The sequence below is a fragment of the Oryctolagus cuniculus genome, chromosome 3, assembly GCF_051225735.1.
Source record: "Oryctolagus cuniculus isolate XC-2025 breed Fujian yellow rabbit chromosome 3, ASM5122573v1, whole genome shotgun sequence".
Classification (NCBI taxonomy): domain Eukaryota; kingdom Metazoa; phylum Chordata; class Mammalia; order Lagomorpha; family Leporidae; genus Oryctolagus; species Oryctolagus cuniculus.
In genome coordinates, this window is record NC_142869.1 from 81,171,447 (window position 1) to 81,610,464 (window position 439,018).

The window sequence follows — 439,018 nt, forward strand, 5'->3', positions numbered from 1 at the left end:
ATAAGAGAGGGAAGAGATGTGCAATTTGGGACATGCTCAAGCTGACTTACCTAAAACAGTAGAGTTAGAAAGATACCAGGGGATTCCAATTCAATCCCATCAAGGTGGCATATACCAATGCCATCTCACTAGTCCCAGTGATCAATTTCTGTTCACAATTGATCATAATGATAGGACTAAGAACCAAAGGGATCACATAAACAAGAATAGTGTCTGCAAATACTAGCTGATAGAATAAAAAAGGGAGAGAACAATCCAACATGGGAAGTGAGATACACAGCAGACCCATAGAATGGCAGATGTCCTAAACAGCAGTCTGGCCTCAGAATCAGCCCTTAAGGCATGCGGATCCGGCTGAAAAGCCCATGAGAGGATTTCAGGCATGGAAAGCCAAGACACTTTGGAAAAAAAAAGCTAAATGAAAGATCTCTGCGAGTGAGATCCCAGTGGAAAGAATGGGTCATCAAAGAAGGAGGAAAGAACTTCCACTTTGACCATGGCCTTGTCTAAAAATTAGAAACTTTTAAAAAATACTTTTGGCCATGATCAGATAAAAGGTTTGAAAGTTGGACTGTAAGGGCAGATTTGAAAATGGACTTGGAATTAGCCATCTATCCATTTAGTAAACAGATGGGTTAGATGCTAGTAGCTTGTAGATATTATGCAAGGTGTAGGGCATACAAAGATGAAAACAGAGGCTTTTCTTCATAGAACTTAAAAATTAGTAGAATTTAACTGAAAAAAGGAATAAATTACTTATACACTTCAAAAATATTATGTTAAGTAAGAAAAATCAGGCACAAAAGATCATATATTGTATGATTCCATTTATCTGAAATGTCCAGGGTAGGCAAATGTACAGAGACAGACAGCAGATGAGTGGATTTCTACAGGGGAGTAGGTAATGGGAAATTTCTGCTTCAGGACATTTGATTTGGCTCATGCATGGATGTTTAATATTTAAGTATAAATTGAAATAGGTAAATTTTACTATTTTTAAATTGTATTTCAGAGATATTAAAATGTATTAGCAAAGATAGATATATTCTTAAAATGGCATAAAGGGCATGATTAGCTCTATTCTAAATGTGATTTTCGAAAGGGGAGGGAAAGGAGGATGGAAAGTATCATTATGTTCCTGAATCCATATATATGAAATGCATGAAATTAAATATTTTTTTTAAAAAAGGGTGATAGGATCTACTAAAAAATGGCAATTAATTTAAACACAAGGCATAAAGGAGAAATGTAAGATTAATGGTCCCTAAGTACACAGTCATCCCAAAATGCTTCTTTGTAATTCATTCAAAAATGAAATCAACACAATCAGTGTTTCAGAACTAATATGTCAGTGAAGACTCCCACATAAAAATGGAAGATTTAATTCACACAATTATCTCTTAAGATCCCAAAAACTGGAGTTAAATATATTTGGAAAGGTTAAAAAGTCACAAAGTCAAAGAAAAGACAAGAAATGATGACTGGTGGAGTGATGTCAACAAATTATAGGAATTACCAGCAGTAACATTGAAAGATGGAAGACAATGGAGCAATGATTTCGAAATTTGATAACAATTTCTAAACTATAGCTTATACCCAGCCAAGCTATTACTCAACTTTGAAGCTTAAAAAAAAATTTTCTCAAAACTGTATTCTTATGCACCCCTGCCCAGGAAGTTAATAAAGGATGTCTCAAAACAAAGAAAAACAAATGAATAAAGCAAAAGAGGAAGTCACGAGATCCAGCTGAAGAGTAAGATAAAGGGATGCCCTCTGATGATTGGCCTCAGGAAATTTAGGGAGCTTCAAGTCCAGATTGGAACCTGAGAATCGAGGATTCCCGGAAACACTCAGTTCCTGGGGGTGGAGGAGTGGTCAGAAAATAAACAAGGTTATTTAGTGTATTTAATCACATGGAGGAGAATTTTATAGTGTTTTTAAAAATTAGATGTAGAAATGGAGACAATTTTAAATGACAATATGGGGTAATTATTAACTGTAAGTCTAACAGAAAGTTGTACAAGAAAGAAATTATAACACTATTAGTAAATAGTGATCAATATTTATATAAGCTCAATAGTTTAAGTCCTATATATTTACTTTATGACAAAACTTATATAGTTTTCTTAAGTAGAAGAAGAGGGAAAATAGCATAGGTTGGCAGTGATAGGAGAGCTCGGTTCTTATTTTGAAAGACTTGAAAAGCCAATGAATTATGGCAGGCATTTGGCACAGAGGTTAAGATGCCAGTTGGGATACCCACATTCAATTTCACAATGCCTGGGTTTGAATCCCAGCTCTGCTCCTGATTCCATCTCCCTGCTAATGTGCACCCTGGGTGGTGGCAGGTGATGGCTCAAGCACTCTGGTACCTGCCACTGATGTGGGAGACCAGATTGAATTCCAGGCTCCTGGCTCCAGCCTGGCCCAACCTTGGCTGCAGCCATGTGGGAAATGAACAACAGTATGGGAGATGTCTTTCTCTCTTTCTCTCTCTCTCTCTCTCTCTCTCTCTCTTTCTCTCAAATAAATTAAATGAACAAATAATTCTTTTAAAAAACCAAGGCACATTGTTTTAAAATATTGAGCTAATTAGCTCAAAAAACAAACACCTGCCAGATCTAAATGTAGTTACTTCTAGGTAATAAAACTCAGGTAGGCATGGAACAAGAGATTGCTATTTTTATTATGTCTTTGGTTAGTTTTTGATATTTTAACTTTGTAAATATGTTTATTTAATAAAATTGATTTTAGGAAAACATATGCAGCACTGAAAGTATTGCTAAGTCAAGAACATGAAGAGTACAGTAACATGAGATTCCCCACAGCACAATAAGCACATGCTGTTTAATAATCACCATTCAAATGCTACTTCAGTGGATTGGGTAATGCCTCTTGTGCAATATAATCTGGAACTAAATTTTCTCCTTCCATGAGGACCTACAGGTCATAACATCCATGAGGTTCTTTGTTCTGATATTGAAAAGAGTGATTGGATGGCAACCAGAGGAAACTAGACAGCTGTCTGTGTTAAGTGCATAATGCCTGCCCCACTGTATGTGTTCATACATTAAACAATACTTTTCATTAGCAAATCTAGAGACCTGGTAATAGGAACTGGGAACTTCTAGTTTTACAATTTTTTGTGCCCTGTAGAACTCTCGATCCTATTTCAACATTTTCAAAAAAATTCTCTTGGGGTGGGCTTTGTGGCATGGTGGGTTAAGCCACTACTTGGGGCACCTGCATCCCACGTTGGGATGCCTCATTCAAGGCCTGGCTCCTCTGCTTCCAATCAAGCCTCTTGCTAATGCATTTGGGAGGCAACAAATGATAGTTCAAGTACTTCAGTTTCTTCCACCCGCATGGAAGCCCTGGAAGGAGTTCCTGGTTCTTGCTCCTTCCTTCAGCCAGGCCCAACCTTGGCTGTTATGGCATTTGGGGAATGAACCATCATTTTGAAGCTCTCTCTATGTCACTCCACCTTCAAAATAAATAAACAAACACATATTTTTTAAAAGAAAGGATTCCATTCTTCCTTCAAAATCAATCAATTTAAGATATATTTGTTAGAAATATCAGTGTGACAAATACATGGAGCTCAAGAGACACCTACTCCGCAGTTCCCTTACCAAAAGCAGATACCGCCATCTAAATACATTCTTAGGCAGTAGAAATGGTTTGTCATTTTCAGGAACACACAAGTTTACTGGGTTGACTGTGGTAGAAATTTATATAATATTTAGCAGAGATTGACCTAGGTGTCCACCAAAGCAGGAACCATTGAGGCTGAGGCTTGAGTATCTACTTAAAGATTTCTAATGTGATTCATTGATAGTGGGAACACTTTTTGAACTGCAAGCAGCTTAGTAAGAGATACCACACTCAGCAAAGAGGCTCTGACATCGCAGCTCTAAGGTCCTGCAGACAATCATTCAAAGGATAGTGGAAATGAAGCAGAGATGGAAAGTAGAGGGATTGTTACGGAGGGAGAGAAATGACTTGGTATATTAGTCAATGAAGGAGCAAGGAGAAGACAGAATTGTAAATAATGTTAGTAACCATATAAGCTCTTTAAAAAACACTTAGTATGATTCCAGGACATTAAACACTTTCCTTATGTCACTCTTTAAATCCACTGAGAGGGATTTTGTTACTACCACCTTCACCCCATTCTCTAGTTGAGGAAGTGGAGGCAATACAGAATAAGTTGCCCACAGTCCCTCAACCAGTAAGTCATTAGAGCCAGTTTTAACCCACTCTGTTTCCTAGAGTGGAGAACTCGGGTAGGTAGGGGGGACTGGATATCCAAGTAGAAGAGTGAGTAGCTAGATATACGGAAGAGAGTTTATGTGAGAGGTCAGGATTTAAAAGATTTGTGTGGAGTCACCATCAATTTGATAAAAGTATTACTTTTGAGAAAGGATGGACCCAGAGCCAAGAACAAAGCCTTGGAAAATGGTCAATAGGAGAAACTGAAAATCACTGATGGTAAGAATAGAAGTGGTGAAGGGAGAAGGCAGTGATCAGACGCAGTCTTAGGAAGAAGATAATCAATAGCATCAAATGCCCCAGAGATATTTAATGTGGTAATAACTGAGAAAATGACACAAGCATGGTAGAAAAACACAAAGAAAACCATTTTGCCTTTTTGGTAGGAGTGGAACCAGATTTCAGAGGTGTAATATGAGGATAGGTAATGAAGAAAATCGCACAATCAATATATTTTATCTGTTCAGGTATTTGGCAGTAAAAGCTGGTAAATAAATTTTTCTCTGCAAGTGTAGTCATCAGATAACATCTTATTCTCTCTAGATAACCCTATGCTTAACATCATCTTTGGACGATCCACGAAAAATGATGTGCCTCCAACTCCTTGCCACTCATCTGGGAGAGATGTGCTGGCCAAGAGGGGCGTATTGAATGTTCAGAGGAGGTGGCTAATTCTGCCAGAGCAGAAGCTTCAAGACCACAAAGCTTACTCATGGGTCTAAAGGATGGTAAGTTAGGAAATGTGTCGCAGCGGGTGAGGTGGGGGCACTCTTGAGAACACTCAAGAGGCAAACACTTCCCAGTCATATGAATGGGCATTCTTGTTATCACTCGGCACAGCTCACATCGCAGGAATTGTGAGGTGGCAGGCTGTCTCCACTGCACAGGCCACGGACTGTCTTGCATGACAAACAGCCAGCTGGCCATGCCCCTCATACACACTAAAGCAGCTGAGAAGAAGGACAGAAGCTTTATAATCAGCCTGAGGACTGGTAGGCACAACGCTAGTGCTTTCCAGCTATCGCAGCCTCCAACATGCCTGAAGGTAAGAGAGGAAGCAGATGAGGAATTGGGGAAATCAAAGTCTCCTACTCTCCCAGTATGACACTGGCAGAAGTGAGACTGGAATCCAGCATCCCCACTTCCTCACTTCCTCTGCTAGTGCTTTTCTCATTATATATGCTAACTCTCTGCTGTCTCAAATGAGTGACCCCCAGTGCAACCAATTTGGTTATTTGACATTTATTGTCTTTTCAATTTGAATCAGAAGCTACTAATCCAGAGTTAAATCCTTAGGCAATATGTTTGTCCTTTCTAAGCAGGGTAGGTAAAAATCCTCACCTCTTTGAATGCCCAGAGCTAACAATTAACTTTCCGTCTTTATGTCTACATCAAATCTGCCAAAAAGAAAAATCAAAAACATCCTCCCTGGAACAGCAAATTCAAAAGCTGAAAAACATCTTAAGAATTAATCTCTGTGCCCTCTTCTTTGGCTGGCAGGTTAAAAACTGAATTTGCATAAATCCACAGAAGTCAGCCCTCTCTTGTTTGTGAGGATAAAAGAGGTCTTTACATGCTGAAGGGAAGAGGGTTAGCACACTCTTACAAAGTCACAAAAAAATGGTACAAGGATGAGTACAATGGAGTGCTTTAACTAGGAATCTGGAGGTAATTTTAAGACAAAGAAAGAGTAGACAAGTGGATAAAAAAAAAGGTTAAATCTACTACCCAGTGGCATATAGACATGGTCTAAGCTTGACAGGGAGGGGCAAGGGAGAAGAAGGTAGAAGTTTAGATGAGAAGTTTATCTGAGATTTATGGAGCCTGCCACAGATCAAAGACCCTCTGAACACTCAGTAGCTTACTCTGCCAGCTCCCTCCTCCCCCCATGATATATATAAGACAGATAGGTGTCCATATAGCCCAACTCTGGCATCTGTGCTGATTGGCTGATGCCATGTCATACTTCAGTCAATATTTTAATATCACCCCTTTCTGTATCCAAAACTGTACTCATTAGCTTTAGACCTAAACTCTTTAGAAGGTTCAGAAGCTGAACTCATTATCTTCCTTTAGAAGCTAAACTCATTATCTCACTATATTCAATAGTCCGTCTCGTGGGCTTTCTTTACTCTGTGCCACCTCTATATTCCTAATCAGTCTCACATAGCTTTTAATTCTTGCCCCATACCTGTCTGCATACTCCAAAGTGTAAGCAGATCTCAAATCCAGTAGAGTCTGCCTGGCACATACTGAAATTTTACAGAACATTGTCAATTATATCCTAGACAGGCAAGACGATCAGACAAGACAGCACTTGTGTGCACTAGAGGGTGGTTGGAAGCAGAACAATTGCTAAGGGAGCCATAGTTGCTGGCACAGAAGTTCAGTCTGGTGAGCAAATATGAGGACAAGGGGTACAGGGTTCTTTGATATAAACCAGGTAGTCTGGGGGAGTTGGGGCAAATTAGCAGTCATCAGTTTTCTGATGAATCAGGTGCCTCTTGTATTCCAAGAGCAGGTGAAACCTGGCATTTGTCACATTGTTGGCCACATGATTCTTGGTAGGTCTTTGAACAAGTGGCAGGGCTGATGCTGTCTTAGAGTTTAGCCAAGGTCCCAACAGTGGTGCGTGAAGGTAATAATAAGACAACACAAATCGGTAGCCCTTGAATGGGATTGAGTTTCTGGACAATTAGCACAAACAAAACTTGAGAACAGGGATGAAGTCAGGAGGGCAATTGTAAGAACTGAGTTATGGGGTAAGTAGGATAAAGCCCAAGAATAAGGCAGAAACTTTATCAGAATTCAACCAATCAACAAATATTCATATCTACCTACTATAAATCATCATAGTGAATACTGAGAGTTTAAATATAGATATAGTTCAGTGTGATCATTGCCAAATCCTAATCAAGACAAGAGAAAAGCTCAGAGGAGGGGATGGAGTAATTACATGAGGCTACCTATAGGGGATGATGCTCCAGCAGACTGCAGAAGTAGGAGTAAACCCCAGTGATGTAGAAAAGGAATGTCAGACAGAGGCATGGCAAAGGTGCTGAAGATGGAGTGCCTGGAGAATTTTAAGGTGCTCATGCACTTTGCACTGACAGAGGGTGGCTGAGGGTGTAGCCACCAGAACATATGGTTCCATGGGTGAAACTCTGCAGTCTCTGACTAGAAGTGACCGTGAATGGATATTCAAGCAGGGGTGGACTCAAAGACCTAATCTGAGTGGAGAGGAAGGAGAGACATATTTAAATATATCTAGCTTAACACTTCTGCATTGTGTCCTCTCCATTTCTTACTTCAAAGACTGATGTGGGCCTCCTACTTACTTGTGTCATATCATGAACATAATATAAACATTCACACAAGTGTGGCCTTGACAGTGGAGGTAAGGGGTGGGAAGTTGAGAGAAGTAGGAGTTAGGTGGAGCTGAAGCCTCAGGCTGACTAGATCTGGCTGTCCTTCCATTTCTTAGACCCTTTTTCTCTTCTGTCTTTGGAAGAGTGAGTATAGAACCCAGGAACCAGAGTTGACATGGGTGACATTATTGTAGCTTTCCAAATGTGTCCTCTGTGACACTGCCTTTTTTCTTCACTGGTTTTATTTTTGTTTCTTTGCTTGTCCGATCACTTGCATCTTATACTTTCAAAATGTAATGGGTGTTCTTACTAAAATTGGAATGATACAGAGAAGGTTAACATGGCCCCAGCATACAGATGATACACAAATTCATGAAGGGTTCCATACTTTTATGTAAATTGAAGTTCAATTCACAATAGTCCAGATGTCCATCAACTAATTACTGGAAAAAGAAAATGTGGTATATATACACAATGGAATACTACTCAGGAATAAAAAAGAATGAAGTCTTGTTTTTTGCAACAAAATGGATGCAACTGGAAACCATTATACTTAATGAAATAAACCAGTCTCGGAAAGACAAATACATGTTTTCTCTGATATGTAGCAGTTAATATAGAATACAAAAAGATGTATGGAATGAAGTGGACATTTTGGGATATGACTGTTGCTTTTAGCCCTTGTTTATACCTGTATGGAACTGTGGTCTTCCTATTTTTCATTTGTTGAATATTATGATTAGTGGTGAATTAAACCTGTGAATATAGAGTGGATTAAAATTATGGTTTTGCAAAAACTGATGAGGAGAGGGGAGAAAGGAAGGGGGATTAGAAGGGGGAACAAGGGAGTGAGGGAAGTGTGGTTATCTTCTTGGAACTATACCTATGGAACACATGAAATATGATGTCTTTATTGTAATAATTTTTTTTAGAAAACATAATGGTTAACTACCAGTGCAGCCTTCCTGTGCCAAGTTTTTTTTTTTAATGCATGTGGAATGAAATGCATTTTGCTTATAAATTTCACTGGTATTTAAAAATAGATTTGAAAAGAATGACAATAAAATAAAGTAAATTAAAGACATCAACCATTATTTTTACTATTGCAACACTTAAAATCTTGAACCAATAAGGCTTTAAGTAGAAAATGGTAAGAATTTCTAATTCTAAAATCGTCCACCTTTTTGAAAGTTGAATATCATATACACAAACAGTAACTGCCATAACAGATGAATACAGACCATCAAGTTAAATGTGAAGAAAGATCAGTGTACATCAGAAAAGCAACTTCTGATTTTTTATTAAAGATTTTTTTTAAAAAAAAAATCTCAAAGAAAAGAGGAAAGGTAAAATCAACACACCTTCTAAGTTTTTTTAACAAGGGGCTCCTGTAAGTTTCCAAAAGTAATATTGAATAATTTTGCACTTACTACAGTGTTCGCAAAACATCACAGTGTAATTTCAGGATCTGGGCTCCATTTCAGTGGACATGGTTCACCTTAAGGAAAAAACCTTTCTAAAGGCAGCATTTCCAAAGAACATAAACGGTTTCTATCTGCCCTCATAGTCTGCTTTTCAATTCTAGTCCATGTCTATGACTGCAAAGACTGCAATTTACAGGTCAGATTCAGAGAAACAAACTTCCCTAAACATCTATCTATCCATGAAACTAAAAGCTCTACAAACCACTATTGGCCTCAAACCTAAGATTTTGTTACAAATGACACCAGGAATTTGGCACAGGAAGGAAGCAGGGTCGGGCTGCCTGGCTGGGCCCAGCAGAGCACATTCCTATGGCTTCCATTAGTGAGAGCCTGTTTCCCAGGGCAGCCGACCACAGCCAGGCTCTGGGCCACCGCAGGAAGAGTTCAGGAAATACACTGCACTCGGCTGCCGAAGCACCCCGTTACAATCCTAGGACCTCTGTTCCCGAGGACTGGAGCACCAGGCGGGAGGCCTTGTGTTACCAGGAACAGGGGAGCCAACAAAGCAAGGGCAGCTCCACGCAGGAAGCAGCAGCTCTGCAATGCCGCTGAAAACCCAGTGCTTTCATATTTCTGCTGTTTTCTCCTCAGGGTTTGGTTTTTGTTCTCAGCTCTTTGGTCCTGGGAATATAAGATGGCTGCCTCCATCCCGGTACCCCTTGTCTTCCCGAAGTCACTCCAGAACACAAAAGAAAGATGCATTCTCAGGGGGTTGCTTGTTAGCTGGGAGGGAAACCAGTTGGCTGCCCTGCAGGTCCCTGAAACACAGGTTAGGTCCCTTGTGCCAACCCTGGTTGTAAGGGAGGGAAGCAATATTGGGCGTGTTCTTGTCTTTCGGAGTCTGACAGCAAGATAGAGGTGGTAGCTGCTCATGGCGTAGGAGCAGCTGCAGGATGTAATTCAGTGGACAACCAGCTGTGTCACTCTAGATAGCTAACCACTGTTAATGGCAGCTCTTTCTGGGCATAAACATTGGGCTCCTTTCATTTTGATGATGTTGATTGAATGATGCACAAAATACTGATGTTTGCAAGGTAATTTTCTGGGAATTTCTAAATGATTGATTTGTCTTCTGAGATAACCATTCTTTAGGGCCTTATACTTAAGTCCTATGAATCAATATCCTCAATATGTAAAAATGGGCAGAGCATGAATAACATTGTAACAAGGGCTTAAAAATTTTTTTAATGTATTTGAACTGCAGAGAGACAGAAAAATCATCATCTACCAGCTGGTTCACTCATCAAATGTGTGTAACAACTGGGGCTGGGCCAGGCCAAAGCCAAGAGCCAGGAACTCAATGTGGGTCTCCCAGGTAGGTGGCAGGGACCCAAATTCTTTAGACATCACTTGCCTCCCAGGGTGTGCATTAGCAGGAAGCTGGCATTGGAAACAGAGACAGCACCTGAACCAGATACTCCAATATTGTATATATCAGACACATGGGATGTGGACTTTCCAAGCAGAGTCCTAAGTCTGCTGCATCAAACCTGCCTCTTGATGGTGTGTGTGTGTGTGTATATTTTTTATATATAATTTTTTTTCAAGAATTTTTTCTAAACTTGGGTCGATGAGGATTGATAATGTCAATTATTGAATCTTCTCCCAAGGGAGAAGTGGGTAGGTGGTCCATGGGAGAAGCATTCTGCTGGGCTCTGTCAATATTTGTTTGATTTCCCAAAGCTACAGTACTGCCTATTAGCAGCCCAATTGCACAAAAAGTTAATCAACATTTCTACAGGAGTGCTGTGCTGGCATCCATAAACTACTTTTAAGATAAAAGATAGGCTTAGAAGAGAATTCATGTTGAAGTCATGCTTAATTATTTTATTTACTTGCTAGATGGGCACATAAAGTAAAAGGCCATTACTACCTGTGACTTGATAGTTCCACAAAGCTTTCTCCTAGGACCTGACTCCTATCCATTTTCCTTCACAAGTATCTTCTGTTCACAGCTATTTAAAACTACGTCAAGGAACATAGGTGGTAGGGGGAAGCCTTGAAATGCAGACATCCACAGTGAAGGCAGGTTTGTGACCTGGGAAAACCGTTTATATCCCATCCTCTGTTATCACAGCAGCACAAAGAAGCCCCTGTCGGAATGAGACGGGGCTGGGGAGAGGACAGCAGGCAGGGAGGAATGGTGGGAGGAGAGGATGGGCCTTGTAGGAAGACTCAAGTGGTGCTGACACCAATACCAGCTGCACTTCCTGGGAGTTTGTGAGACATGCGGAATCCTGGGCTACCCCCAAACCCACTGAGTCAGGCTCTGGACTTGAGCAAGATCCTTAGGAGATTTTTGAGCAGGTTAATAAGATCTCAGAAGCACTGCTCAAGGATGGGAGGCCCCAAGAACAACCCTGGTTGAGCCTTGGCAGCTGGGGAACAGTCTGGGCTGAAGGTGAGTGTGAGGTTAGATACATGAGACAGGCACACTCAGGTGTCAAAACAGTCGCAATGACAATTATGATTGCCAGCTTTAATTAGACACTGACAATATGGCAGGTACCATGGTTACTTTTCATGCACAGTGTCTGATTTTTACAATAACCCTGCAACCCAGGTGTCATAAGGAAACAGAGGCTTAGGGAAGTTAGGTAACTTGTTCAGGATTATATAGCTAGCAGGTGATAAAACCTCCAGCAACCCTGGGCTTTGGAATCAGTAAAAAGCTGAGCTTAAATTCTGTCTGCTTCTTATGTTCCATCTCTGGGCCTCAATTTTCTCCTCTGGAAAATGAAGATAAGGAAACATTTAACTTTCAGGTTACTGTTAGCTTGAAATTATAGATGTGTGTGTGTGTGTGTGTGCTTACTACTCTTTCCAAAAAGAAGGATGTCTCCAAAAGCAGCCACTTCTTCACAATTTTGCCCATGCAAGCCTTGTTTCAGCAGGTTGACTTGGAACCCAATGAGATGTGCAAAAATGCTTATGATCTGGGCCTCTCTCTCATTCGACATGCACACCAGTGAAGAGTCTTCATTTGTCAAGAAAGCCTGGTCGACTGAGTCATTCTTGGGAAAAAAAAAATGTGGCAAGCATCAATCATGTGAAAACACAAAAATGGAAATGCAAAGCCGGTAATGGTCCCTATCCTGAAGAGGTGACTGCCACCATTTGGCAATTGGCAGAGAAGGGAGAGGCACATTGTGCCCACGAGGGGTGTTAAGTGAACAGGGAGAATATGGCAGGCACTCTCAGAAATGCAGGGAGGGCTCCACAGAGAAGCTACTCTCTCACCTGTGACCTCAGCAATCATTTCCTACATCAAAGTATAATTCTAGAAAGTTCAGGCAATAACTCTCATTCAACTATATAATGAAAATGGAATTATCTCTTTTTTTTTTCACTGAAAAGAAATTATTTGCATGTCCACTATACTTCCCTATGAGTGGAAAAAAGCAAAGATTTCTTGGCTTGCCAGCCTTATCACTTTCTGATGTGCTAAAGAATTAGTTTCCATTCCTCCATATTCTTTGGACTTTCCTTTAACAGTATTTCTTGAAGTCCACTAAAACGTGAAGTTGGAGGAGTTCAGAATTATCCAGAATCACATTCCTGAGAGTATAGCATTTGTTCTTAGGATGCGCTTATTAGTCATGAAATAAGGGAACGAATTACTTCAGAAGCGATGGGTGTGGTAGGAAGGAGCTTGACTGGGGAGTGAGAGGACCTGGATCCACTCCAGCTTTGCCACTAAAATGGCTGGGTGGCCTTCCCCTTCATGAGCCTGAACTTTCTCACCTGAAATTGAGGGAGTTGAGGCGGTCATATGGCCTCCAAGGGAGCAGGAAATTTGGTAAAAACAAACAAACAAAATGCAAGTTTCCACACCCCACACTCAGATTCAGAATCAAACCCAAAACCCACTCAAATGGACCCCACGACTGGCTTGTTAGTGAGTGTTCGTGTTAACGGCTCCCCAGGCGATGCCTGCGCAGGTGCAGACCGTGCTCGGAGACCCTGCCAGGAGGTCTCCTCCCGCTGTAGCTGTCCACCACTCCATGTCCCAAATGGGGACCCTGGAAGCTTGGGCTTGTGAGCATTGTGGGGATTTCATTTGTCCCCTGTTTCTTTTTGGGAGACTGTGGATATTAGTAAGCTCTCATTGTTATACCTCTTAACACGCTTGAAAATGCCTGATAACTGCTCCGCTTTTTCTCTTGTGCTGACTGGTAGACAAGGCGTCTTTACGTCGTGGTGGTAGCTGCCGTCGTGAGCGAGCTCTTCGTTGGAGTGCAACACAGGGAGAGTCCGTTGCCTTTTGGCACTCTGTCTTTCCTGGAAGGCACCCTCACTCTTCTCACGAAACACTTCCTGCCAGTAATGTCTGTGGTCTTGCGTGGGGCCGGCCTCTCCACTTCTGATCCAGGTCCCCTGCACCCACACAGGAGACCTGAAAGAAGTTGCTGGCTTCAGCCTGGCCTAGCCCCTGCCCTTGCAGCCATCTGGGGAGTGACCCAGCAGATGGAAGACTCTGTCTCTCCCTTTCTCTCTGTGACTCTGGTTTTCAAACACGTGAAGTAAATCTTAAAAGAAAATGCTGTACTGTGATTTGAGAGGACACTTTGGGAAGACTGGAGAGTGAGTATTCAGCTCCATGTTGTTTCACTCACAGAAAACCTGAGTGGTAAATTGGTGTTGGTGTTGTTGCAATGTAATGTTTTCCTAGCTGATTTTTGGAAGGGATTCCTTCAAAAATTTAAAACAGGCAAGCATTTACAATTTTCTCAGAGCTAAAATCATAAACTGTGTGGAATGGGTTTGCCTTTCACCTTTGGTGATGTTTTTTTGATTGATTGTTCTGCAGTGATTCAGATCAGTGAAATGTGTATTAACAGAATATAAACATGCTTTAGACCCAGAAATGCTTCTGTGTGCTACAGGAAAACAAGCTTATTCATGCCATTCTTTGTTTCCACAAGACGCTAACAATGACTTCCAGGGAACTTGTAAGTGGGAACAAGATTTAATTGACCAAGAGTCAAGAAAACTCAGATTTTTTGTATCCTATATACACTAAGAAAACTTTTTATAATCCAAGAAAAAGAATAGAAAATTAATATCCTGTTAACAGAGTACATGTGAACACATACCCAAGGTCATACACTTCCTCCTGCTAGAATCAGAATTCTAATTAAGGGAAAAGATAACAGTGAAAATTCAGCTGAGATGTAAATGTTACAAAAGCTTGCTATTTTTCAAAAGTGGAATTTGGGCTTGCTTTTAGAGTCTGGTTAGTTAGCACTTCCCAAAAATTCTTGGAGGCCAGAACAATGGAACAAGGATAAATTGCTTCCTATGTCTCCAGGCAGAGCCCTAACCTCACCCAGAAAGCCTCTGTCTCAAACTTTTTCCAATTTAATACCAGTCTTCCATTTCCTGGCAGAATTTGCCTTCTTGCCTGCATCCCAAGCCGTCATCGGCTCATGCCTGTGCAAGCACAGGGTGTCTGGGTAAAGGCAAACTTGCTACCCATCTTCCTTTGTTCTCCTTATTGGCAAATTCATTCTCCTAGGTTAACTGGAGGAATTATTTTTTGGTTGAAGCACATTCAATAACTTATCTAAATAACTCATATTTTTAACTTTTTAATTAAATTATATCAAGGAAAAATAAATACAAAACGCACACACATCTCATATGCAGAGTGAACACACCCACATATCCGCCAGATCCTGAGATGGAAAATCACCACCACTCAGAGTCGCTGCTTGTGGCATCCAAGTACAGTCGCTCTGACAGAAAGCCATTCTTGTTACTTCTCACGCCATGTTAGTTTTGCTAGTTTTTTTTTTTAATTTACAAAATTAAATTCTTGTACTATTGCTCCTCTTTGTTTGCTTTAGTCCAACGTTACATTTGTGAGATTCATTCATGTTGTATGTGGCAGAATGTATGTGGCTCCTTTTCATTGCTATATGTCATGGCATTTTACAAATACATCATTATTTGGTAACTTGATAGAAATTTTATTTCTAGTTTGGTTCAAAATTGTGTGCTATGAGTAACTTTATACACATTTTTGGTGAACATGCACTTGGACTTGTGGTATACATAGAATCAGGAGAGGAATTGCTGGGTCAGATTTCATAGACATTTCAAAATGTTTCTCATTGTTTGGCTTGCAGCAATTTTTACTATGCTATGCCTTGGTTTGACTTTTATTTCTCTTTTTTGAAGTATTTCTTAAATTTGAGTTCATCAGTTTAGGCAAATGCTTTATGTGTATCTTCTAATACTGCTTGTGCTCTCACCCTTACTGATATAAATATCAATTGACGTGATAGAGTATTTCTGTGTTTTCCATGTGTCTTTGGTGCTAATTTCTGTATATTCCATTTTTTCATCTCTATTCAGTTGATCTGTCTCTTTCAAAGCATTAATCCTGTCTTGTGTTCAATCTATTCTGCTATAAAACCCTTCTTGTGAATTTTTGTTTTACAGTCTTACAATTTCCACTTAAGTCTTTAATTGATTCCACCTCTTTATTGAAATTTTTCAGCTTGTGTTTATCTTCTCCACCTCTTCTCTATTTTTGTTAGCATCTAATCATAGTTAAGATCACCTGTAGGCGTGTTTCTCTTATCTATGTTTTCTCTTATTTTGGCCATATGAACCTGTTTTGGCATACACAATCATTTTTATGGACTACTAGATAAGCGAAGACAGGTAGAAACGTGGATGGATACATAGGTGGTTATGTAAACACTTCTGTATCCTGTAGAGGCTCCATATAATGTTAACTTCATCCAGAAATTGTTCATCTCTCCTCTACAAGACAGAGCGGGAACTGACCAGCTGAATCTGATCAGGTAGTGAGTTGACTCCAGGCTAGTTGACAGGCTGCTCTGGCTGAGTCTTTTTGGGGTTATTTCACCCCTGGAGGAGTTCCAACCTTGAGCCCTTATGTTTCACCATGGCAAGACTGCTAGGAACTTTTCTCTGATTTTTTTTTATAGGCTCTCAGGTTAGGTTCTTCTCCTTTCCAGCCACAGCTTTGGATTTTCTGGGTGGGACTGGGTTGTGAGGGGAAACACAGATGTAGACCATTTGGCTGAAATCGCTGAGGTTTCCGCCTTCGTGGAATATTCCTCCTCTCCACAGTCCTGGTGGTTTGAGCAGCTCCCCGATGCCTTGAAATGAATTGTTCTGCTTTGTTTTATCTAGCTATCCTGGTTGTCTCAAGCTACAGACTGTCTGCTACAAAATGCTTCAACATAACCAGAAGCAAAAATTCATAGTGTTTGTAAAATAAGTTCTAAGGAGCCCTTGCTACAATACAAAAGAGGAGCTACTGGGAAATGCAGGCATATCTGGGGGCTCCCTGGCTGATGCACCTCAGTGGACATCTGGGAGTCAGAATAACTGATGGCCACCAGGACTCCTTGTGAACTTGCTACAGAGCATAGACCAGCCATTCAACTTTCCCTACTTTAAAACGACGACATTATCTGCTTTTATTTGACAGAGCTGTCATGAGAAACAAATATTGATTTAAGTGTCTTGTAAAAGTAAACATGAAATACATTATGAATCAAATCAGTTCTATATCATCAAATATGTGTTTACTCTCTAGCTGTTCGGTGGATGAATGTCTTTCTTCCCCAAGACAGCAAACATTTTAAGGACAGGGCCTGTATCCTCTACTTGTATTTTATTTCCTGCAGTTTCCACTTTTGTGCAATTCAAAAAATAGGCACTGTTTAAATGTGTTACTAAAAAAAATGCTGCCTTACTCTATGTCTGCCTGTAAGTAGAAAGCAGGCAACCATCCTTGCTATGGTCTGAATGCTTGTGTCCCACTAAAATCCATACATTGAATTCCTACCCCACGAGGTGATGGTGGTGTGAGGTAACTGGGTCCTGAGGGCAGAGCCCTCGTGACTGAGATGACTGTTCTAGAGAACCAGCTTGATCCTTCTGCCATGCGAGAACACAGAGGGAAGCTTCCAGCTATGAATGGGAAAACAAGCCCTCACCAGACTGCCCGGCCGCCAGAACCATGGGAAGTCTCCGTTGCTGATATGCTGCCCAGTTTACAGAACTTTGTTATAGCAACCTGGACTGACAATGGACTGACAAGCCTCATTTTGATTTGTACTGGGCTGTGTTGGTAAACCCCAGCTTAGGGACTCAGAGTGTTATGCGCTGGATAATTTGGGGGACAAAATTTCGCTAATTATCTTTTACTCTTTCATCCTTTCAGATAATAAAGCCTTAGGGTAAGGAACTTTCAATTGTGTGCAAGAACAGATGACTTCCCTTGCTTATGATCATTAGACTGAGCAGCTTTTCCCGTAAATACTAGTATGTGGTAGAAATGGGTCACTGCTCACAAAGATGGAGCACTTAAAGTGAAATGGGCCTCTGTACCCATCCATTTCCCACCCTTCTGACCCTTCCTTTCATCTAAAAGCAAAAAGAATCAGCTACTTTTTTCAAGGTAGTCCTGAAAATCATTTAGGCATAATTAAAGCTAGCAATATCCTGTAAACAAGTATTATATTCTAATATTTTCTGCCAAGAATTGAATTTGCTAGGCATGACACATTTATTGCTGGCAGTAGATGTACCAAAACCTACCAACACCCGGGAATTAATAAATACCACAGGCCTCCTATGGAGCAAGTTGTATGAATATTTAATAGGAAATGCATGATGAATTTCTTGCATGATTATGCAGAAAAACATTTGGGAATGGTTGCAGCTGTTACATGAACTAGCTCAGTCTCTTTCCCCCATCTCCTTCAATCTTTATCAATCTCAATATTGTACTTTAACTTCGGCAGTAAGCTATCTCCAAAGATGAGTTTTGCAGACACCTGTCAACATTTTTGCAAATGTGTGACTCTTTACATATGCTGTCTGGTTGTGCGTACCTTACAACTTTTAGTGGTATGTTTTGAGGGAACAACTGAGAGGTTCTTGGAGAATGGAAGGGCCATTAGGGAGCTCTGACTTAAGAATGTGAAAGAAGCTAAAAGGTAACAGCTGCCATGCTTATGGATGTATGAAATTTTCGCTGACAACTACTTTACATCTCCACCTAAGCCTTGTGAAAATATATTCCAAAGTAAATATAGTGGGGTTTTTGTTTTGCAGATTCTAGATGTTTTCTAGTATTATAAAAATCATTTTTTTCTCCTTCTACCTCAAATACATACTTTTTCAGCAGGGAAAATATGCCTTTATCATTTCTGAAATTTCTGGAATATCCATAAGGTTGAAAGATTATAGCACTAGTGGAATTTATTTTAAATCAACAGTTAGAAGCAGAAGATAACTCATTAAAATTATTTGAACAGTGAGGTCAGATCAACACATTTTGAAAGGCAGTTGGTTTGAGTTCTCCAGAGCTTTAAAGGGCATCTCTCTGAAACAAAAACCCACTCTGATGCCATTCACATTTCACAATTCATAGTATATCTTCAGCATCATGTTCTCTAGAAACGGGGATTCCAGAAAAACCTCAAACTCTGGAACATCCATGGTGCCCAGTGTTATCAAACCATTGCAGGGAGCTTAGTCGTGTTCAGTTTTTGTCAATGACCAGTGACCTTTTAATGAATTGCAGGGGATTCAGTGTCTATGCCCTCTAAAGCAATTCAGTGCTTACTAGATGCCATTAAAGAGTTGGCAGCCCTTAAATTACCAAGTGATAATTAGATTCTTGGCTTCAAAACAATAAGAAAATCCTCCTTAATTGCATATTTATTCCTCGAGTGTGACAGTAAGATGAATTGTACCATCTAAAATGGTGACTTTATTTACCTTATTTACTGTTCTCACATTTTGGAATCTTTTTGAGAAGAGCTCTTAGTCAACCTGGACAGAAACTCTGCAGTCACAAAGATAAATGCGTCATCATAGAGAGGAATGTTTCTGGTTAGAGAAAGTTTAAGCATAAGAGAGGTATAGTTAAAGTCCCAAAGCTCCAGGATGTGCATCCAGATTTACAAAAGCAAGGTGACCAATACTAGAAAGCAACTGTCTTTTTCAAATGTAAAACTGTCACAGTTAAGCAAGACAGCTTGTATTCTTGCTTTTCTGACAGTTTGGCCCTGGAATCTAAATGTCTAATATGTGAGCATTCTTCCAGAAAAAGTCTCACATTAGTGAGGACGTCCAAGGCTGTGAGCCAAAACCCTTACAAACACATAATCCCCAGAATGGCCCTGTGCCACACAAGGGACACTCCAGTGTCAGTGAGGAATGTGCATCTTTAGCCGGCAGAGAGCCTTTTCCAGCAACATAGTACCCTGGGCATACAACTTAAGATGAAATAGACACACATCACCTCCTCCTTCCATTTTGCCAAAGTCTAAAATTACAACTGGTTCTTATGCAAAAAAAAAAAAATCAAAAAAGGAAAAGCTAGAATTAACCTAAATGCTTTATTTATAAGGGTCCATATTTGGCATTTTGGAATATTCTGTGCTGTCAGAAATAAATGTGTTAAAGGAGAAGAAAGCTAAATGTCCTTTGCTACAAAGAGACGCTTGGAATCCATATGCAATCTTACCATTAAATGTTATCTGTGTTGTTAAAACATAAAGTTTAGTTAGTGACGATAACTTGATATAGGACTCAGAGCATTATGGTGGGGGTGGTAGAAGAGAGAGTTCTAGTTCTAGTTCTAGTGATCCACAAAGACCCTTTTATTAAGTATTTTATCAATAATTCTCAATTAACGTGATCTAAATATTTATAATAACTCACAAAAGGAAATATTTAGTAAGAAAATTGTCATTGCATTTTGTGTCATGCAGGTTAGTTCAAAGTTAGTTCTCAAATGAATAAAACGTTTTTTTTAAAATTTAGTGAATAACTTAAAATATTATATATAATATTAAATTATATATTACTATTAAAATATTTGGCAATATTTTAAAATTTCCTATTTAGAAGCTGGCCTGACCCATCTCAGACTTGCTGTAGAGGAGTCCAATTCAAGCCAGCCATGGGGAAGGGGCCGAAGCACAGGCAACAACTTTCTGTTGCCTGAATGTTTTACTGCGTTGGCTCATTAAAACTCCTTGTTTGTATTTGCATTTTACTCTTGGGCAATTTTACAACATAGAATAGCGATAAGCTTTCAGACTGATCCCACTCATTATGCCTAATCATAACTGCAATAAGGGAGATCATGGTATCATGCCTCTATCTCAAACACACAGCAGTGATTTTAAAATAGAACCGTCCTTTACAAGAGCCTCAGCTCCTGCTCTCCCTGCCTCTCTCTTTTTTCAAGATGAGCTCTTGAAACACAAAATAAAAGGCATATAACAAACTTGGAGAGGTCCCCATTTTTATTTAGAATGTATGATTAAAACAAGGGGAAAGCCTTGCCTGAAAGCAAATGTGTGGAAACAGAGGGAGAGAGAGAGAATGGATGACTATCATTAAAAGGCTGGTTGATGGTCTGAGGCTGCCCACACCCCTGCTGTAAGACATTCATCTTAGCGTGGAACACAAGGACCCCGTGCTGTCTCGGGTTGGCCTCCTGCACATTAAGGTTCATATTATAGTTTAACAGAGCTAATGCTTCAGTTTCTGGCATAAGTTACTAATTTTCTTATGTTAATGAAAAACACACATCAGCTCCTTGAAATTCCCAAAAGCAGCATCAGTTTTGCCGCTAATTGCAGTACTGCTGGGGCTATGGAGGGAGAGGAGAATGATTCCCATAGAAATAGTTGGGCCAGGGCTCTTTGCCTCCCTGAGTGGTCCTCTAACTGAAAACATTTGAGACTTGCCCCTCCTGGCCATGAGTTCTCATGAATTTTAAGAAATTAGAAGCTCCCGGGAGCACCAGAGCATGATGAAATAATGGAACTCTGGTCTAGGAGATAGGAGGGAGAAAGTCTGGCGCACACTTCAAACCCCAGCAGAAGGGAGTTGGAGACATATCCATTTGATCTTGTGTCTCAACCTGACAAGCTATGCCTCTTCAGGGCCAAATGAACTCATACTGGCTTCTTCAACGACTAATACCTTATGCATGAGGATATTCTAATGAATCTGACAAGCACAAATACAATAAATTGGCTTTCCATGAAACATAATTTTTTAAACAACCAGAGGACTTTGGGATGTTGAAAATTCCCACCCCCCCAAACTTTGGGGAAATCACCAGAGGGGTTTTTCCTCTCCTGAAACCCATTTGGAGATTTTCTAGTCCTCATTGCCAATGCATAAAAATCACTTTTGCTAAATAAAATGTGTTCTCTGTGTGTCGGGACAGGGGGGAGTGAGGAGTGAGGGAGGACCAGGAATATCATAAAAGGGTTGAAGACCCCATTGTGCACAATATCTCAACGTGTGCATATTTAAAACACACATGCTCTGCAGATATTTTAGTAAAATTATTTTCGGCAAAACATGAACCAGGCAGGAAGGCTATGCACAATGAGTTGATTTCCAAGTCTTATTTGTGGCTGATTTGAGGTTAGAGAGCATTTCTGTGCTGGGTGGAGTGGTAAAATGGATGTTTATTGTTTAGGATTTAAAAGGTCCATTATCATGCAGACTCAGTAAGGTTCTGCCTCACAAGACTGAGTGCCAGACCAACAGGCAACTGATTCAAGTGACAAGAGGTGAGCTGCAACAGCCCTTCCATGTTAATAAAACATGTCCCAGCACTCAAGGAACCCTTGCACAATATGAGAACAGATAGGATTTATTAATCAGAACTACTGTTAGCTGTAATTATAGACTTCCCCCAAGTTACAAAATAAATGGATGCCTTGGCATTAGGGTGGTGTTTTGTATATTGAATCCTGTATTTCCACTGAATCCTCTTATTATAATTGAAAGTGAGTTTTGATAGAAAAAAGTCAAATCCCATTAATAGGTATGGTGAGATAGCTCCCTATCCAATTTCCCACTTTTAACCTTGTAATCTTTATTCTGGCTGGAGTGCTTGTCCGGGAGTCGGGAATAGGAAGCTGCTTCTGGCTCTGCCAGTCATTAAATGTGGGACCTTAAGTCAGTGAGTTTCCCAATGGCCCAAGGTAACTGGATCAGTTCCTTGTGAACACAGGGGAGCCTGTGACAACCCCTGAAAGGATCTTACAAAAGCTAGTGACCCTCTCCCCGGAAAGACACATGCACACAGGTGCACAGGGCGTGCAATGTCAACAGCGACTCCACAGAAGGCTTTTTCAGGAATCTCAGATGTAAAACCTTTAAAACAGATCATCTAAGGTAATCTGAGTTCTAAAACCTTTCTGTGATGCTGGCTTCTACTTCCACGGGGAGATAATGGATTATAAACATGAAAAAAGAGCATTCTTAGGTCTATTCTTGATCAACCAAGATGGCTGTTTACTTCTTTCTTGCCAGCTGCCTCTGCCTATTTTGCTTTAAGTAACCCATATTGGAGGATGTAAAATACCAATGTTGCCATCATAAAGCCAGGGAGACCTTGTGAATAGGCCGGCACTGCAGAGGATTTAAGTGCAGCGGATTTCATGAGCAAAGCCTGTGGGGTGAAGGTGTCACAGAGGCCCTGGGTGTAGCAGCACACGGGCCTACTGCACAGCCTTCCCTCCAGCGCCAGGCAGAGTGTGCCGCTCATGCTGTGCTGTTCCCGTGTGGGCTCCTGCGGTAAGGACCGGAGGAGCAATGGTGCAGGGAGTTCTTGCAGCTACCGTTTTGAAACGTGAAACACTTGATGTAACATCTTCAAACTTCCCTCTTTCGGCATTTAAAATTATTTGGATAACGTATTAAAAATGCTCACACTCGTCCCTGACACTCACCCTTGAAACTGTAACTCCAACCCTGAAATTACCCTTAGATGCAACCCTTTGTAGGTGAGGCTCTGAGGAGGCAGAGGGAGAGTGAGGGTCAGGACAAAGATGGGAATCAGGGCATGGAATAGAGGTCAAGGACCGGATCTGTATTTACAGCTAAGGACTTTCAGGGTCACCAAACTCACACTTTCCTCACTATCCTTACCCAAATTGAGTCAAAGGAGTGTATTTTAGTCTCTGTACACTCAATATACTTGTAAAGAGACCTTTACTCAAAAGAAAGAGCCTTAGAGAAATAAGCCCAGAATTATTCTGGAAATCTAATACGCCTAGTAATGATACACCAAGGAAGATAAAGTGATAAATGCTAAGTACCTTGGTTTAGATATTATTTGGGCATCTCCCAAAGGCCTATGTGTTAAAGGCTAGGTCCCTAAAACTTATTTATCAACTACACCATCAAATGAGCATAATAAGCATTTGAATTTTTGTTGGACAAAATGTGGTAACTTTTCATTATTTTAGTCCTTGCTGAAAACTCGAGTCTCTCATTCAAGGGAAAATACACTGCGTATGAAAACTAAATCTTATTTTGTGACTAAGCACAACATCAAGTAAGAAATGTGCTTGCATTGCTGTCTGTGTATAGTAGTTCCCTCCGCCCCCCACTTACCAACAGTGCTGCTTTCTGTGGTTTTAGTTACTCACAGTTAACTGCTGTCCAAAAATATTAGATGGAAAATTCCAGAGATAAACAATTCATAAATTTTGAATTGCACACCATTTTGAGCTGTTTGATGAAACCTCGTGCTGGCCTACTTCATCCCACACGGGATGTGAATCATCCCTTGGTCCAGCATATCCACGGTGTATACACTGCCTGCCCAGCCATCACTCAGCAGCCAGCTCAGTTATCAGACCAGCTATCCTGGTTTCGCAGAGCCTGTGTTCGAGTAACACTTAAGCAGTCATCTACTGCAGTGTGGCACAATGCCTACATCATTCACCTCACTTCACCTCATCTTGGAGGAACTGTGTCATCTCACATCATTACAAAAAGGGGAAGTACAGTAAGATACTTAAGACAGAAAGACCACATCCATGGAATTTGTATTGCAGTATATTTTCACAATTGTTCTATTTTATTATTGTTAATCTCTTATGGTGCTCAATTTATAAATTAACCTTTGTCATAGGCAAGTCTGTATAGGAAAAAAAAAAAAAGCAGTGCTTATGGGGTTTGGTACTATCTCTAGTTTCAGGAATTTCCTGGGAGTCTTGGAATATATCCCCTGCAGGTAAGGGTGCACTTGTGCAGGATAAAAGCCACTCAGCCAGAAAAACAGCTTTAAGTCCTGATTCTGCCAGAACACCTGCTGACTTTGTGCTTGCATTCTGTACATTCAAATAATAACCACACAGTCAGCACCCCTAATTCAGCTGTATGAAGGTAAGAGGGAACTTCAGTTTGTCAAAAAATGAAATTAAAAGATAGTGCAAAAAAATTTGAAATCTATACATAGTTTTTCCATAACATGCATTTTCCATGAACTTTTTGACAACTCTCACATGCATGAATTTCAAAATGTTTTGCACCACACTGAACTTCTCCATGAATTTTTTGAAATATCCTTGTGTAGTATGGAGATGTTAGGATAACTTATTGATATAAACAGTTTACTATACACAGTCCTAAATAAAGAAACAAAAAGGCTGTATAATGGCTCAGGCACCAATCTTAGTCTTTCCCCACTGTGAACAATGACCTACTTTTTTTTTTTTTATTAAAAAAGGCAAATTATTTATTTGAAAGGTGAAGTGACAGAGATAAGAAGAGGTAGGGAAAGAGAGAGAAAGAGAGCCATCTTCCGTCTGCTGATTCACTCCTCAAATGGCTGCAACAGCAAGATGTATGGCAGACCAAAGGCAGGAACCAGAAAATTCATCGGGGTCTCTCAAGTTGGTCGCTGGAGTCCAAGTACTTGTGCCATCTTCTGCTGCCTTCCCAGGAGCTTTAGCAAGGAGCTTGATAGGAAATGGAGCAGCAAAGATTCAAGCCAGCACTCATATATATGATGCCAATGTTACAAGTGAAGACTTAACTCACTGCACCACAGTCCTGGCCCCAAATGCTTAATCCTCCTTGCTGCCAATCACTGTGAAATAGCAGCTGCCACATGGCGGTGGGAGGGCAGCCTTGGGTGTGTACAGGAAAGCAGAACAGAGAACATCAAAAGTAGACGAAATAGTAAGAGTTCTAAATGATTAATCCAAAACACAAGTGAAAAGAGGAAAAATGCTTTGCAAATATTTTTAAAACATTGCTGCTTTGCACATAATCAAGACAATCACAACCTGCTCTAAGTATCTAACACTTCTGAGTAGATGTTGGCAGAGACTGGGGAGTTGTAAGAGGCCCCAGAGTGGTTAATGGGGAATTAGCACAATTCAGAAAAGACATTAATTAGGTCAGTCTGCAGTTTTGAAAAACTTCAGCACCTCTCCAATGCTATTAGTGAATTAATGACCCCAGTTCCTGAACAATAGACAAAGATTAACACAAAAATTTGGGCAGTAAAAGCTGAATTTAAAAGGAGAAGTCCAAAGAGAGAGCTAACAAAGATGGAAAATTGCAGTAAGAATTAATAAAAGGGTGTTTATAAATTATGAAAACAGACAATGAATCTTTTGTAAAGTCTAAAATCACAGTTAAAAGGAAGAGAATGAGAATGCCCAGTGATACTGAGCCTAACAAGAGTGATTGTGTAACATTTTTTAAAAAAAGAATTTTTAACTTGTGTAGAAAGACTCAATTTGCTGAATAATACTTGAGAACAAGAAGCATCCCAATGAATTTTTGATTTTTAAATTAAATTAATTCTGGCTTCTGCTTTGGCTATTATAGAACCCAAGGCACATGTGTTTTGCCTCCAAGCAGCAAACGGACCTGTCCCTAAACTCAGTGGTGGTTGTGGTTTCCATAGCTGATGCCTCTTTTTTTTTTTTTTAGAGCAAAGGTTTATTGTCAGATTGTTGGGTAGGGGAGAGAGGGTGATAGGAGAGCATAAGAGAGCATAAGAGAGCATAAGAGAGAGAGTGAGGAGGACCAGGCAGGGAAGTAGAAGCAGTGAATCCCGTTAGGGTGGGGCTGGAGCTGACACCTGTGGTTGGGCCATCTGGTCACCTGGCTTCTAGCAACGGTGATGAGGGCTAGAGCCTAGGATGGTATCCAGGGCGTAGATCACGCCACGAAGTCTGTGGCATTTTACTAACATTCCCGCTTTTGTTTTTTGTAAAGCGAGAGTCCAGGAGGGGTGGAGGGATGATGATCTGTCTTTAGAGCTACTTCCTGCTGACAAGAGGCGACGAGGTACTCTCTGCTGGCGTAGGACGATGTCTCAAGCTGCTGCCTCCTGGACGGGGAGCTGAGTATATCCCTGTAGCAGCATTTGGTTGACTGCTTGGTTGGTGAAGGCTTTGGTTTGCTCTAATATCACCTCCTGTAAACGCTTAGACAAGGTAGTATAAAAGACAGGGTGAGAATAGCAACCAATGATCCTGAGAGTGGCATTAGAGGGGTTTGTCTGTAGAGAAATTCTGATGACATAAGTGGGAGAGAGGATTATCAATATACACAGTTTGCGGGTAGAGCCATTGATGTAAAAGTAGAAGAATGTGCCTCCAAGAGGGCTAGACAGGATCTGTAACAAAGGACAGAGTCATTATTGGAGGACCTAAGATACGTACTGTCTAAACCACGACTAAGTTTTCTGATTGAAAGGCAAATAGAAACTGACAGAAAGGGCCTGACAATAATCAGGTGGACTTTAAGGCCTTGCCAGTTATGAGTCCCAGGCATATCTATCTCTTCCCATGGGGTACACCCTAAGGGAGGTGGGAACCTCCTTGGGGAAGGCACCCTGTTGACTTCCATTACCTAGCTGGCCTTGGAGGGGAGCTGGCCAGGTAAAGGCAGGTGGCAACTCTAACAGGAAACTTACAGTTCTGCCTGCAATGTTGATGACCCTACTTGGGAGTCCCATCAGTAGCGGTGGTCACTTTGGAAGCTGGGCCAAGTGAAGGGCTTTTTAGCTTAGAGCCAATAAGATCTGTGCTCTACCAAAGGGGAAACCTGTTTAAGTGAAATGGACACTATGAGAAACAGTGACTTGATCAGCTCTTGTCCTGACTGTTGATATACAATGTAATACTTTATCCATTTTAGTATTTTCTCTTTGTTTTGTTCTAGTACTATTGGTTGAACCCTGTGATTAACACACAATTATTCTTAGGTGTTTAAATTTTAGCTGAAAAGTGATCCCTGTTAAATATAAGAGTGGGAATAAGAGAGGGAGGAGATGTACAATTTGGGAAATGCTCAATTGGACTTGCCCCAAATGGTGGAGTTAGAATCATGCCAGGGGATCCCAATACAATCCCATCAAGGTGGCATGTACCAATGCCATCTCACTGGTCCAAGTGATTAATTTCAGTACACAATTGATCACACTGATAGGTCTAAGAGTCAAAGGGATCACACAAACAAGTCTAGTGTCTACTAATACTAGCTGATAGAATCAAAAAGGGAGAGAATGATCCATCATGGGAAGCGGGATACACAGTAGACTCATAGAATGGCAGATGTCCTAAATAGCACTCTGGCCTCAGAATCAGCCCTTAAGGCATTCGGATATGGCTGAAGAGCCCATGAGAGTATTTTAGGCATGGAAAGCCAAGACACCCTGGAAAAAAAAAAGAAGAAGAAGAAGACCTAAATGGAAGATCTCTGTGAGTGAGATCCCAGTGGAAAGAATGGGCCAGCGAAGAAGGAGGTACCTTTCTCTGAAGGGAGGAGAGAACTTCCACTTTGACTATGACCCTGTCGGAATAAGATTGAAGTCGGTGAACTCAAAAGGCTTCCATAGCCTTGGCAACTGATGACTAGAGCCTAGGGAGATTACTGACGCCATAAACAAGGGTGTCAAATTGTTAAGTCAACAACAGGAGTCACTGTGTACTTACTTCTCATGTGGGATCTGTCCTTAGTGTGTTATCCAATGTGAAGTAATGCTATAACTAGTACTGAAACAGTATTTTACGCTTTGTGTTTCTGTGTGGGTGCAAACTGATGAAATCTTTACTTAATATATACTGAATTGATCTTCTGTATATAAAGAGAATTGAAAATGAATCTTGATGTGAATGGAATGGGAGAGGGAGCAGGAGATGGGAGGGATGTGAGTGGGAGGGAAATTATGGGGGGGGGGAAGCCATTGTAATCCATTAACTGTGCTTTGAAAATTTATATTTACTAAATAAAAAATAAATAAATAAAATAAAGTTTTACTTCCCAGAAGAAGGCCTGTACCTCAAGAGACAACAGCAACAAGAGGGCTTGGAGGATGTTTGTATGCTCTGGGGTTAATGGTTAAATAAACTCAAGCTGGCAATGAAAAAAAAATCTGTGGCTCTGACCTGAAGTCCTCCAACTCCAGGGCAGTTCCGTTTGTTGGTGCTTTTAGAAACCTGGTCCTCCACTTCAGTCTATCCCTGGTCTTCCACTTCAGTCTATCCCTGGTCCTCCACTTCAGTCTATCAGTGTTGCTCCAGAAAGGACAGAACTTTCCTTCCCAGAAGTCCCCAAAATGACAACCGCAAACTATATAAGAATTCTACAGTATCACCTTATAGGATCTGAAGAAGTAAGTACGGGCCTTTTACCAGATAGTATAATATTTTCTTGTCCATGTGTTGCAAATAACATTCAGTTGTTTTACAGCAGCCAGGGTTACATAATTTAAAATGTTTTTTGTTTCAAAACAGATACTGTAATCAACAAACATTTCTGTAAGGAAAAGTATGCAAAAAAACAATAATCAACCAAATGTCAAGACTTTGTGCTCACTTTTTAATGGAAAAACCAAAAAGAGATGTACAATTTGGGACATGCTCAAGCTGACTTGCCCCAAATGGTAGAGTTAGAAACATACCAGGGGACTCCAATTCAATCCCATCAAGGTGGCATGTACCAATGCCATCTCACCAGTCCAAGTGATCAATTTCAGTTCACAATTGATCATAATGAAAGGACTAAGAGTCAAAGGAAGCACATAAACACGCCTAGTACCTGCTAATACTAACTGATAGAATAAAGGGGAGAGTGATCCAACATGGGAAGTGAGATACTCAGCAAACTCATAGAATGGTGGATGTTCTAAACAGCACTCTGGCCTCAGAATCAGCCCTAAAGGCATTACGATCTGGCTGAAAAGCCCACGAGAGTATTTCAGGCATGGAAAGCCAAGACACTCTGGCAAAAAAAAAAAAAAAACCCTAAATGAAAGATCTCTGTGAATGAGATCCCAGTGGAAAGAACAGCTCTTCAAAGAAGGAGGTACCTTTCTCTGAAGGGAGGAGAGAACCTCCACTTTGAATATGACCTTGTATAAACAAGATAAGAGTCGGTGAACTCAAGGGGCTTCCATAGCCTTGGAAACTCATGACTGGTGCATAGGGAGATTACTGATGCCATAAACAGGAGTGTCAATTTGTAAAGTCAACAACAGGAGTCACTGTGCACTTACTCCTCATATAGGATCTCTGTCCTTAATGTGCTGTGCATTGAGATTTAATGCTATAATGAGTACTCAAACAGTATATTTCACTTTGTGTTTCTATGGGGGTGCAAACTGTTGAAATCTTTACTTAATGTATACTAAACTGATCTTCTGTAAAAAAAAAAAAAAAAGAAAAAGAAAAAGAAATTATCAATTCCCAACTTGACTCTCACTGGGATTAAACATGATAATAGGTCTGATCTGATTTCATCATCATTTAAAAAATCATCTATTATTTTTCACTTTATGTTTGTGTGGGAGCAAACTGTTGAAATCTTTACTTAATGTATGCTAAACTGATCTTCTGTATATAAAGAGAATCGAAAATGAAACTTGATGTGAATGGAAGGGGAGAGGGAGTGGGAAAGGGGAGGGATGTGGGTGGGAGAGACGATATGGGGGGGAAGCCGTTGTAATCCATAAGCCGTACTTTGGAAATTTATATTAATTAAATAAAAGTTAAAAAAATAAATAAATAAATAAATAAATAAAAGAAATATCTCAATAACTAATTTTGAATATGTTACACGCACAGTCCTTTTTTTTTTTTTTTAAATGTATTTATTTATTTGAAAGTGAGAATTACAAAGAGAAGGAGAGGGAGAGCAAGAGATCTTCATCTGCTGGTTCACTCTCCAAGCAGCTGCAGCAGCCTGGGCTAGGCCAGGCTGAAGCCAGGAGCTTCTTCTGGGTCTCCTAAGTAGGTGGGTAGGGGCACAAATACTTGGGTCATCTTCTGCCACTTTTCCCAGGCCATTAGCAGGAAGCTGGATTGGAAGCAGAGCAGCTGAGATGTGAACCAATGCCCTTCTGGGATTCTGACATTTCAGGTGGTGTCTTTACACCCCATGCCACAACACTGGCCCTTATATTCTCTTTTATCATGTTATAAAAATAAAAATTCATTATTAAGAGTTAAATCTTTTGTCTCTAAACAAATAATTCTAGAAAAGGGAAAAATCAAGATTTGAAAGAGATATGTCTGATTCCTAAGCTTGTGATCCTTTAAAAAAAATACATTAAACCACCCTTCTTCCTGTTAGAATGATCATTTCCTAATAAAGGCTTTTGTGAGCATGAAGATGCTAGGAAAAAAAAGCTATTCATGAAGAAACCATGCTGAGGACCTGGGTGCTGTGACATAGTATGTTAATCCTCTGCCTGTGGCACCAGCACCCCATATGGGTGCCAGTTTGAGTCCCGGTTGCTCATCTTCCAATCCAGCTCTCTGCTATGGCCTGGAAAAGCAGTAGAAGGTGGCCCAAGCCCTTGGGCCCCTGCACCCTTGTGGATGACCTGGAGGAAGCTCCTGGCTCCTGGCTTTGGATCGGTGCAGCTCCAGCCATTGTGACCATTTGCAGATCGAACCAGTGGATGGAAGACCTTTCTCTCTCCCTCTTCCTCTCATTGTCTCTAACTCTACCTATCAAATGGATAAATCAAATCTTTTTAAAAAATTTTAAAAAAAAGAAACCATCTGACTACTCAAATCTTCCCTCCCAGTACTGTAATTTTTCTCTTTTGTATGATACATCCATAGTAAGCATCTTGAAGGTGTCTTATCTACAGCCCACCCCCACCAAAATCCCTGGTAGGGGCACCCTGACAAGCCCTGTGGCCCCATGTTTCTGTAAGCTAATATCCACAGCAATGGCTGACCCAAGACCAGCCTGTCCATTGGTTGGGTTAGCAACCAGATTTCTCCCTAAATATGTAGAGAAGGGTCAAATGGTACTAAATACAGGCCCAAAAGTTCCTGTCAAATTAGGGTTGGCAACAATGTGGGGCCAAATGAGGAAGTAGAAGAAGCTAATGTGAACAGAAAGCACCCAGAAAAACAGAGATCAGAAGAATCAGAGACTGCTCCTGCCATAGGGCATTTGCCTTGGATCCTAATTCTGTAAAGACTGGACACATTTTCAGATTTTCATTTCATGTGGTCCTCGTGTTATTTCAACAATCCCTTCTTTACCTGAGTCAGCTTGAGTCGGTCTCATCTTCCAGTAGGCAAGGAGCCTTGTCTAGAAGTCAGTTTGCTCACTGTTCAACGTTTAACACCTTCCTGCTTGGACACCACACTTCACCTTTGTAGTTACACTTCCATTTTTGGCACTTTTATCTCACTTCAGTTAATGTTAATTATGCATATGACTTCCTCCCCACTCTTCCTTCAAATGAAGTCCATTCATCTTTCCCTTATCCTTGGTAGAATCTGGCATGCACTAGAATCTTTTTTTTTTATCTTTTATTTAATGAATATAAATTTCCAAAGTACGACTCATGGGTTACAATGGCTTCCCCCCCCCATACCGTCCCTCCCACCCACAACCCTCCCCTTTCCCACTCCCTCTCCCCTTCCATTCACATCAAGATTCATTTTCGATTATCTTAATATACAGAAGATCAGCTTAGTATACCTTAAGTAAGGATTTCAACAGTTTGCTCCCACACAGAAACATAAAGTGAAAAATAATAGATGATTTTTTTTAAATGATGATGAAATCAGATCAGACCTATTGTCATGTTTAATCCCAGTGAGAGGCAAGTTGGGAATTGATAATTTCTTTTTTTTTTTTTTTTTTTACAGAAGATCAGTTTAGTGTACATTAAGTAAAGATTTCAATCGTTTGCACCCCCATAGAAACACAAAGTGAAATATACTGTTTGAGTACTCGTTATAGCATTAAGCCTCAGTGTACAGCACATTAAGGACAGAGATCCTACATGAGGAGTAAGTGCACAGTGACTCCTGTTGTTGACTTTACAAATTGACACTCCTGTTTATGGCATCAGTAATCTCCCTATGCACCAGTCATGAGTTTCCAAGGCTATGGAAGCCCCTTGAGTTCTCCGACTCTTATCTTGTTTAGACACGGTCATAGTCAAAGTGGAGGTTCTCTCCTCCCTTCAGAGAAAGGCACCTCCCTCTTTGAAGACCTGTTCTTTCCACTGGGATCTCACTCACAGAGATCTTTTTGCCAGAGTGTCTTGGCTTTCCATGCCTGAAATACTCTCATGGGCTTTTCAGCCAGATCCGAGTGCCTTTAGGGCTGATTCTGAGGCCAGAGTGCTATTTAGGACATCCGCCATTCTATGAGTCTGCTGAGTATCTCACTTCCCATGTTGGATCACTCTCCCCTTTATTTATTCTATCGGTTAGTGTTAGCAGGTACTAGACTTGTTTATGTGCTCCCTTTGACTCTTAGTCCTTTCATTATGATCAATTGTGAACTGAAATTGATCACTTGGAATAGTGAGATGGCATTGGCACATGCCACCTTGATGGGATTGAATTGGAGTCCCCTGGTATGTTTCCAACTCTATCAATTGGGGCAAGTCAGCCCGAGCATGCCCCAAATTATACATCTCTTCCCTCTCTTATTCCCACTCTTATGTTTAACAGGGATCACATTTCAGTTAATTTTCAACACTTAAGAATAACTGTGTGATAATTACAGAATTAAACCAGTCATATTAAGTAGAACAGACAAAAAAAAATACTAAGAGGGATAATGTATTAAGTTGTCCATTAGCAGTCAGGGCTATGCTGATCAAGTCACCATTTCTCATAGTGTCCATTTCACTTCAGGAGGTTTCCTTTTTGGTGTTCAGTCAGTTGACACCGATCAGGGAGAACATATGGTATTTGTCCCTTTGGGACTGGCTTACTTCACTCAGCATGATGTGTTCCAGATTCCTCCATTTTGTTGCAAATGACTGGATTTCGTTGTTTCTTACTGCGGTATAGTATTCTAACGAATACATATCCCATAATTTCTTTATCCAGTCTACCATTGATGGGCATTTAGGTTGGTTCCAGGTCTTGGCTATTGTGAATTGTGCTGCAATAAACATTAGGGTGCAGACCGCTTTTTTGTTTATCAATTTAAACTCCTTTGGGTAAATTCCAAGGAATGGGATGGCTGGGTCAAACGGTAGGATTATATTCAGGTTTCTGAGGAATCTCCAGACTGATTTCCATAGTGGCTTGACCAGTTATGCACTAGAATCTTAAACATTTACTGAGTTGGGTAATGCTTGGTGGTATCACTAACCTCCCCATTAACCAGGCCTTGTGAAATTATGTTATTGACATACCATAAATGGTTTTAGCATCACTGCCACCTACGTAAGTTGGGATAGGCACTCCTAACAGGTGACAAAGAAGGAAAGCGAAGCAATGATGTTTAGCCAATCACTCATGTCTGTCTGCTCCTCTGTGGTGCAGGGCTGCTGTGTTAAATGACTTCCCAGCTGAGGACTGTATTTCCCAGCCCCCTTTACATCTAGGGAAGTTGGTGTATAACTAGTTCTCTCCCACAGTGTGTGAGCCAAAGGGATGGAAGCCTTTTCCAAGCCTAAGTGATTAATAATTGGTTATCAGGAGCATACAATATAGAAGGAGGCTGGGTCCCCAAAATATCCCACAGGGGGCTGCTAACCACAAAATGTTTCATGTATTATGATAGGAAAAATCACTAAAGTTTTATTGGCTCAGATTTCCTGGACTTCATGGTTTATCTGTTACAGCAAAGGTGAAGATTAAACAGAGGAGAGCATGGACCCATTGGAGTATTCAATTTCTTCTAGTCTTTTGTTCCCCATGGAATTGAGAGTGATGGATTGATTGATTCACTATTTTTAGACTTTAATGAGCCCTCTTTACATCTTTTTACATATTTCTGTGTTACATTTTCTTGATGTTTACCAGCATGTCTTAAGGAGAGGAGGATGGATAAAGACCAGGATATGGAGTCAATGATTCTGAACTTGATTAAAATCCTGGGAGCCTTCACCAACAGGTGGATTATTAAGATTACCTAACTCAAAGTGATCCTAAGCACTAACAATGTGATAGAGACAAACCTTCATTGTATGGACTCTGCAACTAGTATCTTGGATTCAGCAAGTAAAATGTGAATGTTGCCCTTTAGCAAGGGGTGGAGCAGATCATTAACATGTTTGATTTTTACTCAGCATTAGAGCCCTCCCTGGAGGTTTTTACCATGAACTTAATATACAAGGCAATTCTACAATATACCACCAAAAAACAATGAGCAAAGTTGTGGTTTTAAGATAGATGGTGCAACTCCATGATGTAAAGTAGTAATGCTCTTGTGTGTGAGGTTTCCTTTTGTGAAATCTAAACTTGAACGATGATTAATGGTGCTGGAGAGAATCATGATTTGGATAAGGCCCCAAGTTCATGGAGTGCCTTACATGTTTTGGCATATGTTCAGATCCCACAGATCATTAGGAACAAAATGTTACTTCAGTTGCGTTGGAAGCCAAAATTGAATGGCCTTAGCTTATGAATCAAAGGAATCTCATTTGTGGACATCCAACGATCTAGTGTTCCTCAACATGACCCAAAGCCGTGATACTAAGCATAGAGTTGCCTCAGTTTCACAGATGAAGGTGCTATTCTAACATTTTCTAGTAATGTAGGAGTATGAGTTAGTGCTTATTAAGCTACACATGGCTAGGTAGAAGTATTTTTGTTTAATTCTTGGCATTTGTTAACTAAGCAATCCTCATGGTAAGTGGATCAAGTTATCCCGCTATCAGTGTTCTCTCAGAACTGAAAAAAGCAAGGCTTATAGAGGTCAATAATTTTTCTAAGGTCACAGCATTAAGCTAGGAAGAGACCCATGGACTGGAAGCAAGGCACTCTAAATTCAATGTTCTCTTTAAAAAAAATTTTCATTAACATGTAAAGAGTATATGTGTGATGCAAAAATTAAATAGAGGACATATAAAAAGTTAAAATGTTGTATTCCTATTACTGAAAGATCTCCAGTATAACACCTCAAAGCAAATACTTCCAGATCCTATCCTATATATACATATTTATTTTTATCAAAATGAGATCATGCTGTAACCTAGTTCTAAAACCTGCTTTTTTCAGTCATCAAGCAGTTTATTTTCTTATTAGTTAATTCTAAAACTAAATTAAAGTTTCCCCAATGACCCAAAAGTGTCCTTTATTGTTCCTTTGGGTGAATACTCAACGCAGGACCACATACTATGTCTCTCATGTACTTGAGATTCTTTTGTCCTTTAACGGCATCAGTTTGTTGAGGAGACCAACTGGTTGTCCTGTGGAATATCCCATCTTCTGGATCTGCCTCATGGTGCCATTTGTCTCATTCCTGTATCCCTTGCTAGTTGTGAGTGACATATCATATATGGTAGTAGGAGTTGGAATTTCAACCCATGATCTATTAATGATGCCTTTGAATAATGTGTTAATGTGATTAAGTCTTGGTTTGCTTTAATTCCTAGAGGAGTGCAGGGGATAAATGTGATAACGCTGCTGTGTGAAGAGCAGATTCCTGTGCTGTGAAGTTGGATTCTTTCTCCTGAGAGTGTGAAACTGGGACTGAGGAACTCCAGGCTGGCTGGTCTGAGCAGGTCTGTTGGATGGAGGAGATGTTATAACTCAGGGTCTATGCATTAGCTATCTTCTGCCTCATATCTAGAGCAGCATACTTTTTAAAAAAATTTTTATAAATACAAAAGAACATATTTTATGCATTCCATAGGTACAGTTCCAAGAGGAAAACCACACTTCCCTCACTCCCCTGTTATTTCCCAATCCCCCTCCCTCCATACCCTCTCTGCATCAGATTTTGCAAAGCCAAATTTAATCTACTCTAAATTCATAGGCTTAATTTGCCCCTAATCATTTTAAAGAAGCAAAAAAGTAGAAGACCACAGTTCCACAGAAGTATAAACAGCAGCCAAAAATGACCATCATATCTACATATTTTTGGTATTCTATATTAACTGCCACATATCAGAGAAAATATATGATACTTGCCTTTTTTGTTTAATTTTATTTAAGAAAGAGAAACTTCATGCATCTAATATATACAAATTTGGGAACATGGTGATTCTTCCTCTTCTCCTCCCTCCCACCCATAAGCCCACCTTTCCTCCTCCCTCTCCCTTTTCCATTCTTATTTTTTGCAGAGGTCAGTTTTCAGTTAATTTTATACTCATAAGATTAACCCTACACTAAGTAGAGAGTTCACTGAATAGTATGAAGGAAAAAGAAAAAAGAACAGAAATAAACAAGAAACACATTGTTCCTCGACTGTCAAGACAAGAACTACTCAAAATCATCACATCTCAAGGAGTCATTTTTGATCCTATAGATTACCTTTTAGGTACTATTAGTTATCACAGATCAGAGAGACATGTGGTATTTCTCTTTTTGGGACTGGCTTATTTCACTAAGTATAATGATTTTCAGTTACATCCATTTTGATGCAAATGACAGGGCTTAATTTTTTTACTACTATGTAATATTCTTTAGTGTATGTATATTGTAATTTCTTTATCCAGTCTTCAGCTGATGGACATCTGTGTTGATTCCATATTTTAGCTATTGTAAAATGAGCTAAAATGAGCATGGGGAGTACAGATCACTCTTTCATATGCTCATTTCATTTCCTTTGGATAAATTCCCAGGAGTAGGATGGCTGGGTCATATGGTAGGTCTATATTCAGCTTTCTGAGAGATCTGTTTTACAGAGTGGCTTTACCAGTTTAGCTTCCCACCAGCAGTGGATTAGGGTACCCTTCTCCTCACATTCATGCCAGCAATTTTTGTTTGTTTATTTCTGTGTGAGAGCCATTCTAGCAGGAGTGAGGTAAAACCTCACCGTGGTTTTGATTTACATTTCCCTGATAGCTAGTGATCCTGAGCATTTTTTCATGTATCTGTTGGACATTTGAATTTCCTCTCTTGAAAAATGTTCAGATTTGTCCATTTCTTATCTAGGTTGTTTTATAGTTGTTGAGTTTCTTGGTCTCTATATATTCTGGAAATTAATCCTTGATCAGCTGCATAGTTTGTAAATATTTTCTCCCATTCTGTTGGTTGCCTCTTCACTTTGCTCAGTGTTTCCTTTATAGTGCAGAAGTTTCTCAGTTTGATGTAATCCCATTTGTTAATTTTGGCTTTGATTGCCTATGCTTCTGGGGTCTTTTCTAAGAAGTCTTTTCCTATGCCAATGCCTTGCAGAGTTTCCCCAATGTTCTCTAGTGATTTGATAGTATCAAGTCATATATTTGAGTCTCTGATCCATTTTGAGTGGGTTTTTTGTGTAAGGTGTGAGGTAGGGGTCTTGTTTCATTCTTCTGCATGAGGAGATCCAGTTTTCCCAGCATCATTTGTTGAAGAGATTATCTTGGCTCCAGGAATTGCTTTTTGCTCCTTTGTCAAAAATAAGTTGGTTGTAGATGCATGGATTGATATCTGGACTTTCCATTCTCCTCTATTGGTCTACAAGTCTGTTTTTGTGCCACTACCAGGCTATTTTCATTGTAACTGCCCTGTAGTATTTGTCTCATGTTTTCATATAAATTTTAACACAATGTTTTCTAGATTTGAGAAGAATGTTGTTTGTATTTTGATTGCGATCACATTGAATCTATAAATTGCTATCAGTAGTATGAATATTTTGACAATGTTGATTCTTCCAATCCATGAACATGGAAGATTTTTTCACTTTTTTATGTCTTCTTATATTTCTTTCTTTAATGTTTTGTAATTCTCATCATAGAGATCTTTGACATCCTTGGTTAAATTTATTCCAAAGTATTTAATTTTTTTGTAGTTATTGTGAATGGGATTGATCTTAGAATTTTTTTTTCAGCTATGGCCTGTCTATATATACAAAGGCTATTGATTTTTGTGTGTTGACTTTATAGCCTGCTAATTTGCCAAGCACTTTTATGAATTCCAATAGCCTCTTCGTGGAATCTTTTGGGTCCCCTATATATAAAATCATGTCATCAGCAAAAAAGGATAGTTTGACTTCCTCCTTTCTAATTTGTATCCCTTCAGTTTCTTTTTCTTGCCAAATGACTCTGGATAAAACTTCCAGAACTATATTGAATAGTAATAGTAAGAGTTGACATCCTTGCCTGGTTCTGCATCTTAGTGAAAATGCTTCCAACTTTTCCCCATTCAGTATGATGCTGGATGTAGGTTTTTCATACACTGCCTTGATTGTTTTGAGAAATGTGTACCCAATTTGCCTAAGTTTTTTTTTTTTTTAACCATGAAAGTATGTTGTATTTTATCAAATGCTGTCTCTCATCTATTGAGATAATCAAATGAATTTTATTCTTCAATATGTTAATAGGATACATCACATTTATTGATTTGTGAATTTGAGCCACCCTGCATATCAGGCATAAATCCCACTTGGTCCAGGTGAATGATCTTTTTGATGTGTTATGGATTCAATTACGTAGTATTTTGTTGAAGATTTTTGCATCTATGTTCATCAGGGATATTCATCTGTAGTTCTCTTTCTTTATTGTATCTTTTTCTGGTTTTGGAATGAAGGTGATGCTGCCCTCATAGAAGGAGTTTGGGAGGTTTCTCTCCCTTTTAATTGTTTTGAATAGTTTGTAAAGAAATGGATTTAGTTCTCTAAAAGTTTGGTAGGATTCAGCAGTGCAGGCATCCAGTCCTGGGCATTTCTTTGGGAGGGTATTTACTACTGATTCGAACTCTGTTGTGATTATTGATCTATTTAAGTTTTCTATGTCTTTGTGACAGTTTGAGAAGATTGTATATGTCTTCTCCCTCTTTTTTTTCTGTTAGTTGGGCAAATTTTGTATCAATTTTATTTCTTTTTTTTTTTTTTTAAAGTTCATTTCATTGATTTTTGGCATCTTTTTTTGTTTCTTTTTGATTATTCCCTAATTTTATTTCTTTCCTCCTATTAACTTTTGATTTAATTTTTTGTTGTTTGTCTAGGACCTTGAGATACAATGACTGATCATTTATTTGATTTATGTCCAATTTCTTGATGTAGGCACTAATTGCTATAAACTTACTTTTTAACACTGTTTTTGCCATACCCCATAAGCTTTGATATGTTGAGTTTTCATCACCATTCATTTGCAGGAATTTTTTTATTTCCCTTTTGATTTCTTCTATGACCCACTTTTCATTCAGGAGTATGTTTTTCGATCTTCCTGTGATTGCATATTTTCTAGAGTTTCTAAATTGTTAATTTCCAGTTTCATTCCACAATGGTCAGAAAAGAAACATGGTATGGTTCCAGTTTTTTAAAATTAGCTGACATTTGCTTTATGGCCTAGAATATGGTCTATCCTAGAGAAAGTTTCATGCATTGATGAAATTGAAAAGAACATGTATTCTGCAACCATAGGGTGAAATGTTCTGTAGATATGAATTAGGTCCTTTTGGTCCACAATATTGATTAGTTCTGTTGCTTCTTTGTTGATTTTCTGTTTAGTTGATCTGTGGGGTGGGGTGTTGAAGTCCCCCATTATTATTGTATTGGAGTCTATGTCCCCCTTTAGATCCATTAACATTTGTTTTAAATAGCCAGATACCCCGGCATTGGGTGTATATAAGTTTATCATAGTCACATCTTCCTGATGAATTGATCTCTTAATCATTACATAATGCCATTCATTGTCTCCTTTAACAGTTTTTGTTTAAAAGTTTATTTTGTCTGATATTAGGAAGGCTATAAGGCTCCTTTTGAGAAGTAATATTGTCTTCCTTATTCTTGTTTCTTGTATTTCTGTGTTTATTTTTAAACAAATATGAAAATGCTTGGTTTTTCTCTCTGATGGCTTTATCTTTGAACTACGCCTCTGTGGTTTAGAGAATATCCTTCAGTGGATATCCAGAAATGTGTGCTGGGTAGGGCCAGGGAGCCCAAGGGTGGGACGAGAGTCCAGGGTGACACCCAAGTTCAGCATGGTAGAGCTTTTCTACTGTCAGCTGGGGGAAAGGGTGGGGGGTAATGATCATATCTGTTGGCATAAACACAGCTTCACTGTATCTCTTATAAAGTGATCGATGCCCAGGTTTAGCCCACAGTGGCTATAACCCCCATCCATGCAAGCGCATGAACCACACCAAGGAGCTGCAGTCTTCAGTGTGAGCACAGAACCCTCTGCAAGGACTCAGCCCAGATGATCAGAGAGCTCTGAGCCTCTGAGGCCAGACAAAGTGATTGTCCAGAGACTCAGCCACATCCCATGGCATTTCATGCAGTCCCAGGGTTTCCTTAGTCATAGTGCACAAGGCTCCCAGAGGCATAGGGTGCTGGGGATCCACTCCAGCCCCATCTGCTTGCCCCATCTACTTAGAGAGGAAAGGCGTTTCCAGAGCCAGCTGCCTGTGAGTGCTCCACCTTGGAAGTTTGAGCCCCAGAGCCTGTGATAGGGTAAGCTGTTGGGAGGGCCTCAGTCCTAAATGTGTGTCCAGTCCCCTGCCAACTCTCTAGGCCAGACTCAAAGTCAATGGGGAAGTTGGATTTTTCCCTCTGGTAAAATGCCCTAGTCTTGTGCAAGAGCTCTTTAGCCTCTACTGGAGTTAAGATGGTGCTTTCTCCCTGCTGGTACTGGGTGCCCTTTTGGGGAGGATGGGGAGAAAGAAATATGCTTTTCTTAAGGAGGCCCCACGAGGGCTCCAGGCCAGACTCAAGGTCACTGTGATCCACAAGGTTCTCCGTCAGGCAATACCACCAGTGACAGGGGCTACCACAGTCTGCTCTTACCTGTTCCAGAAGCGGGCGTTTCTTCCAGCTGCCAGCTGCAGGAGTGGCGGTGGTGTCCCCACTCACTGCTGGGAGTTTCTAGAGTAGCATCTTAAACTATTTTTCAGAAATACTTGCAAGAATAAAAAAGGCTTTCTAATTTTTCCATTCTTTTCCGTGTTCTGTTTTCAATCTCTCTCTGCACTTTGAATCTGAGATAGCCTTGAATACTTGTAATAAAGCATCTATTCTTGATTTCTGTTACTTGTAACCAAACACAGCTGTAAATGTCCTTTGAGACTACTGAAACTATATATGCACGTATTTCAGTCTCTAACTTGATAATACATGGTTAGCATTACCATGTCCTTTACAACAGTTTCAAAAGAGTCAACAGATTTTCCACTTAGCTAACTAAGTACCAGATAATGGCAATGATATTGGCTAAAATGTTTGTTTCAAAGGAATGTTTAAATTGACAAAATTCTCACAAAGAAATAATTTTTTCTGATATAGAAAAGGGGACAAGATAGAGTAAGCTGTTCTAAGATACAACATATGACTCAAGCATTAGGATATATTAAAAGGGTGCTCATTTAAACACAGCAGGTTAAGCCACTGCTTGCAATGACCACATACTGTATCTGAATGCCTGGTTCAAGTCCAGGCTACTCTGCTTCTAACCAAGCTTCCTGCTATGCATATCCTGGGAGGAAGTAGATAATGGATGAAGTACTTGTGTCCCTGCTGTAGAAGTGGGAAGCCTAGATGGAGTCCTGAGCTCTTGGCTTCAGCTGTTGAGGGCATTTGGGAAGTGAAGCAGTGGATGGAAGATCTCTTTCTCCCTCCTCCTCTACGCTCTCCCTCTCTCCCCCTTCCTCCCTCCCTTTCCACCCTCTCTCACCTCCACTTTTGTCTCTCTGTCACTCTGTCTTTCAAATAAAATATTTTTAAAGAAACATAAAAATGGAGGCTGGCACTGTGGTGTGGCAGGTAGGTATGGCATGTAAAGTTGTCGTCTGCAATGCTGGCATCCCATATGGGTGCCGGTTTGAGTCCCAGCTGCTCCACTTCCAATCCAGCTCTCTGGAAAAGTAGTAGAAGATGGCCCAAATCTTTGGACCTCTGCACCCATGGAGGAAGAACCGGAGGAAGCTCTTTGCTCCTGGCTTTGGATTGGCACAGCTCTGGCTGTTGTAGCCAATTGGGGAGTAAACCAGCAGATGGATGCTCTCTCTCTCTCTCTTTCTCTCTTTCTTTCTCTCTCTCTCTTTCCCTCTCTCTGCCTCTCCTTCTCTCTCTGTGTAACTCTGACTTTCAAATAAATAAACAAATCTTTTAAAAAAAATAAAGAAGCATCAAAATGGCAGTGATTGACATGGTAGAGCATTTCTGCCTAATATGCCTTCTTAAAAATCGCTGGAGAATATTAACATCTAATGAATCACCACTGAGGCCTAGCACATAGAAACAGAATGGCAATACTTCAAGCACGGCAGCTATCAAGAATATCAAAGGCACATTTTCTTTTTTTAAAAAAAGATTTATTTGAAATAGTTACAGAGAGGCAGAGGCAGAGGCCGAGAGAGGGAAAGGTATTCTATCTGATGGTTCCCTCCCAAAATAGCCACAATGGCTAGAGCTGGGCCGACCCAAAACAAGGAGCCTTGAACTTCTTCAAGGTCCCCCATGTGGGTGCAGGGGCCCAAGGACCTGGGCCATCTTCTACTTCTTTCCCAGGCCATCAAAGAGAGCCGGGTGGGAAATGGAGCAGCTGGGACTCAAACTGGTTCCCATATGGGATGCTGGTACTATAGGCAGTGGCTTTACCAGCTTTATAGCACCAGACCCTCAAATTCACATTTTTTCCAATAAATATATGATGCAGATGAAAAAGCAAACTACCATCAAAGAAGTTGTTGACTTGAAGATTTTTAGGAAGAAAATGTTTCTAACCGTTCTACATATGTATACTTTCAAAAGTGGAGGAGCTAATCCACTTATCTGCTTTGCCAAACTATTATTCCTATTGAAGTGCTCAATAAGGGGAATTTGTGGTAAAAAAGAAAATTTTCAGGCAATAAAGTTCGAGTAACTATATAAAGATGCTTTGTTAGAACAACAATTTAATGCTAATCCCCAAAATGTTTTGTGAATTGAAAATTAATAATAAATTGATTACATGCCACAATTCTATTTTGAGAATTTACTCAAAGGCCTACAACTATAATTTTGTACAAAATGTCAGGTAATATTGACAAAAGATACCACCCAAATTCAAGAATAGAGTCATTAGCAAAACTAACCATGCAATCTTTCCTTAAACATGTACTCCCTCAAAATGTTCACTGTACCATGTGGTAGATAAGAGCTCCAGAATAATTATGAACAGATTAGTTCATTCATCAAAACATGTATCAGATATCTATTATATGCCAAGCAAATGTTCAAGACCCTGGCGTTACAGAAATGAACAAAAGACACCAAATCCCTTCTCTCAAGGACTTCTTATTTGAGGGCAAGGGAAGCAAGCATATGAGGGAAACATGATGATCAATACCAGTTAAAACGTACATATTTTGTTATGTCATGATATTAACCATAAATGAAATGAGACAAAGTAAAGATAAAGGGAGAGGTAGAAGAGAGAACGGCTGTTTCACTACTGGGCTCCGGAAAGCACTCTGAGATGAGGTAACATTGAGCAGAGATGTCAGAGTGAAGTGAGTCGTGTGCGTGCTGGTAGGAAAACTCTTCCAAGAAAGTGAATAAATAATAAGTGCATAGGCACTAGGGTAGAAACGTATCTCACATCTGTTGTGTTTTAGGATTAGTAAATACAAACATGGCTGAAGCTGGGTATGTAAAGGTGGGAAACTGGAAGAAATGAGATCAGAGAAGTATCTCATGGGCAAATTGTGGTCTTAGGTTTGTCCATAAATTTCTTCTTTTAACTTTTATTTAATGAATATAAATTTCCAAATACAGCTTATGAAGTACAATGGCTTTTCCCCCCCGTAACGTCCCTCCCACCCACACCCCTCCCCTCTCCCGCTCCCTCTCCCCTTCCATTCACATCAAGATTCATTTTCAGTTCTCTTTATGTACAGAAGATCAATTTAGCATATATCAAGTAAAGCTTTCAACAGTTTGCACCCACACAGAAACACAAAGTGAAAAATACTGTTTGAGTACTCGTTATAGCATTAAATCACAATGTACAGCACATTAAGGACAGAGATCCTACATGAGGAGTAAGTGCACAGTGACTCCCGTTGTTGACTTAACAAATTGACACTCTTGTTTATGGCATCAATAATCACCCTAGGCTCTTGTCATGAGTTGCCAAGGCTATGGAAGCCTTTTGAGTTTGCCGACTCTGCTCATATTTAGACAAGGTCATAGTCAAAGTGGAAGTTCTCTCCTCCCTTCAGAGAAAGGTACCTCTTCCTTTGATAACCTGTTCTTTCCACTGGGATCTCACTCGCAGAGATCTTCCATTTAGGTGTTTTTTTTGTTTGTTTTTTTGTTTTTTTGTTTTTTTCCCCCAGAGTGTCTTGGCTTTCCATGCCTGAAATAGTCTCATGGGCTTTTCAGCCAGATCCGCATGCCTTAAGGGCTGATTCTGAGGCCAGAGTTCTGTTTAGGACATCTGCCATTCTATGAGTCTGCTGTGTATCCCCCTTCCCATGTTGGATCGTTCTCTCCCTTTTTAATTCTATCAGGGCCGGCGCCGCGGCTCAATAAGCTAATCCTCCACCTAGCGGCGCCAGCACACCAGGTTCTAGTCCCGGTCAGGGCACCGGATTCTGACCCGGTTGCCCCTCTTCCAGGCCAGCTCTCTGCTGTGGCCTGGGAAGGCAGTGGAGGATGGCCCAAGTGCTTGGGCCCTGCACCCCATGGGAGACCAGGAGAAGGACCTGGCTCCTGCCTTTGGATCAGCGCGGTGCGCCGGCCGCAGCATGCGGGCCTCGGCAGCCATTGGAGGGTGAACCAACGGCAAAGGAAGACCTTTCTCTCTGTCTCTCTCTCTCTCACTATCCACTCTGCCTGTCAAAAAAAAAAATTCTATCAGTTAGTATCTGCACACACTAGTCTTGTTTATGTGATCCCTTTGACTCTTACTCCTATCATTATGATCAATTGTGAACAGAAATTAATCACTTGAGGTTTGTCCATAAATTTCATAATAACCCTTTGCTTTGGATTGAATATGGTTTTTCCCCTCTGAAACTCATGTTAGAATGTAATAATTGTGAGATAGTAAGTGGGACTAGGTGGGACATTTAAGAGGTGATTAGTGCTATGCCATCATGCCTGCATTTACCCATTCATGCCATTAATGATTTATGGGTTAACCCAAGAGGGGAGCTGCTGTAACAGCCAGCTTGGCTAGGTTTTTTCCACTCTCCCTGTCTCCCTCATCAGATGTGCTGCCTGCCCTGGGACTCTGCCAGGCAGAAGGTCATTGCCTGATGAGGGCTCTCAGCCTTGGACCAGAACTGTGAGTTGGGAGAAACCTCTTTTCTTTATAGCTTCCCCAGTCTGTGGTATTGTGCTATTAGACACCCAGCCTCCAAGAAAGGGGAGCCTCGGCCTCCTCCCTTACTTGTGAACCAGACCTCCTTAGTTCTAATCAGTAGAAGGTGGCAGAGGGATGTCATGTGATTTTCAAGGCTAAGGCATAAACTGGGCAGATTCTACCCACCCGCTCTCTCTAATCACTCATTCTGGAGAGAACCATGTAATATATTGCAAAGGTACTCAGGCAGCGTATAGAGATGCCCATGTAGGGAGGAACTGAAGCCCCCCACTAAGAATGGGCTAACCTGCCAGAGATGAGAATAAACTTTCTCTGAAGTGGAGACTCCATCCTCAGTGAAGCCCTCCAATGACTGCTACCCTACACAAAGTTTTACTGAGACCTCATAAAAGCCTCCAACGTAGAACTACCTGGGTAAAATACTATTTCCTGACCCAGAGAACCTCCAAGAGATAACAAATTTTTATTTTTATGTTGCAAGCTATTAAGCTTTAGCATATTTTTTGTGTTGCAGTAGACAAGAAATACATAGATAACATAGGGTCTAGAAAATGGTAAGGACTATTGTTTTTGTTCTAAATGGGACATGGACACATTAGGGTGTTTAATCAGAAGAGGTATACAATATGAGTCTTTTAAAGTCAACTTGGTTGATCTGTGAATACAATGTAGGAGGAAATGGTGAAAGGAGATATATGCATGAATGTGGATTAAAGAATATATTAGCTCAAGAAGCTGGGTCCCTGCCACACACGTGATTGGCCCAAATTCAGTTCCCAGCTTCCGGATTCACTCCTGGATGTTGAGGCATCTGGGGAGTGAACTAGTAGATTGGAACTCTTTCTCCTTCTATCTCTCTGCTTCTCAAATAAAACAATTTTCAAAAGGAATATGTTGCCTTATATCTGAGGAGTAGAAGTTGTGGAAATAGAGAGGTGTTTAAATTTCAGATGCACTTGAAAGTAAACAACTACCAGGATTTGGTTATGTATTAGATGGGGTGTGCAAGACCAAGAAATGAGTCACAGGTTACTCCGAGGCTTTTGGCTTAAGCCTCCAAAAATAATGAAGTTGTACTTAATGGGTTAGAGTAACTAGGAATGAAGCTGGTTTGACAGCCTTCTTTGGACTGAATCCGAGCCTTCTCATTGCCGTGTTGTGGGGAGACTTATTGGTGTTGATAACGTGCCTGTCTTTGGTGACCTGCAGCGGACATGCTGCTAGCCACCCACAGGTGCTTATTGCCTTACTAATCAGGCAGACCAAATCCAAGCCCTCTCATCGCCGTGTTGTGGGGAGGCCTTATTTTTCTCTATCTATCTCCGGGCATTCCTATTTCTCTTATTTTACTTCTATCTGCCAGCATTCCTATTTCTCTCATTTTACTTCTATACTTCTGTTTCTCTTATCCCCGCAGCTTCCTGGCGCCCCGCACCACAGCGGCTTCCCTGCTCTGCGCGGCTTCAGCCCGCGCTTCTCCTATCTGTGTGGCTTCCTGGCTTCGGCCTGGCCTAGCCCTAGGTACTGGGACAATCTGGAGAGAGAATCAGTAGGTGGAAGATCTTTCTCTTCCCCCATTCCCTCTCTGTCACTCTTTCAGATGAATAAATAAATCTTAAAAATAAAACCTCTGCAGAGAAAATGACTGATGGGCTGCTGCTCCTCCACGTGGAGGAGCCGCACCAGACCAGACGCTTGTTTTTCCCTTTTTTTACAAGTCTTTTCTATAGTAAAGTAAGAATAAGCAAACAGCAAACTCCCAAAGCAAGAATGAGTAGAGAGAAATGAGAAAGAACAAAGCAACGAACTTCCCCGCGAACTCTCCAACGCACTCTCCAACCAACCCACACCACCGTGCCCTCTCTCTTCTCCTTTATAGTCCTCTTGCACCAATCCCAACTCTGCTACCCACATGCTGAGCACGCTGCTCTCCTCCAATCAGGAGCAGGATCAGCTCCTGCAGTTTATCAGTCAAGTTGGCGAGAGGCAGCTGCGTAGAAGTTTGCTCCTCCCCAGTGCCATATTGTGGGAGAGCAGATGCATAGAATAAGTCTTAATTCCAGTAACAGTCTTGTCTCAGTTGCTCCCCACACTCTCTGTCTCTCTCTCTCTCTCTCTCTCTCCCTCTGCCTTTCAAATAAAGAAATCTTTAAAAACAAAAGGATGCAAAGATATGTTATGCAAAATGCAACTGTTAGAAATTTGGAAATCACTATGCTAGCATCAGGCAATAGACTAAAACAATAAACATTTCTAGATGTTATAAATTTGGATCAGAAAACTTATGTTTAAATTCATTTAAATACTTTGAATGGCTAATTTTTAAGTGCTTTTAATGTATTAAATACAAATACTTGTTTTAAGAATATAAGGGGAAATACAGGATAAGAAAACTTAGAGGAAACACTTCAGGACATTGGTATAGGCATGAGTTTTTGGAGACAGGCAAGAAAGCAAAACTAGACAGAAGGAATTATATCCAACTCAGAAGCTTCTGCACAGGAAAGGAAATAATCAATAACATGAAGAGAAATATGACAGAATGGGAGAAAATATTTGTGAGCCACTTGTCTGTCATGGGGTGAATATCCAGAAGGTAACAGGAAATCAAAGAACTCAGTAACCAGTGCAATCAATCCAGTTAAGAAATGGATAAAGGACCCCAATAGACAATTCTCAAAAGAAGGAATACAAATAAGCAACAGATTATGAAAAAATGTTGAATAGTACTTGCCATCAGTGAATGTAAATGTAAATCAAAACCACAATGACCTCATTCTTGTAATAATGGCTATTATCAAAAGTACAGAAATAGGGGCCAGCACTGTGGCATAGCAGGTTAAAGCCCCAGCCTGCAGCACCAGCATCCCATATGGGCACTGGTTCTAGTCCTGGCTACTCCACTTCTGATCCAGCTCCCTGCTTATGTGCCTGGGAAAGCAGCAAAGGATGGCCCAAGTCCTTGGGCCCCTGTACCCATGTGGGAGACCTAGAAGAAGCTCCTGGCTTTGGCCTGGCCCAACCCTGATTGTTGCAGCCATTTGAGGGAGTGAACCCGCAGATGGAAAACCTCTCCCTCTATTACTCTGTCTTTCAAATAAATAAATCTTTAAAAAATAACAACCTTTGTTTAAAAAAAAAAAAAGTACAGAAATAGCAAATGCTGATGAGGATGTGTGCAAAGGGGAACTCCCACACAAAGTTAGTATATCAATCCAAGAAAACATTTATAAATATGTACACATCAAACACAGCCTCCAAAATGCATGTGGCAAGAATTGATAGAATTGAACAGAGAAATAGACAATTCAATAATAACTGAGACTTCATGGCTGTACTGTAATGATGGATAGAACAACAGAACAAAAATAAACAAGGAAATAGAAGACTTGAGCAATGAATGCTACAATCAACATAGCCTAATAGATACTCGAGAACACGCTACCTGACGACAGGATCCACATTATTCTCAAGTACATCTTAGATGTTCTCTAGGAGGGATTTGGGCCATAATTCTGACAGATACATCTCAAACACCATGGTCCTAAACAGGGAAATCCCAAAAGTTCAAAAACCCAAAAAATACAATTATGGAAATAATTATTTTAAAAATTCCTTAAAATATACTTTTTATATTTTTATAGATGGTTTACTTGAAAAGCATAAGACAGACCATATTATAGGCCACTTTATATGATAAAATGGACAGTAAAAGCATACGTAGTTTTTCAAGCATAAACATTCAAACCTATGGTATTTCATAAGTATAACAGTTATAAAGCAGAAAAAACACATTCATGTAGAAATAGATCAAGGGGCCTGTACGGTGGTGTAGGCGGTAAAACCTGGCAGTGCGAAAGCAGTAAAAGATGGCCTAAGTCCTTGGGCCCCTGCATCCATGTGGAAGATCATGAAGAGGCTCCTGGATCTTGACTTTGGATTGGCCCAGCTCCAGCTACTGTGGCCATATGGGGAGTGAATCAGCAGATGGAACACACACACACTCTCTCTCTCTCTCTCTCTTTTCTATGAAACAAAATTTCATAGAAAATAGTTTAGATGAATGGAAATTAGTACTACATACCAAAATGTATGGGATGCAACTAAAAACTACTTACAGAGGAATTTAACTTGTAAAAATTATAAAAGAGTATCTCAAATCAATACCCTTGTACTTTAAGATACTAGGAGTCAAAGCACAGACTACACACAGCAAGTAGAAGGGAAGAAATAACAGAACAGACACTAGTGAAATAAAGAATAGAAGAAACAGTGAACAAAAATCAAAAGTTGGTCTTTGAAAAGATTAGCAAAATTGGCACACATTTATTTGGACTGACCAAGCAAAAAGCAAGATGCAAATATTAAAATTGGAAGCAAAAAAATAGATAATATTGTGAATCATACAGAAATAGAAAGAACAATATGAACTATTCTGAACAACTATATGCCAAAAAATCAGATAAATATAATAAGGAAATCTTTAGATATAAGCTACAGAAATTGACTCAAGGAAAGTAGAAAAATCAAAACATACTATAACAATTTAGGAGATTGAACTAGTAGTTAAAAATTACAAAAAAAAAATGCAGGTCCAGATTTCACTGGTAAGTTCTATCAAATAAAAGAATGAATATCAATACTACAAAAACTCTTTCAAAAAAATTGAAGAAACACTCAACTTATTCTATGAGATTTGTTTTACTCTGATTCTAAACTCAAGGTCATCATAAGAAGATACTGAATTCAATAACACAAAAAAATCTATGCTATAGTTCCATGGAATTTACCACAGAAATGTAAGTCTGGTTTAACATATTAACATCAATAAATACAGTACACCATGCAAATTGAATTTTAAAAAAAACCCACAAGGTCACCTCAATAAATGCAGAAAAGGCATTTAGCAAAATTCTACAGTCATTTGTGATAAAAAAAAAAAAAAAAAACTAGACAAACTAGGAATAGAAAGAAAATACCTAACTTTGATGAAGGGTATCTACAGTATAAACCACAGCAAATATCACATTCAGTAGCAAAGAAAGCTTTTTCCTTAATATACGTGACAAAACAAGATGTATTCTCTCAGCATATTTATTCAGCACTATACTAGCAGCTCTAGCCAGGGTAATTGGGTAAAAAAAGTAAAAAACATTGTGACTGGGAAAAGAAGAATTAAAATTATCTATATTTGCAAATAATGTGATCCTATATAGAGACCCAAAGATGTGGTACTTGGAAAATCCTGTGAATCCACTAAAAATCTATTAGAACTAATAAACAAGTCTAGCAAGGTTATAGGATACAATATCAATATGCAAAAAATCAGTTGTGTTGTTACACACTAGTGATGAAGAATCTAGAAATGTAGAAAACAATTCCACTTATAATAGCACAAAAAGGAAGAAAATATTTGGATACAAAAGTATAGAAATTATACTGTGAAAACTGCAAAGCATTGTTGAAAAATACTGAAGACCTAAATAATGGAGAGATAGCCCATATTCATGGACTGGAATACAATGTTGTGACCATGGCAGTATTCCCCATGTATCTATGGATTCATTGTAATATGTAATGAAATCTCACTTAGCTTCTTTTCATAAATTGGTAAACTGATACTAGAATTCAAATAAAAATTCAAGAGACCTACAATAGTCAAATAATATTGAATAAAAAAAAAGAGACAAAGTTAGAGAACTTAAAAATCCTACTTTCAAAACTTACAAAACAGGTATGCTTCTTGCATTTGATAGGCAAATAGATTAATAGAATGGAATTGGGACTCCAGGAATATAACTCTGATTAATTGATTTTTTAATAGGATCATAAGAAAATTATATAGTATTTTCAGCAAATGGTGCTGGGACCACTAGATACCTGCTTGAAAAACCAATGGAATTGAACTCTTACCTTACTCCAATACACAATAATTAATTCAAAATAGGTTGAAACTCTTAAAAGAAAACATATTGGAGTGGATTAAGCAATGGTTTCTTTGATCTAACATCAAAAGCATGAACAATATAAAAATAGTCAACAAAATTTCATCAAAATTAAGCATTTTGTGCTTCAAAGGACATGATAAAGTCAAAGTGAAAATAAAAGCCACAATGAGATATCACCTCAGTCCAATTTGATTGGCTATTATCAAAAAGATGAAAAATAGCCAATGTTGCAAAAGATGTAGAGAAAAGGGAAATTTTGAACCCTGTTGATGGAAATGCAAATTAGTACAGCCATTGTGGAAAACAGTATGGAGTTTCCTCAAAAAACTAAAACTACATACTACCATATGATTCTGTAACCCTACCACTGGAGGTGTATACCCAAGAGAAATTAAATCAGTCTGTTGAAGAGACATCTGCACTTCTGTATGTATTACAGGACTATTTCACTAGCCAAGAAATGGAAAAAACTTAAGTGTCTATCAGTTTTGAATGGATAAAGAAAATGCAGTACATACACACAGTAGAATAGTATTCAGTCCTGCAGAGGATGGAATCTTGTCATTTGTGATAACATGAATGGAATCAGAGATCATATTACTTAATGAAATAATCCAGGCACAAAAATACAAGTACCACATAATCTCACTCACATGTGATAACTAAAAAAGTTTATCTCTAGGGCTGGTGTTGTGACATAGCAGGTAAAGCTGCCATCTTCAATGTCAGAATCTCAAGTCCCAGCTGCTCCACTTCCAATCCAGCTCCCTGCTAATGAGCTTAGGAGAAGCAACAGAAGATGGTCCAAGTGCTTGAATCCCTGCACCTAAGTGGGAGACCCAGAAGAAGCTCCAGGGTCCTGGCTATGGGGAGGCCCAGACCTGGCTGTTGTAGCCATCTGGGCAGTGAACTAGCAGGTGGAAGGTTCTCTCTCTCTCTCTCACTTTCCCTAACTCTGCCTTTCAAAAAAATAAATCTTTAAGTAAATAAATAAGTTGATATCAAAGAAATTGAGAGTATAATTATGATTACCAGAGGCTGGGAAGAGTAGGGAGGAAAGAAGGTGATGAAAAGATTATTTAACAGTTATTAAAATATAGTTAGAAATGAGTAAGAATCTTTGGTATTTTATTGAAGATAATACAAATTCTGTATATTTTTCTAAAAAGAAAGTAGCAGAAAGAATTTTGAATGTTTTCAACATAAATAAATCCTACATGAGGAGATAGATACTACCCAATGTATACCTATACTGTAACATCACACAGTATTCCATAAGTATACAAAATTTCCATGATTCAGTTAAAATTGAAAGAAAAAAAAGTGAAAAGACAACCCAAAAGATGGGAGCAAATATTTGTAAGTCATATATATAATAAGAGACTTGAATGTGGAATATATAAACGACGCTTACAACACGGTTTACAAAAGGAGAAATAATCCAGTTGAAAATTGGGCAGGAGTGGCCATTTGGCACAGCTGTTAGACAGTGCTTTGGATGCCTGCATCTCACGTTGGAGTGCCTGCTTCAAGTCCCAGCTCTGCTTCCAGGCCAGCTTCTCACTCACGTGCACCTTGAGAGGCAGCAGGTGATGACTCAAAAACTTGAGTCTGCCACCCATGTGGGCTACCCAGTGGAGTTCGTGGCTCCTGGCTTCAGCATGGCTTAGCACTTGCTGTTGTGGGCATTTGGAGAGTGAACCAATAGATGCAAGATATCTCTCTGGCTTTCAAATAAAAAATACAAACTTCTTTGAAAAACTGGGCAAAAGCTGTGAAAAGCGACGTCTCTAAACAAGAAATAGAAATGACTAATAAGCACATGAAAAGATGCTCAGTATCGTTAGCCATCAGGGAACCATATGAGATGCGAGTTATGTCAGGATGCTAGGGTAAAAAAGATCAAAAACAATACTGAGTAGAGTGTGCAGAAAGTGGAACCTTGCTGATGAAAAGGTAAAAAGGTGTGAGCATTTAGGAAAAGAGCTTGAGAGCTCTTCAAAATGTTAAACATAGATTTAACTTAAGACTCAGAAATTCTACCACTAAGTATGTAAACCACATGCCCACACAACTCATAGATAGGTGTTTAATGTTAGCAGCATTAATCATAGTAGCCATCTGTAACAATCTGAACCAGAAGGATTCGTGTGTGTTGTCTATTGCCACTATCTAATTCCAGAACATTTTCATCTCTCCAAAAAGAAATCTTAACATTATCCAAAGAAACCCAATATTAGCAGCCATTCTTCATTGCTTCCCTTATGTGGATGGCCCAGAATGAACCAACTGATAGGGACAGAAAGTGAAACTTAGCTATCACAGAAGTCTTAAAACACATGACCTTTTGTGTCGTCCTTTTGTGTGTGTGTGTGTGTGTGTGTTTTCTTTGCCATGATGGCTTTCAAGCTTCATTTATGTTGTAATATTTCTTTAAAGGATGTGAGAAAATTTATGAAAAGCCATTTCATTGTAAGGATTTTTTTTTTAAGATTTTATTTGTTTATTTGAGAGGTAGAGTTACAGACAGTAAGAGGGTGAGAGAGAGATCTTCCATCCACTGGTCCTCTCCCTAAATGGCTGCAACAGCCAAAACTAGGCCGGTCCAAAGCCAGGAGCCAGAAGCTTCTTCCAGGTCTCCCATGTGAGTGCAGGGGTCCAAGGACTTAGGTCATCTTCTACCGCTTTCCCAGGCCATAGCAGAGAGCTGGATCAGAAGGGGAACAGCTGAGACATTAACCAGCACCCGTATGGGATGCCGGCACTGGAGGTGGAGGATTAACCTGCACCACAGCACAGGCCCCTCATTTTAAGAAGAATGCTTGGTCTGCGACTGGAATGAGGAGCAGAAAGATACCTTACTCACCTCCAGGACAAAGAAAAGAATCATGAGGAAACAAAGAAACTCAAGGACAGTCAGGTTTCTGTTACATTATTCAACTTCCATTATTGCCCCCCTGTGAAACATTTTAGGGATTTTGTGTGATCATCCCCATGAAATTCATGAAATTTTAATATCCATATTTGTATTTTATACATAAACAACGAGATTTTTTTCAACTCCCAAAAACTCATCTTTGCCCCTGTTGAGAATGCATGTATTAGATCAATAAGATGAAGTGGAGAAGAGGTTGAAAATAAATTAAGTCCATCACAGAAAGTACTCAGATACCAGGTCCATTCATATATATCACTAAATTCCTCATGTAACCTATATCCAATTAACCAAAAAAAGAGGAAATAACTATGTAGAAGTGAAAAATGGAATCACAAACCTCCAGTTACAGCTGATGTCTGGTTCCGCATGATGTGGAGGTTTTGATATAATAAATGCTATCTGCAGAGTCCTCAATAATTTTATATGTCCCTAATGTTTTTATCCATAAGAAGAGAACGTTAATCACCCAATACTTGTCTGTACTTGAAAAACATACCAGAGATAGTTCTATACTTTAACCAAAATTAATTATCCATATTCTTATTATTATGTTTGGGAAAGTTACAGTGCATAGACTTCCAACATGTCTGGGCTGTGTGAACCAACTATTTGGCAAGCTTTCTTGTTGTGAATACATCCATTCATTTCATATGAAAAAGTGGATGACTTTGTTCTAAAGGAAAAACACACAAATAGTTGCAGTGTTGCTATTGCACAGTAATGAGAAAGGAGAAGGGAAGCAATGTGTTAGGACTGATACACCAAAGAGGAGGAAAGGGAAACTACAAAGGGAAACTTGAATAGCAGGTGGTGCTTAAAGCCACTTGAGCAGAGTTCCAGAAACGTCCACCACAGCAGTTCTGTTCAGACCACCTGCGAGCAGTCAACAGCATTTGGTGGCCAGAGTGAAGGCAATGGAAGCTGAACACCAGTCCTCTTGAGAGAGAGCAAATGATTAAGTTTTATTATCCTTTTGAAGAAAAAGTTAGCCCAGAACAGTGCATTTCGAACTCTGGGTCTTGAAGCCACAAATGTGTTATACACTCCAGTTAGTAGACCACAACCAGCATTTTACAAAACAGAATGGAATGGAACAGAACAGAATAAAAGTATCCAGAATATATCACACATATTAAAATTAAGAACTATTTCATGGGCTGGTGCCGCGGCTCAATAGGCTAATCCTCCACCTGCGGCACCGGCACACTGGGTTCTAGTCCTGGTCAGGGCGCCGGATTCTGTCCCAAGTCCTTGGGCTCTGCACCCCATGGGAGACCAGGAGAAGTACCTGGCTCCTGGCTTTGGATCAGCGCGATGCGCCAGCTGCAGTGCACAGGCCGCGGCGGCCATTGGAGGGTAAACCAACGGCAAAAGGAAGATCTTTCTCTCTGTCTCTCTTTCACTGTCCACTCTGCCCATCAAAAAAAAAAAAAAAAAGAACTATTTCATGAAGCTTGTGGATCAGGTACATGAATTCATATACATGTATACACATGCAGGTATGTAGGTCATGGGTGATGATGTGAAATACATTTCCTGGTTTGTATCACAGGCTAAAAGTTAAAAGGGACTGTCAGCTACAGAACCGCGGCTGCAAATGTCAATGCAATCCATCTCACATTCCTTATGCTTCTGATCTCTCTTCTATCAAACCTCTCATTTTGTACTTCCAATCTGTTCTCGCTTGCATTTCTCCCTCTATTTTCTTTGTTAAAACTTCAGTCATGAATCTCCTATCATCTGAAACTAGATGGAGGTGGGGGTCAGGAGCTAGTAGCTGCAACCCAATTTTTCCTTCTCTCACCTTCAAACGTTGCTGGTCAGACAGCAAGCTGAAAGCCAGGGCTTCTAACCTCCTGCATCCTGCATAAACCAAGTATCTATTTAACACAGAATGTGAGCCTTACTATCCAGCCAACATCACTGCTAACGTTGGGTAAGCAAGAACAAATGCCCATTAGGCATTCTGTCTGTACCGTTAGAAGGCTCTGAAACAGTGTCTCAGAAGTGGTGGCCCCAGATCAAGCATCCGAAGCACAGGTGAACATGCACAGACAGAAGCACAGCTCAAAATCCCATGTCAGAAATTCTAGGCCGGAAGGGCTTCCAGGTGGCATGTAGGTGAGATGGTGAGCTAGGAGATTTTATGAGAAACTGCATTTTCTTAGAAAACCCCACTGTTCCATCTAGATTGTATAAGGTAGATTGAAATGGCAAGTTTTCTAAAAATGCTTAATTGTGTGTCTTATGTAAGAGATACTATATTATGCTTTTTTAAATTTTTTTTAACTATTATTCTACACTGTTTGGAATAGCTTCTGCTAGAGATTGTTGGGGGTCAAATTCCCCTCCCCATCTCCCTGTCACCACTTGAATGTATTTTCCTCATTTTAAACACGTGGCTCTTTCAAAGGTATCTTTTCAGGAAAGGTTACACCAAATTCTCTCTGAAGTTCTCCAATACATGCACTACAAGCAGCTTGAAAATAACGGAGCACCGGAGCTCTCAAAACAGCAAACACAGGCAAAAAACAAAGCCCTCATCAGCAAGCAATGTGCAACTCTTTTTAAAAATGGAGATATTAGGCAAATGTGATCACCGCACTACAGAAACTTGCAGAAAGCAATGTAATGTATATGAGTGAAATTGACATTTGAGATTTGATTACTGTCTGTAGCTCTTGTCTATACTCTTGAGAAACAGTGGTTTTTCTGCTTACTACTTGTTGAATCCTTTAGCGGAGGATTAAACTTGTGATTTGAAAGCATGTCATTGGAAAATTAAAATAAGAAAAGGAGAGAAGGTTGGGTGGGAAGTATCATTATATTCTTTATATAAATGAAATATACAGAATTTGTTCCCTTTTTATAAATATAAAAATTTTAATTGATATAGTCACATACTATTTTAAAGTATACAATTCAACAGGTTTTAGTACATTCACAGTTATGTGACTAATGCCCTTAATTCCAGAAAATTCTTATCACTCCAAAAAGAAATCCCCTATATTACCCAAAGAAACCCAAGGATATTAGCAGTCATTGCTCAATTCCTGGCACCCACTCATTACTTCCTGTCTCTATGAATTGGTTCATTCTGGACATTTTACATAGGGAAGTCCTAGAACACTTGACCTTTGGGGTCTGGCTTCTTTACCATGATGTTTCAAGATTCATTTATGTTGTACCATGTATCTGTATGTCCTTCCATTTTATGCCTGAATAATAGTCTATTTTATGTGTCGAAAGAAGAAATTACAACAAATTTAGTTGAAAGATCTCAATCGGCTTTTATTTACAATTCTCAAATCAGGCAGCTTCCAGAACCAGAACAGATTCAAAGAACTCTGGGGCTGCAATGTGGCCAGACATTTATCCACAGAAAATGGAAGTGACATACAGAGATAACTTAATTGGGTAGAGCTCAGGGTTTTGCCTTATTTGAATCAGCTGGTTGCCTGCAGTTGACTGAGGTTCAGCTGCTATAATTGAGACTCTGCTGCTTGTTCCAAGAGTATCCTAAGTGAAGCTTTCGGTTAATCTACATACTCACCCAGGTTGCGATTTGCCATGTGAAGTCTCCAATATGGAGAATTCCACAAGTTTAATTTAGTTTATGACATTTTATTTACCCATTTATATACTCATCAGTTGATGGATGCTTGGGCTGTTTCCACTTTTTCACAGTTACATGTAATGCTGCTTTGTCAATCCTTCATGAAGGCCTCCTCTCAGGACTTCCTTTGTGGATCTTGCATAGACAGTGAGAGGAAATGCAACTGGGGGATGGAGAGGGGGGAGAAGAGAGGTAGTAGCAGAGTCTGTGCAGTAGGCCTTGGGGACCTGGGTCAGGCAGTGCCTGTGCTTGTATGGTACCAACAGCACCAGACCATGAAGACCAAGGCCCTTGGTGAGCTGGCCCTGACTCCACACCCCCTGGAACTGTGTGTGCTTCTCTGAGTGGAGGAGGAGACATCTGTAGAAGGCAGCCACAGCCCTCAGCTCTAGGCAGCCAGGCCAAGAGAAGGGTGATTATAAAGACACTACCACAGTATGTTTCAGTCTGATGACAGTCTCATCACATTTGACTGAACCTGATTTTCTGTCTGCTTGTCCTGTTATGCACTCCCTCTGTTCCCACCCCCTTACCCAGCGGATTCAACCCTGGATTTGTCCATGGACTTGGACAATCACATCTTCACTTGGTTGTCCCCCTGCTCCTGCTTTGAATGTCTGTCCCCGCCCATCTTGATCCTGCTGCTCCTTCACAGATGCCCCCTTGTGCTTTTGACCTCAGCCTGCCCTGGCCTTGGTTTGCCATTCCAAGCTTGGCTCTGGCAACTCCTAGTGATCTCATCCACTGCTGAGCCTAAATGGGACAGCCATGTTCAAAAAGGTCACTGGTCAATAGGGTATTTGGAACTCAAAGAATTTGCCCATAGGAAAAAAAAAAATCGTTATAAATAGTAGTATGGTTCGCAGGCCATCCACAAAGGCCTATTTAAACAACCGTAGTGTTGGCAGAACTATCATAAGCCATCCGATTTCTCAAGTCTTATGCGGTTGGCCTGGAGAGAAATAGGCGAGAAAGTGTTGGTCCCTGGGAATTGATCAGTTTCCATGGAAATGGGGAAGGAGGAAATACCATGGTAGAGGAGGCCAGGAAAAGGTTGAATAGTCCAGGGGTCACCCATCAGAGGTGAAGGGGATGTGGGGATCATGATACAAAGAGAGGGCATTCTTGCCCAGAGAGGACTCACAAAGTAAGGATTAACATAAACCAAAAGGAGTCCCAGGGCATGGGAACAGGGGCCAGCCCTCTGGTCTTCTGTGAGTATGGAGGCACTACTACAGGCCTCCTCTTGGCTGCTGGGTAAATAACCACCTGGTAACGCTGTCCCTGCCCCATGTTCTCATGAAGTTTCAGATTCTTCTTAGACCCTTGAAGCACCACCCACCCATCTCACCTTGCTTACCAATGTCCTCTGCTTGCTGGATTTTTGCATGGTAAGGTTTACTTTCCTTGGTTTGTTTGCTGGTTGGTTGAGGAGCTAATTTGTTTCAACTGTCCCACATCTACTCCATTTAATACCCTTCCAGTGAGCAATGGATTCTGAATCCCCCTCTCGCATTGGATAAAGAGTGGGGAATTTTTGTTGAAGGCATTGTGCCTTCCCCCTTGCTAGGGGTTTGCTTTCGCCTCCTTCTAACTCACTTTCTAGCTTTCCTTTAAATCTGTGAGTACTTCCATGGCCTTTAAGGGAATTCCTTTGAGTTTGAGTCCACCAGATTTGCAACTACAGATTTCTACTACAAACAGGCTATTAGACTGTTCTGTTCCTTGCTTGTTTCATGCTTTCTAATACACCTCCTGAATGCTTGCCTGACACTGGCCCAGTTTACTCCTGTACTGACTCCTATAAAAACACATGTGTGCAGCTAGCCAGGTACCCCATTGCTCTTTCCTGCAAGGTTTGGGCTAAAAGGAGAGAAAATGCTTTTCATGCTGCCTTCTCAGACCCTGCCATGTCGTCCCCTTCAAGCAACACACCCCACTTTTCTAGGCACCGTGTCTCAGAACCTTCTCCATAATTGAATGAAATGCAGACGCACAGGCCCCAAACCCAGGTGTTCTGTTTCAGAGGGTCCGGTGTGAGCCCCAGAATCTGCACTTGGACAAACACCCCAGGTGATTAGGAGGCCCATGGTCTGAGCAAAGCTGCTGTGTGGCTGCCCCCACTGCTGCCCACACGTGTCAGCTGAGCCCACCTACGCTGGTGCTCTGACACAGTCCTGCTGTCAGGAGGTCTCGAGACTTCAGGGGAAAAAATGCTCTCACTTTTCACGGGATAGTGAGAGGACACAAAGGGAGAACTGGCAACAGGAACAACAGAATCCATTGGCAAATTTTCACAGCTATACCTCCATCAAGTTGATTCTTGATAAAATCGTTTTGAGTGGTGAGGTGAGAGGAAATCTGCATATTGATACACCTACACATATGCTGGTTGACAGATTTACAGACTTACCCCATCCCCCCTTTTCCTTTCAGTCCTCGTTTTAAAATCGCAAGAATAACAACCTGCATGCATCGTGAAAGACACCTGATGGAGAGGAGCAGCAATAATTCAAAACCTTGCATGCCTAAGCACTCGATTCAGTGCAAGTGCACCAGACTCTGTGGAGGAGCCCTGCATCCCAGGCGGCAGGAGGGGGCCGCAGCAAAGCAGGAGCGGATAGTCCTGTGCAAGCGGGAATTGTGGAAACAGAGGCAGCAAAACAAAGCACGTGGGATTTCAGGCTTCTGAAAAGCGTTCTATTACAGGCACGCCTTCATCTGAAACTAAGACCCAAGGCCCACTCCACTGTGTGCGTCATGATTATTAAACCAGCCAACCTTCTGCAGGTCTGGGAACAGACATTTCCGCACGGGAGGCGGCCCGCGGAGCTAGCTCAGCTTGTGTTGTCTTTGTTTCAACATTTTCCTCTCCAGCTTCCTTTCACTCCTTTCTGGAAAGAAGAAGAAGGAGGAGAAGAAAACTATTTGTAGGAGCTGCTCTAGTTTCTGCCCTTAGAAATCTGCTCTATTTATTAACTACTCCTCCGGTGAAGAAATTCCACTGAAATTCCTTCAGGGCCTGGCTGCCTTTCAGCTTCTCTCTGCACATTCCTGCCTCTATGTATGTCACCATCTTAAATAGCTGAGCCTTCTGTGCTTTAATAAGGTCTCTCTATAATCTTTTTTTTTTTTTCAAGAATGCAGACCTAGTTTTGCTAAGTTTCTGAATACCTCAGATTGTAAAGCCCCCATAATACTAATTAATTCCTCGTCTACCTTGTCTATGTCCTCACCGGTCGCCTAATAACATAAGGACCAGAACTGACCTCATTACAATAACTTCTTACATTTCTTACATCGTAATCTAAATGATTCCTTCAGGCTGGTATTCAAATTACATCTCCCCTCACAGCACCCCTCCTTCCCAGAGGCGCTATGTTAAAGATTCAGAAGTGCGTTCTTCATAGATTTCAGTTTTCAGGGTCCCAAATTTCTGGTACTGAATTTTTCAAAAGGTATATTCTTTCTCTTTGCCATATTCATGACTTGCCCCTGGATTGCACTGTCTGCTTAAAAGCGTGCTCCTGAATCACCATCAGCCAGAGTTTTCCAAAAAGAGAGGAGACTGCAAAGGGCCTATTGTCTTGATGATAGGGGCGTGCTTGCAGAACAGCGTTCAGAAGTTCTTAGGGAGAGCATCCCACCCCGAGGGGGTAAGCAGTGGAGCAGACACTTCGTCTTGATTTCCCACAGATGGCAGCTTTGGAGGGATGGTCCTACGAAAACAATCCCAGAACTACCCCCGCCCCCTGCAAGTTCCCGTGAGTGAATTACTCTGTATATGCATCCATCCCCTTCCCTACCCCCTTCCCACTCCCCTTCCTAGATTACCTCCAGTCCCTTGGTTGCCAATCAGAGCACACCATTTGCTGCCTTTTTGGGGGAAAAGTACCCCTGCCGACATGTTGGGCCACATTCAGTTTCCTATCTGACATTTCCGGTGGAATCAGATGCCCCACCAAGCTAACGCACTCTGTAATGGCTATATGTAAAAGGTGACTTCCAAAAGTTCAGGGGAAGTGGAATCAAAAGGTAAGTTTATTTTTGTGCAAAAAAATTGTTAAACCCATGCATAACTATTTCACAATATGCATTTCCAGGAACTTTTTGAAGACATCCTATCTGCCACCATCTTAAACAGTGTGATATCCGGGGCAAACTTGGGACTCCCGGTGGCCTGCTGTTGGTTTGTTCTTACCCTGGCTCCTCCAGCTTTCTCTCTCCAGGGGATGAGACCTTCCTGCACCTATACAGAGCATTCCTCCTCCCTGTGACTTCCAGTGTGGGTTTGCACAGTCAGAACACCCTATGTGACCTGAAAGGCACTACGGTTTTCCTATTGAATTGCCTTGCACAGCTCACTTTCAGCCCAAACCATCTGCTTAGATCCTATCACTCAAATAAAAACTGGGTATAATTGCTTAGACCCCTTTGGAGACTAATTATATTTGAAGACCTCCCTACATATTGAGCTGTGGCAGCAAGGGATCGTGTCCCCTAGCACCATTTCCATCTCCTTCGCAGCATAGACCTTTTCCTTTAAGGAGCCCCTGATCATCCCGTAGAACTCACACAGTGCTTTATCCCTGGAGCACAGGGGAGGCTGCCTCGGATTGGGCCACCCTCAGGGCATCTGCTCTGCCAAAGCCAGGCCAAGCAGCATCTTCTTGAGCTAGGGAGACACAGATGCTGAGTGAAGGGAGCCCTTTGATGTGGGGATGGATTCAACGCACCCACGAAGCTCTGGCTGCCAGGCAGAGAGGGTGGAGAGAGCCAAGCAGAGGCAAGAGGCAGAGACGGATCCACAGTCCTTGTCCCTGATGGTGGTGCCCAGAGCTGCTGTATCCTCCTGAACCCTTTCTGTGAGCTCACTTCTCCCAGCCTGCAGTATCTTCAAACCTATTAGAGCTAATTCACTGTCTGATGCTTAAGATCGTTTGTCTTAGGTTTCAGTAGAAGCCAAAAGCACTCTAACTAAAACCCCTTCCCTCATGAATGATGTTCTAGAGGCTGCATTGTCCACAGGGAAATTTTGAGAAACCTAAGAGACTAGCAGCTCTCAGCTAATTAAGGTGAGCAGAGCAGGTGGGGGCCTGTGGACCGATGGAAATGTCTGCAGTGAAAGTATGCTAAAGCTCCCAGCAAGGGAGCGAACCATGAGATCCGTGACTGCCTCATTTTAAAGAAGGGCAAAGACCAGGAAGTGACTGATGCAAAGCCTGGCCAGAGACAGAGGGTGGCAGGAGTCACCGTACTGAAAAGGCACGTCAGGCAGGGCAGCCACGTAGCAAAGCCCAAGATCAAACGCTGCCAAGGAAGGGAGGTGCTCATGTCACCTGTTTGGGAATTGTCCAAGAAAGTTACATTCAAAAGCACGCTTTCAAAATGGAAGAGAAGGGGCGTGCTTAAACTCCACAGCAATGCAAGCATGAGCAGAGCCAGGCCAACCCTGACCTGCTCTGGAGCCCCCTGTCTTCTGGGTGATCTGTAAGGGACCAAGATGCATGTATTTTGTATGACTGTCAATCTACCAGCCAACTGCTTCCCAAGTACTCCTATCATCTACTCAAACTTCAGGAGACCCAGACTCTTTGGCTTTATATTGGCCATTGTGATTTGGAAATGTTTCTCAATTTTTTAAGTTGTATTATGGGAGCAAGAAAACATTCTTGGCTTGGGGCAAATAGAAAGATAATCACAATGTAGATAATCCATTGGAGCTCAGACTCCAGTGAAGGGGTTAGACATGTACAGAGGAGAAGGAATGGTAGAGCTCTCCTCCATGGGAACTAGATAGTGCCTCAGTGTCCTGGCCTGTAAAATGGGAGAGTAATAGGACACATACCTCTTAGAGGTACAGTTAGGAATAGTGAGTTAGTTACTCTACATACAGAGCTTCTAATAATACTTAGATAGAATGTTCTTCAAAAAGTTCATGGAAATGGAATTAAAAGATAAGTATGGGGGCCAGAGCTGTGGCATAGTAGGCTAAACCTCCACCTGTGGTGTCAGCGTCCCGTATGGGTGCCAGTTCCTGTCCCAGCTGCTCCTCTTCTGATCCAGCTCTCTGCCATGGCCTGGGAAAGCAGTGGAAGATGGCCGAAGTTCTTGGGCCCTTGCACCCACGTGGGAGATCCAGAGGAAGCTTCTGGCTCAACTCTGGCCATTGCGGCCACTTGGAGAGTGAACTAGCACATGGAAGACCTTTCTTTCCATCTCTCCCTCTCTTGATCTGTAATTCTACCTCTCAAATGAATAAAGAAAATCTTTTAAAAAAGATTATTTTGATGCAAATACATTTTCAAGTCAGTGTATATTTTTATATTACAGCCTTCTGAAGATGCCCTTTGTGTAGCTAGTGATGTGAAAGTGCTGACCAGTGTGCTACATCCCGGCAGGGCTGGAAATACCAGACCGCTCCTTGTCTCTGCGGTCGGGGAGCAGGCTGGATTTCCAGTCTTTCCCTGAAGCAGCTGCTCACAGCGTGATGTGCTCAGAGGACAACTTCACTCCCTGTGAGCCAGGAAATGTCAGGCACATCATTCCGTTGCCTCACCCCTCCTGCCCCAAACGCACCACACTTCCCCAAGCCTCTGCAGCCGCCACGTCTGAAAACAGTTGCAAAGTATTTAACAGTGAGACATTTTTGTCAAAGGAAATCTGAAATGTAATTTCCCCGCAATATAAAAATCACTAAGTATCTTTTTATTCCACCCCTCTCACGGGCCCTCAAATCTGTTTCCAGGCTTTAGTTGGTTGGTTGTTTCATTGATTGATAATTTCATTCATTCATTGGTTTTAAAATAGTAAGAAAATCCAAACTCTCAAATATATCTATTATAAATGGTATTTGTTTTTTAAATTTTTTTAGTGTCCTTGTATTCTGGGGAAACTTTAAGTAAATAGACATGGCAATAGAAATTTTCTGCTAAAATCTGCACAAAATTTGTACCCAGTATGCATAAAATATGTGTTATTTTTCATTATTAATGCCAACCTTCTTAAAATATATCTTAAGCAAATTCTAATACAATGCTGGCAGTACCCTTTATCCACCTCTTGTATAGGGTGGGCAGAAATCTAGGGCAACTCTTAGAGTTCCATCCCCTGATATACACACGCCATGTGATCCCTTCCCCCTTGAGTATGGACAGAATTTGTGAGTTTAATGGGACATGATTCTCATGACTAGACTAAACTAAATGGCAAAGGTGAAGGGACTTTGCAGAAGTAAATCATGATTTTCCTCAGTTGACTTGGAGTTCAACCAAAGGAGGTTTTCTTGGGTGGAGCTGTCCCAGAGGAGACTCAAAGCAACAACTGCTACTCTCCAAGGGAGAGGTATCAAAAACGCCTGTGTGCACGTGTGGGGTGTGGGGGATGTAAAACATTATGAATAGTATGTATCTTCTTGAATCTAAGTAGTAAAATGATGCATACTCATTGAAGTACTTTTTGGTAATGAATGGGAAAGAAAATGTGTTTTGACATAGTTGTGAGAATATGTATTTAGTGCCTTGCTTTTGTCAATCAGTATTATTCCGACTAATTGCATGGTATCATCTGCATCATTTTAAGGGCTGCATACTATTCCATCTCGTGCCATGTGCCATTCCCCTGTTGCTAGAAGTTAAACCTGCTCTCCTTTTTATAATATGGACTCTGAGCTTGGGGAAAACCTCGTGCATCAAAACCTGTAGGAAATGGTGTTTGCTCCTAGAACTTCTTGCCCTGATGTTTGCCAACATTGAACAGGCTAAACAAATCCGGCGGGGGTTCCTGCTGTGTAAAATCCTCTCTTATCCCAACAGTTTCCAGTGTCCTCAGGTTTTCTTCTTGTTCAAACACGCTCTGGCTTCATCCAAAGTACTTGTTCTCATTGTGATTCGTCCCCTGGGAAATCTGGTTCTTTCCTGGCCCCTCTCCTTGTGCTCCTTTGTCAACATTCAGGTATGATACGAGATGGCTCCTAGGTAATGTTTACTTTCTCCTTCAGTCAAAGGCTTCTTCCATCTCTGAGAAAGCCCCATTGTTTCTGCCACTAATAATTCCTTCCTTGTGCACATGGGGAAAAAAAAAAAGCCCTACTGGCCTCTCTCTGGTGATCCTGCCATCCTCCCACTGTGCCACTGTGTGATTTTCATTTGTCATGCTTTCCCTACATGCTCTTGAATTTACTTTGTAATCTCTCCAACTCGCCTTGGTCTGCGCTGCTGTTTGTTTACAGCTAGCACAGGGAAGCCACAGGAGCTAGAGGCTGGTGTCTTGGTCTTGAAGGCAGGCCTGGAGTTCTGAGCCACCTTCAGCAGGTAATTGGTATACCTGATGGGAGCAGGGCCCCACTGGAGGAAAGTCATGCACTGTGTCTGAATGACAACACAGTAGAATGCATGCAGTGTGGCCTTTAGGACCGGATAGACCTGAGGGCATGTAACCATTCTGTGGCTATATGTAAGTTACTTTTATCATTCTTTGCCTCAGTTGACTCAGTTGAAACATGTGACTGATAATAGCACTAACATCTTTGGAATGTTATGTAGGTTAAGTGAAATGATGTCCTAGACATCATTTAAAGTGAATAAAATGGATAAAAATGGAAAATTAAACCCATGACTATCTATAAGTTGCCCTTGATTGAAAGTTTCCTGGGGAAGTTAGGATCAACCTGAGGTAAATATCACAAGGAAGAGCAATGTATATGGGACAGTGGGTGAAGTTGATGCAGGAGAGATAAAGCAAGTAACAGGCCAGGGAACCCTGTACATTTTGCCTGGGACGTGGCTCCTGATCCTCAGTGCAGTGGAAATTCACTTAAATATTTCCACCAGGGGAGGGGAGGACAAAAGGGGGTGATGACATCATATTTATACCCCAAAGTGAGTTCTTTTAGGAGCAATGGGAAAACTGAACTGGAGATGATTAAAATGGACAAAGGAGGCCCTTTAGCAGGCTAATGCTCCGGGATGAGCAAGGAGAGGGTAGCTCAGACAGACTGCTGGTTTTGACAATGGAAAGAAGCAGGGAAAAATTGAGAGATGTTGACAGAGATGAAGGATGAAGGAAATGTCAAGAATAGCTTCAAGAATTCAGGCTGGCTCAGCCGCATAGATTAAGGAACCATTACCCAAGAGAGAGGACTTGGCAAAAGAAAATGTCTTAGAGAGATAATGCCATGTGGAGTTTGAAACGCCTCGTAGATACTCCCATGGACAGGTTGAATGCAGACAAGTATGTCTGTCTTGACCTCAGAGGCCAGTGAAACATCCAGAGGAAAGTGGTGTAGGGGATGGCCGGAGTGACTAGAACTGGGAGTACTGGACAAGACCAGTTAAATCCCAATATCTGAAGGTGAGATTTGAGTAGTATACTTTTTTTAAAGATTGATTTATTTATCTGAGATGTAGAGTTATAGAGAGAGGGAGAGACAGAGAGAAAGTTCTTACATCCACTGGTTCACTCCCCAAATGGCCGCAATCCTAAGCTAGGCCAATCCTAAACCAGGAACCAGGAGCTTTTTCTGGGTTTTCCATACCAGTGCAGGGGCCCAAAGCCCTGGGCCCACTTCCACTGCTTTCCCAGGCCATAAGCAGAGAGCTGGATTGAAGAGGAGCTGCCAGAACATGAACTGGCTCCCATATAGAGATGCTGGCACTGCAGGCAGAGGCTTAGCTGACTATGCCACGGTGCTGCCCCAAGTAGCATCCTTTTTAAAGTTCCCAGGTAATGCTGATGTGTACCAAGATTGACAACAATTGCACCAGCTACTCTGTCGTGCTGAGGCAGGAACAAGGGACTGGCCAGGGATGGGGGGGCCTCTTATGTAACTAGTGGCTCTTGCAGTCTGCTCTCTGCTGGGTTTTGTTCCTTTTTTGGCTATTGCTGAACTCACTCAAAATCCTCTGGCTTCATCCCAAGGCACCTGGTGGCCTCTTTAGAAGGCTCTAAGTCCTTCTCCACTGTCTGCTGTGAGGATCACTCCCAGCTGATCATTTGTATTTATCTGGGATAAATGCCCAAGGGTGGAAATGCTGGAATGTGTGATAGTTGCATGTTTAGTTTTGTAAGAAATTGCATTGCTTCATGGTACAAGGTAGTTCTTTGAGTGCCAGCTATCACTAGCTGAGTCCAGAGCACAGGAAGAAAAGCAGAAAGGCAAGGAGAAGGGAAGGATGTGGACAAGAAGAGAGACGGGGAGTGGAGGAGGAGGAGAAGAGAGGGGAGCAGGGGGAGGAAGTCGCTTCCAAATAATTCACTTTTCTCTAGCCAGACTTCCCAGAAGTCATACACAGCACTTACACTTATATCTTGCAACCAACTCTTGGTTTCCTGACAATACCTAGCCACACAGAAGTCTAGGAAATTTTACCTCATCTGGGTGCATTGCTACTATGAATAAAACCAGGGTCCTATCTATCAGGATGAAGTGTGTTGTTATGAAGCAATAACAACAACAAATCACAAAGACTAATAACACCAGGGACTCTATGAGGACTCTAGATCACTTAGGGCTCAGTTCTGTGGCATCTTGACTCTGAAACCTAGAACCACTTTCAGCAACAGAAGTGTTTGGTAAATGCGGCTAATGACTCATCACAGTGGAGGAGGAAGGGGAGAGTGGATGTGCAGATAGGAAGCAATCTTGTCACAATCTCAGTCTTGTATTTGTAGACTGCTTTTGCTTTGACAAGCTTCTGTATATAGGTGATCCTGGAGTTTTAATAGTCATTACCTAAATAAACTATGCTATTTTGTTCTTCAGTGCATTTTTCAATGGAGTTTGTACTCCCTAGAATGTTCTTCCCCATTTAAATCCAATATTCTCAAGATTTGGTAGAGATTCCCTTAAACCCTATGTCCCATGCCCATCCCACAGCACCTTGTCTATACTTACCACTTAGGGTTAGGTACAGCTGTGAGAATAGTGCCACAGTCTCAACTGAGCATGGCAGTTCTGTTCTACAAGGATCCTTCATGTCACACTCTCTCATTCTTCGATGCCACCTCATGTCCAGCTTGGTGGCTTGCATTCCAGCTATCATGTCTTCACTCCAGCTACTAGGAAGGATGAAAGTCAAAGAATGATTCATAACCCCCTTAAAAGTTGCATGGATGTGCTTAAAAGAGCTTTCTCATTAAGTAAAAATGATAACTTCCATTTATACCCCACTAACTAGAACTCTGTCACATAAGTATATCCTACTGCAAGGCAGGCCGGGAGAATTTACTGTTTTTCTAGAGAAGCTTGTGTGCAGATCAGAACTGATGGCTTGTTCATAATGCAGCGGAGATGATGTTGAGAGAAGCTGCAGGATAAACAGCAGTCTCTATTGCAAAGATGAACACATGTCTATTGTTCACCTTCCATTTTAGACTTCATTCACCAAAACATAACACTTGGGTTCAAGACACACATAGTTCCTGCATTTATGAAGTTAACAAACCTTAAACAATTAATGACACAGGTATAAATACTGATTGATTAAATAAAAAAAATTTGCATAGAGAGAGGCTAATGGATATGGAGCTAACTCCTGTAAAAGGAGGGACCAGGGAAAGCTGTTTGAGGGTTGTGGGGAGAAGCATGACTGGGGAAGGCTGGCAGAGAAATCAGTTGGCAGTGGACTGGGGCTGTTCCAGGAAGAGAGGGAAGTATCTGCCAAGACCCTGAAGCAAGAAGGAACTAGGCGTGCTTTGTACAAACAGGTAAAGGGAGCGGGCATTTAAGGTGCCTGTGTCCCTATATCAGTTTGCCTGTGTTTGATGCCTGACTTAGGCCCTCACGCCAGCTTCCTGCCAATGCAGACCTGGAGGCAGCAGTGATGCCTCAAGTAGTTGCATCCCTGCCACCCCTGTGGAAGATCAGATTGAACTTCTGGCCGTCCTGGCTTTGGCCTTGTCTGTTGTGTTCATTTGAGGAGTGAACCAATGGTTGGGAATACTCTATCCTTCCTTCCCTTCCTCCTTCCCACCTTCGCTCTCTCCTTGGATAAATTTTTAAAATTTAAGAAAAAAAAAGGCAACAGAAGGAAGGCCATGTGGTTGGGTCCTGGTTAGGCAGAAGAGAGGTGTGAAACAGCTGGGAATGTGGGCAGAGACCAGAGCCCAGTCTTTGCAGGTCATGTGAAAGGTCTGGGATTTTATTTCAAATGCATTCAGAAGGCAATAGAGTGACACAGTTAACAGATACTAAACAAATAAGGAAGTTAGGAAATAGTGGTTTCTTATTTTTCATGTTATATTTTTCCATACATTCCCCTGCTATTTTTATCATGCTTTGTATAATCATGTTTCTTTGAACATTTTTCCGTTTCCTATTCAGATGCATGCAGTAATATTTGCATTCCTCTGAATTGGCCTTGTTAAAATTCATCGTCAGTTTATTTTTGTTCCTTCTTAGATCCCTGTTTATCATTTGCCTATTCTGTAAAAGAAGCAGAAAAAACATAAGGCAATTCATTCAAGAAAAAGAAATGGTTATTTAATATACTGAAATTTGGGACCTCTCCCCAGTCTTTTTTCTGATATAACTATTCTCAGCCTTGCTTTGTGATTTCACAGAGCTGCTGTAAACCCTGAACTTCTAGATTCAGCATTAGCCTGTGTAGCTGCGAAGACGAGATGGGGGGGTGGGGGATTCTGTGACTGCTTCTTTCAGACTTTAGCCCTGCTGTGTTTCCTGCATCCTGATTTGCACCTTGGCGTCTGACTCCAGGCAATGAAGTACTCCAACTTGGTGCTGGCTTGACTTCTCCCTAGGCTGTCTCTAGAGACCCACACAGTGGCCCTGAAGCTGGTTTTGGGACCCCTGCTTCAACCGTGAGGTTTTTTTTTTTTTTTAAACATCATTGTATTTTAGATGTTTCTTTACTTGTATCTAACCATAGCAAGTCTAGGGAATAAAGGCAAGTTTTGCTAAAAGAGAGAATAATGGGAATGTGATTACTTCAGAAGGAAGGAAGATTCAGGAAGAGGCTTTTAGGACTACAGGAAAAAGTGTGACCAAGTTCCCCCTTCGGAGGGGGGAGGAAGACTTGTATTGATCGCTTGCTTGTGTCCGTACTGAGCTAGGTGCTGGGATGCAAGGAGGCCTTGTCAGTCCAGGAAGAATTCACAGAAAGACACCTCCGTAGCTGAGATCTGATGCATGGGTAGAAGGATTAACAGATGAATGTGACAGGGAGGGACATCCGGGAGGAGGATCAGCATGGAAGCACAAGTGTGCAGATCTGGCAGTACAGCACGTTGTAGAACTGTCACACATGCGGGGCTAGTGGAGATGGTGCAGGAGGCAGAGCATCAAGACGTGAGACTGATAAGGCAAGAGGCACCTTGATAGGGAGGGTCTTGTATCCTGTGGAAAATAGGGATAAATTAAAAGATTTTTTAAGTAGAAAATTGAAGTGAGGAAATCTGCCTTTTGGAATGAACTTCTTGAAAGTGGCATGAAAGAGTGATTTGAAAGTGATCCTGGAAGCAGGGAAGTCAATTTTTAAAGCAGTCTACATGAGACTTGGTGACAAACTGACCTTGTGTAATGGCAATAATGTTTGAGTGATTGAAGAAGGCACAGCAGGGAGACAGAATGGACACACCTTGGAAAATAATTAGATTGGATGTGATTGATAGTCAGGGATCAAAGACAAATGCCCAGTTTGTGGTTGGTGCTATCAAGTGAAACAGATCACTGAGTTAAGCAATACAGGAGAAAAGCAAGTTTGTTAGGAAAGATGATGAGTTCATATTCAGACACGTTGAGTCAGCTGATTTGAATGGGCAGGAAGGAAGTTGCCTTTAGCTCCAACCCATTTATATTTCATTGTTTCTTTAGTGACAGTAAAAGCCAAGAATAAAAGAGACTAACAAAAAGAATGAGTGAAAGAGGAACTAGGATATATGGGCAATCAACCACACTGCCATAAAATTAATGGCAGGTAATTTTACAAATATTCACAAAACACGTACAATTCCCAAGATATTATTCTATAAAAACTCTAAAGACTGCTAAGCCATATAGAGAGAACACAAGTTTAAAATATAACAAAATTGCAATACTAAAGGAGGGCTACCAGAATGCCAAAAAACAAAATGCAAATATGAGAAATACTTTTATAATGGAGGCCTGGTAGTCATGAACTCATCTCAGTGATCAAACATATTATTCCTGGAGGTGGGATACCCTGACATGTTGTATTTCCTGTTGTGATGCAATATTGAAGTAGCATCTATTAAGCATTCTCGCCAAAAATTTAATGAAGTCTTTACATAGAACTTCCAAATCATATATAATACAGAGGGTTTAGGAGCAAGTACAGTAGCATCAATAGGAAAAAGAAATTCAGGAATAGTCTAGAATATACGTGGTATGGTCTCCTCATAAAGGCTATATTGTAGGGAAAGAAGAATAGCAAAATTGGTCTAGATTATAAAATTAAAATTAAAGAGACATAACAATAAATGCAGTGAGTGAACTTTGGGTTTACTTTGAAGAAATCACTACAAAAAGCATTTGAGGAACAGATGAAGAAATATATATATTAACTGGAGTATTAAATGATATTATGGGATTAGATTAAGATGGCAGAGTAGGAAGGGAGCTTGCTGCTAGAGTCTCAGAGAAAATAGTTTTTAAAAAGTAGAGGCCAGCGCAACTGCTCACTAGGCTAATCCTCCACCTGTGGCGCTGGCACCCGGATTCTAGTCCCAGTTGGGGTGCCGGATTCTGTCCCGGTTGCTCCTCTTCCAGTCCAGCTCTCTGCTGTGGCCCGGGAGTGCAGTGGAGGGCCCTGCACCCTCATGGGAGACCAGGAGAAGCACCTGGCTCCTGGCTTCGGATTGGCTCAGCGCACCAGCCGTAGCAACCATTTTGGGGGTGACCCAACGGAAAAAGGAAGACCTCTCTCTCTCTCTCTCTCTCTATCTCTCTCTCACTAACTCTGCCTGTCAAAATAAATAAATAAAATTTAAAAAGTGGAGAGAGTACAGTCTCAGGGAAAATTAGGGAGAAAGCAGCAGAGGAAGCTCTATACAAATTGGAGGAACACAGTGGGCCTACATGAAGGTCAAGGACGTACACAACTAAGGACCCCAGCAGCCAAGAGCATCCACACCAGCCTTAAAGAGGGAGGTGAGACCAGACTGCAGCAGCCCAAGCCACTGGTGAAAAAGCTACAAGAGCCTAGAAAGAATCCTGCTTGGAGCCCCATGAGGGATAGTGTACCCACCAAATTAGAGGAGAAAAAACAAAGGGGAGGCATGTTTTCTCTCTCCCTGATCACTCTGAAAAGGTGTCCTATAACAAGCTGACAGAGAGCAGGCACCATTTTGGACATATGTATCAGCTGCACCAGCTTGTGTCCACGCCCAGCGACCAGCCAAGCTGAGACTCCTGAGTCTGTCAGGGAGAACAGACAGGGGGCCGGGAGGGTTGTGTGCTGGGACTGTGAAAACACTGAGGCCGTGAGGGAGGACACAGGGTGTGGCTGGGACATTGGGCAGTGAATGTGGGAGGCTCGACATGATCGGGGCTTCCTGGTTACCTGGCAAGGGACATTGCTGCGGAATCTGAGCTTACACTGAGGACTACACAGATCGTTTGTGTGTTCCTTGTGGCAGAGTGGATAAACAATATACTCACTGGGCTAACGCTCAGGCACTGGCCTCCTTTGAGGAAAGGAGCTCAGCTGAGTCTATGCCAACAGATAAGAAGAAAACACCACTCTGATTAAAAAAAAAAAAAAAAAGATTTACCTCAGTCACGCCCTTCTCACTGGAGCACTGAAAAGAGCTTCCTGGCCACACCCACAACATGGATCTAGATATTCCCTGAAAGACACTCCACTGATCTATTCAGACATAGTTCAAAGATTAGAACTGCCACAGTGAAAAAAACAAAAACAAAAACAAAAACAAAAAGAAACCAATGAGTAGCTCCACAAATGCTGAATTACAGTGCACCAATTCAATAAACAAGAATAGGGAAGACAACACAATGCCAGAAAAACAATATAACACTTCAGTACCAGATTGTGAAGATGATGAAATTGAAGAAATGCCAGAAATAGAATTCAAAAAATTGATCATAGTATTACATAGAAGTAATCAGAAGCAAATGCATGAAGTAATGAAATCCATACATAAAGTGAAATTTATATCTAAGAGAAATCAAAATGAAATCTCTGAAATGAAGAATTCAACAGAACAAATAAAAAATTCAGTAGAAAGACTTAACAGAATTGGTGAAGCAGAAAAAAGAATATCTGACTTAGAAGACAAACCATAGGAAATTATACAGTCAGACCAAACACAAGAAGAAATTAGAAAACTAAAAAACACTGCTGGGAATCTACAAGATACTATAAAATGATGCAACATACGAGTTCTAGGAGTTCCTGAAGGCATGGAAAGAGACAAAGGATTAAAAGGCCTTTTTAGTGAAATAACAGAAAATTTCCCCAATTTGGAGAAAGAAAGTGGTATCCAACTGCAGAAAGCACATAGAACCCATAATAGACATGACCAGAAAAGATCTTCAGCATGACACATTGTAATCAAACTCTCCACAGAAAAACATAAAGAAAAGATTCTAAACTGCGAATGAGAGAAACACAAGATTACTTTCAGAGGATCTCCAATTAGATTCATAGTGGACTTCTCCAGAAGCCATACAGGCTAGGAGAGAATGTCAAACTATATTCCAAGCCTTAAAAGAAAAAAACTGTCAACCCAGAATACTATACCCTGTAAAGCTCTTATTTATGAATGAAGGTGAAATAAACCTTCCATAACAAACAAAAATTGAAAGAATTTGTCACTACACATCCAGCCTTACAAAAGATGCTTAAGGATGTGTTGGACACAGAAACACAGAAACGTGGTCATCGCCACAAAAGAAGGTAAGGAGGAAAATCTCTCTTATAAAAGTTCAAAGGAAATTCAAAGTAAAAAATAGGAATATTATTGGAAAAATGGCAGGGTAAAGTCGTTACTTATCAACAGTCACCTTGAATGTAAATGTTCTCAATTCTCTAGTTAAAATACACAGACTAGGGGCTGGCACTGTGGTATAGTGGGTAAAGCTGCCACCTTCAGTGCCAGCATTCCATATGGGCACCAGTTCGTGTTTCCAGCTGCTCCACTTCCAATCCACCTCTCTGCTATGTCCTGAGAAAGCAGTAGAGGATGGTCCAGGTCCTTAGGCCCCTGCACCCATGTGGGAGACCCAGGAGAAGCCCCTGGCTCCTGGCTTCAGAGTGGTGCAGCTCCAGCCATTGTGGCCACGTGGGGAGTGAACCAGCAGATAGAAGACCGATTCTCTCCCTCTCTCTCTCTCTCTCTCTCTCCCTCTCACACACACACACACCCACACACACCTCTCTGCCTATCCTTCTCTCTGTGTGTAATACTGATTTTCAAATAAATAAATAAATAAATCTTTAAAGAAAAAAGACTCAGACTGGATGAATGGATTAAAAACAAAATCCATCTATTTGTTGCCTACAAGAAGCACATCTCACCAACAAAAATGCACGCAAACTGAAAGTGAAAGGTTAGAAGAAGATATTCCATGCTAACAGAAACCAAAAAAGAGCTGATGCAGCCATCTTAGTTTCAGACAAAATAGACTTTAACACAAAAACTGTTAAAAGAGAGAAAGAAGGACACTATATAATGATTAAGGGATCAATTCAACAGGAAGATGTAACTATTATAAACGTAAATGCACCTAATTACAGGGTACCGGGTTATTTAAAAGATGTTAAGGAACTTAAAGGGAGACTTAGATTCTAATACAATAGTATTGGGGGAATGTAATACTCCACTTTCAGCAACAGACAGATCAACCAGACAGAAGATCAACAAGGAAACAGCAGATTTAATTGACACTATAGACCAAATGGATCTAACAGATATCTACAGAACTTTTCTTCCTACAGTTGCAGAAGACACATTCTTCTCAACAGTGCATAGAACCAATCTCTAGGATTGACCACATGCTAGGCCATAAAATGAGTCTCAGCAAATTAAAAAAAATCAAAATCATACCATGCATCTTCTTGGACCACTGTGCAATGAAGCTGGAAATCAGCAACTCAGGAATCTCTATAACATATGCAAACACATGGAAAATGAGAAACATGCTCCTGAATGAACAGTTGGTCATAGAAGAAATAAAAAAAATTTCTGGAAACAAATGAAGAACAATACAACATATCAGAACTTATTAGATACAGCAAAAGCAGAGTTAAGAGGAAAGTTTATAGCAATTGGTGCCTACATCAAGAAATTAGAAAGACACCAATTAAATGAGTTATCAATGCATCTCAAGGATCTAGAAAAACAACAGCAAACCAAACCCAAAACTGTAGGAGAAAAGAAATAATTAAAATTAGAGATTAAATAAAATTGAAACCAAAAAATGAAACAAAACATCAGCAAAAAGAAGAGCTGGTTTATTGAAAAAATAAATAAACTTGGCACAACATTGGCCCAACTAACCAAATGAATCTTGATGTGAATGGAAGGGGAGAGGGAGAGGGAAAGGGGAGGGTTGCGGGTGGGAGGGAAGTTATGGGGGGTGGGGAGCCATTGTAATCCATAAGCTGTACTTTGGAAATTTATATTCATAAAATAAAAGTTAAAAAAAAGAAACTGAAAACAGGGGCTGGCACTGTGGCACAGCAGGTTAACACCCTGGCCTGAAGTGCCAGCATCCCATATGGGTGCCATTTGGAATCCTGGCTGCTCCACTTCCCATCCAGCTCTCTGCTATGGGCTGGGATAGCAGAAGATGGCCCAAGTCCTTGGGTCCCTGCACTCACATGGGAGACCCGGAAGAAGCTCCTGGCTTCGGATTCTCGCAGTTCTGGCTGTTGCAACCAATGGGGGAGTGAACCATTGGAAGAAAGTCCTCTCTCTCTCTCTCTCTCTCTCTGCCTCTCCTTTCTCTGTGTAACTCTGACTTTCAAGTAAAATAAATAAATCTTTAAAAAAAGGAACTGAGCCGGCGCTAAAAGGCTAATCCTCCGCCTTGCGGCGCCGGCACACCAGGTTCTAGTCCCGGTCGGGGCGCCGGATTCTGTCCCGGTTGCCCCTCTTCCAGGCCAGCTCTCTGCTGTGGCCCGGGAGTGAAGTGGAGGATGGCCCAAGTACTTGGGCCCTGCACCCCATGGGAGACCAGGAGAAGCACCTGGCTCCTGCCATCGGATCAGCGCAGTGCACCGGCCGCAGCGTGCCAGCTGCGGCGGCCATTGGAGGGTGAATAAATAAATAAAAAGAAAAAAAAGAAACTGAAAAAAAAACCATACAACTATCTCAATTGATGTGGAGAAAGCATTTGATAAAATACAACACCCTTTCATGATGAGAACTCTAAGCCAATTGTATAGAAGGAACATTCCTTAATAGAATCAAGGTGATTTATGACAAACACACGGCTAGAATCATATTGAATGGGGAAACATTGGAAGCATTACCACTGAGATCTGGTACCAGAGAAGGATGCCCACTCTCACCACTGCTATTCAATATAGTCGTGGAAGTTCTAGCCAGAGCCATTAGGCAAGAAAAAAAAAATCAAAGGATACAAAATGGGATGGAGGAAGTCAAACTATCCCTATTTGCAGATGACATGATTCTATATATAGGAGATCCAAAGACTCCACCAAGAGACTATTAGAACTCATAGAAGAGTTTGGTAAAGTAGCAGGATATAAAATCAACACACAAAAATCAACATCCTTTGTATACACAATGCCATGGCTAAAAAACAACTTCTAAGATCAATCCCATTCACAATAGCTACAAAAGAATCAAATATATTAAAATAAATTTAACCAAGGATGTCAACGATCTCTACAAGGAGAATTACAAAACATTAAAGAATTACATAGAAGAAGATACAAAAATGCAAAAATCTTCCAAGTTAATGGATTGGAAGAATCAGTATCATCAAAATGTCCATACTACTGAAAGCAGTTTACAGATTCAATGTGATACCAATCAAAACACCAAAGATATTCTCAGATCTAGAAAAACTGATGCCAAAATTCATATGGAAACACAGGAAACCTTGAATAGCTAAAATAATCTTATACAACACAAACAAAGCCAAAGGCATCACAGTACCAGATTTCAAGACATACTACAGGGCAGTTATAATCAAGACAGCCTGGTGCTGGTATAAAAATAGATGGATGGACAAATGGAACAGAATTGAAATGCCAGAAATCAATCCAGGCATATAGAACAAACTTATATTTGACCAAGGAGCTAAACCAATACCTGGATCAAGGACAGTCTCTTCAACAAATGCTGCTGGGAAAATTAGATTTCCACATGCAGAAGTATGAAGCAGGACCCCATCTTACACCTTACAGAAAAATCCATTCGAAATGGATTAAATACTTTAATCTACAACCTGATACTATCAAAGTAATCAAAGTATTAAAGGAAATTGGGAAACCCTAAAAGACATTGGCACAGACAAAGAGGTCTTGGAAATGACCCCAGAGGCAAAGGCAATCAAAGCCAAAATTAACAAATGAGATTACATCAAATTGAGAAGCATCTGTACTGCAAAAGAAACACTCAGCAAAGTGAAGAGGCAACTGACAGAATGGGACAATTATTTGCAAACAGTGCAACTCATAAATGATTAATAACCAAAATATATAAGGAGATCAAGAAACTCCAAAACAACAAAATAAACCAGTTAAGAAATGGGCAGAGGACTTAAACAAACATATTTCTTTTTTTTTTAATGGGTAGAGTTACAGGCAGTGAGAGAGACAGAGAGAAAGGTCTTCCTTCCGTTGGTTCACTCCCCAAATGGCCACTACAGCCAGCGCTGTGCCTATCCAAAGCCAGGAACCAGGTGCTTCTTCCTGGTCTCCCATGTGGGTGCAGGGGCCCAAGCACTTGGGCCATCTTCCACTGCCCTCTCGGGCCACAGCAGAGAGCTGGACTGAAAGAGGAGCAACTGGGACTAGAACCCAGCCCCATATGGGATGCTGGTGCCACAGGCGGAGGATTAACCAAGTGAGCCATGGCGCTGGCCCTAAACAAACATATTTCTAAAGAGGAATACCAAATGGCAACAGACAAATGAAAAAATGCTCAGGATCACTAGCCATTAGGGAAATGCAAATCAAAATCACAATGAGGTTTCTCCTCCCCCACCATTAGAATGGCTTTCACAGCATAATCAATAAACAACAAATGCTGGTGAGGATGTGGGGGGAAAGGTACCCTGATCCACTTTTGGTGGGAATGAAATTGGTAAAACCACTATGAAAGTCAGTTTGGAGATATCTAAGAAATTTGAATATAGTTATACCAGACGACCCAGCCATCGCATTCCAGGGAATTTACCCAAAAGAAATTAAATCAGCATATGAAAAAGTTATCTATACCCCCATGTTTATTGTAACTCAATTCACAATAGCTAAGACATGTTAGCATCCTAAATACCTATCAACTGAAGACTGGATAAAGAAATTATGGTATATGTACTCTATGGAATACTACACAGTGGTAAAAAAAAAAATGAAATCTCATCATTTGTAGCAAAATGGATGAATCTGGAAAGCAACATACTTAGTGACATAAGCCAGTCCCCAAATACCATATGTTTTCCCTTATATGTGGTAACTATAATGGAACACATAAAAGGAAATCTGTAGAAGTGAAATTGACACTTTGAGGTCAATGACTTGAATAGCGCTTGTCTTGACTATGGAAGAACAGTTTTTGTTTTATTTTTCTTAATGGAGAATGGGACTGGAAATGGAATGGGAAGGCGGAGGTAGAGTGGGAGTGGGGGTTGGAGGTCAGCTATGGTGGGAATAATTACTATATTCCTAAAGTTGTACTTACAAAATTTCTACTCATTAAACAAAAGGTTTCTTTGGGGGGAAATAAATAAATAAATAATATTTAAGAAAGTATTGCTAATTTTCTTCAATGATAACAGTTTTGAGGTTGACAAAACACATCTTTAATTTCAAAAGAAACATGTTAAATAATTTAAAGGCCGCATTATTTAGAATCAGGGAAACAGAACATACTAAAAATAGAGGATTCAATATAGGGAAGTGTCTGAAAAGATTCTGAATGAGTTGAAACAAACAGCAAAAGACAATCCAGAAATTAGCGAATCAGGAAGTTCCTATCACCCCTTGGGTTGGAGAAAAAATGGAAGGAAGTGATTTTTATCAAAACCCAGGAGCATAGGCCCTCTCACAAAGATTGGCCCAGATTTCTGTATGCTTCCCATTGGCCAAAACCTGAACAGAACCCAGTTGCAAGGGAAATTGGGAAATGTAGACTGCAAACATTGATTCCATGAGATATATTAACAGTTCAGGGGAAGAGCAGGGAATAGATCAAGAAGGCAAATGACTGGCCCTGGGAAAAATTGTCACGATGCTTACAATTTATTAGCAAAATGGTTCAGCAAACAAATACATACATATAGATATAGAGAACATAAATTTGGTAAAATGTTGAATACAGTGGGATATTCATTATATTCTTTTGCTTTTTCTATATGTTGGAAATTTTTCACAGTGAAAATTCCTTTGAATATTCTGTGACGGAGATGACAGTAAACTGATACAAGGTCATGACCATGAAACTGTGAAGAGGAAATTCTCAAATTAAGTTTGATACAGTTTTTCATTAAATCCTTGTAACCAAGAAGGGAAAAAATGTGAACCCAAGCAGTATTTACCATATTTTTTTCATACCACTGCACATTGGATAGTTGATTTTTCTATTTGTCACTTTTCCAGAGGCATATCCACTAATATTCCCATGGCAGCTGTAATTTCTACCACACTCTAAATTTTGCTAGAATGGATATGAATGAGATTTGGTAGTAGTCTTTAATTTTCCCTTTTTAAAAAGAAACATACCAGTTTTGAAACATCTCACATTTAATTGCAACGATAGTACAGTTGACAAAACTTTAGCTAGGAAAAATAGTATAATTATGAAGTCACATACATGATTGAGCACTGTACCCAAAGTTGTTGTTCAATGCGTAGTTGTCAGCCTGGAGCATGGCTCCTCACGATGGCCCAGAGGGTTCTTTGCTAGTTTTGCCCTATCAGGCTTTATATTTTATCACTCTCTTATATGAGATTTAGAAGAAAAGCTGATTATAATCGCTGATGGCATGAAAACTAGAGTGAGAGTGAATGCTAGTTAATGATCCACAGAGATTTTGGTCAACCAGAGTGGTGAACCAGTATCAGTTGATACCTAGTAGAAATGTGTAACAAGCCTTTCACTTGGACAAGATGTTTTGTTGATAGCACTAAGCCTGAAAGCATTCTCTGGTTCAGCAAGTTACTTTATCTCTCAATGAGTCTCTGTATTGGTTAATAAAGATAATGATAATCATAGTTTCTACTTCTTAGCCACTCAAATGACTCAATATATCTGAGGTAATTGAATAGTCCCTGAGACATAGTAAGAGAAAAAGTGATAGTTGTCATTACTGATATGTGTGTCAGAGTGTTGATGGCTATATTAACTGGTAAATAGTATGAAAGAAAGCTAACACATAATATATTCAACAAATTTCAGTTTTAGAACAGAACAAACAAAGGAGTCTGTGATATTGAAGGCTTATTTTTTCCATTTTTTGTGGCAAAATACACATAATATAAAATTCACCATCTTAACTGTTTTTAAATGTAAATTTAAGTAGCTTAAGCACATTCAAAATGTTGGGCTACATCACCACCATCCGTTTCCAGAGCTCTTCCCATCCTGCAGAGCTGTAGTTCCGCACTCATTAAAGAATAGCTTCCCTCGAGTCCCTGACAGCCACCACTCTACTTCCTACCTCTGATTTGATTGCCCCAAGTACCCCTTATAGGTGGCATTTAAACAATGTTTGCGCATGTATGTGACGGCCTTATGTCACTCTGCATAATATCCTCAAAGTTCACCCATGTAGCGATTTCAGTCAGATTTCCTTTTTTTAAAGGCTGAATAATGAATATTCCATTGTTAGTATATACCAAGATTTACTTACCCATTCTTCTGTGAATGAACGCTTTAGTTGCCTCCCTATTTTAGGTATTATCAATAACTTTAGGTAGTATGAATAAAACTGCTATGAATTTAAGTGTACAAATATCTCTTCAGAATCCTTTTAATGCCTTTAAGTAGATACACAGAAGTGAAATTGCTAGAGCATAATATAGCTCTATTTCTTTTAATTTTTGGTAACTATTGCTTTTCATAGTGACTACATCATTTTAAATTCCTATCATCAGTGCAAAAGAACTCCATTTACTCTACATTCCTCCAACTATTGTTATTTTCTGTTTCTGTTCCTCCCTCTACTCTCCCCCATCCCCTCGCCCATTTCTTCTTTCTTCTTCTCCTTCTTCATTAGTAACCACCCTCATGGGTGAAAGGTAATATATTATTGTGATTTTATTTCCATTTCCTTAATGATTAGTAATGTTGAGCATTTTTTTTCATGTGATTATTGGCTATTTGTTTTCCTCTTTCCAGAAGATTTGTCTATTCAAGTCCTTAGTTCATTTCTGAAATGAGTTGTGTGCCCTTTTTTGTCTTGGTAAGGCTTTATTTAATAGAATTCCATTTCTTAGAATGATACTGATGAAAGACATGACTTACTCTGTTCTGTTCAGGTTGTAACTAGAGCAAGGAATTGGGATTGGGTGCCCTGGCTGCAAACTACTGTAAACAAATTGAAATCTGCTCAACACAGAGCTGAAATGTGGGAACTGGACAGAATTGGTGGTTTCAGGCTGTCTAAAAGTGGAATGGACTGTGGAATAGAATTTTGAATATATTTCCTATGGTGTTCATGGGTTTCTCCAGAACCAATGAGTCAGTTACCATGACATAGACATAGCTACCATGACATAGTCCACATAATGGATATTTTCCTTCTCATCAGAGTGGGTCATTTTGGAGTGTGTTAAATTCTCTTTCCTTATCATAACAAAGCATCATATTTCAGGATGACTACATGGCAAGGATAAAGATGAGACCTACAGCTTGGATGTATAATTGGAATAATATCTTCAGATTGTCCCCCCAAAATCCCAAGCTATTATCCAATGAAGTTCCAAGATTCTAGGCTGGTGCTGTAGCACAGCAAGTTAAACTGCCAACTGATACATGGACATCTTCCATCGGAGCACCAGTTGGAGTCCCAGTTGCTCCCTTTCCTTTCCAGCTTTCCACTAATGTACCTGGGAAAACAGCAGAAGATGGCCCAGGTGCTTGGGCCCCTACATCCTCATGGGAGCCCTGAATGGAGTTCCAGGTTCCTGGCTTTGGCCTGGCCCAGCCCCAGCTATTGTGGCCATTTGAGGAGTGAACCAGTGAATAGGAAATCTCTTTCTCTGTGTGTCTCTTCCTTTCTTCTCTTTCCGTCACTCTGCCTTTAAAAAAAGTAAAATAAAACTTTTTAGAAAAACTTCTAAGGGTTCTAGATTGGTTTCTAGTAACATTCTCAACTGCTTCCCAGACTGCTGCCTCTTAAGCTTTTATTCGGTTTTTTTAGGCTCTCAGCCAAAGGAACTGTACAGTCTTTTTCTACCACCAAATAGGTTAAATACTCAGTGTGTTCATTTTTTTAGGAAATGAAGTTGAAATGATTAAACAGGAAATATGCACTTAGCTCCTAATGTTAGCTACCTCAAGACAAAATCAATTCCATTTGAAATGGAATGCTATTGGAGAGCTGTTTAGAAATCGGTTGATAGGAAAGAAATATTGAAGGTGAATGCACCAGAGACAGGAAATGAGAGACTTAAAAATATCTTTTAATGCTAAAAGGCACTCTGTCTTCCCTGTCCTCTAAACCTTGAAGAAATTTTTAAAATATTCTGCTCATTTGAGGCATAAAGACTTTGGGCTAACAGTCAATGATACCCGAATAAAGAACCAAAGCTTTCTCTACAAGGTCCTCTATGGAAATTCGAATTCATAAGATGCCCAAAGCACTGACCACACCTGCCTTCATAAGTATGTAGTGAGGGAGGAAAGAAACAGAAAAACTTTGCTAGTTCTGGCACCTTGCAATGAATAAGCCAATGGCTCATATCTTCACGGACTCTGTTGTCAACCAGGAAGCATTGTTCTTTTCCAGCCTGAGAAGCAGAATTCACATGTGACATGGAGCAGTGTCTCATTTCCTTCTCCATGGCTGGCTCCACTGCTCAGCAAGGGGAACTTTTCCAAGTCTTTCAATGGAGTGCAGCAGTTTAGACCACACAGTGTAAGCTGTTCAAGTTGGCACTGCCTACGTTCACCTAGGTTTCTAGATTTCATTAAGTAACCAAAACATATGTTCAGGATCCTGGCCTCCAGCCAGAGATGAAGTTGGAAGCTTGAAACCTAAGTTGAATGTGTTGTATTTTTATTCAGTGTTAGGTTTTCTTGTCTGACCCATGAGAACTATAGGAATCAAATATGTATTTTAAAGGCTTCCTTGGGGTGAGGGGAGATGGCTTTATAATTTTGAAATTTAATCAGCTATTCTTTCCAAATTTTAGAACACAAACTAAGCACAATTTTCAGAAATCAATGGTAAATAAAATGACAGCCAGCAAAAAATTGTCTTGTGGTAGTGTAAAATCTGATTTTTCTCTCATGAGAGCTCAGGTTCTCTGTTTTCTATGATTTATATTTTTCACCTCTCAATCCAAAACTCCTCGGTCCCTGTATCTTAAAGCAGGTGCCACAGCTTCCTGATTGGAAGGCATCCTTGTCTTCCAGTCTAGGTGTCTTTCTAAAGAACTATGAGATGCTCCCTCTACTTAACGACATGAGGGTTTGGTTTTGTTTTATGAGAAAGTCCATTGTTGGTGATATGGAAACAGGCAGAAGCAGGAAGGCAGCAGTATCAATAGAAATAAGATGGTATATTTCACCAAGAAAATGTATTTTTAATGATTCTGAATAAAATATACCTTTGTAAGTTTTGGCAATAACCTTGAAAAATGTTTTATAATTCTGAAATAGTAACTTTAACCTTTGTGTTATATATTAATGCATCAGTAGATTTTGCTCAAAGCAAAAAAAAAAAAAAAAAAGAATTCACAGGCCATAAAGTTTAAAATCTTTTAAGGGAATCTTTAGAATCTTCCCCCTTTAACATTTTGGTGAGATACTTTGTTTCCCTTTGCTACCGATAACCTTCCTGCAAAGAGATGGCTTCTTTTTCTTCTTTTTTTTTTTAAAGATTTATTTTATTTATTTGAAAGACAGTTATAGAGAGAGGTGGGGACAGAGAGAGAGGTCTTCCATCCACCGGATCACTCCCCAGGACTCCCAAAGGTCCTTGTATTTATAAAGGCTCTGCCCACAGCATGACACTATTGGGAAGCAACAAACCTTTAGGAAATGGAGCCTAGCAGAAGTTCCTTGGGTTACAGGGGCATGCCCGTGGATGGTACTTCTCACGAGATGGTTGGGTATAAAGGGTATGGCCCAAACATTCTCTCTCTGCTTCCTGGTTCACCATGTAATCCTTTCCTTTGCCCATACTCTGATATTGACCCTCATCTGAAGCCAAACCAGTGGGACTGCCCAATCTCTGATTGTGAGCCTCCAAAATTGGGAGCCAAGATAAAACTTTTCCCTTTATAAACTTGGTCTCCCTCAGCCACTTTGTTATAGTAATGAAAAACTAATACATGTGGGGAAGAATACAGATTCCTCAGAGTCTCACATGTATGTCTTGATACTTCTGGGCCTTCCAACTTGACTTTTAGTTCTATAATCAAGAGGAAAAAAGTTCTTAAGTTAATTTAATTTGACTTTTTGCCAGTTGTAGCAAAAAAAAAAAATAGACTATTCCAGTTGAACTACTACACTTATATGAGAAATGGAAAATACTCAATGATGATCTCTTTATTCAGTTAGGCATCTTCAGCATTTTAATTTTGTGTTTACACCAAGAAGTGTATAAAATAATAGCTTTACTTAGTATTTAATCCCTCAACCTCTTTATTCCTCTGATTTCCAAACTTTATGGCCTGTGAATTCTTCTCCCATGGTGTTTTTAGAAACCTAAGCCTCATGTGTTGAGAGGGCTACCATATAGTATATTCAGTATCACACAGCTGTTTTATTACAGTGATTTTAATGAATAACAGGCCAAAGACTTTATTAAGAAGCTAATATAGAGTTCCTTAAGCACCATATCATATTACTTAAGGAATTTCTTTTTTAAAAAGTTAACATATTCAGTGGAAATCTGAAATTAATGAATATAGATAGAACAGTGGCCCTCCTACTTTAATGTGCAAAAGAATTACCTGAAAGCTTAATGAATCACAGATTCCTGAATCCTACCCTCAGAGTAGCAATTTGGAACTTTGCACATGAAACCCAGGAGTTGACATTTTCACTAAGTTTGTGAGGCAATTCTGACACAAGTGCTCTTGGTAGTCTCACTGAGCATCAGTAAAGATACTAGTTTAGGCAGGTAAGTGGTGGATTTTTGCATCCAGAAATAGTCTACAATCCTTAAGGATAAACCTGAAATTCCCCCTCACTTTACTTCATGATCATGTGGTCAGGATTAAATGAGAAAATTAATATAAAGAATTTCATGCAGGTAGCCTGTGCTGGGGGTCAATTATTTTTAACATGTTTATTATGAAGGCAGTAGAGTTAGGCACTGTGATACATTTATAGAATGCAGCTCTTACACCCCTCTAGAAGTGTTAATATACAAAAAAATGCCAAGTATTTTCCTGGTTTTCAAGCTTTTGTCCATCACAGCCAAGCTTTCTAGATGTCTCTGGATTACAGGGCAAGTGTAAACCATTGTGTGTGCCTCTCTGACCATTTGCCAAGTAACTTGTAAAGCTCCACATTTCCAGTGGGCTCACAGAGCAAGACTCTGCAGCAGCTCCAGTTCACAACGCAAGCTTCTCTTTCTCTTCAGTTTGACCCTCTTAGACCCAGGATACTTGAAGTAGACCAATTTCACCCAAGTCATTCAAAACCAGATCCCCCAGTGCCAGAAACTCGGATTGCCCCTCCCTTCTTTGTGTATTTTTGGTCTTACTTCTTGGTTAGTTTATTCCCTCTCATTTGGTTTAAGGTTCCAAATTGTTCACAGGCACCTCTGGCCTTGGAGCACAGTATTCCTGAGATGCTTACTCATGACAGTCACAAAATGGGGGAGTAATTATTCATACACTGGAAAGCTGAGTAATCCCTACCCAAATTAAAGGGAAGCCATATGATTCTCTAAGGAGAATCCAAATAGAATATGAAACATGTCTTCATGGCCAAGATTTGGAAGTCAAGTATTTTGTTTTGAAGCACCTTGCTAACTTTAATAATATTCCTTACCCTAGTGTTTGTCTGTATTGCAGAAGTCAAATGTGCAATCTCCAGGGTCTTAATTGCTGCTACACAGCTGCTATTATACCACATACTCCAACGAGTGTTATCTAACAAAGAAAACAAGAAGGTCTGATGATTAAGAGTTGAAAACAACTATCTCTGAAAACTCAATACACAAGTATAGTCTCTCAAAAAGCAGTAGAGGGGATGGCACTGTGGTGTAACTGGTAAAACAGTAGCCTGCAGTGCTGGTATCCCAAATAGGTGCTGATTCGAGACCCGGATGCTCCACTTTGGATCCAGCTCTCTGCTATGGCCTGGGAAACCTGTAGAAGATTGCCCAAGTGCTTGGGCCCCTGCACCCACATGGAAGACCTGGAAGAAGCTCCTGGCTTCAGAGCAGTCCAATTCCACCCATTGCAGCCATTTAGGAAGTGAACCAGTGGATGGAAGATCTCTCTCTCTCTTTCTCTCTCTCTTTCTCTCTCTCTCTCCCTCTCTCTCTCTCTGCCTCTCTGTAGTTTTGTCTTTCAAGTAAATAAATAAATCTTAAAAAAAAGAAGAAGAAGAAGCAGTACAGATCTGGACTGATCACATCCCACGAAGATAATATTCCACTTTTCAGAAAGAGAGCCTGATGAAGTTAAAACAAACAAGCAAAAGAACCCCACCTCTGCTGGTAACTGTGAATGCAATATTTGAAAACCAAGCAAAGACCACAACATGCAAAGCTACACTGGGGCTCACAAGAGATAAACTGTTTTAGACTATGACATGCAAAGATATGCAATCCATACTCATTCTTTTAACACAGCTCATTTAGATTCATGTTTCCCCTGTTGAAGTGAAATGGACACTATGAGAAACGGTGACTTGATCAGCATAGCCCTGACTGTTAATGAACAACTTAATACATTATCCCTCTTAGTAGTTTTTGTCTGTTCTACTTAATATGACTGGTTTAATTCTGTAATTAATACACAGTTATTCTTAAGTGTTGAAATTTAACTGAAATGTGATCCCTGTTAAACATAAGAGTGGGAATAAGAGAGGGAAAAGATGTACAATTTGGGACATGCTCAAGCTGACTTGCCCCAAATGGTAGAGTTAGAAACATACAAGGGGATTCCAATTCAATCCCATCAAGGTGGCATGTACCAATGCCATCTCACTAGTCCAAGTGATCAATTTCTGTTCACAATTGATCATAATGAAAGGACTAAGAGTCAAAGGGATCACATAAACAAGTCTAGCACCTGCTAATACTAACCGATAGAATAAATAAAGGGGAGAGTGATCCAACATGGGAAGCGAGATACACAGTAGACTCATAGAATGGCGGATGTCCTAAACAACACTCTGGCCTCAGAATCAGCCCTAAAGGCATTCAGGTCCAGATGAAAATCCCATGAGAGTATTTCAGGCATGGAAAGCCAAGACACTCTGGCAAAAAAAAAAATAATAAAAAATAAATAAAAAAAAACACACACACACACCTAAATGAAAGATCTCTGTGAGTGAGATCCCAGTGGAAAGAACAGTTCTTCAAAGAAGGAGGTACCTTTCTCTGAAGGGAGGAGAGAACCTCCACTTTGACTATGACCTTGTCTAAACAAGATAAGAGTCGGAGAACTCAAAAGGCTTCCATAGCCTTGGAAACTCATGACTGGTGCATAGGGAGATTACTGATGCCATAAACAGGAGTGTCAATTTGTAAAGTCAACAACAGGAGTCACTGTGCACTTACTCCTCATGTAGGATCTCTGTCCTTAATGTGCTGTACATTGAGGCTTAATGCTATAACGAGTACTCAAACAGTATATTTCACTTTGTGTTTCTATGGGGGTGCAAACGGTTAAAATCTTTACTTAATGCATACTAAACTAATCTTCTGTAAAAAAAAAAAAAAAAAGAAATTATCAATTCCCAACTTGACTCTCACTGGGATTAAACATGACAATAGGTCTGATCTGATTTCATCATCATTTAAAAAATCATCTATCATTTTTCACTTTATGTTTCTGTGTGGGTGCAAACTGTTGAAATCCATACTTAATGTATGCTAAATTGATCTTCTGTATATAAAGAGAATCGAAAATGAAACTTGATGTGAATGGAAGGGGAGAGGGAGTGGGAAAGGGGAGGGTTGCGGGTGGGAGGTACATTATGGGGGGGAAGCCATTGTAATCCATAAGCTGTACTTTGGAAATTTATATCCATTAAATAAAAGTTAAAAAAAAAAAAGATTCATGTTTACCAAGATAAGACCACTGACAAACTATTCCAAATGCTAACTCTGTGGACTCACGTGTTAGAGATAAGACCAGTGACTGCACCAGCAACATGACTTGTTTAAAGATTCTAACCAAGACCCAAAACGATGATTCTATGACCAACCCCATGAACATTTCCCTAATCCACTCAGTGTGAATTACTCCAGGGTTCCCCATCATGTACTGTCCCTTCCTGCAGCAAGCTAATAAACCTATGTTTTTGTTTCCAGGAAATTTAACACCAAGTACATGCATTACCCAGAAAGGGCTAGTCTGATAGAATGAGCTATAGAGGATTCAGTTACAATACCAGATATGAGAAAATATCCTGCAGAGTTTGATTTGTCTCTTGCAGGCTACTGTGTAAGCTTTGAGTCGGTAACCCATAGGAGGTTGTTTTTCCCAGGGCTGGAATAGTTGGGTCCAAGAATTATCAAGGTATCACAGTGGGACTGACTTCTTTCAATATTGTACCCACTCGGAGTTCATTTGATTCCTGTTCTTTCAATTTTGAATTCTGCAGGTTTGGAGATTTAGAAGAATGATTCCACCAAAGAACATAGCAATGATCTCCCTGAATTGGAAGTGGAGATGGCTGCCTGGCCACTTTGAACTTTTTATGCCACCAAATCAGTGGCCAACAGAAAGGATCACTCTGGCCTGGAATGATTAATCCTGATTACCAAGAACTTAAATTATGGCTACAAAATAGAATCTGGAAGGACAATCTATGGAACCTGGTGTCATTCTTTCAAGTACTTCCTAGTATTTCCATTTTGAATAGCAAAAGTTTATGGAAAACTCTAAGAACTAAAGAAAGGCATACCTAATAAGGATCCAAACACTTTAGTAATGAAGATTTGGGTCATCCCACCAGGCAAAAGATTTAGGCCACTTACGTGCTAGCTGAGGGCAAAGTAAACATGAAAAGTTTAGATGGAGAAGGAAGTTATAAATATCATCACAGTCTTATGAAACCAGGACTGCAGTAATGATGCATATTCTCTTCTTTGTTTGTTATGTAACTATGATATATTGCCTGGTGCTATATTATACAAGGATAATTCAGAAAGTCAGTGGAAAATGGAACTAAAAGGTGAGTTTATATTGGTACAAATTTCTTTGAAAATCCTTGCATAGATTTTTATAATATACATTTTCCATGGACTTTTTGAAGACCTCTGGTACTTTTGTAATATCTTATTGCTTATTTTGTTATTACCTTGTAGATATTATCAGTAATGTTTTGTGTGTTTTATTACATACATAATTGCATACACTAACACATGTCTTTTTTCCTTCCTTTTACCCTGAGCGTCATGAAAAAATTATTGGTAAAATTACCTTTGTAATGTAGTCATCAGATTATAGAGCATTCATATAGGACTGGAAATGAATTTTGGGAGCAATCAATAACACCTAGAGATAGAAATCATGACTGTCACCCACATTAAAAAGTTACGAATGTTAGGATGTGATCCAATTTGACTATAGTAAATGTATATCTTCCCTGTAGGGAGAGGGTGAAAACAACTTGTGTGAGAGTGATAATTGCTATATTTGTTATTTCTGCTGTAAGAAATTTCAAATATGATTAGAAAGCACTATATGCATGCTGAGTAGCCCAAAATTTGGACCGTGCCCCTGTTTAAGCTTTGCCTCTAAGTTCCAAACCCATTCATTTATATTCTGCTTTGGAATCCTGGCATGAGAAGGCTGCAAACTGTAGACCTTCTCTGCCAGCTGGCTCTTTGAGGGGCTGTGTTAATAGAGGGTACCAGAGGGAGACTGACAGGCTAGGGGGAAAGAAAGACTTCCTTCCTCTTGTCACCGTGGCCCCAGCAATTGTTCTTCCTCCTGTCACTGACAGGCGGTTAGTCTGTCGTTTTCTGGCACTCCTGGAATCAACCTTATTGAGCTCCCTCACATACCAGCTCTCGCCAGGCAGTGCCACCTCCTCAGAGCCCTGATCCTAGCATCTCAGAGTCTCCACCACATTTTCAAGATGCTAGTGATTCCAAAATCCCCTTTGTTCTTCCAGACCCATGGTGCTAGCTCTTCCTGCTGTCACTACCTTCATGTAAGTAAGCGTTCCCCTTTTGCTTTGTGATTCTCTAGCAACCATTTTATCAAGGTCTTAGATTAAGGTTTCTGTGCTGAAACAATTAGCAATTAGTAGAGTTTATTTTCCCAGACTGGATGCTATCGGACACATATACAAATAGCACCATTAGCTTAAGATGGGATGTCACAGAGTTGACCTTTTTAATTAAGCAGAGAATCCCTGTACTAATAACATTAGACTTTTGGAATACAGGTCAAAAATTCATTATTCAAAGATTTCAGGGACGAAGTGCTTCAGAATTCTTCAGATTTTAGGAAGGCAGTAGGGTGAATATGTTAAATAGGGTGTAATTGTTCCAATAAGGTTTGGAGCAGTACTTCATAATTGGGTCAGATTGGCCATCCAATGAGTTACCTAAAAACAAAAACAAAATAGGATTTTTTCCAGAACTTTTTAACCTTGGAATTATGGGAACCTGTATTAGGAAAATCTACCCAATGAGTAATCAAAGGACCAATTATTTAGAAAAATCATTACAGTGTTTTCAAGAACACATTGAGTAAATCTGGGTAGGGAAGCAGCGCCTGACTTAAACACAAAGAGGGTAACACAGAAATGGAGATCTTTTGCAGCCTTCTCTGTAACCTACAGGAAAATCTTCCCTGATCTACACGAAAATCAAACAATTAATGCTGGGGCAGGTATTTGGCCTAACAGATAAGTTATTAGTTAGGACACCCAAATCCCATGTTGGATAATCTGGGTTCAATTCCCAGCTCCATTCAAATTCCAGACTCTGACAAGTAGAATAGAGGTCTCAAGTAGTTGGGTCCCTGCTACCAGAATGGGAGAACAAGATTGAGTTCCTGGCTCCCAGATTTGGCCTCGCCCAGGCCTGGCAGTCATTAGCAGAATGAAGTATGGATAGGAGACAGCACTTTCTCTATTTCTCTCTGCCTCTCGAGTAAATAAATAATATTGTAAAAGTTAAATGGGAAGCAGTCCACACAACAAACTCACAGAATGACAAACACCCTAAATAGCACTCTGACCTCAGAATAAGCCCTTAAGGCTTCCTGGTCTGGCTGAAAGACCCATGAGAGCAATTCCAGCAAGGAAAGCCAAGACACTGTGGCAAAAAATGTTCTACATGAAGGATCTCTGTGAGAGACCCCAGTGGAAATAAGTGGCCATCACAGAAGGATGTACTTTTCTCTAAAGGGAGGAAAGAACTTCCACTTTGCTTATGGTCTTGTCCAAATACTGAAGGAGTCTTTGTACTCAAAATGCTCCCATAGCCTAGAAAGCTCATTTCAAGAGCCTCGGGTGATCCCTGACGTCATACATAAGAGTGCTAATTGTTGGCTGGCTCTGTAGTTCACTTGGCTAATACTCCGCCTGTGGTGCCAGCACCCCGGGTACTAGTCCTGGTTGCTCCTCTTCCAGTCCAGCTCTCTGCTGTGGCCCTGGAGAGCAGTGGAGGATGGCCCAAGTGCTTGGGTCCCTGTACCCGCATGGGAGACTGGGACTAGTACCGAGACGAAAGCTTTATCTTCAATGAAGCTGGACAACAATCACAACCCCAAACCACAAACTATGAAAAACAACAAAGGCAGATGATCCTGGACCAAATTTTTGAAAGGCTAGGAGAGAAGACCCCAGTGACAGCTTTTGCACAGTAGGCCAAATTCCCTAGAGGGCTCAGTCAGTGACTGCTCATTTAGAACAGCAGATTCGTAGGGTTTGTTCAGGTTTATTCACAAAGCCTGCCCTGGCCTGCTGGGGGCAGAGAATGTGGTGCTGAGTGAGAAACACTGAGACATGGCATTCTTAAAAGAAGTCTTCCAGTTTAACAGGATGGGACAGAGATGAAAAGAAGCAGTGACATAGTCTAGCAGGTGATCACAGACAGCTTGACTTAGCAGTCAGTGCTTATATTTAAAGGAAATTTTCAGGGTCCCTTACACATTTTAATCCACTTAATCCTGACATCCCTATGAGGTAGGTGATAATCATCACCATCCCCATGTTGCAGGTGAGGAACTGAGGTGCCAGAAGTGAAGTGCCAGAAATGGGGCTTGTCCGTGACAGAACATGAATTCAAACATAGGGGAATGCCTCCAGAGTCCATGCTCATAACTAGTTGTTTGTAATGTATTCTTGAAGAGAAATGAGAGTGAATTAAACAGTGAAGAAGGAATGACAATGCAAACGTCATCACATAGAGGATCATCACTACTACAATGGAAGCTAACTTGCTCTCATTAAGGGGGATACACAATGCACTGAAACACAGGGAAGAAATACTATGATGCTTTCAGAGACTCCATGAACTCTGTCTTTTGTGAAAATATTTATTTATCTGAAAGGCAGAGTTACAGAAACAGAAATGGAGACACACACAGACACACACAGAGAGAGAGAGAGAGAGAGAGATTTTTCATCCACTGGCTTACTCCTCAAATGGCTGCAACAGCTAGGGCTGGGCCTGCCTGAAGCCAGGAGCTTCATCCAGATCTCCCTCGTGGGTACAGGGGTCCAGGTACTTTGGCCATTCTCTGCTGCTTTCCCAGGTGCATTAGCAGGGAGCTGGATCAGAGTAGAGCAGCCAGTACTCTAACCAGCACCCATATGAGATGCAGGTGTTACAGGCAATGGCTTCTACCCACTATGCCACAATGCCAGTGCAGAACTTTATGTCTTAAATCATTGTTAGCTTGTTCCTTGGGGTTAAAACTTCCTGCTGCTTCAGCTCACTCTTGGGATCCCTATCCTCCAGGTTCTTGAGCTCATAGCTCATTATCATCAGACAAAAATTAGAAATGGAACTGTGCAGTCAAAGCAAAAGGAAAAACCAAAGCTGAAAAGACTGATTCAACTCTAGAAAGACAGTAAAGTGAGCAGCTGAAAGAAAACGAAACAAATGTAAAAACTAAGTAAGGAAAGAAGAGAGACTTAGTGCTTGTAATACAGCCAAGGATCTGAGGGAAGAAAAAATCTAAACTCGCATACCACATGTCCTATATGCTGTAAGACTTATGAGCCAGGAAGAAATTGCACTGCCTGGAGACAGCTCAAGCCCATTGCTGGTGTGTTAGAGACACAGACTGTATAGAACCAAGATTTCTCAGATTACTGGTACTCTGATAACCTGTCTCTCTCTCCACATCTAAAAATAGCTTGAGCAGGAAGAATTGTCCTCATTTTAAAATCAATAATTTTCAAAAACAGAATCAGCTTAGAATCTATGCAAAAACACTTGAAGAAAAGCAGTTAACAAAAACACATGCACATATGAACACACACATTTTTACTGTAGAACAACCAGAAGAGTTCTCTGTGAATAAAAGAAAACAATGGTCTATTCAAAAAGAAGTTGAAATAGCCAGCTAACATTTATTGAGTGGTTAAAAAGTCCTTGCCTTATTCTAAGTGAAAGACTCAAACTTAAGTGATTAAATAGAATATCTGTGAGATTCCAGATAAAAACAAATCATAAACACAATGATGTCATTTAGAAAGGCTTTTTATAAAAGATTAGTTTTGGGGGCTGGCATTGTGGTACAGCAGGTTAAGCTACTGCCTGCCACACTGGCATACAACACAAGCATTGGTCCTAATTATGGATGCTCCTCTTCTGATCTAGCTCCCTGCTGATGTGCCTGGGAAAGCAACAGAAAATGATCCAAGAACTTGGGCCCTGCCTCTCACATAGAAGACCTAGATGTAGTTCCAGACTTCCAGCTTCAGCCTGGCCCAGCCCTGGCTATTAAAATTATTTGGGGAGTGAATTAGTGGATGGAAGATTCTCTCTCTCTCTCTCTCTCTTGCTCACTCTTTCACTTTCTCGCTTTCCCTCTCTGTAATCCTTTCAAATAAATAAAATAAACTCTTGATTTTTTCAGAAGTAGAGCCATGTTTACAAAAAGCTAAGGGAAAAAATGGCAGCCAAATATTTATTTAAATATAAGATAAATAGCTATTTCAAAACAATAGCTATTACCAAAACAAGTAGAGATAAGACCCAAATTAATAAAATTAGATATAAAAAAGGATATGTAAAAACATATACCACAGAAATAATAAGAATCATCAGAAATTACTACAAAGAGCTGTATGCCAATAGACTGGGAAGCCTAAAAGAAATGGATAGGTCCCTGAACACATACAACCTATCTAAATTGAGCCATGAAGACATAAAAACCTAAACAGATCAATTACCAAGAAATTGAATCAGCAATGAAGACCATCCCAACAAAGAAAAGCCCAGGACCAGATGGCTTTACTGCTGAATTCTACCAGACATTTAAAGAATTAACTCTACTTCTTCTCAAGTTTTTCAAAACAATTGAAAGGGAAGGAATCTTCCAAAATTCTTTCTATGAAGGCAGCATAATCTTAATTCCTAAACCAAGAAAAAACACAATAGAGAAAGACAACTACAGACCAATTTCCTTGACGAACATAGATGCAAATATCCTCAACAAAATTTTAGCCAACTGAAACAAACAACACATCAGAAAGATCATTCACCTGGACCAAATGGGATTTATTCTTGGTATGCAGGGATGTTTCCATACTCGCAAATCAATCAATCTGATACATCACCATAACAAACTGAAGAACAAAGACCATATGATTATATGAATAGATGCAGAGAAAGCATTTTATAACAGGCAAAACACCTTTCACAATGAAAACTCTAAGCAGTTGAATTTAGAAGGAACATTCCTCAACACAATCAAGGCAATTTATGAAAAAACTTTGGACAGAATCCTATTGAATGGGGAAAAGTTAGAAGCATTCCCACTGAGATCTGGTACCAGACAAGATACCCACTGTCACCACTGCTATACAATATAGCCCTAGAAGTTTTAACCACAGCCATTATCAAGAAAAGGAAATCAAAGGGATTCAAATCAGGAAAAAGGTAGTCAAAATACCCTCATTTGAACATGACATGATTCTATATACAGGGGATCCAAAAAACTCCAACAAGAGATTTTTGGAACTTATAGAAGAGTTTGGTAAAGTAGTAGGATATAAAATCAACACAAAAATCAACAGCCTTTATATACACAGGCAATGCCACAGCTGAAAAAGAACTTCTAAGATCAATCCCATTCACAATAGCTACCAAAAAAAGCAAATAAATTTAACCAAGGATGTCAAAGGTCTCTATGAGGAGAATTACAACACATTAGAGAAAGAAATAGAAGAAAATACAAAATAAGGAAAAAACCTTCATGTTCACAGATTGGAAGAGTCAATGTCATAAAAATGTCCATTCTTCCATAAGCAGTTCACAAATTCAAGGCGATACCAATAAAAATACCAAAGATATTCTCCTCAGATCTAGAAAAACTGATGCTGAAATTCATATGGAAACACAGGAGACCTCGAATAGCTAAAGCAATCCTTTATTTTTAAAGAATTATTTATTTATTTGAAAAGCAGAGTTGAGAGAAAAAGAGAGAGAGAGAGATGTCTTTCTTTTGCTGGTTCACTCCCCAAATAGCTGCAATGGCCAGAGCTGTGCTGATCCAAAGCCAGGATCCTGTAGCTACTTCCAGGTCTCCCACATGGGTGCAAGGGCCCATGGACTTGGGCCACCTTCTACTACTTTGGAAGGCCATAGCAGAGAGCTGGATGGGAAGTGGAGCAGCCAGGATTGAACGAGCATCCATATGGATGCCAGCACTGCAGGCAGTGGCTTTTACCCACTATGCCACAGCACCAGCCCTACTAAAGCAAACTTATACAACAAAAGCAATCCTGAGGCATCACAATACCAGATTTCAAGATATACCATGAGGCAGTTATAATCAAAACAGTCTGTTATTGGAACATTAAGAGACGGATAGACCAATGGAACGGGAAAAAAAAATGCCAGAAATAAATCCAAGCATCTAAACACAACTTAAATTTGATCAAGGAGCTAAAACCAATCCCTGGAGCAAGGACAGTCTCTTCAACAAATGCTCCTGGGAAAACTGGATTTCCACATGCAGAAGTATGAAGTATGATGCAGGACCCTTACCTTACACCTTATAAACATCCATTCAACTCCGATCTTATTTAGAAAGACCATAGTCAAAGTAGAAGGTCTCTCCTCCCTTCAGAGAACGGTAATTCCTTCTTTGATGGCCTGTTCTTTCCACTGGGATCTCACTCACAGACATCTTTCATTTAGGTCACTTTTTTGCCAGAGTGTCTTGGCTTTCCATGCCTGAAATACTCTCAGGATTTTTAGCCAGATCCGAATGCCTTAAGGGCTGATTCTGAGGCCACAGTGTTGTTTAGGACATCTGCCATTCGATGACTCTGCTTTGTATCCCACCTCCCATGTTGGATCATTCTCTCCTTTTTAATTCTATCAGTTAGTATTAGCAGACACTAGTCTTGTTTATGTGATCCCTTTGACACTTAATCCTATCATTATGATCAATTGTGAACAGAAATTGATCACTTGGACTAGTGAGATGGCGTTGGTACATGCCACCTTGATGGGATTGAATTGGAAGCCCCTGGCACATATCTAGCTCTATCATTAGTGGTAAGTCCGGGTGAGCATGTGCTGAACTGTACATCTCCTCCCTCTCTTATTCCCACTCTTATATTTAACAGGGATCACTTTTCAGTTAAATTTAAATATCTAAGAATAACTGTGTGTTAATTAAAGAGTTCAACCAATGGTATTAAGTAGAACAAAAAAATACTAAAAGGAATAAAATAGTAAGTTGTTACTCAACAGTCAGGACAAGGGCTGATCAAGTCATTGTTTCTCATTGTGTCCATTTCACTTCAACAGGTTTCCTTTTAGGTGCACAGTTAGTTGTCACCAATCAGGGAGAGCATATATTTGTTCCTTTGAGACTGGCTTAATTCACTCAGCATGATGTTTTCTAGATTCTTCCATTTTGTTACAAATGACCAGATTTCTTTTTTTATTGCTGTATAGTATTCTATAGAGTACATATCCCATAATTTCTTTATCCAATCTTTTGTTGATGGGCATTTAGATAGATTCCATGTATTAGCTATTGTGAATTGAGCTGCAACAAATATTGAGGTGCAGATAGCTCTTTTATTTGCCAATTTAATTTTCTTTGGGTAAATTCCAAGGAGTGAGATGGCTGCGTTGTATGGTAGGGTTATATTCAGGTTACCAAGGAATCTCCAGACTGACTTCATAGTGGCTTAACCAGTTTGAATTCCCACCAAAAGTGGATTAGTGTCTCTTTTTCCCCACATCCTCTCCAGCATCTGTTGTTGGTAGATTTCTGAATGTGAGCCTTTATAGCCAGGGTGAGGTGAAACCTCATTGTGGTTTTGAGTTGCATTTCCCTGATGGCTAGTGATCCTGAACATTTTTTCATGTGTCTGTTGGCCATTTGAAGTTCCTCTTTTGAAAAATGTCTATTGAGACCCTTGGCCCATCTCTTAAGTGGGTGTTGGTTTTGTTGTTGTGGAGTTTCTTAATCTCTTTGTAGATTCTGGTTATTAACCCTTTATCTGTTGCATAGTTTGCAAATATTTTTTCCCATTCTGTCGGTTGCCTCTTCACTTTCCTGACTGTTTCTTTTGCAGTACAGAAACTTCTCAATTTGATGCAATCCCAAATATTAATTTTGGCTTTGACTGCCTGTGCCTCCAGGGTCTTTTCCAAGAAGTCTTTGCCTGTGCCTATATCTTGCAAGGTTTCTCCAATGTTCTCTAATAATTTGATGCTGTTTGGTCATAGATTTAGGTCTTTAATCCATGTTGAATGGATATTTGTGTGAGGTGTAAGGTAGGGGTCTTGCTTCATGCTTCTGCACATGGAAATCCAATTTTCCGAGCTCCATTTATTGAATAGACTGTCCTTACTCCAGGGGTTGGTTTTAGATCCTTGATTAAATATAAGTTGGCTGTAGATATTTGGGTTGATTTCTGGTGTTTCTATTCTGTTCCACTGGTCTATCCATCTGTTTCTGTACCAGTACCATGCAGTTTTGATAACAACTGCCCTGTAGCATGTCCTGAAATCTGGTATTGTGATGCCTCCGGCTTTGTTTTTGTTGTACAAGATTGCTTTAGCTATTTGAGGTCTCCTGTGTCTCCATATGAATTTCAGCAACATTTTTTTTCTTGATGTGAGAAGAATGTCTTTGGTATTTTGATTGGTATCACACTGAATCTATAAATTGCTTTTGGGAGAATGAACATTTTGATGATATTGATTCTTCCAATCCATGAGTATGGAAGATCTTTCCATTTTTTGGTATCCTCTTCTATTTCTTTCTTTAAAATTTTGTAATTCTCATCGTAGAGATCTTTGACGTCCTTGGTTAAATTTATTCCAAGGTATTTGATTGTTTTTGTAGCTATTGTGAATGGGATTGATCGGGTGATCACTTGTCAGGTGTCAGTTGTTAAATCAATAATAGGAGGCACTGTGCACTTACTCCCCATGTAGGATATCTGTCCTTAATGTGTTGTACTATATGAATCAATGCTATAACTAGTACTCAAACAATAATTTATACTTTGTGTCTGTGTGGGTGCAAACTGTTGAAATATTTATTTAGTATATACTAAATTGATGTTCCATATATAAAGATAATTGAAAATGAATCTTGATGAAAAATGGGGTGGGAGAGGGAGCAGGAGATGGGATGGTTGCTGGTGGGAGGGAGGTTATGCGGGGAAAAAGCCGCTATAATCCATAAGTTGTACTTTGGAAATTTGCAATTATTAAAGAAAATTTAAAAAAAAGAAAAATAAATAAATCTATAAAGCTTGTCATCAATGCATTTGTGTGAAGTAGTCAACATTTCTTTGGCAGCTTTGGACAAATATGGACAATAAAATCTTCATGCTGCATGTGAAAATAAATAAATAAATAATCCATTCAACATGCATTAAAGACCTAAATCTAAGAACTTATACCATCAAATTATTAGAGAGTTTTGAGGAAACCCTGCAAGACATTAGGACAGGAAAGAGTTCCTGGAAAAGATGCCAGAGGCACAGACAATTGAAGCCAAAATTGACAAATGGGGTTACATCAAATTGAGAAACTCTTGTACAACAAAAGAAACACTCAGTGAAGAGGCAACCGACAGAATGGGAGAAATTATTTGCGAACAATGCAACTGATAAAACATTAATAACCAGAATATATAAAGAGATCAAGAAACTCCACCACAACAAAGAAACAAACAGTTAAGAAATGGGCAAAGGTCTTAAACAGAAATTTTCCAAAAGAAGAATTGCAAATGACCAACACACACATGAAAAAATGCTCAGGATCACTACCCATAAGGAAAATGCAAATCAAAATGACAATGAGGTTTCACCTTACCCCAGTTATAATGGCTTTCATAGAGAAATCAATGAACAACAAATACTGGCGAGGATTCAGGGAAAAGATACCCTAGTCCACTGTTGGTGTGAATGTAAACTGATAAAGCCACTGTGGAAGACAGTTTGGAGATACCTCAGAAATTTGCATATAATCCTACCCTATGACCCAGCCATATCACTCCTAGGGATTTACCCAAGGGAAATGAAATCAACAAATAAAATAATTATCTGAACCCCCATGTTTATTGCAACTCAATCCACAATAGCTAAGACATGGAATCAACCTAAGTGCCCATCAACTGAAGACTAGATAAAGAAATTATGGGATAGGTTCTATATGGAATACTACACAGTGTTAAAAAATAAAATAAAATCTGGTCATTTGCAACAAAATGGATGAATCTGGAAAACATCATACTTATTGAAATAAGCCAGTCCTGGTTTAATTCTGTAATTAATATACACTTATTCTTAAGTGTTGAAATTTAACTGAAATGTGATCCCTGTTAAATATAAGAGTGGGAATAAGAGAGGGAAGAGATGTACAATTTGGGACATGCTCAAGCTGACTTGCCCCAAATGGTAGAGTTAGAAACATACAAGGGGTTTCCAATTCAATCCCATCAAGGTGGCATGTACCAATGCCATCTCACTAGTCCAAGTGATCAATTTCTGTTCACAATTGATCATAATGAAAGGACTAAGAGTCAAAGGGATCACATAAACAAGTATAGCGCCTGCTAATACTAACCGATAGAATAAATAAAGGGGAGAGTGATCCAACATGGGAAGCGAGATACACAGTAGACTCATAGAATGGCGGATGTCCTAAACAGCACTCTGGCCTCAGAATCAGCCCTAAAGGCATTCAGGCCCAGATGAAAAGCCCATGAGAATATTTCAGGCATGGAAAGCCAAGACACCCTGGCAAAAAAAAAAACAAAAAACAAAAAAAACTAAGTGAAAGATCTCTGTGAATGAGATCCCAGTGGAAAGAACAGGTCTTCAAAGAAGGAGGTACCTTTCTCTGAAGGGAGGAGAGAACCTCCACTTTGACTATGATCTTGTCTAAACAAGATAAGAGTCGGTGAACTCAAAAGGCTTCCATAGCCTTGGAAACTCATGACTGGAGCATAGGGAGATTACTGATGCCATAAACAGGAGTGTCAATTTGTAAAGTCAACAACAGGAGTCACTGTGCACTTACTCCTCATGTAGGATCTCTGTCCTTAATGTGCCGTACATTGTGATTTAATGCTATAACGAGTACTCAAACAGTATATTTCACTTTGTGTTTCTATGGGGGTGCAAACTGTTGAAATCTTTACTTAATGTATACTAAACTGATCTGCTGTATATAAAGAAAATTGAAAATGAATCTTGATGTGAATGGAAGGGGAGAGAGAGTGGAAAAGGGGAGGGTTGCGGGTGGGAGGGAAGTCACTGGGGGGGGTTGCCATTGTAATGCGTAAGTGTACTTTGGAAATTTATATTCATTAAATAAAAGTTAAAAAAAAGAAATAAGCCAGTCCCAAAGGGACAAATACCATATGTTCTCCCTGATCTGTGATAACTAATAGCGCACCTAAAGGGAAATTTGTAGAAGTGAAATTAACACTTTGAGAATCAATGACTTGAACAGCCCTTTTCTTGATTGTTGAGGAACAGTTTTTATTTGTTTTTCTTCCTAATATCATTGGTTGAGCTCTTTAGTAAACATAGAATTAATTATATGTGTATAAAGTCAATTGAAAATAGATCCCAGTAAAAAAATAAGAGTGAGAATAACAGAGGGAGAAGGAAACTTGTAACTGTAAAGCTATATAGTTCTCCATACATTCTTATGGACATACTTCTAAGGGTACAGCAAAAACTTGCTATGGGACTCCAAATCCCATTAAACTAGATGGTAATAATGTGATCGTAAGTGTTAAAGTGATCATATTAAGTGTGAAATTGATCATTTAGATAGGATTAAGTGTTAAGGGATCATATAAATAAGATCAAGTGCTTGGTAATAGCAGTAGCTAGAATTAAAAAGGTGAGAATATTCCAACATGGGAATCAGTCCACACAGCAGACTCATAGAATGACAAATTCCCTAAACAGCACTCTGACCTCTGAATCAGCCTTTAACTCATTCTGGTCTGGCTGAAAAGCCCACAAGAGCATTTCAGGCATGGAAAGCCAAGACACTGTGGTACCAAAAAAACAGGTGTCTTACATGAACGATCTCAGTGATTGAGACCCCAGTGGAAAGAAAGGACCATCCAAGAAGGATGTACTTTTTTCTGAAGGGAGGAGAGAGCTTCCACATTGTGTATGGCCTTGTCTAAATATTGATGGAGATTGTGGACTCAAAAGGCTTTCATAGCCTTGGCAGCTCATGTCAAGAGCCTTAGGTGATCACTGATATCATACATAGGAGTGTTAATTGTTAAATTAACAAGTCACTGTGCACTTACTCCCAATGCTGAATCTCTGTCCTCAATGAGTTGTACTATAAGAATTAACTGTAAAACTTTGTTTTCAAACAACAGTTTTTTTTCATATTGTGTGTGTATGTGCAAATTTTTTAATTCTTTACTTAGTATAGAGTTGGTCTTCTGTGTATAAGGTTAATTGAAATTGAATCTTACTGGAGAATGGATATGAGAATGGGAGAGGGAGGAGGAGGTGGGGTGGGAGTAGGATTGGGAGGGCGGGTGTGGTGGGGAGAACAACTATATTCCTGAAGTTATACTTATGAGATTTGTACTCATTAAATACAAGGTTTCTTTGGAAAAAAATAAATAAATTATTAGTTTTGAAAATCACTACTTTCTGATGGGAATGATTTAACTAAAAATCTGTCAATTTTGAGATCCATTCAAATAAAGCTTTACTAGAACAACAGATAATAATAATAAAATTAATTTTATATTTAAAATAAATCAATGGCATCTGTAGGTAATATTGTACTTATTGTTGAAACACTGAAAACTTTGCCCCTAGGATCAGGAGCCAAAGAAGGAGTCCACTCTCACCACTACTCCAGAACATTGTGTTGAAGGTTCTAGCCAGAGCCAGAGCAATAAAGCAAGAGAAAAAAGTACAAGACATTACATTCCAATACAGGCTGCAAAGGAAAAATAAAGGTGTTTTTATTTCTATTCTATATAATTTCCCATAACTGACCAAAAAGCTAAAAAACATAAAACATTGATGAAAGAAATCAAAGTTCTAAGAAATGGTAAGATGTAAAATACATCATGTTCAGGGGCCAAGAAATTCAGTATCACTAAGGTGTCAATTCTCCCAAAAATTCATCTATGGATCGTTGTGATTATAAATTAGAGTCATAAAAGTCATGTTTATAGAAAGTCATTAGTTCTAAAATTTATATCGAAGATCAGAGGCCCTGCCTAATGAAAATAATTTTGAAAACAAACAAAAAGAACAAAGTTGAAGGACTGATATGAACTGATTTCAAGTTCAACCATAAAACTGTTGGAAAATATGGTAGTGATAAAGCACATGAGCAAGGGGAACCCTCACTGCTGCTGGGAAGGCAAGTGGTCCAGCCACTCTGGAAGGCACTTTGGCAGTTTCTCACAGAACTAAATGCGTATAATCCAGAAATCATATAACCTAGTATGAGTTCAAAGCATTTAAAATACATGTCTACACAAAAACCTACACATGGATGTTAACAGTGGCCTTATTGATAATTATCAAAACTGTGAGGGTATTAGAAAGATTGGTGGTTGTCAAGGCTAGAGTGGGGAGGAGGAATGAATAGCAGATGACAGAGGTTATTTATGGCAGTGAAACAACTCTGTATGAAGCTTTAATGGTATATATGTGTCATTGCACATGTGCCCAAATGCATAGGATATATGGTACCAAGAACACACCCTGCTGTAAACTATGGACTTTTGTAATAATGGCATTTTAATGCAGGTGCATTTATGGTAAGAAACGTACAACTTTGGTGGAGGATGTTGACAATGGGTGTGATTGCATGTGTGGAGGCTGGGGATATTTGGATTATCTCTGTACCTTCCATTCAGTTTTGCTGAGAACATAAAACTGCTCTTTAAAAAATAGTCTTTAATAAATTATGATCCATCACAACTATGTTTTAAGATAAATCCTGCTGGCCGGCGCCGCGGCTCACTAGGCTAATCCTCTGCCTTGCGGTGCCGGCACACCGGGTTCTAGTCCTGGTCGGGGCGCCGGATTCTGTCCCGGTTGCCCCTCATCCAGGCCAGCTCTCTGCTGTGGCCAGGGAGTGCAGTGGAGGATGGCCCAGGTCCTTGGGCCCTGCACCCCATGGGAGACCAGGAGAAGCACCTGGCTCCTGCCATCGGATCAGCGCGGTGCGCCGGCTGCAGCGCGCCGGCCACAGTGGCCATTGGAGGGTGAACCAACGGCCAAGGAAGACCTTTCTCTCTGTCTCTCTCTCTCACTATCCACTCTGCCTGTCCAAAAAAAAAAATAAAATAAAATAAAGAAAGAAAGAAAAAGAAAAAAGAAAAGAAGATAAATCCTGCAATGATCTGTTAAAACAGGAATCATTTCATATAATAACATAAATTATGGTTAGAAAGAAGAATTAAAGGAAATAATGTAACTCATTAAAATTAGAAACTGGACGAGAGATATGTGGAAATGGACATGAATTAATCTTCTTGCTCTACTCAATACATACTGTCAAAAGCTGATAAGTCAAAAAATGTTCACATTTGTGCATTATTTAAACTTCTAAAAAAATCAATGGACTAAAAACATTATAAATTTTCTGATCTATCAGAAGAGAAACACATATATACTTAAAATGTAGAATTTTTGGCAAAATAAAAAGTGTAGTAGTAACAGCAGAAAGAACTGAAGGCAAACACATCTGTATATCAGTATGTATAAATGAGAAAAAGTCACCTATTAAGAGAAAAAATTCTCAAAACAATTTAGAACACTAAATTCATTAATTGTTCCATGCAAGAGTTACACTTATAGAAATGTTAAGAACTAAACACATGGATCAGATTATGGCCAAAAAAGGCCAACAGTGATGACATTATTGATAGCAAACAGAATTTATTCACAGTCAATAACATTAAATAAGACAAGTCAATTCACTTGATAATGATAAAAGAGACAAGGGTTATTAATACCAAAGGAAATGAACAATATAAAAATTGAACAAAATATGAACAAAATGAAAATTCTTAAAGCAAAAACTGCCTAAAAGAAGTGGAGAAATAAAAGCACAGCAGTAACAAAGAAAGTTCATTCATTCTCTTGATCCAGGACAGATCAAGTAGGCAGCAAGATGTAAAGTTGTAGCATCAAATTCCATTATTCACAGAGTCTCCACAAGCTGCATATCATACCCTTCATCTATCCGTAAGCATGCAAAGAATATTAATATAAACTCAGTGTATGTTGGGCCACCAAATGCTCTCAATGCATTTAAGAAGAAACGGCACAAAACATTTTCAAATTGTAACACAAAGAAAGTAGAATTGATTTATTTTAAATAGTAAATAAAATTCAAACTGGCTAAAGATTAGGACTGTTAAAATGTCGACTTAAAGGCAATAGAAACTGAAATTGAAAGGTCCTTAGAAAATAGCAAAAAGAAAAACACTGTGCATCAGAATCCATGTCTTATGGCTAAAATCAGTGTTTTAAGGAAAAATTTAGAGCCTTAACCAGTTATTAAAAAGGAAAAAAAGAAAAATGAATTGATATTTAAAGCAAAAGGAAATAAAAAGAATAAGAAGATAATCTAATGAAAGCCAAAAAAGAAATCTAATATAAAAACAAATTATTTTGAAACAAAAATATGGAAATAATAAACATAAGAACTAATCATTTGAAAATATCAATGAAATGATTAAAAGTGACAGTTTAGCCGGCGCCGTGGCTCAATAGGCTAATCCTCCACCTTGCGGCGCCGGCACACCGGGTTCTAGTCCCGGTTGGGGCGCCGGATTCTGTCCCGGTTGCCCCTCTTCCAGGCCAGCTCTCTGCTATGGCCAGGGAGTGCAGTGGAGGATGGCCCAGGTGCTTGGGCCCTGCACCCCATGGGAGACCAGGAAAAGCACCTGGCTCCTGGCTCCTGCCAGGATCAGTGCGGTGCGCCGGCTGCAGCGGCGGCCATTGGAGGGTGAACCAACGGCAAAGGAAGACCTTTCTCTCTCTCTCTCTCTCTCACTGTCCACTCTGCCTGTCAAAAAAAAAAAAAAAAAAAAAAGTGACAGTTTGTCTCAATTTTTAAAGGAATTGTAAGGAAAGCATAAAAATACCAAATCAATAATTAAAATGGTTAAAAGGGAGCCAAAAAAGTTATTATAGAATGCTTTGTATAAAATCATGCTAGCATACTTGAAAATCTAGATAAAATTAATCAGTTTCTAGAGAAATATAAATTATCAACATTGACCCTAAGAAGACCTCTAAGAATAAACTGACTGATTAGCAGTAAAGAAATTGAGAAGGTTATCAAGGATTAACCCCTCACAAAAACACCAGGCTCTGTCTGTCTCACTAATGACTTTATTCAAAACATCTAAAAGCACATTATTTCAATCCTAAGTGATCTGTAAACACACAGAGAAAGAATGACACTGACACTGAGCTTGACAAATAAAGTGCAAAAAGGGAAAGCACAGACCAGCATATAATTTATAAATAGTTTAAGATGACATAAAATGTAAACAAGTTAAATTAATATAGAATGATCAAGCAGGGTTATGCTTGGGTTGCAAGAAATACTTCAAAATGAAGAGCTCTGTTATTCCATTATTATCACATTAGCAGATTAAAAGAGAAATACCATTTAATCACCTCAATAAATTGTAAAAAGGTATTTTGCAAAGTTGAGCATGCTTCCCTAATTTAAAGTCATATATAGAGCTATAGATTCACATATATGTGTATGTGTACATATATATAATATATATATTTTATATACATGCATACATACAAGTAACCAAAATCAAGTATCAAAACTCGATGAGGTATCATTAAAATTATTTCCATCACCATAAGAAACGAGATGAAAAGAAGACTGCTCCATGAGAATGGTGTTGGCATGAGAACATCAAGGGAAGCCCGGTGACAGCTGGTAATGATGAGAGCAGCATCAGAATGGGGATAAGGAGCATATCAGTGCCAGCCAGTGTCTGTTTCCCACTCAAGGACAATGTCAAGATGGGGTGACAGGGACAGCCTGGCAGGATCAGGAAATTAGCTTCATGCAGGTGACTAGATAAATAAGTCACCTTTCTAAAGATTCTGAGAGACAGATTTCTCACTAATGAAGAAAGAAAAATAAAAATATGAGAATGAAAGAAAGAGAATGAACCCTGGGGTATTGCACTAGAACTGGAGCTGTGCAAACCTGGGGAGATTATGTGTATGCATGGGCAAGAGGTCTTCAAAAAGTTCATGAAAATACATATTATGAAATGACTGTGCATGGATTTCAAAATTTCTTTGCACCAAGTTGAACTTACCTTTGAATCCCATTCTTCCATGAACCTTCAAAACACCTTGCTATATGTGTTTCTATAAGATGTCTGTATATCTAGTGCTATGCTCACTGAGAGGGACTTGGAGCAGCAATAATTCAGTAAACATGAGGACCCTTAGCACCCAGTTCTTGATTTCTGACTAACACTCTCAAGAGAAAGAAATCAGGACTATTTGAGGGAAACAGGGAAGGTACATGAAGAGCCCAGGACATCCTGTTATGCCAGGAAGCAAGGAAATGCTGAAAGAATGATGGCACTTGTCAAAGGGATATGGAGGACAGCTTAAAGGGGTATCTGACATCCAAATGTAAGACAATGTGAGAATAAAGATAGTGATGCACTATAATCCCCTGAATAAGAGCCCCTGGATCCATCCACATACTGTAAATAAGTCAACAAATAAATAGAAATTTCTTTCTTACTATAGAAAGTCAAAAAATAAATGGGGAAAAATGGTGGAATTTTAAGTCATTTGGCCTTCTTTAGAGTAATAATTCAGGCAAGAAAAGATCAATGGCTCTAAAACCAGTGGGTAAAAGTAAGATAAGAAATGTAATATTTACATATTCTCAAAATCATCTCCTCATAGAATACCTATTAATTACAAAAGGGAAGAAAATAACTTTGTAGTAGCAGATCTTAACTAAGTATTAAAAGTTAGGATCACAAGTAATGGTCAAATGACTTGTATGACACCACATGGGATGCAAAAAACAGAACACGGGCTCATTTCTGTGATATTCTCTCCAAGGATGCATAGCCTGGGTCTAATCATGCAAAAGCATTGGACAAATCCAAACTGAGGCACATTCAGAATAAAGGAAAGCCCTGTAATCTTCCAAAATGTCAATGGCATGGAACTTGGCCAGATTGAAGGAGACTAGAAAGACCTGGTAACTGGATATAGCAATGATCCTCAGTCAGATCCTCTTGCCATAAAGGGCATTGTTAGAACTTCAGTGAAACTTGATTTGGTTAAGTGTTGCGAGCCAGATTTCTTTTGTTGTAAAGGCAGCTTTATTTCTCAATTGGCAGTTAGCAATGAGGACACATGCAGGCAGCAGGAGATGGTGCTTCTCCAGACCTACTTTTCACCTAATGGGTTTGGCCTTTAGCATCCATGGATCATCCTGGCATAAATCAATTACTTCATTAGAAATTGCAGCATAATGGTTTTCTGATTTCTTCATTTCCTCTACAGTTATTAGCTGACTTTTTTTCTATAAAAAGAGCATTCCCTTATTATCTTCTTTAAAGATGTGGTAAATGATCATTCTTTCCCTTTAATTATACATTTTACATAGTAAAGTGTTGATCGAAAAGTCACCTTCAATGTGGCAAATAATACATGCACTTGTCCACCCCTATCCATGAACTTATGGGTAATAATCAGACATAGTTCATATATTTAAAATGTCAAAATTATCCAACACTTGGCCAAGTTGGAGTGTCTTCTCTTTGGCCCTTAGGTGCATTTGCCACATGTGCATTGGCCTTTGATCTCTTCCTTTCTTTTGAGTACTATAAAACATCCCAGGCTTACTTTGTACTTTTTCATCCACATAGCTAAAATCAACCATGATTTCTTTGAGCTCCAAGGCATTTAGAAATCAAGATGAGGTTCTTAAGTATTACTGTTACTACTGGAGTCTCAGTGGCTATGAATAATTACAGTATAAAGTTTGATATAAGAGCCAGGAGTTTTACATTGATATGTATTTCAATTCAGATGTGAACCTCAGAGGATTTTCTTTCCTTCAACTCTTTTAATTTTCCATATTTGTCTCCTTTTGCTTCCATTAAAAGTCTTGGTTCCTAAGAACATTAACAGTTTGTCTTAATTGCTTTACCCTACAACATTTAAATAGTTTCAAATTAATAATAATACCAACAGTAAAATTAACAAATAATAGTTAAATTATCTTTGCAGTTCTTTTTGTCTTTAGAGTGTCACACTAAATTTTAAAACAAAATATCACACCAAGACTGTCATCTGAGAAATACAGATAAAAATGAAAATGAAAAACCACTTCATACCCATTGTGATGACGGTAATCAAAAAGACAGATAATCACAAGTTACTAGGATGTGGAGAAATTGAAACCTTAATACATTACTGGCAGATATATAAAATGATTCACTTTTTCAGAAAACACTCTTCAGTTCTTAAAAACGTTAAACATAGATTTGCCATATAACCTAGCAATTCAAATTCTAATATACCCAAAAGAAATGAAAACATACATCCACATAAAAACTAATTCATAACAACATTATTCATAACAGCCAGAAAGTAGAAACCACACACTGATGAATGAATAAATAAAATGAAGCATAATGGATTGTTATTATTATTCAGTAATAAAAGCAGAATGAAATACCAATGCATGCCACAACTTGGATGAATCTTGAGCACATTAAGCTAAGTGAAAGAAATCAGTCATAAAAGACCACACATATTGTTTGATTCAGTTTATGTGAATGGTCCAGAAAAGGCAAATAATAATTAGAGAGGCAGAATGTAGAGTAGTGATTGCCATGGGAAGGAGAGAGAGGAAGTGGTAGATGCATAGAAAGATAGATACTGCTAATAGGTTCAGGGTTTTTTTGGGAGTGATAAAAATGTTTTAAACAGATGTTGGTGATAGTTGTGCAATTCTGTGAATATACTAGCCACCATAGAATTGCAAAATTTAAATTTTGTGGTATTTGAATTAAAACAAAAAAGATATAGAATTTTTAATTGCATCATATTTCACAGCAAAGGACTGATTATTTTCCCTATGACCAGGAATTTTTAAAAAATAGGATGTCCGCTCAAACCACTTTTTTGTAACAGTATTCTAGAGGTCCTAGCCAGTGCCTAAGGCACACAAACAGATAAACGAATGCTAAATAAAAGATTAAAAAATGAAAGGGAAGAAGTAAGACAACATTATCTTTGAAAACATACAGAGGAGCTAATGGAATTAATAAGTGAATTTAGCAACTTACTAAATAGAAAGCTAACATATGAAAGTCAAATGTATTTCCATATAAAATCAATAGACCATTTTAAAATGACATTAAATGAATGATTCCATTTAAAATACCATCCAAAAACATGAAACACTTAGAGATACATTTATATTTTTAAAGCTTTTATTAATGAATGCAAATTTCAAAGGTACAACTTTAAGAATATAGTGGTTCTTCTCTTCATACCCACCATCCCACTCCAACTCCTGTCCTACCTCCTACTCCCTCTCCCATCCCATTCTACAGTAAGATTTATTTTTAATTAACTTATAAACAAAAGACCAACTCTATACTAAGTAAAGATTTCAACAGTTTGCACACACGTGCACACACACACACGCAACATATAAAGTACCATTTGAGAAGAAGTTTTGCAGTTCATTCTCATTGTATAACACATTAGGGACAGAGGTCCTACATGGGGAGTAAGTGACTCCTGTTGTTAATTTAACAATTAACCTTCTTATTTAGGATGTCAGTGATTACCTGAGACTCTTGCCATGAGCTGCAAAGGCTACAGAAGCCTTTTGTAACCACAAACTCTGTCAGTATTTAGACAATTAAGTAGAAGTTCTCTCCACTCATCAAAGAAAAGTACATCCTTCTTTGATGGCCCCTTCTTTTCACTAGGGTCTCACTCACAGAGATCCTTCATGTAGGATATTTTTTTGCCACAGTATCTTGGCTTTCTATGCCTGAAATGCTCTCATAGGCTTGTCAGCCACATCCAAATGCCATAGTGATTGTCATTCTGCAAGTAGGCTGTGAGGACTGCTCCCTATGTTGGACATTCCCTCTTTTTTAATTCTATTATTATTACCAGGCATTTAATGCTATTTGTATAATCACTTTAACACTTAATCCTATCTATATGTTCACTTTAACACTTAATATGGTCATGTTAACAATTAAGATGACATTTTTACAACCAATTTTAATGAGATTTGGAGTCCCATGATAAGTTTTTAAACTGTACCCTTAGAAGTAAGTCCATAGGACTGTATGCAGAACTATACAGCTTTACAGTTACAAACTTCCTCCTCCCTCTACTTATTTTTTACTGAGATCTATTTTCAGTTGACTTTATATACATATGATTAACTCTGTGTTAAGTAAAGAGTTCAACATATAGTATGAAGAAGAGAAAAAATAAATAAATAAATAAAAAACTGTTCCTCTACAGTCTAGAAAAGGGCTATTCACGTCATTGCTTCTCAAAGTGTCGATTCCACTTCTACAGCTTTTGTTTTAGGTATGCTATTAATTCTCGCAGATCAGGGAGAACATATAGTATTTATCCATTTGTGACTGGCTTATTTCACTAAGTATGATGTTTCCCAGATTCATCCATTTTGTTGCAAATGACAAGATTTCATTTTTTTATGCTGTGTAGTATCCATAGTGTACATATCCCATAATTTCTTTATCCAGTCTTCAATTTATGAGCATTTATGTTGATTCCATGTCTTAACCTATTGTAAATCAAGCTGCAATAAACATGGAGGTGCAGATAGCTCTTTTGTTTATTGATTTCATTTCCCTTGGGTAAATTCCTAGGAGTGGGATGACTGGGTGATGTGGTAGGATTATACTGAGATTTTTGAGGAATAACCATACTGCCTTCCATAGTGGCTTTACCAGTTTATAAGCCTATTAACAGTGGATTAGGGTATCTTATTCCCCACATCATCTCCAATATTTTTTGTTTGTTGATTTCTGTATGAGAGCCATTTTAACTGGTGTGAGGTAAAACTTCATTATGGTTTTGATTTTCATTTCCCTGATAACTAGTGAGCCTTAATATTTTTTCATATGCCTGTTGGCCATTTGGATTTCCTCTTTTGAAAACGTCTATGTCCTTTGCCCATCTCTTAACTGGGTTGTTTCTTTTGTTGTTGTGGAGTTTCTCGATCTCTTTGTAGATTCTGGTTATTAATCCTTTTTAAGTTGGGTAGTTTGCAAATAATTTCTCCCACTCTCTCGGTTGCCTCTTCACTTTCCTGTTTTTTGTTTTTTTTTTCCATACAGAAGCTTCTCAATTTGATGTATTCCCATTTGTTAGTTTTGGCTTTGACTGCCTGTGCCTCTGGGTTCTTCTCCAAGAACTCTTTGCCTGTGCCAATGTCTTGCAGGTTTTACCAATGTTATCAATTACTTTGATGGTGTCTGTCATAGATATAGATCTTTAATCCATGTTGAGTGGATTTTTGTGTAAGGTGTAATGTAGGGGTCTTTCTTCATGCTTCTGCATGTAGAAATCCAGTTTTTCCAGCACCATTTGTTCAAGACACTGTCCTTGCTTGAGGGATTGGTTTTAGCTCCTTGGTCAAATAAAAGTTGGTAGTAAATGCATGCATTGATTTCTAGTGTTTCTATTCTGTTCCATTGGTCTATACATCACTTATTGTACCAGTACTAAGCTGTGTTGATTATAACTGCTTTCTAGTGTGTCTTGAAATCTGGTATTGTCATGCCTCTAGCTTTGTTTTTTTGTATAAGATTGCTTTAGCTATTCAAGGTCTCCCGTGCCTCCATATGAATTTCAGCATGATTGTCTCTAGATCTGAGAAGAATGTCTTTGGTATTTTGATTGGCATTGTATTGAATCTGTAAATTGCTTTCAGAATAATGAACATTTTGATTATATTGATTCTTCCAATCCATGAACATGGAAGATTTTTCTGGTTTTTTTTTGTTGTTGTTGTATCTTCTTTGTGTGTTGATTTTTGTGTGTTGACTTCATTTCCTGCTAATTTACTGAATTCTTCTATGAGTTCCAATATTCTCTTGGTGGAGTCTTCTGGATCCCCTATTTATAGAATCATGTCATCTGCAAATAGGGATAATTTTAATTCCTCCTTCCCAATTTGTATCCCTTTGATTTATTTCTTTTTCTTGTCTAATGGCTCTGGCTAAAACTTCCAGGACTATATTGAATAGCAATGGCAAAAAAATAAAAATAAACTGTGAGAAACAGTGACTTGATCAGCTCTTGTCTTGACGGTTGATGTACAATGTAATACATTATCCATTTTAGTATTTTTTTTGTTCTAGTACCATTGGTTGAACTCTGTAATTAACACACAATTATTCTTAGGTGTTTAAATTTTAACTGAAAAGTGATCCCTGTTAGGAATTTGGAAAACATTATCTTGAGTGATATAAGCCAATCCCAAAGGGACAAATACCACTTGTTCTCCTTGATAGGTGACAACTAACTGAGCACCAAAAAGGAAACCTGTTAAAGTGAAATGAACACTATGAGAAATGGTGACTTGATCAGCCTTCAACCTGACTGTTGATGAGCAGCTTAATATGTTATCCCTCTTAGTATTTTTTTTGTTTGTTCTACTTAATACTTTTGGTTGAATACTGTAATCAATACACAATTCTTCTTAAGTGCTGAAACTTAACTGAAAAGTGATCACTGTTAAATATAAGAGTGGGAATAAGAGAGGGAAGAGATGTGCAATTCAGGACATGCTCAAGCTGACTTACCTCAAACAGTAGAGTTAGAAACATACCAGGGGATTCGAATTCAATCCCATCAAGGTGGCATGTACCAATGCCATCTAACTAGTCCCAGTGATCAATTTCTGTTCACAACTGATCATAATGATAGGTCTAAGAACCAAAGGGATCACATAAACAAGAATAGTGTCTGCAAATACTAGCTGATAGAATTTAAAAGGGAGAGAACAATCCAACATGGGAAGTGAGATACACAGCAGACCCATAGAATGGCAAATGTCCTAACAGCACTCTGGCCTCATAATCAGCCCTTAAGGCATGCGGATATGGCTGAAATGCCCATGAGAGTATTTCAGGCATGGAAAGCCAAGACACTCTGGGGGGGAAAAAACACCTAAATGCAAGATCTCCGCGAGTGAGATCCCAGTGGAAAGAACGGGTCATCAAAGAAGGAGGTACCTTTCTCTGAAGGGAGGAAAGAACTTCCACTTTGACCATGGCCTTGTCTAAAAAATATCAGAGTCAGTGAACTCAGGGGGCTTCCATAGCCTTGGCAGCTCATGACAAGAGCCTAGGGTGATTACTGATGCCATAAACAAGAGTGTCAATTTGTTAAGTCAACAACAGGAGTCACTGTGCACTTACTCCTCATGTAGGATCTCTGTCCTTAGTGTGCTGTACATTGAGATTTAATGCTATAACTAGTACTCAAATAGTATTTTTCACTTTATGTTTCTGTGTGGGAGCAAACTGTTGAAATCTTTACTTAATGTATGCTAAACTGATCTTCTGTATATAAAGAGAATCGAAAATGAATCTTGATATGAATGGAAGGGGAGAGGGAGTGGATAAGGGGAGGGTTGCGGGTTGGAGGGACGTTATGGGGGGAAGCCATTGTAATCCATATTCTGTACTTTGGAAATTTATATTAATTAAATAAAAGTTAAAAAAATAAATAAATAAAAATAAAAATAAATAAATAAAAGAATAGCAATGGCAAGAGTGGACATCTTGTCTAGTACTAGATCTCAATGGGAATGCTTCCAACTTTTCCCCATTTAATAGATGCTGGCCTTGGATTTGAAATAACTTGTATTAATTGTGTGGAGGAATGTTCCTTCTAAACCCAATTTGCTTAGAGTTTTCATTATGAAAGGTGTTTTATCTTTTATTAAAAGCTTTCTCTGCATCTATTGAGATAATCATGTGGTCTTTGTTCTTCAGTCTGTAATGTGATGTATCAAACTGATTGATTTGTGAATGGGGAAACATCCCTGCATACCAAGGATAAATCCCATTCGGTACAGGTGAATGATCTTTCTGATGTGTTGTTGTATTCAACTGGCCAGAATTTTGTTGAGAATTTTTGCGTCTATGTTCATTGGGGAAATTGGTCTATAGTTTTCTTTCTCTGTTGCATCTTTTCTGGGTTTAGGAATTAAGGTGATGATGGCTTCATAGAAAGAATTTGGGAAGACTCCTTCACTTTCAACTGTTTTGAATAACTTGAGAATAATTGGAGTTAGTTCTTCTTTAAATGTCTGGTAGAATTCAGCAGTAAATCCATCTGGTCCTGGGATTTTCTTTGTCAAGAATATTATTATTAATAATAATTTTAATAATAATAATTAAAATTATTAATTCAATTTCTGTCTTTATTATGGATCTGTTTAGGTTTTCATGTCTTTATGGCTCAATGTAGATATGTTATATATGTTAAGTATATGTCCATTTATTCTATGTTTCCCAGTTTGTGGGTATACAGCTCTTTGTAGTATTTTCTGATGGTTCTTTTTATTTCTGTGATGTCTGTTGTTACATTTACTTTTTCATCTCTAATTGTGTTGATTTTGGTCTTCTCTCTCCTTTTTTTGGTTAGTTGGGTCAATGGTGTGTCAATTTTGTTCATCTTTTTTAAAAAAACAGCTCTTCATTTCACTGATCTTTTGTATTGTCTTTTTGGTTTCAATATTGATTTCTTCTCTAATTTTAATTATTTCTTTCCTCCCTACTAATTTTAGGTTTGGTTTGCTGTTGTTTTTCTAGGTCCTTGAGGTGCATTGACAGTTCATTTATTTGATGCCTTTCCAGTTTCTTGATGTAGGCACCAATTGCTATAAACTTGTGTCTTTTTTTTTTTTTTTTGACAGGCAGAGTGGACAGTGAGAGAGAGAGACAGAGAGAAAGGTCTTCCTTTGCCGTTGGTTCACCCTCCAATGGCCGCCGCGGCCGGCGCGCTGCTGCCGGCGCACCGCGCTGATCCGATGGCAGGAGCCAGGAGCCAGGTGCTTTTCCTGGTCTCCCATGGGGTGCAGGGCCCAAGCACCTGGGCCATCCTCCACTGCACTCCCTGGCCACAGCAGAGAGCTGGCCTGGAAGAGGGGCAACCGGGACAGAATCCGGCGCCCCAACCGGGACTAGAACCCGGTGTGCCGGCGCATAAACTTGTGTCTTAACACTGCTTTTGCTATATCCCACAAATTTTCATAAGTTATATTGTCATCTTCATTTTTTCCAGAAATTTTTATTTCTCTTTTGATTTCTTTTATGACCCACTTTTCAGTTAGAAACATTATTCATTCTCCATGTGTTTGCATGTGATGTAGAGATTCTTAAGTTGTTGATTCCCAGCTTTATTTCATTGTGGTCTTAGAAGATGCAAGGCATAATTTTGATATTTTTGAAATTGCTAAGACTCACTTTATGACCTAGCATAAGGTCAATCCTAGAGAAAATCCCATGCACTAGAAAAAAAAGTGTGTACTCTGTGGCTGTATGTTGGAAGGTTCCGTAGATATCTGCTAGGTAGTTTGGTCAATGGTGTCAATTAACTCAGTTGTTTCCTTGTTTATTTTCTGTTTGGTTGATCTGTCCACTGCTGAAAGTGGAGTATTGAAGTCCCCCAATAGTATTGTATTGGAGTCTATGTCTTCCTTTAAATCCCTTAACAGAGCCGGCGCCGTGGCTCAATAGGCTAATCCTCCACCTTGCGGCGCCGGCACACCGGGTTCTAGTCCCGGTTGGGGCGCCGGATTCTGTCCCGGTTGCCCCTCTTCCAGGCCAGCTCTCTGCTATGGCCAGGGAGTGCAGTGGAGGATGGCCCAGGTGCTTGGGCCCTGCACCCCATGGGAGACCAGGAAAAGCACCTGGCTCCTGGCTCCTGCCAGGATCAGCGCGGTGCGCCGGCTGCAGCGGCGGCCATTGGAGGGTGAACCAACGGCAAAGGAAGACCTTTCTCTCTCTGTCTCTCTCTCTCACTGTCCACTCTGCCTGTCAAAAAAAAAAAAAAAATCCCTTAACAATTATTTTAAATATCCAGGTGCCCTATAATTAGGTGCATATACATTTATAATAGTCACATCTTCCTGTTGAATTGATCCTTTAATCATTATATAGTTCCCTTATTTCTCTCTTTTAATAATTTTTGTGTTGAAGACTATTTTGTCTGATATTAGGATGGCTACACCAGCTCTTTTTTGGTTTCTGTTAGCATGGATTATCGTTTTCCATCCTTTCACTTTCAGTCTGTATGCATCCTTGTTGGTAAGGTATATTTCTTGCAGACAACAAATAGATGGGTTTTCTTTTTTAATCCATTCAGGCAGTCTCTGTCTTTTAACTAGGGAGTTGAGACCATTTACATTCAGTGTGACTATTGTTAAATACCATCTTTGCCCTGCCATGTTTCCTTGAATAGTCCTGTTTATGTATTTGGATTTCATTTGTACTTTTGCTGGGTTATTTTCTGCATTCATCTTCTTTTGTAGTGATCTTCCTGTGTCTGTGTTTCTGTGTGTAGCACATCCTTGAGCATCTTTTCTAGGGCTTGGCAAGTGGTTACAAATTCTTTCCATTTCTGCTTATTGTAGAAGATCCTTGTTTCTCCTTCATTCATAAATTAGAGTTTTACAGAGTATAGTATTCAGGGTTGACAGTTATTTTTATCTTTGTACTTGAAATATGTCTCACCATTGTCTCCTTGCCTGTAGGGTTTGCGATGAGAAGTCCAGAGTGAGTCTAAGTGGGTTTCTCTGAATGTTATTTGCTGTCTCTCATATGCAGATTTTAAGATCTGTTCTTTGTGTTTCACTGAGGTGAGTTTTACTACAATGTGTCACGGTGAAGTTCTTTTCTGGTACTGTCCACTGGGAGTTCTGTGTACCTCTTGTAGTTGGATGTCTCTTTCTCCAGATTGGGGAAATTCTCTGTTATTATTTCATTAAGAAGGCCTTCTCATCTTCTCTCTCTTTCCACACCTTCCAGAATTCCTAGGATCCGTAAGTTGTGTCGCTTAATAGAATCCTGTAAATCTCTAAATGTGATTTTTAATTTTTTAATTTCTCTTCTATTTGGTCTTATTCTATTATTCCAGAAATTTGTCTTCTAGTTCTGATATTCTTTCTTCTGTCTCACCTATTCTGATGTTAAGGCTTTCCAATGCATTTTTTAATTTTGTCTATTGAATTCTTCATTTCCAGTGTTTCATTCTAACTTCTCTTTAAAATCTCAATTATTTGGGAATGCTTTCTCATTAAGATCATGAATTCTGATTGCTTCTAAATAATCTATTAATTTTCTGAATTCCTTTTCTGTTATATCCTCAATCTCTTCTTCTTCAGCCTCCATTATTGAAGAATTATATTGTACCTTTGGAGAGTTCAAAGAGTCTTCCTTATTCTTATTCAGTGTTTTTTCTTTGTTCTTCAGCATTTCTGGTTGATTTTATCTTTAAATTGTGACTGTGTTCATGGTGCTATTTCCTTCTGCTATGAGCTGCTGTGTGTCTGTGCGTTGCAAGTGGAAGCGTGCAGCTCTGTCTCCTGGAGCCCTGTTTACTTCTAGATTGTGATGGAGGTGGGTACCAGGGCTTTGGTGCACTAAGCCCTGCCTGCTTGGGCCAGGCTCGCTTCTCAGGGGCATAGGAAATAAGCTCGGGTTTTCTCTGTTTAGAACTACTCTTTGTTGTGCAGCTTCTGTGGTGGGAAGGAAATCACTCTGACATGTGATCCTTGTTCCTGGGTGGGGGATGTTGTGATGTGGCCCCTAGAGTTAATGGGCAAGTGTGCGAGAGGCAAATGTAGCAGCCCCCTGCTTACACTTGAAAATGTAACAATCAATATAACTTCTCCCCACAGGCTGTAGGTCCTGTTGGGGGACAGGCATAGACATAGCTGGACTGGAGTGTGCCCAACCTCTCATCTTGTTTGGCTATAATTTCTCCTTCTTCCCACTTGGAGCTTCAAATGCAGTTTGCCAAACTCCCCTGCCCACTGTTATCTGCAGCTCTGTAGACTTCTCGCTGTACCCCCACCACTTCTCCTTCTTCTCTGTTCCCTTAGTGTGGACCCAAGCAGTCTCTGGTAGACTCCTGGGCTACTCTGCATGAATCTCTTGCAATTCCATCACTGGCTTGTATCCCCTCTGCTTATTAACTATCTATTTTTACCCACGGGACTTGGAACGTCTTGTTGCTATACCGCCATATCGGCCCCTCCCATCTAGAGGTACATTTAATAAAAGTATGTGCAACTCTGGCCTCAGAATCAGCCCTTAAGGCACGCAGATCCGGCTGAAAAGCCCATGAGAGTATTTCAGGCATGGAAAGCCAAGACACTCTGGGGGGAAAAAAACACCTAAATGCAAGATCTCCGCGAGTGAGATCCCAGTGGAAAGAACGGGTCATCAAAGAAGGAGGTACCTTTCTCTGAAGGGAGGAAAGAACTTCCACTTTGACCATGGCCTTGTCTAAAAATTATCAGAGTCAGTGAACTCAGGGGGCTTCCATAGCCTTGGCAGCTCATGACAAGAGCCTAGGGTGATTACTGATGCCATAAACAAGAGTGTCAATTTGTTAAGTCAACAACAGGAGTCACTGTGCACTTACTCCTCATGTAGGATCTCTGTCCTTAGTGTGCTGTACATTGAGATTTAATGCTATAACTAGTACTCAAATAGTATTTTTCACTTTATGTTTCTGTGTGGGAGCAAACTGTTGAAATCTTTACTTAATGTATGCTAAACTGATCTTCTGTATATAAAGAGAATTGAAAATGAATCTTGACGTGAATGGAAGGGGAGAGGGAGTAGGAAAGGGGAGGGTTGCAGGTGGGAGGGACGTTATGGGGGGAAGCCATTGTAATCCATATTCTGTACTTTGGAAATTTATATTCATTAAATAAAAGTTTAAAAAAGTATGTGTAATATCTATGCATGGAAAATGAAATATGAAATTAAAAGTCTAAATAAATGCAGGGTTGGAAGACTCAGTATGGTTAAGATGTCATTTCTGTTCAAATTGATCTATAGATTCAATGCAATCCAATCAAAACATCGGCAGGCTTTTGTATCATAATTACAAAGATCTAGAAAGAATAAAACAATTTTGAAGAAAAGAACAGAGTTGGGGAACTTAAAATCTGATTTTAAGATTTATTATAAAGCTAAAGTAATTAAGAGTTACTAGAAAACAAGTAATCAAAACAGTATAGTATTGGCATAAGAAGAAACAGAAAAACAAATGAAGTAGAATAAAGAGTAAAGAAATAGACCTGCATATACAAGAATTGGTTTTTAACAAAGGTAGCAAGGTAACTCAATATGAAAAAGATAGTCTTTTCAACAAATTATACTGGAACAACTGGAAATCCATAAAAAGAAAAACCAAGCTAGTATTTTGTTCTACACACACACAAGCAATTAACACTTTTGCTCTTCAGAGATACTTTAAAGAAATGAAAAGGCAAGTCAGAGACAAGGAGAAAATATTGGCAATACATTTCTCTGACAAAGATCTTATATCTGAAATATATGAAGAAATCTTATAGCTCAATAATTCTCTTAAAAAGTAACCCAATTTTAAAAAATGAACAGAATGTTTGAACAGCTCCTTCACAAAAGCAGATATACAAGTGGTCCTTAAGCACATGAATACATAGTCAACATTATTAGCTCCCAGGGAAATGCAAGCTAGAACCACAATGAAATACAACAACATATCCTAATTAAAATGACTAAAAAGATGAGGGAAAAAGCAAGCATTTGCATATAATTCTCATCATTTGCTGGTGAGAATGCAAAATGCTATAGCCACTTTGCAAACACTTCAGCAGTTTTTCTTTTTTTTAAGGTTTATCCATTTATTTGAAATGCAGAGATACAGAAAGAGAAAAGAGGAGAGAGAGAGAGAGAGAGAGAGAGAGAGAGAGAGAGATTCCATCGCTGGTCCACTCCCCAAATGGCCACAATGTCTGGAGCTGGGCTGATCCGATGCCAGGAGCCAGGAGTTTCATTCAGGTCATCAACACAGGTGCAGGGGCCCAAGAACTTGGGTTATTTTCCACTGCCCCCCTACTCCACCCCGCGCTGCCCCAGGCTCATGAGCAGCGAAATGGGTTGGAAGCAGAGCAGCCAGAGCTGCAACCAGCAATCACATGGTATGTCAGCATTGTAGGCTGTGGCTTAAGCTTCTACACCATCGCACCAGCCCCTTCAGCAGTTTCTAACATATTATATGACTCAGAAATTCTACCTCTAGATATTTACTCAAGAGAAATGAAAATGCAGGAATATAAGTATATATACACATTCCTAACAGCTGCTTATATCTACTCTGAGTAGAAAGAGAAGTGGCCCAAGCTTAAAATATAGGATTTAGAGGCCAAAAAAAAGTCAGCTAATCAGAGACCTGGAGAAAAATATTAGAAGATTAAATATGAGGTCTAAGATGGAGTCATATGGATCGACATGTGGGCACAATGTGAACATCTATAAATCACATATCAACACCCACCAGAGATGAGGCACCAAAGAAAAGACATCAACCAAGCAGACAAAATGACTTGGGCAGCTGAAAGCAACAGCCCCATTTGTTGACTACAAAGGTCCTTCTCATTCTGGGAGGGCCAGAGGTTTGTTCTCCCAAAATACACACTTACTCCAGGTATGGGTTTGCCTTTCTTGCCAGCAGAATTTCAACCAGGACTACTCTCTGTTGGCTAATCAAGTGTTTGATCCAAGCATTGGATCCTACATCCCAGGGGCCTCACTTCACAGCAAAGATACTTGAGCCATCTATAGCTTTGGAATCTACTGTTTGTATCAAATGTATCATCCATGAGCAACTGGCATACTCGGAGAATTTGCTGTACAGTACCTTTCAATCACTCATAAGTTCTTGGTTTTTACATACAAATCTAGCAGATCTACTCATAAATCAAATCCCCATGTCACTGTGCACTTACTCCTCATGTAGGATCTCTGTCCTTAATGTGCTGTACATTGAGATTTAATGCTATAACGAGTACTCAAACAGTATATTTCACTTTGTGTTTCTGTGGGGGTGCAAACTGTTGAAATCCTTACTTAATGCATACTAAACTGATCCTCTGTAAAAAAAAAAAAAAAGAAAAAAAAAGAAATTATCAATTCCCAACTTGACTCTCACTGGGATTAAACATGACAATAGGTCTGCTCTGATTTCATCATCATTTAAAAAAAATCATCTATTATTTTTCACTTTATGTTTCTGTGTGGGAGCAAACTGTTGAAATCCATACTTAATGTATACTAAGCTGATCTTCTGTATATTAAGATAATTGAAAATGAATCTTGATGTGAATGGAAGGGGAGAGAGAGTGGGAAAGGGGAGGGTTGTGGGTGGGAGGGACGGTATGGGGGGGAAGCCATTGTAATCCATAAGTCGTACTTTGGAAATTTATATTCATTAAATAAAAGTTTAAAAAAAAATCCCCATGTAACCATAAATGTCAGCCAAGATGCTTTTTCAGACACAGGGCCAGGCTTTCTGCTCACACAGCTTGCTGGTGCTGCCTGGTCCTGCCTGTACATGACCCCCAACATTTTACTGCCATCTCATGGTGGATGACCTCTGGGATGGACTTGACTATGTGACTCGACTCGGCAGGTCAGACAGAACTGAGACCGCCATGGGCAGTTCCAAGTTCATGGGCACTGTCCACTTGGGAATACTGGGTCAGGCACTGTCTCTGGCAGAGTGCAATTTTCTGGTAGTAAGAAGACATGTTCAGCTATTTCTGTTTTTTCATAAAGCAGTTTTACTATTCAGTCTCCAATTTCTGTATAACATACATTCTTCAGACAATTTCATAAAAATTGAAATACGAAAATCAAGCATTAGATATATACTTTTCTGAGTCCCAGATACCAAAAAATGTAAGAATCCTAGTCTTATTTCACATTCAAATCATAATCTTATGTTTTATTCTTGTCAATTTTGTTCTTGAATTAGAAAAAAAAAAGCCTTAAGTTCAAATGTGACAAAAGATTGCAGTTTTTAGCATGCTTTTATGGTTTGCATTTTTCCTTGCTTTTATTAAGCATATGAAAGGCCCATTGATTAATATTAGCACTTCTATTTTTGTCATTAAATTGGGGCAAAAAATCAAAATATTCAGTTAATTGTCCAATTCAGCTAATTAACAAAGATGTTGATGCTGGAAAAGCTGAACTATTGATTAGCACCCAACATCATCATGGAAAAGCTTCACAGCTTTTTATCAGCTCATGTACAAAAATCTAAATTCAGTAAAAAGGGAGGTTTTAGATATTTAAAAGAGTGTCCAAAAGTCCAATGTAAAAATCTAGTACTGGCTGTCTTTGCACATAATTTAAATTTTAAATCAAATTACTTCCCCACTAAAAATGATATCAGATGAGCCATGAAGTTAATGCATGAAAAGACTAGAAAAAAGCCACAGTGAGAGGTTTCTGACACACAGGGCCATGTGTAGTAAATGGGACTGTACCCCATCTGGATCCCTCAAGCCCACCCACAACAGGTATTCCAGCACTTTCCATAGCCAGTTCACCTGTATCCCTCTGTCAGAGGGTACAAACACTGGAGCATGGAAGAGTGAACACTGCCCTGCTTCCTCCCTCCCTGAAAGCTCTCAACCACTGATACCAGGGAGAGGGCATTTAATATCCCAGTTCCTTGGCTTTCACTGGGATAAAACCAAGCAACATGTTATGCCATTTTGCAGGATTTCCCCGGGGGATTAAATGCCAGCCAGCCACCCACATGCTTACTAACAGACGCTTGTTGTCTTGCTTCCCCACCCCAGACCACCATTCCCTACCAGTGTCTCAAACTTCCTATAAACCACATGGTGCATAGAAATCCTCACATCTTGAGGTATGATTGGACATCACTGACCCCACCACCTTGGCCACACTAATTGCAACAGCAGTTGGCGAGTCAGTCACCTCTGCAATGACCAGTTTTGAGACACAGAAGGGCAATGAATATTGAATGGACCAACAACCCCAACCAATCCACTCCTTGGAAGTGGAACAGTTGAAAACAGAGTTGATCTGGGCAGAAGAAACTCAGAGACACTTCAGGGTCAGGGAACAATCAGGAGGTAAGAAATGGTGCCAAGCATCTACAGCAGTCGTGGGAATCAAGTTTCTTACATGTTCCACAGTTCATTCTCATAATGAATGAACCTAGCATCAAAACCAGTACCTTCTGCCTTTGATGCATTCACTCAACTCTGCATTTTCTTTTCTATAAGCCTGCAATACCTTTCATATTTGAAGCATATTATTCAAGTATCATTTTATCCCTAACAAATATTGATTGATACCTGGCATTCCAAAGATCAAACAAAGAAGATTAAGCATGGAAGTTGGTCAAGTATCCAGAAAGGGTCTAAACTTAAAGACCCAAAAAGCGTAATGTTCCTCTTTCTTTTGTAGTTTGCTTTTTTCCACACTCCTGTGAGTACTACTTTAAGAAAAAAAAAGAGTTCCCCAGAATATCAGCATTTTTCTTCTGGTTAGAGGAGGTATAACATCTTTCTTCCTCTTAAGTCATAGCCCAAATTGTAGCTAAAAACATAGGGCTGCAACTTGGGCTAGAAAGATATTTTCAGGGTTGTACCAGTGTTAACGAAGCTTCTCAGAGCTATCTAAAAGGAGGCATGTACACTTTCGGCAGCTTTTCTCAAGCCTAAGATAGATAGCAGTGATGTGTTTAAGGTTTTAGGAATGTTTGTAATCATCTTCTCATGTTCTTGGTTCAGGAATCCATGAGATAAGGAGGGCAGATTTCCCCTGAAAGAGGAAGAAATTGAGATGCTACGCATTTAGTTAACTGCAGCAAGATTCAAATGCACTGTTGGTAAAGCCAAGATGTGCACCTCCCAGCCTAGGACTCTTTGTCCTCCACAGCAATATCTGGAATCTGTGATTTTTAACATTGCCAGTCCCTTGAGAGCAGGGGTCATGTCTTCCAATTTGATGGCTGAGAACACTGCAATACACATGGAATGCAGTAACTGGACATTCATCTGTGATAGCTTAAAATATTTCCCATAGGCCCAAAATATGTTGAGTCCTTGAATAAGAAATAATCCTTGAAAACATCGATTTTGAGAGATTTCAATCCTTTGAAGACACAAAATACTCCCCATCAGTCTTTCCGTTTATGTGTTTATGATATTTTAGGGAAAAAAAACTAGGAAGGCAAGAATCCATATAGTTTTCATTTTGATAGTAACAGGAGGATTCTTAAAAGTGTCTAAGCTCCATTTCCAACCATTCTGGCAGCATTTTGTCACACAATATTGTTTGGCTAGTAAGAGTAATCATAGTGAGACAGTATGATTTTCAGAGTTATATTAAAGAAATGTCTATCACAGTTTACTATGACTTTATGTTTTAGAGTCTACATGTTCAATTTTGGATGAAAACTTGAGGTTTTCTTTTGGTACTTCCAAATATCTCACATTTTATTTCTATTCTCAAGAAAAAATGGAGCAACTTGTACCACTGCTTCCTTTTAAGGGCAAAGTTTGTGAATTGGAGAACAAGGCTTCCTCTGCTCTTGCTCCTTCCTCCTCAGCTGAAATGTAAGTTAGATGACCTTTGTTTCTAGGGAACAGTGGCACGGTAAGCCCAGGAATCCTGTAATTATACCCTGAGGACCATCTCCAGAACAGACTCCAAGGATGCCTTTGGAGGGTCGTTTCAATGACATTCTTTAGCTCCAGGGCAGCAGGAGCCAGTGTTCCCTTTAACCATGGTGGAATTCTCTCATTGCTTTTAGAAAGTCATGGGCAGGTGCTGCCACCTGATATGTAGCATCCAGATTCTCCAGTGTTTATGCTAAGGTGCTGGCATTTTAAACTTTATTTCCAAGAGCCTAACACATTCATTTGGTAAAATCCAAAATTCTTTTCACCATAAATTTCATCTATGTATCTTTCTAGACAGTATTTCTCTTCTTGTCTTCACCAACTGAAAATTGCTTCCCCTTCCTCAACAAGGTCACCTTCAAAGCCCCTGTGGAAATTTTTGTATGTGTTTTGGGTTTGGGCTGTCAAAGCATATTTTTTGTATCACAAATCATTCCTTTCTCACTCTCCTGCACAATTCCTCAAGCTCAGAAAAGGCTGCATTTTGAACTGAGAATTCTTGAATTAACATTGATTTTCAATATAGGTTTAGTATCCTGATAACCAAGAACAAATTCATTTGTGAGGGTTATCAGCAACCTCTAACAGTGTTGCTTTTTGTAAAAAGCTGATGATAGCATATTTATATATGAATCAGATTCATAAAATTCTGAGCATCTTGCCATGTGTGTATTTGTTTTACTTGAACATAATAAACTGGATTGACAGACATGAAGCCTAAAGGACACATCCTGGATGACTTAACCAAGAGTTCCTGTTCAATAGCAGACACAGAAAAGCAGAGATCAATACATGAATGAGCAAATAATTACATAATTAAGAGAAATCATTTAACCTCACTATCCTTTAAGTCTAATAATGTATTATAGTAAGTATTAATATAATAGTGTGTCTTAAACATTAAGATGCCATTAAAGATAATATCCACAGTGGGACTTGATCATTGCTGTCCATTTGTATTCACTATTCCTGTTTACCTGTCTAGTTTGTCTAATTATGCCTCCTAATTCAGAAGTCGTGATAATCCAAATCCCCTCTCCCCACTTCTCATCACAACCAGGACACAGGCACGTGAGTGGCCTCACCAGGATGTTGAAATATGAGTCAAGGATAAAACTACTTGGGGAGAGTTCAAGATCAACTGAAAGGCATAAAGTGATGAACCAGATCCCATAAGTGTGACCTTCATTGCCAGGTACAGAGACACTGCCTTGATTCTTGCTGATTCTCTAAGCCTCATCCTCAAGCTTCCTGTTAATTTTCTATATTCTCAAATCTTTCTCACCATTTTTATAAAGAAAGACTGAATTGTTTTCTATTGATTATTAAAAAAAAAAAAAAGAATCCAAGGAGTGCTTAGCATTCCACTAGTGATTCCCCTGTTCCATATCAGAGTGCCTGGGTCTGAGTTCCAGTTTCACTCCTGATTCCAGATTCCTAATAAGGGACATTCTGGGAGGCAACAGGTGATTTCTCAAGTACTCAGGACCCTGATACCCACATGGGAGACCCAAACTGAGTTCTGGGCTCTTGGATTCAACCTCACACATTCTGGCCACTGTCGGCATTTAGGGAGTGAATCAGCATACAGAAAACTTCGCCCAACCCTATGTTGCCTCTACCTTTTAAGTAAAATGAAAATAAATGATTATTTCCTAAAAGAAGAACCTAGACTTATCTTGATTGAATCAGTCAAGATCCCAAGAGAAAAGAGAATTCCAGTTTGATGATTGCCCTAAAGAAAATCTACAGAGGTGTGGAAAAGTTAGAGAGACCCCTGAGGGGAGTTGAAGTGAACAAAAATCAGCACCATTGCTACCTGTAGGCCTGAATGAAAAGTAAAGGACCTGCTGTTGCTGGAACATAATGGTAGCTGAGGCCAAAAGGAAAGGGCTAGAAATCCTCCACAACCCTAATCTCCTGTCTGGGCCTCCCACAGACTGAGCTCTACCTGGAGCCTGTCAACATGGGACAGCATTGGGTTACCATGCAGGGAGTCAGCCTTCCAGAGCACATTGCAGGCCAGAGCTTTCAGAAGACAACAGAGAATAACCAGCAGGAGAAGAGTGGAGACAATCAAGCTCTTAAAAATTTTCTGTGTAGAAAAAAAGAACTGTAGGCCAATATCCCTGATTAATATAGACATAAAAAAATCCTCAACAAAATATTAGCTAATCAAATCCAACAACATATCAGAAAGATCATTCACCTAGAATGTAGCCCAGGTACACAGGGATGGTTCAACATTCACAAATCAATCAACATTATACATAACATAAACAACTGAAGAACAAAGACCATATGGTTATCTCAACAAATGACAAATGTTGGTAAGAATATAAGGAAAAAGGTATCCTGGTCCACTGTTGGTGGGAATGTAAACTGGTACAGACACTGTGGAAGAGAGTATGGTGATACCTCAGAAATATGAATATAGACCTACCATATGATTTGGCCATCCCACTTCTGGGAATTTACCCAAATCAAAAGATATCAATATATGAAAGTTATCTGTACCCCTATGTTCATTATAGCACAATTCACAACAGCTGATATAGAATCAACCCAGATGTCTATCAACTGTTGCCTGGATAAAGAAACTATAGTATATATACACTATGAAGTGCCTCTCAGCTGTTGAAAGAAAGAGAAAGAGGGAGAGAGGGAGAGAGGGGGGGGAGAAGGAGGGAGGGAGGGAGAGAGGGAGAGAGAGAAGAGAGAGAGAGAGAGAGAGGAAGGAAGAAAGGAAGAAAAAGGGAGGGAGGGAGGGAGGGAAGGAGAGAGGAAGGAAGGAAGGAAGGAAGGAAGGAAGGAAGGAAGGAAGGAAGGAAGGAAGGAAGGAAGGAAGGAAGGAATCCTATCTTTCGCAACAAGATGGATGCAACTGAAAACTGTTATACTTAATGAAACAAACCAGTTCCAAAAATACAGGTACCATATGTTTTCCTGATCCAAGGTAACTAACAGAGTACCTGAAATATAATGTATTGTAATGAAATAGAGAGAGAAAAGATGATTGTCACAGCTCCTGTCTCTTCCACTGAGGAACAGTGTTGCTTTTTTTTAACTCTTCATATTATTTGTTGAACTCTTTTACTGTTTAGATTTACTATAATATCATTAAGTAAACTTACAATAAGTATATGCAAAGATTGATGGGAATGTGAGTGGGAGGAGGGAGTGATGGAGCATGGGTGGAGGGGAGTGTCACTATATTCCTGAATCTGTAGATAAAAAATACATGAAACTTTATAACAAATAAAATTTTTAAAAAGTTTTCTGTATCACCTAGTAATTAACTGTTACCAGACTTACCAGAGGTCATTCTCAGTCCTTGTGCTATTTTTTGTCATTTTATTTTATTTATAAAAAGTTGTTATCACAGAATGCCTTTCAGAAATTCAGACCAAAAATAAATTGTGGGAGTGTGCATTGAGGTTCAGCAGGTTAAGTGGCCACTTGAGATGCCCACATCTTATATTGAAGTGCAGGTTTGGGTTCCAGCTGCTCAGTCTCCAATCCTGCTAATGAACCTAGGAAGGCAGCAAATTATGGTCCGCATACTAGAGTCCCCACCACCCATGTGAGAGACATGGCTTTGGCCTGGCTCAGCCCCAGCTGTTGCAAGCATTTGGGGTTGTGAACAAGTAGATGGAAGACATCTCTCTTCTATCTTGCTCACATACACTCTCTCTCTCCTTTCATCTGCCTTGCAACTAAATAAATCCTTTATAAAAACTGAAGGCAACATTTATAATTCTCCACTATTCAATTTTATGACACTCAATGTTTTAAAAATAACCTTATTTTCATATTTATTTTCCATGTCAACCTATCTACATGATTATACCATATGGATTTATATAAATTTTATAATAATCCTGAAAATGCAAAGTAGGTAGATGATGTACTTTTAGCAGGATTATAGAGCAGAAAATCAAATTATTATTAACTCAATTTTTAATAAAGCTTTATGGTACAGTCAAATGCTAGGGTATTCTCCAGATGTGAAAGTATATCAGGAAAATTCAAACAAAAAGAAAATAGTGATTACAATATTATTTTCAGCCAAAAAAGAATTCAAGACAAAAAACACACTGGTACCATAACATAACAATAAAGGGACATTTTATGTTAATAAAGTATAAAATCAATAAAAGTATTGTCATGAAACTGTATTTCAAATAAAATATATAAAGTAAAAAAGTTAAGCAAGCAACACAACAAATAGGCTTTGCCTCACTTCTTGACATGTCAATCGACAGAAGTATTGAAGTGCTGAACAATGTAATTAATAAGATTAATTTAGTAACTACAAATGGAACCCAGTACTCAACAGAAAATACCATTTCTACTTTAAAGACCTAAAGGAAATTAATAAAAATGATCATACACTGAGACTCAAAGAACTTGAGTGTAAGCGTTGATGTTCCCTAGTGAGTCTCTTCACGCAACTTCGTTCAGTGCCCACTTCTGACTCCCACTGAAACTAGCCTTTCCAGTCAACAAATCTCAGCCACAAAAGCTGAGCTCTCAAGCCAACTTCTCAGTCTCCCATTTTTTTAAATATAAAGGACCAGCCAATGTCATTAGTCATGTGAATAAAACTTTCCATATGAAAGAGAGAGTAGTTATGGCTCACATTTGTTGAGTGCTTACTATGTGGTGGGTGTTGTCTAGGTATGCTCATAAGCAAATTCTCTAGATCTTTACAATTGAGGGAGTTTGGTATAACTATTATACCTTGGAAAACTGAGGCATAGATGGCCTATGTAAGCTTATGCAAAGGTAACTAGTTAAGCCTTCATTAGAGATAGAATTTGATGTTTCCAGTCTGCACTGATAAACTATGGTGCTGTATCGCCTTTCATGATAAACAGAGAACTGACCACAGAGGAGAAAAGAGAACTTAAGCCAAAATTTAATTAGAAATTCCAGAAAATATTGTACTTGTAAAATAATACGAAAAGGTAACAATGATTGAGTAAGTTTTGAGCTCTTGAAACTTTCAAATATAGAGGACAATAATTCATGGAAATTTTTTTAAAAATAAAAAGACCCAATACAATCCCAACAAGGTTGCATGTACCAATGCCATCTCACTAGTCCAAGTGATCAATTTCAGTTCATAATTGATCATAATGATAGGAGTAAGAGTCAAAGGGATCACACAAACAAGACTAGTGTCTGCTAATACTAACTGATAGAATAAAAAAGGGAGAGAACGATCCAACATGGGAAGTGGGATACACAGCAGACTCATAGAATGGCAGATGTCATAAACAGCACTCTGGCCTCAGAATCAGCCCTTAAGGCATTCAGATCTGGCTGAAGAGCCCATGAGAGTATTTCAGGCATGGAAAGCCAAGACACTCTGGGGGAAAAAAAAAAAAAAAAAAACTAAATGAAAGATCTCTGCAAGCGAGATCCCAGTGGAAAGAACAGGTCATCAAAGAAAGAGGTACCTTTCTCGGAAGGGAGGAGAGACTTCCACTTAGACTAAGACCTTGTCTAAATAAAATCAAAGTCGGCAAACTCAAAAGGCTTCCATAGCCTTGGCAACTCATGACTAGAGCCTAAGGAGATTACTGATGCCATAAACAAGAGTGTCAAATTATTAAGTCAACAACAGGAGTCACTGTGCACTTACTTCTCATGTGGGATCTCTGTCCTTAATTTGTTGTCCAATGTGAATTAATGTTATAACTAGTACTGAAACAGTATTTTACACTTTATGTTCTGTGTGGATGCAAACAGATTAAATATTTACTTACTATATACTAAATCAATCTTCTATATATAAAATAATTGAAAATGAATCTTGACGTGAATGGAAGGGGAGAGGGAGCAGGAGAGGGGAGGTTTGTGGGTGGGAGGGAAGTCATGGGGGGGAAAAGCCATTGTAATCCATAAGCTGTACTTTGGAAATTTATATTTACTAAATAAAAGTTAAAAAAAATAAAAAAATAAAAAGACCCAGAGGAAAGGGATATAGGAAATCAATCTGATGGTCAAACATCTAAAAGCCACAGCAGACAAAGAGATAAGATGAAGCAGTAAAACAAAAATAAAGCAATTTTTAAAAATTATTTTATTTAGGGGCTGGTGTTCTCACATAGCAAATAAAGCTGTTGCCTGCTGGTATCCCATATGGGTGTCAGTTTGTGTCTCATCTGCTCTACTTCTGATCCAGCTCTCTGCAATGGCCTGGAAAAAGCAGTGGAAAATGACCCAAGTCCTTGGGTCCCTACTAGCATGTGGGAGACAGAAGAAGCTCCTTGCTCCTGGCTTTGACCTGGCCCACCCTCAACTTCTGCAACCATCTGGGGAGTGAACCAGTGATGGAAGAGCCCTCTCTCTCTGTCGCTACTCTCTGGCTTTGGCTCTAGCTCTGTCTCTCTCTCTCTCTGTGTCTGACACTCTCTCTCTCTCTCTCAGTAACTCTGACTTTCAAATAAATAAATCTTTAAAAAATTTTTTAAATATTTTATTTTTAAAAAGTTGACTAGCATGCAGTACTTGTACATTTTTATGAGATAAAGTACAACAGTCCAACACATACTCGCAACATAAACCAATCAAACCAGGCAGCTCCTCACTTCCAGTTCTCTATACAGTATTCTACATGACTGTGCCCTATCATCACCCAGTGTGCTCTAGAATACTAGAAATCGATACTTCTGATTGTCTTCTTTAAAAGTTAACCAACCTCTTACCTTTCTCTGAAGGGAGGAGAGAACCTCCACCTTGACTATGACCTTGTCTAAACAAGATAAGAGTCAGAGAACTCAAAAGGCTTCCATAGCCTTGGAAACTCATGACTGGAGCATAGGGAGATTACTGATGCCATAGACAGGAGTGTCAATTGGTAAAGTCAACAACAGGAGTCACTGTGCACTTACTCCTCATGTAGGATCTCTGTCCTTAATGTGCTGTACATTGCAATTTAATGCTATAACGAGTACTCAAACAGTATATTTCACTTTGTGTTTCTATGGGGGTGCAAACTGTTGAAATCTTTACTTAATACATACTAAACTGATCTTATGTAAAAAAAAAAAAAAAAAGGAAATTATCAATTCCCAACTTGACTCTCACTGGGATTAAACATGACAATAGGTCTGATCTGATTTCATCATCATTTAAAAAATCATCTATTATTTTTCACTTTATGTTTCTGTGTGGGAGCAAACTGTTGAAATCTTTACTTAATGTATACTAAACTGATCTTCTGTATATAAAGAGAATCGAAAATGAAGCTTGATGTGAATGGAAGGGGAGAGGGGAGGGTTGCGGGTGGGAGGGACGTTATGGGGGGGAAGCCATTGTAATCCATAAGCCGTACTTTGGAAATTTATATCCATTAAATAAAAGTTAAAAAAAAAGTTACCCAACATCCACCTCCTTCTATCTCCTTCTCTCCAACTGTACCCTACTCTACTAATCGAGTGATTAGTGCATGTTTTGAAATCTCATATTATGCTACCTCCAGTTTTATTCTTTTTGTTCAAGATTTATGTGGCTATTAGGGTCTTTTGTGCTTCCATATGTATTTTGGAATCTATCTAGTTCTATGAAGATTTCATTGGTATTTTGGTGGGGATTGCATTGAATCTGTAAATTATATTAGGTAATGCTATCATTTTAACAATATTAATTCTTCCCATTTATGAACATGGGAAGTTTTACCATTTTTTGTATGTGTTTTCTTCAATCAGTGTTCTGTAATTTTCAATATAGAGGTCTTTAATATCCTTGATTGAATTTATTCCAGTGTGGTTTTTTTGCTTTGTTTATTTTCCTTTTTTAAAAAAAAGATTTATTTATTTATTTGAAAGTTAGAGTTACACAGAGAGATGAGGAGAGGCAGAGAGAGAGAGGTCTTCCATCCACTGGTTCACTCCCTGATTGGCCACAATGGCCAGAGCTTCACCAATCCGAAGCCAGGAGCCTGGAACTTCCTCCAGGTCTCCCAGGCAGGTGCAGGGACCCAAGGACTTGGGCCATCTTCTTCTGCTTTCCCAGGCCATAGCAGAGAGCTGGATCAGAAGTGGAACAACCAGAACTTGAACTAGCACCCATATGAGATGCCGGCACTGCCTCCAGCAGCTTTACCCACTATGCCACAGCACCAGCCCTTTTCTTTCTATTGTAACTGTTGTGAGTGAGTTGTTCTTATACTTGTTTTCTTGCTGAGTTCATTATTGGTGTATGAAAGTGCTACTGATGTGGCCAGTGCTATGGAGTAGCGGATTAAGCCACCACTGGCAGTGCCGGCATCCCGTATGGGTGCCAATTTGAGTCCTGGTTACTCAACTTCCGATCCATACTAATGTACCTGGGAAAATAAGTGGAAGATGGACCAAGTACTTGGGCCCCTACACCCATGTGGGATACCCAGATAAAGCTCCTCGCTCCTGACTTTGGATCAGCCCAGGTCTGGCCATTGCAACCATTTGGGGAGTGAATCACTGGATGGAAGTTCTCTCTCTATCTCTCCCTCTCTCTCTTTGTAACTCTGCCTTTCAAGTAAATAAACCAAATCTTTTTTTTTTTTTAAAAAGTGCTGCTGATTTTTAAATTTTATTTATTTATTTGTATTTGATCTGAAAGGTAGACAGAAAGAGGACAGTTCATCCACTGGTTCACTTCCCAAATGCCCACAACAGCCAGTACTGGAACAGACTGAAAGCATGAGTTCAATTTGGGTTTCACACATGAATGACAGGAACCCAAGTACTTGAGCCATCATCTAGTGCTTCACAGAGTGCACATTAGCAGAAATTTGGGTTGGAAGAGAAGAGGCAGGACTCACACCAGGTACTCTAATGAAGAATGTGGGCATCCGAAGTGCCATCCTAAATGATGAACCAAATGTGTGCCCCAAAATGCTACAAATTTTTTAGTTGATACTCTGTCCTGAAACTTTATTGAATTCATTTATCAGTTCTAATAGTCTCCTGGTGGAGTACTCAGGTTTCTCTATATAGAATCATGTCATCTGCACACAGGGATAATCTGACTTCTGTGCCAATCTGAAGCCAGGAGCCAGGAGCTTCCTCTGGCTCTACCACGTGTGTGCAGGGACTCAAGGAACTGGGGCATTCTCCTCCTCCTTCCCAGGCCACAGCAGAGAGGTGGACCAGAAGTAGAGCAGCTGGGACTTGAACTGACACCCAAATGGGATACCGGCACTGCAGCTGCAGCTTTACCTGCTATGCCACAGCACTGGCCCCTCCAATTTCTTGATGTAGGCATCAATTGCTGTAAATTTTCCTCTTAACACAGCTTTTGCTATAGCCCATAAATTCTGATATGTTGCATTATCATCTTCCTTGATTTCCAGAAAATTTTTTTATTTCTTCCATGACCCACTATTCATTCAGGAGCACGCTGTTCAGTCTCCATGTGTTTGGATATATTCTAGAGATTCCTGAGTTGTTGATGTCCAGATTAACTCCATTGTAGTCAGAGAGGATGCATGATATGATTTTGATTTTTTTGAATTTGCTGAGACTTACTTTATGGTCTAGCATAAGCCTGGGCTTTTCTTTGTTGGCAGGGTCTTCATTACTGACTCAATTTCCATCTTGGATATGGGTGTGTTTAGGTTTTCTGTGTCTTCATGGCTCAATTCATGTAGGTGGTACGTGCCCAGGAATCTATCCATTTCTTCTAGGTTTTTCAGTTTGTTGGCATACAGCTCTTTATAGTAGTTTCTGATGATTCTTTTTATTTCTGTGATGTCCATTGTTACATTTTGTTTTTCATCTCTAATTTTATTCATTTGGGTCTTCTCCCTCCTTTTTTGGTTAGTAGAGCCAATGGTGTGTCAATTTTGTGAAGATACATGTTGGTTTTTTGTTTTGTTTTGTTTTGCTTTCCCTGTGATGGTTTTTATCTTTGGACTATGCCTCTGTGGCTTAGTGGAATGTCTGCTTTTTTCAGTGAATAACTAGAGGTGTGTGTTGGGTATGTCCAGGGAGCTCTGTTTAGTGTTCTAGGGTGAAGGTAGTATCCAAGATGATACCCAGGTTGGGCCTGGTATATCTCTTTCTCCCTTTCTCTCTCTCTCTTTTTATCAGAGGAGAGGTTTGTACTGCTCTGTTGACATAGTCTCAGCTCACTTCCTATCTTCAAAGGAGACCAGTGCGTAGGTGCTAACCCCAGTGTGTATGATATTTGTCAACACTGCCACAAGAACCACACAAAGGAACTGTGCAGTCCTCAGTGTAAGCACAGATTCTGCAGCAGTGACTCTCACCAGGGAATCAGGGAACCTTGAGCATATGGAGCCTCCCAAATTGACTGCCACATCCTGAGTCCTTCCCCACAGCCACAGTGTTTTCACAGTCCTGGCACATAAGCCTCCCACAGTCATGAGCACCAAGCCCCCTGTCAGTTCTCCTAGCCAGACTCAGGCATCTCTGCTCGGCTAGTTGCTGGGTGGGTGGACTCGAGCTGGTACAGCTATAACTTATGTCTAAAATGGCACCTGCCCTCTCTCATCTTGTTACAGAACCCTGGTACCAGGTGGTCAGGGAGAGAGAAACATGCTCCCTTTTATTTCCCCTCTAGTTTGGCAGGTACACTGTCCCCCCCACAGGGCTTCAAGCTGGATTCCCACTAGGCTCTTACTGCAGCTTTATCACCAGTGGCTTAAGCTGTTGCAGTCTGGTCTCACCTCACTCCAAAGCTGATGCTGAGGTTCTCAGCTGCTGAAGTCCTGAGTTGTGCATGTCCATACCCTCCACGTAGGTCCACAGTGTCCCTCTAATTTGTGTGGAGTTTCCTCTGCCATTTTCCCTCTAACTGTTCCCTAATACTGTGCTCTCTCCACTTTTTAAAACTATCTTATTCTAGACTAGAGCAGGAAACTCCCTCCCTATTCTGCCATCTTGGGTCAAGAACTAGAACATATCCATTTCTCCTAGGATTTCTAGTTAACTGACATATAGTTGTTTATAATAGTCCCTAATGATCCTTTGTATTTGTGTCATAGCAAGTGTAATATCTCCTTTTTTCTTCTCTCATTGTATTTACTTATCTTCTTTTTTCTTAGTTAGCCACAGGTTTATTTATTTTTTTGCTATCTTTTCTAAATACCAACTCTTCATTTCATTAGTCTTTTGTGATTTTTTAAAAAAATCAATAGCTATGGTTATTTTTTTAATCAATGACTAAAGTTATTTTTAAATTTTTATTTAATTTTATTTGAAAAGCCAATGACACACAGATGGAAAGAGAACCTCATCCATAGGTTCACTCCCCAAATGCTCATAACAACCAGGGCTAGGCCAGGCCAAAGTCAGCAGCCCAGAGCTCAATTCAGGTTTCCCACATGGGTAGCAGAGACAACTAATTGAGCTATCACATGCTGCCTCCCAGGATATGCTTTATCAGGAAGCTGGATCAGAAGCAGAAGGGCCTGGACTCTAAACAGGCGCTCTGACATAGGATGCCAGCATCTCGAGTGTCATCTTAATTGCTGTGTCAAATGCCTACCCCTGTATTTTTCTTAGTTTATATTTCACTTATTCTGGCTTTGGACTTTATTATTCCTTTTCCTTTACTAACTATGGTTTTGATCTGTTCTTGTTCTTCTAGGTCCCTGACATTCATTCTTAGGTTGTTTATTTGATAACTTGATCATTTAGTATAGATACTTACTGTTATAAATTTCCCTATTAGTACTGTTTTTACTCTCTCATAAGTTTTGGCATGTTGCATTTCCATTTTCATTTTAAATTTCCCGTTTTATTTCTTCAATGATTCATTGTTCATTCACGAGCATGTAGTGCAGTCCCCATGTATTTGAATGTTTTCTAGAATTTCTTTTTTTTTGGTCATTTTTCAATTTTATTCCATATGGTCAGAAAAAAAAGTATAATTTTTATATTTTTTAGTTTGTTAAGAATTGTCTTGTGACATAATTATGTGATGTATCCTAGATAATGTCCCATGTGCTAATGAAAACAATGTGTAATGTGCAATTTTTAGTTGAAATGTCCTATGAATGTCCGTCAAGTCCACTTGATCTACGGTATATTTTAACGCTGATGTTTTTCATTGGAATGATCTGTTTATTGTTGGAAGTGAGATATGAAAGTTCCCCACTATTATTGAGTTGAATCCTATCTCTCCCTTTAGATCTAATCATGTTAGCTTTATATAATCAATTGAGCAATCATTAGGTGAATAAACAATTACAAGTGTCTTATCTTTTGTTAAATTGATCCCTTGGTCACTATATAGTGACTTTCTTTTTCACCTTAAACAATTATTGTCTTACAGTCTATTTTATCTGAGTATAGCTATTCCTGTTAACTTTCAGATCCCTTGGAGTACTTGTTTCCATGCTTTCATTCTGAAGTGTCTTTGCCAGTGAGGTGAATTTCTCATTTTGTAATCCATAGAGCCAGTCTGTAACTTTTAATTGGATAATTTACACCAAAAAATACATTCAAAGTTATTTCTTATGAATAATGTCTTATTCATGTCAGTTTTTAAAATTCCTTCTTTTGTTTGGAATACCCTTTGTGCTGTCTCTAGTAGGTTTTATACTTCCGTACATGTTTTCATGATGTTTGTTATCTTTTATTCTTCTTCGTATGTGTGGGACCCCATTAAGCATCTCTTTTAGGTTTGTATAGTGCTGATGAATTCCATTAGATTTTAGTTGCCTTGGAAAAATTGGATATTCTTGACTGGCAGTTGTTTTCTTTCAGAACTTGGGACATATAATTCTATTCCCTGCTGACCTGTAAAGTTTCTGTTGAAAAATCTGCTGTTAATATACCAGGAATTTCCTTGAAAGTAACTAGGCATCTTTCCCTTGCAAATTTTAGAATTCTCTCTTGTGCTGTACTTTTTCAAGTTTGACTATAAACTGTTCCTTTGAGAATCTATTCCAGTTATATTTATTTGGGATAGTATGGAACTCCTGTAGTTAGATATCCTCATCTTTCTACATACTGGGGAAAATTTCAGCTATTGTGTATTTGAATAAGTTTTTTGAAAGCCTCTACTCTCTTCACTCCCAACAACTGCCACTATCCAAATATTTGTTTGTTTTATAGTTTCTCAAAGGTCCTTTGTGGAAGGGGGACTGTTTCCATTATTCTTTTCTTTACTTTTTTTTGGTCTGGGATATTTCATCTAAAAAAAATCTGTCTCCAAGTACAGATATTCTTTCTCTGGTCTATCTGTTCTATTGTTGAGGGATGCAATTATATTTTTATTTGACATTTAAGTTCATTTTTAAGGCCTGTTTGGTTCTTTTTCAATCTCTCTCTCTCTTTTCAATGAATCTCTCATTTATACCCAACATTGTTTCCCTGACTTCATTCAACTATCTCCTAAATCTCTCTTTTTTAAGATTTATTTAATTATTTGAAAGGTTGAGTGACTGAGAGAGAGGGAAACACACGGTGATAAAGAGATCTACCATCTACAGGTTCACTCCCCAAATGGCCACAATGGCCAGGACTGTGCCAAACTGAAGCCAGGAACCTGAAAATTCATCCAGGTCTCCCACATAGGTGGCAGGTGTCCAAATACTTGGGCCACTGCTTTCCCAAGCACCTTAGCAGGGAGCTGGATTGAAAGCAGTGCAAGTGGGACTTGACCTGACACTCCAAAATGAGATGCTGGCATTGCAAATGGCAGCTTAATCCATTGTACCACAATGCTGGCCCCTCTTGAATCTCTCTGAACATCTTTATAATCATTCTTTGGAGTTCTTTCTCAGACATTTGGTCAACCTGCTTTTCTTTTGAGTCTGTTGCTAAAGCATCGTTGTGTTCCTTTGGGGCATCATATTGTCTTGCTTTGTTCATGCTTCCCATGTCCCTACATTGGCATTTGCTAATCTGATGGATTAGTTGTTTCTGTTATTTTAACAAGTGGATTTAATGGTAAAAGGCTTTTTCCTGAAGATATGTTTTCAAGTATATATCTTCAGCTATATGTATTGATAGGCTATTATGGCTTTATTTCCAGTTAGATGTCATGGTGTAATCTCCCTGTATCTTTGTCCACAACAATTGATGATAGTAGTAGTAGGGGCATAGGATCTTCTTCTCAAACCCAGTGTGTCTTAGTAGCAGTGCATATGGCAGGCTCTGGGGTTATAGGGCTCTTAGTTCACTGTGCCTGAGGTGGTATAAACATTTGCCTGGGATTCTACAGAGTTACTTGGGTACCTGCGTTGGCAGGAGCATGGCTAGGATCACAATAGTGGCAACTCAAGGTCCAGCAAAAGTGAAAAGTCCCTTTAGTGCTAGCTCCAGGTTCCTATGTGTTGTCTTGGCACCCACATACCTTTTCTTCCTCCAAGCAGGCAATTAGTCTCCCCATACTATACTGCCTGGAGTTGGGGAAAAAATAAAGTATGCAGTCCTGTTACAACCTATGCTGCAATGCAATTCTAGATCACACCAAGAGCCCACAGCCCCCCTCCCCAAGACCAGTAGAGCATGGGCTAAGACCAAATCTACTTTGCTACCAGCTGCCTGTTACTAACATAAATTTACAGTCCAAGGCTGTAACAACACAAAACTGGTGATACAGGCTGGGATATAAGCCCAATTTTCTTGGCCACACATCTCCACCAGGAGATCTACTTGCAAATACTTGCCTAGGGACAGTGACCCTTAATATCTGTCCAGTATTGGTTCTGACAAATCCAAGCTGCAGTTGTGAAACATCTTGGTGCCCTACTCCCCAGTAACTGGACTTTTGCTCCTTGACATCTGTCCACAGTTATGGAGGGGTAGTGAAGTCAATCCCTTAGCCAAACAGGCTGACACCAAGCTGGGTCATACCCGATTCTCATAATCACCAGGCCTGGCACAGTCTCACAGTGTCCACCAAGCCTACAAGAGCCTTGTTCATCCCACTAGGGCACAAGATTCTGCCTGAATCAGGGACAGATCTGGAGGCTGCTTCTGTGTCACTGGCCTGTGGGTAGAGACTATTGGGCTTTCTCTGGTGCTAGGTATCACTGTTACCTATTTCTGTGTAACAAGGTAAAGCCCTAAATTTTCTTTTTTTAAGAGTTTTTATTTACTTGAGAGGCAGAGTTAGAGACAGAGAGAAGAAAAGACAGAGAGAAAGGTCTTCTATCTGCTGGTTCACTCCCCAAATGGCCACAATGACGGGAGCTGGGCTGATCCAAAGCCAGGAGCCAGAAGCTTCTTCCAGGTCTCCCATATGGGTGCAGGGGCCCAAGCACTTGGACCATCTTCCATTTATTTTCCCAGGTGCATTAGCAGGGAGCTGGGTCAGAAGTGGAGCAGCCAGGACTCAAACAAGCACCCATAAGTGATGTGGGTGCCACAGGCAGATGCTTAACCTACTAAGCCACAGCAACTACCCCAAAGCCCTAAATTTTCTCCCCCACCCTACTCCCTAGCAACTGGAGTCTTGCTCTACTATCTGTTGGGGATTGGGGAAACAATGATGGAAGTGGTCCCTTGGCCAGAGGCTCATTGCGAAGGGACTAGTTTGGTGGAAGAGGTTGTAGGGCCCTATTCAACCAAAAGGTTTCAAGCAACGGGCCTGGTACTGGGCTTCAAGTCTAAGATCTGTACTTGATTCTTTCTCCTTCCCCAAAATGGAGACCTTTGTCCTCAATGCATTTCTTGAAGTTGGGGGTGGGCAGAAACCATGCAGCAATTTTTTTGCTCTTGCCTTCTTCAATGCTTCTTTTCTTATTAGTGTGCTAAAACCAAGCACTATGGTCTGTAACCTGTCTTCCACAGCACTTGTGAAGGTGACTTGGTATCCAAATACTCATGCAAGTTGGCATCTCTGTGGGGAGACAACTCCAGTTAGAGGAATTTCATAAGAAACATTTGAGAACTGATATGAGAAATGTGTTCATTTTAGAAAGCCCCCTATCCCACCAATGAAAGAATTAGGACCAACATTTGGCATCCCATTTTCTAACTTCAGAACCAAGGATAGGAATATTTAGATAGTATACAAAGAGAAATCAATCAATCATTATCAGACTGACATCAAAGTTTTCATCAACCTAAAAGATTAAAAGGTAGAGGAGGAGGCATTTTGTAGATTTAAGTTGGACACTCACGTCACATTTATGAGTGCCTGGTTTGAGTCCCAGCTACTCTTCTGCTAATCCAACTTCCTGCTACCCTAGGAGGCAGCAGATGATGATGGCTCAAGTACTTGAGTCTGTCCTACTCATGTAGAAGACCTGGGTAGAGTTCCAAGCTCCTGGCTTTGGCTTGGTCCAGCCTGGCTGTTGCAGGTATTTGTAGAGTAAACCAATGGATGGAAGATCCCTGTGTTTCTCTGTCTCTCTGCCTTTTAAAGGAATCTAGAGGGGCCAACATTGTGGTACAGTGATTGAGCCACCACTTATGATACTGGCCTTCGAGTCCTGGTTCGAGTCCTGCCTGCTCCACTTCCCGTCCTGCTTCCTGCTAATGCTCCTTGGAAAGCAGCAAAAGATAGCCCATGTACTTTGAAGGAAGGGGGCAGAAAGTAGAAAGAAGAAAGAAAAATGCTTTCAGGATGGGCATTTGGCTCAACTACTTAGGGCACTCACAAGCCACATCGGTGTGCTTGGGTTCACATACTGGTTCCACTTATGATTCAATTCCAGCTTCTTGCTGTTGCACAGCATTGGAGGCAACAGAAGATGGGTCAAGTACTAGGGTCCCTGCCACCCACATGGTAGACCCAGACTGAGTTCTGGCTCCTGACTTTGGTACAACTCAGCTATTGTTGCAGGCATTTGGTGAATGAACCAGCGAATGGAAGTTCTCTAACAGTTCCTGGTTCTCTGCCTTTCAAATAAGCATGTTTAAAAGAAAAATAATTCCTTCATATTTTAAGAGAATATTTTTGAGGTGTTGTACCAATCAAGATTCTTCAGAGGAAGAACAGAATCGATAGGATGTGTACAAGTGTGTGTGCGTGTGTGTGTGTGTGTGTGTGAGAGAGAGAGAGAGAGAGAGAGAAATTTGTAAGGCAGATGACTAGACTGGAAAATCAGATAGACTTTGATTATGTAGTCTTATTTCTTTTACAGATTGATTGATTTGAAAGAGTTACAGAGAAGAAAGAGAGAAAGAACGAGAGAGATGGCTGCAACAGCTGAAGCCAGGAGCCAGGAGCTTCTTCTGGGTTGCCCATGTGTGGCAGGGATCCAAATACTTGGGCTGTCTTCTGCTGCTTTTCCCAGGCTATTAGCAGAGAGTTGGAACAGAAGTGGAGCAGATGGGACTTGAACATAGAATTCCAGCATCGCAGGTGGAAGCTTTACTGGCTGTGCCACAATGCTGGTCCCAATGCTGGAGTCTTAAGTCAGAATTTTGTTCTTTACTATAGTACTTTATTTTTTTTTAACAGGCAGAGTTAGACAGTGAGAGAGAGAGAGACAGACAGAAAGGTCTTCCTTCCGTTGGGTCACCCCCCAAAATGGCCGCTATGGCCAGTGCGCTGCACCAATCCAAAGCCAGGAGCCATGTGCTTCCTCCTGGTTTCCCATGCAGGTGCAGGGCCCAAGCACTTGGGCCATCCTGCAGTGCCCTCTCGGGCCACAGCAGAGAGCTGGACTGGAAGAGGAGCAACCGGGACAGAACCGGCATCCCAACCAGGACTAGAACCCTGGGGTGCTGGCACCTCAGGCAGAGGATTAGCCTAGTGAGCCGTGGTGCCAGCCTACTATAAGTACTTTCAACTGATTGAAAGCCCATTCACATTATAAAGATAATATTCTTTACTTAAAGTGAAAGTTTTAAATTGACTTTACCTAAAGTCAAAGTTAAATTCCTTAAATACATATAGAGCTATTGAAACTTTTTTCTTCTCTATGTCAGTTTTCTGAATGTGTTTTGAAGAAATATGTTCATTTCGCATAAGTGCCAAAATCATTAGCATAAAATTGTTTAGCATCCTTTAAAAGATTAAAAGTAGAGCTACTTTATTATGCAGCAGTCCCCACTATTGGGTAGACATCCCAGGGAAATGAAATCAGTCTGTCCAAGAGATCTGCAAACTCCCATGTTGGGTGCAGCAGTATTGACAATGACCTAGGTATGAAATTCACCTCAGTGTCCAACAGCAGATGAACAGACAGAGAAAATGTGGTGAATATACATAATGGAGCCCCATTTAGCCATTAAAAAATTTGAAATCCTGTCATTTGTAACTATGTATTTGAATCTATTAGACTGTGTGTTAGGTGACATAAGCCACACACAGGATGACAAATAATGCATCATGTCATCTACATGTAGACTCAAAAAATGCTGCTGTTACGGAAGTTGAGGGTAGGGTAGTGGTTCCCAGAGGATGAGGTAGGGAGGGGAGGTTACATTAGCAGGGAGGCCAGTTACTCTGTACCAGGTTGTAGTTAGAGAGGAGGAACAAGTTCTAGTATTCGGTTGTACAACAGTGAATATAGTTAGCAATAATATATATTTCTTTTTAAAGACTTATTTAACTTATTGGAAAGACAGAGCTACAGAGAGACAGGGAGAGAGAGAGACACAGAGAGAGAGAGAGAATGAATCTTCCATACAGTGGATCTTTCTCCAAATGGCCATAATTGTGAAAGCTGGGCCAGGCTGAAGCCAGGAATGTGAAACTCCATCTAAGTCTCCCATGTGGACGGCAAGGTACCAAGTACTTGAGCCATCCTCCACTTCCTTACCAGGTACATTAACAGGGAGCTGGATAAGAAACAGAGCAGCCAAGACTTGAATCAGCACTCATGTGGAATGCTGGCATTGCAGGCACCAGCTTAATCTGCTGTGCCACAATGCTGGCTCCACATTGTACATTTCAAAATAGCTAAGAAAGGATTTTTTTAACTTCTCATCATAAAAAAATAAATGTTTGACATGATGGATATATTAATTACTCTAATTTGATCATTACACAATGTACAGCCATATCAAAAATCACATAGTACCCTGTGAATCCATATATATAATTGTGCATTAGTGAAAAAGTTTCAGAAATAATTTAAAATTCAGTTGTAGATATGAAAGACATCTATAAATTATCCTCACAGCAACACGTGCAGTAGTTTCTAAATAACTGGGTACTATATGCTAGTCAAATTGGCAAATACTCATAAAACTAACCATCGCAGGTCCTTAAGCCTCCCCCTCCCATTTTTAAAAAGTGTAATAAATAATAAAAATAAAAGCATAGCATTATCTTCCCCACAGCAGTGTTTAAACATTCCAGTTTTTCCAAATCTTTGCCGACACATTATTTTTCATTTCTTTTGCTTTGCTTTGCTTTTTCTGTCCAGCCCTTTCCTTCTTTCCTACTTCCCTTCCTTCCTTCCTCCCCCCACCCCTTTCTTTTACTGTGGCCATCCTAGTGGATATGAAGTGGTGTCTAATAGTAATTCAGATTTGAATCTCCCCAATTACTCTAATATTTAGTGTCTTTTAACATCTTGGTAGCTACTAGCATATCTTCTTTGGGTAAATGTTTGTTTACACCCATTACTCATTTTTGAATTGGGTTGTTTTTCTTTTTCTTTTTAAGATGTAAGGATTATTTATATGTTCCAAAAACTAGAACTTAACGAATATATGACTTGCAGATATTTTCTCCCATTCCACGATTGTATTTTCAGTCTCTTCATAGTGTCTTGTGATGTATAAAACATCTCAATTTTAATAAAATCCAATTTATCCATTTGGGGGGGGGGGGGTTGTGCTTTTGGTATCAGATCTGAGAAATTATTTTCAAAGCTAAAATCAGCAAAATCTATTCCTATTCCTAGTAGTTTTATAGCTCTAACTCTTCTAGTTAGAATTTTTATCTTTTTTTTAGGGTTTTCTGGCTACACACATTTAATACAAAGGAATTCCATTCAGCTTACTGAAATGGCTGACCACGTTCAAGGCGAAATCTGCCTCTACTTTGGGATTCAGTTGCTGGCCAAGTCCCAGCTGACTCTTTCTTGTTGACACCGGGGACACAGCACTGCATTTGCAGGTATCTGTGTCACTACCCTGTAGTATGTCTTGAAATCTGTTATTGGGATGTCTCTGGCTTTGTTTTTGTTGTATAAGATTGCTTTAGCTATTTGGGGTTTCTTGTGTTTCCATATGGATGTTGGCATTGTTTTTTCTAGATCTGAGAAGAATGTCATTGGTATTTTGATTGAGATCACATTGAATCTGTAAATTGTTTTTGGTAGTATGGACATTTTGATGATATTAATTCTTTCAGTCCCACAAACACGGAAAATTTTTCCATTTTTTGTGAGTCTTCTATTTATTTCTTTAATGTTTTATAAATTTCATCAGAGATCTTTGACTTCCTTGGTTAAATTTATTTCAAGGTATTTAATTTTTTGTAGCTATTGTAATGGAATTCATCTTAGAAGTTCTTTCTCAGCCATGGCATTGTCTTAAAATTTTATTCTATTGACCCACTTGTCTCTCCTGGTATCAGTAACATAGTGTTTTGATTACTATAGCTTTGTAGCAAGTTATGAAATAGAGAACTGAACTCCAACTTTGTCTTTCTTTTTCAACAGGATTTTAGCTATTTCGATTCCTTTACCACATTTCTATATGAATTTATATTTATATTTATGTGTGTGTGTATGAATTTTGATAGACATTTTGTTGAATCTGTGGTTTGCTTTGGGTGGTACTCTCATCTTAACAATATTATTTCTTCTTACCCATGAAGCTGTTATGTCATTCCATTTACTTAGGTTTTCTTTAATTTCTTTAGCAATATTTTATAGTTGTCAGTATACAAGTCTTTTGCCTCCTTAGTTAAATTTTTCCTAAATATTTTACTCTTTTAGATGCTATTTTCATTTTTTATTATTAATTAATAATGTATAAAAATACAAAGGAATTTTTGTGTTGATCTTATCTTTACTGAGTTCATTTATCAATTCCAAAATTTGGGGAAATATTTTAGCATTGTATAAGACCATGGCATCTGTGAATAGATAGTTTTGCTTCCTTTGTAATCTGGACGCTTTTTACTGCATCTGCTTATCAGATTGCCCTGGCTGAAACTCTCAGTACAAAATTGAATAGAAATGGCAAAGGCAGGCAACCTTGTCTTGTTCTATTCTTACAGAGAAAACTTTCAGTCTTTCATTGTTGAATATGATTTTGGCTGTGGGTTTTTTACAAAACCCTTTTATCATATTAGGAAGTTGTAAGGGAATTTTTTTACAAGCTGTAATTCTACATTTAGTCAAGCTCTCAATCACAGTTGAGAACAGAATCAAAGACATTTTCAAAGGGAGAGTCTCAGGATCTTTCATCCTGTGCATCTTTTCTGAAGCAGTTGCTTATAAATGTATTACAGCAAAACAAAGGAGCAAAGTAATCAAAGGGAAGATGTAGGATCCAAGAAATAATAGATCCAAAGAAGCCAGGAGCACAGTAAAAGGAAGCACTTAGGATGACACAGATATAGAAAGCAACCAGTACAAATTATAACACTAGTAAGACTAAATCATTCCAAAGAGATCTGTGGTAATGCTTGGGAGTAGGCATAAGTATGCAAAAGGCATTAGACCACAAAAGAAGAAACTAGAAAAACTCAAACAGGAAGTCAAGAGCCTTAGGATACAATAAAATTGTTTACAAGTAATAAAAACAGTGAGAAAGGGACTATTAAATATATAGTAGGGAATACACCATAAGAAAATCCTAGTCTAAACTTGGATTTATGAAATAAAGTGTGGAATGATTTTAAGCAATTGGTGGTACCAGAAATGCACTTGCATTTGAACTTCACACAAGAAACGCCTCCTTAGAATGGCACTGAGGTCATGATATTGTACCATTCAGGAACCTCTGAGTGATTACTCTTGATATGCTCATAGGAATGTGAAAGCTACTAATCGGTTTTCAATAATCACAAGCAGTAGATAAATCAAAGGAAAGTTGAAGTATAGTCATGAAACAAAATGAAAATATAACCAACAATCTCAAGGGAAAACAAACAAAAAAAAATTGAGGGACTATGCCTTGAACAAGAATTTGCTCCTGTTAGATCAGGTTGTTCTTGGTAATGAATGCTACCAATGGGCCTTGCTGGATGAGTGTAGGGAAATGAAAGGCTTGGAAAGATATGTGAATATTGGCAGTAAGTCCCAAAAGTAGAAGGGAAGGAAGGTTTCCAAAAGTATTGGTATAAGGAAGCAGGAGATTCTTTCCTCCTCTGGACAAGAAAAAAAGCAATGGTGATTGGTGATAAGGACACTTGAGATGGAGGGAAAGAAAGTTCCAGGGGAATTTGCCAGATTACTTGAAAGTCCCACTATTTAACAAGTTTCTTACTTTTGCATGCAAACCAGGAATGACATATCACATTCAATTCATTTAAGCATAAATTTGAATCCATGAATAAAGTTTTTCATTTTTATAGATACCACACCCCTTTCCTGTTCTCTAACTCTTTTCAATTTTGTTCCATAAGATAATTGTGCCATTAAGCCCTCATGGAAACCATTCCATGCATTCTTGGCATCAGTTTTTGGTCCTTTTGGTATCTTTAACTCCTGCTAAATGTGAAAGGGCATGACGTCAGTATCAAAGGGTCATTTAGTCTGGCATATGTGAGATATGCTCATAATAGATTATTTTCTGTGCATGAACTATACGCAAATCCAAAGCTTGCCCAGAATATAAATAGTTCTCAAACATATTCTGTCCTTCTTGAAAAGCAATGCTGTATTTTTGTGCATAAATCCCATGATTCCTCCTAGTCATTTTGGACATATTATATGTGACTTCACCAGAAAAAGAAAGTGGATAGTTAAGCAATTATCCAATGAATGTATTTAATGGAGACAGTCAGTCTGGACCACATGAGCAGTAAAACATTTTTCTCAGAATCTCTTTTTGAAACTTGAATTATCAATACAGGCACCTCACTCCTGCGATTATTTGTGTATATACAACAGATTACCTAGAAAGCAGATATTAAGTGGAAATATTTTGCCTGTTTTCATAGAAAAAGAAGAAACTGACACTTTAAATTTTCAAATCTTTTGAGGTAAAGCGTGGCAAGTTTAATTTCTTTCAGTGTGTTAAGCGGTAGATCATAAGCTCCAGCTAAAATCTGAAAGTTGGTACCCAGGCCTTCCTCTGGATATCTACTGAATACAATCTCACCTGACACACTTAGAAGTGGAAGAGGTAAGAGAGAGAGAACAGAGCTGACACTCAAAGATTCTTTTACAGACTTGTGCACATGTATTTAAAACTTGGGGACTCAGAGTCTAAATATGAAGAATTCATGTGTTAGCACCTTGAATCATCAGTCAAGGTATTTTTTTACCCAGCACTGACAGATGGAAAATCTCCTCTTCTCACTCTTGTGCTCCTTCAAATGGTCCCACAGGAAGCTCTGTTTCTCATTCTCTCCAGTCTTAGAGCTCTGCCTCAGGCACGGGCAGCTCAATGGAGTTGCCCCAGTCAGCTTGTCACATTTCAGAGTGAAGAGGAAGATGCTCAGAGCTGGACTTGGTTAGTTTCAATACAAAGAAGACATCAGTTACAGAAGCGAATACAAAAATGCATTTATCGTTAAGGACAAGACAAGGCCAAGCAAGTATTCATCTGCATATAGATCTTGCACTTATTTTCAGGGTTGGTTGGCAAAAGAATGTAGTTGAGAAATCTCTGTAGTAATCTACAAGTCTCTAAATTTATTTCTGTGTTACATTGGGACTTCAGTCTTCCTGATCGCATGTGACCATCTTCATGTCCCACCCCCAATATGACCCTTCCTAAACGTGACCACACAGTCCTTCCTCAACTAAACAACCAAATATCTATTTTTCTACCTCCAGCCCATTGTAATATTCATGAGCAAATGTACCTCAACTCCAAAGGTCTCTACCTTGAAAATCTCAACTCTGAAACTCCCCATAATCTGATAGCTTCCACTGCACAATACTCCATCACTTATCCAGCCATATCTGCATTTGGTTATCAATATTTTGGATAACTGAGCCAATACATTGTCAGTTTTTTTTCTCTATATTATAGGTAGTCATTTAAAATTTGTCACTTAAAAATTATCCTTTTTCCTACTTGCAGAAATAAAATGTGCTCATGGACACTTCATTCTTCAGCTTTACACTATTCCAAAATACAGATGTGTGTCAAATGGTTGACCCATTCAACATTGTGTTCATTTGGAAGCCTTTTGATAGTCACTGTTTTGCCAGCCACTATGTTTCTTCAATAAGTGGTGATCTGTTGTGATCATGATATTGGAAATGACCCCCTAAAATCTATATCAAAATATGGCCCTTTAAAGTTCCCCAGAAGAGCCATCTGGGTTGTTACCAGAATTTGGGGTGCCATACAATATCACCATATGCTTATTAATAAATCCCCAATATTAATAAGCCTGAGAGGGTTCTTGCCTAATATTTAGAGAAGAATTCTAAATACCAGCATCAATAAATGACGCAGCATGGTACATTTTAGGCTTTTATTTAGCGCAAAAGATGTGTAGGAGAGTGAGAGCTTTATCTAAGAGAGAGGTAAATCTGGGTTCATACCGAGCACCAGGAACCAGCCACATGGAGGAGCATCTAGGCCAGGAAGCCTAGGGCGGGTGGCCCAAAGGCCACATGGCCTAGAGGCGCAGGGCTACAACAAGCCCCCTCCTGGCAAGAGTCCAGGAAAGAGAGGGGCAGACACATCGTGTCCCGGGCTTTTAACCCATTCCAAAGGGGAGTAGTTAATTAATCTGATTGGCTGGTGGGCACTCAGGTGTGGCATGAGGTCTCACAGAGGTGTGGCGAAGGTATCAGGTAGGGCATGAGGTCACACAGGGGTGTGGTGAAGGTGTGGTCTTCCAGCTCACAAACCTAATCAAGTTTAACCTGTATGCCTGCCTACTTCAATCCTGTTCCTGTTTCTAGGCTGATAAATTTTCTTAGAGGAGGTCACAAAATCCATTGATGGAAGCTGTTTCAAAATCATACTCCCCAGGCCACCCAGATCCTTTCGGTCATTGGCTATCTTTCAGTGTCCTTGCCAAGTCACTATTTGAATCTCAACCACTGCTTTTCTTGATTTGATTTTTCTGTCCTTAACCCCCAGTCCTGCCCTTGATTTCCCTCTTTCTGGGCAAATGCTTTAGCACTACACTTTACCACAAAGATAAACATCATCTCAATTGACTTGGCCCAAGCAATTCTTGTGGTCTTGCTCCTGGCATCCTTTAGTCAGTGGAAATCAGAACTTTCACCCCTCCCCCACTACAAGGCTCAGCCTATTACTTCCCCTGGGGCCTCGCCCCTTTATCTTTCTGGATGTACCCTGGAGAGATTCAACTCCTGTTCACACAACTTGCTAGTGGAACTGCTGGGCTTTAGACCCAGGCAAACTGGCTGCAAATTCCTGTACTTGATAGCTGTGCTGTCCTGCCTCTCATTCATACGGCTGCCTTCTCTATTCTTCCACCACCTTCAAATTCCCTGAAGGAATCATCTGTGGCTCATGTTTAAATCTTTACACTCATTGTTTAATCCTCCACATTGTTCCTTGTGAGGCCCCCAAAGTCTCGAAACTCTTCTCTCCAAGATGGCCTCATCCAAAGGCTTTGTCTTCTTTCTGTCATCCTCAGCCCCTCCAGGGGGTTTGAGTCTATTGGTAGTGGTGAAGGATATGGGGAAAGAACTCAGGCTTACTAAGTGGCTGTTAGGTATCAAAGCCTTTGCATATTTTCTAATCTAACTTAGTACTTGCAGCAGCTCTATGATGTAAATAATGTTTCTTTTTCATAGCTGAGGAAAATATTTGTAAAACATTTGTTCAAGGATTTGTTCATCAGAATTCATTTTAAAACAAGAGGAACCTCTTAGAACTCAGTAAGGAGATGCAGAATCTAATTTCAAAATTGAGTAAAAGATTTGAGCAGACACTTCATCAAAGAGCAGTAAACAAATAATAAAAAGATGCTCAACAACATTAATTACTAGCAAACTGCAAATTAGAAAGATACCATCTAGACACACTCTTGAATGGCCAAAACTAAGACTGACAATATTAAGTATTGGCAAACATGTGAAACAATAGCATACATGGATGGCATGGATGTAAAATGGTACAGCCAATTGTAAAACAACTTGACAGTTTCTTTAAACAGACTCATACCATATAACTCACTAGACCAACCACTATGAGAACATGTATCTCAATTATTATTGCAGGTTATTAACCCCACAGAGACATAAGTAAGATGCACAAGTGAGAGCAAGATTTATTTGAAAGTTTAAGGGTGAATATAAATTCATGTATGAGTGTAGGCAGCCCTACATAAAGAAATACGAGTTGATAGGAGAGTTGTCTATGAAGAGAGAGTGTGAGAGGAAGCCAGAGGGAAGGATCAACAAGGACCAGAAGCCAAAAACAAAAGGGCATGCTCCCACATATAATTCCCTTTTATAAGGTAGGGGATGTTTCTCTAATTTAATATACAAATAGGGTGGAATTTGAATGGAGCTAAGCATGAGTAAGGCTTTCTGGAAATTTCATGGTACCACCACATGGAGTTTAACTTCCACACAGTCATTATGGTATCTTCTCCCTCCTAGTATAAGAGAAGCAGGTGCACCCAGGGAATGTGGGCATACTGCTGACACATAAGCAGGACTAGAAGCAGAAATTGTGATAAAATTCTTCCAGTTCAATCGTTTCTATGTAATCTTCCTGCCTATTTCTCAGTATCATCACCACTAGATGTTGACCTAAAGAAAGCTTAGATATATACTCACAAAAAGAACCGTATTCTTATGTTCCTCGTAGTTTTATTCATAATTGCCAAAACTGGAAACAACTCACATGCCCATCAACTGGTGAAGAGATAAAGAAATAGTGGTAAATAAAAGAATAGGTAACTACTCAATGGTAAAAAGGAATGAATTATGATGCCTGCTCCAACATGCATGAATCTCAAAAGCACTGTGTGAAATGAAAGAAGCCAGGGACAAGAGATTAAATATTTATATATGTGAATTTTTCATTTATATATGAAATTCTAGAAAAGCTGAAAATACATTGATAACAAGCATTTCATTTGTTGCTGGAGGCCAGCAGTGTGAGGAAGGAGTTGCATGTAAAATGAGATCATGGAATTTTGGGTGATGACGCAATTGTCCTATATCATGATTGTGGTGAGAGTTCCACACAGTTAAACATTTGCCAAAAATAATCAATAGTCCATTTTAAGCAGGTGAATTTATTGTGCATCACTTATACCTCAAAAAGACAAAAATTGGAAAAGAATAAGAAAATGTGTAAGTAATTGGGAATTAGAGGAGCTGCACAGACCCTACTATTTCCCCTCTGCATCCCTTTGTTTCTTTTCTTCTGCTCCTTCCTTATTCCTCTGCAGTCTTTTCCCCATCCCTCAAGTTTTAATTTGCACAAGTGATTAGCTCTGTGAGTTATGTCATAATACAGAGAGAGAGAGTGTTACAGGAGCAGGACAGAGAGACGGGCTGTGTGGAAGTCTGTGCTTTGGACTTTCTCGTGACTAGATAAGCAAAGCTCTATTAGAGTGAAACACAGCCATAACTATGTTATCATAATGATGGCTGCCAGGAAGGCAGAACCACATTTGTTGCTAAACACAGCAACTCTATTAGCCCTTGAGGTTGACATATTTATTCTCTCGTCCTTTCTCCACGGTCTTGATTTTCTATTCCAGTTTCAACATCTTCCTGATAGATCTCTTCTTCTTCATGATCCCCTAAATTCCTTTTGATAAAGGAAAGTCATATAAATAGTGGAAGTAAAATTATAACAATGTTGATGATGTTTATGATAACGGGATTATTCCTACATAAGGAAACAACTGTGGTGGTTTACTCTCTGCTAATAGTTCCTTTCCCAAAACACAGAGGAAATTAATATTTCCCAGGACCAGTGTGTAAGAACTTAAAATACAGGAAACAAAGAAATATGTTTGTGCCCTTTATTTCCTTATTTATATATAAATAAAATGTGCTGCCGCACTTGTGAAAGCAGCCTGTGAACCGCTGACCTAAGGGCTTCTCCACTCCTCCTCGGAGTGATGCTGATGGCAGAGTGGTTGCTGGCTGCCCCTCCAGACCTACTCCCTACCCCTCACTGTGTTGGGACAGCATCAATTGACATATTTTTCTCTGGCATCTGTTTTTTATTTGACCCATGGAACACACCACTAGAAAGTTGGGAAGAGAGCAAAGTTGGGTCTTTATTCTCTTGGCTCTTTATGTGAAAATCAACTGAATTCCTCTATCAAATATCCCAGTGTTGTTGAGTGCACCTTCACCATCTGCAGTAACAGCCATTGGCTCTCAGTTCTATGCACTGCATCCTGCCCTTTTTCCTGTAGACCGAGGTACAGCAAAAAGAAAACCTATATTCCTAGTTCATTACCCCAGCCCTGGTGCAGTGGGGTGGATGATGGTGCTCAAATAAATATCCCCAAGGACCTATGAACATGACCTTATTTGGAATAGATCTTTGCAGATGCAATTAAGTTGAGGATATGCACTTGAAGAGATCAGTCCTGCCTATCTCAGTGGGCCCTAGATCCAGGGACAAATATCCTTGTAAAACAAATGCAAAGGGAGGTGTGACACAAACAGAAAAAAAGTTATAAAGGAGAGGGTGAAACAAAGAGGCAGAGTTTGGAGTGATGTGCTCACAAAGAGGAGGTCAAGGCTTTCAACAGCCTCCAGAGTCTGGGAGAAATAAGGAAAGGATTCCCCCGAGAATCTCCAGAGGGTTCAGCCTTACCAACACCTTCATTTCTGATGTCTGGCCCCAAAACAATGAGAGAATAAACTTCTTGTTTTAAGTCATCAAATTTGTGGTTACTTATTTTTTGACAGTTTTTTAAAAAAATAAGATTTATTTATTTCTTCAAGAGGCAGCGTTACAGACAGAGAGAAGGAGAGACAGAGAGAAAGGTCTTCCATCAGCTGGTTTACTCCCCACTAGCCACAATGAATGAAGCTGAGCCAGTCCAAAGCCAGAAGCCAGGAGCTTCTTCCAGGTCTCCCAAGTGGATACAGAGGCTGAAGCACTTGGACAATCTTCTACTGACTTCCCAGGACATGGCAGAGAGCTGGATTGGAAGTACAACAGCTGAGATTCGAACAGGTACCCATTTGGGATGCTGGTGCCACAGGCAGGGTGCTTAACCTACTACACCACAGCACCAGCTCCATATTTGTGGTTATTTATTATAGCAAACCTAGGAAGCAAATATGCCTGCCTGCATCTTTGTAAACAGACCTTCTCAACACTCCTGCCAATTACAGTTTTATGTTTCACCTATCCAATGTCTGCCTGATATGTGTACGTACCTCATTATCAGAACTCTAACTCTAGCAAATGCAAAATAGGCATTTATAGTATTTACATTTCTGTAGCTTACATTTCTGCTAACTTTCTGTGTAACATGGGGTTGGTCTAGATGAGTAACAAGATTACAATGTCCCTCTTGAACTTATGGTGGATTGTTTCTCCTATAAGATAGTTCTGCCATAAAGATTATAGGTTTTTTTTTTAATCTATTCTGTGAAAGTTCCTATGTAGTAGGAATTGATACCCGGAAAAAGAGACTTTGAGTTCATTTTGTGAAAAATAATTTTCATGTCTAATTTCCAAAGCTTTGATCAAAGCAAGAATACAGTCATCAAGTATCCTACTAAAACAACCTCTTTTGGAGAGATCAGGGCAACAGGAAAGCAATGTGAATGTTGTTTGGAGACAGGCGGAGCCACACACAGTCTAGGTGAAATTGGCCAAAGAAGGGCCTGAGGGCGCCTCCTTGGGGAGGACCTGCATGTGAGATGCTAGAGGTGGAAGTGCAGCAGGAGTGTGGTTAGACAGCACAGGAGTGTGGGGAGTTTTGAGACACCTGAAAACATGGGATATTTCCAAATCTGAACCTGAGAGGTTCAGAGGAATGAGCACTAATAAAAGATCATTAACCTGGGGACTTTCAGGAGAGTGCCTGGGACAAAAGCCAGATTGCAAGAGAAGGATCTGCTTATTAGTGATAAGGGTCTACCATGCTGAGTCAACTTCCAAATAAACAAACAGCAACTCTTTTAAGCATTGGCTCTCAATGTTGGCTGTGTGTTCTAATTCTAATCCCTGGGGAACTCCTAAACAATGCCAACAACAGTGGGGGCCCATCCCAGACAATCCAATCAGAACTTGGGGGAGTGGAGTCCAAGCAATAGCACAGCTTCAAAACCCTGGGGTTCTTCTAATGAGCATCCAAGATTGAGAATTTCTGCTGTAGAGAGACTCACAAACTACACTCCAGCTCCAAACTCAACAAGCTGACTGTTTTTCCAAATAAAGTTTATTGGAAAACAGCTATCCCCGTTTGTTTGCTGCAATATTGTCAGAGGCCGCTTTCATGCTCCAATGGCAGAACTGAGAAGCAATGACGGAGGCCACATGGCCCTCAAAGGTGAAAAGATTAATTAGCTGGCGCTTAATAAAGAGTCTGCAGAGCTGTGGTAGAAAGCAGGGTTTCCCAGCTTCAGCGCTTCTGACATTTTTGGCAGAATAATTCTTTGGTATTGGGAGCTGTCCTGTGCATTGTAGGCAGTTGTAGTGGTTTTTTTTTTCCGCTTTATTTTATCATTATTTTTTAAGTTTTGCACAGAGACATAAAAATTATACATATTATGGAGTACTGTGTGATGTTTTGAAACATGTTCACATTGTATAAGATCTAATCAGAGAATATGTATCTGTCTCCTCAAACAGTTAATATTTCTTTATGGGAAAAACATTTAATATTGTAGGAAGTTTAACAGCACCCTTGGCCCCCTCTTAACACACACCATCATCCAGACATGACAACAAAATTGCCAAAAGTTCCATGGGATAAAATCACCCCGAGAACAATAGCTGCAGAGTATCAAAGAATATAAAGTTGGTTCTTATTATTCATGGTAGATATGTTCACTAATGTCATTAAAAACAGCAAAAGTGTGACTCCTGAATCATTACTCCTAAAGGAAATGCAGGCTACGGTTAGTGTGAGTTTCTGGTTACTGCATCTGATCAACATATAATCTTGTTTGGTTTTTCTGTTTAAAGATCTATTTTCAATACACGCTTCTTCCAGATAGTTATGTTCAGTATTTCTTTATGATAAAATATGAGCCTAGAGAGGTTTAACATTTTCCTGAACCTGGGTGAGTTGACTGTAAATTCTTTGGTTTTTAGTCTCACAGATCATTATCCCATGAAGCCACAGTTCAGCCCCTTTCCTGTAGGACCATTGTGCACTAGAGATGTTCCTTGAGCACATCCCAGAGCAGTCCTGCTTACAGACTGGTGAGTTTCCTCTTCCTTTCTCTGGCATACACAGTATCTTCATTAGTCAGCAGTGAACTCACAGCCAACAGCACTATAACTTGTGCTTGAGCGAAGCTTATTGAACACTTTTTTTTTTTTTTGTCCTTAAAACACATTGCAGAGTTCGTGTGTTTCCCAACTCTAGACAGCAGTTCACATAGTGAAGGTCTTCTTGAACACTGAGGTCACTTAAGAAAAAGTGCAGGGGCCAGTTCTGTGGCATAGCGGGGAAAGCCGCCGCCTGAAGAGGCGGCATCCCATATGGGCGTCGATTTGAGTCCCGGCTGCTCCATTTCCGATCCAGCTCTCTGCTATGGCCTGGAAAAGCAGTAGAGGATGGCCCAAGTCCTTGGGTCCCTGCACCTGCGTAGGAGACCTGGAAGAAGCTCCTGGCTCCTGGCTTTGGATGGGTGCAGCTCTGGCCATTGCGGCCAATTGGGGAGTGAACCAGTGGATGGAAGATCTCTCTCTCTCTCTCTCTCTCTCTCTTTCTGCCTCTCCTTCTCTCTGTGTGTAACTCTGACTTTCAAACAAATAAATAAATCTTTTAAAAAAAGAAAAGAAAAAACACAGAAATGCAAAAAATTGCAGTAAGTAGACTGCAAAGAAGACACAGTTTAGTTTTGAGCAAAGAGCTGAAATGATAAGAAAGAGCAATGTCTTGTTAATTTCAGCTGGAAATGTGTGTGACTGGGAACTCAAATTTTTCATCACCTTACGCATGTCTGCAAATGACTGCAAAAAGTTCCACAAGTATTGACTTTGCAACTACAAAAAAAAAAGTCAGCAAATAGACTAAATAATCTAGATCGACTGTATAATCAACACTAAACTTTCAGAGTGTCATTTCCATTTGGACATATCAGTTCTTAATATATAGGAGTATTCAATAATTAGTAGTCTAATTAATACATACTCAAAATGAGAAAATATTCTAATATGCTTGTGGTCCTTTTAAAATTAAACAGTCTTACAAATGGCATGAAGAAGGGAAATTTATAAAAATCCTAATAGTTCTACTGATTGTGCCATCAGATCTGAAGAAGTTTGAAATTTAGAAACTGCTAACCCGATATGGAGAGCACAGATGAAACTGTTGAGGTGGTGCCATGGGAAAAGCAGAGAAAACAGCAAGGAGGAAACACAGGCAATTTGCAGTTCCCTGTAACTCAAGGAGGTTTGGAAGATGAAGCCCATGCATTCTGATCTCTGCAGACTCTGTCCGATCACCAGCTCTGTGCATCTCAAAAGTCATAATTGCTCTGGTTAGCCTCTAACCAAAACCTCAGAATTCACTTAATCACAGAATACTGGTAACTTTGATCAAGAAGGAGCAAATTCTTTTCTTCATGTTTGTGCATCACCTAGGAGTTCCTATGATGTCTGGAATTTCAGTGAAGAATTGCTTTCTCTTGGCAATTATTTTTAAGCACAATCTTTTTATTACCCAAGATTAGCGTGTCACTATGGTAGTAAAAGACAATGAGATCTTATACTTTATAAATTTTTGAAAATTTTATTTATTTTTACTCTATTTGAAAGGCAGATACAGAGAGAAAGAGAGAGAGAGAAAGAGAGATAGAGTCTTCTATCTGCTGAGAGAGAGTCTTCCACCCATGGGTTTGTTCCTCAAATGCCTGCAACAGCCAGGAGCATGGAACTCAGCCTAGGTCTCCCATGTGGGTAGCAGGGACCCAAATGCCTGCCTCGAATATTACATTTTAAAATCCACAATTGCTAACATATATGTATATAGTGGTTTCCCAAGAACCCTTGTCAGTGATGTAAAGATTTTGATATATATGTTGATTTATTTTCAATACAACTACCCAAGTAGGAAGAATTCTCATCCTCCTAATAATAATATCCTCATTATAATAAGGAATCTGAGGCATCCAGAGGTTAAGTAATTTGGTCAGGGCCACACAGCAATTAAGAGGAAGGGCTCAAAGAAACAAGTAACTGTAACAAAAATGTAGCAATGTGAGGTGATAGACATGATTGTACCAATCATTTCAGAGCACATTCATATGTTAGAAATCACATTGTATACTTTAACTACAAAAAGTTTTTCTCAACTATATTTCTATAAAGGTGGGAAAATTAAATAATACAAACAGAGCAAGAGTTCAAATCTGTCTTCTTCCAAACTCCTAGGTAATTTCTTATGATCAGCAGGTATGTCTCGGGCTAAATTTTCTGAGTCTGTGGATCTATCAACAGTCAGGAATACTGATTGATCACATACCTGCTAGACACTGGTAAAATAAGAAATTTCATCACCAGTGAGTTTTTAGATTTTTACCAAAGCCTGGTGGGAAAGATTTCTCAGCCTGCTTTGTTTTGGTTTTATTTTGTCATGTGCTTCAGACTGTTGCCTTCTTTTGCTCCTTTTCATGAATGTAAGTGGCCTCAAAGTTATAACACAAAAAAGGATCTTGTCTTTGTTAATAGGGATTTTCTAAGTCACAGGAAAAAAATCAAGGCAACCTGTCAAAGTGATATTAACCATGTTCAAAAGAATGAAATAGGAGCCTAGAAATCCCAGGAGCTACTGTGGCATGAATAGAAGAAAACAATCATTTCCACTAAGACAGACTTAACTACGCATGAACTAAGGTGATTTAAGGTCAGGAATAGTTTCATACAGTGGCTGCCAGAAGAACCTAGAAAACCTACTCTATTTTGTCCATAACAAAATGAATCACATGTAGAACAGTTAAATCTGATAGACAATCCTTATCTAGCACTTGTGACTGCATATCAGCCTCAACGCCAAAATGAAAAAAACAAAAGTACACGCGAGAGAAGGCTGGAACAAGGCGAACATTTGCACTATTGTTTCTATCCTTCAAAACAAAAAGAATTTCTAAGATAAAATTAAATGAGGAAAGCAGGCCTGTCAGAATGTTGATGTCGGAGGAAAACAATCAACCTGTTTTTGTAGGACAGATTTATAAAATCAACTAGCCCAAGTGAAAGCAATTAATGCACTATGCTTTAGGAAAACATGCCTCACCTATTAAGAAAATCCCCATGTAATCCCCTAAAAACATTTGATTTGGGATGAGGACTATGTAGAAAATGTTAAAGTAGGGAGGTTTATCAGGTATGAATTAAATAGCCACTTCTATCCTTGACTAGTCTTTGTCTTTTTAGCAAGACATTTATTTTTATTTGAAAGACAGAGAGGAGGGGCCAGTGCTGTGGTGCAGTAGGTTAATCTTCCACCTGCTGCACCACATATGGGCGCCGGTTCTAGTCCTGGCTGCTCCTCTTCCAATCCAGCTCTCTGCTATGGCCTGGGAAAGCAGTAGAAGATCACCCAAGTGCTTGGGCCCCTGCACCCATGTGGGAGACCCCGAAGAAGCACCAGGCTCCTGGCTTTGGATCGGCGCAGCTCTGGCAGTTGCAGCCCTTTGGGGAGTGAACCAACGGACAGAAGACCTCTCTCTCTTTCTCTGTCTGTAACACTACCTCTCAAATAAATAACTAACTTAAAAAAGGGGAGGTGGGTGGGAGGGAGAGACACACAGAGAGCTCTTTCATCCTCTGGTTCATCGCCCAAAAGCCCACAACAGGCAGGGCTGGGCCACGCAGAAGCCAGGAGCCAAGTAATCTGTCCAGGTCTCCCGAATGGGTGTCGGGACTGAGAGTACTTGAGAGGTATCATGCCACCTTGCCAGAAGCTTTAGCAGGAAGCTGGATCCAAAGCAGAGTAGCTCGGACTGGAACCAGGCACTTTTACATGAGATTCAGGCATGTCAAGTGTGGTTTGACCTGCTGCTCTGCAGTGCCGGCTCCATTCTTGGACTTTTTAAACCTCCTCATATTTTCCAGCTTCCTGATAGTTAAAAGGAGCAAAATAAAAGCTAATGGGAGGCAATCTGAAGATTATCAGCAGAATGGTAAATAGGGATTTTGTTCCCCAAAGCCATCTGATCTCATTGAACAAAAATAATGCCATTCTGTGTGGTTGTGTGTGTGTGTGTGTAAGAGGACAGAGGAATTTTCATTATTGTGTAATGTAAATCTAATATCACTAAGCAAGAGTTAACTCATTTTTGGAAGATGAGTGGAGGTATATAGTTATCTTCCTTCGTAAGCATAATCAGATATTCACAGTCACAGATATTTTTAGTATATGTATTTACACTTACAAAATTGGGGATTTTCAATAGGTAATATTTACTATTTTGTCCTAATGTTATGTTATAACATAAAATTATGCTAATAAATCTAAAGTCATAGGAAACCTAAAATATACATTATTTTCTAATTTGACCCTTATTTATTATTTCCTTAATTTTAAATTCATGAAAAATGTCTCCTACATTAGATAGAAAGGTTTAAGAAGTACATGAAGTTTCTCTGTTACCAGCAGGAAAATTAAATTGAAAGTGTGAATAGGTTTTGAAATGGGATTGTTGAGGAAATTAAGATCACTCCGAGTGCCTGGATCTTGTTTAAAATAGGCCACAGCCTCATCTGGCTAGGCTGCTTTTGGTGTGGCTCCGACTGGAGGCAGGAGGCTGGACTAGAATAGATGACCACACACTCTCCCTGACAGCCTGAGGACTCCACGATTCAAGAAATGCTTGCACTCAGACGTTGCGGGAGTGAAGGAGAGGAACCCCTTCGGAGTCTGTATTGAAGCACCAGGGCCTGAGAAGGAAACACATCCTTCATTCCTGTAGGTTTCTGTAACTGAGAAACACCTAGAATAGATGGCTAGTGTCCTTTTACACTGGATGTTCATCATGGTGGTGCTAGAAAGGATCTCAGAAATTACCCAGCCTTAGGCAGACATGCACAGAAGTGTGGGGGTGCTCTCGATTTGAGAAAGTGAATCTCCTGAGATGTGGGGAGAGCATTTCTCTTGAAAAGGATTCTATACTGAATCCTTTTGTTAAAAACATTCATCTATTCTTGTTTTTTTGTTTGTTTGTTTGTTAATAAATCTGGCTTTCCTGAAGTAAAGTGTACATGTACTGTCTTAATTTTCACGGCCACATTGAAGAATTTTGTAAAATATCATTAAATATTTACTGAGTGTATGATATGGCTACTAAAATTACAACTTTAGACACTATCCAACATGGAAAAATGTAAATAAAATGTTACATGAGAATGGGAGAATCCGAGCTTGTGCATTTGCTAGGCTTTCAACCATACACAAATCATAGTGTGAATCGAGATCAGAAGATGCATTTACAAGATGAGTACAGATAAAGACACTGTTGTAGAAAGTTTACAAACATGTGTCAATCACTTTAAAATATATTACGAAATTAATAATATCCATGTGTTCCATAGCCTGCTTGCTTAAAGCGAAATAATGAAGCTAATGCATTGAATCAAATTCTGATTCCTCCACTGCTTTGAGCAGTTGTGACCTCACACAACTTTGTCTTCTAATCTACAGATGTGCAGATAGTGACCTCCCTAACAAGGAGATGTGAAGATTAAGTGAAATAACAATAACCGACTGACATTGTGTCAGAGCTATTATAAGCGTAAGAGATTCATGGAAGTCAAATGTGAGCCGACTAAAAAAGGCTGTCTTTTGGACTGGATTCTGATGGGGCACTGACCTAACTGCACTTTGCCTATCTTCCACCAATCCCAGCTACCTGGGAGTTTAGTAGGTAACTAAGTAGGTAACCCAGGCAGTTACCAGGCACAATACTTTCTCACTATGGGATGATAGCGCCTCCTTTTGAGTAGATAAAAGACCAATCTCTGGGAGAGTTGGAACATCCTAATGATTGCACAGCACTGCTCTGTAATCGCATTACCGCGGAGCCTAACTTACTTTCTTGTAGAGATCAGGAAGCAGGTACTATTCTTCTGAATGCTTGATTAGATTTCTTTCTCCCCAGGCCAGATTTCTTCCAAAAACAAAGAATTGCATCCAAAGCGTCTTGACAGCACCAAGTTACTTGTATTTCATTATCATTGCTGTGTCTGTCATGATACATACGAAATGCAGAACGTCCTGACGAAGAGCGGGCAGTCTGTAATCACTGCGTTCTGCATTGTGCATAGAGGAAGTGGAAAAACTTGAGGTTCATATAAGCTGGAATTTAGTCCTCTAGACAGATTTACAGTCTTGCTTTTGTTCCAGTATCCATTAGAGTGGGGAGGTTGCACACATAAAAGGTTCATGAAATCCTAGGAGCATAATTTGGTGGAGAGTAATAGCCCAAAAGAACGAGTGAACAGCTTAGGGTCAGTCTCATTGACAGCAACCACACTGGGGTGAATTTTAGGTCCCGAATCTTGTTCAATAGTCCTTACTAGTGACAAAATAGAATTAGGAAAATTCTAACAAATAAGATAAAATTATTAAAGCCGGCGCTGCGGCTCACTAGGCTAATCCTCCGCCTTGCGGCGCCGGCACACCGGGTTCTAGTCCTGGTCGGGGCATCGGATTCTGTCCCGGTTGCCCCTCTTCCAGGCCAGCTCTCTGCTGTGGCCAGGGAGTGCAGTGGAGGATGGCCCAAGTGCTTGGGCCCTGCACCCCATGGGAGACCAGGAGAAGTACCTGCCTCCTGCCATCGGATCAGCGCGATGCGCCGGCCGCGGCAGCCATTGGAGGGTGAACCAATGGCAAAAGGAAGACCTTTCTCTCTGTCTCTTTCTCTCTGTCTCTCTCTCTCACTGTCCACTCTGCCTGTCAAAAAAAAAAAAAAAAAAAGATAAGATTATTAACCTTTAAAAAATACAGGAAGAAAATTAAAAGTATTCTTTATAAATTGGAAATACCTGTACAACAAAGGGTTTACTAGAAAAGTATGGAAGCAATATTAACATGTGGTCTAAAATTAAACTACTTTGCTGATGTATTTGGAGAAATGATAATGTAAACATGAACATCAATAAATGGGGACCGGCACCGTGGCTCACTTGGTTAATCCTCTGCCTGCGGCGCCGGCATCCCATATGGGCGCCAGGTTCTAGTCCCGGTTGCTCCTCTTCCAGTCCAGCCCTCTGCTGTGGCCCAGGAGGGCAGTGAAGGTTGGCCCAGGTGCTTGGGCCCCTGCACCTACATGGGAGACCAGGAAGAAGCACCTGGCTCCTGGCTTCAGATCAGCACAGCACCGGCTACAGTGGCCATTTGGGGAGTAAACCAGTGGAGGGAAGACCTCTCTCTCTGTCTCTCTCTCTCACTGTCTATAACTCTATCTGTCAAATAAAAAAAAAATCAATAAATGAGCTTGAAATCATAATAGGACAATAGTTTAAGACACTGATAAATAAATACTGGATTTTTTGTGTTCATTTTAATAATAATAGAACATGATGCTATCTTAAAAAAGAGTAGACTGTAAAAATTCAGTAGAACATATACTTTATTAAGCATGAGACTATTCCTCACTAGACTATCCAATTGAATTTGATACAGTAAATTACAGGAGACCTAGAAAATGCATCTGAATATTAAAAAAAATTGAAGGGAAAGAGGAAAGGCCTGAGGTTATTTAGTTAGTAGAAAAGATGCCTGAGAAATTATTTATATCATGGAGTATTGAATAAACATTATCCATCTTCCATAGGGCAGAATATGATTTCTTAATGTCATAAGTTGTAATATGAACACCTAGAAAGAAGGGATTTCTTAATAATAAGAATGACTAAACTCTTGAGTAAATTATTGATGGAAGGAATATATTCCTAAAGGTCAATAAGTCAATGATGAATGAGAAGCTGTGCCTTTTTATTATTTATTAGTTTACTTGAAGGCAGAGTGACAGAGAGAGAAAGGGAAAGACAGACATAAAAAGATCTTCCATCCATTGATTCACTCCCCAAATGACTGCAACAGTCAGGGCTGGGCCTGGCAAAATCAGGAGCCAGCCAGGAACTCCATTCTGGTCTTCTGCATGGGTGGCAGGGGCTCAGTCACTTGGACCATCTTCTACTACCTTCCCATGTATCTGGATTAGAAGCAAAGTAGCCAAGTTAGGGGGAGCTGGGACTTGAACCAGCTCTTTGATGTGGGATGCTGGCATTGCAAACAGTGGCTCAACCCAGTGTACCACAATGCCAACCTTGAGAAACTCCGCCTTACGTGGATTAGTTGATGCTAAAGGGAGAGAAGGTATTGGATCAGAAAATGGCTAGAGGTTGTTGCCAAGTCTTGCAGTCCGGAAACATGCTTACTGAATTCTTACCTTTGCTCGATTGCTTTTTTGTGTGTGTGCTCTCCTTGGGAAATATTATACCTTCTTTTGATTTTAACCACAACCCATGTATTGTTACTGACTCCCAAGTCTGTATCCATCTCTGACTGCTCCTGTACATTTCAGACTCACAGATACCAATAACTGCTGGCCACATTTACTCAGATGTTTACTGGTGCCTCAAAAGGAGTACCCTTCCATGAATACTTTTACACACGTGTTCACAGGAGTACTGTTCACAATAGCCAAATGATGACAGCCATCCAAATATCCATCATGATGAAAGGATAAACTAATTGTGGTGCGTATATGCAATGGAATACTGTTCAGCCATATAAAGGAATGAAGCACTGACACCTGTTACAATGTAGTTGAATGTCAAAAATATTGTGCTAAGTGAAGGAAACCATACAAAAGAGAATAATATAATTTCACTTAGATGAAATATGCAGGATTGGTAAGTCTATAGAAATAGAAAGCAGATTGTTGCTTCCCAAAGCCTAGGAAGAAAGGTGGAGGATGGGGAATAACTGCTTAATGAGAAATTTTCTGAATTAACTTCCATGAAACATACAATGTTTATTTTTTTAAGATTTATTTACTTATTGGAAAAGCAGAATAATGGGGAGAAATGGAGACACACACACACACAGAGACAGAGAGAGAGAGAGACAGAGAGAGAGATCTTCATTTGCTGGTTCACTCCCCAAATGACTACAATAACTAGTTCTGTGCCAGGCCAAAGCCAAGAGCCTGGAACTTCATCCAGATCTCCCACGTGGGTGATACAGGCCTCAACACTTGGGCCATCTTCTACCAAAGTTCATTAGCAAGGAACTGGATTGAAAGCAAAGCAGCTGGGACTCAAACCAGCATTCTGATATTGGATGCTGGTGTTGCGAACAACAGCTTAACCAACAGGGCCACACTATCAGTCACACTATGCTTATTTTTGCCTAAGTAAGTAGAGTAATTTAAAAGAGTATGTAAGAAAAATAGGTGTTCATTTTTGAAGTCTCTATGTACATTCCTCATGCAGTAAGCCTCCAAGGAAGCCTCTAATGAGTCCTATTCCTGGAGCTGGCCTTGTGAGGTATCAGTCCTCTACCCAATGTGACTAACACAGTGTGGCACTTGAGTGTGGCACTTCTGAGAGGAGGTTATGAAAGCTACAGCAGCTTCTGTCTTTGTCCAGGACATTTCCTCTCTCTCTCTCTCTCGGATCATCCATTCTGGAGAAAGCCAGATGCCATATCATCGGAGTCCTGTCGAGAGAGGCTTACACAGAGATGACCTCAGGATGCCAGCCAGCAGCCACATGAGTGAGTGTGGAAGTGGATTCTCCAGCCCCAGTCAAACATTTGGTGACTATTGCCCCAGATGACAGCTTCCTCTCATGAGAGGCATTGAGGTGGGTCCACCCAGTTAAGCCACTTCCAAATTCCTGACTCTGAAAAACCATGTAAAATCATGAATGTTTTTTAGTTAAGCTGGTTAACTGTGCAGCTACAGCTAACTCAGGCAAGCATTAAACTCAAAAATAACCATGGCAAGTGTTTGGAACTTAGAGAAACAAAGTTTTTCAGAGGTATGTGCTCTATTGCTAACATTGTTCGGGGATCAATAGGGTTCACAAAGGTAACACAAAGCAGGCTTTCAGTTAGCTTTGAAATTCTCCAGACAGTGCACTCCCTTTCCGCCTGCACCTAGCGTGGATCACTCCTGCTGCTAGTTTAAGCCACTGTCTAGTTTAAGCCATTGTCACTTCTTCCCAGGAATAACTGGACTTTGTCATTCTATTTCTCCCCATTCCTGTGGAATTTGTCTACACCACCAGTAAGAACCAAATATTTTCCGAACATAAATCTGATCTCATTACTTAGTTTGCATCTCAGATTCATAAAACCCTCCAAACCTTCTGTACCTGCAGAATCAAGCCCAGGTAACATACAGGGTTCTTTGTTTTCATGGTGCTTGAAATATTTAAAAATTTCACTTAATGCACAATGGTATTCTAATAAAGTTCTAGGGATATGGCCCTTCCTTAATTCTTTTTCAACCCCAATCTTACTCATCTCTGCAAATATCATAATCTGTTTGTGCTGCTATAACAAAGCACAACAAGGTGGATAGTTTGCAAGCAATAGAAATTTCTTTCTCAAAGCCTGGAGGCTGGGATGACCAGGACCAAAGTGTTGCCATTCAGTGTCTGGTGAGGACCTTGTTTTGTTCTCACATGACCAAACAAACAAACAAACAAAAAAAAAACAGAAAGACAAAAAGGACCTGGTTCCCTCCATCCTTCCATCCTTTTTTTTTTTTTTTTTTTTTGCATTTTTAAAAATTTATTTGACAGATAGAGTTAGACTGTGAGAGAGAGAGGGACAGAGAGAAAGGTCTTCCTTCCGTTGTTGGTTCACCCCCTAAATGGCCGCTATGGATGGAGCTACGCCAATCTGAAGCTAGGAGCCAGGTGCTTCCTCCTGGTCTCCCATGTGGGAGACAGGGGCCCAAGCACTTGGGCCATCCTTCACTGCCTTCCCATGGCCACAGCAGAGAGCTGGACTGGAAGACGAGCAACCAGGACTAGAACCCAGCGCCCATATGGGATGCCAGTGCTGAAGGCGGAGGTTTAACTAAGTGAGCCATGGCGCCCGCTCCCTCCTTCCCTTTTAAAAGGCATTAATCCACTCATGAAGGCTCTTCATACCACAATAAGGATTTAGTTCAATGTAAAATTTGGGGGGCATTCAGACCATATTAGATGTACTTGGAGTTGTAAGTAATACTGAATGGCTTGTGATTCTCCAGCTATATTCCCTATACTATTTTTAAAAATTTTTATTTATTTATTTGAAAGAATTACAGAGAAAGAAGGAGAGACACACAGAGATCTTCCATCCACAGGTTCACTCCCCAAATCTCTGCAACAGCCCATGCTGAAGCCAGGAGCCAGGAGCTTTTCTGGATCTCTCATGTGGGTGCAGGGGCCCAGGGGCTTGGGCCATCTTCCGCTGATTTCCCCGGTGCATTAGCAAGGAGCGGGATTGGAAATAGAGCCGCCTGGACTTGAACCGGCACCAACACTGGTTGCTGGCGCTTCTGCTTTAACTCGCTGCACCACAACGCCAGCCCCATCCAGCTATACTCTTACAAGTTATAACTCTTATACACACTACTCTTTTCTCTTGTAATTCTCCAAGTCTCCTCCAATTCTACTCCTACTCTGTTACAATTGTATACCTATTTACACGGTGAATTTATTTTGTTTTCACAAACTGCAGTTGAAAATGTTTCTCCATAGAGAAGCTTCACCGGTGCTTCCTCCTCAGCCAGCTCATTAGAGTCGATAGCAATATAAGATTTCATGTCTGCTTTATCTATTAAGCCTACACTCACTCAAGGACAGGAATCATATTCATTTTGTCTTTAGTCCCCAGTTGCTTAACACAGTATTAGGCTACCCCGTAGGCAGGTACTAAGTAATGGAATGAGTAAATACTGAAAATTAAAGAAACTACAGCACAAAAGCTATACCTCCGTAACTCACATACTACAGCAATTTTTACTTGAGCTTTTCCATATTATTCTAGACCATAATTTTATATAAATTTCTGATTTCTACTCACAGCATTCACAAAGTTTAGTGATCTACATTTATCTTTCACTTTGTGTAGCTTACTTTGCTAATGTTCAAGTTCACAAATTTTTCCTTCCACAGTGTCTAAACTGCTGTTAATCTTTTCAAGTACACTTTTATCTCTGGCAGGTTTGTGTAGACAAGTAGAGCTCAGAACAGCAAGTTAAATATTCAGCAGGGTGTAGTTGTCAGCTAACAAAAGCAGCGTGAGGACTGGTAGCCTACAAGAAAGAAATAGTGAATTGAGACATTTTTCCCTCCTCTGCCTATTGAACTGATTTACTTAACTCTCCCCCAATTTTTAATTATTTTGGGCTTTGATATCATCAAAGGTTATAATCATACTTATCAGCAACTTGTTATACAAACACACCTACAGGATCAGTTACAGCCTTCAAATCATCTAACTGAGAAATAGTCCCTTGCAAACTGATGGTGCTTACTAAATGCTTACTGGGTGAATTAATTAGTGTCAAAATGATTCCATCATCTTGTGATGGAGATGGTCATCTGGGTATACTGACCCTAATTATGACTCTAATTATGGATGACCTGCTGTAAGCAGAGCTGACTGGGGGAACGTATGTCCTGGGTGGCTAACTGAATCCTTATTTCCTGCCTATGCTGACAGTGAACAACTGCATGCATTGCTTGCTAATTTAGGACTCAGTAATCCACCATCATCAAATTAAATATCCATTGTAGCTGTGTTCCTCAACGTGCCCACTTTAGCCCTCAGAAAGAAATGTATCCAAAAATTGTAGTTCATCTCGAATTTGTGTCCTCTCCACTTTTTCCAGGAATGCTTTTCTAATGTTTATACATGCTGGGAGAGAGATATGCATTCAATTACTTTTCTAAAACACACAAGACCAGGAGGGAATGAATGGATAACTGTTGTACAGCCACTCTTGAAAAATCACAAAATCGCTGGATTTCTGAATTGGAAGGGACCGTTAAGGACTTAAGAAAACCATCTCCTACCACAAATTATGGAGGATGCTTGTTCCTGACACTTCTCCAAGTCACTTCAATGAATGTGCACATTAACTGGATATTTGATGTTTGGAGAGAGGTTCAAATTGGGTATCATGGGAGGGTCACTCAACCCAGTCTGGTGGCTAAAAGAAGTCTAGACGGAGCTGAGTTTTAGGGAAATAGTAAGAGTGAGTCAGGTGAAGAAAGGTAAAAGGTGCTCCAGGCAGATGCATCAGTAAAAGTCAAAGATGGCTGCACTTATACAAGGTTATATGAGGGTTGAGAAGACTGGGCATGGAAAAGAGGGAAGAATTACAAGCCAAGAGTAACATGGTGAAAGGAAATAAATCTGGGAAAATGGGAGGGGTCTGGATGGAAAGATAGTTTTAAGTCATGGTGACAAGTATGCACTAACGGTGCTTCTCAAATTGTGGTGAGGTTATGAGATACATTCTGAGAATTCAAAAATTTTGATTCAAAATATATTGCTATCTATTAAGAAAATATGCTTCCTTTGGATGATATATAATAAGTTCTTAGTTTCTTAATTTAGGGCTCCATAAAATAGTTCAAGGATAGATATCTGAGAAACATCATGTTAGACAAAACATCATGTTTCCTGAAACATCCACTTTTTTTGACAAAACCTCATCATAGACAAAAAGCCTAATGTCCTTTTATCTATATTCTTATTTGCTTAATAATACTCCAACATATATGCCAGACACACTTTCCCCTTGAAGAAAACTATGCTGCCTTTCAGTTCAAGTGTTCAGTAAATGTTATTGCACATATCACCTAGTTACCCAATATGGAAGCAAAACCACTCACCAATTAGTCATTCTCTGATTGCTGCATGAGGTCTTTCTCATGAGCCTAAATCCTATTTTGAATTCGCTGATTCCCTAGAATAGAGACTCTTTGTAGCAAAAATGTCTAATTTTATCCTCCAGTTATTTCAGTACTCCCAGGCAGATGGCAAAAGAACAAAGGCACTAATCAAAACTAATTTGTTTGGTCCACTTCTGATTAAGTATAATAAAAAATGTTTACCTTGGTTATAAGATAAATCAGATTGGAGATCTTGGTTTGGAACATTTGTGTCTCAAGTTCTTCTGCAGGAATACAACTCTTCACTTTTTACCCCATACAAGGTTCTCACGGCTGACCCATTGCTATCCATCATGTCTCTTTGCAGAGTTTGCCCTGATAAGTCTACTTAAACTTCCTAATCTTACTCCCACGAAGTTACTCTCCTCCCAATATCCTGCTGATTTCTTCATAGAGTTTATCATGATTTGTCATTGTCTTCATCTCTGTCTCCCTTGCGAGATCATGGGCTCCATGAGGGCAGGCACTAAGTCTGCTGTTCTCCAACATTTTGGACACAGGGCATGCTTCTTCAGTCTTGGGGAAGATATGAATATATAATTGTACCCCTTGAAGTCCTTCAACAGCTCATGCTCTCCTCTGGGTCATCTTGGCACACTTTTCTTTTCTTTTCCTTTTGACAGGCAGAGTGGACAGTGAGAGAGAGAGACAGAGAGAAAGGTCTTCCTTCCATTGGTTCAGCCCCCAAATGGCCGCTACGGCCAGAGCTACACCGATCTGAAGCCAGGAGCCAGGTGCTTCCTCCTGGTCTCCCATGCGGGTGCAAGAGCCCAAGCACTTGGCCATCCTCCACTGCCTTCCCAGGCCACAGCAGAGAGCTGGACTGGAAGAGGAGCAACCAGGACAGAATTTGGTGCCCCAACCAGGGCTAGAACCTGGGGTACTGGCGCCACAGGCAGAGGATTAGCCAAGTGAGCCATGGCGCCGGCTGGCACACTTTTCATTTTGAATCTTTCATGAACTCTTTTCCTCAAGGGTAGCAAGTATGTAGGACACATTTGAAGGGATTTGATATTTTTCTAAAAACTGACCTGAGTTTCTTAGATGAATGGCTAATTCAAGTATGGGTCAAGTTATGTCAGAACCTTGAACAATATTACTGGACTAAACAACAAAACAGCTATCAAAAACTATTAGGGTCTGGTAGAAAAGACACAGAAAGTGACTGGAAGGGGCTCCCATTGGCCACAGATAGGACAATTTGATCATCAACAAGGATGTTAACTGCATTGGATGGAAGCCATTGAAAAGCATTAAAATCCGTGAGTTCAAAATTTCACATAAAATTAGTCAGCTTTAGAACTTCTTATAGTACCAACTCATTTTCAGAAAATTGGTAAATGAGGGGCAATCATCCTGTTTTTTTCCTGTGATAATTGTATTTCAACTTGACCAAAGACTTAAAGAAGGTTCTTCATCATAGATAATTTACAACTAATAAGTGCAGAAGAAATGATAAAATTGGGTAAAGGGGGCCTGTACTGTGGTGTAATCGGTAAAGCTGCTGCAGGCAGTGGTGGCATTCCATATGGGTGCCAATTCAAGTCCCAGCTGCTTCTCTTCCAATCCAGCTCTCTACTATGGCCTTGGGAAAGCAGTGGAAGGTGGCCCAATCCTTGGGCCTTTACACACACGTGGGAGACCTGGAAGAATCTCCTGGCTCCTGGCTTTGGATCGGCCCAGCTCTGGCCATTGCAGCCATTTGGGGAGTGAACCAGCAGATGGAAGACCTCTCTCTTTCTTTGTCACTGCCTCTCTGTAACTCTACCTTTCCAATAAATAAATAAATCTTTTTTAAAAATTGGGGGAAAAATCACAGTTTTAGAATTCCTAACAACATAACACTCATGAATGTTAAAAAACAGCTTGTGAATGGTTGATGGGGAACTTTAAAATGGATAATTAAGACTGATAATATTTGAACTTCTGATCAGCCTTGACATCACTAAAAGAGAGACAAGTGGATATTACATGTCTCCTGATGTCATACACATCACATCTCCCATGTGTGTTCAGTACCACTCAGGAAGTATTCTGTGCTCAAAATGTGACCCTGCCCCGAATCAATTTTCTAGAACTGATCATCTCTTTGAATGACACCATAAGTTCTAATCACCCACGTGGGACATTCGATAGGACAAACAACCCGAATCCTTTAACAAATAAATATCAACTTTAAAAGCGAGTGGGACTGAACTTTATATATTAAAGAGGCTCATGGGGCAGGGCAAATCAACTGAATTAATATGTGGAAATTGTTTCATTCTGACTGAAATAAACCATAAAAAGAAATTTTTAGACAATGGGAATAAAGTGAACAATAAATGGTTATTAGCTGATGTTAATAAATTGTGACATTTGTTAGGTATGTTAGTGGTATTTTAAAAAGTTCTCATATGTTGGAGGTAAATACTATAATAGTTACTGGTAAAATAATATGATGTTTGGGATTTGCCTTAAAATACTCCAGGGAAATGTAAGTAAGTACATGTGTGCATGTATGCATGTGTGAAGCAAGAATGAGAGAATACTAATAAGGGTTGAAGCCAATTGTTAAAATTGGAAGAGTCCATATTCTATTCTTTCTGCTTTTGTGTGTGTTTGACCACAATCCTGTTTAAAATCAAAGGGTGACTTTACAAATATCTTAATGTGGAATGCACCAAATACACAAGAGTCTGTGAGCCACTTAGAGAATATTGAAATATATTCTTCAGTATTCACAGCCTAGAAAATCACCCAGAGTGTTAGCATCTGTATCCGTCTCCTATGCTCCTTCCTGGAGTTGTTCATTCTATTTTTTTCCTTGTTTTTCTTCATTGTTTCTTTACTCACTCATGTACCCAACATAGTGTATTTGTGTTTCATACAAATGGTGTCACGTTTCATGTATTCTGTTGACTTGCTTCTGTATTCAATATCAATTTTGAAATTATCTGTGTTGATGCTTCTAACTGTAGTTTATTAAAGTTTGCTGTTGTGAAGTGTCCCATTATGTGCCTATACCACAACCTTCCTAACCATCCTACAGCTGGTGGACAGTAAGTTGTTTGCATGTATTATGACTACCCCTGGTCATTTCTCATGGTACACACATAGAAAGTTTCCTTAAGGTATGTGTTTCAGAATACATGCAAATAAAATTGAATAATAACAAAATATTTTCTAAGGTGGTGGTTGTACCAGTTTATATATCCTCCAGGAAGCATTTTTTTTTTTAAAAATTTCCCACTTCCAGATTTTTCCTTTTTTAAAAAGATTTATTTGTCTGAAAATCAGAGGCACAGGAGGGAGGGAGGGAGGGAGAGAGAGAGAAATCATTCTTTTATCCACTTGTTCACTTCCCAGATAACCACAATGGCCAGGGCTGGGCCAGGCCAAAGCCAGGAGCTGGGGGTTTCTTCCAAGTCTCCCACACAGGTGCAGAGGTGTAAGCACTTGGGCCATCTTCCACTGCTTTCCCAGGCACATTGGCAGGGAGAAAGATCGGAAATGAAGCAGCTGAGACTTGAGCCTATACCCATGTGGGATGCCAGCACTGTAGATGGCAGCTTAACTTGCTATGCCACAGCACCAGCCCACGATTTTTTTCCCCACTCCAATTATTTTCAGAGTTCTTCAGTTTTGTTAGTCTGGTGGTGAGTGTGAAATGGCATTTTACTATTTTAATTTTTCCCTTTATTACTAGTAATGTTAGCATCATGTCATACATTTTTCTGGGCACTTGTGTTTGCTCTGTGAAAGTACACATTCTTTTGCTTATATTCTCAAAAGCAGTTTCTTGTCATTGATTCTCAGGTGTTCTTTATATATCTCATAAATGGACTTTTTGCAGTTATATTGTCTTACAAGTAACTATTTTGTGACTCGTTTGTTCACTGTCTTTATTACTGTGTCAATGAACCAACATTATTAATTTCAATATAGTCAGAGTTAGCAATCTTGCAGTTTTATTCACCCCATTGAAGACATCTTTCCCTGCCTCAAGGTCAAAAAAGCTATTCCCCTGTATTGTGTTCTCACAGCTTTATAGTTTGGCTTCCCATCTCCATCTAGGTCTTTAATCCACCTAAACTCTCCCTCCACCTTTGTTACTTGTCAGGCAGGGCTCCAATTTCATTTCCTCCATATGGACAAACAATTGACCTAGAACCATTTATTGAAAATTTCATTCTTTCTCCAGTGCTCTGTATTACCGATTCAGTCATACATCAGACATTTATATAGGCGTAGGTGTGGGTCTGCTTTGGGGCTGTTTAAAGCAGCCTGAATTTTCATCATCATTAAAAAACCAGTAACTAGAACAGTCTAATTTTGGTAATTTCCCTTATCACTTCAAATCTAGAACTTCTGAGATTGTTCTCAGTTTAGTTCTCTTCCTTCAGTCATGCCTCCGAGTCATTGTTTCTCGCTCACCTAGGTTCCTAAAACACACGTCAGCGTGTGGCAGTTCTCTGGTTTAAAACACTGACGGAGCTTATATTGGAACAATATAGGGCATTTCTTAAGCTCCCCTAGCTAGACAGGGAGACACCCCCGACCAACTCCGAGGCTCTCATTAACCTTGACAGTGCTCATGGCATACTAGGATCTTAGTGAATATTCATTTCCTTATAGGATTTCACATGGGTAAATGTGGAGGGGCTCGATTTCTTTCCTGGCATATCCAAAATGTTCTCACACAAACTACATTTATTTTGCTTTTGTCAAACACATAAGACTTAGAAATGCATCTAAATATCAGGATTACATGGGGTTCAATCCACACTATTTCTTCATTATCCTAAGCATCTTATGAAACCTGCTTTGAAATGTTATCCTACAAAAATGTAAATGTTGAACAAAGTCAGGCATTCTAGTTCAGTTTGATTTTCCCTGTGCTGTTAAGATTCTGAAAACCAATATGACAAAACAAAATAATGAAGATCTACTTGATAACAAATGAGTTTTTCGTTGCACTTTATTAAATGTGCAAGGCCATCAGTTTGAGAATGCTTTCTTTTATACCTGTCCTATTTTAGTATCGCTCTGCAGGCTGCTTTGGGGACCAATTACTCCATTACATTATATCCAGTTATGTAGTGAGCCGAACCACCGTTCGTCTGGGGCTGTCTAGAGCGGTGACAATTAGGAGATGGAGAGAGGCAGAGGGAGATTGATTTTATATGTCACCGAAGCACGCTGCAACAATATGCCGGCGTGACTTTCAAAATGGCCTTAAAATATTCCAAACTCAGGGAGTTTCCTCGCTCCTGAGTGGGAGTTGACAGACTGTCTGGCAGTATTTGAAAGAGGCAAAGAGCTGATGTCTATATTGTGTCCTCTAATCACATCCTGTCTCTTTGCGGCATCCCTCCCCTTGGAAGGAGCCGTCTGTTTGTTGTAAGGCGCGCGCGCGTTTGTGTGTGTGTGTGTGTGTGTGTGTTCCCCTTGGAAGGAGCCGTCTGTTTGTTATGAGGCGTGTGTGTGTGCGTGTGTGTGTGTGTGTGCGCTCGCGCGCGCGCGCACCCGCGCGCCTGTGAGCATTGCCTCCCCCTGGTGCAGGGGCATGATTTCACCTCTCACAACCGGGAAAACCAAACGGAAGGACACTCACCCTCCCAAGGTCACCTAGAAAATTAGTGTAGTGGTCTGGGGTGGGGGCGAGACAGAACCCGCGCGACCCCACTCCAGCTTTGTGCTGGGCACTAAATCATTTTCCTTTCCATTTCGGGGGAAAGAAAGAAAAAAAAAAGCATCAGTCCGCGGGGTGTGCGGAGGGGGGGGGAGTGAGAGATTAATCAGATTTCCTCTTTTCCCGTACCTCCCCTCCCCCCTACGAAGCCAAGAACTCCAGAGAGCAGAAGAGGTGCCCTCTCCACCCCCGCCCCCACGCCGACACAAAGCGGTCTGGGATCGCAGGGCTCCCGCCGTCCTACCCGAGCCGGGGAGGTGAGCGGCGCTCCCAACTCTGCCCTCACCTCCAGCGGGTCCCGGGCTCCGCGGCGCGCAGGCCCCGCCCCCGCCCGCCCTTCCCCCACGGCCTCGGCCCGCCAGCCCCTCTCCCTGCTCCAGTCGGGCGCACCCACCCCAGATGCCGCCTGGCACCGAGCGCAGCCGCCGCCGCCGCCGCCGCAGCCGCAGCAGCACTTTCCACTTGTATTGATCCCCTCCCCGCCCCGCGCCGCCTGCTCGCCGAGCGGAGCGCGGCCCGCGCGCCAGCCCTTGGCAGCCCCGGCGCAGTCGGGCACCGGGAGGAAACTCCTTGGGAGCGCCCTGTCCGGGGTGCCCTCTGCGCGCTGCAGTGTCTTTCTCTCTGCTCGGGAGGAGGAGGAGGAGGAGAAGGAGGAGGAGGAGGAGGCGGAGGACGTCTGGTCCCGGCTGGGAGGTGGAGCAGCGGCAGCAGCAGCAGCCGCCGAGGCAGCCGCCGCCGCCGCCGCCGCCGCCGCCGCCGCCGCCGCCGCCGCCGCCGCCGCCGGAAAGGGAGAGGCAGGAGCGATCGAGACTTGGAAACCCCAAAGTGTCCGCGACCCTGCACGGCAGGCTTCCTTCCAGCTTCATGGGCAAAGTGTGGAAACAGCAGATGTACCCTCAGTACGCCACCTACTACTACCCCCAGTATCTGCAAGCTAAGGTAAGGGGGCGCCGGCCGAGGGGCGGCGGGGGCGCGCGCGGGGTCGGCCCGGGAGAGGCGCGCGGCGCCCCCCGCCGCCCCGGGCGGAGTTGATGGAAGGTTGCTAACTATAGCGCTGGCCTGGGCAGAGCCGCGCTGCGCTGGGCGGCGGCTTCCCGGGGCGCCGATTGCGGGGATCGGGTTACAGAAAGCCGCGGGGGGAGAGACCAGACAGGAAAGAGCCGCCAGCCCCTTCCTGGCCCGGGAGGACGCGACGAGGGTCGAGGGGCCGAGCGGCGCCCTGCGCCCGGTGCTGCCCGGCCGGCGGCCGACGCCTGGGGCCCGCGGCGCCCGGACCCCCTCTCCAGGGCCTCGCCCACTGAGCAGTAACTCTTCTCTTCCCCGGGAGCGGCGCGGGGCCTCCCGCCCCCAGGGACGCCCCTCTACCTCGTGCGCGCGCGTCGACCGGGGCTGCAGGGCGGGGTGGGGGTGGGGGGCCGGGACGTTTTCCTGCCCGCCTCCGGCCCTGCGCGCCCGCCCCTCGCCTCTGATCTTTGTGCGGTGTGGCACTTCACCTGGTTACTGATTTCTACTTTTACGCTGGTGTTTTGGGTAGAAAAGTGGCCAAAGTTCACTCAGTGTTCATTGATGTCCCTTTGAATCTTTTCTGTGGCTTTTTTTTTTTTTTTTTTTTTTTGCAAAGGGGGGATAATGGGCAGATTTCAGCGCAGAGAAAGAAGTGAGTTTGTATTTAGTTAAAACAGGAAGAAAAAAACCCACCTCCTGTGTTTTACCACCGATCGATTTCCAGTGGTGTTTTTCCAAAAGTGGCCTGCATGCACTCTTGAGTTCCAGCAGCTGATGACATGTAGCCATGCCAATTACGACCGGTTTGGGGGGGCCCTGGGTACTTTGTTTAGAGGGCCTATCTCATATTCACTGTAAGAATGTGATGCCTTCTGAACTCATTAACAAAAGAAGGAGAAGAGGAACAAAGTTGGGTACGTGAAGAGTGGCGATTTCTGCTTTAGAAGCTTCTGCCACGGTTTGGAAGGGCGGAAGTTGGATGCAGCAGGCTCCTTAAGCCGTTAACATCTAGCACAGCTCCGCGTGCCCTTCTAGCTCAGAAAACGACCAGGTATGGATGCTGTGCCTGAACTTCCGTCGAGAGAGATGGCAACCATGACCGGCTGGCTGGCACACTGGGCATCACTGGCCTGACTCGAAGAATCTCAGGTTCAGCCTTGAACTGTAAGAAAGTCTCTTAGAATGTGTGTGGTCCGTGTTGCATGTACCTGCAACACAGACCTGTATTTGCAAAAAGGACACTTGTTGGCATTAAGGCCAAGAATGTCCAAGCACTCCAGGGTCTCTTTCTCACTCCCCACATCACCCCCTCCTCACTTCTTGTTTTACTTTGAGTCACCAGAAAGCTGCAGGAGGGTACCAGCAAGGAAACCCATCTGTTCATTTCTGTGTGGTTCTGACGGGTTTGTTTTCAGGAACTTGGGAGATGCTCGATTTTGGGGGGTGCTCCATTGTAACTGTACAAAGAAATTTTGTGGCATAATCAATGCCCTACCTTTTAGATGTCTTATATATTTAATGCACTTGTTTAAATTATGCAGCATTGGGTGCCTGAAAGACAGCCTATTCAACACTTAACTATATGAATAATAAATACATACACTCAGGTGAAGAAGAAAATAAAAGCTGTGTTTCTACAGGCACATTTACCTTGGTAATTTTTATGTACCATTAGTAAGTTAGAAACCAAGTACCTAACATTTAATATAGCTAATGCAATGCCATTTGGCTTTTTTTGCCCTGTAAATAATTGAAGAGAGAGACAAACGACAAGAGCCTTCTCTGGTAATTAGGGTCGGATCCCAGAAAGCTTTAGGGCCCATTTTCTGAAAGTGTGCTTCCTGCATAAAGCATTTAATATTGATTTGTATTTCAGTAAATGACATTCTCAAAACGTATTTTGCTGTTTCTACTATGAAATCTGAAATCCTAATACTCTGGGTCTCTTTGTTTCCAAAGAGAGGTACATATACTCACTTGACCTATATAGCATCGTATTAAAGTTTGGTAATGAAATCTCAATTCCCGATGGTAAAAGTATCTTGATTATCTCAGTAAGGGACATCACCTGAAACTGAGAAGTGATTAGATGCAGATTTTAGGTAAGCAGGGTTTGCAACATGTAGACTTTTTCTTTTCCTCTCTCACACGTCTATTAGTAACAATGTAATAGTGTAGTTTAAAAAGATAGGCTTTGTTTGATTTGTAGTTAATTTAAAAACAAGCATTGCCTAATCGACCTAAAGAGTTTATAGACTTCTTAGAATCTGCCAGATGATGCTTGCCTGTGCATTTTAACCTTCCTGAAGTGTGGGCTAGAAAACGTCACTCTGTTTAAAGTACAGGGATGTGTTTGCTAGCCTGAGTTGTTTTGAAACTTTTGTCTAGTAGCTCTATCAAAAACCTAGGAATGGCATGGTTGTTTAAAAGTGGTGTTTAACTTGTGATCAAGAGATACATGCGATTTTATTGAATCAAGAAGAAATAAATGGATACGATTTCTTTTCATCGGAAGGAATGGATGATACCAAATAAGGGCACTTGAAAATGACTTTTGTTCCCATTCTTTAAAAAGTTACATATGCCAAACCATTCTTCTTCTGCTGATGATCCCGGCAGAGTCTTTTTTAGCTAATTTACTTTGTAATTCCCCTCCCTCTGCCAAATGTTAGCTACTTCTGCATTTTCTTAGCAACAACAAAAAATAACATCGGTGGGTCTATTTTAGAACAAATGACCGTCTTGGTATGCTTTGTGCTTAGAAGGAAAACACTGTTCACCAAAGTACTGCATCTGCATTCAACATAGAGTAAACTTGAGGTTGCTTTGAAAGGCTAGGGCTTGGGTGGCAATGAAGGAGATTATGTAATTTTCAGAATACCTTCGTGTAGATTTCAAGTAACCTGATTTTACACACTGCTGAGATTTTTTTCTTTTAATTTTCCAGTCACGATAATCTTATCGCAGCAAGTTCTCTTTGTGACCTCACATATTTATTCTGAAATGTAGTTTGATGTATCTTTGTAAACATAAGCACATATTGTTTAAAGGATTTTCTGGGTTTTAAAATGACTTGTGTTATATTATGAAAATTAAATTTAAATTCTGGCATTCTAACATTTTAACTTAAAGATTTGTATGTACACATTTTCAAGCAATGGCTGTAGTAATTTCATTTATTGTAAAGGCAACCCCTGGATCTTGGTTTATTTCAATGATAGTATAACATTCATTATTGCTAATGTATGTTTGCAAATGTTTGTGGGAATTGAAATACTTATTCTATTTCTTTTGAAGACATAACTAGGTAGCTGGATATTTTGTACCAACTGAAAGCACTTTGACACATTTGTAATCTTTATTCACGTATTTCTAAAATATGTTTCTATAAAACACATAAAAAGCTTTACTTTTAAGTTTTTCTGCATATAGCAGTATTGTGTCTATACTAAAGAAACCTTTATTTCTAGAACAAAAAAAATAATTTTAGGCTGTTTTGTATAAATGTATGGCAAGGAACAAATCTGAACATAGCTTCAAAATCTGAAAAATAATGAGTGATTTAACTCGGGATTCCAGTAATAAAGGATACCAAAACAAAGCAGTTTTTCTGAATTGAACCTTTATGTGCTTTTTATTTAATTGTAGCCAAATGAATATTGTGTTGAACAATCTGCCTCTCCAGAAATTAGCAGCCATGATTTTATACATAGAACTACTGAGAATAATAGACTGGCGTACAGAGACAGAAGGTGCTTTGTATCCTAAGACTTAACCACATTTATAAGGTGAATAAAATTTGCTTAAATCTCTCAATTTAGTAATACAGCATTTTGTACTGATGATTAAACTTTACATCCTTACATGAGTGGGACGTTGTACCTGCCTGGAAAAGGTATTGCAAGATTCAAGCTCATGTAAATGTTGAAATGAAGATGCAGTATATAAATATATCATATCACATTTTAGCATCCTTCCCTTTGGGTAGCTTTCTGTTCTTTTGAATTTCTCATAATGCTGTTATTGTGTGGACTACTTTTTCTATGTGGGCAGTCGAATGCAAAGGGCCTTGAAGGGAACAGTAGTGGTAAGTAATAAGAAGTAGGAAAGTCCCCGATCATTTCCTAACAGTATAACTAGATATACCTTCCATTTTTGGCGATCTTGACTTTGGATTTAAATTCAAATGTGGGCAATTTCCATGAAATACACTTTCAAGAAAAAATGTTAATAAACTTTACTGAAGTACTTCTTTGTATTTTGCTTAGTGGTTTATTGAAGCTTCAGATTATCCCGACTTACTTAATGAGTACTAAAAAATGTTTAGTTATGCGTCCTTTAGTTAAAAACAGAAGGATCTTTTTTCCCTTTCTTTTTACTAAAGAGGGACTTACCAGAAAAGGAAATCACTTATTTTTTTTTTTCTAAATCTGTTTAACCGATAAAAATCACATGAGGAAGATCCAGAAAGGAAGGATAAGTGCTCAGTAAAAATGACACAGTTACGGTTGCACATTGTTTATGGAGATGAGGAATTTCTTCTCTAGTTTGTTTTTCACTGTATCTCAGTTAACAGAAGTTTGTTTTCTCCGGGCATGGTCTCAGGACCCCACTGCATGCCTCTCTGTAAAGGATGTCAGTACCTCCTATGTTTCTTGCTTGATTCCTAGGTGCTACATAAGTGCTTCTTCAGGGAGCACTATTGTTCAGGGGGAAAAAATGTGTGCAGAAATTTGTTATATCAGAAAAGTTTGTAGGCCAAAATCTACAAATATTATAATACTCTATCCTAAATTTTAGATGAAATCTCAATATAACCTTATTTGTGTTTTGATTTGTTTTATTACTAAAATGAAAACTTTCAAGTTGTTTAATGGATTAAATGAGATCTATAAGAAGAATCATATCAATTGGCTAAGGATTATATTTATAGAATCAAAAGTGATTTTTTGCATAATCTTTTTAAAGAATATGGGTACCACAGGGCTGGCATTGTCATGCAGCCAGATAAGCATCTGCCTACAACACCAGCCTCCCCTATCAGAGCCCTTGTGGGAGTCACAGGTGCTCTGCTTCTGATCCAGCTCCCTACTAATGTGCCTGGAAAGGCAGAGGATGATGACCCAAATACATTGGCCCCTGCAACTCACATGAGAGCTATAGATGAAGTTCCTTACTCCTGGATTTGGCCTGGCCCAGCCCTGGCTGTTGCAGCCATTTGCATAGTGAACCAGTGGATTGAAGATCTCTCTCTGTATTTCCCTCTGTCTCTTAAATATGTAAGTAAATAAATCTTGAAAAAAAAAAAAATGGATGCCAGAGAAAGTCTCACAGTGGCAGCTTGAAGGGAAAGATGTCATAGAGAAGTGATGACACAGCAGGTATATGCCTCCATGATGTCCTACCCCATTCAACCAACCAGCACTACTCAAACATTTTCTGCCTGATTTTCAAGAAAAATCTCCTTTCTAGGGTATTCTAGATATGGCCAAAACATTTATTTCTTTAATGAATGATAACTAAAATATAAACTAGGGTTGATGTATTGAATATTATAGTTTTGTTTCAGTTACTGACTATTACATAACCCTAAATATGACATTTGGCCACCTGGCTTTTAAATTGGGAAAGTATACTTTTTAACCCATTTGGGATATTATAGAATAAAGCAGGAATATATTAAGTAGGCCTAAAGTAGAAAGGTTTTATTCAGTATGAAAGAATGCATTTTTTATTTAAAAATTGGTAGTGATATGTTAGTTATTTAAATGCAACATCATAATATTTGGTAAGAAGTCAAACCACAAACTCGAAATTTGGACATTGGACTTGAGGATGTTATGTGGGATGACTTTAAATGTTCTGGTTTCTGTGCTGTATCATTTTCATGAATAAAATAGTAAGACCTGCTGGAACTTGGCTATGCCTCACGAACGGCAGCACTTGGATGAGAAAGAGGTTTACCACTGGGAGTTTGGTCAGATGACATACACAACAAAACCTCTTAGAACCATGTGTGTTGAACACACATACAGATTTGATAATGGAAACTAAACATTTCTCAATCTGACATGTATGCGGGACACGGCGATTGTAAAGTGGATGGTGACGGCTAAGCCAACAATAAACTGAACATGTATCTCCAATAATCTAATTCCTTATTTTTGTTTAATGTATCTTGTCTTTTTAACATAATTATATGAATATTTTAATTTTTCAAAGAAGCACTGGAAAACAAGCATGTCAGGATGATGAGAGCGAAACAAAAAGGAAAGGGCAAAAATCAGCGTGTAGGCCTCCTAGGAGAGCAAATGTCTACTGCTGAGTGTAGCTGCTCTGCCTGTATTGTCGTCCAGCTGATTCTTAAGTGGATGCATCTGCCATTTGAGAAGACGGAGGGTGGATTATATTCTTCTGGGTGATGACTACGTCTAAAGAGAACTCAGTTGCTAATGTGAACAGTACCTTGCTTCTACACCTGACACTGTAAACATGCAAAAATCAACATCCAGTGGGAGATCTCCTACAATGGCAGTCACATCTGTATTCTGGAAGCTTGTTGAAAAATTAGTGAGGCCTATAATGGGCTAAAACACTAGCTAAACAAACAAATGAACAAACAAAAAACAAATAGTAGCTAATCAATCTTGTTTACCAAGTGACCCTGATGCGCATTCTCTGCACTTGACATTGGGAAAGGTTAGGGAGTGGAATATATGATTCCCACTCTCCTGAACCTCACAGAAAACCAGGGAAGACAGAGGGCACACAACACAAGAAATCAGCAAAGGATATTGGCGAAAGAGTAGACCAAGGTAGGCAGCATAACAGCTGAAAGTCTGAGTGACAGGGAATGTACTAAGATATGTGAGTGGGATTAAAAAGTCTGCGTGCATTTTGTCAGAAACAGTGCTAAAGAAGCTACCACAACCCTGGGGGTTTCAGAAAGAAATGTGGCTGTATTTTTTTCTTATTTTTAAAATTTTTAATTAGTTTGTAACAGATTCAATGTGGTTGGTGGATACAGTTCTAAGAATATAATGATATGCCCTTCCTCCCTCTCTCCTCCCCACCCCCATTCACCCTACCACTGTCCCTCTCTCTTTCTTTCGTTTTTTTAGTTTTTGAGATAACATTTTAAGTTTACATTACAAAAAAAGCTAATATTTCACCAAATAAGAAGTTTAACGAGTAAAAAGCAAAAAGACTCTATCGGGAATATAGACAACAGCTGTATACAATAATGGAATGTAAAAATGAGCATTTCACCCATATACAGTGATTTTTAAAGTAATCACAGATAATTAAAACTATAGTAGTATATCATTCTTAACCATTGGTTTGACAAAGGCATAAAATGAAGTTTGACAAAACTGTATTTGCAGCAATACTGATAAATACAGGCATTTCTTTCTTTTGTTTTTGTTTTCTTTTTCTTTTTTTTCTTTTTTTAAATATTAACTCTCACATATAAGGGAGAACACGTAGCATTTGTCTTTCTGTGTCTGGCTTATTTCCCTCAAATTGCACCCATTTTGATGTAAATGGTAGAATTTCATTCTTTTTATAGTTGAATAATATTCCATTATATATATATGATATATATATATCACATTTTGTTTATCGATTCATCTGATGATGGACACCTTGGTAGATTCCATATTTTGGCTATTGTGAACAATGCTACTGTAACTGTGGTGGTGCAGGTATCTCTTTGATACGTTATGTTCATGTCTTTTGGGTATATACCCAGTAGTGGGTTAGCTGGATCATACAGCAAGTCTATTTCTAGTTTTTTTAAGAAATCTCCATACTGTTTTGCACAGTGTCTGCACTAATTTACATTCCCACCAACAGTGTGGAAGTGTTCTGCTTTCTCCACATTCTCACCAGCATTTGTTCCTCTCTGTCTTTTGCATTTTAGCCACTCTGATAACTCATTGTGGTTTTGATTTGCGTTTCACTGATGGCTAGTGATGTTGAGCATTTTGTCATATATTTGTTGGCCATTTATATTTTTTTTGAAAACTGTGTATTGAAGAAATATGGCTTTAAATGGAAGAATGAAAATTTCTTGGGTTGATAATCAGCATTGTTTTGCATATTCTTTATGCATTATAATCCTTTTAAGGCTATTTGGAATTTTAAAAGAATACTGTTTTTTTGTAGTTTGTCTTCATTTTGAAATTTCATGTTCAGTTACTGTATTTTACTTTGTTATTTTTTTTTGCAGCTTTATGCTTATAAATGTGCTATTAAACCAACCTCTTAGGGTTATAACAGGCTTATAATGTAATTCTCAAATGATGACATAATGGTTATACAGAAGTGTTACTCCTAGTGTTTTGAACCATTTAAAATGATGTGCATTTCTCATAATTCATTAGCCTTGCTAACAGCAAAGGGGAAAAATAAGTTTGGGGTATTATGATGCTGCTAATTAGATCATTGCCTACAATCTATGCATTAATAATATGTCTAATGTGAGCTAGCATTTCTTCAGAAAATAACATTTTAAAAAATTATTCCTAATCTTTTGTGGATATCTCTTTTTTGGGCCAAATCAAGCGTTAGTTCCTTCAAGATAAACAGTTACTCACGTCTGCAGCTGGAACCAAGGGCTTTAGGAGTCACATTGCCCTCCGCCTAGCCTAAGTGTAGAACCCTGAATCCATTCCTCTGCATATGTGAGCCCATTTCAGACAGTACTGGCCGTGTTTTTCTATGAGTTGAAAAATGAATACTTAGAGATGCAGAAGTGGATGGCCATATGTAACTTGAATTTCTTGGGGTGGAAAAAAATCAAAGTTACCAAAAATGAATTTTATATTATAAATTTCCAGTATATTATCCTCAAGTAACACTGTACTGTTTCTGTTGCTAAATACCTTTAAAACATGATGATTTTAAGTTGCTATTGGGAATTTATTTGTCTTAAAGAACCTCTGAACTTCCTGTTACTGACAGAATTACAAGAAGTATTTTCACAACTTATTTTAGTTTCAGAGCAAATACTTACTCATTATAAAAGTAAATTTCATTAGAAATTTGTAATACCATCAACTTACTTTTGTCTTTTCAAAAACAATTGGAGCTCATCACTAAATAGGTTTTGATAAATACAGATGTTCATGAAATAAAACACTGCCAGAAAATTTTATTTGAAGTCATTCACTGAAATTTCCCAAGGTCCTCTCTGCCTTCCACCAAGCACAGCTCTGATTAATTTTAATGTTTTAAAAATGAAACTATATATATATATTTTAAAAGGTGCCTAATCTCAATCTCTTTTTGGGTTTTATTCTACAGAATCACTTGCAGACTTTTATTTAAAAAACAATTAAACAGCACAGAAAGAACTGGCTACTAGATGATATTTTTGTTGTGTTCTATGTAATTTGCTGAATAATTGAGCGTATCTTGACTTACAAGTGAGTTGCATTTGCAACAAATTTTATTTCAGACAGTTCACTTCTCAGTTGGTTTTTAAGAACCTGAAACTCATTTCATATATAAATTGTCATACTTAGTGGTTGGGTTCTCCTATCTGTAAGAGTGTATGAAAAAAGTAACCCACTGGGGCTGGCGCTGTGGCACAGCAAGTTAAGCTGCGGCCTGCAGAATCCCATACAGGCACTGGTTTGTGTCCTGGCTGCCTGTCTTCTGATCCAGCTCTCTGCTGGTGGCCTGAGGAAACAATAGAAGATGGCCCAAGTACTTGAGCCCATGAACCCATATGAGAGACCCCGAGGAAGCTCCTAGCTCCTAGCTTAGGATCAGCCCAGCTGCTACCATTGCAGCCACTTGGGGAGTAAACCAGCACGTGGAGGATCTCTCTCTCTCTCTGTCTCTCCATCTCTCTCTCTTGTATCTGTCTCTCAAATAAATAAATCTTTTTTTAAAGAGGAAAAAATAAAAATAAAAACCCACTTACACATACATATAATTCACATACATATTCTATAGCGTTAGAACCTACCTTTGCTTTTTAATGTGCTTTCACTTTATTTGAAAGCAATAAAGTGTATGTGCCCACACATATATGCACATACACAGAGGGAGAGCGAGAAAGCAAGAGCGAGCGAGAGACTGATCTAACTGCTGCTGGCTCACTCCTAAAATGCCTGCCACAGTCAGGACTGGGCCAGGCCGAAGTCAGGAGCCAGGAACTCCATCCTGGTCTCTGGTGACAGGGGATCAAGTACTTAAGCTATTCTTTACTGTCTCCCAGGATGTGCACTAGCAGGAAGCTGGAATGCAAAGTGGAGCTGGGACTTGAACCAGGCACTCTGACATGATACCACCCTTAACAGAGTGGCAAGGCAGGGCCTCCTCACAGTCCTTGAATAGGGATTTGGGCTTTTAGTACTGAGGAAGGGGTTTCCAGAAGGTGTGTGTGTGGGGGGGTGTGTGGCAACCACGTGTGAATCAGGGATTAGGGAAACCTAGAGTTGTCGGTCGGACCCTGGAAGCCCTCCTTCCCTAAGCGTGCGCAGCTTCCCTGTTTTCTCGTGCCAGTCTCACCGATAACCACTGGCTCTCTCCCCATCAGAATTTTTGGGAGCAGCCGGATGGTTGTTTCTAACACATTTCATCCAGGCCTCAGCAGTGGATACATGATTGCAGCCTCACAGCTTTTCCTTCCTCCAGCCTTGAATGAGGCCAGCCTCTCTTGAGGCTAGTAAGAATAAGGAAACAAAGAGGCAGAGGGAAAACCGCGCTTTTTCATTGCTTTTCTCTGATTCCCTGGTTCACTGGTGGTTTGTAGTTCTTAGGGGAAGCCCTGGCCTCCTTGAGTTCCTGATGGTGGCACGCGTTCCCGTTCACCTCAAAGCTTTGCCTGGACTCCGCCTGTGGAGCACAGGATATGAATCCTGCCCTGAGAGGAGCACAGAGGCTGAATCAGTCTGTGCCTAGAGAGTGGCTCAGACCAGTGATCCCTTTGCTCCTGGATGGTGGCTCAGCAGACAGTGGGTGAGGAGCAAGGCTCAGCGGTTTGTCAGGTGGGCGTGATGGGTGGAAACTGCGTGGTCCTGTCCAGCCGGAGTTTGGACAGTCACAAAGTGCTGCCTTTCTCTCTTCTCCCCCAATCCTGCTCCCAACTTTTCTTCCTGCACTGGGAGCTGAGCCACTCTGGACCCACCTCTTCGCATTAACAGATGTCTGGTAGGTTCTCGAGGCGTGGGCATTGCATGTCAGCAACTTTCACTTCGTCTGCTCTAATCGGTGCATCTGACTTAATTTAGCTAAAATAACATTTACTAACTCGTTTATGAGTGTGAAAGACAGAGAGACTTGTCTGTTGGTTCACTGCCCCAACTGTTTGCAACATCCAGGGCTGGGCCAGGCCAAAGCTGGGAGCTGGGGGAACTCAACCTAGGTCTCCCATGTGGGTAGCAGAAGGCAAACTAATTACTTGAGCCACCACTGCTGTCTCCCAGGCTCTGCACTGGGGGTGAGCTGGACCTAAATTCATCACATCTTAACTGCAAGGCTAAATGCCTGCCCCTTTGCTCGATGCTACAGATTATCATTAAGAATTTGCTAACTACAATTATTCCTTTGAGTCAGATTTTCTTTTCTGATTCTTGATCCAATTTTATATGGAAATTTTAAATAAAATTTTATTTGGTAATGTATAAGTGTGTTATAGAAGCACAGACATGATGTAATACTCTGAATGAAAGAATATATAATTAGCATCATAGAAACTAGTTTGATGATAAATGTGTATTTCTAATGAGATTAGAATTTAAATATGATGTAGTCAAATGTTAAGCTGCTTACATTTTTCTTAACCTGTAGTAAAATTTAAAGTCACTTAAACCATTTTCCTAGTTTTTGACTATTGCACTAAGCTAGTCTTTATTTAAATTAAACACAAAAGAGTTACACGTTTTCTCATGTGCAATAAAAATCGTGTATTTGTAACATGGCAATAGTTTCTCAGATTTTAATTTTAATGGCAGAAATCTTAAACATTGACTTTGATTGCATTTTTTAGAAAGCCTAGATTTGTTTTTTGAACATACAAATAAGATTTGAAGTGACAGTGAGTGATACCCGGTGCTCTCTCCTACCCCTCTGTCACTGTCACAGAATTCAGATTCACGTTCAGCAGTACAGGATGTTCTTCAGAGCACGTCCTCTGAGCCTTCAGAATTTGATTTGACTGTGTGGTCTGGCGATAGCGTGTTCAGATAAGTGCATTGTGATAGGAATCTCTGTGTCTGCACCCTAATGAACAGCTGCTTTCTAGGGCGCCAAACTGTACCTTTCTGTATTTTTTCTTCCTTTGCCTCTTTGATTTGAATCTTGTCAAACCCTGCACGCAGGGTCCTTTCTGTTTGTTTTTCAGGATGCAGATGATCCCATCACCTTTTTTTTTGGTGGGGGGGAGCCATATTTTTCCATGTGAATGAGTGCACTGAGAATTTAACAGGAGTCTACAGGGAAGCACACGGCCATTTGTATCTTCTTTTAACAGTTCAGACATGTTATATTAAAATCGTGTAGTTGGATCATATAGATGAAATACCTAACACATGTAATTAAATACAGTCAATGCCTATTGATCCTGGAAGGCGCCAACACATGATTAAGGCAGAGTTGGAGCCATCATGGAGGATAGTGGGATTACTCTACTTGTTTATTTAAAATTTGTATTGAGGTGAGAAATACATACAGTATAGAGTAATACATTTTGATGTATAAGTCATGTGCTAGCCACCCAGGTGACAATATAACATTTCCAGCACCCAGAAACCAAACTTAATTGTACCCACCGAAGGTAACTGCCATCTGATTGCTATCTTTGTAGCACGGTTTTGCCTATTTTTGTACTTCGTAAGAATGAACTCAAATAGTGTGTATCTTTTTGTATTCCAACTCTTCTGCTCATGATTAATTTGATTGCTTCATTGATGTTATTTAACAGATTGATTCATTGATTTTATTCACCCAATTGCTGGTATTTTTTTAATTCTATGCAGTATTCCATCACAGAATATACTACATTTTTTTTCTATTATTAGTGGGCATTTGGACTAAATGTGGGGCTAGTATGAGTGAGCTTGTATAGTTATTTTTGCTTGTATCATGTATTCATGTAGCTATGTAGGTCATAGAATATATGTATGTTCAGCCTTGCTAGATAGTGCCAGTTTTCTACTCCTGTTAGCCAAGCCTGGGAAATGTCATTACTCTGCATTCTCACGAACACCTGTATTGTCAGTCTTTTTAACTTTAGCCTTTCTGATGAGTGGTGTCCCATTATGGTTTTAATTTGCATTTTCCTGATGATTAATAACATTGAGCACTTTTTGATGTATTTGTTGGCCAGTTGGACATCCTCTTGTGAAATCTCTGTCAAGGTTTTTGCTCACTTTTTAAAAATAAAAATTTTATTAGGATACAGTTTTCATACAGCACCACTTAACTTTCCGCTCACTTTTAAAATTGCCTTTTGTTATTGGTTTGTAAGTTTTAAAATACATTCTGAATAAAGTCCTTCATCAGATATAAGTGTGAGAATATCTTCATCTAAGGTTCAGTTTTTCCTTTCACCACCTGACTTACATATCTTTTAATAAATAGAAGGTCTTAACATAATGAAATCCAGTTTGTTAATCTTTTAGGATTTTGCTTTTTTGTGTCTGTTTAGGAAATCTTTGCTTACTTTAAAGTCAGGAAGATACTTCGGTTCCTATAAGAAGCTACATGTTATTTCTCACATTTAGCTCTGCAATCATTTCTGATAAATCTTTGAATCTGGTGTGAATAGGGACAAGATTTGTTTTTTCTGTCCACGTGGATACTCAATTGTTCACCACCATTTACTGAAAAGACATGCCCCTTTCCCCCTTTGAATTTTAGCATGGCCTTTGTTGTGACTCAGGGAGACCACTTGTGTGTGTGTGTGTGGCTCTTTTTCTGGACAATTGAGTTGGTCCGCATGTATCCTTGTACCCATACCATGCCGTCTTACTTACTGTAGCAATGCAGGGAGTGTATGTTCTTCAAAATGATCTAGTAGCTATTACAGATCCTTTGCATTTTGTTATGTATCAGCTTGTGAACTTATTGGAATGACATTAAATCTATATATCAATTTGGAACAACTTGGTATCTTAACACTGATGACTTTTCCAAATTGTAAATATAGTGTGTGTATCTCTTATTTATTTCTGAGGTTACCACTTTCAAGTAATTAATAATAAAACATGCCAGGAAGTTATTGTTTTTCAATGTTTATTAAATGTGTGCAATGATTTCTTCGAGGTCTACAGTTTGATACTTGACATAAGCTCTGTGAATAAAATAATTCTGTTGAAGAGAATATTTATTAGGAGATAAAAATTAATTTTGAAAAGCAGCTTGCCAATGGAATTTCCCCTTTAAGAGCAGATGTCATTCTTTTTGACTTCTTGAATGCATCTCAAAATATAACTGTGTTTCCCCTTTCTGCTCTTTTTTCTGTTTTCAAGATTGTGTTTATTTGATGTTGTTATGATGCTCCATCCCCTCTTATATTTATAAACTTCGTAATAAATCAAAAATGAGTCTGCTTGGAGAATTTGCGGACATTCTGTGTGATTTTTAAATATGCCCTTGATATTGTGAAGATGCAAATTGGGAATCGCTGCTCAGATTTATTTAATTATTTGAAAGGCAGAGTTAGAGAAATCTTGCACCTGCTGGTTCACTCCCCAGATGGCTGCAGAGGCCAGGGTTAGGCCAGGGTTAGGCCAGGCTGAAACCGGGAGCCTGGAATTCTGTCCAGGTCTTCTGGATGGGGGGTGGGGGCCCAAGCACCTGGGCCATCTTTGCTTCCCCAGGTGCATTAGCAGAGAGCTGGGTTGGAAGCAGAGCAGCCAAAACTCCAGCTGGCGTTGAGATAATGGGATGCCAGCAGCCCAAGCAACTGAATTCTAAGCAATGAAAGTGCTGCTCCAAGGGCTTCACTCTTTCAGACTTTTTTTAAAAGATGTCCTAAAAACCTTATATATTTTTTTCATTCCTTATATTTAAGGTTTAAGCTTTGATTGTTGTCATATTCAGTCAGCCAAAAACAACTACATGGAACCTTCAAAGCTTATTAGTTCTGGCTAAGTTAGCCCCGATGAGTAGGAGGTTGAATAGATGACTTCTGAAGTTCCTTTCAACTCTAACTTTTATGATTCTCAGAATTTGTAACAGCCCAGCATCACCACAGGTTAGAATTGGAAGGAACTTTTGGATCCTCTGATCAAAGCCACTTGTTTTGCAGATGAGGAAGCCTAGCCAGAGTGAAGAGACAGAGGGGAGCTCTGGAGAGGCAGAGAGAGGGGGCAGCTGCGGGAGGGCCGGAGGTGGGCAGCCAGGACCTTACTGCTCCTGTCTGGTCCTGCAGAGGAGAGGAGCAGGGAGACCACACACGAGCCTCAGCAGTCACTCCAGGAAAACTGATTGCAGACTTTGCATGGGGTGTGAAGGGGTCAGTGTCAGCAGCTGGTGTCTGAACTGGAATGGCTGGTGGTCACTCTGTCTGAGCTCACCCAGAAGTAATGGCCAATCAGACCTGTGTGGCCACTAGTGTGACCACTTCTCCCGGTTGGCTAAAACAGTGTGCAGAGCTTGCTCTGCTTTGCTGTCATATTTCTAACATGAAACAGATCAGCTGGATGGGCCAACATCTGGGCCCTGTGCATCCTTCATGGCTCCTGGGCAATTCACGGTATTTTTCTGTTTCTGGATTCTTCCTTTACCACATTCCTTAGGGTATTTGTTTTCTTAGTCTAGGGCCAAAACCCTCTGACTTTTTCAGCATGCCTGGAGCTTTCCTACATTGGCAGGGTAGATTTCAGGCTACATTCTCCCTGAGCCTTCCACCATCCTGCCATCACAACCTGCTGTAACCTTGTAACCTGCTGGTCAACAACCACGCCCCCCTACCCCCCACCCCAGCCCCAAAACAAAAAAAAAAAAAAAAAAGAAAGAAAAAGAAAAAACAGCCAGGCTATCATTAAACACCTGCTGTATTTGTTGACGTCAACCCTGTCATTCTCCAGCCTGGTGGGAACTACCTTCTGCCTGGGACACACCACTCTGCACTCTTCTGCTTTCCCTGAGCTGTTTGAACAGGGTTGGCAGATTGGCAGCCTTTGGCACTCATCATCCCATTAGGCTTAAGGAGCTCTGTTTTAGTCAATTATGTGGATAACCTCAGAATAACAAAGTGCACAGTAGGTGGTCTCGAGAAGCCCATTGTGCCATTTGGGCATAGCTTCCCCCCTGTGCTGTTTGGCTCACGTGCTCATTAACTGTACCAGCTGAAAATGTAAAGACTGGCTGTGTGCCACACGTTAGGGAAATCAACCACGGGGGAAGCTAGGATGTATTAATAAGCAAACAAGAGAGTGATTTTTCAACAGTTTTTTCCAACAATTTGCAAGTAAATTCAACAGGGAAAATGTTCCCTTAGTTCATTTACAAAAAGGATTATTACAGGTCACAAACTCTGACAAAATGTATAATTTAGAGTTAAGCCACCAAGAACCATGACCTATTAAAGATTAACTAGATATTAAGAAAAATGGTTTGTGAAATAATATCTTAAGCCCATTGGAAAGAATTTTATTATATTTGATCTACACTCAACTTCTTAGGATTGCATAATTGAGTGAAAGCAAACTCAACCATAGCTAGATTTGTTCCCTTTTCTTTTTGTTTATTTCTCATTGTTTCGTGTGTCCTCTGTCCTAGTTAGTTCAAAGCTTTTTTTTTCCCTCTCCTAAAAATGTGTGTGACCATAACTGGAAGCTGTGAGATAGATACACAGAAGGAACTCACAGGAAGGACTGTGGGCAATGTAAAATCCCGTTATCTGGAAGAAAACCGAGTTGTATGTGGACCATTATTACTTGACAGATGTCATAGGGTGGTTTCCAGGGACGTGTTACATTTAAAGGATGGGAAGAAGCCTGCCTTTGTAGACAACTTAGATACTTTTTTAGAGAGCAACTGACTGCTTGGGCTAAAAGATTCTCTCGGTTGGGATCGAGGGAATCAGCGTGTTGAGGCAAAATATTTTGCTGTTAATGATATTCTTAAAGAAACTAGTTGTTCTGAATCTCTCTCCGAACAGCAGGAACCTTGCCTTTGGATTTCCCTTATTGAGTTAATTTCCAACAGTGTAAGATGGTCTGTTTGACATGTTAGAAGGTCACATAGGGTGCATTTTTGTGCAGATTGAGAATGTACCTACTCAGTCAGAGAGATTTACATTCTAAAAGGAAAGTGAAGGTTCAATTAAGCTGATAAGGACTTGTTATCCCTAGAAACACTGGAACTTTCCTTTTTGATCTGAATTTACTTTGCTAAATGGGAAGTTTCCTGTCTTAGTACCTTTCGCCTAACTTTCTCAGCATTTTAAAGAACACACAGGCAAATGCAAGCGGATCTGTCCAGGTCTGTGTGGGTTGTACTCCTCCACAGCCTGTGAAGTCTCATTCTTAGGATGCTTAAAAAATGGAGACATTAGAGTTTACTAATTTGATTTTTCTTTTTCTTATTATATTTTAACTTCCACTAAGTGGCATTTCATTTAGACTGCAGAGTATAATACATTTACGTTTAGTATTCGGGAGTAAAGGACTGAGAAAATCAGAAAATATCAGGAAAGGAAAAGCACAGCATGAGGTTACAGGTCTGTGCTGCAGCAGTTTAGGGTAGTGTGTTGTGAAGTAAGTTGGGAACCGATGATCCTCCTTGACAAGGATATAGGATCCTTACAGATGGGGTCTGTATGTTGTTGAGTTTTGTACCTACTAAAATGCTTTGTACACAGCAGGCACTTCGGTATTTGTTGGATTGAATTTGCTAACATGCCGCAGAGAAATATGAGGCATAGATAGAATTCTTTAGGGATGCCGTGCTGTGGCTTCAAATACATAAATGATGAAGATAAAAGTGTGCTTTTAGTCTAAATTATCGAATTAATGTTCTCAATCGTGAGATTTACTATTGGACTTGATCATTATGTCCTAAAAGGCAACCACTACTGTTAAGCTTGTTTGTCACTGTCACAGAAGCACTTCATGAAGTACCAAAACAAAACAGTCAATGACGATCTTAGGTTAAATATAGTGAATATAATGTGTGTAGAAATGGGGGTCCATTAAAATGAAAAATTTCTACTTCATGACCCTAACTTTTAAAATAGTATGTGAGTAGGGCATTAAAGAAAGAAGACCATTGAATATTTTAAGAAATAAAAATATAGGCTACATTCCCAAAGACTGTGTTTCTTAGGATTAGCTGGCATTGTCTTTGGGCCTACAATTGTGTCTGGCAAGAATCCGTGCTTTTACGAACTGCATAAGTCGGGATTCTGATGGGAAACACGTGGCATGCTCAAATGTGGTATTCACGGAATGTTTACTAAACAAGAATGTTTACAAATGTGTTGGCAGGACTTAGGGAAACTAAAAACAGATACTGACATATTCTGAGGCCAATCAAAGATGGGCGCCTTCACTGTGCAGAGTGTGGAGGGCAAGGTGGGAGTGGTTCCCAGACCTGCAGGAGTGGCCCTGGGCAGAGGCTGCCTGATAAGAGATTGCTTGGCCATCAACTGAGGATCAAGGCCAGTCCACCCCACCAGACAGCCCTGACTCTGCTCCCACCCTGGGTCTCATGCCAGCGCTTCCAGTCAGGAGCAATAGGAAGCTGGAGGGAGGAGAATCCTAGGTTTGCAGGACCTGCGCTCAGCCTCCCAGCGCAGTGAAACAGGCAGAGAAGTTGGAGAGACAAACGGAGGTGTGGGGATGGTAAATTTTGTTGAATACATGAATGGCTGTTTACAATTTTTCTTAAGGGATAGTCTTATTTCTTTCAGTTAATAAGATTGTTTATTTCTTTCTTTAAAATCTGCTAGGATTGGGGCCAACACTGTGGTGTAGCAGTATGCAGTGCAGGCATCCATATGGGCGCCAGTTCAAGTCCCTGCTGCTCCACTTCCAATCCAGCTCCCTGCTTATTCTCCTGGAAAAGCAGTGGAAGATGGTCCAAGTGCTTGGCCTACTGTACCCATGTGGGACATCTGAATGATTCTCCTGGCTCCTGGCTTCAGTCTGGCCCAGCCCTGGCCATTGTAGCCACTTGGGGAGTAAATCAGCAGATGGAAGATTCTCTCTCTCTCTCTCTCTCCCTCCCTCCCTCCCTCCCTCCTTCTCTCTCTCCCTCCCTCCTTCCCTCCCTATCTCTCTTTTCTCTCCCTTTGTCTCTGCTTCTCTCTCTCTCTCTGTAACTTTGCCTTTCAAATAAATAAATAAATTTTAAAAAAGAAGTAAGCTCTGCTAGTATTACTTGAGTGGATGAGATAAGCAGAATTTGGTGAGTGCCATTCCATGCAAAGCTTTTTGACAGGCCTTTTGCTATTGATAGTGGAAGACTTTCTAAGAAAATTAGTGGAGTGGTACCTTGCTTTCCATATAGAGAAATCTCTAAAATAACTAACCAAGTGGTCACGTTGAAGACTTTGAAGTGACATTAGAAGGTAATCCGGAGCATGATTTCAAGTGAGCTTGGAAGCTTACTATCTAAAGCAACCCTTTATTGCCGGTCTGCCCGATAGAACTTTCTGTGATGGTGGAAGTGTGCTGTATCTCACTCTCTTGTTGGTGGTCACTGACCCCATGGGGCAGTAAAGCATGTGAAATTTGGCCACTGCAACTGAGAAAATGAATTTGTGATTTTCAGCCTCCTGTGGCTCGTGGCTTTCACATTAGTGCAACTTAAGAGACTATGCACTTTCTGACTTAATTTTTATTAATCTATTTAGAAATAAGAAATTCGATCTCATGATTTCAGATTTTCAGATTGCTGGCCTCTGTCTTTAGGAACCCTGCAAATACAAGGGACCAGCATGTAAAGGTACAAGATAGCAAAAGTGACTATCTGGAGCAGGGTTTAAGTCCTTGACTGATAAAAGCAAAGCAAAAACATTCAAGAACTCTTTCATGATTTATGGTATTTGCTTTAGGAAGGTAGACTATATATCTCTTAGACTGAGTTGTAGTGAAAAATAGACCACTAAGTCCAGGAATCCTCATTAGGAGAGACTACTTAAATTAAGAAAACAATAAATTTATTTCTATGATACAGTTATTTTGGATAGTTGATCCTTAATTCCCACACTATTTGCTTCCAAATATAGGCAATTGATTGCAAAGAAGATAGGCAAAGGGTAAATACAACGAAGCTACGTCTGTGGCTAGAAGAAAACATGAATGATTATGTGTTCAAGGTGTATTTGTCTTCTGTTTTGGGTGTTTGTACTTTATGGCATCATTTCATTTTTTTGTTGCTGTTTTCCTTGGATTCCTTTGTTTGTTTTTTAAAGGTTTATTTATTTATTGGGAAGTCATAGTTACACAGATAGAAAAGGAGAGGCAGAGAGAGAGAGATAAAGGTCTTTCATCCTCTGGTTCACTCCCCAAATGGTTGCAATGGCCAGAGCTGCACCCATCTGAGGCCAGGAGCCAGGAGCTTCTTCCAGGTCTCCCACGCAGGTACAGGGACCCAAGGACTTGGGCCATCTTCCACTGCTTTCCCAGACCATGGCAGAGAGCTGGATCAAAGTGGAGCAGCTGGGACTTGAACTGGTGTCCACATGGGATGCCAGCACTGCAGACAGCGGCTTTACCCACTAAGCCACAGCACTGGCCCCTTCCTTGGATTTCTTGAGATCTATATCTATATCTATATCTATATCTATATCTATATAATTCAAAGGCATTAAACACATTCACATTGTTATGAAGCTATCACCACTCAAGAATTTTTAAAAATTTGAGAATTAGAGAGAGATTGAGAAACAAAGAGACAGAGTCAGAGAGAGCCACCGAGAGAGACAGAGACAGAGAGCTGCCATCCACTAGTTCACTCCCCAGATGCCCACAATGTCTGGGAACAAAGCCAGGAGCAGCAGTGCGACCCAGGTCGCCCAGTGATTTGCGCCGTCATTGCTGCCTCACAGGATCTAGCCGAAGGCTGGAGTCAGGAGCCTGAGTTTCGAGTCCAGCACAGGTACTCCCCGTGGGATGTGGGTCCCTTAGCTGCTAGGCTAAATGTCTGTTCCCCTCAAGAATGTTTTTTTGGTCCTTCATATTCATGATTAAAGTGGTGAGTTTCTAGTTTCCTGAGTTTTGTTCCGAAAAGAACAACAGCAACGACATCCCAGGAGGTATCCTCTGTGTCAGTAAGGAAGCGCCTGCTGAAATCCTCGCAAATGACATTGCAGAGTGGGAGTGAATTAGCAGAGCTGTTGTAAGCTTCTTCATCAACATGCACAGAAAGAACTTGTTGAAAATAACTTTAAAAATGAAAGTGTCACTTTAAATGGGAAGATGCTGTTATTTTGCTTAGTCCCATTTTGTTTTTGAAAGAATTTTGTCAGAAACTCAACTGTAACCCTACACACATACAGACACACAGACACACACATATATGTATCATTTGTTTGTTTATTTGAAAGAGTTACAGAGAAGGAGAGGCAGAGAGAGAGAGAGAGAATGGATCTTCATCCTCTGGTTCACCCCGCAAATGGTTGACACGGCCAAGGCTGGATCAGACTGAAGCCAGGAGCCAGGAGTTCTTCATGGTCTCCCACATGGCTCCCGGGGTCCAAGCACTTGGATGGTCTTCTGTTGCTTTCCCACATACATTAGCTGGATCGGAAGTGGAGCCGCTGGGACTCCAAGCCAGCACCCATATGAGATGCTGGCTCTGCAGGCAGCGACTTTACCTGCTGCACTACAGCCCCAGCCCCACAGCTGACACTGTAGACTAACGATGCGTTGTGTTGAAGACTGTGCTTGTCATGTATGGGATATGCCACACTTTGGGACTCACCTTCCTTTAATGTGTTTTTCAAGTTTGTATAATAACATCCAGACTTAAGCTGACTTTTCTTTTGTTCATTTAATTGAGTCTTTAAGAAGATAATAACACAACAATGAAACATTTAACTTACTTTTATGTGATAAAGCCATAATTAACTCATTATGTCTTAGGGAAATATAAAGGGTAAAAGCAGCTTTCTTCCATAACCTGAGTTCATCTTATTTGTTGCCATAGTAACCAGATAAACACTAATAAAGGCAAAGGAGCAACAAAAAAGTTTCTCACATAAAGTGTGTTGAAAATCCTTCATGGGACTTTCAAAAAAATGGGTTATCTGAGTAAAGGAAGGCGAGATTGAAGCAGTGGAAGAGGGAGTCAGCCTTATTTGAATGTAGAGAGATGAGGGGGTGGAAATCTGTGTTGCTGAGGAAGAGTTTTAGAGCAGCCTGTTCTGGTATTTTATACCAATTATGTGCAGCTATTGCTTTGAATAAATTTTGCTGCCCTGCTGAGATTTCCTTTTTACAAATCCTGGAGCAATTATAAGATGGAAGTCTGGAATGTATAAACAATGTCCTTTGAACAGTAAATGAGCCTCATTCTTGTAAAACTCCGGAGTAGGAATGTACTACCTTTTATCCTATGGGTCTCTGCCTTTTCCTTCCTCCTTAATCATAGCACAGAAACTAGTGTCTCCTGCAAGAGCGTACAAAAAATGATGGTTCTTTCTTCCCGTAAAAATACTTTCAAATGATAAATTCCATCACAGTAGCAAAAATCTCTCTGTAGCTATAACATAATAACCCATGTGCTTATTAATGATACCTGTTCAGTCCAGCTATTGATTATTTATTCCTGTTACGCTTGGTTATTTTTCTGGCCTTCACACGTGCATCTGTGATGATGGATGACCTTTTTCTATAGACCTGGAAACAGAACACCGGACCCAGTCAGTGTGCATGGAGGGGAGGGGAGGATGACACCCTGAGAGCGTGCCAGGAGGCTGAATTTCCAAAGGGCAGCAGCTTGTTTCATGTGACAAAGCAATCTGCACTAATCATGGCAAACAACATACAAAATACTAAAGAGAAATCAGCTGTCACTTGGCGTTAACTGTAAAAAGCCCGAGCTTCATTATTTTGCTAAACTTACAGAGTGTATACACTGTTTACAATGAGGCTGAGAGGGTTGCCTAGCATTGGAATATATACAATTAAACAACATAGTAGAATGGCCTTTTATGTCAGCACTGCTAAAAGACTGCCATTATACTCACATGATAGTCATTCTTGGAACTCTTAACATAAACAGAAATGGAGAGCATTCGTCTGTAATTCCAAGTGCATGCAGGATTTTATTTTATTTTATTCCTAGGAACCCCCATGAAATTTAAAGATAGTAATAATAAAGGGATCACCAAATGAGAAGTATTTCTTTGTCAAAGAATGTAAGACTTTTATTTTGTTTGCAACTGATCCAAAGAGCACCAAGCTCGTTGGACTTTTATTTAAGCTCATTTAAGCAAAGGAGATTATATTTAAATTAATTGCAGACTGAATTTTATTTGTTTGAAAAGAACACTGGAAATTAAGATGAAATACGCTTCATGGTTTCCTCTTGCAGACATTTTCTAACAAGAGCAAATAGAAAGTGACAACACAATATTATAGGTTAAAACGAAATAAAACACAGGCTAAGTTTCAGTACACACCACCGTTTGTTAAAGCTAGATTAGGCTAACGATAGTTACTGTGAGACCAACAAGGTTGATCTTTCAACGCTGATGGCAATATAAGAGGAAATGATACACAGCTAAAGCATTTTTTTTCCTGAGGAAGCTAGAAATTGTTAAGAGACTGATTTATAGTTCTGTCACGCAGAAATATAAATGTATGTTTTTAATATACATATTGGATTCTCCCTAAAGTATTTTTTGCTTCCAGTTTTCCAGGGATGTTTGGCTGTATAATTTTTAAAAATAGTTTACGTTGACACCAAAATAAAACATAACGGTGTCATCTGACACAAAAAAAGACATGACTCAATACCAGGAGGAAGATTTGAGCTCAATTTAGGTCTCTGGAGCCAGTGGCTCCAGCAGTTTTTACCTCCATCTTCTAGACTGTTGTCTAAAATGTGGGAATTTGTTAAGTATCTTTCTAGAAAGTTTTGAACTGCACCACACAGAGTTTACCTATCACATGGCAAAAACAAATAATACTGTTGACCAGATAGATGGGGAATTTGCAGTATATTTGAATGACCGAGTGTTAGTATACTGCAAAATATTCACAAATTACCTTAAATCTCATTTTCAATAAAAAATGAAATATTTGCTTCCCTCTGATATGGCATGAACCTTGTGGCTTCCAGCCTTCAATACAGATGGGTTTTTGTTATTTGCTTCCTTTTTAATATAAATCCTTCTCCCTACTTCTCAAATACCTAGTGGGTCTCCACTTTTATCAGAATATGAGAAGTTATATTAAGTTGGACCCAGGATTTCCCAAATGTGGTTTGATCTCTCTTTTTGGAAGTGAGTGGAGGGCTTTTTGGCATACTGCTTGTCAGTGGTAAGAGATCAACTAATTGCCCAATATCCCTTAAATAACTAGTGAGTCAGTTATCTGTGTAAGTAGCCCATTCTTAGATGTATGTATGTGTTTGGGACAGTGAGAACAATGTAATCTTCAAACATTTGTGAATTACTACTGGTTTAATTTTTTTTTCAAGAAAATACATATTTCAAACATTTTCCTTTAGCTAATTTTTTTAAAATTTGAAGAATAAATTCCCATTTTACAACTATAAAAGTATCTCCTTTAAATTAATCTGTTTTCAGATTTAAGAATCCTAATTTTAAAATGTATGCTTGAATAGAAATCTCTTTAGTCTTGCATTTATTTTAGCTTTTAAAGATTTATTTATTTATTTGAAAGATAGAGTTACATAGAGGCAGAAAAAGAGAGAGAGAGAGAGAGAGAGAGAGAGAGAGAGGTCTTCCGTTTGCTGGTTCACTCTCCAGATGGCTGCAATGGCTGGAGCTGAGCTGATCCAAAGCTAGGAGCCAGGAGCTTCCTCTGGGTCTCCCATGTGGGCGCAGGGGCCCAAGGACTTGGGCCATCTTCTGCTGCTTTCCCAGGCCATAGCAGGGCTGGATTGGAAGTGGAGCAGCCGGGACTTGAATCGGCGCCCAGATGGGATGCCGGCACTGCAGGCAGTGCTTTACCTGCCGTGTCACAGTGCCAGACCCATCTAGTCTTTCATTTTAGTTCTTTATTCTGTTTGTTTTCAAATAATTGCAACTTGTTGAGTGATGAATTAGATGCACTTGAATTTTTCCTTAACACTTTATTTATTCATAATCTATTTTAGGATTTATTTTGAAAGAGTTACAGAGAGAGAGAGAGAGAGAGAGAGACAGAGAGATCTTCCATCTGCTCCCACTCTCCAGATGGCCACAGCTGCCAGCACTGGGCCAGGCCAAAGTCAAGAGCCAGGAGCTTCTCCCAGATCCCCACTTGGGTGTAGGGACCCAAACACCTCCACTGCTTTCCCAGACACATTAGCAGGGAGCTGGATTGGAAGCGGAACAGCCAGGACTTGAACTGATGCCCATATGGAATGCCCATGTCACAGGCAGCAGCTTAACTCACCACACCACAATGCTGGCACTCTATTTTATTTATCTGAAAGGCAGAGAGTCACACACACACACACACACATACACACACACACAGAGGGAGAGAAAGAGATCTTCTATTCCCTAGTTAACTCCCCAAATGGCTGCAATAGTTGGGGCTGAGCCAGTTAGAAGCCAGGCACCTGGAACTCCCTCTGGATCTCCCACGTGAATTTGGCAGGTGTAGAGGACTTGAGCCATCCTCCACTGCTTTCCTAGGTGCATTAACAAGGAGTTGGATTGAAGCAGGGCAGCTGGGAATCGGTCTGGCTTTCCTGTCTGGGATGCTGATGTCCCAAGCAGTAGCTTAACCCACTGAACTAAAAGGACATCTGAATTTTGTACATAATAACATTGTGCATTCAGTTTTATTCCCAATAAATACCATTTCCTTCCCTGCCCAGGGTTTATTGCTCTTTTGGTTATGGTTCACGTTCTGATACTACCTTTCAAGAACAGTGCATAGTGACTCCCAAACAGTGCTCCAGTGGCAACTGATAGTTTAGTGGGTGTGCTACTCTTATTCTTGTCCATATTGAAGATCATCTGTCACTTCTTCATTTTGAGAGGAAGAAAGACAGAGAGTGCGAGACAAAGAGAGGGAGCGGGTATATGTATGTTCCCATCAAGATTCACTGTCAAATGCCTGTACTAGCTAGAGCCTCACCAGGCCACAGCAGGGAGCCGGGGACTTAATCCAGGTCTCCAGGTTGTGACAGGAATTGAATTGCTTGAGCCATCACTGCTGCCCTCCTGGTTCATGAGTAGGCAGTGGAAGTAGGGAGGCGGAGCAGGGCATAAAACCTATATGCTGCAGTATGGGATATGGGCATCTTAACTGGCAAGCTAAATACTCATCCCCATGTGTTAGTTTCTGACCCGCGTCCCCATGGCTCATCATCATCGGCTCAGAATGCCACTGTGGTGAAGTGTTGTGTGCACATGGGGGGATTTCACTGTGACTTCTTTACAATGCTGGATAAAAAAAGTTAGACACGGGTCCTAGAGAGACTGTTCTTGGGATGGAAATCAAGGATTACATCATGCCTCTTCAATTGGTTTCTAGTTCAAGTTCCTGCTGAAATGTGCTTTATTGCACAGATTCTCTTAACTAGGCCTATTGGGAATTTAAAGCCTGGAAGACATAGCCCCACTCTGATAGAGAGAACGCACAGCCTGATGGAGGAAATAGAGTAGCACTAACAGACAAGAACAATGAAGGTGAGGACCATGGGTGGCATCTGCAGAGATGGCTACAGGAAAAACTGGACAAGCAGACCTCTAGGGCTGAGACAACGTTTGTGGTCAGTCCTGAAGGATATCTCAGAGTGAGGGATGTTATTTTGGGGGTTGTCAGGAGCCGAATAGGCTTGGGGTGCGTCTCAGTTTGCATGGGCTGCCCTAGCAAAACATCACAGATGGGCAGCTGGGGACCCAAGACTAAGTCTTGGCAAGGTTGGTTTCTGCTGAGGCTTGTCTTCCTGACTGGTTCACACCCAGCTTTCTGCTGTGTTCTCCGTGCACCCACATGCTCTTGGTTTTTCTTCTACTCACAAAGAGACCAGGCCAGTGGGGGTTAGGACTCACTTATTTAACCATATTTACTTCCTGAAAGGCCCTATTTCCAAATATAGTTACACAGAGAGTTAGGCTTTCAATGCATTCATTTGGAAGGGGGCAGTATCGGTCTGTAACTGTATGTTTGAGTGGACGAGAGGAGCAAGGTGGATGAGGTCTGCTGTGCATAGGCAAGTAAAAAGTTTCTCTTTTCCTTTAGTCAACATAGATCCCTTAAAAGTTTTAAGCTAAGCAGTAACAACATTGCAGTGATGTTAATACGGCAGGTGCATGATGAATGGTTTGAAGCTGAAGGGAACTCTAACATAATAAACCTTTGTGTGTATTTTAAAGTGGATTCTGTAGATACCTTGTCAAAGATTTCTTGAAAACTCCTAATTGTGATACTTTGTGTATTCTTTCAAGTTAGATTAGTGTTAAACATCGTTTTTCAATGCAGAACACAAAAACATTTAAGTACAAAATGAAATATGCCTGATGAGGTCTCAGTCCATTTTTTTTTTACTATCACAGAATACCTGAGACTGAATACTTTATAAAGAACAGGGGTTAAACAGCTCGTGGTTCTGGAGACTGGGAAGTCCAAGAGAATGGTGCTGGCATCTTGTCAGCATCGGAGAGAGCCTTGTGCTGCTTCAGCTAGTGGTGGGAAGTAGACACCTGAGGAGAGAGAAAAGGCGGCTGAATCCCCATTCCTGGGAGAAAGCCACTCAGCCACTGGGGAGAGCCCTGCCTCCAAGGCCCAGACACCTCCCACTAGGCCCCACCTCCCAGCGCTGCTGCTGCTTTCAGGACTAAGACTCAATGTGGGCCTGCGCTGCAGCTCACTAGGCTAATCCTCCGCCTAGCGGCGCCGGCACCCCAGGTTCTAGTCCCAGTCAGGGCGCCGGATTCTGTCCCGGTTACCCCTCTTCCAGGCCAGCTCTCTGCTGTGGCCAGGGAGTGCAGTGGAGGATGGCCCGAGTACTTGGGCCCTGCACCCATGGGAGACCAGGAGAAGCACCTGGCTCCTGCCATTGGATCAGCGCGGTGGCCATTGGAGGGTGAACCAATGGCAAAGGAAGACCTTTCTCTCTGTCTCTCTCACTATCCACTCTGCCTGTCAAAAAATTTTAAAAAAAATTTAAAAAAAAAGACTCAATGTGAGTTTTGATGGGGACAAATTAGGTTTAAAACACAACAGATAAGATAGGTGGACCATGGAATTGACAGCCAACTTACTGAATATCATGTGACAGGCAGTGTTCCAAGGAATTTATGTGTGTGTGTTTGTGTGTGTATCTCGCTATTGTTATAATATGTGGTTAAGTATGAAGATTTCTCATGTTGGAGTAAATAATAGGAAAACAGAACAAGTTGATATGGTTGATAAATACACTCAATGTAAACTGTAAATATTGTTTCTTTTCCTATAATCAGGAAAATACCTGTGTACTGTGCTCTCTGGGAAATGAATCATGTTAATGTTTTATGCTGACAGTTGAAAAACTCGGTAATCCAATTCATTAACATATGCTAGAAAGTAAAAATAAGTTGGATTTATAGAATAATATTTGGGGAGTGTGATGTGGAGCTATTCCAAGAAGAACACCAGCTTGGATTTGTTTTTCTTTTACATCTACACCCGCACAACAGCCTCACAAATTTAAAAATATATCTGTGTGGTTTTGTCATCTTTGCTGTGGAGTTCCACACTCAGTGAAAGCCGTAGTTGTCTGCATGAGGCTTCAGAGGCTGCCAGCACAGGCCAAATGCCTTTATAGAATCTTCTTATCAGTACGCCTTTAAGAAATTTATGATCACCACCACCCCCCGACCCAAACAATTTTCATTATTTTATCTATTCATTGTGAGGTCAACTTTTTGTCTCCTTTATGTAAACTGATTTTTTGTTCCCAAATCTGTTAATTACTTACAGAAAATGTGTATGTCCTATAATTAGGTATGTTATCTTGTGGCAACTCTCCTAGTACGTCCCCAGAGTGATTTCTGGATGGTTGTTCCTTGGTGAGAGTTAGTTACAGGGAAATTGATAAGATCTCCTGGGAGAAAAAAGAAGATCTGGACACAATTGCAGAGATCAGTGACTCTTTGAGGAAAAAGGGTCTGTAGCTAGTTGGGTACCAAGATGGGTGAATAAGAACCTGTGGACAGTGCTTTTGGTGTAGTGTTGTTCAACATGAAGAAATCAGAGCCTGCTAGAAAAACAGTGCATTTAAAAAATGGCTGGTAGCTCTCAAGGCCTTGCAACCCTGAGTGCCAACAAGGGGCCCCAGTGTTCAGACAGTTTATGAGGGCAGAGTCCAAGGAAGCCTGGAGTCAGGGCTGCAATGGAGCAAGAAGCAAGGGGATGAGAAACAGACCCAGGCAAGAACCTCTGAGTCCCGCCTCTGTGGCAGACAGAGGATGCTGGTTTGAGTTAAGGTTGGAGAGTAAGGGTGAACTTGGAAAAGACTGCGAATGCCAGAAGGAATGATTCAGTGTGGAAACATGAGATAGACTGTGGAATTTGAGAATGTGTATTTGTAATAGGTTTAATTTGTAGGTAGTTTGTTCCTTTAGGTTCTCTTTGTATTGGTTTATAAATAGCTACCAAGTTGATCAATTTTGTATATTCTAAATGATGGACTGAACACGTGGTGCTGAAGTATTCTAGGTCTGTATGGGTTATTGCAAGAGGAAGTCTAAGGGCATGACGCTAAGTGGCTCTGCCTTTGAAGGAGAAACCTGTATTGCGTTAGATGATGGTAGCAGAACATTTCCCATGGAATGGTACTGCAGAGCTTGTGTTTAAGGGTCCCCTGGGGCTGCGTTTTAGTGTATGTGTGGGCAATAATCCTAACACAGGTAAATACTGACTCTGTCTTGAGTAAAGGCAGAACTAATGCTAACAAATAACTTTTTAGCAAGCTGTTATAAAGCTAGCCCTGATGTTTCTTTTAATGAAAGAGCTCAAATCTGTCTTAAATTAGAAAGTAGCTGTTCACTTTTCAAAGTTGAATTAATGACAGAAAGTTGCTTTAATGAAGCCTTACATTATAGTTTTGTAATATTTAAAATTAAAACTTTTTCAGAAAGTGCCCTTAAAATTTTTCTTATTTGAAAGTCAGAAGTAGAGAAAGAGAGAGAGAGAGATTGATCTTCCGTCTGCTGGTTCACTCCCCAAATGCCCTCAAGAGCTAGGGGTGGGGCCAGGCCAAAACTAGGAGCCTGGGACTCAACCTAAATCTCCCATGAGGATGGCAGAGACCTAAGTTCGCTCCAGGCAGGAAGCTGACATTGGAAGTAGAGATAGGATTCTAACGTGGATACTCTGTTATGTGGACATCTCAAGCAGTATCTTAACTGCAGTACCAAGTGTCTGCCCCATTTTAAAAAGCAATTGCATAGGATTAATTCCTCTCAAACTTTCCTGCCCCAATAGAAGTTATTTGTATCTAGTTAATCTGTGTGTTTTAATCCAATGATCCCAATTACATACATGCCATCCATAATATTGTTATTTTGAATGAAAGTTATTCAGATGTTAACATGAATCCCCATTCCCAGAGAAATGGTTAGTAAGTCACTTGTGAGGAGGGCTCAGGACTTCAGTTGCTTTGAAACCTCTGTTATCCAGATGGTGTGGATGCAGCTCATAAGTACTTGTTGAGTGCTCAAGACCCATGTAGAATATCATCTTGTTCTTGTAGGAAAACAGCTAGTGGGCTTCTTTAATTTTAGGGCACATGATCCCACCAACCATTACCATTCCATGTTGTATCTTACAGTTGATGGTGAATATTAATGGGTCATTGGTCTGGGTGGAAGTTGAGTCCTTCCAGAAGGAATTTGTGGATTTGTGCTTGCCATGTGTGGATACTACCAATGTGTAAGCATTTGGAATGAAATTCTCTGCATGAGGTTTTCTTGTTGCACACTGGTGGTGGGGCTGTGGTTCCAGCTGGGAGTTCAGATTCTCATGGGAGATGTTTGTTCATCAGCTGGTCACAACCTTGGGACACACAGGTTTGCTTGCTTTCTCTTTCAGCATGCTGAGCTGCTTTCTTGTTTGCCCTTTCCCAGGAAATTAGAATCTTCAGTGTCTCAGTTATTTTTTCTTTTTAAGATTTACTTATTTATTTGAAAAGCAGAGTTATACAGAGGGAGAGGCAGAGAAGGAGAGAGAGAGAGAGAGAGAGAGAGAGAGAGAAATCTTCCACCTGCTGGTTCACTCCCCATATGGCTGAAATGGCCAGGACTAGGCCAGCTGAAGCCAGGATCCAGGAGGTTCTCCTGGTCTACCACATGGGTGCAGGGACCCAAGGACTTGGCGTCATCCTCTGCTGCTTTCCCAGGTGGATTAGCAGGGAGCCGTATCAGAAGTGAAGCAGTGAGGACTCACACCAGCTCCCATATTGGATTCCTCATTTTGGAACATTTTAAATTTATTTACTGAATATAGAAAAATGATTTTTTTTTTACTGATGCTGGCCTCTCATTTGTTTACTTTTACTTTTCATTAATTTATTTGAGAGGCAGAGATAGAAACAGAGCGAGACAGAGACAGGTGTATTTAGAGAGCTCCCATCTGATGGTTCACTCCCTCAATGTGCAGGATGACTGAGGCTGGGTAAGAGGTGAATCTGGGGGGCCGGCGCTGTGGCACAGCAGGTTAAAACCCTGGTCTGAAGTGCCAGCATCCCATATGGGCGCCGGTTCGAGACCCGGCTGCTCCATTTCCAATCCAGCTCTCTGCTATGGCCTGGGAAAGCAGTAGAAGATGGCCCATGTCCTTGGGCTCCTGCACCCACGTGGGAAACCCTGAAGAAGCTCCTGTTTCCTGGCTTCAGATCGGCCCAGTTTCGGCCATTGCGGCCAATTGGGGAGTGAACCAGTAGATGGAAGATGTCTCTCTCTGTTTGTCTCTGCCTCTCTCTGTAACTCTTTAAAATAAGTAAAAAATAGATCTGAAAAATGAAAAGAAGTTAGGTTTTTTTTTTGTTTTTTTTTTTTTTTTTTTGGACAGGGAGAGTTAGTGTGAGAGAGAGAGAGACAGAGAGACAGAGAGACAGGTCTTCCTTCCGTTGGTTCACCCCCAAAATGGTTGCTATGGCCGGTGTGCTGCGCCGATCCAAAGCCAGGTGCTTCCTCCTGGTCTCCCATGCAGGTGTAGGGCCCAAGCACTTGGGCCATCCTCCACTGCACTCCCGGGCCACAGCAGAGAGCTGGACTGGAAGAGGAGCAACCGGGACAGAATCCGGCGCCCCAACCGGGACTAGAACCCGGGGTGCCAGTGCTGCTAGGCGGAGGATTAGCCTAGTGACCCGCAGCTCCGGCCAAAAATAAAAAAAAAGAAACACTATGTGTTTGGGTTGCCATTATTCAGCAGATCCATACCATTGGGTTGGTTGCTAGTGGCACCAAAAGACGTGCTTTGTATGGAAGATGGTTATGGTGCCCTTGAATTTCTGAAGTGACTGGTAAGTCTAGGTGACAATTAATGTCTTAACAGTGTTATTTCTGTAAAAATCTGGAGGGGCTGGTGTTCTGGTGCAGCCAGTTAAGCTTACCCCTGCAATGCTGCCATCCCATAAGAACACTGGTTCAGGTTCCGGCCGCTCCACTTCTGATCCAGCTCCCCACTAATGCACCTAAGGGAACTGCGGGAGGTGCTGAAGTACTTGGCTCCTGACACCCATGTGGGAGACCCTGATGGAGTTCCTGGCTCTTGACTTCAGCTTGCCCCAGCCCCAGCCATTGTGGCCATCTGGGGAGTGAAACAACAGATAGAAGATCTTTCTCAGTTTTTCCCTCTCTGTGACTTCGCCTTTCAAACAAAGAAATACATCTTTAAAAATAAAATTGAAAAAACCTATTTGGAGTTTGGGAAAGAATGCTGCCAACAGTTTCATAATGCTCTGTTTCTAAATGATTCTCTTCTTTTTTGGGAAAAGAGACAGGAGGAATAGAATTAACATTTATTTATTACCATTTGTTTATGTCAAGCACAGTATATGATTTTTAAATCAATTCTCACAGCACCCTGTAGTAGATAGTTATTATTATCCCATTTCACATAAGACGAAGGCGCACAGAGGTGAAGCACCTGCCCAAACCCATACAGCAGGAAAGCAGAGGAGCCAGGACTGAAAACCTCTGTTAGGAAGGAACACAGTTTGCTTTCTACCCTGCTGCATCCCTGGAGGCAGAGCTTCAGCTGGGATTTTTTTTTTTTAAGCTTCTTTTGGTTCACTTAATTGATTGATTCACAAGAGAGATTCAAAATCAGTAAAGAAGTCAACTAAAAGCAGATTCTGCATCTTATAGTATCATGGATGCAGGCTCTGGACTTGAACTTTGAGCTTTAATTTGGATTTGTTGTATACATGTTGGCTTTCAGTTATTGTGTTAAGATTTAGTGAGTACTTTAGATAAAAATAAAAGCAGAGGCCCTCACTGTTCTAATTCTCAAATTGTAAAATCTTAAAATTAGCCTAACATCTGCTTTGGTGTCTCATTTTCACATGTATGTCTACTTTAGAGGTTGTTTTCCTCTTTAGGGCTTGGTGAGACTTCATTTGAAATCACACAATATTTTCTATTTACATTTTGTTGTACTCTGGGGAATCTCTAGACTGTATCACTGCCACATAACTTACTGAATACATTTAATAGCATAAGAGGAAATGCATTTAGAAGCTTTGGTTTTTTATATATGTGATTGGCAGATACGCAGATACAAGGTAACTTACTTGGGATAACAATAAATTTCAAGAAAAATATTATAAAATACTTAGTGTGCTATACCATATTTTAGTAATACCTAAATACACTTTAAGCTAACAAACACTTTTCTTGATTAGTGTTAGGATTATTGAGACAGATGACAGTTGTAATTACTAGGTCCAAATTGAAATTTTAGAAGTGTAAGTGGGAGAGAGAGTCAGTGTGTATGTGTGTGTGTGTGTGTGTGTGTGTAGGGGGTTCCTGCCGAAGGCCTGACTTGTTTACCTGGCCTCTTGTTCCTGTTGCTTGATCAGACCCAAGCAGAGGCTTGTATTATCTGAATCAGCCTTGTTATCTGATGGGCTCTACTGTGAGCTTTGATGATTGATCAGCACTAGAAAGAAGAGAGAATTTTGTGCCGCAGCTCTTGGTCTTGGTGTGTGAGTCAAGCCTGTTTAATGATTCCACCCTGGGGTTCCTGACTCCTGATTTGTTGCTTGTGATCTGGTCTGGATCTGGCTTTTTCATACCCGTAGACTTGGTCCTGTTTCAAAAGTAAATGGTACTTGGAATAGTCTGCTGAAGAACTGGGTGTTGACACGTGATGACCAAAAGCATTGCACCTCTCTCATCTTTTATCAAATGCAAAGGCCGGGACCGATGATGTGGGCCTGATTTTTTCGGTATAGTTGTCCCCATGTATATAAGTATTACTGTACAAAGGTTATTGTGGCTACTTTAGAGAAAAACAGGATGGGTAAGAATTAGTCTGCAGTATCTGCAGAATTGAGTCATAAGATGTTGAAGTGCTATTGTAGTGATTATGCCAAATTCAAATATCGCATACTGTTGTCATTAATAGTGACAGGTTGGCCAATTAACATCTCTTTGGAGAACCTTCAAAGAAAGATCAACTTGATTGACTTTCTGTCATTATGATTGTCCATAATTCACTCTGGAACATCTTCAAAACTCATTTGCTTAGATGGCCTTTTAAAAACTCTTGGCAAGAAGATAGTTAAATATAAGTATTGACTGTTTTATTTTTGGAACTACAGTAGCATGCTATTCTGTAAATAAGCACAGTGCAGTTACTCTTGGGCAATTAAAAACCTTACAAATATCCTGCCTTACTATATACAGAAACCTTCACTGCAGAGTATGAAAGGATTCCTAAGTAGGAATTAGGTATTTCATGAAAGCCTGGTGAAGGCAAGGAATTTTTTAACTCTTTGTATTCCTGAATTAATGACATGCTCAGGAACTATTGGTTGAATGTGTGAGTAATGGGTGATTGAATGAATTTACGAAAAATGTGTAACTTTTAATTAAAAATATTCAGCTATACTATTTTCAGAAACTTACCTTACACAGAAAGCTGCAGAGAATATTATAAAATACACCTTCATATCCACCTGGAAGTGTTAGCAGATGAAAGCATTGGCCTTATATGCTCTGCCTCATTTTTCTTTTTAATAAATAAAATATTAGTGGCCTTCCTCCTTCAGAAGCCCCTCTGATTATGAACCTCGAGTCTGCCCTTCGTATTCATACTGTCCCTATGTAGATACACATGTAATATGTATGTACGTACTGTGCTGTATTGTTTTATGTGTATTTTGAAATTTTTCTTTATATTATACTCTGCATCCTGTAATTTTTGTTCATTTAGAATGTTTTTGAGAAATGTCTCTCTCTATATGCATTTTCATTTATTTCTTAGTAGTTTTTTGTTTTTAAATATACCATAATTTATTTGTTCTCATTTAAAAATAGTTTTTTATTTATTTGAAAAGCAGAGAGAGAGAGAGAGAATGAGAGCCAGACAGTCACCTGCTAGCCTCTGGTTCACTCTTCAAATGCCCAAGCCCAAATGTCTGCAACAGCTGGGACTGGGTCAGGCTGAAGCCAGGAGCCAGGAACTCATTCTAGGTCTCCTACGTGGGTGACAGAGACCCAACCATTGAGCTGTCACCAGCTACCTCCCAGGGTGCACATTAGCAGGAAGCCAGATCAGAAGCGAAGCTGGACTTGGAAAGCAAGCACTCTGATGGGATGCTTGTGTCCAAAGCAGTGCCAAGCTGCAACATAATCACTGTACCAAATGCCCACCACCATTCACTTTTTAAAATTTATTTATTTTATTTATTTGAGAGATGGAGAAAGAGATCTTCCACCCACTGGTTCTCTCCCCAAATGGCCACATCATCCAGGGGCTAAAGATGGGTTTCCCACATGAGTAACAGGGGCCCAAGTACTTGGTCCATCTTCTGCTGCTTTGCCAGGTGCATTAGCAGGGAGGGAGCTGGATTGGAAGCAGGGCAGCCAGGGCTCCAACAAGTGCTTGGCTGTGGGATGGTGGTGTATCCGCAGCACCACAATGCTGGCCCTTCTCTCTTCACTTTCTGATGCATCTGTAGGCTGCTGCAGTTTTCTCACAATTGCAGAAAAACCCAGTGAATATCACTGTATAACTCTGTGTGTGTGTATGTGCAGGAGATTCTCAGAGGTGCGTCTGCAGGTGCAGTGGGAGGTCGTGGTGTAGTGTGGTCTGTCTTGACTTAACCTTGCACTGGCCTCCAGCAGAGTACCATTATTCCATATTCTTTCAAAGATGCTTCAGTATTGAGTTAGTAAAACAGGCGAAGTAGGGTTTTTTCAGGTTCATGGTGGGTGGCTTAACTACTATTTAATTTAGCAAATTTCAAATTCCTTTTTATAATTGAAAGAAAGGCAACATAATCCACAAAATGCTTGTGAATGGAAAAATGGAAACAGCAAAGGAATAAAAAAAAAAGACATTAAATTACAAATGCTTCTGTTGCCTTTCCTTGATGTTGCTTACTGAGTACATGTCCTATAGAAAGGCTGAACCCACTGATTACAGTCCCGGTTAAAAAGGCTGAATAGAATCATTTTTTAGTCCTAAAGACTTAGTCTTGTATCAGCCTGCAGTGACTTTTCTTGAGAGGCATATTATACAATGGAAGCTGATAGCTACTGAAAGGTTCTGGATTAAATAGCTTAAGTGAATAAGCATCAGCTTTTACAGTTATTGGATTAGCCATCCTGACCATTCTGAACATCTTTTTGAGTCTCCATTTTTCTAGATCAGATATCATTTCTTTTATGTGAAACCAGTTGTAGCAGAAACAAAACCCTGGTTTTGTCAGAAGACCAAAAAAAATTACCCAGGAGGGGCCAGAGCTGTGGTGTAGGAGGCAAAGCCACTGCCTGCAGTGCCAGCATCCCATATGGGCACTGGTTCACATCCCAGCTGATCCTCTTCTGATCCAGCTCCCTGCTGATGTGCCTGGGAAAGAAACGGAGGATGACCCAAGTCCTTGGTCTCCTTCACCCACATGGGAGCCCTGGAAGAAGCTCCTGGCTCTTGGCTTGTGATTGGCACAGCTCTGGCTATTGCAGCCATTTGGGGAGTGAACCAGTGCATGGAAAACTTCTCTCTCTCTCTAATTCTGCTTCTCTGTAACTCTGCCTTTTAAATAAATAAATAAATCTTTAGGGAAAAAAATTACCAAGGGGCTGCTATTATGGCATAGCAAGTAAAGCTGTTACCTGTGATGCTGGCATCCCATATGGGCACCTCTTCCAGTCTTGGCTGCTCCACATCTGATCCAGCTCCCTGCTAATGGCCTGGGAAAAGCAAGGATGGCCGTAATGCTTGGGCCCCTGCACCCACATGGGAGACCCGGATGAAACTCCTGGTTTTGGCCTGGTCCATTCCTGGCCATTTTGGCCATATGAGGAGTGAACTAGCTGATGGACAGTATCACCGTCCCTCCCTCCCTCTCTCTCTCTCTGACTTTCAAATAAATCAATAAACCTCAAAAAGTTACCCAACACCCATTATGACCAATTTTATGGATCCACATTTGCTTTCTTTTTTCTCCCGAGAGTAGGTTCCATTTTCATCTCAGTTCTGCAGGAAGATCACATTTCTGTGCCATGCTCTTGTTACTGTGTAAATAGCAGGTGCAACACTGCCTTTTTAGCCTCAAATCTCTCCCATTCTTCTAAGGATTTCTTCTTCAACTGAAACAACCCATGTAAATCTACAAATGGCATGGCCAATACGATACGCCTCATCCATCACCCAATGTTTCTATTCCTCTTGCCAAATATTTTTATTGTTGAGAATATCATTTTAATTTACCTAGTAGACTCTCAAAAGCCACCAGGTTTTCCAGTCTCTCATTTGGGTGTCACTTACTGCCATGATCATCAAAGTATCCCCTTTTCCTCTTTCTTCAACTTCTCTCCTCTCTGCCCTAGTCCTACCAGTGCCATACATTAAGTTGTAAGGTGACAGAAAACTTCCTTAGGGTTGCTACCTAGAAACGCTGAGCAGAAGTCAGGGGTCAGGGCCTTGTTAGTTCATCATAGTGCTGAGCATATTTGTGGACTCCATAAATATGAAGCACAAACTCTGTAGTGCCAGCTTGCTAGTTTTATGTGCTTTATGTGAATGAGAACAGGTTGTTTTTCTTCACAACACATCTCGCCATCAGACCACTTGTGTACCCCCACCAAAGATGGATCAAATGCACCTCCAAGCCTGGGGGACGTGGGGCTCAACAGAAGCGAGCTTGGAAAGTAAATCAGTAGGTGGAGAGCGTGGAAGGCGTCCCCCAGCTAAGGACAGTAATCATAACTCTGGGTTTGTCCGATGTTCTGGACCATCTGCTCCGCTACTTGCCTTCCATCACCATAGAAAATCGAGTATTGACTGAAATTGTTTTTTTTTTTTTAATTTATTATTTGAGAGGCAGAGTTATAGATGGGGGAGTAGGGCGGGGGGAGGTATCTTCCATCCACTGGTTCACTCCACAAATGGCCAGTTCAAAGCCAGTATCCAGGAGCTTCTTCCAGGTCTCCCATTCAGATGCAGGGGCCCAAAGACTTGGGCCATCTTCTACTGCTTTCCCAGGCCACACCTGAGAGCCGGATCAGAAGTGGAGCAGTCAGGACTCGAACCAGCATCCATAGGGGATGCCGGCACCACAGGCAGAAGCTTAAGCTACTACACCACAGCGCTGGCCCCTGAAATTGTTAAATCACAGTGATGACAATGATTCCTTTCAGCTGCCTACAGTCCAGAAGGACTGTTTTGTAGCTAAGCAATTGGCTGAATGATTAGTGCCTAAAAGAAAATACCTAGCCAATCCAAGGAAAATGCAACTCTCTCCTTTCGGTAATGTCCTCTCTATTGTTTTCTACTGAAAATTTGTATTTATGAAGAATATCGGAATCCTAGCTGGAAACACATACTTGTGTAAGCCTCATGGAGCATATGAGTAGTGGAAACAGAGCTGTTCACTCCGAGGGGATGGCAGGGAGGGGCGCTGATGTTTGGCAGCCAGAGCCGTGTCTTCCACAGACGTTGCAGCCCTGTGTGCTCACCGTGGCCCTGGGGTGCTCTCAAAGCCAGAGCAGCCACCATGGCTTTCCTTGCAGAGGGGTCGAAGGTGTAGGCTCCGGCGCTTCAGTGACCATTGTACTGAATTTCTAAAAATAAAATTAAAAGGACAGGAAGTTACACCCTGTCCCGCCACTGACTTGAATTGGAGTGAAGTAAGTTCTAGAACTTCCGATAAGGCCATGGCAGCCACCCTGTGCTTTGTGGGATGATGCCTGTCATCCTACTATTTGAACTTTATTCTTTTCACCAGAGCATTAATGGTGGTTTGGGAATAAAAAATGACGAGTGCATTCTCTGAGGGGGATACTATTAAGCTTCATTGCTCATTGCATTATTATAATGGATTGGATGAGGAGCAGAGGGGACAGAGGTGCTTCATGTCTGTGGAAGAGGGGTCCAGGAAGGTCATGGCACCAGGAGGGTCTGGGGTGGGCATTCCTCAGAGAGCTAAGGGAGCAAAGTGAATATGCACCTTCTTCCTCCTTACCTCCCATGTCCGTCTGGATGTTGTTATTAGTGGGATCCAAATAAGCTGAGACAAGTGCAGCATTAAAAGGGAGCAGGGGCAGGGGATTAGCTTAGTAGTTAGTGCCCTTGTCTCACATCAGAGTACCAGGCTCCAATACCCAGCTTCTGGCTCCTGATTTCTGACAGTGAAGAGCCTGGGAGGTGCAGTGCTGGCTCCGGGAGTCCCTGCCACCCTTGTGGGAAGACCTGGATTGAGTTCCCAGCGCTCAGCTTTGGTCTGTGATGGCAGCCCTCACCATTACAGGCATCATGGCACACGGGGGAGTGTGCTCTCTGCATGCCTGCTCTCTCTCTGTCTCTTCCTCTCGCTCTCTGTTGATCAAATAAATAAATAGACATATTTTTTAAAGGGAGCAAATCAGCCAAAGGGGAAAATACAAAAGAGCAGCACGTTGCCTGATGGCCCGTGGGTAGAAAAGGCAGCGGGTACTAATATCACTACTATGTCACACAGCAGGTTCAGAACTTCCTTCCTCTGGTACCTTGCTAGTGATTGCCTGTGGCCACACCCCCACTGACCTGCAGCCGTGCTCCAGGAGCTCTGTGCTGGCCTTAGGTGAAATTTCTTAGTTCTCAACCAGAGACTTTATCTGCAAACCTGGGGAAGCAGTGCTGAGCTGGCAGAGCTGTTGCCAGGGTTAGATCAGTTTCGATCTGCAGGGCCCCTGGTTGGAGGGATGTGGGTGTGTATGTGTGTGTCTGTGTTAGTGTTAGTGATCTGTGTTGATTCCTTTAGGCCGTGGTGGACGCTGAGTGATGGACGATCCCCGATCTGATCCCTACATCTGATCACCGATACTTTTTCCTCCTGCTCCTCTGACTTGATGCCTTTCAGAATCATTCAATGACCTCAACTTCCTGTTAAGCACATGCCTCACAAACTACATGACCAGACACAGGGCATTCACCTCGATCACATTGCTTTAGATGAGGCTGGGGAACCCCTGGAGGGAGAAGTGGAATCATTGCTACTTCTGGAAGTGTCTACCTTCCTTGGTCCAGAGGTTTGTTTTTAACTTGACTACAAGGTTAATGGATTTAATTGTGTATTAGATTGTAATTAGGAATTCTTCCCAATTAATGATGCTGGAGTAGGAAAAGCCATAAATCCTCCCATGGCTCAGTGAACTTGAGCTTGAAGTCAAGAGGTTTTTAGAAGAAGTTCCTCTCTCTTAATATACACTTTTGTGCACATTGAGTTTAATCAGTATTGATGAACTGGCCTCTTGGAAAGAAGATCTGTGTATTAGACCTTAGCTCATCCAGTTAGTAAGCCAGTGGCTCTGCGTGAGTTTTATAGTCGGACATTATTCTGAAACATTACTTTCCAAATAATGGAAAAATAGAATGAATTATTTATCAGGAATTTTGGTCCTAAGATACCCCCGACCACTGGAAGCAATAAGATTAATCATATCGTGTGAAATAATATATGACTGTGGTTAGTAGTTAATAATGATAAACGAGTGGTAGAAAGTGAAAAGCACTTTAAAAATAAGTCAGGAACACCATACTTTTGTTTGAAAATTTTAAAGATTAGCACGTGTATCATCTTTGGTTATTTAAAATATATCATTAAGAATTGAGGATTTAAAAGTTTCTCAAAAATGTATCTAATCTTTTAAGCATGTGTGCTTTTAAAAAGATCATGAAGGATTTAAGAAAAAGCATTTTCAATGTAAATCTTAGAAGCAGAAGATATGGCAATACTTTGTGTGGTGTCCTGTTAATTTTTCTAGGACAAAATTAAATGTCATGTACTTGCAAAGCCAGCCAGGGTTTTTTCTAAGGAAGACAACAACTCAGTAGCCCTTAGGAACAGGACATATGCATAGGAACTAGGAATAAATAAGCGAGTGTTAGGAAGGAGACAGAAAAGCTTGACTCTACATGAGTGGAAATGTAAAATGCGTAGACACTTTATTAACAGGATTATTTGCAACGTGAATGTGAACCAAACCTAGGCCAAATCATCTCAAAACATAATTGTGGTAACAGAAGATTAAACCGTAGAGTGGGTATCATTAGGACTTGTTTCCCAAGCAGTATCATGAAACCACTGTCTGATCTAAGCAACTATTTTAGCTGATGGAACTGTTGCTTGGGTGTTCTGATTTGTGGAGAAGTAAGGTGAGCGTGGGTGCACGGAGGCTGTGTGTGTGTCTAAAGCAAATGCACAGAGAGGGCCTGGAGAGTTCATTCTGTCTGTGTGTTCTGAGGCCCCGGAGCCCAAGATAGAACCAACAGTTCTTCCAACAGGTCTAAAGAATTTTGGGAGGTGTGTTTGCTATATGAAGGCCTCTCTACTCTGTGTAAAGACTTATGTGACTTTAAATATGAGTGAATTGGGAAGAAAGTGCTTTTTAATGTAATTTGATGTTTGAAATAACTTTGATGACAAGTTTCTGGATCCACATTTTAAATACTGACAGTTTTAGTGATGATTGTTCATTCAATTTAATCGCCAAACCCAAGTAAATGTAAAAGTAAAAGTAAATATAGCATTGTTGCTATAAAGAGGATCATATCTATTTCTGCCACATAGCATGGTATTTAGCACAGAGTGTCTATTTCATAAATATTGGTTAAATCAATAGAAGAATTCAGACAATCAGGCTAAAGTAGAATTAGGTCCAAATGGGAGAGGGAAATGGGTTTCTGAATAATTTGATCTTTACATGTTTTTTGATATACAAACCTTAATGCTAGGAATACTCTGATTTTGATATATTTGGCATGCACAATAGAAACCTATATTTTTCCTAGTTGTTTTACTCCTATGCAATAATCTGCCTCGGAATTGGTGAGCTAAGTCCACAAAGGGCAGGGAATCACTGAGGAAGTCACATGACGGGGGAAGTCTCACCTTCAGACCAACCCCTATGAATGCATGGGCAGCACTGCTCAGTGGCCGTAGGTTGTGTGTTGCCTGTGTAGCAATGTCTGGTCTGTGCTCTGAATCCCAGTTTTTAATTTCAATGTGGATTTCTGATACAGGTTGAATTATATGGTAATTCACCAATTACCATATAGTAAATTCATAAAGCAAAGTTTTGACTATTTCTTCCAGCCATTAGTACTGCAACGAATGGTTATTTCCCTTCCCTCACTCCATTTGTGGCAGTGAAGCTTTGGAATCAGAAAAACCATGTTTGAATCCCAACTGTACTGTCTGCTGGCTGTGAGAGCTTAAGTGAGTTGCTTACTATTCCAGAGATTCCATTTATGCCTCAGTGAAATGAGGATACCAGTACCAATTCATAAGACTGTCATTCTCTTCAACCTTTGTTAAGTGACACCGTCCATTGGACCTGGCTAGCTGAGGTTTTCTGGAAAAGGAAGTGCAAGTTTTTTGGGTTTTGCACAGTACCTCTACAACTGTTGTTGACAAAATAGCCCATGGGTAGCAAGTACAGCTCAAAATAGACTATAAAAACGGATTGGATGGGGCCGGCGCCATGGCTCACTTGGTTACTTCTCTTCTGCGGCGCTGGCATCCCATATGGGCACTGGGTTCTAGTCACAGTTGCTCCTCTTCCAGTCCAGCTCTCTGCTGTGGCCCGGGAGGGCAGTGGGGGATGGCCCAAGTGCTTGGGCCCTGCATCCGCATGGGAGACCAGGAGGAAGCACCTGGCTCCTGGCTTCGGATCGGTGCAGCGCTGGTCATGGCAGCCATTTGGGAGTGAACCAACAGAAGGAAGACCTTTCTCTCTGTCTCTCTCTCTCTCATTGTCTATAACTCTACCTGTCAAATACATTAAAAAAAATTGGATTGGATGGAATTGATTGACATTCAGTAGGTAACAGACAGCATAGGAGAGGTTGGAGAAGCAGCAGAATTAGAGATAGCAGAGGGTGGATTACCCAGTACTCGGACAGCAGCAGACGAGAGTTGGTAGCCTGAGAAAGATAGAAGAAGCAGTCAAAATGCAAGGATCAGGGACAACACAAAGAGCATCCAGCTCCCATGTGGTGGAGGAACAGAGAGTCCCACATATCTCAATAGCTCTTGAGGTTGTTTTTAGGCAGAATATAATAACATGTTCAAATTAAGCTCAGTCTATGTGGAATCTGAGAGAACTTGATGCTCAGGATATGGTGTTTAATGAAAGAAGGGCAATATACAATGACTTAGAAAACTTTCCCTTAAAAGGAATAAGATTATATATCATATTTTACTTAAGCCCAAGTTATAACTAGATTAAAAACAAACAAAAAAAAACTTACTGGAACCTAATTGCAAAAGCTCTAATCATAAAAGCAGTGATTTACAGGCCAGTCTTGGCACAACTTATATATATATATTTGAAAGAGTTACATACAAAGAGGAGAGGCAGAGAGAGAGAGAGAGAGAGAGAGGTCTTCCATCCGATGGTTCACTCCCCAACTGGCTGCAATGGCTGGAGTTGTGCCGATCTGAAGCCAGGAGCCAGGAGCTTCTTCTAGGTCTCCCACATGGATGCAGGGGCCCAAGCACTTGGGCCATCTTCCACTGCTTTCCCAGGCCATAGCAGAGAGCTGGACTGGAAGCGGAGCAGCCAGGTCTCGAACCGGTGCCCTTATTGGATGCTGGCACTTCAGGCCAGGGCGTTAACCTGCTGCGCCACAGTGCCAGCCCCTATATGTTTGTTTTTTAAAAAATAAAACAAAAAAGACCTGACATTCACTTTCTAGCTTCTTGATACTGGATTTAGCAGAAGTTTCCTCATACTTAAAATGGAAACAAAAATATTATTCATCAAAGAGTGGTAAAGGTTTAAATCATATAAACTATGGAAAGTGCTTAGCACAACTAGAAAGTGCTTAGCACAGCACCTAACACATAATATGAAGGGAGGGACTTTAGAAAGCTCATGGATAGGGGCCAGTGTTGTGGCTCAGCAGGTTAAGCCACCATCTGTAGTGCCGGCATCCAATATGGGCTCTGGTTCAAATCCTAGCTGCTCCACTTCCAATGCAGCTCCTGCTAATGCACCTGGGAAAGCAGCAGAAGAATGGCCCGAATGCTCGGGTTCCTGTCACTCGTGTCGGAGACCCTGAGGAAGCTCCTGGTTCCTGGCTTCAGCCTGGCCCAGCCCTGGCTGTTGTGGCCATTTGGGGAGGGAACCAGCAGATGGAAAATCTCTCTCTCTCTCTCTTCCTGTCTCTCTCTCTCTCTTTCTCTCTCCAGAAAAAAAAAAAAAGTTCATGAATAAATTAAATTAAAAGATAAGTTTATTTTGGTGCAAAAATTTTTTGAAATTCATGTGCCTTTTTTTTCAGAATGTACACTTTCCATGAGCTTTCTAATGAATATCCTACACATGGATTTCAATTTTTTTCACCAAAATAAACCTATCTTTTAATTTCATTTTTCCATGGTGTTCTAAATATGTTAGCTTTTATCATTGGTGTTCTTAACCAATGTTACAACTGCTATTTTACATTGCAAGAATTTTTCCCCCTAAAACCATTAGGTCCAACTCCTTTTACATTGTCTGTAGGTCCTTGCTGTCTATTCCTTTGTTTGGCCCATATTCTCTTTTCTTTGATTTTTCCAAATAGTTTTTAAAATAATAGGTAAGCCATTGCACCCAAAGTGCTTGAGAAGGGACTCTGTACTACCTTGTATGTGATGGTTCTGATTGTTTCTCTGCACTCTTTCTTCGCTCAGCCAGGCGAAGTACGTTGGATGCTTCCCAGTATCCTCTCCGGGAGTGTCCCCCACAGCTGACCTTCCCATGGGCCAGTGGCACCCATGCGGCTCTCGTGCTTGCCAGCTGAAGTTCCTCTGATCTGTGTTCAGGATGAAACTCTGTTTCTCCTCTTCTTTCCTCTCCCCTTTTCTGACTGTAACATTTGGTCTAAGGAAATGTCACAAGAACATCCTTAAAATGATACTGAGTTTTATCTGCTTTTTGTGACATAATTGTAACTTGAGTGAATTTGCTCTCAGCAGAGGGAAGGATTGTGACATTTCTAAACAAACAGAAACTCAGCCTTGTTGTTCCTTGTATACCATTCATAGCTCATCAGTCGAGGTGGGAAAGGCTATTATGTTTTCAATTGAAGTTGAAATGAAAAATTTGAGTTTCAGTCAACATCAGATACTGGTCTTTATCTTGACAAGAGGGTTTAAATGCTTTGGAATGATAGCTCTGATTAAACATTTGATGGCAGGCACAATGTGGCATTCTTGGATCCAGGGACTGTACTGTAACCTTGTATACCTGCAGTGTATTATTCAAAGAAACAAGAGTTTGAGGAGGTTTGGGTTTACCTTTTAAGAATGATCAGAGACAAATATTTGACTGGTGAATATAATATTTGACTGATGGATGTTCAAATAACTATTATTCTAAAGGTACTGAGAGATCAAATAAATGGAGATTTTTTCCATCTCACTAGTAATTCTATCTACAAGAATTTTAATTTGGCACTTGAGAGTGATATCTTAAAAATGGAAATCTGATCCTGTCACCCTCCCTCCACTGCCTAAGACCTCTGATGGCTTACAGGTGCCCTTAGAAGAAAGTGCAGTCTCTCGCCAAACCCACTACCTCCCAGGGGCTCTAGATTGGCTCATCAAACGCCATTTCTTCACCAGTTTGCAGGCAGACTGGCATGCCTCACTTTCTCAAACACACCAAGCTCCCTCCTGCCACCGTGCCTGCCAGGACATTGTCCTTCGTTGGGAATGTTCTCTTTCCATTTCTTTACGGTTAATTCCTCCTCAGCCTTCATTGCCCATTGTCACAGTGGTTTCCCTAAGAGAGGCCTCCCCTTGGGACCCTGAGTTCAGCTGGGATCTTCAGGTTGCTGTTTTAATGGCCTCCTATCCTTTTCCTGTAAGGCACTCACCACGATTCATAATTCTACATTTATGTGAGTGTGTCTTTCATAGCATCGTGCACAATAGTGTACCGATGTTTAACACAGTGCCTGGCAAATGGAGAAGCATTGACACTTGGATGCTGAACTGGCAAGTACACACGTAACGTTGCAAGGGAAGAGTAAATGGTTGGGATGGTGTGTCATTCTTGTGACTTCTCAGTGTCTGTTTTAACCAATCCACCTCTCATGAGATTTCCTCAAAAACGTTAAGTACGTCTTAATTTGGTTTGCAGCACTGTAGACAGCTGTTGAGTTCTGAGCTGGATGTACAACAAACAAAGGTGAAGTAGGTAAGCTTCTACTTTGATAGAACCCATGCTGTAGTCAGAGAGATAACACTCGTCTAACACTTTGGATACTGTATTAGTCAGCTTCCCATGACCATAGCAAAATGTCTGAGACGAGCTACTTTGTGTAGGAAAGAGAGATTTATTTAAAGCTCACAGTTTTGAGAAATGAAAGTTCAAATAGCACAATGCATGCTCTGGCCAAGTTTCCATGGCAGTTTGGGGATGGCAAAACTTTGCTCAGGAAGAATCATGGGTGTGGCACCAAACACAGGATTTTGCAACGACTCTGCCACAAGAACTACCAAGGAGTCCCGTGAGATCTGCCTCCTGCTGGCCTAATCCCAAAGGCTGAAGACGTCCCGCTAGAGGTTCCACTGCCTCCCAGTAATGTCACCCTCGGCACTGACCTTTACCATGTGAACCTTTTGGTTCCTGTCCAAGCCATAGCTGAGGGCAATATGATGAGTGTTTTACAAGAGTCAGCTCCCAAGGGTTTGTGTTTTGGGGAAAGGTGGATGGTATGGGAGAAGCTTTCATAGAGGAGGTGATGTTGAAGTTCAGTGGGCTGAGAGGGAGTCAGATTTTGCTGAATGGAGAAGGTTGGTGTGAAAATCAAAATGAGATGAGGTAGAGGGCAGTCAAAGTAAGTGACATGGTCAGGAAGTTGGTGAGAAGTTCTGGTGACTGGGAGTGAGGAGAGGGCCGGAAATGACTCTGGGCTAAAGACCTGAATCATTTGGGTGATTTTGTTCAGGAGCTTGGTTGTTATTTTTCGGGCATCAGAGGCCATGGAGTGTTTTAAGCATGTAAGTGAGAGAGCAGATCTGTGTTTTGGAAACATAATGCTCAAATTCTATTTGAAGACCATTCTAAAAGCTGGTGGAGTGATGGCAGTGAGTCACCCAGTGAATGGGAAGTGCTGTGGAGGGCAGTGAATGAACGCCAATTTTTGCAGAAGTTAGATTCTAATGGGAAGGGAAACATCGAAGGGATCTCTTTTTAAGGTCTTGTTTGGTTTGTTTAAATTATGAAATTGTTATGCATATATGCTTAATACAGATGATCTGAAAAATGTGGAAAATTATATGTGAAAAAGAAAGGATGATCACAGTAAGATATCTGGAAGGGAGAGTGCTGTTAGGATGGTTAGGGCGAGAGGGGGAACTTTTGGAAAGGCTCCAGAAGAATCTCCCTTTCTGGAGTTCCCCTACTTTCTTTCTGGAAGGCCCTGATTCCATCCATGGGGGCACAACATCCTTTTGGGACTCAAGACTTTTGCTTATACTTTTTCTCTCTGGAACATTTCCTCCTGCCATCCCTCTCCCCTTATTTTGCCTGGCTAACTTTCATTCCTCCTTCAGGACAACAGTAGTAATAGCAGGCATCATCATAATAGCAGCGACATATATTGGTCATTTCCCCAGTGCGTGTCACTGTGGTTAGCGCCTTCATTCGTTCTCTAATTTAACCCTCAATGGAGTCCTATATGAGTACTATTAGTCTCCCCGTTCTAAAGATTGACTTATTTATTTGAAAGTCAGAGTTATAGAGAGAGAGGGAGAGACAGACAGAGAGGTCTTCTGTCTGCTGGTTCACTCCTCAGATGGCTGCAATGGCTGGGATTGGGCTAGGCTGAAGCCAGGAGCCAGGACCTTCTTCCTGGTCTCCCATGTAGGTGCAGGGGCCCAAGCACGTGGGCCATCTTCTGCTGCTTTTCCCAGGCTATTAGCAGGGAGCTAGATTGGAAGCAGAGTAGCCAGGACTTGAACTGGTTCCCATATGGGATGCTGGCATCACAGGTGGTGGCTTTACCTGCTACACCACAATGCCGGCACCTACCCCATTCTGCAGATGAAGACACTAAGGCATTACAGAGGTCAGTGAGTTGAGCAAATATAAATATCACAATGTATCACTTTCTCAGGAGGCCTTCTTTGACTACACATCCCTGCCCAAAACCACTAAGTTAGGAAGGCCTGTAGTTTTTATGGGAGAATTTTATCATATTTGTACCTATTTTATGAATGAGTATTTGTCTTTTCTGCTCGATAGCCCTATGAGGAGAGGTTCTGTGTCTTTCTCGTTCCCTGCAATACCCTGCAGTGATCAGCATTGTGATTGCCTGGCACATGGTGGGTTGTTCAGTGAGCCAACCACTTGACATCAGGGTCACTACGCTTGCAGGAAGGTTGGTCTAAGCCTGTGATGCAGGACCCACAGTGGAAGGGAATACTTGCTACCTTGCCATGATGGCCCTGGAGTCTTGGGATGAGAACCTTTGGAATCCTAGGGTGCAGAGGCCTCCAGATCCAGTTCTCTCTGTGTCCGTTCCATCTCTTCTCAGTGTCCAGGATTCCACGGAGCCTGCTTACAACTGACTTAATTGTCTGGGCCTCAAACTGGATCACATTCTTTTTTCTTTTTTTAAAAAAAGATTTATTTTATTTATTTGAAAGAGTTAGAGAGAGAGAGAAAAGAGAGAGAGAGAGAAAGTCTTCTATCTGCTGGTTCACTCCCCAGATGGCTGCAATAGTCAGAGCTGAGCTGATCCAAAGCCAGAAGTCAGGAGCTTCTGCCAGGTCTCCCACATGGGTGCAGGGGCCCAAGGACTTGGGCCATCTTCCACTGCTTTTCCAGGCCATAGAAAGAGCTGAATCGGAAGAGGAGCAGCTGGGACTAGAACCGGCGCCCATATGGAATGCTGGCGCTTGAGGCCAGAGCTTCAATCTGCTGCGCCACGGTGCTGGCCCCTGGATCACATTCTTAGGGAGGTCTAGCTGACAGGGATTCCAGGCCACATGGTTGGTACTCCATTTCTCTGAGCAGCCTCCTTTAAGGAGTTCCAGTTTGCTTTTTGCTTTTTGTTGTTTCTGGTTTTATGTATTTATGTCTTTTTTAAAAAAATGTTTTTATATTTATGTCTTTTAAAATTATTAATTTAAAATTTGAGAAAGAGAGAGAGAAAGAGAGAGAGAATGAGCACTACTATGTACTAGTTCACTCCCCAAACGTCCATGACAGTCAGCGCTGAGATGGGCTGATCTGGACTGAAGCTCGGCACTGGAAATGCAATTCAGGTATCCCATGGGTGGCAGGAACCCAATTATTTGAGCCACAGACACTGCTTCCCAGGGTGTGCATTTTCAGGAAGCTGGAGTCAGGATCCAGAGATGGGTATCAAACTCAGACACTTCAATATGGGATGCAGATGTCTTAACCAGTAGGCCAAATGCCTGTCCCTATGTATTTTGTTATATTTTTAAAAGATTTATTTATTTATTTGAAAGTCAGAGTTACACATAGAGAGAAGAAGAGACAGACAGAGAGAGAGAGAGAGAGAGAGGTCTTCCATCCGCTGGTTCACTCCCCAAATGGCTACAATGGTTGGGGCTGGGCTAGACCAAAGCCAGGAGCCAGGAGTTTCTTCCTGGTCTCCTGTGTGGATGAAGGTCTAAGCACTTGGGCCGTCTTCCACTGCTCTCCCAGGCACATTAGCAGGGAGCTGAATTGGAAGTAGAGCAGCAAGGACTTGAACTGGCACACATATAGGATTCCAGCACTACAGATGGCTGCTTAACTCCCTAGGCCACAGAGCCAACCCCTGCGTTTCATTTTTAATTGACATATAATAATTGCCCTTATTCATTGAGAGCAATGTATTACTTCAATATATGTACACATTGTATAATGTTCAATCAGGTATTTAGCATGACACTCATCTCAAACATTTATCATGTGTTTATGGTTAGAACATTCAAAATCTCTCTTCTAATTTGAAATACAGAAGAAATGACTGTTTCTAAAATTTTAAATTGATATGCGATAATTGTACCTATTTATGGGGTACAATGTGATAATTTGATTCATGCACACAATATATAATGATCAAATCAGCGTAATTAGCACTGCTATCGCCTTAAACACCTGTCATTTCCTCTCTCCTAATTCTGTGTAATTTATGTAATGCATTGTTATAAGCTCTTGTCACCTTAATACGCAATAGAACTTAGAACTTATTTCTTCTATTTATCTGAGCTTTGACACCTGGTATCCAACCTCTGTTCATCACCTCCCCACTATACTCCCACCCCTGCTCCCCTTCTAGCCTCTCGTCATCACTATTCTTCTTCCCTGAGATCATTGAGTTTGCTTTGTTTCAGGTTTTATCCATCTGGTTTCACTGAACTTTTTTTTTTTAAGATTATTTATTTGAAAGGCAGAGTTACAGAGAGGCAGAGAGAGGCAGAGAGAGAGAGAGAGAGATGTCTTCCATCTGCTGGTTCACTCCCCAAATGGCCACAATGGCCAGAGCTGGACCTATCTTGAAGCTAGGAGACAGGAACTTCTTCCAGGTCTCCCATGTGAATGCAGGGGTCCAAAGGACTTGGGCTGTCTTCTACTGCTTTCCCAGGCCATAGCAGAGGGCTTTCCCAAGGGATTCTGGCACCACAGGCAGTGGCTTTACCCATTATGCCACAGCACCGGCCCCTTTACTGAACTTTTAAGGCTTTATAATTTGAAAACAAATTAGATAGAGATTATGAAAAGATGACTTTTTTAGGATAATGCTGCAAGAAAAGTTTCATTCTTCTGGGAATGGGAGAGGCAGGAAGAGGAGGTGTGGGAGAGTGGGTGGGAGGGGCAGGTATTGCAGGAACAATCACTATATTCCTAAAGTTGTACTTATGAAATGCATGAAGTTTGTATTCCTTAAATGAAAGGTTTTTTTGGGAAAAATAATTTAAAAAATAAATAAATAAAAAGCTTCATTATATTTTTGTCTGATGGATTGGATTTAAATATTTTTGAAAATTACTAATAAAAATGATGTTTGGCCGCCGCTGCGGCTCACTAGGCTAATCCTCCACCTGTGGTGTCGGCACCCCAGGTTCTAGTCCTGGTTGGGGTGCCCGATTCTGTCCCGGTTGCTCCTCTTCCTGTCCAGCTCTCTGCTGTGGCCCGGGAGTGCAGTGGAGAATGGCCCAAGTCCTTGGGCCCTGCACCCGCATGAGAGACCAGGAGAAGCACCTGGCTCCTGGCTTTGGATCAGCGCGGTGCGCCGGCCGCAGCGCGCCGGCTGCGGTGGCCATTGGGGGGCGAACCAACGGCAAAGGAAGACCTTTCTCTCTGTCTCTCTCTCTCTCACTGTCCACTCTGCCTGTCAAAAAAAAAATGATGTTTACTTTATCACCAAAATGATAAATCATTGATGTGTATGTTTTATTTCAAATATGAGTTTCACTTGTACATTCTAAAGCAAATACTTTTTTGGATTAATTTTGCACCAGCTGCTTCTTTATTCCATTTATCAAAAGAGACAAAAACCTGGAAGGACTAGAGAGTGAACATTCTCATTTCACCAGGTTAATATTAATTTGAACACAACAACCAACATCCAAAGTTTGACAAAAGCAAACATTTTTGTTAGTTTAACATGGGGCAGGTGCTGTGGCATAGGAGTTAAGCTGCTGTCTGCACTGCCACCATTCCACATGGGCACTGGTTCGAGTCCCAGTTGCTCCATTTCCAATCCAGCTCTCTGCTAATGCACCTGGGAAAGCAGTTGGAAATGGCCCAAGTCCTTGGGCTCCTGATACCAACATTGGAAACCGGAATGAAGCTCCTGGCTCCTCTTCAGTCTGGCCCAGGCCTAGCTGTTATGGCAATTTGGGGAGTGAATGAACAGATGGAAGATCAATCTCTCTCTCTCTCTCTCTCTCTCTCTCTCTCTCTCCCTCTCTCCCTGTAACCCTGACTTTCAAATACATAAACTTTAAAAAATTAGTTTAACATAAACAAATAGAATTAAGGATCCTGACGTTTCTTGAACAGGTAGTACAAAGCTTCGCAAGAAGAAGCACATTATGATTTCTTTTTCTGATTTTAGATGTTTGGGTTTTTTTTTTTTTTTCTTTTTAAAAACCAGTCATAGTAGGAAGTATGATATTTAAGGCAGGTCAACACAAGTTTCACATTATTGGCTTGGGAACTACTTGAGTCTTTATCTTTGTCTTCCTGTTTATTTATAGACTGGAAAAGGAAGACAGCCTTTCCTGCTTTTCAGTTTCCTAACGCTATCTCAGTTTGTAATGCTTTAATCCAAGGGAAGAAGGCATTCTTCCTCTATCAGCAGAAGGTTCCACCGTTAAAAGCTGAGTGAATGGTTGTCAGACCCGGTGGTTGAGTGATTTCCACCATTTCAGTTTGCTTAAATGTTAGGGCAAATTTGTGAAAAGAATTCTTAACTACTATTATGAAAATAATGTTTAGGAATAGACAGTTTTATAAAATGATATGGGAATAATCATAAACCACAGTAAATCTGACCTTTTTTTGTATTTTATGGCTGGTCCTATTACCAAATTTTGTTACTCCTAGTGTGAAAATAAAGTTAACATATTCTATGACCTCATTAACCTAATTAAAAAATATTTTCCAGTATTTTGTGTTCATTCATTCATTTAACAGACAATGCTAAGAGTGCCAAGTGCTAAGGATTCAACAATGAGTATGATTCATCTCCTAGTGAAAGGACATGGCTTTCTCTTCTCCATGGGTATCAAAAGTGTGATCCAGTCCACTCTTTAGAGCCACTGTAGCATCTGTTGACCCCCAGAGCTCACAAGAGTCATGCTCTAGTGGATCTTGATCTCTGGATCTTCAAGTACTATTTTAACAACATGGTTTGGAATGATAGAAAAGAGTGGACCAAGACCCATTCATTAATTCATTCATTTCCAAATCTAGATGGACATTTGTGCACAGGAATATATCTGTGCATCATGCCAGCAATATACAAATGGAAGTTTCATTGCTGGCCTCCAGGAGCTTCCAGATCGGTTGGAGAAATAGACAAGTAACCACACAGAATTTCAGGGTGTAATGTAGCAAGTGTTTTTATCCTTTTGTGATTACCCTTTTATAATACTGTCTGTTCTTATATTCTCATTGTAATATCAGCCATTATGATAACAGTAAGCGTAGACTTTCACAAAGCATAAAATAGAGTCATCTGGAAACAGTGCTACAGATTTAGCAACCCTTCATTTTCCTCCTGCAGCTACGTTTCCCAGCTTCTTCTGCAGTAAGTGTGTAGTTTCGTGACTGAGTTGTGAGTGGAATGTGAACAGAAGAGATGTGCACCACATCTTTCCCTGGACTTAAAGTCCTCTGCACAGTCCTTCATGCTCTCTCTTCCCTTTCGGAGGTGACCTCAAGGGCCTGATGTAGAAGACAGTAGCATTCTCAGATGGAGAAGTCGGGATCCTTGAAGGACCGTGTACAGTTCACCTACCTAAAAATACTGCCTGCCATCCCAACAAGATCAGACTACAATATAAATGAGAAGTAACTGTGCATTGTGTCCCTTTGATTTGGAAGTTATTTTTAGAACAGTTACTCTATACTGACTAGCATATCAGGGCTCTTCAAAATGTTGATGGAAAATAAAAATATATTTATTTTGGTGCAAAAACTTGAAATCCATTCATGATTTTTTGTTAATATACATTTTCTGTGAACTTATTGAAAACCCTTTATATGGATGGATGTCAATTTTTTTTGCACCAAAACAAACTTATCTTTTAATTCCATTTTCCACCTAACCTTGCAAAGTGCCCTCATCCTCTCCTATGAACTCTCAGGCTACCTGCCCAGGGTAAGCATTGGTTATACAACAGAAGTGCAGAAATAATATTCTAGGTGAAGAGCATGGGGAGGGAGAAAACTTGGTGTTTTCTGGCAACAGTAAGTGATTTGGCGTGGCTTGTGTTCAGTGGAGGTATGGGGCATTATTTGTGGACTAGAAAGGAAAGTGAGAGTGATAACCAGGAAAGTTTTGTGGGCAAAGCTTCAGGAGAAGACCATGTAGACCTGAAGAGAAGTAGTCCAGGGGATGGATAGTTTGATGGCAGTGTTCAAGCAATTAAGAAAAAGAGCTAACCTACATAGGGGAATTGATTTATGAATAGAAAGAATTTCTTATAATAGAGACAGTTTTTAATAATGGTCATGTGCAGTGGGTTTTTGCGTGTGCATGGTCTCCAAAAGTGTGTAAGCGTGGACCCTACCATGGATCCTCCTGTGGGCACGGACACTGAGAGAGCAAGAGTAAAGCCATTGCACTGGGAATGTCTGGCTTGAGAAGGGGGAACGCCTAGAGAGCATGATCAGTGTCTTCACATGTCAGTGTAAGGGAAGTGTGTGGTCTAAGGTTGGAAGGCTTCCAAAGAAAGAAAGCCATGCTTGTCCACATATCTTCACCCAGAGTTAACCGTTTAACTCTTAATACATTAGTTGCTGGAGCTGATGAACAGGCGTAGGAACTAGTTAACACGCCTACATGGCCTTACAGTGGTATCACTGACTAGAATGTCCAAAGAATATCAAATACCAACAGCAAGGCAGTGGGTGAAAAGGTAGATACTAAGATATTGGAGAAAGAAACTTTCCCGTAACTCCCTATTTATCAAAGCCTAGGTAGCCTGGCTGTTCCACTGAAACTGTCAGAATTTCTCTCATCTTTGCCTCTTAACTGATGGATGGGGTTTGGTCTTGCTTACTAAATGTGTGTCCTTGCAAGACACAACTTTATTTAAAATACCATTAAGATGCAAACACATTATGGTTACTCCGAAGGCCTTTTCGTAGAACATGAATTATTCAAATAGCTTCTTAATAACTGCATTGATTCCCACAGTTAAAAGCAGATCAGATTATGGAACCTGCTCAATACCACTTAAATGTTTATAGATGTTGGACTTGACAAAGACCTTTTAGACACTGATAATTTCTTTCACAAGACCAGAATGCTGGAGATTTGGCATTACTGCTAATGCTCTGTGATTATTTCTAATAAATGGGGAACACTGTAAGAGCAACCATTTAAGGTCTTCATTCTTATTCCATTTTAGTTCCAGAGTCATTGCCTGAAAATCTAGTTATGCGAAAAATCAGACCTGAAACTTTTACATTTATATTGATCAGAAGCTTTTATGTTTCCTTTGCGAAGATCAATGCAGTAAACATGTCTTAAGCTGCATGTATTGGTGCATATATTTAAAAGGATCTATGAATATTTATAAGGATAAAATCCAATAATATTTCAGATTTTAGGTTGCTTTTACTTCCCCATGAAAGAGTAAAAGGGAGGCTAGGTTCTAACAATGTGAAGAAATTATAGAGGAAACAAAAATTGGATCTTACATTCTTTTTGATTCTTCCCTTATTTAGAAGTTTCTGGGAAGAGTAATTTATGTCATGTCTTAGTCTGCTCAGGCTACCATAAATAATACTATAGACTTAAACCATAGAAATTTATTTCCTAACAGATTTGGGTGCTAGAAGTACAAGACCCAGGTGCCGGCTGGTTGGGTTCTAGTGAGGGCTCTCTTCCTGGTTTGCCGAAGTCACCTTCTTGCTGTGTGATCATGTGACCTGTCCCCAGTGTTTGCAGATGCAGAGAATAAAGGAGAGGGAGAGGGAAGTGGGAAGAGGGAGAGAAAGGAACAATCCACTCTCTTCCTCTTCTTATAAGACCACAAATTCTGTAGGATTAGGACCAACCGTTGTGTCGTTGTGTCACTGTTTAACCTTGATTACCTCCTTACAGGCCCTCTAGGCACATTGAGGGTTAAGGGCTTCATCATGTGAGTGTTGGGGAGACACATGCATGAAGGCAGTGGTCTCTGGAATCAGCCTGCCTTATTCTGACTGTAACTTTTTAAAAGCAAGTCACTTACCTTCTCTGTTTCTCAGTTTTCAATAAAATGAGAGAAAAGATAATAGTTGTTTCATAGCTTTTTCACACTGAATGAGTGAACTGACATGCAGAGTACTCATGGCATTTATTAAGCATACAACAAATGTTGGTTTTTAAGTATTGAATTAGATATTTATGTCTTTAGCTGAGCCTTTCACAATTTTATATATGTGATCTTCACGTTTATATATTATGATTATTGGCATTGGAAATTCACAGTATGTCTTAGAGTATTTTCCCCTGAATCTTGATAGATGCGCAAATATAAGGGGAAAATATATATTTTATTGTGTAAAATTCTTATAAAAAGTTCTCATCAGAATTGCTCTGGTCTTCCTCCCCACTAACACAGGAGAATGTGTGCTCTCCAGTCAGGACTCCCTCCATTCATCTGCTCAGGACTGCTGGGTGACCTTGTACACTACACATTCCACAAAAACAGTGAGGGCAGAGGCCCTTCCCTAGTAACTGAAGAAGGAATTTTCTACTTTTTCCATTTCCCAGTTGTCTGACTCTTTCTCTCTCTCTTTCTCTCTCTCTCTCTGTCACACACACACACACACACACACACACACCCTGAATTCCTCCTTATTCAATAAAAATAGAGTACATAACTGTAGACCTTATTGCTGTGGAAATAAAAGTACTTCATTCATAATGAGAACTTCAGTAATCTTTAGATTCTTCCTGTAGAGCCTTTGGGGTCCCCATTTGGTTGGTGTTTTATAAAATGAAGTAGGGGAACCGACATTGTGACACAGCAGGATAAGCTGCTGTCTGTGATGCATCCTACGTGGAGGCCCTGGTTTGAGTCCTGGCTGCTCTGCTTCCAAACCAGCTCTCTGTTAATGTGCCTGAGGACGGAACAGAACATGGCCCAAATACTTGGGTCCCTTCCACTCGTGTGGGAGACCCAGGTAGAGATGCAGGCTTCTGGCTTCAGCCTGGCCCAGCCCCCAGGAATTGTGGCCATTTTGGAAGTAAAACAGTGAATGGAAGATCTTTATGTGTGTGGTCCCTCTCTCTCTATCACTCTGCCTTTCAAATAAATAAAATAAATCTTTAAAAAAAAGAAAAGAAAGAAAGTGGAGTAGGGATCAGTAGCCAAGTTACTGGAAGTGCTACATGTAAGGTACAGTAGTGTTATTCTATCAGTGTTGGCCAATATTCTTTCTTGTGTTGATTGAATTAAAAGGGTGGGGAACGTGCCCTAACTGAGTCTCCAGTAACAAATTTTTCCTGTTTTCTATCACTCACTCTCAGGCAGGGTCTAATCCTTCCAGGCTCCATCTAAGGCTAGAGAAATAGCTTTATTCTTTTTTCAACAGAAATCAAGGTCTTTTCTGCTTGGCAGGTGGAGTTTTTGTTTTGTTTTGTTTTAAAGGAGAAAAAGAAAAAAAGAAGAAGAAGAAGAAGAAGAAGAAGAAGAAGAAGAAGCAGCTGTCCATGGGTTAACCCTTTCTCGCAAGCAATTGTTTAGTTCCTGCCTTCGGAACTCATGCTCCCTGACTTGGGCCCACTGCTTCTCTCCACTCTAATTCCATTGCGAGGACATGAAAAAGTCACAGATATTTTACACTTAAAACCATTTCATTCTAAGTAGTTGTACTTATGATTCAAATGATAAGATTTTCACTAAAATTAGAACCTGAGTCTCTTTAGATCTGAGCTCTTGCTTTAAAAAAATCAAAGTGAAATATTTATGTAACGCAAAGTTGCTAACTGCTGTAGGATGTGCAGTGTGAATGATCTCTCCTTGTAATACTTCTCCGTGTTGGGATGAGTGGTCCTATTAGAATACTGAATGTAGTAGAAAATAAAATGAGCATGCTGTGGGCACATGCAGCAGGAGTTTGAATGTACTGAGATACCACAATTTCTCAAACTGCAGAGATGACCTTTCTTGAAAAAGAAATGAATCTTTATACCTGTCTCCATATTGAAAACTCGATTTGAATCAAATCACAAGCCCAACATAAACTTGAAACTACAGTCAGTCCTCTAGAATAATACATAGAGGACGTCTTTGTAATCATGGATTGTGCATGGATTTCTTGCGTATGACACAAAAAATAAAAGTCATAAACTTAAAAATTGACAAATTGGATATCACCACAAGAAAACATTTCTGCTTACAAATTTGTACCATGTTTAAGAAAATGAACAAGCATGTACTAACTTGGAGCATACTGACAGCACATATATCTGACAAAGGACTTACATCTAAAATACATAAAGAATTTCTACAAATCTAGTTGAAAAGACAACCCAATGAAAGGTATAGGAAAGAAGATATGTTAATGCCCAATAACCTCAGTGGGTGTGCTTAACACGATCAGACATCAGAAAAATATAAATTATAGCTACAATGATAGCCATTTCCCATTCACTGAAATAGCTAATATGAAAAAGATTGCCAAGCCTGAAGGCTGGGGAGGATGTGTGGCACTTGGAACTCTCATTCTGAGAGTGTAGAATTGTCTAGTCTTGTTGGAGAACTATTTGACAGTTTCTTATACTTGAACATGCGTTTACTGTGTATGACCTAGCAAGTCCACTCTCAGGTATTTACCTACAAGAAATAAAAATGTAGGTTCACAAAAAGATTTAAATAAAACTGTTTATAGGAGCCTTATTCTTACTGTCAAAAGCTGGAAATAATACAAATGTCCATTAACAAGAAAATGAATAAATGGATTACTCAACGGTAAAAAGGAAGGAAGGAAGATAGGTAGAACAAATCACCAATTCTGGCAGTGATGTTGATGAGTCTTAAACATGCTAAGTAAGAGAAGCCAGTTATAAAAAAAAGTCCTTATTCTATGATTCAAATTATATAAAGCCAAATACAAACAAAACTCATCAATAGTGATCAGATAGTGATTGGTAAGGAGGTTGAGAGGAAATGGGCATGGGAAAATACTCTTTTTTTTTTTTAAGATTTATTTATTTATTTATTTGAAAGGCAGAGTTACAGAGAGAGAGAGAGAGAGAGTCTTCTATCTGCTGATTCACTCCTCAGATGGCCATAACAGCCAGAGCTGAGCCGATCCAAAGCCAGGAGCTTCTTCCAGGTCTCCCACATGGGTGCAGGGGCCCAAGTGCTTGAGCCATCTTCTGCTGCTTTCTGAGGCCATAGCAGAGAGCTGGATTGAAATGGAGCAGCCCACTAGGCTAATCCTCCGCCTAGCGGCGCCGGCACACCGGGTTCTAGTCCCGGTTGGGGCGCCGGATTCTGTCCCGGTTGCCCCTCTTCCAGGCCAGCCCTCTGCTGTGGCCAGGGAGTGCAGTGGAGGATGGCCCAGGTGCTTGGGCCCTGCACCCCATGGGAGACCAGGAAAAGCACTTGGCTCCTGGCTCCTGCCATCGGATCAGTGCGGTGCGCCGGCCACAGCGCGCCGGCCGCGGCAGCCATTGGAGGGTGAACCAACGGCAAAGGAAGACCTTTCTCTCTGTCTCTCTCTCTCACTGTCCACTCTGCCTGTCAAAAAAAAAAAAAAAAAAAAAAAGAAAAGAAATGGAGCAGCCAGGACTTGAACTGGCACCCGTATGTGATGCCGCACTACAGGCAGTGGCTTTTACCCACTACGCTATAGTTCCAGCCCCTGGAAATACTCTTTAAGGATGGAGATATCCTATATCTTGTTTTGACCATTGGTTACATAACTATATATGGATGTCAAAACTCAAATGTGTGTATTTTATTCATGTACATTAATTTTAGTTTTTTTATTTTTAAAATTTTTTTTCAACTGTTATTTAATAAATATTAATTTCCAAAGTACAACTTTTGGATTATAGTGGCTTTTCTCCCCATAACCTCCCTCCCACTCACAACCATCCCATCTCCCACTTCCTCTCCCATCCCATTCTTCATCACGATTCATTTTCAATTATCTTTATATACAGAAGATCAACTTAGTATATACTAATTTAAGATTTCAACAGTTTGCACCCACACAGATACACAAAGTATAAAGTACTGTTCAGTTTTCAAAAAGTAAAAAAATAAAAGTCTGTCCCCATTAAAACAATTGAACAAAAAGATGGCTGCTTTCAATGTGCGCAAATATGTCTATGCCGTGAGAACCCCTCAGAAGAGTCTTCGAGAGGGGAACCTGGAGTCAACAGTTGCTAAGAAAATGGAGATGGGGAACATGGCTTCTGCCCTGACATAGTTAGAGACATCAATGAAGGGGTCATTTTTTTTAGACTGCGGAGAGGTGAGGAGGGAAGGTATGGGGGCAGCTTTTCCAGCAATCAAGATGGCGACTCTCATGTGTCACTTAGGGAGGGAAGTACATAGAGATCTTTCCTAGGTGTGCTTCAGGTGCTCCTTTGCTGGGAGTCAACTGCCTGAGCGGTCAGGTAGTGGGTGTCTACCCTAGGTGGGACTGAGATAGAAGCATCCTAAAGTCGGGGCTGCTGGATTTGTTTTAGGTGTCAGAATTATTCCTTGGGGATGTGGTTCCTGCTCAGACAGGAAGCAGAGTCCATATTGTCAGGCTTCTTGACAGAGAAGAGAAGTCCTTCGTGTTCACAGTTACCAGAAAGCATTGCTTCTCCAAAGATTGCCTTTCGTCTGCGTGAACAACGGACTTTATATAACTTGGCTCCCCTGTGGGGTCTCTTATAATGATCTCAAGGAGTATTCTTGACTTCTGAGTGCTTTCAGTGCCACAGAAAAGCAAAATGACTTGTCAAGAAGTCAGAGAGAGTGTCAACATCAAAGTGACTTCTTCCCTTCCAGCAAAGGAAGGAACAGCAGAACCCTAGGGCATTTCTCATTTCTTGTCCAGATCCTGACAAAAATCTCAGCTAATGCCTGAACACAGGAGTAAAAGTGGTTGAGCAGGATGATTCTTCTGCATTTTAGGGGTCAGGCTCTTGAAACTGTTTCAGAGAATTTTACCTGTGTATCCTTAATATCCTTAATCCTTTAAATGGAAGAAGTATCTAATATGACTGGCTAGAATTGAAACTTGATTTTAGGACCCTTAAAACCAGTGCCTCTGGTTTTTCTTGAATGACAGCAATGCGTATTGCCTGTGATATGGACCATTCCTTTGTACTGTAGCCCTCACAATCTGCACATTTATACATGTTGTATGTTCTGCAGATGGAAAAATGTTGTGTGACAGTGTCCCATCAAACCCTTGGGAAGTTGATCCAGAAGGAAGCATCGTATTCACAGACTGCCGATGTTCATATTGCTATAGACATTTCAAGACGCGGTTGTCAACCACAAAATTGGTCATATTTCAACATCTGTTATTTCAACACGTACTGATGGAAAGATGAAGATTCTGTGCAGTGAATACTTGATTGGAGCGTTGGCATTTCTGACAGAACTGGCAACTTTTCAAATTGAGTAAGGCATTTGGGAGACCTTACTTTATGGCTTACATATCACTATCTTATAGATTATGTACCATGCTTGATAATTGTGTTAACTGAGAGAGTGAAAGAGAAATGTGAACACTCTGTGCTTTGAACTTCTCTCTCCTTCAGAATATCTTAGAAGGGCTGGACGAAGAAATGAAGCAGGTGGCAGAGGTGGACATTAGCTGGATGGCACTAGGGGATAACCATGAAGTTATAGGGTATTGACTTTTAGGAGTTATCCATTTGCTTTTCTACTTTTAGGTAAATTATAGTCTCCCTTAACATCACTCATAGAGGATTCAATCTAAATGAATTGGGAGCTCTAAAGCAGTTTTCTACTTGAGAGTATCCCCTTATAGCATTTTAGACTCCACTAGCTATTGCATTTCCCCTCCTTTTAAAAATACCATTCATACTTATAATGTCTATTAAAGATATTTTCCCAACATAATTTCATTGAGGGGAAACAAAACAGTCTCCTCCACAGTGAACAAGATTAATGCATAAACTTAGCACTTATTTACTTATGTTTTGCAATAATTTAAAGTTTTTATTCTGTCATTGAATTAAATATTCATAGTAAAAAGGAAAAGGCAAGATGCAGGTGGGGGCAGGGTTGAGATTCCAGGATTTGCTGCAGAGATGGACAGCCTGGCTTCTTGATTTCAGTTTTATAGGCTTATTTATGTGGTGATTTTTCTCCATCACCCTTCAAAGTTCAGTATAAAGGCCTTGGCTGAGAAATCTTTGGCTAAACAGATTCTTTCTAAACAGCATAAACATGTATGCTGTATGTTTCCAGGAACCCATGCCTCAGATAGCTCCCTTATATTTTGTTTTTGGTTGGTGGTGGCAGTAAGAATGAGACCAATGCAACAGGAAGCCTCAAGGGTGTGCTTTCTGTTGGGGTGGGCCTTGACTGTGACAGTAACACCCTCAGAAATATGTACGCTCAGCCATATTTAAACTTGAGGGGAAACGGGCCAAGGAAACTTCCTAGTTACTTCTTTTATTCAGAATAAGAAGTAGAAGTAGCAAGTTGAGTAATCAAGTGTGGAAACAGATAGCATAACAAATCAATCCCAAGCTTTGCGGTCTAGAACAATAATAATTTATTATTTCCCATGATTCTGTAGCTCAGGAATTTGGACAGAGTTTGACTGCTCCATATGTTGTCAGCTGGTGTGGGTCACTGGGCTGCATTCAGTGGGGTTCTCTTGGCTGCACTCAGCTGGCAGCTTGATGGGCTTCACTTTTAATAGCTGATGCCTCTTGCTTTGCTCTTGGCCTTTCTCTTTCTGCATGGGCAGCTTGGCCTTTCTCACAGGATAGTGGTCTCATGATAGCAGGACTTCTTTCCTAAAGTGGCTACCTTCCAAGAGAGAAGGTGGGAGCTACCAGACACAGTGTCCAAAGCACGTCACCATGGCACCTCAGACTTGAGCTGAGACCCAGTAGATTCCAGTTTTTTTGAAGGCTGCAGTGGTATGTGAATATCAGAAGGAAAGGAATTGATGGTGGCCGTTTGGAGGTGATCTATCACAGCTTATGTATGTTAACTGAAGTTGGAAGGGATCATTTAGAAAAACTGCCTGCTTGAAATTATTCCAGTCTGGTGGATTGCTACAGTGAAGATTATGAAAATAATCCTGGTAAAAATAATTTCTTGGTGAATTGCTTCTTTTGGGGTGGGGGTGACTTTATGTATCCAACAATGTTAATTAAAACTCCTCTCCTTTCCTACACCCCCACTTGAGAGTATCCTCTTATAGCATTTTAGACTTCACTAAAACATTGTTCATACTTATTACATAATAGCTTGTTTATCTAATGGAACATTTATTTATACATTGAAACTAAATCTTGGGATACTATAGTGAATGGATTCTTGATTGTTAGAAAGTTTAACCAAAGAAGGTTAATTTAGTCTAGACCTGAAAATAATTGTAGATTTTCCATTATTCTGTTTCAACTGATCATGTGACTCTTCTTGCTTTTCCTCCTCCTTCCTGGAGGAATTATATAGTTTCCCCTTCTCACAGCCAAAGACGAACTTGAAAAGATGTGCCCCTTATTTTAGCAGAAAAAATAAGGCTGGAATTATAATGTAAAAAAATCCAAGCACAAAAACTAGTTTAAGTCTTGGTGATTTCGAAAAATCTACTATTCCTATTGCATTCTAACCATGATTAAATCAAATATATTCCATGGAATGGGAATCAGAGTACTGACTGGTGACCTTTGGCAAGCTGCTTAACTTCAAGCCTTTCTTAACTGAGATTAATTCCTTCTTCATTTACCCCAGACAATGTTTGTGAAGCTCAAATAAGTAGAACTATTCAGGGCCACAGATAAAGTATGATATCTGAGTGAAAAAAAAGTAGTAGGATATCCTCCCCAGAGTGAGAAAGAACCCAGTTAAATAGATCTGTCTATCCATCAGTCCATCCACCTGTCCACCCTTCCATCCACACATCTATCTCTCTCTCTCTCCTGTGGGCTCACGATCTCATTAGATCGCTTTCCCAGCAGTATAGCTAGTGAAGGCATAGGGATACATTTAAATAATCTCCTTTCCAGACTTTCTTTTCAGTTCTGCTTTGGTTCGGATTCTGTGGAAAGTCTGGGTCAGAGTGAACTGAGTTGGCCAAAGCACAGCCCCTTGACACGTCTCATTCCTGGAAACTGGCTCACCTGGGGCAGCAGCACCATCGCACTCGGGAATGGGCTTGTTCTCTTTGCAGTGGCATTCTTATCATTTTTGGCCTTCCTCGATAGTACTTTAATTATTTGTAGGCAAAGCTCCTTTTCATGACTGATTGAATAAGGATTTTTAAAGATCATGAGATAAAAATAATTTCAGTCTCTTGCTCCTAATAAAATAATTGCCATATTTAACCTCAACTACAAGAATTTGCTTCTTCACTTTTCAGAGATTCAGTTAATTATAGGTCTGTGCTATTGAATAGGGTAACCATAAAATACCTGTGACTATTTAAATTTAAATTTATTAAAATCAAATACTCAGGGGTCTGCATTAGAATGCAGGTGGTTGGGGCTGGTGCTGTGGCTCACTTGGTTAATCCTCCGCCTGTGGTACTGGCATCCCATGTGGGCGCCGGGTTCTGGTCCTGGTTGCTCCTCTTCCAGTCCAGCTCTCTGCTGTGGCCTGGGAGGGCAGTGAAGGATGGCCCGGGTGCTTGGGCCCCTGTACCTGCATGGGAGACCGAGAGGAGGTGCCTGGCTCCTGGCTTCGGCCATGGCAGCCATTTGGGGGGTGAACCAATGGAAGGAAGACCTTTCTCTCTGTCTCTCTCTCTCTCACTGTCTATCACTCTCTCTGTCTAATAAATAAATAAATAAATAACTTTAGAATGCAGCTGGTTAAGCCATCACTTGTGATGCCAGTATGCCGTATCGAAGTGCTGGTTTGAGTCCTGGCTGCTCCACTTCTGGTCCAGCTTCCCACGACTTTGCCTGGGAAGGCAGCAGAAAATGGCTCCCATTTTGGAGATCAGGATGAAGTTCCCATGTCCTGGCTTCAACTTGGCCCATACCTGGTTGTTGTGGCCAAGTGGGGAGTGAATCAGTGCGTGGTAGATCTCTGTGTCTCTCCTCTCTCTCTCTCTATCACTCTGCCTTTCAAAGAAATGATAAGCAAATCTTTAAATACTCAGGTTTTTAGTCATGTTAGCCATATTTCAAATGTTCATTGATTGCATTTGGCTAGTGGCCACCATGTTGGAGAGTGTAGATACAGAATATTGCCATCATCACAGAAAATTCTAATAGAAAGCACTGTTACAGTTTATTTTGGTCTGCATACCAAAGTTTATTAAAATAAAACATAACATACAGTGAAAAAAAATGACAAGTGTTATTTACTGGTTCTAGTTTCAAGTTATTAACAAAATCAAGTCCAACAATGACACTTTCTTTATGGTACAATAACAGCATGAAATTAAATGTTGAATGATATTGAGTAACTGTTAGGAATATTTTATACATTGTCAGTGTTTTCAGTTTGCCTTTTTTCTCTTTAAAAGTGAAACTTCCAAAACTGTGTGAGACACATGTAAGTTTTACATGATTATTGTTATTTTTCTTTCCTGCTGTCTCCCTCAAAGTCTCTTTCAGTTATGTTTATTTGTGTTAGGTGATCCTGGTGGGGCGGGGGCGGGGGCATAGGAGAGGTAAAACTCATATCCTATTTTTTTAGTAATGTTGACAAAATAGCTGATAATTTTACAGAAAGAAACTACTAAATAGAGAAGATTTTGCGGGCTGGCATTGTGCTGCATCAGGTGGGCTGCTGTCTGCAGTGTTGGCATCACATATGGGCTCTAGTTCAAGTCCTGGCTGCTCTATTTCTGATCCAGCTCCCTGCTAATGAGCCTAGGAAAGCAGCGGAAGATGGCCCAAGTCCTTGGGTCCCTGCAACTGTGTAGGAGACCCTGAAGAAGCTCCTAGCTCCTGGCTTCAGCCTGGCCCAGCCCTGGTCATTGCAACCATTTGAGGAGTGAACCAGCGAGTAGAAATGCGCTCTCTCTTTCTCCATCACTCTCAGTTTCTCTCTGTAATTCTGCCTTTCAAATAAGTAAGTGGCCGGCGCCGTGGCTCACTAGGCTAATCTGCCTGCGGCGCCGGCACCCCAGGTTCTAGTCCCAGTCGGGGTGCCGGATTCGGTCCTGGTTGCTCCTCTTCCAGTCCAGCTCTCTGCTGTGGCCCGGGAAGGCAGTGAAGGATGGCCCAGGTTCTTGGGCCCTGCACCCACATGGGAGACAAGGAGGAAGCACCTGGCTCCTGGCTTCCGATTGGTGCAGCGCACTGGCCATAGCAGCCATTTGGGGGATGAACCAATGGAAGGAAGACCTTTCTCTCTGTCTCTCTCTCTCACTGTCTAACTCTGCCTGTCAAAAAAAAAAAAAAAAAGTAAGTAAATAAATAAATAAATCTTTAAAGAAGATTCCAAAATGTTTTTAAGTTTATTTTATTGCCTAAAGCAGTGATTATTTTTTAAATATATGGCTTTTTTTTAAATGTATTTGAAAGGCAGAGTTGCAGAGAAGGAGAGAAGGAGGGAGATAGAGATCTTCCATTTGCTCATTCAGTCCGCAGACAGCCATAACGGCCAGGTCTGTACAGGTGCCAGGGCCCAAGGACTTAGGCCATCTTCTGCTGATTTTCCCAAACTGGTGCCCAAATGGGATGCCCGCATCGCAGGTGGCAGCTTTACCTGCGTCACAATGCTGGCCTAAAGAATTTGTTTTTTAAATGGATTTAGAACCATGTATCAGCTAAACACTTTAAAGGATTGTTGACTACATTTTTCTTAGTGAGTGTTATTTCTTTACTTCTGAATGTTTCACAGACTCCTCTGCTGTATTGAAAATTAGGCCATTATGCTCATATCTAAGTCATTTGAAGTAATATGTGCCCTTTTCTTAGTTTAAACACAAGTTCTGATCCAAGATCTGTTCAGATCTTTATATGTGCCAATTAAAATATTGACTTTAAATAAAAGGGTCATAAAAAATGTGAGATTAAAATGATTAAAAGCTGAGTCCTTATCACATAAGAAAAAGTAAACGAGAATTGCACAATGCCGTCCTTGAGAGCGCAGTTCAGCTGCACAGACACGTTCCTAGATGTTCTAAACTGCTTACAAATTACAGTGCTCCGTGTGAGAGATTGGTATTAGAATACACTTGGCAATTAAAATTCACTTTATGTTGTATAGTTGCTCAGAGGCTTATAGAAAGCACCGTGTAGACAGGTTTTGAAAAAGAGCAGTCTCCAACGCCAAGCCACATTTTTTTTTTCGATTCAGAGTCAGAAAATTTTGTGTAAGCAGTGTGGTTTACCAAACATGTCTTCCATAATGGAAACCTATTTTTCACTTCAACGCTGACATAATTTATGCAGAGCCAGGAAACAAAACCATACCACAGTGTCATGTCATATTTGTTACCTGAACCAAATTTCAGTGATTTTAATTGTGAAACTAAGAATGAAAGTCCTGTTGCTGAACTCCGTAAACAGGCTTGTTTTGAGCGTGTTTCCTATCTTCGTTTCCAAACTAGTGAGAGTGGGTGCTGTCCTAGCGATCTAGCCAGTTAGCAAGGAGTCGGGAACCTCAGATAAGAAGAGAGGCTCATAGTCCATTTTATTGGATCCCACACAATGAGAATCACTTAAGGGTTGGGCAAGTAGTATGATTTCACAGGTCTAACTCAGCTTTGTTCTGGGTAGTTGGGCAGGCCACTTAGAATACCTATCCACAAACCATTAATGAAATGTGTGTCATCAGTGTTTCTCAATCACTGTGTCATGTCCCATGAGTGTGTCACAAAGATTTCCTACACTGATAACAGCAAGAATAGCTTTCCCCAGAGCCCCCGCTCCTCTGACACTTGACCAGCAGGCTCCTTCCATAGCCTGTGCTCTTTCTCCTCGGCCCCATACATGTTACACTTCTTATGTCTGGATTTGCCAAGGACTTGGTTTGGGCAGGTTTCATTGGCAGTTCCTAATCTGAGAGCCTCCACAGGTGCCAAGCTGCTACTGCAGTCTTGACACAGTAAGTCTCCCAGCTCATCATAAAACATCTCCTCTTTGAGTTAAGCATTGCCAGTGCTCCTTTAAACCATGATTTCTTGAATTTCCTGGAGTTTGGAAGGCATTTGGGAACCAGGTATGAGGAGTGAAGATCAGAAAAGTGCTGGTGGGCATGACAGATGCTTGTGAACTTTACTAGGGGCCGGAAAAATAAATGTGTGAAGCTTGCCCATTCTTACAGGCAATTTCGGATTCTCCTCCATGAAGCGTTCTGTAGTCAGCACTTGGCCTCATTCTTCTTGTTCCAGCTCTCCCACTGCAATCCTTGTGTTACACAGATCATCAAATCACTGGTTGGAATCTGCTTTTCCACATGATAATTTGTGAGTGTCTCTTCCTTATTAAAACTGTCAGATTCTTCTTTGTACCTTCAGATGTGTGCATAATATATAAATTTATATGTCAATCCCTTACTATATATTTAATATATGTTATATTGAAGTTCTATATGTACAATAGGTTTATATCCGATGGATAGTGTTGAATGTCTCTTCTGTATTGTATAAGACATTGGTGATAAAACAGTGAACAAAACAGATACAGCTCTTCTCTCCAGGAGCTTTCATAATGAAGCACAATGCCCATAGTATGGATATTAACTAATAATCTTAAATTTAAGCTCAGTAAGTCCCAAGAAGGAGATATGCAGTATTCTACATATAGACAATGTAGCAGGAAGACCTGGTTTCTTCTTGGGTCTAAGAAGGAAGATTATTCTGGTAGAGGTTGTTTAAGTTGAGACTTGAAGGATAAGTAGGAGTTACTTAGGTAAAGAGGTAGAGGGAGAACATTCCACGGAAAGGGAACAGTATCTGTGGAGCATACTACGACTTGGTTGCCTTGCAAATACAAGGAGCTCAGAGACCAGAGTGCCTGGATCGTAGTGGGTAAGGAAGAGAATGGTGCAGGAGGATGCTGGAGAGGTTGGTAAAGTCGGATCTTATAGGGATTTCTGGGCCATGTGAAAGATTTCTTTCTTTAGCCTAAGATTAAGAAGTGGCCATAGAAAGATATAAAGTAGAAGAGACTTAATCTATATGTTTCCTAATAGTCTCCTGGTGGATTCCTGGCTTCCAGCATCTGCAACTTACATTTGCAGTCTTGTTTTCATTTTCCTCGTCACTGTTGTGGGAAAGGAGGAAGTAGCACGCCTTGTCCAGGGAATTAAAACCTCTCTACCAAAGAGAGTGAGATACTTCCTCAGAAAAGAAACTGGCCAGTGGGTTGACGAACCACTGTTTGGACTTAAATCTTCTAACGCATTAATATCATTCCACCTTGGATGTGGACCTCTTAGTTTATTCTGAAAATCTGATTTCTGGCAAGCATCTTCCTCCAGTTTTTTTGTTGGAGGAGTTCCCAAGTGAACCAGAGCATTCTTAAATTCTGAAACCATTTCCTCTGCCACGTCCAACTTTCCTCAAGAACTTCTAGCCATCAGTGGGATAATCGCAGTGTCTTTTTCCTGCCAGAGCTCTGTGTCCATATCAGTCATACAGGATTTCACAGGTAACCTAGAGGAGGGAAAATTTGATGAGGAGAGCCAAAAATGCAAAGGATCTGGTGTCAGATGCCCAGTCATTATTTTGTGCAATGATGACTCACATAGGAGAGTTGTAAAACTTTTGAATATGGCAAGAATAAGCAAGGAAGAATTTTCAAGGGTTATTGAAAAAGCCAGGTTATACCATAGCTTGAAGATGCTCGTGCTTTGTATGTAGCACTTTTAAATGATGGGTATTTCTTAAACATCAAGGCAAAGCTAAAGTGTGCATAGACAAAAAGGCATGGGTCAGGAAAGGTCATTTTTTTCTTTTTGAACCTATAGGACAAGTGGAAATGAACGTTCAAATGTCTAGATTAACCAGTTCTTGTGAAAAACAAGTATTCAAAAGAGAAGTTTTTATTAATACTTCATTATTTGATAATCACTACTATACTAGATACAAAATAGAAAGTAGGGGTACAGTACCTACTTAGAAGAAGCATATCTCGGGCTGGGCGCTGTGGTGTAGGGGGTTGGGCCATCCTCTGCAGTGCCGACATCCCCTGTGGGCAGCAGTTTGTGTCCCAGCTGCTCTGTTTCCAGTCCAGCTCCCTGCTAATACACTTGGGAAGGCAGCAGAGGATGGCCCAAGTGCTTGGGCTCCTGCACCCACGTGGGAAACCTGGATGGAGCTATGGAGCTCCTGGCTCCTGGCTTCAACCTGGCCTAGCCCTGGCCTTTGCAGCCATTTGGGGAGTGAGCCAACAGATGGAACATTTCTCTCCCCACCTCTGCCTCTTCCTCTCTGTAACTCTACCTTTCAAATAAATAAAATGTTTTTTTAAAAGAGAAAGACCAAAAAAAGGAATCTGTATCTTTTAAACGTAAACTTTGTCTTTAGCATTCTGAGATCTTGGATAGGGCAACTGACCTTTGATCTAGTTTCTTCCAGTTAGTATTCCTAAAGACGACAGTGCATAGGAAAGGCTTTAGCATTTTCTAGAATACCATACAGATGTATTCACTAGTATTATTGCTTCAGTTATCTGTCACTGGGTAACAAGCCACTTCAGACCTGAAACGATGTTTTGTTATTTTGCACAATTCCTTGGGTTGGCTGGGACTTGCTGATGGCTCTTTGCTCCAGTTGACTTAGGCTGGGTCACTCATGTAGCTACATGAAGTTGCAGGCTCAGCTGGGGACAGAGCGTCCACAGTGGCCTTATTCACTGGCTGCTGGCTGGAATGCCTCCCTCCTCCTCTTGCTGGCTTCTCATTCTGCAGGGCCTCTCTTCCACGTGGGCTCCCATGGATGGCAGAGCAGCCCAGACATCTTCACAGGGCAGTTGGCTGAGAGCCTTTTTAAGATCTAGCTCTGAAAGTCACTCAGTGATACTGCGGCACTCTTCTGGTTATGTCACAGGGCCGTCCCATATTCCAAGGAAGGTAAAACAGATTCCAACCCTTGATGTAGGAGGGCAGCATCACATAGGGAAAGCATCTGTAAAAGGTGAGGGGTTGTAGCAATCCCCTTTTGGGATATTCTCCCACAACTATTAGTATTGTTATATTTAAATTATTTATTGATTAATTTGTTTTATTTGAAAGGGACAGAGACAGACAAACATATATACCTAGGAAATCCTACATCTCCTGGTTCACTCACCAAATGCATGCAACAGTTAGGGCTAGGACAGGCCAAAACCAGGAGCCTGAAATTCAATCTAGGTCTTCCTCATGGTTGCAGGGACCTAAGGCCATGAGCCCCCGCCTGCTTCCTAGCCATCACCTGCATTTCTAGGAAGTTGGATTAGAAGTATAGGCACCTGGATTCAAAATAGGAACTCCAATATGGGATATTGGCGTCCCAAGTGGGCAACTTAACCACTGCACCACATGCCCAGCCCCGCAGTTATTTTTCAATAAAGCTGGAAAGAGTAAAAGATCCAATTCCCAGTGAATATGCAACTAGAACCAAACTCATCTATACTACTTCGAGAGATTAGAATTTTTCAGACACGTTTCCTATAAATGTGCTGCACATAGTAATCCTCACATGTATTCACAGTAGTTATTCTAGTTGAAGGGGAAAATATATTCCCCTAAAAATTAATTCTTGCTCTAATCTTATTGGCTAATAAAAAGGAAATATACTATAATCATACTTTTTTGTTTCGTAAGTTAAATTAACTCTACATGTTGTTGATAGGAAGGGAATTTTGAACTCCCTCTAGTGGCAAAAGGTTTTCTTTCATATTTTCACAGAGCTTGCTTGGTAAGATGGCTGACTTAACATGTAACAGAACAGAGTTCCAAAATATGATTAGTCGATGCCCATTTTCTCCTGTCTGAGTTATAGTGGGTTATATCATGCCCTGTGAAAACTATTGACCTTCCTAAGCAATATTTATCACTTTGTATGAAAAAATAGAAAGGATCCTTTCTGTTAACTTTTAAAGTGTAAAAAATGCCAACTTAGATAAAAATGACCATATTTTGCTAAGATATCTTCGTCTCTAAGAAGTAAGTTGAATTTTAAGTTTTTGTCTGAAGAATTATTTTTGGATAGGTGAATGTGTTTAATTGTAAAAATCCTGAGAAAGCAAGAGATAGGCAGCTATTGAAATCTGAGGCATGGAAGGTACCATTCGTCACAGTACTAAACAAACAAACAAACAATAGAAGTGCCAGTGTCTTGTATTTTCCTCTTTTAGCAAAGTTCAAATTTGGATTTTTGTAGCCAGCAGGAAAACAGTCTTCATCAGAGCTATCATGATTACTGCAGCCAAACGGAAGCACAGCACCAAAGGGTGGGAATCGGAAAACAGCAACTGCGCACTTCGGAAATCAAGGTTTTCCTATCCCCACCCTACTGCCAAAGAGAGTTAATAATACTCATTAACTGACCATTTACAGATAGGTTTATTCTGATCCTTTAGCAAAGGACATTTTCTGTAATGCTACAAGAAAAGACATTGTTACAAGGTGCTGTTTTCCCCACCATTTGCAGAAGTTGGTCCAGCTTATGGATCCCATACTGTCTGGCAGGTGGACAACCATGTCCCTGTGTGCTTCTGCCCACAAAGATCGGAGGTTGGCCAGGGATGGTGAGGAGCCATATTTCTGTTTTTTTTTTTTTTTTTCCTTTTAAATCTGCAGATAGTGAATTCTCAAAATAATTCACAGAGATTTTATTTTGTTTGAGAGATAACAGTGAGCTAATAAGATTTCACTAAAACAATGAATCTGCCTAATAAAGAGGTAGCTTTTGTTTCTTTCCAATACTTCTTTTTAGTTCGACATTTATAACTGAGTATGTGTCTCTTGTGGTCTCGATTACATCCGGTGCTGTTAGCTGGCAGCATTTCCTCTGTGGAGGCCACCCTGTGTTATTTGCCAGGCTATGGTTCTGTGACTATGAAGAGAGAAAACCACACTGTATTAGAGGATGAAATTTTAAGAAAACGATGAGTGTAAGTATGCACATAATTTCTAGTTTTGAAACAAAAAACGAGGCACTATTTTTTTAAATAAGCAAACCAGATGTAGTTATTAAAATATATAGGCTACAAAAGTATATGGAAAGTCTTCCAGCCCTCTCATAGTCATCAAGCATGTCTTCTCTTGAATATTTATAAAATCTAATTTAACTAAAAGAGACCAGAGATTGCCTTCCCACTTTAGTTGCACAGATTTGAAATAATGAAAGTGAATTTGCATTTCTTAAAATGGTGTTTTCTTCCAGTTCTCATAGCAATGTTTTTGGAACAGTGGTCTGTACCAACAGCTGTATTCAATCTTGAATAAAAGTTGCTTTCTGAAGAGAAAGAAATTCAACTTCATATTCAAACTTGCCGGGCACGGAACCCTGTAGGGTGAGTGTACTACATGGTTATGAAATGGCACAGGTACCCTGCTGAGCTTGCTTGTAAATGGAACCATCAGAAACCACGAATCATTGTCCACGTTTTGAACTGAAAATCTACTATTCTGGCCCATTATTTATTCAGCCATATGACTGTCTTAATTTCCAAGAATTTTACTCCTTAATATTGTTACTATGCAGTTCATGCCCTTGTGGGATTAAGTGTGGAATCTGTATCTCTATGTATGTACATACAACCATGTAGATGGAGAGATATAGATAGATATATAAGGGTACTTTAAAAAGTCCGTGGAAATAGATATTATGAAAAACTAGACATGGCTTTCATTTTTTTTCACCAAAATCAATCTTTTAATTTTTCCATAAAGATTTTGAAATTCTTTTGTATAGGTATATGTATTTATGCTTTATAGAATTTTTAAAAATTTTATAGAATTTTTTATAGAATTAAAAAATTTTTTACTCAGTTTTACTCCTCCATTTGTTCATTTATTGCAAAGTGACCCCAATTTGGACAGAACTTCTTTCTGGCTTTGTGAGGTCAGTTGATTAGTATATGTGTGTGAGGGGGGTATAGTTTTTGCTAATTAACATGGATTTAAAAATATCTTTTAGATAGGTTTTACTGACTTGCATTCTCTTAAATTTTGTACTTATTTGGAAGCAGGAAAATTTTGTATTATTATAACTTGAATATTGGTAATCTTTCATGGAATCTTGCCTAAGACAGAAAACTTTGGACTGCATCCTCTGTTTTCTGTATGGATCATTTTTTTTTTCTTTTTGTCATCCAAACAATGAGTGCATAGTTTTCATTCACAGGCTATCATTTTGAAAGAGAGATAAAGTTTAACACATTAAGCCAGAATGAACATGGACATTCCAACCTTCTCAATTTGAAGGAATCAAAACCATTTCCTGCCTTACTTTGGTAACAAAGAGCAAGCTAGGCCTTTTTTTTTCATTCCTTGAGTGAACCACTAAGTGGCCTTGAAGACCTTTGTTTATAATGTCTTCTTGCATTCTTCTCCTCTTGACATGCTCCCCTCCCTCCAGCAGTGAGATACTAATTAAAAGAGGCCACCGTGACCCTAGGTTGTTTAGAAGTCACCCGGAATGAGGTGGCGGCACAAATCTGGACAGGAAATACTCATTCCTGAAATACAACAGTCCTTAAGACCATTTTATCAAAAATCTGTTGGCTTCTAATAGCGTAAAAGGAACCTCCTTGGATTTCAAACATGCAGACTTCAAACCAAGATAAAGTCCAAAGACTTATTTGGAACAACACATCCTATATATATATATATATATATATACACTTCTTACAAAAATTTGTGATAAATAGTGTTAACATACATATACAATGATTATTTTAGAGACATTGAAATATATCAATATTAAATACATACTCATGTTTACATTTCATACTAGGGTAGTCTAGTCTGATATTTATGTGTTTGTTTTGTTGGGGGATAGCAGCTATCTTGTCATTCCTTTTCAGAATTTGGGACATCTAGGATCATGTATGAGGAACTTTTTTTTCCTTTTGCTTTTTTGGTTTAGAAAACAGGCAAGATTTTTAAATACTTTAATTGGGATGAGGGAGTGAATGTGTTGCCTACAGATTATATAGATGCATGGAGTACAATTACCTTTAATAATAAATATTTTAAAGAAAAGGAAATAATTTAATAATTGCCTTAAATAAGCAAGTGATGCTGCCTGATATTAAATTGTGTCCCTCTGAAAATGACTGTGTTCACAGGTACTAACTTAAAAGGTGCAGTTTTTACACAGCTGTATTGGTATTTGTTTAACAAGATACCTGTGATTGCAAGTAATAGAAACCCAGTACTGAAAGTGTCATAAGAAATAAATAATGGAATAAGAATCTCAGTTGTAAAAGCAGTGGAACCTGGGAAATCTCCCAGTTCTCAGGATTGACAGAAACCCTGGTGGTTGCGGGCCTCATGGAGCCAAACGGAATGATTGTTCTCAGTTCAAGGCACAAGTTCAAGAGCAGGAGTTTTACGTTTATATTTTTCCTCTTGAACTTCTACCATTTCTGCTACTCAGTTGTTCTTTGTTTAGTCGGTTTTGGAGTCTGGCTACTCTGCTTCTTGGGATCTACTGGCTTCTCATTCCTGTCTTCCTCTGCGTCTCAGTGCTGTTGAAAACTCTGAGTCACTATGACAAGTGAGGATTCCTCTTTCTCCCTGCTTCTCCTTCCCCTCAGCATCTGCTTAGTCATGGCCTCTCTCTCTCTCTGCTTAGGACCCACAACAGTTCCACTATGGTCGGCTCCCTGAAAATGTTGCTTGAATGAATACATGAAGGACACATTGTAAGGAAATTTTGAAAAATACTGTTTTATGTTCTTTTGGATTCAGCCTTTGAAAGAGCTAATAAAACACGATTAAAAGGCAGCCAGAAGGGAAAAGATATTTTGAAAATTTCAATCATGTCTCTCTCTTTTTGTTAAAGAGAATGTATTGCAAAGTAGTAAGAAATTATTTGTTTTGGAGGCAATGAAGAAGTGTTTACATTTAAAGGCGAGAGTTTGGACTCTCCTATTAAAGATAATTATTCTTTACAATCTTCCCACTTCCTGTACCTCATTGAAGCAGCTGGACTGTCAAGAATGGAGGTGATATTTTGATGCCAAGAAGTGAAGCAGTCATTTTGTTGAACACATTCCATGCAAAAGCCAAGATTAAATTCTCTAATAAGGATCTAAAGACTACTTTGCCTAGGCCTTCAGATAATGTGTCTTGAACATCTTATCAATTCCTGAATATTTTTATGCTTAAATTTAAATCTCCCACCTTCCTGTTGCTCCTCATCTTTTCTCTTTTAGTTCAGGTTACAAAAATAAACCCCAGGAAAGACTTCTCAATTCTTCATTTCTTCACTTGGTTTTTTTTTTTTTTTTTTTTTTTTTTTTTGTAATATGAAAGAGAAGTTCTGCATTATGTAAAATCTTTCCTAGTTTCTGCCAGTCATGGTCGTTTAGGAGTGCATGGAGGGTAGATAGAGCTTGACCTAAATATGTACCTTTTCTTTACATTTAAAACTTCTCAATGAAACGTTGGGTTGACAAAGAACCTGCAAAGCAATTTACAGTTCATTTCCTCAGTGTCCCCCTTGGAACGTAAACATCCAACCGTCTCCAGTTAAGGACATCTCCCCCGTGCATGTCAGAGTATTTTCACTCAATAAAGTGCTCTTCAGTTTCTGAAGGTTTTCCACGTGAAAACAAAACAAAATGAAATAAGTGCTACGAGAATGTGAGGCAAATTTTCTGAATTTTAGGCCATGGTACTTTTGTTTGCCTACTCATGAGTCAATACATTGGAGGTAACCTTTGTTTCTAGGGTTGCCATGATATCCAAGGCATTGATGTTGGTCCCTTGCCCTTGATGGGTTTACATTCCCATGGAAGGGCAGGTAGATAGAACCAAAGCACAGTGTAGAGGGCCTCAGAGGGGCGCATACTGACCTCAGGGGTGACATCAGAGTGAGACAACAGTGACTGCCGGCTCAGAGACACAGGCTCAGGGAAGCCTGACCCAGGAGCCCCCAGGAAAAGGGGCGAGAGAGGAGCTCTGGATGGAGGAGCCTTGTTCAGTGGTGATTACTCAGTGCTACTTACAGGTGAGATTAGAAATGGGAAAGGATCCAGAGCAGAGAGGAAAAAGGGGCAAGGGAGGTACCTGCAGGAGTAAATGACTTGGAATTTGGTGAGGCTGAGTGGCTGACGCTATTGCAGGACCAAGGCTGGAGGAGGACGGAGAGGTGGTTGTGGTTGAGTGCTGGGGTCAGGAGCCAGATTACAGCGGTCTGCAATGTGAAGAGGAAGTGAGGGAATATAAACACCCGCTGATGAATGATCTTTCAAGAACTCTGGCAGTGCAGGAGAAGGAGTGAAATAGGTGAAGAAGGAAGAGCAGCATTCCCACCCTCCCCACCCCGTGTTAGGATAGGGAAGACTTGAGCAGGTTAGTGTACTGGAAGAAAGCCATTGCATCTGCTGCTCCTGTTTCTAAAGGAAGATATTTTAATGTATTGCCTTTCTAACAAAAAAGAAATTACAAACAAGCAGGGGAACCGGTGCAGAAGTTGGATTGGGAATAGTTAAGTGAGTGTGGGTGCAGGGGAAAGGGAAACTGATTTCAAATCGAGGATACAAATGGAAATCTCCATCTTGCAAAGAACTAGGAGCGTTTCTACTACAAGGATAGAGAGGAGTGCCAAGGAGATATGCAAAAACATAGATGTGTATTTGAGAAAGAACTGAGGCAATTTAACGTAAATGTCAAATGATTTCTACCTTATCGTTTGGCAGCAAAAGTGGGAATAGAGAGTTGGGGAGAAAAATAAGAAATTTGGAATTAATTTTGCATAGGGTGGGGTAGGAAGCTGCTTGGAAATGGGTAAAATGAATGCTAGTCAGCACCAAAGGTAGAACTCAAATTAAGTGAATTTTTAGGGAAATCAATGCACATTGTTATGTTATGTGTGGTCAGCAACTCAGGAGGAGGTATAGAAACATCTGATAAGCAATGCACACTAAAAGGAAAAGATGAAAGGACTGTCAATACTTGGTACTGGAAATAACAAATGGAATTATCTGATTTGGGGACTTAGGTCAATTTTTAAATGAAATGCAGCGTGGGTGGATGGGCACTGATGGTCATGGTGGTGACCTCAGAGGGATGGGAGAGTAAAGAGAATGGACTGGAAGCTTTCACTTTCAGAGTTTTCACTTCTGGTAGCAGGTGTTGTGCCGCAGTAGGTTAAACCACCGCTTGCATCACTGGCTTCCATGTTAGTGTGTGGAGTCCTGGCTGTGCTGCTTCCGATCCCGCGCCCCACTAGTGTCCCTAGGAAGGCAGCAGAAGATGGCCCAAGTGCTTGGGCCCCTGCCTCTTGTGTAGGAGACCTGGATCGAGTTCCTGTTTTCCGGCTCTGGCCTGGCCTAGGCCCAGCTGATGTGGTCATTTGGGGAGTGAACCAGCAGATGAAAGATCTCTCTCTCTCTCTCTCTTTCTCCCTTCTCTCTCTTTCAAATAAGTATGTTATATTATAAATATATATATGTATTTTTTTTTGTTTCTACTTCTGAAAATGGGAAGAATAGCAGTATAGGGTGAGGATTAATGAAACGATAGCTGTAAAGTACTTTTAAATAATGTCTGGTACATATTAAACACTCAAACAATGTCTAATACCTTAACTTTTATTAATGGGGTGCAGAATGGATGACAAATGGAATTGCAGAACTTGCTAGCACACAATGCTGTCACTGAAAGGAAGTGGAGGTGTAGGTCTGCTTGAAGTGCAAGTGTAAGGCTAGGGCTTAAGATGGAATGGTGACGTCACTCAGGAGAAGCTCTCAGTTTCTCTGAAGAAGGTAGGCATTGCTGAAGATAAGCAAATGATGACCAATCTGCATAGCTTAACCAACTGAGTATTGCTGTGCTTCTCACAAAAACTCTGTAGGAGAACTATTGTTGTCTTTCCCCTTGTATGTTAAGTGAAGGTTGGGAAGCTAGCAAGGTAGTAGAATTGTCTTCGGAACCTCGTAGTTTTAGTTGAAAGTCTATGCCTTGTCCTAGTCCCTACTACACATGGCAGTGACAATTTGTAGATGACAGGATGAGAGGGAGTGGATCTGAACAGCTGTGCTGTTGTGCGTTGTGCAGGAACAGGAGGCAGATCCACCTAGTGCGGGGAAGACAGAAGAATGGACTGACTACTGGGGGTTCGAGGGCAGTTGTGTCACCAAGAGGAAGTAATTTTTGGTGCTTCAGTCATTTGGAAATACAGTTGGTACCATCATGGATTTTAGTAAATAAATGCCCACCCAAAGAAATACTTAATCATGCTAGTAGGTCAAGAGCCTATCATTTTTATGTACCCTACCCTACAGCAAAACATTTTTTATAGCGGCCGGGGGCGGGGGGTGGGGAGAGAACTAGGCTAAAAAGCTAAATGTTTTATCTCTTCAGGAAAGTTCCTGTAACCACTTTCTGGTTCATTCTTTCTATGATTTTCAGCTAAGAATGGGCATGTGTGTCTTCATCATTCTTGGCTCAGAATCGTGGAGAAGTGAGCACAGTGACTATGGAATATAAGGTAACAGTCAGGTGTGCTGTGTAGGAAAGGAGGCTGAGAAGTACTGATTTGTAGGGAAGTCAGATCGGTCGGTACTCAGTGGGCTCCTGCAGGATGCCTTTCGATGGAGTAAATAGTGGGGAAGACATGCTAAATCTTGGCCGTGGTTTTTTCAGTAGTGGCATTTATAATGTAAAGGCACTATGTTGGTCTGATTTAGGTATTAATATAGTCTTTGGAAAATAGATGAGAGTAGGAAAAATTCATGAGCTGTGATTTCAACAGAGTAAACAGAGGGAGGGATGAGTGTGGTTTGGCTGATGGAAAAACAGAGGCTGTTTCCTGGCAAATCTCAGAGCCAGCAAAGAGTGAGTTCATGGGCAGCCAAAACACAAATAGTAGCTGGAATGGAGGTAAAGGGGTAATGGAGGTAGAAAGTGGAGTATTTTACAAGTGTTGTTCAGAAATTGGCATTTGATGTGGGAGTTTTAGGAAGTAGAATGATATGGTCAAAGAGGCCATAAAAATTATTCTGGAAGCAGGGTACACAACAATTTAGGATAACTGAAGACCAGCCAGAGGGAAAACCAGAAGTGTTTCCAGCAGTCGGAGCTTGAGGAATCCGGTGGATGAGAGAAAGAAAAGAGAGTAGGAACCAAAGAGATGCTGCGAATTTAGAAACAGTGTATTTTCCCTGTCAAGTATGGAGATTCGCTGAATCCTATCTGTTCAGTCAGATTTGTTAGATTTCCTGATAGACTTACTGTCACATTTGTACTATCCAGACCATAGTCTCATATTTCATCTGTTTTAATGTGTTTTTTTTCTTTATTAGGAGAGATTCTTTTATTGAGTGAAATGGATATATAGTTATCTAAAAGAAAATGTAACCAGCTTTATAGTTGTTTCCTACAGGTTGTACCACCAAGAAGCAGTTGTGGGGTGTCTGTTATGGTACAACAAGTTAAGCTACCTCTTGTGATGTCCACATCCCACATTGGGCTGCTTGGATTTGAGTCCTAGCTCCACTCCTGATTTCAGTTTCCTGCTAATGTGCTTGGGAGGCAGCGTCAGATGGCCTAGGACTTAGGGTCGCTGTCACCCACATGGAAGACTCAGATGCAATTCCTGGCAACTATTGGAGGCATTTGGGAAATGAACCAGAGGATGGGCGATAGCTCTCATCTCTCTCTCTCTCTCTACCCCAACCCGGCCCAGTTTTCCCCCTTCTTTCTCTGTTACTCTGCCTTTCAATAAATTAATAAATAAATGTTTCACAAAATAAAGAAGCAATTTGTCTTTTTGTCTAGAATCCTTAGAGTCAATCTTACAGTATTTTGAGTGTACTGATATCAACTAAAAGATGTTTTAATTATGGAAATTTTAAAGCATCACTAAAGTGGAATGAATAGCTTCAACATTTGTCCATTATTACTTCCTGATAGAATTTTTTTAACTGTTACATGCTAGAATAGAACCAACTATGATTTTCAATTATGGGAGTTTACATACCTATTTTTAAAAAAAGTCTGTTAGTTACCAAAAGCTTAAGTTATGATTTTTTTAAATAAAGGGGACAGACAGATATAGAAACAGGGGGAAACAGTCCTTATAGTTACTTGCAACACTTTATAGCCTACTGTGTTTAATGATGTTCCTGGGAAATAGTTTATGTGAATTATATGACTTCTCAAAAGAGTCCCTTAAATAGAATATATTTGCAAAACACTCAAGAGATCATGAATTACAGAACCTTAAATAATATTCACTGATACTGAGGAAGTTTGGCTAAATGAGTTAGAATTTAAAATTTATCATCAAGTTAACAGAACTCAAAATCATAAGCCTATTTGACTTTTCTGGAATAATAACATCTGCTTGAACCAGTTATTCATTTATCTGAATGAATATTAAAATGCCTGCTATGTTCCAGGGTCTGAGTTTGAGGCTTGGGACAAAACAGTGATTTGATACGTTAATAATTTCTATAAAATGATTTTCAAAGTTTTTCAAGGTGATGTCAATGACAATTTTTTCTCTTATAATAAGGGAAGCACTACAAATAAAAGAAATTTGTAGACTATCTCCAAGCTTCAGTTTGACCAACCTGTAGTCAGTACGTAAATTGACCAGTTTGCTTTCCCTTTTTGTTGGGTTTACTGTGTCCACCAGCAGTGGAGTGACTAAAAGGGATGCTGCATAAGAAGAGGAGGAATTGCAAGGGCACCGCTCTGTGCCTGAACAGCTGGAAATCATCAGGTCAGTGTAGTCGTTTCTCCAGGTGCAAATCATTTGCATCTCTCTCTATAACTGGGTCACCTTACCTGTCTTTTTATTAAGATTTATTTTTATCTGAAAGGCAGTTATGTGGGGGTGAGGGAGGAGACAAGAGAGAGACAGAGACAGAGACAGAGACAGAGACAGAATGAATCTTAGAACTGCTGATTCACTTCACAAATGGCTGCAACAGTTGGATATGGGCCAGACCAAAGCCATGAGCCGGGAACTCTATCCAGGTCTCCCAGGCCAGGAGCTGGGAACTCCATCCGGTCTCCCATGTGGGTGGCAGGCCCAAGCCCTTGGACTATTTTCTGCTGCTTTCACAGGTGCATAAGCAGGGAGCTTGATCAGAAGTGGAGCAGATGGGACCTGAACTGGTGCTCATATGGGGTGCCAGCATTGTAGGTGGCATTTAACTCACTTTGCCACAACACCAGCCCCTGTTATTGCTTTTGATTCATTTTGTAATTTTATTTACATTTTAAGGACTGTGATAAGCATTTCAGATATGTTTTCAAAGCTAACTTACTTGATGTGCACAAAAACTTTCTAATCTGAAACCCTAGGGAGACTGAGAACTGCCACTCCAGGGCCCCTGATAGGATAGAAATCTGTTGGTAAGACTTGGGAGTTGGAATGGTGCTTGTGCCAGAACAGCCTGATCTTTTGAGTGTGTGTGCGCCCATGTGGATGCACGTTTTTGCTACAACCTGCCAGAGGAGTGATAGTCCAGGATTAATGTTCTTAAGTTATGTTTTCAATTGACAACTTGCAAAAGACTTATTTCTTTATTTAATTTGAGGGAGGGAGGGAAAGGGGAGAGAGAGAGAGAGAAAGAAAGAAAAAGGGAGAGAGAGAGAGAAAGAGAGAGAGAGAGAAAGAGAGAGATTTTCAGGCTGTGGGTTTACTCCCAAAAATAGAAGCTGAGCCAAGACTCAGGCATTCCTATATGGGGTGTGGGCATCCCAAGTGCTGCAGTGCAATGCCTGCTCCTGCAATGGACAACTTTTAAATAATCAGTAGCAAGAAGCGTGAGTGTAGAAATCTGGTAAGTATCTACAGGTTTTGTTTCATCTCCAATTAATCTTTTGTTATTTAAATACACTATACATATGAAACACTACAGGTGTAACTGGATATGATTATGGGGAGATGGCTGAGGTGGGAAAGAGCTCTGCTTGCACCTTTGTGATGTGAGATTTAGGGGAGTTTTTCATTCTGTCTCGCAGACTGTGCCATTACTTATAAGACACACTGTCAGATCTCCTTGGAAAATCTGAGTGTTTTGAGTCATTTACTTTTAACCATCTAGTAGCTTTGTGTTCTTAGGAAAGTTAAAAATGATTGGTAAAATATATTTCTATAGCCTAAGTAACTTGTATGAAAAAAAGAACATGCATGGGCATTTACATGTGGGGTGTTTATGTATATCATACATTCTAAGACTCACCTTTTTCACATTTTCCGCATCTCTGAATGCATGATTTATTATAATTACTGTCATGTACATTTTCACTTGTTAGCATCTCAGTAATTTCAGTCAGCCTACTATCAGTGGCATCTTAAGCTGTATGACATGCAGTTTCTTTCCAAATATTTGTAGGAAGCTGCTTGCCAAGAGATGAGTAGGAAACTTCTCTTTTACCCAAATTAGTCAAGCAAAAAGATTTATTTTGACAATGACAGTTGAGGTCAAGGAAAACCATTTGGTTATGGAATCCTATTTCCTTAATGAGTCACATACACTTGGACAATGCAATATTTTACAATCCCTCTTAGGATCCGAGGTGATCTCATGATTAGGGGGAAAAGTCACAATGTTTAATATAATTTGTAAAAATAAATTAAGATTCAATCACTAAATTTCTTACATTCAACTCTTTCTTTGAAAAGAGGGCAAAATATCCTTTCTGCCATTTGTGTATGTGCAAGAAAGCCGGCTTGCTTCCCTGATTCATGCCTCCATACCTATGTGTATGTGCAGGACAGTGGTTGAAGTAACTCATTAGAGACTTATATGTTGTTTGAGCAATCTTATAACATTAAGACTGAAAAAAATAATGATTCAATCCTCACTTTCATCGGTAGGGAAATATGGAAGGAGAAAAACACTACATAATCAACAGAAGGCATAAATGTTAGTACTGGGTGGAACTGTAACAGATAATTTCAGATTTGAAAGGAATTTCTACCAGATATGACTAAGTATGAATAGATGGAGTGAAATACATTTTATTTTCTGGTCAAGGTGTTTGGGGACAGATAGTAGAATTCATTCCATTACTGAAATGTTTATTGAATGATTATTTTATGCTAGGCACAAGGATTAGTCCTTAATATTTCTTTCTGAGCTTGATGACCTAGGGCGAGTTGCTTAACCTATGTATCTATTTTTTAAAGATAGGGATGAGGGATACTTGCCCTGCCTCCTGTCCTGAGACTTTCATGTGATGATACGCAATCAAACACTTTAAAAACTATGACATTATGACATTTTCCTACACTCATTATGTTTGTAGGCATACATATATATTTTATCTATTTAAAGAGAATGTGTATTAAATACAGGTCTGAAAAATATAAATGTCTTCAAAAGTTTTCTACTTCCTCTTGACACTTCGTCCAACTTGGAAGAGTCTAACAGGATTTTCACGCTAATCCTTTAGTTGAAACAGCATTATACTTACCACTAGATCAAATATTAGATTGGGAGGGGAAAGGAGGGTGGTTCTGGGAGTATCTGCTTAGCATGGTGTCAGCGTTCTGGGAGTGTTCTTTCAGTTTGGAATTAGGAGTTGCTGATGTCATGATCAGTCATGTTGTCATGACAACACCAGAATTTCCACATATGTCTTCTCTTCTCTTGGGGAGTATCAGTTCGCCACAGGTCTGTCATCAGTTTGCCCCATGTGTTAAGCTTATTAGATAACCCACAACTAGTCATTCTTGAGACTCAGGGTGGGGATTTTTATAAATCTTTATGGGTTATATTTCAGTACTCTTAACTTTGTGTCCTGATGTTGGAAAGTTTGCCTTCATACACATTCAGCTGAATAGAAATTCATTTGTAATATCTCACTCCCTGAACTTTACGACTCAGGGGAAAATGAAACACATTCCAGGATTCTCTTTTACAGAAATTATTCTAGCATCCTTGTCTTCGGTGAAACACAATTTAATGATAATCTTAGCAGCCAAAGAGAAAGGAGACTTTTTTTTTTTTTTTCCTAATGTGTTTTGAATACTTTCAACCCAACTTGTGCTATGGAACCCAAGTTTTGGATAGACATTTATTATCTGCCCCCAGACCTAGACATTTAGGAATGTCTTCTAATAACCTTTTGCCAGCCTTAGCTTCCAGGAGGGCTTTGTTTGTCCCAGGTACAGTTTAATGTGTACTCTCAAAGTTGTCTTTCATGCAGTTGACTTTTACTCATAGAAAGAGAGGGGTCATTCCAGGTTCAAATTAATTTTGTTTTCTAAGATTTAAAGATATTGGCTCTTGTCCACAAACTCTGTTGATATCCTAAATTCTTTCTGTCTCTTCCTACACCCAGTAGCAAGAAGTGGATGTCATTAACAATTTTGTTAGCACAACTGTCGCTCCCTCACCACACTCTTGTCCTTTACACATAGATTGTTTACATACATAGATTGTGTTATTTTTCTTTTGCTAAACTGTAACTTCCAAGATTATTTAGTATTATCTTTCGTTCATAATTTATAAATTTTAATACAATTCATGGGAAGTCAATAGGATTATCTTGAAATATTCTGAAAATAAGCACTTTAATTTTTATAGGCTTACTATAAGCATATGGATTAATAGCTCCAATAGGAATGTACAATATGTGACAAATGGAGCTTCTCTTTGTCTTGGTTTCTCAAATAATTGACTTTGTTGTGGAATTTGGTCTACTAGTACAACTTCATAATAGTAAAAACCAATACAAAGCAAAATCTCAAATTTTTAAAAATTCGTATGGCCCTTTTCAGGATTTCCTTTAAAAACCATAACAATCCACATGCCTGTTTTTATAGAAAAACTTAGGAAAAGAAATTTACAGAGAATCCTTATGATACACCAAAATTTTGAGTGATCTTTGAATTTGTATTAACTTCTGTAAGAGCAAGGAAATAATTTATGAACAGATTCTACCCAGAAATTTTTATAACTTATTAATTTTGAATTTGTTTTCTCAAAGAGAAAAATGTCCTGACTGATGATTAGGATCACTTGACAAGCAAGTGTCTATGAATCTGGTATTGAAGCTAATGTCTAATACAGTCTCCTACTAGTATTCCAGGAACTCAGTTTTAATTCCAGATTCTGGGAATGCTTTTTACCTAAATGCCATCACAGCTCCTAGAAGGTAGTTCTTTCTGCCTGTCTTCCAACTGTATCCCCACCTATCCCAGAAAATAAAACTGCTTATAAGAGAAGAATTGGGCCGGCGCCACGGCTCACTAGGCTAATCCTCCGCCTAGCGGCGCTGGCACACTGGGTTCTAGTCTCAGTCGGGGCGCCGTATTCTGTCCCGGTTGCCCCTCTTCCAGGCCAGCTCTATGCTGTGGCCAGGGAGTGCAGTGGAGGATGGCCCAGGTGCTTGGGCCCTGCACCCCATGGGAGACCAGGAAAAGCACCTGGCTCCTGGCTCTTGCCATCGGATCAGCGCGGTGCCATGGCCGCAGCGCGCCGGCCGCGGCGGCCATTGGAGGGTGAACCAACGGCAAAGGAAGACCTTTCTCTCTTGTCTCTCTCTCTCACTGTCCACTCTGTCTGTCAAAAAATTAGAAAAAAAAAAAAAAGAATTACAGTTTAACAACTGTTGGTTAAGCACAGTTTAGATGCTAGATTAGGGCTAGAATATACTCGTATATTTGTAGTCTGGTATCCTAATGTACAGTTTGCCTTCATATTTAAGGAATAAAAAATTCAGTGTTCAGATGTTTCTTACAACTTCCCATAAGTCCATGAAAAAACTGAAAAATACTACATGTCAAAAATGTACTGACTGTCACTAACCAAGTGAACATCACGGTTCAGCAACACAGAGCACTGTAGAGTACTCTATTTATTCTGTGACCCATGGAGCTGCCTGGGGGTTGCTGGTGTGAGAGAGGGTTATGAGAGTAGGAGTAGGGCATACTACTAGCCTGAAGAAGGGTGAAAATTCAAAATCCAAAGTATAGTTTCTAGCAAATGCTTATAGCTTTGTACAGTTGTAAAGTTGGAAACTTGTTCAATTGAACCATTGTTAATTGAGGACCATCTGTAATTCCATTATCCTGTTATAAATGAACAAACAGAGGCTCCCAGAAGGGTTCATTGACTTGCCCCAGAATTACACAGATAGTAAAAGTTGAAGCCAAGATTCAACACCAGGTGCACTGATGCCCAAGCTTTGGCTGTTTATACCATGGAGGTTTTCTCCTGTGGGACTTGAGCTTCATCCATAGCTAGCAGTAATAATAACCATCGTTAGCACCATCAGCACTAGTAAACACTTTCAGATGAACCTCAACAGCATCCATCCCTGTAATCACATCAACAGGCAATGTTGAAGGCAGAAACCCTACTTCAAACCTCAGCTCAAAGATGTATTGACTGTGACCTTGGCAAAGTTACTTACATCCCTGAGCCTCTGTTTTTCTTCAACAAAATGGAATAAACATTCTTTTCTCATGTATGTGTGTGTGTGTGTGTGTGTGATGTGCTTAGAAAGTGCTTGGAATATAGTAGTTACTACATAGAGTTTATGCAGAGAAGCAACAGTAGGGCAAAATTTAATTGTTCTGTTTTGTTCACCAGGCTAGATTTACGAATCCTCAGAATACAGCTTCTGGTGAGACTCATCAAAGTATTGCTATGTTTATATTGTTCTATATACTGTCTCAAATTATATAGTTTTATTATAGTGGTTTCATTTTTATATACATGTGATTTTATATGTGTCTAGGGAGCCTTTAAGTCTCAAATAAGAAGAGCAGATTTTTTTTAAAAAGAAGCATAGTGAATAATGGAAAATATTGCTGCTACTTTAGAAATGGAGTCCTTTATCAACTCTACTTTATACCAGGAAAGAATGGAAAGTTAAAGAATCTTTTGACTTCATTGTCTCTCTCTCTTTCTCTGTTTTATTCTATCTCCCCTCCCTTCCTTTCTTGCCAGGATCTCGAGGTTTTGTGAGCTTTTAAACATAAAGACTCTCAAATGTAAATAGATTTTTTGTGTGTGAGAGCTTCTTTAACGAATATTTTGTAGCTATATTTTATGTATTAAATGTTGTAACTTGACATAATGTAGAATGAATCTTTCTTTTAATTCCTTTTTGTGTTCAATTTGATCCCAATGAAAAAGGGTGCTTGCTTTAGCAATGGTACTGGGGCAGAACCTTCTATACACATATGTCAGCTTTTCTCTTGATAGAGCTGTGTTCTGTTCTTTTCTCATTGGACTCCTTTTCTGCCATTTTTTTCTTCTTTCAAAATTGATTTTCATTGTAGTAATTTTATTCAGAGGCTCCTTAATACTACGTGGATGGAGAGGAGGTTCCCTGGGCTTTTGACTCTTTCAGATCTGCCTTTTTCAAGAGGTTCATCTATTAGTGATCATTTCAGTAATTTCCCCCAAATCTCCATCCTTGCCACACTGGCCTTCTGTCTCTCAATCTGTATTTCTGGTCATCCGCACATTGCTGCTTTCTGAATGTCCCTCAAACAAAACATTTATCCAGCTGAGCTTCCCACACCCATGTTATATCCTGTATTGATCTCCCTCCTCTGTGGACTCCCTTAGCACATTATTGTCTAGGCCACTTGCCTGGCACTTAGCACTTAATGCCTTGCATTATTCCTGTATAGCTGTATGGGTGCTATATAGATTACAAGTACTCCTAGGAACTGGAGCATTGTTTAGAAGGCTTTTTTGAATGCAGCATTATAGAGTTTGAAGAAGCACAGTAAGTGTTTTAACCCTAACTGGGTCTAAAATTTAACCTCAGTTTGCTGTTTATGTACTAGCTCTGTGGGTAGGTCAATCTCTCTCTCTCTTTATTTTTGCTTTTACCTGTTTATTGAGCCTGATAATGTTCTGTTTTCTTTAAGATTTATGTATTTAAAACTGTTTATTTATTTGAAAGAATTACAGAGAGAGATCTAATATCTGCTGGTTCACTCCCCATATTGCTGCAATGGCCAGGGCTGGGCCTAGCTGAAACCAGGAGCTTCTTCTGGGTCTCCAACATGGGTAGCAGGGGCCCAGGCACTTGGGCCATCTTCTGCTGCTTTTCCTAGGCTTTTTACAGGAAGCTAGACTGGAATTGAAGCAGCCAGGACATGAACCGGTGCCCACATGGGATTCTGGCCTTGCAGGCAGTAGCTTTTACCCTATATGCCACAATGCTGGCCACAAGATTTATGTATTTTATGTGACTGGCAGAGTTACAGAGAGAGGCAGAGACACAGAACAAGACAGAGAGAGAGAGCAGTGGCTGGGGCTAGGCCAGGATGAAGCCAGGAGCCTGGAGATATATCTGGGTCTCAGGGGCCCAAGCACTTGGGCCATCTTCTGTTCCACACCCAATAGCAGGAAGCTGGATCAGAAATGGAACATCCAGGACTCAAACCAGTGCTCATATGGGATGCCAGGTGTTACAGGCAGTGGCTGCATCACAACGCTAGCCCAAATAGTTTTCAATTTTATGAGAATGTTGTGAAAGTGAAATGAGATGTGAAAGACTTAAAACTGAAACTCTCATTTTGAAATTGTTTCTATGGGACAAATGTCACGTAAATTCAGATTTTCACATTCCAGTTGTGCAAGCTCTTTTAAGTCATTGAAGGCATCACTCCTTACACGTCCCATGTAGATTGCAGGCTTCTGCAGGTCCTGGTGACTTTGTCCTTATCACCCTCCCCAGTTTACTCCTCTTGCCCAACAGAGTGTGGTCCTGCACACAGTCTCCCCATTCATTCAGAAATGGCCCTGGTCCAACACACAGCTTCTCTAAAGAAACTGGATGCAACAAAGGAAGAAAATCTTGACTGCACCTTTGCCTTTTGACCAGGCTCTCTTCTCAGTCCTTCAAAGCTAAGACTGTAGCATCCACAGGCTTGGAAAGCATATGTATGTGACCTCCCTTTACCTAAATTTGCTCCTTTTCCTTGTCGTCAGTTCCCACTATCCTCCAGCTCCTGTTCTTTCATGGCCAGCCAGACTTACTAAGCAGCAGTTGGATAAACAGCACAACCACTGAAATCCACAACCCCCCTGCTGTAAAACCTCGGAAAACAATCACAACCGCTGCCACTTACGGAGTTTGGCATTTTTGTTGGGGTGCTGTGCTTAAGTAACCTCAGGAAGAACAAGCTTGGGGCCAGAGAGCTTACCTAACTTGCCCAGAGCCATGTGGCTAGCCAGGGAGAAGCTGACATGTAGAGCCAGATCTCTTTGGTTCTGTTTTCATTTTGTTCCTTGGCTTGGAAAGTCCAGATCCATTTCAGCTGCCTTGAGAAGGAGTCAGTGGGTGGGGGAGAGTTGCAGGTGTACACACATGGAAAGGCTGGGTGTCTGAGGGGCCCACACAACCCTCAGGACTCAGCTCCCGCCATCATCTCACCGCCAAGCGCTCACTGGCTCCTGGCGTCGGCTCTGCTCTCTGCTTGCTGCCAGTCAGCTTCCTGTTTACTCATAGTTTCTGCTTCCTCATAACCTTGGCTTGCATATGGTTTTGGCTTATTGTGGCTTCAACTCTACCCCGGGCGCTCTCTCAGTTTCTGCCCCTTTGCCTACTGGTTCCACTCGTGGAGTTTCCTGAATCGAATTCCTGAGGGTGAGAACGGGATTGGGCGTACTCAGGTCATAGGTTACCAGCCTGCCCAAGGATTGGCTGCCCCTGGGTGAGATTCCCACAGCTGAGGGTGGGGATGAGGATGCTGGAGGACAGGCCTCAAGGCAAACCCTCCTCCATTTCCCTTCACAGGGGATGAGAGAATCCAGGACAGGATCCCAAGCCCATATTCTTACTATGACACATTGCAGTCCCTCTGGTCTGCCCCTTTACCTTCTTCTCCTCCTCCTCCTCCTCCTCCTCCTCCTCCTCCTCCTCCTCCTCCTCCTCCTCTTCTTCTTCTTCTTCTTCTTTTTCAGATTTACTTATTTATTTGAAAGCCAGAGTTACAGAGAGGCAGAGGCAGTGAGAGAGAGAGATCTTCCATCCACTGTTTCACTCCCCAAATGGCCGCAACAGCTGGAGCTGGGCTGATCGGAAGCCAGGAGCCAGGAGCCAGGAGCCAGGAGCCAGGAGCTTCTTTTGAGTCTCTCACAAGGATTCAGGGGTCCAAGGCCTTGGGCCATCTTCCACTGCTTTCCCAGGCCATAGCAGAGAGCTGGATTGGAAGAGGAGCAGCTGGGATTCAAACCAGCAATCATATGGGTTGCCACCACTGCAGGCAGCGCCTTTACCTGCCATACCACATCACCGGCCCCACCTTCTCTTCTTAAAACATTTGTTTCGAAGATCAATAAACTTCTCCAGGCGAACCTCACCAGGATTTATCCCTGTAATCATTCTTACAGCCAAACACTTGTGAGCATGTATAATTGAGTATATATGTCAAATGTGTGTGTTCATAGCTCTGTTATTTCTCTTAGGCTGGATTCACTGGGCTTGAGTGACTGCATTACATTTTGTAGCTTTTGAGGATAGACATCTTTTCCTCTTTAGAATGCTTTGCTTGGTTGTTCTTAACTTAGAAACTTTTGAGGCCTGGTAGACATTGCATTTTAAATTATATGCCCGTTCTCTCCTTTTATGCCGTTCATCAGTGTGGAATGCATGGCTGGGTCCTTCAAAAAATTCATGGAAAATATGTATTTTGAAAAATCGATATGTGGATTTCAGTTTTTGCACCAAAATAAATTTAACTTTTAATTCCATTTCCAGGAACTTTTGGAAACAGTTTTATACTACAATATGTTGATTTTTAGATATCTTTTTTAATTTTAGAGAGTCATTTTAATATTCTTTTGGTAGTTTTAGTATATCTTAATACTTAGTATTATAAATCTTCTGGAATTTAGTTTAATTTTTATTATCACTTTAAAACGGTTCTTATCCCTGTAAAAAACCATTTCAGCTATCCAATCAAGTGTTAGCATTCTGGAATGACCTCAGAGTAGTGCCATAGAAAAATTAATCTATGCTGTTCTTCTGTGGTTATTCTGTGGTTTCCTATGAGACCAGTCATGACATTGAGGTTGGACATGGATTTTTTTTCCATAGATGATTCTGAGGCCTTGAGCATTATGTCCTCAGGAAAAGGCAACAATGACTTGAACAGTTCTAACTGAAACCTACTTCATATCTGTGCTTGACAAGAGTTGTAGTGAGGGAGTCAGCAAAAGGGCAGCCAACACAGTTGTGTAGGGACGGAGGAGCAGAGGATGGTTTAGCATATATGGGACTCACATACAGCTGAATGCTGCCTGTGCTGTGTTTGTTGCCCAATCTCTTGAAGAAACAAACATTTTACTGTGAATCTTATCTCACAAGTTTTAACTTGTCCACTGTGTACCTAGGACTGTGCCCAGAATAAATTCCTTTGTTGCCTTTTTTTCCCCGAATGAAAAGAATTAGACATTTCATGTGTGTTAAAACATTATGTGTATAGTTTTAATAGATGAGATTCGCTGATTCTCATCATTTTTGCTGGAGAATGTTGGGAGCTCTTTCCAGTATGGAAGGGGCTCACTCAGCCACTGAGGTAGCAGGATGGGCATCTTTCAATTCTTCGCCACTGGAAAAGCCCTTGAATGGCCATGGCTTTGCCGGAGACTCCATTTCGGTGGGAGACGCGTTGCTTTCCTGGTGGTAAACAGAAGTCAAGTCCCTTGCCTACATAAGCAAGCTATGATGAAGCTGCGATTTTCCTTTACCATAGCTGACTGGCTTTCGCAGGAAGGTGTTAGAATCTAGAGGCCCTGGAAGAACTCTGTAGTGCACACCCACGGTGATACTTCTCTGCAATACCCACCAGGGAAGCCCACTGGGGAACAGGCCAGCCCGCAAGACGGCAAGCCCGGCCCAACCACCGGTCCACAGCTCCTTGCCGTCGGGCTTTCCGCACTGGGCTGGTTCCGGGCTTCACGCAGCCCCCCAAAGCTGGTGGAGACAGGGGAGCAGCGTGAGGAGCAGCCCTCCCAGCGAACAAAGGAAATCACCTCCTCCCTTTGTCCCTTTTCTTGTCGAGTTTCTGTCTCTTGAAGAGAACGCGTTGATGTCCCATCTAACAATGCACGCAAGGAAGGGCTGCGCTTTTCCAGGTCTTAGCCGGGACAGAAGCCCTTCAAGGGTCGGCCTTGACCTCTCCTCGCCGCCCACTTGCTATTGTCACCTCGAAGGAAAGCTTGTTAACTCTGGCGCAGGAGCGAAACCCCACAGCCCCCGCAGCCCCCAGAGAGGCGCCGGGCGGTGGAGACCCGTTCCCTCGGCTGCAGTTGCAGCGTGGGAATGGCGGGGTGTGTGGCTCAGAGCTCTGCCGAGGTCCGTCCAAGTAGGGGTGACTGCCCGCACCATTCCCGTGACGGCGTAGTTTGGAAGATGCGGGAACAGAGAGAACACCTGGGGGCCAGTTCGCCTCCTGCCCAGGTGCCAGCGCGATTCCCCGAAGCGACGCCTTCCAAAGGGGGCGTCGAGTGGGGCTGCAAAGTGGCCACTCGGGCATCGAACCGAGGGGGAACCGACCGGAGGGGGGCTTGGCTACTCCAAGGAATGTGCGGCATGCGGGGAGCCAGACCCAACCATTGCACCAGAGCGGGGGCGCCGGCGGCTCCCAGGGCTGCGCGGTCCCAGCCCGGGCCCCGGCCCTAAAAGCCGGGCGGGAGAGCGCGGAGGCCGCGCCCAGCGAGCGGGCGGGCGGGCGGGCGCGGAGGCGCGGGTGGGCCTGGGCGCGGCGCGAGGCGGTGCGCGGCCGCCTCCCCGCCCCCGGCCGGCGCGCTCTCGGGGCGGTGGTTGAGGCCGCGGTAGGTGGGGACGCGGCGGCGCTGCTCCTCCGCTGCCGGCAGGAGAGTCGGCGGCGCCGCCAGCTCCGCGCGCGAACTCCCGTCCATGGCACGCAGGGCGGCGGCCGCCCGAGCTGCTCGAGTCTCGCCCGCCGCCGGCGCGCCGCACTTTTAGGCGAGTGCGGGGGTCGAGAAGTCCTCCCGGAGCTGCAGCCCCGGCCGGCCGCCGCCGCGCGGCGAGAGGGAGTTCCCGGAGCGGCCGCGGCCCCGGCCCGGCCGGCCCCCGCCCTGCGCCCTCCCCTTCGCGGCGAGGCTGCCCCGCGCCCGCCGCCCGCCGCCCGCCGCGATGATCTTCCCCAGCAGCAGCGGCAACCCCGGGGGCAGCAGCAGCAGCTGCAGGACGCCCTATCGCAAGCAGGTGAGGCGGCGCCGGGATGCCGCGCGCTACAAAGGGCGGCCGCGGCGCTCGGCCGGCGCCGCGGCTCCTCGGAGGCACCGGGCTGGGCGGTGACCTTGTTTCCCCAGAAGGCGGCCCGCGGACGGCTCGGGCGGGCGACCTTAGCAGGGGAGATGCCCTGGCCCTGCGGGTCGAGCCGGCAGGGTGGGACGTGGGGAGGAGGGAGAGGTGGCGAGAGCCAGAGAGCGCCGGGCCGGGGGGCTTCGCCCAGCTTCTGCAACAAGTTTGGGCTTCCCCCCGACACCTTTGTGTGTGCAAGAGTACGGCAGTAAGTCGCAACGTCGCTTTGCAGTGCTCACTTGGAGCCTCCAAGAACCTGTCTGATTCGCAGGAAACCCGGAAGGCGTGCGTGTGTGTGTGTGTGTGTGTGTGTGGTGTTCGCGCGCGCCCCCTCCTTATTTAAAAAAAGAGAGAACGAAACAGGAACTTCTGTCACTTTCTCAAGGTTTTCAGTTTTCAGAAGCACAGGGAAATCCTGTGACATCCTCGCTGCAGAGATACTTGGAGAAGCCTGAGTCATAACATGTCTTTTCCTATTTTCATACCGTTTCATACATTTTTTAGCAGATTGAACTCCAGAGGCACTTCAGTGGTTAGATCAGAATCCCCTGCCGGGAAAAGGAATGGAGCTGAGAGCTTAGACTTTCGGCCTTTTGTTTTGTTTTTCATCTTTGTTTTTAAAAGAAGGTTCCTTGAAGCCATGTTGGGCGAAATCTCCCGGAGCCCTTCAGCAGGAGCAATAACAAAACCTAGCTTTAAATTATGTAAAAAATGTGCGGGTCTGTTTGGAAAAGGTTAAACTGATTTAGAGGTCAGTGGCAAGATGCTTGTTGAGAAAACAAAAACACGATTGCAGATATTTTTCCTCCATAATAAATCTCTTGTCTCCATCCTTAGCCACTGAGACAAATCAATTAAGTTATTATCCCAATAATGATACCAGCGAACTGAATCCTTTTATGCCGGCCGTGGCTCCATTAAGATCGGGACCAAAGGCAAGTGATGCTGGTGGCTTGCCTCTAGAATTAATTCTGATGTCCAGTTCTTGTTCTTGGAGTCATTTCTGGGTGGGCATCTCCTAGCATGAGTCTGTATCTGCAAGTATTTTGGCAGTGTCAAAAAGTCATGTTTTCTGTCTTCTGGTCTATGGTTCTTTTACACGTGAAATGCCCCTCAACAAGCAGTAAACACACCCTGTTCCATGTGCCCTTGATGCTGAAATTAATGGAACTTTTACTTGGGTTAAGAAGATGTCTCTTCCTTTAATTAAAAGAAAATAAAGCCTGCATTCGTGACTTGGTTGACGTGTATGGCAGAATTGTCAGGATTCAGGAGCAGGCGTCTTTAAACTCTTTTCCTGGGGCTTCATTGAAAATAAATGCCCTCGGATCTACCACACTTCCCTCAACTTCATAGGTGAAGCCAATTTCCCATAAATATTCTTCTCTCAACCCCTCCTCCCCCTCCCACCCCACTTACCTGCAAGGATGGCTAATTATGTTAAGGCCTTGTGTATGCATTTATTTGTTGTCAAAACCCAGCGGGGTGTTAGCTCTGAAAAGGGGGAAAAGCTCTGAGGGCGAGGCCTTTTGCTGCGAGGGGCTGGAGGTTTTGTGTGTGCAGGGGGACAGCCTGCTGGTCTGGAGCAGGCTGATAAGATGCTGTTCTTCTCCTAGGGCTCTCCTTAGATTCAAAGACTGAAAGGGCTGACTGAATCAGAAAAACAAACAGACTTTCTTTTTTCTATAGGCAAAGAAAGAAATGAATGTGTAGGCATTATACAGACACAAGACCCGGGTACCACTGGTATTTGAGTCAAAGGTTTCTTTTGTTCGTATTTAGCCATTCACTGGGAAAGCACACTTCCAGCGCGGGGACCTGGTTACCATGACTGACTTTTGTGATCTCATCCTGGCTTAGCCTAACCGGGAAGTCTAATTAATGCTTTTTATAAGAGTTCGTGATGTTAAGCTTGCACCTTTCCGTTCTCATTAGTTTGTTCATTTTGATGAAAGCATTGGCAAATCTTAGGTGTATAATGCAGTTTGATTTTTTAACCCAGAAATACACAATCAACTGTGAGAGCTCATTTCAGATAATTTGCCTGAGGGGGAAAAATTCAATGTAAGGAATAGTACTTAAAAATCACCTTTGGGAAGAAAAGAACACACCCACACTGGGTCAGAATCACTCTTGTATTGTGCATGTGTTAGAGTGGTAGCTAGGAGTCTGGAGTACCTCACTACCTGCGGCTTGCTGCTGTGAATGCTCTCTGTGGATTAAGTGATTTGTTCATCTTGATAGTCTTCTGAGGCAGGTAATGTTCACATCACCATTTCACAGTTAAGAACACAGCGCTGTGGATTAAATAACTTGCCCGAAGTCTGTAGAACCCCAGGCGCAGAGCCAGGATTTGAACCCTGGCTATCAGAGGCTTCAGCAAGTGCCCACTTAACATATGTATCCCAGTAGAAACCTTAGAGCTGATCTGTGTCCTCACCCGCCTCCCTGTGGGTCTCAGAGGTCCACTTTCGGCCCCTCCCACCTTCTGAAGGGCATGCTGAGGTGCTGAGGTGGCAGGTGAGGGAAGAAGTAATGGATGATATGGATGTTCATGGTGTTTGGGAGCAGCAGTAATGTCAACATGCTCCATTGAATGATGGTACAATTCCTAAAACTTTCTACATGTTACATTGGTAAGAGCCAGCCAGTTTCAGTGAAAGCAGGGGTGGGTGGTGCTCATCCCCTTCCTGCCCCCATAGAGGGTAGCCAGCCCATCTGGGAGCACTGATCTCTGGAGTCATCTGGGATAAACAGGATTTTCCTGCATTACAGACCTGTGAGCACATTCAAAATACACCTGGTCTGCTCAAGTCAAAGCGAGACACTTGTAGAGTGATAACCCAGATAAAGGTGGACAAACATGTGTGTCCGACACTATTGACTGTGACTTTGAGATAAATGATATTTGTTCAGCAGATCCAGTCTGGTTTTATAAAAACGGCATCCCAAAAACCAAAATGAAAATGATTTATCAGACCTTTTGTATTGTGACAGTATGCATTGGCTGGGGCTGTCCTTCAGTCCAGTCAGAGCCTAGAACTGGGAACGCAATCCAGGTCTCTCACTAAGTACTTTGAGTCATCACCTGCTGCCTTCCAAGGTCTGCATTAGCAGGCAGCTACAATCAGGATTTAGAAGGAGTTACCAAATCCACTTACTGTGCGGGCATCCTAACTGCAGCAGTTTGTTAGGCCAGCAGCCCACTCCTTTAGTGTGTTTTGAAAGAAAAGAAGTTCTCTATACTTTGAAGCCTTTAAATATAGAAAATGGATATTTCTGTTTTTCCTTGGCTATTCTCTTTATGTTTTCATACTTCCTCTCTGGAACTGCTTTCTTGAGATAGCTGACTCAGTTAGGCCATATATTTTAGTCTTTGCAATTGGTAGGCTACAGCAAGTCCCGTTTTGCTAAGTACTGTGTGGTTCTGATGGTTCACAGTGGAGTGTTGGAGGTAAGATTTGAGCTTGCCCTTCTAATAGTTATATTTGTTAAGTGTTGTTACCTTTTCATGAGTGATGTACTTATCTACTCACTTTAAGTCAATTTACATAGTTTGCTGCTTTCTTGAAGATTAACTGGGTGTAGCTGCACGTGAGGAATTCAACAATGATTCAATGTTTGGCCTTGTTTAGGGGATGACATCAAAGCTGCTGATTAATCCTCTTTAAGCAGTTTCTGTTCACGGTGATTTGTGTTCAGTGGACTACGTTTTGTTAAAGTTTGAAGATTACAGTTGTGCGTGGAAGAGATATTTAAATGAACACCATTTGAACCAGTCTCAATTTGTTGTTTTCTTAAGAGAAAGTAAATATATACAAGACACAGAAATTGGAGGCATAACGGAAGGCACCAGAGAATTAAATGGGTATCTATAAGCAATGTCTTGCCTGGTTTTTATGTTATCTCTATGTATTTGTGTTTTAATATTTGAGTCAAGGTGACCGTCTCAAATATCTATCCATAGCCATTTGAAAACTCTAGAATTCTTCATCAGTGATTGCCTCTGTTTTCTGCCAGCTTGCCTTCTGGCACGTCACTCCACTTTCCATAGTTCCCTTCAGGTTTGGAGCACATTTCTAGTTTTTGCTTTTTCCTTCCTTTTAGAGATTGTTGTCAGCTAGGCTCGCCATACACTGGCAATACTTTTATATTGGAGCCTTTTCTTGGTGATGTGGCAGAGTCCGTCTGATCCAAATTTCTGAGAATGTATTTCAGAAGTACTCAGCCAATATATAAATATTTTCAAGGTGTCTGTAATATCCCCTTCCAGCCCCAGTTCTGTCTAATCCTCACAACACCCATATAAAATAGAGAAGGGTTTGGATTTTGAGGCAATGAAATTGAGTGGCCTAGCTGGTGAAAGGCAGGTCCCTGGGGTCAAGGGCTGTGTTTGCTACTAGGAAAAAGAGAAGGAAGCTCAGTCAAGAACAGCTGTAGCCTCCCTGCACTTCCCTTTATTTGGCCTCCCAAAGACATGTGGCACACAGAACAGGCTAGATTTCAGCTTGGGGAATTGTGGCTCTGTAATTTATTAGTATTTTTTGTTTGTTCCATGAAGGCCTTCACATTGTCAGATAACATGCTAGATGTTGAATTAAATTTGAATTTCAGCTAAACAGTGATTTCTTCGGATAAGTATCTCAAATACTTTGTCACGCTGTGTATTTTTGTTCATTAAATCCAGCAACCCTACCTTAGGGGAACCCAACTGATGTATTAAAACTAGGTATTTTTAAAAAGTCATGATCAAACAACATACTCTTCCTATTTTTTCACTTGAAATTTTGCATATTAGCATGTTCTTTCAGCCCTGGTAGTAATGGAAATCTCACATTTCACTTTCTTAAGCCATTTGGTCAGTGTTTCCTCCTCCACTAAGTCCAATCTGCCTCTATCGTATTTGCATGCTTTTCTGCTTAGCCTCCTAAACCTCCATTTCCACTAAGTAAAAACAGTAGTGCTCATTTCACAGGGTGGTTGTGGCTAAATCTTCCAAAGTATTATTACTGTTAATGTCCCTGGGGAGCATGCAACAGCAGGGGGTCCTGGGAGAAACTTGCATGGTCCTGGGAAGTGTGACACAGCCTCCTAAGAACGGGCAGGCTGTGTTTATAGCATCTCCGGAGGGACCAAGTTTAGAAGGTGGAACCGCTTCAAAAGGGATAATGACCTAGAGGCTGAAAATGAAATTTTCCACTACCTTTTAAAAAGATAACTAAAATGAAATACAAAATGGGTCCCCTTATATTTTTAAACAATTGTCATAGATTAAGCTCTTCATAGCAGTTTACTTACCCCTCTTTGGGGAAGAAAAGTCCTTTAGTCCTTTCTGCATTTGTTGCAAATATATGCTGAGGGAAGCAAGGAAAACTGCTGCTTTTTAGTTTGCTTGAAAACTGACAGGTGATATTAATGTATGCACGGGTATTTCCTAAGTTCTTTGTCTTGTATGTTTTGTTTTCAAAGATGTTCTTTTTGTATAACTCAGGAAAAAAAAATTAGTGGAAGGAATTGGTCCTTGGACATCTATAGGCATGTAGGTGTCTGTTTTTAAACTTACAACTGTACAGATTCTTCGCTTAACTCATTCTAAAAGGTTGGCAAACTATAATAGGAGAGATGAAAACTTATCCTGAAATTAGGTAAGGAAAAAGATTCAAACAGAGCAAGCTGAGTTCTGTATTAAAATAGTAATTAAGTGCAACTGTCAATGTACACGAAATGAAAGGAGCAGCAGCAGAACTCTGCTACACAAAACAGCAGGCTAACAAGTAGACATCTTAGTTGGGCCCCATTTACTCATTTAAACATATGAAATTTCATATGGATGTAACATAAACTAGTAATGTTTCCGGTTTGTTGTGTTTTTTTTTTTTTAAACCTGGAAGGAAATTATCAAAATTTTAACACGTAGTTTTCTCTCATGTAGAATTAAGAGTGACTTTTTTTATGTAATTCATTACATTTTTGTCAAGTTTGTAGTCCTTCTTGTCTCCCACAATGACCATACAATCCTTTGTTATATAGAAAGAGTGGAAAACCCCAAAGAATTCCTGTTGTTGAGAATTCCAGCAAATACTGTGAAAGTGCTGCTTGCCTCTAGCACATGGGTTTTCAGAAGCAATCCTTCCCCTCCCTTATAACTTTGTATTATTTTTATTTCATGCAAACACCTGTGTCACCTTTTTGGAAATTATTTATCCCTGACAGATACTATTTTATATGTATTTTAGGCAAGTCTTCTATACTTTTTAGAGAACTTTTTTTAAGGCATTAATTTATCCATTTGGGTTAGTAGGGGGTGGGCAGAGAATGTAGCTATGTATGTGAAATTTCAAATCCAGATTACTTTCCAGGAGAGTAGCTTTGTAGATACTGAGGAATGATCACCATTGCCTGTTTTCATTTGACTTACCGGTACGTTTAAATATAGCTCTTTTGTGGACAGATACCCCCTCCCCAACACACACATTTAAGAAGTATGACTGAGTTCTACTTATGATGGAATTCCCTGAATTTATCTTATTTTTAATACTCAGTGATTGTCTTCACTGAAAACTTCCCTTCAGTTGTGAGCTCTTCCAGGGACAGTGTGGGGGAGGTGTGGCATCTTTGGGTCTTCAGGGTCTCATGGACCCATGAGGGCTTCTGTGAGAAGTGCATAGTATAGATATGTCAGCGCTGTAGGAGCAGTTGTTAGTGTGTAACCCAGAGGGTCTCTCTCTCTGGAGAGTTTCAAATGAAAGGAGGAAGACAGAGTGCTGGAGGGGAGAGTGAAAGACAGAGACAGAGAGAGGGAGGCAGGGAGCCAGAGGGGGCAGAGGGAGAGAAGGAAGGGGAGAGAGGGAGGAAGCAGTATTACCTTATTAGGCTATTACTTTGCTAATTAATGCATCACTTGACAAAATCTGTGCAAGGCTCATTATTTTGGTGTTGAGTAGATTGGGAACAAACATGTAGTTTCATTGTTTGGCATTAACTCAGATGCTTCTATCCTATTTTTTCCTTTAGATCAGTGGTGTGACTTCAGTCCTCTGTTCTAAGACAAGATCTCTTTGTGTCTTTCCTTTTAGGAGAGGTGTCCATAAATCACCCTTTTGGAAGACCATTTATAACCAACTCTGGCCTTTTTATCCAAATATTCTGTCTTTGTATTCCCAGTTTGATAGGTCAAATGTATCAGACTAACTCAAGAGAGTAAAGATAAATTCTTTTATTTAGCTGAAACTGTAACAGAAGCTCAGAAACATTGTGTTTAAAAGTTACTGACTATGTAGCATAAGTTAAATGGTTTTTCAAACAGATATGAATCCCTAGGAAGCAAACTGGTGGCATGCAGGAGATACAGTGTTGAAACCAGGGAAAGCAGTGAGCTAGCTGCTAAGGCCACCGAGAGAGATGATAGAGGACCCCCTCCCCCATCCCATGCAGTTCCACTATAGGCAGGAGTGACCAGATTTTATAGCTATTTGAATACCTGAAGTCTTAAATGTTCTAAAAGATTTTGTCCGTTGGCTATTTTCTGGGATTTGTCAAAGGGACCTGAATCTTCCAAAAGATTCTGTGATTGCATGTGGAAGCAGGACTTGAAGATGATGCCAGCATTTCTAATTCAGCAGTGGGATTATTGGTTGTGTGGTGTAGGAACGTCACAGCACAGACATGAAGAAAGAAAAGACGCTCTTTACTAGGTGACTAGAGAGTAGTTCAGGTCCTCAGGGTGCAGGGCAGAGGTTGCAGGGCAGGATCAAGCTGCTGACATGGATGAGCACAGAGCCCAAGGCTAGAAGGTGCTGTCACAGATGAGGAGTGGTGGCAGTGTACAAGGATGCAATAGAATGGAGTGAAGCTACTGTGCAGAAAGCATTGACACGATGTGACTGGTGACAAGGTGGAGAGAGGAGGATCTTAGGAAAAGAAGGTCCTAGGGTTCTAGTCTTAAATGATTGGAAAAATGGAAAGTTAGTTACAGGGACTTTCTACCTTATTTTAGCGTTAATATCAATGGGGGAAGGAATTCTTGAATTCTGAATTCTCCTGATACTCAGTGGCCAGACACCAGGATCGCAAGTGAAGTGTCTAGGTCAGTTTCTCCTAGGGAAGAATTGTCAGCGTAAGTGGCTAATCACACTCCCAGTGAGGACCACTGTAAGAACTCATTTTGGATTCAGAAAATATCTGTAAACACATCTTCACTGCTTGCTTGGGATTGCCTTAATTCAGTTGGAGGCTGCTTCAAATGGTTGCTGGATTTTCCTGTTTGACCTGGACTCTCATGCACATACACACCAATACATATATTTGCATATATATATGCATAAGTCTCTCAGTGATATATACTGTCTGTAACTGTACTGTTGTCTGTTACGTCTATAGCATGATGTACGTTAGTTATGGTAAAACATTTTCTTCCTCAACAGGAATATGGAAGGTAGACAAGTAGGATGATAAAGGGGTTAGAGTATTCATCCTACCAAAATTAAATAATTTTTAAAAAAGGTAGTGAGTCTTTTTGGCCATTTCAAGCTGGCCATACGAATTATGTATTACTCTGTATACTCCAGTCCCAGAAAATGTGTCATAGCAGTTGAAAATACAAGAATCTTCAAAAAGTTCATGGGAAGTGCGTGTTGTGGATGAAACTGTATATGAAATTCAAGATTTTTTGTCACCACAATAAATTTATCTTTTTATTCCATTTTCCACAAACATTTTGAAGTACCTTCATATAGAACTAGAGCAGCTGGGGGAAGAAGCCCCTGACCACCTCTGACTTTGTAGGTAGAGTGTTAGGACTGGCTCTGAGTGCTCGAGGGAGAGGTGTTAAGACAAGACAGGGGGCTTCCCTTGAGGAGCACAGATTCTGTTCTGAAGAGTAAGTTGAGCCTTTGGCAAAGTAAAGAAATGACCAAACACAGGGGGAATCCAGAGAGTGGCACAGAGGCCAAGGAGGAATAAAGTTTCAGGAGGTGGTCAGCTCTGTTAAATGTTGCCAAGAGGTCAGGGAAGACAAAGGCCAGTAAAAGGCTGTTGGAATGGCCATGGGGAGCGCTTTGTAAGCCTTTGAGATGCAGGTTTCAATGGAGCCCTGTGTGTGTGGTGGGGCCAGAGAGGGGCAGCCTCAAGCACATTCCAAAGGGTTTAAAGAGTGATGGAGTCAAGAGCCTGTGTCTTCTGGGGAAAATCAGACTCTGAAAGAAATGAGAGTCCTTCCTGAAATTTTCAAAATCTGCAGCCTGGAGACAGGATTGTTTTAGCATCCGACTGTAGCTGTAGTTACTAGAAAAAAGAGGGAATCTCTGAAAGCCGGTCTTCCTTTTAAGAAAGATTGAGGTGGAGTTTGTCTTAGTGGAAAGGGACCTCCTCAGGAGTTTGCTGTCAGCAGGACAGGGAGGAGCAGGGCTGTGTACAGGGGATGAGGAGGAAGGCCTGTGAAGCTCCACCTTTTGAAAGCTCATGTTTCAGTAAAGAGGCAGAGTCCTGTGTTGATTGACACACACTCACACCAAAAGATGAGAGTCTGGGGATACGGGGAACATTCCAAAGGGGATGAAGGAAAGGGCCCCTGAGCTATGGTGAGGGCCCTGGGGGCTTAGGTCTGAGTCACTCTGACCCATTTCCAGCAATCCGTGGAGGCAGGAGAGAACCTGGACAATGGGTTTGTGTGGGCCTTGGCATTGGAAAGGTGTGGACGATGTGAACATTGGGAGAATTGCTTTGAAAGGCAGGTGAATGAACTTTCAGAACAAGGAGCGGCATTAAGGTTCTGGTAAGATTAAAAAGAAAGCCCCTGGGAGACAGGTGAGACATAAAACAGATGGCATTATTAGGGGCCATCTTGAAGGGTGAGTAGTTCCAGGACCCTTCACTGGCAGTGTTGGGAGGATGAAATGAAGTAATACTTACGTGCCTGTCTGGCACTGAGTAAGGACTCAAGTGATTATAATCATTAAAGTGTGACTCTTGTATAAGTTACTCCTTGTTGCAACTACTGTAATATTTGTGTAAATCAAATCATTTCAACCAGACTTCCACCAATCATGAACCACAAATCAAAGGAAATTGTTCTTTTTTTATTCAAAAGGCAGAGAGAGAGCGAGAGCGAGCAATCAATGTCAATATTGAGTTCTTCCATCTACTGGTTCATTCCCCTGAATAGCCCCAATAACTGGTGTTGGACCAGGCTGAAGCCAGGAGCCTGGAACCCTGTCTGGGTGTCCCGCGTGGGTGGGAGGGGCTCTAGTATTCAGGCCATCTTCTGCTGCCTTCACAAGCACATTAGCAGGGAGCTGGATCAGAGGTAGAGCTGCTGAGCCTTGAACCAGTGCTTTGATATGGAATGCTGGTGTTGAAGCCTTGACTTAACTTGTAGTACCACAGTGCCACTTAACCTGCTGTGCCACCAAAGCTGGTCCCAAATTGTTAATTTTTTAATCTGAGCCATTAGCTAAACTTCAGTTTTAAGACACCATCAAACCATTTCAAAACATCCTAAGTTGATTTAGAGAAAGAAAAAGGGGGATGGATATAGGTGTGGATCCCAGTTTCATTTATTAGCACTGTGACTGAAAGCTCCTTAAACTTTCTGGTTCTTAATTTTTTTCAGTGGCAGAACTAGGGACAAGTCTAGATAGAGTCATAAATGGGACACAACTTGTCACACTACCAGCACAGGCACTGTGGCTCTTTCCTTCCTCTTCTGGGTGTCTTAACACATCAGTTTACACAAAGAGTGTCTTGAAGGATGGGTCAAGGAAATCCTGTAGTCCTAATGGTGGAAGAAAACTGACCTTTCTAAGCATTAGCAGAAAGTACTCTCTGATGAGAAAGATCTCATAGAGAATCGCAGTTCTCTATGGGGAAATGGTTCTTTTCAGAACCTGCCCTATCCAGGATTAAGAGTCAAACAAGTTAATATGAGTTAAAATGCTCTACAAGCGCTATGGAGATGTTACTCAGCTTCTGAAATGAATGCTCCAAACTGTTGTGCAAGTATTTTGCTTCTTTCAGCGTCTGCTTTTATATTCATGAAGTTTATTGTTTAAAGCTTCTTTGCCCAGATTGTATTCATGGAGACACTCACATTCTATTAAATATTGCAAGTGTCGCAGAAATTAGAATATTCAGTGCTCAAAAAAACTTGGTAAATGTTACATTCTACATACTATTGCCTGGGACGGTAACAGAATAACCGATCACACTCAAGATTCTGGAAAGTCCTGCAAGGAAGCCATTTGTTCAGCTTTATATATTTCATTGTTTTCCTAGAACTAACCACAAAACCACTTAGTCCTAGAATATTCTTGAACGAGTTTGGGGAACACTGATTTAGAGGAACCTTTTGCATTTTAAAGTGGGAAAGGACAATAGAGGTTATCTGGACCAGCTTACTTAATTTACCTAGAAGAGAAGAAAATCCAAGAACATCAAGTGGTTTGTCCAAAGTGTTTACTTCTCCAAATATGCCACATGGTTGCCCGGTGCTTTTCTAAGGGCCTTTAAAGAACATATCCTTTTTTTTGAAAAATCACTGATAAAACTTTGGAACTATTTTCAAATGGGTTCCCCCTCCAGCTCCCAATAATTTTCTGAACAAAGTAACCTTTAGTGGTGGTGTATTGCATGTTATCTTCAGAAAGACTAATACCTGTCAATACTTATTACTTTTTTGCTTATAATTTCTCCTCTCATAAGATCACTCCCTCTACCCCCATTTTATAGCTTCTTAAAGCACTTATGGAATCAAGATAACTGACTTGAGAAATCGATTTAGTTGAAAATATCAGTGATCTGGAAAAACCACACATTCTAATTATTAATGAATACACTTTTGCCCTCTAAATTAGTTTGTCTTTTTTCGTATAATTGGCTGTGGGTAGATAAATTTGCATATTTTTAATCCCCTTCCTGCCTGACTTCTTACAGCATGCAAGATTTACTCTGTGGTTTCTAGGTGCAAGTTCCTGTGTAGAAGAAACCACAATCAAGACGTTGTAACCCTACTGTGTTGAAGGCTCAGCTGGACCACACCACTGTGTTCTTGAAAACTTTGGCCACTCCACCTTACTGCCCTTTCTTGTGACTTTATATATATATTGCAATTATATACTTAATTTCAGACACAAATTACTTGCTTTGTAGCATTTCTGTTTTTAACTAGTTTTAGGTTCTTAGATGCCTAGTCTGAAAAACTGTGGTAGGTGTTTGCCAGGGGCCCTTACCCACTGTTTTTGTTACCTGCAACATCAAATTTTACCCTGCACCAATTGTGTGGGTTGGGACTGTTTTGGGTGAAGTGATATGAGGGAATATCTGTTATCTCATGTGTTATTACAAAAGAAGTGTGGTAAATTAGCCCCTAAAGAACCTGAAGAGATCAGCTTTTCCCACTATGCATTGTAGGGGTGAGGATCTTTCAACATCACATTGCTTATTTGTAACAGAGCCAGGGCTAGAACCCTTGTGTCCTGACTGTCACTGTAGTCTGGGCCTTTGCCCACAAATCCAGCTTGGATTATCATTCATTCAGTCAGTCAATATTTTAGAGCCCATTATGAGCCAAGCTCTGTGTTGGGTCCTGAAAATAATAACTAACGATTCTGTTCTCAGCCTTGTAAGTCTAATATATATATATACCTGTGGAGCAGGTATAGAAATAACTTTGAAAGGGAGAAAATAATGCCAATGAGGTTAAAATACTTTAAAAATATAGAGTAAGAACATTTCTGACCTGTGACTGTCAGACTCCAATTGACCTGAATTTAGACAATGTTTTCATGCAGGTAGGTTTGATTTGATTCCAGGATAAGAACAGAATTCTCACTCATTCAGCTGCTTTGTGTTGGCTCTCACCTTTGTTACTTTACTCTTTAATTGTGTGAAGTTGCTTATTAGGCGACAAGGCAGAATAGAGAAGAAAAGGAAGTATATTTCCATGTTCTCGGCTTTAGTTCATTGTGAAATTTGGTTTTAAGTTCTTTAAAAGTGATACAGAGAAATTAGAGAACACTAAGAAAATCGAGCAAAAAAGATTGAAATTCAATTTCTGAGAGGCTGTTTTCTCATTGTCCTCTAGTCAGCTGTATGAAGAGAGATTGGAAAACACAAATAGTATTTATGGAGTTCAGATTATTGACAGTCAAGAGAAATAATCTGTAAAGGTTTGTTTAGGATTTGGTCTTATATTTTGCAGACTATCTAGTTGGGGTGGCTTGGCAAATGCTTGTCTGTAAAGGGCCCGGAGTAAATTTTAGGGTTTTTTTGTTTGTTTGTTTGTTTGTTTTGTTTTTTGGTTTTTGGGTTTTTTTGTTTTTTTTTGTTTGTTTGTTTGTTTGTTTTTGACAGGCAGAGTGGACAGTGAGAGAGAGAGAGAGAGAGAAAGGTCTTCCTTTGCCGTTGGTTCACCCTCCAATGGCCACCGCGGCCGGCGCGCTGCAGCTGGCGCACCGCGCTGATCCGATGGCAGGAGCCAGGTGCTTCTCCTGGTCTCCCATGGGGTGCACACTTTTATCCTAGCTTCGAGGGACTCCAGTCTTGACATGACCTTCTCCCATCGTGCCTATCTGTGTCTGTTTCCAGATTCCTCCCTTTTTATAGTAATACCCATCACGTTGGAGTAGGTCCTTGTTTTACCTTGATTACCTTTTATCAGAGACCCTGTCTCCAACTCAGGTTACATTCTAAGTCACTGAGGTTTAGGACTTCAATCTATTTTGGGGACAAGAGCACACACAGAATGCAATCCCTAACAACTTGGTACCACGCTTTTAATTACTTCAGGCCACGGGTGGGCACTGTCTGGCCCGGGGGCCATATGAGGCCCGTGAAATCACTTGGTCTGGCACCTGCGAAGGCAACCAGAGGCAGGACTAGAAAGTCAGTGAATCTGTAGTAGGCTAATTTTTGGTTGTGTGGCCTGAAAATTATGTTTCCAAATATGCAAATGGCCCTTCGCTGAAGAAAGGTTCCCCACCCCTGCTTTAGGCAAGAGTCATCAGTTGGGCCCTAACGAAAGGCATAGTGCTTCCTGACTCACTCATGGTCACATTCCTGTCCACACAGCAGCATTATTCCAGTGGCCCTGTGGTACGTAATGTGGAGGAAATGTGGGGTTGTTGTTTTTAACTTGCTAGAAAGAAGGTAGCTTTACAGAAATAGCTTAATCATGTAAGTGGCTATGGACGTATCCACCTCTGATCACAGCCTTCGGTGACCATGAGTACCTGCCACTTCCCCTGTTCCACTTTGCCCAAGTCTGTTCCCTCCATACTACTTGAAGTTAACTTTTCCTTTCCCTCGTTCCAGCTCTCCATGGGTTCTTACAACTTATCCTCCCTCTCACCTTCAAGTTCATATCTCTTTGTCAAGTTGAAATTCAAGGAAGATATCTCTGGCTCTGCTCTTTCTTTTCTTTCTTTCTTTTTTTTTTTTTTTTTAAGGTTCATTTATTTGAAGGTCAGAGTCACTGAGAGAGCAAGAGACAGAAAGAGAGGAACCTTCCATGCACTGGTTCACTCCTCAGATGACCACAACAGCTAGGGCTGGGCCAGGCCAAAGTCAGGAGCCAGAAGCTTCATTCAGGTCTCCCATGTTGGAGACAGAGGCCCAAGTACTTGTGCCATTTTCTGCTGCTTTTCCCAGACCATTAGCAAGGAGCTGGATCGGACATGGAACAGCCGGGATATGAACCAACACTTGTATGGGATGCTAACATCACAGGCAGTGGGCAGCTTTACCTGACATGCCACCACGTTGGCCCCTCTCCTTTTCCTTTGGTTTCTGCTGTTTACTACATTAGAACAGAGTCCTGTTGTAAAGGGTTTCTGTCTTCTCGCTTGAGGGCTGTGTGAGTGGGTGGAGTGAGAAAGCAGACATGGCCTTTCTCTTGGGGAGGCCGTGAGTTGCACTGCTGCCCATGAAGTTGCTGGGTTCCTGCTGGGGGATGGGAATGAGTCCCTGTCATGATTAGGTAAGCCCTTCATAACCAGGGGATTCTTGCCCATTTGCCCAGTTGCTTTGTAAGTTGTTTTAGAACCATGGTTCTATAAGAATGCAAGACTGTATTCAATCTTAAGTTTGAGTTTTAGGCAAGGATTTAAAGATGTACATATGTTTCATTACTGGTGCCTCGATTTTGTGATGCTCAGCTTTCACTTAAAAAAAAAAAAATTTCCTGGCCAGCACCGCGGCTCACTAGGCTAATCCTCCGCCTTGCGGCGCCAGCACACCGGGTTCTAGTCCCGGTCGGGGCACCGGATTCTTTCCCGGTTGCCCCTCTTCCAGGCCAGTTCTCTGCTATGGCCTGGGAAGGCAGTGGAGGATGGCCCAAGTGCTTGGGCTTTGCACCCCATGGGAGACCAGGAGAAGCACCTGGCTCCTGCCTTCGGATCAGTGCGGTGTGCCGGCTGCAGTGCGCCGGCCGCGGCGGCCATTGGAGGGTGAACCAAGGGTAAAAGAAAGACCTTTCTCTCTGTCTCTCTCTCACTATCCACTCTGCCTGTCCAAAAAAAAAAAAAAAAAAAAAAAAAAAAAAAAAAAAGTTTCCAGGGGCAGCGCTGTGTTGTAGTAGGCTAAGCCTCCACCTGCAGTGCCACTATCCCATATAAGATGCCGCTCGTGTCTGCTTGTGTCCCAGCTGCTCCACTTCTGATTTAGCTCTCTGCTGTGGCCTGGGAAAGTGTTGGAAGATGACTGAAGTGCTTGGGCCTTACAGCTGTGTGGGAGACCTGGAAAAAGCTCCTGGATTCAGATCAGACCAACTCTGGTCTTTGTGGCCATTTGAGGGAGTGAACCAGCAGATGGAAGACTCTCTCTCTCTCTCTCTCCCCCCCTCTGTCTCTCTCTCTCTCTCTAACTCTACCTCTCAAATAAATAAATAAAAGTCCTTAAAAAAAAGTTTCCTCCATTTTTAATTTGCAGAATATGGTGGATATGTCTCATGGCAATGATTTAAAACAACTAAATCAGTCATTTCTCTTTCAAAAGGATTCCCCCTCATCTATATAACAGTTGCTTAATTGCTGGGGTGTTCGTTAGCATTTTGCGCACTGAATCCTCTGTTTGTAACACAGTTTATGTATTTTTTTGCATATTTTGGGGGCACAATATTTGCTGAATCTATTGTCTCTTTACATTTAAAACTTGGATTTGCTCACTTTGAAATCTCCAAAACCACATCCAGCTCATGAGCTTATGTAGCAGTCATAGTTCAGCAAGAATTTATCAGTGCCTGGCATGCTGTGTGTCAGGGAAGGGACCTAGAGAGGACCAGAATGAGGTCATTGGGTCTTCCAGTGCAGCCACTTTGAGACATTTTTGCCACAGTCATGTTGCAACAACTTATGCAAGGAGAACATGTGGAATTGATTCCATGTCTGAATAGGAGCAGAAGAATCTTGTCTCATCACTGTGTAGGAGGGCCTCTGCTAGGGCAGACCATCCTGCCGGATGTGGTTCTGTCTGTAGCCAGGGAAGTATGTAGAGTTGTTAACCTAGAGCTGGACACTGACCCTCTTTATGTGTCAATGAATGGGATGCACCTAAAACTTATGACATCTGGACGAGGCTTGGTTGGAAGCGTCAGATCAGGGAAGCACAAGTTGCTTCCATCAGCCAGTACAAAAGAGGATCTGGAGGGTGCGGTCATAGAGTGTGCAGTTTTCCAGGCAGGAGACGCCTTTTCCTGATGGCCAGTGAAAGGTCAAGTGTCCTTTGGAACAGTTGACGGTAGGTGCTGTGGAACAAGGGACATCATGGTGACAGTAATTTGGCATGTGGCAGACACAGCACAGGGCCATGATGTCCTAAAGCCACATCTGCTGGGGAAACTTCAGGATAGGTTTTCTAGATTTTCCCTGGGAGGGACACAGGGCCTCTGAGTTTCAGTGTCACACTGACATGGGGTGCAAAGGGGTTTCCTAAAGTGTGGTTCCAGCCTACCTACATTGCAATATCCTGATGGCCATTTTAAGATCTTAAGACAAATTAGAAGTTCAACAAGCTCCAAGAGCCATTGAGGAAAAGCTTCCTCCGAGTACTGTTCTGCACATTTGAGTTTCTGAGTGATGAAGAATGAACCGTCTGATAAAGTAGTGGTCTTTGGAGTCTAAGAGTGATGCAGCCAGGAAATGGTTCCAAGTAAAAATGACACATTCATGAGTAACCGACTCAAAAGGGGATCCAGAGGAGAATCAAGACATTTCTCCTAAGGCTGACGTCAGGATAGCCAACAGCACGTGTTCCTTGGACACGCTGATTCTGAATCCCCAGGGAAGCAGGAAAGGGTTGCAGGGGCCTGGCCCTAGGTGTGCTGAGCCAGCTGAGATGCCTGCACCGGACATAAAGCTCAGTTGAAAACTCTGATGCCCTGCCTAGGGACGGGCTTTCTCTGTTCATTCTTCTTCTTTACCCCCTGTCAAATATTTGTCATGTATTTTTCAAGTACCAACCCAAGGTGTGCGTGCCTTCTGTGGGTGGGAGGGTCTATGTGACTTGTTGGGGAGGCATGGCAAGGAGGACAGATTCTTGAGCATCTCCACGAGACCCTGTGCACAGGGGGAGCAGGACTGCTGCTGGCAGCAGAGACAGGAAAGGCTACAGAGCTTGAGCCATTGCAGAGACTTCTCCACCCCCAGCACCCAGCCCTCTGTCCCATTAAAGAAGGCATCAGGCAGTTCTGAGCATCTGCTTGCTTAGCCACTGTGCTGGCCTAAGTCTTTTCCCCATCATTACAACCTTCCAGCTCTACCTGCCAATAATGATATGTTGAACTTTTTGACTTCCCTACTGACAGCCATATATTGGTTTGTTAGATTGAGCAGAAAGCAGCCAGGAAAATCAAGGGGTGGGGACGTCCTCGGATTTGATAAATGGACAGGGAACATCCTGTGATCATGTTTGCTGAATATAGGCATTTGCTCCCTGTAGAAAACATGCTTCTCAATCCTTCAGGGGACTCCTCGCTAGGAGAAATTGTGTGCTACAGAGAATAGCAGTTGGCTTTCAACAAAGGTACCAGCATGCTGGAAGACAAGTCCAAGACAACAAAAGGAAGGTCAGTAGGAATAAGTAATCATTAAAGCTTCCAACTTCTGGAGATTGGAAGTCTGAGGTCAGGATGTCGTGGTCAGGTGCTCTTTCAGGTTGCACACTTCTGACCTCTGGATCTTAATGGGGCAGATGGAGCCACAGAGCTTCCTGGGGTCTATTTTCTAAGGACCCCAATTCCATTCATGAGCGCTCCACCCTCATGACCTAAATTACCTTCCGAAGGCCCCAGCCTCCTAATACTGTCACACTGGACATTAGAATCTCAGCATCTGGATTGGGTTGAGAAGGGGGCATATCCAGTCCATTTCAATTGGTTTGGCCATAAGTAAGGCTTAGCCAACAAATGGATTCAGCAGCTTAGACCGTTTTGGATTAATAAATAAAATCATCTAACTGCATAGGAAGAAAATTTTAGTCTAGAAGTTCTTCTCTTAATTGGGAGTTTAAAAATCAGAAAACTTTTTTGTTTTTCATAGAAATGTTGTATTTCAGAATCCCCTATTGAAAAGTCACTGGTGGTTAGACTCATAGGTTAGCCCAGAACTCCTGTCTTTTAGTAGCATTGGATTTGATAGTGGCAGCTTCAGTTTGGAGTCTTAAAAGCAGAGGTGTGTCATTAGGTGGAGGAAGGGAATATCTTCCTTACTCCCAATAATTATGAAAAATGCAAATAGGTTGGCCTTTTGCACCCTCCCCGTCTTTTTCTCTGAAGCTTGAGAATGACGGGAGTGAGACATCACTAGTGCAACATACGTCCATCCATACATTTCCATTCAGATGCTCATTGCAGCTGTCTTAGGTTCTGTTTCACCATGTCATATCCTGAAAGTGCTGGAAATTTAAAGAGATGCCCATGCCCTAATGCACCTCTGATTAGAATTCTAGGTGGCAGAACTAAGCCCAGGTGAAAGTGTGGGAGTGGTGCCAGTGCTGAGTGGGCCAGCCTTTCCAGTGGCCCTTGCTGGGCAGTCAGCCCCCTGCACTTCACCTGCCATTCCTGTTGTCTCCCACTTTGGAATTCATAGGCTCTTTTTTCCTGTAATTTTATCCATTTTTCTTTCAGTGTGGCTATGCAAAGGAGCCTCAGGATAGGAGGAGGGGTATTGAGAAGATATGGATCAGTATTATGGCACTAGGCAAAGCCCATCTGGCTATCTGGATGACGCACATAAAGATGTTGAGAGAGATGGACTGGAGTGGAGGTAACAGTTTTGGAGCACTTCTGAGAAGCTGACATCTGACTGAGGGCCCACGGGTCATTAGTTTACGTGATCCTCATCACAATCCTAGGAGCTACACTGGATAGGTGTTACCATCTCCCTGCTCAGCAGATAAAGAGATCAGATCTGTCCTTTCAACTCTAATCACTGTCCTGCCTCCTTAGGTATTGCCAAGGCTGAAGAAATCCTAACTGTTTGCTTTGAGGTTTTGCAGTACCATTGGGGAATAATGATTATCATTAAGAATTTAAGTAGGGATAAGAGAGGGGAAGAACTGGGAGTGACTCAGTATCTGTGGCTTAAGCCACTTGGATTATGGTGATTTATTTCAGCAGCCCACCAAAACTAGTATTGTCCACTTTCTACTTTCCCATTATAGTACATCTCCAATTTTGGAATAGCTTAATACATATATACAATGTTGTAGTTACTATACGTTGGGCCTCCCCAACCACATGAAGACCTGAAAGAAGCTCCTGGCTCCTGGCTTTGGATTAGCACAGTCTGGCCGTTTCTGGCCATCTGGGGAGTGAAACAGTGGATGGAAGACCTCTCTCTCTCTCTCTCTCTCTTCTCTCTCACTATACCTTTCAAACAAATAAATAATCTTTAAAAAATAAAATGCTAGAGTTTAGATTTTTTGGTAGAAATTAATTGCACTTAAATTGCTTTAGGCTAGCCTCAGTAATGACATATTCAGGAGATGAGGTACACTTCAAGGAGTAGGCTTCTGTTTTTATTTATTTTTTGAGCCTCATTGGGGGTGTTTTACCTCATTTGAAAGAACTGATGAAATCACTCAGTTGATTCCAGTAAGAAGCTAGTCCTCTAAATAACTCTGACTTACACTTCTCTAAGGTTAAAAATCAATTAAAAGGATTGGAGTGAAAGTGTCATTTTTCAATTGAAAGTCTAATAAAGCGAATCCTGGCAAGAATGAATAACAACTGCCTGGCCAGATGTGGCAATTACCAAAGGCAGGGGGGCTCCCAAAGTGGTTCCATCGTCTTGAAGGTTTATAGTAATTCTGATTAATCTGTTTTGAAAAGGCAGATACCCCCATAGCCCTTGAATCCATAGGCAATGAGATTCAGATTATTAGGATTCATAATTTTTTTTTAATTAGAACTCTCACTATCAATCATGATTTGTCTAGTGTCTCTGGTGTTTTGAAGCCTAAACTCAGAATTTTAGAAGTCCCACCTGTCGTGGAGCTCAGAAATTGTTCCAGAGATGCTTCAGTCTGGAGAGGAAGTCCAGTTCCAGTGAGAGGGAAGACCTGTGTCAGCTAGGAAAGTGATCTGATTGATGCCCTTCTCCACAGGTGTCAGACTCCTTGCTAAGATGCTTAGGCTTCCTGTCATCCAGCTCTTGCCAGCCTGGTCAACTCCTTAGACCCCAGAGTTGTTCAACATACACCATGTCAGTCTCTGGGATACTAGGTCAAGGTTCTGGACTACAGGATAGAACGACCAAGCAGGGCATGATCCCATGTCCTTATGGGGTTACAGACTGGCCATGAAATTTGCTCTTTGTTTAAATGTGGAAAAGCCAAATTAGGGGCGGGTATTGAGGCGCAGCAGATTACGCCACCCCCTGCCACGTTGGCATCCTATATGAACAGCAGTCCAAGTCCCAGCTGGCTGCTCCACTTCTGATCCAGCTCTTCAGTAATGGGCCTGGGAAAGCAGCTGAAGATGGCCCAAATGCTTGGACCCCTACACCCACAGGAGACTTGGATGTAGTTTCAGGCTCCTGGTTTCTGGATGGACCAGCCCCAGCTGTTGTGAACACTGGGAGAATAAAAGAGTCAACAGAAGATCTTTGTCTCTCGTGTGTGTATGTGTAACTCTGCCTTTCAAATAAGTAAAATTAAAAAAAAAAAAAAAGAGCAGTAAGGGTTGGCTCTGTGGTGTAATAGGCTAAACCTCCTCCTGCAGTGCCAACATCCCATATGGGCACTGGTTCCTGTTCTGGCTGCTCCTCTTCCAATTCAAATCTCTACTATGGCCTGGGAAAGTAGTGGAGGATGGCCTAAGTGCTTGGGCCCCTGCACCCACTTGGGAGACCAGGAGAAGCTCCTGGCTCCTGGCTTCTGATCAGCCCAGCTTCGGCCATTGTGGCCATTTGAGGAGTGAACCAGCGGACGGAAGACCTCTCTTTGCCTCTCCAGAGTTCTCTCTCTAACTCTTGCCTCTCAAATAAATAAATAAAAATCTTAAAAAAAAAAAAGTAAGAAATACCATCTTAAAAAATGAAAACCTTTTGTTGAGATTGTGATATTATATATTGAGAAGGCGATTAGGAAAGCAGATTTCCTGAGTTTCCTAGTGATTCGCCTTCATAGTACCGTCACGCTGCCGCATTGGAGAAAGGAAAGAAAGTCATGCAGCTGCTTCACTGTCCCGCAGTCAGTTGCTCAAGACAAGCCTTTTGGTTAGGTTTTATTGGACAGTTTCTGTTAACAGTGATATAGGTAGACTGTGTTCTAACAGCCTTTGCTAGAACTACTGTGTACTGAGTAAGGCCTCTAACACAGTGAAATTTAGTGGCACACTTCTCCTTTACGTCCATTTACTCTGGCACTTAGCTCCTAAGAGGGACCTTATTTCACAACCCAGCTGTCACCTCCTCAGTGGCCTTGGGGGGAATCCCTGAACCTTTGTGTTTTCTTATCTGTAAGTTTGGAGATAAGCTATCTACCTTACTGTGATTAAATGAAAGGCTGAATACAAAGCACAGAGCCTGATGCCAAAACCATCCTAAATGCTCAGAAAATGTGAACAGTACCATGAATAATCCTCAGTTTTCTAGGGGAAAAAATTTTCCATCAGTTATCATGATTAAAATGTTTTTCCCTTTGACTGTTTGCTTAGTTGGCCATTTTTAAAGATCACATGGATAGTAACAAAAAGATAAAGTATCAAAGCTGAACTAAAATGAGTAAATGAAGAACTACACTTAACCCACCTCTTAAGGAAAAACAGTGTTTCTGGTGTTTTATCTGTTTCTAGGGTAACTGCTGGCTAGGATTTGCGTATCAGGTAGTATTGCAAGTACAATGGAATTTTGTAATCCTGGAGATCCTGAAATAAATGAGAATCTATAATGCAGGCAGCGTTTCCCAATGCATTGCTGGGGAGAGCAGTGCATTATAACTTGTCCAAGGCACTGTGGATTAAATTTGATCCCAATCCCCAGTATGTACAATTTCTATATTACCTTTTTAAAACGTATCCAGGCATGATTAAACTATCCTTAAGATTTGTATCTCCTCTTAATTTGCCTCGTGATGGAAGTTCTTGTAACTGTCAGGTGATAGTTTAATTTGCACAACTCTTATGTAACTGGAGCAGCTGCTGGGTTGCAGGGAACAGCCAAGTGGCTGATGGTGGCCTCTGTGTGCCACGAGGAGGTGGTGGGCTCCTCCAGCTTCCTGGCTGTGGTGTACAAAAGGAAGCTTGCCCTTCCTTCCTAAATTGTTTTCCACACCGGAAGTTAGCGTGCTTGGATCTGACCCTCACGGGAAAGAGTGCACTATTGTACAGAGTACTGTTTTGAGATTAAATGTAGTCAAAAATGCGAGGAAAGTATCCAAAGACTCGCAGTTGAAGAATTTGGGAAGGTGTCTCTCTTTGTAAAGAAATAAAAACTTAAGAGCAGTTTGGGTCCCCTTCCTGCATTTTTTCGCGCTGAGCCAGATGATGTGATGACGTCAGGAAGCTCTGAAGTTTCGCTTCTGCTGCTTTCCGTTCCCGGAACTCTGAGATCCTGGCGCGGCTGCCGGCCCCACCCAGACGACAGTTCCTGTCTGCTGTGGCCAGGCGGGGGTCCGCCGCAGTGTTTGGGCTCTGGCCTGATATTTACTTTCTTGTTTTGGGAAGATCACTGGCTGCTTTGGATTAGGTGGGGGTGGGACGGGGAAGCGGCCCTGGTCACTGGTCATTGAGTGTGGACTCTCCCAAAGCCGGTTCCCACTCAAGCAATTTTCTTCATAACTGTTTCTTTGTTGCCAGAAAGGAGAGATGGTGCCACCTTCTTCTTTCATGGGTTTAGAAGGGCAGAAATTACAAAACCCAGTTGAGTACTCATTGCTAGTAAATGAGGTTAATCAAGTAGAGAGGGACAGTGAAAGACACATATTCGACCATGTGTGGCAATGCTAAAAGGTATATAAGGAAAGTAAATATAAAGAAAGCTAAGAAGGATGTGAAAAATTGAGGGAGGGAACTGAGTGCTGTGCTGCCCGCTGATCCCCACACAGACCCCTTTCAAACACACGGAGGCTCTGATCTCCCCTCTGGGGAGCCAGAGTTTTACGTTGTCCCAGGTTCCTTGGCAAAGTAGCACTCTCTGCCATTTCAGTATCTAGCAGTGTGTACCTTTAGCTCCTTTCGGTAAAGAAAATGAGCTGATATCCGGTGATTACTTTTAGAAATAAAAAGATGTTCAGGATGAGTATGACATCTTCACTTTTTACTTGTTAAGCAGTAACTCCCGATTCTAAATTGAGCATCGTGAAATAATCGTGCAACTAAAAGAGAAAAGAAAGTTGCATCTGGTTTGTGTAAATATGGAGACCTTTTCCCAGATTCTGTTTCGCAGAGGTGCTGCTTCAGAAGGGATGAAGGGAGGATTGAACCTCTCCAGCCCTGGGTTTGGCTGGTAAGCTTCCTGGTGATTGCATCACCACTGATGTCGTTAGATAATAGTGCCGGAGCTGACACCCTCACAGAAAGGGAGGGCTAATGTTGGCAGGAGATATTCAGCCCAAATATGCAGCCTCGTTAAGTAGAAATCTGAAGCATCCCTGTAAACATGGGAGCGTGCGTATTCCAATCACATAAGAAACACTTCTGCGGATCACGCTGCTGGGCTGTTGGGATGGGAGTCGCACACTTTTCAGACATCCCAAGGAAACTAGCTTGTCTTAGAGAACTAATCTGAGCTCATGCATGGCAGAGCTTGAGGAGGAAAGCGAACACTGGAGGATGTGGAAGAATCCATGCATTAGGTTTTAAGGGAACTGAGAGACTGGAGTCAGTTGTTATAAGGGTGTGAATGTGTGACAGGTGGGAAGACCGCACACTGCATGGACGATTGTAGTGATTTTTCAAAGGTTTCTAATGGAGCCGATGGCGCTGCCGGTTGACCTTCAGTACTCCTCTGGCAGAAGGGCATTCACTACAAGTAATTTCTTTGATTTTTGTGTTTTCTTGTAAATGTTCTAAATAACGATCATGTGTGCTATTTACAAGTGTTAATATAAAGAATTTTGACTTATAAAGTGAATGTGTTTTCTCTTTTTAAGCAAGAAACTTGGTGTCTAGCATAGACATAGCTATGCAAGTAAGTCATCTGGAAATTGACAGTGGGGATAAAGTATGAGGTGTAAAAGAAGCTGTATTATACATATTTTTTGCTATGATATCAGGAATAACATATCAGTTTTATTTATTTTTAAAAACCTTTTCAGGAAAACTTTTTCTGTATCATCGTTGCAGCAAACAAGGATTGGTGCTTTAAAAAAGCGACGTTGGGAACGGAGACCTCGTTCTGCCTCTGATTAGCTCTCTGGCCTTAGGTGTGTAGTTTGACTTTGTCCCTCAGGTTTCCTGAAAAAATGAGGGGTTGAATTAGATCAGTGCTTCTCAGATTTTTTAATGCCAAGCTCCCTTTGAAAGCACTGTATCTACTCCAATCCCCGCCCTGCTGTGCCTCAGTTCTGTTATAATTCCAGTGCAGAATTATTGGATCTTAAAATTTCTGATGTTCCTCCCAGCTCTAAAAATTTGTCATTCTGAGCAGATATGGGTTGCAAATCAGTGGAACAAAGATTCTCATCTCACTTGGTGAATACATGCAGCTTGCTTGTCTTAGAGCTGAAAGGGGAGCTTTCCAAACTCCATCCTTACAAACCTGGAGTCCTGCCTTGAATCTGCTCTGAGTGAAACCTTGCAGCTTGTTAGACATGCAGAATGTCAGCCCCAACCCAGAAGGCTGAGCCAAAATCTGCGTGTTTAACCAACAATGCAGGTGGTTCATGTAGCAGCACATCAGCTGGAGGAATGCCGCAGACCTGCTGTTTTTAACTGGTGGGTGGCAATATTACTGGAGACGCCAGTCAATTTAGTAGGCCACTACCAGCATTTGTGTGTGTTTTTTTGTTTGTTTATAAAGTACTCTTTTTTTATTTTTAAGATTTACTATATTTATTTGATATACAGAGTTACAGAGAGAGGTAGAGCCAGAGAGAGGTCTTTGATCCACTGGTTCACTCCCCAGATGGCCACAACGGCCAGAGCTGCACCAATCCGAAGCCAGGAGCTAGGAACTTCCTCCGGGTCTCCACATGGGTGTTGGGGCCCAAGGACTTGCGCCATCTTCTACTGCTTTCCCAGACCATAGCAGAGAGCTGGATTGGAAGAGAAGCAGCCGGGACTAGAACTGGCATCCATATGGGATGCTGGCACCTCAGGCCAGGATGTTAACCCACTGTGCCACAGCTCAAGCCCCCTGCATTTGTTTTTTTTAATGGAGTTGACTGAAAAAGGTAATATATTAACATTCATTTCACGTTAGGGTACGTTGCATATCGTAAAGTAAAATACTGTTTCAACAGACTCCTGTTTCAGCTTTATCTGTGGATGTCCATGTATGTACACATGGCAAGCATCTTGGGCAAAATGTTAATTTGTAAGGTGGATTCAAGCCAAAAAAAAAAAAAAAAAAAAGAAAAGAAAGAAACCCCCTACGCAGTTTTTATAGGCAATATAGCTTAGATACAAACACCCATTCCTTCTCTTTGTATGGAGACACGGAGACGTACTACCTGGCTTCAAAAAATTTATGGAAAAATGAGCTTAAAATAGACTCATTTTCACCAAAAAGGAAACCTGTTGAAGTGAAATGGACACTGAGAAATCATGACTTGATCAGCCCTTGTCCTGACTGTCGAGGAACAACTTAATACTTTATCCCTTTTAGTATTTTTTTGTTGTTGTTCTACTTAATACCATAGGTGGAACTCTGTAATTAACACACAATTATTCTTAGGTGTTTGTTTATTTATTTATTTATTTATTTTTGACAGACAGAATGGACAGTGAGAGATAGAGAGAGAGAAAGGTCTTCCTTTTGCCGTTAGGTGTTTAAATTTAACTGAAAAGTGATCCCTGTTAAATATAAGAGAAGGAGATGTACAGTTCGGCACATGCTCAATCAGACTTGCCCCAAACGGTAGAGTTAGAAATGTGCCTGGTGATTCCAATTCAACCCCATCAAGGTGGTATGTACCAATGCCATCTCACTAGTTCAAGTGATCAGTTTCATTTCACAGTTGATCACACTGATAGGTCTAAGAGTCAAAGGGATCACATAAACAAAACTAGTGTCTGCTAATACTAACTGATAGAATTAAAAAGGAGAGAACGATCCAACGTGGGAAGCGGGATACACAGCAGACTCATTGAATGGCAGATGTCCTAAACAGCACTCTGGCCTCAGAATCAGCCCTTAAAGCATTCAGAACTGGCTATGAGAGTTTCTCAGGCATGGAAAGCCAAGACACTGTGGAAAAAAAAAAAAAAAAAAACACCACACAAACCAAATGAAAGATCTCTGTGAGTGAGATCCCAGTGGAAAGAACAGGCCATCAAAGAAGGAGCTACCTTTCTCTGAAGGGAAGAGAGAACTTCCACTTTGACTATGACCTTTTCTAAATAAGATTGAAGTTGGCGAACTCAAAAGGCTTCCATAGCCTTGACAACTCATTGACAAGAGCCTCGGGTGATTACTGATGCCATAAACAAGAGTGTCAATTGTTAAGTCAACAACAGGAGTCACTGTGCACTTACTCCTCATGTAGGATCTCTGTCCTTAATGTGTTGTTCAATGTGAATTAATGGTATAGCTAGTACTCAAACAGTACTTTACACTTTGTATTTCGGTGTGGGTGCAAACTGTTGAAATCTTTACTTAGTATATACTAAATTGATATTTTGTTATATAAAGATAATTGAAAATGCATTGATGTGAATGGGCTGGGAGAGGGAGCAGGAGATGGGATGGTTGAGGGTGGGAGGGAGGTTATGGGGGGAAAAAGCCACTGTAATCTAAAAGCTGTACTTTGGAAATTTATATTTATTAAATAAAAGTTAAAAAATTAAAAAAAGGTTGATTTTGGTGCAGAAATTGAAACTAGGGATAGTTTTTTTTGGGGGGGGGAGGGGCAAAGATTTACTTATTTAAGAGGCAGTCACAGACAGGGAGAGAAAGATAGAGAGGTTCTCCAACCACTGGTTCACTTCCCAAATGGCCACAACAGCTGGAGCTGGCCAGATCCGGAGCCAGGAGCTTCTTACAGGTCTCCCACATGGCATCAGGAGCTCAAGCACTTGGGCCATTTTCCACTGCTTTCCCAGGCCATTAGCAGAGAGCTGGATTGGAAGTGGAGCAGCCAGAACTCAAACTGGAGCCCATATGGGATGCCAGTGCCACAGGCAGAAGCTTAACTTACTACACCACAGTGCTGGCCCCAGTGCAGAGTTTTTCATAATAAAATTTCCTATGAACTTGTTGAAGTGGCCTTGTACATAGAAGTACATAGGCGGAAACAAAATAAATTAAGGGCCATTTGACATGAGTGTCACTGGCTGCCATTATTCCTATGGTATCAGCTCTAAGTTGCTGCATGTTTCCCTGAGTAGAAACAAATGCAGGCATCACATTTTGAGTGGCATGAAATCAAACAACTTTCCGATTGATGTTTTACTTTGTGTTAATACAAATTACTACAACATTTTCAGATAAGGCTTCATGTTGCTATGGTTCTTGGGATGTTTCACATATGTACTTGCGCAGTTTTGTGGAAGTAAAGGTTTTGGTTTTGGTTTTTCCTCTAAGAGCAAATTTATGAAACCCCTAATAGTGCAGGCTCATTCACATGTCCCATGCATCTTAAATGATAAAGAATTGGAATAAACTAGGTTGGGGAGCAGGGTAACCTTATTCAGAATCCTTCTAAGTGTAGTTGATCACTTTCAGATAGTTTCCGTAAGTTGTTCAAGGTAGAGAAAGGGATTGCAGAATGGATAGTTAGGACCCTGAGAACTTTGCACTCTCAGCCATAATGCTTTACTCACAATTACTGTGCAGAATATTCAGACTGTGCTATAGAGAGACTGGAGACTGCAATCCAGCCGGGAAGAAGTTGTCAACCCTGGAATCCAGACGATACTGGGATGAGGCAGAGATTGAGAACATTGCAGAGGCGCTCTGAACTGTCAGAGTGCAGGTTATGTTTCACTTCCTTTAGGAAGTTTTCTTTTATTTATCGTAAGGAGAAAGGAGAGGAAGAATTTTGCCCTTCTCTGCTTCCCATAGCTCTGTGTATAAAAAAAAAAAAATGGTGAGAATCTGAAAATTCCCCATTTGGGGGTGAGAAGGTGAAAACCAGCACTTCTTGCACACCTGTGTTCAGAATCCAGCAGAATTATTAATATCACACCTGATCTTGGGCAGGATTTAATGTTCACCATATTCTAATGTAGCTGGTTGTGTGGGATGTAATTTGTTTATTGTTTTGAATTTTCTTTGATGGTGGTTTTGGAACTTTTCTATGTAAGAGATTGAGTAGAATGTGCAGTGCAGGTTTTATGTTGATCGCATGTTAGTGCCAGCCTACTAGCTAACCCAAGTCTCAATACATTTCAGTTATTTGGTAAGTTCAGCTGTAATACAGTTTTCACCTAAGGACTCTCCAGTTTGGGGAGCTCTGTATATTACGTAATTTTTAGTTTTACATTTCTTCCTTTAGGCTTTTGTTGTAATTTTAGAACAGCTCATGTGTTTAGAATATGTTCTCAGACTCATCTGTTACTAAGCAGGGAGTCGGTGCTGGCCTAAGGAGCACAGGAAAGCAGCAGTGCGGTGTGACTTCCGCTGGCCTTAGCTGCATGGTGTAACAGAAGTCGCCCTTCTTGGGGTCTGCTGGTTTCATTAACCTCCTGCCCCGTTTCCCCGGCTACTGGCAGGCAGGTAAGACTGTCTGCAAGGCCTGGCTGGATTCCCTCTGGATACGCCTTAGCTGGAAACAGCCAGGAGCGTCTTTCAGCCATGGGATTCTGGGAATGGAAGGGAGTTTCATTAGCATCCAGTCTGACCTTCTCAGTCCGTGCGAGAGGACTGGAGCTGTCCAGAGTGACCTCTATTCCCGTGCTGGCTCAGGGTGGAACTTGAATCTGGATATTCGAATTCTTCCATCCAGTCATTTTTTTAGTATAAATAAACAGAAAGACTCACCCTATGTCTACTTCTTGCCTCGGGCCCTCTTCAGCCTGTCTGCATCCTTTCACCCTCCCCCCCCCCCCCCCCCCCGATCTGCTCCTGGGTGAACTCTTAGTAATATTAGAAACTGCACCCTCCCCTACCATTACCTGCGATTCCATTAAGGGTGCCGCTGAGAAAAGCTTTTCCTTCGGAAGACTGTGTCCCTAGCAAGGAAGTTTTGGAACCATTGCTTTAGGCCCTTTATTTTCTTTCTTAGCCCTCCTGTTTTCTGGTGAAGAACTTAAATGCAATGTCCGCACTCAGTCTGGGATCTCCGTGTGGGTCGTTATTTCTGGCCCACCCCCTTGCCATTTATAAATGGTGTTATAAATCCAGAAGGAACAAAAAGCTGGAGTGCTGGGAACAGCTTGGTGAATCACTGGGGTTCTTGGAAGGAGCTTCCAAAGGGACAGCACTGTTGGGCTGATTTGCAGGAACCTAGAACTGACTTGCGCAAGATGTTTGAGTGATAAGGAATCTCCTTTCTTAGTGGATCCAGAAGAAAAATTTGCCTTAGAAGCTACATATTGTATTTAATGTATGTTTTCTACCCTGGATTACCAACAACCGCATACCCTGTCTAATTGTCACCCCCCTCCCAAGTGCTACGTCTCAGTTGGCTTAATCCCTAAGGAACCTTCCCCTCTGGTTTCACGCCTTTTCCCACCTGCAGCATGGTCTCCATCCAGCGTGTGATGCTGTGTTCAACAGTGCATGTCTTATACGCATTTCTTTCATCTAGAGTTTAAGATGATGGTTTCTTCATGAATTAGGTAAAGAGATTTCTTTGTGGATATTGCAAGGATCAGCTTTGATAGAGATCTTGGAGAATTAATTGGAAAAGCCTACTGGGGAGTTTTTATTTTTGGATTAGATTTGAATAGCTAATATAACACGGACCCCTCTCCTTTGAGAGGCTTTAATTCAGCAAGAAAATATTTACAATCTGGTGCTTAGTTTCAGGGCCTGGAGACATGTTGCAAAGTTTATTTCCAAACAGGGGAGAGTGAAGGTAGCAGAGCCAGTGGCATTCACTGGGTGATTTTTAGTTTGGGGTACTTGCTATTTCTCCGTCAGTGCTCTAAGAATGGTTGAGGCACTGGAAAGGGGCTCTCTAATTCTTCCTCAATCTAGGTGCCGCTCTGCAGCTTCCCGGCCTCAGCCGTTCTTTCCCTGATATGCCCAGAGTGCAACTGCTTCCAGCCAGTTTTTCAGCTCTCACATTCGCCTCACACTTCTCAGTTCGGCTTTTCCAGTTCTTGGGCTCAAACTGCTCTTTCCAAGCCACCATAGCCAGCTCTGCTTCGGCCACTCAGATGGCTGAAAGGAAACAAAGAAGTAAAACTGGCCCATTTGGGTACCCCCATCCACGCATGGCTACCTTGCTTCAATCATTAACTTCTGTCATTTCTTGAAAGCGTACAGTGAGGAAGCCGCGTATGAAAATTAGAGTAGTATACAGCGTCCCTACAGCGTGCTGTGTTCCTGCCAGCTGACAGGCTGCGAGTGTCTCCTGGTGAAAACGGTGACAGTCCCGGGCTTCTCTCTGCTCTCAGAAGCAGCTGTAGTGATTGTTTTGCTTCTGGATAAGGCAAAGAATTGGTGTACTAAACCACCCTGCTGTTCCAGGTGTTGGTGGTAGTGGTGTGTGTGCTTAGGGACCACAGGGTGAGTATTTTATCCCTTCAAGGATGGTAGCCTTAAGTCCTAAGTTGCCTTTCCTTTTAAAATATGCTGAAATTCTTAGGGAAATTGCTAAGTGGGGGCAAAGGGTAGTGGGATAGCTGCAGCTCTAAGTTGGTTAGAGCACTCTTTAGGCAATTAGCAATAGAAAATGAAACAATAGAGTGTAAAATGATGAGTCTTCATTTAAAAATGTATTTATTTGAGAAGCAGAGAGACAGACAGCTGTCATTCACTGATTCACTCCTCATATGACTGCAACAGCTGTGGAAGGCCAGCCTCAGGGACCGAGAATTCAGTTTCCCATGTGGGTGGCAGGAAGTCAAGTACTTGGGCCAGAACTTGCTCCCGGTTCTGTATTATTAGGAAGCTGGAGTCAGAGTGAGAAGTGAATCCAGGTACAGATGCTGGTCCCTAAGTCTTCATTTATTGTCTTTGCTGAATAGAATTCAGTAACAAGGTTTATGGCCACTAATGATGGCTATATAATTTCATGCATGATTAATTCTGCTTCTTTTCTAAAGGACCTTTAGCCTTATCCAGAAGAGACTGCATAGTGTGGTGTTGGATGGTGGGTGACGCGATGGAGAGAGGGGAAGTAGAACTGTAGTGTAGGCATCCCAGTGAGCCTTTCAGATGAGAAGTCTTTCCTCCCAGAGTGCTGCCCACACAGGAAGTGTTTCCTGAGGGCTGTGGACACAGAAGTCCTCCTTCAGTGCTGGCTTCTCTGGGTGCTGATGAGCATTCCTCTCCTCTCCTTCTCCTCCTTTTAAAAATTTTTTTTAAGATTTATTTATTTGAGAGGCAAAGTTACAGATAGAGGTCGTCCATTCACTGGATCACTCCCCAGATGGCCGCAATGGCTGGAGCTGGACTGATCTGAAGCCAGGAGCCAGGAGCTTCTTCTGGGTCTGCCACATAGGTGCAGGGACCCAAGCACTTGGGCCATCTTCTGCTTTCCCAGGTCATAGCAGAGAGCTGGGTCAGAAGAGGAGCAGCCAGAACATGAACCGGCACCCCTATGGGATGCCAGCACCACAGGCAGAGGCTTAGCCCACTACACCACAGTGCCTGCCCCGGAGCACTCTTCTTGATGGTGCCTTACCACTCCTGCTAGGCAGTGTAGAGATCTGCTACGACAGCCACCCTATTTATTTGCCATTGGATTGATTTTCTATCAATTTTGGCATGTGTTTAAGTCCAGATAAATTTAATCGTAAAAGCTGAATTAGCTATTTCCCTTGTCCATGGATAAACAGAATAGAGAGTGTTTACCTGACTTTAAGCATTGAAATTAGGCTGCAGGGTACTGAGATAGGCTCCTGGGCTCTTTGGAGATGGGTAGGCACTTGGCTGTGGTCAGCTAGCCACTGAGTTCCCTAACTGGACTGAATTTTTTAAACCGTCCCGAAGCTGCATCCACAGGGATGCAGTTTAGGAGTTTTGAGATGCAAAAATGAAAAAGAAAAACCAGGGATGCAAGTGGAATCTGGTAAAATATTTTTTGTAGATTTATTTAAGTTTGCCATTTGTGCCATCAGGACACATAACTGCAGAGTGTCATCGTTTTAAACATATCAGAGTTCTGAAGCTGGAGTTAAGCTCGTCAGTATTTGCATTTTGGTCCAGGAGTGTTTAATTCTTCACTGTTTTAAGTCCTGCTCTCCCAAAATGCAGTCTAATGTTTAGCCGCAGTATGCTATAACTTTCAAAAGTTGGTTGCATAATTAATTTTTCATTGAAAAGGTTTATAAGGTGGAATTTCAAAACCACTAAAAAAAAACTAGCCTTGCTTTTAAAAAAGCACTAGCTGGCTATGTGCTCATTAAATTAAGTCTGAGGTGCTTTTCTCCTTCCTTAAAAAGGCGGGGGGCAGGGTGGGGGTAAGCATTGTGGCATAGCGGGTCAGGCCGGTGCTTGGGGCATCCGCATCCCATATCAGTGCCTTTCGTGACCCAGGCTCCTCTGCTTCTGAGCTGGCTTCCTGCTAAGGGGCCCTTGAGTCCCTGCCACCCAGGTTAGGAGGTCCAGATGGAGCTTCTGGCTCCAGGCTTGACTGGCCCATCCCTGGCCTCTGTGAGCATTTGGGAAATGAACCAGCAGATGGAAGATCAGCCTCTCCCCAGCTCCCTCTCTCTCTCCCCTCCCTGTCACTCTGCCTTGCCTTTCAAATAAATAAGTAAAAGTTTACAAAACAAACACAGGAACATAGCAGTCAATGGTATTCAGTGCTACATTTCTGAGAAACTAACATTTGGTAGTTAGGTTGCAGGAAGGATGGTCACAGAAAATTTAAGAATATAAATAGGACATTGAGGAAATAGAAGGGAATTTGGAGCCCTGTTTGAAGGCACTGGCATTGCTGTCTGTCAGATCTGGGTTCAAGTTCCAGCCCTTCTTCTTTCTAAAGGTGTGACCTTGGCATATTACTTAACCTGTCCTGAGACTCAGTTTACTAATCAACAATAGTGGAGCTGTCCTACTGAACTAAGTAACATAATGCCTATAAAGTACTAATCACAGTGCTGGGCATGTAGTACATATGCAGTATATCACATGAACTATTACTCATACTACTACAGTTATTATCAACCCATTCAGCATATTCAGTAGTAAGTGGATTTATGGTGTTTGACTTTTCTTTAAACATGTGTCCAGTCCTTTTTCAAACTTAGGTTTTTAGTCTCAATAAGTTAATAAAACTTAATCTTCAATCAAAATATTTCTCCACCAGAAAGTAAGAAAAAAAATTGACAAATTAATTCCGTGCTTCTTTCTTTCACGTATTTTTCTCTGTTGTCAGCTAGTCCTGAGAAGGAGTTAATATTCAGATGAGCCAGTGCCGCGGCTCACTAGGCTAATTCTCCGCCTGCGGTGCTGGCACCCAAGGTTCTAGTCCCGGTTGGGGCGCCACATTCTGTCCCGGTTGCCCCTCTTCCAGGCCAGCTCTCTGCTGTGGCCAGGGAGTGCAGTGGAGGATGGCCCAAGTGCTTGGGTCCTGCACCCCATGGGAGACCAGGAGAAGCACCTGGCTCCTGGCTTCCATTTGTGGCAACCATTTGGGGAGTGAACCAATGGAAAAGGAAGACCTTTCTCTCTGTCTCTCTCTCTCTCACTGTCTAACTCTGCCTGTCCAAAAAAAAAAAAAAAAAAAAAAAAAAATTCAGATGAAATTTAAATGAGAACTCTTGTTCTGTGTAAGATCTGCCCCGAGGCCGGGAGCCCTTTGCTGGAGTGGGGACCCCTTGTCTTCCCTGGGCTCAGAACACTGGGAGATTTCACTTCCTAATAGTGAAGCTGGAAGGGAAGGCATGGAGTCACAGGCTGCATGAGGGGGTCTTCAAAAGATTCATGGAAGATGCGTTATGACAAAAGTGTGCAGGATTTTTTTTTTTTTTTTTTTTTTTTTTTTTTTTGACAAGCAGAGTTCCATTGGTTCACTCCCCAAATGGCTGCTACGGCTGGCGCCACACCGATCGGAAGCCAGGAGCCCGGTGCTTCCTCCTGGTCTCCCATGTGGGTGCAGGACCCAAGCACTTGGGCCATCCTCCACTGCCTTCCTGGGCCACAGCAGAGAGCTGGCCTGGAAGAGGAGCAATTGGGACAGAATCTGGCGCCCTGACCGGGACTAGAACCCAGGGCACTAAATTACCTGTTGGTTGGATTTTTCCACAGACTTTTGAAATGCCCTGGCCCATGCTCCCCACCCACTTCCCACATTGGAGAACTGTTACTGTAGCAAATACAGACCCCTGGCCAACCCCTATAGTCAGCCAGGTGCAGTCAGAAATGGGAATCATGGTCCTGCTGTCACAAGTAGCAGCACAAACAAAAACTTAGTACTTTCATGTCCAAATACTCTTCAAAATAATTATACCCCACATGTGTCTTTTTAGTAGCATAGTTCCACAGGCAGCACTCCCATTTCCAGCCTAGACAAAAGCCGAGTTTCAGGTGGATGCAGAATTGTAATACCATCTTTTAAATATCTGACACTGGGGTCTGCACTGTGGCATAGTAGGCTAAGCCTCTGCCTGTGGTGCCAGTATCTCATATGGGTGTTGGTTCATATCCTGGCTGCTCCTCTTCTGATCCAGCTCTCTGCTATGGCCTGGGAAAGCAGTGGAAGATGGCCCAAGTCCTTGGGCCCAAGTGCTGAAGCCACGTGGGAGACACGGAAGAAGCTCCTGGCTTTGTATTGGCCCAGCTCCAGCTATTATGGCCATTTGGAGAGTGAACCAGCAGATGAAAGACTCTCTCTCTCTCTCTCTCTCTCTCTCTCTCTGTAACTCAGCCTCTCAAATAAATAAATAAAATCTTCAAAAAGTCAAGGCTCATACAATATCAAAAAGATTTGAGTCAGATTAAAAAAAAATGCCTGCTGCGGGGTGGGTGCTTGTCCTGGCAGTTGAGATGCTGTGTCGCACATCGGGGTGCCCGAGTGCAAGTCCTGGCTTCTTTCCCGCATTCCTGCTGATGCAGACTCTGGGAGGCAGCGGGTGATGGCTCTAGTAGTTGGGCTCCTGCCACCCACTGGGGAAACCTGGTTTGAGTTCCCAGCTCCAGGCTTCCACTTGGCTCAGTCCCAGCTGTTGAGGGCAATTTAGAGAGAACCATTGCATGGGCAGTCTGTGTCTGTCTGTCTCTCCCTCCTTTCTCTGTATCTCAAATAAAATACAATTTAAATGGCAAGAAAAATAAAATATCTGCTAGCTCCATTGTGTGAGGTTGATAGAGTTCCGCTAAGAGGTGGGGCTGGCCATGACCCACGGCTTCTTCCTGGCTTCTCCGAGTCTCACCCTGTGTGTCTGTGTTTCGTCCGCCGACTGCCACAACATGGTGAGCCCTCTTGTGAATGGCAAACGGCGTGGTTTGTGTCAGTGATGGCTTCTCAGATGCTACTCCACCAAGCTTTCAGCTTCAGTCTTGTCTAGCTCTGTTTGCAGCTGCAAGTTCCCTGTGTCCATCAGAGGTTTGGACCAGGAGGCAAAGATATTACTTCCTAGCACCTTGGTTCTCACTGATGTGAAGAGTAGGGGAAATGCAGCTAGCAGTTGAGTGACTCCAGAGGGTGTCAAGTGTCACTGGTGGCAGGGCGAGGGAGAGGGAGCTTAGTCTTAGTATTATATCTAGAAACTGCCATCTTTAGCCCCTGGGGGAAAGGCAGTGGTGTGGAGAAAGGATATGAGTTCAACTACTTATTAAGGGCATGAATCAGATAGATTTGCTAGAATGTGAACTTAGGCAGGTTTTGTTCTTGAGCTAAGTCGTTCTGATGTTCTCAGTGCAAATTCAGCCTTCAATAAAATAGCACCTCTGCGTTTGTTGACTGTTTGTCAGCCCTTCTTCTACTGTACCTCCAAGAGGAAACCACTTTCGATATATTGGTCCTTGGGCTCCGATGATATCTCCATAAGGACTCTGGACAATGGGAAGCAGAGTCTGGAAGGCATAGGACCAGAAGAAATGGTTGCATGGCTAAATTCCGGGGATCCTAGTATGTGAGCGTGTTATGGAATCGGGATGATCGTGGCAGAAGCTGCGTGCAGGACCAGGAATTGATGGTGGGTAGCTGACAAGCGCAGCGAGGGTTCGTTTTTGAACTTGCCACTGTGGAATTATTTCATCTTCTGTATGTGTAGTTTTCTTGTCTGTGGTAGTAAAAGTTAAACTCTTACAACATGACATTTTTTATGGATTGTCTAGTGACTGTTTCATTTTATAAGTTCAAGTGGCTAGTGTGAGTGATGTCCTTTAGTGTGTTTGTTATTGAATGTGAGGTGAGAGCATTGCCATCCTGCTGCTGTGAGGACCCTGGGTTGTGTAGGAAGCTGAGCTGTCTCACTTCCTCAAAGTCACGGGTGTGGTGTGGGGTCAGAGAGCTGTGGCCTGGCTCCGCAGTTCACAGAGAATGATCCGGTGCACGTACAGTTTCAGACATTCTTCCTAGGTGGCTGCTGCTTGTAAAACCAGCCCAAGCCCTTGGTTTGCCAGCTTTACAAGAGCTGTGATGGTTGCTGCACGCACTGGGAAGCTTTCCAAAGACTCCAGCAGTCTTACAGGGGTTAAATTTCACAAGGTTGGCCAGAGTGAAAGGCAGCAGCCTGTCCCTCTAATCCAGGTGCCTCAAGGAAGTCCTGTGCCGCTCTTGAGAGGAGGGTGAAGTGCTTATTTGGGAATCTAGATTGAAATTAAGTTTCTTACACTCTACTTTTTTTGACAAATCATCTTAATAAAGTTAATCAGTGACACTCAATCAGTTGTTCTTCAGAATTTGGAAAGTTTTACAAAAGTCCAGTGTATCTAAATTACCATCATAGGACCTCATGCAATTTTGAATCTCAGTAGGTGTATTCCTTAAAATGTGTTAATGGGTTAATCCTGTACAAATTTAGTCGTATTTAAGGTACACCTAGAGTTCTTTTCTACTGAGTAAAATCCTGTTACTTTCACGTTGAAGGAGAGTTTGCTTGTGTTTTTTAGTAGAATGAGCAGATCTTTTGAAAGTGTAAATTAAAGTTGAGACAGCAGCGTGGTTCCAGGTGGTCTGCACTTGGGTCCAGACAGTGTCATTTTCCTTTGGCCTCTGCGTGGTGCTGGGGCCTAGCAAGCTAATGCTCCTGATCTTTGTTTTCCAGCAGTCTCTGGTCCCAGCCCACCCCATGGCCCCTCCCAGTCCCAGCACCACCAGCAGTAATAACAACAGTAGCAGCAGTAGCAACTCAGGATGGGATCAGCTAAGCAAAACGAACCTCTATATCCGAGGACTGCCCCCCAACACCACCGACCAGGACCTTGTGAAGCTCTGTCAACCGTAAGTAGTGGTTGTTCTTGTTGTTTCAGCTGCTGAATGTTTCCTGGGTCCTGTGATAGAGTGATGCAAAGCGTGCTATTGGAGAGGGTTAGGAGACAACGCTGTGGACCCTTAGTGTCATAGAGAAATGAATTTCCAAGGTCTTGGGCACTTAGTGGAAACATGAGCAGGGTGCTTATCTAACAAAATAATTCAATAGAATTCAACTTTATTGGAATTGGAGAAGTAAAATATGAATTAAAAAAAAAAAAAATCTGTGCTTAGATCGTTTTCAGGAGTGCTGATTTCTGGTGGACGTCTGGGGTCCAGTCTGTCCTCCATGAGAAACTTGAGCTGTCACTGTTTGTGAGAAAGGTGGCTAGCCAGCCAGCCTCATCCTATCTGCATGTGAAGGTCTTAGTTTCAGTGAGCTTGGTGCTAGTGTGTCTTGATGAGCACCAGTAGTTCCGTGGTCCCGGTTGTTCACCCTCACCTCTTTGGGAATAAGAACCACTTCCACCCTTTCCGAATCTTATGAAGAGATGTGTGTGTGACTGCATAAAGTTCTAAAGGAAATGTGCATTATATGCTAATGTTGTGGATGAATAGAATGTAAATTTGCTCCTTTACTGCAATTACATTAGCAGCTGAGAATGAAAGCACTAATTTAAATTACGGCACTAGCTGCACTGTATACAGCCATGATCATTGTGTAAAGACTAAAACCATCAAATGGCATTGAGCTATAAAAACCTACACATACAGCAGCACTTTTTGTTTGTCTGAAGACAATAATGGTCCTTTACAAAAGGAATTTTGCTTAACTGTGAGAACTGACTGACAGTGTTCCCTAGTCCCTGAAAGGTGTTCCCGTTGCAGAGCATCTCATTTCCCTGGCCTTGGGTAAAATGCGGATTCCTTACTTCTTTTATTTTTTTTTCTTTAAGGAAAAACATTCAAAACTAACTTGGGCGATTTTCCCAAATTGGAACTAAAAGTCACCCCGACCTTCTCTGAGGCATCAGTGGTAGTTTTTGCTTCATTTTGAAAGAGGAGGTGTAGGACAGTAGGTGGTGGCTCTTTAGAACCTGAAGAACTTTCTAGAAGGCTATTACTCCGAAACCTCTTGTTCCTTTCTCATGTCACCCTTTTGCTCAGCCCTGGTGGACTTGTGAGGCGATGAAATAATGGCCTGTGGTAGGGTCTACTCTGAAAGCAAGTCCAGCCCTTGGGGTTTATCCTGCCTGGTGAGAGGCAGTGGGAGCCCTGCCAGGCAAGCCCTGCCCTGCTGCAGCTGTTCAAGACCACAAATAGGCCTTTTGCTATCTTGTCTGCTGCTGGCCTTTCATTGGCGTCTTCTGATGCTTGTGCAGCATAATTACAGGTAGAAAGAGCGCCATAAAGTCTAAGGAGCTAAAAATATAACTTCATAGGAAACAAAAGAACGTTGCTAACTCCTGGATTCTTGAGGTGTACAAGTAGGGAAGAGGATTTCAAAAGACAAATTGTTCCTTAGCTAGTTTAGAATTATAGGAGTGTTGACATCAAGAATCAAGAAGACAGCGTTAAAAAAAAGCCCATAAAATAATTGAGTAATACCATGCTTTATGCACTCAATTGTATTCATATATTCAATTGAGAAATTGAACCAGTAATGTTTTTATTGAATCAAATCACATTTCAAGTGTGGTGGAAGAATATTTTATCATTTTTTGCCTCGAATATTGACTCCTTTTTTGTTATCGGTCTCTTTGATGTATATGGATTTTCTTAACTTGTATGAACATTGCTCTCTTTGCTGTTATCGATAGCAGCAGTAACTGTTTGCCACTCTGTCTCTTGTCGTTTACAAAGAAGTCTCTTACAAAATCTCAGTGCTGATATTAAACTCTGATGATAGTGTTTTTATGTGTATCGTACAAAATCAAGATGCAGCAAAAATAGCGAATTCTATCTCAAAATCTAGAAGCTTTATTCCATTTAATACAGAGAATCTAGTAATCACCGGATTTGACTTGCTGACAGTTTTCTGTCTTAGAATGTAGAGAAACCAAAAAAGGGCATTCCTGTTCTGGTCTTAATCATTTTCAATGAAGAATAGCTGGTTGGTGACATAGAAGTGACAGGAACCTTATGGGAAGGTGACTCATCCTACTGCTTAAAAAACCCAGTGGACCTAATTAGAGATTTTGGAAAAGTTAATATCAGGAACTTCTCAGAAAAGGTGGAATGTAAATCCCTGGCTCATCAAGAGAAACAAAAAAAAACATTTTAGAACCAAAAATTGGCATCGTAATTACAAACTGACCTGATGAGACTGAACTGGGGAGGGGCAGCACTTGAAACAAGAGGTTTGGCTCTCCAGGAGACCTGGGCCCAGTTTCATACAGTATGTGAAGTTTAAAGGCAAGTGTGAGGCAGACTTTGTGAGGCAGCCTGAGTTCCTGGTCCCACTCCCTGCTACTCCCTGCTTCCCATCCAGCTTCCTGTAGATTTGAGAACCAGCAGATGATGGTCCAAGTACTGGCTTTCTTTTCTCCCCTGTTGGAGACCTGGGTAGAATTCCTGGCTCAACTAACCCCAGCTGTTGTGGATATGGGGGGACGGGGGGGGGGGGGGGATGAAACAGAAGTGGAAAGTATTTCTCTTTCTTGCTGTCACTCTTACAGTGTCACTCTGCTTTTCAAATAAATATATTAACTTTCTTTTTAAAGAAAGGCAAATATATGAACATTTGAAAAAAACTAAAGAGAGAAATAAGAATTATTTTTTAAAACTCTGTGGAGTAGAACATAGGATACTTGATGTTAGAAAGAATAACATTGAGAAAGTAAGAAACTCATGGGCTGTTGCTGTGGTGTAGCAGATAAAGCCACCACCTGCAGTGCCGGCATCCCATAAGGGCGCCAGTTCAAGTTCCGGCTGCTCCACTTCCGATCCCGCTCTGCTATGGTCTGGGAAAGCAGTAAAAGATGGTCCAAGTCCTTGGGCCCCTGCACCCGTGTGGGAGACCCAGAAGAAGCTCCTGGCTTCTGGCTTCAGATCAGCACAGCTCCAGTTGTTGCAGCCAATTGGGGAGTGAACCAGCAGATGGTAGACTCCCTCCCTCCCTCCCTCCTTCCTTCTCTCTCTCTCTCTCTCTCTCTCTCTCTCTCTCCTTCTGTGTGTAACTCTGAATTTCAAATAAATAAGTAAATCTCAAAAAAAAAAAAAAAAAAAGAGAGAAACTCATGACACCAGGAGTGCAGCCCACCACAGTGGAGAGGATGGGAGTGTGTATAGGAGGGGACTCAGGCTGGAAGGCAGCCCCTTTATGTTGCTGTAGTAGGGAGATGAGCAGTGAGGATCAGACAGAGTGGTGACATTGGTAAGCATTGGGTAGTATAGATTCAAAGTAGATGCACTTGTAGGACCATTTAGTTTAACATTTTTATTTCAGAGACAGAGTATCTCTCATCTGCTAGTTTGCTTCCTAAGTACTCATAAGAGCTAAAGCTAGACGAGGCTGATTCTAGGAGCCAGAAATTCATTCTTGGTCTCCGTTGTAGGTGACAGAGACCCAACCGCTTAAGCCATCACCTGCTGCCTTCCAGGGTATGCATTAGCACATGCATCGGCAGGAAGCTGGGATGAGAGCAGAGTTGGGACTCAACACCAAGCATTCTAGTGTGGGCTACACATGTCCCTAGCAGTGTCTTCACTGCTGTGTCGTATAGCCATACCTTCTAGGAACATTTAATGGAAGAATCCCACTCATCCTACCTAAGTTCTAAAATTTGAAGCATGCATGGGAAATCTTGGGATCTCAGGACTTCCCCAGGCTGCTGCAGCTTGGCTCCCTGTTTCTAGAAGTTTATCTATTAGAGTGTACCTTTCTAGTGACACAAGTGACACAGCAAGTTGAGGAAGTGGAATGATCTGGGTAGCAGAAAGGACTTATCGGTTACCCCTTGACCTTCAGATATTCTTAATCCTCTCCTTCCTCTAAAAATCAAGCCAAACACACACTCCCATTGACTGTGCTTGTTTCACACGTGGTATTTGTCTAATACATGTTTTTTCAGGAAAAAGCTCATGCAAACGTCTCTGGCGAATTTTCTAGACGGATGAGTCTGGGGTTCTCGTTGCTTCCACTTTCTTGTCTCTGTAACTGTTTGCCTTTTACCTTCAGGGTCTCAGACAAAACTGCAGCTTCTGTGTCCACTCATGTCCACTCTCCTCTTGGCTCTTGGCTCTGCTGGTGTCTGTGTTTCCTTCTGGATCCCTCTAGTCGCATCCTCTCGGCTTTAGTCTCCATTCCTGTCAATTTTCTACACATTTTCCTTCTGAATATTTTATTTGTACTTCAAAATCAATATTGCCAGCTCTCTCTTAATGCTTTCACTTTTCCAGATTTAGTCTCTTAAACTTGAAACGTGGGAGCAGTCCTTGTCTGCTTCCTGTTGTCGTCTCAGGCACCAGGTCCCCGTGGATGCCGCTTTGGCCTGTCTACCTTTTTTCTCTGTCCCTGTTCCCTAGAGTGGGGACAAGGGAGAGCGAATTGCTCCTGCTGCTGCCTACAGTTCTGTCCTCCAGGAGCCTGTGCCGTTGAACAGTTGTGACAGCGTATAGAGGTAATGACCCATTGTCTTCAAAGGTTCCACATCTGGCTTATAAGATCTTCCAAGTCAGGGCTGCGGGAATTTGAAATTGCACTTATCAGTCTCAGTGCGAGGCAAATACCCAATTCTCTGACACTAGCCCACCACATGGCCCCCACGTTGCATATTTCAGAAAGTTTCTTGAAAAATGAAGTTAAGCATAAGTTTGGGGGAAAATATATTTTGAAATCTATGCCTAGATTTTTGATAGTATCCGTTTTCTGAGAACTTGTTGAAGTCCTCTCTCAGCAAACGTAAGGTTGTGATCAGGATTAAAGCGAGTAATACTATATAAGTAAAGCAACTGGTGCCCTGCCTGGAACGCAGTTGTCACTGAACAAGTATGGGTCCCTCTCGCCCTACTCCTTTGCACCTCTGAATCCTAACTACTCAAACAAGCTTAAATTACCTCTAGCCTTACATTTAAAAGTAAGAAAAAATGCCACCTGCCAGATTTTGATTTTGCAAGCCGGGGAAGCCAGGGAATTAGGTTATGTGAACATACTTTCCATTTTCTTCTCCCTTGGGCCCTTGGTTTGGTACTTACGAAAGAGTAGTTTGAGCCTCCCACGGCCACCCAATACATTCCTGTCAAAGTAGCTATTACAGCACGCAAAGTCTTCCGTGCCATCCAGGCTCCCTCTCTTGTAGGTTAAAAATAGTGTCTATGCAAGGCTTGGGCCACAGCTCTTCTTGATTTGCGGTGGGAGCAGAGGTGTGTGAGTCTCTTGGCTGGGGCTGGGCAGCTTCAAGATGCTGGTAGTTGTGATAGTCATATGAAAAAGTCCGCTAGCACAGTGTATGGCAGCTTGCTTGACAGGAGGAAGGTTTATGATATTAAAACACAAGGAGGTTCTATTCCCTCTCACTTTCTGAACCGATGCTCCGTGCACAAGTTTCTTTTCATTCAGTAGATTTCTAATTTGTTTCAAGAACAGTAAAAGAAAGTGAAATTAAACCTAGTTTATGGTATGAGAACCTGTTACTAATTAAAAGAAAGTGTTTCTGAAATATAATGTTTCCCTGGTTGCAATATCCAATACATTTTTATTTCCTTACATTTGTTTTCTGTTCTCTGCAGGTTTACCCCATTCTTTTGAACACAATAAAGATTGTAAGAGGTGAAGCAGAAAAGCACCACAGGTCAGCATAGGTAGACATAAGCAACCAAGCTTAACTTAAGACAGAATGAAGTCAGAGTTACCATCAGTGCCTTATTCTGGGAGAACGCAGGTAACCTTGACTCTCATGTGGGAAGATTGGGTTAGCTTTTAGGGAGAAGTTGACAAGGATGCCCTGCTAAGTCCTTGGCCTTAAAGGACAAGGAAAATTTCATGAACAATGAAATAGTGTCCTTCAGGCCTCAAGAACAGCCCAGAGGCTTGAGAATGCTTGCATGTTAAAAAAAAAAAAAATTAAAAAAAACACAGGGAAAAAGGCTTCTGGGTGCATCAGTGGCGTCCAGCAGTTGTTAATCTGGTCTCCTGGTGACCAGCTTGGAGACCGTGGGTATGGAGGAAACAGTGGAGATGCAGGTTGGAAGATATTTTTAGCATCTTGAATTAAGAAGCTCAGGGGTTTTTGAGTTTATCCTTTGGGTACAGAGAAGCTAGCCATGGGGTGGAGGAAGAGAAGAATTCATCTCTTTTCTTGCTCTCACAGTGCAGTTCTGACAAAAGTGGCAAGGCTGGCTTGGAGAAGGAGGAGACGTGCATGGCTGAGAGATGATGCGGACCCAGGGATGTGATAGGAATGGAAATGGGAGAGGAAACCCAGGAAACAGGGGAGGGGGTTACACACGGGAACAGTGGTTCTCCAGCATGATTAAAAGTGACTGGAGCATTTTCCCTCTCCATACAGAGAAGACTCAAGTTGCAGTAGTAGAGGCAGCAGGGGAAAGGCATCGACTCAGGGGTTTTCTCTTGCACCCTGAACTTTGGCCTCTTCCTGTGCTCCTGAGATCCCCCCCCCCCCACCATGCTGTTATTTGTGGTTCACACAGATAAGGCCACTTAACCCAGAATGCTTTTCTGAAGCCATTAGTCTGCCATTAGTCTGTCCCACTGATTTTATTAGTTTATTGTTTGTTTTTGTTTGTGGAACACTGATTTGTAAGATAATATTTTTAAGTTGTTTTGATTGTCGTAAGAAATTAGGGCAACTAACAGGAAAATGGGCAACTTGAAATGGTTGTTTTATTTCTCCATGTATCACCATTTAGCTCTGTAATGCTAAGATAGTCAGGTTCATTAAATGGTCCACCTGCCAACGGGTTTTTTCTTCTGACCTGGGTTTCAGTGACCATCCTTTCTTGTCCATCTTGAGTGATTAGGCCCATGGCTGCCATGATTACTAGTGTCATAATGAACAGCAAGTGATTGTGTTGTGGCCACTTGGATGTTTAAGTTTGCTTTGTAGCCATTTGAATTTTTAGATTTTAAAAGGCACTGAAAACTATGGTGAATTTTTTTAAAGATTTATTTTATTTATTTGAAAGAGTTACAGAGAGAAGTAGAGAGAGATAGAGGTAGGTCTTACATCTGCTGGTTCACTCCCCAGATGGCTGCAACGGCCAGAGCTGGGCCGATCTGAAGCCAGGAGCCAGGAGCTTCTTCTGGGTCTCCCACGCGGGTGCAGGGGCCCAAGGACCTGGGCCCTCTTCCACTGCCTTCGCAGGCTGTAAGAGAGAGCTGGATCGGGAGAGGAGCAGCCAGGACTAGAACCGGTGCCTGTATGGCATGCCAGCACTTCAGTCCATGGCATTAACCCACTGTGCCACAGTGCTGGCCCCTATAGTGAATTTTTTAATTATCAGATTTCTTTGAAGGACAGAGACAGAAAAAGAAAAATTTATACTGGAAATATAGAATAGTGGAAAAATAGTTCTTTCATTGTGTCCCTTTTCAAAAAATAGTCTTTGTTGACTGGAAAAATTTTTTTAATCTTCACAAAATGAGAAGCTAAGATGATGAGTTTTCCATGGCTAATCATAGAAAATACATGCCAGTTTTTTGTTTCTACTACCATTATATGTGTCTTACTCATTTACATATTTTATTTCATAAATAATGAAATTTCTTTTAAGTTCCATATGTTTTTGTCCTATAAAGCAGTTAATTTTTATCCTCTCAAAGCTTCTTTCCAAATTGGTATACTAGATTCTTGGTACACAAAATACAAATAGAATGGTTTCTGGAACTTGACTTGTTCCTATTATTGCCAGCAAAATAGGATGACATGTAATAAATAACACAAAGAGGGCTTAGAACAAGGAGCTTGATCATTTTGCAGAAAAGCGTGATCTAACATATGAAGTTTTCAGACTTTGTCTCATCCTTTAAAAAAAGGAATTCCAATCTATTGAGGCCAAATGTTGAGTCATTAGTTGCAGTTTAACTCTCTCCTCGTAGACCAGTAAGTATTCCAGTAAGTTGAAGAGTTTGCATTTGAAACAAGACAAATGCCTTATCTTTGATTGTTTTTAAGAAAATGTCATTTATTTGAGGAGCAGAGTGACAGAATGAGAGGGAAAGACAGAGAAGTCTTCTGTTTCACTCCCCAAGTGCATGCATCAGGCAAGGCTGGGCCATACTAAAGTCGGGAGCTTGAAACGCTATGTGGGTCTCCCTCATGGGTGACAGGGACTCAAGCACTCGAGCCATAATCTGCTGTCCCGCAGGAGCATCAGTGAGAAGCCGAAGCGGGAGGAGGGGCAGGGCTGGAACCCAAGCACTCCAGTGTGGATGTTAAGCATCCCATGTGGCTTACTCCATTCTGTCACAATGCCGGATCCTTTCTGATCCCCTCCCAAATAGATGTCAAAGCAGAGTTGAGAGTTTGGGATCAACAGGATATTTGATTGAGTCGTCTTCGCATTCATCTCTCTGGAAAGCCACAAAGAGAATCATTTTCTTGATCCTGTTGGTTGCTCTAGTTCCCTTGATACGGAGGAATCCTGGCACTTTAAAGAAATGCTATTAACTCTTTGGTGGAGTAGCTTAAGCAGAATCTCTTATCAGAGTGCCAGTTCCAATCCCAGCTACTGTGCTTTCCATCCTGTTTGCGGCTGACGCATTTTCTGGGAGACAACAAGTAATGGCTCAAGTACTTGAATCCCTGCCAATCTGTAGGCTTTGAATTCCACGCTCCTGGCTTCAGCCTGGCCCAGCCCTGACTGTTGCAGATATTTGGGGAGTGAACCAGCACATGGAAGATTCTCTGTCTCTATGTCTGTCTGTCTCCACACCCCACTCTGTCCCTCTGCCTCTGCCATTCCAATAAATAAAAGAAAACCTTTTAAAAGAGTGAAAAGAAAAATTTTCAAAGTGCTTTATGTATAGTGCAAGGGTACTTTAAAAGTTTGTGAAGAACTGGAATTAAAAGGTGTTTATTTGGTGCTAAAAAACGTGATGTCCATGCCTGTGGGTGTCTTCAAAAAGCTAATGGAAAAATGCATATCAGAATAACCTGCATGGATTTCAAAAACTTTTGCACTACTAAATAAATTTACCTTTTAATTACATTTTTCTTATGAACTTTGTAAAGTACCCTTTGACATGCAAAAGTATAAGCTGAAGACTTTTTGGAAACCCCAACGTTTCACAGAATAGTTTTAGGATGAAGAATTCCCCATGAAATAAATAACTGCTTGCTGAGAGAGAACCATACCCCTTACACCTCTGCTCTTCAGCTTTGTCCTTAAAACTGTCAGCTGCAATTTGCAAACATTACAGTATTTAACCCACTCCTGAGAGTTGCTGCATTCCCCAGCAGAGCAAAGCCTCATGGATCTAAGAAGCCCAGAAGATGGGCCATGCTCCCTCACTGGCAGCAAGATTCACCTCCCTCTGCTTAGAGTGCCCACAACTCCAGTACCTGCTGTAGGAAAATGAAAACGGACTGCAGGTCAGGGATTTCAGGGTCCGCATGAGTGGTTGGAACCTCAAATGTTAATTATTACCACCACCTACTATATGCATGCCGTGGATATTTTAGTAGAAACGTCTCAGCGATGTCTGTTTTCTAATTTATTCCCAGTGTAAAATGTGCTGGCACGCACAGCTGTTTTGGTATTTAGCCTCCGTATTGTCAGTGACCTTTTTCCTAAGGATGTCTTTTTGCTATTCCGAGGCGTGATCACGAGCCGTTCTCTTGTCACGGCCAAACTCTGCACACTCTGTCGGCAAGTCATTTTTGATATCAGCCATCACAGAAGTTAATTGGAAAGCCGGGGCTGAAAAGAATGATCATAACCACAAGAAGTTTTCTAAAAATCTTGTCCTCCCTTTCCGTGAGTGCAGGTGGTATTTACTGTATCTCCATCCCTTGCTCCTAGATTTGAACTATGGATTTCTGTAGCAGAAGTTCAGAGGTGTTAGCTGCTATACAAAGGTGAAGGTAGACTACCAGAAATAATGGCCTCTAAAATCTTCATTTGGCAGTTGTCCTTGGTTTTATTTAGAATTCCCTTATTGCAGTACCATGAATTTCAGAAATTTACAACCCTCTCCTTTGTCTTTCCCCTTCTTCCATTCGTATTAACTTTATGCAAAGAAAGGCTGTATAATGTAACATCTATGCTAGGAGCTGACATTTCATCTATTGCTTCCTGAGTGCCAGCCACAATGCCAAGTGTTTTATCATTTAATCCTTAGAACAATTTTATGGGTAATGTTATCCCCCTGTCAAAGATGCACTTGGGAGAGATTTTTCAATATGGCTGGTGACAGTGGAGCCGAAAGTCCAGCTCAGACAATCTGTCCCTCCTGAGCTACTGCTTCCCAGGTACAGTCTGGATGCAGTTCATTATCTTCCTCCTCCTCCTCCTCCTCCTCTCATCAGCAGCCCTGGTCCTCCATTTACCACATGCTACAAAGATGCATTTCTCCAGGATTCTAAAAGAGATACTCAGCCATGATAGATTTAACAGGATTTTGTAGAGAAATTAACGTTGAAGTCCAGTTGAGTGGCCAGTAGAATCAAGAGCTCAGAGGAAGGGCAGAAGGAGAGAGGAGAATCCATGTTTCCTGACAGCTAACAAAGTAATTCCTTTTAGTATAGTGGATTGTATGCAGCTTAGCTCCTGAGTAACTTGTCTGTATACAGCTCTCCAAAATTGCACAGTACAGAGAACATATGTAATGTCATTTGCCTGGTGTTGGAGAGGGTTTGTGCATATACTAAATGAAAAGTTTTTTAGGTGTCACTGACATAAATCTTCACACTGCTTTAGAAAATAATGGCCATTTACGAACATTATAATTATACTCTGAGTATAAATCTGATGAGGCCACTTTTGGCAAGAAGTAAAAGGTAAATCCCATTTTCATCTAATTTAATGCATATTTGTTAAGCATTATACCAGTGATTTTTGGTAGATACTGCCGTAAGAAAGACACATTTTCTACCTTGAAACAGGTTTTTGTCTTCTGTAGGGAATGAACTCCACACCTAAGGTGGATCAGAATGTGAGAGGTTGGAAAGTGCCCCCCCCGAGAAGATAAGTGATAGAAATTCCTCCTGGCTTGCCCTTCAGGGAATGTGGAATAGAGGGTGGGTCCAAGGACAAGATGACTCAAAGATGATTGTAACATTTGAGTCTCAGAAGCTGGAAGTTCAGTATCCTTAACAGATATGCAGGTCAGGAAGGAGAGCTTATTTTTATTCTTGCCTGGAAATGCTCATCCACTCTCAGGGGAAACCTTTCAAATTTAGTGTTTGTCTGCTTTATGAGCCTGTGTACTTTTGGGATAGCTGTTGAAAGGAAAGAAGTAGTACATCAATTCCAGACTGGTGAATCTTCCCTCAAAAGACAGACCAGCAATTAAACATATTTGTCAGCTGGAGTAGGTGACCTAGTCATTCGTTCCTCGTTGACCATTTGCAGTGCATGTGAACCTTTCAGTGGAGATGGTCTTTATGGTCATCATTGAGAAGATCTGTATTCTTCTCCAACATTATTTTCCTAAAATTTTAGAGTTCACTGTTAGGGGTTTAAGCTTTCTTCTAAATTGGTTTTTGTTTAATGAAGTGCTTTGCAAGTCCCTTGATTAGAATCACTTGGCTTTAAACAGGAGCTTTTTGGAGACAGGTTTTGTACGAAAGCCATGGACTGAGTGGGAGGAGAGGAAGATGGGTTTCCATAAACGGGGTATCTAGAATTAGCGAGGAAGCAGACTCATAACACAAACAGTCCTGACCAGGCTCCTAGCACTGCCAGGGATGTGGGCTTTCCTCCTGGCTGGCCCAGGACCACTGCTCTTCCTGGTTTTTCCCTTCATGTGGTAGTAGCTTCCTGCCTTTATTAAGTCCCATGTCAGTGAGAGAACCAGGACGGGAGACCAACTTTTTTTTTGGCTATCAGTGTTTTCCTGAGTAGTTTTAGATTTCCAAGTTTACAAAGGAACTTTGAGGTGGAGTAAGGCATGTTTCTTTAAAGATGAAGTAAAACCATTTGTAGTCCTACAAAACAAACTGGACCTGCATGCACATTCGCCTAGGAGTGCCTGTCTTTTCCAAGAGTATCTGCAAAATGTTTCATCTTTACCTATGAATCCAGGCCATACACTATGAAATTATTGTCAGTGCCTTGGGGAGGTAAGGTCTAACTTTTGCTCCAATTTTTAGTCTACTTCAATGACCATGTGTAGCTAGCTAGATAATATCTTGTTTCTTGGATTTTTTCCCCCTACTATCCCTTTATTCATTCTCTTTTGTTGAGGTTTGACAGCATGCAATTAGCTGTTAAAAGCCTTACTTTCTTAATCTGGGTTCGGTGTTTTCTAGCAAAAAGAATTTTAACATTTAATTACAGTGGATTAAACTTTTTTCATCTCTAGTCTGAATTACAGAACTTTACATCTCTTCTGGTCCTGTGGCTGTTAACGAGGAATGCCCACCAGAGGTGAACCTTGCCTGCCCAGACCCTTCTGTTTGGTCCTGAGACAGAAGACTCGGAGACGCACAGGCGGGTAGGATAGCGTGCACTTGTGGTGAGGAGCCCAGCCTCACAGCTTGCCACCCGGCTCTACCACTTGCTTGAGCAAATTTCTCAACCTCTCCTTGCCCCAGTTTCCACACCTGTAAAAACAGGATAATAATAGTGCCTATAACACAGGTTCTTCTAGGGACTAAATGGGTTAATATAAAACACTCCAAACATTTCTTGGCACATGCTACTATTACTGGTATCATTATATGTTTTTAAAAGCTTCTCAGGAGATTCTGATGTTCAGTCTCAGTTCACAGCTTCTGTTTTGGTCTTTTCGTGTTATAATTAAGTAGGCTAAGGCTCACTAGGGGTTAAATGGCCTTCTTGGAGTCACAGACTGGGAAATGGCAAACTCGGAACTAGATTCCCTGTCTCCTGAAACACTCACCTATTTGGGTTTGTGTAAATTACAAATGCATAAACTACTGTGCACTCTGCTCCTCTTAATCATGAATATGAAATTTCTGCACTTTGGTTTCTTGCCAAAGAACTTATTCTTTCCACTGCCTTGCTCTTGTCAAAAGCTGTTATAAGAAATCACATTTATGAAGAATTGCCTAAAAGATTTGGAGTCCATTATTTATTCCAACTTTGTCATGATACACACAGAAAAGAATAATATTTATGGTGCATTATGTTGGTATTGCATTAGATTATATTGCATTATTGCCAGTGAACAAGGCTGCTCACTGCTGGAGGTGACAGGCTCCACCCAGTCTCTGAGGTTGATGGGATCAATATCTCTTCACACCTGAAATGGAAGTACTTCAGCAAGCTATTGTTCTTTTGATTTTTTTTTTTAAGTAGAACAGCCCTTTAATCAATGAAGTCTTTTTTTTTTTAAAGAATTATTTTATTTACTTGAAAGATTGAGTAAAAGAGAGAGAGAGAACCAGAGAGAGAGAGAGCCAGAGAGAGAGAGAGAGAGAGATCTTCCTTTCTGGTGGCTCATTCCCCAAATGACCACAACTACCAGAGCTGAGCTGATCTGAAGCCAGGAGCTTCTTCCAGGTCTCCCATGCAGGTGCAGGAGCCCAAGGACTTGGGCCATCTTCTACTGCTTTCCTAGGCCATAGCAGAGAGCTGGATCGGAAGAGGAGCAGCTGGGACTAGAATTGGTGCCCATATGGGATGCCGGTGCTGTGGGCTGGGGCTTTAACCCAGAACCATGATTACATAAACAAATGTTTAAAAGATAATATTTTTAAATTATGTATTTTATAAATGCAAATTTACAGCACTTAAGAAATTGATCAGAGAGAAGTCATTTGGTTTTGATTAACTCAGAAATTTGAGATAAGGGCTCCTGGATGACTGGAGCAGAACAGAATCAACATTTCTAATTTAATGTATCTAAGTATCTTAGTATCCTCTTAAATTATTCTGATCCAAAAGCTGCAAATAACCAGAATTTGTTTTTGTGTCACTGTTAAAATCCTAATAATACACCTATGCCTCACGATAGATACAAAAGTCAGATTCCAAGCACCTAAGACTTAGAATCAGTACTGTCAGTGATATCACTTGACCGTGACTCACCATGGTAGGTAGATTACTGTTGTACAAGTGGCTGTTAGATCATGGTGAGGATGTGTGCCAACTAGTTGAACCTGCTCTTGGCCTTGCATTTGAGTGTAATGTGTGTGTGTAGGTCGTTTGTACAACTTTATGCAAATGGACATGCACAGACTAGAATTTCCAGAAGAATACCCACACAAAGTTACAACTTTCCTAATCAGTGACTCATTTTTAAGTTCACATATGCCCAAAGAGGTGACAGGAAACACGTTTGTCCAGTGTCCACCCTTGAAGTGGCTTAATGTAGATGTCATCAAGTTTGTTCAAATTTGCTATGTCATATACAAGGGTACATCAGAATGCTCACAGAAAATGAAGTTAAAATATGCATTTTCTGTGAATTTTTTGAAGACCTTTCATGTTCAGTTGCATTTCCCATTGATTGTTTTTTAACTTAAAGCTAAGAATTAACGTTCCAATGGAAAATTGAAGCACTCCCTAAGCACTTGTTTGGAGTCTGATCCAGCAGCCACTGCTGTAGGGAATATGGATTTTATCCCCGCACTTGTATATTACCGACACAGCCCTCTGCCTTTGCAGAACTTCAGCCTGCATGGGTTGCTGGTGCTGCAGGCCTTCATTTAACCAGGCTTTGCACACAGGATGTGGCCCCTGGGGAGACTCACAGGAGGAAGCTCCTGGCCCCAGCACTGTGAAAACAGAAATTCTATGGAGCCCATAGTTTATTCCACTGGACACTCAGTTTTGTAATTGTTTGCCCTTCTTACTCGGACTACTAGAAAGTTCTGCGTTGACTTTGCATTCCGCATTGCCATTTCTGTGGAATCACTCTGTGATTCACAAATGTATGGAGTAACTCTGCCTCTGGGTTTATTTTCCCTTCACCTGGAACTCCCCATGTGTTTCTGACTTGGGCTGTTACATATATTTTTGCCAAGCAGCCTCAAACTTTTGGGGGGAAGAAATATAAATAAATATTTCCCATGTGTTTTATTTGACTAACCCCTCTTCAAATCACAGTTCAAAGAATGTTGCATGATCATCTTCTTGGTCAGTTTGTCCACTCACTACTATCCATCTTTAAGGTGGCTGACTTGAAAGAGCTGATAAGTTGGATGTCTAGTGGCATTTCCATTGGGAAGGAAAGTCTGCACCCAGTCTTAATGACCCTACAAGGACATAGGTGTTTGCACAACAGCTTCCTGGACTGTGATAAATATTAAAATCCGTGAATACTCACAACTGTGATTTCCAGCAACCTTTACTTGATTGTAGTGAAAGAAAAGATTTGTTGTTGCTATTGTTGTTGTTTTTTAATGGAATTTTTCCTATATTCATGTTCATTTTGGCCCTGAATGAGTTGCCCCCCCCCCCTTTTTAAATGCTTAAAGCCAGGAATTATTGAGCAATTTCTCTGGATATCTGTTTTAGCTACAGAAATTTGTTTTACCTATAGTTTTCATTTTTATTTATTTATTTATTTGAAAGGTGGAGAGAGAAAGAGATCTCTTCATCTGCTAGTTTACTTCCCAGGTGCCTATGATAGCTGGGGTTGGGTCAAGCCAAAACTAGGACATAGGAAACTGCATCCAAGTCTCCTACATGGGAGCCATGGAGGGCCATCTGTAACTTGGGCCGTCATCTGCTGCCTCCTAGATTATGCATTGGCCGGAAGCTGCATTGGAAGCAGAGGCAGGAAAGTCTGAGACACTCTGATGGGGGTGCAGCATCCCAGATGGTAGCTGAACCCGCTGTGCCATAGTGCCCCCATCTGTGCTTTGCCGGCTTCCACATCTCACTTTAAAGTTGTTGGCTCCACCTGTAAAGCTCCTGTGGGCTGAGTTCCTGATAAATTCCTTCATCTGTTGTCCGCCTTGAGCTTGAAGAAACATTCTTCTGGAAATAGCGTCTCACATGCTGTTAATTAGTTTTTTCTGCCCCAGTCCCCGCTTTCCCTCTCTTTTTGGATGTCTGTTGGAAAAGCACCAGCCTTTACCCGGCGTGCATAGGTAGTGATAATACACAGATTATGAGGTCTTCAGGATTGTTTTTCCTTCTTTTTAGGGTTCATTTATGCCTCAGCCTTGTTTTGTGTATGTAATGGTTTTCCCGAGCTCTGAGGCTACCAGATGGAGGTCTCCTACGTGGGTCCCCTGCAGACACATGTCCAGAGCAGAAAGTGTAATGCCACATTGATGGGAAGTGAGGAGGTGACATTTCACAAGGGATCTGGACCTGCAGCTCACCAGGCAGGCTTTCCTCCTGTTACTTTCTAAACCTCTGAGCAGCACGATCCCCAGGATGCTCGCTGGGTGTGTCGCAGCCCCAGCATGTCTCTGCAGGTTGCAGCCTGAGGTGAGCCATAAAGATAAGCATCTTGGGACGTGGGCCTGAGATCTGTACACCCTGCTGCTGCCCGCATCTGCAGGAAATGTACAAGTTGGACTATCTCCGAAGGCAAGTCCTGGCCTACTGACCCCAAATACTTTTTTCACTTAGACTTTCTTACGTCTTACAATGACCGCAACAACTGTGTTGCCTGCCCCTTCTTCCCATAATCTGACTTCTCCCCGAACACACACACTTCATTCCAGCCAGCCTAGTGGAATTCTTTTTTTTCTCTCTCTCTCTTTTTTTTTTTTTTTTTTACGACAGGCAGAGTGGACAGTGAGAGAGAGACAGAGAGAAAGGTCTTCCTTTTCCGTTGCTTCACCCCCCAACGGCCACTGCAGCCAGCGCGCTGTGGCCGGCACACCGTGCTGATCCGAAGCCAGGAGCCAGGTGCTTCTCCTGGTCTCCCATGCAGGTGCAGGGCCCAAGGACCTGGGCCATCCTCTACTGCACTCCCAGGCCACAGCAGAGAGCTGGACAGGAAGAGGAACAACCAGGACAGAATCCGGTGCCCCGGCTGGGACTAGAACCCGGTGTGCCGGCACCGCAGGTGGAGGATTAGCCTAGTGAGCCACGGCGCCAGCCCTCTCTCTTTTTTTAAAGGCTTATTTATTTATTTGAAAGGCAGAGTTACAGAGAGGCAGAGGCAGGGCGGGGGATGGGGTGTCTTCCATCTACTGGTTCACTCCCCAGATGTCCACAACAGCTGGAGCTGCACTGATCCGAAGGCAGGAGCTTCTTCCAGATCTCCCAGGTGGGTACAGGGGCCCAAAGAGTTGGGCCATCCTCTGATGCTTTCCTAGGCCATAGCAGAGAGCTGGATCAGAAGTGGAGCAGCTGGGACTTGAACCAGCGCCCATATGGGATGCCAGCACTGCAGGCAGTGGCCTTACCTGCTATGCCACAGTGCCAGCCCCCAGCCTACTGGACTTCTTAAGCTTTCCTGAGCCCACCAGGCCTGTTTTGCCATCCTCTCGCATCATTGCTTTTCTTTTTGATACCTGAATTGCTCCCCCCAGGGTCCCCTGACTCACTTCCTCATGTGTCTCAGGTATGCTCAAGGGCCACTTTCTCAACTTACCTACCTTGGCCACCCTTTAAAAACTCAGACCCGTCTCTCCTTCACCTTGGTACTCTCAGTCTCACATCTTTTCCTTGTATCTAATTATCATGATGCCACTCTGTAACCCTGTAAGCTACTGTGTAATTTTCTTATTTTTGCATACTTATTACCAGCAGATGCCCATATGTATCTTTGAAGGAATGAACAAAATACTGCTTTCAGTGGCACAAAGGAAGGCTAAGGTGTGAGCCCTAATCCCTAATTACAGAAACATTGTTGTCTTGAAGGCCAAACTCAGCACCTGTTCCTGGGGTCCATATGTGGGAACTTCAGAAAGTTCATGGAAAAATGAAAGTCAAAGGTAAGTTTATTTTGGTGCAAAAATTTTGAAAGCCATGCATAGTTCTTTCATAATACCCATTTTCCATGAATTTTCTGAGGATGTTACATATGCATGGATTTCAAAAATTTTTGCACTGAAATAAGCTTACCTTTTTTTTTTTAAAGATTTATTTATTTATTTGAAAGTCAGGGTTACACACAGAGAGAAGGAGAGGCAGAGAGAGGGAGAGGAAGAGGTCTTCCATCCGCTGGTTCACTCCACAATGGCCATAACTGCGCTGATCGGAAGCCTGGAGCTTCTTCCAGGACTCCCATGTGGGTACAGGGGCCCAAGGACTTGGGCCATCTTCTATGTATTCCCAGGCCATAGCAGAGAGCTGGATTGGAAGTGGAATAGCAGGGATTCCAACTGGCACCCATATAGGATGCTGGCACTGCAGGCAGTGGCTTTACCCACTACGCCACAGCGCCGGCCCCATAAGCTTACCTTTTAATCACATCTTTTTCAGTCAACTTTGTAAAGTATCCTTGGATTTCTATCACACGCTTTCTCCTTCCCTCTCTCTTCCTCTTTTTTCTTCCTTCACTGAGGTGAGCAACTAAAGTACCAGTGAGTGCGGATCCTCAGTGCTGGAGCAGACTGGTCAAAATGAAGGCTTCACACTTGCTGTCTCCTCCCCTGTGGCACATGTTTCTCCCTCTCGTCCTGTTTTTCCATCTATTTATTGTTATCTAACTATGTGTATGTTGGTAACACATCATGCATTTTTTTATAATAAGGCAAGCTACAAATAAATCCATTAAAAATGGTAAATAAATAGCCAGCTACTCTAAGCCTCCAGCTCTTCCTTGGTGACGTCAGCAAATTGAACCAGAGATCAGGAATAAACAAGTAAGCGGCCATGCACTGCCTCGTTTCCTCTCTCCAGGCAGGATTGCTAATACATAGATGAGAACACTTTCCTGCTGGGCCTGGCTGGGCCTCAGAATCCTTCCCTACACAACATGACTGCTAGCAACTCAGCAGAACTGGCACGCACGAGGAAAACTGTATGAAACTCTTGACAGATTCCTTCCATCTCTGTGGTCCAAGGAAAGGAGAAATAAAGGCTTATTCTGTGTCTTCCTAGGGACCTGGAGCCTTGCTGCTTGAGATTTTTTTGATATGAAGTATCTTTGCATGAAAGATTAAGAAAAATGTATCTTCTAGTATAATCAAGAAATAGGTTATACTAATTAATTAGATTTTCAAATTATAGGCTTTTACCTTATATATCTTACACGACTTGCTGATTGTCAAAGCCTAGAGATGCATGTTCTTCTCGTGATTCAGGTTACACTTAACACTTGGACTGTTTTCATCGTTAGGACCAGTTATCAGTGACCTGCGCTCGTGCTGAGGAGCTGTTTATGATAGAGTTGTCAGTCAGGTGCTTCATCTCCAGGGCGCTTGCTGTGTTTGATCAGTGCTGGTTGGCAGTCATTAGACAGGTTCTTCAGGCTCAACCACTGAAGAGAAGTTGGGGACTTAAGACAGTCGACCTCTCTTAATATCGTTTCGTCCTTGCCTCAGTTTCGCCTTTGTCCTGTGTTCCTTGCCACCAATTTTTTTTTAAACCTTTATCTTAGTAATCTTCTAGAGTATATCTCTTCAGAAGCTACCTTAAGTGCTTCCTAGAATAGGACAGGCTCAGCTTATATAAATAGGTGCGTGTACTCATGCACACACTCACACATACACACTGTGTTTTTATGCATAGATGGACAAATGTCATTCTTTACTCTTGTAAGTAAAATAGTGAAAAACAGCAATGATAGGAATCTGTTCACTCCCGATAAAGAAGGTATTTTTTTTTAAGATGTATTTATTTTTTTGAAAGAGTTACACACAGAGAGAAAGAGAGGCAGAGAGAGAGAGAGAGAGAGAGAGAGAGAGAGGGAGGGAGGTGTTCCATCCGCTGGCTCACTCCCCAACTGGCCGCAATGGCTGGAGCTGCACCTTTCCGAAGCCAGGAGCCAGGAGCTTCTTCCAGGTCTCCCACGTGGGTGCAGGGGCGTAAGGACTTGGGCCATCTTCCACTGCTTTCCCCGGGCCACAGCAGAGAGCTGGATTGGAATTGGAACAGCCAGGTCTCAAAACGACGCCCATATGGGATGCTGGCACTTCAGGCCAGGGCGTTAAGCCTCTGCGCCACAGTGCTGGCTCCAAGAAGGTATTTTTGAACAACACACCTTTTGAAATGTCTGCGAGAACATTTGGGGTGTCAAATGCATACATCCTTTTGTTTTTGTTTTTTTCTTTTTAAATATATCCAGTTTTGATTTGGGGTAGATTTATATGATGGTTTCCTTTCTTACTACATTTAAAGTGCAGTAGATAGGACTCTGATTGGTTCACAGTTAGAAAAACTTGCTTAAGATAATAAATTTAGTGATAATGACTTTGCAGGCCATTGTTCTTTTCTAGAATGGACAAGGCGCTGAACTATTGTCCATGCCTATTCTCCTTGCAGTGGACAGTGTCTCATTTGTTAGGTTTAGTTTATTTTAGCCTTTCTCAACCATTAACTCTAAATTAAGATTAAAATAATGAATACAAAAGTGTCTTTGTAAAGTAGGAAACACCCTTGAAACAGGATGGGTGATGTCCAGGCCTCTGTTGGTGTGCTGCGGGGCTGGGCTGGGCTGCCGATATTGCCCATGAAATGCAGCAGAAAGTGCTCTTATGTGGCTTTGGAGATCATAACAGTGCGACTTTCAAAACTGCTCGCTCCACAGATGGACATTGGTGGGCAGAACTGCCAGTTGGTTTCATTCACAGCATCCAGGATTGCTTATTTATACCAATATTTGTTGATCTCCAGCGAGAAAGCTGATTAGGTCTCCTGCTGCCTTATGTTCACCACCATTCTGCTTAGAATAATTTTCCAGTTCTACAAGCTCATCTAATTGTGTTACATCAATGAAATTCATTATTGTGGGTATCTCATACCATCCTGGATCTCAGATGGATGCACTAGGTAGATATAAAATAAGGTCTGAAATGGTATTTAAATGAAAATGCACATTATGCACAGAATGATGTTATAACCCTTACATGAAAACTTGTTTGAGAATTTTGTATTTGAAAAAAGTTGTAGTTTCATTGGTGGTTATATAGTTTGAATTATTACATTTACAGAGACCATATAACATTGCTTTAATATTCTAAGCAATTAATTGCCTGCCCTTAGAAAGGAAATGACATCAGTGGTTCCAACTCCGCATTTATACTAAAAGTGATTTTATTCCTTTAGTTCAAAGTCATTCATTCTTCCTCTGATATTCATTTCTTTTTTTTTTTTTTATTTGAAAGTCAGAGTTACACAGAGAGAGGAGAGGCAGAGAGAGAGAGAGAGAGAGAGAGAGAGAGAGATCTTCCACCCACTGATTCACTCCCCAACTGGTCGCAACAGCCAGAGCTGTGCCGATCCGAAGCCAGGAGCCAGGAGCTTCCTCCAGGTCTCCCACACGGGCACAGGGGCCCAAGGTCTTGGGCCATCATCTGCTGCTTTCTCAGGCCATGACAGAGAGCTAGATGGGAAGTGGAGCAGCTGGGACTCAAACCAGCGCCCATTTGGGATACTGGTGCTTCAGGCCAGGGCTTTAACCTGCTGCGCCACAATGCTGGCCCCCTTTCATATTCATTTCTTACATGACTTAAGGTAAAGCACTAAGATTCACCCTCTGCTAATGGTTTTACACTTATTTTTCACTGGTGATAAGAAAAGATCTTTTTTCATGGTACTCCTAGAAAAGGAAACAATTACTTTTCTTTTATAATCATTCTTCTGCAAAGTTTGCTTTTCAAAAAGAATGTCTGCACAATGATTACATTTAAACAATTTATGAAGAAACCCTAATGAAAAGTGGGAGCTCTCTTTAGTGTTTTCTGGAAGGTAGCTTTAAGAAATTTTGTTCAGAAATCTGTGCTGTTTAGAGGTTATTGTTATTGGATGAAATAAAGTCATACTTTTTGTTCAGTTCTTCATTGCATTGAATTGCCTTCAGTCTTAGCTCTTAAGAATGGCTTAAAACATGGGGCCGGAGCTGTGGCGCAGCAGGTTAATGCCTGGCCTGAAGCACCGGCATCCCATATGGGCGCCGGTTCTAATCCTGGCTGCTCCTCTTCTGATCCAGCTCACTGCTGTGGCCTGGGATAGCAGTAGAAGATGGCCCAAGTCCTTGGGCCCCTGTACATGCATGGGAAACCTGGAAGAAGCTCCTGGTTCCTGGCTTCAGATCGGCACAGCTCTGGCCGTTGTGGCCATCTGGGGAGTAAACCAGCGGATGGAAGACCTTTCTCTCTGTCTCTACCTCTCTCTGAAACTCTGTCTTTCAAATAAATAAAATAAATTTTAAAAAATGGATTAAAACAAAGCAAAGATTCAGGTGTAGCATTAATCATTTAGGCAGTTAATAGTAACACCTCCTTTTTACTGGCTGCTTTCACCCTAGCCCCATTCCTGGATTGGTTAGGAGAGGAATGGAGAGAGAGTAGGAACATACTGGTTTTATCGCATTATGCTAAATAATAAAATAGGTAAAAAGGAGACTTGGATATTTTCTATGATTTGTCTACCTCAAAGACAGGTTCTGTTTTTTTAGATATAAGGATATTCATTGGAAAGTTTGTGCAAATTTGCAACATGTTTATCTTGATGCAAAATATTTTTTGAAATCCATGTGTTTGCATGGTTTTCATTAAGTGGACTGTGGATTTAAAAATGTCTTGCACCATGGCAGGCACCACGGCTTACTTGACTAATCCTCCGCCTGTGGCACTGGTACCCCAGGTTCTAGTCCCAGTCGGGGCACCGGTTCTGTCCTGGTTGCTCCTCTTCCAGTCCAGCTCTCTGCTGTGGCCCGGGAAGGCAGTGGAGGATGGCCCAGGTGCTTGGGCCCTGCACCCGCATGGGAGACCAGGAGGAAGCACCTGGCTCCTGGCTTCGGATTGGCGCAGCGTGCCAGCTGTAGCGGCCATTTGGGGGGTGAACCAACGGAAGGAAGACCTTTGTCTCTCTCTCTCACTGTCTAACTCTGCCTGTCAAAAAAAAAAAGTCTTGCACCAAAGTAAACTTAATCTTTTAATTCTGTTTTCCACAAACTTTTTTGAACAAAATTTCTGTCTTCAGAAAGCAGACCATATCCTGGAAGAATGACCAGAGGGACTCAGGCTGACCTTCCGCTCCACGAGGCCCCCCTGGCCATTGCGCACTTTGATTAGCCAGTGTCTGTGTCATACCAGGAGTTCAGTATTTTTAGAATCAAATCTGTGCTGGCATGTGTGTGTGATGGGTGAATAATATGCTAGCTCATTCTGAAAGGGATCATAAAGACTAAAGGGATCATTTCTTACTGAATGTCTGTTTTTTAAGAGTAGGCATATGTGGGAGATATTCAGTGGTAGAGGGTCTAAGATTTGGGGAAATCTGTTTATCAAGTAGTGAAGCAAGTGTTATTAAGCATACTTACTGTGCTAGGGTTCTGTTAACTCCAATGTAAAGTTAATAACATAATCTATCATTTTCCGTAGTCACTATCTGCTTACAGCACTAATTTTGTCACCATGCTTGGTGTAGCCTGAACTGCTACAGTGATACCCAACCTTCTGGAAGCTTAAAGCTGATAATAAAAGGGAAGACTTTTTCTGCTTCCCTCAAACCCCTTCCCAGATGAAAGCCAGAATATTTAGCAATTAGAACCAACTCTAGCCAGTTAGAATAAGTACAAACAAACTGAATATTACCCTCATTCTGCTCCCCCCATGGGCAAGGTGTCTGATTTTTTAAATTGGAATTTTAAGGGATGTAATTCACCTGGCTGTCATCTCAAAGAATAAGTGAAAGACAAAGCATATGATTTGGAGCCAGTTTGCAAGCAGAAGACCTGATTTCAGGCCTTCAATCTACCATTTACAAACCAGGGTCAGTTAGAAGCCAACCCTTGAGAATGCACTATGTCTAGGTTTCAGTTCCTGTGATGCTACATTGAAAATGAATGTCTTATCCCTACTTCAGTTCCCCTAGCTTTCCTCCCTAGTGGATGGTTTCAGGTCCCTCTTGAAGAACTCTTGACTGTCCCGTGAAACACCACCAGCCTCTGCTTCAGGGCCAACTCTTTCTTCCTTCGAATGGTGATAACTCGCTCTGCCGTGCTTCTCCCATACTTTTAGCTGCTTTGTGCACTGATAATGTCTGATATGGAAATGTCTGGGTGAGCCCTCTTTTCTGGGCCGTTGTCTTGTGTTTCTCTTTACTAATCTCTAGGACTGAGTATGCTACAGATTACTCAGCTTGGCATCGCGGGTTTCCAGACCGAAAGAAAAAGGTTCTATTTTTAGTTCTTCTGAAGGTACTGCCTTAATCAAGGTTGCCCAAGACACAGTTTCGTATTTTGTAAAATAAGGACAGAATGTTGACATGCTAAGGTTATGTTTAGGGGCTACAGAAACACATCCTGCCTGCCATGTGGACCAGTAAACCATGGGCAGCACTCACCCCTGGAATTCTATTCATATTACCCACGTCCTTATGTTCCAAGTTCCAGATTCGTGATGCGTCACCTCCCCAGTCTAGGAAGTCACTGTATGTTAGGTTAAGTCTAAGAAACTTGTATTTGAGCATCTTCTGTGTGTCAGGCACTGTACTAAAAGCTGGGATGATGCTAAGCCCAACAAGCAGAGATGACTGTAATCCACTGCACCTTACACTTACCCGCTTGCTGTGTAACGTGAGGTTTCCTTTCTGTTCCTCTGTCTAGTCTGGCATCTAGACTACAGGCCAAATCGGAATAGGCACTCAGTAAAGACTTGTGAAAAGATATAGTTATGAACTGTTTTGCCATTTGTCGCTCCCCCTCTTCGTGGAGGAACGACACAGGACCCTGCGCTGTTCTTTTGTCTGCTCGGCCCTCCCCAGGTTTGCTGCTGGTTCTTCCCGGGTTGGCTACCGTCCCTTCCACCTCTGTGGAAGGGCGGTTCCCCCTAGCCACTTTCCCCACTTCCGTGGGGGAGCGGCACACTGCCGGCCGGCTCTCTCGGGGGCTGCACAGGTGTTCCTTCAGATAGATGTTCCTCTTAGATGTTCCTGGTGCATGTTGTCTCTCTCCTCCTTTATAGTCCTCTTCCACCAGTCCCAACTCTGCTACCCACATGCTGAGTACGCTGCTCTCCTCCAATCAGGAGCAGCTCCTGCAGCTTGTCAAGTTGGTGAAAGGCAGCTGGGTAGAAGCTGTTTGCTCCTCTCCCAGCGCCATATTATGGGAGAGCAGATGCATAGAATAAGTCTTAATTCCAGTAACTTAGTCTAGTCCGAGTTGCTCCCAGTTGCTCCCCACAGATCCCCCTTTCTTTTTATTTTTGGCGTTGATACGCGCCTGTCTTCGGTGCCCCGCGGCACACACTCTGCTCTGCTTGCTAGAGTTGCCCACAGGTGCTTACAAGCCCTATCAATCAGGCAAACCGAATCCGGGTCCTCTCTTCGCCATGTTGTGAGGAGGTTTTTAGGCGCTGATGCATGCCTGAGTTCGGTGCCCTGCAGCGCATGCTCTGCTCTGCTAGAACTGCCTGCAGGTGCTTACAAGCCCTACAAATCAGGCAAACCGAATCCAAGCCTTCTCATTGCCATCTTGTGGGGAGACTTATTGGTGTTGATATCGTGCCTGTCTTCAGTGACCTGCAGCCGCCCACAGGTGCTTATCGTCTTACTAATCAGGCAGACCGAATCCAAGCTCTCTCATTGCCGTGTTGTGGGGAGGCCTTATTTTTCCCTATTTTTCTACCTCCAGGCATTCCTATTTCTCCTATTTTACTTCTATCTGCCAGCATTCCTATTTCTCTCATTTTACTTCTAAACTTCCCGCGGCTTCCCGGCGCCCACCCTGCGGCGGCTTCCCGGCTCTGCGCGGCTCAGCTTCGCGCGCTCAGCGGTCTCCACGCCCTTTGCGCCCGCACCACAGCCTTCGCACCAGCCCCGCATTCCCTATCTATTCACGCCCTGTGCTCTCTCTGCACGCGGCGGCTTCCACGAATCACACAGCCCAGCTCACGTTTCCGCCACCGGCATTCAGTCCAAGTTCCCCAGGCTAACCTGGCGAATTCCAACCTGGCGGCCCACGTCTCTGCCTCTGGTTCCAGATTTTCGCCTTTTGCTCCCCGGGCTGACTTGAAGAATTCCAAGGTGGCTTACGTCTCCGCCTTGGCCTGCCCCCGCGGCTTCATCCTCCTAACATTTTTCTCTACCTGGTATGTTTCCTAACTTTTCTTCCAACAATATTCCCCTCTCATTTCTCCTGGCTTCTCCCCACAGTCCGTGTCCGAGTCTGTTTGTTCTAGCTTTCACTTTCGCTTTCAATCTTAGAGATTTCTCCTAACTTCTTTCCCACAGTCCGTATCCGAGTCTATGCCTAGGCTTTCAATAGCTTCTTCCGGCACCTTTTCTGTCCAGCTTTTCCCTAGGCTCTTTGCTAGTCTCTCTCTCCGGTATTTTCCCACTTCTTCCCGTTTCTTCCCTCCTAGGTTCCCTATCCGAGTCACGGCACCATTATGTCGCTCCCCGTCTTCATGGAGGAACGACACAGGACCCTGCGCTGTTCTTTTGTCTGCTCGGCCCTCCCCGGGTTTGCTGCTGGTTCTTCCCGGGTTGGCTACCATCCCTTCCACCTCCGTGGAAGGGCGGTTCCCCCTAGCCACTTTCCCCACTTCCACGGGGGAGCAGCACACCGCCGGCCGGCTCTCTCGGGGGCTGCACAGGTGTTCCTTCAGATAGATGTTCCTCTTAGATGTTCCTGGTGCATGTTGTCTCTCTCCTCCTTTATAGTCCTCTTCCACCAGTCCCAACTCTGCTACCCACATGCTGAGTACGCTGCTCTCCTCCAATCAGGAGCAGCTCCTGCAGCTTGTCAAGTTGGTGAAAGGCAGCTGGGTAGAAGCTGTTTGCTCCTCTCCCAGCGCCATATTGTGGGAGAGCAGATGCATAGAATAAGTCTTAATTCCAGTAACTTAGTCTAGTCCGAGTTGCTCCCAGTTGCTCCCCACAGCCATTCTTATACACTTGCCTCTTAAAATTTTCCCTCTTTCTGAATAGTTTGTATCCTCATAGGAAATATCAATGTTTCCATACATTGTGAAAGTCATAGATGGCAGTGTGTATCAAGGCATGCAAGCTGGTGTAGGTATGGAAAGGATGTATCTGTCCATCTCCTATCTTTGGGTGTGGGCACACAGAAAGTATTTCTGAAAGGTAACAGCTTAATCTTAGGTTCAAATCCCTAGAGAAATAAACTGTTGTCTTTGTTAGTAATAGCTGCTGCTTTCGTCTGTGTTATTGCTTGCATGTCACCTGACTTACCTACTTTAAATAGGCCTGTGTGAGACAATGAGTAGTTGTATACTTAAGATATCAAAATGAGTCAGTTTTACTGATTTCATGTTGATCTTTTAAAAATAAAACTTACAGATAGAAATCAAAGAAAATCGCAATTTGAATGTTCTCCTGGATTCCATATTGTTCAGATTCCTATTAATTGTTATGCTCCATTAAAAAATAACTAATATCTTAAAAAGAAAAGAATGTGCTTGGCCACCAGAGGATAGCATAGGAATGTACATAGCTTTAAAATATGTGTCAGCAAGTCCCCCGATAGTGATGTGCATGTCAGGCTCCTTTCCATCAGTAAATTCCGTTTCTTGTAGCTCATGTTCCTGAACTTTGCAAAAATATACTATGTAATTTGCCGAATTAATAACACATGAAAAGCAGAATAGATACATTATGATCTCACTTTCCAGATGAATTATTTTTAGATTTTATAAAGAGCTTTCGTTGTAATTATTCTCCTAATGACAAAGCAAATACTGTAAACAGCATTTTACAGTCACAGATGCCTCGCAAGAAGCCATCTTATATCATCCTTACTTCCATTTTCTCTGGTTGATAATTAAATTTTACTCCAGGTGACTCACAGCAGAGGTCAGAACTTCCTATAATGGCAATAATGCACATTAATAACTGTGTGGTAGCCAGTAACACAATCCTTAATTAGAACCAGTAATCTGATAGGCTTAATAAGGAACCAGGAGGCCCCATGGAGCTTGTTCCATTTCCATATGCAGACCTAGGATAAAGCCACAGCTATCATTTGGCTACAATAATAAGACAGCAAATGTAGCCCAAAGCTGTAGTGCTATAACTAAAGTCAGTTTTTCATTTCAATGTAGATTTAAGGTCTTTACATTTATGGCATTCAAAGAGAATTTCTGAAATGCCCAATGGCCATTTTTGAAGGTACAGCTAATGGACACTTTGATTTTCCTTTTAGGAGTATTCCCTAGAAATCTGATTCTGTTTTACCTTCTTTTGTGAATAGAGCAGTTCATAACCTTATGAGAACTGTGTTTTGCCTCTCCTTGGATATAGCATTTGATTGAAGTCAGCATTTTTAAGCAATTAATTTATTATTTATTTGAAAGGCAGAGAGAGAGAGAGCCAGACAGAGAAGTTTGATCCGCTGATTTTTTCCCAAATGTCCACAACAGGGCAGGGCCAGGCAAAGCTAGGGGCCTAGGAATTCAGTTCAGATCTCCCACATAGGTGGCAGAGACCCAAATACCCGGGCCATCACCTGCCACTCTCCCAGAGAGTGTATTACCATGAAGCTGGAATCTGGAGCAGAGCCAGGATTTGAACCCAAGCACTCTGATATGGGACGCAGGTGTCTCTCAAGTGACATCTTAACCACTGCACCAAATGCTCATCCCTAAGTGAGCTAGCAGTAACTCCCTCCCTGCTGCAGTGTGTCATGAATTTCCTGGGATCATAATCTGATTCCATCCGTAAGTTTCCATGAAATGGGTTCCATGCCATGGTGACTTCCTGGTCCCTCATTCCAGTTCTTAGGAGGTCATCATGTTTTCATATTTTTCATATGAAGACTCATAGTTTGGGTTCCAGCAGGTGATAACAAAATAAAATTTGTCTTAGAAAAAATGGTACTGATTTTCTCTCTGTAATGCGAGCTTGATATATTCCTGAAGGATTCCGATGTGAGCAAATGATACGGGTGCTTCGTGGTGGAATGAGTTCTGTTTGACCATGAAGAATATGCTGTTTCCGCTCTAATGCTGATTTAGTAATCTTCAGAGGAGACCTCCCTGTTTGAACATTTAAAGAGTCAGCTGGTACTATTAACACATGAATATAATGGCTTTGAAAATAATCCTGTTGGTTGGTTTTCTTACTTTGTGCTACACCTTTCGCATTTTCACTTAATAAAAGGAACACATTGTTGTGTTTAGTTATTTTGACATACAAAGCGTATCTAAGAACATGTATTTCTTAGAAGGTGGTTTTGCCTCCCAAAGTTTCATTGTATTATTCCAAACATTAATACAAACCATTTGGTTTGAGGAGAAAGAGTCCGATACTGAAGACAAATTTTTATAAATGATAATAAAACAGTTGCTCAAAATTAAGGACATATCAATTTTTCCTGTGAAAGACAAGTTATGGCTGCTTGATTTCATAGGTGATTTTACCAGGTTGTAAGATCCAGCTCTAAAATTGTGAAATGAAACTTATTCATCATTCCTGGATAAAACAAATAGCGTAAGAAGTGTCTCAGCAGGTCTATTCAACTTTTCCTTTGGAGAGGACATTTTTATTGAGTATTCTCAATATTGTTAGTAGACCGCAATGTTTAATTCAGTCATAAATGTTGAGCAGATATCAACAGATTAGAGGTAGGAGTTCAGCCTCAGATCTTGGTCACATTCATTTATCCACACCAAATTTACTGAGACATTTGAAGGGAAATGTATGTGTGGGATAACATGATTTGGACCTTTTCATGTTCCTTGCTGGCTCAGTTTAGAACACACTTCCTGGGAGACCGAGAATGGGGAAGGTGTCTTGAGATGCGACCTAGTTTGTATGTCTTTTCTTGTGGCAGTAGAACTAGGTTTTGGTTTTTCAGTTCTGATTTCTTCTGAAGCCATTACGTCCCAAATTTTCAAGTCTGTGAGTATTTCAGTGATGTAATTCCCAGTTATCAGAAGTGCTATATTTGTTGCTTAGAGTCTTTAAGGTGCCGTATATGTAGGACAAGGGGGACATAACATTTCAACTTTCCCCACCTTATAATGAAGAGTAAAGATGGGAGCCTTGTCCCTGGGGCTGCCAAGAGGAAGACTTTCTGCCCTTGACAGTGGTGTCAGGAAGAAAGTGCTGGGACTTGGGGCTCCTCTCCTCACTAAGCGTGAATAGGGAGGTGGGTGCTAGGCAGGAGATGTCAACAAAAGAGGATTTGTCACAGCATCATCTGTAATGGCAGCAAATATTCAGAAATTACTGAATTTACAGTATTGCTTTAAGGCATAGTCACTGCAAATTTTGGTTTTGAATAATAGGAAGAGTCTTCAAAAATTCATGGAAAATGTATTATTATGAAAAAGCTATGCCTGGATTTCAGAATATTTTGTGCCAAAATAAACTTGCCTTTCAATTTCATTTCCATTGGAATTTTTGAAGTACTCTTATATTTTAATGACATGAAAGAATTCTCATATTAAGTAAAGAAGATTTAATACTTATACTTTCAACATGATCTTAATTTTGTTAAAAATTTTTACTTATCTACCAATTCACATACATACATTTTTAATTTTGGGAAAAACATAACTTTTTAATTTTTAGAGTGATTTTTTAATAGAAAGGAATATTTCATAAATGGAAATAAATGATAAGGAAATTGAAAGTAGACTGAAATGTACTTAATCACTAGATTAGGGATCATCATCATATGGGGTATAACACATTTAATAGTTGATTATTTAAGTCAGTTTAAATATATTATTCAATCCCCTAAAACACATTTTTAAAAAAGATTTATGTATTTGAAAGGCACAGGGAGAAAGGGAGGGAGCGGGGAGAGAGAGGGAAGAAGGGAGGGAGGGAGAGAGAGAGAACACTTCTTACTGGTTTACTTTTAAAATGGCTGTAACAGCTGGTGCTGAGCCAGGCTGAAGCCAAGAGCTTCATCCAGGTTTCCCATGTGGTTGGCAAGGGCCCAAGGACTTGGACCATCATCTGCTGCTTTTACCAGGCCATTAGCAGGGAACTGAATTGGAAGTGGAGCAGCAAGGACTTGAAACAGCAATCATAAGGGATGATGGCATTGCAGGTGGCAGCTAAACTTGCTGCATCAGAACTCCTGCCCCAAACTTACATATGTTTTGTCACAGCAAGTTTTGAAACACATTCTATTCAAGAATATTTACTAATATCTCTGAGTAACCCAATTTTCAATTTTTCATTAAGGGCTATGAACACATAATGCTAATTTCTTCTGCTCTGACATATAACTTGTGATGTTTTTATACGCTGCACATCAGAAAATTCTGGTCATCTGCATTTTTTTCTTTGCTGAATTTGCACCTGTTTTCAGATTTTTTTCCAGTGCTGTTGGCCTCCCACCCTCAAGCCTTATATAAGTCCTGTCGTTGTCCCCTTAGAGGGTTCCTGTTTCTTCTTTTCCCTCATGGACCTGAGGTCAGCTGGTGCATCTCTGCTGTTACTAGATTACTCCTTGGAGAACTGGAAGTCAGTCTTGGGCCACCTGGGAGCTCAGTTTGAGATATTGTGCCTTCCGGTATCTTTCAGAGTCTGATATTCATGTAAGAACACAAGCTCGAAGATGTCCCTTTTTAAAACCATCAGTGATTGAGCAGGATTAGAGATGTTTACAAACAATTTTTATGCCCGCCTATTTTGGATGGTGTGGATTCATCAGTAAATCACAGCAAAGGAAACAATATGTTTTAATATTTTCTCTCAGAAGTACTATATGCTCATGAAAAATTGGAAAATAGAATAAGGAATTAAAAATCAAAAGTAATCACACTGCAAAAGAAATCTCTCAAGAGTTTATTGGTTGATACTTGCAATCTGTACATCTAGGGAACATTCACTATTCATTAAGGCTACAGTGCACAGCTCCCAATTTTCACCTGTGTGTCCAAGAGTGAGTGTGATGGATGGAGATGTCAGAACCCAAACCACACAGCTTTGGAAGGACAAGGGCACCCACACAAACCACACATGAACTGCGTAGCACTGTGGGAAGACTAGTCTAACTATTACAGTTTACTTTAGTTACAAAGGCTATGTTTATATGTATTTACATATTATTTTAAGGATATATATTAAATGTATTTTAAGTAAATATGGTAAATTATAGCAGCCTACTTTATTATATATTTTTAAAGTCATATCCCACATATGCATGTATGTGTGTAAATTTGGATGCTAATACTGAGCATGCACATATGTTCATTTGGCTTCTCGGGACCATTCACTAAGCGTCTTTTTAAAGACATTCCACAGTAGGTAACAGATATATTGTTTGGGGCCCACACTGTGGCATAGTGGGTTAAGCCTCTGCCTGTGGCTCCAGCATCCCATATTGGCATTGGTTCAAGTCCTGGCTGCTCCAGTTCTGATCCAGCTCCCTGCTAATGTGCCTTGGAAAGCAGTAGAAGATGGCTCAAGTCCTTGGGCCCCTATACCCATGTGGGAGACCCAGAAAAAGCTCCTGTCTTTGGATTGACTTGGCTCTGGCCAATGTGGCCATCTGGGGAGTGAACCAGCAGATGGAAGAGTTCTCTCTCTCTGCCTTTCCCTCTCACTGGGTAACCCTGTCTCTGAAATAAATGCATTTTTAAAGATAGATAGATAGATAGTTTCAGTTACTGGCACTGTGGTAAAAATTTAATTTACCAAGATGGTTTCCAGAAATTTTACATCACCACAAATTATATTTTTTAAAGATTTATTTATTTATTTGAAAGGCAGAGTTGCAGGGGGGGGGGGGTCTTCCATCTGCTGGTTCATTCCCCAAATGGCCATAACGATAGGGGCTGGGCCAGGCCGAAGCCAGGAGCCAGGAGCTTCTTCCAGGTCTCCTATGTAGGTACAGGGTCCCAAGGATGTGGACCATCTTCCACTACTTTCCCAAGAGTTTTAGCAGGGAGCGGAACAGGATTTGAACTTTTGCCTGAATGGACTGCCGGCACTGCAGGTTGTAGCTTAACCAGCTGTGTCACAGTGCTGGTTCCCACAAATTATTTTTTTAAGTAGCTAATTGTTTTAAGATTTGAAAGGCAGAGAAACAGAGATCTACTGTCAGCTGGTTCAGTCCCCATGTGCGTACAACAGCTAAGGCTGGGCCAGGCCAAAGCCAGGAGCCTGGAACTCGATCTGGGTCTCCCACGTGACTGGCAAGGACCCAAGTACTTGAGCCATCTCGGCTGCCCCCCCGGGTGTGCATCAGCAGGAAGCAAAGGAATGGAGCTGGGACTCAAACCCAGGCACTGTTCTATGGGACATGGGTGTCCCACGTAGCATCTTGACACTGTGCTAAAGGCCTGTGCCACCATAAATAATGTTGGAGCACCCACATAACGCTGGCATCCTTTTGGTTCCAACTATATCAAAAGCACAGGGGAAATTTATAGAAAAATCATTGTACTACAAATTTCAAAAGTGGAAGAACTCAAAGTATTTGTTTTCCTGGAGTGTATCTTGACTGTTATTAAAACAGTCATCCATTTAGAATTTATACTGAGACTGTAATGTTATTCACAAAGCAAATAAACTTGTTTCCATGCAACCAATGAGATGTGTGACAGGCAAAGGAAAAAGGTACCTGCAAGTCTCAGCTTGGGCGACATACAAACGAGTGTTCCTCTAGAGTCTGGACAGCTGGCCTCGTGAGCCTTTTGTCCGCAGCTATGTCCGGCTGGGCTGGGGAACAAGAGAGTGGGATATGAGTTGGCACAGCCACCTCTGTGGTAGCGGGATGATCCTGAGCGAGTTGCTTTTGCCTTCTGACCTCAGTATTCTCAGTTCATAAAGTGGGGACCATAATGCCTGTTTGGGATTAAGTGAGATAACAAACAGAGTTCCTTGGACAGCGGCTGGCCTGGGCAGGGCATGGGACAAATACTGTTGCCTTCTTCCCTTTCCATCACTTTCCCTAACTATCAAGTGGCTATCGGATATTGTTCTGTGCTCATCCTGTCCTCTCTGCCTCATGGCCACTACCTTTCCTTTTTGCAGTTTAACTCTTTTTAAACTAGAAATCAATTCAACCACCATTTGTTTATTCTGTGCCCATTTTGAAAAAGGCCTTGTGGTAGATTGCATAGGACATAAAAATATATAAGACATAGTTCCTGTTCTCAACAAGACTATTTGTGAGAGAAGAAAATGGTGGGTGCATGAGGGTGGATGGATGGCAGACAGGATGTGCTGTTTTCCCAATGTGTAGGGAATATCAGGTTTCATTGTGGCTATGAGTTTTAATTGTAGTGAGTATTTTCATTTAGATCCTATGCAGACAGTGGAGTGTTCTATAACTTCATAGCATACGTGCACCATTGAATATTCTACTTTATGTTCTGTTGCAGTCAGGGAGGGATGAGAAAGTGTGTGTGAACAAGCTCCAGCTTTCCCAGTTACATCATGGATCAACTCTGACAGAATTACTTTTTGGATCCCTTAATAAAGACTTGTGGGAAATATTTTTACGAAAGTTCTCATGTGCTTTTTATAAGATCTTCCTGAAGTTTTGAAATTTTAATTTCTAAGTTATATGTTTCCTTCCATCTCCCACTGAGTCACCAAGTCTTGTACCTTAAAGGCTGGTTGCCACCCTAGTTGCTCCCCTCACATCACATGGTAGTGTATGACTGATATGTGACATTTCAGACAAGTAGAGGTCTCAGATCTCCAAGGTCAGTTGGCTTCATACTTAATTCTCTGTAATTTGTTTTTAATTTTTCTTTTCTTCTTCCTTTTTTAATTTGAAAGGCAGAGAGACAGATTGAGAAAGATCTGTCATCATCTGATTTACCCCCCCAAAACTGGTTTACTCCCCAAAAGCCTGCAACAGTCAAGACTGGGCCAGGCCGAAACTATAAGCCTGGAACTTAATTCAAGTCTCTCATATGAGTGGCAGGGACCCAAGTACTTGAACCATCACCTGCTGCTTGCTGAGTGCATTAGCAAGAAACTCATTCTGAAGCAGAGGAGCCAGGCACTCTGATGTGGGATACAGTCATCCCAAGTGCTGTACCAAACTCCCAGCTCTAGTTCTTTGTTTTTGTTATTATTTTTTAAAGATTTATTTGAAAGGCAGAGTTAGAGAGGGAGACAGAGAGAGGTCTTCCATTTGCTAGTTCACTCCCCAGATGGCTGCAATGGCTGGGGCTGGACCAGGTCAAAGCCAGAGCCCTGAGCCAGGAGCTTCATCGTGGTCTCCCACGTGGATGCAGGGGCCCAAGCACTTTGACCATCTTCCACTGCTTTGCCCCGCACATCAGCAGGGAGCTGGATCGGAAGTGGCGCAGCCGGGACTCTGCTGGTGCCCATGTGGGATGCAGTGTCTTAGGCAGCAGCTTTATCCACTATGCCACAACACTGGCCCCAGTTCTTTGTTTTTAGGCAATAAATAAATATGTGACTATCCTCCCCCCTACCAAAAAGTTTTTGTTAAAATGAGTTGTGTCAAATCAGAATGTACCGTTCTGATGTGATTTCAAGTCATAGCTATACTTGTCTATTATTCATTCCATTCCAAGGATGGAAATGATATTTTCTCATTGATATTGTATATATTCATTCCATCTTGATCATGTTTTGGATGTATTGGGTTAGAGAAAATGTTACTGAAATTAGTTTCATCTGTTCCTTGTCTTATTGTGGTTATCAAGCAGAAAGTTTAACATTACATACATTCATTGTATTTGTGGTTTGCATTCTGATTCTGTTGGATGGCTCTGATCGATCCTTGTAGAAAAGAAGAGGGCCCGTGTGTATGGTTTCTTCACAGCCTGCATGTGTAAGACGCAATGTCCTGTTCCCTTGTTCTGAGAGGCCTGGGTCATCTCTGCATTGAAACAGGGACACACAATATCACTGAGTAAACGCTTTTCCCATTCTGTAGCTATGCTATCATTTACGTAGTATTTAGATGGTTTACAGCTTTTCTGTACAATCTTTGCAACAGTCTTAAGCAGTTTCTTAGGAGAGACAATTTAAAGCTTTCACTGCGAATTGCCAAATCGTCCTCCAAGTGCAGCCGGTTTGCTCTTAACCTACGTTGCCTGCCTGTTTCACCATTTCTCTCCAGCCAGGGGGTTTTTGCTTGTTGTTGTTATCATTTCCAGTTTGACACATCACATGCTTTCTCTCTCTCAGAGAAGGGAAAACGCCTGACTTTGACACACTGACATCAGCTGCTCAGTGTAAAATAGCAGGAGAGAATGACAAGGAACGACTTACTCTCACCCACTTTGGAGAGAGATGTGAATTAACTTGTCCTCTGTGCCGGAGCCCATCAGCCTCAGCCACCACTCTAAATCATAGTTGTAATGAATGGGCCTCTTTGTCAGCCATGAAGACTATCAGAAATAAATCATTTGCATCACATGCAGTACCTAGCAAGGTGAATCTTGTGAGAACCAATCCATCTAGATGTGCCCTAGTAACAAAAGGAAGCTAAGAACAGTTACCGTCATGTGTACTTTTAGAAGTCCATAATGAAGATCCTGGGGAAAAGAGTCCTTCTCGACTGGGAAGTTTTTAATTGGCATGGCTACGTGGGACACAGTTACATCAGGATTGCAAGGCCAATTAGCAAGAGTTTACGAAAATCTGTCCTGTGCTTTCTGAACTTAAGACGAACAAACGAAAAGGAAACCTTGGACATACTTTTGTTTTCCTTCTTCTCAGTTAGCAAATGTAGGAACTAGTTTATGTCAAAAATGGATCATCACTGTTGTCTCCAGCATGTTAACATTTTTCACATACAGCAATTGGAACAGTTCCCTTGGAGGCTGCTGTCCTGTAATGGTCATGTCTGGGTTTGCTCCGCGGTTGTAACAGTGAGAGCGTCTCAGCCCGCTGATGAGTCGGATGCTCTGCCGTCTCCTTCTCCCAGCTACTCCGTATGCTCAGAAGACCTTAATGGTACCTGTAAATCATTATACCTTTGCATTTTTTCCCCACTTGGTTCATCAGCTTGATAATAAAATAAATACATTTTTAAATGTGTTTTCCCCCAAATGATGTCTTCTTCATTCTCTTATCACCTTTGCAGGTGATGGATGGTAGATCAGTCACATGCCATTTCTCTAGGAATCATTTCCCATTGCGGAGTGTGTATGTTAGACCTCAACACAGTGCTTGGCAAATAATGAACACTTCGAAGCCATAAGAAAGGAACACAGGAATGAGTATAGGAATAAGGAGAACCTGCTTTCACTGAGTACTTTCAACATTGAATGCAATCAAGCATGTCTTTTAACCTTGTCTGCTGGACTCTCAGATGAGAGTGAGCCCTATACTCAAGCAAGTAGTATTCTAGAAGGAAGAGCCTTGTAAGCAGAAAGACTGCAGAGCCTTTTTTTTTTTTTTTCTGGTGTATTTCCCCATATCAGAATAAAATCTTAGGTGTGCATTATAACTTTAAGTGTTTGACACAAAGATTAAAGTTTTGGGTTGTTTTCCCCGAAGTCACCTCAAGTCTCTACTGTGTTAAACTCAACTTGAACCCCGCCTGGGATGGTGACTAAAAGGTAGACTTTGGAGTTGAAGCGGCTTAGTTTTGGCTCCCTAAAGAAAAGAGTTGTGTCACATCATTTCCATGGCACAGGTCCCATCTCGCCTCTCCTCTTTTTTCACCAACCATTTCCTTAACACACACATTGTCCCTGGAAATGACTGTTCAGTGAACTTCAAGAGGAACCTGACTCAGACGCATTTTTATTCTGAGGGCCTACCAAACGGCCTGGTTTTCTTTTGTGGTTTCTTTCTACTGCAGTGCAGTGGAAAGATGAGTCAGGTATCCCCTCAGCCTCAGTTTCCTTCCTCTGTAGATGGGGCCCCCTTGACTGGGTTGCCACAAGGCAGGGGCAGGCTATATGTGTTAAAGCCCTTCTATGAAGTGTCAGATGTGGCACAGTGTCCCAAATTTATCATCGATGTCAAGTACTTGTCATAGCTTCTGTCCTGGTTCCTACCCTGCTTGCTCACACATCCATCGTAAACTCATTGGAAATAGAAACGCCCCTCATTAGCACATTGGCTTCCTAGGACATCTTATTCTCCCTACAGCATCTCCTTACGTAACGTCATGTCAGAGAAGTGGAAATCTCTGAGTACTATAGATAAATGCTCTATGAATAGCCGTGGAGGATTTCCTCTTGAAAAGAACCAAAGTATTTATAGAACTAAGTTCTCAAAGTAATCGTGGTCAGAAAGGATTTACAAATGTGGGCATCTCGTTACGCACGGAACTAGAATAGCTGCTCTCCCTCGAGTGCTCATCTGTTGAAAATAAAGGCGTCTTATGCCTCTGCTTTCTGTAAGCTTCACTAGTCAGGGGTCACGCTGAAGAGTTCCGGGGTTTCTCACTCTGCAAGTGTGTGTAGGTTTCACAGAGGCCTGCGCGTGATTATCTGCTGAATTTCCATCACAACTTCTCTCTGCATCTGCTCTGACAGTATCTCTGGTGTTTCGTGTCCTGTCACTAGAAGGAAATGCAATTTTTCACTTAATGAACCCAAAAGTCCTTATTGTACTTATTCCAGTCCACCACCTTTATAAATGAACTTTGTGGTGTGGGAGGGGTTGGAATCAGGTGTAGGGAGTGAGCTGCAGCCAGTGGCCTTAGCCTGCTTTGTTTCTGCCTTAAGGTGTTTGTGAGAGGAAGCAGCAGGGGCTTGGAGCAATTAGTGAGCCTAGTGTAGGCCAGGGTGTTAAGGGGGCAATTATCACCTGGCTCTGGCTGTGGTTTGGAACAGGCATTAGACTGTGCAGCAATCCCAGGCTGACCTGGTGGGGGGCTGACCCAGGTAAAAGAAAACAAATATTTTGGTGAGCTGAGCTCTGAACAGTAAATAGTGGGAAAGGGTACTTAATTTTTATTTAGAACTCGATCTTTCCTTTTACCCCTTTTCTGAAACTGGCTGCTTGTTGCTTATGAGAGAATGGGAGTTAGTAGTATTAGGGTTGCGCTGCAGAGTATCTGTAGTGTGCATTTTTCAAATGGGCACAGGGCAAAGTATCATGTGGTTTTCAACTGGGGCTCAAAAAAACTGAAGCCCAGGGTACCTGCCTCGACCTCCCCATCACCACCCAGCCATGCCTGCATGGGGTCCATGAAGACTTCATTCCCCTCCACCTGGGTTTGCCTTATTTCCTGAATCCTATTCTAATCCCGAAATGATATGCTCACTCTTTCAAGCACAGAGGACTTCACCTGGAAAGAACTGAACCTGGTGTGTATGCAGCCATGTCACCTCGTGACGCCACCTGGCACATGGCTGGACGCCGGGTCTTCAGAGATTGGCCAGGACGGTCGAGATCCCAGCTCAGTCCTTTCAGGTGCAGAGGGACCTTCCTGTGGGTCTGAAAACTGCCCTCCTTACCTCAGGACCCTTCTGCCTAGACTGTAGAAGCAGGCAAGGAGGAACAAGCCCTGAACGAAGCAGCACGGGAAACAGGAAGTCAGTCGGACACTGGCATGTGTCCCGCAGCCTCAGCGGGACAGTTATGGGGAGCATGAGGAGACCCAGTGCTGCTGACGTGCCCACTTCAACTCAGTCCTGGGGGAAAGAGAGGGAGGAGAGCTAATGGAAACCTCTTTGTTATCTGTCTGAATGTCTCTCTCTCTCTCTGCTTACGTGGACTTTTGTTTGTGGCATAGTCAGTTTCTATGCAATTTTAGAAAATTCTTTTGGACAGTTTTTATCTCGGTTTATAACTTAAGTTGAGGGGATAGCACTGCGGTGCAGTCAGTTGAGTCAGAGTGCTAGGTTGAGTCCTGGCCACTCAGTTTCCTCTCCAGCTTCCTGCTAATGTGCCTGGGAAGGGAGCCACAGATGGCCCAGGTGCTGGAGCCCCTGCCACCCATTTGGGAGACCAAGACAGAGTTCCTGGTTCCTGTCTTCCACCCGGCCCAGTCCTGGCTATTGCAGACATTTAGGAGAGGGAACCAGTGAATGGAAGGTCTCTTTCTGCCACTTTGCCTTTCAAATAAATAAGTCAGTTTTTTTTAAAAGTGAACGTCCACTGGAACAACCATCATCTTACCTCTTTTCATAAAAGAGGACATTTTAATATGCTACTATTGGAAGTACGTACTCTCAGGATGCATTTACTCTTTGGCTAAAGTCGCTGCACTCCTTTGTTGTGGACACCAGGGAGAACCTCCTGCCAGGGGGGTTTCTGTGCCGCACTGCTCTGCGATGCCACTCTTGAGCACCAGGTGCTCACCCAGCTCTGCTTGAAAACCCATGGTAGCAGCAAACACCGTGCTTCAGTTTTCCTTCCTTTTCAGGGGTGCACCTGCAAGACCTGCCAGTCTTCCTTCCTCTCAGATTGTGACTTCCAGAGCTCACTGCCTTGTGAAAGAGCTCAGAACACTGGGTTGATAATCGCAGTAATCGCCTTCAGTGTGAAGAGTACTCGGTGAAAGCCGGTGGCCGGTACTCATTCACTTGTTTCTGCTGGATTTTGGACGTTTGTGATTAATCAGGCACTTTGCTGAGGTCTAACATACGCCGAGGAAAGCAGCCCAAGGGCACAGCCCTAACGGTGACAGCAGCCAGTGTGCAGACAGTGCAGCTGCATGTTGAGCACTGCGGCAACTGCCGCACCCCCAGGCAGCCGTGGGCACGATGCAGAGGCAGCACTTCGTGCAGGTGCCGAAAGACAGGAAGACGAGCTACTAGAAGCGCCGTTAGACTGAGTTTCCCAAGTGAAGTAATACCGTAAAGGGCAGGAAATTGTGATGGGACAGGGCAGGCACAGAGACCCGGGTAGGAATACACAGGCAGCCTGGAGATGTTCCTTTGATAGGGCTCCCATAACACAGTACTACAAACTGAGTCATATAGGACCATTTACTGTGGTACAGTTCTGCAGGCTAGAAGTCCAAAATTAAGGTAGCGGCAGGGTGTTACTTTCTCTGCAAGCCATGGGGGAGAATGCTCTTTCCTTTCCCAGCTCTGATGGCTGGCCAGCAGTCCTTAGCAGCCTGGCTAGTCGTTGCCTCCCTGTAGTCTCCTGCCTCAGTTGCCAGCCACATGCCTTCACGCCGTGTGTCTCTATTCAAAATTCCCTCTTGAGTGACACCAGTCACAGTAGATTAGGGTCTACCCCAAGGGACTCATCTTAACTTGATTACATCTGCAAAGACTTTGTTCCAAAGAAGTTCACAGTTAGAGGTCCTGGGGCGCCATACGTGGGCATATCCTTTGCAGGGATGTGGTTCATCACATGACCACAGATGTTGGAGAATGGCAAGAGAAAAGGCACAAGAGTATGATTTCTTTGTGGGGTCAACATCATCCACTTTTCTCGGTGCAACCTAAGTTATAGTTATTCAGAGAACTTGAACTTGTGCCTAATCCAAAAACCCGGAGAGTTGCTAGAGCTGCTCATGTCTAAGCCAAGGCTTTTCCTAAATTTGTACAGTTGATTTTGCCTCTCTGGAAATTCTATGTGAGACCACTTTTCCCTGGTAAATATTTTTATATTGGCATCAGCCAAGTATTCATTCTAGCCTGTCAAAATGTTTTCAGAGTATGAATTCTGACATCTTACACTCACCACCTAGCTTTGGGACATGTATATGTTTGATAAATGTGCTACCAATTACCTGACTGATGTCTCTCTCTACAGTGTTTTTGATAGTGCTGTCCGTGGACAGAGAGCCCTGTGGCACATCCCCAGAGGCTCACATATGACCACGGTCACTGACCAGCAGTCTTGAGCTTAATTGCTTCCTAAGCCAGTTACCCACTCAGCCAAACCAAATTTTATCTTGCAAGTTTTCTTCATCTAATCCATGAGCATAAAGTGATTTTTGATATGGCTCAAATCAAAATATACTGTGTACTGTTCACCAGCCAGCCCTATCTTCCTCACCCTCTCCCAGAATAGGGATTTTCTGGTTTTTCTTAAGTGCTTGGAGATTTATTGTTTTCTTAAGGCTTCAACAGCAGGTGGAATGGAAGATACCTCCCACCTTGATCCCTTGGTCAACCAGGGCATTAGACTCCTTTACTGCTTGCCCTGGAGGACCTGCACATCAGTGCCTGTGTCTCGAGGTACCCCAGGTTGGTGGAGCACCTCCATGACCCCCGTCATCTCATCACAAGGGTCTGTACACCCCTCTCAACAAATACCTTTGCTTCTGTAGGTTGCACGCCAGGAGAATGCTCAGCATCTCTCCAGCGCCCAGCCCGGCTGTCCCCTGGCCATACTTTGCAGTTCTTAAAGGTTGAGCGAGAGCCTCTTGCATTTTCACTCCGTTTCAGGGGAAGACAAAAAGAACTTAACTGAAATCCCAAAGCCCTCTCTTCTCAGAGCGGCTTCCTCGAGGGCCTCTGTGCTTTACCTCTTGCCTCGGTGATATTAACATGCATGACCTGCTCTTGTTCCTTTCACAAGTTTCTCTAACCTTCTAGTTACCAATTCACTCCAGAATTTTGCTTCAGATCAGTGATATCCTTACCTGCCTTTAGATTCTGGAATGTAATTTTTATGTTCTTTAAAATAATCTGAATGGCATCCCTTAGCATGGCTCCAGTTATGCAAGATTTCTGAAAACAACCAAGATGGGAAAATTCTTACTGGGTCATGTAGATCAGAATCTCTTTGGGGCAGTGGTGGACGTTTTGGTACAACGTGTTAAGCTGTTGCTTGTGACACCTGCATCCCATGTTAAGAGTGCCCCTTCCAGTCCCAGCTACTCAGTTTCTGATCCAGATCCTGACAAGGGAGGGCAGGGAGAAATAGATATTGTCTCAGGTACTTGAGTCCCTGCCACCCAAGTGGGAGACCCAGATGGCAATCTTGGCTCCTAGCTTTAGCCTGGCCCACTCCCAGCTGTTGCAGGCCTTTGGAGAGTGAACCAGTACATGGAAAATCTGTTGATCTCTCACTTTCGCTCTGTCACTGTACCTTTCAAATAAATAAATAAGTAACTCTATTGAAAAAAAAAAAAACAGCTTAGAAGCTCTTTAGATCAGGCATTTGGTTCAGTGGTTAGGACGTCACTTGAGATGTCTGCATCCCATATTGAGATGCTTGGGTTCAAATCCAAGCTCTGCTCCCAGGTCCAGCTTCCTGCTGGGTGCGCCCTGGGAGGCAGCCAGGTGGTGGCTCAGGTAGTTGGGTTCCTGCCAGATGTGTGGGAGATCTGGATTGAGGTCCTGGCCCAGGCTTGGCTCACTCCTGGCTGTTGCAGGCATTTGAGAGATTCATATTCTCTCTTCTCTCTCATCTCTCTCTCTCTCTCTCTCTCTCTCTCTCCTCCTCTTCCTCTTTCTTTTCCTCCTCCCTCCTCCCCTCCCTTTCAAAAAAGAAAAAAAAATTAAGCAAAGGTAGTTCTGTTAACTCTGTCTCTGCTGCTCCCCCACTCAGGACAGGCAAAGGCGCATCTACAGAGTACTGTGGGTCTGAGCTCTGTTCAAAGTCAGGTTTATTCCCTTTGTCTGCGATGTGGTAATTGTGAAACTGGTATTAGTTTTCCAGCACTTGGTCTCTTTACTTACCTTTTTTTGAGTACAGAGATAATTCCTATCTGATTTTCTTAAGTTTTAAGACTAAAATTTTGGAGCTGCATTACTTACTCTGCCTTGGGAGCGATTGCACATCTTTATCTGCAGTATCTAAAGACAGAGCAGTTCAGAGGTAGACCAAGAGGAAATCAATACAGGAGCCTTATTTATCCTTTTCCATCAGCTCTGCCCTTAGAGCTGTAACCATTGTCACTAGTGACCTTTGAGCTTAGTATCTAAGTTTAGAAACGTCACCTCTGCCGGCTGGCTACGTGAGCAGTGACTTGCTTATACAGCTCAACCGTGTTTTTTGCTAGTGATTCATTCATATCATATCCCTGAATTTCTTAGAGGTGAAGTGAGTAAAATAGATATCATTTTCTTTGTCAGTCTGTTTTTCAGACTGGCTTTTCAAGGTCGTGGGGCAGCCAGGATTTATGACTTTAGAAAGGGAGGAATTGCATTTGGAAATCAATACGTGGGGGCTGTTTTGGCTCCAAGCCAAAGGTAGTGTGCAGTGCAAGAAATGTCCAGTTTGACTCCTGCCTTTTCAGATTGTGTCAGAATGAAGAGAAATTTCTAGGTAATTTTGCACACTCCATTTTATAATTTCAGATAACTGTTTTGCTTCAAAGAGCACGTTTACTTTTACTCTCTGTCATGCTATTCTTGTTTTGAATGAAGCAGTCATGGTTTTCAGTGTTGGGGTTTAATGCGTTCAATTTCTACAGACTTTAGCTTGGTTGTTTGGTTGTGTGCACAAGATTTCCAGTTTTTTTGTAAAAAGGAGCAACAAATTTATAGATACTTGAAAACCAATCTACAGACACAAATTCTGGACATTGTGGGTGCTTCCCTTAAGTGTCTACAGTTTTCTTTTTGCTATTACATTTTTTTTTTCTTAAGATTTGTTTTACTTATTTGAAAGGCAGAGTTACAGAGAGACAGAGGGAGAGACAGAGAGAGAGAGGTCTTCCATCCTCTGCTTCACTCCCCAGATGGCTGCAACAGCCAGGGCTGGCCCACATCAAAGCCAAGAAAGAACCAGGAGCTTCATCCAGGTCTCCCATGTGCATTCAGCGAGCCAAACACTTGGGGCATCTTCTGCTGCTTTTCCAGGCAATTAGCATGGAGCTGGATCAAAAGTGGGGCAGCTGGGACTCCAAACACCAGCCTCTTGGTACTACTTTTTAATTCCATCCAAAATTCCTGAATTACCTGGCTTCCCTCCTGTGTTTTTGCAACTTGAGATAAAATACAAGGCCATGCCCATTTTCTTAAGGCAAAATGTAGTATTTCCCCTCTCTCCATCACTGCTGATGTCTGTGCAATACACACTATAAGGGAAGGAAATCATGATGCCTGTTTGATTCCTTGAACCATCTGTGTTGAGTGGTTGCAGCATGCCAAAAGCCATGCAGAGAAAGTGACAAGGCGGTCCATCTGCCTTTCTCAACATCTTGCGTCAAAAGACCACGTTGGTGTTCCGGTGAGGTGATTGACATCAGTGCTCTCAGGTGATCAGAATCTTAGATACTCTTACTGTAGGGGCAACAGGAGAAAAGCATAATGTGTGTTGGTCATTGGTCATCCGTTATGCCTCAAGCACTGTGCTGGGCCCTGAACAACAGCCCTGTGAACGGAATGATAGCGTACCACTTTCCAGATGAGGGTAGACGCTGAGGCCCAGCAGTGACATCAGCATCCCAGAGCAGTCACCGGCCCGCTGAGCACCTGGGGACAGGTCGCTTGCATTGCAGCACTGTCTTCCTTCTACTAAAGCATTGTCTTCCTTATGATACCGTAGAGCCAGGTACTAAATAAGCGTGAAAGCGAGAGTATCAAAACAAAGGAACAGTCCAAGTTTTGGTGGGTGGGGTGTGGGGCATTGAAGAGGTATTCTTAGTGCATACATTCAGTTGAGAAATAGAAGACCACTTTCTATAATGAAATTGCCTTTGCTTTTACAGCTGGTCATTACTCGTGTTTGAGACTTTCAGGGATTCATTTTTATGATAGATAATATACATTTTACTTGCAAAATACTGGGCTTCATTTTCACATATTGTTTACCTCTGACTTATTAGTACTTGGAAGCACTAATTTGGGTTTGGCCATCTGTGACTGCATCCTTAAGTGCTGCAGCACAGTGGCGTGTGGCAAAAATATTGTCATAAGATAATGTAAACGACCTTTTGTGTGCTGTGTGCTCTTAAAGGACCATAAAGTAGTGTAAAGCTACTTTACCTTGATTGCGAATCATAATAGACTTGGAACTAAACTGTAATAGCAAATCCATATAATAAATCAAATGCTTTAGGGAGTGCGTTTTATTTAGAAGAGGTTACTTTTTTAATAGAATATGGCAAAAAATGTATTAGCCATTCTTAATGAGGTTGTTTCAGTGTTCATTCTACCTGAATTTTTTGTTCCAGGCATACGTGTAACAAACAACATCACTTCCTTCCTTTGTCTAGCATATGTAATGCATTCCCCGGTTTCACCCAGGAACGCTGGTGAGGCTGATTAGCAGGAATGGCTCTGCACTTAGTAGAGAAACGTTTATTAGTTCCCAAATCTGTGCGTAAATGACTGAGTTCACTGGTACAGTGAAAGGATACATTTATCTTAAAATTTAGATGTGAAAAATCAGGGATGTAGATGTGTATATTTTCTCTTAAAAAAAAAAAAAAAACAGTAGGTGGTCACAAACGCCCTGTAGATGCCTGTCCCATCAGCTCATGTGAGGTAAAGGTGAGACCACAGGAGATGCTTGGAGCGGCTGCTAAGTCATCTTATCACCTCTCATCTGCAGCTCTGGTCTGTACCTGGAGCTGCAAGACAACTCACTCAGGGAGCTCCTTGGATCTTTTTCTCCATCTTAGAGTTCCCAGAGTGAGCCGTCGGCTATGCATAGCACGGATACCGTGAATTATCTTTCTCAGATGTCACTTTGTGCATTTAAGGCTCTTTCCAGAAGTCCTGCGCCTTGGGTCCCTTCCACCCTTCGGAACCTTTCTGTTCTGCTCCCAGTTCTCATCATCTCTGCATTTTAATTTCTTGAACATGGGTTATTATTTGGGTATAAAAAGAAAAAAAAGTGGCACCTCTGTGCTAATCCTGCAAAAGGTTTTTATTAATCTTCCTAAAGTCTTGCTTTCATTATTTCCTTCTACACTGAAAACCTCCAGCTTTGTTCTGCTCCCAACCCCCACCCTCAACTTGGCACCCTCCAAATCATTTCAGATTTCATTTCCATTACTCCCACATATGTTTGCAGCTTGCATTTCTGTTTTCCCAGAAATCTTCCTAGCTCAACTTCATCTTCCTCCTTTGTGCCACTTCCATCACACAGGTCCTCATATTTTTATAGCCCTTTGCCCCCAGAAGATTGAACCCCTTGTGTGGATCTGAAGTATTTGTCATCAGTCGTGTTTGGTAAAAGGTACTGTAGACATGGATTTGACTGTGTATATCTTTTGTGTGATCCACTCACCATCAGCACCGGGTTTTCAGTTAGTTCTGACCTTTAGGCTTGCAATGACTTTTCATGCCGCACGTTCTCTTCCTTTAAACCCCAGTTTCAATTCCAGCTGCAGAAGGTATAGCTTTCTTGTCTCCATATCCCAGCAATCTATACACACAGGCAGCCTGCATTACTGATAAAACACAAGGGGCAGTTAGCTAATGAGAAGAATTGAGAAAAAAAAAAAAATTGTATGCTCCCAATATATTTGGATTGGAAGAGGTTTATAGGAACATTGAAAATCACCAGAGCGCAAAAAGTAGTCTTACCAAAATCTGTTTGATATTGTCTTGTTTAAAATTTTCACATGTCTCATAACTCATCTTCAAATGCTTCCCACTTCCTATATCGAGTAAAGAAAGAAAATATAACAAGCTGAACTGCTCAAGGTAGTGGGGATTTGGAAGAACACGGACAAATGATTCATTCTTTCTGTTCTAGGCTTTATTCTCCAACAGTCTTCTTTTAGCTAAAGAGTTGTAGTTTAGATTTTTGTTTTCTATCCCCAGTCCAGTCACTGTCAGAAGAGCTAAAGCAAATTTTAGGAAACAGCCTCCTTCTAATAGATCACTGGAAAAACAAAGAACCAAAAAAGACTAATTAGAAAACTGTGTATATAGTTTTGTGTGTATATATGAGGGGTGTATATGGGTATATATAATTTTTTTTTCTCCTAACATCTCTAAAATTACTAAAGGGATTTGGGCTTCTAGTCTCCAAATTCATTCCTACCAAATAGAAACATGAGCTCCTCCTTTTTTTTTTTTTTTTAAAGCCAATCATGTTTTCTCCTCACTGATACAGATGTTCAAGGGTGGGCCAATGTCAAGTCTTAGCGAAATTAACTGTCCCCAAGTTTATGCTTTACTCCTTTGGAGCTGTGCACATTCAAAGTGGGGACTGCTTTGAGCTTATGGAAAAATCTGGTGTGGTTGACCTAAGTTTCTGCAACACTCAACATGCTTGGTCTTTAAACTCCAGAACAAACTTCCTGCCATCTTTGTTTCTTATTAGCTGTGTGACCTGGAGGAGGCCCCTTATGCTCCACATCTACAGAGTAGAATACTGTTCCACCTACTAAAGAAAAGGCTGTTGTGAAAATTAAAATAATTGTCCTGAATCATGTAAAGAACAGTGCCTGGCATAGAATAAAAGCTATGTAAGCTGTTACTTTTATTATTCCTCTCAATTAACTCACTTTGTCATAAGCTTTCAGGTGTTCATGTTTTGCTCTTTCTTTGTTTTTGCTTTTCTTATTTCAACCCCCTGTCCCTCCTTCTTGCTGATTTTCTATTTGCACAGGCACATCTCTCACAGGATGCATGGGTCTCTGTTTGTCCTTCCAGAGCAGTCAACTGTTAAAACAAACACAAAGCATCCTATGTGCATGAGCAATATCCAGCCCTTTTTCAAACTCATGGTATCATTTTTGTTTACATTAGAAATATGTTGTTTTTCAAGCTGCATAAACGCTGCTTTTCCAGGTGTAATAATGTTCATAAAATATCTCAAAGTAATACAAATACTGCAAATGACCCCATGGTACCTTAAATGAATTTACAGCTGAAATGACCTCTACTCAAAGTAACTCATCAACCATGATCGCCATCTATTGGTGATGGTGGGAGCAGACTCCACTCTCCTTGGTTTGCAACTGGGAATGTCCAAAAACTGCACATTCCCTAGTAGAGAAGAATGTGCATGTGTGTGCATGCACACATACATTGGACAGACCAATGTGCACCAATGTTCATATCCAGGACTTCAAGTGATTTTAATTCTTTAACTACTTTGATGTGTTTTCAAATTACAGTAAGCATATGTTTCTTTTTTTAATTTAGGTAAATTAACAAAAAGGTAGAATTTAAGAGGGACTAAGTAACAGGAGCTGAGGAGAAAATTAATCTATATGTACTCAATGTAAACTAAAGTTTACTTCAATTTATTACTACATCAGATCAAAGAGGGGGTATAAATGGAGTTGGGGGAGAAACACATAACACTGTGGTACAAACTAAGGGAGTTTTAATAGATTCTAAGCCCAATTATCAGCCAAGTGCGCTTAGGCTGCTAAGTTTAAATGTGAATTTTTACTTGTTATCCTCTCTTTGAAATTCTAATTATTCCATAATGTAGGCTCTTAATTACTCTTTATCCTTTTACAGTCAGAGCTTCCTCTGGAGTGGATTAAGTACCCTTAGCAAAGAATATTGTAGTCTTTGTGGCCAGGGTGTGGCCTGAGCCTTATTACTTTCAAGGTGAACAGAACCCACAGAACCTTCATGGTCCCAGTTTTTTTCCATAAAGTGCTAGAGCTTGCTTGCTTGGGCATGCATCTCCCTGGTGTTGTTGCAGAGTGGATTCTGCTGGTAATGAGAGCTATTTCTCTCTCAGTCCCTCGGTGTCCCTGTTCCTTGGTTGTTTGAAGCAAGCTCCAAATAGGAAAAGGAGTGGTAACAATCTGGTTGCTTTATGAATTTTTACGCAGAGGCATTGGTAGGCATTGGTGGTTATTGTGGAATTAGACTGAATGCTAAGTATCTGTTAGGGCTGCCCCTCACCCTTTAGTAAATCTTTCTACAGGGAAAATGAGAGAGTTGGTTACCACTCTGAACCCTGCCACCCCTCCCCCCTTCCTCAAGGGACCATTTGGTAGATGGCTCTGTCTCATAATCAAGATCTCAGTCTTTCCTGGCCCTTCTGTCATGCCACCAGAACAGCTTATCCACAGAGGGCATTGGGCATAGTGGTTAAGATGCCAGTTAGGTTGCCTGTATCCCATCTCAAAGGCCTGGATTTGAGTCCTGGCTCTGCTCCTGACCCAGCTTCCTATTAATGTGTACCCTGAGAGGCAGCAGGTGATGAGGCTCAAACACTGAGGTCTTGCAGGAGTTCCAGGTTCCCTGTTTCAGCCTGGTCCTGTCCCTGCACTTAAGGGAATTTGGGAGTAGACCAATGGATGTGAGTGCCTTTCTCTTTCTCTCTCTCTCTCTTTCTTCCCCCTTCCTCTCTCTGAAATAAATAAATAAATCATAAAAACAAACAAACAAAAAACCTACTACTTACTGTGTACTTCATTACCATTGTAAGGTGGCCAGTTGCCAGAGAGCCAACTTACCAAGGCCTGAATGATTTAATGTCGTATCTTCTGGTTCTGGGCCCATAATTAAGCCTCTTGTACTGTGAACAGTGTAACTGAGTGCACAGCCCCACAGAGAAGATGCTTTCCAAAAGGGAAGGCCCTCAGCCCTTCAGGTGACTCCAGAGAAGCAACTTCGTGACTCCCTTTTTTGCAAGAGATCATGTGCAGTAGCTCCATGGACAGACAGGGACCTGTTTTCTAACTTTCTTTGATATCATGGTCTGTCAGTCTTAACCCACAAGTCATTATGGAAACCACAGTGGAAAATAAAATTTCAGAAATATCTCCTCTTCTACCCCAACCTCTTTCAGCCATGAGCCACACACTTGTTTCTCTCTTTTTAAATATGTGTTTATTTATTTATGTGTGTATTTATTTGAAAGGCAGAGTGATAGGTAGAGACACAGAGAGGAAAGAGAGATCTTCCATCCAATGCTTCACTCCCCAAATGGCTGCAACAAATGAAGCTGCAAGTAGGAAGAGGTGGAGATAAAAATCTGGTTCCTTTATGAATTTTTACTCAGAGATCTGTTACTCTTGTAGGCATTGGTGGTTGACAGCAGAGTTAGACTAATTGCTGATTTTCTGTAAGGGCTGCCCAGGTCTAGGCCATGCTGAAATCAGAAGCCAGGAACTCCACCTTAGCCTCCCTCGTGGGTGGCAGGGGTCCAAGTACGCTGGCCATCTCTGATGCCTTCCCAGGCACATCAGCAGGAAGTTGGATTGGAAGTGGAGCAACAGAGACTTGAACCAGTGCTCTGATATAAGATGCTCGTGTTATAAGCAGTGGCTTAACCTGCTGCACCACAACACTGGCCCCAGACATGCTTGTTTATTATGTGCAAAAAAAATTGCATGGGCTTGAAAAATTAATCTATCTCAGTATCATTTTGATCTCTGTTCATACTCTGAGTATGTAAAGAAAGCATTGTTTTCAAATCATTTCACTGATAAATTGCAGTGAGAACATAAACATGATTCCTTTTTGAGCTTTGGGACTTTAGACAATGTCTCGGACTCACAGCGTCTAAGAGCTTTTGTTTCCCCATGTGCAAAAATGAAAATAACACCACCTACCCTCATAAAATTGTTGTGAAGCTAAATGAGACTATACGTGCAAAGCGCCTGGCACAGTGCCTAGAACTTAAGTAGAAACTCACTAAATGGAATTCCCCTTCCTCATTTCTTATAAAATGGGTGAGAAGATTAGGGATGGTTTCATGGAAAAGAGAACGTTTGAACAGGTCCTTCAGCTTCAGGCATGGGTACAGTGGCATAATGGACAGATGGACAGATACTCTTAATATGGTGTTTAAGACAAAGTGAAGCAGTAAAGACACAGGTCCTCCTGGAAGGACCAGAGGGGACAGAAACTACTATGTACTTTTGGCATAAGGCCAGGCCCAGTGAAGGGAAGGAATGAATATTAGAAGCCTATCAAAGATAAAACTCAAAAGCAGTTGGACTGAGTTGATGATGTCTCAAGGACCTCAAGGTTGGTAGAAGGCTGGGGATATGAGCTCTTGGCATGTCCCCAAACAACTGCACCTCTTTTGATGGATCCATGCAGGTCACCACCAGATTCCACAACCCTGAATGATTTATGAAATTTAAAGAACAAATAGAACTTTTTCAAAAAGAAAAAGAAAAATCCTGTGAGTGTGACTATGCTATTGAAGAGAAGGTATATGGAAATTATATGGGGAGAAGACAGGGAAAGATGTGTTTGGGGTGTTGAGTGATATTGAATTAGATGTGTAACTTTCGTAAGAAAACATTAAGATATTTAAATAGAAAGGAGCGCCATCAAAGCTTTGGTGGCATTTTAAAAAACCAAAGGAGATATGGATGTCATCAGAGATTCATTGCATATAACTGCCCTGTATGGATAACCTATGGAAGGGAAAGGTTGAGCACCAAATACCAAATTCAATCAAAGTGCTCAGTGAAGAGGAAAAAGAAAACCTTAAAAGAGGGCTGAGAGGTAGAATGAAATCAGGAAATGCTGGGCCCATGAGGCAGAGAGAGGGGTGCCCTTGGCATAGATGTGGAAGTGAGGACTAAGGTCAGATGTAGCAGAGTTCAGAGACAGCCAGAACTATGGCAGGCATTTGGCATACCAGTTAATACACCAGTTAGTATGCCCTCATCCTACTTCAGAGTGCCTGCTTTCAAGTCTGCTCCTTATTCCAGCTTCTGGTATTGTGCACCTTGGGCATGAGCAGTGATGGATCAAGTAGTTGGGTCCTTGCCACCCCTGCGGAAGATCAGGATTGAGTTTCTGGCTTGTGGCTTATGTCCTGGCCCAGCTCTGGATGTCAGGGGCATTTGGGGAGCGAACCAACATATGGGAGCTTGCTCTCTATCTAACAATAATTGTAAAAACAGAGTCAAATCCAGAAGAGAGTGTGGCATGGATTATCAGTCCTGCCAAGAACCTTTTCTCTTTGCCCTCTCCCAATCTCCCTGTCTTTTCTTTCCCTTCATTGAATATTGAAAGCAGAACCAGAAGAATAGAAGGCCGCGCCTTTATCCTCTCCTAAAAGTCTTCTGTTTGATTTTCAAAAGGCCCTGAACTCTGAGACCTCAGGCAGAGTCTCAATCGCTGTGATTTTCAATCCTCTTATCTTAAATTGGAGACCTACCAACTTTCCTCCCTGCTTTTGAAAAGGTCTGAGGCAGGGATGTGATATAAAAATACTCAAATTGAAAACTTGTGCAAATGAGAGAGTGGAGAGCAGGTGAGTCTTCAACATGCAACCTAGGGTGATAAGTGGTTAATGAAAGGTGTTCTTTATGTCACTTATTTTTTCTCATTTGTGGATTAAAAAAATTTTGTTTTTTGGTGAGCTTAGTGATATGTGTTAATGTTGTTATAAATACTCAGAATCTCTACAGGAAGTCAAAGGTGTTTGTGTCGCTTTATGCCTCTTGGATATAATTGTCATGTGAACCTTAAATTTATCTTTACTTTCATGCCTAGTTAGTAATCATTTGATTACAAGATTACACAGAGTGAAAATGGGTAAAATTAGCTGGAGTAGAGTGGTGGCTCAAGCCATTTGTTTCTTCTAGATAAATACATTTCAGCTAGTTTCAGTGTGTGAAGAATTGACATCCATAATATCCCCAACAGTTTAAAATGCCACCCTTACTCTTCCTCAGACATTGAAGACTCTTCCTAGTCTTCAAAATCAATCATGAGAAAGTTAAAGTAGAGCAAATGCGGAACTTTTAAGGTTAAAATATAGGAAAGGCGAATTTTGGAATTTATCGTGTATAAATGAGGAAACTTGAATCTCAAATATATGGAATTACGTGCATTTTCCAAAGTCTGATTTTTAAACATTTTAAAAATTCTTTTTCCAAGGTTTCCCACCCCCTACCCCCCAATTTTTAGGCGAAAAGCATAATTACAGTGCTGTTTCTCTAGATCTGCACTCTGAGGGAGTGTGGGCTCAGTACATATATTCTGTCATTTCATTTTTAACAAGAGTGTGCTGAATGTTATGTTCTGCGTTCCGCACCCTCCGTCTTCCATGGCACATTAGGAATTTAAGCACATTTGCATATAAACCCTCGTGGAATCAATGATTGATTTATATTCTTGGTTGTCCATCTTTTACATGCATGTGCATACACATTAATTACTAGGTGGTTATTGAGCTAGAAATGGTGTTAATAAATATATTTACCAACAATTACGTAAGTTATCAGTAAAAAGAGCTGCTGTAAACCATTGTGTCCAACCTGTGCATGAGTGCGTGCACACCCACCCTTCCCTGATGCCCAGGAGCCATGCAGTGCTGTTCTCAGAACTGCAAAGAGTACCATGCTGCAGGCAGCTTCTCCCTGCTATGATGTCACAAAAGCTGTGTGGGTCACAGTACTTTCCTTTGGTAATTCTGTAGCCTCTCACTTGGCTCTGAACTTGACTACCAGACATAGGGTTATTAGAAGCAAATAGTTTTTACACAGCTCATAGTCCGTGTTTTTGTCCCAAGGTTGTCAGGTAAGTACATGTTCTTCAAAGCTAAACATCAAAATGTAATGGAAAGATTCAAATGGGAAAACCTAGCCATTCTGTTTTTGTTTTAAGTTTAGCTTTCAGAATTTTCATTTCCTGTCCTCTTAGTCAAAGAACATTTTGTACTTTAAAGTTTGTAGATGTTTTAAAAGTATGTGTAGTCTTTGGACTTAGACATTAATAAGAGTGTTTTTATAAATTCTTCTTCCTAATTTTTGAAAATTTTTCTTTTTTAGATATGGGAAAATAGTATCCACGAAGGCAATTTTGGATAAAACAACGAACAAATGCAAAGGTATGTTTTCTTGGCTGGTTATTTGCTAAATCATAGCTTTAGAGAACCGATGGAATTTTAAACCTGATCTTTGGATTCAAAACTGCCCTCATATTATTATATGTCACCCATTTCTGTCTTGTGCAACATCAGGGTATTGTTTACATTTGTCCCTGGTTAAAGTTTGGCTGGAAACCCCACAGCAGCCAGCAGTTTGCCAGGATTCCAGATTTGGCGCCAGTAGAGTTAACATTGAAAATACTGGTTGGCATTTAGCCCCTGCTTTTAAAGGGGGAGTAGAGTTAGAAAATAGCCTTTCTTTCCTGAGCCTGAGGAGATTAGAGCTGCTTACTGAAGACCACTGGACTGTACTAAAGAACTGAAAAGATTACATATTGTGCAAATTGGCTCTATTAATTAGAATAGAGTCGTTTTAAGCAGTACTTAATTACATGTTTCAATACTCCCAATTGTTCTCCACTGAATATCTGTTGACAATATTGGCAGCGGGGAGGAGAGAACCATTTTCACTGACCAAATTGTATGAGGGAGGGGAGGTCATGCGCCCCTTTGAAATATGCTGCTGCATTAATTTGATGCACTGACCTTCAGTTTTCCATGTAATTAGGATGAGCTCATCGAGCTCCAGGAGCGGGAAGAGGAGGCGTCTACAGTAGGCAGCCCTGCTGCTCTGTGGTTCGGACTTTTAATGATCTCGCATCTTCACAATAGGCACGTGATTTCCAGGAAAGGGAAGAATGGAGTCAGCTGACTTTCAATCTAAGGACTGACCCCATGCATTGAAATAAGGTTGACAGGAAGAGGCAGAGAAGGCAAATCTCCTCATTAATTAGACTCCAGGTTTTCAAGTAGTGGTGACGGGGCAGTGGCTTAGCACAGAGTCTGAAAAAGGCTAAGAACATAAAGGAACCCTCTGGTAGGCCCTCTCCTTGTAAGCCAGCTATTTCCTTTAATCTGGACTTGAAGTGGTGCTTTGGATTTCTGTCTCTTCTTCAGAGTGCTGGGATTAAAGAAGCTAGTGGCAGATATCTAAGCTCGTGTTTAGTCAACATGGCACATTAGGGCAGTTTTGCGTTGTGACAGCGACTAGCGTGTGCTGTATATAGAACAGTATCCGATAAATACTTGAAATGGGTTACAGTGCAGAGTCGGATGGTGGGCTGAAATGCGTCCATAGTGGCCAAGGTGAGTCCTGCCTAATATTTATAAATGATCAGGGAGCCCAGTGACATACAAAAACCCCCTTTTGGTTTTATGACGAAAAATAGACTCTTGTAGCCATAAAACAGGAAGTGAGCATCAACTTCAAACGGAGAAATCACAGTAGACAAGTGGTTTCAGCCTTACCCTGCCTCCCCTCCTTTTCTTCCCTGCTCCAAGAGAAATCTTACGTGGCAGCTCAGCCTGCTGAAAAACAGAGCTGCCCTAGTTAAGTGAGGGAGGCACCTTGAGACCTCCCTGGTTGAATCCTCCGCCACACACCAAACTGAACATCACTGCTGTCCACTCTTCTCCACTGGCAGCCTGTTCCCAGGAAGCCCCAATTCCACAGAGTGCTAGAGAAGGCAGGAGTGAAAGTAAACAAGTGTGAAATCAACGTATCTCCACAGTGCAGATCCAGAGCTCTTTGGAAAGGGTCCCTAGATTCAATAAGGGTGGGGATAATTAAGAACAGATTTCAGGTATGGTAGGTCTCCTGGAAAGCCTTCCTTAGAGCTGGCCTTGGCAGATCCTGCCTCTGTGGGTGGGGACAGTGATAGAAGCTGTGCAGGGCTTCGCATGATAGGTAGCCATATAGATAACACATATGAAAACAGGTGAATTAAAACATAAGAGATTATACAGAATGAGTATAAATGGTGCTCATTTGTGTATTAATTTTTGAGATTAGATTGATCCAAGAATTTTTATGTGGAAATCAAAGATCTCAAAACTTATTTTGGATCCTTTATTTTGGGCAAAATTTACCTGAAGGAAACATTCACCTGAATAGCACAAACTTTAACCATTACATTTAAATGTTCAAAAAAAAATTAAATTTTATATCAGAGTTTAGCTAACAACAGATATTTAAATGGCAACAATGGTCCCAAAAAAAGTTCACAAAGGATTGATTGTGAAAAAGATCAAAATGCACACATACAGCTGATGGGTAGAAAAACGCCAGGCCAACAAGAGCAATAAGAGGAAGAGCCAGAAACTTCATGTTTTTTTTACAAAATGGGGTCATGTTTCCTAATGGCCAAAGCCAAAATAGAAAACAGAGCTGTTCCCATGATCCAGTCCTCACAGTGTGGGGAGCATCCAGGGAGTCACGGGTACTGTCACCGTTACTGGTGCTGAGACCTGGAAGAACTCCCCCGAGGAGTGTCACTGAACAGCTGCCGTGTTGTTCAGTGAGCCCCACCTTTGAAAACATCTTTATACACATTGATGTAATGGAACCATAGAGCCCTCCTAACTCGGACTGTATAAAACTCTATTCACTTCAAAGTAGCATTGAGAACAGGGAAAGAGCACAAGCTCATATGCTTGGCTGTTGTATTTGCCTTCAGCAGAGAAACAGTGAGTGTGGTAAACTTTGGAAAAGGCAAAAAGAGAATGTAAACAGTTAACAAAAATGTGACCTTTGTGGACTTCTCTTAATTACATGTAACGAAAGAATACTAACATTACCCGAATGGACAGTCATAATAGCAAAATTGAGACTTTCTATGTTTATTGAAATTTATCGACAATAGCAAAATTGGAGGCAAATATTAAATATGCATCAGAAAGAACTATGTGATTTCATGGTAATTTATTGGAAATAGAAAAATTGGTGCATAAAACTTAAAAATCCATCAGTGGAAAATATCATTCAGTGGGTGTTCATTTGTAACCTGCTGAAATTGTGTATAGGAGAGAATAGGTATTTTCATGTACCTGTGTCTCCATCGGGTGTTATGGGTTAGCATTAACCACATTTCTTAATAACATTCAAAATTATGTTTAACCTCACTTCTAACCTGGCAGCCGAAGAGCGTACTGTGTTTCAGCCTGTATTAGCTCCGTCCCTTTTTCTTTCCAACCTGCCATTTCTGTTGTTTAATTCAAATTAAGCCTTATTTCAATCCAATTGTAAGTCATATAAAGGAGCTGCTTTGTGTGTCAGCTTTAACAGTCATCTCTCCTAAAGCATCTGTTCCTGTAATTGGCAGGGATAGATGCTTTACATCCATTGCATTGCATTACAACTTATTTTGTTACCAGGCAGTAGTTTTGGTGCTAATACTGACCTTGGACTGTCCCTGAGCATTCTGTTTGACTTGGTTGGTATATGTCTATTTTGACACCAGCACCACTTTCTAAGTTGTGATTTCTTCATAATATTTAGAAATCAATGCTAGGGCTGGCCTTTCTACACAACCTCCAAATGGAGCTTTACTTTTGCAAAATCTGTCACTTAAGATTAATTTTATAATAATGTGTGAAATTTCTTCCAAGGAACTCTGGTATTTTGCCTGATTCCCTGTTTCTTTAAACAGTGTACCAAATGTAATGTAACCTTCTCAGTAACTTCAGAGTCACCACATTAAGACAATCTGTGATGGCCGGTTCCCATCCAGTGATGCTCACGTGATCTGTCAAGACACTGTGGGGTTGTTGGCGCTCCTACCAAGCCCCCATCTTCTCATGCATTTGTTTTTGTGGCCTGTCGCTAGTTGTCGCTGCTTATTGTGTAGCTGCCCTACTCTTACCCCTTCTTTCCCCAGTTTCCTGTTTTGGATCTGTTGTGATCTGGGAAAGCAAAAGAGACCTGCTCATTGAAAACGTTTGTAAAGCTGTGGACAAATAAGTTTTGAATGAGGGCCTTTCTTAGGTGGTGTTTTTTATATTATGTCTTTTTTTTTTAACACTTTAGGCCATCACCCAGCTGTTTTGGGTAACTGGAGGCTATTACTCCATTTATTTTGACAGGGATGAGCTGCATTTTAGGTAAATGATATTTTTAACGGAGCCCTAGTATGAAAATTATTTTGTGTTCTGAGTATCTAATGGCTATACTTACTTTAATTTGAAAAGTAGAGTTGATCTCTAGCATGAACGTGTTTTGTTGCTGACGGGGTAAAGCTGGGAGGACGGTTCCCTATTTCTGCTTCGTTAAAAATCCTTTTTCTCTGAAGTTCATCCCCACTGCCACCTTCCTTTTTTTAACCTTGGTTGGCAAATTAGTTGTCATTTCTTTTCTTTTTCCTTTTTTTTTTTTTTTTTTTTTTTTTGACGGGCAGAGTCAGACAGTGAGAGAGACAGAAAGGTCTTCCTTCTGTTGGTTCACCCCACAAATGGCTGTTCCGGCCTGCGCGCTGCGCCGATCCGAAGCCAAGAGCCAGGTGCTTCCTCCTGGTCTCCCATGCAGGTGCAGGGCCCAAGCACTTGGACCATCCTCCACTGCCTTCCTGGGCCACAGCAGAGAGCTGGACTGGAAGAGGAGCAACCGGGACTAGAACCCGGCACCCCGACATGGACTAGAACCTGGGGTGCCAGCACCGCAGGCGGGGGATTAGCCTAATGAGCCCCCGCGTTGGCCAGTTGTCATTTCTTTTTGGTAACTACTGGACACCCTGGAAGATCCTGACCACCAAAAGGCTGCCCCACCCCGTCCTGTGGGGGAGGCTCCTCCCTCCCGGTGATAGAGCACTGGGAGGCGGGGCCTGAAGCCAGCCCTGCATCACAGCTCTTCAGGCCTGGGATCTGTGAGGGCGTTTCCATATCTGTTGCCTGATCAGAAACAAAGCAGAGTACACTTTTACTCTTTGCATCATCATAAGAGTGGCTTAAAAACCAAGCATGTTTTACCTTTCAGGTTACGGTTTTGTCGACTTCGACAGTCCTGCAGCGGCTCAGAAAGCTGTGTCTGCCCTGAAGGCTAGTGGGGTTCAAGCTCAAATGGCAAAGGTGAGTTGAGCGCCATCCATCGCTTCTCTATGCCATAGCTTTGGTCCTGAAGCCCGAGACATGTTTTCCCGTCACCATCTGCATTCCCTCCGCCTCCTCTGTAGCCCAAGTTCCTTCTACCTCTACATCCTCAAAATCTGCTATGCCAAAAAGTATTCCTTATAATCTAATGTGTGAATAAGGATTTATAAATGAATAAAATTCGTATAGCAAATTACATAACCTCACAAATCAAGAAATAGCACCAGATTTTCTCAAGTAGTCAGGTGTTTTTGAATCTTTAAGATAGAATCTGGGCCGGCACCGCGGCTCACTAGGCTAATCCTCCACCTTGCGGCGCCAGCACACCGGGTTCTAGTCCTGGTTGGGGCGCCGGATTCTGTCCCGGTTGCTCCTCTTCCAGGCCAGCTCTCTGCTGTGGCCAGGGAGTGCAGTGGAGGATGGCCCAAGTACTTGGGCCCTGCACCCGCATGGGAGACCAGGAGAAGCACCTGGCTCCTGCCATCGCATCAGTGCGGTGCGCCGGCCGCAGTGTGCCGGCCGCGGCGGCCATTGGAGGGTGAACCAATGGCAAAGGAAGATCTTTCTCTCTGTCTCTCTCTCTCACTGTCCACTCTGCCTGTAAAAAAAAAAAAAAAAAAAAAAAAAAAAAAAAAAAAAAAAAAAAAAAAGATAGAATCTGTGGTTTCTTTTTTTCTAATTTATTTTAAAAAATGAAAGAGAAAGAGGGATAGACAGAGAGATTTCCATCCGCTGGTTCACTTCCCAGATAGTGGAGCTGCCAGGGATGAGCCAGGTTGAAGCCAGGAGCTTCTTCCAGGTCTGCCATGTAGGTGGCAGGGCCCCAAACACCTGGGTCATCTGCTGCATCTTTTTCTAGGCCATTAGTAGGGAGCTGAATCAGAAGTGAAACAGCTGGGATACAAACCAGTGCCCACATGGCATGCTGGCCTTGCAGGTTTTACCTGCCATGCCACAACACCAGTCCCCTGCACTGTTTTTTATAAAACATTTTAAGTGTTTGTTTATTTTCATTGACTTGAAAGGCAGATTGTGAGAGAGGTATGTTCCATTGGCTGGTTCACTCCCCATATACCTGCAACAGCCATTGTTGGACCAGGCCAAAGCCAAGAGCCCAGAACTCCATCTGGGTCCCCAACATGGGTGGCAGGGGCCAAGCACTTGAACCATCATCTGCTGCCTCCCAGGAGCATTTAGTGGGAAGCTGGATCAGAAGCAGAGCTGATCCCTCTGATACCAGATGTGGGCATCCAAAACAGCTGCTTAACCTGCTGTGTCACAACATCCTCCCCTTAAAAATAATTTCAGAGGCTGGCACTGTGGCGCAGCGGGTTAAGGCACTGGCCTGAAGCGCCGGCATCCCATTATGGGCGCCAGTTCAAGACCTGGCTGCTCTACTTCTGATCCAGCTCTCTGCTATGGCCTGGGAAGGCAGTGGAAGATGGCCCAAGTCCTTGGGCCCTGCACTTGCGTGGGATACCAGGAAGAAGCTCCTGGCTCCTGGCTTCAGATCATCACAGCTCCGGCCGTTGCAGCCAACTGGGGAGTGAACCAGCGGATGGAAGACCTCTCTCTGCCTCTCCTCTCTGTGTAACTCTTTCAAATAAATAAATAAATCTTTAAAAAAAATAATTTCTGAGTGTCACTGCTTAGAGTCAACACACTGAAGGTGCAGTTCACAAGGTAAGTGTTTATAGGATGTCATATTTTTAAAGAGTATGGAACTGGCACATTACATGCTTTGTACAAATATACTGGTAGTTTCTAATGCAAATATTGGCTACAGATGCTAGTCTGTACCAGAGTCCTTCATTTTTAGATATCATTCTCGGGATGATACTATTCAGTAGTTTGATAAGGTCTTTATTCATGACTATTTCCAATGGATTTTCAGTATTTTAGATATGGAATATTGTTGCAAATTTCACAGATTTTTAAACAGAGATCATGTTTCTTAGTTTATATGTTAGTATGCATGAATATTAGTTGCAGTGCAATAGAATATTTTTCTTGAAAATTTATCGTTTCATAGTTCACCTCCCAGGTTTTTATCTGGAATATCATAATTTATGAACATAATTGCTGTAGCTAGTCATTGTCTGTTTTCACATTAGATTTTTCTTCAAACTTACAAAGCTGAAGCTGCCAACTTTCTTTTTCAAAAGTAATGATGCCTGAGACAGTTTTGATGAACTTGGAAAAGTTCATCTTATGTGATCTAAATCACTAGACCAGAGGCAATGTAATTCTGGAGCCAAAGGGACAAATTGGTGTTCTCCTAACTTCATTTTCAAGTGGCCATGATGCTTTTGAAGAAGAACTGAGATTCAGAGAGTCACCCTCATAATGGCAAGCATCTCTTGAGTGTTTCTGTTTTGTGACAGACATGTCCAGGAGTTACTGTTAACTAAATTGATATTTGTGCCCCGTTTTTATTGCCTTACTGTGAGCTGGGGTCACATCCTAAAGCCTAGTCCCTACAGTGCAGATTTAGAAACATTTGTGTAATTATGGGGATTTTTTCCATCTGTGTTCCTTCAGTTACTATGGAAAGTATTTTCAAGTCTGAAACTCAGTAGTTTGATATGTTGAGCATTCTTTTTGAAAGAGCAATAATTTTTATATTACCTGGCTTCATGAGACACAGAGAGAAGTCATTTTATACTACCCTTTGCTACTTCTGAATAGTAGCACATTATCATTCCCTGAGGAGCAGTCATCTGTCCATAGTAAAGAAAGTTTATGGAAGTAAAAGGGAAATGTCTTTAAGAGGGTAAGTCACCTGCTGAGGCCTCAAGACTACTGAAGAAATTGTTTGCAGCTACTAGGATAGAGATTGAATTTGAATAAAAGAATCAATACAAAGATTTTAAGATTTCATAAAAGGGGTTGATTGTCTTTCTACAGTAGTTTGCCATTAACATTTTTAAAGCTTTACATTGAGGTGCATTGACTGGATTTTCTTGAATATGTAGTAAGAAGAAGAAAATAAAACTATAAACACTAAGTACCATGATGATATTGTCTGTCCTACAGAGCAACTTCCCGTGGCACTGTTGAAAGACAGTGGTTATGAGTTTTTGTAGACATGTTCTAGGAGTATGTGATACTTTGCAGAATGTTTCATATGGTTCTGTAAACAGTAGGTGATCAGACATTCTAGAAGCAAGACCTTTAGGGCTCACTCGGAAAACAACTCTTTCCTTTACTCAGTGACACTCGTGGTTCCACTTTTGGGTAAATCTGAAGCAGATATGACTATTCCAGCCACTCTCTTTCTTTTCTTTTTTTAACTTTTATTTAATGAATATAGATTTCCAAAGTACAGCTTATGGATTACAATGGCTCTCCCCACCCATAACTCACCTCCCACCCGCAACTCTCCCCTCTCCCGCTCCTTTTCCCTTCCATTCACATCAAGATTCATTTTCAGTTCTCTTTATATACAGAAGATCGTTTAGCATATATTAACTAAAGATTTCAACAGTTTGCACCCACGCAGAAACTCAAAGTGAAAAATACTGTTTGAGTACTAGTTATAGCATTAAATCACAATGTACAGCATATTAAGGACAGAGATCCTACATGAGGAGTAAGTGCACAGTGACTCCTGTTGTTGACTTAACAAATTGACACTCTTGTTTATGGTGTCAGTAATCACCCGAGGCTCTTGTCATGAGTTGCCAAGGCTTTGGAAGCCTTTTGAGTTTGCCGACTCTGATCATATTTAGACAAGGTCATAGTCAAAATGGAAGTTCTCTCCTCCCTTCAGAGAAAGGTACCTCCTTCTTTGATGACCTGTTCTTTCCACTGGGATCTCACTCGCAGAGATCTTTAATTTAGGGTTGGTTTTTTTTTTTTTTTTTTTTTTTTTTTTTTTTTTTTTGCCAGAGTATCTTGGCTTTCCATGCCTGAAATGCTCTCATGCAGCCACTTTCTTTCTTTCTTCCCTCCTCTCCTCCTCTCCTCCTCTCCTCCTCTCCTCTCCTCTCCTCTCCTCACTTCTCCTCTCCTCTCCTCTCTTTTTCTTTGCTTGCTTGCTTGCCTTTATTTAATCAATATAAATTTCTTAGGCACAGCTTTAGGAATATAGCAGTTCTTCCCCCTATACCTGCCCTCCCACCCCCACTGCTGTCCCACCTCCTACTCCCTCTCCCATCCCATTCCTCATTAAGATTTGGTTTTAATTATCTTTATATACAGAAGACCAACTCAGTATACACTAAGTACAGATTTCAACAGTTTGCACCCACGCAGACAAAGTATAAAGTCTTGTTTGAAGGCAAGTTTTACTGTTTAATTCTCATAGTACAACTCATTAAGGACAGAGGTCCTATATGGGGAGCAAGTGCCCAGTGACTCCTGTTGTTGATTGAACAATTGGCACTCTTATTTATGATGTTAGTGATCACCTGAGGCTCTTGTCATGATTTGCCAAGGCTGTGGAAGCATTTTGAGTCCACAAACTCCATCAGTATTTAGACAAGGCCATAAGCAAAGTGGAAGTTCTCTCCTCCCTTCAGAGAAAGGTACTTCCTTCTTTGATGGCCCCTTCTTTTCACTGTGTTATTTCATAACATCCCTTCAGTTGCTTTTTTCCAGTCAAGTCTTTCTGGTTGGCGTTTCTTTGGTAGAATGCCTCTTGATTTTTCAGATCCAAACTCAGCTGTTTCTATCTGTATTTATATGTATCTGACTTCAGTACAGCATTTTAAAGCAGACACTGCATAGGGAATGTCTTGAGTTACATTCCAAATACACTTTGTAAGATGTGAAGAACACGTGCAGGGGTTTTGCAGACTGCTGAGAGCCAGCCAAAGGGATGTTGCTAGAGCTGAGAGAGACATCACAGCCTATAGAAGCAATTATTTGCTGGCAATATTGGTTATTTGGTGATTAGAAAGCAGAATTTTAAAGGTTTCCATCCCAAAATAACTTTAGTACACAATATGTAATGAGTGTATTTAATTACATTTTAGGAAACATAGGTTGTGACTGACGTGTAGTACATAATTTTTCTCCTATTTTGAATCATGTGAACTAGGCTCCTCATCAATATATTAGTACTGACTATCTGATTTTCAAGAACAGATTATTGATGCTAAGTGCACGATACCTATAACTTAAATGTCCAAACCTGTCTATTTAACAAAAACGTTGAGTATCATGACACGATGTCAAAGATTTCCCTTTCCCTAGATCAGCTGTGCTCCAATGAGCAAGCTTGTAGTGGGATTAGAAGATGGTTTCCAACTCTCCCATCAGCTTGCTGGCTGTGGTTTTCAACCTCTCCTGGGTAAGAGCAGTAGAAAATGATGGGAAATCTCTTGACCTGACAATGATGTGATCTGGCATTGCTTTCTCTGACTGGGCAGTAAACTGATGCTTTCTCTCATGAAACGCTTTCAGCATTTTTCTGAGAACGCTACCCAGCTCTGCCCTCCCTCCCAAATTGATTTTTCCCCTGTAGTTCCTCGAAGCTAGAGAAGACATGCCCTTGGGCTAAACCCTTCTGCCCCTTCTAGTGGGGTTTCTTGCTCCACAGGCAACCATCCTTCCAAGAATAGTTCCTGCCCAGCCACATTTATAGGTCCCTTCACATCGCCTTTCTACTTTTAGATTCCTCGCTTTTGCTTTTTGAGTCAGGCATGGGTTATTGAATCCACCAAGCTCCATGAGGCCCCGACAGAGCTTCCTGGGTGGCCAGATGAAGCCTGCTTGCTTGACTGTCAGTGATAGGCAGGCAGCCCACATGGGGAGACTCAGAACACATCAATGTTTTTCTCATATAAATGTTGTGTTCTCAGCCTCTCCCGGCTCTTACAGACAGACAGAAGGTAGGTTCCCAGCCAGCTCCTTGCAGGTTCTCCTTAGGTGGTCTTGTCTGTCACTCTGGAATGTGGGACATCCATTGTTTTGGGGCTTCCTTCTGAAACAGAAAGAGGGCTGTTTTTTTAATCTGTTAAAAATACAGAGGGTTTCTTTAGATTGGTCCCCAAATACTTACCTAGGCATCATTTCCAATGCCTAGAATAGTAAGCAGCATAATTTATTAAACACACACATACACACAGCTTTTAAAGACATCTTTGCATTGTATTTAGTCAAAACTGTACTAAGTGTAGGTTGGCACTATGCATCATATCAACCATATACTTTCCCGAGGGTTGGTAATGTGCCTTGTTCAAAGATCTACTTGGAAGGCTTGATACTGTAAATTGGTCAGGAAAGGGGTCATATGTAGGGAGGACAGTACACAGGTTCTAGCTGTGTGCCAACATTCTGTATATTATGAATTTATTCAGGTCCCTGAAAATGACTTGAGTTTCCTGAGCCTATTTTTATTCTTCATTATCATTAAAGTTACAGAAGGTATTTTTAATGCCAGCAGTTCTTTTGTTCTATACCATAGAATGAAGGCTTTGAGTGTCTGAACTTGACTTAGCCTCTTGCTGTCTGGATAATAAGCACCTGTAACACATCTCTGGGGTGGAGGGTGGGGGGGGCTGTAAGAGGAAGTTTAGGTCTGGCTCCTGTAGTTGTAGGATAAGGGACCCAGGACAGCCTACTTTCCTCTATTGAATTAATCAGGATACTATAATATGTTGAAAACTGATATTGCCACATATTAAAGGCTTGCTTTCTTATGCAGTCAGAAAAAATAAGAAGCATTCAGTTGGAAGAGGGGATGTGTAACAATAATGTTGCTTGACACATTGACTTCCTGGGTTGTAAAATAACCCAACAGAAACTAAAAAAAAAGAGTTACAAATCTGCAATTTGAGAGCATTACAGACCACTGATTGTTTCTCATTCATGTTTAAATTTTCTGTGCCTTGCTTGGTACTGCCATACATAGATATCAAGTCATTTAAGTGAGGTGAAAAAAAAAAAACTTTTTAGCTTGGGCAGATACTGAGAATTAAGAAAGGGGCATTTAAAGAGCGTGCGGCTCTGGTGTCCTGATGAAACTTACCAAATAGGAATTCCCTTGAGCCTTTTGTTGAACTTGAAAGAAGTTTTAGTTGTGGGCATTTTTCAAATAAAAGACATGGATTCTATGGAGAGAAAAGAAACGGGGATAATGAGCAAAAACGGTGTCAAACTTGAATCGGCATTGGTGCATCTATTCAGAGTGACTTCCATCAGCCTGCCAGTACCTCCTCGGGCGGGCTGGGGGTCAGCAGATTGGCGGGTGTGTTTGGCGGGTGGTAAGCTTGCACATTTTTTTTTTTTCAATAAATAGGCAGTCAACAAGCAGGAATGTAATCTCCTGCCACCCCAAGGTCCCCTGTGCCCCAAGCAGTGGGCAGGCACATGCCGCTGAGCAGTTCTGCTGGTTGGTGAACCTATTCAGTACAAGAGAAAACAGATGTCTGCTCTTCCTGCCAAGTCCCTCTCTTGCCTTTTAGGAACCGTTCCACACGCACAGGGAGGCTTTGGTAATTTCTTTCAGACGATGAGTGAGTGCTTTACAGCATGTGCCACTTCCACGCCCCGCTTTGCTACTCAAGTGAACAGTAATAGTCGTTTATTCCTCTCCCAGCCAAAGTGGCACCAGTTTTCCACTTGTTGGAGAAGCCCTTGAACCCCATCACGTGTAGGGCATAGAGAAGGTCATTGGCCCTGTGGTTAGGTCTGGCCAAAGTACTGACAGAATAATTGTTGTTGTTGTTGTTGTTAGATTTATTTGCAAATCAGAGTTACATAGAGAGAGAAGGAGAGGCAGAGAGAGAGAGAGTCTTCCATTCGCTGGTTCACTCCCCAAGTGGCCACAATGACTGGAGCTGTGCCGATCCGAAGCCAGGAGACAGGAGCTTCCTCCAGGTCTCCCATGTAGGTACAGGGGCCCAAGGACTTGGGGCCATCTTCTACTGCTTTACTAGGCCTAGCAGAGAACTGGATCGGAAGTGGAGCAGCCAGGTCTCAAACCAGTGGTCATATGGGATGCCGGCACTGCAGGTAGCAGCTTAACCCGCTATGCCAGCACCTCCCCCCCCCTTTATTTTTTTAAAGATTTAGTTATTTTTGTTGTTTTTTTTTTTTTCATTTTCAATTATCTTTATATACAGGAGATCGATTTAGTATATACTAAGTAAAGATTTCATCAGTTTGCACCCACACAGTACATAAAGTGTAAAATACTGTTTCAGTACTAGTTATAGCATTAATTCACATTGAAAACACATTAAGGACAGAGATCCTACATAAGGAGTAAGAGCACAGTGACTCCTGTTGTTGACTTAACAATTTGACACTCTTGTTTATGGTGTCAGTAATCTCCCTAGGCTCTAGTCGTGAGTTGCCAAGGCTATGGAAGCCTTTTGAGTTTGCCGACTCTGATCATATTTAGACAAGGTCATAGTCAAAATGGAAATTCTCTCTTCCCTTCAGAGAAAGGTAACTCATTCTTTGATGGCCCGTTCTTTCTACTGGGATCTCACTCATAGAGATCTTTCATTTAGGTTTTTTTTTTTTTTTTTTTTTTTTTTTTTTTTTCCCAGAGTGTCTTGGCTTTCCATGCCTAAAATACTCTCATGGGCTCTTCAGCCATATCCGAATGCCTTAAGGGCTGATTCTGAGGCCAGAGTGCTGTTTAGGACATCCGCCATTCTATGAGTCTGCTGTGTATCTTGCTTCCCATGTTGGATTGTTCTCTCCCTTTTTGATTCTATCAGTTAGTATTAGCAGACACTAGTCTTGTTTGTGTGATCCCTTTGACTCTTAGACCTATCAGTGTGATCAATTGTGAACTGAAATTGATCACTTGGACTAGTGAGATGGCATTTGTACATGCCACCTTGATGGGATTGTATTGGAATCACCAGGCACATTTCTAACTCCACCATTTGGGGTAAGACCGATTGAGCATGTCCATAGCTCTGTATGGCATACAACAGCTAATGATTGTACAGAGACTAAGCTGTCATCACTCAAGACCTAGCACCCATTGCTGCAGGTATCCTGTGATCTGGACACTATGAAGGTACTAGTGAAGACACATGGCTGCTTTAGGGATGAGATACTTTTGTGGTCAGTGCTGCCAGCTTGGAATTTCTTCCCATTCTTTTGTGTTTTGCTTTTTCATTTTAAAAGCACTACAACTTTATGGGTAACGTTTGCAGGAAGATTGACCATTTAAAAAGAAAGATAAATAACTTTCACTGTCAAAGTGATTCCCAAAGAAGAAACTTGAGAGTTCCTATTGAAAACAAATGCAGGGACCAGTGCTGTGGCTCACTTGGATAATCCTCTACCTGCGGCACCCATATGGGCGCTGGTTCTAGTTCTGGTTGCTCCTCTTCCAGTCCAGCTCTCTGCTGTGGCCGGGAAGGCAATGGAGGATGACCCAAGTGCTTGGGCCCTGCACCCACATGGGAGACCAGGAGGAAGCACCTGGCTCCTGGCTTCAGATAGGCACAGCGCCAGCCATGATGGCCATTTGGGGAGTGAACCAACAGAAGGAAGATCTTTGTCTCTCTGTCTCACTGTCTACAACTCTACCTGTCAAATAAATAAAAAAAAAGAAAGAAAACAAATGCATAAAATCATAGGAAATATTTAGTCAAGTGTGTTTCACTGTATAAAAGAGCAGGTTAAGAGCCCAACTTCGGGGGTAGGCTTTGGGCCTAGCATGTAAGACACTGGTTAGGATGCTGACATCCCTCATCAGAGTGCCTGCTCCAGCTCCCCGATCCTGGGTGCCCTGGGAGGCAGGGATGGTGGCTGACATAGATGGGTCCCTGCTCAATCTAAGGAGGCCTAGACTGAGTTTCCAGCTTTGGCCTGGCCCAGTCCCAGCTGTTGTGGGCATTTGTGGAGTGAACCATACAAGGGAGCTCAATGTCTCTCTTTCACTCTCTCCCTCTCAAATTAAAAAAAAAAAAAAAAAAAAAAAAACTTTTTTAAAGATAGATTTATTTATTTTATTTGAAAGGCAAAGTGACAGAGAGAAGGAGAAACAGAGAGAGAGAGAGAGAATATCTTCCATCTGCTGTTCCACTCCCCAAATAACGACAATGGCTATAGCTGGTCCAGGCCAGTCAGAAGCTTCAAACTCCATCTGGGTCTCTCACGTGGCTACAGGGACCCAAGTACTTGGAACATCTTCCGCTGCTCTTCCAGGCACACCAGAAAGGAACTTGATGGGAAGTGGAACAGCCAGGTCTCGAACTGGCACCCATACGGGATGCCGGCATCGCAGCCAGCAGCTTAACCTGCCTCACCACAATACCAGCTCCGAATTGAAAAAGAAAAATTTAACTTTCTAGATTTTTGTTTTCACATTTTTTAATACCTCTCTCTTTGCAAACTTTCAAGTTGAATAAAGACTTTAAAGAATGTGCAATACTTAGTGTTTTAATAGGAGAAGCTAAAACGTATTTTAAAAGCATTTAATGCTACATTGTCAAATCTCTTAAAAATGCTTCATAAAGTCACATAACACTTTCCTGTGAGCATTCTTAACCATTAGCGATTGCAATTTTTATAACTAATTTTCAAAAGAAAGTCCACAATATTTTGATATATTTCTTATATCTTTGTCCAAAGATTGTTTTAATGCTCTTTAATTAGGGAGTTCCCGGTTTTTGTCTGACTCAGTATGAGTCAGAAGCCCAAGATAGGTCTGCTCCTGTCACTCCCCTGCCTCCGTGCCTCCAGAACCTCTCTATTTCTCAAGGTAAATATGGCTCTCAAGCTGCAGCTCTTCCTACTGTCTGCTCCCCACTCCCAGAGTACATGAAGTCATAGGATAAACACTGCTTATTTTCCTGCAGTATCTGCTTCTCTGTTAAAACAAACCGCAATAGTTAGGGAGTAGATTGTGGTTAAGAAAAGACAAAGCATAAGACTTCAGTGAAGATTTGCAGCTCTGGCAAGGCTACTTGGGCTTCTTCCTTCGCTGTTCAGGATAGGTCGTCATTCTCTGTGCTGTGAGCACTGCGTACTTTGGGGGAAGAAAAGCCTCAGGGACCAACAAGATCAGATTCCTTAGGGGCAAACAGTTTGGCACAGCGAGTTAAGCTCCACTTGGGATGCCGGCATCTCATATTGGAGTGCCAGCTATTTGACTTTGAATATAGCTTCTTGCAGATGTGCCTGGAAAGCAGTGCATGGCAACTCAAGTACTTGGGTCCCTGCCACGCACATGGGAGACCCAGATGGACTTCCTTGCTCCTGGCTTCAGCCTGGCCCAACCCTGGCTGTTGCAGCCATTTGGGGAGTGAACCAGTGGATAGAAGATGGGTGGATCTCTCTCTCTCTTTCCTTCCACCTTTCAAAAAAATAAATCTTTAAAAATAGAAAAATCAAATCCTTAGATGGTTTCTCACATCTGGTTTCAGCCTCTTGATTTCTGCTTCCTCCTGTAGTTCCAACTCAGTGTCATGTCTTCCCAACAAAGTATTTCTTAATGTCCCTAAGACAGGCACCCCTGACTATCCTCCCATTGTCATTTGCTCATCTGCATACATCTCTGTTATAGCTTTCATTACCTTGCTTCCGTCTCGAGCTTTCAGAAGACAGTACAGGAATCATAGTCATTTTATAGCAAGGATCTGGGGAGTACAAGATGCACTGGAGATGTCCTTTAGCTGTATGAGGTCCCAGGGCTCTCCTTCAGACAGAGAGAACCTGTTAATATTGGCTGCTTCAGGACCTGACTACCAGAGTAGCAAAGAACCACCTGACTGGTGCCAGTGCTGTGGCACAGTGGGTTAACGCCCTGCCCTGAAACGCCAGCATCCCACATGGGTGTCGGTTCGAGACCCGGCTGCTCTACTTCTGATCCAGCTCTCTGCTATGGCCTGGGAAGGCAGTGGAAGATGGCCCAAGTCCTTGGGCCCCTGCACCCACGTGGGAGACCTGGAGGAAGCTCCTGGCTCCTGGCTTCGGATTGGCGCAGCTCCGGCCGTTGCAGCCAATTGGGGAGTGAACCATCAGATGGAAGACCTCTCTGTCTCTCTCTGTCTCTCTCTGCCTCTCCTATCTCTATGTAACTCTTTCAAATAAATAAATAAATCTTTAAAAAAAAAAAAAAAGAGCCACCTGACTCTGCAGGAGAGCCTCAGGAATTTGTCAGGTTAGAGCCAAAATGAGATGGCTAACAGAGGAGCTGTGGGTGTAATTGGGTCATATTGGTTGAGGTATCAAATGAAATGGAAGTAAGGGGAACAGAATTTCGTATTTAAAATCATTTGTATTGCTTTCAACATTGCATCTGTTATTGTCCTATTTGTCTTAAGTCACTTTCCAGTTTTGAAGCGTTAAAAGATAGACTCTATATTACTGTCCGCAAAAGGTGTTCTTAGCATAAGATAATCAGTGGTAGCAGGCTAAATTGACCTCATTTCAACTGAGAGCCAACAGAGTTGCCATTTTGTTTGGCCTATGAAGGTATTGAAGCTAAAGGCTCAATTTGCTGTTGACTATTTGAAGATTTTAATTTCTTCTTGGACCCACTCTGAAAGTCAAGCATACAAGCTGGGAGCCACCTTTGGAATGAGCTTAGTTACATGCTGTTCTCATTGGTGTCGCGGCCAGGGAGGTTTTTTTGTTTTGTTTTGTTCTTTAAAAGGTTTATTTTATTTATTTGAAAGACAGAGTTACAGAGAGAGATAGAGCCAGAGAGAGAGGTCTTCCATCTGCTGGTTGACTCCCCAAATGACAGATGAGCTGATCTGAAGCCAGGAGCCAGGAGCTTCTTCCAGGTCTCCCAGGTTGGCACAGGGGCCCAAGAACTTGGTCCTTTTTCCGCTACTTTCCCAGGCCATAGCCCAGAGCTGGATCAGAAGTAGAGCAGCCGGGTCTCGAACCAGCGCCCATATGGGATGCCAGTGCTTGCAGGCTGGGGCTTTAACCCACTACACCACAGCTTTGGCCCCATGGCCAAGGAGTTACGGGGCCGATACTTTTTGCCCATAGTTTCTTGGTCTTTGGTAATTTTACTTCATGAAAATACCAGAATATTTCTGATTGCCTAGGATATCAGATTGTGTTGTAAAAGGAAATTGTTCACCGTTACATGCAGATTATATTAAGAAAATGTTTCATTTCAGGTTTAATTAATGCTAGTATATATTTGAAATTAGAGACTTTGTACAGATTCAAACATGCATAATACCTCATGTATATTTTTAAAGTCCAATGCCTTTCAAAAATCTAGAAATTTCTAATGAGTATACACTTCTGTAGCCTGAGGCTAACACACCAGTTAATGACTTTACTAATAGTACTAATTAAAGAAAATCATCATCTCTCATATACTTCAATATGTAGAGATACAACTGGTTAGTAAGATCAAAGGAAAGTCTGGCTGCAAATTCATTAAGACTATATTAATCTCACAGTTGCAGAGGTGAAATTTGAGTTCATCAGAAAATAGTCCAGTTGTCAGATGAGCTTTTGTTTCTGCTAATCTGAATACCATGCTCTTCACCGGTTCTCAGAAAATTCAGTTGTATGTCTGGTTTCAGCTGATTCTGTCTGAACAAAGGACAACTGGGTGAGAAATGATCAAACAGCATTGCTTCTCAGTTGCATTAAAATGCAGCTACTGATTCTGTAGCTCTGAGGTGGAGCCTGAAATTCTACATTTCTGATAAGCTTCTAAGATTTTCTCTACTCAGAGTTTATAATTGTATATTGTTTTGAGATTCCTTGTTTGGATTAATTTAGGAGCTCATTTTCCATGGGTGGTCACAACTCAGAAATAGAATGGACTCTACCATAGAGCAGAAGATGAGAATGTAGGCAAAACTCTCTTGAACTTTAGAGGACTTCACGGGTCTCTAAACTGAATTATTAGCAATAATAGCTTCCTGCACAATAACGTGCCTGAAATGGACTCCTAAAAATAGCAGTGGAGGAGAGGTTGGTTATTTTGGGAAACACTGCAAATAGCTGAGAGTTGTGGTTCCAGAGGGCAACCTTTCCAACTCAGAGTGGCTGCCAGCAGTGCCACTTCCCAGTCTGCTGGAGCTGCACAGATACTCCATGCTGTAGACATTATGTTCAAACTTGGGTGTTCTCTAGTTCCCATGGTCTTACTAGGAAGGTCAGAAGGACCTGAGCAAAACGAGTGGCTGAAACAGTTTTTTAACATAATATCTTCTGTTGGAAATAAATTGTCAATTCTGTGTTCTGCTTTAGCAACAGGAACAAGATCCTACAAACCTGTATATTTCTAATTTGCCACTATCCATGGATGAGCAAGAACTTGAAAATATGCTCAAACCATTTGGACAGGTTATCTCTACCAGGATACTACGTGATTCCAGTGGTACAAGTCGTGGTGTTGGCTTTGCTAGGTAAGCATGCTGCCTTTCTTCACAATATTGACAGTAAAACCTCTGGTCTGATCATCCTAGAAAGTAAAAAACAACCAAAAAGAGAATTTCAGCCATGGTTATGGGCGTAAGTTGCACCATGAAGTTAAATTATATGTAAAGATGTAAAGATTGTTTTGCATTGTCTCAAATCTTTAGGCAGTATACTATGATTTGTTATTGTTGTTGTTGTAATTATTATTATTGTAGAGAGACAGAGTATCCCCCCCAAGCTGTTTCTCTCCCGGAAAGGCCTGCAATGCTAAGTGCTAGGCCAGGCCAAATCCAGTAACCCAGAACCCAGTCCAGGTTACCATGTAGTGCCATGGACCCAACCACTTGAGCCATCACCTGCTGCCTCCCAAGGTGCCCCTTACCAGGAAGATGGAATCAGGAGTGGAGCTGGAATTCGAAACCAGGCACTCCAGTATGGTTTACAAGCATCCCAAATGGTGCCCTCGCTTCCAAGCCAAACACCTGCCCTTCGTTAGGTTCAAGTATCCTAAGGACACTAAATACTTGGTGGCTTGTGACAAGAAACATGAGCAATAGTTCTGAAAGTATGTGACCTTAATATTTTAATTAGATCAGAATGGATGCCTTTTTTTTTTTTTTAATTTGAGAGACAGAGAGAATTCCCTTCAGATGCCCACAATAACCAGGACTGGGATAGGCTGAAACTAGGAGCTGAGAATACAATCCAAGTCTCCTGTGTGGGTGACAGAAACCCAGCTGCTTGAGTTGTTGCCTCTGTCTCCCTGCACCTGCAGTAGCAGGAAGCTGGAGTCAGGAGCCAGAGCTGGATCTCAACGCAGGCACTCTGTTATAGGACAGAGGCTTCTTAAATGCTAGGCTAACCACTAGCTTCCTGACTTCTTAAAAATAATAATCAGTCTCCTCAATTTCATATTTCAGTATTTTTTTTCTCATTAGGTAGAAATTTGATTCACCATCAGCAATTAAGAAGGACCTGTCTAACCACCCTACACATTTAATAAATGCTTACATTTTATAATTTTCTGGTTTCAAAATTTTAAAGAAAATGTTCAGATGTCACAGGTACCTGCATCCCTTCTTGTTTTTATCCATTCTGTCCCAGGAAGATACTTAAGTAATTTTGTTTCTAAAGGAAATATATTAAACAGATAAAGCTTTGATTTTTGCCAGGGTTCTAATCCAAAAGCCCACATCCAAAAGCTGATTTTACCTGATGAGTCTCCAGGAGCATATTAATGTGCTGTAACAGTTGATATCTAATGTTTTCAATTATTGACTTTGATTCCAGAGGAAAAATTGCTTTCATATACAAATGACAATCCCAGTCCTGTGATATCAACAAAGCATTGCATATTATTTTACATATCAGAGAACTGCGGCAAAAAGGGGCCTTTCCTTCTTACCTGGCTGAAGCAAGGACTAGTAGCTGGTTCTTGTGGCTCTCTTAGTCCATTGTTCTTTCTTTTCTAATCAAATTGAAATCTCCGAGGAGTAAGTCTCCAAGGCCAGCATCTCCAGTGTACCCACTTCACTGGTTAGAAGGATCCAGGTGACACACAGCTCTGCATCATCTATAATATCCTTCTAAAAGCAGATGAAATAGTGCCATTTATGCATTCAAAACCAAAACTCAATTATACTTTTCATTGTTACCATCCATTAAAATGAAGGTGTAACTCTCTCTTCAGACTATAACACATTTAGGATAGATTATTTAATGTTTCTTCCATTAAAGAAAAACAAGTCGGTCATTGAACTTCCCAGAAGTGTTTTTCAAATGTTTTAGGTACCTGTCAGTATATGAGTGTGCTTCAAAAAGTTCATGAGAACTGCATGTTGTGGGAAAAAACATGCATGGATTTCAAATTTTTTGCACCAAAATAAATTTATCTTCCATTTTCCCTGAATTTTTGGAAATACAATCAGAATAACTTGCAGAGTTAGGCTCCATCCTTTAATTACTGCTTTGAAGCCAAGATGCCAAGCTATGTTATTGACTTAACTAGTATAAATCCTGAAGTAAACCTAAAAACATATAAGGCACACCTTTTCTGGTTGGCACTAGTTGCCATCATGAGTGTTTAGTCTCAGTTCTGTGAATATGTGAAAGGAATGACCAGCTGTTTATTTTTTGGAGACACAATGAGATAGAGACAGAACTCTCATCCACTAGTTCACGCCCCAAATACCCACAGCAGCCCACGCTGAGCAAGCCAAATCCAGGAGCCGGGAAGTCAGCTGACATCTCTCATGTGGGTTTCACAGACCTAACTACTTGAACCATCACTTCCTGCCTCCCAGGGTGCACATTAGCAGGAAACTGGAATCACAAACCGAGCGGGAACTTGAACCCAAGCACTCTCATATGGGATGTGGGTGCCCCAGGCTGCAGCCTAAACTCTTGGCCAGATTCCCACCCTCCAGGCCGCTCAGAAATAGCCAATATTCTAGCAAGTAGCAAATACACTAGTATTACACGCTGTTGTTTTTAACTCAGTGTCTTAACTATTGTGTACTGGTTTTCAGTTTGCCGACAAGTAAATAAAACTATATATCCTTCGTGCTTGATAGTAAACACATGAATAAGTTATTCTGTCTTTTATGGTTCAGAATGTACTCTGGTTATCAGTTGTCATTGTACTGTACAAATACAATATAGGTAAAAGAATAATCCTTCTTTTTATCACAGCCATGTTTTGCTAGCTTTCATTTGTATCTGGAAAGCCCTATAAGAATGTTTCTGTATGCAAAGAACAGAATGAAAACTAAGAGACTCTTAAATATTTATAAATATTCTACATTTGTGTTTAAATAGGATGGAATCAACAGAAAAATGCGAAGCTGTTATTGGTCATTTTAATGGAAAGTTCATTAAGACACCGCCAGGAGTTTCTGGTATGTTGTTCAACATTTTATCCCTAGTCTTTTATATCATGTGGGTATAACTTCAGCACAGGGTGACCTGTCTATCAAAAACAAGAAGCCCTCAGGTCACCATTTAAAATTTTCTTTGGATTGCAAGTAAGACTTTAAACGTCTGTCTCTGGGCCTTGGACGTTGAACTGTCAGTGGAAGCAGACCCAGCCGAAGGAGCCCTGTGACCTGGGGAGCAGCACAGCACAGGCACGGCTGCTGCTTGGCTGTGTCAGCTCTCTCCGGACCCACCTAGTCGCCGTCCCAGCAAGCTGCCCAGCACTGGGTCGCGTCGCCAAGGCGGGTAACGCCTTTCCCATCCCTGGAGCTCACGCCCAGGGCTGCTGCGTCCCCTCCACTCCAGCCACCACCTCCTCACTCCACCGTGTGGTGCCATCTTCGTGCACACCGTGTGTCAGAAGCTGTCCATCCCAAGGTCACGCTGACTCTGGCTCTGCTGGAACCTGATCGGAGATGCAATGGGATCCTTCCATTCCCATTATTTACTGGTCTTTCTGTTCCTGTTTCCTGTCCCTGCCGAATCTGGTCTCCACCTTGAGCGCTGCGTCTGTTTTCTTCCGTGGCTTGCTCAGCTTTGTCACACTGTCCTGGTCACACCTGCCTGGCAGGACGCCTCCCCTGATCCTGTTACCTCTGCAAACCACTGCTGTGTGAGACTCCACAGCGGTGATGCACCCTGACAGAGGCACCGTTAGGTGTTCATTGTTGTTGATGTTTCACAGACTGTACTCGCTCACCTAGAGAGTGGAACCCCCTTCTCCCCCAGGCCACATCAGTCTTAGAGGCCACCGTTGTGTCTGTGGTCTGTCACGGATGGACACACTTTGACGTGGCACGCGTCCGCAAACGTCTTCAGCCCGACCAGTCCCTCGGCACGGCTGCTCCGTGCTGGACGTCCTCGCCCTTCCCGGCAGCAGTGCCGGTGTTGCGCAGCCTCTCTGCAGTCTGCTCCCTAACTCGAAGCAGATGACTTCCCTTCCTGCTCGATGATTGAAGTGGAGATCATCAGGCAGAAGCGCCACGAGCTTCCTGCTTCTTCCCGGCAAGGGGACCTGTGCCCAGTTCCCGGGCTTCTCTCCTTCCTCCGGGGCATGGGTTCCAGAGCTGCCTTTGAGATCCCGTCCCTTCAGGGTCTCGTTCTGCTAACTACGCCCTCCCTCCTCCTCCTCCTGGTAAAATTTCAATCTGTGTCTTGCTCTTCTTTTTTCCCCAACAAAACCAAAAACTTACTTTCAATCTATGGCAAGAATAATTGGTGGAGAAATGGGAGAAAATGCACAAACACTAAGTTGTAGAAAGAAACTTTGTGAACAGAACAGCAATAGACATTTCTTAAAATCACAGAATCTGATGAAAACTCTGGCAAAATTTTTCTAGAAAAAAAGATGCCCATTTGCGTTTGAGGTCATTTAAGTCTTTGCAGTCTTGAAACTAAGCAAATCTGAGCACTCTTCACCTCCCTCTTTTGTGAACTTTTTTATTTTTTTTTTTATTTTTATTTTTTGACAGGCAGAGTAGACAGTGAGAGAGAGACAGAGAGAAAGGTCTTCCTTTGCCGTTGGTTCACCCTCCAATGGCCATCGCAGCCGGCGCACCGCGCTGATCCGATGGCAGGAGCCAGGTACTTATCCTGGTCTCCCATGGGGTGCAGGGCCCAAGCACCTGAGCCATCCTCCACTGCACTCCCGGGCCACAGCAGAGAGCTGGCCTGGAAGAGGGGCAACCGGGACAGAATCCGGCACCCCGAACGGGACTAGAACCCGGGTGCCGGCGCCACAAGGCGGAGGATTAGCCTAGTGAGCCGCGGTGCCACTTTCTTTTGTGAACTTTTATGTCTAACCTTCCTCACGTCCCACTCACATCTCAGCTCTGTACGATCTTGACATCTTCCCTAGCATATAACTGACACGGCACTTGGTGAGCACCTGCTAGGGTGCTTGTGACAGAACACCACAGACGGAGTAGCTTCCTCAGCAGACACCTAGTGTCTGGGTTCGGGGGCACATGGTCCAAGTGGATGGCAAGGTTGTGAGGGAGGATCCACTCCACGAATTTCCTCAGCCTACAGGGGCCATCTTCTCCCCTTCTATACCCATTTGCCTCTTCAGTGACATTGGATTAAAGCTCACCCCAGTGAACTCATTTGAGGACTATCTCTGAATAAGGTCGAATTCTGGGTTACTCAGGGCTAGGAGTCCACTCTCACATCTGGATGTTTTGGCGACAGGAAAGATAGTACACAATTCAACGCATACCACTCATCTCCTGATTATCCAGCCTGAGGACGTCCCTGGCTTTTTAAAAAATTTTTAATTTTTTTAGATTTATTTATTTATTTGAAAGGCAGAAATACAGAGAGAAAAGGAAACGAGAGAGAGAGAGACATCTTCAGTCCACTGGTTCACTCCCCAGATGGCCACAATGGCCAGGTCTGGGCCAGGCTGAAGCCAGGAGTTTCTTCCAGGTCTCCCATGTGGGTGCAGGGGTCCAAGCACTTGTGCCATCTTCTGCTGCTTTTCTCAAGTGCATTAGCAGGGAGCTGGATTGGAAGAAGAGCAGCTGGGACATGAACCGGTGCCCATGTGGGAAGCCAGCGCTGCAGATAAAGGCTTAGCCTCCTGTGCCAGTGCTGGCTCCCTTCCCTGCTTTCATGGGCTGGGTCCACACTGCTATATTTGGTACCACTGGTTCCTCCTTGCTGTGTCCTCCCTCGGCTCTGCTACTCCTCTCTAGTTTTTTCTCATCTCGGATTACTTTGTGGATTTGTTTCATTTATCTACTCTTAGTTGTTCGTGTTTTCCTGCATTCCACTTTGGGCTCACAATTGCAATGGATTTCATCCATTCTCAAGATTCTACCTGTGACTTATATTTAGACAACCCTTGACATTAAGCGCTCCAGCCTGGTTTTGCCTTCAGGTTTCAGGCTGCTTGGCCTCATTCACTTTCAGTTCATCCTCAACTCAACTGTTTCCCCTTCCCATCTGATCCTGCTGTGCCCTCTTCTTGTCCTTATCAGTGGAACCAGTGTCCACCCAGGCACCTGAGTGAGAAACCTGGGCTCCCCGCACCTTCTTCCCTTCACCTTTCATATCAAAGAATCATGCCAGGCCTTGCATTTTCCTTCTGATTCCATCTAGAATCTACTTTCTCCCTCCATTTCTCCTGCCGCTGCCTGGTTTAACCCATATGGTCTCATGCCCAGGCCATCGCAGCAGCCTCCGGATGGCCTGCCCTACCTAGTCTTGCTTCTTTCTGATGTCCTCCTGGACTGGCCAGAGAGATTTGGATACAACATCTTCGTCTGTATCACTTTACAGCTAAAACTGCCCCCTCCCCTAGCCAAGATGGGTCAGTGAAGGCAGAGTGACTGCAGCTTTTGCCCACTTCAGGCCTTTGTCCTTCCGTTTCCTGCCCTCCTGCTGATCCTCTTCCAGTAGCAAACCCCGGTGCTGTGCCAGCACACCCTGTTGCATCATTTCTCTTTTTTTCCCCTCTTGTGGTTTCCAGTGCCTCTCATCCTTCGGGTTCCCTTTAACCAGGCTGCCTCTGACTCAGCAGCGATAGAGCACCCTGAAGACACCCATCCTCATTACAGCACTGAACAAACTAGAAGCTCCTGAAGGCAGAAACTATTTCTCATCTCTTTTATGTTTGTGCTGAGGACAGTGCTTGAGCCATACTGAGCCGCAGCGAATGTTTGTTGGTCTTGGGAAATTTTCACTGTACTACGACAACAACTTAAAAGCTAGCATATGGGATAGAAGAAATGAAATGCCTTTGGACTTGGAGCCAGGCACCAGCCTGTTGCCTGCCAGCGGGGAGGCAGTTTTGAGATTTAGAGCCCCCTCCCCTTGCTTTGAGGGGGAGGTACTGCAGTTGTTAAAATGGGGGAATGAGAAAAAGTCCCAGACACCTCCTCCATCTTTAGCTGCCGTGACACACGCACCGTGCTGATTCGTCAGCAAGGCATCCTCAGTCCTTAGGACCATGACAGCTCACAGCCCCACCTGCTCGCCTCTCTCCCAGCAGGTCCTAGGGGTATGGCTGGGGCCTCACCTTGTGTTGGATACAAGTCTGGAGAAGGAGCCTTTCACTGCGCCACTCCACCCCCTGCTGGCCAGAGTCTGAGGTTGGATGGGCCCTGTCCACAGGACTGACCTGAAATCCTCATGCAGCGGGGAGCAGGCCCCGTGCTTATCCCTGAACTCAGCAGAAACCAGTGTAGCGAGTGCTCACAGCAAAACCGAGAGGAGCGCAAGACGAGCCTCGGATGCTCTCTGCTAGCGTGACAGGGTACCTCCCCGCGTTTCATATGCAAAAACAGAGAGCACTGGAGTGAACAGATTCAGGGAGGTGAACATGAAAGGCAGGTGGGGCCCAGCCTCTAGGACGTGAGCACAGAGGCCACATAGAATATTTATCCCGGGTTTTCACACTGGAGAGATAAGAAGGCGTTGAGGTATTTTGAAATCAGATTAATTGCAGCCCAAAGTCACTGAAGCGAGTTTCTGCAAGGCTGTGCGTGCGTTCCCCGTGTTCAGTTCTCAGGCTGCTGTGGCTCCAAGGTTCCATCTTTAACTGAATGACTGACGGTTACCATTAGGGATTCACTTTCATTTTCTGCACCCAGTTGAGTTTCCATTTCATAGAGAAACTAATTTGTCAGTATGCGCAGTACCACAGGCTACACTTGATCTTGTAATACTGAAACCCGACAACACGCTGTTTCTGTGGCTGTAGCTGAGGACGAGCGACCTACAGGCACAAGTGTGGGAGCATAAAATACGAGACCTAGAAGTACTCTACTGTCAGAAAGGGAGCCTACGCAGAGGGCTTCCTTTTTGGTTTGGTTTTGTTGTTGTTGTTTTAAGATAGTTTTGTTTTCCTACCAAGAGGACTTGAAAGAAAAAGAAATGGTTCAAACTTCTACTGAAGGCTAGGGAGCAATGTCATAGGCGGTAGCCTCCTGTAAACCTACCCTCCAGGCCACTGAGTGCAGCATCTGTGCCCAGCTGCTGTCTTGTTGGCTGCTTCTGTGCCATCCATCGGGACCACCAAGCCGTGGTCCCTTTCAAGAGCTGCTCAGCCACCTCCCGGTGACCCGTTTGCCTTCCCAGCTCTGTCTTGCATGAGACAAGTCCAGGAAGGGGAAACAGCCGGGGCACGTTTGTTCTGCTGTCATGTCGGTCTGGGATGCGCTCTTCCAGTTCGCTGAATGAAGGGGATCCCAGGGGTCACAGACTGAGGTTGGACAGTTTCCTTTCTTCTTCCAAAGGACGCCGTGGCCATGCCATGGAGCGGTTTTCTTTGAAGTGGGTTCACGGACTGTCGGCCTCTGTGCCACTGCAGGTGATAGGGGAGAGTTTCTTCCAAGTTGTGCCAAGTGACAAATGGGGCGTAAGAAACAGACGAGGTCTTCTTCCCGAGGACAGGGCCGCGGCCTGTGCGGTTTTTGCAGCTAAGCCATCCTCGTTGCTCTGGGTCACACGTCACCGAGCGCCACTTTGGCATGCCCCACGATCATTCCTCTGTATAGTCCTGGTTCTCGTCTCAACCAGATTGCAGGTTCTGCGGAGGCAGGAGCTGTGTGTGATTTTCATTGTGCGCGAGGCCCAGGAAGCCAGTGCGGCACCCTTCAAGCAGAGCTCATCCCAGCAGTCGTGGCTAGAGGGAGGGCCTTTGGGGTACCTTTGTGCATGTAAGTGAGAATAAAGTGTCCTTAGGCATGTGTGTTGGAAACGTACAGCGTAGAACTCAGAAGGACACTGTTGCATGGAATTCCAGTTCTCCCCGAAACAAGTGCATTTAGACTTGCGCACCCGCAGAGAATCTGGAACAGGTTCCAGGTCTCTGGACTTATTTTTCCCTTTTCTTCTCCACGTGAGAATTGTCTCTGAGAACCTGTTTATTGGATGCTGCTCTCTCCTCGCATCCCACCTGAACAGCTACTCCATAATCCCAGTTTCTCTGGGGAGTGCACGTGATTACTGTCCACAGAACCAGATGAGCAACAGAAACACTGTCAGGCAAGGGCAAATTGAATGGGCCTCCACTCTGGGGTTTAAATAATGCAGGCTCGTTGCGAGGCAGACATAACATTTCACAAATACAGTCAGAGGATGGTTTATTTAATGATGCAAGATGTTTAGCTGGCATAAGCAGAATTACCCAGGATGGTTCCTGTCAGAGTGCTTGGATTCTTGCACGGCTGGCGATTTGCCTGTGACGCTGGAGCCAAGTGCAGGAAAGGAGCCTGCAATACACACAGGCCCCAGAAGACGCACTCCAAAAAATGAACCGACCTAAGGAGATCAGCTCTGTGTGTGTGTGTTTGGTCACCTCTCATGTGCCACCTATACCCTTTCCACACAGTGTGGCAGGTGGCACGGCTGGGTCCGCCCCATACCTGACCCTGGGAATGGTGCTTCGTGGAGACGTAGTTGTAGTTCTATAAAAAAAGCTAACAGACCACATTGTAAATTCTAATGTGATTTGTTTTCTGAAATGCTTTTTTTTTAACTTTTATTTAATGAATATAAATTTCCAAAGTACAGCTTATGGATTACAATGGGTTCCCTCCCCCCCCCAATAACTTCCATCTCACCCGCAACCCTCCCCTTTCCCGCTCCCTCTCCCCTTCCATTCACATCAAGATTCATTTTCAATTCTCTTTATATACAGAAGATCAGTTTAGCATATATTAACTAAAGATTTCAACAGTTTGCACCCACACAGAAACACAAAGTGAAAATACTGTTTGAGTACTAGTTATAGCATTAAATCACAATGTACAGCACATTAAGGACAGAGATCATACATGAGGAGTAAGTGCACAGTGACTCCTGTTGTTGACTTAACAAATTGACACTCTTGTTTATGGTGTCAGTAATCTCCCTAGGCTCTTGTCATGAGTTGCCAAGGCTATGGAAGCCTTTTGAGTTTGCCGACTCTGACCATATTTAGATCAAGGTCGTAGTCAAAGTGGAAGTTCTCTCCTCCCTTCAGAGAAAGGTACCTCCTTCTTTGATGACCTATTCTTTTCACTGGGATCTCACTCGCGGAGATCTTTGATTTAGGTGGTTTGTTGTTGTTTTGTGTTTGTTTGTTTTTTTTGTTTTTTGTTTTTTGTTTTTTGTTTTTTTTTTGCCAGAGTGTCTTGGCTTTCCATGCCTGAAATCCTCTCATGGGCTTTTCAGCCAGAGCCACATGCCTTAAGGGCTGATTCTGAGGCCAGAGTGCTGTTTAGGACATCCGCCATTCTATGAGTCTGCTGTGTATCTCGCTTCCCATGTTGGATCGTTCTTTCCCTTTTTTATTCTATCGGTTAGTATTTTCAGACACTAGTCTTGTTTGTGTGATCCCTTTGACTCTTAGACCTATCATTATGATCAATTGTGAACAGAAATTGATCACTGGGACTAGTGAGATGGCATTGGTACATGCCACCTTGATGGGATTGAATTGGAATCCCCTGGTATGTTTCTAATTCTACCGTTTGGGGCAAGTCAGCTTGAGCATGTCCCAAATTGTACATCTCTTCCCTCTCTTATTCCCACTCTTATATTTAACAGTGATCATTTTTCAGTTAAGTTTCAACACTTAAGAATAACTGTGTATTAATTACAGAATTCAACCAATACAATTAAGTAGAACAAACAAACAAACAAAAAAAAATACTAAGAGAGAGAACGTATTAAGTAACCGAGCACCAAAAAGGAAACCTGTTAAAATGAAATGAACACTATGAGAAACGGTGATTTGATCAGCCCTTGCCCTGACTCTTGATGAACAACTTAATACGTTATCCCTCTTAGTATTTTTTTGTTTGAAATGCTTTAAAATCCTATGCTTTCGTGTCTGATGTTACCATATTTTAAAAGAAACTGTCTTATAGCAGATGCTTCTTTAAATGTATAATATCGTTTGTTGGAAAAAGAATTGCTTATAATTCATTCCCCACCCAGTCCTTTGTGTTCCCCTGAAATAGGTGGGATATTGTTCTGTATCTGGACTGACCTTGGATTTGAGTGCTGGCTGGGTTATAGTAAGTCAGGTGGGCTTGGAACATCCCTAACCAGGGTTTAAGAACCTATGGCTTCTTTTTGAGACACCCTACATGTGTTCCATAGTGGTTTTCAATAACTCCCTCAACGTGAGCTGGATAAACATGCCATCCTGGGAAGATAGTGGGCCGGCAGTTTCTACATAGTGAACGCTAGAACCAGGGATGGCAAGGTGCAGTTGTGTAGAACTGGTGACCACATCAGGAGAATTTGTCCAGGCGGGAACACTGTGACCACCATCACGACTCAGGGATTTGTCTAACAATGCTCTCCCAGGACCTGCCTAGACCAGCAGAACGTCTGGGAGACTCATGCATGTGGGCTGTTGGCTGGCGCTCTCCTAGAGCTGCACATGTCCTTGGCACTGCCTGCTAGACACCCTCGCCTCACCCCCAGCCCCCCAGGACAAAGGCCAGCAGTGTGCTCGGGGCCGCAGGAGACAGTGCGGCCACCCATCCCTCTTTGGGCCTCTCCATGACATTAGTGGAGTCTGAATGAGTCCCCGTGTGTTGAGAGCAGAAGAGTTTGAAAAGAAGTGTCCACTCGCTGGGATTAGGAGTGTCTATGCAATCCCCATTGCTGTGCCGGTGTCGTGTGCGTGTCGGCTGTTGGCAGACTGCAGCCAAGGACTTGAGCTGCTTTTACATCAGCTTTCTGCGCTCCTCTGACTTCTTTGATCGGGTGTGTGCCCAGCAGGCCTGACCCACCCATTGCAGAGCTCTCCGACTGCAGTGACAGTGTCCCATGCCAGGAGGCAGCAAAGGGCGTGTTTACATGACAAATTACCACTCTAGTAAAGACCTGGAGGTTTTTCCATGGGGTTTTATTGCCCATTTTGGTGTGTTTGTCTTAGGCACTGTTACTCATACAGCCAGAAAATGTTGGCAGCTCTGCAACAAAAGGAGCACAGCCTTCCATGTCAGGAGTTCCACATCCATGGGTTCACCCAACCTGGGATCAAAAATGCTCAAAAAACACTGTGTACGTACTGCACATGTCTGCAGCTTCGTGTCTTGTCCTTATTTCATAAACAGCTTACATAGCATTTACACTGTCTTCAGGATTCTAAGTAACCCAGAGATGACTTAAAGTGCACGGAGGGCTCCATGGGTTATCTGTACATACTGCACCATCTTCTAGAAGGTGCTGCAGCCTTCATGGATTTTATTATCTACATCCTAGAACTGAGCCCCCATGGATACACCACAGGGTGAGTGTAGGTGAGGACACAAGCGATGATCCTGGTGCCTTCAGGATGGTGCGGGCCTCCCTGTGCAGCTGCAGTCTCTGGTCGTATGATGGAACAGGTCCACATGTCACACTGTGGGATGTGGCCGTCAGGGGCCACGCTGAGTAGCAGCCCCAGCTCTGAGTGGACAGGGGGCAAGGGTAGTCTCACAGAGCCAAGGCTCAGACTCATTCTCTACTGTGGAAGGGAAGGGTAGTTTTTAGAAAGGGACAAGGAACCACAGCTGGAGAGCTGCCAGCATGTCAGGCCCATACGCTTTGGGGGCCACAGCAGGTCCAGGTTTTATACCCTTTCACTCTCAGGTTCTGCCAGTAAGGAATGATAAACAGCGGAGAACAGTTTTGCCCAATCGTAAGGATCCTAGGTGCAAGATGTGAGTGTTGCTGTGAAAGTTTTCTAAAAGACATAAACTTCATCCCTAAAAATAATTGGAACATTTCTTCACCGTGTGAGAAGACAGCAGCCCTAGCTAGCTCATTATTAAATTTTACAGAATCCAATCCCGTGGAAAACATGCCAGTCCCTACAAATATTTGTGACTTCTGAGCCACAGCTCCTGCTCCTGCGAACTTCTAATAATTTGAAAGCAAGATGAGCAACTAATTAAAAAATTTTGAGCTCCCCAATTATAGTAATAGTTATACTAACTGATATTCATTGAGTACTTCATATGTGACTTGTAAATGAGGGAGGTACTATCCCCATTTCAAAGACTATGAAACCAAAGACATTGAATGATTGTCCTGGAGTCACCAGCTAGTAAATTTCAAACCCAGAGAGACTCATCTTGAGCCAGTGTTCTAACCACTACACAATACAACCACCAATATAGCAGTTGGTACTGGAGTTAAAAAGATAAATAAGATACAGATGTTCATACATTGATAGTTATAAAGAACCTGTACATGAACCCTTTGCAAATAAAACATGATATAAACAAAATAGTCCTGCAACAAGGTAGGGGATGGTCTACCACATACAGTAGAAGAAAAGAACCTATCATTGCTAATGTTTAGAGCAATTGTACCTACATAGACTTAGAAACGAGGTACATGGGGGCATTGAGTTTTTGTTTTCTGTTTATTATGACTTTAATATTGTTAAATCATTTTTTGATGCATAGTCCTTCTTTGTTGGATTGAAAAGTGAGACGAGGCGGAGGAGAGTTCTATTAAGAATTAAAAACTCAACAGAAACGAAGCTGTTGCACAAATACACTGCACTCCTCGCTGTTTCCACAGACTGAAGGGGAGGCGGATGCACTAGACAGGGACGGGAAAGGGAGACCAACACCTAACAAAATAGCCCAGGTAGAAGAGCATCCAGGGAGGGAAACTGTAGCCGAGCCTGGTGGTTGAGTGGGACAGCAGAGTTAAGTTACAGAGAGAGTGTGTGCACAGAAAGTGGGTGTTTATTGGATCCTTGGTGTTTTTTTTTTTTTTTTTTAAGAGCTCCAAATAGTTCCTTGCATGTTGTTAGTTGAGGAATTTTCAGAGTAGCCATGCTATCAGAACCACAGCTAATTCCAATTGCTGAGTGGCCTGGGTTTCAAAAAGTGATGGAAAAGTTTCTTTCGAGGGCAGTTTACATTTTATAGGGTGTTGATTGGCTTAAAATACTGCATACCTAGAAAACACGAGTTGGGGAGTAGCGATTTCTGCAGCCGTGACTGCCGTCAGCATCTACAGAACAGGTACGGAGCCCACGCGGGGGAAAGGGTCTGTTCTGTGCCACGGGGCCTGGAGCCCTGGGTTATATCAGCCAGCAGGACTTGCAGGAGAGCAAATCACGAGCCGCCCTGCTTCCTCAAAGCGTGCATTCTAGAAGTGATTTTTTAGTCTGAATTCAAGGGTACTTCAAAAAGTGTGTGGAAATGCAACTTGAAGATGTTTTTGGTACCAAAAGTTGTTGAGATCCGTGAGTAGTTTTCACACTATACATGCCTTTGATGAATTTTGAAGTTCAAAATACTTTTTACATCAGATGTCTTTGAATTCCATTTTTCATGAGCTTTCTGCAGCACCCTTGTGTCCAGGACAGACTTTTAAGCCCACATGAGCATAGCGCTGGAGCCTCAGAAGATAGGTAAGGAAAATGCTTGGTGTACAGCAAGTCATTATGGGCATCACCCATGTGACGCGCAGTGTCTTAGGGCTGTGAGTGTCGTCAGTACTGCACACCATCAGGCATTTGTAAAACATCTTTCTCTCGCAAAGCTCTATGGAGGGCACATTGGAGAATCCAGCAAGGCTGCTAGATGGTTGTCAGTGGTCTAAAACATTTTAGATCAGTGTTTACATGTGTGGTGTCGCCGAGGGCTTTGAACAAACGCTCCAGGTAACACTCCAGCTGTCGAGCTTTTGGAAGTCCAGGTTCCTGTTGGCCTGGTGAGGGTGATGAGGAGGAGAGTCTGCCACGAGAGCTCCTCCACAGGTGCAGCGTAACCTTTACAGATCCAGAAGGTCATGATCAGCTACGGGGAAGTTCAGCCTAGGTATTCTGCCCGTTAGGCAACACTGACAAGGGGGTAGTTCATACAGTTTTTCTGTCACTTGAATGTGGGTATTTATCTTAAGTCACTCATCATTTGTCAAAATTCTTTGCAGCTGTTGTTGTTACACAATAAAGCAGAGTTGCTATCTTGGGAAGGGATCTCTGAAAACTGATTAGCTGTTACATATTTTTTAATTTATATGGCAATTCCTTTTCCATGTGTCAGGCCTCCAATATTTCCCTTCCGAAAAGCAACCCAAGAGGCCAGCTGCCGTGTCCCTCATGCAGAAGAGGCTGGCATCATACAGGTTCTTCCAAGTTCTCAACCTGCCACCTGTGTGTCAGCTCCAAAGGCAAACGAGGAACCACCCCAGTTTGGCAGAAGGCACAGGAGCTGCTGCTCAAATGAGGGGATCTCGTTTCTCACACGCCCTTAAAAATGAGTGAGTGGGCCATGACACAGGACGTGGGGTTCTGTGTTCCGACCCAGCAGTCTTGTTGAAGTCAGCTAACCTTTGCCCAGCAGCCTCCTAAAGGCCACATGAGTATCAGTTACAAGAAGGCAGGCCTTTCTGCCGCCGACAGTACCTGGAAATTTCTTCAGCCTCTACAGTTTGCTTCCCTAGAGCACACAGAAATAAGTCCTGAAGACCTCACAGGGCTACTCTGCTTCTGATACTGTCACCCAGGGCACCAGCAGCCACTGTAGAAGTGCAGCTGCTCCTGCGTCACAAGTATTTTGCTTCTGGGTAACATTTTTATTAGAAACCTCTAAATGCTATCGACAGTGTTCTGTCCCATAAGTGAGCACATGGCTGTCCTAAGACGTGGTTCACTCTCATCCTGCTTAAGCTAAATGCCCCGTGAAAGCAGGGACCCTGTTTTATCAACCACTGTACACCCTGCTTGTGTGATTGTGGCACATACAGGACACATACTCGATACAAATTTCACCTGCTAAATGGACCAAAGAAAAATTTTAATACAGGAAAGAAGCAGTTAGTATTTGATATTGCCACACATGGAATACTGGGACACTCCCATTTCCTTGAAACAAGGGGCCTGCAGCTATCTGAAAAAGGTGTCATTTCTATCGGCTCTCATTGTTTAAAATGAAACAGTAGCTTTCCTAGGACAGGGGACACTGCCAGCATACAGACTGTTTTAACTACATACCATTTTTGCTTATGGAGGAAACAATCTTAATGACAGCATAAAATCATGGAGTAGTTAGAATTCATTTTTCAAAGATTTAACTACGTCTGTTCCAGTTGTTTCACTTTAAATGATACATTTGCAAACATGTCAGCACTCACTTGTTTACCTCATTGTCATGTATTTTCAGCAGGCTTTGTTGTCGCTTAGGATTTCTTTATCTTGAGTGGGCAGAGTGCAGATGAATGAAAAATGTGATAGGACTACGTTGAGCTTCGGCGCACATCAGGGAGGCATTGCCTACATCCATCCACACCTGGAGCAGTGAACTTCCAGAGCGGGGAGGGAACCAGTGCAACCAGTGGATGGGAAGAGCGCTCTGTAAATCTTTCAAATCACTCATTTTAAAAAAGGTTTTTATTTGAAAGATTTTGGTTTTTTTTTTTTTAAGTGTCATCAGGGATGCAAAAGATTTCATTCCATTTCATTTATTTGGTTTGCCTTCTGTGACTTTTGGTGAAAGCAGAAATTTTCAAAAGTCAACACCTGTTTTCTGAAAAGGCAAGTAGTGTAGTTTATGGTCTGGGCATTGGCCCCTAGTCCTTTTTTCATCACCAACACTTACCCTTTAAAAAAAAAAAAAAACTTATTTGAACGAGAGCATTAGAGAGGTAAAAAGAGAGAGATCTTCCATCTGCTGGTTCACTGCAGCAGTTGGGGCTGGGCCAGGCCAAAGCCAGGAGCCAGGAACTTCTTCCTGATCTCCCACATGGGTGCAGGGGGCAAGCACCTGGGCCGTCTTCTGCTGCTTTCCTAGGACACAAGCTGGCACCCGTGTGGGATGCTGGTGTCCCAGGAGGTGGTTTTACCAACTGTGCCACTATGCCTTAAATTGAAGTTCCGTGTATAGGAAAGCCCAGCGTGTGCTGGGGGAGCTGGCGTGAGGCGACGCGCTCACCAGCACCCAACATTTTCGCTCTTAGCTCCTGGGACCCATAGTACAGTTTCCATTCAGAAGTGAGCTCACAACTAGCCCATCCCTCTGGGTTGGTTCATACTCGGGAGGAAAAAAAGGGGTTCCAGCTGCAGCCTAGCCAGCTCCCCAAGAAAGACTTACTGTGAGTATTTGTTCTGTTGGCAAAGAAGTGTTGAGAGACACTTTAACTTCTACCCTGTGATTAGTGGGTGGGTAGTAATGATATAAAAGAAGAGATGAATTAGGATAATAAGAGGCAGAGGAGACAAGAGTGAATTTTCCACAAATAATGTTTTTCTCTTCATGGTTATTTAACTTTGAAAGCAGTGATGATGGTTGTATGGTAAACAAAGGATGAAATGTGGGAACCAGACAGGAAGGTGTGAGCGCCTTTATTGCATTAACTGGAAGAGGACAGGAAAATGCACAGCCCTCGGGGACACACTGTGGTTTCCTCTACAGCAAAGCAAAGGAAAAGGAAAACTCCAGAGTGCCCCAGGGTGCTGTACTTCCCTCTTTTTCTTAATCCTAATGGACAGATCGCCTTTACGCTCTCCACATCTTTTGCTTTCCTGTGTTCGTTTCTTGGATTCTCTGCGGCTCATTTTCTGAGAGGGAGATGTCGTAAAGCAACACCCAGTGGAATGATGAAAGGCATAGAACGAAACGGTTCATCAGGGTGGCCAGGTGTTTCCAGCTTTTCCCCAGCAGATGAGATCTGCTTGCATCCAGGTGTTGATTCAGCCAGGGTGTAGTAAGAACCTACAGAGGGCCAGCCTCTCACGCAAGGCGAAACCCACCGGGTCACTGGCCCCCTCAGGCTCACTTCTAGAGGGGGAAAGAGATGGAAACCAGTAATCACACTCGCCTGTCTTTCTGAATTTGGGGAATAAAGACATGGTGTCAGACTTACCAAGGGGCTTGTCTGTAGTAGAGGCCCAGAGCTTTCTGCCCTGGGGAGGGAGGCGGCGTACTGCTATCTGCATGTGGTGGTGCTGGTGACTGTGAGAGGTGGAACTGGAGTGGGCCCAGAGTAAAGGGAAGTGTCTGCACAGAAAAAAGCACAGAGCGAATTGAAGGATTCTTTTGCTTCCTCAGAGTAGTTCTTTAAATGATTTCATTAAACTCTGGTCTGGAAATAACAGCCAGTGTGCTATTCTGTGCTGTGTTTTTCACTAGTGGGTAAGTTTATAAGGATCTGAGTTAACTTCTGCCTTAAAGTGTTCTATCAATTCCCACATAGCCCTAACACTGCTCCTATTAAAAAAAGAAATCCAATTACATTTTGTCATCCACACACACATAGAATTGTGGTTTCATATTGGTTTTCCCTGTTTGCTCAGCTCCTACAGAGCCGTTATTGTGTAAGTTTGCGGATGGAGGACAGAAGAAAAGACAGAACCCAAACAAATACATCCCTAATGGAAGAGCATGGCATAGAGAAGGAGAGGTGAGACTTGTAAGTCCTTTCTTGAAACTTTAGTGTGGGTGTGTAGTCCGGGAAGTCACATGCACGGTTGCACCAAAGGCATCTTGATTTGGCTGCTGCGCTTCTGAAAACAGTAGGCGCCTAAGTGAAACCTGCCTGCTGGTATGTTAAAATCCAGTGATGTCACGGTGCAGGCACTTGGCATAGTGGTTAGGATCCAGCTTGGGATGTCCCAATCCCATACTGAATGCCCTCATTCAAGTGCCAGCCGCACTCCCAATTCTACCTTGCTGCAAATGCAAGCACCTTGAGCAGCAGCCTGTGATGGCTTAAGTAGCTGGAACAGCTCCTGCCACCCAAGTGGAAGATCCAGGACCAGCCCTGGCCATTGCAGCCATTCAGGGGGTGAACCAGTGGATAGCGGTACTCTGACTCTCCCTGCTCCATCTCTGCCTTTCAGATAAAGTCTTAAAAATATTTAAGATTTTAAGTGATACAAGATGAAACTCCTCCCAGTGTGTAGATTGCCAGCAGAGTGTTGCTGTTCCAGATGGGTGGGTAGAACCAGCTAGGTACAAAAGTAAAGGAGCATTCTGAATTGCCCTAAGAAATTCACAAGTGTTTTGGGTTTTTATGTCATGATTTAGACATTAAAATCCTTTAAATGGCTTGATGTTTATAATATCCAGAAATTATCCAAAATACCATCGTTAAAATTAATAGTTTGTCATTGACCCTTTTGTTGCCTCAGTCTATTGACTGAGTTTTCTTCTTAAAAAATTCTTTATAAAATGTTGGGCTTCTACTTCCCCATGTTTATTTTCAGTGAATGGTTATTTAAAAAAAAAAAAAAACAAAAACAACACAACTTAGTGGCCCAAGAATGGGGAAAATGTTTGAGAATCTGTACTGCCCAATGATAGCGTCCCACTAGCCAATTACATACAGCTTTCCGAGCACTGGAAAGGTAGCTATACTGGAGTATATACTGGAGAGGTTGACTTTTCCATTTAATTTTAAATAGCCTCATGTGGCTAAGGGTTACCATATGAAATAGCCCAGGTCTGGAGCTGAATTCTCATTACTGAGGTTGTAATTATTTTTGGCTAACAGAAAGTCACGTAGAATTTTGGAATCATGCCTTTACAGATGAATGTTCACATGTCTTTCTCTTTCCTATAGGCTGGAATGACACTTACTTATGACCCAACTACAGCTGCTATACAGAACGGGTATGTCATAATGCATAATGGCTGAGGGACGGTGTGAAGGTAGAAAATGCCAGACATTTGTTCCATGGTTTATTCTCTTTAAGGATTACTTAATAAAGGCTTTTGTGTTTGTTCTAGATTTTACCCTTCACCATACAGTATTGCTACAAACCGAATGATCACTCAAACTTCTATTACACCCTATATTGCATCTCCTGTATCTGCCTACCAGGTTTGTACCTTTAGGATTCATCAGCAGTGTGACAACATGTGCACCCTGAATCTCTGCTCCATTTTTATGTGTCTTAAAATTTCGAACATTTTATAATGGAATTTAAGTCAAATGTTATGCAGCTTAGATACCCAATTCAGAGTAAGCTGCTTTTCTTACTTGGCAGAGTGACTTACGTGTAGGAGAATGTAAAAGCCAGGGAAAATGGTTGTCAGCTGTGAGTCCTTGGAATCACTGCATTTTAGAATTGGGATGAACCCAAATTGCTCCTCCCCGGCAGAACCTGTCTCAGAAATCCCAAGCTAAGAGAATTACCACTAGGTGGAATACAGCATAGAGCCTACTTTTGCTTTTATTTATTCATCAGTAGATACTGAAAAAAAAAAAAAAAAAAAAAAAAAAACAGGTAGACATGCTACTACACAGATATCTCTATTAAGTACCAGTGTATGACAATGCAGAAGGATTTTGAAGACAAAAAAAATGATGACTGTTTAGGTTCTTTTGCAAGGAAGCTTTACCTTTAAGTTCATTCCCACATTAGAAGCAAAATCTTATTAAGCAGCTTGTTATAACAATGATTTGATTTGATTGCAGGATTAGCTCTCTATTCTCCCTGAACCCATGGTGTTACATGATTTCTTCTCCTCTATCAGAGTACCTCTAACAGGGTTACTGCCTTAGTCCAGACAGGAACATTATAATGGAGTTAAATTGCACACATGTGGGAGTAGAGTTCTCTTTTGTTGACTGTTGGGATCTTGTGTGACTAAACAAAATTTTTATATATTCTTATTTTTAAAACCATTGCATTAGATGTTGTAGTCCTGATTTCCGGGGGTTAGGGGACTGCAATATCTAATCTAGTCACTTATTTTCACGTCTGTGAGCCTCAGTTTCCTCATCTGTAAAATGGGGATAATAAGTTTATCTCATAGACTTCAGGGAGAAGAGCGGAATGAAACTCTTAAGAGCATAGTCAGTATACTTTTAAAATAATGGATTGGCCAGCTTAAACCAGTTCTGTCTAAAAACAAAAACAAAAAAATGGCTTTGAATGAGAGAGAAGCTATCAGAAGTGCTGGAACACTGCAGTACTCTTCAGAGCCTCCCTCACCTTCTAAGGCCTTTTACTCTCCTTGCCTTGAATTGTCACTCATTTTCTCAGGTTGTTAATGTCCCTTATTCTGGTGCTTCTGCCTGCTAGATATAGTAGTCACTCATTTAAGGCCTTTTAATTGTTTTAGACTTAAGATTCCTACTGTTTTTCTTGTCCACATGAGACTCAGTGACGTCTGCTATTTGGCAGATTTTCCCTATTGACAACTTGTATGTCTGATAGTAAAAAATAGACCTCTTTCCTAACTATCTGAACGTGGAAACTCTCCTTTAGACACATGTAAGCACATTGTCAGGCAAGTGAAAGATGATACATATTAATTTATGTTGCTACATATATTATAGCTATGAAAGCATCTCTCTGCCATTTTCTCTCTCTATTCTGAGAGCGATGTACATTTGGTTCACAGAATCATTTCACAAAACAAAGACCAGTGTTGGTAGTGGATCTGATATGGCTCACTGGTAAGAGCGTATTTCAAAGGCCTAATTTCCCCTCCTGGGCAATCGTGCTTCTCTCAGACCCATGTGGACTTTCATTGTATTTACTTGACACTTGGCGCTATCGCATCTCAGACTGATAGCGCAACCCCTTAAGTTTAGTGACCAAATTTGGTCAATGAGTGAGCTTGAAGTGGCCTGTGATCCCCCTTAAACTGTTGGCAGAATGTATTTTGTGTGTCTGCAATTAGTTAGGGGAAAGGGTCTTTCTTTCTTCAGGTATTCCAAAGGATCAATGACCTGCAAGAGGTTACAAACCAATGGCAAAGACTGTATAGAGCATAGATTATTATTCCCATTTTATAATTAGGAAAAATTGAGGAATAGAAATTGACAGCAGCCGATTTGCTGCTTAAGAAGGAAAATTGGATTAGATGTCTTAGCTCCTTAACCCCATAATGCTGTAAGCTATTAAATTATTGAGGCCTCTGAAGCATATGAAAAATGGGACCTCTGGCCCATACTGGGGTCTATAGAAAGCTGCTTGCCTCCCGTGATTTGTCCAGTGAGGGCCCTGTACGACTCTTCTGGGAGTGGGCCTTTCTCCACTAAACCACCCTATGCTTATGCAATTGGAGTTGAGAAATTCACATCTGCAAGAAACCACCAGAACCCCAGTGGGGAAAGGCTACAGTCCAGATAACTGAAATGTTAACAAGGCAGAAGCACTTAACTTTGGTCTGCCTTAGGTGGCAAAGGAAACCAGAGAAAGCAAGTATCGGGGCTCTGCTATCAAGGTAAATCACAATACATTCTTCCCCCATGGCTTTCCCATATCCTCTCTATAGAACCTCTGAAGTTAACAATAGGGGATAAGATACAGGAGGGTTTTGTTGTTAAGAAATTAGAAAATGCAATTTCTTTAATATTACATAGACTCTGGAAAGGTCTGGGCATCGAAAGAAAAAAAAAAAAAAAACTGAGAAGTCTTTGTCTTGAGTGGCTGCCTGTACTCTTTCTTTCCTGCCACCAAACCTGACTCTCGCATTTTATTTTTCACTTCAGAGGGTCTGCTGTTAGATGCCCTTCTGTAGATGTCAAGATCTAGATACCAATGTTTAATTTCCTAAATCTGAACTTCAGATTTTTTATTGCCCCCATTAACTAGAAATTGTTGACCACCATACAAAATTTCTGAAACCTAATAGCGTGGGTATCAAAGAGATTGAATTTGGTTATTCTCATCAAATAAGCACATACTTTAAGGGTTTGTTTCTAATAAGATGTGCTGGTATTAATCCTTATCCATCTGTATTCCTAAAGCACCTAGCTCATACTTGATTTTAATACTTTGTACTAATTTATTTGAGTTGTTTACTTGCCCATCTCCCTTGCCTTGACAGTAAATTTCTCCAGGGTGGGACCCTTGTCTTACTCATTTTCCCTCTTTGGTGCCTGATACTTAGTAAATACTTCTTGAGTGGGCAAATAGAAATTGGTTCTAAATGATCATTTCATCCCATTCAGAGTGACCGGTTTGCCAAGAATTCTAACTGCCTTCATCTTTTTAATCATTGATAGTATTGTTTCCTTATTTTCCTTCTGTAGACTTTAACATGACTAAAAGAGATGTAGAGAAGTAACTAAGCCTTGCAATGTGCATCAGTATTTCTTTCATATACTCCCTTTTCCAGGTGCAAAGTCCTTCTTGGATGCAACCTCAACCATATATTCTCCAGCACCCTGTAAGTTTTTCATCTTAATCACTTTGTGCTTCGCCAGTAAGCGGTGTATCTGTAGTCTCGGTTCTCCAAAGGAGGTGTAGGGTTTATGAAATGTCAAGCATGGGATATGAGAATGTTGACATTCCCTATAAAATTTCCACTCACCCTGTCTTCAAACTGGTAGTAGACCCTAAGTTCCATATTCTGTGAGAATTTAAGACACATTGTACTTGAAGCAGCACAGTGTTTTCTTAGCTCATTCCAGTTCAGTAGCAGATCATTCAGTTGAGTAGCTAAATTTTTTTACAGCACTTGAGATAAAACATCTCTCAATTTCTTCATTTTGTTTAGTACAAATATAAAGCTGAAAATTAAGGTTGAAATTTTCATCAGTATTATTTAGCCTCTCCAAGAAAATGATTAACTCCACAATGGTAATGCATCCTTTGGTAAATAACAAATGTAGTTTCTTGAGTGGCATGAGCATTTGTTGTTCTTATTATATCATGTTATTTAATGCATTTTTCAAAGATACACAAAATTCAGTTTTGAATTACAGCAGAGATCTAGAAAGTTGAAAAATAAGAGAACAAAGTCCCACATAAAGCTAAGAATGCCTACCAGGAGCTACGTGCTTGCCGTGAGAAGGCCAGAGATTTGGACCTAAGCTTTCTACTAAGCAATGCAAAATGGAAACCTTGATAAGCAGGGCAGCTGACAATATTTGTAAGATAAAACCAAGTGGTTGCTTAGGAAGAGAACTCTACTCTGGGCCCTAGATAAGACCGGGATTTGTCTCGGGCTGCCTCCTGAAGTGGCTGCTGTGTATGAACACAGCAATGCAGGGTAAGAAGTTCTGCAAAAGACACTACTGAGATGACCTTTCAGAGTCAGATAAACCATGTTTAGGTGATACCACAGGAGAAGAGCTTTTTGATGACACCCATAGGTGTGTTGGGTGATCTATACACATGCACACTCACTTGCATCCACTAATCTACACCAGCTCCCAGTAATCTGTGGCCCTGAGACTCCATGAATTCTGTTTTGGAATACTGGACGGCCGGCGCCGCAGCTCACTAGGCTAATCCTCCGCCTTGTGGCGCCGGCACACCGGGTTCTAGTCCCGGTCGGGGCGCCGGATTCTGTCCCAGTTGCCCCTCTTCCAGGCCAGCTCTCTGCTGTGGCCAGGGAGTGCAGTGGAGGATGGCCCGAGTACTTGGGCCCTGCACCTCATGGGAGACCAGGATAAGGACCTGGCTCCTGCCATCGGATCAGCGTGGTGCGGCGGCCATTGGAGGGTGAACCGACGGAAAAAAGGAATACTGGAAATCAACCCCCTTTTGCTTTGAAACCTTCCTAGTATGCTGCCTTCTACCGAAGGTGCTGATGAATGGGGAAACGGACCAGGAGATTTTTCTCACTGTATTCTGGCTTCTGAGTCATTTCCATATTTCTACTTTTGATAGTGCACCTATTTTTTCTTATGAAATATACTAATATCTCAGACACACACTTTTTTTTTTTTTTTTTTTTTTTTTTTTTGACAGGCAGAGTGGACAGTGAGAGAGAGAGACAGAGAGAAAGGTCTTCCTTTGCCGTTGGTTCACCCTCCAATGGCCGCTGCGGCTGGCGCACCGCGCTGATCCGAAGGCAGGAACCAGGTGCTTCTCCTAGTCTCCCATGGGGTGCAGGGCCCAAGCATTTGGGCCATCCTCCACTGCACTCCCTGGCCACAGCAGAGAGCTGGCCTGGAAGAGGGGCAACCGGGACAGAATCCGGCGCCCCGACCGGGACTAGAACCCGGTGTGCCGGCGCCGCAAGGCGGAGGATTAGCCTATTGAGCCGCGGCGCCAGCAGACACACACTTTTTTTTTTTTTATAGCAACTGTAGACAAGGGCTGAACATATTTCAGCATAACATCTTTGAGGAGACATTGGGAATGTATGCTAAAGATTCTGAGAATTCATTACATTTTACCACCCAGATTTAAGTGGCCTGATTTAAACGACTTACCTCTGCCCTTGTCTATAAGTCTCATTACCAATAAATAGCATTAAATTTATTTTAATTTTCAGGTGCGGCAATACAAAAGCATATATTAGTATTTAGTATTTATAGAGTGTGTCAGAATACCTGCATTCTTGGGTGATTGGATGATTGCAGAAATGCGAGCATTGGTATAATCCATAGGCATATTATATGGGGAAAAATTAGAGAATTCAGAAGTTTAGGTAATTAGACTTTGGTTTTTACAGTCAGCATGCCACATGATCATTAAAAATGGTAATACCGTAAGTTGGTTAATGTTCATGCTAAGTTAAAAGCACAAACCCACATTATGAAATTGTTTATGGACTCTGATTGCAAATCTGGGTAGTGGGATCCTGACATTGTTCACCTCGGTGGTATTAAAAAGGCAGCGTTATGGGTGATATTTTTTCCTTTCCTCTCTTTTCTTAAACACGGTCAATTTTACTTGCAATGACCAGCATTTTATTTTGCAAATAAAAGAATCTGGAATTGGAGTATCAACCATATTTTAATTGGTTTCCCAGTCCTAGCTCCAAAACATCTTTACATGTGTGGGAAATACCAAGTGAATAAAGAATGCATTCTTGATCCTAACAACCTAATCTTGAACCAAATGACTATAGAACATTTTTTAAACAAAATGCCATATTGATCATATTATTTGTTTTAAAAACAGCCAACAATAACCATAGTTTGTCTCCTGGTATTGCTCTTCCTGCTGGACTAGCTTTCTTTAAAGAGAAGGAAAAGGGAGAACTGTTTATGGGTTAACACAGGAATTCTGTGAAGAGAATGCCAAAATGGAATATCCCCTAATGCTTAACAAAATCTCAGGAAGAGCAAGCTAGAAGATTTTTGGGAAATTCTTTAGGATCCCATTTGCAAGTTTGAGGGAGGTTATTTTTGCTTTGGATGTGCTAATAATAAGCACAGGGATTGTCCTCTGCAAAAGGTAACTACAGAACCTTAACACTCCCTGTTTGTCTTATGTCATGCTTGTCTCAACTCCCCAGGGTGCCGTGTTGACTCCCACCATGGAGCACACCATGTCACTACAGCCTGCATCGATGATCAGCCCCCTGGCCCAGCAGATGAGTCACCTGTCACTAGGCAGCACCGGAACAGTAGGTGGCAAATTAATATCACATGTCTCTGCAAACAGAGGAGGGTCAATCAGTGCAACCTAGTGCTCCCCTTTCAAACACCGGCTCTGTGATGACGAAGATTATGTCTAGTCCCCTCCCTATCATACTCAGTGCCTTCTAGAAAGTAAATATTCAGCTATTTTTTGATTAATTGATGAGCTGGAAATCTATTCCCCTTCACTGCAATCTGCACCCACACATCTAGCCTTTAATAGCTAGTGTCATTCATGATACTGTGGTAACCAAGATACAAGATGATACATGGTAGTAAAGGCAGAAAATTTTCCTGCACTTCTTATTTTGTGGAATTGGAGGACATTGACTCATAATCTTAGTACTGACTTATTTCACCAAGTCCTGGGAACTCAGTTGAACTGGTAGATTGTAAGATATGGCCACATGCATTTAAATCAGCCTATCTCTGAGATGGCTTAAAAGAACAGAGGGTGGCCCAAGTGCTTGGGCCTCTTCCATCTGTGTGAGAAACCTGGGTGAAGTTTCAGGCTCTTGGCTTTGGCCTGGTCCATTGCAGCCTTTTAGGGAATGAACCAGTAGAGGAAAGATCTCTCACACACACACACACACACACACACACACGTGTGCTTTCTCTCTCCCCAACTCTGCCTCTAAAATAAATAATATTTTTAGAAAGATCTTCTAAAATAACATTGAATTACTGAGGATGAGAAAGTCTAGTGATCCTCACCTGTTTGCATCTTTTAAGTAGAAAACATTCCCTTTGCCTTCCGTCCTTGACCTGGACACTAGCTAAGCTTTCAAGTGGCCTGTTGACGTTTCTCTCTTCAGACTTCCATGTACTCTAGAGCCATCTCAGAATTCCCCAGGGCCTGGGAGTTTTCCTTGGCTTGCCTTTGCCCATCCTGACCTTGTTCTTGTTTGCAGTACATGCCTGCAACATCAGCTATGCAAGGAGCCTATTTGCCGCAGTATCCGCACATGCAGACGACAGCAGTTCCTGTTGAGGTTAGTACAGATCACCCGGCGGTAATGGCATTTTCAGGAATTGGTGAATTAAATAGAACACAAAGCAAAATCTACCCAAAGTCAAACATTTGCATCAGTAATTGGACTTAGAGGAAGGCAAACCTACAGTGTCATCTTCATCTCTAAAATATAATTCTCTCCATACAAATTAGGGTAACAACATCAGGCTACACCCAAGCATGTAGTGCACTTCATACCCCTTTAAGGTTCTGTGTTATCTCCTGTGAAATGGTGTTCACAAGCACATTAAGATAAATCTGGAGTTTGTGATCCTAGAACTATAGAGTGTATCAGTAATAATGACAAAGAAATCAGTTGTAATTAAGATACTTAAAACTTGTAACAGGATGAGAAAAAAAACCATACCTGATTCTATAGAGGCTGTTAGTGTAGCTAAATAACATACAGTTCTTGCATTAGAAGATACTGGTATAGAAGAAGTCCGTTATTTGCATTAAGGTTGGGAAGAAAGCATAGCATTTTTCTGCAAAGTAATCTTAAAATCCAAAGAAAATTCATCAGTCCATTTGATCCCACCCACTAGATCCCAAAGATTCCAATTCCAGGAATAGCCATAGGACTGCCTTGTTTCATTCTAATTGTGCAATTATTGACAACCACCATTACCAGAACCTCAAATTCCTTTTCAGAAACTCACCCAACATTTTGCAAATAAAAATTCTGTTGATACCTACTTTAGCAAAAATCCTGGCCTATGGCAAAACCCAACTTGAAGTGAGATAAGACAGAAATCTTTATACCATTTACTGTGTTAATCCATGCCTTTCAGTATTGAACCATTAATAAATTTAAGAGGTACAGCACTGTACCTTCCTGGGGGGGAGGGGTGTCTTATATAAGTACCATATTTCATGTTCTAAGAATGTGAAAATACTGAGTTCCAAAAAATCACATCTGGTCCCAGAGGATAAGGGGATAAAAGATTTGTTTGATAAATTATAACATGAGAAGAATGGATAAGTCAAACATTTGGAAGAAAGGTTCTTTGCAACTACTCAGGGGAAGGATTCACTTTGGAAGTTCCATATGACGTTTTGAAATTCACTTTCAAGAGTGCCTGTTTTTAAAGCACAATGCTGTTGGACTCGAGCCTAAGCAGCGGAGTGTGGATGTCATTGCTAACCTGTCTCGTTTGTTCTGCTTTGTTGTAGGAGGCGAGTGGTCAGCAGCAGGTGGCTGTGGAGACGTCTAATGACCATTCTCCATATTCCTTTCAACCCACTAAGTAGCTGTGAGGTAGGAGGGAAGGCCTCCTTAACCCTGGGCTCAGATGAGGCGAAGTCTGCGGTTCTTTCACCAAACTGTCGCTTAGAGTAACCCAGATTCACTTGATCATACTGCCTTGACCATATCCAGCATATCCGATTTTACTGGAATGTTAAAATCAGTGATTTTATGAATTATTTACATTAAAGTCAAATATATATTTACTCCCCAAAAGATGGTCCAGCATCAGGGAGCACCTCTACTAAAATTGTCCTCCAGTATAAGTGTCCTCTATTATATTACTCTAGCATTCATTGATTTAAAGGGAGATAGCAAAAGATGTCACTCAATCTAGCATTGCAAGATTAGCAATATCCTCTCTGTGACTGTGTGTTAATGTCATTATCCACAGGTTCAGAGATCGTATTCCCAGCTCTCTCTTGAACCACAGATTTCAGAATACTTCACTTTACCATGCAGAACACATTAAAATAGCTGTGTAGAACCATTTTCTGGATTGCCCCAGTAGCATAAATAGACCCAGATGAATTTGGCTGTGGTTCCCTGAGAGAAGAAGGTAACTTGCAAGTCCCAAGTTTAAAAGGCAGACTGGAAACACTGAAAGTGGCCGTTGGTTCCAGATTGCATTTAGCAGGCTTTCACCAGCCATGAGCACACCCTTGTTCAAACACGCATCTCTTTAAAACAACAGAGATCACGGAGGAAGTCTGCTGGTGTGTTACACCTCGGCTACAAGAAGCTTTTCTTTTTCTCTTCCAGATGTACAGAAGGGTGTTCTCTACATGAAGAAGGGTGTGAAGGCTGAACAATCATGGATTTTTCTGATCAATTGTGCTTTAGGAAATTATTGACAGTTTTGCACAGGTTCTTGAAAACGTTATTTATAATGAAATCAACTAAAACTATTTTTGCTATAAGTTCTATAAGGTGCATAAAACCCTTAAATTCATCTAGTAGCTGTTCCCCTGAACAGGTTTATTTTAGTAAAAAAAAAAAGAAAAAAAAAGAAAAAGAAAAAACAAAAATGAAAGATTTTTATCAAATGTTACAATGCAAAAAAAAGAAAAAAAAAGAAAAAAAGAAAAAAGAACAGAAAAAAAAAGAAAACTCCAATTTTCTGGGTATGCACAAAGACCATGAAGACTTATCCAAGTGCATGACCGGATTTTTGTGGTTTTTGTTCATTTTGTGTTGAATTTGTGTTTTTTCCCCAGCTGTATGAAATGGGCTTTCTGAAGTTTAAATAGTCTGACTTCACCCATGGTGGTCTGTGCTTGCAGTGCGAGTGTTGCGAACCTTCAGTGTTGATGTCAGTGTCTCTTTTCTTAGCTTTCCATTTTTTTTTTCCACGTAGTGTGAAGTGTCTTATCCTTTTCTATGAATTCCAATTTGCCTTAACTCTTTTGATGCTGTAGCTGTTTCAGTAAAAGTTAGTTCAAACTAATGATGTAGAATGCTTTGACCAAATGAGCTGGTCTATTATGCCTTGTAAAACAGCAGCATAGGGCTTTTAAAAGGTAGTCAATAAAAGTTGCTGAAATTTTGGCTTTTTTAAATACGTAGTAGGTGTTTTTAATGATTTTTCACATAATGTGTAAGGTAGTGAAATGCAAGAAGGGAAAAATGTTTTGTGTGAAACACATTTTCTGACTGGGGAACTTTTAATAGGGTAAATTGTTTGTAAGGCTGTACGCCAACAGTTTCCTCTGATAGTTTGACTGATTTAGGATATCTGCTGTATGATGCAATGTAAAGTCTTTTTTGCCTTTTTTTCAGGAAAAAAAAAAATCCTAACTTGATGTTCTAGATTTAGTGTAGGTAGTGTCGGGGCTGGGGGCGGGGGGCGGGGGCGGGGAGTCTCCGAATGTGTTGTCCTCCTTTATACTAATGATAGTGCTTTAGAATGAGAAGTACGCCTGAGATCTGGCAAACCGATAAAAGGAAAAAGAAAAAAAAAGACAAAAAAAAAAAAAAACAAAAAACGGTTGCTACTGCAACTACATGGCAAAAGCTAAAAGTAAGGATTTATCTTCAAACGTAAGCTGAGATATGAATCGAAGCAAAACGATTGGCTACTAGCTCTCTCTCTCTATTAGGTAAATTTGAAAACTCAAAATGACTTGGCACTTTTAAAGGTAACTTCACCAAAGACCGAAGAGCCAGTAACCAGTAGCTCCAGCTCGTCTCAGCATCCCATCTTCTGTGCTGTTTCTTTTTTGCCGGACCAGTTTGCCGTTAGGAGAATGTGCCTTTTTTGTACCTTTGCATTTAGGTTTTCTAATTTGAATTGATGTATGGACACACACACAAACAAACAAACAAAAAAAGCATGAAGGAAGATTTGGATCCAAGCAGTGCCACACTTTACATCATCACTACAAGTGTTCAAGTGTAAAGAAAATCAATTTTGAAACTATGAAATTCCTGATTCATAAATACACAGTTCTTTCTACTTTAGTACATAGAAGATACTTCACTGTTACGAAAGCTCTTTTATTAAGGCAATTGCATACGTTTTCAAAGCGGTGGTCAATTAAGTTGTCTTCCAAAACTGTGTACTTTGCCTGGTCAGCAGTGTATGATCAGTTATCTACCTCAGAGTCTATTTTCTTTTGTGCTGGGACAGGTTGCTGGCCCTCCCTGTTTCCACAGACCAAATCCTCCTAGCTCAGGAGCTAGGGCTAAGCAGTTATTTCTTTCGAGTATTTTTTAGTTCTGAAATTTTATGCTTGTATTTGATTATAGATGTCAGTGACATTTCATAGTTTCAAAAGTCCTTGCTGCTCTGAGAAGTGTAGATTCTAGTGAAAATTACATAGTCATAAGAGAAATGTGTTTTTGTTTTTGTTTTTGTTTCCTTTTTTTTTTTTAAAGTTGTGGTATTATTGGTTCTATGCTCCCTGGAATATTACTGCTTTGTCGAAGTCCAGACTGAACGCAGCACCCTCTGTGTACTTAGTACATTTACAAACCTGGGTCTCTCACTACTTGATATTTTTGCATTAGTTAAGACAGAAATCTGATAGCTGAGTTAGAGGGGAGGGGATACCTGCTGCTAGAATCGTCTGAACTAAGTGCCATACTCGTCTGGGTAAGATTTGGGAAACATAACCTCTGTACATAAAAAAAAATCAGTTAAACATCACATAGTAGACAGCCATTAAATTATAAAAAAATTAATTTATGAAGAAAGACCTTTTGTACAGATTGAAAAAAAAAGATTTTCATAGAGATATCTATATGATCAAGAGAGTTAATTTTTTATTTTTGTTTTACTAGTGCCACAGACTTGCCAGTGGTAACTTATTTGTCCGGTTCAAGATAACTCTGTAGTTTTCTTTCCTAGGACTTGTTGTTAAACGCCAAAAGACATTTTTGAACTGTACATTTGATCAGATTGTTAGCTTTTTCTGTTTCATTTCTTTTGAGAACCTTTGAATAAAAAACATCTGAAATTTTATTCTTCCTGTCCCAGTTTTTTAAGTCAATTACATGTATGTCAGAATTCCGTTTCCGACATCTTCAGCGCAGATGGGTTTGAAAGTGAGCTGAAAATTTGGTCAGGTTCAGTATATACTCAGGATGCATTTTGTTGAAAAGACTGGAAAAACGTTGCCGCTCCTTTCTTGCTGGTTATTTATCTGAGTAATGGCATCAAGCTCACCAATTTCACGTCAGCACAAGTCCCGCTCAAGACACAGCACCCTTGGACTGGACCCCGGCCTCCCTCCTACCTGTTGACTGTATCATTGCATAGGTGGTTGAACTAAAATCAGTCTGCCCACTGGACCGAGCAAGCATGCGGATAAGGTTCTCACGATGAGCTTATCCCCAGCCTGTGTGTCCGGGGTGTCCTGAAGAGTAACCTGTGTTTGTTCCCTGAAAGAGGCTCCTCTCCCTCACTGCTGTGCTTTACGAGAGACACTTAACACAGGTATGGACTCCTACACGGAAGTCGATTAAATGCTCTAACGTGATTGTTTAGTATTTTCTGCTGTCCAGTGACTGTCATGGTGGTAAAAGGAGTAGGCAAGAAAAAAGATGCCCTCCCCCATTTCCATCCGCCAGCTCCGCAAGGTGGAGGATGTACAGTGTGAATTACAGTGAATTACAGAGGAGGGCATGGCAGTGCATGGAATGGCAAAGCCAGGAAGGCCTGGGTGGCTCTTTCAAAGAACTGGGATGCCAAGAAGTGTGACCTCTTTGAGACAAACAAGGCTGCTAAGAAAGGAGCGGGGGGCCAGCGCAGCGGCTCACTAGGCTAATCCTCCGCCTTGCGGCGCCGGCACACGGGGTTCTAGTCCCGGTTGGGGCGCCGGATTCTGTCCTGGTTGCCCCTCTTGCAGGCCAGCTCTCTGCTGTGGCCAGGGAGTGCAGTGGAGGATGGCCCAAGTACTTGGGCCCTGCACCCCATGGGAGACCAGGAGAAGCACCTGGCTCCTGCCATCAGATCGGCGCGGTGCGCCGGCTGCAGCGCACCAGCCGCGGTGGCCATTGGAGGGTGAACCAACAGCAAAGGAAGACCTTTCTCTCTCTCTCTCTCTCTCACTGTCCACTCTGCCTGTCAAAAAAAAAAAAAAAAGGAGGGGGGGTGTGTTCTGTGTCCCAGCCATGCCTGATTGCTCAATCACATGACCAGAAACCACACACAGGAAAAAAAAAGTCTACTCAGGCTGCTGGGCACCTGAGGGTCTGTGAACCTTAGTTTTGCTTTTGATATTTTAAGAAAGCTTTATGTCCTGAGCCCCAGAGGTGGCATCTGGCTGCATTACCCTGTCACTCTCAATATCTGGGGGACTGGTTCCAGGGCCCCTTGTGCTCAGGTCTCTTTTATAAAATAGCATGGTATTTGCCATCCACACATCCTCCCATATGCTTTAAATCATCTCAAGATGACTTAGAATACCCAGTACAAAGTAAATGCTACCTACATAGTTGCTCAACATTGTTTAGGGGAAAATGGCGAAATTCAGACCTGTTCAGGACAGACACAAGTTCTTCCCTAGTATCGTTGATCTGGGGCTGGTTGCATCTCAGTGTGGAACCCATGGGTGATGGGGAGCCCACTGCCTGCTGAAGTTAATAACCTCTTCCATCAGCGGAAAAGGTGGAGTCGTGCTGGTTCTCACATAGATGAGCGGTTGTCACCTCTAGGGAGGAACCCCACCTGGCCAGTAGGCTGTGGCTCCTCAGGCAGCTGAGTCACCAGGAGCCAGGTGTCTTTTTTTGCCTCAGATGTGTGGAATTCTGTGTGTGTGTGTGTGTGTGTGTATACACATATCTGCCTTTATTGTGAGAGCAGGTGAGATACTTCCAGCGACAGTGAAAACATTAAGAAACATTATGGAAAGGATTCCATGAGGTTGCCTGGCTGGTACCCTTGGAGTTCATAACATAGAAGCTGACTCAAAGCAGCAGGAAGAGAACTCCAAAGCCCACAAAGAACAAGGCCACCAGAGATGAGGAGCTCTTTCTAGATGTGCTTGGTGGAGATGACCTCATAGATGAAGAACCGGGAGAGGAAGAGCATTGCCAATGGCCAACAGCACGGCAGGGAGATGTGGGAAGACAGCGGGGTTCACTGGGCTGGTATCTGATATGCCTACAGCTCCATTTTGTCTTGTTCCATTTTCACCCCAGCGTCCCCCTCCTTCACCGGCGATAGCACTAGGTATTCCCACGGGCGTTTGCATTCCACCTCCCCTGGAATTTCACAAACACTGCTTTAAAATTCACCAGATCAAAGGCAGTGCCTTCCAGCCTGCGTGGGTCCTGATAAATGTTAGGAACGGACTGATCAGAGCCTCATTCCACTAGGGGAGCCAAAAAGGAAAAGATCCCGTGACACCACGAGTCTCAATTTCCCTCCCCAAACAGCCCAGGATGATGGGGGGGGGGGGGGCTCCAGGAAACTCCAAGGTCAAAGTTCAAGGAAAGCTAGGCAGTTTCTTGCCTTTAAACGGGGATGATGTGCGAGGAGGGCCCCGCACCCAGGCCAGGTGTGGCTGAGCACGGGGAAGGGCCTCCACGCTGCATCCCGGGCTAGAGGCGCCGTCACATGGGCGCAGGGTCGCGGGGGCCCGGGCGCATGGCCATCCTGGTGCCTGGGAATGGGGTTTCAGGGCTGTGGAAAAGCTCCGGGAAGTCTCCCGCCTGCCTACCCCAGGTAGGGCAAGAGGATGTTTGAGCTTGCGCCACTAGAGGGAGGATTTCCTCCTTCAGCCTTCTGCTATGAGCTCTGAAACCTCGAGACCCAGACGACTCTAGTCGGCTGAGACCCGGAGGGCGGACTGGCAGGGGCGGGATAGATTCTCCGAGCACAGGACCGGGGATTACAGGGGTCTTGGGTTTGGAGTCTCTGGAAGGGCCGAAGCACACAGCACGTCGTGGCCGGGGCTGGCTGTGGCTCCCTGGTGAACCTTGTGGCTCAGACTGGGCAGTGACTTGGGCTCTGGGAAGCCACAGCCTCACCAAACCATGCCGATTGGGGCATAGGAAAGCGCAAGCGCCAGCAGCTCTCCGGGCTGCTCCAAATTGAGAACAGGTGGCTTTGGACTCAACCGTATTCTAATACTCTTATTATTTTTTAAAATAAAAAAGTTGTAACTGAGGGACTAAGATTTGATCTGAGCTATTCCATCACTGGGGCACACAGCACAGATCATACACAAGACGAGGTATTATCCCCCACAGCCACCTGCCCTCCACACCTCTCTTAGGACGGTGCATCTTTTTGGAATGGCACTTAAGCTTGGTTACAGAGTCAAAATTGGGGTCCTTGCAAATTCCACCTGCCAGCCTTCCTTCTACCAGCTGGGATGCCACAGAGCAAGTCACGCCTCCAGGGTGGCAACACGATTGTGCAGCTGCAGCTGTTCGTCTCTGGGTTACACATTCCCTCTACCACTAACTCTTCCCCTTCAGATCTGACTTCTCCAGCTCACCTTCCATGTGCACCTCAGCCAACTGAGGACAACACTCAGAGCCACGGACAGCCTGGGGTGGACACATCTATCTCCCCTGCCCAGCTATTCCAGGTGAGACTTTCCTTTTTGATTTCTCAATATACCAGGAATCCGAGAACCTGTTGCCATTGGAAGTCCCTGTGCTGTTTTTTTTTTTTTTTAAAGATTTTGTTTATTTATTTGAGAAGTAGTTACAGACAGTGAGAGGGAGAGACAGAGAAAGGTCTTCCATCCGCTGGTTCACTCCCCAGAAGGCCACAACAGCCGGAACTGCACCGATGCGAAGCCAGGAGCCCACACGGGTACAGGGGCCCAAAGACCTGGGCCATCTTCTACTGCTTTCCCAGGCCATAGCAGAGAGCTGGATTGGAAGAGGAGCAACCGGGATTAGATCTGGCGCCCATTGTTTTATTTTTTTTTAAATCACAGTGATTATGATAAAAATATGAAAGGGAATTTAAGGAGTCATTAGAGTGAAGTCATTTTAGTGACATGAAAAATGCTCAGAATATAAGGTGAATGGGAAGGGTCAGGTACAGAACTGTAGACGCATGTGATCATAATTATGAAGTATAAATATTTAAGTATCAATGATGAGAAATTACTTCAAAATGCATAGCTATGGCCAGGAGGATTATGGAAAATGTGTACTTTCTCATTTATACTTTTCTGAATTTTTCTAGTTTTTTATGAAAAGCTTTTATAACCAGAAAAAAATGTTTTAGCAAACAATGTGGTCAGATCTTTCCTAAATTATGTGAGTTATGATGTTCATATTCCAACCAGGCAACATGTCTGATCACTTCTTTTCTTCTTTACATTTAAAAGACAACGCAGCACACGCTAGAAGACACAAAGAAGATACGCTGTGGTCCCAGTCCTTGAGGGAGAATCTTGTACAGACACACGTCTATAAGGGACACGACTGCAAGGAGAACTAGAGTAAGAGCCCAATAAAGAGCTTTGGGAGTCCCGTGGAGAAGACCAAGATTACATAAACATCTCTGCAGAGTCTCGTGGGTTCCACGTTATCAAACGGCTCCTACTTTACTCATCGGAACTCACTCCAGGGAAGCCAGTTTTCTCTGTGGTTCTGCTACCTTCTCAGATGAAACCCAGGCTCATTTTTTTTTTAAGATTCATTTATTTGAAAGGCAGAGTTACAGAGAGGCAGAGGCAAAGAGAGTGCTAGCTCTTCCATCTGCTGGTTCACTCCCCAAGTGGCAGCAACGGCTAGAGCTGCGCCAATCCAAACCCAGGAGTTTCTTCCGGGTCTCGACATGGGTGCAGGGGCCCAAGTACTTGGACCGTCTTCCACTGCCCTCCCAGGCAATAGCAGAGAGCTGGATTGGAAGTGGAGCAGCCAGGACTCGAACTGGCACCCATATGGGATGCTGGCATAGGCAGAGGCTTTATCTAGTATGCCACAGCACTGGCCCCCCAGGCTCATTCTTTCCTGTCTGCCCCAGTCTTGGAATCAGCCATTTCTCCGAAGAGCCCTGGTTCCTCTCAGTGGAGAATGACATTTACAATTTAAATTCTAACCCTGTTGGTAGACAGGATGAGGCACCGTGTGTACATGCAGGTGCTCATGCACAAATGAAGGTACTTCAGAAATTTGTGGGAAATGAAATTAAATCCATGCAGTCTGGCCGGTGCTACGGCACAGTGGGTAAAACCACCGCCCGTGGTGTCGGCATCCCATATGGGTACCAGTTCAAGTCCCGGCTGCTCCACTTCCAATCCAGCTCTCTGTTATGGCCTGGGAAAGCAGTAGAAGATGGCCCACAGCCTTGGGCCCCTGCACTCACGTGGGAGACCTGAAGAATCTCCAGGCTTCTGGTTTTGGCCTGGCCCAGTCCTGGCTATTGTGGCCATTTGGGGAGTGAACCAGCAAATGGAAGATTGATCTCTGTCTCTCTCCTTCTGCCTCTCTTTAACTTTGCTTTTCAAATAAATTAATAAATCTTTTTTAAAAAGTCCATGCAGTCTTTTTTATAATACATATTTCCATGAACTTTTTTGAAAATCCCTCATAGCCATGGATTTCAGTGTTTTTACATGAAAATAAACAACATTTAATCCTGTTCTCATGAACTTTAAGAATGCCTAAATTCACACAAACACACACACGGACATCTGCCTTGCCCAGATCTATAAATATTGAAAAGTATGAATTTGTACATCCATACTTCCACTTCTAATCTCACATCACAGGTTTCATTTTTCATTTTCATAATTCTTTTTCTCATTTTGACAAGAAACACAGCTCCCACTGCCCGTGACAGATTGACTCATTTGATCCGTCTTCCAGCTCTGATACCACCTACTTTGCCACACAAGTGTCTTCCCCTGTCCAGGCTCTGGTGCCTTCCGGGGCATCAGAACACTTTTCTTCATATTCTCTGCCCAAAACACAAGGCAACCATGTATCCCTTCTGAAAGAGGAGGGCTTTTGTGATGTCCTTAATTTGCCCCATGAAGTCTGCTTTCCTCTCACTGTCATTTGAAACCTGGTAAAGATTTGGAACAGAGTTGGAGAGCTAGTAGGATGTGGAAGTAAAAAATCCAGAAAGGGGGGCAGTGCTGTGGCATAGCAGGTAAAGCCACCACCTGCAGTGCCAGCATCCCATACGGGCGCCAGTTAAAGTCCCAGCTGCTCCACTTCTGATTCAGCTCTCTGCTGTGGCCTGGGAAAGCAGCAGAAGATGGCCCAAGTCCTTGGGCCCCTGCACCTGTGTGGGAGACCCAGAAGAAGCTCCAGACTCCTGACTTAGGATCAACCTAAGCCAGCTGTTGCGGCTACTTGGGGAGTGAACCAGCGGATGGAAGTCCCCCCAACTCTGTGTGTGTCCCCCTCTGTAACTCTGCCTTTCAAATACATATATAATTTTTTTAAAAAGTTGAAAAAGTAGATATAAGGAAATGTGAGCATTGCATAAAAGAAAGTACAAAACAAAGACTTAAAGGAAGATGGGTAGGGACATTAATTTAAGAAAAAGTGTAGGAGATCCAAAATGGCTGAACAGGGTTTAGCCACACGAACTTCAGTTGCTCTGGGATTTGAAAAGAACAAAGGGAGGAACAGATTTCCAGGGACGTGACTGAACTTTTTCACAAAGAACTGAAAAAATAGTGAAGACTCCACGGGGCAGGAGGAGAAAGGACAGGGTCACTGCTGCAGCCAGCCGTGCCTGGCTTCCTACCATGACAAGGTAGGAAGAAATTACTGCATGCCCCACCACCTGCAGTTTTAGCTGAGAGAGAATTCCACAGTCACCCACTGACTTTTACCTAAGCCTGGAGAGCTGAGTGGGGTCTAAGCAACTGCTGGGCCTGGAGCAGGGAAGCCGAAGGCTTCTTCCCCTGCTCCATTGCTGCAGAGTGCCATACTCAGCAGTGTATAGCAGCATACTCTGTTCTACTCCTATCAGTATCAGAATCAGCAGCAGCAGGAGATGCCACCTTGTTAAAGAGAAGTGAGAGGAGACTGCAGCAGCCATGTGATAGACGGAGAACCTTGGGGACCGCGTGGACTTTGACTGCAGCCTGGAGCATTAGCAGGGGGCAGGGTGCCCACCTAAACCTATGAAGCAAGAGCACACTGCCTGCCTCCCATCCGCCCCCACACACACCCAAAATGGCTCCCCGTGAATAGTAGGGAAGGCGCGTCATCTTAAAAGACAAGTACAGGCTGCTGCGGCTTGTGTACATATAAATCTGTGGTCCCCACTGACTGAGTCTGGCCTAGAGGTCTGGCAGGGGGCAGAGCACTCACTTGAGCCTGTGATGTGCTCCCCTTCCCTCTACACCACTGGTGCCTATACTCACTGCCAAGGCAGAACAGTGACAGGCAGCTGGTTCTGGGAATGCCTCAGCTCTCTCCATGGACAGAAGAGCTGAGAGTGGATCCCCTGCTCCCTGTGACTATGGGAGCACTGCATGCTATCACTGCAGGAATTCTGTGACTGCACAATAGGGTATGGAGTGCACCTGGGTCTCTGGGCAATCACTGTCTGGCTTCAGAGGCTCAGTTTCCTTGAGTGCTTGGGGTGGATCATTGCAGAGGGCTCTGCTCACACTGAGGATTGTACAGATCCTTTGTGTGGTTGTGGGTGAACGCATGGGTGGGGTGTGTAGACAGGGTGGGATCATCCTGGGAACTCATCACCTTGACATGAGGAGTTAAGGCAGTGATCATACCAGCTAACATGATCATACCCTCCCCCCTACTAACAATAGAGGAGATCTACCATGTCCGCTGTGGTTGTCACCCTGGATGTTTTGTTCTGTATTCAAGAACAGACTGGAGCTCCCTGGCCCCACCCAGCACATGCTTCTGGATATCCACAAAAGGAGCAGACACTCCACTAAGCCACAGAGGCATATTCCAAAGGTAAAATCCATCAGAGGAATAAACCAACAAGTAGTTCCACAAATGCCTAAATAAAAAGGGAGAAACGTGAACAAGGAAGACATTATGACTCCCTAAAGGAATACAACACCAGTTCAATATTAGAATGTAAAGATGATAGATGAAATGCCTGAAAAAAGAATTCAAACGAATGAACACAGGATTACTGAAAAGCAATTAGAAGCAAATTTATGAGTTAAAGAAATACATCCATAACATGGATGAAATATTTTCCCACAAAGAGAAATCAAACTGAAATATTAGAAATGAAGAATATGCCAAATAAAAAATACAATGGAAAGACTTAACAACAGACTTAATGAGGCAAAAGAAAGAATATCTGAGCTAGAAGACAAATCTTTGGAAATATCTCAGTTACACCAAAAAAAAAAAAAAAAGAAATTAGAAAAATAAAAATTAAAAAAAATTTTAATTAAAAATAGTGTTCAAGATTTATGGGATACTATCCAACAACCCAACATACAGGTTTTAGGAGTCCCTGAAAGTGTGAAATTGGAGAATGAATTAGAAGCTCTCTTCAGTCAAATAATAAGAGAAAACTTCTCTAATTTGGTGACAGAAAGGGACATCCAGGTTCAGGAAATACATAGAGCTCCTAATAGACATGACCAGAAAAGATCTTCACCAGGACACGTTGTAGTCAAATTTTTCACAGTAAAACATAAAGATTCTAAAATATACATGAGAGAAATACCAGATTACTGCGTCAAAAGATCTCCAATTAGAATGACAGCTGATTTATCATCAGAAACACTACAGGCTAGGAAAAAATGGAGAGAAATAGTCCAAGTCTTAAAAGAAAAAAATTGTTAACACAGAATACTGTACCCTGCAAAACTCTTTTACAAATGAAGGTGAAGTAAAGACCTTCCATAACAAGCAGAACTTGAAAGAATTTGTTATCACTAGTCTAGCCTTACAAAAGATGCTTAAGGATGTGCTACACAGAAACACAGAAACACAGTCATCATTATGAAAGAATGTGAAGGCAAAAAAAATTTCCTAGTAAAAGCACAAAGGAAATACAAAGCAAACAATTGAAATATTTATGGGAAAATGGCAAGGCCAAGTTGTTACAATTCAATAATAATCTTGAATGTAAGTAGTTTAAATCCTCAAAAGATATGGACTGACTAAATGAATGAGAAGATAAGATCTATGTGCTGCTTTCAAGAAACATACCTCATCAACAAAGGTACACACAGACTGAAAGTGAAAGAATGGAAAAATATATTCCATGGAAATGGAAAGCAAAAAACAGATGTAGCCATCTTGATATCAAACAAAATAGACTCTAACACAAAAACAGTTAAGAGAGATAATGAAGGTCAGTATCTAATGATTAAGGGATAAATTCAAAAGGAAAATCAAATGTAGTACATGTACATGCACCCAGAACCGGGGTGCCTGGCTATTTAAAAGCAATGTTAATGGATCTAGGGGGAGACATGGACTCCAGTCCAATAATATTGGGAGACTGCAATACCCTACTTTATTCAATGGAGAGATCAACTAGACAAAAAATGAACCAAAAAATAACAGAGCTAGTCTACACTATGGGCTCAGTGGACCTAATTGATATTTACAGAACATTTCGTCCCCCAGGTGAAGAACACACATTCTATTCATCAATGCATGGAACTTGATCTGGGATAGGCCATATGCTAGACCATAAAGCAACTCTCAACAAATTCAAAAAACTTGAATTCATACCATGTATCTTTTTCAGACCACTATGGAATGAAGTTGGAAACTAACAAATTCAGAAACTCTAGAAAATATGCAAACACATGGAGATGTAACAAAATGCTCCTGAATGAACAGTGGGTCATAGAAGAAATCAAAAAGGAAAATCAAAAACTTCCTGGAAATGAATAAGAGACAATACAACACATTAAAAACCCATAGGATATAGCAAAAGCAGTGTTAAGCGTGAAGTTTATAGCCATCAGCACCTAACATCAAGAAACTGGAAAGACATCAAATAAATGATCTAACAGTACATCTCGAAGATATAGAAAAACAACAAATGAAACCCAAAGTTAGTAGGAGGAAATAAATAAAATTAGAGAAGAAACAAAATTGATACCAAAAATAGGTACAAAAAATGTGTGAAATGAACAACTGGTTTTTAGAAAAGATAAACAAAATGGATACACCATTGGCCCAACTAACCAAAAAAAAAAAAAAAGAGAGAGAGAGAGAGAGAGAGAAGACCCAAATTAATAAAACCAGAGATGAAAAAAGAAGGTGTTAGAACAGATACCACAGTAATAAAAAAACACCATCATAAATCACTACAAACAGCTATGTGCCAACAAATTGGAAAATCTATAAGAAATGGGAAGATTTCTGGATACATGCAATTTACCAAAATTGAGTATAAACATATAGACAACCTAAATAGGCCAATAACCAAGATAGAGATTGAATCAGTAATAAAGACCCTCCCAAAAAGAAAAGCCCAGGACTGGATGACTTCACTGCTGAATTCTAGCCAACTTTTAAAGAACTAATTTCAATTCTTCTGAAGCTATCCAAAACAATCAAAAAAGAGGGAAACCTCCCAAATTCTTTCTGTGAGGCCAGCATCACCTTAAGTCATAAACCAAAAATGATACATCAAAGAAAGAGAATAATAGCCAATAGCACTGAAGAAAATTCTCAGCAAAATAAAAGCTAATCAAATCCAACAATACATCAGAAAAACCATTCACCCAGATCAAGTGGGATTTATCCCTGGTATTCAGGGATGGTTCAAAATATACAAATCAATAAATGTGACATATCATACTAACAGATTGAAGAATAAAAACCATATGATTACCTCAATAGATACAGAGAAAGCATTTGACAAAATACAATATCCTTTCATTACAAAACTTTAAGCAAATTGGGTATAGAAGGAACACCCCTCAACACAATCAAGGCAATATATGACAAACCCACAGCCAGCATCATATTGAATGAGGAAAAGGTGGAAGCATTTCCACCTAAGATCCAGAACCAGACAAGAATGTATACTTTTACCACTACTATTCAATATAGTTCTGGAAGTTTTAGCTAGAGCCTTTAGGCAAGAAAAAAAAAATCAATGGGATACAAATTGGAAAGTAGAGAGTCAAATTATTCCTGTTCCCAGATGATATGATCCTATACATAAGGAAACTAAAAGATTCCACTAGGAGACTATTGGAACTCATAAGAGAGTTTGGCAAAGTTGCAGGATATAAAATTAACAACAAAAATTAGTAGCCTTTTATTATATATATATTCTATATAATGAAAAAAATACAAAACTTTAAAGAAATAAGACACAAAAATATGGAACAATCTTCCATGTTCCTGAATTAGAAGAATTAATATTATCAAAATGTCCATACTATCAAAAGCAATATACAGATTCAATATGATCTCAAATTACCAATGTCATTCTTCTCGGATCTAGACGAAAGGATGCAGAACTTCATATGGAAACCTAGAGACCCCGAGTAGTTAAATTAATTTTAAACAACCAAAACAAAGCTGGAGGCATCACAATACCAGATTCTAAAACATACTACAGGGCAGTTATAATCAAAACAGCCTGGTGCTGGCACAAAAGTAGACAAATAGACCAATGGAACAGAAGAGAAACCCCAGAAATCAATGCAAACATCTACAACCAACTAATCTTTGACAAAGGAGCTGCAAACAATCCTTGGAGCAAGGGTAGTCTCTTCAGAAAGTGGTACTGGAAAATTGGATCTCTGTGTGTATGAAACAAGACCCCTACCTTCCACGTTATACAAAAATTAACACAAAATGGATCAAGGATCTGAATCTAGAATCTGATATCTTCAAATTACTAGAGTAGAACATTGGGGAAACTCTGCAAGACACTGGCCTAAGCAAAGACTTCTTGGAAAAGACCCCAGAAGTACAGGCAATCAAAGCCAAAATAGACAAATGGGATTACATAAAGCTGTGAAGCTTCTGTACTGCAAAAGTAACAATCAGCAAAGTGAAGTGGCAACTGACAGAGTGGCAGAAAATATTTGCAAACTATATAACTGATAAAGGGTTAATATCCAGAATCCATAAAGAGTTCACGAAATTCAACAAGAACAAAACAATCCAGTTAAGAAATGGGCAAAGAACTTAAGCAGGCATTTTTCAAGAGAAGAAATTCAAATGGCCAACAGACACATGAAAAAATGCTCGGGATTACTAGCCATAAGGGAAATGCAAATCAAAGCCACAGTGAAGTTTTACCTCACCCCAGTTAGAATGGCTCTCATACAGAAATAAAAAAATAATAAATGCTGATAAGGATGTGGGGGCTAAAGGCACTCTAATCCACTGCTGGTTGGAATGTAAACTAGTACAGCCATTGTGGAAGACAGTATGGAGACTCCTCAGAAATCTGAAAATAGACCTACCCTATGACCCAGCCATCCCACTCCTGGGAATTTACCCAAAGGAAAAGAAATCAGCATATGAAAGAGCTATCTGTGAGTTATGCCTCCACTTTCGATGCAGCTTTCTGCTAATACACTCCCTGGGAGAAAGCAGGTAACTCAGGTAGTTGGGTCACTACCACCCACAGGAAGATTCATATTGAGTTCCAGTAAACCTCCATATCTATTGCAGCTCAATTCACAATAGTTGAGATATGGAATCAATCTAAATGTCCATCAACTGATGATTAGAAAATGTGCTAAATATACACTATGGAATATTAGCCATAAAAAGAAATGAAATCCTGTCTTTTGCAACAAAATGGAAGCAAGTAGAAACCATTATGCTTACTGAAATAAGCCAGTCCCAAAAAGGCAAATATATGCTTTCCCTAATCCATAGTTACTAGTTACTCACAGAGTTTAAAAAATGTAATGTATGAGCAAAATTGATTTGATTATTGTTTACAGCTCTTGTTTGTACTGTTGAGGAACAGAGTTTTTTGTTTTTCTTCTATTTGTTGAATTCTTTATTTAGTGGAAGGTTAAGCTTATTATGATAAAATAAACTGAATGTATATCATTGTACAAATTAAAAGTATGTCATTGTACAAATTAAAAAAGAAGAAAGGAAGGATGAATGAGTGTGGGAGAGTGTTTAGAAGGAGGGTAGGATGGGAGTATCGCCAAGCTCCTAAATCTGTTTATATGAAATACATGAAATTTGTTCACCTGATAGAAATTAAAAAAGGAAAAGATTAGAGGAACTACAGATTGATGTCACCTTCCAAATCCTGTTCCCTGAAAATCTAGTAAATAGGCTGATGTCTTGTAAGCTTCCAGTCGCCAGCCTGGGTGTGTCTGAATCAGCAGTGGGTTGCCGTCTCTGAGGTCACAAATCCAGTTACTTATTGCCCAGTTACTTTTCTAGTGCCTCCCAAAAGAAGCAAATCAAACTCATGGAGCAGGGTACACCCCATCACCAGCTGGACCAACTCCTGAACCATGACTTAATCTTTACATCTCCAAAATAAATACTTTGGGTTTGAAAGAATGAAATGGCAATAGGCTTTATGATCCTGATGAAGCAGTAAATTCTGAAGTCCCTCTCCTGTTCTGTCCTCCAGTTGGCCCTCTGCAGCAGTGCCCCATGCTATGGAGCCCATCTCTCTCCAAGTCCCCACCTCCTGCGCCCCATCATCCTGCTGCAAGCTGTACCTGCTGCCAGCTCCCCACTCGCCAGAGGGAGAGGGGTCTCCTATTCTCAAGTCAAAGAACTGCGGAAATGTGATCTCCATGACCTCCTTGTCGTGCTCACCACCCTTAGCTCTGTACTTGAAATTTCATCCCTTGCTTAAGCTTCCACAAGCCCCACCCACCCTAAATACCTTTCACAGCCTTTGGAGGACTCACCTCTAGCCACATCCCATCTTGAATTGTAAAACCTCAGAAGAGGGGCCAGTGCTGTGGCACAGCGGGTAAAGCCACCACCTGCAGCACCAGCATCCCGTTTGGGCACTGGTTCGAGTCCTGGCTGCTATGCTTCCAATCCAGCTCCCTGCTGATGTGCCTGGGAAAGCAGTAGAGAACGGACCAAGTCCTTGGGCCCCTGTACCCATGTGGGAGACCTGGAGCTTCTTCTAGGCCTCCAATGTGGGTACAGGGGCCCAAGGACTTGGGCCATCTTCTACTGCTTTCCCAGGCCATAGAAGAGAGCTTGATCAGAAGAGGAGCAGCCGGGACTAGAACTGGCACCCATATGGGATGCTGGCACTTCAGGCCAGGGCATTAACCCCCTGTGCCACAGCGCCAGCCCCCCGCCTCCACTTTCTTTCTTTTTTCTTTTTTTTTTTTCTTTTTTTTTTCTTTTTTTTTTTTTTTTTGACAGGCAGAGTGGACAGTGAGAAAGAGACAGAGAGAAAGGTCTTCCTTTGCCATTGATTCACCCTCCAATGGCCACGCTGCGGCTGGCGCACCGCGCTGATCCAATGGCAGGAGCCAGGTGCTTCTCCTGGTCTCCCATGGGGTGCAGGGCCCAAGCACCTGGGCCATCCTCCACTGCACTCCCTGGCCACAGCAGAGAGCTGGCCTGGAAGAGGGGCAACCGGGACAGAATCCGGCGCCCCGACCGGGACTAGACCCTGGTGTGCCGGCGCCGCAAGGCGGAAGATTAGCCTAGTGAGCCGCGACGCCGGCCTGCCTCCACTTTCAATCTAGCTTCCTGCTAATACACTCCCTGGGAGACAGCAGGTTCCTACCACCCACAGGGAGACTCAGATTGAATTCCAGGATCCTGGCTTCAGCCTGACCCCAGCCAGGCTGTTGTGGGCCTCTGGGGTATGACCTAGCACATGGAAGAGCTCTGTTTCTTTGCCTTTCAAATTCATGAAAATAAATACAAATTTAATCTATATATAATAAGCTTAGAACAATATATAAAAGATTTAAATGCAACTCAAAGAATCATTGTGAAATGAATACTTTTCTGATCCCCACACAAATCAGGAAACAGTTTGTGGCCACCTCCATAGACCTTCCCCACTGCTTCACAATCACAAACACCTCTTCCCACGCAGCAAGAACTCCTCTGCAGACTCTATGACACCCACTTCCTTGATACTATTTTTATTTTACCAACTAAATATGAATCCCTAAAACAGACTGGCTTTGCCTATGTTTGAACTTTGTGTAACTGGAATCATGCAATAAATATTTTGCTGTGTCTGGCTATTTCTGCTCAGTATTATATCCTTAAGTTTTACTTGTGGTTTTTTTGCATATCTATTTTTTTATTTTTGTTGTTGTAATAGTATCCCATTGGAGACACTTTATTGTTGACAGATACATGAGCTTTTTCTAATGTGTAGTTATTATGGATGTGCTACGATGTCCATATCTCTCGGTACATCTGTGCATATATTCCTGGAGGGTATATGCGTAGAAGCAAATGACTAGGTCATGGGCTATGCATAGCTTCAGGTTTCACAAAATAAGACCAACATGCTTTCAAAGCAGTAATCACTGTTACAGTTAGATGAAATAATTTGCTTTTGCAAAGACACCTCTAGTTGACATATAAAGAGCAGTATTCCGAGCCTAGTGTGTTAAAGGTGAGTACCGGCAAAGCTCAACAGTGAGCATGAGGGGAGTCCACCTGGGATGGGATGGGATGGGATGGCTCTGGGCCTAAACTGTAACCAATCAATGGCTTCCTGTGTAGAATTGTGTTGTCTTTGTGCTTGGAACACTGAAAAAGTGCTTCCATCCTTTTTTTGTGACCAGAATAAATTGGGTTTGGCTAAGCAAGGGTGTAGTTCATGGTTAGGGAGCTCTGGGGCCTCAAATATCGTTGCACTGGCTTCCACAGATGGCCAGGGTAGTGGGTGAGTTGACAGGATGTTCCAGAGCCAACCATTTGCTCCCCATCTTCGCTGGTACCCTGGGCTTCGCTGTTTCTCTCGCATTCCTGGCCTGACCTCAGCCATAATGTGTTCCTCAGAATCTTGACCCTTTGAGCCTAGAGAACAGCTTTCAAAGGCTGATGTTGCCATTGTTAAGGGAGGCGTGGGCTCTCTTCTTGCTGGCCTGCTCCTCCTGCTTCACCAACAGACTCAGAGGGCGTGCAAGTGGGTGACGTAGTGCTTCTGGGGATGATTCTGAAGTTGAGGTTGTAGGGGTACCTGTGAATCTCCCTCCTCCACTATATTGAGAAGTTGGGGTTATGTCTCAGTCTTCACTGGGTTCTTCCCTTTGCCCAGCCCCACGCCTAGTGCCTCACATTGATCGGTACCTACCCTGCCACTTACCAGAGAATGCACTTTGTTCTTAAAACTTTTTCTGCTGGAAAATGATCAGAAAGACCATGAACATCTACAAGGGTTATGTGAATGGTGCCCCTGGACTTTTACCATGCACATATGCTGCAGGCTGTTTGATACAGAGAATCCAATGCTTATATGTGTTTTTGCCAATAATTAAAACTCTCAAAATGGGGTTAACAGAAGGACTGACAAGGAGCGATGATCTACATTAATACGTGTTACTACCTTTTTGTGGAAGAACCGCCAAAGCATTCTCTTTTTAAAAATTTATTTGAGAGACAGGGTCAAGAGGGAGATAGACAGAATTGCTATCTGCCTGTTCACTCCCCAAATGCCTGTGACAACCTGGTCTGAACTTAGGAGTCAAGAACTCAATCCAGGTCTCCACATGGGTGGCAGGAACCCAACTATCTGACCCATCACCACCACATCTCAGGGTCCACATCAGCAAGGATCTAGAATCAAACTGGATCAGGGAATTGGACCCAGTGCTTCAACGTGGGACGTGGGTTTCTTACCGGGCACCTGAACCACTAGGCCAAACATCCATGCTCCAGATATTTCTTGAGATTCAGGTCAGCTAGAAAGTGCCAATCAAAGGGGCTTTAATGATGGAAAAGAACAGATAGTAATAGATTTGAATTTTGCAACAGGTTAATGAAAAATTTTCCATGTGGAACAAGAAGGCTTCTTATTTACAGAATATAACCAATACAACATCAACATTTGTTTGAGGTAAGCATTTGAAGTAGTGATTAAAATACAACTTGGGATACCCACATCCCATAGCAGAGTGCCTGGATTTGAGTCCTGGCTTTGCTCCCAATTATAACTTCCTGCTAATGTGCATCTTGGGGTGCATCAAATGATGATTTAGGTAACTGGGGCCTTGCTACCCACATTAAGAGATCTGTGCTGGCCTTGGCCTAGATCAGGCCCTGGCCTTGGTCTAGTCCAGCCCAAGTAATGCATGCATTTAGAGAGTGAACCAGCAGGTCAGAGATCTCCTTTGTCTCTCCTTCTCTCTCTGCCTGTCAAAGAAATAATAAATAATTTTTTAAAGTGTCTTTAACTTTGCTCATGATAGAGAGCTAGAGAGAGGACTGGCAGAATATTGGCTATCAGTCAGAAGCCATCCTCAGGGTCACACACCCTGCATTTGACTGAGGAGGACAAATGGAATTCACCACAGTTAGGCATCCAAAAGCCTACTCAACCCAACACACTTTTTTCCTCATCTGCCCCAGAGACTGCCTTTTTCTAATGCTCACCAAGACTGGTGCGGTGCAAGATGTTTAAATGGGACCACAAAGCTGAGTCTCACAGCAGCAGTTCCCTGAACTGGCATCTCTTGTACAATCTACAAAACCAAGTGCCACTGGCTCGTTCTGACCATTGCTTCTTGCCTTCTATGTTATATTGTTCGTAACCCTACGAGTCGATGAAGTCTGATGTTCAGGTTCAACACAGTGATTCTGTGAGCTGTGTACTCTGCTGGCTCCTGTAGATCATTCTCTTTTCCTCCTACATCTCAGGACATGGCCTTCAGGTGGCATCACACAGACTTGCTGGCCGTCAGCTGTCACGGGGTTTAGGCCCAAGGGAGGTACTGGCAGAGCGGAAGCCAATACCCAGGCTTCTTCTCTATTGGCCTTGGATTGGCTATGTCCCCCTCAGATTCGTGTGTTGAAGTCCTAACCCCCAGTATCTCAGAATGTGATTTGTCTATGAACGTATTTGGAGATAGGCCCTCGAGTAGGTAATTACCCTGAGATCAGTAGATGAAGCCTTAATCCAGTATGGCCCAGTGGCCTTTTAGCAAGAGGGAATTTGGACATAGATACATGGACTGAGGGAAACCAGGTGAAGGCACAGGGAGAAGATGGTAAGTAGACAGACCGCAGAAGAAAACAACTCTGTAGCCATAAAACAGTCCCTCTACAAAGTCACTGCTGCAGACTCCATTCCCTTGTCTTGCAGCCATAGTTCTCCCACCTGGTCACCTCCCTTCCCTTAACCCCTTCAGGCACAGAGACAAGTAGTAAAGGCTGCCTGAATTTACTTACCATCACCGTTGGTTTCCTCTACCTGTACCCATGCTTTGTTAACTGCTTTTATTAGATTTCCTTCAATTACCCTGTCCAAGTGCACCGAGTGTTGCTTGCATGAAGTTGGATACACTCATTTCACTCACAATGTGCCTGAGCTGTGCCTACAGTATATTCCTACTACATAGCTGAAAACCAGAACCACTCCTCAGGTTAGCCCCTTCAACCACATTACTGCATAAGCAGCATTTTCTAGAATTCCCATGCTGTCAAGAGGCTGTTGGATATTTAACCTAGCAGTTTAGCTCCGCAAAAATTTCTGCCCACCAAAGGTGAGAAACATTACATGCTCTTCCCTCCACACCTAGGAGAGATTGTTTCCAGGATGCTGGTGGATACCACAGTATAAGGATACCCCATGCCCTTAAATACAAAGCTGCAATATTTGCATAAACTCTACACATATACCCCTGACTACTTTAGATCATCCTTAGATTACTTAAAAATGCCTCATACAACATAGATGCTATTGAAATAGTTGTTATGCCATATTGCTTAGGGTATAGTGACCAAAAAAAAAAAAAAGCCTGTACATGTTCAGTATAGATACAATTTTTCTCCTAATATTTTCAATCCACAATTGGTTGAAACCATACATGTGGAACCCATTGACAGGGAAGATTGACTATACTAAGAAAGTGACTTCTCTGAAAAAGTAATCCATGCTATGGGGAAAACACTTTGAAGGTTTATACTCAGATTTGTTTCTACCACTGTATAGATTTGCCTATGAAGACACTGATATCTCTAATAAAAACTTGTATGTCTATATTTTTCTGAATGTTTAGAAATATTCCAGATGTGCAAGTTCAGAGCACTTTTGACCATATCTCTGCCTCTCAAGATCTCATCTCTGTCTATGTAGAAACAGTGCTCACCAGACTTTGTTGCCTTCTAACTTTCTCTGGGTTTGGACAATGGGAACCACATTTTGATCAGATTATAACAGCATTTGATAGATGCCAAAGCAGATGGAAACATACCAGTAAGCTTTCAACAGAACCTTTGAATAGATGATGGATGTGACTGAATCATGACTGTGGACAACAATGAGCTTCTTGCACGGTCTCTACAGCACTCTTTTTAGCCATGGCAGTCACTAAAACCAGGTATCAAAATAAAATAAGCTTAGAAGAATTTAAATCATATTGAAAATATTACCACGCTTTTAAAATGACAAATGTGGAATTCATTCCAATATAAAATAAAACCTTAATGGGATAGTAAAAAACAAAAAAAAGTTTGTATCATCAATAAAATCAACAACTTGGGTCTTCTGGGAGTCAAGATGGCAGCTAAGCAAGTGGATCCAGCAACAATGTGAACAGCTATTTGCACACCAAGTCACCTTCACGAGAGCTACAGAAGCCAGGTGAGACACCACGGTGCCTCTTCTTGTTGTAATCACAAGTCACAAAGAAGAAATCAAGTTCAGAAAGTCAGGGCCAGCTCTATGGCACATTGAGTTAAAGCCACCACCTGCAGTGCCAGCATCCCATATGGGTGCTGGTTCGAGTCCCGACTGCTCCTCTTCCGATCCATCTCCCTACTATGGCCTGGAAAAGCAGTGGAAGATGGCCCAAGTCCCTGGGCCCCTGTACCCACATGGGAGACCTGGAAGAAAATCCTGGCTCTTGGCTTTGGACGGGTTCAGCTCTGGCAGTTGTGGCCATTTGGGGAGTGAACCAGCAGATGGAAGACACCTCTCTCTCTCTCTCTATCTCTCTATCTCTATCTCTACCTCTGTCTGTAACTCTTTCAAATAAATCTTTAAAAAAAAAAAAAAAGAGTCAGAAAGTTGCCTGTGTCACCTCTCTCCCAGCTCAAGGGGCACAGTGTGGAAGAAGACACCTCCACTTGGAAGGAGAAGAGCAAACTGAATCCCAGTACCAGGCCCACTGTGAAAAATTCAGTGGGACTGAGCACCCCTGCCCTGGTCCTCAAGCCCATAACTGTGGAGTGAATATTTGCAGCCTCCACAGCCAAGCCGCCTCTGGCACTCTTCCCCCAACTGCAGGTAAAAAACAAATCTCTAGCCACGCAAGAAAAGCGAGGAGAAGGGGCTTTTGTATTTCAGAGCTCAGAGCTCAGTCTATGGTACTTAGCCCCATCACCTGAGGAAGCCCCAAGGCCTCTAGCCCTGGTCAGTACTCACTGGCTGAGCCTCTAGACTTGCCTGGCAGCAGGCAGAAACCTGAGCCCTTGACCAAGGCCAGGGTGGGGTGGGGTGGGGGTGATGTCAGACTCACTTTGGTGAATGTCACTGTTGGCCTCTGGTGAGCTGACCTACCCCCCACCCCTGGGACGTTTCAGGGACCTGTGACCATGGGAACCAGGTTCAATCTGCCCAAGGTTAGTCTGGGAGGCTATATGGCTGACTTTATCATTCTCCTTCAACCTTGGGCAGACAGCAAGGGAACACAGGACTCTATGTTGAAAGCAGTGCTGGCCTGGTAAGGCCTAATTCTGGGCAAATCTTAATGGTTTCCACCCTGAGGCAAGTGCCTGTGGACAGTCTATGGATTTACCCTGTACCAGGCACCTTAGTGAGACCAACTTATTTTGGTGTATAATCACCTCCAGCCTCTGGCAGGCCTAGTGTGCACTCCCAAGATTGCCCAGAGCCGGTGACTATGAGACCCAGGTGTGACCTACCTAGGAGGTTGCCTGATTAGCTGACTCTACTACCCCTCTTACAATCTTGGGCAGACAGCAAGGACTACAGGACTATTTTGGGACCCAGTGCCAGGTTTGCAAAACTGAGCGTCCAGCAGATCCTACTAGTCTCGGTCCCCAGGCCGGAGCAGCAGGCAGAGCCTCCGGACCTGCTTCAGTGCCCAGCAGTCCTTTGGTTCCAGTTGAGCAGTCCTCTACCAGAGCCAACATTACAGGTGGCTGACAG

General features: G+C 41.6%; 1 protein-coding gene and 1 non-coding gene across 17 annotated transcripts; both read left to right on the plus strand.

The window, feature by feature from the left end:
- Positions 1 to 7,920: 7,920 nt before the first annotated feature.
- Positions 7,921 to 8,032, plus strand: LOC127491886 (U6 spliceosomal RNA). The gene has a single exon (XR_007920818.2). It is a non-coding gene; the product is annotated as a U6 spliceosomal RNA (small nuclear RNA).
- Positions 8,033 to 178,632: 170,600 nt separating this feature from the next.
- Positions 178,633 to 417,808, plus strand: RBMS1 (RNA binding motif single stranded interacting protein 1). Of its 16 annotated transcripts, none has more exons than XM_051849537.3 (15): positions 178,664 to 178,798; positions 311,829 to 312,001; positions 366,546 to 366,604; positions 371,451 to 371,542; positions 385,715 to 385,872; positions 388,703 to 388,782; positions 404,103 to 404,218; positions 405,371 to 405,420; positions 405,538 to 405,631; positions 407,941 to 407,988; positions 408,886 to 408,936; positions 411,964 to 412,074; positions 412,999 to 413,079; positions 414,273 to 414,357; positions 415,108 to 417,808. In XM_051849537.3, exons 1-14 carry the CDS (start codon positions 178,724 to 178,726, stop codon positions 414,348 to 414,350), a joined length of 1,266 nt encoding a protein of 421 aa, XP_051705497.1. In that variant the 5' UTR covers positions 178,664 to 178,723; the 3' UTR covers positions 414,351 to 414,357; positions 415,108 to 417,808. The 16 variants fall into 16 exon arrangements, with proteins under 16 accessions (XP_069926874.1, XP_069926871.1, XP_051705497.1 ...); XM_070070768.2 differs by having other exon boundaries at positions 404,103 to 404,209; XM_051849535.3 differs by having other exon boundaries at positions 178,666 to 178,798; positions 311,826 to 312,001.
- Positions 417,809 to 439,018: the final 21,210 nt, after the last annotated feature.

What these genes read in the sequence shown, in the direction of transcription:
- RBMS1 (XM_051849535.3), top strand. Translation starts at nt 178,724, where the DNA reads ATGGGCAAAGTGTGGAAACAGCAGATGTACCCTCAGTACGCCACCTAC. An exon ending in CGTGGTGTTGGCTTTGCTAG is followed by an intron (nt 385,873 to 388,702) that starts GTAAGCATGCTG and finishes GTGTTTAAATAG; the next exon opens with GATGGAATCAACAGAAAAAT. An exon ending in ACAGCTGCTATACAGAACGG is followed by an intron (nt 405,421 to 405,537) that starts GTATGTCATAAT and finishes TGTTTGTTCTAG; the next exon opens with ATTTTACCCTTCACCATACA.